Source organism: Pelecanus crispus, chromosome W (genome assembly GCF_030463565.1).
Source record: "Pelecanus crispus isolate bPelCri1 chromosome W, bPelCri1.pri, whole genome shotgun sequence".
NCBI lineage: Eukaryota > Metazoa > Chordata > Aves > Pelecaniformes > Pelecanidae > Pelecanus > Pelecanus crispus.
Genome location: NC_134675.1, coordinates 20,967,412 through 21,544,127, shown reverse-complemented (window position 1 = coordinate 21,544,127; position 576,716 = coordinate 20,967,412). Strand labels below are relative to the sequence as shown.

Here is a 576,716-nt window from a genome sequence, read left to right as displayed (position 1 = left end):
CAGCTACTGGAAACCTAAACTGAATGGTGACAGGACAGATAGCAAGAAAGGAAGGTTGCTTGACTCCCCAAGAAGAGGAGTTTCAGGTTGTGAGCCAGGAAAAAAAACAAACAACTTTTTCACTTTAGGCTTTTTCCTGCTGTACATTTTTCCCATTCTGTACAGCACCTCTGGTTGCCCAAAATGCAGCAGTTGTACCCTTCTGGCATCCCTTCCTTGTAAGGCCTGGCATTTGAAAGCAGGGCTCCCTTAGCCTATGTGGAAATTGCTCCCTGCTCGGTGCTCTGCTGAGCAGGCAGGTTAGTGCAGGTGCTGGGGGCACCAGATAGCAGACCCTTTGTTCAGCCCCCGGTGCCTCCAGTGATGTGTCCCATGGTTTTTGACCTTTTCTGTGGTCTTATTTACTGCTGTTTGCTCATCCTCTGTCCCTTGAGCCCATACTCTCCACATAAGTAGAGAGGGCATCAAATCTCATCTTACCCTAAGCAATATCTAAAAATTAATCAGTGGTGTTCATGCTTCTGCCTTCTCTGCTTAGACAGAGTAGACAGATTTAAGTGGCCTGCGTCCTGGACTGACATTGATATTTATTACATAGATGGGCCAGAGCTAGGACAGTTCCTACTGCTCAGAAGCAGCAAGACCTCCCTATTCCCATCTTTTCCCAATAAGATAGAGGGTCCTTTAGAGCTAAATTGAAATTCAGACCAAACAGTGCATGGGTAGTATTGATTTTCTTGAGGCAGCTGTTGATATTTTGTTTTATTACTATTGGGGGAAGGGAATTAATTATAGCTCTAAACAAAGTTTCACAAGTTTTGTGACAGACATGTCTGTGGCTCCATAATCTGTGCAGATTTAATCAGTATTATTAGCATTCTTTCATCATGACTTGGCAATCCTTTGCTAATCAAGATGGATATTTGATGTGCAGCATGCAACAACAAAGGCTGAGAGCTCTTGGGATGCTGTAGTCAGATGGTGTGGTGCCAGCTGGAGTGTGTCTCCAAATATCACACAGAATCCAGCCCCGGAGCATTTGGAATAGGAGAAAATTAAACAAGGATATCAGGATAAAAGCATTGCAGACTCTTTTCTGCTGTACATGGAGTAAATATAAATGAGAAAATGGCATGTTTCACTGCCAAAGCTTCCAGAGGAGAGCTAAAGGAATAAACTAATGTAGGCTTGGGAACACAGACCCTCGCTCCAACTATTCAGTACATCAGGCTTGGAGAGGAGACCCTGCACTAAACACAGTGAAGGTTTGACCAGGCCTGGCAGGCAAATTCTACCTACTGTCTGTGTCAGGACTTTATCTGCTGTTACAAGGATTTGCGACCTTTTCAGTTTTCCAACTGCTAAAGAATAATCCAGTGCAGGTGCAAATCCCGCCAGACTATGTTTAAGCTTACTTCAGGATTGCTTTTCTCAGTCACCTGCTGCAGATGTCTTAAATAGCCTGCAGTCCACGTACCACAGGCTGGAAACCGCCGTTCTGGTGCTTTGGCATTCTACTTGCCTGTCACATTTGGGAGTGGGGGGAAACCACTTGTATTAAGACTGTCACCCTGTTCCTGGTTCAGAAGTCTGCTCTACTTCTGTGTTACAGACAAGAAATGAAAACCATCTATTCTTCGCAGGCTCAGGCTGCAGTATATCTTTCCTCCTCTTGCTAACACTCTCTTCTACTTTCCAGACTACCAACCCTTGCCCCTCAGAGTCATTGGACAATTAGGCCAACTGAGCTGAAGTTCAGAGCAGTTTTTCACTATTTAGTCTGAAGTTTGTATTTCTTTGTGCCTGTTTTTTCCCCCAGTTACATCACTTGGTCTAATAAAAATACTGCTCTTCTCTGCAAACTCTTCTTGCAGCCTTAAACCACAACACGTGCATCAACAGCACCACCTTTCTCCAAAACATACTCTAGTAGCCTCAGACAATGTATCCAGTCGTACTCAGACTCTGTAAGGCAGAGGCTCTGCATGAAGGAACCAAGCTTGACTTTCAGGTTTGAGTCGAGTTTGCAGGGAATTAGGAATTCTCTCTAGTTATAGTGGAACAACTGAAAATCTTGGATCCAAAGTGGGGTTGTCTCAAGAGATGTTACCCTTGGGCGTACCAGGGATTGCTGCTGCATTTAGACTTGGGGTGAAACTTGTAAAGATGCTGTCTAGAAATGGGATCCAGTGTGTTCGATTGTGTTAATATGCATGCAGAAGCAAGGTTTCAGCAACATTTATACTTGAAAGGGTTGCCATTTCAGTTGTGGAAGCAAGCCCTTCTGGTATAGATGCCATTCATCGATTCACGGCATTGAAGGCAGGAAGGGTAATGATATTGTGTCTAGCCTTCATACGGCCCAGGCCATTAAAATTCCTAACATCCACAGGCTGCATTAGTCTCTCGTCTCATCCTGGGAATTCATGTTGGACTGCTTGATCATCCTTTAGAGTCGGTGCGGGCCTGGAGACAGACCCTCTTCTGTAGGTGCCCCCTGTAGCCCTTGGTCCAAGTTTTCTCACCTTGTAATGTGGCTGTATGAAAAAGGTGATGCGTTTTCATGTGACCAGAATCTGAAATTGCTCTGTACAACCACCTTAACCCCATTGTTATTTTCCATTCCTCCAACCTTTTTCACAAAACATTTTATCTGCGGTGACTTTGTACTTATTTCCAGATTGCTGAGACAGTTCAACACATCTAAGCCTCATACTAATCCTGCAGAACCTCGCTATAAACACCTGTTTTGGGGAGGATGTTGGTAGTTGTTAATCTGTGTAGTGTGTGCTCTGCTAATGGTGAGTGCTGAGTTTGTTCTGTTATACTCCCTGATTTAATTGTGATGTGCCTGCTGTTACCTTTATCAGCCAAACAATCTCTAAGAATTAAATAGTCTTTTGTTAAACAGACTTATTTTCCACATTACCCTGTTGCCTGGCATTAACTGTATATCTAGCCTTGAATTCTCTATTAATCAAGACCCTTATCAGTTTTCCATTATTTTGCCTGTGACATCAAGGAAAGTAGTCCCCAGGTCACCCCTCCGTGCCCTGCTCAAACAGTAGCATGCTTCCAGCCTCTTAAAATTTCTGAAGACTAAAATTATTTCTATGAAGCCAGAAGTTTCCCTGGCCAGTTCTTAAAGAACTTGGGGGGGGTGTGTTGGACTAGATGATTGTTAAAGGTCCCTTCCAACCCACAGGTCCCTTCTGACCCAAACCATTCTATGCTTCTTTGAACTCTTGGGTGTAGACACCTCAGGGCTGGTGATAGAAAACCATTTCTGACTGTCAAATGTTACTTTGCACGAGTCAGTCCGTAAGCTAACAACCAGCTATTTCTTCTGTCCCACTGTGACACTGCTAGAGCATCCTGCTTCTTAGTGGAACAAGAAGCAGGTATTTTTGGAACACTTCTACTTTTATAATCATCTGTTAGTGCTTTAAAAACTGTCTACAAGTGGGCCAATACAATTGCTAGGAATTGTTCCTTAAGAGGTTGAAAGTTCTTAGAAGCAAAAAAATCCTTTTGCTGTTATAGCTTATACCAGAATAAATGTAGAGGAATTTGTTTTATCTGTTCCTTTTCTAATTTAAGTTGCAGGCAATTCAAAGTTTATCAACCTGTCCTGGTTTCGGCTGGGATAGAGTTAATTTTCTTCCTAGTAGCTGGCATAGTGCTGTGGTTTGGATTTAGTAGGAGAAGAATGTTGATAACACACTGATGTTTTAGTTGTTGCTAAGTACTGCTTATGCTAGTCAAGGACTTTTCAGCTTCCCATGCTCTGCCAGGTACACAAGAAACTGGGAGGGGGCACAGCCAGGACAGTTGACCCAAACTGGCCAAAGGGCTATTCCATACCATATGACATCATGCTCAGTATAGAAACTGGGGGGGGGTTGGGCCGGGGAGCAGGGATCGCTGCTCGGGAACTGTCTGGGTATCGGTTGGCGGGTGGTGAGCAATTGCATTGTGCATCACTTGCTTTGTATATTATTATTATTGTTATTGTTATTATCATTATTATATTGTTATTATCATCATTACTGTTTTACTTTATTTCAATTATTAAACTGTTCTTATCTCAACCCAGGAGTGTTTCTCACTCTTACTCCTCCGATTCTCTCCCCCATCCCATCGGGGTAGGGGGAGTGAGCGAGCGGCTGCGTGGTGCTTAGTTGCTGGCTGGGGCTAAACCACGACACAAACAGGGACACCAGTTGTTTACATGCAGAGCTAGTTCATTCTGGGATGGCTGATTAGCTCAGCTGCAGTGTCCTGTAAATGCAAAGGTAATTCAGTTACTGGGCCGCATCAACATCTTCATGCCCTGCTAGAGACTTTTTTAAATATCTTTGCACCATGTTGCACAGTTCCTCTTGCAGTGCTTACAGAGCATCTGCCTTTATCAGCTGGATTTTAACAGGCCTAGTGGAATCTCAACCCTCCCTTACTCCAGATAATGTAAATGTTCCTGTAATTGATTGGTAATAAACTAATAGTGTTGTAAAGTGGAAGCTTGGATTTTGCACCATTTGCTGTTTTCTCCCAAACTTCATCTTAGGATAAATTACAAGCATTTTTATCCTGTGATATATTTTAGGAGAATGTTTAGAATAGCATGTCCAAGGATATTTGCCAACTCTGGTTAAATGTCGGTCATCTGCTTTAAATTATAAAAGGGCCATTTGTAGATGCAGCAGCTGGCAATGGCAGGAACAAATCAGTGAGCTTAAGAGACCTTGGGGAACTACAGGCTGGTCAGCCTCCCCTCAGTCCCTGCAAAGGTGACAGAGCAAATAGTACTGAAAGCCATTTCCAAACATACTGAGGACTAGAAGGTGATTGGGAGTAGCCAGCATGGATTTACACTGGGGAAGTCACATCTGACCAACCTGATCACCTTCTGTGATTAAATGACTGCCTTGGGAGAGGAGGGGATGTTGTTTGCTTTGACTTTAGCAAAGCTTTCAACAGTGTTTCCTGTAACAGCCTCATAGGCAAACTGATGAAGTACAGATGTGGTGGGTTGACCTCGGCTGGATGCCAGGTACCCACTGAGCCACTCTATCACTCACTCCCCCTCCTCAGCTGGACAGGGGAGAGATAAGGACAGGGAGAGATCACTCACCAATTACTGTCATGGGCAAAGCAGACTTGACTCAGGGAAATTAATTTATTACCAATCAAATCAGAGTAGGGTAATGAGAAATAAAACCAAATCTTAAAATACCTTCCCCCCACCCCTCCTTTCTTCCTGGGCTCAACTTCACTCCTGAATTCTCTACCTCCTCCCCCCAAGCGGCACAGGGGGATGGGGGCTGCAGTCAGTTCATCACACATTGTCTCTGCTGCTCCTTCCTCCTCAAGGGGAGGACTCCTCACACTCTTCCCCTGCTCCAGCATGGGGTCCCTCTCACAGGAGACAGTCCTCCACAAACTTCTCCAACGTGGGTCCTTCCCACGGGCTGCAGTTCTTCACAAACTGCTCCAACGTGGGTCCTTTCCATGGGGTGCAAGTCCTTCAGGAGCAGACTGCTCCAGCGTGGGTCCCCCACAGGGTCCCAAGTCCTGCCAGCAAACCTGCTCCAGCGTGGGCTCCTCTCTCTCCACAGGTCCACAGGTTCTGCCAGGAGCATGCTCCATCACAGGCTTCCCACAGGGTCACAGCCTCCTTCAGGCACATCCACCTGCTCCAGCTTGGGGTCCTCCATGGGCTGCAGGTGGATATCTGCTCCACCATTAACCTCCATGGGCTGCAGGGGGACAGCCTGCCTCACCATGGTCTTCACCACAGGCTGCAGGGGAATCTCTGCTCTGGTGCCTGGAGCACCTCCTCCCCCTCCTTCTTCACTGACCTTGGTGTCTGCAGAGTCCTTCCTCTCACATATTCTCACTCCTCACTCCAGCTGCTGTTGCACAGCAGTTTTTACCCTTTCTTAAATATTTTATCACAGAGGCACTACCACTGTTGTATGGGACAGTGAGGTGGATTGAAAACTGGCTGAACTGCTGGGTTCAAGGGGTTGTGCTCAGTGGCCAAAGTCTAGCTGGAGACCAGTCACTGGTGGTGTACCCCAGGGTTTGGTCCTGGTACCAGTGCTGTTGAATATCTTCATTAATGACTTGGACAGTGGGGCAGTGCTGCCTCAGAAAGTTCACAGATGACAAAACCGGGAGGAGTGGCTGATGCACAGATGGTTGTGGTGCCATTCAGAGGGACCTGGTGGACAAGTGGAACATGAGCCAGCCATGTGCCCTTGCAGCAAAGACCAACAACATCCTGGGCTGCATTAGGAAGAGTGCTGCCAGCAGATTGAGGGAGGTGATCCTTCCTCCCCTCTCGTCAGTTCAGCACTGGTGAGACACATCTGGAGTGCTGTGTCCACTTCTGGCCTCCACAATACAAGAAAGACATGGACATACTGGAGGGAGTCCAATGAAGGGTCACAGAGATGATTAAGGGACTGAAGCACCTGATGTACAGGTACAGGCTGAGAGAGCTGGGATTGTTTAGCCTGGAGAAGAGAAGGCTCAGGGGGATCTTATCAGTCCCTTACCTCATGGCAGTGACTAAAGAAGATGAAGCCAGACTTCTCAGTGGTGCCCAGTGACCACCCACAAATTGAAAAACAGAAAATTCCATTTAAACATAAAATGTTTTTACTGTGGAGGTAGTCAAACACTGGCACAGGTTGCCCAGAGAGGTTGTGGAGCCTCTATCCTTGGAGATATTCAAAACCTGACTGGACATGGTCCTGGGCAGCTTGCCCTAGTTGACCCTGCTTTGAGCAGGGCGCTGGACTAGGTGATCTTTAAGGTCCCTTTCAACCTCAACTATTCTGTCATTTGGAGAGTACAGGAACCCAGCATTCGGGGATATGACTTGACCTCTCTGACTATTTCTTATTCCAAGAGCGTGTTAGTCAGTTGAGAAAGAAAGGTGACAAGGAAATCCATGTAATATGAGCTAGACTTTTCCCTGTAGTCACTTTCTATTGCTCTGTGTAGAACATCGAAGTTCTGGATGTTTCCCTTCCCCTAAGCAAAGTGGAGCAGCCCAGAGCGCAGGACTAAAATCTTTCCCCAAAACCAAATGCACTCAAAGTACAACAGCAGCAGCCTACTGTGTATGCACCAAGATAACAGGGAAAATTTTTTGGAGTCAAATCCTGTTTTTACTGGTAAAAAGCTAAAGTTGGCTTTCTGCAATTAACAGGAAAGAGATGCTCCTATAAATACACATGGCAATTCATCATTACTCCTAGAATTTCTTTCCTGGAAGAAAAAAAAGTCTCTTATGAAGTGGTTTCATCAGAGAGCAAGATCAGAAGGCAGTATAGCTTAATAGCTCTCTACTGGCATCCTCGCTGGCCTGGTTGCTGTATGGTGTCCAGCAGCCCTCAGCAGTTGCTCCCTAGGTGAATACTTACCTAGAATACAGCAGCTATATGGGGAGGACTTTTACAGCAACAGTGCCAGGCTGTGTCTCCCCAAACGCAACCTTAAATCTAGTCACATCCTTTCCAGTTGTCTAGAATCTCTGAAATTTCTGTTGTAGATGAGTCCATGTGCCTAACGTTCAACATGCACTGCAGCAGGTCTGTGGAGAGAGGAAACCCCTGGAACAGGGAAACTTTTGACAACGCAGGAAAAAATACACAGGCACCAATTACAGGGGCTGCAAATCTTTCTGTTGAGACTTCAGCATCCCTGGAACATGACCCACACTCTGTTTATGTCTTTGGCACAAACAGTCCAAGCAACTGTCAAGCTGACCTTCTGACCGCAGTTCTGCACTTAAGGCCCGTGGCTTCTCTCTTACCTCTCCCAGCTCGTGGTACACCTTAATGAAGAGGGAAAGGTAAGACCCTCTGTGCAGGGCAGTACTTTGGAGCAGCTGATCAGTAGCTCCCAAATGCCAAGTTGGCTGCGTGGTCTCTTGAGCCTTGCAGGGGGCTGAAGCCATCCTGACATTTGTTCTTCCAGATGAGGAGGCTTGAGGGGACTGAGAAGTTGGGAGACAAAGCACGGAGGTACTTGTTTTCTAATACACTGTGAACTTGCTCACTTTCAATCTCTGACAGAATGGGCTGCTCTTGCCCAAAAAACAGTTCAAGCACTGTGTTCCTGGCATCTCTTCATTTATTAATCCATGTACTGGACCTTGAAACCACCTTGCACTGGGAAAGACTATCCTGATCCTCCATTCAGAAGCAGACAGGATGAGTATAGCTATGGCTAGGAAGAACCAACAGAACCAGTATGAAACTATTCCCACAGTGCTGTCTTGGTTTGGCTTCCTTGTTCTGCAGCAGTGGTGCCACCAGCTGGCAAGAGCCGAGATCGCAAGTCACAAAGATCAGAAACAAATACACCCAAGAAGGGAAGTGATGACAGCCAAGCAAACCTGCAGCAGCTGGGCTGGGAGTTGGAGGCAGGCAGCAGATTGAGTGTTGAAAGGGAGTGTGCACTGCACTGTGTTTGTAGTGTACAGTAAAAGCACAGTCGATAGCAGCGTAGACCTGTTACCTGGTGTCCTGGTTTCGGCTGGGATAGAGTTAATTTTCTTCCTAGTAGCAGGCATAGTGCTGTGTTTTGGATTTAGTTGGAGAAGAATGTTGATAACACACTGATGTTTTTAGTTGTTGCTGAGTACTGCTTATGCTAGTCAAGGACTTTTCAGCTTCCCATGCTCTGCCAGGTACACAAGAAACTGGGAGGGGGCACAGCCAGGACAGTTGACCCAAACTGACCAAAGGGCTATTCCATAGCATATGACGTCATGCTCAGTATAGAAACTGGGGGGGGTTGGCCGGGGAGCAGGGATCGCTGCTCGGGAACTGTCTGGGTATCAGTCGGTGGGTGGTGAGCAATTGCATTGTGCATCACTTGCTTTGTATATTATTATTACTATTATTATTATATTGTTATTATTATTATTTTACTTTATTTTATTTCAATTATTAAACTGTTCTTATCTCAACCCAGTAGTGTTTCTCACTCTTACTCCTCTGATTCTCTCCCCCATCCCATCGGGGTAGGGGGAGTGAGTGAGCGGCTGCGTGGTGCTTAGTTGCTGGCTGGGGCTAAACCACGACACCTGGAAATAAAGCTCCTGAAACCAAAAATGGTTTAGAAAGCAGATATTGCTTTATTCTGCGCAGGGTGCAAGGTGGAAGAATTCCACAAATCAAGCACACCAAGTTCGAATTCTATTCCCTTATTTATACATTGAATATACAATTTCCACACCTTTCTAATACATAATCATTAACCTGTCTTCACGTGCTCATCTTCATTGGTTAACAGTTTACTCGCCTAGTCTTTAAAGCTATAGTGTCTTTTTAATTCACTGCGCTTGCGCAGGAGGGGTGGGGGGGTACTTGCTTCAGTCCTTAATTGGGCCGGTGGTCGCGATCTCCCCCTGCCCAAATTACCTTTTACCCAGTTTCTCCTATTTTGTGCATGCCCGTTTGTTTTACCGTCCCCTTATCTTTGAAGGTCAGCAACCAGCCGCTTAGCCATCCTCCCTTCCTCCTTACATTTTATCAGTATAGCAAAATATGCATTACTTCACTGCTACTCAAGGGCTATATTTCATTAGCATAACAAGATCTACTTAAGGGCAACATTTCCCCCCTTTGGAAGTTTCAAAATCTTCTTTTGAGACTTCCACCTCTCCTACAAAACCCAACTACACATTGAATAATAACATAAATGCACACTAACAAAATTACTACAGCTATTATTAATCCAATTATCTTCTTAACTAACAAAGATAAATCTGGAATCCACGAAGTTAACCATTTCCAAACTTCTCCAAACCCTAAGGACGTGTCGTCTTTCTGAATTTCATGAAAAACCCAAGTTTGTTCTCAAATCTTATTCAAATCCGTGGTTACCCTTCCTGATTGGTCGAGGGTAGGATGGCCCTGCAGAGGGACCTGGACAGGCTGGACCGATGGGCCGAGGCCAACTGTATGAGGTTCAACAAGGCCAAGTGCCAGGTCCTGCACTTGGGTCACAACAACCCCATGCAATGCTACAGGCTTGGGGAAGAGTGGCTGGAAAGCGGCCTGGCGGAAAAGGATCTGGGGGTGCTGGTTGACAGCCGGCTGAACATGAGCCATCAGTGTGCCCAGGTGGCCAAAAAGGCCAACAGCATCTTGGCTTGTATCAGGAATAGTGTGGCCAGCAGGATCAGGGAGGTGATTGTCCCCCTGTACTCGGCACTGGTGAGGCCACACCTGGAATACTGTGTCCAGTTTTGGGCCCCTCAGTACAAGAAGGACATTGAGGTGCTGGAGTGTGTCCAGAGAAGGGCAACGAAGCTGGTGAAGGGTCTGGAGCACAAGTCTTATGAGGAGCGGCTGAGGGAACTGGGATTGTTTAACCTGGAGAAGAGGAGGCTGAGGGGAGACTTTATCACTCTCTACAGCTACCTGAAAGGAGGTTGTAGTGAGGTGGGTGTCAGTCTCTTTTCCCAAGTAACAAGCGATAGGACGAGAGGAAATGGGCTCAAGCTGTGCCAGGGGAGGTTTAGATTGGATATTAGGAAAAATTTCTTCACAGAAAGGGTAGTCAAGCATTGGAACAGGCTGCCCAGAGAGGTGGTGGAGTCACCATCCCTGGAGGTGTTCAAAAAACAGGTAGACGTGGCACTTTGGGACATGGTTTAGTGGGCATGGTGGTGTTGGGTTGATGGTTGGACTGATGATCTTAGAGGTCCTTTCCAACCTTAATGATTCCTAGTTTTTACTTTCATTATAAATAATCCAGCCACCAAGCCAGGAAACATGAAATTGCTACTCTCCCCTTAATTGGTTTAGTGGTGGACTTGGTAATGTTAGGTTAATGGTTGGACTGGATGATCTTAAAGGTCTTTTCCAACCGAAACGATTCTATGATTCTGTGATTCCCAGGAGGATGTCATCTACGTATTGCAGTAAAGTCACTCCCTTATTGTCCTTCTGCCAGGTTTCCAATTCCTTAGCCAATTGATTCCCAAAGATTGTTGGGCTGTTCTTGAACCCTTGAGGGAGGACAGTCCAGCATAATTGAGTTTTTCAACCCGTTTTAGGGTTTTCCCACTCGAAGGCAAATAAGTTTTGACTTTCAAATTCCAAGGGTATACAAAAGAAGGCATCTTTTAGATCCAATACTGTGAACCACTGATCTGTCTCTTTAATGGCAGTCAGTAAGGTATATGGATTTGCTACCACCGGGTGGACGTCTTGCACTGTTTGATTAATTGCCCTCAAATCCTGTACTAACTGATACTCATCTGAGTGTGGCTTTTTCACTGGTAAAATTGGGGTATTATATTCCGACTGACATTCCCGTAATAATCCATGGGTTACCAATTTCTCTATTAGAGGTTCCAAACCTCGTCCTGGAGGCCCATACCAAGGGGGTTACTGCATTCAGTATGTACTTCTTCCAGAACAGTTTCAGGTTCTGAGTTCTCTTGTATCCCTTCCTGTAACAGAAACACTTGCGCCTCCAAGGCTTTTTCTTCAGGTATTTGTACTTGTATATTATCCCCTTCAAACACAATCTGGGCATTCAATTTACTAAGTAAGTCTCTTCCCAATAAGGGCATCGGGCAATCGGGAATATACAAGAATTTGTGAGTAAAAACTCGATTATCAATTCCACACTTGATTGGTTGAAAGAAAGGCCTTACTTCCCTTTTTCCTGTTGCCCCAATAATAGGCATACTTTGCTTAATTATTTTACCTTTACAGGTGTTCAACACTGAGTATGCTGCCCCTGTGTCAACTAAGAAATTTATTTTATCATTCCCCAGCTTCAGGGTAACCAGGGGTTCTGTTGGGGGTACTTTCGATTCATCCCCTGTTCCCCTTCAGTCAGAATCTTGACCTAAAGTAAGCAGTTCCTCTACCCGAGGATTCTCTTTCTGGAAGGGGTTTCGATTTTGATTTTGAGGGCACTCCCTTTTCCAGTGCCCTCTCTGCTTGCAGAAAGCACACTGATCTCTACCTAAAAATTGGTGTTCCCTCGGCCCCCAGGGAATTTTTGTATTTCCTTTGGGGGGGGCCCTCTTGATCCCTGCCCATTATTTCTCCAATTACCATTCTGATTGCCTTTTGATATTGCAGCAGCTAGCAATTGAGCCTTGCGACTCTCCTTTCTCACTTGATCTTTCTCCTGTCTCTTCCTTTCCTCCTCATCCCTATTATTGTATACCTTCCAGGCCACTTCCAATAACCTGTCTATAGATTTAGCAGCTGCTCCTTCTACCTTCTGCAACTTCCTTCTAATATCTGGGTTTGACTGACCCACAAACAAAGTAACAAGTGTCAAAGCATCAATTTCCTTTTCTGGATCTAAATCAGTCCATTTTCTAGCCACTTCACATAATCGCTCGAAAAAGGCTGATGGAGTCTCGTCTTTCCCTTGCACCACCTGATATAGTTTTGACACATTCTTTGGTTTTGGAATAGCAGTCTTTATTCCAAACAATATTAACCTTTGGTATTCAGTTAGTAGCAGTCTTTGTGCCCAATTATTAGGATCCCAATTTGGGTCGGTGGTTGGGAAGTGATCCTCCAATCTCCCTGCCTGAGCATCCTGGGCATGCACCTTTTCCGCTTCTTCCCTAGCTTTGACCAACACAGTCCTCCGTTCCTCATATGTCAGCACAGTATTTAACAATACCTGAATATCTCTCCAGTCTGGATTATGATTTTCCACAATAGTTTCCAATACTTTTGCCACTTTTTCTGGATCTTCTCTATACGTTCCAGCCATCTCCTTCCAAGCCCTTAGATCAGCTACTGAGAAAGGTACTTTGACCCAAACCGGTTCTCCCTCTGGACCCACTGCCTGTCTTAAGGGTGCTTGTAACACCGCTCCCCTCCTTCTAGTTCACCCTGCTATCGGGCTGAAATTCTCTCCTCCGTTTTCGTCCTCACTTAGATTTCTACTCGAATTCCCTTGCCCTGGTGCCATCAATAACCATGCCTCATCCTCCTCATCTTCCGATTCCTTATGCTTATTACACCGCTTTCCGATGCTACGTGCTGAGCAGCATCGTTTTGGTCCCTTATTTTTCACTTGCTCTAGAGCGAGAATATTAGAGTCCTTAGCAACTAACCCACATTCCTTCCGACTTTTTCAATCATTTCTTAGCGTAAAGAACAAATCCACATACGGCACTTCATCCCATTTTCCTTCTTGTCTACAAAACAACATCAACTGTAATATAGTATTATATTTCAAAGTTCCATTCTTTAGCCACTTTTCTTGATCTTCTAACACATAGACAGGCCACCACTGATTACAATATTCTATCAATTTCTTTCATGTCAGCGGATCCCCTCCAAACTTGTTCTGGCCCAGTTAGCTCAGTTGGTTAGAGTGTGGTGCTAATAACGCCAAGGTCACGGGTTCAATCCCTGCTCACTGCAGGGGGGTTGGGCTAGATGATCTCTCAAGGTCTCTTCCAACCCAAAGCATTCTATGATTCTTTAAAGTACAACGTAATGGGGAAGCCTTAGCTATTCTTCTTCCTGGGAGGATAGCACATTTCCCATTCTTATAAATAGTATAATACAGCTTTAACCAAAGTTACACAAAGGAGCTCTTACTTGTTCAAACAATTATATACAATAATACAACCAATACCAGTGCCACTTGCTCCGGTCGTCACCGTATTAACGCAAATAGCCTTATGCAGCTGTAATACCAATAAAACTAATACCAATATTCCACCAACATGTGCTCTGATCATCACGATTTACTTTATTTTTCAATATTAAGCAATATCTCTTAATTTCGGCTACAGCGTATTACTCACCACTCCAGGGAATCGCTTGGGGAAGTCCCTGGATAAATAGTTCCAGTGCGCGCCGGAGTTCCCGTCGCAATCCCCGGTCATGGGCGCAAGCCGCAGAAGTCGAAAAGTCAGGGTCCCATCTGGGTTGCCAAAACTGTTACCTGGAAATAAAGCTCCTGAAACCAAAAATGGTTTAGAAAGCAGATATTGCTTTATTCTGCGCAGGGTGCAAGGTGGAAGAATTCCACAAATCAAGCACACCAAGTTCGAATTCTATTCCCTTATTTATACATTGAATATACAATTTCCACACCTTTCTAATACATAATCATTAACCTGTCTTCACGTGCTCATCTTCATTGGTTAACAGTTTACTTGCCTAGTCTTTAAAGCTATAGTGTCTTTTTAATTCACTGCGCTTGCGCAGGAGGGGTGGAGGGGTACTTGCTTCAGTCCTTAATTGGGCCGGTGGTCACGATCTCCCCCTGCCCAAATTACCTTTTACCCAGTTTCTCCTATTTTGTGCATGCCCGTTTGTTTTACCGTCCCCTTATCTTTGAAGGTCAGCAACCAGCTGCTTAGCCATCCTCCCTTCCTCCTTACATTTTATCAGTATAGCAAAATATGCATTACTTCACTGCTACTCAAGGGCTATATTTCATTAGCATAACAAGATCTACTACTTAAGGGCAACAGACCTGCTGCAGGCTCCAGGCCAAGGAGTGCAATGGATCTTGTCTTGGTTCTACTGCCAGAAATGATGATGGCCACACACACACATGCCAAGCACAGCCAGTGAGAAAGCGCTGAGGGAACCTGGACTGTTTAGTATAAGGAGTGAAGACCGTGGCCATGAAACAGTTAAAAATCCCTTTCAACAAAAAGAGATGAGCTGCCCCACAGAAGGGAACAAACTGCTTCATCTGCACCGTGAATGGGAAAGCAAGGGGACTGTGGGACATCGGACTTGTTCCGGACTTGTCCAGACTTGTTGGTGCCGAATGTAGGGTCATGCGGAGGTCACTGTGAGTCAGCAGGAGGTGGTGGGGTTTTGACTTGAGATACTTATTTTGCAAAGCAGACTGAGTGCTGCCTGGGGTGAGGCGAAGGCCTCGCAGCCAAATGTTGCTTAAGCAAAGCTACAAAGAACCCTCATATGGCTGTACTGAATTCCCCGCCCCATATTGGCCCATCGGGCCCCACTGACCTTCCAGAATTTATGACCCTTGCTAAGGACCAATCAGCACACAATAATTGACTTAGTCCCACCTTGCCAAGAGTATAAATCTGGCATTTAGCATCCTCCATTTTGAGGATGAAAACCTCAACTACCGGATGGGTTGGCGGGCCTGGACCTCTCACCTCCCCAAGCAGGGACATCTCCTTGGTAAGGTTTGCACCTCTGACTACGTCAGATGTTACTCGGGAAAGTATCATTAACACAGGCACTGAGCTCGATTTTCTGCAGTTAGTGTATTTATAAACATCAGTTCCAAATTTGTTATATCTGTCACCTTAATAGATTATCTATCTTTTCAACTTTGTAAAGCTGTTTCAGTGAAAGACCTTGGGAGGACTCTGACAGGCAAATGTTGACTCTGATAAGTGGCTATATACACAATCCTTTAGACATAAACCATTGACCAAGTCTGGGACTAAGACTGGACCTAGCCACACCTAGACTCCTCTCTGAGAAGGGGTTTAGAAAGCAAGGGGGTCCTTTCTGAATCCTGTGACTCGACAGGAGGGTTCCCCCAGCCACATATTAGACCCGTACTAATAACGCAACAGGGACCTGCAAGACAGATGACAGGACAAAATAGGTGAATGCTAGAATTAGGTGCTGGGGGAGGATTTGGACTCTCTATTGCTGAGATTTAAGCTGGACACACATCTAGGAGGAGCTCGATGAGTACTGACTGTCTTGGTACTTCCTGAGGTCCTCAGCCATCCCCAATCCTTTTTGATCCTGCAAGTCAGCTGACAGGTCCCACACCATCTGAATGCTGTACTCAATGGAGCATCCGATGCAGCTGGGGAGTTGGTAACCCTCATTGCCAGAGCCCTTTCTGTAGCTTAAAGTAACTGTCCCTTCACCCTCCTCTCACTTTCTTAGAAGGCTTATGGGTAGAAACAAAAGCATCAGCCTGGCAGGGGACCTGTTCTGCATTAAGGAGGAGTAGCAGCAAGCATGACCATCTAGGAACAGAGCACAGCTCATGAGCAGTTCAGCTTCAGCTTCCACACTGAGGGGTTGGCACAAGCTCATCCAAATCCATGGCTGTGACAGGAGGCAAGCCAGGAGCCACAGGTTGTACTGCTACCAATGCCTTCTAGCCTCATCCTACCACACATCTAACCCATCATCTCCTGCACATCTCCAGGGCCATGGATATTTTTATTTTTTTTTCATCTCTCAGCTCTCAAACAGTAGGATGACAGTATAGTATTCATATGCCTTTTAGACTCCTCTTCCAGCATCCATGAACATCAGTAATGCCTACTCTACAGGGAGCAGAGATGGTGCAGGTGGAGACATGGTCTCCCATAGCTTGCAAACAAAGCTGCAGTTTGTCCACAACCATGGAAACTAGCACCTCAGGCTGAGGCCAAGTGTGAAGATGGGGATGCAGGAGCTACTTTTAGGCACATGCTTTTAACCTCCAACATAAAGCTTTGATCTCTTAAGGACATTCCTCCTCTCCAAAAAATAACCTTCCCAATTCTAGGCAGCTAGACAGAGGCCTCACTCTCCTGTGCAATGAAAATATGGTGGAAGATCTAGCACTACAGATGCAGTTTTAGTACATAAGGTCTTCCTGAAACCCTTAGTCCTATACCTATAGGTAGACAGTGAGGTATCTATGCTATCCAACACTTCTAAGAGGTATTCCCTTCTTAGAAAAATAAAGTGGTTGAAAGGAAACTCTTGACTTGGAACAAATGAGGTACCAGAAGAAGAGAACAGGAAGGAGATGCTTTGAAGAGTGTAACAGTCCCAACTCTGCCATTAGATACATTTCCTATGGAAGCAAGGAGCATTACTGCAGCTGTGCAGAGAACAGGACTGATGTTTACTATGAAAAACAGGAATAAGCTGAGAACCTGCCCCTGGGATATCAATCCACTCACTGGTGAAGGAAAAATAACAGTTCACTTTATTTGCTTTGAATCAGTCACGTCACCACAGAGGCTGGACTGTTACAGGGATGAACCCAAGCCCACTTGCTCTCAGACTGCCCTGGATTTACTTGCAGCAGGATGATTAGCAAATAAAGGAAACCATCGGCCAAGCCAACACACTATACAAATACATTTTATTTAGAGATACCCATAGTAAGATGTACAAATACTTTTTGTTCACCAATTTTCAGATCACACAACTTCAAGTAGTGGAAAAAATAAATTGTGGTTAATTACAGTTATCTATATAACAGGGCAGTAGTAAAAGATCCATTTGTCAGACTACAGCATGGTTAACAATACTCAGGTGAGAATGTACAGATCTAGGTATTTAAAAAGTGCATGGGTCATTGCCACATACACTAACATGCTTTTTCAAAGAGCAACATCTTTCTGGCATGTGAACACAGTAACCCGGTTAATGCAAGATGGAAAATTAGGCTCTTAATTTGATCTGGAAATGAATCTATTAACAGTTTTCCTCCAAACAGCAAATTAAGAGTTATTTGTGACTGATACATGGAAAGCAGTCTGTAAAAATCACTGTTACATTGTCCATGTAGTCAAGCAACACACAAATGACCTAAAATGATCAGTTCCAGCCTACACCTTCATAGCTCTTCTACCACAGTCATCTTCAGAAGAGTCCAGAGTACTTGATTACATTTAGCAAGCTGGCAGAAGAGCTGTAATCTGAGACCTAAGCTCTTGCACCCACACAGAGTTCTTCCACAAGAGAAATCTCAATCCTCAAATTTAAAGAACCCCATGTTCCACCTGCAAGCACATCAACTGGATCACGTATTGCTGGGTTTACTTTTAAATTCCCATCTAAATGGAGGGAAAGGTAGGAAGTGGTGCTGATCTGAGAGAGTAGCTGCATTGGTTTAAAGTTGTATTTAAAACACATGGAACCTGGATTCTTCTCTCCAGTGTCTCTCTCAAACCAAGGAAGTTCAGCAGGTTCCACTGCTCAATGCAATCCCTGTTTTGCTTTTAAATAGGGATAGTGCTGTATGGTGCTTGGGAAAGACCAGCAAGGACTGTTGCGTGGATGATTACACTTAAGAGCAAGAAACAAATTAAATCAGTCTTCAGTTAAACTTCTTCCATTGCAAACAGAGACACAGAGACTGTCTTTTGCACTGTAGTTGAGAGGCACATTTTGCATTGGTGAACAGAAAATCCCAGTTTACATTGCAACTTTCTGTGGATTAGAACACAGACAAACCTCCTGTTAAAGCAATTTTTAAAAAAAGCAACCAAAAAACTCAGTTACTGTTCTTCTATTTAAAATTCTTAAACTGCTCCCTCACCTATTCTACCCAGAGATACCTTTCCACTTGTGTGTATGCAGCTGCTTTTCCTCCCTAAAACTTGTTTGTGTAAGAGATCCTTGTTTCTGTGCACCTTGGAAGTATACAAATAATTCTGATACCTCACAGGGTGGGCCCCTGTACCACATTCAGGATTGTTGAGAAAGTCAGTAGGATTTCATATATATGCAGTGAACCCCAGAACAAACAACAAGAAAAATAAAAGCCACTGAATTGAAATAGCCAGCAACTCCTTTATGGAGCAGGAATGAGTTTGGAGCAAAGCCTTCCAGACTGAAAGGGGGATACCAGTCCAGGGATATCCAGGGCTGAGTCAAATGAATAGGGAGACTGTGAGCAAGGCCCCAATTCAGCAAGCTACTGCCTAAGCCAGTAAACTGCAGTAGGGCTTAAACAGGTGCCCCTGGGCTTTGCAGAACTGGTACCTGAACTAGTAAGCTGAGAGAGGACAGGGAACTTGAGCAAGTCCCAAGGGATAGAGGGTGGCAAGACAGGAGCAAGGCCGGGACGAGAGGCTGAAAATGGAGACAGCATTTTGAACAAGAGTGACAGAGCCCATTGGAAGTTACTTATCCAGACCTTTTCATAATGGTCCCACAATCATGCCTGCACTGTGAGAGAAGCCCAGAGCAGCCAATTGAAGCTGTAAATCCCAGCTGACCTGTTACACCCCTGCATGTACAGCTCATGCTGATTCAACAACCAAACAGGTGGAGGGAGCTGCAGACAAGGCCCTTTCACTCCATCATCCCGGCAGGAAGCACATGGAGGTGGCTGGTGGCAGCTGTAAAGCACAGTAGTGGTAGTCAATCATGAAAACAGAAACAAGTGCATTGGTAACCTTGAGTGATGAGGGAGAGTGAGTAACTGCTGAGGAAACTGGTTCTTCCCCATGCCATCTTCAGATGAGATGTGAAGAGGGATGACCAGCAGTTTCACAAGCTCTGAGAGCAACTAATCTGTGGTCGCATAAGCATAAGGCATGATGGAGCAAACCCTCAAGGCTTCTGTTGCTCAAACACTCCATTACCAGCTCATCTCTGAGCATAGCCAGCCTTTAGCATTACTGCTGGCCAAAGCTCATAACTTTTGCCTTTTGAGCACAGAGTTAGAGTTTAGTTCATAGCCCTACTATAGCACAGTTTTTTGCTTATTTGGTGGATTATGAAAAGACAAAAAAAAGTCTGTGGAGAAAGCCTTTAAATGGGATTGTCAGCAGAAAGTCACTGATGCACCCTCCTGTTTTTGCCCTCAATGTAATCTTTAGTTATAACACTGAGCAGCAGCCAAAGATGCCAGTTCTCTGGTTGACTAAACCACCACTGATCAGTTTAACAAACACACTGGGTGCAGACACAGAGCACGTCCACTTCCTGATCTGCCGACATCCACTGTACGATACAGATGCAAGAAATTTTCAGCTTCTGCAGACTACACAGGAGCGGAGTCCCCACTTCCAAGGCAGCCAGCCAGCCACTGAAGTTTATGGCAAAAGCACAGAGTGATCTTTCTACAGTAGGCTACAGGTTTTCTTTTTATTATGACTATATTTTTCAGACTAGGCAAGCAGCTTTGAACTGATTGTTAAAGGTGAACTAGGAAGAAATGGGAGAAGAGGAAGGTGCTAAAGATTACAAAACAAAGTTAAACCAATCTGTTCTACTCTGAAAAGTGACTGCGATAAAAACAGGACCTTACTGAATTTGAAGAAACTTCAAAGTTAGTCTGGAGTTCTCTTTAGTTCTTGCTAAGTCTGCAGTGGGGTACAGAGATAACAGATACAGTTAGTACGGGAAATACACATACATTAGAGCTCCCTGACTGTGTGTTAATGTCAATACACTGATGACTAATTGTGCTGATTCTAAAAACAAAGGCAGCCTCATGGATCAACAGAATGCAGCACTGTACTTCAGTTAATTATGGATACACACGCCCACTGAAGGCCACAGAAAGTGAAGAAGTGTTCCTGTTTCTATGCTCTTATGATCAAATTAACCTTACAGATGGGAAGGGACATCTCATATCAATCACACCATCCTCTGCTATCTGCGTAAGAGACAGAAACTCAACCCAGATTCCAGTTTGAGTTTAAGTTATCCTTTCCTTTGCCAATTCAGAAAACAAAGCCAAATGTGTAACGTCTTTGCATTTGGGGGGGGGAATCACTTTTCAGAGAGGAGAAACAATCTACAAGGTAACTCCGAACAGAGCCCCATGTGCAGACAGGCTGGTTTTGCATACTATCTGCAATTTCCCACTGTTCCATTTGCAAGCTGCATAAATAATTTTGAACAGTTTTACCTTACAGTTAAAAATGTGCACTGTAACATTTGAAGATAGCTGTTACTACTTCACTTGACAGGCCCTGTGATAATTCAGGATCCAGTGCTGTTTCTGACACAACTCAGACAGAAACAGCAAGCTGAGAAAGGCTCTGTTAAATGGGTGGAATTGCAAGAGTTGTTAACAAACATCAGACCCTGGATTCAGAACAAAAGCCAGCAAGTATCAGCAAGTCCTGAGTTTTTGGGGTTTTTTTCCAAGGCTTTGGATCTTATTAAATATATTTGGAAAAAAAACCATTAAAAACAGTTCACCGCAAGACATCCTACCCTCAGGCAACAAGTTGTGATCACCACTCATTTTAAAACACCTTGTGTAGTTTGTGCATCATATACATCATAGGCAATGGGGAAGATCCAGCATTTGTGTACACATGAACATATAAGCAAGCACTGATAGGTGTCACAGGTAAGACTGATCCCAAGACAAACCAGTGCCTTGATTTGTGTCTACACCACATCCTAAAACAAATGGAACAAGTCATGAGTAACAGTACAAACCTGTTGCAACTTCAACACGTACATCTTAGAAAAAGACAATGCATGTACCCGGCCCTAAGATGGTGATGAGTTTGTGAGATAACTTTACAAAGATCAAGGTACCAGAAGAGGAAGGCACATTAACCTCTGGTTGGTCCGTTTCGGTATTATTTGGATGAGTCAGTGATTTATATACCCTGAGACTGTGGGAGGCCTTGAAAAGGAAAGGAGACCAGGTGAATGGGCAAATAAAAAGTACAAGTTTAATGAGGTTTTAAGATTCAGCACCTGAATTTTCCCTTTTAATAAGGGAATTTAGAAAAGCAGTTCTTAAGAAAACAACGTATTGATTCCTAGATTTTTGTTCTGAGGTCAAAGAATCAATATCAGGACTAGACCTGTTGGTGCAGGACCAGAGGAGGGCCACAAAGATGATCCGAGGGCTGGAGCACCTCTCCTATGAGGACAGGCTGAGAGAGTCAGGGTTGTTCAGCCTGGAGAAGAGAAGGCTGCAGGGAGACCTTATTGCAGCCTTTCAGTACTTAAAGGGGGCCTACAGGAAGGATGGGGAGAATCTTTTTAGCAAGGCCTGTAGTGACAGGACAAGGGGCAACGGTTTTAAACCAAAAGAGGATAGATTTAGATTAGATATAAAGAAGAAATTCTTTACTGTGAGGTTGGTGAGGCGCTGGAACGGGTTGCCCAGAGAAGTTGTGGGTGCCCCCTCCCTGGAAGCGTTCAAGGCTGGGTTGGACAAGGCTTTGAGCAACCTGGTCTAGTAGAAAGTGTCCCTGCCCATGGTGGGGGGGGTTGGAACTAGATGATCTTTAAGGTCCCCTCCAACCCAAACCATTCTATGACTATAGAGACATCGCACTATGTTGCAAGGGTTTTTACACACCCTCTCAGTTTCAGTCTAATGACCAGAATTTGTATACAATCAAGTGTTTTACCTGGTGGTTTTTTGGGTACAGAACTGGTCAGGCAGCCCACATTTTCTCAACTCTGCCAACCCTGGCACTCTGTTTTAGATCTGTGTGTACTTTTAGACCGTACTGCTCCCAGCAGGATACTAGAGAGAAAGGCTGTTAGAAAATGGCACTCAATTTTTAATTGGGAAGATTCCTTTCTGTCAAGAGCATTCTTCTAATTAGCCAAGTACCACATGATTTTTGATAAAGAAACCCAGCATCACAAGCAAAAAGATACTTCCTAATTTAAATCCTTGAAAATTAACATGGAGAAATGACAGGGATATCTACTTGATCTCTCTGAAAAAGTTTTGATTAAGCCCTTTCACAAGTACCTCCTGAACAATGAATAAGTATCCCCTCTATGTTTTTAAATTCCTCAGGAGTCCTGAGAGCAATACCAAACACTGTTGGGCTTTCACCTTTTCTCTTGTGCCTCCTTGCCCATCCTCACCACACACCAAAGTGCCCACTTGCAGAGGCAAGGGAGAGCATACGCAGGAGATCCCTTCAGACAAGATGTGGCTGTATTCTCCTTTCTACTCTCCCTTGTCTGCAACATGGACAAATTCCTGGTGTCTGCGCTTCAGAGACTTTAAAATAAGTTACTGAAGGTACTGCAACACTCAGAAATGCATTTTAAGTTGAGGTCACGCCACAGGCTCTGGCTGTGGGTGGCCAGTAGTGCACATAGGGATTTTCACTTGGCTTTAAGCTAGAAAGTGCGTGGCTGGCCAGCACAGGAGTCCAGGGCTCAGCATGGGCTGGCCAAAGGATCAGCTCTGCCTGCACCACACACAGCTCTGCAACAGTGTTCCTAGGAATGAGCTGTACCCCAGTTCAGTAATTTAGTCATAGCAGCAGTGATGACAGAAGCTAATTGAGAACCTCTCAGACACCTTGGAAAAGCAGGTTTATGGAAAATAAGGGTATCAGATCATGACAAATAGATCTCAGAGCTCCCACCTGACTGCTGAAAGATGCTGCTGCTTTGCCAAGATGCAGTAACTGACAGCCCATCCGTTCTCTGTTTCTTGCAAACAAAGAAAACAGGTGACCTCCATGAAGGGTCTAGGCAAGCCTGCTTTATTTCAGATCTGCACCAGGTGAGGGACATTAGTTCACAAGGTCAGATTAAAATAACTTTAATCTGTTAACTCTGCAGCTGCAAGCTATATACAAAGCAAGCACTTAGGTGAAGGAAGAGGAAATTCTGGAGAAGAATAACCGATACATAAGTATCTTAATCCCTAAGATACAAAAAGCTGCTGAAGACTTGAAATGGATGCAGCAAATATATCCCCGTAATGAAGTTCAGGAGTCCCCTTCATTAAGGGAGTCACAAGAGTCACCCACAATGTGAATGCAACCTTTGTGGACAGACTAAGTCCAGTAAGATCACTGGGCACTCTTGCAACAAATCTTAAAAATGGATCTATGTGGAAAATTAACAACTGAGACTAGGAACAAACACCTATTAACTATTCTTTGGTAATTTACTCACCTTAGTCTAACACCAGCAGCACTGATGAGAGAACCAAACAAATGGACTCACTACTTTACAGCAATCCCAGAAAGCACTAGCAATTCTCCCTGGCTGACTTGACTGTACAAGGGAGAAAACTGGAGGAATTACCAGGAGTAAGGTGTTTGGTGAAGAGGGTGAGTACCACCCTCATTGCTATGCTCAAGCCAACACTGCAAAGTAGCTTCTGCTTCCTTAGGAATGTCCATCACGTAACACCCAATTGTTACTGAGGGGTTGCTACCCAGTACTTACAAGCTGGGTATTACCGAACCCATAATTAAGTCACTAGTTTGATTAGCTGTGATTATGAATACTGAAAATGTAATACCCAAAGATACCCAAATTAACATGGTAGTCTACTGAAGAGAGCTGAGCAGTAAAATTAGCTGCTTCCTACACTCACCAGCAGCACAAAAGATCCCACATGACTGAAAAGTCAATAGCAGGAAGAAAAGTCTGAAGGTCTGTTAGGATTAAAGTTCTTTTCTCTCCTTCAAGTGCCTAATGTGAGATAAACCAGAGTCTGTTCCCCCCCAGAAATAGACTGTTACTGTGTAATCCTCCCCATCAGTGAAACATGTACTAGGGCAACTGCCCAGCTCTACAGTCTGAGCCAGCCTCAAAGGTCTACTCAATTTAAAATAAAGCAAATTGAAGGTCTCCAGCATGGCTTGACAAAATGCCAGCAAGCCCATTTCTGCTCGACAGAGGTCACCTCTGCAAGTACAATATTGCTACAGTAAAGACTGGGATGATTTAGGGTGGAGGAGGCAACCCCAAACAGACCATTCAGGAGGGCAGGAGAGAGCAAGGGAGGGAAATCATTAAGAGACATTGGAAAAGATAAGACGGCCTGAAAATGCGAACACCACTGGGTTTCAGCAGAGCACAGTGAGCTGTTCAAGAAGCTACTGAAGTGCAGTCACTAGACTGAATTCCATCCAACATGGGGGTGTATCTGCCATTTGAACAACTGGGTGCACCCAACTCGCCTCCATATGGAGCTGAGAGATTCCCTGCTGTACAGCCATTCCTGCACTTCGATGGGAAACCCCTGCTTTTCCTCACCATGATCCTGGATTTCAATTCTGATATAACCAGTAGGGCAACAAAATCAAATCAAGTAAGAAAACCCGGCTTTTTCCTCCTATTTCTCCTATCACTTATATTTGGACAGTTGGCATATCATCACTTTTCTCTGCCTCATTTTCTAACACTGACTGGACCAAAAGTGACATGACCAACCACAAAATATTCTGAAACTTAACATCTGTATCGCTACAAGCATTTAAAACCACTGAAACAGGCTAGAAATTAAGTTCTCTGGCCCAATTTGTTTGTGTGCTTGCAGCACTATCTAGTTTGTTTCCATTTTGGGGGGGGGGGGGGCTTTTCATACAGCAACAAGGATGGCTCCCTCCCCATGAGAGGTTATCTTTGCAAGAAAGCACCCTGAAAGCAGAATACACAGAAGCATGTGAGACTTGAGGAGTTTTACATCATTGTCCAGATTCTTCTGAGAATTGTCCAAAGCTTCCTATGCAGAAAAAAAAGGGAGGAAAAGGGCACTCACACTACCAGGCTTTAGGACCACACACTCAGGGAGATCAGAGTCAGTAGAGGGGGACACTTTCCAGGGGTGCCAAGGTGACCTCTTCAGTAATCTAGAGACTCTGCAGAAAGATCAGCCTCCATGTTTAGAGGCTGAAGCTCAGTCCATACAAATACCCCTTTTGCCCCCTCACCCAGGGGGGCTTCAATTAATAGATCAACATCAGGGCTAGGATTTCCAGACCAGGAGTTTTCCTTTGGCACTGGTGACACCAAGTGCCTAACTTGTAACTGTTGTTTCAGCAGAATTAGAGGGCACTCAGACTCAAGTGTCTAGTTACTTTCGAGGAGGGGAAAAAAAGCACACCTCAAACCAAGCCCAAATAAAAAAACCTAATCAGAACATGTTCCCCGTGACAGAGTGATCTTACACAGTAGCTGGAGGAATAATCCTAGAAATACACATCCTGCCATACTTCACTGAGATTTGTTTTTCTCTGTATACTTCCACTTTTTAAAACCCCTAAAGTAACCAAAGCAGTATGTTGCCATCACAGAACACCACAGGCACCATTACAACATCTTTAAAAAAAAAAAATGAACAACTCTAAAATTTAAGAGCTCCTTTGCTACCCCATGGTATATAATTTGCCCCTTTTCAGCGAAAAGCCTAAATAGCCATGCACACAGTGCCATGAACTGATTCAGTTTAAGCAACCAACTCACAAGAGAAGTAGAATTATGAAACGCCACAAGATCTGTTTGTGAAGCACCCGTGTCAGTGCTCACTGTCAGTAAATTATACTTCTGGAACAGGTGCACATCTGGGAGAGCTCTCCTCTTGCCAGGATTTCCACCTAGATGGGAGGGAACTGCATTCCTTGCAGGATTTCCATCCAAGTCTCCACTGCCAACTGGAAATTAAGCCTGAGGCTCACTGCTTGGCGTTACTGATGAAGATACCGAGTACAAAAGACGAGAGGGACTGCAAGGACACATGCAGACTAGCTTTAGGCAGCCTGGCAGGAGCTGCATAAAGGACTAGAGCTACTCTGCAGTGGTGGCTGTGATCTCCAGCAGAGACAGGAGAACAGAACATATCCCAGCCTTGTCTGTCTTCTCAGCTTCAGCCAACTGTCCATCTGGCACCAAAGCAGTGAGGTACAGGCACACTCTGCTCCATCAGCAAGAGGGGCAGGGGAAAGGCATTCATGCCAGCAGAGGACAGAGGCATCAGTAACAAGCCAAGAGTTTGGTGCCTGCCAAAAGGCTAGGAGGAGCACCCTGGAGTCCTGCATTTTAGCTGAGTATTAGGTAAGACCATCACCCTGGAATGCATACGCTTCACAGTTGGACCTGAAAGGCATTGGACCTGTTCTCCCCACCCAGACCCACATGAAGTTCAAGGGAGTTTGAGTGCAGAAGGGGATTGAGGAAAGACTGAGCATCTCCTATAGCAAGCAGGATGACAGCAGATGCTAGCATAACGTCAGCTAACAACAAGTTATCTTGCTACGTGGAAAGCTTCTAGCTTGCATTAGATGAGTCCGAGATGCACTCTTTAACCTTGGAAAAAAAAAAAAAACAAACAAAAACCAGTTTATTTATTCCATTGGCCTATTAGAGGAGATGGCCAACCAGAACAGCTAAAATGGGAAAAATTTTCACAGCCTGGGACAAAAAAGGTCCTGGGTTTTAGGCCGTTTATGAAGACCACATGAGCTACCGCAGCAGCATACTAAGGAACTTTGGCTCATCTGGAAAATGGATAGATTTAGCTCATTTTGAACAACAAAAATACTCATGTCCCTAGCCCCTATTTCCTCTTAGCACCTCTGCAGGCCCTCAATGTTATGTCACCCTGCAAAAGCCACACTGCAGAACAGCCTACACAAACTCCAGTTGTGCAAGCTGATACCTGGGACAGGCAAAGAAGGAACAGAAGATCAATTTTTGCTCCTGGCACTGCTGAAGACTACAATTCAAATACAAATGCACTTTTGAGAACTTCTGCACTTCTGCTGTTTGGACTTGATGGGCAATACCCCTGGGGAATCTGTCCCTGGGCTCCAATGAGTACAGCTTAAAATTACCGTATTCCTCTACGTATAGACAGTGTCATTAGACTTGTACTTTTAAAAAAAATAAGATCAACCTAGGCCAGGGCCAGGCTCTGCAGATAAAGTAGTAGCTTATCTCTTATAAATATTTTTAATAATTTTTAATTACAAGTAGTCCTCACTCCAGGTAATGTAACTGACACAAAGTACCTGCACACACGCAGCCCCTAGACTTTCACAGAAAGCCCAGGAGCAACCACTCTATAAGAAAGGAATCCTACCTCACAGCAAAGTAGGGGAGGGGGCACATGGCCAAGATAGCCTAAACGTGGGGGAAGAGTCATTTGGAGTAAATACAATAAAAAGGGATTTCAAAAACCCTTCATATAAAGAATCAAGAAGTTTAAAGCAAAAAATTGGTTCAAAAAGATGTACAAGACTGTTGGAGACCAACAGAAAACTCTGCCAAAAAGTAACTTGCATTTAAATCAAATCAATGGCATCACACAATTTTGTTGTTAAAAAAAGGGAAAGAAAAGTGGAAATCTGTGTAAAGATCAGCATTTATAAAGAGTTTTCATTAGCTCCAGAGACCAGCGTAATTCCCATGAAGTCCTGATGGAAGGGGGCCTCCTGCCACAAAGAGTTTTGTTCCAGATGAGTCGTAGCAGTGGGTGTAAACAGCATTTGGGAAGAAATTTATGTCAGAGAAATAATTCCTCCAGGTTTCATCATGATTCTGTTAAAGGAAAGTTTAGATTGTTATTGTTGCCAAACCCAAAACCTTGTTGCACAAAAGCAGAAGGTAGCTTCCAGAGCCTAAAAAGGGATCTCTTCTGTTAATACTCCCTGAAGCTTCAGCAGATCAACTTGAAGATACCAGAGTTGTCCTGAAGCTTTTTCTGAGGACATTTGGGCCAAACATTGGAGGGGGGGAAGGTGAAGGGTAGGGAAGATATCAAGTTTCATTAGTTTTTAAAGTTATATCACAATGATACAAAAGATAAGAGAGAGAAGACAAAGCCATTACCTGCTTTATGACAACATACAGGAAATTGAACTCAATTGCTTGCCATGGCATTACCTCAGGAAGCCACAGTTTCCAAAATTGCACACAATTAAATTAAATCTCTCTTACTTTGAGTACCACATTAGAGTAGCATGTTTTTGAAGGAAGACAATGTATTTTGTGTTTGAGGTTCTGAAAACTAAAAGTTAGATTACATTTGAAAATATAAAGATATAAAATCTAGTTCATTTATGAATCAGTGCATAAGAAAAGTAGTCAGTATGCCTTACACTCAAGCAACCAACCATTCAATACCCTTTAATAAAGCTTTTGTAGAAAGCAATTCTGCAGCACTTCTTGCTTTTCATGATTACAGTTATTGGTTATGTGATCACTGTTTTACTGGGACGCATTTCATACAATAGCTCCCATTACTACAAAAAGAACCAGTTCAAGCCCTACAGCAATCCTGTGTAAAAGGTTTCCTACTGCTGCAAGCTACTCACCAGCCAGCCTTTCCCAGTCGTCAACTTCAAAATTTCACTTCCTCCTAATTTCTGCTTCTGTCCATAGCAGGCACGTGGGGGCTTTTCATCCAGGAACCTCTGGGCTCTGATATCATAAAACAATAAGGAACCTTGCCCTGTCCCCACTGTGATGATGTGCTCATAGAAGCTCACCGATCTAATACCTGTCAAACAGAGAAGGGACATACAGCGCAGTAAGGAAGATGGATGCTTTGGCTCTGCAGTGCTGCTGCTTGATGTCTAGTATTTTGTTTAAGAGGAACTACCTACTGGTATTCTCCACAACACATAAGTTTCCCCACTGCTATGGAGCAGTGCAGATAAATCCCATTGATACTATTGAAACAGCAGCTTCAATTACACGTACTACTTCCCTTCTCCGAGGCCATCAGCTACACTGATGGTGCATAGTAAGAAGCTTCATTCTCAGCAGGCCCCAGCTCTGCCAGATAAGCAAAGATCATAAACCATTTAGGATCAAGAGCAGCTTTGTTCTGTCTGCCATGAGCCTCTAAGTGAACACACCATGAGCAAGTACATGGCAGCAGAGGAAAGAACATCACATTGGTTTCCTCCATGAGCTCACACCCTACCTAGCTACCTGCCAAGCTGCAATAAGTGACTATGTGAGAAAAATTACTGTCCCAGCTGCCACCAAGTGCATTTTGCTGATCAACAGCCTAGTTGTAGGCAAGTATAACCATAATAATCACTAGTCACCTTGCTGCTAAGATAGATCAGGCTCTTAAATAATTTTGAAGCTATCCCTGATCAAATATTCTCACACAAGCACACCTTATTCTTTGTAGCTAGCACTTTTAGCACTTCACCCAGCAATGAAAACGGACTAAGAATCCTACAACCCAAGCACCACCATATTACACCAGCACATGGGAAGCTACAACAAGTTTCCAGTCCAAACAAAACATTCTAGCACAATTCAGTTACACCATTAGATTGAATAAAAGGAGTACATTTTGTTTTCACAAAATCTAAATCTGAAGCCTCAGCTAAACAAGGATCCCTTGGAAATAGTCTTGGGGAGATTCTGTATGTAGGAGTTTGCAATTTGCAAAATATCCTGTCATCTCATCTCTATTTATTGTGCAAAAGGTTTGTTCTGTGTAAGCACTCTACCCCAAACAACTCTTTACATAGATTAAACCCCGCCACATCTATGCTTTTTCTTCCTGCACAACATGACACCAGGTTATAAACTCTAGGGCTTTTTAAGCCCTCTTTAAAGTACCACTGAATTACAGCCTAAAAAAAGCATTCAAACAGGAGGGGAAGAGTGAGTTATGCCAGATACATCCACATGCCAACTGCTGTCACCATACCAAGTGGGACTGAACGTCACAAAACTTGTAACATACTGGAATACACCCAGCAGTATACATGACAGCAGACATCCCAGAGGTGCTGTCTTGTGCACCTGGCAGAGCATGGGAAGCTGAAAAAGTCCTTGACTAGCGTAAGTACTACTTAGCAACAACTAAAACATCAGTGTATTGTCAACCTTATTCTCAAACTAAATCCAAAACACAGCACTATACCAGCTACTACTCTATCCCAGCTGAAACCAGGACACATGGTTCAGCAGGTGCATTTGGAAGCTGAAAGCACATTCAGGTAACACTTCAAAGCACTTAAAAGTCAACCCAGATTTTAGTCTGCAAATCAATAAACAGCCTACTTTCTAGAGGTGCTGCACCGCTCTATTGATCTCACTGGGACTTGGAAAGTTGAAACACTTGGTATCTTGGGAATTAATATTACTTAAGTGCCTCCACCACCATGCAAAAGAAAAAGATCCACCTACTATGCAGAACAGTAAACAGCATTGAACAAAGGCTTTCTCCAGACATGAACTAGTACCCCAGAGATACTACCTTCACATAGATCATCCCCCCAGCAGGGACGATCACATACTTAAGGCAGAAGCTTTCAGCCACCAGCCACCACTGGGCACCACACTCCAGTGTCTTGGTATTTCTTCCCTACGATACTGAAGGGTGACAGCATCAGGACCTCCACAGAGCCCTCACTGACAGTGGGTCAGGACAAGGGCTGTTGCTGGTAAGATGTTCCGGTGACAACATGAGCTGGTGAAGCACCTTTTCTCATATTATAGAAACTTCTCCCGTATCTGAAAGAAGCAGACCCTGACATTTATCTAGACAGCACTGTTCAAACTCCAGTAGCCACATAAATAAAACTTTCCTAATCCTTGCCTACATGCATTCTCTTTTGATAACTTGCCCAATGAAGAGATGGATGCCTAGAGCCAAGCTAAATAAGGACTGCAACTTATTAGTCTGGGATTAATATGGTTTAAAATGGGCATCACAGCACAGTGCATTCTCATGCTTGAAAATAAAGGGTATGGGAAGAAGCTTATGGGACCAAGCACCCTGCAAGCCTGCACGCTTGGCCCTGATGTAAGGTTCAATTGGACATACTGCATCCATATCAGAAAAGGAAAACAGCACTTAAATCTGCAAACTTTTTTTTTTTTTTTTTTTAAGAGTGAGCTTTTGTATATTTAAAACAAATAAACACACATTGAAAATTAAGAGTCTCACTCATGGCTTTAAAATTACAAAGCAAGCATTCACTCACAGCGCACACTCCCAATATGATAGCACAGAGCAGACAACATGCTTTTTTTCTGTTCCCAGAGAAAAATGCAAGAATATACAGTATTAATAGTGGTACGAAGACTGGATTTGCTTTGAGATGAAGTAAAACAGAATAAGAGACAGTAAAAAATAAGTAGAAGTAAAATACACACTTTTAAAAGTTCAGTGATATTTGGATGGTGTACAATTTAGTTGATCATAAAAGCACTAATGTTGTCTATCATTAGATTTCAGAGTTGCTTTTAAGTTTGGTTTGTTGGTTACTCAAGGAATACCATCATAAAAGCAAAACCTATATATATTGTTAATGATTTAGTTCATCACATGAAAAACCCTTCCTATTTATTAAAAGCTTATCTTACTGCAGTCTTAATAACTACTTCTGCAAGCAAACCATTTGAAGTACCCTTTGACAAGTTTCTTACCACTGCCTCGTTCTTTGGAACAGACGGATTTAACATTGTGAGAAGGCTGCCTGGGATCCAGGAAGGAGACATGTGCCTGTGATCCTACTGCGTACACTGACCACTCCTGACCATAAGCCAAACACACGTTCTCCCTGCAGTATGGCAACTTTGTAGAAAGTAACTGGAAACAGAAGAAAAAAATCAACACATTATGAGAAAAGAGCAAAATGTTAATAGAACAATTCTGTAAGCTATGTTCAAGGAAGTTGCAGTGAAAAAAAAACCAAAGTGCAGCTAAAAAATAAAGTTTGGCACAACAATAGAACTTTAAGAGAAAAGCAACAGTCTGACCCAGAGGAAAAAAAACCGAAGGAGATTGGATGCCTTATCCGAACCTAACCGAGATGATAAAGGCTGAAGCCAAGTATTATGCAAAGAACAATGGACATTTTGGTAAATTGTTTTACATCTTTCTAAGCTGCTGTTATTTCTTCAGCAAGTGTACACAGACATCAGCTCTCAGCTGAAAAAGCTTACCTCATACACTAGCATAGATATTTCTGGGTTTGATCTGCAATTACACTTTAAGTGCAACTTCCTTTATGAACACTACTATCAAGTATCCATCATACTGTATAGAACGGTTCACTTCAACTCACCCAGAACTGGCAGAAAGTTAAGAGCACTTCCCACCCTCCAAAATAAGGGGAGTGGGGAGTTTCTCTCCCAAAGTTCTAATTTTTAGGACATTTCATTTTACATAAAGCTTTTAAGTGTTTTACAAACACTGCTGCTCTTTCTTCAAACATTTAAAGGAGACAAAGAATAGATAACAGCCTTAACTGCTAGGCAATTTTTGAGATTTTTATACCAACAAACAGAAAAGCACCTTTGATAGTGTGTGCTCTGCTTTCCAAAGATGAAAATACCCATCTAGGGACACAGCTCCCAGCTCCTATTAAAAAAAAAAAAAAAAAAAAAAGAAGAGTTAGTTTCTGTATTATAGATGTCCTTACAAACTCACACTCTCTACTAGGCAGGCTGCATACTCCAGATTGAACTTATCCATAATTCTGTATATGCTTATCAAGATAAATTTTCATTTTATATCAATCTTGATAGAACACAATATAGCACAAAGGTGCCAGACAGAGTAAGAATTAATAAAACAGTAATAACCAAAAATAACTTTCAAAAGTATAGATCTTGTTAGACAACCAAATAATGAATTATTAGACAGTACAAGCTGGGGTTAGCAATTCTCTACAGCAGCTCCCACACTGATTCTGACCCTGAAGTAAACATTTCTTTCCAAGCACTACTCTACCGAAAAAGCTACACGAAGTCTCCATCACAGAGGAGCAATTAACAGCTATAGTGAAAAATAAAGCCTGCAGGAGGACCATGCTTCTGATAGCACACCTGCCTTCACTTCAGACCTTCTCTGTTCTTTGAGGGCAGAAAGAAAAGTAGTGGGGGATGAATTGCTACTCCCACTTGCCCCAGTACAATTAATCTCTAGTAATAACAAGAGATCAGCATGGGGGAGGTTAACATTTACTGTTTGACAAACACCAACAAAACAACACCAAAGCAAGCACCGGTGCCCGTCCTGTGTGTCAGTCACCTCGCTTGCTGAGCAATCCAGTAACGATTCAGCCATCAAAACAGCAACTGCCTGAATGTTAGCTGGTCTTCTCAAAAGGTGAAGGACAGCAGCAAGAGCACTCAAGAGCAGGATTCAAGCTGCAAGAGGTGTTTTGGTGCTTTATCTGCTTCTTGTAAACATTCCCAATCTGCCCCCTTCAGGGTGCAAGTCTAAAATCAAACCCACAGGAAAACTGTTCCTTCTGAAAACATATGATTCCCCCCCGACTTCTCCAAGCACTTGGGGCAGAAGCAGACATAGCAGATAAAGACAATTATCTCATATGAGAAAGATGCAAAAGGATCAGGGAAAAGAATATTAGGTTGCTTCTCCAGTATATTTTATTTAGATTACTTTTTTCTTTTTCTAATACATATGGACAGTTTTAAGACTTCTCAACTGTCTTGCTTATCTTACTGACCTTGTTCTTACTGTTGAAAGCCAATGCTCGGACTTTGCAGTTGTCAGGATTAGTGTTCTCCTTGGGGATATCCTTCAGAGCCCTGTGCGTTATGTGGGCATAGACGGGAACTTGAGAGAGATTGTGCCTGGCATCGCTTTTGGACAACACATCCTCTGTGACTTCCCAGAGACCCATCGAACCATCCCGGGAACCTGAATGTTTTTAATGCAGATATTTGGGTTGGAGAGTTGCAATGATCAACTTTTATATTAAATTCAAAAATCAAACTCCAGGATTAGCTTTTTGTTTTTTGAAAAAAAAAAAAAATTAGTGAACTAACAATTCAAGTATTTGATTTTTATACGAGACTGTTATGATTTTCTGTCACCTGCAGTTTGACACCTCCCTGTATGGAATACTACACCCTGTCAGCACAGACAGACAGTAAACTACTACATTAATGCAACAGCATATTAGTGTTGCTGCCTTTACCCAAGTTAAGTAATACTTTAGGAAGTTACACTGATTATCCAACTAGTTACTAAAAAGTCAGTAACTGACCTTTTCTATTACAGCCTGATGTATTAACTGCCATAGTATGTGTGCGCATATATACACACACACACACAACTTCACTGATAGCTTGATATAAAAAACTGAGTTTTCATTAATCAGTCTTTCATAGGATTTCAGGAAATTGATACTGCTCTGCTGTATTCCAAAGTTATTAACTGATAACCAACATCCCTCTTGAAATTCTTCTTCTTGTGTGGATTCCTTCCCTTTAACTCACTGTGTTTAGACACCCTCTCATGGCAACATCTACTGTAAAGACAGTGACATTCCCTCTAATACTAGAAAAAAGAAAAATCAAATCTAGACCAGGGCCCTACAAATAAAACAAAGCAAAGCACTGTACTAAGACCAAGAATGGTTGAAATAGTCAAAGTAGTTCCAAGTAGTTTCAAATGCCTTGATAAAGGTGCTTCCTTAAGACCTATCAAGTACTGTACATCAGTATAAAGTTTGGGGAAAAAGAATTAAAAACTGATTTTACCAGAAACAGCCATAGTATCACTGATCCATGCAATTGAAAATATCCAATCCTTATGTCCATCCTAAAAGAAAAAAAGACAGATTTTCTGTGCCATTATATTCTAGAGTGGTCTCAAAGCAGACAAGTATTCTTCACTTTGATTTTTTTTTTTTTTTTTTAGTACAAACTCAGAAGGACAGACCTACGCTAAAAACATACAGATAAGATTCCAGTATCAAGCTGGAACAGTTTAAGTACCTAACAGTAATTTTAACTTTCTTTTATTTTGAAGTGTATAGTTAATAGAGAGCAATTAGGTGATGGAAAAACAGGTCTCTGACCAAGGACAAATTGATCTCAGTTCTAAGGACTTGGATTTTCCATTTTGAAAGCAGCATTCTTTACTTCTGTAAAGTAGCTACATACTTTTATTTCCTCAAATGCACATCCCTACTATAAAAAGTAACCAAAACATTATGTTTACAATGTATGACCTACAGATTATTTTTTCAAGACTATTATTTCAAGAATCTTTTCTTTAGCATGTGAGAAACCTGTGGGAAAAAAAAGACCATAAGGCTCTAGTTCTGTTTGAAAAGCTGCAGTCACAGCAGCACACAAATGAATAAAAAGTCATACAAATCTTCAGAGCTGAGCCTTTCTGCAGCTGGTTATCTGCTACTGCAGAAACTCTGACCTGACCTCTGCTGCTGTAGTTAACGCCTATGTGAAGTCCTGAATCAAAAAGGAGAAACGAGAGAGAAGTGCTTACAGGACACCACTATACTCATTTCAGCCTTTTTCTTTTTAAGACTGGCTATTTTAAAGCAGCCTCATGATGTTTCAGAAATATAAGCAATACCAGAGTCTATCAAACTGCCATAAGCTACTGGGTTAGAACTAATCCTCAAAGCCAAGTTCCGCCTCTGGAATAATACATACATAAGCTGCACTGGAGAAGAGGAAAATCTGAACAGCTTGTATCATCTTTTCAATTTCTCAAAAGAGTTTTTTCCACTAAAACTAGTTTCAGAGGTCATCACCACAATTAGACTTTAACAGTTAAGATTTTGTTACATTTTCAGTGCTTAAAAGTAATCTGAAGTAGACCTGAATGAGGGTGAGGAAGAAGAAATCTGACTCAGAACCCTGAGAATCATCTCACATGTTTGTGTACTCACTCATATTTAAGATATCTTGTCAAAAAAGACAACTTAATCAGGAATTTTTTCAAGCTTTCAGAAATTCACTCTCTACTACAAGACTCCCAAATCTTAACCTTGCTCTGACCTTGTGCACTTCAAAGTGGTAATTCTTGCAAGTGACAGAATAAACTTTCCCCAAGTACTCCCACTTACATCTCCCACACAGACAGGATCCAGTGTAGGCAGACGATAAATTGCAAGACTGTTGGGGTTGTCTCCACCTGTGGCCAGAAGGGTCCTCGATGGGTTGAGCTCAATGGCATGAATACCACAACCCTGCTGGTTCACCACGCTGGGTTCACGATCTTTCAGAATAGGAATCTTGGTAATTTGACCAGTCTGCACATCTACTACAAATAACTGGGGAACAAAGCAGATGTAAGTCATTATCAAACAGATAAGAAAAACAAGATGGTCAAATATCCTCCCTGTTTTGAGCTGACATTCTTTTAAAGTCAGAATCCACAAATGCCACAAGTATGGCTGAAGAATGCATAAATTCCTTCTTAACACAACTAAACTAACTTACAGTGGGTTTTATTTTAATCATCCCATTTGGTTTTCACAGCAATGGAAGAGAGAAATTTGTCATGGGAGGTTTCCCATTTAACAAAACCCTTGAATCTAAAACTCTTTCCCCTGTTCAATACAGTGACAAAACAATATTGTTTTCCAGTTTCCCTGTATGACAGTGAGAGAGACCCACCTCAAAACAGCCAGTAAGGACCAGGGGGCTTAGCACAAGTCTCCTGCCTCCCAGATAAGATACTTACCATTAAGTTTTGGCTTTAACAAACTGACACTTTGTAAATTTATATAATTGGAGTTTATTTTCTGGTGATACACAGAGAATAGTAACTATAGTACTGCCAGCGCAAACATCTAAAAAAAGGTATCTAGCTACATATCTCATCCTGCAAAAAGACTAGAAGTTGGAGCTCTATGTCACTGTCCCCTTGGCAGAAAACTCAGTTAAAGCCTTACAGCTCTTCAAACATACATCATTATACCCAGAGTTATGTCAGTTCAAACATATACAACCACAGGGCTACAATCTAAACCAGAACAAAGGTTTACATCGCCTGCCAAAGTGCACTTTCATTTGGGAGGCTCTTGTGCTGGATCCTTTCACAGGTATTGCTCAGAGCACAGCTGCACTAACAGTCAAATAGATATAACAGAGGGGACAGTCCTGTGAGGGAACATGAGTGAAGCAAGGAAATGGAGGATCTGAAGCTGACTTGGCATTAAGGAAAGTGATGTAGAATCACAGCCCAGGATTATAATTAAATTCCATCCTCCCCCCCTTAAGTTTGTTCCTTCTATAACCAAAGCTTGGTGTCATCTGCAAACTTGCTGAGGGTGCACTCGATCCCACTATGTCATTGATGAAGGTATTAAACAGCACCGGTCCCAGTACAGACCCCTGAGGGACTCCACTTGTCACCGGTCTCCATGTGGACATCGAGCCATTGACCACGACCCTCCGGATGTGACCATCCAGCCAATTCCTTATCCACCAAACAGTCCACCCATCAAACCCATATCTCCCCAATTTAGAGAGAAGGATGTTGTGGGGGACTGTGTTGAACACATTACAGAAGTCCAGAGAGAGATGACATCTGTTGCTCTTCCCTTGTCCACTGATGCAGTCACTCCTTCACAGAAAGCCACTAGGTTGGTCAGGCAGGACTTGCCCTTGGTGAATCCGTGCTGGCTGTCTCGAATCACCTCCTTCTCTTCCATGTGCTTGAGCATAGCTTCTAGGAGGATCTGTTCCATGATCTTCCCAGGCACAGAGGTGAGGCTTGACAGGTCGGTATTTCCAGGGTCCTCCTTTCTTCCCTTTTTAAAAATGGGCACAACATTCCCCTTCTTCCAGTCCCCAGGGACTTCACCTGACTGCCATGACTTTTCAAATATCATGGAGAGTGGCTTGGCAACTACATCAGCCAATTCCCTCAGGACTCTGGGATGCATCTCATCTGGTCCCATAGGCTTGTGTACATTGAGGTTCCTCAGGTGGTCTCGAACCTGATCTTCCCTTACAGTGGGAGGGGCTTTACCCCCCTGGTCCCCATCTTGCGGTCCCTCCCCTATCCTCCCTCCTTCCAGCAGAAATGCCCAATTCCCTCCCCTATCCTCCTTCAACTACTGAAAAAAAACCAAACAACACAAAATCAACAGTTAAGTACCTAAGATTAAGGCTTGCAAGTGTCATCTGCAGGTCCTAAAGCGGGCACCAGAAGTGCCAATTAGGAAAACACATCCACACCTCAGGATGTCCACAGACTCAGGAAAATTGTGCTTCAGCTCTAAGAGATTCATACTTTGAAGAGCATCTCAACAGGTATGAGGACTGAAATTAAAAACCCTTCATATTCTCCAGTGACACCAGTGTCATACATCTGTGTTTGATACTAGGTTAATAAAGACTTACTCTAATGCAAAATGCCTTTAGCTAAACTCTTAACTAATTGGGCTGAAAAGGTAAAGAACTTAGAAACACACAATGCTGAAGCATCAGACCCTCACACTTCTGCCCTGGACCTTCAACCTCAACATCATTTTCCTATAACAAGTTTCCAAATTAAGATATTCTCAGAAGCAGCAATAGGACATATTTCTTGCAGTGCTTTCATCTGCTCATACCCCACTCTAATCCATCGTCAGTCCTTGAATTGCTTTGTCATTTCCTCACTTTTCCAGTTGCATAGTATTACTGTAACCAGAACAGCAACTGCTCTTAGGGCAAGAAATTTCACAGTTAAGGGACTGACTTTGTAGTTTTAGCTGTAAAGTTTTAAGCAGTAACTTCTCCCCTTGCTTGTTAAGGAACTTGGCACACTGTGGGTAGTTTAAAAAGAACCACCACCACCCTATAATGAAATAAGCAAGCACTGTCTGTGCATGCTAGGACTCTTGCATCACCTGGAGCAGGACAGGAAGCCAGCAGCTCACACTTGCAAGCTACACCACTGATGGCCAAGAAATCTTCCCTGTAAGTCCAGCAAACAGAAGCTAAGAGAAGCCAAACAGTTGTTAGACACTTCTAAAGCCAAAAAGGGAGAAACATTAAGAAACAAGATAGGCATCCAGATAAGTATGCAAAAAAAAGTTAATACCCTTTTAAGAGTTTTAAAGACGCTACAGTAAATAAAGTACAAAATATCTGACTGCTTTTAAACAAGTGCAGCCAAAACCACAGCATACAATGACAGAAATCCAAAGAAAAAACAGAAATTGGCCTGCTTCCAAGCAAACTGCTACCTTCACTGTTCTTGAAATAAGTACATCTGCAAATAACTCCAAAGCAGCCTGGCCTCTAAGAGTCCTGACAAAGTCCTGATAGCTGAACTATACATTTATTTTTTTTCTTTATCTCAAGCAGGAATAAGAACTTCTTTTCCAGCTACTCATTATATAGAAACTAAAAACCAGCCACAAAGACTTTTCCTGGATGCAGTGAACCCCCACCAACCTCCAAACAGTGAGCTGTGCACATTTGTCCCTTGATTTTAAGCTTTGCACATAATCCCGTTCTTCCTGCTAGTAAAACATATGCATATCAGCCATTAGCATGCCAAATAACTTGACATCCAGGATTTACCAAGCCAGGATTGCTTTGACCATCTGCCAGAAGTCTAAGGACCACACTTCATCTGTGAGAAATGGAGCAGACTCAGCTATCATGTTCTCTGCAGGACAACCTTGTTATAACAAGGAAACAGGCTGGATGACATGACAGAGAGAAATTAATCTTCCCCTTTTTTTTTTTTTTAAAAAGCAGTTCAGAGGTATAGCTTGCAACAGTGCTATCACTCAAGGATCAAGGCAGACAGGCATGGCTAGGTACTACAGTTGTCACAGCTGTGAATCTTTATGATCTGGCCCTACTCTTCACACCCCATGAGATTACTAGCTTATTTTTCTTTCAGCTTTCAGAAGTGGCGAGAAGTCATTTTGGCAAATGGCTCCTATACAATTACTATGTGGCTGTCCCCTTTTCAAACTGCTTACAATCAAGAAACTGCCCCACTTCATTAACTAAGGAACTTCATTAATCAACTTGCCAAAAGTAAAGATTGTGGCAGGGAATCGAGTATCTGAGGACCAGAGTCTGAACTGCAAAATCCATCCTTCTCTTATATACAATACTGAGAGCAGAACAGTTTGCCAGGCTCTTCCATCAAGTCTACTTCCATTTTTTGACCTGCCTTTTAGAGACAACAGTTTGGGGGGGGGGGGGGGGGGGGGGGGGGGAGTTACCATAAATGTAAGTGCCCTTCCCACGCATCATTAACAGAAAGCATTGACTTTATACAGCAAGATTATGAAATGCCATTTCAAGGCAGCACATAGACTCTCTCATGTCCTCCGCTGCTGCCCCTGCACACAGAACAGCAGATGAACAGGCAGCCCTATCTTTTAGTTGATCGTTCAAATCAATTGGAACAAAGGATGCCACCCTGAACTACAGCATGTTTTTATTACACCAGGATCCACTGGAGAACAATACAATTATTACACAATCATACCCAGGAATATTTTCAAGGATAAAAAGTTACCCCAAATAATTAAACAAGTTATAATCCTCATTAAAAATGAGCAGTTGACAGAGTTCCATATTCTCTTCAGTGTTTATAGTGACTAGTACTGTCAAGTGACTGAAAGCAAACCTACTTCTCTATGACAAGAGTGTACTTTTGTTTTGTTATTAAAAATAGTGAATCCTTCTGGCACAGCATAGCCAAGGGCAATTTATAAATTAAATGCTAAAAGCTCTCAGTGGCACATTCAAGCTTTGATTAAAATAACTACTATGGTTTATATTTTTCTGTTGCATTAACTTTAATTACGTGCAACTCCAATGCAACAAACCCCATTAAAGTCAACCAAGTTGGTTTAGATTTACTCCCAACTTAAATGCCACAACTTCAGCGTATGAGAATCAGCAAAGGAATTCTTTATTAGTTTGCTTACTCAGGAGATGAGAGAGAAAATTTTATAATTAGAGTGTAGAGTTTAACACTCGACTTGTTCAAATGTGAACACAAAGCAACCAAGCTAAAGCTATTACAGTATTCATAATTCATATAATATACAATCTTTCACAGTGCTGAAATGACTCTTTTGTAATCGTTATGTTTTGCTTAAGAAAAGACCAAGGTCCATTTGTAACCTTAAGTCTAGCTGTGGAAGCATACACTTCATTGCAGCGTACGCAGCGGGAACAACAATACGGATGAATCCCTCTTCAGTTCTGTGATTGTTTGGGACCAAACAATTTTCTGCTAGGTTGCATTAACAATGCACTTGCCCATTTATCTTTGCTGTAGTGGCGCTGGAACTACAGAAGTTACAGAACACAGCAAAATTGTTGCAGCTCTATAAAACATGCAGTCATCTTGCTAGAACAAGCAAGATTTTCGAGAGCTTGTGTTTCAACAGGAGTTTGTCTCCTGTAAGCCGTTCCACAAACAGTGCTGGCTGCTGACTGGCCACCGAGGCGATGAACACACATGGAAAAAGGCAGACAGATTCTATTTCAGGCTTATTCCTGTTAAAAGATTGTTTTGTTTATACAGCTAGGCCTTGCTTCTTAAGAGCTACTGCATGAAAACCTCCTGCTGTGTAACTATGAATAATAACAGAACATCTGAAATGAAAAAAAAAAACCAAAACACCCAAACCCACCATCCCTTGCAAGTGAGATCACTGAGCACAGCTTCTGCGCAAAAAAAAAAAAATCTTAAGGCAAAGAAACAATCACACCAACTGATATACTTTGAGGTTTAAGAGCTGCTTGATCTATACATTCCTTACAACACTCAATTCATTTCTGTGGCACTAACCAACTTGCAAAGAACAAATTTGGGATTTTGCACTAATTCAATCAGAACTTCATACATTAAATTGCAGTACAGAACCATACATAAAACCAAATCGTATAAGACTGAGCATAATGGAAAAAAAAGTCTTACTAGCAGCTTCTGCCAGGCATGTTAGCTACCATTTAGCAAAGCTAGCAGTGTTCATTAGCTTTGCATTTGCAGGACAAGAAGATCCAACCCCATTGTTGCTCTCCATCCCACAAACAGATGTAAATCACTCTGTGCAGATTAGATAGATGCTGCATCAAGGTACAGGCCTTGCATTCAGGTTTCCAGCCATCTCCACAGTGCCATATTTTCAGATAAGAATGGGTGATCATTAAGCATTACCTTGGTTCAAAATTAATTGTGCATGATTTTGACTCCGCTCCTAATTACTTCCTAATATTTTCCTTAGCAGTCTGCATACTTCAATTACAGTAAGCATCATTTAGGGGTGGGGTGGAATAATTAACAGAGGGAAAAGGAAGAGAGGTGGCACTTACTGTGTTGCATTTTGTCCCACACACCACTTGTCGGTGGTTCAGCCACTGGGAGGCAAACACTTTATTAAGGGTTCCGAGGCGAAATTCTCTCTCCTTCAGGAGGCTGGGAAGCTGCTGGGCCACGTATCCGTGCAACAGGCGGTGATAGCTGGACTCATTCTGCATCCGGACCTCTCTACCTTTCAGGTAGTACACCAGAGACCTTTTCACCGGGGGGAGTCTTTTCCTTTTGTGAACCGAGTGATCCCACCCATACTATGGAAAAGAAGCATGGAAATTAGATAAAGCAACTGGAACAAACTTAAGACACAACCCTTCTAAATTCAAAGATATTCTCAGCAGAATACTGAAGTCTTCTAAACTACCCAGGGAATACAATACACGAAGATTAACTCGGAAACGCTGATACAGCCTTCAGCAACATAAAATTAAACATAAATATTTGCAAAAGGAGTAACACCGCCATGATATTAAAACCAGTCTGCGCCGGTTCGGCCCCGTTGAGACACCAGATGCTTATAGAAACAAGAGGGAACGGAGAAGCGCGTTAAATAGACAAGGGCAGCCCCGACAGCCCCCGGCCGTGAGCTGGGCGGGTTTGGGGGTGACACCGCGGGGGCCGCCCGATACCGACCGTGCCGTTCACCGGCCTCCTCCGGCCCGGCCTGGGGCGGCCCCGCAGCATAGCTCGGCCCGGGGGCGGCGGGGACCCGGCGGTTGGGGCCGAACGGCTGAACCTAACGGGGGCAGCGCCGGGCGGGGCTGGGGGCGGCAGGAACCTGGGAGAGCCCCCAGCGCCACCGGGGCAGGGAGTGTGGGCTGCCTACTGTATCGCACTGAGACATCCCCCACCACTGAGGCCGAGACTACTCCTCCCCACCCCCCCAGGACACCTTCCGCCAGGCACCGGAATCCCCCCGCCTTCCTTCCCCGCCCCAACCAGGCACCGGGACACAGCAACCCCCGGTCGGGGTCACCCCTCTCCCCGGACACCGACACATACCCCCCTCACCATACACCCGTTCCCGCCCCCCCGGCTTACCTGCTCCCCCTGGAGCCCCCCGGCAGCAGCCGCCGCCGCTTTCCGCTTCCTGTTAACTGTTTTCCGGGCCATAGGAAGAAGAAGAAGAGGAGGAGGAGGAGGAGGAGGAGGAGAGGCTGAGAGCCCGACCCGGGCCCCACATGGAGCAAGAGAGGGAAGGCAGCCGCCAGGAGACGGGGCATATAAATGCGGGAAGCCGGACCCAGTCACTGTCTCCGCCGCAGGCCCCACCGACCGCGCTTCACGACATTTTCCCCGGGACTTTTTTACGACAGTCGCATCACGCCTTTGCGGTGGCTCCCCCACCCCGCCCGAGAGCCTCGTTTCCTAGCAACCGGAGGAGGCAGGGCGGTGAGCTGGCCCGCCCCCTTTGCGGTTGCCAGGCAGTGTGGCCCCGTCGGGGGTGGGACGGCGTCCCCTGGCGGCGGCGGCGGAGGGTCGGCGGGGCTCGGGGTGAAGCTTCCCCGCTGCCCTGCATGGATCGGTGGGGCTGGCTGGCGGCCTCCCCGGGCCCCGTCAATTTAAGCATAGGAGAGGCGCAGGCTAGAGCTTGCTTTCTTCATTTATTTTTGAGCAACCAAAGCTTGCTTGGCAATGCCTGGAGGGCAGGAAAGGGCGTTATTTTGGCAGCCCCACACCTGTGCTGCTCATCTGAGACAAAAAGCAACTATATCACAGTCCCGAGAGAGAGGAGGAGTGGGCTGATGCCACAGCGCTGGGGAGACATGGGAAGGGTACTCCGGCAGCTCAAGGCAGCAGAATACATGGGTTTGGTATCATCCACTGAGAGCCAGCCTATGAGAGTATTCCTGTTGATCGTAACATGCACAATTTATACTGAAGTTCACCTCTCTTGTGGGAAAACCTGACCGTGAGCATAAAACACCTCCTCCTCCCCTTCCACTGCAAGCCTGGAGGGGCTAATGCCTGGCACCGGCTTTGCTTTGCAAAACTTCATCCCGGGTTTCCCTTAGAAAGACCCTTTTAACTAGCAGACAGCTTGGCTTTATCCCCTGGCTTCTCTGAGTGAATACGAGGGTCTGGTGCACATTGCTTGGTGCATGATGAGGCTCTTAGTCAAACTTTGAGGTGCTCTATTCCACCAGGAAACTCCCTTATTGTAGGGGAATTAAAGGGTATATAGAATATTTGTATTTAATTATGCTGCTTTAAAACTGATGTGGATGGATGTGTGCTTTTCCTTATGTCCACATAGCTCATATGTAATTTTTCCTATACTTATAGAGGCAAAAATTAGAGTAACCCAAACCTAATGATCGCCATTTTGCAAGTGACATTGCAGAGGAAAGAAAAAGAGAGGAAAAGAGAGAAATGTGTGATGTGCAGGCAGACCACAAAAAAAGCCAGCTCTTGACCACCTGAAGTGCTCTGATGCCTCAAGTCACATGAAATGAGTAAACATACCATTTTCCCGATAAAGAAGGTATTTCTTTTATGCCATTTTTTTGTGTTTTCATCTAACAAACCTCAAAGACAAAGGTGCTGTGAAAAGCCAAACTGAAAAAAAATATAAAAGAACTTCATAGGCTTTCCAACTTCCCCTGAGGATAAAAAGCTCAAGGGATAATTCTAGTTTGGCTCGAATCCCCCTCTCCACATCCTCCCTCATTCATGCACAGCTGCTACCTGCATTTTGACCAAAACCCCTCCATTTCGGACCAAGGCCCTCTCAAAAGGCAGAAAGCCCGCTGCCAAAGCTGCTCTGCGGGGTGAGCACCGTGCTCCGGTGCATCCCAGCGGGAGTGCCCCCCCAGCCGGGCCGGGCGGGTGCACAGCCCCCGGTGAGTGGACAAGGGCAGGCGTCGAAGCGGCCATGGCCACTGAGGGAAGGGGCTGAGGCGTATAGGGCGAAATGCCCCCTCTGGGCCTGGCCTGTCGCTGTGCCCAGCTGGGAGAAGGGCAGGCCCGGAGCCGGGGACAGGCCCGGGCGCCACCTCCGCCCCGCCCCTCACAGAAAGAGGCGGGGCTCCCCGCCCTCGTCCCGCCCCTCTCCCCGCTGAAGTGACGTCACCGTGAGCACCTCCTGATTGGGCCGGCGGGGGCAGGTGATCTTGCGGCGTGACGCCAGTGTGTTGCTGGGGAGGCAAGGCAAAGCAAAGGGCAGGTAGACAAGATGGCGTCGTCCAGTTATGGGTCTGGAGATGGTGACGCGGCGCGCGTTTCGTAGGGGCGGGTGGTGAGCAGTGACCGCGGGGGCAGCTGGAGCCGTCAGGCGCTGCGCAGGTAACGAGCGGGTCGGTAGGGGCTGGGGGTGCTGGTCCCCCTTCTAGCGGGGCCTGGGCGGGGGGGTGCAGCCGGCCGCTCCCTGGGCTCAACTTTGACTCCGCTTCTCCTTGTCCGGGGCGAAGGACCCTCCGCGTCCCCGTCGTGATTCAGCAGATGTGAAGTGCTGGCGGGGCGGCTGCGGGGCCACTGACCTCCTCGGGGGGGCTCGCAGGTTGGGGGGCCGCTCCCCTGGCCGTGGAGGGGAGTGAGCCTGTGGGCGCTGCGTTAGCGTATAGTCTTGCTCCGCCTTCTTGGCGTCTCGCCACTGCTTGTGACGGTGCTGTTTAATGGAGGTGAGAACTTGCACGGTCAGTTCGGAGGGACGGAGCCCTGGCGCCCTGTCCTGGGCTGGACCCGGGGGGCAGAGGGCGGTTGGGCAGGTAGGGTGACGCCTTTCCCTACACTCTTCTGCTTTCTAGCAATTTTGGGGACTGCCTGAGTCAAGGGAATACCTTTCTGCTTAATAACCCTTGATGAATTTGCCTTCTAAGAGCTGACTGCTGTTGAAATCTGAGTAAATGGTTAGTGTCCGTGATATTCGGAAGTAAGTTCCTCCCCACAGTAATTAAATCTTCTGTGAAGAACCAAAGCATCTGCTTTTGGGGGGGGGGGGGGGGGGTGTCCGTGTGTGTGTCCGTGTGTGGTTTTTGTCAAGGCTGTCTTCAGGTAATTTGTTAATTTCTGGCTCTTGTGTTGTGAAAACTATAGTACTTATCTTCCCTATGCCACTTGTGACTTTAGTTTTCTACTGTATTCAGTCTTTGGTTGTGTCTTCTTGTAGGCTCTTCAGAGCCAAAATCTTGTTTACTTTGTGGATCGTAGCCCTCTGTATCTCTGTTTATGCTTATTACTATTACCTACTTCTGCATCTTTTCCAGTTAGCTGTTCTGCTTTTGAATGGGGAAGAGGATTGTATCTTTCCCTGCATTTGAGATGCAGATGTACCATGGATGTATCCCCTGGTGTAAGAATACTTCAGTTTTGTAGTTTCTAACTTCCTGATAACGCCTTGTGTCCTGTTTAGCTCAGTACTTACTAGAAGTAAAACATTTAACACTTTTATGAAGCTATTTAGTATAATTCAAGAACTGTCTTCCTGAGTTTTGATAGCTCAAAATCTACCACTCAAAAAAAAAAATAGTCTTACAGAAATCTTATGATGTTGATGCTGTCTTATTAGAATAGAGATAAGCACGTGGACTCTGGTACTTGGCTGTGTAACTAATATTGCTGCCATCCTGGATTCGGTAAAAATGTATTCATGTTGAATTTAAGTACTTCGAGGTGGATATTCCGAAATGACAAGTGAGTATTGCCAAATTAAGGAACAACTGAGTTGTGACTTGTGATGTAACTTCAGTGGCTGTGCTACTGATAGAAGGCATACTGCATCTCACAGCCTGTTATGGGGTTAAGAGGCTTTTGTGGGAGCTTGGTGGGGGGAATCTTACTCCAACTGTGATCTAAAGTGTTAAGGAAAAAGAGGAAGAGGTGGTACTGCAATTAGCTAGACCTCTTTCTCGCCTTCCTTACCTTATCATCCTCGGAGCATGCCCCTGTGCAGGCACTCCTGCAACTGCTGGCTTCCTAGGGCTGACCCTGGCATCTCTGCTCTGCAACAGCATTTTTCAGGGAAGAGAGAAAAAACTGTTTTGGCTGCCTCCTCTCCTTTTCTCCATACAGAACAAAGCTATGTGTGTAGCACTGTACTAGCCATGGGGAAGGGAATGGGGCTGAGATGGTACGTGCTACTACAGCACCATAGTAGAGTTGGACCAATTTATTCAAGGCCATGTGCAGGATGGTGTTAGGTTGCAGTACCATGGTAGTACTGCTACTTAATGATTTCAGTTTTCTGTACATGCAGAGCTGTGATTCAAAAGTGGCAGTGATGCTTTAGATCACCATTGCAATTAGGTGACTTAAACCTTTTAGGCAAAACCTTAATTCTAAGGATGGGGGAGAGAAAACGTAGTTTTTAAACTTAGCTTTTGCAAGCTCATGGTTTTAGTTTCAGAAACAAAACTGAAAGTGATTGCAACTTTCTTGTCTCACTGGCTGGATCTGGCCTGCAAGTTTGATATTTCTTTTTTTTTTTTTTCTTTTTTTTTTTTTTTTTCTTCTGTGAGTGCACTGTGGAACAAAGGAGTCAGGGAAGAAGTTGCTTCTACTAAGATCAGACACTCTGCATAAGTCAAGTGTAAGCTGAAACAAAGGTACCTGAAACTTCAAAGGGAAAACCAAGGAAACCTCAGGTATAAGATATGCGAATGAGTAAATGTTAGTTTCTCTTTAATGAATTGAACTTCAATTTTCAGAATATTTTAAAAGTATACTGATCAGCTGGGAGACTTGCTGTATAGTTCATGTTGATGGATAGAAAAATCTTAATGATTAAAAAATCATCAAAACCACGTGGAAGATCTCCATCTCCATTGTTTACATGGTGTTTTGCAGTGCCCAGTACTTATCCTAGAGACAAAAATCTCTAACTAACAGAATAGGAATCAGGTTTCTGGACCAGTCCAGCAGACCACCTCATCTAAGTCTATCACACTGGCAGTCAGAGCTGTTTTAGCTGGTGCTGGTGGCAAAAGTGCTATAATGCCACAGAAGGCATCACCTTACTCATCCTCCTCCTTTTTAATTGTGTAAGCTTATGGTTTTGTGTTGCTTCCACAAACTTTAGGGGTTGATGATTCAGGACATTCAATATTGTCAGTGTCCAGTCTTTATATCATAAGTGTTTGACATCAGCCTGTTCCTGTATTTTACAGTTTGTGCTGGGCTGTATATTTTGATAAATTGATCTGTGAGAAATTTAGTTTTACTTATTAGGCAGAACTTCATAAATTCCAGAGCTTCAGCTGTCATTTTACAAGGATCTTTACCTAAAGGCATTGCTATCTATTTATTTATCTTATTTATTTATCAGTGCAATTCAGATCAATGTCAGTGTAAAGAAGGTCTAGTGGAGCTGTAATTGAAAAGCTCTGGAAGATGTTTTTGAAAACTATCGTTTAAAGAAAAGGCAAAGAAGGGTTGTTTACAAATTATAAATAATTTTCTTTTTTGAAAAAGTAGGCCTTCTAGGGTGTATCAAAGGTTGGTTTCTCTTACCTGTATTGTGTCTGCTTGCTGTGATAACTAGGAAGGTGATGCTATTGATCTTACAGCATGTACCACTCTACAATCGATCATTGGGATTGCAGTTGATCAATACAAGCCTGAGCTCGTAGTTTTTCTGTGTTAACTACCTAGGTAGGTAATCCTCTCTGGTATGCAAGTGTATTGCTTAATGTTTTGACCCTCTGACTTGGTTTGAATAAGCTCATGTTCTATGTCCCTAATGACCTTTTGCAGGCAGTGTAGTCTTGTATTGAGGTCTCCTAAGAGAAACTGAGCATTAGGGTTTTTCCCTCTCTTAAATGATCAGATTTATTCCAAATCCTTGCTTGCATGGGGAAGGCGTTTTCTTAAATGTTAATAAATACTGTCTTTCCTGTGGCTGAGAAATCTTGAAAGAACAGCTTGTATGTCCAGACTTGGTTGTGGTGTGTGTTGTTGGGGTTTTTGTTTTTGTGGGTTTTTTCCTCTTTGAAAGGCTCAAGGTCTTTTCAGAATCCTTTAAGCTTGCAATGAATGTACTTGAAACACAGAAGTATATCAAAGGGGGAACAGAATATCATTGCTCTGACTTAGGTTTAAATCTTTTCTAGAAGGGAAAGCAGATTGGTTCAAAATACCATGTTGCATTAGTAGTATTATAGTTTCTAACTGACTGAGTTCAAATGGAAATTCTGAACTTGTATCTTCTCAGCTGCATTTTGTGTCAGAAATTCTTACACCAGAGTAACATTTTAAGTGGGGCAATCGGAACACGAGTCCTATTCAAGAAGTAGTCAGTTCTTCAGCTGGAAGATGGTCTGAATATGAATATACTTAAGCTACTTAGCTATTGGTAGTTGGTATCATGGAAACTAGTAATAAAGAGTTGTGATCAGAGTCTGGTCTGTGTTGCTGGAGATCAGCATTCATGATGACTATCCACTAGATTATGTGAAAGATTTGATTTAAGCCCTTTCCTAATATATATGTTTGTGCTTGCACCATTTGACATCTCTAGGCTAGCAGCAGATGAAGCCGTGACTGAAATGACTGGTGAGATTTATTCCCTGAGTTTGGGAGGCTGGATTTCTAAGAGTATGCGTGTTACCAGTTGTGCTATGTCAAGTGTTAGCACTGTGCTTAATCTAGACAGAGATGCACTTATGTGTTCAACTTGATTTGCTTCATCAATTCTGAACTCTTATAAATTAGGAATCTAGTTTTATTTTAACGCTCTGCAAAGTAATTGTTAAAGCATATGTATTTCCTTTTCTGATACAGCAAAGCCACACTGGGTTCCACCCTAATGACCAATATCATCATGTGGTATCCTTGCACAGTAATGAATAATAACTTTAAATAGAAATATAGGAGGCACATGTAGTAGGGAAAGGAGTTTATATGAATAAAATCACCATTAATCATCTGGAATAAAATTGTGTGTGATGAAAAAGGATAGAAAAGCTTTATGCTGCATACCCTCCGAGAAAAGAACGTGTTCTTAATCTTTTAATTAAGTATCAGGTCACTGCAAGCGGTTTGTTGCCAGTCTATTTGACTTCTTGGTAGAAAAAAAGCTGAAAGATTATTGAGTTTCATTTTGCTTGCTGTCTTCGTAACAGTATAAAAAGAAGGGGTTTTATTGTGTTTTTCAGAAAGTACCTTTAGGTTCTTTATTGGGAAGAGAGGAATTAAGTAAGTTAATGTATCCCCTAAATCAGGTGTGAGTTGGAGTTTTGCAAACAAATTGGTGGAAAAATTATGGTAGTATAAAATAACTTTGCACTTGAGGGGGTAATGAACCATAAAGATTTCTATATTACATGCCTCTGAGATCTGTGAGCTCACAAACCTAGATTTGTTAAGCTGTAATTCTATCAGTGGTCATTGACTGGCAGGGCTCTGTACCTGCAATTACTTTTACAACTAAGCATATAACTATTTGAAGTATCATCTTCTAGATACTATTCTGAGGAATAATTTAAAGAAAATATTTGGGTAAGAAAATTCTTTATCAAGTCTTAATCAGCCAAATATTTGTGTTACTGTTTTAATCTGAAGAACTGTCAGACTTTAAGTTGGGGGGGAATATGCATTTCAGGACTCCCATAGCTGATGAGGAGTCTTGTGCTTGCACAAATGCAAAATGCAATTCTTTTAAGCCAGTGAACTGTCTGCGGAAGAACAATTGCTAGACTCTGATTAGTGTCTTAGCAGGTGGCAATTTTCAAAATATCCACAGTTATAGGCTTCCTTGTTTGTAGAAAGGAGTTTAATACATGATTTCTGTTGACTTACCTGGAAATCTTTTGATAGCTGGTAAAAAGCTCATAATGTATTCCTAGACCACTGAGTACCTGTGTAATTTCTTTGCAAAGAAAATGCAAGTAAAGATGGTAAAAAGCTTGTTGCTTTTAACTAACACTATTGAATTTTTCTTAATTTGTATGCAAAGGGAAAGCTAGCAAATTCAAGTGTGGACATAAATGTAATACTGTTATGTTCTGTAATCTCTTCTGCATGAAGATCTTCAACTGGAAAAGCCTTCATAAATACAGCTTAAAGAATCCACAAGCATATTATGTGTTATGATATTGGACTGATGAAGAAGTTCTGCCTTCTCTTCCCTCTCCCAAGGAGATGAATGCTTGAAATACGCCAGCATTTAGTGCAGGAATCTAGCTATACTCTGGATAAATTGACTCTACTGAGTAATGTAAAGGTCTTCTCTCCCAATTTGAAGGGAAAGAGAGAAGTTGTGTATCCATTTTACTATAAGCCTTCTTCAAGGCGCAGTTCTCCTGTAATTTCATGTTAGTGCAGGAATGTAAATGTGCTGCTCCTGTTCTGTCATTAGGCAGCACTGGATTTATTTGCTAAAGTAAGCCGAATTGAATCAGACATATGGGTTATAAAAGAGGTAGGCTGGGACTGATTCTCAGGTTACAGGAGAAAATCTGCTCAGTTGAGGAATGGTCAACCCATAGTCTTTCCACTTTCCTTCTTTAAAAAATAAATCTTGCTGCTTTGTCATAGTAATGATGATCTGTTGAGAGATATCTCTGTACTGTTAGCAGTCCCATATTGTTGCCAGTCTGTTAGATGTTTGGAGAGGAAAAGCCATGGGTATGACTGTTGGATGGCTGTGGGGCAATCTCATCCAGCAACCCACTCTGGTCTAATTATAAAATAGGAGTAAGGCTAGATTGCTGAAGCTGAGTCAGATCTGTCAAAATGGCCTGAGGAAATGAAGCTAATGCATCTCTGAAGGCTGCTTTCGCACATGAAATGAGCGGTTTCTGTTTAGTTATTCATTGCTTTAAGTGTTTCAGGGCTTGCATTCATTACTGTAGCTGCTGAAGAAATTTCTAATATGCAGGGAAAAAGTTTATACCACTGAGCAAGACTGGATATATAGTGTATAACAAAATTGCAGACTTAATGAATTTGAAGTAGTAACTTAGAAATAAAGTTTGGACTAAATCCAATTTCATATTATCAATCAGGAAGAATATCCTTAGGGCTTTTATAGTAAGATGAAAAGCTGAATAGGAGTGATTTGATAGGGAAAATTGGGGGGACAAAGATATTGGTCCAAACTTGAGAGAATGCAGTGAGATTCCTGGGGTAGCTGTGGATTTGGGATTCAGGAAAGACAAGTTCTGTTCTGGCTTTGCTGACTGAGCTGGATGCCTGTGGACAAACTGCTTCAGCTTTGTGCCCTGTTCCCCACACCTGAAAAAGAGGGATGATTTTACTGCTGGTTAAGTGCCTTGAAAACTATTTTGAAGTCTCATATAAGAAATAGGCAGTGCTGAGGGTATAAGGGAATTTTGACAAAACTACTTTCCACTCAGGGAAAGGTAATGAATGAAAAGTGTGTGTGTGTAAGGGTATTCAATTCCTGGCAGTATGAATATCCTGTAGCCTTCTAGATTTCATCTGAAAGCAGTGTATTTCTGTGACTATGGCTTTTCTTCCATTTTCCATTCCATTTGAGGATGAAACTCTAGTTCAGTCTTCATACACTCTTATCATTGGGAGGCTTGTAATTGCGTGTGTGTCTGTCACTCCCAGTACTTTGCAAGTTTCTGGATTTTGCTCTGTACATTCATGATAGAAAGATCATTCTGTGTTTGTAGTGAAGTGCAGACTTCCAGTCTACACTAGTCCTTAAACTCATCTGCTCCAAACATTAACTACAAGTGTAGAGTGTAGGATTGCAGTGCTGAGAGGGCAAATTGAATTGTCTTACACGGAGACAAAGCAGACCTTCTCAGGTTTGTTTGGGGTTTGTTTTGGTTTTTTTTAAGTGAGGAAATGTAAATCTTAACTCATTTTATATGGAAACAACTGGAATTAAGGTAGGTGGGTGTAGAGGTTATTTTATGATGCTTAGGGATCTACTGAGTATCTTGTCTGAATGCAGCTGGTGACTGCTGCATAGCAGGGAGGGAGGAATGACACCTGTGATATGGAAAGCAGTATGTAAATGTGAGTGTAGCAACTGGAGCATCCTTGAAAGTTATGTCTCGGGGATTGGGTAGTTGCTCTGCTTTTCTTCTTGGGGGGCGAGGATTGTCTGCATGTTTTATGTATCTTCACTGCTAGTAACCTCAGCTGTGGCAGTTGCACACGTAGAATGAACCTTGTTTAACAGATGTACTGACTCTGTTTTTTCCTCTGTTGATTGTGGCTTCCATTCCTGAACTCTTCAATCCATTGTTGGACTGTAGGCTGAACCATATTTCCATTTAAGCAGCCCTAAATAGAGGGGCCTTTGCTGTTTGGGAACTCCAAAATCAAGAGATTGCTAGGAAGATGTTTCTGCTCAGGACTGGAGTGTGCTGCCTTCAGGTAGTATAGGTCACTGAAGTTTTTTAATATACAACACAGCAAGCAGCTCACTTATGTTCTGGTTTTGTAATGTATCCACTATAGCTGAGGGCAACCTCAGTTTGACTTCTCTGCACAAAGATAAATTTCTACTTTTCTACATTAGACAAGCTCGCTCAAGACCACTTCCTGTGTTCCCAATGAATTAAATTCCAGAAGTGTACTTGGTGTGGGTACCACCACTTTGCTGAGCCTGTTCAGGTGTCTGCTGCTGTTTTCATATGTCGGAGTATTTTTTTTTTTTTTGATAGACAGTAATGATACTTCTGTTCCTATGTGTTTTTAAAGAGCAGAACTTAATCTTTGCTACCAGCTCTGGTCTTCTCTAAAGTTAACAAGCCTTTTCAAGAAATAAAGCGAATACTTACACCTTATTTAAAACTGTTTCCTGCTCTTCATGCTCTGTTATGCACCAGTTCCATGTTTAATTAAAACAAGCGGAATTTGCTCATTTAAAATATAACTCTTGGTAGTGGAATTTAATTCAGTGTTGACTACTGATAGTATTTCCCATATAGGTCATCTTTTTAATGCAGTCATTCAGTCCTGTTTGGACTGAGTGGAAAAACATGAAAGCAGGCTTAACTGGTACTATATCTGGAGATGAAACAAGATTGGTTCTTATTTAGGCATTACTGCAATGGGACCATATTTTTATTTGCTTGATTCATTTTTTTATATTTCAACTTGATTCCTTTGTTCTGTTGAATTAGTCTGGGAAGGAGAGTGTCCCTGCTGAGACCTCAGCTCAGTGAATGTATGAAAATAGCCAAAGTGAGTGTTCAACTTGAACAGTGAGTGTTCTGTTTTGGTTGTTCCCCGCCCCGTCTGTAAGTTTTGTCCTTCAGTGCAGCAAAACCTGGGATCTTTTCAGATGTGTATTTCTGTATATGCTTACATTCTTGTCTTGGCCTTGATAAGAAGGGTTGGATGAAGATAGATACCTATTGGCTTAGTAGGAGTGACACATGAATTAAGGATGAAATGAGCTAGCATTGAAAGCTGAAACTGTACCAGTGACATGTTGATGGGTGGAAGAAGATACATAAAAACCAAAAAAGTCAAGTAAGTGTGTGAAGAATGTCACATCTGTAGCACCTAAGATGGAATTCACATTTCTTGCAGTAGCGTTGTCAAGACAAAGGCAAACCAAGCTTATGAGATATGTTTTGAAAATCAGGAAGGCTTGAGATGGTTTGAGTTTTATGTTGTCACTTTGCAGAAAAGTGTTTTGGTGAGCACACTATTCCAGGTATGCTGTGATCAGCTCTTAGGTGCTTCAGTAGCAGGAAGTTTTTAGAACTTCTGCTTTCATGTATCTCAAAGTGTATATTTGGTGAAAGAGTAACCTACAGTGAATAGGGGTCTTTCCTGGATGTCGTGGTTTAGCCCCAGCCAGCAACTAAGCACCACGCAGCCGCTCGCTCACTCCCCCTACCCCGATGGGATGGGGGAGAGAATCGGAGGAGTAAGAGTGAGAAACACTCCTGGGTTGAGATAAGAACAGTTTCATAATTGAAATAAAGTAAAATAGTAATGCTAATAGTAACAGTATAATAATGATAATAATAATAATGATACACGAAGCAAGTGATGCACAATGCAATTGCTCACCACCCGCTGACCGATACCCAGACAGTTCCCGAGCAGCAATCGCTGCTCCCTGGCCACACCCCCCCCCCCCAGTTTATATACTGAGCGTGATGTCATATGGTATGGAATAGCCCTTTGGTCAGTTTGGATCAACTCTTCTGGCTGTGCCCCCTCCCAGTTTCTTGTGCACCTGGCAGAGCATGGGAAGCTGAAAAAGTCCTTGGCTAGCATAAGCAGTACTCAGCAACAGCTAAAAACATCAGTGTGTTATCAACATTCTTCTCCAACTAAATCCAAAACACAGCACTATGCCTGCTGCTAGGAAGAAAATTAACTCTATCCCAGCCGAAACCAGGACACTGGAAAACAGGCAACACTGAGAGATGAAACTGAAAGAGGGTAGATGTAGATTGGACATAAGGAAGAAATCTTTTTTTACAGTGAAGGTGGTGAGACACTGGAACAGGTTGCCCAGAGAAGTTGTGGATGCCCCATCACTGGAAGTGTTCAAAGCCAGGTTGGACGGGGCTTTGAGCAACCTGATCTAGTGAAAGATGTCTCTGCCTGTGGCAGAGGGGTTGGACTAGATGATCTTTAAAGGTCTATTTCAACTCAAACCATTCCATGACTGGTGGCTTCTAAATTAAGTGAATTTGCAGGGAACTTGCATTCTCAGAATGTGGCTCTTTTAGTTGAGAGAAATGAAGTATGTTAGTGGAAAACAGGGATGCCAGATGGCTGGAAAAGTTCAGCAGTTTTAACCACATTATGGGAGTATATTTCTATATATATTTCTGCAGTATATCAGTAGGGAGTGGGAGAAGGCTGTTGGTGGCCTTACATGTATTTAAACTGCTTGGACTGAGGGTGCAATCAGGATTTGAAGCAGTGGCTCCCATGCTGAGTTCAAGGCTTTAGCCTGCTTGCTGCAGGGCCGGCAGAGTTGTTGTAGGTGGAATGGTTAATTTAACAGGCTGTATTTTCTGTCAGTACCGTACTGAGTTTTGCTGGGAAAATGTGTGGTGAGAGTAGGTAGCGCATGTGACCCTAGTATGAGGAAAAACTGATGAATCTGTAGTAGTCTAACATTGGTCCCATTATTCTTGTACAGTGCAGTACACACGTATTTTGGCTGAGTTCAAATATATGAAATGGCAAGTGATGTCTGACCTGCTAGCTGATTTTATTTTTCCATTTTAAAACTTTTGTCTGACTTGATTTCTTGCTAGATGTTTTTTGTCTGCTTTGTTAAAGTAATTCCATAAGCATTCGTATTTCACCAAATTTCTAACCAAAAACATAACTATCAATAAATACTACCATTTCTCATCTGAGCTGTGAAAAGGTAACAGTTGTATAGCTTTCTTGTGGAATGGATTTTTTAAGTGGAGTAATTTAATTGCTGTAGTGTGTTTTAAATGCATTAAAATCCAGTTAATATTTATCAAAAGAATACAAATTGCTTTCTGCAATAAAATAATTTGAGTTCTTGTGTCAGTATTGGGAGTAGGTCCTGGTATTATCAACAGAGTTGAACTTGTTTCTAGATAATATAAGTTCAGCTGCCTGTACACCTTTCTCAGTCAAAGAGCATAAGAAGAAAAAGTTTGAGACTGCACAGATTCTGTTATTTTTGGATTAAAAGTGGATGTTCTGATTAATGGCAAAAGCTGTTTTACTCTGTTATGTTGGCAGCATTTTGGGAACGTTTGTCTAGCTCTAATTCATAACTGGGACAAGTCTGAAATATTAATAATATTCAGAGTCAGCTTGTTACATATTGAAGTATCACTGCAACAAATAGAGCAGCATTTTAATTAGCTTATGCTGCTCTGGGTTCCAGACATATATTTTAAATGTGCAGGATACTTCACTGTTTTTCATACATCTTTACCAAAAGAACGGAATAAGTGGGGTATTCTGTTGAAGCTAGCAACTTTCTCTAGCTAGCAGTCTCTCTCATTCGAGAAGGGTTACATTGAAATACTAGCTTTCTTCTAAAGTGCTAGGATTAACTAGAAAAGTTAGCACTAGCCAGAGCCAGGTATGTGCATTAAGATTGCTGTTAAAGATTTGACTCATTCATAGTAGTATGAAGTCTTGTGCTCATTAAGCTGAAGTAGCTAAATTTGTTAATAATTACTAGATGCTTTCCATCTGACTATTTTAAGCTCTCAGAAATGGTAGGTATTTGCTATCCAAGACTTTAGATATAGGAAAATAGTAGTTAAAAGCAGTTGCTCTGCTTGTTGAATTTAGGACTTGTTTTGTTACTGCATTGTGAGATTATTGTAGCCCTCACTGGTGGTACAAGTGCTGGATCATCTTTTCTCGCTTTTTTCCTAGAATGTAGGAGTAGCACAACATATTTATATTTTCTGCTATGGCTTATCATGCAAATTTCTGTCTTGTTTCTGTTGTATCTCAAGGAGGGGGAGATGGTCCTTCTATCTCTAGTTTACCACCCTTTTCTTGGTGATGTTGTAGCTTCTAGATTAGTGAAGTTGATCTCGAGAAGCAAAAGAAGATGTAAACTAATTTCTTCCCCCCCACTTTTCTGTTTAGATGATCTTTAAATAACTTAGTTCCTACTAGTGACTGTTACCTACACTCTAAAAACCCATATCTGCTCTCAGAGTTGACGGAACCTGGGCTATCCCCTTATTTGCTGAGTTTGGAAGTCAGGCTGGCCTTAGATGTTAGTTGCAGATGCTTTTCTCTTGTGACAGGACTCTCTTTTTGGATAGAGTCCGCTTTAAAAAAAGTTACCCGTTTGCTGCAACAGTTAAATGTGAATTTAGAATAGGTGCATCTTCTATACTTGTTTGGCACGTCAGTCTCTGGCCAAAGGAAAAGCTTGCACTGATCTGCCTTGACTACAGGGCTAAGTAATTTTCAGTTTTCTTATGCTCTTGCCTGTGAAACTTGTAGTTCTAGAGGCTTGTGTGGTATAGAATCATAGAATCATCTAGGTTGGAAAAGACCTTTAAGATCATCCAGTCCAACCATTAACCTACACTACCAAGCCCACTCTAGACTAATCAAGGGTAGACCAGACTAAACCATATCCTGAAGTGCCACATCTACCCGTTTTTTAAACGCCTCCAGGGATGGTGACTCCACCACCTCTCTGGGCAGCCTGTTCCAATGCCTGACCACCCTTTCCGTAAAGAAATTTTTCCTAATTTCCAGTCTAAACCTCCCCTGGCGCAGCTTAAGCCCATTTCCTCTCGTCCTATCGCTAGCTACTTGGGAGAAGAGACCAACACCCACCTCACTACAACCTCCTTTCAGGTAGTTGTAGAGAGCGATAAGGTCTCCCCTCAGCCTCCTCTTTTCCAGGCTAAACAACCCCAGTTCCCTCAGCCGCTCCTCATAAGACTTGTTCTCCAGACCCTTCACCAGCTTCGTTGCCCGCCTCTGAACACGCTCCAGCACCTCCATGTCTTTCTTGTACTGAGGGGCCCAAAACTGGACACAGTATTCCAGGTGCGGCCTCACCAGCGCCGAGTACAGGGGGACAATCACCTCCCTGCTCCTGCTGGCCACAGCATTCCTGATACAAGCCAGGATGCTGTTGGCCTTCTTGGCCACCTGGGCACACTGCTGGCTCATGTTCAGCCGGCTATCTACTAACACCCCCAGGTCCTTTTCGGCCAGGCAGCTTTCCAGCCACTCCTCCCCAAGCCTGTAGCGTTGCATGGGGTTGTTGTGACCGAAGTGCAGGACCCGGCACTTGGCCTTGTTGAACCTCATACAGTTGGCCACGGCCCATCGATCCAGCCTGTCCAGGTCCCTCTGCAGGGCCATCCTACCCTCGAGCAGATCGACACTCCCACCCAATTTGGTGTCGTCTGCAAACTTACTGAGGGTGCACTCGATCCCCTCATCCAGATCATTGATAAAGATATTGAACAAGACTGGCCCTAAAACAGAGCCCTGGGGAACACCGCTCGTGACCGGCCGCCAACTGGACTTAACACCATTTATCACTACTCTCTGGGCTCGGCCACCCAACCAGTTCTTTACCCAGCGAAGAGTATGCCTGTCTAAGCCGTGAGCTGCCAGCTTCCCGAGGAGGATATTATGCGAGATGGTGTCAAAAGCTTTGCTAAAGTCGAGGTAGATGACATCCACAGCCTTTCCATCATCTACCAGGTGGGTCACCAGGTCATAGAAGGAGATCAGGTTGGTCAAGCAGGACCTGCCTTTTGTGAACCCATGCTGGCTGGGCCTGATCCCCTGGTTGACCTGATATATAAGCTTCAACTTCATTGGAAACTTGTATGGCTGGTAAGCAATTCAGTGACTGGAAAAACTGGTGCATCAGTGTACTGCATTTCCTCAGCCATTGTAGGGTTTTCCCTTATTTCTGGTTGAAATGTATGGCAAATTACCTTATGTCCCAAATACACAGTCAGGATCTTAAAGGAGGAATAGAGCTGTCTGTTATCAGTTAAGAGCCTTAAATCCTTAACCAGCTCAAATAGTATGTGCTTTTAACAAGTGCATTGTCTTTAATGAACGAAGTGGGACATGACATGAAGATAGTTGTGTAACTACAGGTGTCTAATATTAATGTAATGAATCCATACAGAACAACAGAGCAAGAGATGCTGTACTTTTCTGAGAGCCTGTGGAAGAGCTGTCTTCCACTTTAACTTCACATTGATTGATATGTACTGAAGCAGAAGGTCTAATTGCCCACTATGTCACGTTAAGCAACAACACAATTTGAAGAATCAATTTTTCCTAATGTTTGTCACTGCTAGGAAGATGCTATCCAACATCTGCATGTAAAGCCCTATAATGGATGTTATTGCCATTGCTAAATAGTGTTGTCTTGTAATCCAGTAATGGGATCTGCACACAGACCTACTCTTCAGGGGCTTTTTTCTCCCTGTCCTTCCTATTCATGTATTCTGGAAATGTTTTTAAAAGTGCTGTTTTATTGGTTCCTGTCCCTCTGCCCCTCACTCATTGCACTGGAAATAACAAACTGAATTAGTTTGTTATGGACTGTCCTTCAAAATTTAGCGCGCTCATCGCAGTTGCTCGGATAGTCAATCCATGGGGTGCATATGCAGCAGAGAGATCTCATCCCTTCCTCCCTCCACCCTCTGTTGTCAGTGTAATCCCTACTCTGCATTTTGTTAAACGTAGGGTGACTGCTTGTACTTATAATAAGTCCGTGAGATGAAGGCATGTCATTAGATTTGTTTTAACCAGTGGCCGTTGAAAACTGAATGGAAACTGCATACCTGTGTTTGCTTCAAGGAGGGTCTGGTTTGCTCTTGTTGATCTTAAAATAGAGCAAAAACCTTAATGTACCTTATCTCCTGGATTGCAGTAGCACTTGAAAGGAATTATTGTAGATATACTTAAAACTTTTTTTTTTTCCTGTTAAGACTAGTGAAAGTGATGCTTTTTCTTGCAGAAGTGTTAGAGGTACAAAGCAGAAGCAGTTGCTGCAGATTTTGTGGTGATGTCATCTATTTGGAGACTGCAGTAAATGAAAATGGAATCTGTTTACTACAGTAGAAAACTTCTGTGATCAGCTTTTTACTGTCAGTCTACATAAGAGATCTCAGTTGCATAGCAATAATTGAATGCTTACATAGGTGGGAAGCTTTGATACGAGTATCCTAACTTTTGTTTTATCTTAGCAACAGGCACTGTCTACTTCTGCTTTTGTTGTATGAGGCTATATACAGAATCCTGATGTTGGTTATAGCCTTTCACTTGCACTGAAACAAGTAGTTATAGTAAAAACTTAAAACACTGTCTAAATCTGGAATACCTGTGACACACTAGAAATCAATCACTTGAATCAAACTGCTTTTCACTGTTTCTCAGTGTAAAATCAGTAGTAGTTTATTAATGTAATATAGGCAGCAAAAAAAATCTCTTCTTTTTAAAGTGTTTTTATTTGTCTTTTTGTAGTTTTCAGAGTGAATGGATGCATCCTCAGTTCTGTGTACTTGGACTATACAATGTGTATTAGCAGGCAAAATGGAAGTTGCAAGATCAGGTCTCCTCTGAAAATCATAGATGTGCTGATTTGATTATGGTTGATAACTTGAGGCATTTTGGTTTCCTCTGATCCATAATAAGTACATTTCTCATTTATCTGAATCTTAGGTGGGAGTTAGTTCAGAGAATTCATGTGGTCTGAATTCTTGCACTCCAAAATGAGGGATATAGCAACAAGAGACCAGTTCTGCTTAACAAACAGTTAAATTGGCTTGAGTTGTCACTGAGAAAGCTGTTCCAGGTACCATTAGTGATAGGATGATTCCAACTTGACCAGTCAGAGCTCTTTCGGAAGAAAAGGAATGTAGATCTAAACTTCAGGGAAAATGCCAATAGAAGGAACATGGAAATAATAATTTAAAAACACCCCAACTTCCCAGCAGTTCCTCATGAGTCAGTCTTGGTAGTAATATTTTTTTTTTTTTTTTTTTCCTCATCTGTTGATGAGACTGTCCCTTTGGTATTGTTTGAATGCACCAAGTCACGCTTTTCTGTGTTCTCCTTGTTGTCTGGCAGCACAGCTAAGTAGTCATTCAGGTTTAAGTAGCAACATCTTGGTCATCTCTATGCTGTCCCTTCAAGCCTTTCCAGCTTGTCTTCTATATCTCTTTGTGCCAGTTGTTTCTGTTATCGGTTTTGTCTTGTCACTTCTGTTTCTGCATATTTGTGTTGTGGGTGTTTGTCTGTTTCCTCCCCCCCCCCCCCCCCCCCCATCGACTTCTGTCATCACTCTGAGGTCCTCTGCCCTTGTCCTGGGCTCTGCTATACTGTGTTCCGCTCGCTGGCTGGCTGATTTTAAGAATGTTGCCCTATTGCCTCAGTGTTATTAAGTGAAAAATGAACATACAGACAGGAAGGGAACAGCTCACATCAGGTTGCTTCAGTGGCTGCTGACGTTAAAGTTGTTTATAACTTTTAGGCACTTGTAGCCCTGATCTTCAGAGGGTTAGCCAGAACCAAGAATGAGGGAACGGGGCTAAGGAGGTCTGTGTTTATAGAAGAGAGCTTGTAGGTGGCTGTAAGAAAGCCTTGTAGTACTATGCAACTAAATTCTTTCCCTAGCCCAGGAAAGGTGTTGAAAAAGTTTACATGCAGTTGAGTACGTTTTTTTTTTATCAACTTAAAATGTTCAGTAAAGCAGCAGACCAAAATTTGTGCCCCTATGTGCCGTTCCCACAGATGCCCTTCAGCATCCCGTTCTGGAGTTCAAAGGCAACAGTGATAAGGCTGCAGTCATCCATCAGCTGGTTTGGAGTAAGGCTTTGTTACTGCTCTTTTAGAAATTTAAAGGACTTGCTCCCAAAGGTAAGCAAACCTTTACTGCACAGTGTAACAGCTTTGACTAAGCAAATGCAGTTCAGGCCTAGAAGCATAGTAGCAACATCAGTAACCTTCTAACTGGCTGCAAATTTTGTTGGTGGTGTGATATTTTTTTTTTTTTTTTCCAGCAAGCAGGACAGAGCAACAGCAAGGTGCTTATAAGAGTGGTCCCTGAATAGCCTATCAAATCTGATTAGTCAGAAGGCACTATTTCAGTTAAACCCTCTTTGGAAAGGAGGTGATGAAATGTGGCTGGCAGCCTGTTCTAGCATTACTGTGTGCAGTGCTTAACAATTCTATTTGCTGACGGTGCCTTCTGCGGTATTGGTATCTTAATAAGTGCATACTCACAGTGCATTGGGAAGAGCTACTGTGCTATAAACTCAAATGCTACCTGAATCTAAAAATGTGACTGTCTGGAAATGGCACATTTCATGATTAGCTTGCTATTGATGTGCCTTAACTAGTTCTGTAGTTAAAATAAGGTGTTGCATATGGCAGAGGAATCATTTTTCCCACTGTACCCTGAAGTTAATGCAGGTGCCTGGTCTGCACTACGATTTTACTACAGGATTGCCAACGAAAGCAAGATACTTATTGCTTGTGTGGGATGTTTTGACACTGAGGACACATCCAAGGCTTTATGCAGCTCCAGATTGATGTACTACTGCAAAACTCCCTGGATGCTAGATGTGCACATCTTTGGTTCTGTGGGATTTGTATGCATTGCTACTAATGTCCCTGGAGCAAATTGATAACATCATGGTAACTTAGTGTTCAGTTACTAAGTTTACCATCTCGTACACTGATCTTCAATATGTCCTTGCAATGGCCTGCTGGAGAAGGGGATATAAATTATCATTCTAAAAATGATCTCTTTGAATTTTCTTTTCAATGTCCTTTATGTTGGTACAGTCTGGAGTAAGCTGCTTCTGATAAATGAGGTAGACGGCATAAGCTATATTGCCTGTAGATAACTGGTGCTGCACTGAAAAAACTTCCTTGTCAGTTGAGTTGCAAAAGTGAGGAGGTTACTTCCTCTCATCAGAAATTTTAAAATCCTTTAGAAAAGGAGCACTTGCTTTTCAGTCTGAGGTAGTAACTAGAAGAAAGACAAACTCAGAGAAATTAAAGGAAGTGTGTAGAGGACTCTACACTCTCCCTAGTTCAGCTCTGATGTAATAGTAGTGGATGATGGGCAGCCATAGTACATGCTTGTAGGTGGTGTGTCACAGTCTCCAGTGACATGCAGAGGACTGGTGAAGTACGTGAGGGCTGTATGATTTCACATGTGGCCTGGCTTTTTCAATAACAACAAATCAAGTTGACATCTGTCCTGGTTTCAGCTGGGATAGAGTTAATTTTCTTCCTAGTAGCAGGCATAGTGCTGTGTTTTGGATTTAGTAGGAGAAGAATGCTGATAACACACTGATGTTTTAGTTGTTGCTAAGTAGTGCTCTCTCTAGTCAAGGACTTTTCAGCTTCCCATGCTCTGCCAGGTGCACAAGAAACTGGGAGGGGGCACAGCCAGAATAGTTGATCCAAACTGACCAAAGGGCTATTCCATACCATATGACATCATGCTCAGTATAGAAACTGGGAGGGGTTGGCCGTGGGGCAGCGATCGCTGCTCGGGAACTGTCTGGGTATCAGTCGGCAGGTGGTGAGCAATTGCATTGTGCATCACTTGCTTTGTATATTATTACTATTGTTATTATTACTACTACTGTTTTACTTTATTTCAATTATTAAGCTGTTCTTATCTCAACCCAGGAGTGTTTCTCACTCTTACTCCTCCGATTCTCTCCCCCATCCCATCAGGGTAGGGGGAGTGAGTGAGCGGCTGCGTGGTGTTTAGTTGCTGGCTGGGGCTAAACCACGACATTTCACATCTTAATTGCTACTCTCATACAGAGGAACTAGCAATGCAGCAGCTTGTCTGACAGTGTGATCCAGGTCTGAAAGGTGCAGCCTATTTCATGTGCTGTAGTCTGTAGTCTGGTCTCCTTCAGTGACACTGGGACTAAAGCCCATTCAGCTGTAGTAGTTGACATGCAACTGTACCGGGTGGTCTTGTGGCTTTGCCCTTGACAGCCTTCCTGAGATGGCAGGCTCGGCACTGTTTCACCTCCTTTTTCTTCCGTCTTTGAAGCCGTGATGTTTTTTTCGCTTCTGAGAAGCAGTTGCTGGCTAGTGACAAACCAGTTCTCTGGCTTAATGGAGTGGTTTTGGACATAATGCCAATGTTGAGAGAGATGGTAATGTGTTGAGAAGAACCTGACAAATGTCGAGCAGAATGACACATGGCTTCTATGTACAAGGTACACCTGGAGTTACCCAGCATGACTCACTTCCCCGTAGCCTAGTGTCTGCTCGCTGTGTTTCATGAAGTCTGGTTGCACCTGGGTAATCTCTGTACAGCTTTGACTTTAGCAGTGTGTTGAATTCCTGTTAGCCAGTAGGGTTGGTTCACCTATTGATTTCAACATAATGTTGAAAGGGACCTTTGCATGGCAAAAGGTACTTTTCTAAAGTACTTGAAACTGGCTCTTCCTGACCCCAGATGTGTCGGCAGCTGCCAGGAGGAATAGCTAAGCTTTCTCTATAATCATCACCTTATGATGCCCTTCCTTTAAGGTAACATTTGCAGTTGGAATCTGCAATGGAAACAGTGAGGCTAAGACTAAGATCTCAATTGGGGAATGATGGGTGTGAATGTTAGATCTGCTCCAAGTTGTGCTTTGAACGCTGTCTGCTGCTGGTGAGGGTGTCCTAGATAACGTCATGTTTTTGAAGAACGGCTGTTGGGCATTTCAGTCTGAGCTGGAGGACTTCAGAAACAAAGGGCAACTCTGATTCTTTGTCGTGTATAATGTCAAAGGAGGACTTAAATTCAGTTATTCGAAGAATTATGCTGTGGTGTCTTGAGAAAGATCTTGTGATGTACTTCTAATCTAGCAAAAGAACCAGTTATGTTACTGAGCACACCATAAGCATCCTGGAGCAGGGTTTTAGCTGACAGCTAATTCTATCTTAAAAGCAGTTCTTTTCTCGGGACAGGCCTGCTCTGTGTTAAAAGCTGGCTAGGCACTTCTGTGCTTAACATCTTGGCCATGTAGGATTTGTATCCGAATCTTAAAAGTTGTTAGTAAAATTCTGTGGGCAGTGGATGAGGACTATTGTTAGCATTGTTCTCTTGTGTGTATCTGAAAATATCTTCCTAATGGCACCATTTATTGTATGCCTGTATTGTTATCTGTGCATTACCCAGTGTGTCTAGACAAGTGCCACACTGGCTAACTGACTGCGTACCCAATATGATAGTATCCCTTTTTGGAGCAACAGGGATTAAACTGAAGAGGATTGGTGTGGTATTTCCAGTAGGAAGGGCTATTCTTAATGTCAGGGGAGGCAGGCTATGCTCCATGGGGCTGGGATGGAGCGGCCTCTGAGCGCTGTGATCTGGAACTCTCTGCCTTCCTGATCAACCTGGCTGCTTCTTGGCTCTGTGGGGTTTGTTTTGTTTTGGTTTTTTCCTCTCTTCATTTTGCCATTTAGATTGTCAGACCCTGGGCTAAATTATTTGCCTGCTCCGTCAATTCTCAGAGCTATAAAATAAGTTTGCTTATCTATCTTGGGAACAGGATAAACAGCAAGTGTCTGCAACATCCCATAATCTAGACATAAGATGCTGTAGAACTGTATCGGCTTATGCTGTGCTACATGTATAAATTTGTTAAAGCTGTTTTAAATTGTTTTTCAGGTTCTAAATGGCTTCTAAGAAGTTGGGATCTGACTCTCATGGTAAGCAAAATTTGGCATCCTTGTCTCTTCAATAGGTTTAATCCTACTATTGCTGCTGATTGATGTCCCAGCCTAGACAGTCCATAGAGACTAATCTGTTTAGCATCTGAGTAGTTTTTTGTTAAGCATGAAGTGCCTTGGCTTCCTTCTTGCATAGTTGCTTGCTGATGCTGTGCCTGTTCTGGTTAAACTGAAATTCAGCCTGTGACTGTTCCCCACTCCTTCGTGGCAGAATACTACCTCCCACTTCCCCCTTCAAAATCAAAGCTGATCTGTAGCTCCTTTCTATGGAAGTCATGTGAGAAGTTGGATTGAAAGTGAAGCTTTTAATATATCATTGAGCTATGCTTGCTTTTTGCTCAGCAGTGAATTTTTTTCCTAAATTGGACTAATCTGGTTCAGCAGGCAAGTGAAGAAGATAATATCCTCTACATTTGAGATGTGTAGTGTCATGCAGATGATTGGTATCACAAAAAATATTTGCCTGTATATGTGCTTATCTTTTACAAAATGGGGTGTAATTTGGGAGGATTAATATTTCTGTGGAACATTAAAGTCCAGTTTGTTGTATGTAATGTAGCTTCTTCAAATCAGTAATCATTCAAGGCAGTACTGGGAGGTTCGTGTGACATTTCTAACATGATTTTTCATGCTATAGCAACTTCTGCTTTTAGAAACTCAGCCTTGATCTTCCTGGATAATCGTTCATATAAGAGGGTCCTGGGGAATTCTATTTTTTCTTGAGCTTTTTATTCAGTCTTGCAAGTGTAAAGTTGAAGTACAGAATAAGAAATGCCTCACTTAAATACATGGTTAAGGATTAATAAAAATGGTCTATCAAAACTTAATTTTTAGATGGTCTCCTTTGCTGTGGCCCAGTGATCCTGCTGCAAGACAATTAATGTCTTTATCTAATAAATAATATCTAATAAATAAATAGCTGCCAGCTCTTCAGCAGTTCTTCTCTTGTATCTATGAACGCTCTGAACTGCTTGTCTTTTGAGTCTGTTTTTATTTCTCTCTTCTGCTTCCTAAACCAGACTAGCAAAGACACTGCTTGGAGCTAGAATTCAACCTGTATTAAATATTTCTCAAAACAGTACCATGTGGTGGAACATGCTCCTGGCTTCAAAATAACAAAATCAAAACAAATGGTGCCGTAAGCTGGCTGGTTAACTTGTCTACCCTTTTGTGTACCCTCTGTTCCTAATGATACCAGTAACACTGTCACAGTACTGTTTCTGAGGAGTAGTGGAGCAACTTCCTTGGCTTATGTCTTAAGAAATCATATGGGCAATTTTTTCAGTTTTCTCCAGGGTTGTTAAGAATTAATCCCACCAAGTGATTTTTGGCTTACTGTAAAGCATCTAGCCCAACAGCTACCTTTGGCTCAGTGTCTCTGGCAGGCTGATGAAACTGGTCTACATAGTTGATGCATCTCTTGTACTTATTGTTGAGCTGCTTATTGGAGGTTAGAGGACTGTTGTTGAATCACAGAATTGAGGTTGGAAGGGACCTCTTGAGATCATCATGTCCACACCCCCTGCTCGAGCAGAGCCACCTAGAGCAGGTTGCTCAGGACCATGTTCAGATGGAGATGAAGATAAGAACATAAGGTATGGATGGAGAGGAAGGAACTCTTTTCCTGTCTTGAAGGGTATTCTTAGCATACGCCTATAACTATGCCTAAGCATGTAACTTCAAATGCTCTCCTGTCATTTGAATAATTGGAAGTTCAAGCTTAAGTTTTAGTAATTAGTGGCATCTAGAAATACAGCTCTCATCTGTTGTGCGAAAAGTGTGGGTTATACCAAGTGCAGTACGTTAATACTGCTGTTGTATTGTCACTGTCGCTATACAGCATGAAAGCTTTTAACTCCAATATCTGAAAATTGAAGTGTGGTTTGTGTGACCACAAAAACTAAGTTCCACTTGGTTTCAAAACTGTTCCTCATTCATAACCAGTAACTGGTTTTATCTGAAATGTTTCCATTTTGCTACCAAACTGGAGGATACTTCTATGAGTTGGCCAGTGATTTCTGCATTATGCTAAAGTGGAGAGAAATCTTACTCTTGTAGTAGATCCTTGGGTCAGGAATATCATATAGTACATGGTGTCAGAGACCAGACTGACAGGTACAGTTTGCCAGGACTATTCTCAGAACTTCCTCAATATGCTTTTAACTGCTAAGGATGAAGTGGCTAACAGCCATATTAAATAACAGTTCAAAAAAACCTTTAATTGCTTCACTTGAACATGTGACTATTGAAACAGCGGCTTGCATAATACTTCCTATATGTAGGTTTTGCTTATTGCTTTAGAATTTGCCATTTAAAACAAATTGCACCCTTACCCATCAGCGTATTCAGGCAGAAGGGTCATTGTTTACAAAAAGAAAAGGGTTCTTGGCTTCCTGGATCAGATTTTAACTTCGCTAACTAGTACTGTTCTGATTGGGCTGGAACAAAGTGAATACTACGTGCATCAATGTTTTGCTTCAGAAAGACTTTTTACCATCAAATATCCTAAAACACTTGGTGTGTTTCTTAACGTGCTTGCAGGATTTGTAGCAGAGTTATATTCAAGATGAGGTTATAGCAGTTGTTATTATTAAAAAAAATCAGTATACTGGGAAGAAACTAGGAGGCTTTTATTCCTTAGTCTAGCTGCTGAGGTTAAACTGGCAGCTGTCAGTGCAGCCCATCTAGTCTAGGTGTGTTTAGGTTTTTTTACTGTACCAAAACAGAGTGTTGCTATGTAAATACCACAGTGTGTGCTTGTACCCTCTGTGGCTAGTATCTATTTCGGGCAAACAAGAAGGCTGTGCAAGGGGAGGTGTCTACCACTTACTGTGTCAATAGGTCTAATAAGACAAGTATTTGCACACTGAGCAATTTGGGCTGTGAGATCGGTGCAGAGAGGTAATCCTGCTTCACTTAGATCATCCTGCTTGGAGCAGGACTTGTGCTAGTGGGACTAAGCAGGGCATAGTAGCAGCAGTCATGCCGGCCTCTGAGCAGTCGGAGATCTGGTTGTCTTTGACCTGGCTGTGATTTACCACACTCGGTGTGAAGGCTGCTACAGTTGCTGTTTCTGCACAAGCAAACACTTTGGCATATCCAGGTTCTCAAATTGCCAGCTCAAATACGATTTGGATGCTGTGTCGCAAATAGCGGTGTTGGTAGCCAGTGAGGTGCCATCCGGACGCTGTGCTGTGTAATGCTTGAATGTGTGCTTCTCAATAAGGATCAGTGAAAATACTATTATATTCTGCCTGGAGCACTTTTTCATCCTGGTGGCCCAGGTGGGATGTAGGTTATTCAGCCTGATGGTTTCAAAGCTGGAGGAAATAGCACCTGTGTCCTAACAGGACTCTGGGACCAGCTGGTGTGGTGCATAGTATGAGAGCTCAAGTGGTGACACCACATAAACATTTAACTCCAAATTATCAGGATGTTCCTGTTTTCAAAAGCTGCTCATCATTTTGGAGCCTGTGACTGCATTGTTGTAGATAAGTCAACAGTGAAGGAACGCAAACAGTACTTAAACTGTCATCCGAGTATGAAAATGGGTCAGATAAAAATGGCAAGCCACAGCTTGCTGAGCAAGAGGTTAGTCACTGAATACCATATTAATGTTGCCACTAATGTCTTTTTGGATCTGCAACACTCAAAGCAAAGTTACAAATGAGTGCTAGAGGAATGCTTCAGATTGTTATACACAGCCAGAAACCTTGCCTGTAATTCCAAAAGCTTAGACTAGTGATCCAAGAAATCCCTTTCAGTTAATCGAGAAACTGAGTGCAATTTATATTGTGGGTTTTCTAATACTTCATAGTAGCTCAAGGAAAACAAACCTATAGTCTGGCTTCTTGGAGGTGGTTGAGTTGTAAGTGATTCTGCCTCATGAGTTTGCAGGATGCCTGAAGAAAGTTTCATCCTAAAACACTTTTTAAATACCATATGTAAGTGATAGATATAAAGGACAGATGGAGGACCATGAAACAAGTCTGAGGCCTCTCATTGGAGTGATCACAAATCAGACAGCTGATTAAGTTAGATTGTCTTGTTTCAGAAATCAGAATTGCTATGCTAAATAGTCTTGAGCTATTTCACTGTGTTTTGGTTAGAGTGTCTAGACTTTGGGTCACTTTGCCCTTGTGACTACTTCTGTCCAAATGTTACTTCCTACTTGTATGCCAAAACATGGATTTTAGCTTGTCTTAGCTGCTCTAAAGCTGGGTTATTTTCAAGCGTGTTTTGAATATGACAAAAAAGATGGATCTTTTTATAGAGACATAACAGAATACAGTGTTCGGGAGAGCTTCAGCTTCCAGTTGTGTAGGCATAGCCTTGTCACAAGGGAAGCTAAAATGTTGGTGTCCTGGTTTCAGCTGGGACAGAATTAATTTTCTTCCTAGTAGCTGGCTTAGTGTTGTGTTTTGGATTTAGGATGAGAATAATGTTAATAACACACTGATGTTTTAGTTGTTGCTGAGCAGTGCTTACACTAGTCAAGGACTTCTTCAGCTTCTCATACTGCCCTGCCAGCAAGGAGGCTGGAGGTACACAAGAAGCTGGGAGGGGACACAGCCAGGACAGCTGACCCAAACTGGCCAAAGGGATATTCCATACCATATGATGTCATGCTGAACAAAAAACTGGGGGGAGTTGGCCAGGGAGGTGCAGCCGCTGCTTGAGAACTGGCTGGGCATTGGTCAGTGGGTGGTGAGCAATTGCATTGTGCATCGCTTGTTTTGTATATCCTTTTCTGTCCTATTAAATTGTCTTTATCTCAACCCGCTATTTTTACCTTTTTTCCAATTCTCTCCCCCATCCCACTGGGGGGGGAGTGAGCGAATGGCTGTGTGTTGTTTAGCTGCCTGCCAGGTTAAACCATGACAGTTGGGTATATTAACTTTAAAATATGTTAGTTGTTGGACTGTTGTGTTGTGTGTTTGTTTTGTGTGGGGTTTTTTTTTCTAATAGCTATGAGCTAGAACATTAAAAAAAAAAAAAAATTACCAAAACTGAAGCAATGGAGTCCAAAGAGATTCAATGTGTTTCTGATCAAGCAACTTCCTTTGTATTGAGTCATGTGGTATAGTTGGGGCAGCAGAGATAAAATACTCCCGAATACAAAAATGTGAGTCTTAACTGAATGCGTTAAACTTGTAAGGTTTTTTTGGATACAATTTCTGCTTTTGATCTTAGGGCCTTTCAGTTATCTTGATGATGTCCTGTTTAAGATAGGAGATAAATTCAAAACCCCAGCGAAGGTTGGATTACCCATTGGTTTCTGCCTGCCTGATTCTTCTCAGCTTGTCAGAGAAGCCCAGGTAAGTTTTGCCTTTCCGCTCTCTTCCCCCTCACCACTGGCCCCCAACATGTGGTGCTGTAAGTTGCAAGTAGTCACAGTTTGCACATGTGTTCAAGTGTCAGTCTTGTTGGTCCTGTAGTGTCATTTTGTATGCTAGGCAGTAGTTGCAGAAGATCTGTTAGAATGTACAGAAAGATAAAAATGATAGGCTGTGCAAAAATTTTCTGCTACTTATCACTTCAAAAAGCCTAATAGCATTTATTTTAGTGTATCTACTATAAAAAAAGCACAATGTTTTTGTGTAATAGTTATAGGTCTAAATGTTACCCTGACTAAATTTGAGTAGTGTTTTTAAGAGGAAAAATGGTAAGAACTGATATACCCATGCTGTAGCATACTTGCAGAATCTTGTTTGAGGGTAACAGGTGTTTCTATGACCATATCTTATGGGTTCTCACAATACTGGGATGAAGAAATAAATTTCCAGTTCTTTTTTCTCTGTGCAGTTGAGTGGAGAATTTTTTTTCAGCTGTAGGGCAAACAGGTTACAGCTTGGTACAGATGGCTTCCAGGTTTTGAGGAGCATGTCTCTGTTACCATAAACTCTTGGTAGCCTAAAATCAATTGCTTTAGCATAAATGTTGAAAATCTAATCTCCAAATGCAGGTTGTGATACAGGGAATCTAATTGAACTGTGTTCTCATTTGGATCCATGATTTTCCTTGGTCAGTCCAAACTGATGATTGTTTTCACTTCAGCTGTGACAGATTGCTGTAGATGCTTTTTTTTTTTTCTGCCCTGCAACTCATCCACCAGAGCGCTGAATATCTGAATTACCCTACATCATGGCTTTTTCATTATAACTATTAAATGATTACCCGATTGTCCTAATACACATATTTCTACCCAGTTAAGCTGGTGTGGGAGAGCTAAAGGAGACTCTAATTGCTGGCTTCATTGTGCTATGTCTCCATCTTCCTGCCAAGCTGAGGCTCAAGTATAGTATGCCCAATTGGACTGCAACACCTTGCATAATATGATGTGACTATGCATCTTGCGGTGCAATTTGACTTCTTTACAGCTGTAGTGAGAGCTGTTTAAAAAAAAAAAAAAAGTACAGGGAAGCAAAATTGCCCAAAGCCCCTTTTTTTTTTTTTTTTTTTTTTTTTTTAATATTTAATACCCCCCATTTTTTTAATGTTAAAAAGACACTGGTCAATTCTGATCTATATATAACCATATACACACACACAAAACTACGATAGCTCTGCTCAGATAGCAAAGAATGTGTAATGAGTAGTACCCAGCACTTCTGCCAGTGAGTTGTTTTTCAAGAGTCACCTTGCTGATAAACTGTGTATCATGCCTCTTGGAGTCTTAGAGCTAAGGGAAGGGAAAACTGTTTTACAGTTGAGACAACAGGTCTCCAGGATCTTGCTGGAGCCTGCTATAGGATAGGATGTGATGCAACACACAGCAAGTCCCAGAAAAGCCCAGTAGAGGCCTAGCAAGCCTTGCTGGCTTGTTGCTCTTTAGAGCTAGGAATTTGTATGACCTAGCAGTCCCATGGCAAGAGCACTCCTGTTTGGTTATGTGCCATTATCCTGGCAAGGATATCTTATGACTTCTTCTGAGTCACAGGTGGGTTATACCATGGACTTAACTTGTAGGCTGTGTTCTCTGAACATTTTGTGGTTATTTAAAGAGCATTTGAGGTTGTTAATTCTTCATAAGATATTAAAGCTTTAAGTAGATTTAGTCTGTTCAGAATTTTGTCCTCTCAACCAGGCCACTATGGTGGCCAGTAAACGGGTAGTGAGTAGCTTACAAATGCTGCCTTGTGCTAACCTGGCCCTGAAGGAGCTGATGTTAAATGAGAAAAGCTTGTGGGATCCTGTCATGCCAGTAACTGCAGCAAAATCTGCTACTGCAGGTAGTTGTCATCAGTGTAGCCAGTATATCCCCTTTGGCTGGTGAGCCATGGGCACTGGGGTAAGACTACCAATACCTCTTAAACTAGTGGGTGTAAAACTCTAATATCAAGTCCCTTAGGAATCTTTTAGGGGGAACTGAGTAATACCGTATTGGTCTTTGGATGAATAAATATTCTGCTATAGTCTTGAATGACTTGTGGAACTTGTGGACAGGGGGTAGTTCAGTGGTGCCAGATCTGGGTATGGTTGCCCATTTAGTAACATATTAGACTTCCCCTTGCTACATGCATTGTCTTGGGGGAAGAGAGTAGGTGGGCTGTGAAACTGGTCTTGGTATGACCAGTAGCTCTAAAGCAAAACTAAATGTAGGAAGGAGGCAAAATATGATATTCTAATCCAGACTATAGACAGGTTTTGCTGCTAGAGGCAAAATGAACTACTTCTGGTGTCTTCTAGCTTTGCCAGTCTGTAGGTTATAAGAGATGCTGGGAAAAAATTGATGCCTGTCCATGGTAATTCATGTAGCTCTTACTCTGTTACTTATGTTGCTGTTATAAGGATCATAGCCACTACTTCTAATTTTTTTTTTCCCCTCTCCTTTTCCCCTCCACACTTGGTCAGTATGACTTCTCTTTGGAAAAGAAAACAATTGAGTGGGCTGAAGATATCAAAAAAATTGAAGCTGCCCAGAGAGAAGCTGAATGCAAGGCAGAAGAAGCACTAGCGAGCTCAAAAGCAGCTCCAGAGGTCAGCAACAAAATGGGGTTCTCAGAGGGACCTTGCCCTGAGGCCATGCCTCCTCCTATTAACCCCATCCTTGCTAGCCTGCAGCACAATAATATTCTTACTCCCACGCCAGCCAACAGCAGTGCTGTGAAGAAAAAGGTTCTCAGTCCACCTTGTCCAAAAGCAGACTTCAACCCAGCTGATTTTGAATGTGAAGAAGACCCATTTGACAAACTGGAATTAAAAACTATCAATGATAAGGAGGAATTAAAAAATATTCTTGAAATTCATGTTGGTACTACTGGGCCAGTTGTTGCCCAGCTGTTAGATAATACCTTGCCCAAAGGAGGGTCTGAGTCTGTGTTGCAAGATGAGGAAGTTCTGGCATCCATAGAAAGGGCCACGTTGGACTTCAAGCCCCTTCACAAACCCAATGGCTTTATCACTTTACCGCAGTTGGGAAACTGTGAAAAGATGTCCTTGTCTTCCAAAGTGTCCCTGTCCCCTATCACTTCAGTGAGCAATATCAAATCCCTGTCCTTTCCTAAACTTGACTCTGATGAGAGTGATCAAAAATCATCAAGGCTCACGAGCACTTTCCACAGCACTACCTGTCTCCACAATGGCACTTTGCTCAGCTCTTTGCAGACCTGTGCTCAGAGTAAAGCTAGTGAACTGAATGGACACCATATGGTTGGTCTTTCTGCTCTAAATGAGGACAGTGGCATGGAGACATCAACATTATCCTCTTCATCCAGGCTGCCTTCCCTGGCTGTGTCAACAGTTTGTACAGAAGAAGAATCATCTCAAAGCACAGTGACTACGGTAAATATGCAGTGGATTAGAATCGGGGTTGTTGGGGAGATGTGGAGGTGCAGAGGCAAATGTTGCTTCTAAAACGTCCTGTGGTTTTAGGTTCATTTAATGGGAGTGGTGTGTAGATCACGTGTGGTAGTTCCTCTTCGTTTATGCAGCAAATTGATCAAACAGGTCTTCATGCTGACAGTTCTGAACCTCAGATTATTACTCTGCAGGTTTCCCCCAAACCTGATATTTTTAGACTAATTCTGGTGACTTTTCTTTCAGCTTTTCAGCTCTTGTTCATAGTTGCACACCTTTGAGCTAAGCGTATAAGATATCTTCTTTGTACAGTCCTGCATTCTGTCTTATCCAACTGAGATATATCAGATTCTGAACTGCTCTTAGGTTTTGAATTAAATCTGCTAGATTTTTTCCTCAGCTTGCTTATTTGCCGGAAATAATGGGAAATGCAGGCTTTTCAAAGAATAGAAGCAATAATAGATTAAAAACCACACATGTGCTGTGTTATTCAGGGAAGAAAAAAGTGCTTGCATTTGACCTGCAGTGAAAGAATTGTCTGTCTTTCCCCCCCCCCCCCTTCCTTCCTGAGATCCTTTTAAAATCTGACCTTTAAAAGGATTAAAATGATGGTGGTCTGAAATCTGGTGTTTACCCTCTTCCTTGTAAAGGAGGGTGCAAGGATTGCTTTGTGGATACCAAAAGCAGTCTTGAGGATCATCTTAGATGGCTAATGTTACAGTTGGTTGCTGTACAGCTCTGAGACAGGAATTTGACGCTTCATTTCCTCAAACTTGTAGCAAGTTCTAAAATTACTTTGGGGACACTTAACTTCACACCAGCTGTTGTCTTTGTCTCTTTGTGAATAAGAGCAGAGATTTGAGTAAGCTTGTGGACTTTTTTTTTTTCCCACAGAACCTAATACTCATGAAGCCTAGCAGAAACTCTGTAGTCAAATCCTCTAGCTGGCTCTAAAATAACCTGGCTGCTTCTGTCCAATATAAGCAGTGCTTTGGTGGTTCTGCGGCCTTACTGGAATACTGTAGGTTTTTGTGTGACACCATGTGCTCTGAAACAAATGACACTGCTTCTCTCCTGTTGTTCTTTCTCCTCTTTTCAGGCTTAGGTAAATGCATTATTAATTGTGAAATACAGTATTCTGGCAACTAGTGTATTCATCAGAGCACAGCAGAACAGCTGTTTATTGAGCACTAGAACAAATTTAATATAGTAAACTTTGGCAGAAGCAGCAATGCACTGAGCAACTGCTCACTGCTACAGATCACAGGTTTGAGAGACAATTGTATGTAGCTCAGAGGTGAAACCTCAAAGTATGACACATCTGTAGGGGTTAACATGAAAGATCACTTACAGCTAGTTAGATGGGCATTCAGATGGCCAAATTTTCACTCTAATTATTCAAATCTCTATGCTGGATTAAAACTTAAAGACCAAGAGGGAAGGTGTATTCTCAAGAATGCTGTAAGGGAAGATACAAACTGATAAGCAAACAAAAAAAAATAGTCTTACTAGGAGAAGTAATAAAGATCTTCATTTGAAACTATTTCTGCTTTGGAAGTAGCAAACCAAGAAACAGATATGCTGACAGAACTAGTTCTTTCTGTTTCAATTCCAAGACTTCAGAATATACTTGTTTCATATTTCCACAATATGGTCCCAGCAGCTGGAAAATGGCAGCTGAGCTGCAAGAAATTGAAGTAAATGTAACAAAAATCCAATGAAAATGATAGAAGTCAGTCAGTCATCCCTGTGGCTGGAAGCAGAAGGGTCATGTGTCCCTTGCTTATTCTTGTACAACCTTGAAGACTGTCCTTTTTAGAAAGCCTCAAGACAATTATATGTCCCAGTGTATTCCACAGTGATTTTATATATAATTTTTTTTTTCTCACAAGACTAGAAATTCTGACTTTGGATTTGGAGTTGCCACTGGAGTGTATGCTTTACCAGTGAATTGGATCTAGGGTTTTTTGGATGGAAATAAACTTGTGATTTCTCTGAGGCTGCACTGATTCTCCGATTCTGTCCTGGGTGGACTCCTCTGAGTATATTTTTGGGGGGTTTTTTTTGTTTGTTTTTGTTTTTTTGAAGCTCATTGGTTTGCTTTTTGCAGCATTGGCAGAGGGAGAAATGACTAGTGAAGACAACAGGTTAGAATTAAACAAAGCTGGTCAGAGACCTGATTAGTCTCTAGACTAGATCTGATTAGGGGCACTCCTGGCAGACCATTCAGAATATATACTGCTGCACTAGCATGATGTGTGCGGGCACACCAACTGCAGGCAGGGCTCCCGACCTCTGTATGAAGTCCATAAAAGTAGGCATAGTGTGTAAGCACATACTGAAAGCACTGCATGTCTGCTTCTTGATGGGTGCTGAAATGCAAGTCTGAGATGTGAGGGAGTGTGGCTGCTGAGTGACCAGTCCTGGCTTTGTCCCCTGCAATTCCTTTAGGTGTTTCCCTCCTCTGCTGGAAGTCACTGACCACAAGCACAGGTTGTCAAGCTCAAGTAGATTGAGGAGGAGGAGGAGTTGGTTTTCCTGGACTCTTGAATCTCTGGTGTCAGAAGCAGTTTTGGTTTTCCTGGCTGCAGTATCAGTAACAAAGCATCATCCTTCAATTTGATAACCAGATGATTTCAGGGCCGTTCCAGACCCCCATTTTGGTGTATCCTGTATTCTGGTGCTTTTTTTCTCTGGCAAAAGTGCCTGGAGGAAGGGGGTGTGTGAAGAGCTTTGAACCCCTCTACCACCATGAGGAGAGATTCTTGGGTAAACCAGTCCATCAGACTGAACATGATTTCTCAGCCTTTGTCTCCTAGAAGATAAATTCTTATCCTGGAGATGAAAATGGGCAGAAATGCAGAACAAAGCTCCTCCCCCCCCCCCCCCCCCCCCCCCCCGGAATTTGCCAAAATCCTAATATATGTTCTCAAAACTGGTTTTCTATAAACAGTTTTTTGTTGTTGTTGTGTGTGTTTGTGGTGTGGTTTTTTGGGTTTTGGTTTTGTGGTGTGTGGTTTTGTGGGGTTTTTTGGGTGGTGGTTTTTTTTTGGTTTTTTGTTTTGTTTTGTTTTTTTTTTAGTTTGGGCCCAAAGAAGGCCTTTCTGAAAGAAGTGGACAAGCTTTCAAGCAATCTGTTGGCTTAAAAGGTATTAAGGAAAGGCAATAAACAGAGGCTCTTGGTCCAAAGTAATTTCTTGCAGTCTTTTCTAATTTGATTTAAAATATAGGAAGACTTTTAAATGGATGAATTGAAATGTGCAGATTTGATGGGGCAAAGTTCTGACTTTGCACGCCTGTCATCTTGGACAAAGTAGTATAAAGTGGTGGGTTGGTTCTGCCCTCTGGCAGCATGCTTCTGCAGAAACAGAGCAGGTGTACAGTAGGGAACGTTACCCAGCTTTGGTGTACTGGGAATGGGACCAAGTGTTGGGTGTTGGTAGAAAAATCACATGCTTTTTTTAGTCAGTGTGCCACATTGCTCCTATATGGCGTGTGAAACGCAGTGCTTTGAGAGTGGGGGGGGGGGGGGGGGGGGGGGGGGGGGTATATGTTTCTCTTACCCCTTCTCATGGTCAAAAAAAAAATCAAGGCAAGTTTCTAGGCAATGACTTTAAAATGATCACTGTCATTGAGGCCGCATAGCACTGGGTCAAGAGCTGAACGGGAGCCAGTGTGTTACTCTGGGCTGTATGAACATGTAGCAGTCACAGTGACAGAATAAACAAGCTTACAATTATTATGAGGGGGGGACACGTTCTTCTTGGGGTATAATCTGTTTTTGTAGAGTGCTGAGAGAAGAGATGATCCTTATGATGGCTATTCTATAACTACATGCAACTGCGTAACGTCTGTGTCTCACGTGTGGAAGCCTGATCAGACCACAGGTCTCCCTAGTATGGTAGACTTATTCCCAGATCTCTTCCATAAAACCCTTCTCCCCCAGCTGTAATAAATTCTGCTCACTGGTGCATAATGTTTACAGTCATCTTTGTGTGTTGTCCAACAGGTACACCCAGACTACAAGGAAACGGAAATCCCTGTGGTAAGTTCCCAAATACCTGTGTGCTTGCACTGGATCGTGTTTCTGAAAATCTCCAGAACTAGTGTTCCTTTGAGTACAGAAAATCATAGGTGATGAGTAAACTTGGGGTGAAGGAAGCGATCTCCGTGCTTCCTCTGAGGTACAGGGTTTGGCTATATCATAAGGACCTTCACTGTTGCAAAGGTTTGGTATTGAAAGGTTTTCGTACACCAGTAGGAGAGGGTATATTGCAAAGAATCTGGGTTGTTGGTTGTTGTTTTGAGGGTAAAAAGAGTGTGGTGGGAGTCAGACTATGTGCACTGCTTGGTTTCATCCTAACAGTGAATAACTTCCCAATGGCAGTCTAGAAAGCCTCTCAGATTAATTACATGGGATATCCTGATTCTGCACTAGCTGGAAACAGGATGTGGGGATGCAAAAGACGACCATCATCTCAGCCTCTGGGTTTTCCCCTTTAGGTAACACACCAAAATTTCCCAGTGTCTAAAGTGCCCAATAACACCAGCCGCACAAAGTGGTCAGGTGGCCCCGCTCCTGAACTACAGCAGGTCCTCTCCACTAATGAGAGGCAGTGCATAGAGACGGTCGTCAGCATGGGGTACTCACTTGAGAACGTCCTGAAAGCCATGAAGAAGGGACAGAACATAGACCAGGTAAGAGCTTGTGCAATGGGAAAGAAACCCTTGATTGGATGCTGATTCTGCTGAGAAACAACCTTGGGTTTGCAAAATGGATAGGGGGGAATACTTTTATTCTAACAGGGGGTTGCAGCCTGTAGCTGCTGTGATATTAACTACTAGAGAAGTTGACACCTGGCAGTAAAGGCTCCCAAAACCAAAGAAAAGCATCTGTGCACGTATCTGAGAGACTGCTTGAGTCAGCCACACCTGTGAGTGCTGGGTCAGAGCTGTGCTGGGGTGGGCCCTTAGCTCCATGTGAAGCTGGGAGCAGTACTGGGTCTTCCCAAGAGCCACAAAATCATTGGAAGGAAGCTTAGTGTGGCTCTACACCATGCTTAGTGCCATGTGACAAAAAAGCAGCCCGCTTCCCTTGTTCGGAGCATGGGTTATGACGCTGACATCTCTCCTTGTAGAGAGATTGGCCCCTGCAGGCTTACGACAGCCCTGAAAGGCTCTCGCAAGGCACCGCTGACCGACTTTCTTTTGCGTGCTCTGGTCGTGGTGCTTCCTGCCTCATGGGTTGCCTCAAATGCTTGCTAAAACCAGGTCACGTGGCAGAAAGCACTGCAGGGTGAAGCGTGGCTCTGGGTCTTGGATCTGCTTGAAACACTTTAAAGCAGGGAGAGTGTGGCCAAACTTTCTGTGCTGACTCTAGGCAGGCTGTGTGCTGCGCAGAGCATCGCCTGGTGGGACTGCGCCTGGGGAGGAGGAGTGTCCTGGTGACTTCTGCTTGTGGAGCTGATCTGCTTGCCACTACCTACGCATTGAGAGCGGTTTAAGCTGTGCGCTGGAGTGAACTGTAGTATCATATGGAAAAAATGGCCCTTAGGAGGGCAGTTTTCAATCCTGCTGTATTTCAGGCCATGTTCTTTTGCCTTCCTAGCATTACCTATATGACCTTTCCCCATACCTCTCAAAGCTGAGGATGGATAAGAAATTTGGCAGCGATTTCTGGGTGTGTGAGCTGGGGTTTGCAGCTCACTAGCCAGTGTGCTGAGTTGATCTTAAAAGGCTGACTGCTTTCAGATTGCATCAGATCTTGCGGCTGTCTGAGAGGAAGCTTAAAGCTGACACATCTTGACTGCTGGACCTACAGTTTCATTTTAAAAACTTGTATAAAAAGCACAGTTAAACTTCTGCTTTCTGCTCAGTGATCAGGCACAGAAGGCTAAAGATAGGCTTCTGAGACTGCTTTGACTAGAGTGGAAGATGATGTCCAGAGCTGGTGGGAGAGCACAGGAGGACAGAAGGGCTTGTTTTCTCTGAACAAGCTCTTGCATAAAGAGCATCTCAACTCTACTAGGAGGGACTTTACCTCAGTCCCTGGTGAAACCTGGGGTAAAGTTATGCTCAGCCCCTCTGCATGTACAGAGATGGTATTCAGCCGCATGCTGCGAATGCCACTCTGCAAACTTAGTTTCTTTTCTTCATTTCCCACAGGTTTTGGATTACCTATTTGCACATGGACAGCTTTGTGAGAAGGGCTTTGATCCACTTCTTGTTGAAGCAGCTTTGGAAATGCACCAGTGTTCAGAGGAGAAGGTGAGGGCACAATGTGCTAAGGAATAGAGAGAATGTGCCATGATGGGGAATTCCAGCAGCAGTTCCTCTGGCTGATGTAATTCTGGCTTTCATGGTAACGCTGCCTTGTTTCTAAAACTGACTGCTGAAGGACATCCTTGTAGTGATAAAGTGAATATGTGTTAAAGCATTAGAATTCTTCTGTGTTCCTTTATCACTCACTTGCATGCATTTTTATGGGGACAGGATTTTTTTTAAACACCCTGCTTATTCTGGTTGTAATGTTTTGAACCCAGAGTTCTCTTGTGGGTGAGGTGCTTGGTACAGAGATGGTTAATTTCAGAAGCAGCAAATTATCTTTCAAATTCTGCCAGCCTGCCCTGGCTATGAATTTTCTCCCTTGTACAAACACATCTGCCTGGCTGCTCAGCAAATTGGGTTAGTGCTCTCTATGGAAGAAACTGGAAAGCATTGGGGGGGGGGGGGGTGTGTCTGGTTCATTGTCTGGCTGCTTTACCAGCACCAAAAGTACAGAGGCAGGAGCAGGTAGCCAGGGCGGAGGACAGCAGGATCTTTTAAAGTTTGCCAGTCTGTTGTGTGCCAAAACGAAATCTTTAGAGGTGCAACCCAACCCCCCCCGGGCATATATATGCCTTCCTGCCTTTCTTGGACTTAGTGATGAGCTTGCAAACAGAGGAACACCACTGTGAAGATGGGAGAAGCAACCGAGTTTAGGAAATGCATTTGCTGCTGGCTTAACCCCCAAAATTGGAAATGGCTAATCTCCTGAATGTCTGTTTCAACCTGGTTTTTTTGATGGTTGTTTGTTCCCCCCCCCCCCCCCCCCCCCCCCGAGTGGAGCAGAGGGTTCATAAAAGTCTGATCAGTTGATTCACTTCTTGTTACTTTATTTTTTTCAAAGTTTAGGGAGGATTCGTGGTTGATGTCGGTAGTATTGTACACAGTGTGTCCAATAGGATTTATGCTAATCTCCCAAGTTTTCCCTAGATTTGAAGAACTATTTGATAGCGAGGGCTACTGTACTGTTCCCAAAGTCAAAGTAACCTTAAAAAAATTCAGATGCAGCAGTAGCTGCTAGATGGGGGAGCAGGGTGACATTAATCAGAGTCTGAATTAGGCCAGGCTGATAAATTTTCTACTGGGAGACACCCCCCACAGACTAGCTTTGGTGCCCTTGCTGAAGACAATTTTGGAAATGCAGGACTACAAACACAGGGGACTGAAAGTAAGGCTCCATGGGCTACTGCACCCAGAGCTCTGCCAGCTCTTGTGTGAGTGGACTTTCTCCAAACGGAGCTGGAACGGGCTGTACTTGGAGTAGGAATCCACCCCATGGGTGCCCAGTTGCTGAAGACTGGCTCTGTGCTAAACCTCCACCAAGCACTGATCCTCTTTTCTCTTGCAAATAATGGACTGTCTGTGTCTTTCAGATCACAGAACTTCTCCAACTGATGAGTCAATTTAAAGAAATGGGCTTTGAACTAAAAGACATTAAGGAGGTCTTATTATTACATAACAATGACCAACACAATGCTTTGGAAGATCTAATGGCCCGTGCAGGAGCCAGCTGAAAACACATTCCTGGATTCTCAGTGTGCAACAGAGCAGGACCAGCCCCGCCACCTTCACATCCAGTGTGACTTGCTCTTGGCAGGAAGGAGCCCAGCTTTTCGCATACATGGGAGAGTGACTGAGCAAGCCCGCCCCGCGTGCACCACTCTAGCATTTCTCTTTTCCACCAAGAGCCAACTTTCTTTCTTAAATTAAATTTTTAAAGTGTCCTTTCCAAAGTTTTCTTTTTCCAGCTTGGCCATGGAGAGTTTAGACTGCCCAACCTCTATTGGAATTGTACATAGGTAGAGACAGGAGTGGTTTCTCCCCCTTATTGTTGCACTGGAGTTGGACAGAAGAATACTAAGTTGTTTCTGAAACTAGGATGCTTTGGTTCTTTGAAGCTGCTTTCATGGTGTCTGCTTGTACTGAATTACTCGACTGTGTCACAGTCCAGATTAACTGGCTAAATTTGACCTTTAGTGCAATGGAGTTTTACTTTTTGGTTGAAAGTTAGTCTGTAACTTAGTAAAACACTGGTTCAGAAACTGTTGCTTATGCATAAAGAGAGCAGCTGTTCCTCTTATGGGTTTTTTTTGTTTGTTTGTTTGTTGTTTACCCATGCATCCAACACTTCTGCCAGACATGAGTGTCCAATGCTGAGTGGTATGTAAGTTCTCTTGAAGCAGGTAAGCTGTGAACTCTACCTGGACCTGCAGCTTGTGTTGGTTCTTGAACCTGAAGGCAGAGAGCTGGGGCTCAGTATTCTTAATCCCCCAGGTTTGTAGGATATTTAAGATAATGCCCTGATAGGAAATCAATTATCTTTATGTTTTAAATAATACTTGGTGTGATGCAGGAGGTTTCTTTCAAGCACTTTCTTTAAAACAAATATACTCACTGCATTAGTTCCATTTCTCACGCTGCTATAGAATTACATAATAACATCTAGTACTAGAAATCAGGTTTTGGGTTGTTTTTGATAGTTCAAAGTATTACTTTGTACATTGTTCAAGTTCTAAATACATAAAATATCAGCAGTCTTGAGGAATCTTTAAAGTAATTTGCTAAATATTTTGATTCTGCAGAAGAGCAACTAATAAAACTCTCAAATATAACTCCCAGTGTCATGGTTCCCATCTCTCATGCTCTTTGCCTTCAGCAGATGAAGAACTTGCTGGATCCTGCCTACCCAGGTGCTGCCTGCTCCTGTAGGCATGCATGAACACTGTCTGCATTGGGCAAAACAACCAGAGGTCTCCAGGCAGATGGCTGCAGTGGTGGAACGTGCTGCTTTTTTTATGTGGCTTTCTTTTGTTTGTTTTGTTGCAAAAACGAAGCCTAGGGATCCAAACTCACATTAGAGCATGGAGCTGGGAGCATTGGTCTTCAGGAGGGGAAAATGGCTCAACTCGTTGCCTCCATTTAGGTTTTTCAGTAGGAGGTTTTAGCTCATCAGGACCCTGAAGGAGATGGCATTTGTCTCTCTTACGTTGTTAACTTTATTATGACTAATATTGTTAACTTTATGACTAATGTTGTTAACTTTATTATGACTAAAACATCTGGTGGGACGACTCTCATGACTGGAGTGCTGCACTGGAGGGCTATAAGCTCTTCAGAAGGGATAGGCAAGGAAGAAGAGGCGGTGGGGTGGCTCTGTATGTTAGGGAGTGTTTTGACTGCATAGAGCTCGACAGCGGTGATGACAAGGTAGAGTGCTTATGGGTAAGGATGAGGGGGAAGGCCAGCAAGGTGGATGTCCTGTTGGGAGTCTGCTATAGACCACCCAACCAGGATGTAGAGGTAGATGAGGCATTCTATAAGCAGCTGGCAGAAGTCTCGCAATCGCTAGCCCTTGTTCTCATGGGCGACTTCAACTTGCCAGACATCTGCTGGAAATACCATACAGCAGAGAGGCAGCAGTCTCAAAAGTTCCTAGAGCATGTGGGGGATAACATTCTGGTGCAGCTGGTAAGCGAGCCTACCAGGGGAGGTGCCTCGCTTGACCTGCTGTTTACTAATAGAGAAGGGCTTGTGGGAAATGTCGAGGTCGGAGGCCATCTCGGGCTTAGCGACCACGATATGATAAAGTTCTCGATTCTGGGCGATGTAAAGAGGAGGGCCAGCAAAACCGCTACTATGGACTTCCGGAGGGCAGACTGTGGCCTGTTCAGGACCCTGGTTGGGAAAGTCCCTTGGGAGGCAGTCCTGAAAGGCAAAGGGGTCCGGGAAGGCTGGGCCTTCTTCAAGAAGGAAGTCTTAAGGGTGCAGGAGCGGGCTGTCTCCGCGTGCCGTAAGACCAACCGTCGGGGAAAATGACTGGCCTGGCTGAATAGGGAGCTTTTGCTGGGACTCGGGGAAAAAAGGAGAGTCTACCGCCTTTGGAAGAAGGGGCAAGCAACTCAGGAGGAGTACAGGGATCTTGTTAGGTCATGCAGGGAGGAAATTAGAAAGGCAAAAGCCCAGCTAGAACTCAATCTGGCCAATGCTGTAAAAGATAATAAAAAATGCTTTTACAAGTACATCAGCAATAAAAGGGAGAGCCAAGGAGGATCTCCATCCTTTGCTGGATGTGGGGGGGAACATTGTCACCGAGGACAAGGAAAAGGCTGAGGTACTTAATGCCTTCTTTGCCTCTGTGTTTAACAGCCAGACCAGTCATCCCCAGGGTACTCAGGCCCCTGAGCTAGAGGATAGGGATGGGGACTAGAATGGAGCCCTCATAGTCCAGGAGGAACCAGTTAATGACCTGCTATGCCGCCTGGATGCTCACAAGTCTATGGGGCCAGATGGGATCCACCCGAGAGTACTGAGGGAGCTGGCAGAGGAGCTTGCCAAGCCACTTTCCATCTATCAGCAGTCCTGGTTAACAGGGGAGGTCCCTGATGACTGGAGGCTTGCCAATGTGACGCCCATCTACAAGAAGGGCCGGAAGGAGGACCCGGGGAACTACAGGCCTGTCAGCCTGACCTCGGTGCTGGGAAAGATTATGGAGAGGTTCATCTTGAGTGAACTTAACAGGCATGTGCAGGTCAACCAGGGGATCAGACCCAGCCAGCATGGGTTCATGAAAGGCAGGTCCTGCTTGACCAACCTGATCTCCTTTTATGACCTGGTGACCCACCTGGTAGATGATGGAAAGGCTGTGGATGTCATCTACCTGGACTTTAGCAAAGCTTTTGACACCGTCTCCCACAATATTCTCCTTGGGAAGCTGGCAGCTCATGGCTTGGATGGGCGTAGTCTTCGCTGGATAAAAAACTGGTTGGGTGGCCGAGCCCAGAGAGTAGTTGTAAATGGAGTTAAGTCCAGTTGGCGGCCGGTCACGAGCAGTGTTCCCCAGGGCTCTGTTTTGGGGCCAGTCTTGTTTAATATCTTTATCGATGATCTGGATGAGGGGATTGAGTGCACCCTCAGTAAGTTTGCAGATGACACCAAACTGGGTGGGGGTGTCGATCTGCTGGAGGGCAGGATGGCCCTGCAGAGGGACCTGGACAGGCTGGATCAATGGGCTGAGGCCAACTGTATGAGGTTTAACAAGGCCAAGTGCCGGGTCCTGCACTTCGGTCACAATAACCCCATGCAGCGCTACAGGCTTGGGGAGGAGTGGCTGGAAAGCTGCCTGGCCGAAAAGGACCTGGGGGCGTTGGTAGACAGCTGGCTGAATATGAGCCAGCAGTGTGCCCAGGTGGCCAAGAAGGCCAACAGCATCCTGGCTTGTATCAGGACTAGTGTGGCCAGCAGGAGCAGGGAGGTGATTGTTCCCCTGTACTCGGTGCTGGTGAGGCCGCACCTGGAATACTGTGTCCAGTTTTGGGCCCCGCAGTACAAGAAAGACATTAAGGTGCTGGAGCATGTTCAGAGAAGGGCAACAAGGCTGGTGAAGGGTCTGGAGCACAGGTCTTATGAGGAGCGGCTGAGGGAACTGGGGTTGTTTAGCCTGGAGAAGAGGAGGCTGAGGGGGAGACCTTATTGCTCTCCAACTACCTGAAAGGAGGTTGTAGTGAGGTGGGTGTTGGTCTCTTCTCCCAAGTAGTTAGCGATAGGACGAGAGGAAATGGCCTCAAGCTGCACCAGGGGAGGTTTAGGTTGGAAATTAGGAAAAATTTCTTTACGGAAAGGGTGGTCAAGAATTGGAACGGGCTGCCCAGAGAGGTGGTGGAGTCACCATCCCTGGAAGTGTTCAAAAAATGGGTAGATGTGGCACTTGGGGACATGGTTTAGTCTAGTCTACCCTTGATTGGCTTAGAGTAGACTTGGTAGTGTAGGTTAATGGTTGGACTGGATGATCTTAAAGGTCTTTTCGAACCTAAACGATTCTATGATTCTATTTCCTGGAATTCTCTGTGAGGTGCTCAGCTATGTTAATTACATACCTTTACTTAAAACTAAATCATGCTCAGGAGAGATGCAGCTGGTAAGTATCTAGGAGATGCGGAGATTGATGATGAGTAGGACCGGGGCAGATTGCCTTGCATTGTATCCTGTAGCATTGAGCTTCACCTGCTTCTAGTGGTGGGGCTGAAATTAAAACTTGTCCAAGAAGGACATTCAGCAGCTGGTGGGTCAGCAGCTGCTGCCTCTGTGGGTGCAGGTAAAGCAGTTGCCCAGCTTTCCTTCCCAGGTGAGAAGTGAGACAGTTTGAAATGAGGAAATGGGGTTCCTGATTAATCAGAAAAGCTGGGAAACAAAACTCAAATTGCCTTACTGTCACTGTTGAGAGCATTTGGTTGTGTTGCTTGTTTCGGTTTTCTCAGAATTAATATCCAAACAAGTCCCTGTCTGGTACTAGACAGTCCTGAAGGGGCAAGAAGTCTTGCCAGTGAAGAAACAACTATTTATTCAGAGGTTTGGTCTAAAATAATATCTTTGGTTATGTTAATGTGTGTTAAGTTTTTTCACAGTCCCCCCACTACAGTAACTGCTCTGCTTATGGAGACTGCTGTAGAGGTGAGAGCAGAGAGGTGAAGATGGGAAGTGATGCCTGTAAAGGGGAGAGAATTGGATCGGCAAAAGTAAGAAAATTCATGGGTTGAGATAAGAACAGTTTAATAATTGAAATAAAATAATAATAGTAATAAAAATTGTAATGAAAAGAAGAACAATGAGAGAGAGAAACAAAACCTGGAGAAAAAAAAGTGATGCAACTGCTTGCCAACTGATGCCCAGCCAGTCCCTGAGCAGTGATCGCTGCCCCCCCCGCCAACCCCCCCCCCCCCCCCCCCCCCAGTTTATATCCTGAGCATGACATCATGTGGTAAGGAATAGCCCTTTGGTCAGTTTGGATCAACTGTCCTGGCTGTGCCCCCTCCCAGTTTCTTGCACACCTGGCAGAGCATGGGAAGCTGACAAGTCCTTGACTAGCATAAGCAGTACTCAGCAACAACTAAACCATCAGTGTGTTATCAGCATTCTTCTCCTACTAAATCCAAAACACAGCACTATGCCTGCTACTAGGAAGAAAATTAACTCTATCCCAGCCGAAACTGGGACATGGTCTCATGCTGGAGCAGTCTGCTTCTGAAGGACTGCACCCCATGGAAGGGACCCACATTGGAGCAGTTTGTGAAGAATTGCAGCCCGTGGGAAGGACCCACGTTGGAGAAGTTTGTGGAGGACTGTCTCCAGTGGGAGGGACCCCATGCTGGAGCAGGGGAAGAGTGTGAGGAGGAAGGAGCAGCAGAGACAATGTGTGATGAACTGACTGCAACCCACATTCCCCATCCCCCTGTGCTGCTTGGAGGGAGGAGGTAGAGAATTTGGGAATGAAGTTGAGTCTGGGAAGAAGGGAGGGGTGTTTTAAGGGTTTGGGTTTTTTTTATTTCTGCTGCTGCTCTAGGCTGTTCAGGTCGGCTGTGCGTGGCTGGAGGACAACTTCTGAAACACCAGCTACATCAACAGGCCAGGTGTGAAAGGGATCTCATACTGATTCCCAGACACAGTTAATCTTTTGCAATCAAACATTTTTACAGGCGTTTTGATTATTTACTTTAAAACAAATTTTACCAGAGTTCTGCAGTAAAGTGACATTATTTAAAACAAAATTCAATTATTCAAATAAAATATCAAGCATAGCTTTTGTTGCACCTGAATACAAAAGTGAACCTATTAGTTCTGTGTTTATTTGATTGTATGTAGCCAGGCTCTCTTAATCTCTTAGACTGCTGTAACGACAAGCACTTTCACATATGTTCCTCAAGTTGAAATGAAAGCCATTCATATCAGGTGTCAGTGCAATATCAAACAGCAGGAAGTAGGATGACACTTTTTAAATGCTCATTTAGCACATTTTCATGCAAGAATTAAAGCAGCATCTAGGTGATAACCTTAAGTGTGGAGAGAAAAATGTTATTGTTTTTTGACAACAGCTTTGGTTGTTTCCTTTGCATACTAGGAACCCAGTTTTGCTATCTCTTTGGCATGAAGCACTTCAAACATGGCTGTAGTCCTTTTATTAACAAGGATGGATGGATTTTCACAGTCAGGGCTTGTCGTGGTTTAGCCCCAGCCAGCAACTAAGCACCACACAGCCGCTCGCTCACTCCCCCTGCCCCAGTGGGATGGGGGAGAGAATTGGAGGAGTAAGAGTGAGAAACGCTCCTGGGTTGAGATAAGAACAGTTTAATAATTGAAATAAAGTAAAATGGTAATGATAATAATAACAATATAATAATGATAATAACAATAATAATAATATACAAAGCAAGTGATGCACAATGCAATTGCTCACCACCTGCCGACTGATACCCAGACAGTTCCTGAGCAGCGATCGCTGCCCCACGGCTAACCCGCCCCAGTTTATATATTGAGCATGATGTCATATGGTATGGAATAGCCCTTTGGTCAGTTTGGATCAACTATTCTGGCTGTGCCCCCTCCCAGTTTCTTGTGCACCTGGCAGAGCATGGGAAGCTGAAAAGTCCTTGACTAGCATAAGCAGTACTTAGCGACAACTAAACCATCAGTGTGTTATCAACATTCTTCTCCTACTAAATCCAAAACACAGTACTATGCCTGCTACTAGGAAGAAAATTAACTCTATCCCAGCCGAAACCAGGACAGTATCCACCCCTTATTCTATACCATCTACGTCATGCACAGGTCCTACCCCTTTCCAGTGCGTTCTAATGAATCCCCACCAGTTTCCCTATCTTGCTGTATACACGCAGATATCATTCCCTTAGTCTATGGCCCATCCCTCTAAAATGTCCATTGAGTTCATTTAGCCCATGACTTTGGGTTCCATCTGTCATCACAGTCTTTCAGAGCAGGAGAGGTGGTGTGCGGTGTAGGATGGTTGCATGCTGAAGCCAGTTCTCATTCCAACATGGTTTCATCAAAGTTCATTTTCATTAATCTGGGCAATTCTTACTGTAATACCATTGATGTGGCATATAGCAACCATAACATACAGTATTGTATACTTAACATTAACATACTATATTATTATATTCACATTATACTGTATTATTATATTAACATACAGTTAAGAGATAACATACAGTAAGAGATAACATACAGTTAAGAGATAACATACAGTATTATAGAGCAGTTAACATCATACAATTCAGTTCATTGGCTATTTTCACCCAAAATCAAATTCCCTTGAGGTACACATTGGACTTCCCTATCCTTTCGCATTGCCCACCAAGTGCACCCAGGTCCTTGAGCAAAAGCAATCCCATGAATGGGTTTGCCTTTGCCCGAAGCAGGAGTAACCCAGACTGTCTTCCCCAGCATATTTTTTATGTGCACTACAGGGACTTTATCCCCTTGTACAGTACGTAAAAGTCTTGATTGGGCAGGGCCAGCTCGATTGGCAGATCCCCTGGTGTTGACTAACCAGGTGGCTTTTGCCAAATGTGTATCCCAATGTTTGAATGTCCCACCACCCATTGCTCTCAGGGTAGTCTTTAACAGCCCATTGTATTGTTCGATCTTCCCGGAGGCTGGTGCATGGTAAGGGATGTGATATATCCACTCAATGCTGTGCTCTTTGGCCCAGGTGTCCATGAGGTTGTTTCAGAAATGAGTCCCATTGCCTGACTCGATTCTTTCTGGGGTGCCATGTCGCCACAGGACTTGCTTTTCAAGGCCCAGGATGGTGTTCTGGGAGGTGGCATGGGGCACGGGATATGTTTCCAGCCATCTGGTGGTTGCTTCCACCATGGTGAGCACATGTTGCTTGCCTTGGCGAGTTTGTGGGAGTGTGATATAATCAATCTCCCAGGCCTCCCCATATTTATATTTCAGCCATCGTTCACTATACCAGAGGGGCTTGAACTGCTTGGCTTGCTTGATTGCAGCGCATGTTTCACATTCATGAATAACCTGTGCAATATTGTCTATAGTTAAGTCCACCCCTCGATCATGAGCCCATCTATATGTTGCATCCCTTCCTTGATGGCCTGAGGCTTCATGGGCCCACAGAGCTATAAATAATTCACCCTCATGTTGCCAGTCCAGATCCACCTGAGCCACTTCAATCTTAGCAGCCTGATCCACCTGCTGGTTGTTTCCATGTTCTTCAGTGGCCTGACTCTTGGGTACGTGAGCATCTATGTGACGTACTTTCACAACCAGGTTCTCTGCCTGGGCAGCAATATCCTGCCACAATGCGGCAGCCCAGATGGGTTTGCCTCTGCGCTGCCAGTTGCTCTGCTTCCATTGCTGCAGCCACCCCCACAGGGCATTTGCCACCATCCATGAGTCAGTACAGAGATAAAGGACTGGCCACTTTTCTTGGTGAGCAATATCTAAAGCCAGCTGGATGGCTTTCACCTCTGCAAACTGACTCGACTCCCCTTCTCCTTCAGCAGATCCTCTGTATCCCCCACTCCAAAACCCTCGGGGTCGACCTCGAGTCTCCCCTGGTGCTTTCTGCCAGAGGCTCCAGGTAGGGACATTCTCCCCAGCTGTGGTGTAGAGCACATTTTATTATCCTGCCCTGCCCAGACTGGCCCAAGGGCTACTGCATGAACTATCTCCCGTTTCATTTGTTCAAAGGCTTGTTGTTGCTCAGGGCCGCATCTGAAATCGTTCTTCTTCTGGGTCACTTGGTAGAGAGGGCTTACAATCTGACTGTAATTTGGAATATGCATTCTCCAAAAACCCACAAGGCCTAAGAAAGCTTGTGTTTCCTTTTTGCTAGTTGCTGGGGACATAGCTGTTATTTTGTTGATCACATCCATTGGGATCTGACGACGTCCATCTTGCCATTTTATTCCTAAAAACTGGATCTCCTGTGCAGGTCCCTTAACCTTACTTTGTTTTACGGCAAAACCAGCCTTCAGAAGAGTTTGGACTATTTTCTTTCCCTTCTCAAAAACTTCTTCTGCTGTGTTGCCCCACACAATGATGTCATCAATATACTGCAGATGTTCTGGAGCTTCACCCTGTTCCAGTGCCGTCTGGATCAGTCCATGGCAAATGGTGGGGCTGTGCTTCCACCCCTGGGGCAGTCGATTCCAAGTGTACTGAGAACCCCTTGAAGTAAAAGCAAACTGTGGCCTGCACTCTGCTGCCAAAGGGATTGAGAAAAACGCATTAGCGATATCACTTGTGGCATACCACTTGGCTGGTCCAGTAAACCCGGTTGTCCCTTTCCTCCACCTGGCTGGAGGCAGGGTCCCTCTAGTCCTGGTCATAGTATTCATTGTTCACTTCTTGTAAATGTGAATCAGAAGTCCCTTGATTAACATCGGAAGTAAAATTAGCCCCCTTACTCTGTCTGGGGAACTGCCCACTGGAAACTGGAGCTGCAATTTTCCTGGATGACGACTGAAATCTTTTCGCATATCTCGCAGCTCACTCAGGGATAGGGATCGGGCGGTTACCATCTCATTTATGGGTTCTGCCTCTTCCTCCTCTGGTTCTCGTAATGGCCCTGGTTCATCTTCATCCCTTACTAAACGAGCCGATTTCCTTGTGTATTTTTCCTTCTGTATAGGGGCAACTGATACCGGCGCGGGTTGGTTCTCTGTTTTAGCCACGGTGCCTGTCATGGGGGTTGGAGTAGCCGCAGTGCCTGGGGCAGGGGTTGGAGTAGCCGCAGTGCTTGTTGTTTTGTCATCCGATCCAGAGACCCTCTCTTTCTTTTGAGGGTTCTGATTAGTGTTGAACAGGACTCGATAGGCATGGGCCAGCCCCCAGCATGTTGCAATGATTTGTGTCTCTCTGGAGTTGCCAGGGTGACAACATACTTTTTCCAAATACTTTACTAGTTCTTCAGGATTCTGCACTTGTTCAGGGGTGAAGTTCCAAAACACGGGAGGTGCCCACTGTCCTAGGTACTTGCCCATACTATCCCACACACCCGGCCACTCATAACTCTCCAGCCTTGGGGCAGATCTCTGGATGATATTCTTAAATTGCTTACTGACCTTTGTCAAAACCGAAACAGTATTCCCAAGAACTATCAATGGAAGTATCTTAACTGCCCAGGGGTGTTCAAGATACTGAAAAGTTATTGTAAAGAAGGAGGAAACATCACAGAAGAAGGCAGCGAAGGTGCCATTCTGTATTTCCTCCACAACAAACCTCTCAGGGGAAGAGGTATAATTGCTGATTGTCTCCATGAGTTTGTACCTGGAGTACAGTAATGACCTTGGTATGAAACCCAAATAGCAAGCAATGCTCAAGGTCAGCGTACTAATAAGGAATCTCCCAAGCAAAAGATCATGAATCACTGCAGAGCACAGCACAGTGCACAAACCAACACCAAGCTTTAACATGCACAGCAAAAAAAAGAACATGTTGCAGATCAGATGAACTAATATTGTGACCGGCAACTGTTAACAGACTCCTTAATACACTCTGGTTAATCTGTTATTATCTCAAACCCTTCGTGCCCCATGTTGGGCACCAAAGAGGACTGTGGTGTTTTAGCCCCAGCCAGCAACTAAGCACCACGCAGCCGCTCGCTCACTCCCCCTACCCCGATGGGATGGGGGAGAGAATCGGAGGAGTAAGAGTGAGAAACACTCCTGGGTTGAGATAAGAACAGTTTAATAATTGAAATAAAGTAAAACAGTAATGATAATAAAAACCATATAATAATAATAGAAATAATAATATACAAAGCAAGTGATGCACAATGCAATTGCTCACCACCTGCCGACCGATACCCAGCCAGTTCCCGAGCAGCGATCGCTGCCCCCCGGCCAACCCCCCCCAGTTTATATACTGAGCATGATGCCATATGGTATGGAATAGCCCTTTGGTCAGTTTGGATCAACTATTCTGGCTGTGCCCCCTCCCACTTTCTTGTGCACCTGGCAGAGCATGGGAAGCTGAAATGTCCTTGACTAGCATAAGCAGTACTTAGCAACAACTAAAACATCAGTGTATTATCAGCATTCTTCTACTAAATCCAACACACAGCACTATGCCTGCTACTAGGAAGAAAATTAACTCTATCCCAGCCGAAACCAGGATAGGTACGTACAAGTGGAGTCAAGGACTCCTTATTTCCTCCACTGTTCTTTGCACTATTACATGAATGAAAATAAGTTATTTAGTAGCTAAATAGGGATTACACAAGTTAGCTCCATAAATCTAAATCAGAAACAGAGTCTCTATGCCATGCTGGACAGACATAAAGAAGTGGAAGGGTGAAATTTTGGTCCTAATGAAGTTGATGGCAAAACTCTTGCTTACCCTGTTGAGATCACAGTTTCATCCAAAATCTTGGTTCCAGCTTGCAGCTGGCTGACCAGGCTGCATATTTAAAGCATATCCCCATTTTTCCAAGTTCTGGGGTGATCTGACTTTTTTTTTTTGTGTGTGTGTGTGTGTGCTTTTTCTTATGATAAAGAAACACAGAAAAGTATTTTAAGACCAAATATTGAGCAAGCTCAATATTAAGTGGAATCCCTCTTTTGTGCTGTATTGCATGGACTCCAGATGGATTTTCCCACAGCACACTGTGCAGATCTTGTCCATGAAGAGGTTCCTCCTCCTTCCCATACTGTGGTGCCTTTTATTTTGTTTAACAAACAAAATCATATATCATCTCCTGACAGGCTGGACTATTATCTCTGTCATAACATCCACTAGCACGCAGCACAGGCCAGCATGAGGCATTCCAGCAGAGGCTACTCATGCTAGCATATGGGCTTCTTGAGCCTTAAGTACAAGGCCCAACAGAGCAGGCATGACTTGCCCAAGATCACTAACTCCTTGAATGCAATGTCTTCCACAAGACTCCCAATACAGGTTAGTTGAGAGTTATAAATTAAAAAAAACCCACCCAACCTTTTCTATCATGCTTTGGCACTTCTAGAAATACTGTAAATTGGTTTTCTGCTTCACTGATTTGCTGCTCTAGTTGACTGTGAGCAGTGGATGGTCTGTAATGAATTTCTATGGCAAAGCCTTTTCCCTCCCCTATCTCCCTCCAGAAATAAATGGTAAAACTTCCTTTGATGCAGTGGGTGAGACTTGTGAGAGGTGAATTTATGTGCAAATGCTCCAATGCCAGCCTAAATGATTTAGCTGAATGAGTGGGGGGGTGTTCAACAAATTTGCTATTCATTTCTTCATTCAAGTAACTCTTGCACTTATGTTAACACACCTGTATAAAATTGTCATCCTGAAGACAGGGCAATTTCCCCAGCAGTACTTTTGAACTCAATTCTTTCTCCTATATTCACAGTGAATAGCATTTACTGTTGCATATGGTACCATTGAATGAGATCTGCGAGTCAAGACTTATAGGGATCTCTGTCTTCACTGTTATCTGCTACAGCAGTGCGCTTGGGAAAAGATTGCCTGTTCACGTGCGCATTCCCATTATTTTGCCAGTTCACACTTACAGGTAGGGTTTGGTAGTTACATTTTTGAACGACTCTAACATAGTCACACTTTTCAGTACAAGACCAATGGGTTGTAAATAGGAGTTTAAATAAATCAGTATATGAGGAATAACCATCAGCGTTGCTGTTAAATTGCACCTCAGCATCAAGAAAATATTCTTTTATCTGCTGGTGTTGAAAGAGGCACTATTTCAAAGAAAAATTTAGTCACCTGCATGCTGCTCTACAACATAGCAAAAAAAACCAAACCAAAAAACCCGTTACCTATGAACAACCAAAAGGAGGTTTGGCAAAACATAAATGAGTTGTTTGAACTGTATATACAAAAATGTGGAGATAGAAGAATCCCTGTTGCCTTTACAGCATTCCATAACATGATTTGAACTTAGCTAATGACAGATTCTTTATTACTCTTTTTGATTACAGATTTTTCAGCTCTAAACAGCAATTTAATTCTTTTTTTCTTTAACACCCAAAATATATTACTGGTAAAAGCCATCTGTGGTGGATTGACCTTGGCTAGCTGCCAGGTACCCACCAAGCTGCTCTATCACTCCCCCTCCTCAACAGGATGGGGAGAAAATATGAAGAAAAGCTCACGGGTCAAGATAAGGACAGGGAGATAACTCAGGAATGGCATCACAGGCAAAATAGACTCAACTTGGGGAAATTAATGTAATTTATTGCCAATCAAAATCAGAGTAGGATGGTGAGAAATAAAACAAAACTAAAAACTCCTTCCCCCCACCCCTCCCTTATTCCCAGGCTCAACTTCACTCCTAAATCTTCTACCTCCTCTCCCCGAGCGGCACAAGGGGATGGGGAATGGGGGTTGCGGTCAGTTCATAATGTTTTGTCTCTGCCACTCCTTCCTCCTCATGCTCTTCCCCTGCTCCAGTGTGGGGTCCCTCCCACAGGAGACAGTCCTTCACGAACTTCTCCAATGTGGGTTCTTAAAGAACTGCTCCAGCATGGGTCCTTTCCATGGGGTACAGTCCTTCAGGAGTGGACTGCTCCAGCATGGGTCCTGCCAGAAAACCTGCTTTACACAGGCCACAGTTCCTGCCAGAAGCCTGCTCTGGCATGGGCTGTCCATGGGCTGCAGTGTGGATATCTTTTCCACCATGGTCCTCCACAGACTGCAGGGGAATCTGCTTCAGTGCCTGGAGCACCTCCTCCCCCTCCTTCTTCACTGACCTTGCATACATGCAGGGCTGCTTCTCTCACATTTCCTCACTCCTCTATCTCACAGCTGTTGCAGAGCATTTTTTATCCTTTCTTAAATATGTTAGCACAGAGGCACTACCAACATTGCTGATTGGCTCAGCTTTGGCCAGTGGCAGGTTGGTCTTGGAGCTGGCTGAAACTGGCTCTGCCTGATATGGGCGCAGGTTCTGGTGTCTTAGAATTGTTTAGGTTGGAAAAGACCTTTAAGATCATCCAGTCCAACCATTAACCTAACATTACCAAGTCCACCACTAAACCAATTAGGGGTAGAGTAATAATTTCATGTTTCCTGGCTTGGTGGCTGGATTATTTTTTAATGAAAGTAAAACTAGGAATCATTAAGGTTGGAAAGGACCTCTAAGATCATCAGTCCAACCATCAACCCAACACCACCATGCCCACTAAACCATGTCCCAGAGTGCCATGCCTACCCGTTTTTTGAACACTTCCAGGGATGGTGACTCGACCACCAAGTCTCTGGGCAGCCTGTTCCAATGCTTGACCACTCTTTCTGTGAAGAAATTTTTCCTAATATCCAATCTAAACCTCCCCTGGCACAGCTTGAGGCCTTTTCCTCTTGTCCTATCACTAAATACTTGGGAGAAGAGACCTTCTCACAGAAGCCACCCCTGGAGCCCTCCGCTACCAAAAGCTTGCCATATAAACCCAATACACCCAGTAATTGGTTTGTATATGCACATATATGCCAATTCCCAAAGTATATCACAGCAAAAGTAGTGGAAGGGTGGTGGTTCGAGGAGGATGTGCCAGGAATCTGCAAATGCTGGACAGCATTCAGGACGATAGAGACAAGGTCAGAAACATGCCTGGGAGCTGAGGTGTCAAAGGCAGGAAGGAATGGATTTGCATCTCTTCACATGTTCCTGGCACCAGCCAGTTTGGTTACCTGAGCAAGATAAATGAGCGCAAGATGATGTGAATGTGTATGTCTCCAAGGAGTATTTAAATAGTCTCTGGAACAATGCAGATTGACTCTTCTTTTGTGAGAAGATTTAATCAGTGCAATAAAATCAGGACAGATAGATAAAACAATAAAACTATGTCACTAGGTGATTTATTAGTTGCCATCTCAAGCAAAGGCTAGATGGATTCTAGCAGAGAGGAGGCAAGCGGCTGGGTCTAGGGAGCTGGGGGTGAGACCCAGTTCTGGCTCCTCTATTACTAGGCCCCCAGGCTGGGGACAAGATGAGCAGCTGCACAAGGCAGCTGGAAAAGGGCCAAGAGGAAGAGACAGGGACAGCCTAGACGTCATCCCTCTGTGTTTGGCTACCGAAGATGGGCTGCCACAAGTGGTGATGAGCAGCACCCCCCAGAGAATGGATCCACCCCAGTACAAAGAATTCTTCATCATTAAATCAATTTTGAAAGTTTGTCAAGCCTTAGCAGAAGCAGGAGCAGGACTTGTATTGAATATCCCCCTACTGGCCTTTTTAGTGTTTCACAACTGGATTTTATGCAGAAGGCGCAGGAAGAGCTGATGGGCCTTTGACTCTGTTATTAGGCTGTGGAAGGCCCTGTTGCTGAACAGTAAAGGGAACTAATGCTTGGCTGGTGCAGTTTGTGCAGACTGAAGGAGAAGCAAATGGCCTTAAACAAGCTATTTGCAAAGCCAGCTCTCCAAATAAACAAGTGTTCAAATAGGATCTTCATTTTGGAGAAAAAATTAAAAAAAAGAAAGAATAATAAAGAGCCTAACAGATTACATTCAGATTGGATATTTCTTTTTCCTATTATTATTATGGAACTCTTTTTTCCTCACCTAGGAACTCGGTGATCTGGTTTTTATTCAGGGTTTTAGAATGCAAATATATCATGCTTCTAAGCATACTAAACTATATCTTAATTTCATGCTTTTCAAAAGGAATGGAGGTAAACAAAGACATAAAAAAAAAAGAAAATAGCACACAGCACTTCATGAAAATTGTATGTCTTTTAAAGTAATCATTGTATCTTTCTTTTGGATGACACTGTTTATTGTAAGACATCATTTTTATTAAATACACTATAACACAAGAGACTTTCCATGTCATGTCAAGAGAAGCTGGTCACATGATTCACAAACAAAACTTTTAACACTGATACGTAGGCATCACTTCAAAATCAGCCAAGATGCAAAATTTTAAAGCAATGACTTGCTATAGCAAACTGCAAAACGAGAACCACTAAATATTTGCACAGAGGCATCACATTAAGAAAAGAAAAAGAAAAAAGAAAGGAGAAAGATAGTGCTATACACCAGGTCACAGTTTGGTGACAATATGGAGATCTATATTTATATATAGATATTTCTCTCTGTCTATCTATCTCAAGTGACAAAGCGAGAGAGATCTAGAAATATATGTATATACATAAATTATAGGTGGAGAGCAGGGCTGGGACAAATCTCATAATTAATTGATTCGATCTCTATTGGTGATGTAATTAAACATCAGTGTTGAATTAAATTGCTTATATATAAAACATTCTTAGCTGCTTTTCTTTAAGTTACAGAATGATACATATAAGCTGCAAGATATAGGCCTCTAAAGATTTTATTTGATCTCTCTTTTTTCTTACATATTTCTATCAAACAGCCCTACTACTAGCAGCTTCTATTATCCTTGCCCAAAGTATTCAGTGTTTATAAAATATCAGCTGGTTGTCACTCAGAGCCTTCTACAAGCAAACAAAAAAACCCCATAGACCTGGTCTAGAATGCATAGATGGTAATGTACCCAGCATTTCCTTTTTCTTCTCCTGAGATATATGTTTAAAAGATGGCAAAATAGTCACTTTGTTGCTGTTGTGAAATTCACAGTGTTTTCCCTGAAACATGTACACTTTTTATTTTTACTTCATATTTGTGATTAATTATAGTAACACCCCCCCTCACAAGAAACAACCCACAAATGTTTTAACTAAGGCTCTTCAAGGACCTCTTGATTCAAAGCAGCACTGGTTCATCCCAGCCCTGACAACAAGAAAATACAACTTCTTGTGCTATCAAAACATTCATGCTTTATTAGAAACCCTGATCTGTTCACCTGTCCTTCCCCACTCCCCTCTCACATTTTATAGCAACATTTGAATTCATTTACAGGCTGCAACAACCCAGAGATAGTCTTGTTCTAACATATACCCATTGCACCTTAGTCATCTAGTGACCTGATCATTTTATTGGTTATTTCTTTTCTTTTCAAAGTGTTTTGTAAAAGTCTACATCAGTGACAACAGAAACAATCTCTCAAAACCGTGCAGGGGGGAGAGAAAGCGCACACACAAATGCTGCTATTATTACTGCTGAATTTTGGCATTCTCACCATTGCCCTGCAAGTAGTGCTGTGGTCTGAATAGTCTTGGAATTATTTCATTACTGCAGACAATTATAAAATGCTAATGAAGCTGCACTGTTATTCTAGGACAACAAAAAAGCAATTGCACAAACCCAGAAATGACAGTAAGTCAAACTGCTTTTGGAGCTTAGTTCATTTCCTTGTGAGAAATCAGCAAGTGAGATGGGAATGGAAGAAATGATTTTAAGCAGTCATTTGGGGAAAAACTGCTTGTTGTTATATCTCTGGATTCTAGCACTTCCTCTGCTGAACACCAGTTTAAAAAGTTGAATTTCACAAGCATAGAAAAATAAATATAAAAAGAAAAAAAATATTTTGGTCACTCAGCAGACTTTATTAATTTATTAATAGCACTAATTATCATTTGTAGTAATGTAGATGTATGTAAATTTATACATATATATTACGTTTTCACGAAAAAATGAAAAATATGTATAACTACAGTTACTAGCTTGTCTACTCTGATTATACCTTTTATGCATGATCAAGAAGAGTAATGATATAGCTTAAGGTTATCCATACTGGTGGCTTTGTAGAATATTTGGTCCTTTAGAAGTTTAACATACTGCTATGTTATTGCACAATGCATTGTAACATTAGCTATTCTCTAAAATGACTCTAATAGTCTCACTAGTAAATCAAAAATAAGATGCCACTAAGTACAATTTCAGGAGGTTGTTGGGTTTGGTTTTTGTTGGGTTTTTTGGGGGTATACATTCTTTCAGTGCTTGCAAAACCCACGTTTGCTTTCAGGCTGGAGCCTGCATTGCAACAGAAGCATCTCAGATGCCTTTTTCTTAAGCTTATAAGAAACTAAGACAGAATACAGCAGGCAGAAGCTTAACACCTCCCCTTCCACCACCTGCAACCCTTTCTCACTGCACAGTATCAGCAGACTGACACCTTCCTTCTCCACTGCTGTTATTTTGAAAATTATTTGCAAATTCCTTTAAAACATAAAAATCAGATTCTCAAGAGAATGGGTTTCACTGGATGCTCAGTCTTTATCTAGCTTTCTATGTGAACTTCTAAGACAGTCTCGTAAAATTTTAAGGCCGATTTTGTAGGAATCTTCCTTAGACTTTTTGTGTTTTTCCAGTTCAGTACTCATTAAGAAATAACATCTAGTTTATTAAAGAAAAACTGAGTATAGCTTTATAGTTATATTCTCATGTTTATTTGTAATGCTGCCTTTTCAATGACATTGAGAAGGATAAAAATCCACCACTGTCCAGTGAACTGTTTTCTTTTGAAAATGTTCAAAATATTTATGAGCTATCTCTAAAAGCTTCTGAAGGAAAAACCTAAAGTGCCTCAATAAATATATGCAAATAAATATATGCAAGTAAATTATATATTAAGAATATTATGGGAACACTTGCAAAAATAAAATGCTTAATTTATTAAATACAATACTCCCAACACAAAGATGAAGGACTATTTTGATCTGGCTCATGTCAATAAGAAAAAAACAAAAAGAGAAAAAGAAAAGAGAGATCACTTTTTTGCAGCAATGCCCCCTCACAGAGGGAGGCAAAAGTCTTGAGGACTAGGTAAGGTAGGTCTTCATTTGTAAGAATTCATATTAAAAATAATCCTACCTCTAAATTTGAAATCTTCAACTTCCAGTTTGAAAAACAACAGATATAGCCATGCATTTGTCATCAACACAGTGGCCATGCAAATGCTATACATGTACAATGCTCATCCAATAAAAAAGAAATAAATTTTTTAAGTGGATATTGGGAATGACAGCACTAGCATCGACACAAACATGGTGCTGAATTCAGGGTCTTCGTACTCTGAATAGCAAGCCATAATCTGTGAGTCATATTTATTTTGTCCAGGGATCTTACTCTATCCCCCACCATGGCTCAAACATAACCAGTGATCTCTGTGCTTTAGATTATTCATGTAATATCAGTCTATTGTATTTGTAGTATTGTAAATGTGTCCTCCATTAGCCCCTTCTAATGAAATATGTTACGCCATTATGAGTTAGCTGTATGAGGTTTTTATATATATGAATTAGTACAAGGGTGTACTACAAGATGAGAGATTAATTTCTGCACAAAGGGCGTTAATCAACAAATACCATTCACAGTTTTGCTTGCACAGTTAAAAAAAATAAATGTATTGGGGAAGGAAGGAATATGCTGCTGGACAAGCACCATATAAGATACACTTGCCCCAGCATCTATAGCTTGCCCTATCTTAACAAAATCCTTAGTTTAAACACTTGATCCTGAAATTAATCCTGTACATTAATAAGCCTAGATTCAGCCTTTATTACCAAAGACTAGCTGGAGAACATTTTTATACCAGTGACATGCCAATATCCTACCAGAAGACAAAATAAGAGCATGTGTTTTGTTCATCATTTTGTAACATAATTGTGTGCAGTACAGATAATATCTTTTTCCCTTTTACCATAGACTTGTATCTGGCAATGAAAAATGCTGGCCATGCACCTCCTCAAACAATCCCTTTACTCCTCAGAAAGACTGTCCAAGGAAAGTGCTAAACCACCTCTTGCCTTCCATAAAATTGTTTCAGCGTTCTTTTAGTGGGGTTGGATGCCATCAGATCCCATAGTTCCTTCAGATAGTGGATCACATAAGTGCTGTTTTCATTCCATCTAGCTTTGTCTCTGCAAGAAATATACTTCTTGTAGAGAACATTAGTCCTTTTCCACCCACATGCTGAAGCAAAAAAAAAAAAAAGAGGTGAATATGAAGACACTCCCGGTATCTGTACAGCAGAAATCACAAAGTTTGAGTCAAATACATTTTTCCCTTTTTTCATCCACATCAAAGGCATGAATACAACAAGGCATTGTTAGTTGTGGTGGGCTAACTGGAGAGTCTGCTGATATAACAGATCAAGTATTTAAGGCCTTTGTCTATGCAGAGTTACAATAATGCAAAAGCCAAATCGATTAGAGAGAGGAAAAATAATAGAAACTGAGAGTGAAGATACGTTTCAGTAATGTCTAACAAGTCAATACTGTGTCTATAGATGGAGAAGCGCACATTGCTTGCCCTTTGAAAGCTTCTCCATATCTTTGTCATGAATACTGTCAGAGTTAAGAACACATTTTAATGGAGTTCAGTGGCAGTTGAACACATTCATTCACGCAGACCATAAGAAGAAATGCTAGGATGTTTTAGCCTAAAATATCCAGGTAAACTGGAGATGCCTTAGCCAAGTTCTGGAGGAGGGAATGGATTTCTTTGATGTTGAGCCTCATGTGAGGCTCCCTTTGCCAACAGCCCAGCATCAACTCATATACTTCCTTGGGGCACGTGCGAGGTCGCTGCAGCACTCGGCCCTGAGTGATGCACTCAATCACCTACAAGAAATCACAAGGAAAGGATCAGTGTAGCCATGCCAATTACATAGGTCTCACCCATGGAAGAGCTAGCTGCTAATAGTCCTCAGTGGAATATGATCTGGAAAAATCACCATAATGTAGGATGTCAAGGAGCAATACCTTGACTGATGTGATGTGATGTTATGTTAACCCGTGTTACCCCTTCCATTCATGAGGGAACAGTGGTAGGAAAGCAATACCATACCTCCCCTACCTGTCTATCAATCTCACTTCGTCTCAGAAGTAAGCTGTTTCAATCGTCTAACAGAGCACCTCTCCCTCCCTCCTTACACTTTATGAGTACCACCATGGCTAATCTCTGGAAAGGGATTACTTTAGATTTCCCAGGTATGAAGAAATCTCCAGATTCCTTCAATCTATTGAAGAATGTTTTAGAACCACCACTTTGTGACAATGACATTTCCTGATATGTAACTGAAATCACCCAATGCCAGTTTGGGAGACAAGTAAGTTCCTTTTTATTGCCTCATGGTTCTTCTCAACACCCAGAGCAGACTATCCTATACAAAGGAAGAAGCTACATCCCAACTTGGTATAGCTCTACCTGGATAACGTCCATCCAGCTTGGGGAGAAAAGTGTGAAAAAGAACAAATTCAACCACAAAGTGTGCGACAATACCATAAATACATGATATCACAGAATCATAGAATCATAGAATGCTTTGGGTTGGAAGGGATCTTTAGAGGTCATCTAGCCCAACCCCCCTGCAGTGAGCAGGGACAGCTTTAACCAGATCAGGTTGCTCAGAGCCCCATCCAACCTCACCTTGAATGTTGCAAGGGATGGGGCCTCTACCACCTCTCTGGGCAACCTGTTCCAGTGATTCACCACCCTCATTGTAAAAAATTTCTTTCTTATGTCTAGTCTAAATCTATTCTTCTTTAGTTTAAATCCATTATTCCTTGTCCTGTCACAACAGGCCTTGTTAAAAAGATTCTCCCCATCCTTCCTGTAGGCCCCCTTTAAGTACTGGAAGGTCGCAATAAGGTCTCCTCGCAGCCTTCTCTTCTCTAGGCTGAACAATCCCAACTCCCTCAGCCTGGCCTCATAGGAGAGGTGCTCCAGCCCTCGGATCATTTTTGTGGCCCTCTTCTGGACCCGCTCCAGCAGGTCCATGTCCTTCTTGTGCTGAGGGCTCCAGAGCTGGACGCAGTACTCCAGGTGAGGTCTCACCAGAGCAGAGTAGAGGCAGAATCACCTCCCTCGACCTGCTGACCATGTTTCTTTTGATGCAGCCCAGGATACGGTTGGCTTTCTGGGCTGCAAGCACACATTGCCGGCTCATGTCCAGCTTTTCATCCAGCAGTACCCCCAAGTCCTTCTCCGCAGGGCTGCTCTCAATCCCTTCATCCCCCAGCCTGTATTGATATCGGGGGTTGCCCCGTTCCAGGTGCAGGACCTTGTACTTGGCCTTGTTGAACCTCATGAGGTTCACACAGGCCCACCTCTCCAGCTTGTCCAGGTCCCTTTGGATGACATCTCATCCTTCTGGTGTGTCAGCTGCACCACTCAGCTTGGTGTCGTCTGCAAACTTGCTGAGGGTGCACTCGATCCCACTGTCTATGTCATTGATGAAGATGTTAAATAGCACCAGTCCCAGTACGGACCCCTGAGGGACTCCACTTGTCACCGGTCTCCATGTGGACATCGAGCCATTGACCACGACCCTCTGGATGCGACCATCCAGCCAATTCCTTATCCTTGGTCACAGCGCACAGCTGTTTGCTCCACTGCCATCTGTTCCCAGAGCAAGCTGGTGGCACTCCCTGCAGCCGGAGACATGGACGGCTGTGTGTTTCCCTGGGAGCTCAGTCTGGGTAGATACAGCCTTTCTGGGTAGTGCAGAGGATACAGCCTTCCGCCGGGTGGATACCATGGCCGTGCCTAGGCTCCCTCTCACCAGCTGAACTTACTGAACCTACCTATTGAGCTAGGAGGGGGACATCGCCTTCCCTGCGCAAACTGACGTGCCACATCCTGGTCGCTCGCACTCCCTGGGGGCTGCTTTTATACGTGAGGTGGTTTGGACGCTGTCACTCCTGGCCCCGCCCACGCTGCGTCAGAGCTGCCCCACCTCAGCAGCTCGCCCTTTCCCACTCTAGGCGGGGGGCTGGGCTGCCCGCTCTCGCCCTGCGCTTTTTTGCCACCTTAGCAAGGGTGCCCCGGCGCAAGCGTCCGCTCCCGAGCCCTTTGCCTCGGAGACTCAGGGTTATTATATCAGGGTTATTGCTTTTACTAAATAAATTTGCTATTGTCCTTTCCCCAGAGAAGCCATACCATCAGTTAAAATGCCACCCTCCTTTATGCAATTTGAAAATATAATACACACACCTCATTGTTTGAGAGCTGATACCATGGCTGTTTGCCATAGGTAAAGATTTCCCATAATACGACCCCCAGGCTCCAGACATCACTTTCTGTAGTGAACTTCCTGTACATGATACTTTCTGGAGGCATCCAACGAATAGGCAGCATCGTGTGACCTCCAACCTGAGGAAAAAAAAGAAAGAGTCAGAAATAATTCCTCCAGACCTCCAGGAAAAGTACTGAGATGCTAAACCAGGGGAATCCACATTTTCTTTTTTCCCATCTGCTGCCATTCACTTTAAAGAGCTCGTAAGAACTAGTGAGCTGTGATCCAACCTCCTCTCTCCTCAGTGGTGATCACTACCATGACAGATTTCTCAATAGAATCTCCAAGGAAATTGTTTCTGAAGTATAAACTCATCTTCTACATTCTACATACAATGTCAGCCAGAAAAGGAAGGTCAAAGAAAGCGTACCCCCTCTGATGAACAAGAATGGCGAACTTGTATCAACGGACAAGGAGAAGGCTGAGGTACTCAACAACTACTTTGCCTCAGTCTTCACCAGCAACCTCTCTCCTCACCCCTCCCAAATCAATGGACCAGGGGGGTAAAGCCCCTCCCACTGTAAGGGAAGATCAGGTTCGAGACCACCTGAGGAACCTCAATGTACACAAATCTATGGGACCTGATGAGATGCATCCCAGAGTCCTGAGGGAATTGGCTGATGTAGTTGCCAAGCCACTCTCCATGATATTTGAAAAGTCATGGCAGTCAGGTGAAGTCCCTGGGGACTGGAAGAAGGGGAATGTTGTGCCCATTTTTAAAAAGGGAAGAAAGGAGGACCCTGGGAACTACCGACCTGTCAAGCCTCACCTCTGTGCCTGGGAAGATCATGGAACAGATCCTCCTAGAAGATATGCTCAAGCACATGGAGGACAGGGAGGTGATTCGAGACAGCCAGCACGGATTCACCAAGGGCAAGTCCTGCCTGACCAACCTAGTGGCTTTCTATGAAGGAGTGACTGCATCAGTGGACAAGGGAAGAGCAATGGATGTCATCTACTTAGAATAGAATCATAGAATCATAGAATCATCTAGGTTGGAAAAGACCTTTAAGATCATCCAGTCCAACCATTAACCTACACTACCAAGCCCACTCTAGACTAATCAAGGGTAGACCAGACTAAACCATATCCCGAAGTGCCACATCTACCCGTTTTTTAAACGCCTCCAGGGATGGTGACTCCACCACCTCTCTGGGCAGCCTGTTCCAATGCCTGACCACCCTTTCCGTAAAGAAATTCTTCCTAATCTCCAGTCTAAACCTCCCCTGGCGCAGCTTAAGCCCATTTCCTCTTGTCCTATCGCTAGCTACTTGGGAGAAGAGACCAACACCCACCTCACTACAACCTCCTTTCAGGTAGTTGTAGAGAGCGATAAGGTCACCCCTTAGCCTCCTCTTCTCCAGGCTAAACAATCCCAGTTCCCTCAGCCGCTCCTCATAAGACTTGTTCTCCAGACCCTTCACCAGCTTCGTTGCCCGCCTCTGAACACGCTCCAGCACCTCAATATCTTTCTTGTAGTGAGGGGCCCAAAACTGGACACAGTATTCCAGGTGCGGCCTCACCAGCGCCGAGTACAGGGGGACAATCACCTCCCTGCTCCTGCTGGCCACAGCATTCCTGATACAAGCCAGGATGCTGTTGGCCTTCTTGGCCACCTGGGCACACTGCTGGCTCAAGTTCAGCCGGCTATCTACTAACACCCCCAGATCCTTTTCGGCCAGGCAGCTTTCCAGCCACTCCTCCCCAAGCCTGTAGCGTTGCATGGGGTTGTTGTGACCGAAGTGCAGGACCCGGCACTTGGCCTTGTTGAACCTCATACAGTTGGCCACGGCCCATCGATCCAGTCTGTCCAGGTCCCTCTGCAGGGCCATCCTACCCTCGAGCAGATCGACACTCCCACCCAATTTGGTGTCGTCTGCAAACTTACTGAGGGTGCACTCGATCCCCTCATCCAGATCATTGATAAAGATATTGAACAAGACTGGCCCTAAAACAGAGCCCTGGGGAACACCGCTCGTGACCGGCCGCCAACTGGACTTAACACCATTTATCACTACTCTCTGGGCTCGGCCACCCAACCAGTTCTTTACCCAGCGAAGAGTATGCCTGTCTAAGCCGTGAGCTGCCAGCTTCCCGAGGAGGATATTATGCGAGACGGTGTCAAAAGCTTTGCTAAAGTCCAGGTAGATGACATCCACAGCCTTTCCATCATCTACCAGTCGGGTCACCAGGTCATAGAAGGAGATCAGGTTGGTCAAGCAGGACCTGCCTTTTGTGAACCCATGCTGGCTGGGCCTGATCCCCTGGTTGACCTGTACTTGCCTGTGGAGTTCGCTCAAGATGAACCTCTCCATAATCTTCCCCGGCACCGAGGTCAGGCTGACAGGCTTGGACTTCTGTAAAGCGTTTGACACAGTCCCCCACAACATCCTTCTCTCTAAATTGGGGAGATATGGGTTTGATGGGTGGACTGTTCAGTGGATAAGGAATTGGCTGGATGGTCGCATCCAGAGGGTCGTGGTCAATGGCTCGATGTCCACATGGAGACCAGTGACAAGTGCAGTCCCTCAGGGGTCTGTACTGGGACTGGTGCTGTTTAATATCTTCATCAATGACATAGACAGTGGGATCGAGTGCACCCTCAGCAAGTTTGCAGACGACACCAAGCTGAGTGGTGCAGCTGACACACCAGAAGGATGAGATGTCATCCAAAGGGACCTGGACAAGCTGGAGAGGTGGGCCTGTGTGAACCTCATGAGGTTCAACAAGGCCAAGTACAAGGTCCTGCACCTGGAACGGGGCAACCCCCGATATCAATACAGGCTGGGGGATGAAGGGATAGAGAGCAGCCCTGCGGAGAAGGACTTGGGGGTACTGCTGGATGAAAAGCTGGACATGAGCCAACAATGTGTGCTTGCAGCCCAGAAAGCCAACCGTATCCTGGGCTGCATCAAAAGAAGCATGGCCAGCAGGTCGAGGGAGGTGATTGTCCCCCTCTACTCTGCTCTGGTGAGACCTCACCTGGAGTACTGCGTCCAGCTCTGGAGCCCTCAGCACAAGAAGGACATGGACCTGCTGGAGCGGGTCCAGAAGAGGGCCACAAAAATGATCTGAGGGCTGGAACACCTCTCCTACGAGGCCAGGCTGAGGGAGTTGGGGTTGTTCAGCCTGGAGAAGAGAAGGCTGCAGGGAGACCTTATTGTGGCCTTTCAGTACTTAAAGGGGGCCTACAGGAAGGATGGGGAGAATCTTTTTAGCAAGGCCTGTTGTGACAGGACAAGGAATAATGGATTTAAACTAAAGAAGAATAGATTTAGACTAGACATAAGAAAGAAATTTTTTACAATGAGGGTGGTGAATCACTGGAACAGGTTGCCCAGAGAGGTAGTATAGGCCCCATCCCTTGCAACATTCAAGGTGAGGTTGGATGGGTCTCTGAGCAACCTGATCTAGTTAAAGCTGTCCCTGCTCACTGCAGGGGGGTTGGGCTAGATGACCTCTAAAGATCCCTTCCAACCCAAAGCATTCTATGATTCTATGATTTATTTTGCACCCCCTACACAAGGAACTGAATGATCTATAAAATTAATGGTTAACTAAACCTATCAGCCAGTTATAAATTAGGCTGGCATTACTCTCCATTTTAAGACTGAAAAAACTGTAAAAGATTCATACAATTAAATCTGCAGATAACAGCTGAGATCCATGAAGACACAGTGACTGCATGACACAGAAGGATCAGAATCTATATGGTTTAATCTAATTATGAATGAATTAAAGCAATGCTATTGTCTGTGGATAATTTCCACAGTTAATCAATGCATCAAATTATTTTGTTACAAATTAACTGCCCAGTTCTACACAGCTTTCCAAATTTTCAGTCCTTTAGATATATACACCTGATAATAAATAACTTGCAAGACATGGACTCTGTGTCCCAAATCATCACATGTTGAGTTTCCCAGGAATCTTTTCCTGAATTAATGCCTTTCTGAAAGTCTCTAACACATTTTTTGTTTTCCACAAAATGCTATACTTTCTTAAAATTGAGTTACTTAAGCTGAATATAAACAAACTCCTGCTTTTCATTCTAGTTTCTAAACAACTTACTGTTCCTAATATGTCACTTTCTGACTAGATCACATCAATGAATAAATCCACTCAAGTACTTTTAAAATAGTCTAACTAGCTCAGCGAAAAGAGACAAGACTAGATCATCTAGTCTAACTTCCTGACCACTTCAGGGATGACTAAAAGTTCAAGCATATTATTAAGGGCATTGTCCAAATGCCTCTTAAACACGGACAGGCATGGGGCATCGACCACCTCTCTAGGAAGCCTGTTCCAATGTCTGTGCACCCTCTCTGCAAAGAAATGCTTCCTAATGTCAAGTCTGAACCTCCCCTGACACAGCTTTGAACCATTCCCACGCGTGTGAGGGACTGAAAGAGTTAATGTCTCAAACATTGTGGTGAGGGGAGTTAAGGTCGGCATAGAGACAAGTTAAGGTCTCCATAGCAATAAATTGGGGTCTGCATAGCACCACAGGTGAGAGGCCGATTGGCAGGGAGCCAGAAGGTGTCTCAGAGTTCGGCCTTCTGATGGCTGAAGGTCATGCAGAGTTCATTTGAGGAAGGGGCTCACGACCACCCGAAAGACCCCTCGTGACCACCCCCCCACAGTGGTGCCTGCACAGAAGATGGAGAACATTCTGGATCAAGCCTCAAGGGGGGCGAGGCTAGAGGCGGGGACTGGCCTATAAAAGACACAACTTCGAGGAACCACATGTGCACCCCCACCACTGGACAACTCTGCGTTGCTGCTGCTGCTGCTGCTGCTGCTGCTGCTGCTGCTGCTGCTGCTGCTGCTGCTGCTCCTGCTCCTGCTCCTGCTCCTGCTCCTCCTGCTCCTCCTCCTCCTCCTCCTCCTCCTCCTCCTCCTCCTCCTCCTCCGGACCTGCCTCCCCCACCCGGTGGCGTGGCTGCCGGAGGCCCTGAGCTCCAGGAGCAGCGCGCCCACCACCGGATGACTGCCGTGTTTACCATTGACATCATGGGAGCCAAGGGTGGTGATCTCTCTCTCTCTCTCTCCTCTTTCTTCCTTTTCTTTTCCTCTTATAAGTATTTGAATTAGAACCCACGTTGCCTATTGTTGTGCTTTCCTGGTTCGGTTTGCCTACCGTTATGCTTTCCAAGTTTAGGTTGGTGTTTACCGTCAATAAAGTGTTTAATCGATCGCTTGGTGTCATTTCACCTTAATTTAGCCCAAGGGAATCACAGAACCTCCACGATCCTCTCTGGACAGCCCAGTTCAGGTCAGAATAGAATAGAATCGTTTAGGTTAGAAAAGACCCTTAAGATCATCCAGTCCAACCATTAACCTAACACTACGAAGTCCACCACTAAACCAATTAGGGGTAGAGTAATAATTTCATGTTTCCTGGCTAGGTGGCTGGATTATTTTTTAATGACAGTAAAACTAGGAATCATTAAGGTTGGAAAGGATCTCTAAGATCATCAGTCCAATCATCAACCCAACACCACCATGCCCACTAAACCATGTCACAAAGTGCCACGTCTACCCGTTTTTTGAACACTTCCAGGGATGGTGACTCGACCACCAAGTCTCTGGGCAGCCTGTTCCAATGCTTGACCACTCTTTACGTGAAGAAATTTTTCCTAATATCCAATCTAAACCTCCCCTGGCACAGCTTGAGCCCATTTCCTCTTGTCCTATCACTAACTACTTGGGAGAAGAGACCAATACCCACCTTAATATCCTTTTTAAATTGTGGGGCCCAGAACTGCACACAATACTCAGGGTGGGCCTGCACCAATGTTAAATACAGCGGGATAATCAACTCTTTTGACCAGCTGTTTATGCTGTGTTTAATGCACCCCAGAATGCAGTTTGCTCTCTTGGCTGCCAGGGCACACTGCTGACTCCTGTTGAGCCTGCTGTCAACCAGCACCCCCAGATCCCTTTCTGCAGGGCTGCTCTCCAGCCACTCCTCTCCCAATTTATACTTGTTTCTGGCATTACTCTGTCCTAGATGCAGAATCTGGTATTTCACAGAATCATAGAATCATAGAATATATCAAGTTGGAAGGAACCCATAAGGATCATCGAGTCCAACTCCCTGCTCCTCCAGTGCAGAATCTGGTATTTTTTCTTGTTAAATTTCATGCCATTAACAATTACCCAATGCTCCAATGCCCCAATCTATCTAGATCCCTCTGCAAGGCATCTTGGCCCTCAAGAGAGTCAACAGCACCTCCCAGCAAACTTGCTAATGGTGCATTCAACTCCTGCATCCAGATCATTGATAAAAATATTGAACAGAACTGGCTCTAGAATTGAAGCCCTGAGAAACAGCGCTAGTGACTGGCTGCCAGCCAGATGCAGCCCCATTCACTACAACCCTTTGGGCCCTGCTGTTCAGCCAGTTCTTCACCCAGCGCACTATGAATCAGCTCATCCCACAGTTGGACAACTTGTCCAGAAGGACGCTGGTGAGGAACAGTATCAAAAGCCTTCTTAAAATCCAGAAAAACTACATCCACCGCCTTCCCTTTATCCACTAGGTGGGTGACCTTATTGTAGAAGGATATCAGATTAGTTAGACAGGACTTTCCTTTCATGAACCCATGTTGACTGTGCCTGATGATTGCATTGTCCTTTAAATGCCTTTCAATAGCACCCAGTATAATTTTCTTCATATTTTTCCAGGTACTGAGGTTAGACTAACAGGTCTCTAGTTTCCTGGGTCTTCCCTCAAACCCTTCTTGTAAATTGGAATAACACTGACGAGCTTCCAGTCAGCGGGGACCTCCCCAGACTCCCAAGACCTTTGGTAAATGATCAAGAGGGGTCCTGCTAGCTCCTTCAGTACTCTGGGATGAATCCCATCTGGCCCCATGGACTTGTGAACATTCAGCTAGTACAGCTGGTCCCTTACAATTTCAGTGTCCACAAATGGAAAGTCACTGTTCCCACACTTGTGGTCCTCTGACTCAGGGGACCAGGCAGCCCAAGGTCTATCAGTATTATTAAAGACTGAGGCAAAAAAAGCATTGAATGCCTCTGCTTTTTCTTCATCCCTATTTGTCAGGTGACCATCTTCAACAAGTATTGGTCCAACGTTTTCTTTAGACCTCCTCTTGCTATTAACATACTTAAAAAAGCCCTTCTTGTTTTCTGACACAACACTGGCCAGCTTCAACTCTAATTGGAAGCTTTGGCCTTTCATTTCTTCTCCCTGCATATACAAACCACAGCTCTGCAATCTTCCTGCAAAGCCTGACCTTGCTTCCAGAGATCATACAATTTCTTTTTCCTCTTGAGCTCCACAAGGAGCTCCCTCTTCAGCCAAGCTGGTCTTCTGCCCCGCTTGCTTGACTTATGACACAATGGGACTGCCTGCTCCTGTGCTTCTAAAAGGTGGTTCTTAAAAACTGACCAGCACTCAGGGACCCCTCAGCCCTCAAAAGCAGATTCCCAGGGTACTCTGCTAAGTAGCTCCCTGAATAGCTTAAAGTTTGCTTTCTTGCAATCCAGGGAAGCAACTCTGCTGACCTTTTTTCTCATTACACTGAAAATTTTAAACTCAACCATCTTGTGATCACTGTGGCCAAGACAGCCACCTACCGTCACATCTCCCACGAGTCCTTCTCTATTCACAAACAACAAGTCTAGGAGGGCATCTTTCCTAGTTGGCTCGCTGAGTGCTTGTGAGAAAAAAGTATTGTGATATAGCTGTAAGTATTTCCAAGGAAGGAAAAAAAGGAAATCTTTTTCAAGGATGTCTAACTTTTGATTAATTCCCATTTTCCTGTCTTAAGATTTATTTAGTTATGAAACCACACTTGCACTTTCAAGGTTCTGTAAATTCAAACTTTACATATCTTGTTATAAATAATACCCTCCTTGTTCTAATGTTGAAACAGCAAATGGAAGGAAAATCTAATAGAAGTCAGGGTTCACATTATTTCTCAATCACTCAGAACATCCGTTTCCAGCTATTTGTCAGTAATTCAGTGTTAGCACAGCACACCAAAAATACAGCTATTGCTGTTAGAGCTCAACCCTGGTCTGTACATTGCCACAAGTCAACACTCGTTATAGATTCTATAAAAATAGAAAGTGATGCGAAAACATTCATAGATGTGGTCTATTATTAGGCATTTCTTCTCCTCCCCCTACCTCAGATTTTGTGCTAACAAGTGAGGAGTATTTTTGTCAGAGACACTGACTTAAAGGCAGGACTCCTGAGTTCATTTTCTGGCTACCTTGTGGATTTGCTTCTGACAATATAGGTTGCTGTCCACAGGTTTCTGTGCCATTCAAAAGGGGAACCAATCCCTGAAGCTTTCAGCCTAACTTAAAAATATTCACATGACTACTCTGTTGATGGAGGATGTATGCATGTTTTTAAGTGTTTTGCTCAGACACATTCATCTCTGTGTTAGATTACCCCTCTGGCAAGCAGAATTGCTGTAAGGCTCCATGCATCAGGTTTTTTAATGATCTTTGAACTAAGAAGTCACTCAGTGACATGGAGAGTTTGAAGTAACATATGAGTATGCTGAGATGCAAACACAGATTCAGTTTCCTCCCTTATCATAAACTAAATTGATATGGCAACCAAACAGCTCCAAATCACCACTTTTTCTTCTGTCTTGAGCAGTATTTCATTAGAAAGACAGAAAAACTAGTCCCTTAAAAACATGCAGCCACATACACCCAGCCAAAGGGCAAGTGCCATCAAACATGATTAGTGATGAGAGGCTTTTGGTCTCACTAAATATTAAAATTACTCTTAGATCTGCTCATTATATAGCCTCCACGACTGGTTCTTTTCAGCAATTTCTTTGAGTCATTCCTTAAAAATTAATGAAAGACACCGTATCCCACAGCATTCTCCTAAGGAAGTTGGCGGCTCATGGCTTGGACGGGCATACTCTTTGCTGGGTAAAAAACTGGCTGGGTGGCCAAGCCCATAGAGTTGTGGTGAATGGAGTTAAATCCAGTTGGCAGCTGGTCACGAGCGGTGTTCCCCAGGGCTCTGTTTTGGGGCCAGCCTTGTTTAATATCTTTATCGATGATCTGGATGAGGGGATTGAGTGCACCCTCAGTAAGTTTGCAGATGACACCAAGCTGGGTGGGAGTGTCGATCTGCGGGAGGGTAGGAAGGCCCTGCAGAGGGACCTGGACAGGCTGGACCGATGGGCTTAGGCCAACTGTATGAGGTTCAACAAGGCCAAGTGCCAGGTCCTGCACTTGGGTCACAATAACCCCATGCAACACTACAGGCTTGGGGAAGAGTGGCTCAAAAGCTGCCTGGCCGAAAAGGACCTGGGGGTGTTGGTTGACAGCCGGCTGAACATGAGCCAGCAGTGTGCCCAGGTGGCCAAGGCCAATAGCATCCTGGCTTGTATCAGAAATAGTGTGGCCAGCAGGAGCAGGGAAGTGATTGTCCCTTTTTACTCGGCACTGGTGAGACCGTACCTCAAATACTGTGTCCAGTTTTGGGCTCCTCAGTACAAGAAGGACATTGAGGTGCTGGAGTGTGTCCAGAGAAGGGCAACGAAGCTGGTGAAGGGTCTGGAGCACAAGTCTTATGAGGAGCGGCTGAGGGAACTGGGATTGTTTAGCCTGGAGAAGAGGAGGCTAAGGGGTGACCTTATCGCTCTCTACAACTACCTGAAAGGAGGTTGTAGTGAGGTGGGTGTTGGTCTCTTCTCCCAAGCAGTTAGCGATAGGACAAGAGGAAATGGGCTCAAGCTGCGCCAGGGGAGGTTTAGATTGGATATTAGGAAAAATTTCTTCACGGAAAGGGTGGTCAGGCATTGGAACAGGCTGCTCAGAGAGGTGGTGGAGTCACCATCCCTGGAGGTGTTCAAAAAACAGGTAGACGTGGCACTTTGTGACATGGTTTAGTGGGCATGGTGGTGTTGGGTTGACAGTTGGACTGATGATCTTAGAGATCCTTTCCAACCTTAATGATTCTATTCTGGTTTTACTGTCATTAAAAAATAATCCAGCCACCTAGCCAGGAAACATGAAATTGCTACTCTACCCTTAATTGGTTTAGTGGTGGACTTGGTAGTGTTAGGTTAATGGTTGGACTGGATGATCTTAAAGGTCTTTTCCAACCTAAACAATTCTGTGATTCTATGATTCTATTCTGTCTAAACAATAAAATGTGTCTCTCTCCTTTCTTTTTTGCCACATCCTACATTAAGAATTTTTTTTAAAAGGAATAGAAAATCTCTCTCTTTTCCAATGGTTCCTTGCTACAGGAGCAGTGTGTTCTGTGTTTTCTATATCATTCAGTAAAATAAATACTCCTAGAACGAAAATGATAAATGACCACCAAATGATAGATGTTGCAATGAACAGAACTGGAACATCACAGACCTAATTGTGTCTCTTTGCAGTTGTAGCAAGACTAACTCATCACTGCTGACACTTACCCAGTACTAGATTTGGAGATAAATACAAACCATGGGTCTTTTTGGTGTTCTTCACAGAGCTGTACAACCCCACACTGCCTTGGCTGGACTGTATCCATTTCTGTCCTTGAAGGCAGAAGACTTTACTGGGCAGAGTACTGGGCCTGGACTGAGAAGTCCTGAGGTCTATCCATCTCTATCACTGCTCTTCTCTATCATCTTAGGCAAGTTACTTCCAATATCTCAGAGTCTTTGTGAAGATAATATTTAGTCCCTTTGCAAAAGCACTGTTAAAAGGTATTAGCTGTTATTATAAGGGGTCCTATTATTATAAGGGGTCCTCCTCTTCCCAGATGGCATTGTGATGAAGACAGCAAACCTGTGAAACACTGAGCATCACCTGTGGCAGGCTGAGCATCTTCCATCCTTCCTGGTTCAAGAGCACCTTGAACTTCAGCGCAGATCTCAGTTTGGCCACATCAAAAACGCAGGTCAAGGCCTAGCCAAAGGTACTTTCTCTAAACACCCATTTCTTTCTCTGTTAATGGGCAGTGGTTACTGAGTCAACAATTACTCAGTTCAGAAAAGCACTAAGAACAGTGTTAGGTACATGTTTAAAATGAAGCACATGCTCTTAAACCAAAGCCTAGGACCTGACATCACAATTCTCAGCATGCCTGAAATGAATTGCCAGTCAGTTGTGAGCTTCCTTTGGTGTTTATTGGACTGATGAGTCCAAGGACCCACAGCTGTGACATAATAGTAAACAGTGCTAGAGTGCATTTTTGCTGCTGTTTCCAAACTCTTAGCAAGGTAAAGGGGAGTTTACTAAGAAGGATAAATGAAAGAAAGCATGAATACACTGACCAAACTTGAAAGGTGCCAGGTGCTTCAGGGGGATGCCTTCTGCTCATGCTTTATTAAGAAATGCAAGTATTATGCAGTTGTCAGATATCAGCATTCTGCAAGATGAAGCCCCTAGTATGTACACTGTAATTGTAGTGCTGCTAGATATGCATCATTTTACAATGGTCATGCATTAAGCAGACTATGATTGCAGGTAAACACCACCTTTAATACTCAATCTAGCTAAGGTTACGACAGGTTTAGAAGTATTACAGTTTTAATTTAATAAGCTATCACTTTAAAATCTGTATTGTAGCTGTAGCAATGCTGAAAAAATGACGATTTTATGGATACAATTTATGGTATAGTTTCTTGGTGCTTACTTGATGGCAGCTGTGTTATGATGGTTCATTTTCATTTAGAATTGTACTGCTATAGATCCTTTCTGTGAATTAAGTACTTCCAAATGTCAGTTTATGCAAACAAGCAAGCACTCACTAGTCCTGCTGTAGTCTTATATTATGTTTACTAGTTATATTTACTAGCAATATTGGGCTAGAATCTAAACCAGAAGGCCTGGTGAATTAGCTTCTGCAATGTGCGAACTATCCATAGGGAGGAGACTGCTATGCCAAATCACTGAACTATGATACTGTTCTCCAAAAAAATATTGAAGGAGTGACTGCATCACTAGACAAGGGAAAAGCAATGGATGTCATCTACTTGGACTTCTGTAAAGCGTTCGACACAGTCCCCCACAACATCCTTCTCTCTAAATTGGGGACATACAGACTTGATGGATGGACTGTTTGGTGGATAAGGAATTGGCTGGATGGTCGCATCCAGAGGGTCGTGGTCAACGGCTCGATGTCCACATGGAGACCGGTAACAAGTGGAGTCCCTCAGGGGTCCCTATTGGGACCGGTGCTGTTTAATATCTTCATCATTGACATAGACAGTGGGATCGAGTGCACCCTCAGCAAGTTTGCAGACGACACCAAGCTGAGTGGTGCAGCTGACACACCAGAAGGATGAGATGTCATCCAAAGGGACCTGGACAAGCTGGAGAGGTGGGCCTGTGTGAACCTCATGAGGTTCAACAAGGCCAAGTACAAGGTCCTGCACCTGGAACAGGGCAACCCCCGATATCAATACAGGCTGGGGGATGAAGGGATTGAGAGCAGCCCTTCTGGACTTGGGGGTACTGCTGGATGAAAAGCTGGACATGAGCCAGCAATGTGCGCTTGCAGCCCAGAAAGCCAACCGTATCCTGGGCTGCATCAAAAGAAGCATGGCCAGCAGGTCGAGGGAGGTGATTGTCCCCCTCTACTCTGCTCTGGTGAGACCTCACCTGGAGTACTGCGTCCAGCTCTGGAGCCCTCAGCACAAGAAGGACATGGACCTGCTGGAGCGGGTCCAGAAGAGGGCCACAAAAATGATCCGAGGGCTGGAACACCTCTCCTACGAGGCCAGGCTGAGGGAGTTGGGGTTGTTTGGCCTGGAGAAGAGAAGGCTGCAGGGAGACCTTATTGTGGCCTTCCAGTACTTAAAGGGGGCCTACAGGAAGGATGGGGAGAATCTTTTTAGCAAGGCCTGTTGTGACAGGACAAGGAATAATGGATTTAAACTAAAGAAGAATAGATTTAGACTGGATATAAGGAAGAAATTTTTTACAATGAAGGTGGTGAGGCACTGGAACAGGTTGCCCAGAGAGTTAGTGGAGGCCCCATCCCTGGAAACATTCCATGTCAGGTTGGATGGGGCTCTGAGCAACCTGATCTAGTTAAAGCTGTCCCTGCTCACTGCAGGGGGGGTGGGCTAGATGACCTCTAAAGGTCCCTTCCAACCCAAAACATTCTATGATTCTATGATTCTGTGATTTCCAAGGGGAAACTGCCATACTACTTCGCATAGGAAATGTTGTTACATTTTCAACAATGCAATGTCATTCCACTTGTCACCACTTTCAGAACTAATTTTTTAAATTAATTTAGTGCTTTTGAAAGGTGCCAGACAAGTAGACCTTGATAATTCCTTTTGTCTATTCGCAAATGTGAAGTTTCAAGGATCACTATATAAGTACCATGTCTTAGCCTTGAAGCAGGGGGTCTAATTCTAGACTTCGCTAAAGTTTGTTCACTTTCTGGCTTCAGATGTTCCTTATCCCACTTTGCGGGCTCTAGGAAATGGTGAGGCTTGTCTAATGCAGAAGTTTCTGTTGTAAGAAGTAAACCAAGCCTGTTGTATGAAATAGTGGGAAGCTGATTTTTGTTACCCAAGTGTTTTGCACCCATCCATCCATCCATCCATCCATCCATCCATCCATCCATCCAATGTAAACCCAGATTACTGGCACATTGCTAATACTACCAGAGACAAGATCCTTCAAATGACTGTTATCAACCTAAAGGCAGTCAATCAGTGTGATTTCCCTGTGCCAGTTGAAAATATATCTGTCAATACTCTGCTCTGGTCACAGTTTCAACTTCTACTGCCCAACCGCCATGGGAACCCAAAGCCCTGTTGCTTCATGAAAATCTCCAGTGTATTCTGGAAGTATTTCTTTCCACATTGGCCCACAGTTATGAGCAAATTGGTATGGTCTATTGTAAAGAATGAACATATGAAGGATCGTGCTCCTGCTGGGAGCAGGAGACTGTCAGGGGAGCTGGGGGAAGCCAACCTGTAGAGTTGTGGAAGAAACAGGGCTGTATATAGGGCTGCACAGAAAAGATGCAAGCCAAGGGCTGGAAAAGGCACAAGAAATAATGTTGCTAAGGTGGCCACCCAATCGATTCGCATCAGGTTTATCCCCTATTCCATGAGGTGCTACAAGGTATGACTAAAGGAGAGGGGCCTGGCCAGAACATGGATCTACCTCTCATCCTGTATGATGGCCATAGTTAAGAGAAGCACCCACTGCTGCTCCAAAGGGAAGTTTAAACCCTCTTTGCTGCTATGCAGGTGCCTTGTTTGTATCTTCATGAGACAGAGCAGTGAAAGGTAGGCCCTAGTCTGTCAGAGTATCACTGGCCTTTCAATGTTGTGACTGTCAATGTGCTGTGGGAGAAGAATGTCCCCACCAGCATCTTATAGAGGGACTGAATACATCTACATATCAAAATGTTCTGCACCTTCACTATCCACCAGCACTCCTGGAGAGGACATCAAATCCAACCTCCAGCTCTTGCAGGCATCATATTAGATAATCCTTTTCCCATTTTTTTTGATCGCCAGCTTTAAGCAATCAGTTACTCTGACTTCATGCAGTAAAAAGTTTATTTTTTATTTCAAAGTTTATTTTTTATTTAAAATCTGTTTATTTGGTGAGCTCAGTGAACCTGAATGACTAATGCATGGATTTCAACCCTGATCCTGCCCAATGCCCTATCTGGCTTGACTGCTGCATCTCTCCAGTGCCCTGCTGATCTTAGTGCAGCTCTACCCAAGGGTAGACCTTTTGCAATTGAGGGTAGTAGTCCCAAGAGCAGCAACAAAGCTCAACATATGCTTAAATTAACTTTCATGTGACAGGTATATACTTAGTCTCTTTGGTATAGCTGGATCTTAGTTTGTCAAACTGGAACCAAGCTACACCTTTCAATTCCTTTATTCATTCACCTCTAATAAAGCATCCTGAGTATTTGGGGAATTATAGCATTTCAGGATACTTTTCTCTAGTTATCTTTTGGTCTTGAGACTTATTCCCCCATCTCAGGATAATATAACTGCAAATAAATGTTCTCTGCACACTATCATGCCTTATTGCTAAAACTGAAAATCTCTCCTCTCTTGGTGAACATCTGCTCTTTCCTCCTCATAAAATACTGGGAAATGTTTCTCTCAGCACAAGAAAAAATCAATAGTTGTTATTTTCATTTCTTCCATGCTCTGGCCTTGCAGACAAAGTCAATGTCTCCTCTTAAAATATCATCAGTCCTGCCATGTCCACTTGCAGAAAAGCAATATATTATTTTCACAGTCTGTCTGGATAAGAAGCTATACCACTCCAGCACATGAGCTTGCTGAATTATGAAATAAAGCAGATTATTTGCCAATAGACAAAGATGTGTCCTTTCAATTTAACTTCTAACCCTATTTTAGCTCATTTCTATTCAAGAGGGGCTCGTGTCTAAAGTTCTTAATTAATTCTAACAGTGGTCTTGTCAGAAAACTGAAATGATGTCTAGAACAACATTTATTATAACTGTAAATTCTGTCTTTAGTTGTGCCACATCAGTTCAATATCATGTGTCACCCTTGTGTCACTGGAGATAAAATTCTTCTCATCGGTCTCTGTGAAACCATGAGCAGCATGAGGAAGATGAACAAAGAACAATTACTCACAGTTTTGCATAACACAAGAATCAGAAGACATCAAACGAAATTATGAGATGGCAGGTTCATAACAAACAAAAGGAGGCATTCTGTCATATAACATACAATTGCTTGTGGAACTCATTGCCACAAGATACCACAAATGCCAAAGACTTACCTAGGATCAAAAAGTAATTAAACACACTCACAGAGGACTGTGTTTCACTTTTCAAATTTTCAGTTCTTTTTGCATAGTTATTTGTACAAGGGATTGGGTACTCTGTTGCTGAGTACTGTGAACGAGGTAGTGAGGAAATGGGATTAATACAAGATCATGAAGACTCCATCATAAAATGTATTCCACTTAATTTTGACATTTTACATCTGGTTATACAGGTGTGGTGGGTTGACTTGGTTTTCTTCTGGGAGAGATATGTAGGGAAAAACAAAAAGAGAGTAAGGCAGAATCAGTTCCTTCTCTAAAACAATACATATACAGAGCTTTCCACTACCCTACAGGACCCCACAGGCCCTTACTGGCAGGAGACAAGGCCAACTTCGACTGACTCGTGAGGGATTTCATAGGCTGTGAGTAGCTGTCAGAAAGCCCTGATGAGGTTGTGCTTTTCAGCTGTCACCACCAGGCTTTCCCTTGAGTCAGGGAGCACAGTCCCTCGGAGTGAATCTCTGGGCTCTCCTTAGGTGAAACTCAGTATCCTGCTTTTGGCTGGGATAGAGTTAATTTTCTTCCTAGTAGCTGGCATAGTGCTGTGTTTTGGATTTAGTAGGAGAAGAATGCTGATATCACACTGATGTTTTAGTTGTTGCTAAGTACTGCTTATGCTAGTCAAGGACTTTTCAGCTTCCCATGCTCTGCCAGGTGCACAAGAAAGTGGGAGGGGGCACAGCCAGAATAGTTGATCCAAACTGACCAAAGGGCTATTCCATACCATATGGCGTCATGCTCAGTATATAAACTCGGGGGGGGTTGGCCGGGGGGCAGCGATTGCTGCTCGGGAACTGTCTGGGTATCGGTTGGCGGGTGGTGAGCAATTGCATTGTGCATCACTTGCTTTGTATATTATTATTATTATATTGTTACTATTATCATTACCATTTTACTTTATTTCAATTATTAAACTGTTCTTATCTCAACCCAGGAGTGTTTCTCACTCTTACTCCTCCGATTCTCTCCCCCATCCCATCGGGGTAGGGGGAGTGAGCGAGCGGCTGCGTGGTGCTTAGTTGCTGGCTGGGGCTAAACCACGACACTCAGGCAGGGGTTTGGGCCCCCCAAGCACTCAGACTGACACTAAATTTCTAGGATTCTGGGGACCTATATCTGCCACCACGGGATGTGGGTGGAAATTGTAGCCACAGCCTATGATGACTTAAAGTTGTTCTCTCTGGAACAGTTACTGCATTTGTGTTCTGCCTTGCAGCAGAATTACAGCTTTTGGTCATTCTGTATTTGCATCAGGAATTGTCTCTGTAATGTCTAAAACTGGGCCAATGATCCTTTATCATTATTATTCATGTCCTTGTTCTCAACCAAAGCTGAAATGCACAACTGGCAAGGTCATCATCTATTAATATCTTGATTATTTCTGCCCAAGGCTTAAATTCTGTGATCATGTTTTTTTCACTAAGGGGGAAATTTCATCTCTGTGGGCCATGCCATTGAAATCACTCACAATATTCTGAATTAGAAGGCAAGGGAAGAACTACTATACACCTTCTGCTGGCTATCTGCACTGGGATGGATGCCAATCACTACAAGGTATTTGCCACAAATGCATCTCCAGAATAGTTAATATTAACATGTTACAATCACAGAAACATCTTATCATGAATATTGTCAAGATTGTTAATGTTTAAAGCTATTCAATATTTAACATTTTATGCTAATATTAATACTATAAAATATCATTGTTGCTGATATTAATTATGAGAAGAATAGGTATTATGTATGCAGAAAAAGAGAACAATGCACTTAGATAAGTGCATAACTTCTTCCTTCCTGTGAAAATTAACCACTGTAAGCTGTCTTTCACATATGCTAGTAACTCTATGAATATTCTGTGCAAACTAAAGATGGGGTGAACTGAGCCTGACAAAATGAAGTATCTACACTTGAAACTGCTACTTGTGCTGACACTATGCTGAAATAAAACTTTCTGACACAAATAGTAGCTTTGTTTTTTAATGTGCTTCAAGGGACCAGCTAAGAACTGCAAGGCGCATCCTGAGTCCTCAGGTCCACTTCCATCCTATCACATAGTTCACCTACATCACATAATTCCTTTCATAAATTGCTCAGTATCATCTTAAGATGACAGCTTTCTCCCCAGTATCTTTGTTCACAGACTGTCCAGGAACCTCATTCCTCTGATGGTTAGAAACATTCTTTGAATCTTTTGCTCAAATTATTTCATGGCCAACTCATACTCATTTGTTCTTATGCAAATATCATCCTTCAGTTTAAACAGTTTTTTTCCCTCATGTTTGTTTACCCTTCTGATGCATTCATATAGCAGTTATTTTAGACTCTCCATCAGCATAGATTTTAAGCAGAAATGCCTTGGCACTTCTCTTCAGAAAAGTATCCTGTCCTCCCCACAACCGGGAAAAAATGGCTGTTTTTCAACTGGATTGTTTCATGAATGCAGGTTGTCAGTGGCTGCAGAAACACTTGTGCTGGTGCAAAAAAGAGGATGATGCAGGAATTAGCTGCTGAGAGTAGCAAAAGAGTAGGACCTTTTCTTTCAGCAGCAGGTCTGGCTTATCACAGACTGGTTGAGGTTGGAAGGGACCTCTGGAGGTCATCTGGTCCAACACCCCTGCTCAAGCAGGGCCACCTAGAGACCAGGAACATGTCCAGGTGGCTTTTGAATATCTCCAAGGAGGGAGACTCCACAACTTCCCTGGGCAGCCTGTTCCAGTCCTCAGTCACCCTCACAGTAAAAAAGTGTTTCCTGATGTTCAGACAGAACCTCCTGTGTTTCAGTTTGTGCCTGTTGCCTCTTGTCCTGTCACTGAACACCACTGAAAAGAGCCTGGCTCCATCTTCTTTGCACCTTCCCTTCAGGTATTTATATACATTGATGATATCTCCCCCAAGCCTTCTCATCTCTAGGCTAAACAGTCCCAGCTCTCTTAGCCTTTCCTTATAAGAGAGATGCTCCAGTCCCTTAATCTCCCTCATCTTAGTAGCCCTTTGTTGGATGGTCTCCAGTATGTTCCAAATGACTTTCTTGACCTTTCTGTGCCTGGAAATGGTTTCCAGGATTAGCTGCTCCATCACCTTCCCAGGGATTGAGGTGAGGCTGACTGGCCTGTAGTTCCCTGGGTCCTCCTTCATGCCTTTCTTGAAGATAGGAGTGACATTTGCTGTCCTCCAGTCTTTGGGCATTTCTCCCAGTCACCATGATTGATCAAAGATTATCAAGGGTGGCCTTGCAATGACATCTGCCAGCTCCCTCAGCACTTGTGGGTACATCCCATCAGGGCCCATGGACTTATGGATGTCCAGTGTGATCAGTACCCCCCTGCTCCTGACACCTGGTACAACATCATTGCCAGGATATGGTGACACCCGTTATGGAACAGGGAAGTGTAACAGCACATGAGATATTCTGGATGGCAAAACCCATGATCCCCCTGTAGTCAGGGATGCCTCCTGTGACTATTCACTCAACTCCTGCTCAGATTTTGGCTAACACACAGCTCATGCTAATGCCTGATGTGTGCTGGGAGCAGCACCATTAGGTCAAAGCCAGAACAACACATAGGCAGGACACAACGGACAGGAAGAGATAAAGATCATTATGCAGACATTACCACCTGCAGCTTGCTGTCTCCTGCAGCCATAACCCTTGCATACTGATTGTCTGGCAGCCTTTTCAGAACCTACTAACTTATGGAAATGGTAAAGACCAAACTCCCAAACTGAGAGGTATAAATACATCAGTTTATCCAAAAGGTTTTTCAAGCAGATTGTCCTGGTTTCGTCTGGGATAGAGTTAATTTTCTTCCTAGCAGCAGGCATAGTGCTGTGTTTTGGATTTAGTAGGAGAAGAATGTTGATAACATGCTGATGTTTTTAGTTGTTGCTGAGTACTGCTTATGCTAGTCAAGGACTTTTTCAGCTTCCCATGCTCTGCCAGGCGCACAAGAAACTGGGAGGGGGCACAGCCAGAAGAGTTGATCCAAACTGACCAAAGGGCTATTCCATACCATATGACGTCATGCTCAGTATATAAACTGGGGGGGGTTGGCTGGGGAGCAGCGATCGCTGCTCGGGAACTGTCTGGGTATCGGTCGGTGGGTGGTGAGCAATTGCATTGTGCATCACTTGCTTCGTGTATCATTATTATTATTATCATTATTATACTGTTACTATTATCATTACTATTTTACTTTATTTCAATTATTAAACTGTTCTTATCTCAGCCCAGGAGTGTTTCTCACTCTTACTCCTCCAATTCTCTCCCCCATCCCATCGGGGTAGGGGGAGTGAGCGAGCGGCTGCGTGGTGCTTAGTTGCTGGCTGGGGCTAAACCACGACACAGATCCAACAGCAGCAGGACTGCTAAGGCCTTCATGCTTCCCAGTGTGATACAGGGGACACCTGCACCGTGGGCGGGGAGGAAGGGGGAGAACCCTCAGTGTTGGCTATAGTACCGTGACACCACCTCCATCACCACCTCTGTCATTCACCTTGAGTGAACTTGAGAACTGAGTGACTTGTGTACTTTTTAAAGTCAGAGTCACGGAAAGGGTAGTCAAGCATTGGAACAGGCTGCCCAGAGAGGTGGTGGAGTCACCATCCCTGGAAGTGTTCAAAAAACGGGTAGACGTGGCACTTTGTGACATGGTTTAGAGGGCATGGTGGTGTTGGGTTGATGGTTGGACTGATGATCTTAGAGATCCTTTCCAACCTTAATGATTCCTAGTTTTACTTTCATTAAAAAATAATCCAGCCACCAAGCCAGGAAACATGAAATTATTACTCTACCCCTAATTGGTTTAGTGGTGGACTTCGTAGTGTTAGGTTAATGGTTGGACTGGATGATCTTAAGGGTCTTTTCCAACCTAAACGATTCTATGGTTCTATGATTATTGTATCGCATGCTGATTATTAAGAATTTGACCTGCTCTGCAAATAGTCCAGGTGACTGAAAAGTCTAGGTAACTGAAATTTTAGGTAATAGAAAAGTTTCTACCTTTTGTCGCCTATGTACTTAAAGAAGCCCTTCTTGTTTTCTTTTATGTCCCTGGCCAGATTCAATTCCATTTGGGCTTTAGCTTTTCTAACTTCATCCCTGGGTTCTCAGACAATGTGTCTTCATTCCTCCCAGGTTACCTGTCCCTACGTCCATCCTCTGTATGCTTCCTTTTTCTGTTTGAGTTTGGCTAGGAGCTCCTTGTTTATCCATGCAGGCCTTCTGACTTTTTTGCCCGACTTCTTATTCATTGGGATGGACCTCTCTTGGGCTTGGAGGAGGTGATCTTCAAATATTAACCAGTTTTCTTGGGCCCCTCTTCCCTCCAGTGCCTTATCTGATGGGACTCTTCCAAGAAGAACTTTGAAGAGGTCAAACTCTGTTCTCCTCAAGTCCAGGGTTGTGAGCTTGCTTTTCATTCTCCTCCCTGCCCTCAGGATCCTGAACTCCACTATCCCATGGTCACTGCAGCCAAGGCTGCCTTTGACCTTTACATCCCAAATGAGCCCCCCCTTTTTGGTGAGCATGAGGTCCAGCAGAGCACCTCTCCTCATTGTCTCCTCAATCACTTGGGTGAGGAAGTTATCATCAGTACACTCTAGGAACCTCCTGGATCACTTATGTCTTGCTGTGTTGTCTCTCCAGCAGATATCGGGGTGGTTGAAGTCCCCCATGAGGACCTACAAACTTGAGGCTGCTCCTATCTGTCTGTTATGCTGCTTAAATAGTTTGCTGAACTACAGCCTTAGTCTCTTCTCATAAAATAGGCTATTTCCCTTATTCCTCTAGGATATCTTTTCTACACCTGTTTCAGGTTTAGCATTCATATCTTCAGTCCCATTAGCCACCTTGCCTATATCTTCATGTTCATCACTTACCTTTCAAGACCTGATGTCAAAAATTAATTTAGTTTCCAGGCTAAACTAATTCTCATTTCCACATCATCATTTCTGTACTGTTGCTGCTTTCCTCCTCATTCTCTTTACATGTAAACAATTGAGGTATCTTCTGTTGTTTATGTTAATATCCTTTACAAAGTTAATCCCAACTGCTTTTTGGTGCTTTTCACTATATTCTTCTAAGACCTAGCTTTCTTTGTAGACCAGCCTATCCCCCTTGTGTGTTTTTGCTTACTCCCAATGTCCTTTATGATGTGAAATTGCAGATAGTTCTGCAACCTATTGCTTCCCATCTTTTCCTCTAAGGGACACAAATTCCAACCAATTTTTGCTTTTTTATTTAAAGAAATTCCACATTTTCTCAATATTTAAGCTAATCTTTATAACTAGTTCCCTCCATTTCTCAGAGTTGGCTCTCTGAAACAGCAGAATAACAGGCAGAAAAGGGGGCCTCCCAAAATTTTGGGCCCACAATTATTCCAAAGTCAGGAGTTCTGAGAACCTCAGACATTTTTTAAAACTGTCACAACCCCTGTGAGTTTCACTTAGAATACAAAATGATTAAACTACAGGTGTTGAATAATTGCCTACTTTATGTAAGCTGAAACAGATCCAGATCTATTCATTTTTCCTTTTCTATTTCTGCTGCTTTTTATCTTTTAAGAAATATATTTAAAACATTGTAAAGTACTTCCTGATTAAATGGAATAATTAGGAACGAAACATTATTTACAACTTTTTTCTGATTGTTTCAATTAATTAACAGAATACTGTTTTCCATATCCCTAATACATGATTGAACACATATAAACATGAGCTACCTTTAAAGCAGCTACCTGAGCTTTGTGAAAGGGCAATATTAGGCCTGTATAGTTAAAACAAATAAGCTTTATTTTGTAGACTAAAGCAGTATCTGTTAGGTTTGTTGTATTATCTGTAGTATCTGTTGGCTTTCTGCAGAGGGGTGAATTCCACTCACTGTGCATTGGCACTGAGCTTATTTTAGCGTGGATAAGCATTTCCCACACAATTACTCAACACTAGATTCTTTTATCTAAAAAAGGCTGTCATGGCATGAAAGGCCAGACCTAGATAGAATATGTGAGGATATTCAAGGAGCATGGAAAAGTCATTCCACTGAAAACTGCAAGATTTCATTTTTCATTGGTTCTTTCAATGTAAAAGACAGGATGTGCTGCCAAAATTATGACATGAAATATTCAGCTCTATTCTTGTCTCTCCTTCTCTCTGTCTTGTTTTGCTAAAGATGATTTAAAACTCTGCTTGCTGAATCCAAAAAACAAACAGCTCATGCATATGACAGGCTGCCAAGAATGCAGGACCCTGCCCTTCTCTTAGCTCACAAGCAAGAAAAATCTGCAAAGCTACCGCCAGCCAGCTATGCTGCACTAAATCTCACTGTCAGAAAATAACATTGGCAACATAATCAGCTGTGAAAGGACTGTATGCAGAACAGTAACTTGCAAAGGGCCCAGCTTATTAGTTAGCCTTTCAAAATGACTTGTCGGTGACAGTCATCTGCTAAATCAATTTGGAAAGCATCTACATTCTCCAGATAACATCACATTTTTATTTTGTGTAATTGGGCTGAGGCAGTATAAGAAAGGTAGATGACAAAAACATTAGGGCAAATGATTTGTAATTGTCATGTCTGTCATCCATGTTGCCTTTTTTTGGACGTATATTTATATTGGCAATGAAACAATTGCAAGATTAATGTGTTATCAAAGAATATCTGCCAATATTTTTAATTAACACCATAAGAAAAAGAAAATGGAGTGATTTCTTTGCCCTGATAAGATTCCTTCTTTTCTGGGTACCCTGTTAAATCCAGATTTCTAGCAACACAATCTTGCAGGTCATAAAATAATTTGAATTAATCACACATACACCTTGGAATGGACCAAAGGATTTTATAAAAAGATCTCCCAAGGGAGAATCAGACTCCATCAAATTTTACACATCAGTTGAAAAAAACCCCAAAACTCCAACCTCCATTTCCAGCAAAACATTTGTTTGCCTCATGTTGTGATGTCCATGCTTACTGTCTGCAAGAAAATGCTTGCATTTGAAGTGATAACAAATTAATCTTGTTAGAGAAAAATATATCATGTCAGATACAACAGCCCAAGAGAGATGAGACTGTTACCACTCTGTGTCCCCAGGTCCAACCAGTAGTGAGGCTGAAGATGCATTCCCAGCAGGCACACACACAAAAGCAGACATATACACCACATATATACATGGCCAGTCATACAGATCACAGACACTCAGAGCACTCACACAAACATAGACAGTACCAACGGCCTCATCCTGCTCCCCTGTCTGGCTGGACAGGATGGAAGTCCTCCAGTGAGAATATATATACATATGTACAAGGTGGATCCTTCCAGCAGCTGGGCTCAGACACTCAGTCTGCCCAGTAAACTGGCCCCTGGATCCCAGCCTCCCCAGTTGCTGGCATCTGGACATATGAGTCCCCAAAGCTGCAGCCTGATTCCAGTTGCTGGTACAGACCATTGCGTGCACACACAAATGGCCAGGACTTTCCAGGTCCCAATAGCTGACCTCCCCTGTGTTCTCACCTTTAGAGACACACAGGCCCTCACACCCAGAGCTGCCCCTTGGAGACACACCCCCCCGGCTCCCAGGCCACTTCACCTACTCACCAGCTAGTGCAGCTTGATCTTCACTAGCACTCACAAGCTCACTTACTGCCCCCCCGCCACACTCCAGTTGCTGACACCATGAACACATGGGTTCTCCAACCTGTGGTCTGACTCCAGTAGCTGGCACTCAGACCCTCCATACATATATGTCCTGGTTTCGACTGGGATAGAGTTAATTTTCTTCCTAGTAGCAGGCATAGTGCTGTGTTTTGGATTTAGTAGGAGAAGAATGCTGATAACACACTGATGTTTTTAGTTGTTGCTAAGTACTGCTTATGCTAGTCAAGGACTTTTTCAGCTTCCCATGCTCTGCCAGGTGCACAAGAAGCTGGGAGGGGCCACAGCCAGAATAGTTGATCCAAACTGACCAAAGGGCTATTCCATACCATATGGTGTCATGCTCAGTATATAAACTGGGGGGGGGGGGGGTGGCCGGGGGGCAGCAATCGCTGCTCGGGAACTGGCTGGGTATCAGTTGGCGGGTGGTGAGCAATTGCATTGTGCATCACTTGCTTTGTATATTATTATTATTATCATCATTATTATATTGTTATTATTATCATTACTATCTTACTTTATTTCAATTATTAAACTGTTCTTATCTCAACCCAGGAGTGTTTCTCACTCTTACTTTTCCGATTCTCTCCCTCATCCCATCGGGGTAGGGGGAGTGAGCGAGCGGCTGCGTGGTGCTTAGTTGCTGGCTGGGGCTAAACCACGACAGTAATTTTTGGCGCCCAACGTGGGGCACGAAGGGTTTGAGATAATAACAGATTAACCAGAGTGTATTAAGGAGTCTGTTAACAGTTGCCGGTCACAATATTAGTTCATCTGATCTGCAACATGTTCTTTTTTTTGCTGTGCATGTTAAAGCTTGGTGTTGGTTTGTGCACTGTGCTGTGCTCTGCAGTGATTCATGATCTTTTGCTTGGGAGATTCCTTATTAGTACGCTGACCTTGAGCATTGCTTGCTATTTGGGTTTCATACCAAGGTCATTACTGTACTCCGGGTACAAACTCATGGAGACAATCAGCAATTATACCTCTTCCCCTGAGAGGTTTGTTGTGGAGGAAATAAAGAATGGCACCTTCGCTGCCTTCTTCTGTGATGTTTCCTCCTTCTTTACAATAACTTTTCAGTATCTTGAACACCCCTGGGCAGTTAAGGTACTTCTGTTGATATTTCTTGGGAATAATGTTTCTGTTTTGATGAAGGTCAGTAAGCAATTTAAGAGTTCTGCCCCAAGGCTGGATAGTTATGAGTGGCAGGGTATGTGGGATAGTATGGGCAAGTACCTAGGACAGTGGGCACCTCCCGTGTTTTGGAACTCCACCCCTGAACAAGTGCAGAATCCTGAAGAACTAGTAAAGTATTTGGAAAAAGTATGTTGTCACCCTGGCAACTCCAGAGAGACACAAATCATTGCAACATGCTGGGGGCTGGCCCATGCTTATAGAGCCGTGGTCAACACTAATCAGTACCCTCAAAAGAAAGAGAAGGTCTCTGGATCTGATGATGACAAAACAACAAGCACTGTGGCTACTCAAACCCTCGCTACAGGCACTGCGGCTACTCCAACCCCCACTACAGGCACTGTGGCTACTCAAACCCCTGCCCCAGGCACTGTGGCTACTCCAACCACAGCCACGAGCACTGCGGCTACTCAAACCACAGCGAAGGGCACTGCAGCTACTCCAACCCCAGTGACAGGCACTGCGGATAAACCAGAGAATCAACCCGTGCCAGTATCCATTGCCCCTATACAGAAGAAAAAATACACAAGGAAATCGGCTCGTTTAGTAAGGGATGAAGATGAACCAGGGCCATTACAAGAACCAGAGAAGGAAGAGGCAGAACCCATAAATGAGATGGTAACCGCCCGATCCCTATCCCTGAGTAAGCTGCAAGATATGCGAAAAGATTTCAGTCGTCATCCAGGCGAGCACATCATCACCTGGCTGCTCCGATGCTGGGATAATGGGGCCAGTAGCCTGGATTTAGAGGGTAAGGAAGCCAAGCAGCTGGGATCCCTTTCTAGGGAAGGGGGCATTGACAAAGCAATTTGAAAAGGGGCACAAACGCTCAGCCTCTGGAGACAACTCCTGTCAAGCATGAAGGAAAGGTATCCCTTCAAGGAGGATGTTATAGACCGCCCAGGCAAATGGACCACCGTAGAGAAGGGTATCCAGTACCTGAGGGAATTAGGCGTGCTGGAGGTGATTTATAGTGACCTAAACGATGACCAGTTACCCAAAGATCCAGATGAAGTCAGGTGCACACAACCCATGTGGCGGAAGGTGGTACAGAACGCACCAGCATCGTATTCCAACTCGTTGGCAATACTGGCCTGGAAAGATGATGAGGCACCAATGGTGGATGAAGTGGCTGGCCAACTCCAGGAATACAAAGAAAGTATCTCTTCCTCCCTACGGGCCTGTATCTCGACTGTGGAAAAACTGTCTGAAAATATATGCCGAGAGTTCCATCAACTCAGAGAGGATCTGTCTTACTCCCCACCTGTACGGACCAGTGTCTCAGCCATCAGGAGTCAACGTCCTTATGCTCAAGAGAGAGGATGGAGAGGATACACACCATGGGGCACCCAGTGGTTTTACCTGCGTGACCATGTAGAGGACATGAGGAAGTGGGATGGGAAATCCACCTCGACTCTAGAGGCATGAGTGCGTGAGTTGCAAGGAAGAACTATTACAAAAGGCGGTTCTCCCAGGAAAATTGCAGCTCCAGTTTCCAGTGGGCAGTTCCCCAGACAGAGTAAGGGGGCTAATTTTACTTCCGATCTTAGTCAAGGGACCTGCACAGGAGATCCAGTTTTTAGGAATAAAATGGCAAGATGGACGTCATCAGATCCCAATGGATGTGATCAACAAAATAACAGCTATGTCCCCAGCAACTAGCAAAAAGGAAACACAAGCTTTCTTAGGCGTTGTGGGTTTTTGTAGAATGCATATTCCAAATTACAGCCAGATCATAGAATCATAGAATCATAGAATGCTTTAGGTTGGAAGGGACCTTGAGAGATCATCGAGCCCAACCCCCCTGCAGTAAGCAGGGACTGAACCTGTGAACTTGGTGTTATTAGCACCATGCTCTAACCAACTGAGCTAACCCGGCTGGTCAATTGTAAGCCCTCTTTACCAGGTGACCCGGAAGAAGAACGATTTCAGATGGGGCCCTGAGCAACAACAAGCCTTTGAACAAATTAAACGGGAGATAGTTCATGCAGTAGCCCTTGGGCCAGTCCAGGCAGGGCAGGATATTAAAAATGTGCTCTACACCGCAGCCAGGGAGAATGGCCCTACCTGGAGCCTCTGGCAGAAAGCACCAGGGGAGACTTGAGGTCAACCCTGAGGGTTTTGGAGTCGGGGATACAGAGGATCCGAAGCCCGCTATACTCCAACTGAGAAATAGATATTGGCAGCATATGAAGGGGTTCGAGCTGCTTCGGAAGTGGTTGGTACTGAAGCCCAGCTCCTGCTGGCACCCTGACTGCCGGTACTGGGCTGGATGTTCAAAGGGAGGGTCCCCTCTACACATCATGCAAATGATGCTACGTGGAGTAAGTGGGTTGCATTGATCACACAATGGGCTCGAATAGGAAACCCCAGTCACCCAGGAATCTTGGAAGTGATCATGGACTGGCCAGAAGGAAAAAACTTCAGAATATCTCCAGAGGAAGAGGTGACACATGCTGAAGAGGCCCCACTGTATAATAAATTGCCAGAAAATGAGAAGCAATATGCCCTGTTCACTGATGGGTCCTGTCGTCTTGTGGGAAAGCATCGGAGGTGGAAAGCTGCTGTATGGAGTCCTATACGAAAAGTTGCAGAAGCTGCTGAAGGAGAAGGGGAGTTGAGTCAGTTTGCAGAGGTGAAAGCCATCCAGCTGGCTTTAGGTATTGCTGAAAGAGAAAAGTGGCCCGTTCTTTATCTCTGTACTGACTCATGGATGGTGGCAAATGCCCTGTGGGGGTGGTTGCAGCAATGGAAGCAGAGCAACAGGCAGTGCAGAGGCAAACCCATCTGGGCTGCCGCATTGTGGCAAGATATTGCTGCCCGGGTAGAGAACCTGGTTGTGAAAGTACATCACATAGATGCTCACGTACCCAAGAGTCAGGCCACTGAAGAACATGGAAACAACCAGCAGGTGGATCAGGCTGCTAAGATTGAAGTGGCTCAGGTGGATCTGGACTGGCAACATAAGGGTGAATTATTTATAGCTCTGTGGGCCCATGAAGCCTCAGGCCATCAAGGAAGGGATGCAACATATAGATGGGCTCATGATCGAGGGGTGGACTTAACTATAGACAATATTGCACAAGTTATTCATGAATGTGAAACATGCGCTGCAATCAAGCAAGCCAAGCGGTTCAAGCCCCTCTGGTATAGTGAACGATGGCTGAAATATAAATATGGGGAGGCCTGGGAGATTGATTATATCACACTCCCACAAACTCGCCAAGGCAAGCAACATGTGCTCACCATGGTGGAAGCAACCACCAGATGGCTGGAAACATATCCCGTGCCCCATGCCACCTCCCAGAACACAATCCTGGGCCTTGAAAAGCAAGTCCTGTGGCGACATGGCACCCCAGAAAGAATCGAGTCAGGCAATGGGACTCATTTCTGAAACAACCTCATGGACACCTGGGCCAAAGAGCATGGCATTGAGTGGATATATCACATCCCTTACCATGCACCAGCCTCCGGGAAGATCGAACAATACAATGGGCTGTTAAAGACTACCCTGAGAGCAATGGGTGGTGGGACATTCAAACATTGGGATACACATTTAGCAAAAGCCACCTGGTTAGTCAACACCAGGGGATCTGCCAATCGAGCTGGCCCTGCCCAATCAAGACTTTTACGTACTGTACAAGGGGATAAAGTCCCTGTAGTGCACATAAAAAATATGCTGGGGAAGACAGTCTGGGTTACTCCTGCTTCGGGCAAAGGCAAACCCATTCATGGGATTGCTTTTGCTCAAGGACCTGGGTGCACTTGGTGGGCAATGCGAAAGGATGGGGAAGTCCAATGTGTACCTCAAGGGAATTTGATTTTGGGTGAAAATAGCCAATGAACTGAATTGTATGATGTTAACTGCTCTATAATACTGTATGTTATCTCTTAACTGTATGTTATCTCTTATTGTATGTTATCTCTTAACTGTATGTTAATATAATAATACAGTATAATGTGAATATAATAATATAGTATGTTAATGTTAAGTATACAATACTGTATGTTATGGTTGCTATATGCCACATCAATGGTATTACAGTAAGAATTGCCCAGATTAATGAAAATGAACTTTGATGAAACCATGTTGGAATGAGAACTGGCTTCAGCATGCAACCATCCTACACCGCACACCACCTCTCCTGCTCTGAAAGACTGTGATGACAGATGGAACCCAAAGTCATGGGCTAAATGAACTCAATGGACATTTTAGAGGGATGGGCCATAGACTAAGGGAATGATATCTGTGTGTATATATCAAGAAAGGGAAAGTGGTGGTGACTAATTAGAACGCACTGGAAAGGGGTAGGACCTGTGCATGACGTAGATGGTACAGAATAAGGGGTGGATACTGTCCTGGTTTCGGCTGGGATAGAGTTAATTTTCTTCCTAGTAGCAGGCATAGTGCTGTGTTTTGGATTTAGTAGGAGAAGAATGCTGATAACACACTGATGTTTTTAGTTTTTGCTAAGTACTGCTTATGCTAGTCAAGGACTTTTTCAGCTTCCCATGCTCTGCCAGGTGCACAAGAAACTGGGAGGGGCCACAGCCAGAATAGTTGATCCAAACTGACCAAAGGGCTATTCCATACCATATGACATCATGCTCAGTATATAAACTGTGGGGGGGGGGGGGGGGGGGGGGTGGCCGGGAAGCAGCGATCGCTGCTCGGGAACTGTCTGGGTATCGGTCGGTGGGTGGTGAGCAATTGCATTGTGCATCACTTGCTTTGTATATCATTATTATTATTATCATTATTATACTGTTACTATTATCATTACTATTTTACTTTATTTCAATTATTAAACTGTTCTTATCTCAACCCAGGAGCGTTTCTCACTCTTACTCCTCCAGTTCTCTCCCCCATCCCATCGGGGTAGGGGGAGTGAGTGAGCGGCTGCGTGGTGCTTAGTTGTTGGCTTGGGCTAAACCACGACAATATACATGCACTCAGAACAGAGACCCCTCACCCAGGAAAGAGTTAGAAAGGAACTTAATTAGAAGATATAGGACAGACTGCACTGATCAGGCGCAGGGCTCAGCCACACAAGCGTACTGACCAGTCAACTATGTACACGTGACTGGCCCTTTTTATCCCCTTACCCCTCTATTTTCCCACACCTGTTCCTCCCCAAATCACCTAAACCCCCCCCCTTTTCCTGCCTTTGGTTTCTCCCCTAAACATTCCATAATAAGTCCTGTGCAATCCCAAAATGCTCTTCCCGTGCACCCAATGTTTCCCACACCCCTAGGCTGCAACCCCCCCCCCCTTAGTGTGAAAGGTGATCCCCAGAGCTGTTCCCATCCCATTGCGATGGGTTTCATGCCTGGATAAATGGGGCTGATGGCTCTCCTGGCACAGACAGGAGAGGAGCCTGGAAGAAGTGTTCGTTTCTGCAAGTCCTTAATTTGGGTTTCTGCCTGCCATTGTGTGCCACTGTGCTCCACTGGGCTTTTGCTAATAGGCCTTTGATGGACTGATGGCCCCTGTGATGGGCCTGGGAGTAGCCCAGCAGGGTATTATTTGGGCTCCCCCCTCCTGCCCTTGTGTCCCTGTGCTCCTTTGTGGGTGTACAGATGACCTTTGTCACATAACCTAACAAATATAATTGCCATGCCTCTCCATGAGTGTGTAGGACTCAGCATGCAAGGACTGGATCACAGGCTGATGTGATTTTTTTTTTTTTTTCCTCCTTTAGATATAGCTATGAACATGCAAGTGAAGAGAAACATAGTGCTATTAAAAATTACTAATTAATAAGGATAAAGGTAAAAAATTATGTCAATTCCAGTTTTCCCATTGATCTGGAGGCTGGACAAACTTTTCATCTTTGAATACATATCACAGTCTTTTTGTCCTCTACAAAAATTGTATGGGCTACAAAAATGATTGCTTAGATGATATTCATTTTCAATAGAAACAGACAAAAATATTCAGTATTTTGTGGTTTAAAGTATCACAGTCTCAAAGTTCCTTTATCTTTAAATGGCTTTTTATAAATTTAATTTTCAGTATATACACCTTGATTATAGAGACTCATTATTTGGCAGGATCAATAGCCCAACTGAAGTGCATCTACACGTGATGGATGCACTCCTCCTGTTTGAACTAACTGAATTTTGGTCCAGGTAGATGCTCTGCAACTAGGCCTAACCAAAGTTAATCCTACTGTGTTATCAGTGAGAACCTAGCACCAAAATCAAAAAACTGGTTTGGCTGGAGACTGGGTTGATAAGCAGCCGAAAATGCATGAACATAGCAGAAAATCTGACTATGAATCAACCACTTTATGCTATAAATATCTGCAGCCATCAGGGTCCGTTGCGCTCTCCCTCCATAGCAGCTGGCTGCACAGCAGTGATCTCCCCTTGAATAGGGATGCCTCTCAAAGGCCTTACAAAAGTCCAGGTAGATGACAACTGTAGCTCTTCCCTTGTCCACTGATGCAGTCCCTCCATCGTAGAAGGCCACTAGATTAGTCAGGCACGATTTGCCCTTGGTGAAGCCCTGTTGGCTGTCTCTAATCACCTCCCTGTCTTCCACATGTTTTGACATAACTTCCAGAAGGATCTGCTCCATGGTCTTATTGGGAATGGAAGTGAGGCTGACTGGTTAGTAGTTCCCAGGGTGCTCCTTTTTACCCTTTTTAAAAATGGGTGGGATATTTCCCTTTTCTCCAGTCACTGGGGACGTCATCTGACTGCCATGACTTTTCAGATATGATAGAGAGTAGCTTAGCGACTACATCAGACAATTCCCTCAGGACCCTGGGATGCATATCATCAGGTCCCATGGACTTGTGTATGTTCAGGTTCCTCAGGTGGTCTCGAACCACATCTTCTCCTACGATGGGAGGGACTTCATTCCCCCAGTACCTGCCTTGAGATTCAGGGACTCAAGAAATGTGGGAAGAGAAATTGCCATTGAAAACTGGGACAAAAAAATTGTTTAGTACCTATATTGGCTTTGCATGGCAAGGTTTTGGTAGTGGAGGGGCTACAGAGGTGGCTTCTGTGAGAAGCTGCTACAAGCTTCCCCTGTGTCCGATAGAGCCAATGCCAGCCGGCTCCAACATGGACCCACCTCTGGCCAAGGCTGAGCCAATCAGCAACGGCGGTAGCGCCTCCGGGATAACATAGTTAAGAAGGGGAAAATAAACAAAGGAACAAAAAACTGCAGCTGGAGTGAGGAGTGAGAATATGTGAGAGGAAGGACTCTGCAGACACCAAGGTCAGTGAAGAAGGAGGGGGAGGAGGTGCTCCAGGCACCGGAGCAGAGATTCCCCTGCAGCCCATGGTGAGGCAGGCTGTCCCCCTGCAGCCCATGGAGGTTAATGGTGGAGCAGATATCCACCTGCAGCCCGTGGAGGACCCCATGCCGGAGCAGCTGGATGTGCCCGAAGGAGGCTGTGACCCCGTGGGAAGCCTGCACTGGAGCAGGCTCCTGGCAGGGCCTGTGGACCTGTGGAGAGAGAGGAGCCCACGCTGGAGCAGGTTTGCTGGCAGGACTTGGGACCCTGTGGGGGACCCACGCTGGAGCAGTCTGCTCCTGAAGGACTGCACCCCGTGGAAGGGACCCACGCTGGAGGAGTTCGTGAAGAACTGTAGCCCGTGGGAAGGACCCACATTGGAGAAGTTTGTGGAGGACTGTCTCCTGTGGGAGGGACCCCATGCTGGAGCAGGGGCAGAGTGTGAGGAGTGCTCCCCTGAGGAGGAAGGAGCAGCAGAGACAAAGTGTGATGAACTGACCACAACCCCCATTTCCTGTCCCCCTGCGCTGCTCGGGGGGAGGAGGCAGAGAAAATCGGGAGTGAAGTTGAGCCTGGGAAGAAGGGACGGGTGGGGGGAAGGTGTTTTAAGATTTAGTTTTTATTTCTCATTTTTTTACTCTGATTTGACTGGTAATAAATTAAAATGATTTTCCTCAAGTCGAGTCTGTTTTGCCCGTGACGGCAATTGCTGAGTGATTTCCCTGTCCTTATCTCGACCCATGAGCTTTTCATTATATTTTCTCTTCCCTGTCCAGTTGAGAAGGGGAGTGATAGAGCAGCTTTGGTGGGCACTTGGCATCCAGCCAGGGTCAACCCACCACAGTACCTCAGCTTTTTCCATGTTGATTTTTACTAGTTCTCCTGTCTTTTTTATCAGGGGATAGCACATTTTCTTTAATCTTCCACTTTTTTTCAACATACCTGTAGAAGCCTTTCTTATTATTCTTCTCATCCCTTGCCATATTCAGCTCCAACCTTTCCTTAGCTTTCCTGATCCGATCCCTACACATCCAGGCAGTGTCCCTATATTATTCCTAGCATACACATCCCTGGTTCCATTTCCTTCTTACACTTTATTTTAACTAAGAGGTCCTTACTGAGCCATGCTGGGTCTCCTGCCTTCCTTGCTTGATTTCTTACTGTCGTGGTTTAGCCCCAGCCAGCAACTAAGCACCACGCAGCCGCTCGCTCACTCCCCCTACCCCAATGGGATGGGGGAGAGAATCGGAGGAGTAAGAGTGAGAAACACTCCTGGGTTGAGAACAGTTTAATAATTGAAATAAAGTAAAATAGTAATGATAATAGTAACAGTATAATAATGATAATAATAATAATGATATACAAAGCAAGTGATGCACAATGCAATTGCTCACCACCCACTGACCGATACCCAGACAGTTCCCGAGCAGCAATCGCTGCTCCCCAACCAACCCTCCCCAGTTTATATACTGAGCATGACGTCATATGGTATGGAATAGCCCTTTGGTCAGTTTGGATCAACTCTTCTGGCTGTGCCCCCTCCCAGTTTCTTGTGCACCTGGCAGAGCATGGGAAGCTGAAAAGTCCTTGACTAGCATAAGCAGTACTCAGCAACAACTAAAAACATCAGTGTGTCATCAACATTCTTCTCATCCTAAATCCAAAACACAGCACTATGCCTGCTACTAGGAAGAAAATTAACTCTATCCCAGCCGAAACCAGGACACTTACACATGGGAATCAAGAGCTCTTGTGCTCTAAGAAAGATGTCCTTAAAGAGCTGCCAGCTCTGTTCAGCTGCTTTGGCCCTGAGGGCAGTTTCCCATCCACTAATCCTTAAACAACTGAAAGTTTGCTCTCCTAAAATTCAGGGTCTTGACTCTACTCTTCACCTGGCCCATATCCCTCAAGACTCTGAATTCCACCAGGGCATTATTACTGCAGCCCTGGCTGCCACCAATCTTGACCCATCTAATTATTTAATCTGTGTTGGTAAGCAACAGGTCCAGTAATGCTTCTCCTCTGGTTGGGCTGTCTATCACCTGGATTAAGAAGTTATCCTTGATGCACTCCAAGAGTCTCCTGGACTGCTTACAGCTTGCTGCGCTGCTTTTCCAGCAGATGTCAGGGTGATTGAAGTCCCCCAGCAGGATCAGGGCCTGCAATCATGATGCTTCCTGTAGTTGAACTAAAAATGCTTCGTCAACAGGCTCCCTTTGGTCGGGGGTCCTGTCGTAAACACCAACCACAAGGTTTCCTTTGTTGGCATGGCCCCTAAATTTTACCCATAAGCTCTCGACCTGTTCATCGCTGTTTTTCAAAGACAGCTCCGTGTGGTCAATCCATTCCTTTACATAGAGGGCAACCCCCCCACTCCCCGCCCCTCTTTCTTGTCCCTTCTGAACAGTTTATAGCCGTCGATTGCAGCACTCCAGTCATGTGAGTCATCCCACCACGTTTCAGTGATGGCAATTAGGTCATAGCTTTCTAGCTGCACAGTGGCTTCCAACTCCTGTTTGTTACCCATGTTGTGTGCATTGGTATAGAGGTACTTCAGCTGGGCTATTGACCATGTCACCTTTTTAGAGGAACAAGCCTCCATTCCTTTGAGGCATTTCACATGTGTTTCCCTATTGGTTCCTAATACATCAGCAGCCCCTGGCTCTTCTCTGTTGCTCAAAACTCCATCCCCTTCCCCCCTAAATCTAGTTTGAAGCTCTCCTTATAATTCTGGCCAGCTTGTTGTCAAAGACCCTCTTGCCCCACTTGGTCAGGTGAATCCCATCAGCTCCCAACAGACCTGGCTTCTCAAAGGTAGATCCATGATCATAGAAGCCAAAACCTTGAGTATGGCAACAGTCACGCAGCCAGGCGTTCACCTGTTCAATTCGTCTCCTCCTTCCTGAAGCCCTTCCTCTGACTGGGAGGATAGAGGAGAACAGCACCTGTGCTCCAGGTCCTTTTAACATTGCCCTGAGGGACATACAGTCTTTTTTGATGGTTCTAAGTTGCCTTGTCGCAGTATCATTAGACACTACATGGAATAGTTGAGTGGATGATAATCTGTAGGGTTCACCAGGCTCAGCAACCTCTCAGTGATGTCATGAATGCGAGCTCCTGGTAGGCAGAAGACTTCTCCAGAGAAATTGTCTGGACAGCAAATGGGTGCTTCAGTGCCTCTCAGTAAGGAATCTCCAATTACTAATACTTCATGTGATTTTCTGGTGGCACTGGTTCTAATGCAGGTGGGTTATTGGATTAACTTTGCATGGTTATCTTCTCCTGGATCCTGTCTATTACTCTTCATTCTCCACCCTCATATCTGTTACATAGGGGCACTTTATGGGAAGGGGGAAGATTCTTCCTTCTGCCCCAAGCGGAGACAAGGGTCCAGTCTCCTTCATCTCGTGAGTTACTTGTGTCAGTCAGCTTGATGTTGAATTCAGGCTTATCTTCCGCTTGCGCAGCCATAAGGCAGGGCTGTTGCTCAGCCTGGGACAGCACACAATACCATGTATCGATCTCCCACTCGCATTCCTGGATACTGCACTGCCTGTTGAGCTCCTCTTGCAACATAGCTACTTGTTTGAAGAGTTCTTCTAGCTAGGCACACTTGTAGCTATGACATCCACCGCTACCTTCAGGTGCCGGGGGACTTCCAGGTGCTGGAGCTCCATGCAATCTAAGGTCTGGATAGCTATTTCAGTCCTTGGGAGGTCTGTTTGGGTGGAGACGTCATCATAGGTAGGCTGTAGTGATTCTGTTTGGGTTTCAGCCTCAGCCTTGCAGTTGCAAGTGGACACCCTTTTCTTTCAGCAGGTCACAGTCTCCTCGTAGTTCTCAGAAAAAAAATGGCTCACTTATAAAATGGTAAGTCTTTTGAAAGATGTCATCTTTCTAATTCTAATTCCCGGGAGACCTCAAGCTTCCAGGTATGCTTGCACAGCCACCAGCTAGCTGATGTGACCATCGGGACTGCAGCCTAAGCCTGCTGGTGAGCAAAGCAGGCAGCAGCCCGATAACTGACAGAGCGTGCTCCCCTTCCGTGCAATCTGCCAACACTGTTCCCAACAGACACCACTCCCTGTTTGGGCACCCTGCTCGCTGGTGCTCCCTAGGGGCCAGTTATATGCGGCTTCTCCCGGTTTGAACTGGCTGCGGGGAATGCCGGCACCGCCCAATTCTCACCCACCCCTCTCGCAAGATCTGTCACCTGCCAGCTGGTCCCTCCACACACACAGCCCAAGGGTGTCAGGGGCCTAGAAACCCCCTCAGACACCCCCCCGTAGACCTCACAAGCCTTGAACTCCTCACAGCACACAGCAACAACTGCTGCTGCTGCCACTGTTCAAGTTAATATCAGTGCTTGAATCATTGGTTTCCTGCAATTTATATCCCCATGTGTGGTTATTTTTAAGAATGATTCCGTTTTGTGTATGTAATTTTTAAAGGACTTTTAAAGTTAATGAACATCTGTGCTAAGAGCTTTTTCAACAGAAAAGCTTGTGTCAGCTGTGGGTGATGTTGACTGTGTAAACTTCCTGGTATTCTATATGTATGCATATGGAACCTAAGGCTCTTTAACCAAATTGGTCCCAAATGCTAGTAAATTATCAAAGTTTTTAACAGAAGAAAAATGGGAAAATTTCCATTTGAAAATTTCCAAACACTTTTGTTAAGCTTTTGACTGAATTATAATCAGAGCTTTTAGCTATACTTCTGGGTCAATGGGAGGTCTGCATTTCTTGGCAACTGTTTCTGGGTGCTGCTTCTTTTCTCAAGGTGAACTGGCTTTTAGTGACTATCTCTTGATATCCTTCATGAGAATCATGCTGGTGTAAATCTTGTGTGGGAGATTTCCAAAGGAATAAATAGACACCCAAATTCAATGGATAATCAAGTAATTGGTCACAGAAGCAAGTCCACTCTGCTCTAGATTTTGTTTTAATCAGCTCCATTTTTTACCCTAGTCATTAGATTTTCCCTTTCTTCCCTCTCCATACTTTCTGACTTCACAGACTGAAGCAGAATGTGCTCCAGGAGCAGTGGGGCTGGTTTTACACTTGCACATTTCATGTGAGAGGGGGCTTAAAATGTGGCAAAATAAAGTATGTCACAACCTACAAGGTAAAGATCTCATTTTCTGTATTACTGTCCTGTCATTAACCCTGCAAGATAGAGTTCAGTAACAAATCACTGTTGAATGCATCCCACTACAGATGCTCCTTCTCCTAGCAATAATAAGGAAAACTTTCTCAGAATCTCCTCTTAGGGTCTGTGTCAGTGAAAACAGATGGAAACAAAACTATAAGCAAGACTAATGACCCTGATGTGAAGATAATGAGAAAACTCCACTTGGGAAGTGACTGTATCTATAGCCACATTAAAAAATGATGGAACTATACTTGCTTGAGCCAAAGCTGAATTTGGCCTGTCTGTGTAGAATTGAGTGGGTCATGAAACTGTGATTCAAGAGAAAACACTAAGTCAGGCATTAGCCGGGGAAAGAGCATGCTTCCTGCACGCAACAAAATATACTCCAGCATGGGCTAGTAGTAACAGGCATCAAGCTATATTGCTAATCCTTTAGCATCAGAATAACACTATGTCCTGGTGTATACAAGTTTCTAACTGCTGACATAGTGGTGGCCTTTAGGAAGCTCCTAAAAGCCCTCTAAAATCATTAGGCTTAATTCTGCTTGCGATTATGTTGGTGCAAGTTCAGAGTAACTGCACTGACTTCAAGGGAGCTAATTCAGATTTACATCTCTGTAGCTGGCCCATTATTTCCTGCATTGTTTCCAGTTGCACAAAATCATCTGTAAACGTCCTCCAGGGCTGCTGGAACCCTCTGTTCTCCCTGCACTGCACATGATGCAATAAGCCTCTGATGGAGGAGGAGAGCTGAAAAGTCTATGTAGGGAAGCAGATAATTTCCTGAGCAACAGATGCAAAAATACCAGTTAATAAAAAGCCTTCAAATTCAGACTGTGACAATTCAATGCACACACCTACAAGGAAGCCTTGACAAGCTGCTTGACTTCTCGGCAACACTTTCTTGTTTTCTTGAGTGCAGCTTCCACCAAACTCCCACACATAGGTATTAAGCTCTGTAGTGACAGCTGAGACCTGCAGGTGTTTGCTGCTGTTGTCCTTTCTGAATAGACAGACACTTGTTCCTCACTGTAAACGTTTGTATGGTGGTGCTTGCCTGGCTAGCTACAGCCCAAATGATGATAAACCAGCCTTTTCTTTTTTTAGTCCATTGTTGTTATGCATTAATTCTCTTTGCAAATAGTCACTTGGTACTGGAAATTTTACTGCCATTATCTTTTAGCAAACATTTCATATATAGAGTCACCAGAAAACATGTATTATACAGTTGCCATAAAAACAGCACTGTACAATATTAGGTATTAGGCTCATAGATGAAAGAAGAACTGTGCCTAGTGGGCCAGATGCTCTTTGCCTTTTCACTACTCTAATGTTATTTCACTGTCTTCAAAGCTGCTACTCTGGATTTGCTGAGCAACAGTGGAGAACAGAACCTGGCCTATTTGCTAAGAATTGTAATACTTCCAGAGTCAAAATGGTTTCTCAAAAGAGTTTTTGCCCTTAGCATTTAGTGAGAAGGTCTGAAAGCTGGGTATTTTAAAATTTGCTTGGAATATCAAATCGTGTAATCCTTAGTTTTTCTTCTTGGGAGGCTCAGAAGCATAACTTCTCACATCTTAACTGAAAGTGCATGGGACCTCCATGCTTCAAAAAGATACCCTTTTACACAATACTCATTTAATGTTAACATTAAATAGAAGCGATCAAGAAACAAAACAAAGAATCAAAGCCACAAAAAATGAGGAAACTTATTTACAAATCTTTCTCACTCCCTCATCTGTTTACTTTTTGGTCCCATGATTCTGTTTCTTTAGTTCTTTACTCATCACCAAATTAGACAAGATGTGAATTTTAATTTTTTTTTTTTTTTTTAAAAAAAGCAGCCCCCAAAGAAGCAAAAAATAAAAGATAGACAATGGTCTTTCTCAACCACTAGAGGTACAATATATGCCAGTATGAACTTCACTTAGAGATTGAAATAAAAACACTTCAATAAAGGGGATGTTCTTCATTTGGAAGCAGTAGAAGATGAGAGTGTCCCAGGGCACTGTTTGACAATACAGTGACTGTGTGCCAATATGACATAGGCTATGTGAGTCTAGGATGTATCACGTGGCATGTTTTCATTAGAGGCAGGGAAGTACCTCTGATCCAAGAATGGGCAAAATCTCATTTGGAAATTACTGCTCACAGTTATAGTGATTTATGTACCAGAAAGACACATTCAAACTAATATAAATGTGGAGAAGGCTATAAGAGGAGAAGGAAAATGGAGAAAACTAACAGTTTGGCTTGTTTAACCCTCCAGAACAGTCTGGGAGGGGACATGATTACTCTTTCTAAATACACTTAAGACAAAAATTCCAGGAAGAGAGAAGAATGCTCTCTGTCGAGGATAATGATGTGATCAAGTGGGTGTACACTGGTCATGAGTTAATTTAGACTACTGATTAAAAAAAATTTCCAACTATTAGGAGAGTGAGGTGTGGAGCAGCCTTCCAGACAAGGCACTGGCAGAAGAATTGTAGTTATTTGCAACATCCACCTTGATAAACTAATGGAAGGGGCTGTATGACAGGGCAGGAACGATCCAGGAGTTAGAAATTCAAGCTTCAGATACACAAGACTTCTGCTACCCAGTTTTGTGGTATACCTGAGAGACAGCTGAGAAGGGGAATGTCAGTGTTTTGTTGGCTGCATCATGTTTCTTTTTATAGGTTTTGGTGCCTTATATAAAAGGGGCTAAAAGTGTTAATGGGTGTTGAGATTTTCCACGTGGCTTGAGGAGGCCTGAGGTTCTTGTGGCTGCTCCTGCCCTTAACACTTGATGCGTGGCTTCCTGCAATAGTGGAAGGCTTCGATTCAGTAACCTGTGTCACCTCTTCTAATCCTACATCTTTTGCTCTCTTTAAATAGTAAAAGAACAACAACAAAGATGGTACAAGATATGCAGGAGTTATAAAGAAAAAACAGGTCACTGGACTTTATGCTGAACCATATCCTCTTGGGTTCTTCTGCCCCATCTATGCCAGAAGTGGAAGAAATGAATTTGTGACTTCTAAACCTTCCCATCCCTTTTGGGCAAGTTGGGCCTAAAGGAAGATGGAAACCTCACTAATAGCCCCAGGCCTCTGACAGATCATTGCATGGTATGTACAAGTGGAGGCAAGGACTCCTTATTTCCTCCACTGTTCTGTGCACTCTTACATAAAGGAAAATAAGTTATTTAGTAGCTAAATAGGGATTACACAAGTTAGCTCCATAAATCTAAATCAGAAACAGAGTCTCTATGCCACACTGGACAGACATAAAGAAGTGGAAGGGTGAAATTGTGGTCCTAATGAAGTTGATGGCAAAGCTCTTGCTTACCCTGTTGAGATCACAGTTTCATCCAAAATCTTGGTTCAAGCTTGCGGCTGGCTGACCAGGCTGCATATTTAAAGCATATCCCCGTTTTTCCAAGTTCTGGGGTGAGCTGACTTTTTTTTTTTTGGTGAGCTTTTTGCTTATGATAAAGAAACAGAAAAGTATTTTAAGGCCAAATAGACCAAATATTGAGCAAGCTCTTGGAAACTTGAATTGTAAGCCTAAAAAGGGTCTGAAATATTATCTCTGCGTGCAAGAACAAATATTAGCAAAGCGGTTGTTCCCATGCTTCAATGTCAGTACTTTAAACCACTGAACAGTGCGGATGAGTCACATTATTTGTATGTCCCAAGGAAAGATATGAAACCCTAACTTTTGAGGGATAGGAGTCTAAACAACAGAACTCGGACATCAACAATGTAAGTAAAAGACCCTACTGAACCTGAAACCTATATTCCCAGCCGAAAGGTTATTTCTCCCCCACTCTTCCCTGAAGCATCTCTTAACAACTGATCTGATTCAATGTAGAATGTTGTTAACAATCTAACAGTGAACAAGGACTGGGGATCATCCTTATCTTACAGAAGCAAACTATAAATAATCGTCTTGGGCAAATCTAACATCCTGACAGGAAGGCAGCATCTCAGAAAACTGATTCCAGTGCATTAATAAACATAACTACAAAACCATTTCTTGCAGAGCATTTTGGACCTATAGAAATCCTTCCAATAAATATCAGATAAAACTGTCAAGGTTGGGGGAAAATTGCTTCCATGTATGTGATTAAGCCTGAACAGTTAAAAAGACTTATCTTGCTACAAACAATCAGGTATGGTAGGTCAGAACCATCCCAGTGTCATTGCTGACAGTTTCATTACTTAGGTCTGCCATGGACATAATTCTCCAGGCAACCATCTGATAAGTCATAATAGCCTTGACTGTTTTGTGACTAGCTTCTGACTAGCCCACATATGGCCCTAGCAGGGCAGGCCAAAATCTCACAGACTCGACTCTAACTTCCAGTTTTTATCAGTGTGAAAGATGGTGGCAAGGCAGGCTGTGGCTTTGTCCCTCTTCTTGTGCCGGCCAAAAGCCAGCTGGAGTGTGAGGGGCTGGAGAAATGGTCCTTCTTGGTGTTCTAACTGTGCAGAACAAGCAACAGGCCAAATTTAAGTTTTGCATCTATGCATCATACTGCAAGCTACTCCATCAACTTGGATGAAACCATGCTACTTTACACTTGCATTCATCCCTTCAGACACTTGTCTACCTCTTTCTCCCTTCATCCACACTTTTGTCTTTTACTAACACCTTTCTCCACTTTCCTGCCTTATTCCCTCTCTCATGTCTATTTTTGTACCCTCTTCACTACTCACACTGTCCCTTTCCTTCTCTCTCTCTTCTCCCTGGTCCCCACTCAGCCTCCCTCAGCCTCTGGATAAGAGAAGACAAAGCGACAAAGAGAGAGGGAGATGTGGGAAAGTGACAGAGAGAAAGGGAGATGTGGGAAAAGGAATGAATGTTGATGATGGAGAGTCAGAGAGAAAGGAAACATGAGAAACGGAGTGTATCACTTGAATGAGGGGCTTTGAGAGGCACTCAAGCATTCCTTCCCATCCCATCCCCCAGAGTTTCCTCTGGTGAACCCCTGATTTCTCCAAGTCACAGGTCAGGCAGGACAAAATCTTGGCCTTGTTCTAAACTCCTGCTTCATTAGAATCATAGAATCATAGAATCGTTTAGGTTGGAAAAGACCTTTAAGATCATCCAGTCCAACCATTAACCTACACTACCAAGTCCACCACTAAACCAATCAAGGGTAGACTAGAATAAACCATGTCCCAAAGTGCCACATCTACCCTTTTTTTGAATGCTTCCAGGGATGGTGACTCCACCACCTCTCTGGGCAGCCTGTTCCAATGCTTGACGACCCTTTCCGTGAAGAATTTTTTCCTAATATCCAATCTAAACCTCCCCTGGTGCAGCTTGAGCCCATTTCCTCTTGTCCTATCGCTAACTACTTGGGAGAAGAGACCAACACCCACCTCACTACAACCTCCTTTCAGGTAGTTGTAGAGAGTGATAAGGTCTCCCCTCAGCCTCGTCTTCTCCAGCTTCACTCAAGTGGTCATGTGCCAGAGTCAAGGACTAAGCCCAGAGGTACATGAGCAGGTGAGATGACACTAGAGTCAGTACAGTACCACATGCTTGTGCCAGGTTTCAATTGTCCCCAGGAAGCCCTTAGGATTAGCTAGCTTCCATCCTTTTTTTTTTGCATTTACTTTTTCTGCAGCAGGGAGTCATTATTTTTTTTTGTCAAGGCATTTGCAAACATTTACTATTAAGCATGAACATTCATTCTTAAGTATAATGATGAACATGGTAAATTAAATTTAGTCTTATTGAAATACAGAACAGAGACATGCCCCCAGGTCCAAAAGTATTGCTCATACAAAATCAAGAAAACCTGGCCTTTGGTGCTCACTGATGTCCTCTGAAACACAAATATAGCCAGAGATTACTACTCTGTATATTTATCCAAGTTATGAAATGAAGTCATGCTTGTTTTACATTGAAGAAATAGCTTTAAGTGCCAAATTTCCAAAATAACAAACGCTAAGAATCTGGTTTGTATGTTTACTAAATACTAGGTGTGCTTTTTTATAGAAGGGACAAAGAACAAAGGAAACTGCTATTAAATGAAACAACACTCAGCAATAACTCTTGTGTGTAGATTCCTCTGCCCTGTCCAGCCTCATCCAGATGTAAAGGTATATTAGGTGTAAGTGGCAAGGTTTTGGTAGTGGGCAGGGAGGGCTGCGGGGGTGGCCTCTTTGGGGCTGCCCCATGCCATACACAGCCAGTTCTAGACAGCTCTGCAACAGACCCACCCCAGAACAAAGCTGAGCCAATCAGCAAAGCTGGTAGCGCCTCTGTGATAGCATATTTAAGAAAGGGTAAAAAAAAACCACTGCACAGGAGCTGTGAGAGGGAGGAGTGAGAAAAATGTGAGAGAAACAACACTGCAGACACCAAGGTCAGTGAAGGAGGGGGAAGAGGTGCTCCAGGCGCCAGAGCAGATGTTCCCCTGCAGCCCGTGGAAGAGACCATGGTGGAGCAAGTATTTCCCTGCAGCCTGTGGAGACTACCACACCGGAGCAGATATCCTCACTGCAGCCCATGGAGGGCCCCATGCTGGAACAGGTTTATCCTGAAGGACTGCAGCCTGTGGGAAGGACCCATGCTGAAGAAGGAGAAAAGTGTGAGAAGGAAGGAGCAGAACCGGAGGAACTGGTATGTACTGACCACAACCGCCCATTCCCCATCCCCCCTGTGCTGCTCAAGGTTGGGGGGGGGGAGGTAGAGGAGTTGGAAATGAAAGAGTGAAGTTGAGCCTCGGAAAAAAGGGGATGGGGGGAAGGTGTTTCGGTTTTTGTCTTTGTTTCTCACCATCCTAATCTATTTTTAATTGGCAATAAATAAAATTAATTTTCCCCAAGTTGAGTCTGTTTTCCCCATGATGGTAATTGGTAAGGGATCTCCCTGTCTTTATTTTGAGCCGTGAGCTTTTTCATCTTATTTTCTCCCTCATCCTGTTGAGAAAGGGGAGTGAGAGAGCAGCTGGGTGGGTGTCTGGCAGCCAGCCAAGGTCAACCTACCACAAAAGGCGATCTCTTTTCAGGCATTGCAGAAACACTGGTGCCAAGGGGACACTGTTCTTTTATAGACACAGCAGCCCAATTAAGGTGGCTAAGAAATAGGCCTTCATTTTATCTATAAGGAGTTCACTGGTAACAAGTGATGTGGGAGGCAGGTACAGAGAATGTATTTAAAGATTCTGAGTAGCTTATGTTACAGGATGCAGCTCTAGCATTTATAAACTAACAGCTTGGCCATGGATTGCCTCCCTCATGCTACAAAAACCTGATAGCTGCCACTCTTACTCCAGTTCCACCCATGAAGTTACACACATGGTATTGAACAGCAAATGCTGTAAACTGCATGACTTGCCACATAGTACAAAGTCAACATTAACAACAATAATCAGCGTACATGGTCCTGTCTGTCCCAGAGATCCTAGAACCCTTTTGCAAACTTCAGAGATAATTTTATGACAACTGAGCTCAGGGAAAATGGCCAGGGCCAGAATATGAACAAGCGCCATGGGCTATCCTTACCCACCACTGAGTTACAGCCCTCACCAGAGTGACACAAAACAAATGTTCAGCCATAAACAGTAAGACTAAAGAACTGTCTTAAAGCAGGAAATGCTTGCTGTCAGCAAGTAAAATAACTGTTCTGTCCAGTGCTGCTGACCATTATATCTATTTAAGTAAACTGAAACATTATACAATAACCAAAAGTTACAATTTCCATTTGTCTTACAAATGTATAAGAATATATTTTAATATCTTCTGAGAGTTGGGCCAAATTTGATTACCCTCTCTTCCTTTTTATCTGCTGCTTCTTCACTACAGCCAAGCAAACATGCCAAATTTCTGCCCAGAGTAAGACTGTTGTGTGATTTATTATTAGAAAATAAAGCCAACATATATAAACAACAGGACATGCCAATCTTATTCTGATTAACTCTCTCCAAATTTACCAAAACTAATACCAAAACTGAGTACTTGCCATGGGTATTTACTCAGAACCAGCTTCTCCATATGCCAACCCCTAAATCATCTCACCAGAGACTGTCCAGTGTAAAAAGTAGAATCAGTCACATGAATGCAGTAAGATGGCTGAACAAGACCTCAGTTATTACTGATTATAGCAGATCACTTACCCTATAGTAGTCTGTGCTGTACACATCTCTAGACATCCCAAAATCCCCAATCTTCACCAGCAGATTCTCACCAACCAGGCAATTCCGGGTAGCAAGATCCCGATGCACGAAGTGCTGTGATGCCAAGTAAACCATACCAGCTGCAATCTGCTGGGCAATGTGAAGCATCTGGGATTGAGTCAGCTCAGCAGGACGGTTGACTTCTGCCATCAGTACTGCATCTGGTCCATGTGCCCTGCACCAAAATACAAGCCGATGAAGTAATAGGCCACTTGTAAGCTAGAGAAGTAAAAGAAAGGCATTAGTGGGCCCTAAACCACAAAATTGTCTCACTCAAATATAATGACAAAAAGGGCTATAAATTCATTGGTGAAATAGGGGAGAATTTCTCTCTTGAATTTTTTTCCTTTACTGTTTTCTTTCATGGTGAGAAAGACAGGTGATTTAAAGAGTGTTACACAACGGGTAACATATTGCTTAGGGAAATAAGGCAGATGGTTTATAACAATATATCTCAGTCCTAACCCACCACCTTTCTCCTGTTCTGTTCCAGTAACCAACTTCCTAGCTAACTTCCTTCTCAGGTGCCATCTGAGAAACAAGTGCAGCAATTTTAGATTTATACTTCTAATTTCCCATCCATATGCACAGCACAACACAGTTTTTGCTGATTTCACTACTGAGGGCGAGTTCTGCCCAACACAGGAATTCTCGACAATGGGAAGAGGACACAAAACACAGTCTAGTTGGAAAAACTAAACAACTTCAGAAATAGGAGTTTTTCAGGATCTAGCAATCCCTTAAAAGATATACTCATCAACTGACACATGAGAAACTCCTATGCACTCTAGGGCAAAGAAAGCCCTTCTGCATTTGGAAAGCCCAACAAAGCACTATAATGTGTGCTTCACCTATCTTAACAGTGTCACATCAGTGACATTGATGTGTCACAACAGTGTCACAGACATATGTCACATCCTGGTACCTTGAGGATACAGGTATCAGCATCAGGGTACTAAGGGAGTTGGCAGAAGTGTTCACCAAGCCACTTTCAATCCTTTATCAGCAGTCCTGGCTAACCGAGGAGGTCCCAGTTGACTGGAGGTTAGCAAATGTGACGCCCATCTACAAGAAGGGCTGGAAGGAGGATCTGGGGAACTACAGGCCTGTCAGTCTGACCTCGGTGCCGGGGAAGGTCATGGGGCAGATCATCCTGAGTGCCATCATGTGGCACATACAGGACAACCAGGTGATCAGGCCAGGTCAGCATGGGTTTATGAAAGGCAGGTCCTGCTTGATCAACCTGATCTCCTTCTATGACCAGGTGACCCACTTAGTGGATGAGGGAAAGGCTGTGGATGTCGTCTACCTGGACCTTAGTAAAGCCTTTGTCACTGTCTGTGGAGTAATTGCTGGAGGTGACTTGGACAATAGACTTAGATTTACAATTTCAAGAAAGGCACAGCATTTGAAGAAGCAATCGGGGTGGTATGCAGCTGGAATTGATTCCACAGGAAGTTCCCCAGGCCTGTAATCTTGGATGTCGCAACCCAGGGGAGCCTGGTGTGCTGATTCTAAGAGGAACTGCCCAGGGGGTGGAGTGGTGTGGAGACATCACGGCCAAGCCCTGTGATAAGGGAACTCGGAGGGGCACCATGGCACTGATAACCTGCATAAGTGATACCCGGAGGCAACAAACTATCATGAGGTTGACAAAATGCTGTCCTTTAGTAACCTTTACTCATTATAATGCCATTATAATACCAAAACACACCTCCATCCCAAAACCTACCCGACTCCAAGGTGAGACCACTCCTCACTGAGCCTGCACTCTGAGTTTTTCTGAGCCTATACCTTTAAAACGAAGCGAGAAAGTTTTACACCAATCGTAACAAAGTATGTATGACTAGAGTCCCTCAAGCTCCACCCGAAAGGTAAAAAATAGTATAAATTAGCCTAAGAGAGAGGGGATGTTAGGGAAGATACCATCGTGTACTACTCTGACCTCTGGGATCAGTCGACGGGCTGAGCCTCTCTTCCCCCCCATCGGGATGCCTTTGGGTAAGAATCTAACACTTGGTTTTACCAAGTGCCTCCCCGGGAAACTTAGAAACCTCTATAGAGTCACTTTTATGTCTTTTGATGCATCTATATTGTCCAAAGCTTTGGTATTTGCATGTGCCTTGCAGTCAGTGAATTTATCACCGGTAATCCAAAGAACCTGTGTGTCTGTTGCTTTAATAAATTGCTTTGATTTATTGGTCTAGCCGTGATAGTGGTCATTGAACGCGACCAGATGCTTTAAGTGTGGCCGTGATAGTTCATGCAGCACGACTAGACGAAAGGTGCCTACATTATTTGTGAATCCGTAATCGTGATAGTTCAGTGTACTGAACGCGACCGGACTTATAACGATAAATTGGGTACCTTCCAAAGCCTCTCTTGACGCAACACCGCCTCCCACAGCATTCTCCTGGAGAAAATGGTTGCTCATGGCTTGGATGGGTGGGTAAAAAAGAACTGGCTGGGTGCCCAAGTCCAAAGATTTGCGGTGAATGGAGTTAAATCCAGTTGGCGGCCGGTCACAAGTGGTGTTCCCCAGGGCTCAGTACTGGGGCCGGTTCTGTTGAATATCTTTATCAATGATCTGGATGAGGGGATTGAGTGCACTCTCAGTAAGTTTGTGGACGACACCAAGTTGGGTGGGAGTGTTGATCTGCTTGAGGGTAGAGATGCTCTACAGAGGGATCTGGACAGGCTGGATCGATGGGCCGTGGCCAACTGTATGAGGTTCAACAAGGCCAAGTGCCAGGTCCTGCACTTGGGTCACAACAACCCCATGCAACACTACAGGCTTGGAGAAGAGTGGCTCAAAAGCTGCCTGGCAGAAAAGGACCTGGGGGTGTTGGTCGACAGCCGGCTGAACATGAGCCAGCAGTGTGCCCAGGTGGCCAAGAAGGCCAATAGCACCCTGGCTTGTATCAGAAATAGCATGGCCAGCAGGAGCAGGGAAGTGATTGTCCCTTTTTACTCGGCACTGGTGAGACCGTACCTCAAATACTGTGTCCAGTTTTGGGCCCCTCAGTACAAGAAGGACATTGAGGTGCTGGAGTGTGTTCAGAAAAGGGCAACGAAGCTGGTGAAGGGTCTAGAGCACAAGTCTTATGAGGAGCGGCTCAGGGGAACTGGGGTTGTTTATCCTGGAGAAGAGGAGGCTGAGGGGAGACCTTATAGCTCTCTACAGCTACCTGAAAGGAGGTTGCAGCAAGGTGGGTCTCTTTTCCCAAGTAACAAGTAATAGGATGAGAGGAAACGGCCTCAAGTTGTGCCAGGGGAAGTTTAAATTGGATATTAGGAAAAATTTCTTCACGGAAAGAGTGGTCAAGCATTGGAACAGGCTGCCCAGGGAAGTGGTGGAGTCACCATCCCTGGAGGTATTTAAAAGTCATGTAGATGTGGTGCTTAGGGACATGGTTTAGTGGTGGACTTGGCAGTGTTAGGTTAATGGTTGGAATTGATGATCTTAATGGTCCTTTCCAACCTAAATGATTCTATGATTCTATGCCTACATGTACCATTTTATGGCAAGCATTACTAGCCAGTACTCAACCAGTTAATGAGGTCTTCTGACAGTTATTTCTCATTTGATACACCCTATAATATCCTGAATAGCCCTTTTTATCCATCCAATTCTTCTGGTTTTACAGCAGCCTGTTTTTATTCCATTCCCACAGACTAATCTTTCAGAGACCACCTCTGCCCTTCTTTCCTGAACATACCCTATGAAAACATACCCTAGAAGTGATTTTGGTTTTTCCCCACAGAAGTCCTTCCTTCCTACAAAGAGGAGTTTCAGAGTCACCTTCTAATCTATAGAGGTGAGGTGTAGCCTTAATTTGTCCCTTGGGGAAGGGCACAGGAGTTTGGAAGAGTTGCAAATTAATCAAAATCTGAGAGATCAAATCTGACACTACCTATTAGAAATATGATATTAAAATTGCCCCAGGGGAAGAACTTCCTGAGCAAAGTGACAGATGAAGGAGGGTGTGTAGCATTGCTGGGATTGCATCTGATACCAGGCAAAGAAGTTAACTGCACTTGTTCTGCCACAGGTAGCCATACAGTTGTTACTGGGGGGGGTGGGGGGAATAAAAGGGAAGATATGAAATTCCCAACCAAGACTCAGAGGCAAATTCCTATTGAAAAGCATTGTACCTCTTCATTGTACTGATTTTTTTTTTTTTATAATGACCTTTCTCAAGCATGAAGCTCTGAGTCTGCTAAATTAAAGAGCTCTTCATCTTTCACTAGCTTTCCTGAGGAGATGGTCTGTATCTCATGAAACTTTTGGATTATTTTAATGCATCTTGCTTATCTTCCTGGTGCTAGCTGTGAATTAGGAGCTCCTCAGTATCTGCAATAGCCAGTAACATTGACAGAGATTCCTTTGGATCCACATCAGTCTCTGCTAGCCAGAACAAACACAGAACAGGTGTGACTTTGAGGCTGTAGTCCTAGATCTGAAACAGCCCTTGGCTGCACACAGGCAGCAAGCACCTTTGGGTTAAATTTCAGATTCGTTTTTCCCTGACAGCCTTTGGTGGCGCTGCAGGGTAAGAAATACAGGTTTTTACAGCCTGTTTGCAACTAACCTCTGATCTGCAGCACAAGCTGCGGCAAATTTGATAGGAATAATAAATTGGAGCTTGGGTTAAACAGTTTGTCCCAGTATAATCATTTTACATTGTAAGGACAAGGGCTGATTAATAATTTAAAAAAAGAAGAACTAATGTAGGAAATATACTGTCTGCTAAACTACCTTTCTGTATAACAATTCAAAACCAGAGTTAGGAGATAAGAAAAGGCCAATCAAAAAGAATCAAAGAATAAGCATTTCTCATGATGACAATGGATCAGCTGTAAATTTGGCTTGTTCTAATGGAAATTTGGTACTCTGAAAAAGCACTGGGCTGGCATCTTTGAAGACTGAAGCTCTCTTCTGATCCACAGCAGAGGTTCAAGGAGGTAAATACAAATGCCCCAATGTTGCCCTGATAATATACTTAAATCCTCTGCCAGAGAGATAATCATCCCAGGAAAAGTAGTGTTTGCTCTGCATCCTCAGTTCAGCCCCTGGTCTCCCTGTCAACCCTGCCAGCTCTGCCAATAAGGGAGGATGCTAGCTGATGCCTTTTGCTTTTATGATGTGGCTATTTGTTCACTGGAGATTAGAAGGACAACAAACTCATTTCACAAGGCTATCAAAAATGGCAACACTACCAGTCACTAGCAATTTCAGTCAGATACAAAATCCAAACACATTTAAAGGGACATTAGTTTGATTGCTTTACAGCTTTGTCAGTAGCATGCGTTACACAGATACCTTTCCAAAATGGTGGTGTCCCCTAGTTATCCTTAGGCAGAAGAGATCTCAGGACATTGAAATGCCTTTCTGATACCCTGTCATGGTTTAACCCCAGCTGGCAACTAAGCACCACACAGCCGCTCGCTCACTCCCCCCCAGCGGGATGGGGGGAGAGAATTGGAAGGGTAAAAGTGAGAAAACTCGTGGGTTGAGATAAAAACTGTTTAATAATTGAAATATAATAATGATAATAAGTTGTAATGAAAAGGAAAATAACAAAGAGAGAGAAATAAAACCCAAGGAAAACAAGTGATGCAAATGAAAACAATTGCTCACCACCAACCAACCGATATCCAGCCAGTCCCCGAGCAGCGCCCCCCCCCCGCCAACTTCCCCCTAGTTTTATTGCTGAGCATGACATCATATGGTATGGAATATCCCTTTGGTCAGTTGGGGTCAGCTGTCCTGGCTGTGTCCCCTCCCAAATTCTTGTGCACCCCCAGCCTACTTGCTGGTGGGGTGGTGTGAGAAGCAGAAAAGGCCTTGACTCTGTGTAAGCACTGCTCAGCAATAATGAAAACATCCCTGTATTATCAACACTGTTTTCAGCACAAATCCAAAACATAGCCCCATACTAGCTACTATGAAGAAAATTAACTCTATCCCAGCCAAAACCAGCACATACTCTTTGATGGAAACGACATAGGAGATCTTGAATGAACAGTCCCTTATGCAAATGTTTTTTATGTAGGTGCTAACATTGTCTCTTAACTGTTTATTTTTATGTCAACAAGTGCAGGCTAGAAGAAATTATACATGCACAAGGCCACTGGACATAACTTACTGGTTCATAGATTATCTATTCTTGTGAACCTTATGTATCACCTATTTATTTATGACTGCTTCACTACCAAGTTTCAATTTCAGATGCACGTTCCTGAATAACTTTTAAAAAACCCCCTAAACTAGCCCCCAAGATGTAGCAATTTCCATTGCACTGAAGTTTCCAAGGCTCAAAGTTTTCTTGCTGCAGATTAATGGTACCCTTTCAAAACACTGAGAGGAGGGAAGCAGATTCTCAAAAGCTTTTAGACACCTACAGATAGAGATAGGTGCTGAGCGGGATCTTCCCAAGTGCTAGCAGAAAAGAGGCAAGGAAACAATTGCTACTGCAAGCTTTATAAGCAAACATTTCAGAATATGCTGAAATATACTGAAAACACTATTCCTTTGGTCCCCATTCTTTTGGTGGAAAGTGTAAGGATTAACTTAATAGTACTTCCAAATAGGTAAAGAAACAGTAAACCCCACATCACAGTACACAAGAAGAATCAGCAGAGCGTTGCACAGATTTTCACTCTTAGGTGTCCGCATTTTTCAGTGAGAGCAGTTAATTTGGCATTAAGTACCAGCAATGCCTACCTTCTCTGCCCACTTCTGACTTTCCAGCACAACACATGTTGGTGGATTTACCTGAGGAATTTGTTAAGATCTCCATTCTTCATATACTCAAAGACCATGATGAGTGGATCACCCTCGACACAGATGCCATAGAACTTGACGATGTGCTCATGTTGCAGGTTAGTCAGCAGCTCTGCCTCACAGTGGAAGTCCTTGCGGGCATTGTCACCGGCATCCTTCAGCGTCTAGTGGAGGAAAGGAATATGTAAGGAAGGGGAGATGTTCATAGAAGGCAGCAAACGTGGGAAGGCATTATAAGGGTAAGATAAGGACACTACTGTGTAAAGGATGGAGAAAGTATGTTCTTAGTAACTGTTTTAGCAATGTAGATGTGATGCAATTGCAATTAAATAACAGTGGTACAATTTTCATTCCCCTGCCACACATCATCCCATACAAGGATTTTTATTGTAAGAGGGTGCAGGAATACTCATGATCTTACTGTGCCAAGTGTTTTCCAAAAACAGAACAAAGAAATTAATCTTATCTGAAAAACATACTAGTACAGAGGTGATCTATGGCCTTTAGCATTTAACTCAAACAAAACTCAGGTATCCTATTGGTATTTACCTTTGTTGCAAGTTCCTTAAAGTAAGGCTTTGTTTGCTTAAAATGCTTAGCAGGACTATAGATGCATTTGTTATTTATTATTAAAGTTGTTGCTGATGTTGGCCCCTACAGTGTGCTATACATTAGGCAGATTTATAGAAGGGTACATCCCTAGACCGGACTGGAACTTACAACCTGAGACCTCAGCCAGAAACTCCTTTGGAATTCAGTAAACCTACTCATATGTCTAAGATTAAGCATATGCATAAGCAACTGGAGGATCAATCTTAAATTGATGGACAGAGAGGAAGTAGATGCAGAACAGAATTTTTGGGGTTTAATTTTATTTTTTCCCCATTTATACAGATTTAAAATCTTGCATATTTTAATTTTACAGGAAATATATCAACACTGGATCAAATGGGAGGCTTAAATGTTGTATAATGAAATAATGCTAATTTAACTCACACACAAGCAGTTTTAGATCTCTCCTCAAGAACTATGCTTAATGAGCAAGGAAATACTTTCATGCACCAAAAACCCCCAATTCTGACACCAGTTAAGTAAGGACTAATCATAAATAGCAATATACCACTGCTATGTTCTACCTTGTGGTGGTTTGACCCTGGCTGCATGCCAAGTGTCCACCAAAGCTGCTCTATCACTCCCCTTCTCAACTGGACAGGGGAGAGAAAATATAATGAAAAGCTCATGGGTCGAGATAAGGACAGGGAGATCACTCACCAATTACCGTCACGGGCAAAACAGACTTGACATGGGGAAAATTAGTTTAATTTATTGCCAGTCAAAACTGAATAGGGTAATAAGAAATAAAAACTAAATCTTAAAACACCTTCCCCCCACCCGTCCCTTCTTCCCAGGCTCAACTTCACTCCCGATTTTCTCTGCCTCCTCCCCCCGAGCAGCGCAGGGGGATGGGGAACGGGGGTTGCGGTCAGTTTGTCTCGCGTTGTCTCTGCTTCTCCTTCCTCCTCAAGGGGAGGACTCCTCACACTCTTCCCCTGCTCCAGCATGGGGTCCCTCCCACAGGAGACAGTCCTCCACAAACTTCTCCAATGTGGGTCCTTCCCACAGGCTACAGTTCTTCACAAACTGCTCCAGCGTGGGTCCCTTCCATGGGGTGCAGTCCTTCAGGAGCAGACTGATCCAATGGGGTCACAAGTCCTGCCAGCAAACCTGTTCCTCTCTCTCCACGGGTCCACAGGCCCTGCCAGGAGCCTGCTCCAGTGTGTGTTTCCCACGGGGTCACAGCCTCCTTCGGGCACATCCAGCTGCTCTGGCGTGGGGTCCTCCACAGGCTGCAGGTGGATATCTGCTCCACCATTAACCTCCATGGGCTGCAGGGGGACAGCCTGCCTCACCATGGTCTTCACCATGGGCTGCAGGGGAATCTCTGCTCCGGTGCCTGGAGCACCTCCTCCCCCTCCTTCTTCACTGACCTTGGTGTCTGCAGAGTCTTTCCTCTCACATATTCTCACTCCTCACTCCAGCTGCAGTTTGCATCCACTTGGGTTTGTTTGGTTTTTTTTTTTCCCCTTCTTAAATATGTTATCCCAGAGGAGCTACCCCTGACGCTGATTGGCTTGGCCTTGGCCAGCAGCAGGTCCGTCTTGGAGCCAGCTGGCATTGGCTCTATCGGCCATAGGGGAAGCTTGTAGCAGCTTATCACAGAAGCCACCCCTGTAGCCCCCCCCCGCTGCCACAACCTTGCCACGCAAACCCAATACATACCTTCAAAAGGTACAGTGGTTCTACTATATTAATTCAAATAATATTTTTAAAATAGTAAGAGAAGTGCTCACAAATTGTTATTCACAGAAAGTGAAGGCTAGGGTCTCTACCTCTGTACTTTAACTACAATCAGACTCAGTGCAAAGGAAGATGAGACAAAAAAGTAGTTGCTTTGCCTTAAGTAAAGATTTTTTTTCCTGGTCATCTAGTCATGTTATTTTCTATCCCCAGTTCATATAGAGAGCACAGGACCAACCACACTCATGAGAACAGACACAGAACAAGTTGATACAATACAATGGTTCTGCCAACAAACCCAGTTCTTAGCTGTAACAAAGTCATGGTTTGTTCAAGGTTTTTCTTCAACAGACACAATTCTATCCACTTTTCTATTATTATATGTATGCATGTGTGAATGAGGGGATAAAAGACAAGTGGCAACGAAAACACTTACTTATGGAAGTGCAACATAGGTCTCCAAAAATGAACAGTTACCATAATAAGGTCCAGATAGTGGGACAAGGAGCAGGGCAGACTGAATAGCCACCTACCAAGTTGAGGGTTTTTTCCCTGTGGATTTCAGGCTCTATAGATCCCAGAGGCAATAAAGATCTGTTATGTCACAAACACCCCTTCTCTGAGGGACCCTCCTATGTTTTCTGGCCCAGAGCTCCTCTTCCACAAGTTTTACCAATAATGATGCAATAAGGATTTTGGCTGCTTCACAAACTATGATACAGCACACAGAGCTTAACTCTATCCCAGCCAAAACCAGGACAGTGCTATATCCTCTAAGGTGGATATCATATCATCTCCCCACCTATGGTCCCTACACAGTCATATCTGGACCAGGTGAGAACTGAATTGGAACATGTCTTACAACCTTTCCAAGCTCTGGGATGATGCTTTAACATGATATGGGCACCGACCCACAGTCCAATCTACATTATATAATGGAATCACCATCGAGAATTCTGTTGCCACTTGAGTTTCCTCTGCTGTTTTCATGTATAAAGCAATTGGACTGTAATTCTTCTCAGTAACAGAACTAGAAAAACAATTCATATAAAAAACATTTTTAAATAATAGCAACCTGGAGGAAAAAAAATTAACAGGGAGAAGCATAGGCTCATACTCTTTCCAACATACTCTTTCCCTGGAAAGACAGTAAAAATGCTGAAAACTTTGTCCTGTAAGGCTGGCATATTGTATATTTCGGAAAGTGCTTTTTATCTCACAGAAACAGCAAAATTATTAAGCACATAGAATCTACATAGGAATGACAGAGTAATGCATTTAGCATGTTCTCAGTGCAAGGGAAAAATAAATCCAAATAAAACTGTAAGAGTACAAGAGATATAAAAACATTATTATTATTATTATTATTATTATTATTATTACTGACAAGTAAACCAAAGCTTTAGCATGCAAAGCACTCTTACCAGTCCATGGGAGTTTTGCCCGAGTAGGAACTGAGAGACAACTCCATGTACATACAACCCTACTCGGCCAGCAGCTAAGGAGGAGAGACATGTTCCCTTGGGCAACAGAAGGACTCCCTGGCTGTTACAGGAGCTCCACAGCCACTGAATTCAGCCTTTTCACACATAATAGCTAGACCACTACCCCACACTTATTCTCTTCTATGGGGTCTTTGTCCAGGTATCCACTTAGAAACTGGTCTCTGCAGATCTGTGCTCCATAGGGAGCTCCTCAATCCACCCTTACACCATTGACCTGCATCTACAAGTAAGTCAGAGCAAGAACAGAGGAATCTGGCTCTCACCAGCTTCAGTATGACTTAGTAATGAAATTCTCAGGATACCTTTCCTTTACACTCTTTCAGACTTTCACTGTGAAATCCTTACTACTGCTCCCCATCACCATACAATAGCCAAGCTCAAGAAATGAGGGGTGTTTTTGACCCTTATGTGAACTAAGAAGTTCTGAAGAGTTGGAAACCTTTAGTTTTCCTCCGCAGGTGCCATGGAAATGTTCTTCATCTTGTACAGGCAGCACTCTACTAGAGTTTTTTCTGGAACTCGTAGCTCCTATATAATTTGCTACAGCAATGTCAATATTTCAGATATTTGATGCATTTTGAGTCAGATGAAGCAGCTCCTGTGAAGTTCAGTGCCAGGGTTTTTAGTGTGCTTGTAACAGGCTGCCGCAGTTGCCCAGCAACCAGCAGGCAAAAATCGACAGGCACTCTGGTGAATGAAAAGAAATTCTGATGAATCTCTGATGAATTTCACACAGGTGACACAATGCTTCTTCCCCCAGGCCAGCTCACTCAGCTTTCTTGCTGCCTAAATCCTCCTATTACTCACCAGTTCTAGATTTCCATTGGCACAGGGACATTTTTATTTTGGATTCACTCAGGAGGCTGAAGCTCTCTAAAGCATTTGCCATTCATGGAGACAACCTACCCTCAGCTGCTGGCATTCAGGACTGCTCCTCTAGGATGAAAAATCTTCATATTTTCACTGGGCCAAACCCTGTGCCCAACAGGGGGATCTGGACACAGTCATCTGTCTCGTGCTCTGCATGCCTGTGAGGTCCCATCCCTGATCAGTGAGAGTACTGCCCTCAATTTTAATTGGAGCATAACTATGAGCTATGCTTTGTACCATGATAAAAGAGAATGGCCAGGAAGTGCCAGGAGATTAACCACTTGGCTATACAGGGATCAATCCAATGGTCTAGTTATCTAAAAACTCACTCTTTGACAGGGACCAGAATCGGATCTTCAAGAGTTGGTGCAAGAAAGTGCAAGGGTAAGGGTATGTGAAAGGAGTGTGTCTGCTCCTTTAAGGGTATCTGGTCAAGGACCTTTTTTCAGTGCAGCAAGGGAAAATAAGAAAAGGAGGAAGCCATAAACAAGAACATACAGGGACACAAACCTGACTGACACATGATAAGGGAGATGGTGATGAGAACCAAACTTGGTCAGTCACACTAATTGATGAAGGCGTGTGAGAATGTTTATTCCATCGGGTCATCTGATCAGGGATATTGTCAATTGGGAAACCAAGGGAAAAGCGGGAAGCCAGAAACCAAAATACACCAAGACCCAGACCTGACAAAGCAAACATGGAGACAATGACAAGAAACAAACCTCACCAGTCACACTAATTGATGGGCTATCAAGAAACTTCAAGTAAAATCAACATGGATTTGGGGATTTTGCAACTGATAAGACTATAAAACGGGGGGTGGGGGTGGGGGGGGTGGGCGCGGGCCTGGACTGGGAGGGGTTCAGAAATCAATAGAGCTGTACAAACCTATGGGGGACATGCAGGGGAAGTGGGGAGCAGGAAGGAACAAAGAAAGGGGTAGACATAAAAGGGTATAAGAGGGGCCAGTCACGTGAAAAACGGGGGCAGTCAGTACACTTGTCTGGCTGATCCCTGTGCCTAATCACCGCAGTCTGTCCTATCATTTTATATTTTCTTATCTATCTCTCTGCATAATATCACTCTCTATCCCATGGGTATGTGTGCTTGTGTCCTGGTTTCGGCTGGGACAGAGTTAATTTTCTTCCTAGTAGCAGGCATAGTGCTGTGTTTTGGATTTAGTAGGAGAAGAATGCTGATAACACACTGATGTTTTAGTTGTTGCTAAGTACTGCTTATGCTAGTCAAGGACTTTTCAGCTTCCCATGCTCTGCCAGGTACACAAGAAGCTGGGAGGGGGCACAGCCAGAATAGTTGATCCAAACTGACCAAAGGGCTATTCCATACCATATGACGTCGTGCTCAGTATATAAACTGGGGGGGGTTGGCCGGGGAGCAACGATCACTGCTTGGGAACTGGCTGGGCATCAGTTGGCGGGTGGTGAGCAATTGCATTGTGCATCACTTGCTTTGTATATTGTTATTATTATTATCATTATTATATTGTTGTTATTATTATTATTTTTAACCTTATTTCAATTATTAAACTGTTCTTATCTCAACCCAGGAGTGGTTTTTTTTCACTCTTACTCCTCCGATTCTCTCCCCCATCCCATCGGGGTAGGGGGAGTGAGCGAGCGGCTGCGTGGTGCTTGGTTGCTGGCTGGGGCTAAACCATGACAGCTTGCAAAGACTAAGTGCCAGCTTCTGGTGAGACCTGTATGTGCGTGAGTGGAATTTGGTGCTAGCTACTGGAGTCAGACCTGGGGTGTAGGCACCCCTGGCCTGTGGTGTCAGCTACTGGAGCGAGTGGGGGTCTCTTGCCTCCAGCCACTGGGGCAGGAATAGCATGTGTTCCCAAAACCAGCTACTGGGGGGACCATCATGAGTGAGGTGGGTGAGGGGCACTGCACCGGTGGCTGGAGCAGGACTGCAGGTGCAGGCTGCTGGGGAGGGCCAAGTGTCTGTATCTTCCCCAAACCTGGTGTGTGGGGGGTGTGCATGTGTATGCACTAGCAAACTTTAAGCTGGACTAGCCAGCGAGTAGGGGGGCCTCGGGTCCAGGGGATTGCTGGGACTTGCAAATGTGGAGTGCATGAGGGATGAGTGTGTGAGTACATGCATGTTTGCTAGTAAGCATAAGCATCAAGATGGACTAGCTGGCGAGTAGGGAACCAGTGAAGCGAGTAAGGGGGCCCAAGATCCAGGCAGGGGTGCTGGGCAGACAAAGGGGCCATGCCAGTACTCCAGGGACCTGTGAATGTGTGTGTGCTTGTTTATGTAGAGAGTGTTGTGTGTATGCTTTCACTAGTGAACTTCTATTTCTACCAGCTGAAGAGGAGGAGGGGACTTTGCTGTCTATGTTTATGTTTTATGTGAATCCTGTATGTAGGTGCTGTTGAAGGCAGCACCTTGTCTGTGGCAATCTGTGTGACTGGCTGTGTCAGTGTCCTCTGTGTGTGTGTGTCTGTCTGTCTGTCTCTGTGTGTGTGTCTCTGGGATACTTGCACAGCTTCATTACTGGTTGAATCTGCAACCAGGAAAGCGGCAGCTGCGTCCCTCAGCCTGGACAGAGACCCTGAGTCCCTGGGTACTGGGCTGGGCTCCAGGGGCCAGGCAGGAGAGGTCCTGGGCTGGAGCGGTCCTGGGCCGGAGCAGCTGGAGGATGCAGCTGCACTTCTTACATCACCTAACAGGCATAACTTGTCCACAAGCATAATTCTTCCTACTTGTCCTTCCATGGCTACATGCAAGTTGCTTATTAAGGACACTGTAAAGAATGTATTTGGAAAAAAAAAATACTGTTCTAGAAAATTGATAGATTTGTCATCTAAACCCATAGAGACATATCTCCCTTTAAATACCGAATGGTCTTCATTGTGGATTACAGTGAGAAAGAGCAGCAGATAGAGAGTGCAGGTACAGCATTTTACAGCAGCTGAAGTGCTAGGCTCCATTTGGTCAGGCTTTTCAAAGGGAGCAAGTGAATAGAAAGGCTTTGATTTTACTACCAAGCAGTTCCCTAAAGTGACAGAGGAGAGAAAATTTTCACTCTAGCTTCACCAAAATACAGTAGAAAAATCCTTCAGTTCTAGTTTTGTCATCTCCTCGCTCTTGCTTTCTCCTGTCTATATATACCTTCAGGGCTTCATTTTTTCTTATCAGTCAGCATGAGTGAACAACTCCAAGTATCAAAAGTCTTGTACCTTTGGCAAATCCAAAAAAACCCTGCTATTTTTGATGGAGCAAGAAAGTACTCAACAAATCCATCCTCTTTTTGTGTTCTCTCACTGCCAGATCCAAAACTCTGTTTCTTGTTTACAATTTCAAAAAGATGATCTGCTGGGATTCTTTTACTGTATGGTTTGATCCAAAATGTACACACAGTTGCCTAATTGTGAATGGACAGATAGTATTATTTTCTGATCCCTAAGCACAGCCCAGATTCTAAAATGTATATTCTCACTGCCTTAAATGAGATACTTTAAATGTTGAACACCTTGTACAGCTTTCAGCAGAACACAGATAGAGACAGAAGACTGTTGGCAGGGAGAATTGGCAAACTCTTAGTAGAGTATGGTTTCACTGATATTGTTTTCTAGTGTACATGTATAGCTGAGGATGACAATTGACCTCAGTGGTTCCATTTTGAAGAACAAAAAGGCTTGGCACGGTGAAGCAAGTCTGGTGTGTAAGCTCCGAGATCATGATGGAAATCTTACTTCTTGGTAGATTCCCAATGTGCCATGCAGTCTGTGCCCTTCCAGGGTTCCAAAGAAATCCTTTTTTTTCCCCTCAGAAATATGAGAATTATTCTGAATACTGGCAAGTCCAAGGTTATGGTTGTTTTCACACAGTTTCCTTTTCCTTTGGACTGTATTTTGGGAGGGTTGAATAGAGAATAATCAAGAATCATTCCTCAGGGTCTGAAATATCATGACTTCTGGATTTCCATACAGCCAGTGTTTAACAGCACATGACAATATTATCTAGAAGTTTTTTTATAACATTCCTGGCAGCCATATTAATGACAATTACCTACAGACAATTTCAAAGGTTGACTACAAGTATTGCACAGTTCATGGAAAAATAGGCCTTCTTTGACTAGCAGTTATACACATAGCTTATTCACTTATCTGGTTATAGATTATTTTTTTAGACACACAAATGTCACATGTATTTTTAAGGACTTAAATGTTATTTTTCACTAATCATATCTTAGATCATAAAGGATTTTGCCCCTCTGTTACACTGTCAGTTTCTTCCTTTTCCTTACAAAATTCAGCTTTCATTTTATAATCCACAGCAAGATCAAATTTCGTGTTCTTTTAATGCTCCATTAGCCTTGTGAACCCCTCCACATAAATTAGAGGAGTTACATGGGGCTATGGAATAGGCAAACATGATCATTTACAAATAAAATAGCATTAGCTGCAACCATGAATTAATAATGGAAACGCTAGACTTGCCTTCACTGCCACCAAGATCTTGTCCTGCTTGGGACAGAGGTTATAGCATTCAGCCAGAAAGACTTTCCCAAAGGCTCCTTCTCCGAGTTCTCTTTTAAGAACAATATTGTGGCGCTTGATGTGCTGAACAACTGTGAACAGAACACAAAATGGAGGTCAAAAGTGAACTGCAAGGCTGCAACAGGAAGGGGTCTGTGCTTACAGCCACATGGAGACAGGTTTGCCTGTACAGTGCAGCGCATATCATTAAAAGAATCAACGTGCCTATATGTCATTCATTAGCACTTTGTCCAAAAAGAATGTGTTAATATATTTATATTTGGAATGTAGTGCATTTGCTGGATAAGAAGACATAGAATTAAGAGTCATCTGGGAAAAAGCTATTTATCATTGTGCTTGGATGAGTGCTGTAGAGCATACATAACAGTAAATGCTGCTGGGTAAACGATCCAGAGTTTGGGATATATTCAGATGTGGACCAACCTCAGGCTCTGTGCTTGACCACATGCATGTTCCAAACTGAGTGTCCATTTACTTAGAAACTATCTTATCTCCATTACTAAAGAATGTAAAAAGGAGTGCTGCTATTAACAGCAGTGGAGAGAAATGACACAGCCTGTCCCCCTTGCTATCACCAACTTTGGGGAAAGCAGCCACAGTCTATGAAAGGAAAATACATATTGTCGTGGTTCAACCCCAGCCAGCAGCTAAGCACCACGCAGCCGCTCGCTCACTCCCCCTGCCCCGATGGGATGGGGGAGAGAATCGGAAGAGTAAGAGTGAGAAACACTCCTGGGTTGAGATAAGAACAGTTTAATAATTGAAATAAAATAAAGTAAAATAGTAGTAGTAATAATAACAATATAATAATGATAATAATAATATACAAAGCAAGTGATGCACAATGCAATTGCTCACCACCTGCCGACTGATACCCAGCCAGTTCCCGAGCAGCGGGCCAACCCCCCCCAGTTTCTATACTGAGCATGACGTCATATGGTATGGAATAGCCCTTTGGTCAGTTTGGATCAACTCTTCTGGCTGTGCCCCCTCCCAGTTTCTTGTGCACCTGGCAGAGCATGGGAAGCTGAAAAGTCCTTGACTAGCATAAGCAGTACTTAGCAACAACTAAACCATCAGTGTGTTACCAGCATTATTCTCATCCTAAATCCAAAACACAGCACTATGCCAGCTACTAGGAAGAAAATTATCTCTATTCCAGCCGAAACCAGGACACATATGTTCCAAATCATAAGTCTATGAAGATGCAACCTCAGAACACTGCATATATACTTAATAATAATGTGTACATCTGTGAGGTGAGCCTGGTGCTGGAATAAACTAGAAGAGAGACCTGGGATGCCCTGAGCCACCTCCAACATAAGCCTACCAGGAAGGCAACATGCCTGAGAAGCACACCTCTTGTGGAGACTCAGCTGCCGCTCAACCAGGCACCAGAAAACCCACTGCCAGCATGAAAACAGGCTCGCTGCACATGGTCTGATCCCATGAAGGGATGCTGTGGGGCCCTGAGCTCCCAGCTAGCCACTCCCAGTGTGCCACCACTTGCCTGCAGGGCTCGGTAGTGCCAGAGGTGCAATGCCCAGCTGCCTTCTCACAGGCCTGCATGCTACTCTGTCTCTTATTTACAGGGTGATGACTAAATGTGCTGTTTTCAAAGGGTGGGGAGAGACTATTAAACACTTTAGTGCTGACATTAGTGCATAACAAAAGCTAAGCTATGAACGAGGCCTTTGCTGTAGGGTTCTTCCAAATGAGGTTGGGGGCATGGGTCTGTAGAGGGTACAGAGCCAATATTTATTTAGCTTTTTAGCTTCCATTTTGACAAACTCTAGAGTGCACGGCCTACAAACAGGAGTACTCAATGTACCCTGCACTTGGGTGATATGCATCTTTAAGTCCTTCGGATCCCAATATTCCCACTACTCATACCAATACCCTTTGGCTCCAACACTCTATCAGACACAGACAGAATTGCTGTGATCACATTCATTTCATATAACAGCCAGCTTGTTGGACAGCACAGTATGGAAGAGTGGCTATTTGCAGTGCCAGGCCCACAAAAACCTGTTCCTGCCATTGCTGTGATTGCAGGGTGAGGCAATTATGAAAATGGTCCTCCTTTGTATGACAGGTCTCTCATTAAAACTGAGAAGCCATGCTTTGAAATAATAGCAAAATAGACATCAAATGAGACCACAAATTACAAACATTTTTGATTCTTATCAGACTCTGGTCTACTGTAAAATTAAGTTATATTATGGTAAGATACACACACGTACACACAACTTTTTGGCCAGCTGCTCAAATGCTGAGCAGCTTCCCTACAATCAGTAGGAATATACTCTTTATTTTCATTTCCTTCTCAGCACTGGCTTTTTAAATAAAGCATAAAATACACTTAGCACAAGAGACAGGCCTGAACCAAAACACATCTTTTCCTCACAGATGCAAATTAATTGGCTTACTTCACCTTTACTAATATTCATAGCAAAACAAATATCAAGGCTGAATTACTGTCCTGGAGCGTTACCTAAATACAGGATACATGATATACATCCAATTATGGTCAGACCAGTCGGTTTGAGTGGGAGGAGATGGAGACTGTGAACAGTTTTGAAGATTTCTTTTCTACTAGAGAGGCAGGACTCCTTTCCACCCAAGTCCTAGGAGGCCCTTCTGTGCCTCCCAATGCCATTGGGAGCCAGGACAGCAGGCAGTGGTGAGGGATTAGGTGCTGGGCTCCCAGACAGACAGCCTAGCCCAGATTTTTCACCTTATGGACATCATGCGGGCTTAAAGGCTACTGTGACCTGTACTTTAAAAAATGCTTACTAATAAATGAGCCATTATTTTTTGCCAGCATTAGAACTTGCCTTTCACCAGCTGTTCTCATCAGGGCAGAGATTGAAACCATGAGGTCCTGTTTTGTTCCTGTTCATGTTCAGCCAAAACTGTCATTCAGTCCTACCTCTTTGGGGATTTCTCTTTCCTTCTACTTCCCCAATAGCACTATAAGGCTGTCTCCCTTCCTTTACTAGAGAGAGAAGTTTAGCTCCACATTACAAGTGTAATAATTTTAAAATGTTCATAAAACCCATTAACTTCTATAGGCAGAGAGCATGGCTAAAATCCTGGCCTACTGGAGTCAGCAGCAAAACCCCACTTCAGAAGAGGCAAGTTTTCATTTCATTCTCTTTAATACCACCATCAAAGACCTGGTGATAAACACACTCAACCGCTTAAATTTTGTTTGGGTCCTCTCCATTTTGAACACAGAACAGCACCAATGTTTATTCTAGTGGTAAAGAGACTATTTTGTCAAGATTCTGGAGGACTTCACAAACAATAAATAAGAAACATGAAATATTTCTGTACAGTACACTTACAGCTGCTGCTAAATGCTCTTATATAAACCAAGCATTTAAATAAACAGCCTGTCCCATACCAAACTGTCAAATGCAAAACATAGCAAGCCGCAAAAGTGATCTGTACAGAATATGTTTGCAACTTGTCACACTCTATCCATCCCTGTTACTTTTCTGAGTTGAACTGAGTTACTAAATAAATAAAAAACGACAGTAAATGTGACTAAATGGGCACAGAATAAATATAAGAACAATGTAAGTAAATCAAACACATGTGATAGAAATATGAGCTAAGGAAAAAAAAATCCATTTAGCACACTCAGGGACAAGCCATAACAACACTGTCATCAGTAGGAGGAGATTCCAGCAGTAGATACACTGAAACATTCAAGTTAAAATCTGCTTTCAATTAATATCAGGATACAGCAAATTATCTCTGTTAAAGTCCAAGGGATTATCCTGGATATACACTGAAGAAACAAAGCAGAATTTGGCCAAGGAGGTGGCATAACTGAATTACCAAAGACGTAGTCTCATAACAGTTTATCACAGGCAAAGACACACAAATGTTCAAAGGGTCATTATATATATTCCTCCTTTTGGTTCTAAATGGTGGTTGCCTTTGAGCTGCTATTTGTACTTTTAAAAATCACTACCTGTAGGCATGGGCTTTAACTCCCCAGGAAACCTACCTTTGATTGTGAGGCTGAACAGAGAGGATCACACCATGTTCTGGACTGGGTCACAACAAAATGGGAATCATAGAATCGTTTAGGTTGGAAAAGACCTTTAAGATCATCCAGTCCAACCATTAACCATGTCCTGGTTTCGGCTGGGATAGAGTTAATTTTATTCCTAGCAGCAGGCATAGTGCTGTGTTTTGGATTTAGTAGGAGAAGAATGTTGATAACACACTGATGTTTTTAGTTGTTGCTGAGTACTGCTTATGCCAGTCAAGGACTTTTTCAGCTTCCCATGCTCTGCCAGGCGCACAAGAAACTGGGAGGGGGCACAGCCAGAAGAGTTGATCCAAACTGCCCAAAGGGCTATTCCATACCATATGACGTCATGCTCAGTATATAAACTGGGGGGGGGTGGCCGGGGAGCAGCGATTGCTGCTCGGGAACTGTCTGAGTATCCGTCGGCGGGTGGTGAGCAATTGCATTGTGCATCACTTGCTTCGTATATCATTATTATTATTATCATTATTATACTGTTACTATTAGCATTACTATTTTACTTTATTTCAATTATTAAACTGTTCTTATCTCAACCCAGGAGTGTTTCTCACTTACTCCTCCAATTCTCTCCCCCATCCCATCGGGGTAGGGGGAGTGAGCGAGCGGCTGCGTGGTGCTTAGTTGCTGGCTGGGGCTAAACCACGACACTACACTACCAAGTCCACACTAAACCAATCAAGGGTAGACTAGACTAAACCATGTCCCGAAGTGCCACATCTACCCGTTTTTTGAACACTTCCAGGGATGGTGACTCCACCACCTCTCTGGGCAGCCTCTTCCAATGCTTGACGACCCTTTCCGTGAAGAAATTTTTCCTAATATCCAATCTAAACCTCCCCTGGTGCAGCTTGAGTCCGTTTCCTCTCATCCTATCACTACCTACTTGGGAGAAGAGACCAACACCCACCTCACTACAACCTCCTTTCAGGTAGTTGTAGAGAGCGATAAGGTCTCCCCTCAGCCTCCTCTTCTCCAGGCTAAACAACCCCAGTTCCCTCAGCCACTCCTCATAAGACTTGTGCTCCAGACCCTTCACCAGCTTTGTTGCCCTTCTCTGAACACGCTCCAGCACCTCAATGTCTTTCTTGTACTGCGGGGCCCAAAACTGGACACAGTATTCCAGGTGCGGCCTCACCAGCGCCGAGTACAGGGGAACAATCACCTCCCTGCTCCTGCTGGCCCCACTAGTCCAGATACAAGCCAAGATGCTGTTGGCCTTCTTGGCCACCTGGACACACTGCTGGCTCATGTTCAGCCGGCTGTCGACTAACACCCCCAGGTACTTTTCGGCCAGGCAGCTTTCCAGCCACTCCTCCCCAAGCCTGTAGCGCTGCATGGGGTTGTTGTGACCCAAGTGCAGGACCCGGCACTTGGCCTTGTTAAACCTCATACAGTTGGCCACGGCCCATCGATCCAGCCTGTCCAGGTCCCTCTGCAGGGCCATCCTGCCCTCCAGCAGATCGACACTCCCACCCAACTTGGTGTCATCTGCAAACTTACTGAGGGTGCACTCAATCCCCTCATCCAGATCATCGATAAAGATATTAAACAAGGCTGGCCCCAAAACAGAGCCCTGGGGAACACCGCTCGTGACCAGCCACCAACTGGACTTAACTCCTTTCACCACTGCTCTCTGCGCTCGGCCACCCGACCAGTTTTTTACCCAGCATAGACTACGCCCGTCCAAGCCATGAGCTGCCAGCTTCCCAAGGAGAATATTATGGGAGACGGTGTCAAAAGCTTTTCTAAAGTCCAGGTAAATGACATCCACAGCCTTTCTATCATCTACCAGGTGGGTCACCAGGTCATAGAAGGAGATCAGGTTGGTCAAGCAGGAAAGCTCAGGATCACCTCACCACTGCATTAAATTCACTGTGTTGGATGTGACTGATTTCAGCCACAGACAGCAAGACATTCAATGGTATAAGTGTAAAAATGTTTGTGTGCTTAATTAAAAAGTAAAACGCAGTGACAGTGTAAAAGTGCTTTTTCCTTGGTCACAAAAAAAAAGGTCTAAACATTTGACTGCCTCATAGAATCAAAGAATCATAGAATGGTTTGGGTCGGAAGGGACCTTTAAAGATCATCTAGTTCCACCCCCCCTGCCATGGACAGGGACACCTTTCACTAGACCAGGTTGCCTAAAGCCCCATCCAACCAGACCTTGAACACTTCCAGGGAGGGGGCATCCACAGCTTCTCTGGGCAACCTGTTCCAGTGTCTCACCACCCTCTCAGTAAAGAATTTCTTCCTAATATCTAATCTAAATCTTTCAGTTTAAAACCATTGCCACTTGTCCTGTCACTACAGGCCCTAGTAAAAAGTTTCTCTCCATCTTCCATATAAACCCCCTTTAAGTATTGAAAGGCTGCTTATTGCAGGTTTCCCCAGACCTTTCTCTTCTCCAGGCCAAACAACCCGAACTCTCTCAGCCTTTCCTCTTAGGAGAGGTGTTCCAGCCCTCTGACCATTTTTGTGGCCATCCTCTGGACCCGCTCTAACAGGTCCATGCCTTTCTTGTACTGGGGACCCCAGAGCTGGATGCAATACTCCAGGTGGGGTCTCCCAAGAGCGGAGTAAAGGGGAAGAATCATGTCCCTTGACCTGCTGGCCACGCTTCTTTTTATGCAGCCCAGGATACTGTGGTGGTGCATTCCCCCCCCGGCTTTCTGGACTGCAAGTGCAAACTGCTAGCTCATGTCCAGTTTTTCATCCACCAACACCCCCAAGTCCTTCTCTGCAGGGCTGCTCTCAATCCATCCATCCCCCAGTCTCTATCGATATTGGGGATTGCCCCGACCCAGGTGCAGGCCCTTGCACTTGGCCTTGTTGAACTTCAAGGTTCACATGGGCCCACTCCTCAAGCCTGTCAAGGTCCCTCTGGATGCCATCCTTTCGTCCAGCAAATCATCTGCACCACTCAGCTTGATGTTATCTGCAAACTTGCTGAGGGTGCACACAAATCCCACTGTCTATGTCATTGATGAAGATATTAAATAGTATTCATCCCAGTACAGACCCTTGAGGGACACCACTTGTTACTGGTTTCCACTTGGACATTGAGCTGTTGACTGTAAGACTTTGGACGCGGCCATCCAGCCAATTCCTTATCCATCTAACAGTCCATCTGTCAAGCCCATATCTCTCCAATCTAGTGGAAAGAATGTTGTGGGGGACTGTATCAAAGGCCTTATAGAAGTCCAGGTAGATGACATCCGTAGCTCTTCCCTATGTGACCATTAAACCATCTAAGCTGACCTTTTGCACGACATGGAGCATAGTACTGAGTGAAATAGCTTGTATTTGGCAGGAGAATACCTCCAGAAAGGGATTGTGCCAATCCTGATTTGAAAGTCTGTGCTATTTTTTTTTTTCTCCTTTTTTTTAGCCAGCTTGTCTAGCTTTCGCCTGCCTCATTGGCTTTTAGGAGACTTTCTCTACTAGTTTAAACACCCCTTTAAGGTCTTGTATTTTTTCACTGTGAAGGAATAGTTATACATAATCAACATTCTTCTTGGTCTTCTTGGTAAGGCAAAGAGATGGAAGCCCCTCCCTGGAAGGCATTTTCTCCAGTTTGCCAGTCACTTTTATGGCTCTTCTCTGGGCAAATTTGCAATATCCTTTAGAAAATAGTTGTTTTCTGTTGTTTTTTCCAACTGGAAGCCACATTCTTGTATCATTCTCCACAAGGCTGTAATACAAACATAAAATCAGCTCTCTACTTCTCTGCACATCTAAAGATCACACTAGTCCTCTTAAGGCTAGGTTTTTGAAAATTATGCAGTTGTGTGTGTGTGTCATCTTAACACCTCACCCAATTACAATATCACAAGTGCTAGAAGTTTCAGATGTTTTCCCATATACCTTATGAACACAGCAGAGCAGAAGAGAGATCTCTGTCCTTACAGATTGGCTGCAACAGGGGCTCACTGCTTGATGAAATCCCTGGAAGCGTTCAAAAAAGGGGTAGACGTGGCACTTTGGGACATGGTTTAGTCTAGTCTACCCTTAATTGGTTTAGTGTGGACTTGGTAATGTTAGGTTAATGGTTGGACTGGATGATCTTAAAGGTCTTTTCCAACCTAAATGATTCTATGATTCTATGATTCTATGAACAGTAAGACCCACAGGAAACAGGCTCCATCAGCACTGCTCACTGAACTACTAACACTAGAGACCTTTAATGGGTGACTTGAAGAAGGCGCTTCCATGTGAGTGGTCTTCCTGGAAAAAGAACTGAAGACACCTATGAGAAGAAAACCTGTAGGCATTTCCTAGTTGTCAAGAGCTACATTTGATGATAAATCGGATAAATTTGTGTTGTTATAGCCAAAACTTTCAGATGTTTTGTTTACAACTTAAATACTCCCAGGAACTACATTTTAAAGCCCAAAGTTTTCATTGCCTTGACTGAGAATTAGGCTTCCTTCCATGATATAGTGCTGCAATTCCTGGGAGGGTGCCCAGATGACAGTCCTTCTCCCCCACAGTGGTGGGGGCACCACAGCTCTTGCCCGCTGTAAATTAATTTTGCTGTAGTTACATCAGCACCTCTCTGGCTGAAACTCGGTGTTTGCTATCTTTTAGATTTTATATTTGATTTCTGGCGAGGGGGGTTATCTCAGCCTTTTGATACAGTAATTGATTTATTTTATTTGGCCAAGATCCTTTCAGTTTGGCTACAGATAGGCATATTGCCATGCTTTGTTAGATCCTTAAAATCAAAGAACAACTACTTAATAATAAATCAGAATAGCAATGTGTCCTGGTTTTGGCTGGGACAGAGTTAATTTTCTTCCTAGTAGCAGGCATAGTGCTGTGTTTTGGATTTAGCATGAGAATAATGCTGATAACACACTGATGTTTTAGTTGTTGCTGAGTACTGCTTATGCTAGGCAAGGACTTGTCAGCTTCCCATGCTCTGCCAGGTGCACAAGAAAGTGGGAGGGGGCACAGCCAGAATAGTTGATCCAAACTGGCCAAAGGGCTATTCCATACCATATGACGTCATGCTCAGTATATAAACTGGGGGGAGTTGGCTGGGGAGCAGCAATCGCTGCTCGGGGACGGGCTGGGCATTGGTCGGCAGGTGGTGAGCAGTTGCATCACTTGTTTTTCCTGGGCTTTGTTCCTCTTTTTGCTGTTTTCCTTTTCACTACAATTTATTATTATTATTATCACCACCATCATTATCATTATTATTTTTATTTTATTTTATTTCAATTATTAAACTGTTATTTTCTCAACCCACGAGTTTTCTTACTTTTGCCCTTCCAATTCTCTCCCCCATCCCACTGGGGGGGGGAGGGTGAGCGAACAGTTTGTGTGGTGCTTAGTTGACAGTTGGGGTTAAACCGCGACACAATGCTATCATTGTTTTAAATGCATGAGCATTATGAGCTAAATTCACCTTTCAGGAAAACAAGAATACTGACATTGACATTTTTTTCAAGAATGAATTTGACCTTACATAAGAAAACTAAGGTACGCAAAGCCCTCGAGCCTTAGTAACTTGAAATTGGTTTTGATTTCAGTGATCAGCATATATTAAATGTAGGTTTGATCTATTATGTGCTAAAAGAACTGGGATATATCAGAATAATGGAAAGCTAAATTTGGCTCACTGTGTTAAAAATAAATGGCAGATATTATTCAGTCTGTATTTTCTGTCTTTGCTGCTTCCATCCCACTACCAGCTTTCCAACACAGTATGGTAAATCAACTCTAAGCAGAAAACTGTGCTGAATTTTTGACCATCCTGGGGTGCATTAGGCATAGTATAGCTAACCGGTGCTGCCTCACCTCAAGTACTGTGTGCAGTTTTGGGCTCCACAATATAAGAAGGCTGTAGAAATACTAGAATGTGTCCAAAGGAGGGCAACCAACGATGGTGAAGGGAATAGAGGGCATGACTTATGAGGAGTGGTTGAGGATACTAAGTTTGTTCAGCTTAGAGAAGAGGAGACTGAGGGGTGCCCTCATTGCTATCTACAGCTTCCTCGTGGGGGGGAGTGGAAAGGGAGGTGCTGATCTCTTCTCTCTGGTGTCCGGTGATAGGATGTGAGGGAATGGCTTAAAGTTATGTCAGGGGAAGTTCAGATTGGATATTAGGAAATAGTTCTTCACTGAGAGCGTGGTCAAGCACTGGAACGAGCTCCCCAGGGAAGTGGTCATGGCCCCAAGCCTGTCAGTGTTCAAGAAGTGTTTGGAGAATGCTCTTAGATATATGGTTTAATGTTTAGGTTGCCCTGTGTGGAGTTAGGAGTTGGACTCAGTGATCCTTGTAGGTCCCTTCCAACTCAGGATATTCTATGATAGATTCTATGATTATATTTTTCTACATTTCAGACAAATAAGAAGGAGGCCTCCTTTGTTATTTTATTTTGTACTATGCATAGAGGGTTTTAAAGACATTATTAAATTTTGGGCCACTGAACATGTACATTTTACACATAACGAGCATTTCTACAATATAACATGGTAGCAGAGTCAAAGACTTAGCAGGTTCCTATAAAGCTGCATGCCCCTCTGTTTCTGTGATCTTTAAGATTGTTTCTTTGAAACATTAACTAATTTTGCCCCTTTCAGTTCAGAAGGTTCCAATGCAATATAAAATCAGGCATACAAATTAAAGTGACTATGCCACTGGAATTTTTAGGATTCCTAAAGTGGAGAAGCTTATATAATGACAGTGCCTGCACATCTTCCACTTTTTGTGTCTGTTGGACAATGTCAAATAAGTTTGACAAGGGAGCAATAGTGTCAACAACATACAGCCCCTTGCAACAGGTCTGCACCAAATAAAGCCCAGGGCCGCTTACCCCTTAGCAGATCAGAGGCAACACCATGCTATCTATGCCTCCATGGCTGCAGACCACCAGGCACCAGCCATCTAGTTAGCACATAGCCTGTCTGTCCAGCTAGCAAGCCAAACACAGGTAAGCAGAGTCCATAAAGCAGGAGCAGAGGGATCCTCAGTTCCACTGCAGCCAATAGAAATCCAGGTCTGCTGCTCAGCAAAGTTCCCTTCAGACATCTGTTTAAATAAGGGCTTTGTAAATTTTCACTGACATGTATAAATTCCCTTCCACGAGTAAATAAAACTTTATTTTAACGAAGAAGAACAAACACAGATGCATTAATCGAAAGTCAGCTATATATGTCATGTCAGCAGCTAATGAATAATAAAGACCCATACTCCTTTAGGGTAATGACAGCTTTCTACAGGATCCCGCATGTTAATGAACTGTCAGAGCTCCAGTACTAACAGTGAAAACACAACCAAACAATGACCAAATAGGACCTTTTAGAGCTGTAGCCCATGATGAGGCTGAGGACGAGTTCAGTCTCTGCCATTAGGCTTTCAGGACCTAAAAGCATCTTGGTTTTGAGTTGATAATTACAGTGTGCTGAGCCAAGCAGCTGTCACTAAGGAACAGGAGCTGCCCAAACACATCAAAATGTATAGAAGTTTACTGGCTGATTTATCACACCATAATTAACTCAGTTACAGACTTTTGAGACATGGAAGTGAAAGACAGAAAGAGGGAGAAAAAAGAAGGAAAGGGAAGAAGAGGTTCAAAGAGCTTTGAACATTTTGTCCCAGTCAGTTTCCAAGAAAGAGGAAAACACTAGGAGAGATTCAGTCGAAGAATGCCCTCCCACAGCCCACTGTTTCTGGAGAAGTGGCTGTTGGGCAGATACCCAAGAGATGTATTTCCCAAAGCACACAGATGCAGTCTTTGCAGATATGTGAACCCTCCCTGAATGGCAGCACACATGCATACCAGAGCAAACAAGAATGGCAGAAAAGGCTGAATGAACTTCATTCAGGATTTGACATACTATGTCAATATAATGAACATGACAAACGAGTGTTACACTCATAAGCAGGCTGAGTTGGCAGCTCCAACCAATTAGTACCTGGTTAATTTTATGGTGATAGCTAGTACAAATGTATGACATTCTATAAAACCTTAATAGATATTACCATAAATCATAGCCATCTTTCTCCCCTGTTCTCCTTATTCCCAGACAGTACTTACAATTCAAGGGAGGAAGTGAGCAGGCTGCACAGCATCAGAGAAGATGGAGAAGGGAGATAGGATTTTCTCTAAGACAGAGCAGCTTGAAGATCCTCACACCCCATATGCAGCAGAGACGCAGGCAGTGTCCACCCCTAGTAGAGTGGTAAGTTCAATCTCTGGAGAAGGGGAAGGATGGAAGCTGGTGACTTCTGGCACCAAGAGGAAGGCTCCTGCCCCACCTAAGGGCTTACAATTGCAAAATAGGTTCACTGCCCTCAAAGTTGAAGAGGACCCACATGTACCTACAAGCAAAGGACCTGGTCCACCTAACCCTAAACCATGCAAGACAACCAGGAAGAAGTGGCAAGTTATCTTAATGGGTCAATCCCTGCTGCGGGGAACAGAGGCACCCATCTGCTGACCTGACCTATCAACCAGAAAGGTTTGATGCCTGCTGGGGCTCAGGATCCAGGATGTTGTGGAGGGACTGCCGAAGCTTGTCTGGCCCTCTGACTACTGCCCCCTGCTTTACTTCCATGTGGGCGCAAATGATACTGCCAGGGGAAACCTGGACAGGATCAAAAGTGACTACAGAGCTCTGGGGGCAGTAGACAAGGGCATGGGGGCCCAGGTGGGCCAAAAACTGTTTCTGGGAAATCAACATGCTCGGCTGCTTCTCTACAGTGCCTGTGCACTAATGCACACAGCATGGGGAATAAACATGATGAGTTAGAGATCTGTGTGCAGTTGCAGGGCTACAGTCTTGTTGGGATCAAGGAGATGTGGTTGGATCTGGTTTCTCTTCAGGTCATATAAATATTTCGCCTTTTATAAAAGATTTCCATGGAGAGGAACAGGTACAAGTGTCGAGGAATTCTATGACTGAAGTGTTCCAATGGAGGGATACAGGCTCTTTCGGAAGGACAGGCTGGGAAGATGAGGAGGGGGAGTTGCCTTATATGTGAGAGCAGCTGGAATGCATGGAGCTCTGCCTGGGGATGGAAGAGGAGCCAACTGAGAGATTATGGGTTAGAAATAGAGAGGACAGGCAAAGGTGACATTATGGTGGGTGTCTGTTATGGGGTGCCTGACCAGGAAAAACAAGTGGATGAGGCCCTCTATAGCCAGCTAGAAGAAGACCCTGGTCCTCATGGGGAAGTTCAACCACCCCGATATCTGCTGGGGGGTCAACACAGCAGGGCATAAGCAATCCAGGAGGTTCTTGGAGTCCATCAATGACAGCTTCCTCCTCCAATTGATAGGGGAGCCAATGAGGAGAGGTGCTCTGCTGGACCTCATACTCACCAACAAAGAGGGGCTGCTTGGGGACGTGAAGGTCAAAGGCAGCCTTCGCTGCAGTGACCATGAGGTGGTGGAGTTGAGGATCCTCAGGGCAGGGAGGAGGGTAAAAAGCAGGCTCACAACCCTGGGCTTCAGGAGAACAGACTTTGGACTCTTCAAAGTTCTTCTTGGAAGAGTCCCATCAGATAAGGCCCTGGAGGGAAGAGGGGCCCAAGAAAACTGGTTAATATTCAAGGATCACCTCCTCCAAGCTCAAGAGAGGTCCATTCCAACGAGCAGGAAGTCAGGCAAAAAAGCCAGGAGTCCTGTGTGGATGAACAAGGAGCTCCTAGCCAATCTGAAACAGAAAAAATGAAGCATACAGAGGATGGAAGTAGGGACGGGTAACCTGGGAGCAATACAGAGATGTTGTCCAAGCATCCAGGTATGCATGTCTGAGCATCCATTTGGCTAAAGCCCAAATGGAATTGAATCTGGTCAGAGATGTCAAAGACAAGGACAACTTCTATAAGTACATAGGTTACAAAAGGAAGACTAGGGAAAATGTTGGCCCATTACTCAACAAGACGGGGGACCTTGGTTATACAGGACATGGAAAAGGCTGAGGTACTGAATGCTGCCTTCACCTCAGCCTTTACTAGCAAGACTGGCCTTCAGGAATCTCAGGCCCCTGAGACCAAGGGAAAGTATGGAGTAAGGAAGATGTACCCTTTGTGGAACAGGATCAGGTCAGGCAATACTTAAGCAAACTGGACATCCATAAGTCCATGGGCCCTGATGGGATGTACCCACGAGTGCTGAGGGAGCTGGCAGATGTCATTGCAAGGCCACCCTTGATAATCTTTGATCAATCATGGTGACTGGGAGAAATGCCCAAAGACTGGAGGACAGCAAATGTCACTCCTATCTTCAAGAAAGGCATGAAGGAGGACTCGGGGAACTACAGGCCAGTCAGCCTCACCTCGATCCCTGGGAAGGTGATGGAGCAGCTAATCCTGGAAACCATTTCCAGGCACAGGAAGGACAAGAAGGTCATCAAGAGTAGTCAGCATGGATTCACCAAGGGGACATTGTCCTGGTTTCGGCTGGGATAGAGTTAATTTTATTCCTAGTAGCAGGCATAGTGCTGTGTTTTGGATTTAGTAGGAGAAGAATGTTGATAACACACTGATGTTTTAGTTGTTGCTAAGTACTGCTTATGCTAGTCAAGGACTTTTCAGCTTCCCATGCTCTGCCAGGTGCACAAGAAACTGGGAGGGGGCACAGCCAGAATAGTTGATCCAAACTGGCCAAAGGGCTATTCCATACCATATGACGTCATGCTCAGGATATAAACTGGGGGGGTTGGCCGGGGAGCAGCGATCGCTGCTCAGGAACTGTCTGGGTATCGGTCAGCGGGTGGTGAGCAATTGCATTGTGCATCACTTGCTTTGTATATTATTATTATCATCATCATTATTATATTGTTATTATTATCATTACTATTTTACTTTATTTCAATTATTAAACTGTTCTTATCTCAACCCGGGAGTGTTTCTCACTCTTACTCTTCCGATTCTCTCCCCCATCCCATCGGGGTAGGGGTAGTGAGCGAGCGGCTGCGTGGTGCTTAGTTGCTGGCTGGGGCTAAACCACGACAGAAGTCATACTTGACCAACTTGATAACCTTCTATGATGAAATGACTGTCCCTGTAGATGAGGGGAGAGCAGTGGATATTGCCTACCTTGACTTCAGGAAGGCTTTCGATACTGTCTCCCTTAAGATCCTCATGGAGAAGCTGTTGATGTGTACGGGCTGGATGAACAGACAGTGAGGTAGATTAAAAGCTGGCTGAACAGCCGGGCCCAGAGGATGGTGATCGGTGGAACAAAGTCTAGTTGGAGGCCAGGAGCTAGCAGTGTACCCCAGGGGTTAATGCTGGGTCCAGTCTTGTTTAATGTCTTCATTAATAATCTGGATGATAGGTCAGAGTGTACCCTCAGGAAGTTTGCTGATTACACCAAACTGTGAGTAGATGGTATGCCAGAGGGTCGTGCTGCCATCCAGAGGGACCTCAACAGGCTGCAGAAATGAGCTGACACTAATCTCATGCAGTTCAACAAGGGGAATTGCAAAGTCCTGCACCTGGGGAGGAATAACCCCATGTACCAGTATATGATGGGGGCCACCCAGCTGGAAAGCAGTTTGGCAGAAAAGGCCTTGGGGGTCCTGGTGGACACCAGGTTGAACATGAGCCAGCGGTGTGCCCTTGCAGCAAAAAATGCTAATGGTATCCGGGGCTGCATTGGGCCTAGAGAAGATAAGGCTCGGCAGGGGGGTAGGGGGGTGGGTGTCTTATTAATGTATATAAATACCTGAAGGGAAGGTGCAAAGAAGAGGGAGGCAGGCTCTTGTCAGTGGTGCCTAGTGACAGGACAAGAGGCAATGGGCACAAACTGAAACACAGGAGGTTCTGTCTGAACATCAGGAAACACTTTTTTACTGTGAGGGTGACTGAGGACTGGAACAGGTTGCCCAGAGAGCTTGTGGAGTCTCCCTCCTTGGAGATATTAAAAAACTGTCTGGACATGGTCCCGGGCAACTGGCTCTAGGTGGCCCTGCTTGAGCAGGGGTGTTGGACCAGATGACCTCCAGAGGTCCCTTCCAACCTCAACCATTCTGTGACTCTGTGAAAAGTACGGATTTATTGATGCACTGATGGAATTTCAAGTGAAATGGATTTCAATAATTTTTTTATTTTCTTTTAAACACATGCAATTCCAGTACTTTGCAATGGAGCCTGAAATGCTGTATTCAGAAACAGATATCTGGTGAGAGATCTAAGAGAGAAAGAGAGTATGTGGAATTATTTATGGGAAGACCTTTTCTGTCCTAGACAATTTATATATCCCTCTTTATTGGACAGATGCTCAGTGTGGTAGAACATATCTGACTCAGTTTATATACTACTGCTGGTTACCTGAATCTTTTTGCTAAAACAATAATAACACAAAGATTTGGACTACCATGGCAATGTAGCAGAATGCAGAGCGTCAGCTCTGCACATCTCCCAGGAGCACCATAGCAAAGTCTCAAGCCCTCATCCTGCAAACATTTATGCACAAGCTGAATGTCATGTACGGTGATTAGTTTCCCTGACACCATGTGGGTTTCATTGCAGCACACAAAACCAAACACAGACTTATGTATTTTCAGGATCAGGACCTAGTTAACACTAGTCAGCTGTGAGTTAATGCTTCTGTACTTAATATGCAGCTTACTAAATGTGATAGAATTCTGTTTGGTACAGTTTGGGGGTTTGGTTTTTTTTCACAGAACACCATGTATGTTGTTTCAGCATTAATGCTGAAAGTGAAATACTGTGTAGTCGCTGATGTTTGTTTGTTTATAATGTTTAATGCAGCTGGGAGTGGAGGTACAGAAGCCTCATTTAAAAGCATGTACTTTTATTTAACATTAGAGAACTCCAGTGGACATGTTGCCCATTTGTGATTCCCTAGTGGCTGCTGTTTTTCACAGGAATTAATGTTCTTAACACAATGCATCTATATAACATCTTTCTTGTGCTGATCAAGTATCAGCAATTTGGTGACTAATGCATTCCATTGCTTATGCTATGCCAGATTATTCAAATGCCCTCTGGTAGAAGTGATTATGGATTATTTCTAATTGCAAAATAGTGCCACACAACAAAATTATGGTAAGAGAGAACGAGAATGTATAATAAAAATGCAGGAAAATGCCTCCTGTTGCACTACAGGAAGATCCTTATGTGGATTGTGCTTAGTGCAAACATCAAGCTGTGGATTAGTGTTACTGTTCACAAGACAAATAGGTAGCCTGGCATCAGTCTTTACACCCTTTGAAGTCCTGCACATGCATATGCATGCACACACCCATGCACAGATCAAGGAAGGTGCCTATTATAGTATTTAAGCTATGCAAAGCTGGAGGCAAAGGTTTCTGACCTAGATCGTATACCCTTAAACTACAGTTTGTGCTGTGAAGTTAAATCAGTCAGGATACAGATATGGATATCACTTAGTTGCACATCCAACACTCACCAACTGCACTGGGAATCTTTAGAATGACTTATCAGAGAAACAGATCAGGCTCCCAGCAACACTTCAGAAATGTATGTACAAGTTCACAGCATAAAGAGGTAGAAAGAACCTCCTCTGAAACAGTTAAAGACCTTAATGTACAGGTGAAACATAGTAAGTAGTGCAGTTACTATTAATTACAATATTTAGATATTTTTTCAGTTATTTGCTGCAGTGTTGATTGCTGCTTCAAAAATCAGCATTTCATATTGTGGTGCATTAAACCCAGCCAACAGCCTCTCGCTCACTCCTGGGACAGGGAGAAAATAGAAGGAAGGCGAGAAGACTCATGGATCGAGATAATGACAATTTAAAAGGGAAAGCAAAAGCTGTGTGTGCAAGCAAAGCAAAAAGAGGAATTCATTCAGTACTTCCCATGAGCAGGCAGATATTTAGCCACTTCCTGGGAAGCAGGGCTTCAGCACACATAGCAGTTGTTTGAGAAGACAAACACCATAACCACGAACATCCTCCCTTCTTCCTCCACTCACTGAGCTTTTATTGCCAAGCATAATGTCATATGGTATGAAATATCCCTTTGGACAATTCAGCTCAGCTGTCCTTGCTATATCCCCTCCCAACCTCTTGTCCACCTCCAGCCTACTCGCTGGGGGAGGGGGGAAAGGAAGAGAAAGACTTGACGCTGTGCAAGCACTGTTCAGCAATAGTCAAAACACTGGTGTGTTATCAACACTGTTTTAGCCACAAATGCAAATATTGACTTCTGTTTCTGACCCAGGATGTGTTTTATCCCAAGAATACATTAGGTGCACAGGACTGGCCAAAGACCACTGAAATTAGTGGAAAGACTACCGGTGACTTTGATGGAATACAGATTGGTCTTTGAGCCTAACACTGCTGAGTTCATTGATTTATTTCAAGGGCTGAATTTGGCTTTGACAGATGTAAAGCAGTTCATCCCATGTACCAAAGTACTCCTTAATGAATTGCATACATTTTAACTCCACCCTTCTACTCCCAGGAATTTACACCATTTTTCTATTAGCACTGCTAAGGAGCCCCAGCACTTGCATAAAAAAAAAAAAAAAAAAGAATGACTGAACTACTGAACTACATATAGGCATTTGTACTTACAGTTGTCTGGCTTGAGCTGACTTTTGGCAATTCCAAAGTACTGGGGATTTTCGATTATGGGAATCTTTGTCATCCCAATGATGACTGCATCAGGATCCCCCTCAGAAGAAGATGGAGTGTTACTGCCATTTGAGATGTGATGGAGGGGACTTGTCGAATCGTCATCATTGCTGATAACTGAAGAAGGACCTAGAGTTAGAAACAAAGATTCTCCTGTAACTCAGAACATTTTCCCTCCCTCAGACAATTCTTTTTTTTTTTTTTTTGACCAGTTTGTCCTCCATCCCACTAGTCAAGAGCTCTCTTTATGTCCCTTCCTGATCTTACCTCAGGAATGTTATACATCTGACCATTAAGAGTGGGAATGTGATATAAATTTTTGTACTAGAGATCACCTAGACTACATCAGGGTCTAGCATATTGTGTCACTGGGAAAGATCTCCAAATTTGATGAACTCCTATCATTCTCAGAAATAAGCTATGAAATACATGCATTAACTTTTTTACCTTATGCCCTACTCTGTTCACACTGCAATAATTCCTTTTCCCACAAAGCTGGCAAACGTCCGCCTTCCATTTGAGGTGGCATTATAACATGACAACAGGCATAGAGGAGATGGGCTCATCCTAACGTGGGAAGCTGTATGATTCCTGAAGGACAAAAATGGCTGAGCGCCAAAATCCAGAGGACAATTTTCACAGTCACAGTAGGTGCAAGGCAGACACTCAGAAGAGCAGTGGAAAACACTCTTCCCACCCCACCGTGAGATCTGGGGTCATTTCACAGGGGCTTGTCCAGCCCAGGGGAACATTTCTCTGCCTTATGAGGCCCCATCAATACCTGAGTCTAGTGACCTTCCAGAAGGAGAGGTTTATTTTGATCAGTAATTTAGTGACAATTTTTGTTTTTTTCTCAGTTTGTGCTTTGTATTTTTAATGAAAGCACCATGGAGATAAAACCTTATAAATGGGTAAAAATAACCAACCTGCTTAGCAGAGTTCCGCTTATGTGAGCTGCAGGGACCTTTGATCTAACACTGAGATCAGAGCAGATAACATTTGAACTCTTGTGATTTAACCCCTGCTAGCTAATTCTATGTTATATCCTCCAGTTTACATTCAGAATTCAAAGAAAATCAGCATCACCATTAAACAATGACATTTTGCCTAATCTGCCCATTGAAGAGCTGACTGAGACCACAAATATCAATTTTCAGATCATTGTCCATCCACATTAACCAGGGATTTTGGGGTAGCATTTACATCTCCTAGAACGGCATCCTCAGATGACACCTGTGTTTGTCCCGCAGGCAAAAGTGACAGGCAAGGTGACAGCAGGGTTCACAGCAATCAAAGAAGGGGGCAGCAGAAAGGACTTTGGGGAAGACAAAAAGCTGTGTTTACTCTGAGTCGACAGCCACTCCTTTGAAGCCCCAGACAGGTTTTAGGTTGAACAGAAGAGGACAGTGCAGAGGCAAGACGAGGATTTGAGTATCACCTGTGCATAGATGGCATTTGTGTTTGCAGGAGAGTCAGGGGATGCAGAGGGAGAGAGGATGGGGACCAACAGCAGATCTTGTGGATGCTTCACGGAGGGCAGGAGAAAAGATGGGGAGGATATACCACACACACACACAAAGGAACAAAATAAGAACCAGGACAGGCCCAGACACATCAGCCAAGAAAGGGCAGCTTTAAAGAAAAGAAACTTAGACTCTCTTACAGTTTTGTGGTTCACAGTATCATAACAAAAGCACTTTATCATTACATAGCATGGCTTACAGGAATAAAACATAAATAATTTGGCATGTGGCTATTTCGACCATAGCTTTAGAGGCTCAAGCATACTCCCACCTCTATCCTTCTTTCTTTTCTCCCCAATTGGTTTAATGGTGCATGAGGGAAATCTAATTGTTTGAAAAAGTACTTCCTCCACTGGCTTGAAACATTAGAAGTAATTTTTCAAATGCCTTGTACTTCACTGGAAAGTCACTGTTGACAAATGTAAGTGAAGCCTAGATCTCTGCAATTTATCAAATGGAATACTAATACCAAGGCTGGTTTTGTCATTACTGATCACCCAAATCCTCAAAAGACTGATTCTACTAGGAAAGCTACCAGGATTAAGATTTTGGTGAAGATTTTTCCAATGAAGTGCAGAGCCTAACAAATCGTTGGTCCCTCAGCACACAAGACACATTTTTTAAGTGCATATGAGTTTGTGTGCAGTAGAAATAGAGTGCAAACACATGAAAAAAACTTGTTCATTTTTTCTAGATATTGTCCTTAGGTCTCCAAACTTTCTGAATGTCAAGTTAATGGCACCAAAAAGCAAGCAGACAAATACACATTTTTTTGGAAACAATACAGTCTTTTTACACTAATACAGCTTTAGTATGAGGGTCAAATCCCTTCCTTTACAGCGAATGGATGAATTTTCTTGGCTATGCACTCGTCTAAGTCTTTCATCCTTGCTGTTCTCTGCTTCACAGGAGGAGGCTCTTTTGTCATTATTTGCTTCTACCATGCATACAGCAATGGCATGGAAAAGTGTCCATTACCGATTTCTAGGATGGTAAAGCAGGATATTGAAAAGGAACTCATAGCAGCTATGTGGGTACTTGGCTGCTGGCCAAGATCAATCCACCACACTCACCTAAGCAGTCTCAGGCAAAAAAATAGAGGCTTGCAAATACAGAATCAGAAAGAACATATGGTTCTGGTTTGCACTTGGCTTGCTAGCACGTATGCCCAGTCTTTAGTTTAGATGGTCACAATCACTGTATCCATCTACTTCTCCCTCCACCTGATGTGCTGACAATATAGGCAGTCTACTGTAGGATTGCTTATAGTGATTACATTTGTGCTGATGCCTCAATAACTATGACTTCTTCCATGAAAAAGGATGTTGATTACTAGGAAGATTTATCAATAGATCTTGCACTAGCATTGGGTCTTCTTGCTTCAAGTCCTTGTTCCCAGAGAAACAGAGACCAGTCTGTGCAGAGACATGGTGATGGCACACCATCAGTCAAAATCAGGACAGTGAGTGCATATCACCAGTCAGCATCAGCTTTGTTGGATTTTCAGCCCATACTGAATCTTCTCTCTTTTTCCTTTTGGGATGCATGTATTTTTTCACTAGTTAAATACCTTGTTCTCAAAAAGCACTTACACAAGACTTCTTTCCCCATGAGACTCACATATTTGCTGTAGATTCCAAGACATTATTTTTTTCTGCATGATTAAAAGGCAAGTTTTATACTTCAGCAAGAACAGAGACTCAAATGTTCTTCTTGTCAAGATAAGATCCAAGTTTCTTAACAGAATATACATCTCCTTTTTAGCTCAGCTCTTGGATCCCTGCCTATCTTCCACTTCCTCTAGAAGACAACTCATCAGTCATGTCTTGGCACACTTTTTTCTGACTGGGATGCTACAAGCTTTATTTTAAATGCTCTTTTACATTCCTGAATTCAACAACTATAGGCAACTGTGATATTAAATAATGTTTATGCAATTGCATATTAAGACTGCAATAATTAAGACTGCATATTATTAAGACTGAATAAGACAGCCCACACTAATAGAAAGTAATGCAATTGTAGCAACATTATTTTATATTATTGGCCTCTTAAATGCTGCATGCTGAATACAGGGCATTGAATTGAAAGGCATAAATAGAACACAAAAGGAAAAAAAATCAAAGCTAGCTGAATAAATGTTGTGGTTTAACCCCAGTTGGCAAAAGGACTGTGGTGGTTTGACCCTGGCTGGATGCCAAGTGTCCACCAAAGCTGCTCTATCACTCCCCTTCTCAACTGGACAGGGGAAAGAAAATATAACAAAAAAGTTCATGGGTCAAGATAAGGACAGGGAGAGATCACTCACCAATTACCGTCACGGGCAAAACAGACTTGACTTGGGGAAAATTAGTTTAATTTATTACCCATCAAAACTGAATAGGGTAATAAGAAATAAAACCAAATCTTAAAACACCTTCCCCTGATCCCTCCCTTCTTCCCGGGCTCAACTTCACTCCTGTTTTTTCTCTACCTCCTCCCCTCGAGCAGCGCAGGGGGACGGGGAATGGGGTTGTGGTTAGTTCGTCACACGTTGTCTCTGCCGCTCCTTCCTCCTCAGGGGAGGACTCCTCACACTCTTCCCCTGCTCCAGCATGGGGTCCCTCCTACAAGAGACAGTCCTCCACGAACTTCAACATGGGTCCTTCCCACGGGCTACAGTTCTTCATGAACTGCTCCAATGTGGGTCCCTTCCACGGGGTGCAGTCCTTCAGAAGCAGACTGCTCCAGCGTGGGTCCCCCACAGGGTCCCAAGTCCTGCCAGCAAACCTGCTCCAGTGTGGGCTCCTCTCTCTCCACAGGTCCAAAGGACCTGCCAGGAGCCTGCTCCAGTGTGTGTTTCCCACGGGGTCACAGCCTCCTTCAGGCACATCCACCTGCTCCAGCGTGGGGTCCTCCATGGGCTGCAGGTGGATATCTGCTCCACCGTTAACCTCCATGGGCTGCAGGGGGACAGCCTGCCTCACCATGGTCTTCACCATGGGCTGCAGGGGAATCTCTGCTCCGGTGCCTGGAGCACCTCCTCCCCCTCCTTCTTCACTGACCTTGGTGTCTGCAGAGTTGTTCCTCTCACATATTCTCACTCCTCACTCCAGCTGCACTTTGTGTCCCAATCAGTTTTGGGTTTGGTCCCCCCCCCCCCCACCTTCTTAAATATGTTATAACAGAGGTGCTACCCCTGTCGCTGATTGGTTTGGCCTTGGCCAGCGGTGGGTCCGTCTTGGAGCTGGCTGGCATTGGCTCTATCGGACATAGGGGAAGCTTGTAGCAGCTTCTCACAGACGCCACCCCTGTAGCCCCCCCCACTACCAAAACCTTGCTACGCAAACCCAATACAATAAGCTTCCCAAAGACAACCTGTCTCGTCTCTCTTCAGGTGGTGGACCTGTTCAAAGTAATTTCAGATTCTTCTGCAAATTCATTCAGAATGAGCTTATTAAAGTGATGCTCTTTGCTTTACAGCTGTTGATGCCTTTAATGTGGGAAAGCTGAAGGCATGGTACTACTATGCTTCCCCAGCAGTTTGGCTGTGTGGAGCAATAGCATTTCTTGCCTCCCTCCACCTTCCAACCAACCTCTCATCTCATATCCCCATACCTGCCAGCTCCTGAGAACACAGCCATTGGTGTTAGCCTTAGTGCCATCATCTCAATATTCACTGCCACACTCAGTTGCCAAACAAATATGGAGTTAATATTCCATCCTTGGTTGTGAAAAAAACCACAAGAATAATATCACCCCAAAAGCAACATTATACCCAAGTCTAGCCTGCTGAAACACAATGCTCTTCACAGCTCAAACAATGCATATCCTTCTATCCCAGTGCCTAATGTGCAACACACTGAGCCAAAAACTACATTGTAGATGTTAAGTTTGTGACTCAGAAAACTGAGATTTGCCAGGCTTAGGTGTTTAGAGGATAAATAATTTAATGTCTTCTGACAGGTATCATTAATGTATTTAACTGATTTGCACCCACCAGTGCTTATTTTAGCTTGTGTTATGTCACTCCTTGATATATGAGGTGAGAAAAACATTCTGAAACTGTCCAAGAAGTTCAGTTCCCATCCAACAAGCATGTTCCCAGGAAGTCAAGGGAACTGGAATGGCAGTTTTTTCAGAGAGCTAGAGAACTTCCCTATACCCAGCAGCCAAATGCCTCTACACCCCTTCCAACAATCTCTGAATTAAAGAACGGAGGAAGCTCCTCGGAGATCTCTGGCAGGAGAAACTGGCTGGGAACAGAGGTTTAAACTCAATAAGCAGCCTATAAGACTATGTTCACCTTCAACCATTGCAAAGCAAAGTGGAGAGATTTGTTTGAAAATTGTGATGGAGCCACACCACTCTGACATCACCTTTCACTTGGGGTGTCAAGGCTCCAAGGTGTTTTCCTTTTATTTTCACATGAAAGTCAATGTTTTCTCTTTCCTTATTTGCTGCAGCTTCATGAGAAGACTAAATTATGTTCTCATTGTATTGTTTTGATGCAAAGAAAATATGCTACAGTGACAGATTATTTTCTTTCCTAAAAATAATAATTTAAGTAATATGTAACCTCGAGGTCAATTACATAATAGGTATGTTAGTCAGCTTTACAGTATTAATTTTTCAGGGTTGCTAGGTGTCAAAAGGTCAGTCACACTGACATAAATACCTTTTGCCTAAAATGCCTGTTCTTCTTGTTGGTAAACTTTTTATTTCAGATGTTTAACTCCTCTACAGAGCAAGGAACATGTAATATGGGCAATTTCAATTGAAATGTCTGCACGCAGGTTTTAGCTAGTCAAATATTTCATCAGGACTCTTTGTTGTTGCTTTTAATCTGAGTCAAAAGCTGCATATTTGTTTGCTTCAGTTTTATTCTGGAGCAGTAACTTCTAACTAACTATCTTTTTTCTCATAAATTATCTATATTTTTTGTGTATGCACACATCCACACGTTCCTTTATGCACAAGCCTAGAGCATTCCAGAAGTCATAATATCTGCAAGGGAGGTTTCTGACTATGGAAAACTCCCAAGAATCCGCTAAGGGACCCTTTCATAAAGCCAGGTCTGTTGGGAGCTGATGGGATTCACCTGACCAAGTGGGGCAAGAGGGTCTTTGACAACAAGCTGGCCAGAATTATAAGGAGAGCTTCAAACTAGATTTAGGGGGGAAGGGGATGGAGTTTTGAGCAACAGAGAAGAGCCAGGGGCTGCTGATGTATTAGGAACCAATAGGGAAACACATGTGAAATGCCTCAAAGGAATGGAGGCTTGTTCCTCTAAAAAGGTGACATGGTCAATAGCCCAGCTGAAGTACCTCTATACCAATGCACACAACATGGGTAACAAACAGGAGTTGGAAGCCACTGTGCAGCTAGAAAGCTATGACCTAATTGCCATCACTGAAACGTGGTGGGATGACTCACATGACTGGAGTGCTGCAATCGACGGCTATAAACTGTTCAGAAGGGACAAGAAAGAGGGGCGGGGAGTGGGGGGGTTGCCCTCTATGTAAAGGAATGGATTGACCACACGGAGCTGTCTTTGAAAAACAGCGATGAACAGGTCGAGAGCTTATGGGTAAAATTTAGGGGCCATGCCAACAAAGGAAACCTTGTGGTTGGTGTTTACGACAGGACCCCCGACCAAAGGGAGCCTGTTGACGAAGCATTTTTAGTTCAACTACAGGAAGCATCATGATTGCAGGCCCTGATCCTGCTGGGGGACTTCAATCACCCTGACATCTGCTGGAAAAGCAGCGCAGCAAGCTGTAAGCAGTCCAGGAGACTCTTGGAGTGCATCAAGGATAACTTCTTAATCCAGGTGATAGACAGCCCAACCAGAGGAGAAGCATTACTGGACCTGTTGCTTACCAACACAGATTAAATAATTAGATGGGTCAAGATTGGTGGCAGCCAGGGCTGCAGTAATAATGCCCTGGTGGAATTCAGAGTCTTGAGGGATATGGGCCAGGTGAAGAGTAGAGTCAAGACCCTGAATTTTAGGAGAGCAAACTTTCAGTTGTTTAAGGATTAGTGGATGGGAAACTGCCCTCAGGGCCAAAGCAGCTGAACAGAGCTGGCAGCTCTTTAAGGGCATCTTTCTTAGAGCACAAGAGCTCTTGATTCCCATGTGTAAGAAATTGAGCAAGGAAGGCAGGAGACCTCCTGGTCAAAGTAAAGTGTAACAAGGAAATGCATAGGGAGTGGAACCAGGGACATGTATCCTGGAAAGAATATAGGGACACTGCCTGGATGTGTAGGGATGGGATCAGGAAAGCAAAGGCACAGTTGGAGCTGAATATGGCATGGAATGAGAAGAATAATAAGGGCTTCTACAGGTATGTTGAAAAAAAAAAAAAAGCAGGATTAAAGAAAATGTACTATCCCCTGATAAAAAAGACAGGAGAACTAGTAAAAATCAACATGAAAAAGCTGAGGTACTCAACAATTGTTTTGCCTCAGTTTTCAATGGCAATTGCTCTTCCCACATCTCTCAAGTCCCTGAACCGCAAGGCCAGTACTGGGGGAACAAAGTCCCTTCCTTTGTAAGAGTAGATCAGGTTCAAGACCACCTGAGGAACCTGAACATACACAAGTCCATGGGACCTGATGATATGCATCCCAGGGTCCTGAGGGAATTGGCTGATGTAGTCGCTAAGCCACTCTCCATCATATTTGAAAAGTCATGGCACTCAGGTGAAGTCCCCAGTGACTGGAGAAAAGGGAAATATCCCACCTATTTCTAAAAAGGGTAAAAAGGAGGACACTGGGAGCTACCGACCAGTCAGCCTCACCTCCGTTCCTGGTAAAATCATGGAACAGAGTCTCCTGGAATATATGTGATCAGAGGTGATTAGAGACAGCTAGCAGGGCTTCACAATGGCAAATCGTGCCTGACTAATCCAGTGGCCTACAATGGAGTGATATCAATGACATAGATAGTGGATTGAGTGCACCCTTAGCAAGTTTATAAATAACACCAAGCTGAGTGGTGCAGTTGACACGCCTGAGGGATGGGATGCCTCTCAGAGGGACATTAACAGGCTTGAGGAGTGGGACCGTGCAAACCTCATGAAGTTCAACAAGGCCAAGTGCAAGTGCCTGCACCTGGATAGGGGCAATCCCCAATATCAATACAGACTGGGGGATGAATCGATTAAGAATAGCCCTGCGGAGAAGGACTTGGGGGGTACTGGTGGATGAGAAGCTGGACATGAGCCAACAATGTGCGCTTGCAGCCCAGAAGGCCAATCGTATCCTAGAATCATAGAATCATAGAACCATAGAATCGTTTAGGTTTGTAAAGACCTTTAAGATCATCCAGTCCAACCATTAACCTAACATTACCAAGTCCACCACTAAATCAAATAAGGGTAGGGTAGCAATTTCATGTTTCCTGGCTTGGTGGCTAGATTATTTATAATGAAAGTAAAAACTAGGAATCATTAAGGTTGGAAAGGACCTCTAAGATCATCAGTCCAACCATCAGCCCAACACCACCATGCCCACTAAACCATGTCCCAGAGTGCCACATCTACCCGTTTTTTGAACACTTCCAGGGATGGTGACTCCACCACCTCTCTGGGCAGCCTGTTCCAATGCTTGACGACCCTTTCCGTGAGGAAATTTTTCCTAATATCCAATCTAAACCTCCCCTGGTGCAGCTTGAGTCCGTTTCCTCTCATCCTATCACTACCTACTTGGGAGAAGAGACCAACACCCACCTCACTACAACCTCCTTTCAGGTAGTTGTAGAGAGTGATAAGGTCTCCCCTCAGCCTCCTCTTCTCCAGGCTAAACAAACACAGTTCCCTCAGCCACTCCTCATAAGACTTGTGCTCCAGACGCTTCACCAGCTTTGTTGCCCTTCTCTGAACATGCTCCAGCACCTCAATGTCTTTCTTGTATTGAGGGGCTCAAAACTGGACACAGTATTCCAGGTGCGGCCTCACAAGCGCCGAGTACAGGGGGACAATCACCTCCTTGCTCCTGCTGGCCACACTATTCCTGATACAAGCCAGGATGCTGTTGGCCTTCTTGGCCACCTGGGCACACTGCTGGCTCACGTTCAGCCAGCTGTCGACCAACACCCCCAGGTCCTTTTCTGCCAGGCAGCTTTCCAGCCACTCTTCCCCAAGCCTGTAGTGTTTCATGGGGTTGTTGTGACCCAAGTGCAGGACCTGGCACTTGGCCTTGTTGAACCTCATACAGTTGGCCTCGGCCCATCGGTCCAGCCTGTCCAGGTCCCTCTGCAGGGCCATCCTACCCTCCAGCAGATCAACACTCCCACCCAACTTGGTGTCGTCCACAAACTTACTGAGGGTGCACTCAATCCCCTCATCCACATCGTTGATAAAGATATTAAAAGGCTGGCCCCAAAACAGAGCCCTGGGGAACACCACTCGTGACTGGCCGCCAACTGGACTTAACTTCATTCACCACAACTCTCTGGGCTCGGCCACCCAGCCAGTTTTTTACCCAGCGAAGAGTACGCCCATGCAAGCCATGAGCTGCCAGCTTCCCAAGGAGAATTCTATGGGAGACTGTGTGAAATGCTTTGCTGAAGTCCAGGTAGATGACGCCCACAGCCTTTTCTTCATCCACCAGGCGGGTCACCAGGTCATAGAAGGAGACCAGGTTGGTCAAGCAGGACCTGCCTTTCATGAACCCATGCTGGCTGGGCCCGATCCCCCAGTTGACCTGCAACCTGATCCTGGGCTGCATCAAAAGAAGCGTGGCCAGCAGGTCGAGAGAGGTGATTTTCCCCCTCTGCTCTGCTCTCGGGAGACCCTACCTGGAGTACTGCGTCCAGCATTGGGGCCCCCAATACAAGGAAAACATGGATCTGTTAGAGCGGGTCCAGAGGAGGGCCACAAAAATGGTCAGAGGACTGGAACACCTCTCCCATGAGGAAAGGCTGAGAGAGTTCGGGTTGTTCAGCCTGGAGAAGAGAAGGCTCTGGGGAAACCTTATTGCAGCCTTTCAATACTTAAAGGGGGCTCATAAGAAAGACAGAGAGAGACTTTTTACCACGGCCTGTAGTGACAGGACAAGGGGCAATGGTTTTAAGCTGAAAGAGGGTAGGTTTAGATTGGACATAAGGAAGAAATTCTTTACTGTGAGGGTGGTGAGAGACTGGAACAGGTTGTCCAGAGAAGTTGTGGATGCCCCATCATTTTAAGTGTTCAAGGTTGGATGGGGCTTTGAGCAGCCTGATCTAGTGAAAGATGTCCCTGTCCATGGCATGGGTATTGGAGTAGATGATCTTTAAAGGTTCCTTCCAAACCAAACCATTGTATTATTCTATGATTCCAAGTTGGTCACTGAAAGCCATGAGATCTACAGGACACAAGGACTGATGTGCAGGTCAGTAGGTCTGGGATAGACTGGCACGGCATGTCACCCAAGGAACCTACTTCACAGGACAGAAAAGCTCTGTAGGAAAATTGGTGAAGTCTCAGTTTTTCTTAGTATTGATTGTGCAGGACAAAAGATGAGTGGCCCCTTCTCCTCTTGCTCTGCTCCACGACATACTCTCCAGGGATGTCATCAGGGAAGCCTTAGTCTGTGGTACAAAGATTACTGATTTCCTTCTACTTTCAGTCAGAATGGGAGTCATTTGTATAACAGATATCGCAACCACAATCTGGTACATATCTTCAAAGTCTTAAGCACTGTAACCAATAAATCCTCACAGTTTGTCCTCTGTGAGATAGATACTACTATTATTCCTGTTTTGGAGGCAGAAAAAAGAGTTCTGCATGGCTCGCTGATTTGCCCAGTGATGTAGGCAGGATCTTTGTCAAAGTCACAACCAGGAATTGCTGCCAAACCACTGAGTCCCTTGACTTATATCCCTCTTCCAGCTACAGGATTAATGGTGGCTATAAAGCTGCCCACTGCTTCATGGACACATTTTCACTGTCTGCTGCTCAGATGATGTGTCCTGTCATAAAGAATGATGAATTTATGGCCTCTCATTATCGGTAGTCAAATGAAACAGATCTGAGACAAAAATCTAGCAGGAATGTGGTGCATTAATCAATACAAATATGTGAGCCAAAGAAGTAAGGATACAGGGAAGCAGAACATTTTAAAGAAAGAAGGAAAGAAATAATGATTTATCTTTTTTAATATACATCACCAAGACCATTAATTATAGCCACCTGCACATTTGGATATCTAGGAAACGTGGGTAAAATGACAATCCTTCAAAAATATTATAGTGAAAAAATCACAGCAATAAGAATAAAGTTCAGCTGGAATGCACTTGTTGGCATCAAGCAAAAAAGAATAATTCAGCCAAAATTAAATCCTCCTTGCCTTTCATTTCCTTTTAAAGCTATTTAATACAACAATCACTTCCCTACACACTTTTCATAAATAATCCAAGGGTTAACAGTCCCATTTCTAGGGTTGGGAATGAGTTCCTTTGTTTTCTGGAAGATAAATACAATGTGTACAGAAGCAACACAAGTTTCCCAATGCTTCTTAGACAGTTTTTATCTGAGAGAACAGCAAAGCTACTTGGAGTAGTCAACTGGAACAATTCTGCAAATTCTGTTTAGATTGATATGGTTAGACATAGTTAGAAGATATGTAGATATGGCAGACCATGGAGAAATTCTCCCTGATATTTAACTTACATTTGTTTAAAAAAAAACCAACAAGAACAAACAAAAAAACCCCCTTTGCTAATGAAACTATTTCCCTCCTTTAAACCCTCCCTGATTTATTTCTTAGAGTTCAGAGGCACTATCTACAGGACTCTCCCATCCAAGCAAATCAACTGAAAACATGACATGGCAAGCTATAAGAATGCTCAGAGACCTGAGGAAAAACTGGAAGAAATGAGATTTATTTTATCCTAAAGAAGACATGTCTGAGGAGGTGCATGACAACAGCCTTCAAGACTGTTGCATAAGGAAGGGAACAATATTTATTTCATGTCTACACTGGACAGGAATGAAAAGTTGCATGATAAAATTGCATCAAGAGAGACTGAAGTGAGATGTTAGGAAGACTTCCTCAGGCAATGGAATTGTTCATAAATTGTACAGAAATTTCCACTTCTGGAGATCTTGAAGCCAAGTTAGGTAAATGTCTGTCAGGAAAGATACATAGTTGACACAGGCTTAGGACAGGGAATAATCTCCCAAGTCCCCTTCCAGCTTTAATCTTCCATGATGCCAAAAAGGTAGACCTTGAGGGGTCTTACGGCAGATACTTTGGTCTCTTCAGATGTTGATTTATGTCTATTCAGAACTGAATGAGGCCTGTAGCTGAACAAATATATAATATATATGATTAAACTACATACATTTCACTGCATTAGCAGGTTACTTCTGCAGGCTTCAGTATCAAGATAGGTTTAGTCAGGAGAGAAGCACATCAGTAATGCATGAATCCACAGTTTATAGTGGATTATTGCTATTAGAATACAACTTATTTAATTGCATTCTTCACATACAATTAATTTCAGGGTTTAATTTCCTTATCTTAATTGCTTCTGAACAGTTTTTATTAGTGGAGGTGTTAGCCACATAGCACTATAACACAGTCTTCTACAATTTTTCGTTTTCTGTGAGTGGAAGATTTCTATAGTCCACAAAGACTGCATGAATTATAAAGTCTTACATTGAAATATACCTCTCAATTTGCTCTCAACAAACATTTCAGCATAATAGCTTCAAATTAATTTTTCATTTACATCCACACTAGCTAACCTTAAACATGACATTCTGCACAGAAGCAAAATTGAACGATTACACACAATCAACTCACATACCATGCTCAAGTTACAAACAATCTCTGCAGAAATGTGGTATCACTGTTTACTCAACTCTTATTTAGATGATCGTCATGGTTTAGCCCCTGTTGGCAACCAAGCACCACACAGCCGCTCGCTCACCCTCCCCCTCGGTGGGATGGGGTAGAGAATCAGAAGGGCAAAAGTAAGAAAACTCATGGGTTGAGATAAGAACAGTTTAATAACTGAAATAAAATAATAATAATAGTAATAAAAATTGTAATGAAAAGGAGAACAACGAGAGAGAGAGAAACAAAACACAGGAAAAAAACCAAGTGATGGAACTGCTCACCACCCACCGACAGACACCCAGCCAGTCCCCGAGCAGCGATTGCTGCCCCCCAGCCAATTCCCCCCAGTTTATATCCTGAGCATGACATCATATGGTATGGAATAGCCCTTTGGTCAGTTTGGATCAACTATCCTGGCTGTGCCCCCTCCCAGTTTCTTGTGCACCTGGCAGAGCATGGGAAGCTGAAAAGTCCTTGACTAGCATAAGCAGTACTTAGCAACAACTAAACCATCAGTGTGTTATCAGCATTCTTCTCCTACTAAATCCAAAACACAGCACTATGCCTGCTACTAGGAAGAAAATTAACTCTATCCCAGCCGAAACCAGGACAATGATCCTGCAGCCCAACTAAAGATTTCTTGGACTTGCATTGAGTCCAAGCCTGGCTCCTCTTCATCTCCAAGCATTCCCCAGCCTCAAAAACAGTTTTTGAAAACAAAATCCCAAGGCCCACCTACACTGGAAAAGGAGAACATGGGAAGCCGGTGAACTAACAGTCCACCAACTACTCCTTGCCAAGCACTGCGCTATCTTCCTGGGTAAACAGGCTGTGGGTCTTGATGACCTAAATTTCACATGCGCTCAGGAGGCATTTTGGAAGAGGTCTGCTGGAAGGGCAGGAAGCTTCAGCACAGAAGAGAGGCTGTCCAAAACTGGCCCTCAGTGAGCACAAAGCAAGAGACAACTTACTTTCCTTTCAGAGCATTAGTGCCTGATATTTTTTTCCCCAATTGACATTAAATTACTTAGCAATAGTGAAACTGATTCCTTTTGTGTCTCTGTCACAGCAATCATTTCAGCAGCTTTCTCTATAGCCCCTGTCCCAGCACTCAGCACTATACAGCAGCTACACATCTCTCTTTGGCCTCAGAATGGAGATCCTAGCCCCTGCCCAGAAACCCTTACTGGCCTGCAACAGGTGGTCTTCTGGGAAAAGTCTTGGTGCTCAGCAAACACGTCAATAAAAATTCTTGTTATAGCCAGGAGAAACATCTGCCATTGTTCTACAACATGGAATAGCCTTAGTGACAGACTCACTGTAGGATTTTGTGGTTGTCTGCATCTATAAGAAATCATAAAGGGAAGAAAAGCAATTACTTTGTTTTAACAAGGTTATAGCTTTTTAGGATTATGCTCAACTAGATCTTTTGGGACATTGTTTAGAAACAAATCCGCTTTGAAGAAGGAAGGGAGCTGGATGGACGGACTGGAAGAATATCCCTGCCAATACAGATTCAGATCAAAGATACAGAATTGCCTCAGAACAACACACTTCTTTCCCAAGCCTATTCCTAAATCAGTGAAGCCTCAAATACTCAAAATCCTCTTCAAATGCAGACCTAAAAATTACTGCAGCAGAGCAAAGAGCAACTGTGAATAGAAAGGTGTCACTTCAAATTTCAGCATGTCCCAGCAGAGTCACTCACAAGCTATAGGATTAGCTCCACAAGTTGGCTGACTTGCCTCTAGATGTTGGTCCTCTACTGCTGTTCTCAGCCACCTCCTCCTCCCTGCCACATGATGCCTCATCTCCTGGAGATTCCATCCTGCCACCTGTCTGTCTTCTGCCAGCTTTCCTTGCAATTGTCTCCACGGCAAGCATGAAAATGCCCTACACAGAACGCTGCTTGCACCATACCAGGCAGGTTAACCATCCTGGAGATAGCCGCACTACAAAGCAAGCTCTGGAAGTTTTGCTACAGCAGATTTGAAAATGGATGCATTTATTATGAAACCAGTCACAAAACTACAATGAGGTTTTGCTAAAACATTGGAAGTATCATTGTTTCTATTTTGCAGGGCTCTAAATAAAGCAATGTTTCAGTTTTTTCAAGATGATGTATGAAATATTTTCATAAATAATTTCGACATTGCCAGAGACCTTTAACAAGTATTCTCGGCTGGCCTTTTTTTCTGATGTGCCCCTTCTGCTCATTTACTACCTTCTTCCTTTCTGAAGAGTTTTACCTCTCTCCTTAATAGCTACTTTCTTGACCACTTCTGGCTTGTCTACCCTTTCTTTTTCTAACATCTCCCTGGATTTGCAACACCTAGTACATTCAGGTCACAATTCTGGGCATGGCCTCTTGTGATGCTGCAATTTATACATTCACATAAAATAGCATTAGTACTTGTTATACTCAAGTATTTTAGGGTGACACTCATTTGTTCTCAGAGTGTCACTTTGTCTTTTAAAAAAAATTCAGTCATAGCTGCTTCTTAGCAACAACTTTATCAGAACAGATTTACATGGAAATCAAATACTCTCAACAAGGAACTGCTAAAGGAAGCTGATAATACAGACTTATTCCTGGCCATTAGAGGCAAATACTATAATGCAGAGTGTAACGGTTTTGTAATTCTATATGAATCTAATGAACACATGCAGAGCATTAGCACTGACTGATGTAAAAGACTCTCTGAATTTTTCTAATTAGTGTATGTCTGAGTTGATCTGCAAAAACAATCTTGTCTTCAGACTACAAAACAAACCGTACACAGTCACCATCCTCTCTTGCACTGGACTGGATTCAAAATTGGAGTCTGCAACAGTCACATACAAACGGGTCACAAAGGACTAGACTGTGAAAGGCAGACATGTGCATTTCCCACATGCACAAAAAAAAATGCATGCCCTTACTTCATGCACACCCATACTAAATATCCAAGTATCAGACTTCAGTGCAGGAACATAGTCACTTAGTACTCCCTACTCTGGTATGTACACATTTATACTACAATTTCAATAAATTGAGAGTTTTTCATTTTCACAGTCTTTAGAAAGGACCCATTTTCTCTGAAGATTTTTCTACAGCTTACTCATTTTATCAGATGAGGTTTTTCAGGTTTTTGGGTTTTTTTAAAGCCAGAATAATTTGGTGAGCTCCAACTAGCTAGTTGATAAAAAATGCAAATAAAATCAAATTTGGGGATGGAGTGAAAAAGTGTAACAAAATATGAAGCATGAAATCCTATGAACAGAAAACGTGAAACAGCAATATCAAGAGTCTAATTCTCTTCATTTTAATGTCAACTGAGAATAATTTATTAAAGTCACAATGGTGCAAAATCCCTATGAATGACAGTGGAATCAGGACCCCGTCTTTGTATTAAGAATGATGACATCTTTTTTGACAAATGAAGTCTTGAGCTGCTGTGGCACTTAGTTCTGTCACTGAAAGGCAGTATCGCTGATATATAGTTACATATGAATTATGTTAGGAATGTGTTAAAGGAATAAATCTGTACTATTTTCAAGAGGCAATGCCAAAAAGGTAATTGCCCATATTCGTATCACTATGTTATCAGAAAGTGAGAGTTTCAGGTAGTCCTAATGGTTAACTGAAAATCTATAAAAAACATTTTTCTTTCTCACTGAGAAATTAATATAGGACCAAAACCTGAAATTCCAACTCTGATCATGCTCAGACAAAACTCCCACTGAAGTCAATGGGAGTTTTGCCAGGGAGAAGATTAATGACAGTACGATTGGCTGCATTCTACCAGAGATGTAAAAGCTAGGTTTTCATTGCAGTGCTGCTGAGGCTATTAAAATTAGCAAGAGTCTGATCTTTCAGCCTTTCACTCATGCAATCACATGGACTTGCAGAGGAGGGATGGATGTGATGGGGACAAGCCAGCATGCCAGACATTGCTTATCACTGGGCTGGGAGCCAGCAGAAGTGAATTTCTCCTGCAGTATCTCGCTTCCCTCCTCCTCTTTAAGGCCCAACAACAAGCAGGAAAGCGGTAAATAAGCAAGCCTGTATCCTTGGAAATCAGCACTATCTGGAGGCAGGGCAGCATGCTCATCATCACATAAAAATCTGCTGAAGTCATCCACCATATCTGTGCCTCTGCAGCATTGTGCTCTGTGCCCACAGAGATAAGACACCTCAGAAGAGATGGCAGGAAGCATCAATGTGTAACAGCTTCATTGGGCTTCTGCTGGGGTGGCAGGGCCTCACAGGTAACCAGAGGTACCCGTTATCCCTAGAGAAGTACCAGGCTCTGCAGGGATGGGATGTCACACCACCTTTGGGGTCCTTGGGTTTTGCTGGCTGCTCCCTCTGCTCAGTCATGTTACTTTTGGTGGGTACAAAAACTGATTTTAAAAAATATACGGTTCATTGAGTGAGTGGTTTGGATGTTTTTGTTCTTCAATACAACTCCCAGAGGCTTTAGAATTTTGTTTGATAAGACAGTAACAATACTTCTTACTTTACCAGCCAATTTCCCCATGTTTTGATGATGTGGTAGCAAAACCTATGGAATGTAAATATGATGACTTAAAACAGCTAAGTTATCTAACCAGTTTGCAAAATGAAGCAAAAAAAAATAAGTCCTGAGCTACAAACAGTTTGTAAAATGTTAACTCATCCATTTAAATTTTTATGGGGAAGAAAGAATAACATAGAAACTCATTACAGATGGGATTTTTAAAAATAAACTTAATTTCAAGAATAAGATTACAACAGATTTCTGACATTTTGTATCACCAGCAATGCTATCTGGCACCAATTTCATTTCAAATGACCAAACAATTATTGCTAAAAGTAACTAATATTCACGTACATGGATATTTCTTATAATGTGTAATTAAAATATATATATTTAGGAACCATCATCACTTGCAAAATAGTGATGGATACAGTACTAAATTGGTTAAAGGATCTGACTCATACCTTTTTCAGTCTCTGCTGGTTTTGAGTTCCTTATGGTTTTGCATCTCATGCAGATATATTCACTACTGGACAGATTGACCTGTTAGCATTTTACAGTCACATGGCATAAATATAAATGCAATGCAAGGAGAAAGACATGGGAGAATCAGGCTGTGTGAGTTGTGCACATACAATTGCAATGTGTAGGCAAATAATGACAGAAAGATTCAGATTGCTAAATAAAATGTTACATATTAATCAGGGACAACTTCATGTTGTACACAAACAGCCCTCACTAGATTCCTGAAGCAGAGAAAATTACTTAATAAGAAAAGGATGTGACTTCAGGCAGGACCACACATGCACACAATTTCTCATGTCAGTAACTGCAGTGCTGACAAAAATCCCAGATTAATAAAGGCCCCTGATTTATATTCTATGATTTTATGGGGGAATACAGCATTGTGCTGAATCTGGGGTCAGAGTTATGGATCTGGTGTAACTGAATAAGCGAGGCAAGCATCCACACAAACTCTTTGCATTCTGCAACATGCAGATGGAATTCCTTGTGAATGCAGTGAATTAAAGTTACATTTATATTCTGTATTAAACAACTAAATCTTACAGTAGCCTGATTTATGACACCTGAAGCAAGACCTGTATGTCTTCAAATGAGGGGAAAAAAAACCTCTGAAGTTTTTCTGAAATTCCCCTCCTCTCCTAGAGGCAATCAAACCCTTTGTAATTAGACTGATGAGAGTCTCTCTGCTCAGTCTGCCAAAAGCTGCCTTTCCTGGCATAAGTATCTGTTCTCTGGCAATCACTAATCAAACTGCTATCATGTGGTCTATCTACAAATCATCAGTGGTTACAGCTGTCCTCAGCTTGGGTAAAGTTCAGAACCTAGGAACAAAAAATGTTAGAGCTCCATAGTTAGGAACATGAGCTCTTAGATCCAATGCTATCACCTCCAAACAACAGGTAACAACTTCACCTGGATCTCAGGGTATTTTACTTTAACAGTAAGTTTTACACATATATTTGGATTCCAATGAAGTATGATGTAGCAACAGGGAATGGAAACTTGGTAACCTCTTTAGGAAGGAAAAGCAGTAATGATAAATTTTTCCCTTCCTCTTGAAGAGGCATATGGCACTTCACACATTTTTTTAAACATGATGATTAAGAGTGATAAAGTGTGACTCTTCACCTGGAAAGAGATTATTTCAACTCCCAAGAGAAAACCAATGCTGATGTATAGGAAAAGAAAACCATCACAAGAAGGCCATGACAACATGGTAGTTCTTGTCATTCCAGCCAAGGAAAGAAGTTACAGTTAAAATGTGTATGTGATGAGGGGAGTCTTTCATTTAAAATTGAGCCATAATTTCATAATAAAATTGAGCTCAGTAACACTGCTGTGAGTTGCTGTCCCTAGGTTCTACAGGGGATTGCCGTCTTTGAAATGAAAGCAGCTTGGCTCAATATTGCCTGTGACTCTACTCCAGGCCAGGACATGTGCTTATCCACCACACTGAGTCCTTGCAGTTGCAAAAATAGATATAGAATCACTGAAGGATTCTATCAGCTGTTACTAAAATTAGAAGGAAATTGCATGTCCATATCAAAGAAATATATACCCTAATGTAGACTCTTTCAATCTATCTTTTTTGATGAATGGCTAAATTTCTGGAACAATTATTTCTAATGTATAAATATGAATATCTTCCAGTTAACCTTGAGATTTCATTAAAAGACAGCAACCTCTTCTACAAGTCTGATCATACAACCTAGATGCTTGTGTAACAAAATAGCTATATCTACTTCCAGTTACTGAATCTATTTCTATTTTCATAGTAGATTGTATTTATACATACAAAAGAGAACTAGAACAAATGGAAGCCAGCTTCAAAGTTTCAGCATACACATTTCCATTGAAGTGGAACAATGAAATGGACAGTGTAATGTGTTGTGCTGGTTTTGGCTGGGATAGAGTTAATTTTCTTCATAGTAGCTTGTATAGTGCTGTGTTTTGGATTTGTGATGAAAACAGTGTTGATAATACAGGGGTGTTTGAGTTACTGCTGAACAGTGCTTACACAGCATCAAGGCCTTTTCTGCTTCTCACCCCACCCCACCAGCGGGCAGGCTGGGGGTGCACAAGAAGTTGGGAGGGGACACAGCCGGGACAGCTGACCCAGCTGACCAAAGGGATATTCCATACCATATGACGTCATGCTCAGCATATAAAGCTGGGGGAAGAAGAAGGAAGGGGGGGATGTTCGGAGTTATGGCGTTTATCTTCCCAAGTAACCGTTATGTGTGATGGAGCCCTGCTTTCCTGGAGATGGCTGAACACCTGCCTGCTGATGGGAAGTAGTGAATGAATTCCTTGTTTTGCTTTGCTTGTGTGTGCAGCTTTTCCTTTACCTATTAAACTGTCTTTATCTCAACCCACGAGTTTTCTCACTTTTACTCTTCTGATTCTCTCCCCCATCCCACTGTGGGGGGAGTGAGCGAGGGGCTGTGTGGTGCTTAGTTGCTAGCTGGGGTTAAACCACGACGCATGTGGAATACATAGTACCAGTGTTCTCTGTGCTCCCTATAATGCTGTATTTATAGTTCTCAGCACTTCCAACGATCCATGAATGCTTGCTTCAGAGACCAGATGACTAAATCTGGCACAATGTGGGCCTACATTATACTCTGGAATAACTTACGCCATCACATAACCATGGCAAAGCCTTTCAAATGTCTATTCAGAGACCCTGCACATTTGTGCCCTATGGGGAAGAGAGCTTACAGCACATCAGAAAAGAGGATGTTGAACTCCCTCAAAAACAGAAGAGAAGGAAAGACAGATTAACTGAAAATTTGAAAGAAGAGAAGCCACCAGAGGACTGTGAGGAACAAGAAGAAAGGAAAGGAAAAAGCTTCAAGTAAGCTTTTAGGGTATTTTTTTGAAATGAACCTAAACAAAATATTTAGCTGCCCAATCCATGAATAATTTTCAAATTATTGCAAATATTAAATATACAACAGGAAAAGGAGGGCTGAATTAGAAAGGTTTTAGAAAGAACACATTTTTTCTTTGTCTGATAATGGCTTCCAACTTTACAAACCATTTGAAAGTTAATCTGCCTGTCAAACTGCTCAACAGCTTGTCTCAGTTCTTCTCTGAAAATATTAAACCTCAATTTAAAGTAAATTCTAATATAAATAAACCCCTTCTAGTAGAACATTAGAAATATGCATTTATTTTAGTTTCATGTCCGGCAAACTAAAAAAACCCCTCTGCCTTTAAACATTTCATAGACTTCTTTACTGCTCAGTGAAACAATATAAAAGCTTTTTAATATAAAATCCTGGTTGCTCAGCAACTTTTACCATGTTAATGATTCCTGCATGATTCTTAGTTTGAGTCTCACTTTATTTTAGAGAGGTCAGGAATTCTTAATTAACTGAGCCCTTTGTCAACCAACATCATTTGGGCAGATCAGAATCTCTACAGTTATAAGCAATGCCATTTACAATCAAGCTGAAAAACAAGAGCTATAATCTCCATGTTAAAGTTTAGCTCCCTTAGCTTTAAGAGGCTCTGTCCACATACTGAAAATAAAACATTTTAGGAACACATAGTCTTCTTCCATCGAGCATTAAACATCTGCATTGAGACATAATTAGTAACAAATCACGTGCTGTAATCCATAAGGTTCTGTGAATATTTGATTAAGTAATAGTGCACTAAATGGCTAATATAAAAAGATATAGTACAAAAATGTAAGAAGGATATGCTATTGTGTATATATATAAATATATGCATTTCAGTGGTGCATAAATCAGTTGTGGTTTATTAAATTTACCTCCATGATTACATAAAATCCAAAATACTGTGTCGGTACATGCTAAAATATTGGAAGGTCAAACCTACTTACTCCTATACCATAAAGATGAACTGCAAAGTGCTACGAAATAAATTACAAAAAAAAAAAAAAATTGTGTAAAAATCCCAAATCAGTAACTGTGCACATTTGTACATATAAATATTATGAATCAGAAAGAACTACCTTATAAAATGAAATGTTTCAAAAATCATCTGCCAAATTCCAACTCTGCAAGTTTGTCTTTTCCCTGCCAAAATAAAAATGAATACATAACTGAAACATGTTGACTTTATCTCAGCATAACATAAGACTGGAATCTGGGCTACTGTGTCAAGCTCTGCTCAGGGTCCAATTTATGCTCGATGTACCTTCACTGATTTACTTCACATATTGCTGATCTAAATGATTCATTATTGATTTAGAACCAGCACAGTGGCATCAGAAGTTATTTAAACAGGGGGAGAGATTTATCAATAAGCAAGAAGTCTGAAAAAAAATAATTAAAAGAAAATTAAAAGAGAATTGGTGAGCAGAAGAGAAAGTTATTATCTCTATAAAATAAGACCATTTCCACATAGACTTAGGGAAGAAAAAAAGGCAGACATTCCCAATATTTTTCTGAGGAACAGCAGAACACTTGTTAACATCTAACTTCAAAGAGTGACTATGATGGGTATCCTTAATTGCTGCCATCCCTCCTCAAATCACCACACTATGTGCAGGGTGACCGAAGACACCATGATTCCTAGGTCACCACTAGACTTACAGCTCTGCCCTCTTCTTTAATGTGGGGAGGAGAGCACATCTTTGGGGCAGATTTTGGAGAAAGGAAGAAAGCACTGTAGCACCTGCAGCTCCCCTTCCCTAACCACTTACAGGAAATATCTCACTACACTGGCCCAGAAGAATGCAAATATGGACACATTTTTGACTAATAAGGAGATCCCCAAAACTTGAGCACAGCAGGAGGAAAGAGTTTGGATGTGAGAGACTGCAGAAAACATAAGGAAAAAGTCAAAGGACTACTAGTCTTAAAAGGTGAAGCAAGAGTAAGTTTATGGAGAAAGAACAAGGATCAGGACAGGAGAAAAAAAAGATACAATATACAGTACTGTAGAAAGAGAAGGACAGTGTATGCTGAAAAAGATCGCTGCAAAAAATAAAAAAAAAGACAAGGTGTTTCAATGGAAGAGTGAGAATGGATGGAATTAAAAAGCAAAAACAATGAAAAGCAATCACAAAACAAGGCAATATCATCTCTTCTTTTTTACTCAACGTAATTGTAAGGAATTAAAATCAAACCAAATCTCAGAAATGTAATCAAAATTCATAGAAATATATAGGTTTATCTCAGTCTTTTGCTGCTAGTCTTTGTAACTAACTTTCTGTTAAAAAAAAAAAAACCACCAACAACAAAACCAATCATCTTTCTTATAACAATTTCATAAATCAAAAAAATCAAATTATAAAGTCAGTACTGGATAGGTAAATAGCATGAAAATGAAAGTCTAATGTTATGTCTAAATGTAGACCCTATTCTTGCAAAATGCTTGTACCTTTGTTTAACTTTACTCATTATAGTACTCTCCTCTGAACAGTTAAGTATGCATGTAAGTATATAGTCTGCAGGACCAACAGCATAGTTTGTTATTCTTGCTCTTCGATCAGACTCAGCATTTCAGCCTACTAAAGATTTGTACCCTTACCCAAAAGTATGGACTGTATTGAGTAACTACTGCCTAACTGAACGTGTAAGTGATGACAGTGGTTCAAAACCCAAAAGCACTAACACACAGTATTGCCCCCTTTATGCATACAATTCATACTCTCCATAACCTTTCTGGTAAAGTCAGTGGAGCCACATACATAAATAAGATTTGCAGGGCCAACTCTGCAATTTACTGCTTTAGGATTTAAGGCCATATTCTGAAAATATAGAAGAAGTTAACTTTAAGTATGCGAGTATTCCCATTGAAATCAATGGAATTGTACACACACATTCAAATTAAACATGTGTGGAAGAGTTTTCCAGAACCACTAATGTAATAAAATAAAAGCAACTTTGCAGTTCACCTTTGATAAATACTATTTATAAAAAACAACATCTTTACAGTTAAGTTCAAACAGAAAAAAAATTGTCAGAGGAAACAACGTAACATAATTTCTTCTCAATGTCATTTTGAAGAGACAGTAAGAACAAGGCAATAGAAAAGAGTGTGATAGCTTATTTCTGGACTTTCTTGAGTTTTATAGCTGCATCAGGGCTTGGCTTCACCCTGCTGTTGCAAAAACAGCCACCGATTTGAATGTACTTCTAGAGTTCTCCAAACATAACCAATGTCTAAACAAGAAGTCAAAGGGAGGTGGTACTTCAGTGGGTAAGAACACTGTCCACTCCCTAGTGTGCAGCATGCAACTTCCATAAATAAGCTCAACAGCCCCTCTCTCATCTTTTCTTTATTTCGTTTACTCATCCAGTGGAATCTTATGAAATAAAACAAAACCCAAACCAAATAAAATAAAATATGAGAAATCATGCTTAAAAAAAAGGTCAAAGAAAAAATAATACAAAGGACCAAACATAAATGAATATTTGACAATCAAATATAAAAGGCATTTAACGTACACAAAATGTTAAATAAAAACTGTACATGCATTTATGAACCTGACAACATTGGCTCTAGCTTTTGGCTGACCTTATTCATTAATTTTTGTTCTTGTTTTTAACCTTGCTTCAATAAGTTCACAATGTTTATAAAGAGCTGAAAGCTTATCTATATTCCACATCACATTAAAGAACCTAAGATTTAACCCTCCTTACCCTCTAAGATACCCTTACAGAATAGGTATGAGGCCCTGGATACGGTAGATGAAGCGCATAATGAGATAGAGGAGGAACCTATGCAAACAGTCTTGCCAAGGTCAACAACCCCTCACAACAAAACCTGCATTAAGACCAGCACTGAGGAGAAACAATGGTGAGTTAACATCATAGGTGACTCCCTCCTGAGGGGAACAGAAGCACCCATTTGCAGACAGGACCCTCTTTTCAGGAAAGTTTGCTGCCTCCCTGGGGCCTGAATTAGGGATGTCACCAGATGACTGACAAGCTTAGTATAGCCTTCAGACTATTACAAACTCCTGCTCTTTCACGTGGGTACTAATGATGTTGCAACAAGAAGTCCAAGGTCAATCAAAAGAGATTTCAGGACCCTGGGAAGAATGCTAAAAGATTCAGGAGCACAGGTAGTGTTCTCCTCAGTCCTCCCAGTAATGAGGGGAGACTTTGGAAGAAACAGGATATCAATACCTGGCTCCAGGACTGGTACCTCAACCAGAACATTTTTTTTTTTGTAACCATGGAAGAGTCTTTGAAACACAAGGTATGCTGAGGCCTGATGGGATCCACCTGTCCCAATGGGGAAAATGCATCTTTGGGCATAGGCTGGCAAGACTGATTTGAGAGGGTGTCGTGGTTTAGCCCCAGCCAGCAACTAAGCACCACGCAGCCGCTCGCTCACTCCCCCTGCCCCGATGGGATGGGGGAGAGAATCACAGGAGTACAAGTGAGAAACACTCCTGGGTTGAGATAAGAACAGTTTAATAACTGAAATAAAGTAAAATAGTAATGATAATAATAACAATATAATGATGATGATAATAATAATAATATACAAAGCAAGTGATGCACAATGCAATTGCTCACCACCTGCCGACCGATACCCAGACAGTTCCCGAGCAGCGATCGCCGCTCCCCGGCCAACCCCCCCCCCAGTTTATATACTGAGCATGACATCATATGGTATGGAATAGCCCTTTGGTCAGTTTGGATCAACTATTCTGGCTGTGCCCCCTCCCAGTTTCTTGTGCACCTGGCAGAGCATGGGAAGCTGACAAGTCCTTGACTAGCATAAGCAGTACTTAGCAACAACTAAACCATCAGTGTGTTATCAGCATTCTTCTCCTACTAAATCCAAAACACAGCACTATTCCTGCTACTAGGAAGAAAATTAACTCTATCCCAGCCGAAACCAGGACAGAGGGCTTTAAACTAGAATCGATGGGGGAAGGGGATACCATCTGGAACTCTGAAGGTAAGCCAAGGGCTGGCATGTCATCCCCTGTGGGCGGCAATGCTAATGGGAACATTTGCACTGATCCAGGGAGCACGGAGGATTCAGAAGCACATCTCAAAATGCTTGTACACCAACGCACGCAGTATGAGAAACAAACAAGATGAACTGGAAGCGATGGCCAGTTCCCAGAGCTATGATGTCATTGGTATTAGTGAGACTTAGTGGAATGAGTCCCATGATTGGAGTGCTGGGGTGGAGGGCTATAGGCTGTTGAGGAGGGATAGGCAGGGCAGGCGAGGTGGAGGAGTTGAATTCTGTATGTAAGGGAGAGGTTTGGCTGTACAGCCCTTACAGTTAGGGATGATGTGGTTGAGAGCCCCTGGGTGAGGATTAGGGGGATGGAAAACAAAGGAGATGTTATTGTGGGTGTCTACTATCGATCGCCCAGCCAGGATGATAGCACTGATGAGTTATTCTATAGGCAATTAGGAGAAATCTCTGGATCGGTAGCCCTGGTCCTTATCGGAGATTTCAACTTCCCAGGCATCAACTGGGAATACCATACTGCTGTGACGAGCAAGTCTGGGAAAACCACTTTCCATCATCTATCACCAGTCCTGGTTAACAGGGGAGGTCCCTGAAGACTGGAGGCTTGCCAATGTGATGCCCATCTACAAGAAGGGCCAGAAGGAGGATCTGGGGAACTACAGGCCTGTCAGCCTGACCTCGGTGCTGGGAAAGATTATGGAGAGGTTCATCTTGAGTGAACTCAACAGGCAAGTGCAGGTCAACCAGGGGATCAGGCCCAGCCAGCATGGGTTCATGAAAGGCAGGTCCTGCTTGACCAACCTGATCTCCTTCTATGACCTGGTGACCCGCCTGGTAGATGATGGAAAGGCTGTGGATGTCATTTACCTGGACTTTAGCAAAGCTTTTGACACCGTCTCCCATAATATTCTCCTTGGGAAGCTGGCAGCTCATGGCTTGGACGGGCGTAGTCTTCGCTGGGTAAAAAACTGGTTGGGTGGCCAAGCCCAGAGAGTTGTGGTGAATGAAGTTAAGTCCAGTTGGCGACCGGTCACAAGTGGTGTTCCCCAGGGCTGTGTTTTGGGGCCAGCCTTTTAATATCTTTATCAACGATGTGGATGAGGGGATTGAGTGCACCCTCAGTAAGTTTGTGGACGACACCAAGTTGGGTGGGAGTGTCAATCTGCTGGAGGGTAGGATGGCCCTGCAGAGGGACCTGGACAGGCTGGACCAATGGGCCGTGGGCAACTGTATGAGGTTCAACAAGGCCAAGTGCCGGGTCCTGCACTTGGGTCACAACAACCCGATGCAATGCTACAGGCTTGGGGAAGAGTGGCTGGAAAGCTGCCTGGCAGAAAAGGACCTGGGGGTGTTGGTCGACAGCCGGCTGAACATGAGCCAGCAGTGTGCCCAGGTGGCCAAGAAGGCCAACAGCATCCTGGCTTGTATCAGGAGTAGCGTGGCCAGCAGGAGCAGGGAGGTAATTGTCCCCCTGTACTCGGCGCTGGTGAGGCCGCACCTGGAATACTGTGTCCAGTTTTGGGCCCCTCAAAACAAGAAGGACATTGAGGTGCTGGAGCGTGTTCAGAGAAGGGCAACAAAGCTGGTGAAGGGTCTGGAGCACAAGTCTTATGAGGAGCGGCTGAGGGAACTGGGATTGTTTAGCCTGGAGAAGAGGAGGCTGAGTGGAGACCTTATTGCTCTCTACAACTACCTGAAAGGAGGTTGTAGTGAGGTGGGTGTTGGTCTCTTCTCCCAAGTAGGTAGTGATAGGATGAGAGGAAACGGACTCAGGCTGCACCAGGGGAGGTTTAGATTGGATATTAGGAAAAATTTCTTCACGGAAAGGGTCGTCAAGCATTGGAAGAGGCTGCCCAGAGAGGTGGTGGAGTCACCATCCCTGGAAGTGTTCAAAAAACGGGTAGACGTGGCACTTTGGGGCATGGTTTATTCTAGTCTACCCTTGATTGGTTTAGTGGTGGACTTGGTAGTGTAGGTTAATGGTTGGACTGGATGATCTTAAAGGTCTTTTCCAACCTAAACGATTCTATGATTCTATGATCCTATTCTATTCTACGCCAAATCTTGATCTGCCTTAGGTCAATGGGAGTTCTGCTGTCAGTTTCAAGAGAAGTTGAATTTGACTTAGTAATTAAGTAACAGTGACTAATTCCTTTACATTGCATTTTCTTACTCGTTTTAAACCTTGAGGCAGTCCTAGTACTTCCACGTTGCAAATAGGTAATGGCATATTCAAAAATGAAACGTGCTAGGTTTGAGCCACTGCATGTTTCCAAAAGGGTATGGGAAAAATTCCTTTTCTACAAAACAATTGATAGAATTTAGTGTAAGATGCCAACAAAAACAAGACTTGATTAATTCATAGACAAAAATATAATATCAGTACAGATGTATAACATTTCAGAACAGCTAGGCTTCTGCCCAGGGACTGTTTTAATTGGAGAGGAAGGGTCTAGGCTAGACTGATATTTACAAGATGAGTCTCGTAAGGTTATATCCACATGTAGTGATGAGTATCTTAATAACTTGTAAGGAATACTAAGTTATTGTTGGAATTTGTGCTCTTCCTAGTTGTCCTGCTTTATAAAATATTTTAAATTGAATTAATATACCTTTGCCATATTGTGGGTCCACAAAATTCCCAACAGGTGAATTCAAAACCGTACCACTGAAAATCCAGGTCATCACACAGAATACCAAACACAGCCCTAAAAGTCTACTGTAATGTTAAGAAAAATGCACACTTCTAAAGTATGTTGACCTTCATGACTGTCTATGCATGTTGCAAACTCTTATGAACAGAGGCCTTTATGCTGTATTTTTGCTAAGTGGCTGTGGTTAATTATTATCTCCTAGGTAATTTTCTGAAGGATGTTTGGAAGTTAGAGGTTAGAGAATTATCATCACGGTTTTGGTAGTCTAGCATTTAAAGCTACTGCATGGTTGCTACCTTCCCTTCAGATTTGCTAGGCCTTTCAGACCCTTTCTATGGATTTTTGTTTTCTTAAATCTGTAAGATTGCATACATTCTTGGAGACTAAGTCAAAGGACATATATATATATTTTTACACAAACATACAAATTTATGCTGCACTTAACACTGAGACAAATCATTGCAAGTGAAAGCTTTCTGGCCTTTGAGTTTGTTCCTTACCTGGTCTGGTGCAATCGCAGTGAAACCAGAATGTTGTGTTTAAAGTCACTTCTGAATTTTCATTTCAGAAGTTTTTAACTGATGAACTTCTATTAAGTGTACAGCACTATGCAAAGCACAGGTAGACAATAGATCTGCTTATATTCTTAGTTACATCAGCATGTATATTAGTTACTCTAGTAGCCAACAGCAATGTCTAAAACCAGTATAGAAAGAGAATCAGATCTAGGACCTGAGTAGTCCATGAGTCGACAAGTCCACAAGGGAGTCCTGCAAGTCCTATTAAAGGCATGAGAATTAATCACAAGAAATACATCTTTAATCACACATTAAAGTGTTGATTGGCACAAAAAAAAATCTTATTGTATCTATTCAACTATAACGTAGAACCAAAAGTGACAGGGCATTCCACATACCAATAACTTACTTTTTCCCAGCCAGGATCAGTATAACTGGAACAACTTTTTTTTGGCAACTTGTTAATTTACTATAAATGTAGGTAAACTCTACTTCAAACTCTGCAAATTTCAGGTCAAATATAATGAATGCTTTCCAGTGGAAACATATCTTCGAGGCCAAATTTACAAAGATAGAAGAGTTGCTGCACTTGTACTAAATGTCCAGTGGCTAGGATGTGTATCCAAGATGTAAGAGACCAGTTTGATTTCCTTTTGAGTGCCCCAAGCACTATTGCCTAAAAAACAGGACTATTCCTCCAATTTTATTCATCTTTTTTTTTTTAATTTCTTTTGCTTTTCTTATGTGTGGGTTTAATGAAGCATTTTGTGGAGACTGAAATGAAGTTTGAGGCTTACATTTTGGTGTGGAAAACAAAACAAAACAAAAAACCCAATTCATTTCTATTCATATCAGCATCTTCTGGTTTGATGTATAACCTGCACAGAAGCAGCCACTAGTCATTATTTACAGAAGTAAAAAAATAAATAAATAGGGTATTGACTTTCTCCACTGAAACATAGAAAGCAACCAGGTAAAGGATGTAGAAAAGAAAAGGACACAAATACAGAAAAATCAGGTGGGGGGAAGGTTCTTACAGGAGAAAGGTGAAACAGAGCAAAGAAAAATGACTGGAATGTAAAGATGCAGAAACTGAATAAGAATACTTTAGAAAAAAATGATTCCAGAGAAATTAAAACAAAAAAAAGCTACAAACCCATTAAGCAGCAGGCAATCTGGACTTACTTTGTATACTAGCTCTCTGACTATTTGGAGTAATTGAGCTAATATAGCCAAAATATTATGGGGAGTGGGTAGTTAGAAAATGATTTGACATGTCTTTAACAGCCAAACTCTCAATTGGCTTCTCAGAGTTCAAAGGGAGTCAGTTAGGCAAGTTGAGGCAAAACCTGATTTTGGCTCAAGTTGCTGCCAGGGCACTAGATTCTGAGTTTAATATTAGTTTAAAAAAACCCCACAAACACTACTGTTATGTAAGCTGCCATTCATGCTTGCAGAAGAAAGTACACTGAAGAATAAAAATAAAAACCTTAAAATAAAAGTGGACGAGAGAAAAAAGCTATCCATCTTCCCTGTACAAGGAATGACAAAACTTCATTTATCCTCTAAGGGAACATTACGTATTTATCTATCTCAGATGCAAAGAGAACGTGCTATGTAAAGTGTAAAATGAAAAAGCGTGTTATTAATATGGATCCAGCTGAGCCAACAGTGAGGTTTTGGGTTTTTTTAAATCTGACAGTTGGCTTTCTGGAAGTATCACAACTGACTATCTCATGAGCTTTGCAGTTCTGTATCTCACATACTAGATGATCTGTAACTTCCTAAGGTTTTATTCTCATTAGGAGCTGGATAAAATGCCTTTGAGACTGATTCCTTTCAGCCTTCCTATTAATTGTACTACTTTTAATAATCAAATGGTTCACAAAAAGGAAAACATAAGAGAAAAAAATCCATATATTTCTACATACTAAACTCATTCTGAAAGAAGAGCCTATCATAAATATCATTCTTATATGTGAAGAAGCCATTTTTTCCTCTTTCAACTAGCACACAGCATAGATCTGGTTAGTTAATGGCATGATAACACCTAATGCATTTCATTTCCAGATTTGGAAGCATCACTGGTATGGGGACAGTCAAATATGGGCTCAATTTCTGCCAGTCCCAAACACCCCTTCTCACAGGCCATATCCCCTATGAGCCTCCATCCAAGTCATTCAGGAAGGAAAATGGTCTTCTTATGAACTTTTTCATAAAGTGAGAAAGTAAATTTTAGTTGTCTGAGATCCTTTTTACTCCAAAAAGATAGGAAATAATATATTCCTATGCTCTGTACATAAATTGGAGGTCTACAGGTGAACTTTCTTGGTCATTACAAATCTCATCTAAACTCTTCCAGAGAAGATTTTTCCTGTAACAATGACTTAAGTGAATTCAGAATTAAGTCTTCATATACTCACAAATATGTTTCTAAATGTCTGAAGACTTGCATAAATTCAGAGTTCATATATGTAAACCAAAACATTCAAGGGAAAGCACAAACAAAATAAATGTTGAGTAATTAAAAGTTCCTAAGATGTTAAGCCTCATTATGCTTTTTTTACTTCACCAAGTACATATGGTTTCTCCTAAGCAGAGTGTTACTTGGGGCTTTGATCCAAACAGAGTATTCTGAAACAAAAACCAGCTTGCATTTTTACTTTTTCCAACTTGGAGGCAATCAAGTATAAAAGTGTTTTTTCTGGAGAAAGCTCAAACTGCTGAGTAAAAGGGAGGAAAGTAAAGAAAAGAAAGATGTAGTTGCATTACCTAAAAAGATATTCTTATCAATTTTGTTGGTTTCTAATTTCTAATTCATTCCTAGTTTTAGTTGCTTGAACCACTGCTTCAAAGAGCAGTGCTGGCTAATGCTGCAGAAAAATGAGGACAAAATGTCACCTCATATTTATTTTTAAAACTCTAATGATAAAAATAAATGTTATTTTTTACCTAAAGATACAAGCACGGATAGAAGACAAACAAATGAAAACCTGAGTTAAACACAGAGACTTGGACACACTCTGACTTAATAAGAGGCCAGGAATTCCCAGAACATTTTGGATCTGTATTTCACAGTAGTCCTTTCCAGATCAGATTTTCCAATGACTGAATTTATTTAGTAATTGGAGAAATTAAGACCAGAAGAGGTTAAACAATCTATCCTATGAAGTTGTACATGAAATAGTCTTGACCCTCTTACTTTCTCTAGCTACTTGCAACACTAAGAAGGCAGTACACGATACAATGATATTAACCTGAGAACTAATTAGAGTAAATCCAAACTCAGAGTTTATGCTCTTATTTATAATTCTTCAGTAATTGCAGCATTTTAAAAAGATTTCTTTTCACTATCACTAGTATTTATTCTAATGTTTAAATTTATGTTCCACAGATATGGATACAGTTTATCGTTTTATGGATGCTGCCACCTGTATGAGATTTCCAAATGGGTTTAATAAAATTTGAGCCATTAACATTAGCGTTGCAAGCAGCATTCAATCTATTTAATGGTTTGGTTCATTGATCTACAAGTTCATATAACTTGGAAGGGGGGTCAAATAGAATTATATGTACTTTATTAAAGGATCCTATAAAGCTCTTCTTAGTGTAAAATGAGTTAAGACCAAGACATAGTAAAACTTGACCTGTCTACTCAGCATTTCAGAGGCCAAAAATATTTTGGGTTAACAGTCCCCTAACCTGCCAACAACGATCATTTAATATCTTAATCTTTTTTTCCTTCATCTGATTTGTTTTGTTTTGTTTTATTTCCTGGTATGATACATTGGAAGATGTGCTTGTTTTCCAAGCAGGCAGCAGAAACTGAAACATTTGTGCTCAGCATTCTTAAGGAGAATATACTGAACCTTTCTCAAGGAGAGTCATTACCCTCATGTCTTCCAGCACCATACCCAGCAGATGTTTCCTTTCACAGTACTGCTGCTGATGCAGTACTTGTTCTGCTTGCTAGTGATTAATGAGTCAAGGACATTAAAACCTGAATCTCAAACCACCAGCTGTCAGAACTAGTGAGTGCACAGCTTCTAATTCAGGGACAGGTTAAAGTAAAAAGAGAGAGTACAAATAAGCAACTGCTCAGACTCAGAAATAGAAATTTTGCTCCCTATAGAACCATGGAAAATCCACATTAATAGAAACCCAGTTCACAGGAAAGGCTGTAACAATTACTATCTGCACACACATTTTAAAACCTGAACGTCTGTAGGTTATTCCACACTTCATTTGCATGAAGCACGGTATGCCTAAGAGATCAATCAGGAATGTTTTCTCAAAGCTTTCTGCAAGTCCTTGAAAAGTCAAAGCTGTTAAAAAAAAGGCTATTTAACTTATGACATCCCTAGCATTTGTGTTTAATACACTCAATAGTATGCATGTAAAATATAGAAATGCAGATGTAAAATACAGAAATGTAAAATATAGAAACACAGATGCACTTCTGACAAATGTCAGTTTACAGCCAAAGAAAAGATCAGAGCACATGAAGGATGTAACGTAATTATGTCTCATCCCTTTGAAAAACAGAATCACTGTCAACTTGGAAACCATTCTGCCTCTCTCTACCTGAATACGGAAGCCAACTCTACCATGAATTTATCTTGTGTAATTCCAAAGATCAATAGATATTCCACATTTTCAATATACGGCCTTTTTGACTAGAACTGGGAAGTCAAGTTATACATAGAAATTAGGGAAATTATGTTGCTTATTCCAGTATACTAAGATTTATGGAACTATATAATATATACTCATTTATAATGAGATTATTCTGCTTACTGTTGCCTTAAAACAATATTAATTCCTTCGATCATTACAGGACTCATAGTTGTTACTGAACAGTTTTCCAGCTTCATTTCTATGAGATTTTATTTTGAGTCTGTGAAGGCTGAATACTTCTTACAAGATGTACATGCTAATCACTTCATCTAGGAAGACAGTTCTTTTATTTTTTTACTTAGAATAGAATAAAACAGAATAGTTCAGTTGGAAGGGACCTACAATGATCATCTAGTCCAACTGCCTGACCACTTCAGGGATGACCAAAAGTTAAAGCATGCTATTAAGGGCATTGTCCAAATGCCTCTTAAACACGGACAGGCATGGGGCATCGACAACCTCTCTAGGAAGACTGTTCCAGTGTTTGAACAGCCTCTTGGTAAAGAAGTGTTTCCTAATGTCAAGTCTGAACCTCCCCCGGTGCATCTTTGAACCATTCTCACGTGTCCTGTCACTGAATACCAGGGAGAAGAGATCAGCACCTCTGTCTGCACTTCCCCTCCTCAGGAAGCTGTAGAGTGCAATGAGGTCATCCCTCAGTCGTCTCCTTTTCTCCAAACTAGACAAATCCAGAGTCCTTAGCCGCTCCTCATAGGACATGCCTTCCAGCCCTTTCACTAGCCTTGTCGCCCTCCAGTGGATACATTCAAGTACCTTCACATCCTTTTTAAATTGTGGGCCCCAGAACTGCGCACAGTACTCAATACCTCATTAATCTCAACTGTTAGAGAGGAAATTAGAAGGGCAAAAGCCCAGCTAGAACTCAATCTGGCCACTGTTGTAAGACATAATAAAAAATGCTTCTGCAAATACATTAACAACAAAAAGAGAGCCAAGGAGAAACTCCATCCTTTATTGGATGCGGGGGGCGAACATTGTCACCGAGGATGAGGAAAGGCTGAGGTACTTAATGCCTTCTTTGCCTCTGTCTTTAATAGTCAGACCAGTTATCCCCAGGGTATTCAGACCCCTGAGCTGGAAGACAGGGACGGGGAGCAGAATGGAGCCCCCATAATCCAGGAGGAAGCAGTTAATGACCTGCTATGCCACCTGGACACTCACAAGTCTATGGGGCCAGATGGGATCCACCCGAGAGTACTGAGGGAGCTGGCAGAGGAGCTTGCCAAGCCACTTTCCATCATCTATCAGCAGTCCTGGTTAACAGGGGAGGTCCCTGATGACTGGAGGCTTGCCAATGTGACGCCCATCTACAAGAAGGGCCAGAAGGAGGACCCAGAGAACTACAGGCCTGCCAGCCTGACCTCGGTGCCGGGAAAGATTATGGAGCGGTTCATATTGAGTGAACTCAACAGGCAAGTGCAGGACAACCAAGGGATCAGGCCCAGCCAGCATACGTTCATGAAAGGCAGGTCCTGCTTGACCAACCTGATCTCCTTCTATGACCAGGTGACCCGCTTAGTGGATGAGGGAAAGGCTGTGGATGTCATCTACCTGGACTTCAGCAAAGCCTTTGACACCGTCTCCCACAGCATTCTCCTAAGGAAGCTGGCAGCTCGTGGCTTAGGGAGGTGTACTCTTCGCTGGGTAAAAAACTGGTTGGGTGGCCAAGCCCAGAGAGTTGTGGTGAATGGAGTTAAGTCCAGTTGGCGACCGGTCACAAGTGGTGTTCCCCAGGGCTCAGTTTTGGGGCCAGTCTTGTTTAATATGTTTATCGATGATCTGGATGAGGGGATTGAGTGCACCCTCAGTAAGTTTGCAGATGACACCAAGCTGGGTGGGAGTGTTGATATGCTCGAGGGTAGGAAGGCCCTGCAGAGGGACCTGGACAGGCTGGATCAATGGGCCGAGGCCAACTGTATGAGGTTCAACAAGGCCAAGTGCCGGGTCCTGCACTTGGGTCACAACAACCCCATGCAACACTACAGGCTTGGGGAGGAGTGGCTGGAAAGCTGCCTGGCCGAAAAGGACCTGGGGGTGCTGGTTGACAGCCGGCTGAACATGAGCCAGCAGTGTGCCCAGGTGGCCAAGAAGGCCAACAGCATCCTGGCTTGTATCAGGAATAGTGTGGCCAGCAGGAGCAGGGAAGTGATTGTCCCCCTGTACTCAGCGCTGGTGAGGCCACACCTGGAATACTGTGTCCAGTTTTGGGCCCCTCAATACAAGGAAGACATTGAGGTGCTGGAGCGTGTTCAGAGAAGGGCAACAAAGCTGGTGAAGGGTCTGGAGCACAGGCAGTATGAGGAGCGGCTGAGGGAACTGGGGTTGTTTAGTCTGGAGAAGAGGAGGCTGAAGGGAGACCTTATTGCTCTCTACAACTACCTGAAAGGAGGTTGTAGTGAGGTGGGTGTTGGTCTCTTCTCCCATGTAGTTAGCGATAGGACAAGAGGAAATGGCCTCAAGCTGCATCAGGGGAGGTTTAGATTGGATATTAGGAAAAATTTCTTCACGGAAAGGGTGGTCAAGCATTGGAACAGGCTGCCCAGAGAGGTGGTGGAGTCACCATCCCTGGAAGTGTTCAAAAAATGGGTAGACGTGGCACTTTGGGACATGGTTTAGTGGGCATGGTGGTGTTGGGTTGATGGTTGGACTGATGATCTTAGAGGTCCTTTCCAACCTTAGTGATTCCTAGTTTTACTTTCATTAAAAAATAATCCAGCCACCAAGCCAGGAAACATGAAATTAATTATTACTCTACCTTTAATTGGTTTAGTTGGGGACTTGGTAATCTTAGGTTAATGGTTAGACTGGATGATCTTAAAGGTGTTTTCCAACCTAAACGATTCTATGATTCTTTATGATTCTGTGATCAAGCACTTCCAGCTGGAAATCATTGATCTTCCTTAAAATCTGATCTGTGTTGGATAAATGCTATTGAGAAGTAGTGTGAACAGTGGCTAGGATAATGGACTGAGAGCAAGTGACCAAAAGTCAAATCCAAGCTATCCAAGTCATTGATTTGCTCCATGAACACATCTACAACATTTCTGTGCATCTTTTCTTCCTCCCTCCTGTGCAGACTTTAAGCCCCTAGGCAGAGCTCATTGCCATATTTTGATACAATCTTGGTTCAGGTGTTTCACCCTGCAAATTCTCTCCTGGTAGAATAATAAAGACATAGGTTCCAGAACAAAAAAACTAAGTATCCCCCAGAATGCTGTTAATTATCTCTTACCGCAAATCCTACTGTCACAGCACAGGGAAGAAACAAAACTACAGTTGTCTTTCACTGAACCTTATCCAAATAAGTCCTCCTCCACAACACCACAAGGGCTTTAATAGAAGGATGAGGCAGAGGATGTGTCCTCATGAACCTCATGGTCAGGATTTACACTGCTAAAAAGCCATGTTTTGCAGGCAGCCTGGGGTATGTACATTCAGGTCCTGCACCTCTTCAAAGGCTCCAGGGACTTTCATCTCTTCCCAAGTACTGCAGTAACTTGGAATCACTCCAAAAACACTGTGAATGCCCCTGTGATTCTTCCAAAACACAGAACATGATAGATAATATTTTTAAGGAAAAATATTGCACAGCTCAGTACAGAAGGGCAACGAAGCTGGTGAAGGGTCTGGAGCACAAGTCTTATGAGGAGTGGCTGAGGGAACGGGGGTTGTTTAGTCTGGAGAAGAGGAGGCTGAGGGGAGACCTTATCGCTCTCTACAACTACCTGAAAGGAGGTTGTAGTGAGGTGGGTGTTGGTCTCTTCTCCCATGTAGATAACGATAGGACAAGAGGAAATGGCCTCAAGCTGCATCAGGGGAGCTTCAGATTGGATATTAGGGAAAATTTCTTCATGGAAAGGGTAGTCAAGCATTGGAACAGGCTGCCCAGAGAGGTGGTGGAGTCACCATCCCTGGAGGTGTTCAAAAAATGGGTAGACGTGGCACTTTGGGACATGGTTTAGTGGGCATGGTGGTGTTGGGTTGATAGTTGGACTGATGATCTTAGAGATCCTTTCCAACCTTAATGATTCCTAGTTTTGACTTTCATTAAAAAATAATCCAGCCACCAAGCCAGGAAACATGAAATTAACGATTCTATGATTCTATATGATACCTCTTACAGCACCTTTTTGACAAAACTAAACACAGACTATATCTAACAGGGTAATTACATCTAAATTACAGCTGAAAAGCCCCATCTGAAGGCTCAGTGACTTCCTTATGGGAGAAAGTAAACAGTTTTACTAAATAATACAATGTCATAAACTTTAATAATATGAAAACAGAGACATGAGTCTATAATGGATACCACATTTAGTTTCTTATTACCATAATTGCCAGGGGACACTATTAGAAAGTAAGTGAATAAGACTATTTTCTTCTTTGAAACTCTGTTCCTGCAACTGGAGCTGCTGGGTTTCTCATCCACATGTTCTGGCACACTGTATGCTATACGTCCTATTCAGATCCTATTTGTCTGCTACCACTGATGCACCATGAACATAACTTTCTGAGCTGTGTGAAGAGCATTAGAAATAACCTTTCCCTCTTTCCATATGTGTTAGCTAAGCTCCAACTGAAGAAACTCACTCCCAAAGGTATTTCCATCACATAACTTTGTAGGGACAGAACCTGGAAAGGAGCTATTGCTCAGTTATTCCTGTAGCATTGCAGAGCTGTGCCTCCTGAATTTCTCTGTTTCCACAGAAAGAGTGGTCTTGTAGCCTTGGAGTGATGAAAGTACTGCTTAAGAAATCCAGCACCTTCAGCCTTCACAGTCATTACAAATCCCCCTGCCTTTTCAACAAACAGCCAAATAGATATGCCTTCAGTCAGGCAACTAAAATGACTGCCTACCTTTGGGCTCCAGGGACCAAACAGCTCCCAGCCTGCAACAACCAGGGAGGAAGAATTCCTGCAGGTCCAGAATCCCCGGAACCTGTCAGTGCTTCAGCCATGATGCTGCAGGCATTGGTCAAGGTGGTGCTCTGGCTACATGTGCTACTGCCACTGCAGAAAGAATCGGCAATGGGGCTTAGATCTGCCCTCCTTTCATGAGATGGGGTTCCCATTTCTTCCCCTTTCCCCAACTTTTTAGAAAATAGACATACTTAACTTGGAGCAAGGGTGGTGCAAACTAGAGCTTGAATAACTCTACCAAAGAGTAATCACGTGGATTCAGGTGTGGAACAGACATGCAACAAGATCCAAATAGCAGTTAACAAGCCAAAAGTTCTCTAGAGTAAATGGGATGGGCCAGACTAGTTGCTTTAGGGCCCTACCACTAAGCTAAAGACTTCCAAGAAAAGGAGGCTCAGGGCACATCTATGTCAGTGAATAAAAAAAGGCCAGAACACAGGCTTGAGCAAGGGCATATCATCTTCTATTTTTTATCCACATTTATTTCATCTATATTTAATTGCAGTGCCATTTTGGCCTAAAATAAATAGCACTCTCCCAGACGATGTCCCAGTATGGTTCAAAGGAGAGCATGGGTCAGGAATTATTTGCAATACACAGTATGGATGAGGCTACCATCCATACTTGAGGAAAGAGGGAGAAGAGAGTTTTAAACATATGGGCATGATCTATACCTTTCCCTCAGGGCCAGAGAATGCACCCTAGCCCCAATTACTTTATTAGTATACCTGTAGCCTCAAATGCTGCTGTGCTTTGCCTCAGAAGCAAGTGAAATGATGCAGTATTTGCAAACCACATATTATGCCTACTCTCCAGGGAGAGTACTTAACAGATAATACAGAACTGAATTATTTTGGATTACTTAAAGTACAATGGAATGGAAGGAGTGAGTCAGTTATGTGAAATGTATACTAGCATTGCAACTGGTTAAATATTTTTCAAAATAATTGTACTAATTTTGTTAATGTAGGACAGAAAAGCCTAGTATTTGGCCACTTCTAATTATTTAGGCTTGATGTCATAAATCAATATTGATAAAACAGAAAGTAATTTTTTACATTCTCTCTGAAAAATATATTAATCAATAGGTACTTGAGAGCTCTTGTGATTTTAGTCCTGTCAGGACTAGAAAAGAAGATGATGATTGAAAACATGTAAGCAAACATAAAAAGAAAAGAAAAAAACCCAAAACTTTTCCCCAGATATACAGTTGGGTTAGCTTATAACAAATGGATACTTGCCAAGTCCTGCTAAACAATATATTTCTAAATGAGCAAAACAAGACAAGTTACCTTCTCATAATATTATTTAGTCCATCCCAATTTATCAAAATTTCAATAGAATACCATCATTTCAAGCCCCATTCAAACCCCTGACATTCATACAAAAATAATTTCCCAGGTTCATAAGGGAACCTAAAATTCATTACTCATAATTTTGACTGCATATGTTTTATCAACCAAAAAGAATGTATGTGTGTGTGTATATATATATCCTGGAAATAAAAATGAAAATAAGTGTAGGATTTTAAGATTACATCTGTTCTAAGAAGAAATAATGCTGTAAATTCACCAGGTATATATGAAAACAATAAAGCCTTTGCTCTTTATAGGCTAGGAATCTGAATAGCTTTATAATCTCACCTTCATTACTGCAGTCTTGCAATGTGTTGTGGGTTAACCCCAATAGGCAGTTAAGTACCACACAACCACTCACTCACTGCTCCCCAGTGGGATAGGGAAAAGAATCGGAAGGGTAAAAGTGAGAAAACTTGTGGGCTAAGACAGGCACAGTTTAATAGGTAAAGCAAAAGCTGTGTGCACAAGCAAAGCAAAACAAGGAATTAATTCACTACTTCCCATCAGCAGGCAGGTGTTTAGCCATTTCCAGGAAATCAGGGTGTCGTGGTTTAGCCCCAGCCAGCAACTAAGCACCACGCAGCCGCTCGCTCACTCCCCCTGCCCCGATGGGATGGGGGAGAGAATCACAGGAGTACAAGTGAGAAACACTCCTGGGTTGAGATAAGAACAGTTTAATAACTGAAATAAAGTAAAATAGTAGTAGTCATAATAACAATATAATAATAATAGCAATAATAACAATATACAAAGCAAGTGATGCACAATGCAATTGCTCACCACCTGCCGACCGATACCCAGACAGTTCCCGAGCAGCGATCCCTGCTCCCCGGCCAACCCCCCCCAGTTTATATCCTGAGCATGACATCATATGGTATGGAATAGCCCTTTGGCCAGTTTGGATCAACTATTCTGGCTGTGGCCCTTCCCACTTTCTTGTGCACCTGGCAGAGCATAGGAAGCTGAAAAGTCCTTGACTAGCATAAGCAGTACTTAGCAACAACTAAAACATCAGTGTGTCATCAACATTCTTCTCATCCTAAATCCAAAACACAGCACTATGCCTGCTACTAGGAAGAAAATTAACTCTATCCCAGCCGAAACCAGGACACAGGGCTTCATCATGTGTAACAGTTACTTGGGAAGACAGATGCCATAACTGAACGTCCCCCCTTCCTCCGTCTTTCCCCCCAGCTTTTATTGCTGAGCACAACATCATATGGTATGGAATATGCCTTTGGTCAGTTGGGGTCAGCTGTCCCAGCTGTGTCCCCTTACAACTTCTTGTGCACCCCCAGCCTACTTGCTGGTAGGGCAGCATGAGAAAAAGAAAAGGCTTTGATGCTGTGTAAGCACTGCTCAGCAATAGCTAAAACATGGGACTATTATCATCACAAATCCAAAACATAGCACCATACGAGCTACTATGAAGAAAATGAACTCTATCCCAGCTAAAACCAGTACACAATGATCTACCAGACCAACTTCTTTTACTTCACCATGAACTGGAATGGAATGCAAGGTCAAGGGTTTGGTTTGCAATTGTCAATACTCTTTTTTATATTCATATTTCTTTACCAATTGCTTTAATTTTCATCCTACTCTGCAGAAGAGAAAGCACTCTAGTACTTCTAGACTGTTCCCAGTTCACATTTTTCACAGTTAATCTATATACCACAAGGAGGGCTATCACTATTAACTGATATTTTGTGGACTGGATTCCACTAGGCACATCCTGTACATGCGTTTTAGAGAAACAGAAAGCCAGTACAGCGTAAAAATATTTCTGAAACAATTTGTAGTATTATTCTTTAAAATCAGTAGTGAATATATATTCTTTAGTCACTGGCCAAATTCTTCTTGGTGTAGATCCTTGGCCTGCAAAGACGAATTAAATGTTCAGATAGCTCCTATTCAATGAAGTCAAGGATCAGTCCTTAGCCATATTGCATGGTGCATTTTTTTACTTAGGTTTTACAGCTTTTCTCTGGGGTTTTCGATTTTGTTTGGGATCATATACAGAATGAAAAACTGATTTATTAACAGTCAGTAATTCACTGCATTAAAGAAGCCTCAGATGACTAGGGCCCACTCAGGTGGTATTCTCCTCGATCCTGCTTGTAAGGGGAATGGGTGTGAGGAAGAGGGCACTAACTTGTGTCCTAGTTTCGGCTGGGATAGAGTTAATTTTCTTCCTAGTAGCTGGCATAGTGCTGTGGTTTGGATTTAGTATGAGAACAATGTTGATAACACACTGATGCTTTAGTTGTTGCTAAGTACTGCTTATGCTAGGCAAGGACTTGTCAGCTTCCCATGCTCTGCCAGGCGCACAAGAAACTGGGAGGGGGCACAGCCAGAAGAGTTGATCCAAACTGACCAAAGGGCTATTCCATACCATATGACGTCATGCTCAGGATATAAACTGGGGGGGGTTGGCCGGGGAGCAGGGATCGCTGCTCGGGAACTGTCTGGGTATCGGTCGGCAGGTGGTGAGCAATTGCATTGTGCATCACTTGCTTTGTATATTGTTATTATTGCTATTATTATTATATTGTTATTATGACTACTACTATTTTACTTTATTTCAATTATCAAACTGTTCTTATCTCAACCCAGGAGTGTTTCTCACTTGTACTCCTGTGATTCTCTCCCCCATCCCATCGGGGCAGGGGGAGTGAGCGAGCGGCTGCGTGGTGCTTAGTTGATGGCTGGGGTTAAACCATGACACATGGCAAGTCAATAATTAGCTGTAGAGCTGGTGTCGATGACAGCGTTTTGGTTTCTATGACCATGGGACCGTTTTTACAGATCAGCATCTGCTCAGGAGAGATGGGATCTACCTCGCTAAGCAGGGCAAAGGTATCTTTGCCAGTAGGATAGCTGCCCTGGTAAGGAGGGCTTTAAACTAGAAATAACAGGGGAGGGAGAGAGTTACCATCAGTTCTGTGAGGGACTGACAGACAAGGTTGATGGGTAAAGGGCCTGGAGTGATGTGACTGAAAAGGAATGCAAAATCAACAACAGAGCTTAAGCAGGGTCACCTCTAGCATTTGCACGTAAGCAGGGAAGTGCCTACAAGGCACTGTTATGCAAAAATCCCCCAAACCCTCTCCAGGAACTCAACATGCTGGGGTGCCTCTCTAAAGTGCCTGTACACTTACACACGCAGCATGGGGAATAAACATGAGTTAGAGATCTGTGTGCAGTTGCAGGGTTACAATCTTGTTGGGATCATGGAGATGTGGTTGGTTGGCTCCCATGACTGAAGTGTTGCACTGGAGGAATACAGTTTTTTAGGAAGGACAGGCTGGGAAGATGAGGAGGGGGAGTTGACCTTTATGTGAGAGAGCAGCTGGAGTGCATGGAGTTCTGCCTGGGAATGGATGAGGAGCCAACTGAGAGCTTATGGGTTAGTATTAAAAACAGGACAGGTAAAGGTGACATTATAGTGGGTGTCTTATAGGCTGCCTGACCAGCATGAAGCCATCCACAGCCAGCTAGAAGCAGACTCACATTCACAGGCCCTGGTCCTCATGGGGGTCTCCAACCACCCTGATGTCTCCAACCACCCTGATATCTCCTGGAGGGACAACATAGCAAGGCAGAAGCAATCCAGGAGGTTGCTGGAGAGCATCAATGACCACTTCCTGACCCAAGTGATAGAGAAGCCAATGAGAGGAGGTGCTCTGCTGGACCTCATACTCAAACAAGGATCTGCTTGAAAGAGTCCCATGGGATAGGGCCCTGGAGGGAAGTGGGGGGCACAAGAAAGCTCATTGATATTCAGGGATCACCTCCTCCAAACTCAAGAGCGGTCCATCTCAACAAGCAGGAAGTCAGGCAAAAATGCTAGGAGGCCTGTGTGGATGAACAAGGAGCTCCTGGCCAAACTCAAACACAGAAGGTGGAAGCAGGGACAGGTAACCTGGGAGGAATACAGAGACATTGTCCAAGCATGCAGAGAGGCAGTCAGGAAAGCCAAAGTCTACCTGGAGTTGAATCTGGCAAGGGATGTCAAAGACAACAAGAGGGGCTTCTATAAGTACGTAGGTGATAAAAGGAAGACTAGGGAAAATGTAGTTCCACTGATGAATGAGATGGGGCACCTGGTTTTAAAGGACATGGAAAAGGCTGAGGTACTGAATGCCGCCTTTTCCTTAGTCTTTACTAGCAAGCCTTCAGGAATCCCAGGCCTCTGAGACCAGGGGGAAAGGCTGGAGCAAGGAAGATGTACCCTTGGTGGAACAGGATCAGGTCAGAGAATAAGAATACTTGAGCAACCTGGACATACACAAGTCCATGGGCCCTGATGGGATGCCCTAAAAAAGGAGAAGTTTTTTTTTAAAAAAAAGGTCTTCACAGAATGGAATGAAATAAATTTATGTAAACAGTGATAATATGTAAACATATATGTACAAATATGTAAACATAATGTAAACAGTGCAACCTCAGTAAGTTTGCAGATGACACCAAGCTGGCTGGGAGTGTCGATCTGCTCGAGGCTAGGATGGCCCTGCAGAGGGACCTGGACAGGCTGGACCGATGGGCCGAGGCCAACTGTATGAGGTTCAACAAGGCCAAGTGCCGGGTCCCACGCTTGGGTCACAACAACCCCATGCAACACTACAGGCTTGGGGAAGAGTGGCTCAAAAGCTGCCTGGCAGAAAAGGACCTGGGGGTGCTGGTTGATAGCCGGCTGAACATGAGCCAGCAGTGTGCCCAGGTGGCCAAGAAGGCCAACAGCATCCTGGCTTGTATCAGGAATAGTGTGGCCAGCAGGAGCAGGGAGGTGATTGTCCCCCTGTACTCGGCACTGGTGAGGCCACACCTGGAATACTGTGTCCAGTTTTGGGCCCCTCAGTACAAGAAAGACATGGAGGTGCTGGAGCATGTCCAGAGAAGGGCAACGAAGCCGGTGAAGGGACTGGAGCACAGGCCTTATGAGGAGAGGCTGAGGGAACTGGGGTTGTTTCGTCTGGAGAAGAGGAGGCTGAGGGGAGACCTTATCGCTCTCTACAACTACCTGAAAGGAGGTTGTAGTGAGGTGGGTGTTGGTCTCTTCTCCCAAGTAGTTAGCGATAGGACAAGAGGAAATGGGCTCAATCTGCGCCGGGGAGGTTTAGGTTGGAAATTAGGAAAAATTTCTTTACGGAAAGGGTAGTCAAGCATTGGAACAGGCTGCCCAGAGAGGTGGTGGAGTCACCATCCCTGGAGGTGTTAAAAAAATGGGTAGACGTGGCACTTTGGGACATGGTTTAGTCTAGTCTACCCTTAATTGGTTTAGTGTGGGCTTGGTAATGTTAGGTTAATGGTTGGACTGGATGATTTTAAAGGTCTTTTCCAACCTAAACGATTCTATTATTCTATGATTCTATGATTCTATATACGGCAGAAAAAATCCAAGTAAGTCCTGTTTGTGTTGCTTAAGCACTAAAGGGGTATAGATGGGTAAAATGGGGAGCGGAAAGCCAAACAGATGAGATGTAGGAAGGTGTATGATAGCATTCTCCTAATTTATCTTATATTTCACTATATCCTCCTTCCAGATGAGTTTTTCCTCCTCAATAGATTCTTCAATTTTTCTTCTAAAGTGTCCTTTCCTACAAATTATCTCCAATAGCTTTCTTTTAGGTAGGCCCAGCTACTATGCTACTTACTGCAATACAAGGAAAGACTCCTCTTTCCATCTTGGCTCATCTAGCAGTCCTACAGCAAATCATTCCCTAACTATTAACTTACTTCTACAGATAGGTCATAATTTAGGTTACAGAACTGCTTTTCCGATTTCAAAAAGCCTTTAGTAAACAAATCAACCATGTTAAGTGACTGGACAAATTATTAAGCCAAGATTTTTTTTAAAATGTGATCAAACCAAGAAAACATGAAGAAAACCATCAAACAGCCAAATAATCATTGACTGTAGACATTTCCTCTCAGAGAGATACTGTTCAACAGAGAAAGGTTGTACTGGGTTTGTGTGGCAAGGTTTTGGTAGTGGGGGGGGATGCAGGGGTGGCTTCTGTGAGAAGCTGCTAGAAGCTTCCCCTATGTCCAATAAAGATAATGCCAGCCGGCTCCAAGATGGACCCGCCACTGGCCAAGGCTGAGACGATCAGTGATGGTGGTAGCATCTCTGTGGTAACATATTTAAGAAGGGGGGAAAAAAAACCTGCTGCATAACAGCAGCCAGAAGAAAGAGTGAGAATACGTGAGAGAAACAACTCTGCAGACACCAAGGTCAGTGAAGAAGGAGGGGGAGGAGGTGCTCCAGGTGCCAGAGCAGAGATTCCCCTGCAGCCTTTGGTGAAGACCATGGTGACTCAGGTTGTCCCTCTGCAGCCCATGGTGGTCCACAGTGGAGCAGATATCCACCTGCAGCCTGTGGAGGACTCCATGCCGGAGCAGGTGGATGCGCCCGAAGGAAGCTGTGACCCTGTGGGATGCCCACGCTGGAGCAGGCTCCTGGTAGGGCCTGTGGACCCATGGAGAGAGAGGAGCCCACGCTGGAGCAGGTTTGCTGGCAGGACTTGGGACCCTGTGGGGGACCCACGCTGGAGCAGTCTGCTCCTGAAGGACTGCACCCCATGGAAGGGAGCTACACTGGAGCAGTTTGTGAAGAACTGCAGCCTGTGGGAAGGACCCACATTGGAAAAGTTTGTGGAGCACTTTCTCCTGTGGGAGGGACCTCACACTGGAGCAAGGGAATAGCATGATGAGGAAGGAGCAGCAGAGACAATGTGTGATGAACTGACTGCAACTCCTATTCCCTGCCCCCTTGTGCTGCTCGGAGGGGAGGAGGTAGAGAAATCAGGAGTGAAGTTGAGCCCAGGAAGAAGGGAGGGGTGGCGGGAAGGTGTTTTAAGATTTGGTTTTATTTCTCATTACCCTACTCTGATTTGATTGGCAATAAGTTAAATTAATTTCCCCGAGTCAAGTCTGTTTTGCCTGTGATGGTAATTGGTGAGTGATCTCTCCCTGTCCTTATCTCGACCCATGAGCTTTTCATCGTATATTTTCTCTCCCCTGTCCAGCTGAGAAGGGGGAGTGATAGAGCAGCTTGGTGGGCACCTGGCATCCAGCCAAGGTCAACCCACTACAATGGTACACCAACAAGGTGCAAATACAAAAAGATTTTTCAGTTCACCATCTGCTACAGGAAGGAATAAATGCAGCAACTTCTGCCCCACATTGTCACACTGGCAGAAGTCTCTAGGTTGTATCTGCATAAATGAATGCTCAGTGGTATCAAAGATAGTAAGTCTGTGTTCATGTGTGTGTAAGAAACGGGCTATTGTAAAAATATCCATGTTATTAGTTTCCCTTCTAATTGCCTCTATCATTAACAATATTTCCACTTTCTTGAGATTAGAAATCTTTAGAAACCACTGCTTTAGTAACGGATACTTCTAACGCCCTCTTTTTCAAAGACAGTATAGTAAGATTGACAAAAGTGAGAATTACTACTACTGATCAAATTCAGGTTTTTCTATATTGATAGGATATCAAAAACCACTAGAGCAACACTGCTACTAAATGTAATGATTTGTGAATCCATGTAGTAAACTAAAATGTTGGCCATTATCTTATACAAAGTACACAGGTGATTAAAAATTCTATCCTGCAAAATCTCAGTCAAAAAGAGACTATCCCTTTTGGCCTAAACTCTGAAATATAACAGTTCTGCTCATCATGGATATTTATATCTTTGTACCCTAGCAAAAAAAAATCTAAAAAAGATTAAAACATCATAGGTAAGGAATAAGCAAGCTAGGGAATGATAAGGACATTCATTTAAGAGAGAAAGATGAGCTGTTACAGTGACAGACTACACATCAAAGAAAATCTGAAAACCTACACTATAACAAAACCAGAAACTGATGCATCTTAAATGTTAGTACAAAATTGCAGTAAGACTGCACAGTAAGTTTCACAAGATTTTGGGGATGGACAATTTTACATCAGAAAAATTCTATGGTGCTATAAGGACAGGGAAGAATAATTAATAATGTTCTTATTCAGTTTACATTCTCCCCCTACATTTGTCTGATTCCTAAGATACAAGTAATGAACAACGAGGTGTTTCAGTATCATGAACTGTCACAACAGATCTTCCCCTGGTCCCATGATAACATCTGATATCATTTTGAAACATACATACTGTCTTGCATCACATTTCACACTAACAAACCAACTTCATAGCCATATAATTCCACTGACTGCAAGAGCTTGATTGGCAGCAGTTAGAGAGGAGAAAAAAGCCAGCCTCCCAATCTTATGCTGTGCAACAGCTCAAAGCAACTCCTGACACCAGTTAGACAGTTCTAGTGACTGGCCTAGGTCTGGCAACCTTAGCAAGATGCCTGTAAAGGATGCAATCCCAATACTAGCCTGAGCTGGAGCAAACTCTTATACTATTATGCTGGGACATATCATCTGGCCTTTCTCTGACTTAAGAGTTCATCAGAGCTGGTATCCTCTACTGCTCTCGATCTTCCTCCCCTCTGTTGTTTCCCTTCCTTTCATTGGATAATGTTGGCAATTCTCTCCTTTCTTCATTCTCTTTTTCCCCTCTCCATCATGTCAGGGGGTGCCCTTGCAAGGCCAGGTTGGGATCACCTCCATCATCACAGGTGGACAAGAACTAACACTACCCCTGTTTCTGCCATCCTTCCAACTGACAGAAATTAGTTCTGTCTTCCCCACCTTAATTAAATACTGCATCTTCAGTCCTAGCAACTTTTCCACAACTTTTAGTTCCCATCTTAATCCCCTCCTCCTCTTCTCTTTCTACTCAGAATATAATCAATACTTCCAGTGGGAAACTGGAAAAGGATGTGATTTTTCCCTTCTTTGGCTTGCTTTCCTTTAGCTGTATGACAGTTTTCTCCTTAACTATGCTACAATCTTCTCCTTTTTTCCTCTATCAAAGTTTAATAAGTTTCCTACCTGCTCACCTCATCTAGTCTTCTCACTCTAGTCTTCTTGCCCCAAAGATCTCCCCTCCTAGTTTCCCTTACCTCTGTTTTCACCCCCTCACTTGCTCCTCTCCATGAGTGCTCACTAATCCCAAATTTTCCCCAAAATGAAGGCAGGCTTTGATGTTGCCTTTTTTTAAAAAAAAAGAAATCTCATCTATCTCTCAAACTATTACCTATATTTCTCATTAAGCTCACTGAATGAATTGCAGGAGGTTCATCTGGTCTTATTCTTGGACTATCAGCCCTTTGGCTACAATCTTCCTGGTCTCGATCCAGGACCTTACTCAGTGTATACTTACCCATGACTACATTTCCTATTACACTTATGTAACATATCATTCACTTTCCATGCTAAGAGTTTTGCACAACTCATGATTTAGACCTATTTTTCCAATCTAAACTGCTACACACTATTCTTCTTTCCGAATTGATTCTTGAATTCCTTATAGTCAGTCATGGAAAGAAGAAAAGAAAATGTATTTTTTCTTGCAAACTAAGGGTTGAGGTGATGCTAATACAAGGAATCTTCATTCACCTGTACTACTTACTGCTGAAGACAGACTAAAATCTATACAAAGACCTACAAAATACTACCTTACAGAAAGGCAAAACAAAATCTGTTCAGTTTGGCTGCAGGAATCATGCAAAATAATGCAAAATTCATTCCTATTCACTTTGCTTATTTTTCTAGCTTTAATATTTTATACATATTTTGCATGACTAGCAACAACTTTCAGTGAAATTAAGTGACAGAAATGTCTCAGAGGTACAACCACATCCTAAAAGGCAAATCATTAGCAGTGAACCCACGAAGTATTTAAAAAAAATGACATATTTGTTAAGTGACTTAACTATGAACATACTGGACAAATTAAAAAAAACATTCAAATACTATGAAGTTATGTTAAACAAAGCAGAAAACTATCTTGAGCCACATTTGGGGAGATATTTATCTGCAAAGAGATGACAGGCTATACAGCAAACCAGGAATGTGTAAGCATACATGAACATATGGACATGAACATCTTTGTGTAAAAAGGATTCATCAGTTCAGCCTACAACCTGTGTTCATATTTACCACTAGACTCAGAAACTTTTCTCACTGACATCAGCAAGACACATTCTGCTGTACTTTTTATGTTTTCTGCACACTAGCCAATGGAGTCAGGCACATTTGAAGTACAGCTGAGGGCACCCTCTGAAAATTAATTTCTTTAGCTCTGTTCTCCGCAACCTTTTCAACCTTTTTGTGGCTGAGACTCACCTAAGAAAATTGATCATGGTCCATACTTTGCCCAGAGCAGGTTCAGGAGAGAGCTTATTAGGTGGGGCTCTTTTCTGTACATGCCTTGTAAGTTCTACCACACTGGCTGGAACCAGTACTCCAGCAAAATATTGATATTTCATCTCCTATTTAAAAGCTATTTAAGAACCACTCTAAGATGCCTCCCTCATCCAGTCTGTTATAGTACCAAGGTTAATTAAGGAGCTAAAGGCCAAGATTAAGTTCCACCTATTCTCTGGGAGGATTTAGTTTCCCATGTTACTATGAAGATACTTTCCTAGATGCATATGGAAAGCTCACACAGCAAACCACAGGAACTTTGCCTGCTGCACTTCTGTCCCCCAAGGAAATGTTAACCCCCATCAATCTAAATGAATCCAAATCTGATCTACACTCATTTACTGGCAGGGTAGTATAAAGGGGCCATTGTGTAAATAAGAGTCAGGTTCACTGACTTTTTTTTTTAAATGAATGATACCATCAGCATACCAACATCTTTAGATACCAATCAACTAATCATTCATTCTATGCAGCCCATTTCCTCTTCCCCTTCTCCAAAATCTCTCCGCTTATCAAAGACAATACTTCAGTTTTAAACATTAACGAGACTGCTCTTTGACTATTGTCATCTATCTGGACTTCTGTAATGCCGTTGACACCTTGTCTCCAAATTGGAGATATGGATGTGATGGGTGGACTGTTTGGTGGATAAGGATGGCCGTGTCCAAAGAGTTACAGTCAATGGCTCAATGTCTGGATGGAGATCAGTGACGAGTGGTGTCCCTCAGGGGTCCATATTGAGACCAGTACTGTTTAATATCTTCATCAGTGACATAGACAGTGGGATGGAGTGCACTCTCAGCAAATTTGCAGATGACACCAAGCTGAGCGGTACAGTTGACATGCCTGAGGGATGGGATGCCACTCAGAGGGACATTGACAGGCTTGAGGAGTGGGCCCATGCAAACCTCATGAACCTCATGAAGTTCAACAAGGCCAAGTGCAGGGCCTGCACCTGGGGCAGGGCAATCCCCAATATCAGTACAGGCTGGGGGAAGAAGGGATTGAGAGCAGCCCTGCAGAGAAGGACTTGGGGGTACTGGTGGATGAAAAGCTGGACATGAGCCAACAATGTGCGCTTGCAGCCCAGAAAGCCAACCGAATCCTGGGCTGCATCAAAAGAAGCGTGGCCAGCAGGTCAAATGAGGTGATTCTCCCCTTCTACTCCGCTCTCATGAGACCCCACCTGGAGTATTGCATCCAGCTCTGGAGTTCTCAGTACAAGAAAGATATGGACCTGTTGGAGCAGGGGACAGATGGAGATGGGGACAGACCTGTAGCGATAGGACAAGGGGTAATGGTTTTAAACTAAAAGAGGGTAGATTTAGACTGGATATAAGGAAGTAATTTTTTACGATCTAGTTGAAGATGTCCCTGCTCATTGCAGGGGGGGTTGGACTAGATGACCTTTAAAGGTCAACCAACCCAACCCATTCTATGAGTCTAAGATATGTAAAAGTAATAAATACTGAATTCTGAAGTCTCCACTATAACTGAGGTTCTCCTTTTTTCCCCCCTCACACTGAAGCAAAATAAACTAGTGACCATGTTGTCAAAGTGAAAGCAAATATATAAAATGAAGCATTTCCATAACACTGCTCACTGCCCTGGATGCACTTTCAGGATTGTAACAGAGATGAAAGGTTATCAGTAATCAAACTCAATGGAATGATTTGGAAAAACATGGGGTATCTAACTTTAAAGTACCTAATTAAAATTTAAGTAAACTTAGGGATTAGAAGCAGTTGGAAGAGACACTGGGAAACTCTCAGACGCTCTATGCCTTGTAATTACAAGACAAGTAATAAAAGACAGGCATGAATTTTGTGTGCACAAAATTTGCTCAGTGGCAAAGAGATCACTGGTCCAAGGCCAGCTGGTGTATGCAATAACGCATACAAATATCATTTTTGTACACGTAGCAGCCAGTGAGAACAATGCTTTGCTTTATGCAATCAAGACCATCTGTTTGTGGAAGCATAGCTTGTAATTAGCAAAAGTGGTGTCCTGGCTTCTGGGAGTAAATCAAGGTTTGCAGAAGTTGCCATTATTGTGGTATCTAAGCTCTTAAATGCTATGTGATGTCATTGTGATTAATAATGAATGCATATCATGGCATAAACATTTTTCAGAGTACACGGATGGGTCACAGCCAATTGCATAAAAGACTGTAAACACATGGCAAGAATTCCTCTTCCTTTTGGTGCCATGAGGGTAAGATTGTCAGCCCAGAGCTGCCATGGGCAACACCAGCATGCTCTGGATTGCTGCCACAGAGGAAAGAGATGGGAAGGCAGAATGGGGCAGCCTCGTCACAGGGAACAGTGACTGCCCACGATTCAAATCTGGCATCTTTGGGCCTGAACTGTGCAATTGGACAGATGCTTCCAGTCCCTGTAGGTCCTACAGGATCACACACTCTGACCTGAGCTCAGGAACTGTCCTAACACACCAAAGGAAAATCAGGGATTCAAACTATTGCAGGTCTTTCAATGGCCTCAGGACACTATGGTCCAACACCCTGAAAGTATAATTACCTCAGTTCCTCTGTAGATTTGTGATCATGCTCCTCTTGTGCAGGCTACATGTCCTGTAGCATATACCATGTGTGAGACAAACGTATAGGCTGCTTTTCCAAGGAGTGAAAGGAAAAAATGTTTCCTCCAGTTCCTCTGCACTCATGCTAGATTATCTGGTGAATTAGGGGAGGATTTTACCCTAAATCAAGTGCAAGAAATTCCAAACTACTGCTTTGCTAAAATAAAGCTAGGTGTACTTATTTTATACTCTTCTTCACAAGAGCAACAAGAGGCTTAATAGACAAAGAGAAGGAAAGTTTCTTTCCTTTGCCAACCTTCCTGTGTACAACAGGCATATCTAAGAACACAAGAACAGCCATGCTGGTTCAACCAAATGACCATCCAGTGTCCTGCCTCTGACAGTGGCCAAAAGTATGTGCCTGAGGAATCATGTAAGTACAGAACAAGCACATAGTGACATTTATCCAGAATACCTCTCTGAGCTTTGCAGCCCAAAGACTTCATGACCCAGAGGTGATGTCTTTGTGCTTAATAGCTGTACCACTCAAACTCACAGCTCCTGGGGAGTGGGCAGGGAATAGACCCTGTGCCGTTCACCTGGCTCACAACCTGCTCTCTGCCTGAACTCAAAGGACCCTTGGGGTGTACTGTACCCACGGCACGTTGCATGAATACTTCTGATGGCAGCAGAATAGCCTGTATTAATGTTTGCCCAAAACATGCAGGGAAAAGTCAGTGCAAGAGGAGCTGCAATGCACAAGTTTCAGACACTATGAGAAGTAGTTACATCACCTGCCTAGCTGACAAGCTGGCGCTCAGAAGCATGGAAAGAGGGAAATGTAGCAGGAGAGACTATCTACTGCTCTCCAAAGTGAATTAAAGCTGTGAGAGCTCATGGGAAACCCCCAAGATGATGGCACTGGACAGAAATACTTAGTTGATGGTAGCTTTAAACACAGAAGTTGACTACATGTTTTAATTTGACCCTCAAGTAGCTACAGTGCAAGAGATGTTCAACAAATGAACAACTGGATCAGAGCCAGCTGATGACTTTTAAAACAGGGACTGCTTTTAGAATATATCTCCACATGTCATGTGGATGGATAACAGTAGAGCTCTAGAGACTGTAGGAGAAAACTTTAAGAGAACATTACAATGGCCCTCTCCAAATATATTAAAGGAAGCCTAGATATTCTGGTTCAGACAGTGTGGAAAAGGAAATATTTCTGTGTGAGGCATTCCTGCTGCTGCCTATTGCTACAAATCACAGAAATGTAACTTTTTGAAAGGACACAAACACAGAGGGACTAGGCCACAACACTTTCTTGGAAGGCCTTGGGTATCACAGCTTTCAGCCACAGCCATCAGCTCATGTGTCTGAGCACTCCCATGTGAAAGCAGGCTCTAGTAAATCAATTCACTGATTTTAAGAGTATTTCTCTCCAAAGTTCAATTACTGACAATGTCTTCTGACCAGAACCAAAATTAAAATTTCTCCTCCTTTAAAAGGCCATATAAGTTATGTCTCCGTATTGGGGCTGGCCCTGTCAAATCTGGGAACAAGTGTTGGATCCATGAACATAGGCATTCCTCACTAGTGTTATGAATGAACTCCTCTAGTTGCAGAAGTTTCCAGATATACTCTGCAGGTGTTTATATACAGTCTATCTGATTTCCAAATTTGCAACTAGCTGTACCATTAAGTATGGTTTACACTGCGCACCACAGCATCTGAGCACCTCACAGTTGTAGCAGTATTATAAGGTTAAGCAATTAACAGAAAGCAAAATGCTATTATTTCTGTGATTTTGGACCATGAAAAGTTATGGCAGTGCAAATACTGGGCCCAGCTGTGCTAAGTGCCACAACTGTGGCTATCTTCTTCCCTCCTGGTACTCCATGAGGATGATGCATTTAAAATACAAAAACAATCTGAGGGGAAAGCTTCAATTCTGAGTTCTCAGAGGTGCCATCTCTGTATTATTATACAGCTAATGTTCAGAGTGGGCAAGAAGGAAAGGGACTGATGGAAGGAGGAGGACAAAGCTGCTCCCCAGGTTGTAGGGAGATGATAAACGTGCATCAGTGTGTATGAAAAAGAGGGGCCATTCATTCAAATAAAACAATCTTAGTTGAATTTTTGACCAGAATTGAAACAAAATCTGAAGTGTTCTTTTTATAAGACATTCAAACAGCTTGGCTACCTTTGGTCTTCATTTATTCTTAATTCCTGTGAATTTTTGTACTTCCTGATTTCTTCCTAAGCAGCAACAGCACTGCTACAACAACAATGGCTTTACAGCATTTCTTGTTCATTCAGAAAAAAGAAGTACCATAGAACTTGAAAAAAAAAAATCTATTTTTTATGTTCTTTTCCAAACATCCAGATCCAAGGAGTGTAATGCTATGAGAATGTATAACTATGGAAACAAAGGCATTTTCAGATGCATTAAAGGAAGCTCTTGATAAAAGCCTACTAATGGGTGGTTTTGCAAAAATTGGACAAGAATTGCCATGTATGGTGCAACCCAACTTCAACCAGAATCCAGGATATCACAAACAAAATGTTTTAGTTTTGTTACTGGTAGTGAACTGGTGAACTGATTTGCTTGTCTTCTTTATCTGCAAAAGCACTATGCTGCTGTAATTTCGAAAGGTGTGAAATGAACATATCCCAAGCTGTCCCCTCATCTTAGATATACAAAATGAAGAGGGAAGCCAAAAGAGAGGGTAAGTTATTTTTACACAACTCTTCAACACATCTCGATAAGAGATTGATGCAAATGTACAGCAAATGTACTGGAAGCCCCCAGAGCACCAGGCACTCCCTATTGCATAAATTGGACTCTTCTCTGCTCAGGTACAGTCATGGAAAGAAGACAATGGGGGTATGTGAGCTCTGTGGCAGTCTCTGCAGCTGTTCAGCTGCAGTGCAAGTGCTTCCAGGTATGGCCAGCTCTGATACAGCATAGTTCAGACCACAACTACCTGCTCCACATCTCTTTCTGGGGAGACTAGTTACTTTCAGTTCTGAACTCCAACCATGCTCAAGCTCTTTAAGCATGGAAGGAAAATTTTCCCCTCTTAGTACACAGTAACATGAAAAATACCACTGAGTGCCAGTTTTACTGCTCCAGTTATCAAGTGACTACTTTGGTTTTTTCTAAGCTATTGTTTGAGGAAGGGTGGGGGGATGTTTAATGACAGGGTGTTTGATGTGACCATATTGTGTTTTCACAAGATAACAGAAAAATGAAGCAAAGCCTTTTGTGTACCTCTACCCTATGTAACTCAGGAAGTTCCTTCTCATGAATGAAAAATATTCATTCACGTTTTGGGGAAGATTTGATTTACCTTGTTTTATAAATATTTTCCATGGCATTTTAGATATTTTATTCCCTCCCACTTCCCTACTAAGAGCATATACTAAGCTGCATCAACTATAAAATGTTGTCTGTATGTGTCCTGGTTTCGGCTGGGATAGAGTTAATTTTCTTCCTAGTAGCAGGCATAGTGCTGTGTTTTGGATTTAGGATGAGAATAATGCTGATAACACACTGATGGTTTAGTTGTTGCTAAGTACATAAGTTCCCATGCTCTGCCAGGTGCACAAGAAACTGGGAGGGGGCACAGCCAGAATAGTTGATCCAAACTGACCAAAGGGCTATTCCATACCATATGACGTCATGCTCAGGATATAAACTGTGGGGGGTTGGCCGGGGAGCAGGGATCGCTGCTCGGGAACTGTCTGGGTATCGGTCGGTGGGTGGTGAGCAATTGCATTGTGCATCACTTGCTTTGTATATTATTATTGTTATTATCATTATTATATTGTTATTATTATCATTACTATTTTACTTTATTTCAATTATCAAACTGTTCTTATCTCAACCCAGGAGTGTTTCTCACTCTTACTCCTCCGATTCTCTCCCCCATCCCATTGGGGTAGGGGGAGTGAGCGAGCGGCTGCGTGGTGCTTAGTTGCTGACTGGGGCTAAACCATGACAGTATGCTAAGTTGAGGCTAATTTTACTCTCACTGAACTCCATGGAAAACCACTCATAAAGTTCACAGGTAGCTGGTTTGATCTTTTTATCCAGATTTTCCAAGATACACATTTTTAAATGTATTATAGTGACCAAACTGACTGTAAAAATTTCTCTTCACCTTTGCCTTATTTTTCTCATGCTCAAATACCCAGGTTGTTTATCTTCATTTATTATTTCTCATTATATGCTTATGTTGCCAGCTCTTCAGAGCAGGCATTATTTTATTATCAGTCTGAGTATTACATATCAATATGGTGTTCCCATCTCAGGTCTTTAAATATTGCTTTAAAATAAATAGAATAATACTGATGATGATAAATTGTGAAAGTGTTTCTGGTACTTTGGATTATGGATAGATTATAGATAGACCCATACTGCAAAGCTCACGCATGACCGTAAACTTTGGAGAAGTTTGAGGTTCATTTCAGGGACAACTGAACATCATGCCTTTCTGATGAAACATTCAGGGGTTATTTGTAGCTCACAATGACATTTCACCATTACCACGCATACCATGCCTGTGATAAGTTTTTGAAGGAGTGTACCCAAACAGGGAAGTCATTTTACTGCTTTTGCTAACCATCACTGGTCGAATTAACAGGAAAAAATAAACTCCATAGATGCAGTTGCTGCCTTTTCATAATTTCAGCTAGTTATTCCCCCCAAAATGCATCCTTACTCAAATATGATCTAGATGGCCAATTCCACAACAGAAAACTACTGAAGTCAAACTTACTGATAATGCAAGACCATTATTTTTGTGAGAGAAGTTCTAATTGAAGATACTGAAAAACAACCACCATGTAAGGAGCTACCCAGAAGGTAACTTATTATGTTACCATGCAAAATACAGTTTTGTTCATTCTCCCTCAGGATAGAGTTTACTTCCTAGTTCTTCTAACAATGCTGTTGTCCTGGTTTCGGTTGGGATAGAGTTAATTTTCTTCCTAGTAGCAGGCATAGTGCTGTGTTTTGGATTTAGTAGGAGAAGAATGTTGATAACACACTGATGTTTTTAGTTGTTGCCGAGTACTGCTTATGCTAGTCAAGGACTTGTCAGCTTCCCATGCTCTGCCAGGCGCACAAGAAACTGGGAGGGGGCACAGCCAGAATAGTTGATCCAAACTGACCAAAGGGCTATTCCGTACCATATGACGTCATGCTCAGGATATAAACGGGGGGGTTGGCCGGGGAGCAGGGATCGCTGCTCGGGAACTGTCTGGGTATCAGTCGGCGGGTGGTGAGCAATTGCATTGTGCATCACTTGCTTTGTATATCATTATTATTATCATCATTATTATACTGTTACTATTATCATTACTATTTTACTTTATTTCAATTATTAAACTGTTCTTATCTCAACCCAGGAGTGTTTCTCACTCTTACTCTTCCGATTCTCTCCCCCATACCACCGGGGCAGGGGGAGTGAGCGAGCGGCTGTGTGGTGCTTAGTTGCTGGCTAGGGCTAAACCACGACAGCTGTCTTGAAATCTGTAACACAAATTTTGAAAAACCTAACAAGCGTTCAGCTTTAAAGCCCAAATATCAGACAGTTCCTATCATTGCTCTCATTTAGCTTCATTTCCTTCAGGTCTTTAAATGCAATTCAGAAAGCTTCAGCCACAAAGAAAATTTCCACTGAGCTGCTGCTGTTCAGTTCTAGACAGTTTTTTCTAGACTTTGGCCAAAACTCTCCAGCTCTATCCCATGGGCTCCATGTTGTTTTTCAGGACATTTCACAATGCCTGTCCTCTTTTAATGCTACCCCAAAGACCAGAGACTGTGTCATATCAGAAGGAGGTGAGAGAAAAGGAGGTTACCATCCTAGTGAGCTAATCTGTACTATCTACTATCTACATTTCTATTCTGTTCAAATTTCATCTGTTCTAGGAACTCTCCTCTACACAGAATATACAAATACCAAATATACAGTAGATAACTCTGAAAAGACAACTGTCAAGAACAAGTCAGAATCATCAAAATATACAACTATGGGGAAAAAACTTCTGTAGTACTACATCATAAGCATGAGTAAGAGGAACAATTTACACATACTCCGCCCCTTGTCCCTTCACCACAATTACAACAAAAATTCCCCACAATTATTCTACTCTCTGGCAATGTCCAGTCCATGTTTTGCCTGTTGCCTCTCCCAGTTACTGTCCCTACCTTGAATTCCTGAGCTCCAGAACAAACTGTGGTGGGTTAACGCTGGCTGGCTGCCAGGTGCCCACCGCTCTGTCAACTCAGCTTGGGGAAGATTAATTTAATTTATTGCCAATTAATAACAGAATAGGATAGTGAGAAATAAAAACAAAACTAAAAGCAACTTCCCCCCAGCCCCCTTTCTTCCCAGGCTCAACTTCACTCATGAATCTTCTATGCCTTCCCTCCCCAGCCCCCCGAGCGGCGCAAGGAGATGGGGAATGGGAGTTGCGGTCAGTTCATAGCACTTTGTTTCTGCTGATCCTTCCTCCTCCTTTCTCTTGGCTTTTATTGCTGAGCACGACATCATATGGTATGGAACATCCCTTCAGTCAGTTGGGGTCAGTTGTCCTGGCTATGCTCCCTCCCATCCTCTTGCCCACCCCTGGCCTACTGGCCTTTGGGGGCAGGGGTGTTGGAGAGACAGCCTTTATGTTGTGGGAGTACTGCTCAGCAGTAGCCAAAAAATTGGTGTGTTATCAACACCTTTCTAGCTACAAATACAAAGCACAGCACCATGAGGTCTGCTATGGGGAAAGCTAACTCCATCTCAGCCAGACCCAATACAATCTATCACCTCAAGGCAGCATTTATAGTATTGTCTAAAGTCTCTCTTGCATACAGCATAGATTGCTGCCAAATATTTGTAATCAAACTCTTATCAGAATAAATTTAATTTCTTATCTCCTACTTCCCTACAGTGACTCAACTGATATTTTATTCTAGGAAGTGCCCCATGATGAGGACTGATTGTTGAAGGAATGTAATAAATAGGCACCAGGATATCTATAATGAGGAACAGAAGGCCAAGAGATCTCTAAACCAACGAACATATATCCTTGAGTGTCAAAACTCCCCTTTACTCCTCTTTTACTAGTCAGGAAGATCCACTAATTAGTGTCCCCTAAGTGAACCAGCTAATTACAATATGAAAACCACACCTCTGTTGGAAGAGCTACCCACCTCCAAAGGGAGACCCCTACCCACTGAGTATGCATAGTGATTTTAAAGGGAGCTATGTCTTTAAATCGAAGCAAAAGTAGAAATAACCAATGACTAACAAGTAGATGTTAACAGTAGGTGCAGTGACTTTTTTTAATTGTATAAATATGTGATGCAAGGATAATGGGGTGTGCTAGCTTTGTGGAATTACCACCTAGCACCCATCTCTGTGGAGAAATGGAATAAAGCAAATATCTCGACTCAGTGTGTGAATTGGTTCTTGCACACCGGATAAAGAACCCGTCTTTGGGATAACAATGGGGCTGTGCAGTTAAAGAGAAAGAAAAGGGACCTGTGATAAGAAAAAACAGAGACATAGAACGTTCAAACCAAAATTATATATTCCTATCTACATCTGTCTCTGCTCTTACTTACCTGATGAATAAATGAAACACAAAATGTGATGGTACTTTATCTAGTTATCTTGACTGTTCTTGGTGCAGATAACTATGGTATAAGCTTGTACAACCCACAACAATTACAGGAGATATAAAAAATGACCCTGCATACCTTTCATCCCAAACTTAGAGTGTCTTCTGAACTTCAGAATAATGAGCATTATTACTAAGCCAGTGCACACCAGTGCTGCACTTCCCACCATAATATACACCTAAAAAAGAGGACAGAAACAGATCTAATTTTTTTCTCATTAACCATCTTCAAACATGTTCAGCATACATTCAGATTTACCCATTAACCCAACCTTATGAAGTTCAACAAGGCCAAGTGCAAGGGCCTGCACATAGGTCGGGGCAATCCCAAGCACAAATACAGGCTGGGCGGAGAATGGATTGAGAGCAGCCCTGAGGAGAAGGACTTGGGGGTATTGGTTGATGAGAAGCTCAACATGACCTGGCAATGTGCACTTGCAGCCCAGAAAGCCAACCATATCCTGGGCTGCATCAAAAGAAGCGTGGCCAGCAGGTCAAGGGACATGATTCTCCCCTTCTACTCCGCTCTCGTGAGACCCCACCTGGAGTATTGCATCCAGCTCTGGGGTCCCCAGTACAAGAAAGACATGGACCTCTTGGAGCAGGGGACAGAGGAGGGCCACAAAAATGGTCAGAGGGCTGGAACACCTCTCCCATGAGGAAAGGCTGAGAGAGTTCGGGTTGTTTAGCCTGGAGAAGAGAAGGCTGCGGGGAGACCTTATTGCAGCCTTTCAATACTTAAAGGGGGCTCATAAGAAAGAGAGAGAGAGACTTTTACCATGGCCTGTAGTGACAGGACAAGGGGCAGTGGTTTTAAACTGAAAGAGGGTAGATTTAGATTAGATATTAGGAAGAAATTCTTTACTGAGAGGGTGGTGAGACACTGGAACAGGTTGCCCAGAGAAGCTGTGGATGCCCCCTCCCTGGAAGTGTTCAAGGTCTGGTCTTTAGGCAACCTGGTCTAGTGAAAGGTGTCCCTGTCTGTGGCAGGGGGGTTGGAACTAGATGATCTTTAAAGGTCCCTTCCAACCCAAACCATTGTATTATTCTATGATTGAGGTAGAGATTCATTTCAAATAGGAAACATTTGTACTCAGATCAAAGAGTACAGAAATAAGTCACTTGCTTAGGTTTCTTCTATCCTGCAGAGAAGAGACTCAGACACCTCTGAGAACCACTTTCTCAGCATCCCACACATTCAAGGCAGGTGGGAGGGAATGTACATCACCCCTTTTCCTTCCAGCAGAGTGGCATGTTTTAAGAAAACACATAATAAATGCACATAAGAAAACACTTTTTTACTGTGAGGGTGGTCGAACAGTGGCACAGGTTGACCAGAAAGGCTGTGGAGTCTCCATCCTTGGAGATATTCAAAACCTGACTGGATACAGTCCTGGACAACCTGCTGTAGCTGACTCTGCTTTGAGCAGGGGGAGTTGGACTAGATGATATCCAGAGGTGCCTTCCAGTCTCAGCTATTCTGTGATTCTGTTATCAGAAAAGATAAGACTGTCTGGGATCTTCCTGATTTTTTAGCAAAGTATATCTCCATGAAGCAACCACTGTCAATGTGAGGGACTGGAGGCTGTCAAAGTTATGCCCCCACTGCACTTAACGGATGGAAAAGGATAAAATTGAAGTTTTAGGAACCCTTCTCACTGCCCTTATTCTTATAACTTTTCACTCTCCAACCATGGGCGCTGGAGAGAGCCGCTGGCTAGGCTTTCTCCCACCTGCAGAAAACAGATTCCTTCCTCATCACTTTCAGATGTATTGAGACAATACTTAGCCTTCATAGACTCACTTTCCATTCTTTCCCAACTTACAGTCTACCACAAATGCACACACTCTCCGCTGCCTGCCACCTTGCAGAGTCATCAATGCCTGCACTACTAACCAGACTGGCCACCTGCTACCAGTTTCCAGCAATTCATGACATTTAACGTTCATCTAACATTCAATTTCCAACATCATGATAGGTGAGGCAGCAAAGGAGTAGACTCACCAATTCAGCTGCCTATACTAAGATCCACTACAAATTATCTTATCAAAAAGCTACATGAAATCACACATTAAAAGCATACAATTAGAATTTGAAAGTTCATTACACCATGTCCTCTTTGTAAGGAGCAGCTGACTTTGGGACTGGAACTAAAGCAACAGTCTTTAAGTTACCTTGAATGCTGTTATTTTGTAAAAAAAGAGCTGCTCTCCTTAGCTAAAATTAGAAGCAAAGTCTTGGGCTAACAAATTAGTTGTTCAGAAAAGCATGAAGCAAATTAGCAACTTTACTTGGAATGAAAAGTGATCCACTCTCAAAAAATGGGTTGAGGGAAGGTGGGGGTGCACTGATTTTTTTCCTATTGATTTTGATCACCACATAGTAATAGCTCTGGTGTTCTGGTAGCTTAGGGTCCCATTACAATCTTCAATCTTCGTAGTTTCATTAGTTGTATAGTCAAAAAAATCTGCCAAGATTACAGATCAGGAAACAGTGTATATACTTACAGTGATACTATCTTCATTCTCTTTGTTGGAAACATCTGCAGAAGTGATTCGATTACTATTATTCATGGTGTCTCCAAGATCATTAGGCATGGTTTCATACTCTTAGGAAAGGAAAAAAAGAGTGCTTTTATAATTTTGTAACCTTGGAGGGGAAAGGGTTGTCTTTATTATTTCAGCTTTGTAATACCATAACAACAGTAACACTTATAAGACTTCTGAGCAATTTGAAAATTATACATTATTTCTATTGTACCTGATACATTTGGGGGGATCCTTGTGACAGATAATTTTAAACAAATGTGTTGTGACTGACAGACTTGAAAAAAGAAGCTGCTTCTCTGTTCAGCTTTATAGAGAAGGAATCTACATCATAATATATATTTCCATTAGAAAAACTAGAGTTAAATAAGAACTCCATCCATAAAGCTATTTTTATGTGCTTCTGACTTCCTATTAAAAATTTAAGACTGCCCTCTACAATGAACTTCTCTAGCCTTGTATTCAGCCAAATATAGGACTGACTTAGAAATTAGCTTGGGGACTTTTTGTTTATCTGCAAAGAACTTGGCAGACGACTTTTCAGCTAGTTTATTGATATCAAATGTGAAATAGCTGGTTTTCTTAGGTTAAAAAACTAATGAAAAATGCTGTTGTGTGCATAGAGGTTACAGTCTAACATGCTAAATTGTCATACAGGTAAACTTTTTAAAAGTTAAGTTCCTGAGATGGTCTGAAGAAATTTGATTCATCAAAACAATGCTACTCATGGGTCTGCAGGGGTGAATCCAGAACAATTCCATCAAAAGAATGAATATGGCTTAATTATTTTGAAATGAAACACAGATATATAGAGTCCATGATTTTCTGTCAAAATTATTCAAATGAGATAACAAGAATTAAATAGTACATGCATGAACTTAGAGATAAAAAAACTTAATATGTTAAAAACTTAATGATCATGCATTGGTGGAGTTCACACTCCTGAGGGATATGGGAAAAGTGAGGAGTATAGTCAGGACCCTAAATTTTAGAAAAGCAAACTTCCAGCTCTTCAAGGAGTTAGTCAGAAGGTCCCCCTGGGAAACGGTCCTCAGGGACAGGGGAATGGAACAGAGTTGGCAGATCTTTAAGGACACCTTCCATAGAGCGCAAGAGCTCTCAGTCCCCAAGTGTAAGAAATCAGGCAAGGAAGGGAAGAGACCAGCATGGCTGAGTCGAGACATGCTGGTCAAACTAAAGAGCAAGAGGGAACTGCACAGGCAGTGGAAGCAGGGACAGGTGTCCTGGGAACAGTACAGGGAAGCTGCCCAGTTGTGTAGGGAGGGGGTCAGGAAGGCCAAGGCGAGGATGGAGCTGAATTTGGCAAGGGACGTAAAGAATAACAAGAAGGGCTTCTACAGGTATGTCAACCAGAAAAGGAAGGTTAAAGAAAGCGTACCCCCTCTGATGAACAAGAATGGCAACCTGGTATCAACAGACGAGGAGAAGGCTGAGGTAGTCAACAACTTCTTTGCCTCGGTCTTCACCGGCAACCTCTCTCCTCACCCTTCCCAAGTCGATGGACCACAAGATGGGGACCAGGGGGGTAAAGCCCCTCCCACTGTAAGGGAAGATCAGGTTCAAGACCACCTGAGGAACCTCAATGTACACAAGCCTATGGGACCAGATGAGATGCATCCCAGAGTCCTGAGGGAATTGGCTGATGTAGTTATCAAGCCACTCTCCATGATATTTGAAAAGTCATGGCAGTCAGGTGAAGTCCCTGGGGACTGGAAGAAGGGAAACGTTGTGCCCATTTTTAAAAAGGGAAGAAAGGAGGACCCTGGGAACTACCGACCTGTCAAGCCTCACCTCTGTGCCTGGGAAGATCATGGAACAGATCCTCCTAGAAGCTATGCTCAAGCACATGGAAGAGAAGGAGGTGATTCGAGACAGCCATGGATTCACCAAGGGCAAGTCCTGCCTGACCAACCTAGCGGCTTTCTATGAAGGAGTGACTGCATCAGTGGACAAGGGAAAAGCAATGGATGTCATCTATTTGGACTTCTGTAAAGGCTTCGACACGGACCCCCATGACATCCTTCTCTAAATTGGGGAGATAAGGATTTGATGGGTGGACTGTTCGGTGGATAAGGAATTGGCTGGATGGTCGCATCCAGAGGGTCGTGGTCAATGGCTCGATGTCCACATGGAGACCGGTGACAAGTGGAGTCCCTCAGGGGTCCGTATTGGGACCGGTGCTGTTTAATATCTTCATCAATGACATAGACAGTGGGATCGAGTGCACCCTCAGCAAGTTTGCAGACAACACCAAGCTGAGTGGTGCAGTTGACACGCCAGGAGGACAAGATGTCATCGAGAGCGACCTGGACAAGCTGGAGAGGTGGGCCTGTGTGAACCTCATGAGGTTCAACAAGGCCAAGTGCAAGGTCCTGCACCTGGGACGGGGAAATCCCCAATATCAATACAGGCTGGGGGATGAAGAGATTGAGAGCAGCCCTGCGGAGAAGGACTTGGGGGTACTGGGGGATGAAAAGCTGGACATGAGCCAATAATGTGTGCTTGCAGCCCAGAAAGCCAATTGTATCCTGGGCTGCATCAAAAGAAGCATGGCCAGCAGGTCGAGGGAGGTGATTCTGCCTCTCTACTCTGCTCTGGTGAGACCTCACCTGGAGTACTGCATCCAGCTCTGGGGCCCTCAGCACAAGAAGGACATAGACCTGTTGGAGCGGGTCCAGAGGAGGGCCACCAAAATGATCCAAGGGCTGGAGCACCTCTCCTATGAGGACAGGCTGAGGGAGTTGGGGTTGTTCAGCCTGGAGAAGAGAAGGCTGCGAGGAGACCTTATTGCGACCTTCCAGTACTTAAAGGGGGCCTATAGGAAAGATAGGGAGAATCTTTTTAGCAAGGCCTGTTGTGACAGGACAAGGAATAATGGATTTAAACTAAAGAATAGATTTAGACTAGACATTAGAAAGAAATTTTTTACAATGAGGGTGGTCAAGCACTGGAACAGGATGCCCAGAGAGGTGGTAGAGGCCCCATCCCTAGAAACATTCAAGGTCAGGTTGGATAGGGCTCTGAGCAACCTGATCTAGTTAAAGCTGTCCCTGCTCACTGCAGGGGGGTTGGGCTAGATGACCTCTAAAGATCCCTTCCAACTCAAAGCATTCTATGATTCTATGAATATTTTTTATGATTGGAAATATACATAATGTTTCAATTGTATGACTGTAATGTGTGCAGATGAAGTAAAACAAACAAGGGCAATAAGTGCATTTATTGCAAATGCACCTCTAGCACTCTAATTTAAATTTGCAATTAATTGTGTATTTTTTTAAATATTTTGAATAACATCAGCGCCATAAGTCTACAGATGAAATTGTAACTGTGAATATGAAAAAGCAAAATTCAGAGGTATAGCTCACAAATCACAGAGGCAGGAATTCTTCCAACCTCAGAGCTGCTACCAGGCAAGGATAGGGATGGCCTTTATCTTCTTTAGCTCCCAAAGCTGTTTTGGAGACCTCATCTGGCAATACTAGCAACAAGCTGCACCAGCCTTTTGATCTTCATGCATGCACAAACACACTTTCTTTCTGCAAAGCACTCAGCAGGCTGCATATTTTTTTGCTATATGAACCAATACAGCTACCTCTGCCACCAGTGCTACAGTTGGTCCAGTCAATCCACTCACAAAGTCTATTCTAGCTCTACACCATACATGCCGAAGGATAGGATTTTTTAAAGCCAAAATACATATTTAGTCTACAGAGCTTTCACGAGAAACCAAACTTAATTTCCTGGCCTTTTATCATTTACATTCTTCAACTCAGCATTGCATCCCTATGTCTATAGCTTCCTATGCAGCAAGGTTAAAATAGTAGTGAAAGGCAAAAGAGCAGCAATCCTTACTCCAGGCAAAATAAATCCTACCTGAATTCCCCACTTGGACAAACAGCCTGGACACTGAGACAAGGTTCTGTGCAGACCATCCGCTACTGTGAATACAAGTTTTGCCACAGCAGAGAAGGAGATTTCAGTTTTATTCATCTGCAGGCAGCACCTAGACTCTTGATCAGTGAAGAACCCAGTTTATAACAAGTATCTCAAGATATAAGATTGGGCTTAATTTACAATTTTCTCGCAATGTCTTCACTAAGATAGTTTTGAGCAACCCTTTATTTACAGTAGCTTTATAATAGCAACAATATAGAAAACAAACATTAAGAGCCTTCACTGTTCTCTCTCCATAATACAAACTTTTAAGAGGGAACTTTTTTGCTTCTAATTTTACTTGTAAATAGTGGGGGGAAAAGCTGAAGCTATTTGCAGTTCTGTTTATGTACATTTCTATACTATGATACTGGAAATCATACCCTGAAGGACTAATGAGAACTATGCAAAGTATTTCAGGTCTGGGTCTATGAATCCTCTGAATGCAGTATTATTAAAAAAGCAAGGGATAAAGTAGGCCACTTCAGTACATCAGTGTTGCATTGCCATTTCCCACTGTATAACTGTGAACCATTTACATTTGAATTAGTGCCAAATTTTCAAAGCCTCTTGAAATGGGTGAGCCAGGCAAGGAAAACATGCACAATGGTTATCCAGCCAAACCCAGGCAATTCTGAAGCAGGAGAGCACCTGAAGAGCAGCACAAAGGAATTCCAGCCACTCCAGCCAGTAAGTCAGCTTCATTGGGAGTCCAACTTAAATGCCTCTATGCAAACGCACATAACATGGGGAATAAATAAGAGGAGTTAGAGACGTGCGCATGCCTGCAGGGCTATGATCTTATTGGCATCACGGAGACGTGGTGGGATGGCTCCCATGATTGCAGTGTTGGAATGGAAGGATACAGGCTCTTTAGAAAGGACAGGCAGGGAAGACGAGGAGGGGGTGTCACCCTCTATGTCAGTGACCGTCTGGAGTGCATGGAGCTCTGCCTGGGATGGATGAGGAACCGACTGAGAGCTTATGGGTCAGGATTAAAGGGAGGGCAGAGACAGGTGACATTATAGTGGGGGTCTGCTACAGGCCACCAGACCAGGAAGACTGAGCAGATAAGACCCTCTATAGACAGATAGGAGCAGCCTCATGTTCACAAGCCCTGGTCCTCATGGGGGACTTCAACCACCCTGATATCAGTTGGAGGGACAACACAGCAGGGCATAAGCAATCTGGGAGGTTCCTGGAATGCACTGACGATAACTTCCTTCTCCAAGTGATAGAGGAGCCAACGAGGAGAGGTGCTATGCTGGACCTTGTTCTCACCAACAAGGAGGGGCTGGTGGGGAATGTGAAGCTCAAGGGCAGCCTTGGCTGCAGTGACCATGAAATGGTGGAGTTCAAGATCCTTAGGGCACCGAGGAGGGCACGCAGCAAGCTCACTACCCTGAACTTCAGGAGAGCAGACTTTGGCCTCTTCAGGGATCTGCTTGGTAGAGTACTATGGGATAAAGCCCTGGAGGGAAAAGGGGCCCAAGAAAGCTGATAATATTCAAGGATCACCTCCTCAGGAGCGATGCATCCCAACAAAGAGGAAGTCAGGCAAAAACGCCAGGAGGCTTGCATGGATGAACAAGGAGTTCCTGGACAAACTCAAACACAAAAAGGAAGCCTACAGAGGGTGGAAGCAAGGACAGGTAGCCTGGGAGGAATACAGAGAAATTGTCCGAGCAGCCAGGGATCAGGTTAGGAAAGCTAAAGCCCTGATAGAATTAAATCTGGCTAGGGACATCAAGGGCAACAAGAAAAGCTTCTATAGGTATGTTGGTGATAAAAGGAAGACTAGGGAAAATGTGGGCCCTCTCCGGAAGGAAACGGGAGACCTGGTGACCTGGGATATGGAGAAGGCTGAGGTACTCAATGACTTTTTTACCTCAGCCTTCACTGGCAAGTACTCAAGCCACACCACCCAAGTCACAGAAGGCAAAGGCAGGGACTGGGAGAATGAAGAACTGCCTACTGTAGGAGATCAGGTTCAAGACCATCTAAGGAACCTGAAGGTGCACAAGTCCATGGGACCCGATGAGATGTATCTGAGGGTCCTGAGGGAACTGGCAGATGCTAAGCCACTATCCATCATATTTGAGAAGTTGTGGCAGTCCGCTGAAGTTCTCACTGACTGGAAAAGGGGAAATATAACCCCTATTTTTAAAAAGGAAAAAAGGAAGACCCGGGGAACTACAGGCCAGTCAGTCTCACCTCTGTGCCTGGCAAGATCATGGAGCAGATCCTCCTGGAAACTATGCTAAGGCATATGGAAAATAAGGAGGTGACTGGTGACAGCCAGCATGGCTTCACTAAGGGCAAAATGTGCCTGACAAATTTGGTGCCTTCTACGATGGGGTTACAGCATTGGTGGATAAGGGAAGAGCAACTGATGTCATCTACCTGGACTTGTGCAAAGCATTTGACATTGTCCCCCCACAACATCCTTGTCTCTAAATTGGAGACACATGGATTTGACAGATGGACCACTCAGTGGATAAGGAATTGGCTGGATGGTCACTCAAAGAGTTGCAGTCAACGGCTTGATGTCCAAGTGGAGACCAGTGACAAGTGGCGTTCCTCAGGGGTCTGTATTGGGACCGGTGCTGTTTTACATCTTTGTTGGTGACATGGACAGTGGGACTGAGTGCACCCTCAGCAAGTTTATAAGTGACACCAAGCTGTGTGGTGCGGTCAACACGCTGGAGGGAAGGGATCCAGAGGGACCTTGACAGGCTTGAGAGGTGGGCCCATGCGAACCTCATGAAGTTCAACAAGGCCAAGTGCAAGGGCCTGCACATAGGTCGGGGCAATCCCAAGCACAAATACAGGCTGGGCGGAGAATGGATTGAGAGCAGCCCTGAGGAGAAGGACTTGGGGGTATTGGTTGATGAGAAGCTCAACATGACCTGGCAATGTGCACTTGCAGCCCAGAAAGCCAACCATATCCTGGGCTGCATCAAAAGAAGCGTGGCCAGCAGGTCAAGGGACATGATTCTCCCCTTCTACTCCGCTCTCGTGAGACCCCACCTGGAGTATTGCATCCAGCTCTGGGGTCCCCAGTACAAGAAAGACATGGACCTCTTGGAGCAGGGGACAGAGGAGGGCCACAAAAATGGTCAGAGGGCTGGAACACCTCTCCCATGAGGAAAGGCTGAGAGAGTTCGGGTTGTTTAGCCTGGAGAAGAGAAGGCTGCGGGGAGACCTTATTGCAGCCTTTCAATACTTAAAGGGGGCTCATAAGAAAGAGAGAGAGAGACTTTTACCATGGCCTGTAGTGACAGGACAAGGGGCAGTGGTTTTAAACTGAAAGAGGGTAGATTTAGATTAGATATTAGGAAGAAATTCTTTACTGAGAGGGTGGTGAGACACTGGAACAGGTTGCCCAGAGAAGCTGTGGATGCCCCCTCCCTGGAAGTGTTCAAGGTCTGGTTGGATGGGGCTTTAGGCAACCTGGTCTAGTGAAAGGTGTCCCTGTCTGTGGCAGGGGGGTTGGAACTAGATGATCTTTAAAGGTCCCTTCCAACCCAAACCATTGTATTATTCTATGATGAACTCCCATGAGTTTGTTAAAGTACTAGGGCACCATCCAAGCACCCTGACTTTACCAGGACCCAAGCCACTTACAAACACATAGATATTGTGTAGCGTGCTGCAGGATCAAACCCTCTGCAGCTGTCTACCCTTTACATGGTGCAAATTTGCAGCATGATTAGCATAGGAGTCTGAAAAATACGTTTTAAAGGGGAGAACAGCAGAAAGGAGGGAGGTGGGGAAGGAGACCTTTAAATCTTGCTTCCAACATAATCTAAACTGGGGGTAAATAGATTAGCATACAGATTGAAGGGTCTGAAATGAAGTCATGAAAAATGCTCAGTCGCTAGGAGGAGCTAATTCCCAGGTGGTTCCACAATCAACTATGCAGTAGTTTTCCCAAGAAGTATAACAGTTTTAGCTTTATTTATTCATCTCACCAACTGGACTTATGAATTTGGAATAATTAAGGAAACACTCCAGACTACAAAGTGTTGCACAAAGCAAGCAGTAAGTCACTGAAACAAAGATCAAAGGCAGCAATTTCAAAAAGAAAAGCCAGAAATAAAAAGGATTATTGTTTTCATCAGAACTAGATCTTGCAGGCTGTGATTCACTTGCACAACTCAAAGCACACATTTTAACCAAATCTACCAATCAACTGAATTACAGTACTCATACACATGCATCAGGACCTTGATAAACAGCTCAGACTCAAAATCTTGATGTATACAACGTATATAACACAACAAATGTAGGAAACTGTAAACCATCACTTCTTCCTCCCCCTCAAAAAAAAAAATTGGGAAGAGAAGGAGGGGAAGCTATGCTTTAGTATTTCTAAGCACTTAAAGCCAAATTGATGCTTCAAATGCACATTTGCTAAAATTTAATGACATGGAATCAGAGTAATAACATTTAAATCAGCTTAAGGAAACTTAATTCATGGGCCATTTTGTCCAAATAGAAGTACTCCAAACAGGATCCAGCTTCTGCTGGAAGCTAAAGGGTGTTCTGGATGTGTTGGTTAGGATGTACTTTCATGCTCAGCAGAAGTATAGCAGAACTATTATGTAAAACTAGCCAGTTGTTTTTAAGTTTGCAGCTTCTATTATAATGCACATTGGCTTTCAATAGGTAGAGCCTAAAATATTTTGCTTAACTAAAAAATAACTTGAACACTGTGTCATCAAATCTTCTCTCAGATATCACTGAGTTGATGTTCTGCTTATGCAAGAGCAAATAAAGGAAGGTACAAATGAGAGGACAGAGAAAAATTATCTACTTGGGCCAAACCCATTTTTAAGGGGAATTTAGGGGTACATTTTTGGAGGCAAAACAAGTATGGAATCATCCCTGAAAAAATAAGTTCTATAAGGAGAAATCATGAACTCTCTTTCCTCTAAGAAATGCCTCTGGAAGGTTCACAAAATCTCATGCCTGTGTGCTACATCAGACAGTTGTCACCCTACAGTACCAATTGTAACCATCAGTAGCAGTGGATTTATGCTAATCTGAATCAAAAGCAGCAGCGTAAGTAAAAATTGCCCTCATTTATCTTAAATAATATAAGTCAGGAAAAGAACCAACAATACAAAGTGCCTTTTAGAATTGTGTTATAATATGTGCCATTTTAGTTTAACTGAGCCTGACATTTAATCTTAGTGGTTTGAGTTTCTTTATTTCTATCATTAAAAGAAAAGAAAAAGAAAATCAAATATATACCATAAACATCTGGATCCACAATTGGGCCACTACCTGTGCATGGAGAAGAGGAAAAAAAAAAAAAAAAAAAAAAAAAGAAAGAAAGAAAAAGCCTTTGTAAATAGATTGAAAATGCTGGAAGAATAAGAGTTTCTTTAGAATTTTTTTTTAAGAGCTTACATGTTATTTGCAACAGCAATGGTCAGTACCTACACAAAAGCAAAGCAACATCAATATATTGTACTATAATTTATAATTATTTTAGAGCTATCCCAAACATTAACGCTTTGCTTCATGTGAAACAGATAATACACAGGGCATTTGCTCTAGTAAAAGCAGGCATATTCACCAAATGGGCAAAATTCTGCTCTCTTCTGCTAATGTATATCTGGAATAAGTGCAACAGTAACTATTCTTGTTGAAAATCAATGGTAAAATTCTCCCTGACATTAAGTGGAAGCAGACTTCAGTGAGAGTTACAATAACTGACTTTTACCTGGTCAAAAAATTTGTGGTTAAATCACTGAGAGAGCAAACTGGTTTAGAATTGCAGCATTGTGGCAAATTAAAGGCTAGAGGATGCTGTTAGAGGATGCTCCCAAGAAGCCAGCTGCACACCTGATCCACAGACAGAACTCTTATTGAAAGAATAAGATTTCCCATATGCAAAGAAACTAGAGAAGCCAGCCTTTACACAAGCAAAGTGGATACCTGTCTAGTATATACTTTTCTAAATTTTACTAGTTCCAGTTTGCAGTTTTTTCCAATTACTGCACATATGTAAGGCTAAGTACACATGTGAGTATAACACACACTGAAGTTAGTATACTATTAGTCTATTCGTGCTTCGAAAGATACTTGTGTTATATTTCAACATGCCCATTCATCCTGGTCTATAATGTATTTATAGCATGCCTTATGTAGTATATTTACTCTTTTTTGCTGTTGGTTTGGTAATAAAATTAATAGATAGTTAAAACCTCTAAAGATGACTCAAACTTCAAAAAGCATAATCCTGTTTATAGTACCATACAGTAATTCCATACCAGTGACATTACACTGGCATAAAGCCACTGTGAAGTATGACCAGAACACAGTTGTTTCTGCTTATTTCAACAGCATGAGAATCTGTGCTGAAAATATAAAATAAGAGTTGCAACCTATTTGCAAAATGGCAGCAGATAATTAGGTTCATTTTTAAATGCATTTGAAGATATTCTAGTACCTAGAGATATAGATTAAGAGCCCCCATGAGAATGGTCATGTCAATCTGCAGAAATAAATAACAAGTGAAATAAGTGTGTACTACTATCTGTCCTCAAGCAAGTTCTGACCAGGGTTTTTTGTCCATAAACCTTCATGGATTCAATTTTTCCAGTATAAAACATTCAGCTGATGAAAGAACCAGTTTACCTTCTGCATGAGCCCTACTTCTCATAAACTGAAGAAAAAAACCCCAAACTTCCTAGGCCTTTACTCCTGAGTTAAATGACAACATTTTTATTACTGTTTACTGGAAATGGGATAATTAGATTGGTTTAACTTGTAATTCCTGTTAGGGGCACATAAATGAGGAAGTCATCTATTCCATTCAAATACCTTTTATATAACTAAATACTTCACTTGAAATAAAGTTGAAAAAATCAAGTCGTCGGACCAACCCCAAATTTCTATGTAGTATTCCCTATATAAAAACATCATCAAAATATTGGTTGAATCTGTTTTAACATGAAACTTTACCACAGCAATTTTGCATGTTTACATGCAATTATTTTTAATGCAAAGAACAGCATTGTTGTTTTAGTCCTTGTTAGAACAGGTTGTCGTGCAAATAAAATATTACAGACATATCCTATTCACTCATCTTTATAAACTGCCTCAACTATATTTGGTTTGCTTGCTTCTTTCTTTATAAAGTTGACGTTTTCAAAATAAAGCAGCAGCAAAAAACTCAACCCAAAAAAATACTTGTACAACACAGTCATGTGTTATTATGCCAAACCAGCAGGATGCTACTATGCATATCTAACATATTATTATACTATGACAAGATACTACATGACTTGAATTCCTTCAGCTGAATTTTAGAGTAGAGGGCTGGTCGATGAATGATTTTACTTAAAAATAGTTATTATTGGCAAAAATCTCTCCAGCACTCATTAGCTGTTATGGATCGATTATGGAAACAGCCTCTGGAATAAAACACAGCTGTTTATTGCTTAGCGTTTGCTGCAACGTAGTCTCAAACAGTCAAATTATCTTCAGCAATAACAGCTTCACTGGAATCCATGAAGATTAGCAGATTAAAACTAGTTAAAAATCTAGCTAACAGAATGTGAAATTTGTTCCCCCAGACCTTAGTATTTTAAACAAACTTTTAATTTATAACATTAACTGTGATATCATTAACTTGACCCAAATCGCACTGTGGTACATGCTTTCCTCTCCTTTATGTTTGTATCCTCTGTCCCTTGAAAAATGTTCTGTAAGTAGCATGCCGGAAGCTGAGAGCATCTTAGCACAAATCCTGTCTTCATCATGCTTGATGCAACTTTGAAAGCAGAGTATTAGGCTGTTGATGATACAACATGCTTCAGACTTTGTTGTATTTATTTTAAATAGACATATAGTTTATAGGTGAAGGGTTTTTTAATTTGCTTTTGTTTTTATCTTCAGTGCATTTGCCTGTAAGTGATTTAGTAACCGGAGAATCAGTTCAAAGCTCAGTCAGGATACCCCATCCCATGAAACATCAAGGCTGGTATTTAATTCAGTCATGAAGGCATGGAAAAGAACATAATACCACAGCATGGGCCTAATCTTTATGCTTCATTGTACGATATGTGGGCCAAAAGAAGATACTACACAGTAATGAGAGCGCTGAAAAAGCCTGAAAGATCTGAAAAAAAAAATTTGAAAAAAGCCTGAAAGATCCTGGCAGTGCTTTAAATAGCAACAGTAAAAAAAAAAAAATACAATGCATAGAGGATGCTAGTTTTTTAACATTTATTTTTATGTCAGCTTCAATGGAGGAGACAACAATGTTGTGGAATATTCTAAAGCTCAGTACCATAAGTCTTACAGGAAAAAGGCCCACTAATAAAAAACAACATTGAGGTGGCTAACTAGATAAGTCATTTCCCCTGCTGTTAATTTTTCAGACTGGTTTGGTGCCACCCCCTACACACAAACTGATTTCTAATGCAGTTACATCCTGTCTGTATGTAGTCCAGTTTGAAGACAACATAGATTATCTTGGAGACTTATAATGCATATGTTTATAAAAATGAAGGAACAAATAAATAATGCTGTCTTTCTAATTGGGAGAATACCTTTAATTTAAAGGCCACAACTGGGAAATTTTCAGCTTACAGAGGACAAGCATAAAAGAAAAATGGAACATTAAAAGAAAAAAATGATAAATCCACATAAATGTATTAGAGGAACTGTTATTCTGTTAAGAAAATGAAGACAAATTCATATTAAATAATCAGAGTGTAAGACAACTTCCACTGTATACAGAATATCTATGAGGTGAACTGCTTTACTGAACTGTTATAATGTAGCATTAAAGGATGCCAGTAGCTGAAACCATGACCTGTTTCTGTAATGACTCTATTTAAGGAAGGACTGTAGAGAAAAAAGGACAGAGGAGCTACTAAGAACAGCAGGAGAAAATAGAGCCAGATTATATCAGCTCTCCACCTTCTCTTTCTAAGGGTGGGAAAGAAAAAGACTTGCCATCTCTTTCCCTGTAGCAGGCTGAGCTGATAGGAACAAATGTTAAATACAGACCATATTTTACTGTCTGTAGCTGTCCTGGTTTTGGCTGGGATAGAGTTAATTTTCTTCCTAGTAGCAGGCATAGTGCTGTGTTTTGGATTTAGGATGAGAAGAATGCTGATAACACACTGATGGTTTAGTTGTTGCTAAGTACTGCTTATGCTAGTCAAGGACTTTTCAGCTTCCCATGCTCTGCCAGGTGCACAAGAAAGTGGGAGGGGGCACAGCCAGAATAGTTGATCCAAACTGACCAAAGGGCTATTCCATACCATATGACGTCATGCTCAGTATATAAACTGGGGGGGGGGGTTGGCCGGGGAGCAGCAATCGCTGCTTGGGAACTGTCTGGGTATTGGTCGGCAGGTGGTGAGCAATTGCATTGTGCATCACTTGCTTTGTATATTATTATTATTGTTATATTGTTATTATGACTGCTACTATTTTACTTTATTTCAATTATCAAACTGTTCTTATCTCAACCCAGGAGTTTTCTCACTCTTACTCCTCCGATTCTCTCCCCCATCCCACCGGGGCAGGGGGAGTGAGCGAGCGGCTGTGTGGTGCTTAGCTGCTGGCTGGGGCTAAACCACGACAGTAGCCTACAATGTAGGAGAGGTAATTTAAATATTCACATTTTTTCTATCCCATAACATTAGCACTGCATATTGCTGTTTCAAAAAAGAGGGAGGCTATTTCTATCCCATGGTTAAAAAGCCAAAAAATACACATGCTCATATCTTCAGATATGATTCTGCAAGTATTTGCACAAAACCACACCTATATTTCCACTCAAGGTCCACTCATTTTTTTCACATACAGCAATGCACTTACATGTACACCTTCATATTCTTACAGTCACTTCAAATATGGTTTTGAAGATGTGGGAAAAGATCAAACCACAATGTACATTAACTACTTACAGCAGTCCCTGCAGTTCAGTGAATTAGTCCACCTTGAGACTGCTCACATAGCGTTTAGGAAGTCTGACCTGGAGCCTTTAGAGCAGCATAAGATGCATACATTTGAAGATAATCATCTTGAGCACAGATATTCCTAGGCATGCAGATGCCCAAGCTCTGCCGAAATGAATGGGAATTGGATGTCTAAATGCTTGTGAGGACCTGAGAGCTGGTCCATCCTGCCTCTGGGTTACTTGTTTTCTATCCAGCTCCCTCTAGTGTCCTACATGATATATTATCATCAACTCACTGGACTGCATTACTGATTTTGCATCAATGCACTAGAGGCTACATAGGCATACTCCCTGTGCCCTTGGATACACTGCCTAGTTGCACTTTTACACAGTGCAGAAAACTTGCAGAATGACTGAATTGGTACTCAGTGCTTTCCAGGATTAGAACTGAGGATAAAGAAAACACTTCAGAAACAGCAATCTTTTACTAGCCTTAACTAGCACTGAGGATGGTTATTCGAAGGGAGGATTTAGAGAGCATTAGCATGGCCTCCCTTGAAAAGCAATAAACAAGAAGAAAATGTTAAAAAAAGTATTGTTTTACAACTAATCTTGACGACATTCTTTCAGAGAAAAAACATGTGTATAAAAAGCTTCCTCCAAAATAGGTAAGCTGGCCAGGAGCACTGTCTCCACATTCTTGTCAATTTGCAATTGCTAACATAAAAAAAATTATACTCACCATCTCCAGGCACTGACATGAAATGAGCATTAACCCATTTTTCATCCTCTCCGTACTCGTTCTTTGCTAGTAAGGTATAAGCACCATTGTTCAGATGGGTAGGGTTGTCCAGCTGAAGGCAGCCGTGGTATTCACTTTGATTGATAACATGTATTTTAGTACAGATGTATTCAGACTCATTCAGTATAGCCCCTTCATAGAACCACTGCAATGTGGGCTTAGGGTTCCCTTTCACAGTGAATGGAATACACCAGTGGTGGTCCGGGGTTGGAGATTCAATAAATGTGATATTTGGTGCAACTATATTGGGAAAAAAAGAGTGAAGAACATCAGAATATCCCAAACATGTCTTTTTTTCTCAGGTTATCAGTGCTAAAATAGGCTACTTGAAGGAATTATACCTATTTGGAGGATACTCACACAGGAAGCCCACCTGCTCTGCCTTGGGTACTGTGCTCACAACTGAAATGAAGCCATTCTTTAGAAAGAAACAAAACAAACTAGTTTCAGACAAAGTGTGAACCCCCATTAAATCACTTACTCTGCAAGGTATGGAAAGTTCAGTTACCAGATCACTGAGAAGGGAGATAGGGAAATTTTAGCTTTACTGTGCTGAAAAAATGGCACAGAGGAGTGCTGCAGGAACAAAACAGTATTAAAAATATTTAAAAGTCATCCAAAAGCAAGTAGTACTGGAAATATATTCAGCTAGGAATCCAAACTTTCAGGTAACTTCTTTAAAAAAAATCAAAGCCAGAACAGCTGATTTCATTCCCTGGATTCTTCTGTCAGGGAAGGACCATTTTCTACTATATTTTTATACTACATTCTTTTTACTACATTTTATTATTTGATATACTACATTCTTTTTACTACAGTTTCTCATTCTTTGTTCAAACGTGCTAAATGCCTCAAGTTTACAGACTTCTGTTTCCCTCAGGAGACTATTCCAACACCTTGCACATTATTTTGCTGTTAGGAAATTTTCCTTGATATTAATTCTTAACTGCATCCAATTTCATCTAGTTATACTCCCTTTTATCACTCATAACAGTACCAATCTCACAATCTCATTTACACTGTTCAAACATTTCTAGTTTATGTCCCTTTCCATAGCTATTACATATCTAATTTCCACCTACAAAACATTTTAAGTGCTTCTAGAGTGATTTCTCAAATTTACTGTCATGAGCACATGCTGAAAAAAATTTCCATCTACAAAGTGTTCCATTCCCATCTTCAGTTAAACAGAGGGTTGCAACTTGTGAAAACATATTTCACATAAAATGAATTCAGGCTGGAATCTCAGATCTAAGAAGCCAATGCCTCTATAATACATGTCCTTTCCCCCTTCCTTGGCCCTGACAAATAATTATTCAAAGCTATGACAAATAAATTTACATCTGTCAGAACAAATGATGCAAGTGAGTTCATTTTTGAACAAAGCAATTGTTGGTTTAGTTAAAAAAAAATAAAATTTTTAGTTTATTATAAATAATTTCTATGACTTTTCATGCATTCATGTTTCTTAATTCCTAAGATAGTGTGTATGTATATGCACACCATTACAAACCTGTTCACACTGACAGTACCACTGAGTATTTGGGGTTTCAGACATTTACTTACAGATTGCTCAGACTGGAAGATAAAGCATTTAGAAACGTAATTTTTGCAGAAGAACTCAGAGCAGAAAAAGGTAAAAATAACAACTGCTTGTTGGGCTATTCCCAGAAATAACTGCAATAGATAGTTCACATGCTTAAAGGGTGTTTCTGTTTCAACAACCTGTGTGCCCAACAAATATTTATACCCAAAATAGTTATTGCCAATGTGGTTTAGCCTGCTTACGTACAGAATACTGTGAGCTCAGCAGAGGCTTGGTCCTCTCCCACAATATTCTCTGCTACGCAAGAAATCCACAGTCCGCTGTCCACAGATGAAACGTTCTTTATGGTTAGTGAGGCAGGATTCTTACTTGTGTCACTCTACAAATGATCAAAAAATATGGATATGCCAAATATGGCATAAAGAAACAATGGAGAGAGGGGGAACCATTGGCCACAGTTCAACAGCATTTTCCATTTTCCCTTCCTTTTAGCTGTATCAAACTGTAATTAATCAAAGCATTACTTTGATGTCTTATCCAAACAGATACAAAACACCTACAGAATCAACTGCAACCATCGGTAGCGGTGGATTCAAAGCCCCAAAACCATTCATTTTTCCACCATGTCACTTTCTGTTTCTCCCTTCTTTTGACACCTCTTTCTCTCTACACAAAAGGTTTTTTCTGCACCCATTCCCTTACTTATCCCTCTCTTCAGTTTCATGATTGATTTCTATGGTCTATCTCTAATCTCTTTAATCTTATTCCCTCCTATATTCTGTTTAGTCCTCGCTTTACTCTTCCTTTTATCTCTTTTGTTTACGCTTAGTTTGACATCTCTTCTACTACTGCCTTCTGAGCTTTACTGCACCTTGACAACAACATGTCTTCTCCTTCCTCCTTAGCCAAATGTCTCTTAAAAGCTTCTTGCTATCATGGAACCTTCCACAAGAGAGTATGTCCCTTCTACTAATGGAACTATTGCCCAAGTACTGTTTTACTGTGCTTGAGCACAGGCTAATTGAGGTAAGTATTATGATTTACAGAAAGTTCAGTGCACTAAATGCTATATTAAATATGCAGCTATGCTACACTGCATAAAGTAAATTACAAAAATTAATTACAAAGACAAAGCAAAAAGTAATTACAAAGATTTAAAAAAAAATAATACCAGCTAGCAAAGCTAGTTGTTAAAGCCTCTGTTATCTTAAATGAGGTCCTTAAAATGACAGCCAAATAATTACTATTTCCATACTTGAATTTTTCATAAAATGCAAGATTGTTTTATTAAAAAGGAAAGGAACCAAAATAAATTTAGAAAATAAACAATTGGGATGATTGTTTAAAAAACGCCTTTTGGGGTACTTATTGTACACATATGCTTTGATGCTGCACAGAACACAAGCAAATGATATGCTGCGCCTGTAAAACCACAGTGACTTCCAGTGGTAGACAATGGGGACATGTGGGAACATTCCTGCATACAGGATTGCAGGACCAGAATTTTAAACATCAAGATGACACCTTAACTCTACTTAAGTCAAATGTCCCATTGATTTCACTGTGACACTGGGGCAGGAGGAGTGGAAAAGCCCACACCCCGATGCACATTTCTCCATGTGCAACTCTCAGAGGTGAGCAGTCCTCAAAGCAGGAGTCAAAGCACAGGACTTCAATTGCAGACTCAGGCTAAAACATATAGCAAAAAAAGTCTAACTGACATTAAACATCAGCATGAAAGCTGAGAATGTGGTTAATGTTGCAGGACTGAAGTTTGGTTTTCACTTTTAAGCTAACATTTCTCCTTTTAAACAGGAAAGAAAAACAGGCAGAAGCAGCATAGGAGGTTAAGAAAAGGGAGGCAGAAACAAAGATATGGAAGTGAGAAAAAGGAAACCAAAACCAACACTCACAGAAAAGGAAAGCTGTGAATGGCAAATGAGCTTTAAAAGGCACTCATTCTTCTGCTACAGAAAAGACTACTATGCTCTACAGCTATATTATAAGCTCCTCTCACAAAGTTATGTCAAGATAAAAAAGCTTTTCAGGAAAACTCAAAGCAAACTGAACATGGCATTTGAAAGACAGGAAGGTTAAAAAATTAGGTGATCTTACTTTTTGAACAGTATCCCACATTTGTCTTGGCTCATGACTCAAAAAAAAAAAAAAAAGAAAACCACAAAAACTCAACTGCATAAATTCCTCAAACTGTTTTAATTTCTTCTTCGTGTTGATAACTGATGCATTTGGGTAGTTTTACACATTAGAGAAAAGTTTAAAAATAAAACTAGAGCTCTGCAAAGCTCTTACGAAAGCTGAAAGACAGGCTAGTCAAATTCTACATAAGCCTAATGTAATGACCTCAGTGAAGAAAGCGCAGAGGTTAAGAGACCCCAGAGGTCCTGTCTCTTCCATACTGCAGGGACAGTTTTGGAAGTACACATCATGCACTTTGTACAGACCAGAAAGCTTTAGGCAGTCTGTACTCTCATGAACAAAGGGGAGCCAATGCCATAAAATAGTAAATAACAGAGGGTCTTGCACAGTGTAAATAATGGCAATTTAGGAGGACAACAGCTGCATGTTGAAGACCTGCTTAAATGCTTTTCCTTATCAACATCTCCATCAGAAAGAACTTAATCAGTATATCTCCACTGCACACACAGTCTAAGGCAGGTACACAGAATACCAGGATCTCAGGAAACAAAATTCCCACTGTCTGGATGGGTTGAGGAAACATTTTCATACTTCATAAGAAAATTTTGCCATAGTAAAACCTTAACTTTGACTTTCACGACTCTCTTGTTATTTTGTTTTGTTAAAGGAAGATGAAACAAACCACAAAGTAATTAATATTTACAACCAAAGTTCCAGCACACCAAGCTTTTGGCCTAAAAATATAATAAAATCAGAGAGACAAAGCTTTTCTCACAATTAGAGTAGATTGGACTTGTTGTCTCTCTGCAGGTATTTGTGATAATAAGAAAGTACTTAAGCTTCAGTGTCCTGATTCATTACATTACTTCCATGAAATTACAGAACTCTCATTTACAAAAGAACATCCAAAAACTTAAGCACAAATCAGTTTCTCAAGGAATGAATGTTTGCCATTTTCCAAAAGCACTGCAGCAGTCACCATGGATTGAAAGTAATTGGAAAATAAATGTAATCCTAACATTAATTTACTATTTCATATTTTTTATAAAAAATAATTAAAGTTAGAGACAAGGCTTTATTTCATCCTTTGGCAGATGTCTTGTCTCTGAATTGCCACATATTTGAATATGAAACTTACCTCATGGTTTGAAACAAGATTAGTGAGCACCCAGGATACGTTAGGGGGTGGCCCTCCAGTAGTATCACAGTACAATGTGATGCTCTTTCCTTCCACCACGGTGATGTTGTAATTGCTTAAGTTTGCTGAGGGCAAGTCTATGATACAAGCAAAAAAAAACACACCCAAAAAAACCACCACATGGGTATTTGTGTTTGCCAGAAATAGATACTGCTCAGTTCTATGGGAAATGTATAAATGCAATCAAAACCACTACTTAAAATTCACTGTGGTCAGTTATTGTTCAGGAAGGGAGTACAAACAGCATTGTTGGAGATATATAAATACAATCCTTAAGCTGCTACATAAAATTTTTTGGGCCTACTCCATTTCACATCCAAAGGAAACATTCTAGCATGTGGAAATACATTAAGCTAATTATAGAGGGAAATGTTTCAGGTGGGCAAATAGTAGTTATCCTAACTTCAGGTTTTAACTTCCAAAAAAAAAAAAATCCCTCCATTTTTTAACACAGGAAATTTAATCTGTCTCCTTGTAGCAGTTGCAATGAAATCTCTATTTTCCAGGGACTAATTAACATTGTGGTATTCCCACTATTCTCTACTACAGTTAACATGAAAATCCCATTACCCCATGGTATCACATAAGAGACTGAAGCCCTCTCTCTCATACAGAGAGCTCATAGACAGCAGAGCAAAACCTAGATCTTCAAGTACAAAGTGCACAAGAGGGAAACAAAGCCCTGAACAGATCAAACCAGAGGAGAGAAAGGACAGAAGAGAAGATTGGCGACTGCATAGAGCTGCTATCCAGGGCACTTCAGCAGACTTAGATATTGCCCTCAAAAAAGAAGGAAAGAAGAAAAGCTGCGAGATGTTACAACTCACCAGTAAGCCAGCTATGCTGGTTTTGGCTGAGATAGAGTTAATTTTCTTCATAGTAGCTTGTATAGTGCTGTGTTTTGGATTTGTGATGAAAACAGTGTTGATAACACAGGGGTGTTTGAGTTACTGCTGAACAGTGCTTACACAGCATCAAGGCCTTTTCTGCTTCTCACCCCACCCCACCCCACCAGCGAGCAGGCTGGGGGTGCACAAGAAGTTGGGAGGGGACACAGCCGGGACAGCTGACCCCAACTGACCAAAGGGATATTCCATACCATATGACGTCATGCTCAGCAATAAAAGCTGGGAGGAAGAAGAAGGAAGGGGGGGGACATTCAGAGTGATGGTGTTTTGTCTTCCCCAGTAACCGTTATGTGTGATGGAGCCCTGCTTTCCTGGAGATGGCTGAACACCTGCCTGCTGATGGGAAGTAGTGAATGAATTCCTTGTTTTGTTTTGCTTGTGTGAACAGCTTTTCCTTTACCTATTAAACTGTCTTTATCTCAGCCCACGAGTTTTCTCACTTTTACTCTTCCGATTCTCTCCCCCATCCCACTGTGGGGGGAGTGAGCGAGGGGCTGTGTGGTGCTTAGTTGCCGGCTGGGGTTAAACCACGACACCAGCCTAGCTTTTGCAAGAGCCAGGACTCTCCCACCATCTCACAAATCTATAAACCACTTCATATCTCATTTTTCTCATTCTTCAGCGCCCAAAGCATTGGGAACTTTCAAAAGAGTAACAGCACTAATATGCTGAGAGCTTCCAAAAACCCAACATGTTATAGACTACTTTGGAGCTGACCCTCTTCAAAAATATTGCCACAAATGTCAAAAGACTTTAGGCATGCAAGAACTCACATCATATTTATTTGCATAGCAAATAATTAAATAACATGCTGGATATTTCTTCAGAGATACTGTACCATCATATGGAGCTCCTACACATTGTAAGAATCCTTACCCTCAATTATGAGGCATTTCTCATCAACAATTCCAGGCAAGTTTGACTTGCAATTTATCCTGTCATATAACAGGGCTTAGTTGCTGTGCTGGATATGTATGTATGTATTCAGTTTACGTGGCAAGGTTTTGGTAGTGGAGGGTTGCAGGGGTGGCTTTTGTGAGAAGACACCAGAAGCTGCCCCCATGTCAGACAGAATCAGTTCCAGTCAGCTCCAAGATGGACCTGCTGCTGGCCAAAGCTGAGCCAAGCAGTGACACTAGTGATGCCTCCATGAAAACATATTTAAGAAAAGGGTAAAGAACGCTGTGCAGCAGCTGTGAGAGAGAAGACTGAGGAAAAAATGTGAGAGAAACAACTATGCAGACACAAAGGTCAGTGAAGAAGGAGAGGGAGGAGGTGCTCCAGGTGCTGGAGCAGAGATTCCCCTGCAGCCCGTGGTGAAGACCATGGTGAGGCAGGCTGTCCCCCTGCAGCCCATGGAGGACCCCACACTGGAGCAGGTGGATGTGCCCTGAAGGAAGCTGCAGCCCATGAAGAGGAGCCCACATCAGAGCAGGTTTTCTGGCAGGACCTGTGGCCCCACAAGGGACCCATGCTGGAGCAGTCCATTCCTGAAGGACTGCACCCCATGGAAAGGACCCATGCTGGAGCAGTTTTTGAAGAACTGCAGCCCATGGGAAGGACCCACACTGGAGCAATTTGTGGAGGACTGTATCCCATGGGAGGGACCCCATGCTGGAGCAGGGGACGAGTGTGAGGAGGAAGGAGTGGCAGAGACAGTCAGTATGAACTGACTGCAACCCCCATTTCCCACCCCCCCTGCACTGCTCAGGGGGTAGAATGTAGAAAAATTAGGAGTGAAGTTCAGTCTGGGAAGAAGGGAGGGATGGGGGGAAGTTGTTTTTAGTTTTGTTTCATTTCTCACTATCCTACTCTGTTACAATTAATTGGCAATAAATTAAATTAATTTCCCCAAGTAAAGTCTGTTTTGCCCATGGCGGCAATTGGTAAGTGATCTCCCTGTCCTTATCTCAACCCACAAGTTTTTTATCGTATTTTGTCTCCCTGTCCCGTTGATGGAGGGGGAGTGATAGAGCAGTTTCTGGGCACCTGATGGTCAGCCAAGGTCAGCCCATCTCAATGTATTGATGACTCTCTCTTCCTGAAACAATGCTTCTCTTCCCCCCCCCTTTTTTTTTTAATTAGAGTAAAATAGTTTCATCATCTACTTGCATGTTTAGAAGTTTAGAAAAGGGATTTTTTTTTAATGTAAAAAGTCCCATACAAACAATTAACCATCTGATTAGTACGAATTGTAACACATTAATATGCTTGCTAGAAGTTCAATAAAAGCTATATATATTGGAAATCTCTCTTTAAGTTTAATTAGTTCAATAAATTGAAATGAGAGGAAGTAATACCCAAGAAAAGACAAATCATTTGCTATGCTATGCTTTCTTGCCTATAATAATATTTGAAAATCGGCACAAATACACAATAACTGCTTCAGTACTTCTCCTAGTGCTTTAAGCAGTGCTGTAATGTGATTCCCAATATAGGTGTCATGGATTTCTTCTATTATGTTCACTTTATAAATCATATGTTGAACTTTATTCAGACAAAGCTGGATGGTTTGTAGGCCTTCATGCAGTAATCTGTTAGCAAAGGTAGCCATCTGCTCTCACCTACTGTGAATTCAAATCTCAGCAGTGTCTGTCAACTAGCTTGGCAAGAAATAAAACAAATCTTAGGGAACATCTGGCTATTAATTATCCTGGTTAGGGAACAGGGAGAGAAGTAATGTGATCATTTGCTTTATAAAGTTACCCTTCCACACCACCTCTGAAAACTATTCCAACTGCTCTTGCCAGACCTAAACTTGGAAAGAGATTAAGACTTCCCTCTTCTCCCTGACACTACTACTCAGGACTAAGTCTGCTTGCTGTGCAAGTCCGCACAGTTTCTGCTAATATTTTGGTGTCATATCTCTAAGGGAAACAGCTATATTTTGCTTGTACCCTGCCAGAAGGTTATAAAATAATGGTGCTTATTATTCTATAGAGTTGTAAAGTTAGGCTAGAAACCAGTTGCAAGATCTTGCATAAATTCTTGCAGCAAAAAAGTAGAGATATAATAATAACAATCACGTTATTGTGTGCATTTTGTTTTATTCCCTTTCCCAGTCATAAGAGGTGGGTAAGAAACACATGAAATAATTGCTTTGGGATTCATTTTTCTGGTTGGATATTTTGTGTTGGTGAACTTTAATGCAAGACCATTTTGGCTTCTATTTCAAGTGGTACCCAGACTGTGCCACAGCAGAACAAAAACACTTGTTGAGCTCTTCTTGGAAAAAGAAGATATTAGCATAAGACATATCTAGAAAAGGTGATACACTGTACTTAGGAGTAAAGCAGTGAGACCAAGCAGCAAAACCTGTACTGAAAAATAATTGCATATAAAAACCTCCAATGTTCCCTAACAGAAACATATGTTCAATAAGTGTGTTCAGTGTACTGTGAGACCATTTATATGAATCAGTAGCATTTTGACACCTACACAATTAAAAAGATTTCTAATCCAGCTGCATTTATTCATACCTTAATTTGTTTAAATACAGGTTTTTTAGATGACTACCACTTCTGTTGATATGGATGCACATTTTAAAGGACTTTGTACGCAGCAATTGATATAAGCGATCAGACAATAGGTTTGCATAGTTTTGTATACTGCCAGCACAGTAAGTTTAGATGGTAGCCCCCCCATTCCTCTTTCTCTTCAACGGCTTTACGATCTCAGGAATTCCAGGCTGCCGCTTTTGTGTAGCAAGTTAGTCAGTTAAGCGCCCCTTAATTGTACCAGAAACTCCTACATGGCTGAAGCAGAGAGCGGCCCTGTCCTTATCAAAATCTTCGTATTATGGCTAACGAGGGGAGCAAGAACAAACAGCTACCCCTGACAGCCTTGAAACAGAGTGGTATCATCGTTACTGGAATTCCAGCAACTGCCGACCCAAATTGTGGCTCGGATGGAAATTTACTGGTGATTAAAGTCAATCATCTCACAATCCTATAAACAGCAGTCCTAAGTGAGGCCCTTTGAGCTCTCCTGGACTGCAGCGGGCTGCATCAGCATCTCCCTCTGAGCAGGACTCCTCTCAGAGCTAGCAAACTCTAAAAGTTTGCTACAACCAGAACTCCATTGCCGAAGACCGACAGTGGAGCCTGGGCCAAAACCCTTCACTCCTCAAGGTTCAACCCTCGCCCGTTGAGAAATGCCAAGACATTAGACGTGAGTATTTCACTGAACTCGAGGGGAATTTTTAACAGGTATACCATTTCTATATATGCATTCATGTTTGTGTGTATGCATGTATGAATCAGTTTAAGTAGTCTGCAGATGTACGATTTAATTTCGAAGTGATTCTTATACTGCTGCCTTATCCTTATTCCTATTAAACTGTTGACCAAGTCTGAGACTAAGATTGGACATAGCCGCACCTAGACCCCTCTCTGAAAAGGAGTTTAGAAAGCAAGGGGGTCTATTCTGAACCTCATGACTCAACGGGAGGGTCCTCCTTATCCCCTACATACACAATCCCTTTGTGAATCATTCCAACTCAGTGTAATTTAATTTTCCTTTATGCACTTCCATGTAGTAATAGAGTGAACCTTGCCATCTTCGAATCTGTAACTAAGTCACTGTTTTGATCAATTTTGTCTAATCACTTTGTTAATCACTGATGACTGAGTGCTATTAAAATATTACAATCAAATCCTGCAATTTGCTACAAGTAAATTGTAAACTGCTACTAAATCAAACTGTGTAAAGCCACTCATTCATAATAAATTGACATAATCAGCAGGATTCACAAACCTGCATTCGTGACACTCAAGATAGCCATGACATAATTTTCAGCTTTCTGGAGCAATGAGTTTCACAGGCATATTATCCAGGCTACATGCAAAAGTATTTCCTTATATCAGTTCTGAAATTTGTCTCTGTTCAAATTCATTGTTCATTCCCTGTTCCGATAGGACAGGGAAAAGAAAGTTTCTGAATGATCTTAAGATCACTCTGTTTTATTTATTTTTCTCATGCCCCCTTTTTTCTCAATAATTTATCCAAAGCTTTTCAATCTCTTCAAAAAAGGGAGGACAGAACTTGCTACTAAGAATTTTAAATTCTAACATAGAGAGTTATGCAGTTCAGTAGATGTATAACAAATGTACACTAAAACCAATGCCTTTCATTGTGTATAGGTGTATAACAGCTATGTTATTTCACTGCACAGAGAAAATCTGTTTTCATATTGTACTGGTTTTGGCTGGGATAGAGTTCATTTTCTTCATAGTAGCTTGTATGGAGCTATGTTTTGGATTTGTGATGAAAACAGTGTTAACACATCGATGTTTTAGCTATTGCTGAGCAGTGCTTACACAGTGTCAAGGCCTCCCCTGCTTCTCACACTGTCCTGCCAGCGAGTAGCCTGGGGGTGAACAAGAAGTTGGGAGGGGACACAGCCAGGACAGCTGACCCCAACTGACCAAAGGGATATCCCATACCGTATGATGTAACCGTTACGGGGCCCTGCTTTCCTGGAAATAGCTAAACACCTGCCTGCCGATGGGAAGTAATGAGTCAATTTCTTATTTTGCTTTTGCTTTACCTATTAAACTGTCTTTATCTCAACCCATGAGTTTTCTCACTTTTACCCTTCCAATTCTCTCCCCCAACCCACTATGGGAGGAGTGAGCAAGTGGGGCTTAGCTGCTGGCTGGGTTAAACCACGACACATATTCAAATCAATAACGTTTTGTTCCAGGGAATAGGCGGCTCTGGATTAGAATAAGCAGTCACTTCAATTCACTCCAGCACAAATGGACACAACAAAAGGCAAGTGGGGGGGACTCATTTATGTCAACTGAGTCTCTCTAAGTATTATGTCAGACTTTAGAAGTAAAAAACTATAAGTAGATGGGTTATTTACTTTCACAGACCATCATTAGTGCAAACCGATGGCTGAGGACATATTACAGTGAAACTGTCAAGCATCGCTAGGCAATCACTCATAATTTCACCATGCACAGCTGGAACTTCCACAATGACAAAACCAAATATTTTGGCTGAAATTTTCAAAGACTACTACAGCATTTGGCTACACAATTGTCAATAGAAATTAATAAAAAATTTGTGTCTGAATTCCTTGAGAGATTTCAGTGTCCTCATGCTGCTACTTACTGCTTCCTACAGAAAACTTATACTGCCCTCAGTAGAGCCAAAATGTCACTATATCTATCAAAGGAAAGATATGAAGATGGGAGGGGTGGGGGGAAGGTGTTTTATGGATTTGTTCATATTTCTCATTATCCTGCTCTGTTTAAGTAGCAATAATTTAAATTAATTTCCCCAAGTCGAGCCTGTTTTACCCATGATGGTAACTGGTGAGTGACCTCCCTGTCCTTATCTCTACCCACGAGCTTTTCATCATATTTTTTCTCCTTATCCTGTTGAGGAGGGAGAGTGATAGAGTGGCTTGATGGGCACCTGGCAGCCAGCCAAGGTCAATTTGCCACAGTCCTGTGAAGTGCTCAATGTGGAGCATGAGAAATTCAAGGATAGTAAATGGGAGAGGTAATGGGCAAAACATGGACTGAACATTGTTAGAGAGTGGAATAATTGTGGAGAATTTTTATTGTTGGAATTATGGTGAAGGGACAAGTGTTAGAGTATGTGTAAATTGTCCACTTTTGTCGGTGTTGTGATGATGTTCTTTTGATTTTGGTGTGGGGAATTCTTTTTGTTGATGTGATGTTCGTGAAAATTGTAGATTGTGTGATGAATGTATATTTTAATGATAATTCTTAAATATTTGATTCACAGAGGTGAGGGGTGGGATGTATGGGGTTTATGTGGCAAGGTTTTGGTAGTGGGTTAACCTTGGCTGGCCACCAGGTGCCCACCAAGCAGGACAGGGGGGAGAAAATAAGATGAAAAACTCATGGGTCGAAATAAAGGCAGTTTAATAAAGAAAAGCAAAGGCCGCATGTAAAAGCAAAGGAAAACAAACAAAAAAAATTATTCTCTACTTCCCATCAGCAGGCAATGTCCAGCCACTTCCTGGGAAGTAGGGCCTCAGTACATGTAGCGGTTGCTTCGGAAGACAAGTGTCTTAATAAGGAATGCTCCCCCTCCCCTCCTCCTTTCTCTTATCTTTTATTGCTGAGCATGACATCATATGGTATGGAATATCCCTTTAGCCAATTTAGATCAGGTATCCTGGCTATATCCCCTCCCAACCTCTTGCCCACCCCCAGCCTACTGGCCTTTGGGGGCAGGGGTGTTGGAGAGACAGCCTTGATGCTGTGCCAGCACTGCTCAGCAGTAGCCAAAACATTGGTGTGTTTTCAACACCTTTCTAGCTACAACTACAAAGCATAGCACTATGAGGGCTGCTATGGGGAAAGTTAACTCCATCCCAGCCAGACCCAATACAATATAGAAAAAATTAGTCTCATGTACTTTTTTGCTACTTTGGTCAGTATATTTAGCTAGCTTATATGACCAATGACAAGACAGAAAACATCTGCAGAAACAATACATGAAAAATAAGCATACAAAGCTGGGAGGATAAACAAAACTGAAAGCCAGATCAAGCACTACACCAACATACACAAAACAGTTTCTGGGATTGACTAAATTGACCAGATTGACTAGATTTACCAGCATTACTAGACTGAGATCCACAGCAACAAAAAAATCCACATGGGGCTGCAGAGACAACTGTAAAAGACAGGCCTTTCCCAAAAATACCAGAAGAAAAAGACATCTTCAGTTTCAATGAGTTCAATGACAGCACCTCAGTGATCAAATGCTTACCAGAGGCAGCAACTAATAACTTAATATAACCTGTCCCAAAGAATCTGATCCTGCATCCCTGGGATTAAGTGAGCTCCAGGTGATCTCCAGAAGACTAATGGACTTACAAGTGACCTTACCCCACACACAGAACATGCCTCGCTTCCAGGAATTTAACACACCAGTGGCAATCGCAGCCATCACTTACAGAAATAGTAATGAGAACAAAGTATTTACTTCTCTTTCTAGATTTTCTAATGCTATTTACCAGCCAGAAACAATAAAGAGGAAGGTCTAGGTGGCCACAGTGTATGGATGACTAGCAAATGCTGTGAAAACACCAAAAATAAAGCACATCATTTCTTTACACAGAAGGCTCTACTAATACTGCTGTGGTAGATGCAACTTTAAAACCTTTGACATAATAATTGTGACACTAAAATTTAAAAGAATCCAGCAATTTTCATCATACATACATACATTCCAAATGCAGTTCGAAAAAATAGTGCTGCAAACATCATAACAATTGATTGACACTTTTAATATTGCACTTGGAAGGGATCTTCTAGTTATTGAACACACATAACTTTAAATGTCAGCAACAGAAATCACAAAGTTGATGGCATCTAAAATTGTAACTAGCCTTTAATCAGCTCATTAATGAACAGATTTAGCAGATTTTTCCTCTAAAAAGGTGTCCTCTGTCACCGAGGCGAAGGGCTCCGGAGCGGACACTCGTGCCGGGGCACCCTTGCTGAGGCGGCAAAAACAAAGCGCGAAGGGCAGGAGCGGGCAGCCCAGCCCCCCTCCCAGAGCGGGAAAGAGCGGGAAAGGGCGAGCTGCTGACGTGCGGCAGCTCTGACGCGGCGTGGGCGGGGCCAGGAGTGACGGCGGGCAAACGCCCCCCACCTATAAAAGCAGCCCCCAGGGAGCGCGAGCGACCAGGAGCGCGGCGCGTCAGTTTGCGCAGTCAGGGCGCGCAGGAAAGGCTGAGTGTCCCCCCCCTCCAAGTTCCAAAGGGGAACCCAGGCAGTGGTCACCGTCCTCCCAGGAGAACACCTGGCAGCCATGGTCACCACCCGCCCGAAAGCCGCCGCCAAAAGGAATGCGGCGACCCAGACGGAGCTCCCGCACAGACACGCGGCCGTCCAGGTCACTGGCTGCAGGGAGTACCTGGGCCTGTCGCTTGTGCCAGACGGCAGCGGGGACGGCAAATGTCTTCGGTGTGAGCAGGTGGATGATCTGCTCAGCCTGGTGGCAGAGCTGAAGGAGGAGGTGGAAAGGCTGAGGAGCATCAGGGAGTGCGAGCAGGAGATAGACTGGTGGAGCCGCACCCTGCCGTCCCTGGGGCCAGGGCAGCAGGCGGAGGCCCCACAAGGAGCAGAGGATCCCCTACCCTCTTGCCGGCAAGCAGAAGGAGGGGATCCAGGAGACGGGGGGGAATGGAAACAGGTCCCTGCCCGGGGAGGCAGGCGAATCCCCTCCCGGCCTCCCTCACCTCCCCAGCTGCCCCTACACAACAGATACGGGGCTCTGGAGGTTGAGGGCCAGGCAAGCGGGGAGGGAGGTGAAGGGGAAGGTCCAGCCAGGGGGTTGCCGAGGGTCAGTCAGTCACCCCCACGGATTACGACTGCCCCTGTTAAGAAAAAAAGGAGGGTGATTGTGGTGGGGGATTCCCTCCTGCGGGGAACTGAGGGCCCGATCTGCCGCCCGGACCCATCCCACAGGGAAGTCTGCTGCCTCCCTGGGGCCCGGGTTAGGGACATTACGAGGAAACTGCCTGACCTCGTGAGGCCCTCCGATTATTACCCGTTGCTGGTTATACAGGTGGGCAGTGACGAGATTGCAGAGAGAAGTCCTAGGCCAATGAAGAGGGACTTCAGGGCACTGGGGCGATTGCTCGCAGGATCGGGAGCACAGGTTGTGTTTTCCTCTATCCCGTCAGTGGCAGCAAGGAACACTGAAAGGAATGGGAAAACTCACCTGATTAACAGGTGGCTCAGAGGCTGGTGCCATCGCTGGAATTTTGGGTTCTTCGATCACAGGGAGGTCTACACGGCACCGGGCCTGCTGGCGGCTGATGGAGATCGGCTGTCTCCAAGGGGGAAAAGGATTCTCGCCCAAGAGTTGGCGGGACTCATTGAGAGGGCTTTAAACTAGGTTTGAAGGGGGAAGGGGATATAAACAGGCCCGCTAGTAAGGAGCCCAGGGGCGGCATGGCAACATTGGGGGCAAAATCGACAGCCCAGCTTAAGTGCATGTACAGCAATGCACGTAGCATGGGCAACAAACAGGAGGAGCTGGAGGCCCTTGTGCAGCAGGATGGCTATGACATAGTCGCCATCACGGAAATGTGGTGGGACGACTCTCATGACTGGAGTGCTGCACTGGAGGGCTATAAGCTCTTCAGAAGGGATAGGCAGGGTAGGAAAGGCGGTGGGGTGGCCCTGTATGTTAGGGAGTGTTTCGACTGCATAGAGCTTGACAGTGGTGATGACAAGGTGGAATGCTTATGGGTAAGGATGAGGGGGAAGGCTGGAAAGGCGGATGTCCTGTTGGGAGTCTGCTATAGACCACCCAACCAGGAGGTAGAGGTAGATGAGGCATTCTATAAGCGGCTGGCAGAAGTGTCGCAATCGCTAGCCCTTGTTCTCATGGGGGACTTCAACTTGCCAGACATCTGCTGGAAATACCACACAGCAGAGAGGCAGCAGTCTTGGAAGTTCCTAGAGCATGTGGGGGATAACTTTCTAATGCAGCTGGTAAGCGAGCCTACCAGGGGAGGTGCCCCGCTTGACCTGCTGTTTACCAACAGAGAAGGGCTTGTGGGAAATGTCGAGGTCGGAGGCCGTCTCGGGCTTAGCGACCACGACATGATAAAGTTCTCAATTTTGGGTGATGCTAAGCGGAGGGGCACCAAAACTATTACCATGGACTTCCGGAGGGCAGACTTTGCCCTCTTCAGGACCCTGGTTGGGAAAGTCCCTTGGGAGGCGGTCCTGAAGGGCAAAGGGGTCCAGGAAGGCTGGGCCCTCTTCAAGAAGGAAGTCTTAAGGGCGCAGGAGCGGGCTGTCCCCGTGTGTCGTAAGACCAACCGGAGGGGAAATTGACCGGCCTGGCTGAATAGGGAGCTTTTGCGGGGACTCAGGGAAAAAAGGAGAGTCTACCGCCTTTGGCAGAAGGGGCGGGCAGCTCAGGAGGAGTACAGGGATCTTGTTAGGTCCTGCAGGGAGGAAATTAGAAAGGCAAAAGCCCAGCTAGAACTCAATCTGGCCAGTGCTGTAAAAGACAATAAAAAATGCTTTTATAAGTACATCAGCAATAAAAGGAGAGCCAAGGAGGATCTCCATTCTTTGCTGGATGTGGGGGGGAACATTGTCACCGAGGACAAGGAAAAGGCTGAAGTACTTAACGCCTTCTTTGCCTCTGTGTTCAACAGCCAGACCGGTCATCCCCAGGGTACTCAGGCCCTTGAGCAAGAGGATAGGGATAGGGACCAGAATGGAGCCCTCATAGTCCAGGAGGAAGCAGTTAATGACCTGCTATGCCACCTGGACGCTCACAAGTCTATGGGGCCGGATGGGATCCACCCAAGAGTACTGAGGGAGCTGGCAGAGGAGCTTGCCAAGCCACTTTCCATCATCTATCAGCAGTCCTGGTTAACAGGGGAGGTCCCTGATGACTGGAGGCTTGCCAATGTGATGCCCATCTACAAGAAGGGCCGGAAGGAGGACCCGGGGAACTACAGGCCTGTCAGCCTGACCTCGGTGCCGGGGAAGATTATGGAGAGGTTCATCTTGAGCGAACTCCACAGGCAAGTACAGGTCAACCAGGGGATCAGGCCCAGCCAGCATGGGTTCACAAAAGGCAGGTCCTGCTTGACCAACCTGATCTCCTTCTATGACCTGGTGACCCGCCTGGTAGATGATGGAAAGGCTGTGGATGTCATCTACCTCGACTTTAGCAAAGCTTTTGACACCGTCTCGCATAATATCCTCCTCGGGAAGCTGGCACCTCACGGCTTAGACAGGCATACTCTTCGCTGGGTAAAGAACTGGTTGGGTGGCCGAGCCCAGAGAGTAGTGATAAATGGTGTTAAGTCCAGTTGGCGGCCGGTCACGAGCGGTGTTCCCCAGGGCTCTGTTTTAGGGCCAGTCTTGTTCAATATCTTTATCAATGATCTGGATGAGGGGATCGAGTGCACCCTCAGTAAGTTTGCAGACGACACCAAATTGGGTGGGAGTGTCGATCTGCTCGAGGGTAGGATGGCCCTGCAGGGGGACCTGGACAGGCTGGATCGATGGGCCGTGGCCAACTGTATGAGGTTCAACAAGGCCAAGTGCCGGGTCCTGCACTTCGGTCACAACAACCCCATGCAACGCTACAGGCTTGGGGAGGAGTGGCTGGAAAGCTGTCTGGCCGAAAAGGACCTGGGGGTGTTAGTAGATAGCCGGCTGAACATGAGCCAGCAGTGTGCCCAGGTGGCCAAGAAGGCCAACAGCATCCTGGCTTGTATCAGGAATGCTGTGGCCAGCAGGAGCAGGGAGGTGATTGTCCCCCTGTACTCGGCACTGGTGAGGCCGCACCTGGAATACTGTGTCCAGTTTTGGGCCCCTCAAAACAAGGAAGACATTGAGGTGCTGGAGCGTGTTCAGAGGCGGGCAACGAAGCTGGTGAAGGGTCTGGAGAACAAGTCTTATGAGGAGCGGCTGAGGGAACTGGGGTTGTTTAGCCTGGAAAAGAGGAGGCTGAGGGGAGACCTTATCGCTCTCTACAACTACCTGAAAGGAGGTTGTAGTGAGGTGGGTGTTGGTCTCTTCTCCCAAGTAGCTAGCGATAGGACAAGAGGAAATGGGCTTAAGCTGCGCCAGGGGAGGTTTAGACTGGAAATTAGGAAAAATTTCTTTACGGAAAGGGTGGTCAGGCATTGGAACAGGCTGCCCAGAGAGGTGGTGGAGTCACCATCCCTGGAGGCGTTTAAAAAACGGGTAGATGTGGCACTTCGGGATATGGTTTAGTCTGGTCTACCCTTGATTAGTCTAGAGTGGGCTTGGTAGTGTAGGTTAATGGTTGGACTGGATGATCTTAAAGGTCTTTTCCAACCTAGATGATTCTATGATTCTATGATTCTATGACATGGTTGACAGCCCAGCTGAAGTGTCTCTATACCAATGCACACAGCATGGATAACAAACAGGAGGAGCTGGAGGGGCAGGGATTGCTCTCTATTTAAAAAAATGGATTGACCACACAGAGCTGTCTTTGAAAAACAGCGATGAACAGGTCGAGAGCTTATGGGTAAAAATTAGGGGCCATGCCAACAAAGGAAACCTCGTGGTTGGTGTTTACTGCAGGCTGCCCTGATCAAGGGGAGCCTGTTGACAAAGTATTCTTACTTCAACTACAGGAAGCATCATGATTGCAGGCCCTGATCCTGCTGGGGGACTTCAATCACCCTGACATCTGCTGGAAAAGTAGTACAGCAAGCTGTAAGCAGTCCAGGAGACTCTTGGAGTGCATCAAGGATAACTTCTTAATCCAGGTGATAGACAGCCCAACCAGAGGAGAAGCATTACTGGACCTGTTGCTTACCAACACAGATTAAATAATTAGATGGGTCAAGATTGGTGGCAGCCAGGGCTGCAGTGATCATGCCCTGGTGGAATTCACAGTCTTGAGGGATATGGGCCAGGTGAAGAGTAGAGTCAAGACCCTGAATTTTAGGAGAGCAAACTTTCAGTTGATTAAGGATTAGTGGATGGGACCCCCTGGGAAACTGCCCTCAGGGCCAAAGCAGCTGAACAGAGCTGGCAGCTCTTTAAGGACATTTTTCTTAGAGCACAAGACCTTTCAGTTCTCATGTGTAAGAAGTCAGGCAAGGAAGGCAAGAGACCAGCATGGCTCAGTAAGGACCTCCTGCTCAAAGTACACTATAAGAAGGAAATGCACAGACAGTGGAACCAGGGATGTGTATCCTAGGAAAAATATAGGACTTCAGTCACAACAACCCCATGCAACGCTACAGGCTTAGGGAAGAGTGGCTGGAAAGCTGCCTGGCCAAAAAGGACCTGGGGGTGTTGGTCAACAGCTGGCTGAACATGAGCCAGCAGTGTGCCCAGGTGGCCAAGAAGGCCAACAGCATCCTGGCTTGTATCAGGAATAGTGTGGCCAGCAGGAGCAGGGAGGTGATTGTCCCCCTGTACTGGATATTAGGAAAAATTTCTTCATGGAAAGGGTAGTCAAGTATTGGAACAGGCTGCCCAGAGAGGTGGTGGAGTCACCATCCCTGGAAGTGTTCAAAAAATGGGTTGACGTGGCACTCTGGGACATGGTTTAGTGGGCATGGTGGTGTTGGGTTGATGGTTGGACTGATGATCTTAGAGGCCCTTTCCAACCTTAATGATTCCTAGTTTTTACTTTCATTGTAATTGATCCAGCCACCAAGCCAGGAAACATGAAATTGCTACTCCACCCTTAATTGGTTTAGTGGTGGACTTGGTAATGTTAGGTTAATGGTTGGACTGGATTATCTTAAAGGTCTTTTCCAACCTAAACGATTCTATGATTCTATGTGTAGGGATTGGATCAGGAAAGAAAAGGCACAGTTGGAGATGAATTTAGCTAGGGATATTTAGAATAATAAGGGCTTCTACAGGTATGTTGGACAGAAAAGGAAGATTAAAGAAAACTTACTGGGGGAGGTATATAAGACAGGAGAGCTGGTGACAACCAACACAGAGAAGGCTGAGGTACTCAACAAATTTTTTGCCTCAGTTTTCATTGATAATCTCTCTTTCCACATCTCTCAAGTCCCTGAACCTCAAGGCAGATACAGGGGGAATGTAGTCCCTCCCATTGTAGGAGAAGATCAGGTTTGAGACCACCTGAGGAATCTGAACATACACAAGTCCATGGGACCCAACGACATCCATCCCAGGGTCTTGAGGGAATTGGCTGATGTAGTCGCTAAGCCACTCTCCATCATATTTGAAAAGTCATGGCACTCAGGTGAAGTCCCCAGTGACTGGAGAAAAGGGAAATATCCCACCCGTTTCTAAAAAGGGTAAAAAGGAGGACCCTGGGAACTACCAACCAGTCAGCCTCACCTCCGTTCCCAGTAAAATCATGGAACAAATCCTCCTGGAAGACATGTCAAGACATATGGAAGGCAGGGAGGTGATTAGAGACAGCCAACAGGGCTTCACCAAGGGCAAATTGTGCCTGACTAATCTAGTGGCCTTCTACGATGGAGTTACTGCATCAGTGGACTAGGGAAGAGCTACAGATGTCATCTACCTACACTTCTTTAAGTCGAGGGAGGTGATTCTCCCCCTCTACTCTGCTCTCATGAGACCCCACCTGGAGTACTGCATCCAGCTCTGGGGTCCCCAGTACAAGAAAGACATGGACCTGTTAGAGCAGGTCCAGAGGAGGGCCACAAAAATGGTCAGAGGGCTGGAACACCTCTCCCATGAGGAAAGGCTGAGAGAGTTCGGGTTGTTTAGCCTGGAGAAGAGAAGGCTGCGGGGAGACCTTATTGCAGCCTTTCAATACTTAAAGGGGGCTCATAAGAAAGAGAGAGAGAGACTTTTACCATGGCCTGTAGTGACAGGACAATGGGCAGTGGTTTTAAACTGAAAGAGAGTAGATTTAGATTAGATATTAGGAAGAAATTCTTTACTGAGAGGGTGGTGAGACACTGGAACAGGTTGCCCAGAGAAGCTGTGGATGCCCCCTCCCTGGAAGTGTTCAAGGTCTGGTTGGATGGGGCTTTAGGCAACCTGGTCTAGTGAAAGGTGTCCCTGTCTGTGGCAGGGGGGTTGGAACTAGATGATCTTTAAGGTCCCTTCCGATCCAAACCATTCTATGATTTCTACCATAAAATCAGCAATTAAATTTCCTTCCTAATTTTCCACATGAATTATCTACAAAGCAGAGCCTTATCACCAAGAAACCACAGTGGTCTCTTCCAACTTCACAGGAAGAGATTTATTATTGAGGTGTCCTATTATCAAGACTTTTACCACATATTGTACAGGCTTCTTACTACATTATGAAGTAATTAACACCTGCAAGAAAAAAAAAAAAAGAAGAGTATGTTTGCTTAGTTCCTAAAAAATGATAAACAAATCAACAAACTAGACATGGGATGAACCATTTAATCAGCAGAGAAAATGAAAAAATGTTTCGTTAACAAAATTCAGAAAGGCCTGCATGCCTAAAACATCTCCTGACATCCAAGGGAGCTAAAAGGGGCTTCTTCCTCTATTTCAGTTATACTTACTAGCCTCTCAGACTGTGCTAGAAATTAAATAAACCAACTACATGAGTGTTTTTTCTGGAAACTGTCTTGTGCTTTTAAACAAAAGAAAAATATGTACAGAAATGCTGAAAGCAACAGCTGGGCCAGCCATGCATTGGATCTTTTGGATATCTTCCAGAACACAAGCCATTTTCATGAAGACTGTAATTTGTTTTCACCAAGGACTTCCTATTCTGTCTCTAGGAAATGGCTGTGTTGTCATCTACCTCTTCTATTTTAAAAGCTATATCCTACATTGGTTCATACCAGAAAAGTTAAATTAAGGGGCAAAACTCACCAGAAGAGGTGGGGAGGGGTAAGAAAAATAGAGAGAAACACAGAATGCGTAAAGTCTAGTTATATTTGGATCCTGTAAATTAACATTATACCAAATGTGGGAATAATTTGCAGGTCTGTGCTAACATTCACAGTTCTTCAGCAAAAGGCACGTTCCTCATATGCAAAATTCCACATACTGATACTTCAGTCTGAATGTCATATATGCTCACAGTCAAGGGCACCTTTCCTCCTCCTTTTCCCCCTCTAGTTTGAAGTGCCACCTTCCCTTCTCATGCCAAGTATTTTAATCAAGATGTGTCCACAGGACATGCACATGTGTACACACATGCATCTACATAGCATATAGAGGTCAGAAACAAGTCTGCTGGGGCTGCAGAGTCTAAAGAATTCAAGAGAAAGAAATAATGACTCACACATTTAATACTGGGAATTTTACACTGAGAATTTTCAAAGGAAAATCCTAGCTACCTAGTAGTTTCTAGACATGCTAGACAAGGACATTAAAAGAGGCTATGCTGTCACTCCCATTTTGTGTCAACTGATTTCAATCCACCAGGAGACCTTTCAACACCTGGAAGATGAATCTACCTTCTAGTCCATCCAGCCGGAGCAGCTGGTTAGGTCAATTTAGCTCAACTCAGTATCATCTCCCATTTCAGGTAAATCAGACCCTGCAGTACATAAGACCACCAAAACAGGCTATGCATTAGCATCATTAAATGCAGCACACATTGGGTCCACAGCAGGTCCCCTCCATGGCTCTAACCCACCGGTGACTGCAATCAGAGAGTGTTGCACCCTCTGTATAGACAGTGGAGAGAAGGGCACTCAGTAGGCAATGATGGAAGGAAGAAAGGCAGAATTTGTTCCTCCTGACATTCACCTTTGCTTACAGCTTTCCCAATTCAAATCAGTCCTCCGTGAGGAAACCCTGCTCTTATCTGCCTGCTGCTGAGCACCCCAACACCCCATCCCACTAAGAAAACTCCAGACTTCAATAGGCTTCACATCACATCAGAAACACCTGAGCTCTGCCCCCATCCACAGAGGAAGAGGATCTCTTCAACTATCAGGTGAAATCTTCCACCAGCTGTCCCAGGATTATATACAGGAATCAGTTACATACAAAAAATAAACTTATTGTTACATCATTTTTCCACCATTTCCAAATCCATATAAGCTAACTGAAAATAATATCCTGCAAAATGCTACAAACCTAAGCTTGTAATGTCTTTTTTGCATAGCCTATGCAGTTTTATCTGTGTGAAAACCAGCTATTTGTTAACTTTTTCTCTTTCAGTAGACATGTTTTTTTCTGAATTCCTTCCTGTAGTCCTAGCAGTAGAGTCTGTATTTTTGAAGGAAAAGAAAGATTTCATTAACCTCAGATATCTGAAAAAAAAATTCAAGGAAGCAAAATCTCGTGTCTGTTCAGCTTGGAAGCACTACTATTTTGTTCAGTAAAGGCACATGCATTTTATAGAATTCTTGTGTGTTGTCTGTAATTGATGTTCTGTTTCCCTGCACTTGAATAACAGTATGTTTTTAAAGGTTCAAGGAAAAAAAAGGCTTTATGTGAAGCTCCCAAAATTATTCCATGTGGCATGAAAGACTGGTGAGTGGTTACTATTTCCCCCCAAAACCTTTTCCTTCAGCAGCGCTTGATAGGTATCTTGTCAAAAAGCATGTTTATTTTTCCTTTCTCACACTATCTTAGTAAGAACTTCATGTTAAAAGAGTATTACCACAGTTTGGGACCTTCATATCCAGCAAGGCTGTCCTCTTGGTATTGTCATCTATGCAATATAAATCCTGAGTTTCTCTGTAGAACTTGGTCTCTTGAAATTTCTTGATCCACATAATTTCACAGGAACACTTGAATGGATTGTCCACCAATATCCTACAGCAAAAATCAAATGATTTCTTAAGAACATATCATGCATATAGAAAAAAGTTTCAAAGCACTCGTGGGTAAAACTAAAAGTTGAACTCTAGTTTAAAAAGGTATGGATCAAAGACCTCAATGCAGTGCAAACTGTAAGTAGATACGATTTCTTTGTAGAAAATGAAGCCCTGTCTGCATCAACTAAGAATCCATCCTGCCACAGATCAGAGAGATCACACAGGGGGCTCAATTCCTATCTCCAGTTCACTGGTGTAAATCAGGAGTGCCTGGAGAATTGGGCTTTCCACAAAGATCCATTTTATTTCATGGCAGCTAAACACATCAGAAATTCTTCTCTTGTATGATAGACTCTGTTCAGCTAGCTCAGAAAGACCGCTCCAGAAAAGGTTTATTGCTTTTAAGTGGATAAATTCTTTATAGAGCCAAACAGTCATGTATTATAGGCAAATTCTAACTCTAATCATAAAAAAAGGATTTTACACAACCTTAAAGATTCATCATGTATATCACTCTGGAAAAATTTCACAGTAAAAGCCCTAAGTAATGTCATGAAGAAACACTAACTGAAAAAATGGCCCTGAAACAGAAATGTATAGTATAATCTAGCTATATAGTATGCTGTATGAAATTTAAATCACTGATTAGCAAATTTATCCAATTCTAATTTTAAAATTTAATTAAACCACACACAAATGTAATGCAATAAAGCCCAAGTGAAATATAAACAGAAACATCCCAATACCTAGCTAACAAATGACCCAGTATCTCATTTTTTCTCCTAAAAGCATAGATGAGGTCCAATAAAGCCCATGTGCGTGACTGCTTCAGGCATCTCATTACAAGAACAATTATTCTTACCAAAAGTTCACAAATTTTTTTCATGTACAGAAACTAAATTCAAGTTGCTCTTAAAATCTGTACCCATAAATGCTTGAGGCTGCCTCCTGAGGATATGAGTGTGCAAATAATCGTGAAATACTCAGCTTCTTAGAGATGCAACCTGTTCCCCTGCTGGACTTTCACAGCACTACTGCATGGACAAGAATTTCTCTACCCACCCTGCCTCAAGTGTCACAGGGGAATGGGGGGGGTTACAGTCAGTACATAACAGTTCCTTTCTGCTGTTCCTTCCTCGTCACACTTTTCCCCTGCTCCAGTGTGGGTCCTTTCCATGGGCTGCAGTCCTTCAGGAAAAAGTCTGCTCCAGCATGACTTCTCCACAGGCTGCAATTCCTTCAGGAAACATCCAGCTGCTCCAGTGTGGGGTTCTCCATGGGCTGCAGTGTGAATAACTGCTCTGGCATGGTCTCTTCCATGGGCTGCAGGCAAATACCTGCTCCACCATAGTCCTCTCCATGGACTGCAGGGGAATATCTGCTCCAGTGCCTGAAGCACCTTCTTCTCTGACCTTGGTGTTCACACTGCTGTTTCTCACCTTTTTTTTTTTTTCTCTCCTCCTCTGCCTCTTCTGGTGTTTTTGCCCTTTCTTAAATATGTTTTCACAGAGGCACCACCAGCTTTGCTTACTGGCTCAGCTTTGGCCTACAGTGGGTTCATTGCCAAGCCAGCTGGAACTGGCTCTGTCCAGCAACAGGGGCAGCCACTGGCCTCAACTCAGAGGCCACCCCTGCAGCCCCCCTGCTACCAAAACCTTGCCATGTACACCCAATATAGCAAGACGGAATATAAACATTAGGATCTGGTGGGTCAAAACCTACAACAGGCATTTTCAAAACAGCAAGATTTACTTTTGATTTTCTGTTTCATCAATAACTTCCCTTTAAAGGAGAAATCTCCCCTGAAATGTGCCTGAGCAATCCTTTTCTTCCATTGTTTTAAATTGTGTTAACCCCACCTGTGGAGTAATTGCTGGAGGTGATTTAGAGATTAAACTTAGATTCACAATTTTAGGAAAGGCTCAGCACTGAAGAAGCCTCCAGGGTGGAGTGCAGCTGGCATGCAAGGAATCCATTTCATGGAACTTCCCTGGGCCTGCAACCTTAGATGTCGGCAACACCAGGGGAACTTGGTGTGTTGGCTCTAAGAGGAACTGCCCGGAGGGTGGAGCGGTGTGGAGACACCGCGGCCAGGCTCTGTGTGGCACCCCAGATGGGACTGCTGTGAAGCATTCTGCCCAGCCGGGGCAGCTCCTGTGCCCTTGGGTTCCCCAGTACACTCCGTCAAGACTTGGTCTATCTACGGACATGAAAAGACGAAGCATTTGTCGCCTTATTGCTGCTGCTTTTAGTCCCTGTATAGTCCTGATTGTGCCAGAACATGGCAAACAATTTATTGTAGATGTACTTACCAAAGGAACAGAGTGCAGTATAATGGAACACTGCGAGAACTTGGGCAAACGATGGATGAATGAAGAAGGACAATAGGAAAGGGTATAATATGAGACCCTGGGCCAACAACCTGTCATGATTTTGACAAAATGCTGTCCTTTGGTAAACTTTGCTCATTATAATATCATTATAATACCAAAACACACCTCCATCCCAAAACCTACCCGCCTCTAAGGTGCGACCACTCCTCATTGAGCTTGCGCTTTGAATTTTTCCTAGCCTATACCTTTAAAGTGAAGCGAGAAAGTTTTACACCAATCATAAGAAAGTATGTATGACTAGAGTCACTCAAGCTCCACCTGAAAGGTAAAAAATAGTATAAATTAGCCTAAGAGAGAGGGGATGTTAGGGAAGATACCATCGCGTACCACTCTGACCTCTGGGATCAGTTGACGGGCTGAGCCTCTCTTCCCCCCCATCGGGACGCCTTTGGGTAAGAATCTAACACTTGGTTTTACCAAGTGCCTCCCCGGGAAACTTAGAAACCTCTATAGAGTCACTTTTATGTCTTTTGATGCATCTGTATTGTCCAAAGCTTTGGTATTAGCATGTGCCTTGCAGTCAGTGAATTTATCACCGGTAATCCAAAGAACCTGTGTGTCTGTTGCTTTAATAAATTGCTTTGATTTATTGGTCTAGCTGTGATGGTGGTCATTGAACGCGACCAGACGCTTTAAGTGTGGCCGTGGTAGTTCATGCAGCACGACTAGACAAAAGGTGCCTACGTTATTTGTGCATCAGTAATCATGATAGTTCAGTGCACTGAATGCGACTGGACTTATAACGACAAATTGGGTACCTTCCAAAGCCCTCTTGACACAACAGAAAACCACCCGAGGAGCCAGGCACATCATAGGCAGGATGCTGGATAGAGCTATGATGGCCCTCCACATACTCTTGCATGAAAGAAAATCTGACTTAGTAGAAGGAAATTACAGGACTTTATCTTGTTTGCTGTAATTTTACATCTGTAGTTGGTGTCGTGGTTTAGCCCCAGCCAGCAACTAAGCACCACGCAGCCGCTCGCTCACTCCCCCTACCCCGATGGGATGGGGGAGAGAATCGGAGGAGTAAGAGTGAGAAACACTCCTGGGTTGAGATAAGAACAGTTTAATAATTGAAATAAAGTAAAATAGTAATGCTAATAGTAACAGTATAATAATGATAATAATAATAATGATACACGAAGCAAGTGATGCACAATGCAATTGCTCACCACCCGCCGACCGATACCCAGACAGTTCCCGAGCAGCGATCGCTGCTCCCTGGCCACCCCCCCCCAGTTTATATACTGAGCATGACGTCATATGGTATGGAATAGCCCTTTGGGCAGTTTGGATCAACTATTCTGGCTGTGCCCCCTCCCAGTTTCTTGTGCGCCTGGCAGAGCATGGGAAGCTGAAAAAGTCCTTGACTAGCATAAGCAGTACTCAGCAACAACTAAAAACATCAGCATGTTATCAACATTCTTCTCCTACTAAATCCAAAACACAGCACTATGCCTGCTGCTAGGAAGAAAATTAACTCTATCCCAGCCGAAACCAGGACATTGGTTTGTTCTAAAAGAGGAAGCCTTTCAAAGCGTCATCTCCTCTGCAGTATCTGGAGAATTTTTCCTACCTCACCTTAGTCTGAACTTTTCATCCATTTATGTTTTGCTTTAAAAGTGTGCCACCAACAGGACACTTGATTGTCAGATTTAGAACAAGCTCCTCAGAAGCTATTTATAGCATCATTTTCCTCTTAGAATCCCCATCCAATACTCTTCCTTCCCTCCTCTTATCAACAGAATTGCTCAACTGATTCTGGTTTTATCCGTGCTTTTCCACCCTTCAGGCTTAGCTCCCCCCCATTCTTTCCCTTCCCCCACTTCTATTTATTCAACTTTATTGCAATCTTTGTTTGCATAACTTTCCTAACTTTCATTTGTTTTTTCATCTCTACTGTCCCACCCTTTCCCAAGCCCCTATCTCAGTTTTATATCCTATAACTTGGGCCCCATCACACATTGTCTCCATACCTCAAATATTAATCAGTTCAATCTTCACAACATCCATTTTTCCCATGTCTAGCTCACTCCCAGTAACCATTTCCTCTGCTTCTACTCCCATGACACTGAATGTCCATTGTTTAATTCTGATATTAACAATATAAATGTATTTACACCTATTTTGCATCAGCCAGATGTTTTGCCAATAAGTGCTATTTCCCTACCTCATCAAATACATTCCCATGATTCCTGTCACATATTTATAATGTTTGATTCTGTCATTCTCTGTCCCAAGTCCTTTTTTCTTTCCTTCTGACCAGGAGCAAACCGACTTCTTCAGAAAGATCAGCAATTTCTTACATCATCTCAGTGAACAGGTATGTAGGGATTTGACTTTGTTCTGCTTCAAAAATCTAATAAGCACCCACTTCACCCACAACCTAAAATAAACTGTTCACCTGAGATTGAGAGATTCAAGAATGGCCTGATCTGTACTTCAGAATGAATCTTTTAAAGGCAGCAGACTAATTTCAAGAAAGCACCAACAGAACTGAGAGCAGAATATGCCTTTAAAAATGCTGTCACTTCCTTTTTTTACACATCTCATAAGCTAGAGCATATTCACTCTTACATTTCTGCAGTCCAGGGGGCAAAGGCAACTACAAAATATAGAAGTTACAGCCAAGTACACACTCCCATTGGCTTTTTGGCATAGACTGGATATGGCATATGAAGAAACTGGGACTTCAGAAGCAACAAACCCATGCAGGGCATATGGCAACAGGAGAGCTCTGCAACTAGCTAGTCTTTCCATCAGAGTGCTCAGCGATCACCAAGTTACGAAAGAAAATTCCAGCAAAAAATATTTCCTGGGCTGTAAAGAAAATGATTACACCAACTTAATTATCAACAAAACATACCTAAGGGGCATAACCTTGTTTGCAGCATTGGGATTTGTTCACTTCATTTCTCACATGCTGAAATAACAACATACACCAGAAAAAGCTGAGGATTTCAAGGCTGGTGTTGCAATTCTTGGGCTGGTGCTTCAGGCTACTTCTGACCCTGCTCTGAGCTCCAGGAGAGCAGCCTCTGTTTGTTCCCTCACAACTCTGTCCCTCCTAAAGCTCTTGCAGGCTCTGTGCAGTCCCATGTATTAGCAAAGACTGCACAAGACAACCCCTTCTCTTACATTTTTAACACAGCAGCACAACTCCAGGCCTTAGAAATTCTTCTGAGAGAAGTCAGTGTGAAGAACCACTAATCAGAGCTTTATACAAAAGACAAATTCTGCCTGCCTGCCTTATTACCTGTGCCAATACCCCCAATCACAGTCATTCAAAAACTCTACCTTTTCTGTGAACCCCAAATTTAACAAAACAAATAAGATACAATATCTACCACACAGGCATGCTACATCCTCTTTTCCCCTTTTTCAACTTTTGATTATGTAATTTTGGAATGTATACCAATATAGAAGTAATGCTTGAAAGAGCACAGAATAAAAATGTAATGTTAAAAACATCAACAAATATATGTTTACAAATGCTTCATTACCAAATGAAGCATTACAATGAAACTCAAAGAATTTGAGAAAACAAAAATATTGTTCAATAGCCAGCCACGAGCATAGCAGCTGTGGAGCAAATATGATATAAGAATATGAGATAAAGACTTCATTTGAAGATGTTGCTAAAATGGAGAGACATGAATTTGATGGGTGGACCACTCGATGGATAAGGAATAGGCTGGATGGCCACACTCAGAGAGTTGCAGTCAACGGCTCGATGTCTGGGGGGGGACCAGTGACGAGTGGTGTCCCTCAGGGGTCCATATCAGGACCAGTATTATTTAACGTCTTTGTCGGGGACATGGACAGTGGGATTGAGTGCACCCTCAGCAAGTTTGTGGATGACACCAAGCTGAGTGGTGTGGTTGATACTCTAGAGGGAAGGGATGCCATCCAGAGGGACCTTGACAAGCTAGAGAGGTGGGCCCTTGCAAACCTCACAAAGTTCAACAAGTCCAAGTGCAAGGTCCTGCACCTGGGACGGGGAAATCCCCAATATCAATACAGGCTGGGGGATGAGCGGCTTGAGTGCAGCCCTGCAGAGAAGGACTTGGGGGTATTGGTGGATGAAAAGCTGGACATGAGCCAGCAATGTGTGCTTGCAGCCCAGAAAGCCAATTGTATCCTGGGCTGCATCAAAAGAAGCATGGCCAGCAGGCCGAGGGAGGTGATTCTCCCCCTCTACTCTGCTCTCATGAGACCCCACCTGGAGTACTGTGTTCAGCTCTGGGGCCCCCAGTACAAGAAGGACATGGGCCTGTTGGAGCGAGTTCAGAGGAGGGCCACAAAAATGGTCAGAGGGCTGGAACACCTTCCCCATGAGGACAGGCTGAGAGAGTTGGGGTTGTTTAGCCTAGAGAAGGCTCCAGGGAGACTTTATTGCAGCCTTGCAGTACTTAAAGGGGGCCTACAGGAAAGATGGGGAGGGACTCTATCAGGGAGTGTAATGATAAGATGAGGGGTAACAGTTTTAAACTGAAAGAGGGTAGATTTAGATTAGATATTAGGAAAAAATTCTTTATTCTGAGGGTGGTGAGACACTGGAACAGGTTGTCCAGAGAAGCTGTGGATGTCCCCTCCCTGGAAGTGTTCAAGGTCTGGTTGGATGGGGCTTTAGGCAACCTGGTCTAGTGAAAGGTGTCCCTGTCTGTGGCAGGGGGGTTGGAACTAGATGATCTTTAAGGTCCCTTCCAACCCAAACCATTCTATGATTCTATGATCTGTAGATGGCTGTATTTTTTAGTAGCTCAAATATTTAATACAAGCACCAGTAGTTTTGTGTGAAATAATCTCATAAAAAGTATTTTAAAGTTGAAGGGAAAAGGCTATTTTGAACTATAAATTTGTTAAAACATACACTTGATCTTTTCTGAAGGCCTGGAATTAAAATCTCTCTGCACTTATGTCACTGGCAACATATTTGCCACCACCTTTGGATCAGAATTTAATTTCTAATCTTTGATGGACCTGTAGCTTCAAAAGAACAAACTTCAAAGCCCTGTTCTTTCACTGCTAGCCACAAATAAACTTTATTTTTAAAAATGACAACTTACAGATCAGACAAACCCAGATGGCGAAAAGCCTTCTTGGACAAACTTGAGAGCTTGTTTCTGGATAAATTGCTATGGGAAAACAGAAAAATTGTATTAATTAGGGCTGCTTTTTCTTACACTCCCAATACAGTTTGTGTGTCTCAAAAAAAAAAAAAATGAAAAGCCCAAACCAGCTCTAAAAAGCTCTTATTCCTTTAAGTTCAGTGGGAAAGGAACACTGCCCAGTCTCTTTTTACAGTTTGATGGGTTTCAAGGATTTGAATCCACCCTGTGTCTGAAGTTAAATACATTCTTTAAAATCAAACTCAAAAGGGGGTCAATATTTTCACTTAAAGCACTTGTGTTCATTACAGAAAAGCAGCAGATTTAATTGTGTTTCACAAGTATTATGTAAAGTCTAGGTGTTAATTATATGCTTAATTTATTCATAAGTGAAATGGTTGTATCCCTTTTTTTGATACTGCACCAAACTCTGTACTCACATACTAGCACACATCCACATCAGAGACTTTTAGTTATTATGTTCAAATTACATGTGCAATATGCACCCACAGGAAAGAGCAAAAGCAAAAATGTAAAATGCCTATATTGGGCTTTTTTATGTCAATTAAGTATTTACAGTTTCCAGTGGTAATTAAGTGAAAGGTCCTCTCCCATTATGCAGAGCAAAGAAATGCTCATCTGAATCAGAAATGCTCCCCTTCCCAGGCTTACGAAAATGCTTTCTCCAAACCAAAATAATGCTGGTTTTCTATAGTCTTATCAGTCCACAAATTAAAGATAGTGAGAGCAGTAAACTGTAAAACTGCCAGTAGTGTAGTGCAAATCAGCATTATGAGCCAAAATACCACATAAAACTTATGTGGTATTATAGAGGTGCCATAGGGGCTCCATATTTTAAGTTGCGTAGCATTTAAAACAGGGATTAAATCTCTTCCCCCTGCCCCCTGACTAAAAAACACAGTGTTTACTCCCCTTACTTTCAGCCCTTGATCTCTGACTACAAGATAATTTTCAGAGAAATTACGGGGATACAAGTCGCATCTTTTATAAACATTTAGAATGGAATCTTTAAGAGATTTTATTTACTCTACTTTTGTTGATTCCTTCTAGCAAACAATGGCCTGAAGTTTGCAAGCTGACTGGTCCTAATGTGTGAGAACAAAATGGGTGAGCTACTGTTTCATTACTCAGGTCAACTGAGCTGCCCTATAGTAGATGCTGGTGGAAACATCTCATGTGGATCCTGATGGTCAAAATTAAAGTACAATTTGCATGTAGGACAGAAGTTGTGGTTAAGTAAAAGCCAGTCAATATGTTAACTAACTATGATGTTTTTCCTAATTTTCACAAACAATAGGTTAGGAGGTTGAAAGAAAGAAGTTAAATCCTCCTATGAAATTGGGCTCTTCTCTCCAGCACTGAGACAACACAAAACATGTCAAATCTTACCCTTCCACAGGTGATTCTCACTCATCAAAAAAAATATCCATCCAGTCCTGACATTGCTGAGCAGCGCACACAGATGCCCCCATGGTGTTCCCAAATGAGGCAAGTACCTGCTTCTCTTACCTGCACAGTGACTAAATCCCATCTTCCCTGAAAGACAACCAGTTATACAGTGGGTTCTAACTACAGGTAGGTACCCATGCCACTTACTAGTCTAGTGGGATGCCACTTACTAGTCTAGTAGAAGGCAACATATTCCAGGTCATGGGAGGACAAGATTTAAATCTTGGTTTCTGCACAGCAGAGAACCCCACTCTTCCATACCAGGAGGACTCCCTAACCATCGAATGATGGGTCCCTCAGGGAAATCTCTGTCCAGCTGAAGGTGTTCCATTTCATATGATCTTCCCTGACACCCTAAAAGGGAAAGCCCAGGCTCAAGCTCTGACTCCAGACCAAGCCAAATAGAAGGGGCTTTGAAAATCACCCCTCTCCCACTTTCTAAATACTAGATATAATACAGATCTGAAAATGAGCCTCAAACATCTTAAGAGCCCCAGCCATCCTATGAGATGGTATTTCTCTCTTTTTCTCTTAAGATAAAATCCTAAAAATATATTTTTAAGAAAATCTTAAAAAAAAAAGACTGATTCCAGGAAAGGGTATTTTGTTGGTAAGCTGCAGTGGACATAAGAGCCTAACTACTTCACGAGCAGGACTGAACAGGACTGAAGTCCCATTTTTCCTACGGATTTCCTCCTGGCTAGTTACATGCTTCCTTGCTTAACTTACTAATGGTCATCTAATTCTCCATTTCTCTGTGAGGAGATGAGCTGCCTCATTCAGAGATATGAGCTCTACTGGACAGCAGACTGTTCAGTGTTGCTGTAATTGTATTTTGTTGTCATTTAGCTTCAGGCCACTCATCGCTTTTGGTGAATTATTGCAACCCCCTAGGCGTAAGAATAGCCCTTACTTGATTTAAATTCATAAGCCAGACTTACTGTCCAAATATCAGTGAGTATGTTACTTTCTGAACACTTCATGCAGGTATAAATGACTGCATGAACCAGTGAGGAACTGGAACAATTAATTCAAGCAAAATTATAATAAAGAATTATTATTTTAACAAATCCAGTTGTGAAACACCAAAAGTAACTCAATAAGTTTAATTGTCTTTTCAGATTTTTACCAGTTGAGTTGCTCTTCTCAAATATCTTTCTAGATGGGTAGATTCGGTGTCCTAATCTGTATACAGTATTCCAATAGATGCCTTCCCAGCAGCTAAAGTAATGGGGAAAAGATGCAAAAGTCTAACACAAAATTACTTCTGATCATAGACTGAATTTGCTTTGTTCTGCTGCATCATGCTGAGATTCTGTTTCAATATAGCCACTAAACATTTCTCTGCAACTGTGCCACTTAGCCAATAATTTCTCATTGTGCATTTCCACAGTCAGCGCATATGCACTTGACTTTATGGAATTTCATCTTATACAATCATAATTCACTGGGAAATTGACACACAGGTAGACACACAAACTCATTCTGGAAGATACTTCCCTTATTCGCCAACTGATTATAGTAAAAGCAATTTACTTCATTAAGGACTATATGAAGTAATATGTAACCCTCATAGGCCAGTGAGATCTGGTTCATACTCTTCCAGTGTTTGTTCCACATTAAGGATAGAAATTACTGTGTAGGCAAATTCAGATATTCATGCCCACTTCTTTACATAAACTAATTGCTATTCCTTGGAAAATATAGGTGCAGAAAGTGAGTCCATTTTATTAACAAAGCAATCAGTCCTAAGCCCAATTCAACAATTCTTCCATATTACAAGAAAGCATTTAGGCTTACAAGCCTGAGGCTTGGCCTTACATCTTCTTGATCTCATTAGAAATTTAATAAAAGCAAGGGTTTAATTAAGTGATAAATATATCTAACAAAGATGGATGGATTTAAACACACTTGAATACTTGGCTAAAACAGTGAGCCCCACACATGATCTCAATGTTTTGTAGGACTGGAACCACAATTTTCCATATAAGTAGCAGGAATGAGTTACTATATGTCTGTCCCACTGAAAGGCACTCCAGTCTTTCAGGGATATGTATTTAAACAAAAAAATCCCACAAAATCTTTCTTTATAACTCATCATTTTTCTCTGTACTTTGCTAAATATAAACTGTAAGTAATCTAGAAAAACACAGTCAAAAAGCTGCACAGGCACCAACTCTGTTTCCTGAAGTTCATGAACTGCAAAGTGCAACTGGGTGGGAAAATAACCACATTCTTATATTCTGCTTTGGGTGCATCAGTTCAGCTCAGAATTGAGCTGAAGTGAATCTTCTGATCATCCTCACTTACAAGACTTAAGTTCACAGGCATGGCAGAGTCTCAGGGCATGTAAACTAGTCAAACTACATCAGAAGATGCGCTCCATGCATGGACCAAATGCACTTCTAGCTGCTAGAACATGTTCAGCCCACTGAATCGGACTAGAGCTAGCCCAAAGTCAAAACCATGTCACTGAGTGTGATGCATATAGTGTGGACATCATACTCTCACCACCAAATGACTCAGTAGAGAGATGCACTCCTTTGTGCTCCACTACTTACTAAAAGAGACACAGCCAGAGACCACTGTTAGAGAAAAGATAATGAGCTGGATGGGTCTTTTTGCCATTCCACATTATGTTCTTATGATCTACCAATTCCTTATCATACATGTCATATTTCACGCCCATTAATGACAGGAGGCCATTAGAAGTTAAAACATTTTATATTAAGGAAACAGGAAGAGAGAGAAGGGAATTAACAAGGTTTGGACAGTTTTAACTTAGAAGACAGAAGCTATCCTTACTCACATGTATTGTAGGTTGACGTTTTTCACAAATGCCTGATGGGACACAAACCTTAAGCCTGAATCCACCACAGTCCTGTGAAAGTACATAAAACTTAGAATACTTAATTTAAAATACAATGGAAAGAATAATGATAATGTTTAAAATAAGAATGTGGATGAAATATCAACTAGGCTGAACTGCAAGCTCTACAGCTGTCTTCTGTAATGCAAAAAGTTAGCCCTACTCTCTCATGAGGTCTGTAAATGCTTCTGCAAGAGAAATAAAGAAATAAAATTATCACATATACTCACAGATTTTTAAGTCCAATATAAAATCCAACTTCATTGTCTTTGATACTTTCTAATTTCTTCTGGTTTGCGATGTAACTGTTAAAAAAGACAAAAAACAAAGTAAGAAAGTGGCTCCTTCCATGGCTTTGATTGATCAGAAGTCAGCAGTGAAGTCTGAAAGCCGGCAGTGGTTGCTGACCTATTGCACTGTATTTGGTTTACATGGCAATGTTTTGGTAGTAGGGGGGCTGCAGGAGTGGCTTCTGTGAGAAGATGCCAGAAGCTGCCCCCCATGTCGGACAGAGCCAGTTCCAGCTGGCTACAAAACACACCCACTGCTGGCCAAAGCTGAGCGAATCAGTGACACCGGTGGCGCCTCTGTGATAACATATTTAAGAAAGAGTAATAACTGCTGTGCAACAGCAGCTGGGAGAGAGGAGCAAGAAAAATGTGAGAGAAACAACTCTGCAGACACCAAGGTCAGTGAAGAAGGAGGGGGAGGAGGTGCTCCAGATGCTGGAGCAAAATTCCCCTGAAGCCCATGGTGAAGACCATAGTGAAGCAGGTTGTTCCCCCTGCAGCCCTTGGAGGTCCACAGTGAAGCAGATATCCACCTGCAGCCCGTGGATGATCCCACACCGGAGCAGGTGGGTGTGCCCTGAAGGAAGCTGTGACCCCATGGAGAGCCTATGCTGGAGCAGGTCTTCTGGCAGGACCTGTGGCCCCATGCTGGAGAAGTCCGTTCCTGAAGGACTGTACGCTGTGGAAAGGGACCATGCTGGAGCAGTTCTTGAAGAACTGCAGCCCGTGGGAAGGACCCACGTTGGAGCAGTTTGTGAAGGACTGTATCCCATGGGAGGGACCCCACGCTGGAGCAGGGGAAGAGCGTGAGGAGGAAGGAGTGGCAGGACAAAGCGTTATGAACTGACTGCAACCCCCATTCCCCATCCCTGTGCACCACTCAAGGGGAAGAGGTAGAGAAGTGGGGAGTGAAGCTGAGCCTGGGAAGATGGGAGGGGTGGGGGGAAGGTGTTTTATAGATCCATTCTTATTTCTCATTATCCTACTCTGATATGGTTGGCAATAATTTAAATTAATTTCCCCAAGTCGAGCCTGTTTTGTCCGTGACAGCAATTGGTGAGTGATCTCCCTGTCCTTATCTTGACCCATGAGCTTTTTGTCGTATTTTTTCCCCTTGTCCTGTTCAGGAGGGAGAGTGATAGAGTGGCCTGGTGGGCACTTGGCAGCCAGCCAAAGTCAACTCACCACATGCAATTAACATTGAGCTCTAGTTCAAGCACCTGCAGAGCAAAAGTGCTCATTAAAATCTTCCCCATCATTTATTATTGTGGTATGGGGCTGGAGGAGGAACAATTGAGTTTTGCACAGGGGAAATGAGTTCATCAAGAAAAGAAGTCACCCTGAATACACAATAAATAAAGCTACATTACAGTGTCACTGTTTTCCAGGACACTGCTTCGTGGGTTTTACAACAGGAAAAGGGCCAACTTTCATGGTAGTAGCAGAGTTGCTCCCATTTACATTTGGGGGGGCTGCCCTAATCTTATTTCCCTCATTTTGTTCTTAACTTAATCACTCATTAAATTCATTTTCTCCCTTTCCCAAAGTAGTTGGAGTTTTATTTTATAAGGTGTGGCAATAGGAAAACAGAAGAAAGGGAGGCTACACTTCATTATATTACATACACAAGTGGAAATTAAGAGAAACTGTCATAATAGACCAAAGCATTGTCAGTCCTCCCACGTACCGTGAATTTCTGCTTGAACCCCCAAAAGATGTGGGCATGCAAGCTGGTCTTTTGTATTATTACCATGTGAGATCTATGAATGACCAGTGACATCCCACAAATTGGAAATTAAAATCTTGTACAGATAATACATAGGATGATACATAGCTTATCTCTTCTGCAGACAGAAAAAAGTTTCACAGTGCAAATCATGCTGTCCAGGAAGGAGGAATCAGAGGAAAGTACAATTCAACTGACCTTATGAGCAGAAACATAAGTCTGCTGTGGGAAATCACCTTGTCAAAGAGTCCATGTATTTCAAAAGATAACCCCAGTCACAGACAAACTGAAACTGAGATTCACGGGTATTTTCATAAGCATCCAGAATAAAGCAAAGCCACAATACAGTACGTTTTAGTAAACACGAAGAGTATTTATTTTGCTAGAATAAAACTTGTTTTCACTTTAAGTGTCTCTTGTACTTAAAGGAACTCTGGTGAATTGGAGAAGAAAGTGTATCGCTTTCCCAAAGACAACAAAATCTACCATAGCTGGTGTTTTAGAGAAATCTTTTGTGTGCCCACATCCCAACAGAAGCTTGAGAATCCCAAGAGGTGGGCTGGGCTTCCCTCCAAGCTGCAAATCTGACTTAGGCTACAGTCTTGCTGAGCACCAGGAAAAGCAAAAAAAGTCCCCTAATGGGATTCATTGTCTCCCGGGAAAAACAAAGGCAGACAAAAGACAACACATGATAATGGACAAAACACGTTACCACAGCATCATATCACATCAATGACTGGTCTGCAGGGATTCTTAGCATAAGATTAACATGGTGCACCCATTGTAAGGTAAGTTTCCTATATATTTTGTGTCCTTTGTTGGATTTTTAAATGAATTTGATTTGATCTCTTGGGGTTTATTAATCTATTTTTCATTTGTTGGTTGATTTATGTATTTTGCCAAGTGTCCTGGTTTTGGCTGGAATGGAGTTAATTTTCTTCCTAGTAGCTAGCATAGTGCTGTATTTTAGATTTAGTAGGAGAAGAATGTTGATAACACACTGATGTTTTAGTTGTTGCTAAGTACTGCTTATGCTAGTCAAGGACTTGTCAGCTTCCCATGCTCTGCCAGGTGCACAAGAAGCTGGGAGGGGGCACAGCCAGAATAGTTGATCCAAACTGACCAAAGGGCTATTCCATACCATATGACGTCATGCTCAGTATATAAACTGGGGGGGGTGGCCAGGGAGCAGGGATCGCTGCTCGGGAACTGGCTGGGTATCAGTCGGTGGGTGGTGAGCAATTGCATTGTGCATCACTTGCTTTGTATATTATTATTATTGTTATTATTATTATATTGTTATTATTATCATTACTATTTTACTTTATTTCAATTATTAAACTGTTCTTATCTCAACCCAGGAGTGTTTCTCACTCCTACTCCTCCGATTCTCTCCCCCATCCCATTGGGGTAGGGGGAGTGAGCGAGCAGCTGCGTGGTGCTTAGTTGCTGGCTGGGGCTAAACCACAACACCTTCATTCCTGCTCTTCTGCATTTGCCCTGTCTCCTTCCGGTCTTGCAGGGTGCTCATTGGTTGAATGTTGAGAACAGAGTGAGGAAAATACCTTTGATATTTCTTGCATAACTTTATTTTAGCATGATGTTGTCTAAGTGACAATTAAGATGAGACTTAATTAAATCCCCTGTTCTTCCTCAGGGCAAATTCAGAGGCAGTAAGATCATCCACTCACAGGACTCCCAAATAGAAGGACTGATAGCCTTTACTAGACTTCTTTATTGTTTTTACTTAGTGTCGTGGTTTAGCCCCAGCCAGCAACTAAGCACCACGCAGCTGTGCCCACTCCCAGCTTCTTGTGCACCTGGCAGAGCATGGGAAGCTGACAAGTCCTTGACTAGCATAAGCAGTACTTAGCAACAACTAAACCATCAGTGTGTTATCAGCATTCTTCTCCTACTAAATCCAAAACACAGCACTATGCCAGCTACTAGGAAGAAAATTAACTATCCCAGCCGAAACCAGGACAGAAGGAAAACAGACAGAGAAACACAGAAGGAGAAGGGACTCAGAAGAGTAAAAGAAAAGAAACTGAGCAACCAGTTTACAGTAGCCATCAACAGTTCTCTGACAAGCACTACCATAACCCAGCTCCATCACTTAAAGACATTTATCACAAATCGAGATCTGACATTGTGTCCTGGTTTTGGCTGGGATAGAGTTAATTTTCTTCCTAGTAGCAGGCATAGTGCTGTGTTTTGGATTTAGTAGGAGAAGAATGCTGATAACACACTGATGGTTTAGTTGTTGCTGAGTACTGCTTATGCTAGTCAAGGACTTGTCAGCTTCCCATGCTCTGCCAGGTGCACAAGAAGCTGGGAGGGGGCACAGCCAGAATAGTTGATCCAAACTGACCAAAGGGCTATTCCATACCATATGGCGTCATGCTCAGTATATAAACTGGGGGGGGGGGGTTGGCTGGGGAGCAGCGATTGCTGCTTGGGAACTGTCTGGGTATCGGTCGGCAGGTGGTGAGCAATTGCATTGTGCATCACTTGCTTTGTATATTATTATTATTGTTATTATCATTATTATATTGTTATTATTATCATTACTATTTTACTTTATTTCAATTATTAAACTGTTCTTATCTCAACCCAGGAGTGTTTCTCACTCTTACTCCTCCAATTCTCTCCCCCATCCCACTGGGGCAGGGGGAGTGAGCGAGCAGCTGCGTGGTGCTTAGTTACTGGCTGGGGCTAAACCACGAGACATTACAATTTTATTATTACTTTATTACTATTATTATTATTTTATTTCAATTATTAAACTGTTCTTATCTTAACCCACGAGTTTTCTTACTTTTGCCCTTCCGATTCTCTCTGCCATCCCACCAGGGGGGAGGGTGAGCAAGCAGCTGTGTGGCACTTGGTTGCTGACAGGGGCTAAACCACGACACATTGCAATTTTAATCATGAAAACATTTAACCAGAACCTCCCACTATGAGAAGCTACAAAACTGACATAACTTACAGTGTCACATAGAAATATATTAGTACATTACATTCTGTGGTAAACCTCAACCAGTGTAAAAGAGCTCAGCTCTACTGAAGTTAATGAAGCAACCACAATTTACACCAGATTAAGCTCTCAGTATGAGCAGACCATCTATAAAAAATAAAAATTAAAAAAAAAAATCAGTATTGGTCCATTAGGGAACAAACCAAAGGGTCAACATTTGGAATGATGAAGCAACATAAATTCATAATCTTTCCTCCCCTATCTTTCTCTTATTGCATCACTCAAAAAAAAAAATTAAAAAAAAGAAAGTTCCACACTTTACTCTGAGCTGGTACTAGGCTGCTTATGGTGAATGATTTCTGACTTTCTATAATTGTACTTCAAGTAGGGACTGGACTCAAAAGAAATTTTGGCTAAGTGCAACTACAAATTACTCAAAATAATAACTGTTATTCAATACATTTGTATACTACCCACTTAGTACAGAACATGACAGTAAAGCAAATTTTACACAGTTGGAAATCCCTGAAGAGTAGACATGTAAATTAGCATAAGCAGGTCAGGTTCTCCTATGCTTCCTTACTTGCTTAACAAATCTTTTTTAAAATTAAATCTTTGCAGCTATTTCACATCAGTGAGAAAAAAAGAAGTACAATGACTGTGGCTGTACACTTCAAAGGGAAGCTGTTCTTTTGTTTAATTTAGAGAGAGGTTTGAAATAAAAACTCTTCTCTAAGTGAAGTCTATTTTTACCTTCTTCACAACTACTCTACCTTGATGTTATTTATCATCAAACATTAATACTCTAGAAGCTCCAACTTGCAGTGGGTGATGTTAAGAAATGCAATTTGCCTGCCTGTGCTTAAGAGTATCCAGCCTGTTCTTTAATTGAACATTTCTTATTGTAGCACAGAAGAAAAACATCCTGACTCATGGCTGGCTGAAGTCACATGAGGAGCTTGGAAGCTCCCACTACACACCACGAAGTGTAGCACTGCTGAAATCTGTCAGGCTATTACCCAATCAGATCACACTTATCAGCTCACAAATACCAATTACTGCCTCTAAACCAAACCTTCAGCTGTCTACAATACTATTCACTTGATTATACTATAGCATTTTGTCTCTCCTTCAATGAGTCATCAGTAAACTATTTTTTATACCTTTAATGTAATGTCCCCTTCATAAACTACTGATTCATTCTCATAAAGGCATTCAGAATCATACACCTACCGACTGCACATTGCAACCTACAATAACATGCTCATCTCGGCACACTTCAACAACTTAACTATTGAATAATATCACATATTCATATATCACCACTTCTGCAACATTCTGGAAAGGATATTTTAAAATCCTATGGTAAAAGATTTAAATCTTTCAAATAACTTTATTTTAAGAGAGTGGTCTTCATTTTTGTGCATTACACATGTAAAAAACTGTCTGTACAAAGTCAGTGAAGCAATTTTTTAATTACGAAAGCATGAAAAGAAATGAAAGCCATTTCTGTACTTTAAAACAGTTTAGATCATTTTGTGCTTCAACAGCTTTCACTCTTAACTTTCAAATTTGAAATGTCCATTTTCTTAAACTGAAAACATTTGGTCAGCAGAACTATGTCTCCCTAACATATTTGATTTACTGTATTTTCTCTGGATTTATGTACATTAAGGTATACTACCCCATTTGGAGGTATACTGGAAGACCAGCCACATGATAGTATCGATGACATTGATGTAAGCAATTAACACTGTAATTCAGCTCCAGAAATATTTCTGTTGCCAGAAAACTCCCATTATGGGAAAAATATTTTCTTAACACTCAAAAACATAAATCAATTATATGTTTAGCCCTGATTCATAAAGCTAGTAAAAAAAAAAAAGTTCTGAAAATTAATAAACATTCCCTGGTGAAATGTTTCTGAACTTTAGGAAAACTTTTTATTCTGAGTTATTTTTTCACCAGATCTTTAGGGAAAAAGGCAGCACACTCCAGACATTGAACTGTCAGTAGATGAATTACCATTTAATGAAAAGTCACATATGTCCCTAGCCTACACTACTGTGAGAGCTTTATGTAACATCCACAATTAAACACTGCAAAATTCCCTAGTGCTGTATTTTCTTACAAACTCAAATATCAAAAGAAGTTCATCAAAAGATATGGTAAAGCTTACAGACATTTTCAGCACACCTGGGCTAATTTATGGTTATGCATCAAAATCATGAAAAACTTATAGGCTGGACAAAATATTTTAACTTAGCAGATTCAAATGGGTTTCATTTGCAGTCCCACTGAAACTGTTAGTAAATTCTCATTCCCTAACTATTGTACCAATTAGTCTTAATAGTATGAAATTGTATTAGCTTTTTAAGAGATATATATTTTACATTGTATACTGCATAACCATGGTTAATTCAGCATAACTGTGGTGGGTTGACCCTGGCTGGATGCCAAGTGCCCACCAAAGCCGCTCTATCACTCCCCTTCTCAACTGGACAGGGGAGAGAAAATATAACGAAAACGCTTGTGGGTCGAGATAAGGACAGGGAGATCACTCACCAATTGCCGTCACGGGCAGAACAGACTCAACTTGGGGAAAATCAGTTTAATTTATTACCAGTCAAATCAGAGTAGGAAAATGAGAAATAAAACCAAATCTTAAAACACCTTCCCCACACACTCCCTTCTTCCCAGGCTCAACTTCACTCCCGATTTTTCTCTACCTCCTCCCCCCAAGCAGCACAGGGGGATGGGGAATGGGGGTTGCAGTCAGTTCATCACACATTGTCCCTGCTGCTCCTTCCTCCTCAGGGGAGGACTCCTCACACTCTGCCCCTGCTCCAGCGTGGGGTCCCTCCCACAGGAGAAAGTGCTCCACAAACTTCTCCAATGTGGGCCCTTCCCATGGGCTGCAGTTCTTCACGAACTGCTCCAGCATGGGTCCCTTCCATAGGGTGCAGTCCTTCAGGAAAAGACTGCTCCAGCGTGGGTCCCCCATGGGGTCACAAGTCCTGCCAGCAAACCTGCTCCAGCGTGGGCTCCTCTCTCTCCACAGGTCCACAGGCCCTGCCAGGAGCCTGCTCCAGTGCAGGCTTCCCACAGGGTCACAGCCTCCTTCAGGTACATCCACCTGCTCCAGCGTGGGGTCCTCCACAGGCTGCAGGTGGATATCTGCTCCACCGTTAACCCCCATGGGTGCAGGGGCACAGCCTGCCTCACCATGGTCTTCGCCATGGGCTGCAGGGGAATCTCTGCTCCAGTGCCTGGAGCACCTCCTCCCCCTCATTCTTCACTGACCTTGGTGTCTGCAGAGTCCTTCCTCTCACATATTCTCACTCCAGCTGCAGTTTGAGTCCCGTTGTGGGTTTTTTTTTTCCCCCTTCTTAAATATTTTATTACAGAGGCGCTACCACCGTCGCTGATTGGCTCGGCCTCCGCCAGCGGCGGGTCCGTGTTGGAGCCGGCTGGCATTGGCTCTATCGGACGTAGGGGAAGCTTCTAGCAGCTTCTCACAGAAGCCACTCCTGCAGCCCCCCGGCTACCAAAACCTTGCCATGCAAACCCAACTAAAGGGCCCCAGCTCACTGCAAGGAGGAGGACAGCCCCCAACTTGAAGATATGGACCTTTGTTTCTCAGAATCTTAAAGCCATCCACAAAGAAGAAAAGATACCCCTTGACTACCAAGATCACGCCAGCATTCTAGCCCCTCTAACACCTCTGTGAAACCCTCCCATTATCTGGCATCATAGATAAGGAACTGCAGCAAGACCGATTCCAGGGACGTCTAGATCAAGAAAGCAGCAGATGGATGATGACGCCATAGAATTATAGTTTCTTTGCAAAACAGTAGTATGTATGTGTTAAGTAGTGATTGGTCAAATCATGTTGTATCTGAATGCTTGAAAGGTATAAGAACCCTGTGTAAAACCGCATTCGGGGTCCCCCAATTTGAATGGGACACCTCATGAGCATGAATAAGGAATTACTCTTGTAATTCTATACTTTGTGTCCTAGCCTCTCTCCTCGGTCTGCACGGGCCAGTTGCAAAATTTTCGTGACAAAACCAAACATAAAATAAAGCTCAAGGGGTGTGAACTCACATAGTTTGAAAATAAAGCATAGAACTATATAACTTTGCATATCAGAAATTTCGGTTTCAGACAGATGTAGGGACCAATGATATAATCTCCACTCAAGAAAGAAATTTTTATATGTAGGACTAAGCTCCCCCAGGACAGACTCCCTAACAGCAGGCTAATGAGCATAATACCTATGTGTTGTGGTTTAACCCCAGCCGGCAACTAAGCACCACACAGCCACTCGCTCACTCCTCCCACAGCGGGATGGGGGAGAAAATCGGAAGAGTAAAAGTGAGAAAACTCGTGGGCTGAGATAAAGACAGTTTAATAGGTAAAGGAAAAGCTGTGCACACAAGCAAAACAAAACAAGGAATTCATTCACTACTTCCCATCAGCAGGCAGGTGTTCAGCCATCTCCAGGAAAGCAGGGCTCCATCACACATAACGGTTACTGGGGAAGACACAACGCCATAACTCCAAACATCCCCCCTTCCTTCTTCTTCCCCCAGCCTTTATTGCTGAGCATGACGTCATATGGTATGGAATATCCCTTTGGTCAGTTGGGGTCAGCTGTCCCGGCTGTGTCCCCTCCCAACTTCTTGTGCACCCCCAGCCTGCTCGCTGGTGGGGTGGGGTGGGGTGAGAAGCAGAAAAGGCCTTGATGCTGTGTAAGCACTGTTCAGCAGTAACTCAAACATCCCTGTGTTATCAACACTGTTTCCAGCACAAATCCAAAACATGGCCCTATACTAGCTACTATGAAGAAAACTAACTCTACCCCAGCCAAAACCAGCACACTATGATAGCAGCAAGTTCTTTACAGATATACAGGCTCAGTCCTCTTCCAATTTATTTTATTTTATTTTGCTGTCTTCATCTGGTATCATCAGTCCCAGATTTCAGAAGGCCAACATCAAAAAACAAAATATTCCATAACTCAGAAAACAGGCAAAGTCTCCAGTTAGCCCACTGCGGACTTGCCTAGAATTAAGCAATTTTACAAACAAGTGCTTGACTCTGTGGCTATGCAGTGTCTCCTGACAAATTCTTAGCAAGTCCTGTGGGTTTTTTGGGTTTGTTTTTGCTTTTTTTAAACTGTGAATCATTTTGTATTTCACAAAGAGTAGAAAACTGATTGCCACTATCACAGGCTCCTTAAGTCATAGTCCCATTTAGAGTATTTAACCATTAGTCACAGAAGACTATGGGAGGTAGCTTTCCATACACCAGTATATCAGTTCTAAAGCTGACAGAATTAACTCTTGGGCCTTTCTTTGCAACGACTGACACACACTTTTTGGAGCAAATTCTTCACTGCGTATATCCCACATTCAGATAAGTACTGTTCAGGGCTATCTGGAACAAAGGCCAAGTTCACAGATTATAGTTAGCTTCAAGAACTCCCTGTTCTTGATCTGTGGCTGTTTCAACTGCAAGGAGACACCAGGAGTCATTCTGCTCTGTGCCAAGATGCTATGACTGTCCAATTAGTAGCGTGCAGATGGCATTGGGAATTGCTTCTCCAAAGCTGACATTCTGAACAACTAGCACCAATCCACCAGCTTAAAGCAGGAGAAAGCTGGAATTAAGTGGAGATCCCAGTCTTGTTTTGACACTGCAGGAGCAGATCCATACTCTTGCTTAAGACTGCAACTCCCTGGGAAATGGAAAGCCCATGGTTTGCCAGCTAACCTTAGTTCACTCCTTACAGTATGCAAACATTAAGACAAAAGTAAAAATAAATTAATATGACCACAATGCAGAATTTAAGAAAACAGTTACTATATTTAGAAAATGGGAATATGAAATGTAATGCACCCTTGGGCTTACTTATGTCTCTGGTTTGGCTAGAAGGTGTTTGTTCTGTTCTTTTCAAGTAGCAGTGTACCAAAACAAGCTAACTCTTAAGATATTTCATGCAGCTCTCCAGATTTGGGATTCATGTCCTTAAGCAACACCTTCAGAATTACTTTCCCCAGAATGAATGCAAAGCTTATTTGCCTATTTTCTCCATTAGGATCTCCATACCTGTTGCCCCCCCTGAGCTCCATGAAGTTCATACGTTTGATACTTCACCAAGACAGCGATTTTTAACATTTCTCCAGAGCACAGGTGACAGCTATAGTCTATCTTTTCCTTAGCAAAGATTTTTGGGAAATGCTGATATCACTTGATATAGTCAGAAAGAAGTATCAGCTGTCCAGACAATAAAGAATTTATTTATAAAGGCATATCTTAAATGCTGGCCTTATACTTTTCTACAAAACACATTTCCCCCACTGTGTATGAAATAATCTCTGCAGACTGACAGGAAGGGGCTTAAATTCCTGTATGGACATAATTAATTATGCTGACATAATTCAGTGTGCTTTACAACATTTAGGCCCTTTTCCTATCTTCAAGTTTTGATATATTCAGTATTCCCTGACTTTTTGATTGAACAGAAGAAATCCCCTCAGAAATTCCCTCTGAAGCCAATCTTCCTCCCAAGTATATTATTTCCACTGTTTGACATTAATAAGTAGCTTTGTTCAGTTAAAAATTACTCTCTCTTGTAATGTTAAATACTCTGTTCAGTCTTTTCTGATATTCACTGAATCAAGACATATGTCCATACCTGCTACACTTTCCATTGTCTCATTCATTGCATGCAATATACCTCAAGCCAAACAGATCAAAAGGTAGTACTTCCAAATGATGGAATGAAACTGCAAAGCTTAAAGCTATCTTCCAGGAAAATCCATCTATATCCTGTTAATACATTAAATTTGCTGAATAATTTGACTCCTAACATCTCAAACAACATTCTCCTTTCCATAAGCCAGCAAAAATGTTCCTTTTTCTGTTTTTATTTGTCTGAAGAGTCTACATATGGTCATAGTCTCCATTCTTTTTTTCTATGCAACTATTAAATAGAGAACTCAATTTGTAGATATTTTTCTGTTCTTCAGATGATACCATCTGCTGCCTTAGTTCACAACTCATTTCCTACCCTCTTTCTCAAAACTTGTGAAACATTCTGTGTAGCCCTGACCACAGATCTGTGCCATCTCCAAGCCATATCTTGTCTCTTAATGGAAGACATTTAATCTTCATATTATGTTACTAAAACATTCCAAAAGGGCTACAGGTTGTCTTTCTGAATTTCCATTATATTAACTCTCTTGATGTTTACTTCAGCTTTCTAGGCCCAGAACAGGTTGCCACCTTCTGCATATCAACACCTATTTTACCATTTATATTTAACTGATAAATTATTGGAGAACATTTCAACAGCATTAAAATTGCTCCTCTGTTAAAGCATTTCAGAGGCACTCTTCATTCTTCCACATTTATGTGCTCTTTACAGTTCCCTATTTCACTTTCTGTTATCACATTTATTTCCATTCCATTCTCTGTCCTGTATAGTCCATTTCTGCTCATTTTAATTGGCCAATCTTTTTAATTTATAGCTTCTTCCACAAGTATTCCTAAAAACAGCACTTCACCTTCACTTGAGGAATCCCATTCTTCACTTAATACAAGCAGTTTCTTGCTTGCATTGCATATTTTAGCATAATGATGTGTTTATTACACTTTCTGCACATTTGTCACTACCCAGAGCATTTCTAATACTCATGCTGACTGACATATTGCTGCCACTGTTTCCATAGCTTTTTATATTCCTCTACTTGGTCAATTTAATTTCTGGGAAATTCTCCCTTGCAATGGTACACACAGTAAAATGTTGTATGTCTTTCATCCAGGTTTTTATTTGTATTTCTGTTTGGTTTGCTGCTTGGTATATACATATTACCTTTTCTAGAGCGGGATCAAATTGACTTTGTTGTTATACTTCATGAAAATTTGCTCTTTTGTAAGTGTTCATTTTCCATTTTGACATCATTTTAAGTCTTTGACCATCTTCTCTATTGATTTCCCTTCAAACTTTGTTCTCATCCTGCGTGTACCTCTTTCACAAGGTATTATTTGGTACAATGGTCTTCAAACTTTTTCACTGTTTCTGCAAAAGCTGCCTTCTCCTTACCCACCACAATTTTCATGGCATTCTTTGTTTACCTTTACAGCTTTTGTCTCTGCCACTGCTTAAGAGCAGACTCATATTTTTCTCATCCTCCAGCTTATTTATCATTATGGTTTTCCTTATTATGCAACACCGCTGCACACACCTTTCAGAATTCCTCCAATCTACACACCTTCCAGCATTCCCTCAACCCTCAGGGTGGGTGAAGTGTTCGCCTGCAATTACATCAGATCAAGCTGCCAGTTCAGTGATAACTACAACTCTTTAGGGTTGTCATCTCCTAAACCTTTCACTTTAGATACTAACTGTGGAGAGCAAAACTGCCTCAAGATAAACTGTTTATTAAAAATCATCACAAGATGCAAAGTGCTGTACAGCAGGCAAAAACTACACATAAAAGCATACCAAAGAGGAGGGAATGACTGCCGTCTCCACGCAGACATGAATGCCATGGGGAGTTGCAAGAAATGTTCAGGGCAGGGAAGATCAAAACAATCTTTCTTCCACCCCCTCCCACCTTCAGGACAAGTGGTAACTATTTCTGTAGCTGTGCTACCTAGGTCCATTCCCTCCAAAAAACATGGGCTTTGGGCAACAAGACAGCCACTGCACACAAACATGGTCCAGAATCTGCAGTGATGTCTAGCGCTGAAAAAAACCCCAAAAGTTCTATCCAGCACTAATATTTTTCTACTTTGGTATCTTTATGCCACATATGGATTTGTGCCAATTCAAACTGTTTGTAAATCTATTTGAACCTAACATGAAAAGTTCAAACTTTTGTGTACACATATAAATATGAGGCATATACAGTATTCAAAATATACTTACATTGCTACCACCCTAAAGTTGAAAATACATTGGCATATACTTAAGTACACTGCATAGTTAGCCACATAGAAGTTACAGAACTGCTCCTAGTAGGAGAGCTCAATATATGTGTTTACAAGCTGAGGATCACTGCATGCATATTGTATTCCAAAACTAATTTTTAAAAAATTAGGAAGAGACAAGACTCGAGGGGGGAGTAAGAAATGAAAAAGCAACAGATTATTTACCTCCCTATCCACAAAAGAGATTTTACCTTCCTTAAACAGACCCATATTCACCAAATAGGTTCAGCTGGAAATAAAAAAAGAAGAAAAAAAGAAGACATGTCTACGTGAGGTAGAGGACCACAGACTTGGAGGAAATGCTGGAAATAATGTTCAACTATTATCCAGGAATACCAGGTTCAATTCTTCCCTCTTCCTGAGGGAATGTAATCCCAGTCTCCCAAAAGATACCATACTATAAAGCAATCAGAGAGGGCAGTCTCAGCCTTACCTGTTCATGCTGTTACAATTTTTGTTATAAGTGAACATTCAGTGGAGCAGGAACAGGATTCAGCTGTCTCACTATACAAATAAGTATCACAGTCACTTAGCTAAACAGACAGTTCTGCTCTCTGACCCAAAAGCATATTTAAGTATTCCACACAAATTTAAGCAACTCTGACAGGAAGAATCAAGACAAATCCACATCTGTATGCCATATAGGATGGTAGTTAAGATGCTGACACACAAGACCTTGGTTCAAACTCATGCTCTGAATCAAGCAGAGCAACCCTACACAATACTCTGCTGAAATGGTTTGGTTTGGACCACACAAACAGCTTACTCCACAGCATGATGCTGTTTGCTAGAAGGGAGGTCTTGCTTTTCCCACTCAGTGAACTAAGTCCCCAATGTTTTCTTATAGTCAGTGGAGTGAGAGGGGGACGCTTACATCAGATAAGTAAGTAGTTTTGCAGTAAGAATCTAATTTAGGCCTTCTGATTCACTTCCTGGAAGAGGTGGACTCTCCATTGCTGGCAGGAGAGTAGCCAGCTGAGTTAAGTGCCTTTGCTACACAGTTCATAGAGACTTGCCAGATTTTAAATGCTGAGGTCTGGGACAGTCCCAGACATGCTTAGCAAGTCCAGCATATGACACTAACAGCATATGCTGTGAAAAGTCCCCCATGCATGCCCAATAAGTCTGACATGCCCAGTATGCACACATGATTTATCTGCATATGCTTGCTGTGCAGTCTGGCATTTAGAAAATCAGACAGCTGTTGCAGAATTATGGGGAAAAGTCACATCCTACATGCTCTTCATATAGAATACAGCATCTGACTGTGTAATATAGGATATCCACATTACACAGGATAGCTGCTTAATATGGCCCTAATTATTTTTATATGTATGGTTCAGAAATGAAAAAGGTAAAAAATATTTTGTTTAAATCTAAACCCAAAAGATTTCTGTTGTCTTAACTGCCAAACCAAGATGAAAAATAACTAACTTGCCCAGCCCCAATTAGATTTCTATCAACAGATTCTCCCATAAGAAGCTTAGAAGCGTTATCATTTCACTGTTTCTGTTTTGGCAACGGACTAACTTTGATTAATTAATGCTTGTCCTTCTTTTCTTTATACATCAGACAAATGTATATAGTGAACTAGTGAATCTAGTACAAGCTTCTATAGCAATTGCAACTGCCACTGTTTTACACATGGAACTACTGTGCAGGTTCATTTAAATATGGAATTATTTGAAACTTTTTAAAACACCCCTCTAAAATACTCAGTCTCAACTTCCTCTTGCCTCAACATATTTAGTCTTCACACAGTAGGAAAACACTTGGGATCTGAGAAAAACATCAAGCCAAAAATAAATCACATGATGGACTAATAGGCCTCAAGAATATCCCTTCTCTTCCAAATTTATAAAAAAAAAAGCAAGAAAATGAATGAATCAAAGTTCTTTTCATCCTTAGAATATGTCCTCTAAACTATTCTACATTGGTGAACTGTTAATTCCATTGACGTTTTGCCACCAATTTTAACAAGGCCAGAATCTGAGCCTTGGATTCCCCTTAAAATAAAAGGCATCTAAGTATCGTGCCGGATCAGGACCAGTAGGCTTAGCAAAAGGCTGGTTCAAGTCACACCATTTAAAGATTATGATCTTTTAAACTGCTTTTACAAATGTCTTGGGTCTTGTGTCTGCTCTGTTCTACTTTCTCTTAGTTCTGTAAAAAAATTTTGGTTCTTCAGGCCCTGCTTAGAATTGAGGAATATTGACCTGAAATCTGATCTTCAACAATGTCAGAAACAAGAGTAGCTGACCTGGTATTAAATATATTTAATAATTTCAGCTATAACTGCTGTTGATAATCATCAGTCAATACAGGTCATTTTCTTCCAGGAAAATTTTAAAAAATATATATTCACAGTAGAATTTTCATGGTATGGCTCCTTTCCCATAAGTGCATTAGGATTCTGTAATGTTATGGTTAATAGTAACTATACAGAATCATAGAATCACAGAACCGGTTAGGTTGGAAAAGACCTTTAAGATCATCCAGTCCAACCATTAACCTAACATTACCAAGTCCACACTAAACCAATTAAGGGTAGAGTAATAATTTCATATTTCCTGGCTTGGTGGCTGGATTATTTTTTAATGAAAGTAAAAACTAGGAATCATTAAGGTTGGAAAGGACCTCTAAGATCATCAGTCCAACCATCAACCCAACACCACCATGCCCACTAAACCATGTCCCAGAGTGCCATGTCTATCCGTTTTTTGAACGCTTCCAGGGATGGTGACTCCACCACCTCTCTGGGCAGCCTCTTCCAATACTTCACTACTCTTTACGTGAAGAAATTTTTCCTAATATCCAATGTAAATCTCCCCTGGCGCAGCTTGAGCCCATTTCCTCTCATCCTATCGCTAACTAGATGGGAGAAGAGACCAACACCCACCTCACTACAACCTCCTTTCAGGTAGTTGTAGAGAGCAATAAGGTCTCCCCTCAGCCTCCTCTTCTCTAAGTTAAACAATCCCAGTTCCCTCAGCCACTCCTCATAAGGCCTGTGCTCCAGACCCTTCACCAGCCTTGTTGCCCTTCTCTGAACACGCTCCAGCACCTCAATGTCCTTCTTGTTTTGAGGGGCCCAAAACTGGACACAGTATTCCAGGTGTGGCCTCACCAGTGCCGAGTACAAAGCGACAATCACCTCCCTGCTCCTGCTGGCCACGCTATTCTTGATACAAGCCAGGATGCTGTTGGCCTTCTTGGCCACCTGGGCACACTGCTGGCTCATGTTCAGCCGGCTGTCGACCAACACCCCCAGGTCCTTTTCGGCCAGGCAGCTTTCCAGCCAGTCTTCCCCAAGCCTGTAGTGTTGCATGGGGCTGTTGTGACTGAAGTGCAGGACCCGGCACTTGGCCTTGTTAAACCTCATACAGTTGGCCACGGCCCATCGATCCAGCCTGTCCAGGTCCCTCTGCAGGGCCATCCTACCCTCCAGCAGATCGACACTCCCACCCAATTTGGTGTCATCTGCAAACTTACTGAGGGTGCACTCAATCCCCTCATACAGATCATCGATAAAGATATTAAACAAGGCTGGCCCCAAAACAGAGCCCTGGGGAACACTGCTCGTGACCGGCCGCCAACTGGACTTAACTCCATTCACCACTACTCTCTGGGCTCGGCCATCCAACCAGTTTTTTACCCAGCAAAGAGTATGCCCGTCCAAGCCATGAGCTGCCAGCTTTCTTAGGAGAATGCTATGGGAGACGGTGTCAAAGGCTTTGCTGAAGTCCAGGTAGATGACGTCCACAGCCTTTCCTTCATCCACCAGGCGGGTCACCAGATCATAGAAGGAGATCAGGTTGGTCAAGCAGGACCTGCCTTTCATGAACCCATGCTGGCTGGGCCTGATCCCTTGGTTGACCTGCACATGCCTGTTGAGTGCACTCAAGATGAACCGCTCCATATTCTTTCCCGGCACCGAGGTCAGGCTGACAGGCCTGTAGTTTCCCGGGTCCTCCTTCCGGCCCTTCTTGTAGATGAGCGTCACCTTCGCAAGCCCCCAGTCATCAGGGACCTCCCCTGTTAACCAGGACTGCTGATAGATGATGGAGAGTGGCTTGGCAAGCTCCTCCGCCAGCTCCCTCAGTACTCTCGGGTGGATCCCATCTGGCCCCATAGACTTGTGAGCGTCCAGGTGGCATAGCAGGTCATTAACTGCTTCCTCCTGGATTATGGGGGCTCCATTCTGCTCCCCGTCCCTGTCTTCCAGCTCAGGGGGCTGAATGCCCTGGGGATAACTGGTCTGGCTATTAAACACAGAGGCAAAGAAGGCATTAAGTACCTCAGCCTTTTCCTCATCCTTAGTGACAATGTTCCCCCCCGCATCCAGCAAAGGATGGAGATTCTCCTTGGCTCTCTTTTTGTTGTTGATGTATTTGTAAAAACATTTTTTATTATCTCTTACAACAGTGGCCAGATTGAGTTCTAGCTGGGCTTTTGCCTTTCTAATTTCCTCTCTGCATGACCTAACAAGATCCCTGTACTCTTCTTGAGTTGCCTGCCCCTTCTTCCAAAGGTCATAAACTCTCCTTTTTTCCCTGAGTCCCAGCAAAAGCTCCCTATTCAGCCAGGCCGGTCGTCTTCCCTGCCGGTTGGTCTTACAGCACATGGGGACAGACCGCTCCTGCACCCTTAAGACTTCCTTCTTGAAGAAGGCCCAGCCTTCCCGGACCCCTTTGCCTTTCAGGACTGCCTCCCAAGGGTTTTTCCCAACCAGCGTCCTGAACAGGCCAAAGTCTGCCCTCTGGAAGTCCATGGCAACAGTTTTGCTGGCCCTCCTCTTTACATCGCCCAGAAGCGAGAACTCTATCATATCGTGGTCGCTAAGCCCGAGACGGCCTCCGACCACGACATCTCCCACAAGTCCTTCTCTGTTTGTAAACAGCAGGTCAAGTGAGGCACCTCCCCTGGTAGGCTCGCTTACCAGCTGCATCAGAATGTTATCCTCCACACAATCTAGGAACTTCCGAGACTGTTGCCTCTCTGCTGTGTTGTATTTCCAGCAGATGTCTGGCAAGTTGAAGTCCCCCACAAGAACAAGGGCTAGCGATTGCGAGACTTCTCCCAGCCGCTTGTAGAACGCTTCATCTATCTCTACATCCTGGTTGGGTGGTCTATAGCAGACTCCCAACAGGACATCCGCCTTGCTGGCCTTCCCCCTCATCCTTACCCATAAGCACTCTACCTTGTCATCACCACTGTAGAGCTCTATACAGTCAAAACACTCCCTAACATACAGGGCCACCCCACCACCTCTCCTTCCCTGCCTATCCCTTCTGAAGAGCTTATAGCCATCCAGTGCAGCACTCCAGTCATGAGAGTCATCCCACCATGTTTCTGTGATGGCGACTATGTCATAGCTATCCTGCTGCACAAGGGCTTCCAGCTCCTCCTGTTTGTTGCCCATGCTATGTGCATTGGTGTAAATGCACTTGAGCCGGGCTATCGATTTCACCCCCAATGTTGCCATGCTGCCCCTGGGCTCCTCACTAGCGGGCCCATTTATATCCCCTTCCCCCTTCAAACCTAGTTTAAAGCCCTCTCGATGAGCCCCACCAACCCATGAGTGAGAATCCTTTTCCCCTTTGGAGACAGCTGAACTCCTGGTGCTGTGTAAACCTCCCCATGATCAAAAAAAACAAAATTCCACTGATGGCACCAGCCTCTGAGCCACCTGTTAATCAAGTGAGTTTTCCTGTTCCTTTCAGTATTCTTCCCTGGCGTTGACAGGATTGAGGAAAACACTACCTGCGCTCCCGATCATGCGACTAATCGCCCCAGTGCCCTGAAGTCCCTTTTGATTGCTTTTGGACTTCTCTCCGCAACTTCATCACTGCCAACCTGCGTAACCAACATCGGGTAATAATCAGAGGGCCGTACCAGATTGGGGAGTTTCTTAGTAATGTCTCTCACCTGGGCCCCAGGGAGGCAGCAGACTTCCCTGTGGGATGGGTCTGGTCGGCATATTGGGCCCTCTGTTCCCCACAGAAGGGAATCACCTACCACAATTACCCTCCTTTCATTTTTAACAGAGGCAGTCATAATGCGTGGGGCTGACTGACTCACCCTAGGCAACCCCCTGGATGGACCTTCACCTACATCCTCATTTGCCTGGCCCTCAACTTCCAGGGCCCCATATCTGTTATGTAAGGGCAGCTGGGAAGGTGAGGGAGGCCGGGAGGGGATTCGCCTGCCTCCCCGAGCAGGGACCTGTTTCCATTCTCCCCCATCTCTTAGGTCCCCTCCTTCTGCTTGCTGGCAAGAGGGTAGGTGATCCTCTGCTCCTTGTGGGGCCTCCGCCTGTTGCCCTGGCCCCAGGGACGGTAGGGTGTGGCTCCATCAGTCTATCTCCCTCTCCCACTCCCTGATACTCCTCAGCCTTTCCACCTCCTCTTTCAGGTCTGCCACCAGGCCGAGCTGATCATTCACCTGGTCACACCAAAAACAGCTGTTGTCTGTGCTGCCCTCCAATATAAGTGACAAGCTCAGGCACTCCCTGCAGCCAGAGACCTGGGCGGCTGTATGTTTGTGCCAGAGTTCCGTCTGGGTCACCACATTCCTTCTGGTGATGTCTTTCAGGAGAGTGGAAACCATAGCTGCTAGGTCCTCTCCTGGGAGGGTGATGACCACTACCTGAGTTTCCCTTTAGAGCTAGGAGGGGGACTTTGCCTTCCCCGCACGCCCCACCTGCGGGAACTGCCACACAAACTGACACACCACACCCTGTTTGCCCGTCCTGGTCGCTCGCGCTCCCTGAGGGCTGCTTTTGTACGTGAGGGGGTGAGGGGGTTTGGCCGCCGTCACTCTTGTCCCCGCCCACGCTGAGTCAGAGCTGCCGCTCGTCAGGAGCTCACTCTTTCCCGCTCTAGCGGGGGGCTGGGGTATATATAAGAAACAAGAACTCCATATGCATATTTCAGGAGATGTTAGTTTGGTTTGCTTTGCTTTATGCAGTTTCTGGAAACTTAGGCTCACAATCAAAAAGGAATTAAGGCACATACCAAATATATTTTATTTCAATAGCAGCTATGTGCCTACATACATTTGTATAAGTAAGTAGATCTTTGTAAATGCAAAGTGTCCAGTAAGACATTGTATTCACATCCCATGCAGCATAGGCATATGGCTTTCAAACCTCTATGAATTTATTTCTCCATCTGAAATACACATAAATGATAAGTTAATAAAAAGAGTGCTTTTTAAAGGACAGTTTTAAAAAGAGAGGTTTTCCAAATATAACAAGCTAAAGATACATTTAACATCAATAAAGTATTGAGAGGGTTTTTAAGGTTCTCTGCTCTGTTTTCCATCATTTTTATGCTTCATTACCTACTATACTCATCCAGCCTGAGCAAAGAAATTCTACTAGCCACCTTTATTGACATGTTAGATATTGCTGCAGTGACAGGTGACAAACACTGGAAAGAACTGCAATCCAAAAAGTACGTTATTTTTTTCCCCTCTTTAAAACTAATTCAAAATGGAGAAATAAAACATTTATTTAGTTATGTAAAAGTTTTTTGTTTAGAGTGATTTGAGATCTAGAATCTCAGTAGGCTGCTTTTTCTCTTATACTTTCAGCATAAAAATAATAAAGGAAAAATAGGATCTGAAAAATCTGGTAAATGCCATTCTAAAGATATTGGAAAATGGACTCCTGGGCCTTCTGTTTTCTCATTAGTATGGAAAGAAGTGGAAGTTTCATGAAAACAACATATTCTAGACCAAAGCCTCAAATTCATACAAATTACCTTCATTTAACTTTTGTTAAAGTGACTCATTTACTATTGCATTAATATTTTTGCTCAAGTGATCTTGCTTAGAATTACTCATGTGCCATTGTACCTATAGTGTATGGATTTAACAATATTTATATATTAATTTTACTCTCACCATTCTTGCTCCTTAGCTCTTAGTTTGAGCTTCAATGGCTGATTTCATGATTTTAATTCAGGCCTCATTTTGGAGTTCAGTTTATCTCTAATAACATCAATACTACAAAACAATTATGATATGATATGATACAGTTATGATAAACAATTTTAGCATGGGCACATGCTTTCCAGACTGAGACCAGCACATGTCAGCACCCTAAGCAACAGGACAAAAATCTAATCTTATTGGCTGCTCATGGCTTGGACGAGTATATAGTTCACTGGGTAAAAAACTGGCTGGATGGCTGGGCCCAAAGAGTTGTGGTGAATGGAGTTAAATCCAGTTGGCAGCCGGTCACAAGTGGTGTTCCCCAGGGCTCAGTACTGGGGCCAATTTTATTTAATATCTTTATCAATGATCTGGATGAGGGGATGTGGTGGTGCATCCCCCCCTCATTCCTCTTTCTCTTCAACAGCTTTACAATCTCAGTAATTCCAGGCTGCTGCTTTTGTGTAGCGAGTTGGTCAGTTAAGCGCCCCTTAATTGTACCAGAAACTCCTACATTGCTGGAGCAGAGAGCGGCCCTGTTCTTATCAAAATCTTCGTATTATGGCTAATGAGGGGAGCAAGAACAAACAGCTACCCCTGACAGCCTTGAAACAGGGTGGTATCATCGCTGCTGGAATTCCAGCAACTACCGACCCAAATTGTGGCTCGGATGGAAATTTACTGGTGATTAAAGTCAATCATCTCACAATCCTATAAACAGCAGTCCTAAGTGAGGCCCTTTGAGCTCTCCTGGACTGCCACGGGCTGCACCAGCATCTCCCTCTGATCGAAATGTCTCTCAGAGTCAGCGAACACTAGCAGATTCCGAAAGTCTGCTGCTACCAGAACTCCATTGCTGGAGATCGACAACGGAGCCCGTTGAGAAATGCCAAGGCATTAGACGTGAGTATTTCACTAAACTCGAGGGGAATTTTTAACAGGTATACTATTTTCATATATGCATTTATATTTGTGAGTGTGCATGCATGAAGTAGTTTGTAGATGTATGATTTAATTTTAAAGGGAGTTTTATACTGCTATATTATTCTTATAGCATTACTCTCATAATCCGTTGACCAAGTCTGAGACTAAGAGTGGGCCCAGCTGCACCTAGGCTCCTCTCTGAAAAGGAGTTTAGAAAGCAAGGGGGTCCATTCTGAACCTCATGACTCAACGGGAGGGTTTCCATATCCCCTACATACGGTTTCTCTCTCTCTCTCTCTCTCTCTCATAAAACCCAATTTCCTTTATACACTTTTCCTATGTACTAGATATACATATATACATATATATACATTATCCTTATCCATATAAACCGTTGACCAAGTCTGAGACTAGGACTAGACCTAGCCGCACCTAGGCTCCTCTCTGAGAAGGAGTTTAGAAAGCAAGGGGGTCTAGTCTAAACCTCGTGACTCAACGGGAGGGCCCCCCCCCCCTTATTCCATATATATGCAATCCCTTTATGAATCATTCTAACTCAGTGTGATTTAAGTCTCTTTTATGCGCTTCTGTGTAGTAATAGAGTGAACCTTGCCATCTTCGAATCTGTAACTAAGTCACTGTTTTGATCAATTTTGTCTAATCACTTTATGAATCATTGACGATTGAGTGCTATTAAAAATATTATAATCAAATTCTGCGATTTGCTACAAGTAAATTCTAACTGTTACTAAATCAAACTGTGTAAAGTCACTCATTCATAGTGAATTGACATAATCAGCAGGATTCACAAACCTGCATTTGTGACAGGGGATCAAGTGCACCCTCAGTAAGTTTGCAGATGACACCAAGTTGGGTGGGAGTGTCGATCTGCTGGAGGGTAGGATGGCCCTGCAGAGGGACCTGGACAGGCTGGACCAATGGGCCGAGGCCAACTGTATGAGGTTCAAGAAGGCCAAGTGCCGGGTCCTGCACTTGGGTCACAACAACCCCGTGCAATGCTACAGGCTTGGGGAAGAGTGGCTGGAAAGCTGCCTGGCAGAAAAGGACCTGGGGGTGTTGGTCAACAGCCAGCTGAATATGAGCCAGCAGTGTGCCCAGGTGGCCAAGGCGGCCAACAGCATCCTGGCTTGTATCAGGAATAGTGTGGCCAGCAGGAGCAGGGAAGTGATTGTCCCCCTGTACTCGGCACTGGTGAGGCCGCACCTGAAATACTGTGTCCAGTTTTGGGCCCCTCAGTACAAGAAGGACATTGAGGTGCTGGAGCGTGTCCAAAGAAGAACAATGAAGCTGGTGAAGGGTCTGGAGCACAAGTCTTATGAGGAGCGGCTGAGGGAACTGGGGTTGTTTAGTCTGGAGAAGAGGAGGCTGAGGGGAGACCTTATCGCTCTCTACAACTACCTGAAAGGAGGTTGTAGTGAGGTGGGTGTTGGTCTCTTCTCCCAAGTAGTTAGCGATAGGACAAGAGGAAATGGGCTCAAGCTGCGCCAGGGGAGGTTTAGATTGGATATTAGGAGGTATTTAAAAGATGTGTAGATGTGGCACTTAGGGACATGGTTTAGTGGTGGACTTGGTAGTGCTAGGTTAATGGTTGGACTCAATGATCTTAAGGGTCTCTTCCAACCTAAATGGTTCTATGATTCTATCAGAGGCACAGGATTTTGGAAATCTGTCTTTTATCCATCAGAAGAGAAAACTGCATAAACAACTAGGAAGGGGAAGAGTGGGGAAGATAACTAAGAAAAGCACCAGGCAGAAGTACTCCTATGTCCTCCCATACCAAGTTTCAGCAGCTGAGTCTCACAGGGCTGATGCAAAAGTGCTCTTGAGGACTTTCTGCTGATTTCAGTGGATTTGGATGGTGATCCAACTAGGAATAAAGTAATGCCTGGACTGGAAAGAGAGTGTTTATTAAGCTCTAAAGTGCTATTTATCTATGGGCCAAAATAGAGTCAAGGCACCTTAGGTACCAAGTAGTGGAGGCTGTTCAATGCGTGGGAAACTGCAGCCGTTATTCCTACCAACACCACCCCAGCTTTTTCTCCCACTTCTCGGAAACCCTTGCTGCCCACTCACACCCTGCCTGCTCAGTGTAATCCACCTGGCCCACGGCCAACCCTTTGCACCATCATGGGTTTCACATGCCCAACCCAACCATGCAGTATCCTACCTGCAAAATTCCCAGTGCACATGGCCTTCTTCCCAGATGAGGATCTTTACTCAGGCAACATTCCCAGGGAGTCAGTGGATGTTTTGCCTAGGACTGTGGGACCCACTCCAATTAAGAGCAGGTCATAAGCAATAAATGAAGGACTGGTCTCAAAAGACATTCAGGAAATATAAAGGAATATATTACAAGAAATTAAGTGTCTTATGCTCTTCTCACTCTCATTTGTACCAAGAGTAATTCCACCAGAGATCAATGGAATTGTGTTCCTGTAACTACAGAACATATAAAAGAAAAATCAGGCCTGAGGCTTCCTAAATAAAATGCATGCTACAGCCTCTTAAACTGGTTGCTTAGCTAGAATAAACAAGATATGCAGTGTTAAAAAATATGTTTTCACATTCTGTATCTACCATATTAGAAATGCTTCCTTACATATTTATTATTTGCTGAGTTCCCACAATGAAATAATGTGGCAGCTGCAGGAGTCCAATTTTTAATTTATGTCTACAAACTAATTAAAGGGCCTTCATGCTTTATGTTAAAAAAGAGCATCTTAAATACATGCAATAGCATCTCCTGAGAAATTCAGTACTCCAAATTATTTTTAGATCATCAAACACAACATGCAACGTCACAGAATGATACAGTAAAAATTGAAAAGAAATGTAAAGATAATCAGTGATGCTGAAAAAACACAGAAGAGAATAAAACCCAAAAATATCAATGCGAAATGACTGGACATGTTTTAAGTTGATCATGTCTAGCATATATATTTACATATGCATTTTTTCTCTGATCTTTTAAACAGAGCTTAAGTTCTAGGGGGAAATTGCTGAGTTACCTCCAAATTGAACATACTGAATAACAAGGCTAGCAAAGCTTATAAAAATGAGCAATGATGCATAGCTTGAAGCAATTTTTTTAATTAAGCAATCCACAGAATATTAAACAAATGTCTGAAACAATAACTGCTGTAACAACTTAGAAAGACTACTTCATTCTCTTAGGTCCTAAAAATCTACCAAAGGTAGGCCCTATATGAGTAGAAGAAATTAATGTCTCCAGCTTTTTCCCCACACATACATGGGGAAATGCAGCAAACTGACTAAGAAACTGCAGAAAGGTAGCCCAAGAGCTAGAATTAATCTGAAGTCACACCAAATTTAATGGCACTTTCACATTGTTTCTAAAGGAAACTGAAAAAGAGGAGAAAGGAGGGAGAGAGTTAGAAATCTGTATATATTTTGGAGGGAAATATCCTATTATCTTTTATATTTAAAATGTCATGGGAAACAATGCCGAAACAGCAGGTGCTGGGGAAGATGGAAATGGACAAAACAGCTGTAGAGAGTTTTTTTCCCCATATCTATCATCTACAAATCTGGTATCCAAAATTTTTGCTCAGCAAGTCTTTGCAGCTTTTCTCAGGCAAAGTATGTAGATTCCACAGAGCTGTAAAAAGGATGCAGGACTGAACACAAAAAGCTACTGGATTCCTTTACTGAAATCATTTGCAGTCAGACAAGGTTGGAAATGACACATGGGTAAGAGGGAAAAAACAAACAAACAAAAAACCCTTCCTCACTATTAATGAGGGTTTCCTAATGCTCCAACACTTGCTGAGAGACAGCGCAATGTTCATTCTCCTGCAGACAGTATTTTCTCCTTCCAGCCACCTTATAGGGAAGAGCAAAGCAGGCTCGCATGCCTATGGCCAGGGCAGGGAAGCTAGTTTGCTCTCCCTTCTATCAGAATGTGCTGCATCGCTTTGTGTCCCCCCCCCCCTTTTTTTAAATAGAAGAATATAAAGTGGAGATCTGAGAGGGGGGAAGGCCACCCACCAAACTCTTCATTCGCAGGAATAAATGGAGGGAGCAAAAATTAAAAAAAAAAAGAAGAAAAAGAAAAAAACCTTTCCAAATCTGCTGCCGACGCAGAAGAGAGATTTGGGTGGTGTGCACTCCACCCCACCCCCTCCGGCAGATGCAGGGGCCGGAGGCAGCAGCTCGGCTGCGCGCTTCTGCAATCCCAAGTATTTTCGCGGACCCGGGACCTCCGCGCCGACCTTCCGCTGCGCCGCTTCACTGCCCGTCCGCTCCCAGGAAATCGTATGGCGGGCAACTAGGATTTATCATCTAAATGGATTTGAAATGATATCTCTGGGAAGTCAAGTCCAAATTAAATCACACCGGACTTTTAGGCTTCCAGCTAGAACATCAGTCCGCGGAGCAAGTGCATTTCAGCGCAGGGAACTTCCCCTCTGCCCGCCGTCCCCACGTCGCTCCGGCGGCTCCATCCCCGCCACCCCCGCGCCCGGGGCTGGGGCCGGGCCGTACTTACATCTCGGTGACATTGTCGCTCTCGGCGCTCCGCTGCGGCACGGGGAAGGAGATGATGCCTGGCGCCGGCTCCGCGCACCAGATCCGCCAGGAGCTGCAGCGGCAGGACGCGGGGCAGCCCAGCGCGCCCCACCAGGAGCCCAGCACCAGGCAGCACAAGCCCCACAGCCGCGCCAAGCCGGGCCCCGGCTGTCTTCGCCGCCAGGACGCCATGCCGCCCCCGCTCATTCCAGCGCTGCCTCGACGTCCTCCACCTACCGCCACTGCCGGGGAGCACGACCGGAGGGTGTGCAGCCTTCGGAACCGCGGGCGAGCACCCCGCGGCCAGGGTTCACATGGACGCTCCACAGCTGCCCGGGAGCCTTTGCCAGCGCTAGTACCTGCCCTGGCCCCGCGGGCGGGCAGCGGCGCCGCCTGACCCGCGGCGGTTCCCGATGATGCTGCAAAACGCGCGGAGCGGCCGAGACAGGTGGCAGAGGCAGCGCTTCTACCTGCGGGAGCTCAGCCGACCGCTGCCCGCGGTAGAGAAGGAATGGAAGAAACAGCGCAGGTCGCGGCGGAAGCGGAACGCAGGGCGCTGTGCTTGCCGCTTTACGCACGGTATCCTCCTCCCTCCAGCTGATAATAAAGCAGCCGCGGCTCTTGCTCCAGCCCAAGCCTGGGAGCTACCGGCAAAGTGACGTGAGGCTGACGTAAAAATGGGCAAAACTTCGCAAAATGAGCCTGAAAGGGGGGGGGGGGGAAGAGTGACGCAGAGAGAGGGGCAGAGAAAAATATGGTGGGAGAGAGATGGAGAAAGACACAAGGGGGGGAGAGATGGGGAGAAAGAGATGGAGGAGGGGGAGAGACAGCGGGAGAGAAACAGAGAGAGGTGGGGAGAGATTAAATGGGATAGAGTGAGACAGAGGGGGGAGAGACAGGAGGGAAACAGGAAGGAGAGAGGCAGGACGAGAGGGGGAGGAGGGGAGACAGAGGGAGAGAGGATAGGGATACAGAGAGAAGGGGGAGATAGGGGTTGAGAGAGATGGAGAGAGGGAAAGAGACAAATTGGGAGGGAGGGAGAGATGGAGAGACTGACACATAGAGAGTGAGAGGGGGAGAGAGAAAGATGGGGAGCTAGAGAGGGGGGAGAGAGAGGGAGACAGAAAGACAGAGATGGAGAGACAGAAACAACAGGGGAGAGAGGTGTAGAGGGAGGGAAAACCCTGCAAGAGAGACAGAGAGAGATCTAGAAAGGGAGAAATTGAGAGAGAGGGAGAGAGAGACAGGGGCAGAGAGAAGAGAGAAGGAAAGAGAAAGGGTGGGGGGAAGACACTGAGAGGAAGTGAGATGGGAGGAGAGAGACATGGAGAGCAAGACAGAAGGGGGGGAGAGAGGAGGAGGGGGAGCGAGACAGAAAGATGGGGAGGGAAATCAAGAGAGAGGGAGAGAGAAGGGGGGGATAGAGATGGGGAGGGAGAAATTTAGGGAGAGGAATAGAGAGACAGAGAGAGAAAGAAGATTAGGGACAGCAAGAGAGATAGAGAAAGAGGCACACACACACAGAGACAGAGGGAGGGAGTGAGACCAGAAAAGAGACACGGACAAAGGGGGAACAGACAGGGAGAGAGAAAGCAACACGGGGGGGGGGGGGTGATGGAGAGAGACAGAGATTAAAGAGAGACCTGGAGAGCATGAGAGAGAGATGGGGAGAGGGAGGGACAGCCTGAGAAGGAGAGCAGATGTGAGAGAGGGAGACAGGGGGAGATGGAGACAGAGATGAGGAGCAAGAAAGAGAGTTGCCCTTTATGTGAGAGAGCTGCTGGAATGCATGGAGTTCTGTCTAGGGATGGATGATGAGACAACTGAGAGCTTATGGCTAAGGATTAAAAAGCAAACCAATACAGGTGACATTGTAGTGGGTGTCTGCTTTAGGCTGCCTGATCAGTAAGAACAAGTAGATGAGGCCTTCTACAAACAGCTAGTAGCATCACATTTGCAGGCCCTGTTCCTCATGGGAGACTTCAACCACCCCAATATCTGCCGGTGTTTTGCACCGGGGGGGGTGTGGTGTGTGAGAGAGAGAGATGGTGCAGGGTTCTTTCTGGATCTCAATAAGAAAGGCCTGACAACAAATGGCTTAATAAAATACCTGTTTTAATAAGACAGAATAAGAAGAGGAATATAGATAACGAGTAAATCTTACATCCATTTAGATGCTTGGAACTTGTGTTCATGCAGAATTGGACAGACCCTGGATGGATCTCTCCCATGGCATGCTGTGCAAATTCTGTCCGTGGAGAGAGGTTCCTCCTTTTTGGTCATTCCAGCTATTATATAATTTTCTAACAAGAAAACAACTCTGTTCATAAAGGATGTTTACATGATAACTTCTTGCTGCATTTTTAGATAAACACAAAGCCATGCAGGTAGTGCAATTACCAGTACCAAGTGGGAGCTCCCTGAAGGCCCCTCTGTTAAAATGAGCTGACTAAGTTTGTCCTTCGGCCAAGCAATCTGTGCAGAACAATGCAGGCCTGAAGGCCACACTGCACATGCAACACAGCACAGCACAGGCCTGGGCCTACTTAGGTTAACTGTTATGTGGATCATTAACTCCTTGATGTATAGTGGTCTCCCGGTCAGGATCCTTAAAAGTGAAGGGACAACACAGCAGGGCAGAAGCAATTCAGGAGGTTCCTGGAGAGCATCAGTGACAATTCCCTGACACAAATGACAGAAGGGCCAAGGCGGAGAGGTGCTCTGCTGGACCTCGTACTCACAAACAAGGAAGGGCTCATTGGGGATGTGGAGGTTGAAGGCAGCCTTGGCTGCAGTGACCATGAGATGGTGGAGTTCAGGATCCTGAGGGCAGGGAGGAGGGTCAAAAGTAGGCTCACAACCCCGGACTTGAGGAGAGCAGAATTTGGCATCTTCAGGGATCTGCTTCAAAAAGTGCCATATGATAAGGCCCTGGAGGGAAAAGGGACCCAAGAAAGCTGGGTAATACTCAAGGATGATCTTCTCCAAGCTCGAGAGCTCTACCCTAATGAGAAGAAAATCAGGCAAACAAGCCAGGAGGCCTGTGTGGATGAACAAGGAGCTCCTGACAAAACTCAAACACAAAAAGGATCCATACAGAAGGTGGAAGTAGGGACAGGTAACCTGGGAGGAATACAGACATTGTCTGAGTATTCAGGGATGAGATTAGGAAAGCTAAAGCCCAAATGGAATTGCATTTGACAAGGGATGTCAAAGACAGGAAGGACTTCTATGAGTATATAGGTGACAAAAGGAAGACTAGGGAAAATGTGGTTCCACTGCTGAATGAGATGTGGCACCTGATTTTACAGGACATGGAAAAGGTGGAAGTACTGAATGCTTTCTTTGCCTTACTCTTTACTAGCAAGACCGACCTTCAGGAATCTCAGGCTCCTGAGACCGGGGGAAAGGCTGGAGCAAGGTAGACATACCCTTGGTGGAACAGGATCAGGTTAGAGAATAAGAATACTTGAGCAACCTGGACATACACAAGTCTATGGGCCCTGATGGGATGCACCCATGAGGGCTGAGGGAGCTGGCAGATGTCATTGTAAGGCCACTCTCGATAGTATTTGATTGATCATGGTGACTGGGAGAAGTGCCCGAGGACTGCAGGACAGCAAATGTCACTCCTATCTTCAAGAAAGGCATGAAGGAGGACCCAGGGAAATACAGGCTGGTCAACCTTACCTCAATCCCTGGGAAGGTGATGGAGCAGCTAATCCTGGACACCATTTCCAGGCACAGGAAGGACAAGAAGGCCATCAGGAGTAGTCAGCATGGATTCACCAAGAGGAAGTCATGCATGATTGTAATGATTGTATTGGGTCTGTCTGGGATGGAGTTAACTTTCCCTATAGCAGCCCTCATAGTGCTGTGCTTTGTAGTTGTAGCTAGAAACACCAATGTTTTGGCTATTGCTGAGCAGTGCTGGCACAGCATCAAGGCTGTCTCTCCAACACTTCTGCCCCCAAACTCCAGTAGGCTGGGGGTGGGCAAGAGGTTGGGAGGGGATATAGCCAGGACAGCTGACCCAAACTAGCTAAAGGGATATTCCATACCATATGACATCATGGTCAGCAATAAAAGCTAAGAGAAAGGAGGAGGAGGGGTGTCCTGGTTTCGGCTGGGATAGAGTTAATTTTCTTCCTAGTAGCTGGCATAGTGCTGTGTTTTGGATTTAGTAGGAGAAGAATGCTGATAACACACTGATGTTTTTAGTTGTTGCTGAGTACTGCTTATGCTAGTCAAGGACTTTTTTCAGCTTCCCATGCTCTGCCAGGCGCACAAGAAACTGGGAGGGGGCACAGCCAGAAGAGTTGATCCAAACTGACCAAAGGGCTATTCCATACCACATGACGTCATGGTCAGTATATAAACTGGGGGGGTTGGCCAGGGAGCAGCGATCGCTGCTCGGGGACTGTCTGAGTATCGGTCGGCGGGTGGTGAGCAATTGCATTGTGCATCACTTGCTTCGTATATCATTATTATTATTATTATACTGTTACTATTATCATTACTATTTTACTTTATTTCAATTATTAAGCTGTTCTTATCTCAACCCAGGAGTGTTTCTCACTCTTACTCCTCCAATTCTCTCCCCCATCCCATCGGGGTAGGGGGAGTGAGCGAGTGGCTGCGTGGTGCTTAGTTGCTGGCTGGGGCTAAACCACGACAAGGGGGAACATTTGTTATTAAAGTGTTTGTCTTCTGAAGCAACCATTATGCATACTGAGGTCCTACTTCCCAGGAAGTGGCTGGACATTGCCTGCTGATGGGAAGTAGAGAATATTTTTTTTTTGCTTTGCTTCTGCACGCAGGCTTGCTTTTCTTTATTAAAATGCCTTTATCTCGACCCATGAGTTTTTCATGTTATTTTCTCCCCCTTTCCCACTGAGGAGGGGAGTGAGAGATCAGCTTGGTGGGCACCTGGCAGCCAGCCAACGTTAACCTACCACAGTCTGTTTTGGTGCCCAATATGGGGCACGAGACAACAGCAGTTTTGAATTGAGTGTACTATAGCTATAGCAGCTATTTATAGAATCATAGAATCGTTTAGGTTGGAAAAGACCTTTAAGATCATCCAGTCTAACCATATTTAGTAGCAAGTGTCTATGTGGCTCACGGAGTTTGCTGGCTGCACTGCTTATCTCTTTATTTTGCTGAGCTTGGGAACATGTTAATACAAATAATGGCTATGTGCTTTGCCCCAGCATTGATGGCCTCACTGTGCTGGGGGAGCTATCTTGTGGGGAGGGTGAGAGAATACATCTCCCTCTCCCTACCTGGGATTGATGTGGATGGTTTTATTCTGCAGGCTCCCGAGGTCCTTGTTCACCCTTACATGAGCTGTTTAATACTACTAATTAATACCATTGGCATATTATGGGTTTTGTGGAATCTGGTGTCATCCTGGTGTAAGAGAAGACAACTTTTGGGTGAGGCAATACTGAAATGTGCCTTGAGGTGGCCGGTCCCTGGGTGGCAGGGTATGTGGAAGGATTTGGGCGGATTCCTAGGATGGTTATCACCTCCCATAACCTGGGAGTTTACACCTGAACAGCCAAACAACCCTGGCAAACTGATGCGCCACCTGATAGAAGGGTGCCTTGCCTACCCCAATGAAAACCAGCAGCTTCTAGCACTGTACTGGGGCCTGGCCTGTGCCTATTGAGCCGCAGTTCAGTACTCTCAGAGGACTGTGGTTGAGGCAGGGACCCAAACTGCATCTGAGGACACCATGGTTGAGATAGGGACCCAAACAACAACAACTACAGTAATTGCCCCAGTAGTGAAAAAGAAACAGTGGACAAGGAGAACAACGGGTCCATATCATCAATTAGTAAGGGAGGAGGAAGAAGAGGAAGGGTTTGATCAAGAAGCTGGTCCTTCGACACAGAAATTGGAGGAAGGAGTGAGAGAATTCAAACAGGAAGCGGAAACTACCCGGTCCCTGACCTCATCAGAACATTGAGACATACAGAAAGATTACAGCCTCCAGCCAGGTGAGCATATTGCTGCCTGGCTGCTCCGATGCTGGGATAATGGGGCCGACAGTCAGCAATTGGAAGGTAAGGAAGCCCAACAGCTGGTATCCCTCGCTAGAAACTGGGGAATTGAGAGAGGAATTGGAAAAAGAGGCAGCAATTTGCAGTCTCTGGAGACAGCTCCTCTCAAGTGTGAGGGCAAGATATCCTTTCAAGGAAGATCTTGTGAACTACCAAGGAAAGCGGACTACCACAGATGAAGGCATCCAGTACCTGAGAGAATTAGCAGTGCTGGAAGTCACCTACAGTGAGCTAGACAATGATGAGGTCTCCAAAGATCCAGAGGATGTCCTGTGCACACGGGCCATGTGGAGGAAGGTGATTCAAAGTGCCCCAGCATCATATTCTAACAGCTTGGCAGCGATGTATTGCCTGGATATGGATACACCAACTGTGGAGAGAGTGTCTTCTTGGCTCCAAAACTTTGAAGAAAATCTCTGTACCTCCTCATCCCTATGGGCCAGCGCCTTGGCTGTCAGGGGCACCCCAAGGAGTCAGTCCCCTCCTGCCCCAGTCAGAGGGAAAGGGAGCCCCAGGCGCATGCCACGTGGTGCACTCTGGTTCTTCCTGCTTGTCCAGGGGGAGGACATGAGGAAGTGGGATGGCGAACCCACCTTTAAGCTGGAAGCCCATGTATGCGAACTGAGGGGGAAGACAGCTGTTAAGAAGGGGCCACCCAAGAAGGCTGTCAGCTTAGTTTCTGTAGAGACACAAGGCGGCAATCAGCGATCTCCCAGACATAGAAGGACTGAAATCTCCTCCCTTGATTCTGGTGAGGGGACTTCTGGTCTGGCACTGCAAGGGTCAAACAGTGAACACTCCGACCAGGAACAGGAATAGAGGGTCCCTGCCTTCAGCCAGGAGGAGAAAAGGGATGAACGGGTATGCTGGACTGTGTGGACTCGATGGCCTGGCACATCAGACCCACAGAAGTATAAGGCTTTGGTAGACACTGGTGCACAGTGTACACTGGTACCATGAGGATATAGGGGCACAGAAACCATCTGGATCTCTGGAGTGACAGGGGTATGCCAAGAATTGTCTGTATTGGAGGCTGAGGTGAGCTTAACAGGGGACAAGTGGGAAAAGCATCCCATTGTGACCGGCCCAGATTCCCCTTGTATCCTTGGCATAGACTACCTAAGGAGAGGGTACTTCAAGGACCCAAAGGGGTACCGATGGGCTTTTGGTGTAGCCACTATGAACACAGAGATTAATCCACTGATTGCAACGGATGTCGGAACAATGTGAGGAGTACCAGCAGCGGTGGCAGCAGCAAGCAGCTGCAAGGGACACACGAGGGATACACAAGGACAAGGAAAGACTACGACTGAACAGGGGGTGTTCCCTGAGCAACTAAGCCCAGACCTGCTGATCGGATGAGCCAGCAAGGGTTGGAGCCTGCACCCAGCAGCGCGAGTGATTTAAACAGGCTAAAACAATCAGCCCAGCTGAATGCAGTGGACATGCATATATACATTTCCCAGTGGGCAGGCATGTGGCAGTGGGCAGGCGCACAGCAGCATGGTGACCACCCAGCAAAAAGCCGTGTTCTCTGCTTCTCCTGAGCTTCTAGCACCTGGTAGAACCAATGCAGCCACACAGACAGAGCTCCTGACAAAGCATGCAACCACACAGGCTTCAGACTGCAGGATGTGTGCGGGGATATTCCTGGAGATGGAGGGTGATAGCAAGCATGCCTGTGGGAGGTGTGACCATGTAGATGAAGTCCTCTGCCTGGTGGCCGAGCTTCAGGAGGAGGTGGGCAGAATGAGGAGCATCTGAGAGTCTGAGAAGGAGATTGACCAATGGAGCTGTGCTCTACCATCTCTGGTACACACAAGCCAACTCAGCATGGCCACTACGGAGGTAGGTCCAGGATGTCTTCTGTGCCAGGAGGAAGGCAGCGTTACAAGGGATAGGGAGGGGTGAAAGCAGGTTACTGCATGGAGCTGTAAGAGGAACCCCTCCTTACCCTCTCAGCTACTTCTACAGAATAGGTACGAGGCTCTGGGTATGGTAGATGAAGCACATAATGAGACAGAAGAGGAAGAACTTATGCAAGCACTCTCACCAAGGTCAAATCGACCAACCCCTCACATCAAGAGCTGCATTAAGAACAGTGCCGAGAAGAAACAGCAACGAGTTATCGTCATAGGTGACTCCCTCCTGAGGGGAACAGAAGCACCCATTTGCAGACAGGACCCTCTTTTCAGGAAAGTTTGCTGCCTCCCTGGGGCCTGAATTAGGGATGTCACCAGACGACTGACAAGCTTAGTATAGCCTTCAGACTATTACCCACTCCTGCTCTTTTACATGGGTACTACTGATGTTGCAACAAGAAGTCCAAGGTCGATCAAAAGAGATTTCAGGAACCTGGGAAGAATGCTAAAAGATTCAGGAGCACAGGTAGTGTTTTCCTCAGGCTTCCAATAATAGGGAGAGAATTTGGAATCATAGAATCATAGAATCGTTTAGGTTGGAAAAGACCTTTAAGATCATCCAGTCCAACCATTAACCTACACTACCAAGTCTACTGTAAGCCAATCAAGGGTAGACTAGACTAAACCATGTCCCCAAGTGCCACATCTACCCGTTTTTTGAACACTTCCAGGGATGGTCACTCCACCACCTCTCTGGGCAGCCTGTTCCAATACTTGACTACCCTTTCCGTGAAGAAATTTTTCCTAATCTCCAATCTGAACCTCCCCTGGCACAGCCTGAGCCCATTTCCTCTCGTCCTATCGCTAACTACTTGGGAGAAGAGACCAACACCCACCTCACTACAACCTCCTTTCAGGTAGTTGTAGAGAGTGATAAGGTCTCCCCTCAGCCTCCTCTTCTCCAGGCTAAACAACCCCAGTTCCCTCAGCCGCTCTTCATAAGACCTGTGCTCCAGTCCCTTCACCGGCTTCATTGCCCTTCTCTGGACACGCTCCAGCACCTCAATGTCTTCCTTGTTTTGAGGGGCCCAAAACTGGACACAGTATTCCAGGTGCGGCCTCACCAGTGCCGAGTACAGGGGGACAATCACTTCCCTGCTCCTGCTGGCCACACTATTCCTGATACAAGCCAGGATGCTGTTGGCCTTCTTGGCCACCTGGGCACACTGCTGGCTCATGTTCAGCCGGCTGTCTACCAACACCCCCAGGTCCTTTTCGGCCAGACAGCTTTCCAGCCACTCCTCCCCAAGCCTGTAGCGTTGCATGGGGTTGTTGTGACCGAAGTGCAGGACCCGGCACTTGGCCTTGTTGAACCTCATACAGTTGGCCACGGCCCATCGATCCAGCTTGTCCAGGTCCCTCTGCAGGGCCATCCTACCCTCCAGCAGATCGACACTCCCAGCCAGCTTGGTGTCATCTGCAAACTTACTGAGGGTGCACTCAATCCCCTCATCAAGAACATTGATAAAGATATTAAACAAGGCTGGCCCCAAAACAGAGCCCTGGGGAACACCGCTCGTGACCAGCCACCAACTGGATTTAACTCCATTCACCACTACTCTCTGCGCTCGGCCACCCAACCAGTTTTTTACCAGGCAAAGAGTACTCCTGTCCAAGCCATGAGCCGCCAGCTTCCCAAGGAGAATGCTGTGGGAGACTGTGTCAAAGGCTTTACTGAAGTCCAGATAGATGACATCCACAACCTTTCCATCATCTACCAGGCAGGTCACCAGGTCATAAAAGGAGATCAGGTTGGTCAAGCAGGACCTGCCTTTCATGAACCCATGATGGCTGGGCCTGATCCCCTGGTTGACCTGCACTTGCCTGTTGAGTTCACTCAAGATGAACCTCTCCATAATCTTTCCCATCACCGAGGTCAGGCTGACAGGCCTGTAGTTTCCCGGGTCCTCCTTCCGGCCCTTCTTGTAGATGGGCATCACATTGGCAATCCTCCAGTCATCAGGGACCTCCCCTGTTAACCAGGACTGCTGATAGATGATGGAGAGTGGCTTGGCAAGCTCCTCTGCCAGCTCCCTCAGTACTCTCAGGTGGATCCCATAGACTTGTGAGCATCCAGGTGGCATAGCAGGTCATTAACTGCTTCCTCCTGGATTATGGGGGCTTCATTCTGCTCCCTGTCCCTGTCTTCCAGCTCAGGGGGCTGAATACCCTGGGGATAACTGGTCTGGCTATTAAACACAGAGGCAAAGAAGGCATTAAGTACCTCAGCCTTTTCCTCATCCTTAGTGACAATGTTCCCCCCCACATCCAGTAAATGATGGAGATCCTCCTTGGCTCTCTTTTTGTTGTTAATGTATTTGTAAAAACATTTTTTGTTATCTTTTACAACATTGGCCAGATTAACTTCTTGCTGGGCTTTCGCTTTTCTAATTTCCTCCCTGCATGACCTAACAAGATCCCTGTACTTCTCCTGAGTTGCCTGCCCCTTCTTCCAAAGGTCATAAACTCTTCTTTTTTCCCTGAGTCCCTGCAAAAGCTGCCTATTCAGCCAGGCCGGTCGTTTTCCCCGCCGGTTGGTCTTACAGCACACGGGGACAGCCCGCTCCTGCACCCTTAAGACTTCCTTCTTGAAGAAGGCCCAGCCTTCCCGGACCCCTTTGCCTTTCAGGACTGCCTCCCAAGGGACTTTCCCAACCAGGGTCCTGAAGAGGCCAAAGTCTGCCCTCTGGAAGTCCATGGCAACAGTTTTGCTGGCCCTCCTCTTTACATCGCCCAGAATCAAGAACTCTATCATATCGTGGTCGCTAAGCCCAAGACAGCCTCCGACCACGACATTTCCCACAAGCCCTTCTCTGTTAGCAAACAGCAGGTCAAGTGAGGCACCTCCCCTGGTAGGCTCGCTTACCAGCTGTGTCAGAATGTTATCCTCCACACAATCTAGGAACTTCCGAGACTGTTGCCTCTCTGCTGTGTTGTATTTCCAGCAGATGTCTGGCAAGTTGAAGTCCCCCACAAGAACAAGGGCTAGCGATTGCGAGACTTCTCCCAGCCGCTTGTAGAACGCTTCATCTATCTCTACATCCTGGTTGGGTGGTCTATAGCAGACTCCCAACAGGACATCCGCCTTGCTGGCCTTCCCCCTCATCCTTACCCATAAGCACTCTACCTTGTCATCACCACTGTAGAGCTCTATACAGTCAAAACACTCCCTAACATACAGGGCCACCCCACCACCTCTCCTTCCCTGCCTATCCCTTCTGAAGAGCTTATAGCCATCCAGTGCAGCACTCCAGTCATGAGAGTCATCCCACCATGTTTCTGTGATGGCGACTATGTCATAGCTATCCTGCTGCACAAGGGCTTCCAGCTCCTCCTGTTTGTTGCCCATGCTATATGCATTGGTGTAAATGCACTTGAGCCGGGCTATCGATTTCACCCCCAATGTTGCCATGCTGCCCCTGGGCTCCTCACTAGCGGGCCCATTTATATCCCCTTCCCCCTTCAAACCTAGTTTAAAGCCCTCTCGATGAGCCCCACCAACCCATGAGTGAGAATCCTTTTCCCCTTTGGAGACAGCTGAACTCCTGGTGCTGTGTAAACCTCCCCATGATCAAAAAAACCAAAATTCCACTGATGGCACCAGCCTCTGAGCCACCTGTTAATCAAGTGAGTTTTCCTGTTCCTTTCAGTATTCTTCCCTGGCGTTGACAGGATTGAGGAAAACACTACCTGCGCTCCCGATCATGCGACTAATCGCCCCAGTGCCCTGAAGTCCCTTTTGATTGCTTTTGGACTTCTCTCCGCAACTTCATCACTGCCAACCTGCGTAACCAACATCGGGTAATAATCAGAGGGCCGTACCAGATTGGGGAGTTTCTTAGTAATATCTCTCACCTGGGCCCCAGGGAGGCAGCAGACTTTCCTGTGGGATGGGTCCGGATGGCAGATCGGGCCCTCAGTTCCCCGCAGGAGGGAATCACCCACCACAATTACCCTCCTTTTATTTTTAACAGGGGCAGTTGTAATCCGTGGGGCTGACTGACTGGCCCTCGGCAACCCCCTGGCTGGACCTTCGCCTTCACCTCCCTCCCCGCTTGCCTGGCCCTCAACTTCCAGGGCCCCATATCTGTTATGTAAGGGCAGCTGGGAAGGTGAGGGAGGCCAGGAGGGGATTCGCCTGCCTCCCCGGGCAGGGACCTGTTTCCGTTCCCCCCCGTCTCTTAGGTCCCCTCCTTCTGCTTGCTGGCAAGAGGGTAGGTGATCCTCTGCTCCTTGTGGGGCCTCCGCCTGTTGCCCTGGCCCCAGGGACGGTAGGGTGTGGCTCCACCAATCTATCTCCCTCTCACCCTCCCTGATACTCCTCAGCCTTTCCACCTCCTCCTTCAGCTCTGCCACCAGGCTGAGCAGATCATCTACCTGGTCACAGCGAAGACAGCTGCCGTCCCCGCTGCCCTCCAGTATAAGTGACAGGCTCAGGCACTCCCTGCAGCTGGTGACCTGGACAGATGCATGTTTGTGCGGGAGCTCCGTCTGGGTCACTGCATTCCTTCTGGCAGAGGCTTTCGGGCGGGTGGTAACCATAGCTGTCAGGTCTTCTCCTGAGTTTGCCTTTGGAGCTAGGAGCGGGGGCACTCGGCCTTCCCTGCGCGAACTGCCCGTGCCAACTGACACACCACGCCCTGGTCGCCGCGCTCCATGGGGGCTGCTTTTATAGGTGGGGGGTTTGGCCGCCGTCACTCCTGGCCCTGCCCATGCTGCATCAGAACTGCTGCACGTCAGCAGCTCGCCCTTTCCCGCTCTTCCCCGCTCGAGGAGGGGGTCTGGGCTGCCCGCTCTTGCCCTGCGCTTTTTGCCGCCTTAGCAAGGGTGCTCCGGCACAAGCGTCCACTCCGGAGCCCTTCGCCTCGGTGACTCGGAAGAAACAGGCGAGCCCAGGATATCAATACCTGGCTCCAGGACTGGTGCCTCTGCAAGAACATTTATTTTTATAACCATGGAAGAGTCTTTGAAACACAAGGTATGCTGGGGCCTAATGGGATCCACCTGTCCTAATGGGGGAAACGCATCTTTGGGCGTAAGCTGGCAAGACTGATTGAGATGGATTTAAACTAGAATCGATGGGGGAAGGGGATACCATCTGGAACTCTGAAGGTAAGCCAAGGGTTGGCATGTCATCCCCTGTGGGCAGCAATGCTAATGGGAACATTTACACTGATCCAGGGAGTGCAGAGGGCTCAGGAGCACATCTGAAATGCTTGTACACCAACGCACGCAGTATGAGAAACAAACAAGATGAACTGGAAGCGATGGTCAGTTCCCAGAGCTATGATGTCATTGGTATTAGCGAGACTTGGTGGAATGAGTCCCACGATTGGAGGGCTGGGGTGGAGGGCTATAGGCTGTTGAGGAGGGATAGGCAGGGCAGACGAGGTGGAGGAGTTGAATTCTGTATGTAAGGGAGAGGTTTGGCTGTACAGCCCTTACAGTTAGGGATGATGTGGTTGAGAGCCCCTGGGTGAGGATTAGGGGGATAGAAAACAAAGGAGATGTTATTGTGGGTGTCTACTATCGATCGCCCAGCCAGGATGATAGCACTGATGAGTTATTCTACAGGCAATTAGGAGAAATCTCTGGATCGGTAGCCCTTGTCCTTATGGGAGATTTCAACTTCCCAGGCATCAACTGGGAATACCATACTGCTGTGACGAGCAAGTCTGGGAAATTCTTGAAGTTTGTGGAAGATAAGATAACTTCTTGACACAAGTACTCAGTGAGCCAACTAGGAAAGATGCCCTCCTAGACTTGTTGTTTGTGAATAGAGAAGGACTCGTGGGAGATGTGACGGTAGGTGGCTGTCTTGGCCACAGTGATCACAAGATGGTCGAGTTTAAAATTTTCAGTGTAATGAGAAAAAAGGTCAGCAGAGTTGCTTCCCTGGATTTCAAGAGAGCAAACTTTAAGCTATTCAGGGAGCTACTTAGCAGTGTCCCCTGGGAATCTGCTTTTGAGGGCTGAGGGGTCCCTGAGTGCTGGTCAGTTTTTAAGAACCGCCTTTTAGAAGCACAGGAGCAGGCAGTCCCATTGTGTCATAAGTCAAGCAAGCGGGGCAGAAGACCAGCTTGGCTGAAGAGGGAACTCCTTGTGGAGCTCAAGAGGAAAAAGAAATTGTATGATCTCTGGAAGCAAGGTCAGGCTTTGCAGGAAGGTTGCAGAGCTGTGGTTTGCATATGCAGGGAGAAGAAATGAAAGGCCAAAGCTCAATTAGAGTTGAAGCTGGCCAGTGTTGTGTCAGAAAACAAGAAGGGCTTTTTTAAGCATGTTAATAGCAAGAGGAGGTCTAAAGAAAACGTTGGACCAATACTTGTTGAAGATGGTCACCTGACAAATAGGGATGAAGAAAAAGCGAAGGCATTCATTGCTTTTTTGCCTCAGATGAGTTGTATTAACTGAATGTTCACAAGTCCATGGGGCCTGATGGGATTCATCCCAGAGTACTGAAGGAGCTAGTGGATGTTACAGCAGGACCCCTCTCGATCATCTACCAAAGGTCTTGGTAACCTGGGGACGTCCCTGCTGACTGGAAGCTAGCCAACGTTATTCTAATTTACAAGAAGGGCATGAGGGAAGACCCAGGAAACTAGAGACCTCTTAGTCTAACCTCAGTTCCCGGAAAAATTATGGAGAAGCTCATACTTGGTACTACTGAAAGGCATTTAAAGGACAATGCAATCATCAGGCACAGTCAACATGGGTTCACAAAGGCAAAGTCCTGTCTAACTAATTTAATATCCTTCTATGATAAGGTCACCCACCTAGTGGATGAAGGGAAGGCGGTGGATGTAGTTTTTCTGGATTTTAGTAAGGCTTTTGATACTGTTCCTCACAGCATCCTTCTGGACAAGTTGTCCAACTGCGAGATGAGCAGTTTCACGGTGCGCTGGGTGAAAAACTGGCTGAACGGCAGGGCTGAAAGGGAGTAGTGAATGGGGCTGCATCTGGCTGGCAGCCAGTCACCAGCAGTGTTCCTCAGGGCTCAATTCTAGGGCCAGTTCTGTTCAATATTTTTATCAGTGATCTGGATGCAGGAGTTGAATGCACCATTAGCAAGTTTGCTGATGATACTAAACTGGGAGGTGCTGTTGACTCTTGCGAGGGGCGAGAGGTCTTGCTGAGGGATCTAGATAGATTGGAGCATTGGGCAATCATCAATGGTGTGAAATTTAACAAGAACAAATGCTGGATTCTGCAGCTGGGACAGAGTAACACCAGGCACAAGTATAGATTGGGAGAGGAGTGGCTGGACAGCAGCCCTGCAGAAAAGGATCTGGGGGTGCTGGTTGACATTAGGCTCAATAGGAGTCAGCAGCGTGCCCTGGCAGCCAAGAGGGCAAACCGCATTCTGGGGTGCATCAAACACAGCATAACCAGCCGGTCAAAAGAGGTGATTATCCCACTGTATTTAGCATTGGTGCGGCCTCACCTTGAGTACTGTGTGCAGTTCCGGGCCCCACAATTTAAAAAGGATGTAAAGGTACTTGAACACATCCAGAGGAGGGCAACAAGGCTGGTGGAAGGGCTGGAAGGCATGTCCTATGAGGAGCGGCTGAGGACTCTGGGTTTGTCTAGTTTGGAGAAAAGGAGGCTGAGGGACGACCTCATTGCTCTCTACAGCTTCCTGAGGAGGGGAAGTGCAGACAGAGGTGCTGATCTCTTCTCCCTGGTATCCAGTGACAGGACACGTGGGAATAGCTCAAAGCTGCGCCAGGGGAGGTTCAGACTTGACATTAGGAAGCATTTCTTTACCAAGAGAGTGGTCAAATGCTGGAACAGGCTTCCTAGAGAGGTGGTCGATGCCACATGCCTGTCCGTGTTTAAGAAGCATTTGAGCAATGCCCTTAATAACATGCTTTAAGTTTTGGTCACCCCTGAAGTGGTCAGGCAGTTGGACTAGATGATCATTGTAGGTCCCTTCCAACCAAACTATTCTGTTCCGTTCTATTCTATAGCTAATAACTGAAGAATATTAAACCTTGCTGGCTGTCCAGTCAAATGGAAGCAAGTCTAAGGAAATCAAACATCTCACCAGACAAAAGCTTTTTCTGTTACAGTTCTAAATCATGCACAATCTCCAGCAGCCTCTGTGGTGGGTTGATCTTGGCTGGCAGCCAGGTGCCCCCAAGCCACTCTATAACTCCCCTTCCTCTTCTGGACAGGGGGAGAAAATAAGACAAAAAACTCGTGGATCAAGATAAAGGCAGTTTAATAAAGAAAAGGAAAGGCTGCATGCAGAAGCAAAGGAAACCAAAAAGATTTATTCTCTTCTTCCCATCAGCCGGTGATGTCTAGCCACTTCCTGGGAAGTAAGGCCTCAGTACGTATAGCAGTTCCTTCAGAAGACAAATGCCTTAATAATGAATGCCCTCCCCTCCTCCTTTCTCTTAGCCTTTATTGCTGAGCACGATGTAATATGGCATGGAATATCCCTTTGGTCAGTTGGGGTCAGCTGTCCTGGCTCTGTCCCCTCCCAACCTCTTGCCCATCCCCAGCCTACTGGCCTTTTTGGGCAGGGGTGTTGGAGAGACAGCCTTGATGCTGCTCAGCAGTAGCCAAAACATTGGTGTGTTATCAACACCATTCTAGCTACAAATACAAAGCACAGCACTATGAATAAAGTTAACTCCATCCCAGCCAGACCCAATACAGCCTCTCAGAAAATAAGAGCCCAAAGATGACTTGCAGGGTCATGGTTTGCTCAGGTTTTCTTTTGAGAGAGAAAAGGGAGGAGAGGAAGGGAAGGGACCCAGGAATTCATACATTTATTACCCATATGAAATAAAGCCTAAAAAGGCTCATGCTTCACAAAGCTTTCCCCTCTTCTACCTCCCTCCATTTTTACCTTACTTAACAAATTATCTCCAGTTTTCTTTAGGTCTCTTGGAGTCTCAAATGATGCCTCTTAATTATTGGGGGGGGAGGCAATAATGACAGTCTCTTAGAGCAGTTTCCCATGGTCTAACAGCTATTATTTGGAGGAAGAAAAGTCTACCAAAGAAGATACTGACAGTCCATTCCAAAAAATCCTCCTCTTCTAACTACCAAGTTTACATTCTTTGCAAAGAAAAAAAAAAAAAATATCAAGGAAAGGAAAGAACAAAAAGCAAGAAAACCATTTCTGATACTCTATACACACAGTAAGGTGTATATTATCCTTTGAAAGTGACTAAAGAGCTTCCACCAAAAAGTTTTCATTTATACTTTGTTAGGCTTGTTTTTTTTAAAATACATTCTAAAAGCAGAAATAAAAAAAATTAAAAATTAAGGCCAACGTAAGTATACATGTACAACATGTTTAGAACACAACAAGTATTTGACTACATTGTGAAAAGGTTAGACTAGTAAACATTAAGAGCTAATGAATAAGGTTGGCTGTGGGTTCAAAACAATTGGTAATGATTAACATGCCAAAAAATAGATTCCCTGTATGTTACAATCATTCTTTTCTGTTAGTAAGTGATGTTAGAAACATTTGGAGGGGTTGGTTTTGGTTTTTAAATAAGTACATAGCTTTTAATCCCATTTATGTATACACTTTTTTTTTTCCTCACCTGAGTATTTAGAAGATAATCCTTCATTTCTCTACACTTTAGGTTCTTGCACTCTGAATACATATTTCAGTTTTCAAGTTGGCATTATTGGAAGCGACTGCATCTAAACAATGATTCTTTGTTTAAATGTACTCAACTGCTTTACTCCAAGACAAGGCTGGTAGTGTCCTATAGCTACCTTTTAAAAATCAGGTAAACAATCATCCTTGAAAAAAATGTAAGAATGAGCTGATTTGTTCTTTATTATTCATTTCCTGACAGTCTGCTATCCCAGATCACCAGTCAAGAAGACAGAGGATTTTGCAGAAGGAAAGTGATACATGAACATTTTAAATTAAGTCCAAAAAGTTCAAAAGTTTATTTCAGTACTATCACCATAAGAAACAAACTGGCAAATTCCTACCTGCTAAGACATCTCCTCCTCTCACTTTTCCACTATTGTTCCCGAGAGAGAAAAGGCATACCGCTTAACTTTAAAATTTAATTTTCAGCAGTCCTTCGGGGAAATTATTTGCGCACATTATTTATTCAAACAATTCTTCAATTGTTCTAGATGCCTTGCATCTGCATCCTGTAGAATTAATATAGTGGCTTTAGACTGAAAAAAGGATTAAACTGTATAGTCATCAGAGATCTATCAGTCATCTTTGACATTTCTCTAAACCATCCTTAAGCTTTGGATGTGAAATGGGATCTTTTTCAACATATTTATTTCAGGCACTGAAAATCCAATCAAACTTGTTAGAATATCATCAGCAAAATCTACTCTGAGATAAGCTGAACCATCAGAAATTTTTGTCTTTATACCCCTGGACCCATTGCTGCTTATGAGGTTTCCATTAAGAGTTACAATAAAACATCTAACTTTCAGAATTGGCTTTTATGCAAGGAGAACAGAAATATAGGTGAAAGATGGAGAAACTAAATCAAGATCACATGCCTCTACTACTCTACAGGGAAAGGACTGCATATCATTCTCTTGCTGATCTGCTTTTGGATCAGTTTTTGAAAAACATACTGGTTCATTATCAGCAGCCTGCTGTCAGAAGTGCACTGTAATTTATGTCCACTCTGAACTAGGTCTATATCATTCCACCTTTCTTTGGAAAATACTACCAAAGAGAAATCTGCAGAATTGTAAGTCTGACTTATGCTATTATGCTGTGAAAAGTTACTTGTACTGTTTTCATCTCCAGCAGATACTGTTCTTTCAGAAGTCTTTTGCTTGCTGGCAGCTTTTACAGGCTTCTCTCATTTATATAATCTTTTTCATAAGTGCCATTTAAAGATGAATCACATGAACTTCTAGATGTATGTAGAAGCCTCTCAGTAATTAAATCTATGTTTCTCTTCATGACCACTGACAGCACTTCTTCCAGCTCTCTTTGGATATCTTCTTCCAGAAGAAAATCATCTTCCAAAGGAAAGTAATTTAAAAAGCCATCAACATTCCACAGGAGGTGAAATTTGTTCATCTGAATGAGGCAAAGGATTTCCAAATTCTTGTTATAAAACATTTTCATCATGTGCAGTAAGTGAACCTGAGGCTGTACTAAAATTGTCACCTCTACTGCAGTATCTGTTTTCTGAAAGTGTCACATTATTTAAAGCAAATTCATTATTTTCATCAAGACTAGCTAAAAGATCTTCATTTGAAGGGCCTAGAGTTTGTCCTAATTTATCTACAGGCCTTGGAACAATTTGTTCATGATCAGTTTGTCCAACAGGATTAAGGTTCTCAGCTTCCCCAATTAATCTAGCAAGGACTTATTCCCGAGTATACTCCACTATAAGAACCTCCACTTCATCAAGAATTTCACATTTTCTGGTTTAAGAAGAAGGACTCCATGCAGCGCTACAGGCTTGGGGAGGAGTGGCTGGAAAGCTGCCTGGCAGAAAAGGACCTGGGGGTGTTGGTAGACAGCTGGCTGAACATGAGCCAGCAGTGTGCCCAGGTGGCCAAGAAGGCCAACAGCATCCTGGCTTGTATCAGGAATAGTGTGGCCAGCAGGAGCAGGGAGGTGATTGTCCCCCTGTACTCAGCGCTGGTGAGGCCGCACCTGGAATACTGTGTCCAGTTTTGGGCCCCTCAATACAAGAAAGACATTGAGGTGCTGGAGTGTGTTCAGAGAAGGGCAACAAGGCTGGTGAAGGGACTGGAGCACAGGCAGTATGAGGAGCGGCTGAGGGAACTGGGGTTGTTTAGCCTGGAGAAGAGGAGGCTGAGGGGAGACCTTATCGCTCTCTACAACTACCTGAAAGGAGGTTGTAGTGAGGTGGGTGTTGGTCTCTTCTCCCAAGTAGTTAGCGATAGGACAAGAGGAAATGGGCTTAAGCTGCGCCAGGGGAGGTTTAGGTTGGAGATTAGGAAAAATTTCTTTACGGAAAGGGTGGTCAAGAATTGGAACAGGCTGCCCAGAGAGGTGGTGGAGTCACCATCCCTGGAAGTGTTCAAAAAACAGGTAGATGTGGCACTTGGGGACATGGTTTAGTCTAGTCTACCCTTGATTGGCTTAGAGTAGACTTGGTAGCGTAGGTTAATGGTTGGACTGGATGATCTTAAAGGTCTTTTCCAACCTAAACGATTCTATGATTCTATGACTCCAAGATAACATGCAATATTCCCCTGTACAGTGGTTTTTTTGTTCCAGGGGGAAGATTACTATAGAGAACAGGGACTGGTTGATATTCCATGCCCTGAATTTGATCTATCCCATCAGTTAGTTGCAGCATCAGCATTTGAGTACACTTTGCTTCCCAGGATTCTTGGAATGCTCAGGTGTTGGCTGTTACTTCTTCATTTACAGTATTTTTTTCCTCTGAGCTTCTGCAACTGTGAACATGCTGGTTGGCTAACATCAACCAGTGAATCAATCTGTATAGAGTAGAAGCCAGACAACTCTCTTTTGGGAGCATCTAAAATGCAATCAGGCGAAATGGGATATTCCAAATCTCTTAGATCTGGTAAGAAGCCATTGCTCAAATATCTCTGTTAATCTTAGCTTGACTTAAGTTACTACTGCTATTTTTTTCACAGATACAATTAATACAGGCTTCCAGCCATATCAAAGGAACTTCAACATGCCACATAGATGAAAGCCAAGTTTCTACTCTTGATGCAATGTTAGATGCAGACTTTTTCTTTTAAGTTAAAAGGAAAAAAGTGAATTCTCTAGAACAAAACCCAGAAAGATGTTTTTATTCTTCTGACAATAGCTAAAGTTATAACGTCTCTCACTTGCATTATATAGAAATTTGCTCTCAATTCAAAGTTCAGCTATTCTAAGTGTGACAATGTAGAAGCAATTACAATTAAAAACACTTCCACTGATGCTAAAAATAAACATGCAGGTCAAATAATTAAACAAGTAAGCTTCAACCAGCATAAACAGCCTATAGTTTACTCATCACAAAGTATCAGGAAAGTACTGAGACTTCTACAAGCAACCCTTCTTGGTGGCTTCATCTTTTCCTGTTGATTTAATTGGAAGTATACACCTGAAATCCTTTTGCTGTGGATGGAAAGAGAACATATAATAACTAGAAGAAGAAAGGTTCTCCTTCAACTGTTTTTTGTTTGTTTTATTCCTATCAGTGCTGCTGTTCACACCCAGTCTACTTTAAAAATTGACCCAAGAAGTTATTCTCACATCTCATTAGCACTGTTAAGAACACAAGTCAGAAGCCCCATTTACAATACAAACAAGATGGGATCTGTAAGTATTTGTACCATAGGGGCGATTTTTACACTTTAACACAATGAAAGCTTTGGAACTGACAACAGAAGGCTAGCCTGAAATATCAATGTTATCTAGAGACCCAGTCCAGGGTTTGGCTGCAATAGTACCAAGTTTTGGCAGTCATTGTCTCAAGAACATCAGCAGTTAATAAGCTCTAGCTTCTTGTTAGTTTTGGAAGTAGCTATGCACATTTAAGTTGCATAATTGCATTTGGAACCTGTTTAACCCCTTAAGGGGGATGACCAAGGAGCTCAACCTCCCTACAGAATTACACCAAAGAAAAATTACTGTAAGAATAGTTCAGAAACACAAGGCTTGTCTTCCGACATCATAACCTGCAGCTAAGAAAAAAAAACCCTGCCTTAAAGGTCTCCCCAAAACTCCACCATTTAGAAGAAACTGTACAGTTACTTAAGGGAAATAACCCATTTGTTTACTCATCAACGGGTCTAATCCCGTAGGCCTCTTGTAAGGTAAGGACCGCACATCACGCCATTTTTGGTAAGTTTCTCATCTCGGCCACGCAGTCCTTAGGCAGCCTGTCACCCGGTTGGCGCTGCTACCCTGTGCCAAGAACCCCAGGGGTGGTGAGACCAGCTGCCACCCCGCATCCCTGCGGGCACCGGCGAGCTGCAGTGGACAGCGAGGTGAGACGGCCCGCCCCACCAGAGTCATATCGGGGACGGGACACATACCTCCCTACTCCTCAAACAGGCTGACCGAGCCCGAACACCTTCCCCTGCACCCTACCCTCAGCTGAGCCACCCCACACTTATCTGGAGCAGGAGTGGTACCGAACGAGTGGAAAGAACTAACAGTGCAGCCCACCTCCCATCACTCGAGTTGCGGGTGGGAAGGGAGAATACACCTGCTCTCTGTGCACAGCCCCCAAAAACCCCGCGCAACCCAACAACCAATGAGATGTGGAGCCACGCGCGCCTTTAAGCATCGCAAGAACCCTGCCCCACCCCCTCCGGTGCTAGGGGATAAGCACAAGGCGGAGTTTTCGTAGACGCCATTTTAAAAAAAAAAACAAAAAAAAAACAAAAAAAAACCAACCCGAGGTTACTCTCCTTTACCACCTTCCATTGTCTCCACTGTTGTTGCCGCTCTTCTTGTGGCTTCTGTCAGGCAGGTAAAACGAGCGAACGAGCAAACAAACTAGGCACACCGCGGCGGTGTAGGGTGGATCGCGCTCACCTCCTCGTGACACCCAGGCCTGTCTTACCGTGGTCCACACGGAGGGCGGGGCGAACTAGAGGCCATCCCTGCCCTGACGGGCAGCTGCCTTACCCAACGGGGCCGCAATGGGACCCGCGGGGGGGGAGGAGAGGAGGCGGCTGGGCCAGTCGCCTCGCGGTGCTGGTGGATGTGTGTTGGTGGTGGGAGCTGCTCACCTTTCTCTCTCGTACGTGGTGGGCGCAGGTAAGCGCGGCTCGCGCGTGTAGCTGAGGAAGGGGTGTTCCGCTCGCGCTGGGGAGGAGTGGGCTGAGGGAAGTGGAGCTGTTGATCGCGCTCCTCTTGACGCTGCTGTATGACACAGTAACGCGGGAGGCCTGAGTCGCCGCCAGGCCCCAGGATTTTCGTGGGCTCCCGTAGGGACAGCGCTCTTCCCCGCTGGCGGGGAGGTGGAATTGGGTAGGTCCGGGGACTGCTGCGTGGAGGAGGAGGCCGGGAGTGACTCCTTAGCTAATGTGGAGTGGTTTGGCGCAACCTGCGGGCCCAAGGGGGTCCATCTGTCCTGAGGGAAGGACGAAAAGGGTGATCTGTGTCTCTGCCGGCAGCCGTCGCGCCTCGGCGACCTTAGCGCAGGCACGGCGGCCCAACGGGTGCGGCTCCCAGAGCGGCGATATGATGGAGGCCGGCTGCACTAGCGGGTGCGTGCTAAGGCCGGGGGAGCGGCCGCTGCCGCCTTCCTGCGCCTACCCTGGGTAACTGTGCGTGGGGCGAGTTTTTGGGAATTATGGCGGGCAGAGAAGAAGAGGAGGGAGGGCGCTCTCGGCTGCGGCCTGTGCGGAAGCGGCCGTGCTAAACCGATTGGGGAGCGCTCTGCAGCAGGGCCTGCTTTTTTTAGGGGTGATCACGGCGATGGCGGAGTTCTCGTGGCGGGACTGTTGCGCTCTGTCAGCCCCGCTTGAGCTCGGGTGAGGGCCGCCGAGTGCCTCCTTTGTGTCTCCCTGGGCAGAGCGGGGGAAATCTTGTGACCGCGTGGTGGTGGTTTTTCGGCTCCTGGCTCCGCCTAGCAGTGGATAGGCGCCATTACAGCGGCCGCCATTTCTGCTGGCCCTCGCCACCGCGGAGGTGGGTCTCGGGTTGCGGGGGTTTATGTAACGCCGCCTCCTTCCCATCCTCCCCACCCAGGGAGTGAGCTGGGTTTCCGAGCGCTCTGTGGCGACTGGCTGTGCCCGAGCAGATCGTGGCGCGGCTTGCGCATGGGCTGTGGAAGGGGAGGCGTCCGGGCGGGAAGGGCCGTTCGTCCCGGAGGGAGCGGGGTAGAGACGCGCCGGCATCTCTCAGCCGGCACTCATGTCCGTGACCGCTTTCTCCTTGCGATGTTTTTAAAAACATTGCGTTAGTTAACTTAATCCCGCAAACTCGATTTACACAACAGAGCGCAGTAACTAATTGAGAGCACCTTGTCCTGAACGCTATATTACACTTCGTCCACCCGCAGCTCTAAAATTTTTGGGAGGGTCGTAAATCGAATAGGGTCTGGGATAGAATAGAAGAGGGTCTGGAAGGGCTAGCCATTTGAACCTGGTGAAATTTCTCTTCCTGCCTTCCCCCCCCCCCCCCCCCCCCCCGCGCTACTGGCAACGTCTGTTTGAGACTTGTCTATTCTTTAAGCGGCGCTTTTCCATTAGCTCAAATTAGAGCTGGAAAATACTGGAAATACTGAAAATAGCCTGGAAATACTAGCATGTGCTGGGAAGGCGGTCTCAGCAGCGGCTGTAAAAGAGTGCATGCCTACTGGCAGTGTTTGCTGTTAGCCTGCACAAACAGGGTGACTTACAAATTAACAGATGATTGAAAGGATGTTTTAAAAAGTTAAACATACCTCACTTTTTCTTCGTGGATACGTTAAGTGTCAACTGCTTGTTCAGGCTATGGAAGTTGAGCAATAAAATCCAAGGGGGGGGAAAAATAGCATTCTTTGTTTGGCTGTTATCTGTACAAATGAATTTTTTAAGAGAATAAGGTGCAAAATTGTTCTGCCTGGACTTGTAATGGGTTTTACAAGTATTCTCATGTGGACTTAACAAAAATAGATCTTGAAAGAGGTACCTGTTTCACAAAGTGAAAAATGTTCAGCTGCTCTTGAGATTCTTCGTGCATGTATGCAGAGGTTATAACTACAGTATGGTATTTTTAACATAATTTTTCTAGTGTGGCTTGTGTGCAATTTCTTTTGTTCATAATGCCTGATAGTAAGTTGATAGAGAATTTATGAAATTAATGTTGGTGATTATAAGAACTTTTTAGTCTAAATTGTTTAGAACTAAACAATAAGCAGATTCATACATAATGTCTCTTAAACGTAGTTCAATATATGTATTATATAACATGCTAAAAATAGGAACTGGATCATTGTTTACTTTAAATATCTGAAAATCATTATCAGTAAATGTGATTGCTTAAAACTAGCAAATGCTTGAAAACTGAGCAAGTCCAGAATCATTCAGACTGTAATTGTTTATCTGTAAGTTTACAGACTTTATTATTATTTCTCCTCTTAGAGATGTGTTTGGCCTTGTTATGTTTTCTCATTTATAAAGAAAAGCTTTGCAGCAAAAACTCGGGTCAAACCCCCGGTTTTAGTTGTAGCGAGAATCAGACCTGTAAGTGAACAGAGCCTGATCTATGCTGTTTTCATAGGCTTCTGAAGCAGTAGGCTGTTGAGTTTTGATCCCACCCAGAACACTTGAGTTTTGCTCTGCAAGCATATATAAAACCGGTAAGTTCTAAAAGCGGGCATCTCTCTCTGTTTTTCCCTTTAGTACGATGTACGGTTTTGTCGTGGTTTAGCCGCAACCAGCAGATAAGCACCACGCAGCCGCTCGCTCACTCCCCCTGCCCTGGTGGGATGGGGGAGAGAATCGGAGGAGTAAGAGTGAGAAACACTCCTGGGTTGAGATAAGAACAGTTTCATAATTGAAATAAAATAAAGTAAAATAGTAGTAGTAATAATAACAATATAGTAACAATAATATACAAAGCAAGTGATGCACAATGCAATTGCTCACCACCCGCTGACCGATACCCAGACAGTTCCCAAGCAGCGATCCCTGCTCCCCGGCCAACTCCCCCCAGCTTATATCCTGAGCATGATGTCATATGGTATGGAATAGCCCTTTGGCCAGTTTGGATCAACTATTCTGGCTGTGCCCCCTCCCACTTTCTTGTGCACCTGGCAGAGCATGGGAAGCTGAAAAGTCCTTGACTAGCATAAGCAGTACTTAGCAACAACTAAACCATCAGTGTGTTATCAGCATTCTTCTCCTACTAAATCCAAAACACAGCACTATGCCTGCTACTAGGAAGAAAATTAACTCTATCCCAGCCGAAACCAGGACAGGTTTGCTCCCCCCCCCACCCCATAAAATAGATGTACTACTTTTTTTTTATTCTGCAACAGGTTTTATCTGCATACCTAAGAATAAAAGGTAATGGAGACTGAACAACAAGAGGAGACCTTTACCAACACAGAGACAAATGGTAAATTTTTTTAAAGGGCTATTTTATTTTATTGGGGGGGGGGGGGGGGGGAAGAACCTTTTTAAGTCTCAGTGTTGCTAACTATTTTGGAATGCTTTAACTGTATCAAATGTTTGTATTGGCAGCATTTTTGCATTTAATCTTTTAATTTTTAAGTGTCCCTTCTGATTTTACATGGGTTTTGTATCACAAATACGTAATTTTTCTTTGGGAGTATTTTAGACATGGTATAAGTAACCAACAGTTATAACTAAGGATTTGAAAATATTTGATAGCTAAATACTCAGTACTTGTCTGGACAGTGTGATCATGTAAAAATACTGTCAGGCATATCTATTACTGTATTTTATTTATTGCAGTTGTTACTTTGAAGGAATGTATATATATGTGAAATATTTCTAAATATTAGCTAAACTAAAAACTCTTTGGACATAATTAGTGAAGAAGAGTTAAGGCATTAGCATTGAGTTGATTCATGCCAGTTTTTCAAAGCTATTTGAAATAGTGCTTTCCTGTTGTTCCACCAGTATTTCAGTATTGGACAAACTACTTTTGATCTTTTGGGCTTTAAGGTTTTCCCAATTGTAAAAGAAATACTAGGTAGGTGATGCAGCACTGCTTTAAACAACATGTAAATTTTTCACTGTCTGCAAAATTCTCATTTCAACTGTAGTTTATAGATTTGGAATGAGTCTTCAATAATTAATCGATACGTAGGCTGATGAAGTAAAAACCTGGTTTTGTGCTATATATACTTAGGGTAGATGTCAGAAGTTAGTGTTGGGCTAATAGGAAGGAATGCTTCATTAGGACTACAGTGCATAAGCTTGAAGTACAATTTTATCGTGACTTAGAAAGTTAAATATATGTTTGTGTTTTCCCCCCTATGGACCTGTCTACAGGCAAACGTCCTGCAGAAGATATGGAAGAAGAACAGGCCTTCAAAAGATCTCGGAATACAGACGAGATGGTTGAATTACGCATCTTGCTTCAAAGCAAAGTATGTTTTTTCAGTATCACTATGTTCCTGCTTATACAGTTGCTTAAGACAGTGGTGACAAAGTGTATATTGTGGTGTATGTTTAGAAATAATGTGTGCTTTATTTAATATAAAATAACTTATTAGGAATATTTGTAAGTGTGCATGAATGATAGTAGAAGTGTATTGCAATGGTATTATCTTCAATAAATTTTTTCAAGGATGAGTCTTTAATGATCTATGGGACTTTTCTGTTTTTAAAAAAAAAAAGTACTCATTGAAAAAATAAAGCAACAGAAATTATAAGCCACTTTTCTTATGTTTGAGTGGAACGTAATTGTTTCCAGGGGAATGACTGTGTATTAGTCTTTAGAAAGCAAGCAGTTTAGAGAATGATCAGCTTATGATTGTAAATTAAATATGAGAGGCAAGATGAGGACTTCCTCAGGATTTTAGTAATTTTCCCAGATTTAGTAAATCTGTATGTATCAGTAGGAGGAAATATGGGAGTAATGTTTCAGGGATTGCAATCGCTTCATTGACTAATATAAATTGTCACAGTAAAATTGCTGTTTATGAATCTCCTTTAATGTACAGGTGTTTGTGGTGTCTGAAGTAACTCAGTCTTTTGTGTTGGGGCAGGGGAATGTTAACCTTGACTCTGCATGGCATTTCTGATGAATAGTCAAGTTACATGGAGTGCTGCAAAATGTTTGTGGTGCTGTTAGCATCATGTATAAACGTAATAAAAGCGATAATTTTGCATGTAGTTCTTGAAATAGCTTGGTAAAAATGTAGTTTTACAATTCCCCCTCTTGAATACCTGAGTTTATTCCTGTTGATTTTAGCAACTGGAGATTAGCAATTGTTTATATTGGCTTTACATTCTTCAGACTGTACCTACCTGAGTGGTCAGTTGAGTTACATAAGTTTAAACCAAAAGTAGCATTTGAAATTATCAAATGTTCAGAGTGTGAAAGTGAAATTTTCAAACATATTTTTAAAAAAAAAAAGGTGATCAAATAAATTAGGAAAATCCTTGACCTACATAACATGCATGGAATCCCATAAGGTATTTTTTCAGTCATACTCCAACTATGAGATGGTTTTAACACAGGCAGAATTGCCTAGAAACTTAAATTTGAAATTGAAATAATATTATTGAGTATTTTTATCTCTTTCCAAAGTTCAGTGGTAAGAGCTGTTTTGACCTTTTTTTTTCCCCCATGGTAAAACCATGTCAGTTTATGTTTCAATTTATTTTGAAGCTTTCAAAAGCAAAACAAGCCCCAACCTACCCCTAAATGCATCCCACAAGGTAACACAGAAATAGATACATTGTTCTTAATCTTCAGTTCAAAAATGTAGTCTGTGCTGTATTAGTGTAACATAACTTCTGAAAACTATTTTCCAGAATGCTGGAGCAGTGATTGGAAAAGGTGGCAAAAATATTAAGGCACTTCGTACAGATGTGAGTATATATGAGTTTGAATTAATTTAACACCAAATCTTTCAGAGCACTACATTGAAAACTTGATTGCATACATTTCTAGAAATTGAGAAATTCAAATCTAAACAACAATAATTAATTATAAGCCATTTATAATGATTGTTAGAGGAGATAACTTTAGTTTTTCAGTTTGTGTTGTAATTAAAACCCAGCTTGAGTTATGTGGGAGGAGAGGTTTATATTAAACCTCTTTGCTTTCAAACAGGGTTCCTCTAAATTACGCACTTCAAATGAGGTAACATCTTTAATTAGAAATATTGGCAAAGCTTAAAACCCTTAACTGTACCATTTCCCATATGTGTGAATCAATTATAGTACTATTGAAAACTGTTGCAGGTGGCTGGCTTAACCCAGTGATAGAGGAATTCTTTAACTTCCTTTAAAAAAAAACCCATAATGGTCCATCTGTTCTTACTTTAACAGCTTGGACATAAAGCACAAAAACATTCATGTTAAGGTTACATGATTTAAATACTGGTATAGAACAGTAAAGAAACATTTTATTCTGTTACTTGGAAGCATTTTTAAATGGTCATGACTTATTTACCTATTCATATTTTATAGTGGGTTGACTCTTGTGATTAGGCACATGTTCAGTGTAAATGTTATGTATTTATAAAACTTGGCAATGCTTCTTAAATTCCATTTGTTTACACTCCTGTACTTAGCATCAGCTACAATTTCGGCAATTTTTTCAAGCAAGACTGTTCAACACAATATTTGCTAATATATCATTACACAATCAGTTCCATCTAAGTTCACAAACTATAGCAACTAGAATTGAGGATTAAGCTGAAATGGTCAGGAATCATACATACACTTGCTAACTTTGGCAGCTAGTGTTTGGGTTTTTTGTTTGTTTGTTTGTTTTTGTTTTAAGTAAATAAATACATCACCTAAGTCCAGATAACTTAATTGGTCTGGAATAATAACTTTCCCAACTTGCCCAAGGTTTCAGTAATACGGATCTCAACAGTTTTTGTGTCTACATTCATGAGCCAGCCTGCTACTGAAACATCATTATGTTAAAAGTAAAAAGTAGTTTAGTCAGATAAAGTAACTCATTAAGATCCGTACTGTTAAGCCACAGTCAATGTAGCAATCCATTACTGTGTTAGTCTTCAGAACAACTTAAGCTTGTTTCATTAACTGAGAGTAATGAGTATAGTTTGTATTAAATTAAAATTTATTGCTTTTCCCGCTTTTCCCTCTCCTTGTTTTTTTGGCCATATATCTCCGTTACCCATGTACTGGATCGACTTGCCCCTGCGTTGCCCACCATGACGTTGGCCCATCCGCCCCTGAACGCCCATGTGAAAACCCTGGTTGGCTATGCCCAAAAATGTGCTCGTTGCCAAACGGGTACCATACTTGACAACTTCTGATTGAATACCCATGCCCAATGCCAACATCCACGAACGCCAATGACCAATGCAGTACAATGCAAGTGTTTCAGTCCCAGACAGCAGTGGCCCCGAGCGGTATGTCCCAACAGTTTATGCCTCACTGCCTGATTAGAAAGAGAGAAATGTATTTTATTACCTGCCTTTTATATAATTAAATAGTATCCCCTTATAGACCGTGTATTGTTTTTTTAAAGTTTTCTGTCTTATTTTCCACATTAAGTCTCTTTGTCACTGAACTTTTACGTGAGTTGGCCACCCAAATAATCCACTAATTTTATTTCAGTGGAAGGAGCACAGCTTCAAGTGTTGCATATTCACTGCATTATAAATCAAATTGTTTCAAGAGTCTCTTGCTCTGTCTTTGTGGCCCACCTTGCTCCCCCCAACATTGTCTGTTGATAATTATTTCTGATGAAATACTAACTCTAGTTCACTTTCCTTCACTTCTCATTTGTGGGTTTTTTTTTTGTTTGGGGAGGTTGGTTGTTTGGGGTTTTTTTGTTTGGGGTTTTTATTCCTTGTATTTATATTCCTTTTTTACAGAGCCCATTAGTAATCTAATTTCTAACTGGTCTCTCAACCTTACTCTAGATATAATGTTGACCACTTGCATATCCCCGCTTTTTCTACAAGAAGGTGTGCCAGTTTTACCAATGTAATGGCGAGGGTATACTAAATTAGTGGTGGTGGGGAACATGAATATTCACTTCTACTTTCAGTTCTGCGTCGATTTCTTGCCCACTTAATCTGAGCCCTTCCAAAAGCTCTCGCTTGCTCACTTTCTGCAAGACCTACCCAGTCTTAAATTCATCATGCATATATATTGGGCATAAACAAAGATGCATGTGTTGTAAATCCAGTGAACAGGTTTACTTTAAATGGGGGATATTAATTGTAAGTTCTTCTGTGTAGTCAATCTTGTTAGAATTTTGTGTATGATTATGAATACTAAACTTCTACTTTTCCACCTTCTCCATGTTTTCTGACACTATGGCCTCTAACAGCATCTTGAGTATAAGTGCAGATACAGAGACAATTGGAGAAATCTTGAAGAAGATTATCCCTACTTTAGAAGAGGTATGTCTCTTAGGTTTGTTTCTTCTTCAGAGGTATAAATTTAGATTTCTAAAACAAGACAATTCTAGATGATTGTGTGCTATTTTTAATATGTTAAATTAGAAAATAAAACCCAGCCTTTTTTGAAAGGAGGCCTATAGCTCTCAAACTACATGTTGGCTTTTTTTTTTGGTAAAGGACAGAGACAATCTCTTCCTAGAAAATTAATATTTGGAACAGCCTCCTCCCCTTCAAAACACCTGTCTCCTGACTTGTTTAGTCCCTAATTTGAAGTAGCTGTATTGTCATTTCCATCCTGCCTTAGCTTTGTAAGCAAGTGTGTTGCGCTGTTTGATATCTTAAAATTTTATACAATAATAATAAAAGAAATAGGGAAAACTAATTTGACATCACCTCATGTTGAGGCAAAGTACTTAAATAGGTGTGATTCTATCATAGCAAATACAGCATTACAGTTCAGCAGCAAATTAAGTCATACCATGGTGTTTGGAGAAAAACCTTAACAAAAAACCAAAATTAGTATTTTGATTTTTCAATTATTTTTTCCCCTGACTAATATTTTATTCTTTCCTTGTATGCATCTTACTTACAGTATCAACACTACAAAGGTAGCGACTTTGACTGTGAATTAAGACTTCTAATTCACCAAAGTCTAGCAGGAGGAATTATTGGTGTCAAGGGTGCTAAAATCAAAGAACTCAGAGAGGTACTGTTTCCTGTTCTTTTCAGATTCTGCTTTTATTCTATAAACAAATTAGGTTTTTGTGTTCATAAACAGTGAGTGTTCATAAACAGTGAGTGTAAGCATCATCTGTGCAATAATTCCTTCAGAACATATTTCATACATGATTTCTGCGTTCTGGGATCAGAGTTACTTATTACAACTTTCTTGCAAAAAGAAATAAAGTGGCTGTTGGTGATAGAGCCTAGGACTCCTATAAAGATTTTAAGCATATTAGCAGTAGAGTAATCTTTATAAATAAAGGACACTTTTTAAAATTAAAATGCCATTCATCACTCCTTCTGGAATGAACTGCTGAATAGACTATATTGGTGGTGTTGGATGTGGAAAATGGTTTAGCGTGGACTCATCTCCATAAACTCTAACGATGATAATTTAATAGATGTTTGAATATTGATATTAAAAGGTAGTATGGGGTGGGGTTTGGGTCTTTTTGTTGTGGGTTTTGTTTTTTGGTGGGGGGTGGGTGTTTGGGGTTTTTTGTTTGGTTTGGGGTGGGTTGGGGATTTTTTTTGTTTGCTTTTTTAAGTTCTACTTCCTTGAAGACCACCGTTTCCTTTGTGAAGGATCATTTCTTGTGAAGGAATGAGGTTTTGTTCTAAAAAGCTAGTGGTCTCTGAATCTAGAGTGTTGTTTTCTATCCTTTCCTGGCATTTTGTCAAAGGCAATTTCAGGTCAGTTTAGGCATAAGCTACTATTTGTGTGGGCTGAGGAAGGCAAGATGACTAGACATAATCCTAGCGACATTGCTGTCTTGCATCCAAAGCATGTTTTTATGACATATGAAGGTTTATATAACCTGTGAGCTTATAATGGATATGTGGTCCTTTTGCTAATATTTGATTAAATGACCATGTAGATGAGCCATAATTGAAAGATTTTAAAAATTGAACTTTTTTCCTCTTCACTAGCATTTCATACAAACTGATGACATTGCAGGTCTTAAAAAATATAATATCCTAAGATTAAATTTGTTGTAAGAACTCAAGCAAGCATTCACTTAAAATGACTGGAAGCTTAATAGTCTGGTTTGATTGTGTCTTTAAAAAAATGTTTTGGTGTGTGTCTTACCCATTTTGTTTTCAGTAAGTTTATGAAATTGTTTAAAATACTTCTATTTGAAGATTTTGGGGTTGTTTTCTTCTCTTCAACAGAACACTCAGACCACCATTAAGCTCTTCCAAGAGTGTTGTCCTCATTCCACTGATAGAGTGGTACTTATTGGTGGAAAACCTGATAGAGTTGTGGAATGTATCAAGATTATCTTGGATCTTATCTCTGAGGTAATGTGTCTTAAACTTATTATTCTTTCATTGGTATTCATGAAAGTCGGGATGATTTGGATGGAAAATTATATCTTTCCATTTCTATTTTGAATTCAGTGCCTCTTCTCTAGTAACAAAATAAGCATTGGACTGTTCACACCCTTTGAAATTATTCCTGTTTTCTAGAATTGGGGTGTACCTTATGGGAGAGGGAAGCAATTTTTGGTACCAATGAACTGTTGTCATGCTTTACATATCAGTAAAATAAGAAATTTTAAATTGGGGAGGAAGCAAGACAAATGTATGTGCCACCCATCAGTAGCAGCAGTTTCTCTATCATAGTTAAGTTCTCGGGAAGCATATCACCATCCCTGCCTTTCTTATCAGCATTGTGAAATCAAGAACATATTCAGAATGTATAAATTCGTATTTATACATTTAGTATAGTAATTTAATGAAATATAATAATTGTAACAGTGCTAACCAGGGGGGAGGGGTGGTGGTGTTTTTGTTTTTTTTTGTGTGTATCTTAGTCTCCAATTAAAGGACGGGCCCAGCCTTATGATCCCAATTTCTATGATGAAACATATGACTATGGTGGCTTCACAATGATGTTTGATGATAGAAGGGGACGTCCAGTAGGCTTTCCAATGCGTGGAAGAGGAGGCTTTGATCGAATGCCTCCTGGTCGCGGTGGACGACCTATGCCTCCATCAAGAAGAGATTATGATGATATGAGCCCTCGCAGAGGACCTCCACCACCACCGCCAGGTCGTGGTGGCAGAGGTGGCAGCAGAGCTCGTAATCTTCCTCTTCCTCCTCCACCACCTCCTCGTGGCGGGTAAGCTGTTGCATAAATGCATTGTACAAAACTCAAGCTGAGTAAAACTTGCTGAATTGTGCTCATGTTTCCAGGACTTGTTTCACACTCCATATTAGTAGTGATTATGCAGGATTGAGTGTGCATTGCACCAGAGAATTTTGACAAGCATTTTAATTTAATTATTCCTGCAATGTAGCAGTCTTTCAGGACTATAGTCAGTAGTTCTGTAACTTTATTTTATGTCATTCAGAACTTGACTAAAGCATTTGGAAATTCATAGTTGTATGTAAATCATGAAAATTTGAATTAGAATATATAAACTAGTTTATAACGAGTCATGTGCTGCTGCTTTTTCTCATTTTAGAGATCTTATGTCTTATGACCGAAGGGGTAGACCTGGAGACCGTTATGATGGAATGGTAGGAGTTAAAATTCATATTGTTTTGTTTAGTAAATACAGTTAGCACTTTGAATATCTGAGGAAACTGTTCTTGAATACCTACATTTAAGTGTGGGCATGTGTGCTTCTGATAAACTTTGATATCACAAAAACACTTTGGCCATACAAATGGTCCCCCCAAGATGACAACTGTTTGGGGTGTAAAGGGTATTTGGGATGTGATCTGCTGTGTGGTTTTGGTTTGTGGGGTTTTTTTGTTTGGCTGTTTGTTTGCTTTCCTTACCTGCCATCAACAATGGAATAGAAAGTTGGTAGAGCACAGTCCCTGCATATTTTATTACATGGACCTTTTTTTAGACTTTTTAATCAGGATGACTGATATAGGAATTGGGAGGCTTTTCAGATCAAGAAAGCATGTCGGAACAATGTTTTCCAACAGATGTTAGCAGAATTTAAGAGAACATGAATAATATCTATAAAGAGCTCTAGTTGGTCTGGCAGTTGATTGCTTTTTCAAATCAATTCTTGTCTTTATGCCAATTTCTATGTCTGCAAAAAAAAAATCTACTGTAATTCCAAATGTTTTGGAGCCAGGGCCACTGATAAGTTGAATTTTAAATGAAATGAGGTACATTCAACCATGTTGAGGGGTGGGGAGAATTAAAAAAAGGCTTAAAGATAGTCTTCCATGTTGTACTGTGATGTGACTTCCTGGTAGTCATTTACTGTTGTATCCTCTTTCCTGGGAAGACAAATCATAGGCATTTAGGAGGTAAATCTCTGTGGTAACAATCTTTTTTTTTCTCCTCTGGTTCTGTTTGGCACACTCCTTAAGATGAAAGGTTAGATGAGATTTTTATTTCTCTTTTCTTTTAAATGAATGGAAGAGAAAGAAGTGGAGAGGAGCTATGAAATGGGCTACCTAAATGAGATTTACACATTGCCTCCTTCTGGGAGGAAGAGGCAATTACTTCCAGTAATACATACTGGAAGTACATATTACAAGAATGTCAAAATTGGGGCACCAGAAGCCTAGCAGAAATATTGAAAGGAGAGACTTGCACTTAAAATTACCAAAAACAAACAAAAAAACCCACCCCTCAAAAAACCCAACACCAAAAACACCAAGTTGTCTATGCTACTCTGGATCTTAAGAAACTAGAAGAATCATGAACTATACCTCCAAGATCCCTTATTTGTATTCTAATGTTTTCAAAGCTCGGTTTTTGTGTTTTCATATTTGCAGCTGGTAAAACCAGCGTCAGGGCATATAAACAGAGCAGCCTGCCCTTCCTTGGGTATCTGGTTGAGCGTAATCTTCAGCTTGGGCAATAGTGTGTTCTAGTTCTGTTCCATTCTATTTAGAATAGAAAATCTGTTCGCGCTCTATTTAGTCTGGCTTTGATCAGGTTGACCTTGGCTTTCTTGACATGAGTTTCTGCAAATAAGTGGGAGTCATCTCTGCACATTTTCCATGTTCTGAAAAGCAATTTTATTTCTTCTTCACAGTGGAGCTGCTCATGGCTTTGGCTGCTTTATGCACAAGTTTCATAGCCTGCCTACAATGAGGACTTTCTGACACAGATTGTATTTAATTTCTAGTTTTAGCTAGCTATAATCCCAGTATCCTTAATTGTATAAGCAGGTGAGAAGTCTTTCCATGGATTGCGAGGCTGAACCTGGAAGTGTCATGCCAGAAATATAAGGTCTTCTTGAGCTACTATGCATTTCAAATAGAAACCATTCTCTAGCAAAACGGTGACAAGTGGGGTCCCTCAGGGGTCCGTACTGGGACCGATGCTATTTAACATCTTCATCAATGACATAGACACTGGGATCGAGTGCACCCTCAGCAAGTTTGCAGATGACACCAAGCTGAGTGGTGCCGTTGACACACCAGGAGGATGAGATGTCATCCAAAGGGACCTGGACAAGCTGTAGAGGTGGGCCTGTGTGAACCTCATGAGGTTCAACAAGGCCAAGTGCAAGGTCCTGCACCTGGGACAGGGCAACCCCCAATATCAGTGCAGGTTGGGGGATGAAGAGATTGAGAGCAGCCCTGTGGAGAAGGACTTGGGGGTACTGGTAGATGAAAAGCTGGACATGAGCCAACAATGTGCACTTGCAGCCCAGAAAGCCAACCGTATCCTGGGCTGCATCAAAAGAAGCGTGGCCAGCAGGTCGAGGGAGGTGATTCTGCCCCTCTACTCTGCTCTGGTAAGACCTCACCTGGAGTACTGCGTCCAGCTCTGGGGCCCTCAGCACAAGAAGGACATGGACCTGCTGGAGTGGGTCCGGAAGAGGGCCACCAAAATGATCTGAGGGCTGGAGCACCTCTCCTATGAGGCCAGGCTGAGAGAGTTGGGATTGTTCAGCCTAGAGAAGAGAAGGCTGCGAGGAGACCTTATTGCGACCTTCCAGTACTTAAAGGGGGCCTACAGGAAAGATGGGGAGAATCTTTTTAGCAAGGCCTGTTGTGACAGGACAAGGAATAATGGATTTAAACTAAAGAAGAATAGATTTAGACTAGACATTAGAAAGAAATTTTTTACAATGAGGGTGGTCAAGCACTGGAACAGGATGCCCAGAGAGGTGGTAGAGGCCCCATCCCTAGAAACATTCAAGGTCAGGTTGGATGGGGCTCTGATCAGCCTGATCTGGTTAAAGCTGTCCCTGCTCACTGCAGGGGGGTTGGGCTAGATGACCTCTAAAGGTCCCTTCCAACCCAAAGCATTCTATGATTCTATGAAAACATTTAAACTAGAGTGAACCAACACCGTTGTGGTTTGTGAAGTAATGCATGGGAAAGGCTACTTTCAGAGAGCAGGAATGCTGTTTTGCATAAATACATTAAAAGGCAAGAGTAGATTCTCTTTTCAGACCAACATCTCAGAGATGTTGATTCTACAGAAATCCTCATTTTTCTGTCAGTTCTCTTCTCCGCTAAAGGCAGAAAAATTCAGTAGTTCAAGATTTGTAAGATGGTGAACCAAGACTGGATGGTGAAACTTGACTTTTCTGAGATGCAACAATACTGACAGCCTTGTAAATTCTAAGATGTGAGGGAAAAAATAATTTGGATTTTTTTATATGCATATATATATATAAAATCTCTATTCTGAGGCATTTTACTGAAAGACATACATGCATTGTTTCTCTTATTACAGAGGTATATATTTTAGGCTGTAACTGTTCCAAATCAAATGCCGATGGACCATAACGGCTGTTTTGATAGCTGAGAAAACATGAATGTGTTTCCACTATTTCTTTTTTAACACTCTCATCCCCATGGGTGCTTTAGATATACAAATGCACAAAAACAAAAAAATAAGGTGAAGCGCATATAAAGCCATTTAATACCCCCCCCCCCCTTTTTAAATGGTCAATTCCTAATGCTTTCAAAGTACTTTTAAATTGGAGTTAATTGAGAACTCAATTAGAATGTCTGTTTAAAATTAGAATGTATGTTCAGATGTATAATCTGCTTTTGATCATTCAGATGATTCCTATTTGATATTTCTTAACGTTAGATAGATATATATATGTATATGTGTATATACATGTCTGTATAAGCACTTCAGTAAAGGTACATACACTAAAAATATTAAAAGTACTTCATGTTTAAGAGATTTGACATTAAAGAGCATGTAAAAAAAAAAGCAGTGAAGGAAAGATGTTTGACACATTTATCTATATAAATGCTAAAAGAAGTTAACAAAATTTCACTCTTCTGGGCCAATCCCTTAAAAATAAGGGAAAGTTACAATAAGGAATTTGCCATCAGCTAGGATTGCACGCATTACATCATTAGATGTAAAAGTCAATAAATTCTTATTAATACTATGTGCTTTGTCTTATCCAGTCAGTGTTTCATTTGGTTTTGATTTCATTTCCATTGGTTACCAGTAGTAGCTAGCACAAATGAGTCTGTAGAGAAGAAAATTCTGTTATGTATCTTACGTTATCCTGCACCTAGTATTTTAGGAACTGTTTTTAAATGAGCATTTATATTTTAATGTGCTATTCATGTTGTGTTGCATGTTTTAACCCGGCAAAGGCCTTTGCCTTAATAGTAATTTCAAGTGGGTTCTACAAATTATATTTTTATAATTTTGTTGATTTCCCCCCCCCCCCCCCCCCCCCCCCCCGTTTGTTGTGAATTTTGAAGGAAATAAATGCTATATATCACATTTAAAAAAAAATCCAATATAATTAGGCAGTAGTAGATTGTTAGTTTAGCTATATGAGGTATATGGAAATGAATTAATAAAATATGAGAAGCCATGTCCTTCCTGCTTGACCTGCTGTTGACATAGATATATCAATGACAGTTACTTGTTTTATTAAATGCCTTTTTTTTTTCTTTTTTTTTTTTATATGCATGAGAGAAGTAGAAGGTTTTGGTATCTGAGAGTAACATCTTTCAGTATATAGTACAGTTTTAGTACTCAAAGGTGTTTAAAAAAAAAACAAAACAAAACAAACTGTTCAAGCTTAGCTGTCTGGCGTTCTTTGTAAGAGGAAAATCTGTTTACACCATAGAAACAAGGAATAAAGAAGTGTTACCAGTTACAGTTCCCTTGCAGTAAAAGTAAAAGGGAGTGAATCTTGTAACTGGTCTATATCACATACTTTTGAGTCTTTGTAGTAGTTTTAGTAGTGCAGAAAAATGTTTCTCTACATTGGTATGTATGCATTTGCTTGCCAAGCTACCCATAAGCCTCCATGACGTGGACTTAATTTGGATTCATTTCCTCTTTTCCTCCTATTATGTTGTGCCTGGAAGATGATGCAGTGTCATGTGGATGCCTGCGATGACATGCAGCCACCAGAGTTGGTGAGTGTGCTCATGCTTTTATTTGACTGGTTTAATAGTTGATTTTTTGAGAAAATCAGTTGAATTGGTTAAGTGATAACTGGAATTTCTTGAGATTTAATGTAGTCTGTGGCAGCTAGCACCTACTGAAAAATCCCTAAAGCTGTCCTCCTAACTCAGGTTTGGCAGTTTGTCCTGAACAGTGAATCCTATACAAGCAGTTAATGTTCCACAATGGAAGTATGCAGCAGCACAGCCAAGAGAGAGAAGCTTTTCTTTTGTATCCTATTTTAGTGTTCTAAGTTGTAACTTTCACTGTAACTCTTGCTTTTCAATACCCTGTAGGTGCATCTATTTAGGAATATGTTTTATGTTAACTTAAACCATGTTGTGTTTTCTCCTGTTTTGAGCAAGGAATGTTAAAAATAATTCTTTACTTATAGTTGTGGATAAACTATTATGCATTACCTATCCATATATTTGAAAATATTCCATTTGATTTGTGTTTATCAAACTTCTTACTCTTAGGGGTTTTAGGAAGGAAGGTTCAAAGGGTGTCAGCAAGTGTTTATGCTGTCTAGAAGATGGCAAAGTGCTGCCAAATATTAAATGTTAGTTCCTAGCTTACATAAACACTGCAGTTATAATTACTCATCTGCTGTCAAATTAATTTGCTGTCTTGTAGTCTGGGGAGGAGAAGCAGCAGAAAGGGTCAAGAAAAGGATTGTTCATTAAAACAAGTTAGCCTGAAAAAGGGATTCCCTGTGCAAAATATCAACAGAAATAGGTGGAAAAGTATGTGTATGGAACATGCAGCTCTGATCAGCCTCTGAATTAAGTTCTAAGCAGTGTCCTTCATTCTTTTGTATTTTGCAATCCACTACAAGCTCTATTATGTTGTATTATGATCTGTATTGCTAAGCAACATGATTACACAACACAGGTTGCTTAGAAACAGATGATCAGCTGAACAGGTTTTTTTCTGAATAGCTTCCATTTTGATGTGACTCCAAAAAGCTAGCAGGTAAATAGTTTTTTGGAAAAAGTTGTTGCATTACAACTTCTGCAAACAAGTAATTCACACAGATTCCTGTATTTCTGTATTTCAGTGATATAAGTTGAATTCTAGAGAAGTGTGCATATCTATTCTCTGCTTCTACAGGAAGATACTAAAATGGGTGTTTGTGCATTTAGAAAGCACTAGATCAAATTAAGCACTTGATATCAAGTACCAGTCTACAAATCCTGAAAATAAAAGCAGTCAGGAGTGCTGTATTGCAGTGATTTGGATTTGGTATATGGTAGTTTTAGCAGAACAGCAGTAATTAGTGTCATGATTGTCCCTTCTAAGATACAAAGGATTGTAGCATAGTCTGAATGGGAGAGACCAATTATAAAGATGGTATTAGAGTTGACTTGTTTTTACCTCAAGATATAGATGTAGGAGGGTTGACAGTTACCAGGTAAATGTCTTGTCCCAAACTGAGACTTTAATTTCTCCTGAGCTGTATAGGTAGTAGTAATAAGGCTGAACTCTGATCTTTTGATTTGAATGTTAGTGTAGTCCAAGGGTCAGGAGTAGATCAGCATAAAGAGCTTTTTACAAGCTGAATTGATAAGGTTGTTTGGTAAACTGGTATGGCTGGATCTTGATGACTTATTCGTAGAGGTTTTAACAGAGTAAGCTAAGAGGTTCTCATGAGAGATCACCCACACACACCTTTGTTCCTGGTCTGCCCTTTTCCCCAGTTTGCCTTTAATGACACTTAGATTAAGGTTGTGGGTTAGGATTTTTGCATAAAATAGGCTCAAAGTTAACAGTATGATACTTGAGATGAAAACATGTTAATGAATCATGGCTATTTGCTACTTAAGGGTTTTCTTTCTCTTTTTCTTATAGTTTGAGGGTGGCTCTGGATATGGTAAGTTTTTATAGAGAACTTTGACATGCACTTCATTTAGTCAGTAAGAGGCTTGATGCATACATTTAAATCAGACTATTCTTACACAGGGGGCCGTGGTTCATATGGAGATCTTGGTGGACCCATCATCACAACACAAGTAACGATTCCCAAAGATGTAAGTGAAGCTGACTTGCTTTCTACTTGTGTTTAAATAAATAAATAAATAGAAAGTCACAGCCTTTTCTCAGACTATGTAAGTAAATCAAAAGTATTTGGGATGCTTGACAAGTACTTTTAATATAAAGCAAGTGTTTCTAAATCACCAAAAGTTTCTTCTTAAGGATGTTTGGTTTGTCTTCACTTTAGAGATGCACTGAACTATTTTTTTAATTGTTAATATTCAATAATAGATATGGTCTACATAACTTGTTTTTACAAACAAGCATCTGGTTCTTCCAACTTTATCCCACCTGTGTTTATATAATAAATGTTACAGAGGATGTTTTGAGGCTGTAAAAGAGTAAGCTTCCATTGCAACTCTTAAAACTAAATTGATGGAAGCTACTTGAACAGTACTGTGTTTTTGCAGAGAAAGTTTATATCAAGAAATTAATGCTTTATTTTCTCCCCTAGTTGGCAGGATCTATTATTGGAAAGGGAGGCCAGAGAATCAAACAAATACGTCATGAGTCAGGAGCTTCAATCAAAATTGATGAACCACTAGAAGGCTCAGAAGATCGAATAATAACTATTACGGGAACACAGGACCAGATACAAAATGCTCAGTATTTACTGCAGAACAGGCAAGTTGAAGCTTAATGCTGTCCTTATTGTCAATTTTAAACTGACTTTCCTACTACTACATTCTAAAGCTCTTCTTCTCTGCAATATAGTTTTTAGAAGGCAGGATTTAAGTAACTATTGAACCTAACTTTTCCAGTGGTAGTTCTGCCTTGATTCTCTTCTTTTCTCTGTTCTAACTAAAATGAAGATTCCCTCAAAAATAATCTTGATGGAAGACACCTTAACCAAGCAGTCCTCTCATTTCTCTGGTGAAAATTGCTGCAAAAAACCTACTTGTAATAAATTACATAGAACCTGTAGAAAATGTAGAAGATTTCAGTGGATGTTGGTCTAGTTCTGTGTGGAAGACTAGTGATTTTGTTGTTTTTGGATAACTTAACTGACAACAAATCACAGTCTGCCATATGGCACAGACCATGCCTCTACAGGACAAGTTGAAATCAATTGGTGCTGTTATGCAGCATTTCACACCTTGCTGGCATTACTCTCTCTTCTGCCAAATATTAACAGTTTTGGACTTAGTTTGCTTAGTTTTGCTTTAATAACGTGTTGGCTATCATAGCATTTGTTAATGTTTAACTTGAATGTTTGGCTTTAGATTACTAATATTTAAATGTGCTTAAAATAATTATATGCCTATAATTATAGCCATTAATCTTTTTAAATTATTTACTTTTAAATGTATTGGGAATTTGTAGTTTAATCTTTAAGAATGCCATTGTGAATATTGATGCAAGATGTATGGTCAATCATTCTAATACATGCTTTTTTCTTTTTCTTTTATAGTGTGAAGCAGTATGCAGATGTTGAAGGATTCTAATGCAAGATTATTTTTTCTTTTTTATAGTGTGAAGCAGTATTCTGGAAAGTTTTTCTAAGACTAGTGAAGAACTGAAGGAGTCCTGCACCTTTTTTTTTTTTTTTTTTTTTTTTTTTTTTTTAAATATCTGCTTCTGTTTAAAAAGCCAACATTCCTCTGCTTCATAGGTGTTCTGCATTTGAGGTGTAGTGGAATCTGCTGTTCACCAGATGTAATGTTTTAGGTCATTACAAATATTTGGGGGAGGGAAAGGCCGCATAAGACTAACACTGAAATTTTGAAACAGCAGCAGAGAGTGAATTTTATTTTTCTTCATTGTTGGTGGTAAATTGTGATGGTTTTTCTGTAATTATTGTGAACACCCTGCCTTATGTACACTGTAAATTTTTTTTTTTTTAATGGGGGAGAAGACTGGTTGTCCACATGTCCCTGGCATCCTTTGAGAGCAGTGTGCAGAATGTAATGCTCTTTTTTAAGATATATTTTATGATTTTTAAATAAATTTAGTGAACCTATTATTGGTGGTCATTTTTTTTATATACATAAGGTAATATCTAAAATGGATACACCCTTCCTTCCCTCCCCCCCCCCCCCCCCCCAAGAAAATGCATAAATTAAAGTTGCTGTTAAGCTTGTTCTTCTGCTTCTTTGATATAGATGGAGTTATGTGTTTTTGGCAAATGAAAGAAACAGTGTGAAAACAGTGGCTCAGCTTTGCTATTTGGGAAAAAAAGTACAAAAATGCAAGCATTGTGTGAAATTTGACCTTTTTTTTTGCAAGTTTTTGGCCCTCTGCAGTACATACATATATATATATTGGTGACAGTATATAAATAAAATATTTTAAAAGTTTGTGATGCCACTGAGTTAACAGTGGGTTAAACACACCTGGTTCTAGACAGCTTGTTTAATGCAAATAACAGTGTTAAAAATAGCAGTTGGTGTATCATTAATGAATGAATTGTAGTTTTCAGAGCTTTCATTTGTGTCGGGTAGAAACTTTTATGAATTGACAAATTGGCAGTATCTAACTTGATTTTCATTGTATACAGAATTTAAACTTGTTTGGTTTCCCTGTTGTTTGTTGAATTCCATAGGAAATATTTGTAAGAAATTAAAAAAGATAAAGTACCTCTGGATATTTCATGTAATACCTTGGCATTTGTATTTATAGTTTACAAGTTTTAATTTCACTTCCTAAATAAAAACAATTTTAAAACTGCAAAAGAAATTTGTAAATCTGAATGTGATTGATCCAGATTAAGTGGATTCTTTCACTTTGGGGGGGGGGTGTCTAGAACATTTTACTTTTCTCATCTTTTTGAACCATATGGGGTAATTCCTGTCCTAATAACAAGCTACACTTACAATGTAATGGGAAAGGGCAAGGAGGTAAGAGGTGACCTCCTTAGCAGAGATATAATCAATCCTTACAAAACACCCAAAACCTGCTTTTGTCTAGGGCAATGAGTATGGCAGTTTTCCCAGTGAATAAACATACATGTAGAATTGGCACTTCTCTGGGAAAGGCTGAACATAAGTTATATGGAGAAATCAGCAACCTAGAAAAAGGTGTCAGGCAAAATGCAAATGAATTAAGAGAAAAACATGGGTGCAGGATTTTTTCTTTTTTCTATGCACTTCTACATTGTGTATGTGCAGGTGGTTTGCTGGGTTGTGTTTTAAAAATATTTTAGGGGGAGGAAAGCTGCACAAGTGTCAATATACTAGAGAGTGTGGAGTAATTGCTGGAGGTGACTTAGACATTAGACTTAGATTTACAGTTTTAGGAAAGGCACAGCATTGAAGAAGCTTTCCGGGTGGAATGCAGCTGGATGCAAGGAATCTATCCCACAGGAAGTTCCCTAAGCCTGCATGCAACCTTGGATGTTGGCAACACCAGGGGAGCCTGGTGCACTGGCTCTAAGGTGAGTTGCCCAGAGGAAGGAGTGGTGTGGAGACATCATGGCCAAGCTCTGTGATAAGGGAACTTGGAGGGGTACCACGGCACCGATAAACTGCATAATTGATACCCTGAGCCAACAAACTGTCATGATTTTGACAAAATGCTGTCCTTTGGTAAACTTTGCTCATTATAATATCATTATAATACCAAAACACACCTCCATCCCAAAACCCACCCGCCTCCAAGGTGAGACCACTCCTCACTGAGCCTGCGCTCTGAATTTTTCCGAGCCTATACCTTTAAAACGAAGCGAGAAAATTTTACACCAATCATAACAAAAGTATGTATGACTAGAGTCCCTCAAGCTCCACCTGAAAGGTAAAAATAGTATAAATTAGCCTAAGAGAGAGGGGATGTTAGGGAAGATACCATCGTGTACTACTCTGACCTCTGGGATCAGTCGACGGGCTGAGCCTCTCTTCCCCCCCATCGGGACGCCTTTGGGTAAGAATCTAACACTTGGTTTTACCAAGTGCCTCCCCGGGAAACTTAGAAACCTCTATAGAGTCGCTTTTATGTCTTTTGATGCATCTGTATTGTCCAAAGCTTTGGTATTTGCATGTGCCTTGCAGTCAGTGAATTTATCACCGGTAATCCAAAGAACCTGTGTGTCTGTTGCTTTAATAAATTGCTTTGATTTATTGGTCTAGCCGTGATAGTGGTCATTGAACGCGACCAGACGCTTTAAGTGTGGCCGTGGTAGTTCATGCAGCACGACTAGACAAAAGGTGCCTACGTTATTTGTGCATCAGTAATCGTGATAGTTCAGTGTACTGAACGCAACCGGACTTATAACGATACATTGGGTACCTTCCAAAGCCTCTCTTGACGCAACAGAGAGTAATGTGTTTTGTTTTTTCTTTTTAATGATCTGCATCTTTTAAGAAGCTCACCTAGTCTTACAAAGAAGTTGAGTACTGCTCTAGCTTTAGTAGGGTTTTCTTTAAGGTTTCCTTAAAACCCAACCATGTATGATTTGAGATGAGCATAAGGGATTCCTGCTGTAAAAGGAGCTGTGGGTTTGGGTCTTATGTCTTTGCCTCTGTCCCCACCCATCTTTCCCCTACTGACCTAGTGCTGAAAAGCTGCCTGGCTCCTGAGGAGTACTGTGCTGGGGTTTTCTGCTAGGGGAGGGATGTAGGGGAATACTGACAGCACAGTAGTCCTTACACTTGTACTTCAAAAATAGTTTAGTAATACAGATTGTACAAACTGAAACCATTTATTCTTTATGGGGGCCTTTTTTTAAAGGCTGACTGCTATGTACAGAAGCTGCTGGATTTGAAATGTAGCCCTTAAGGCATGGGTTCTCTAGCAGCATTCACTGTTACGTGCAGGTTTCTGTACGTTATGTCTGAAATTAACTTAAAATGTCTAGAAATCATTATTTTTTTTTGACTGCTTGGTGCATGAGTTACCAACCATTGCACAGCCAGAAAAGGCAAATGCATGTGTTTTAAGTAGGTTTGTACGACCCCATTAAGTCAAAACCAATGTTACATTATATCGTATAAGCAAGCTACAGTTTATTTTAAGGGAATGATATTACTATAAAGCTGTGAGCTGGTTCGTGGAGCTCGCAGACAGGCACTACTAGCACGACAGCCTACCCACCCCCTACCGCCCTCCCGCGCGCCTGCCCAGTGAGCGGCGGGCGATGCGGTTTCCCCTGCAGCGCGCTAGAAGGGCGGGGCGGTGTGGCGTCATTGAAGGGCTGGTGGTTGTGGGTTGTGTGAGGGGTTGTCGTGTCTTTGGTAGCTGCTTTCCTGTGCCGGTAAGGGAGGAGTAGTTTCGGTCGTACCGCTTCTTGCTACCTCTGATTGAAGGCCCGGCTGCGAAAGCGAAGGCTGTGCTGGAGCCGGCCGGCGTGAGGCGGTCAGGGGGCCGGGCGACGGGGGAGGCGTGCTGTGGGGCTGCTTCTCGTCAGTGTCCCCGCGGGGTGGGGAAGGGACATGAAAGAAAAGGCAGCCTTAAAAATGTCTTCTAATGAAAATGCCTTCTTGAAAATGTTTTCTACCCTCAGATACGAGGCCGAGCATGATGCCGTTCGCGTTCCACTCACACACCCCACACCACACGCACGCGGAGTCTGCCAAGTTCATAGCAGACAGCAGCTAGATGTCTTTGTGGACGTCTTATTTGCGACTCTAATTTGATTATTTTTTTCTATTAAAAAGACTTTCAGAAATGTCTGTAGTCACCTGTTCGTGGCTTCTATTATTCCACATATATTCTTAAAATAAATTTCATATTTTCATGATAAATGAGAAAACCATGCTTAAACCAAGAATCCTCTGGGTTGATCTAGTAGTACTAAAGCAGCTCCACTAAATCTGAAAAAAACATGCTTCTGAAAACAGTATTTGAGTACTCACTGTTGTCATTTCATAAGAAAAAAATCTTTTTGTAGGTTTAGATGGAAGTTTAATTAAATTCCTCTATATTTGTGTGTAAACTAAGAGGAAGTTTGTATGAAGATACTTTTTGTAAATGCACAATGATTAAGAGCTAAGGTAAAGCATAGGTCTATACTAATGACTATATTTGCCTGGTATGCTATGTAAACAGCATGCTGAAATATGAGGACTAAGCAGATGAGAAAAAATTACATGCAATCATGGTATCTTTCTTCCTTTTTATATGTTGAAAATTGTTATCTATAGAGGGGAACACTATGTAAAAACACAAATTTAGTTTTAAGCAACGATTTGAGTGTGATCATCACTTAATACTTGGTTGTTCTTAAGAGTTAACAGACTTTTAGATCTTAGTTGTAGTATGAATGCTCTCATCTGTAGTAGGTCACTCCATTAGATCTTTAGATATAGTATGATAGCCTAAACATCACATTTTTACTTTTCTGAAGGAATACCTATTACCAGAGCATTGTATTATGCCACCATGACACTTGACCAAGTTAGACATGTATTTCGCTCTGACACAGAAGTCCCTATGCCTTTGATTGAAGAGAGCAATTGTGTGCTGAATTAAAATGGAACAGTTCTGTTGGAGAGGTTTGGAGGCTTTTTCCTCACCTGTGTTAAAATGAGTAAGAAAAGTGCTTAGAAACTAATATATTTAGTAGTGGAAAATTTTCCTTCTTACAGAGATGAAGCAATATTTGAGGTAAGTTAGTTCTAACAGTGAGTTTTTTTATGATAAGAACTTACTCCTTACTGATTGTGGCTTTAAAGGATAGCTGTTGTCTATGAAAATTCTTCTGAAAGGATAGTTCAGAATTGATCTAAAATTTGTGAATTGTTGGGGGTTTTTAATCCAGAAAATGGTAGGTGAACAACAATGTTTATGTGGATGTTAATGCAAAAGTGAAATAAGAAGAAAAATTACCATTATTTTAACATTTTGCTTCAAATCAACAGAGATTGTCTAGATAATTAAAAGAAAATCAGACTTTGAAACTGTTGTTTTTAATTATGTAAATTAGTATTAGTAGTAAAAATAGGGAAGAAGGTTTTTTTAAATAATATTTTTGAACCAAAGTATACTCCTTTTTTGTCTGTTAAAATGGGGTAAATGGGGATTTAATTTCTCTCTGAAAACAAAATCACACAGTTTGCTAACAATAAAAGAATCTTGCTTGTCTTAAGTTCTTGAAACCCCATTTTGTTAGTATTCATAAGTAAGTCCTGAACGAGCCAGGAATGTATTTATGACAAGATGCTTTTTTTCCAGAGGAAAGCCATTTTTTCATATGCTGTCTCTGTCTTCATCACTCTTGTAATTAATTGTCAGGGTTAAGCTTGTATCCCTTCAAAGGAGATGATGTCCTGTAAATATCATGTTTTTGGTAGCCATTGTTGTCAGCTAATAAAACTGGCTAGCAGGCAGAGCTCAGCCTCTGCCAGCTATTGCCTGTTAGAGCCTTCACATCCAATGTTTTTGTCTCATCTTGGGCCTGCTCTGACAAGCTTTTACCCCTGCATTATTGTCGTGGTTTAGCCCCAGCCAGCAACCAAGCACCACGCAGCCGCTCGCTCACTCCCCCTACCCCGATGGGATGGGGGAGAGAATCGGAGGAGTAAGAGTGAGAAACACTCCTGGGTTGAGATAAGAACAGTTTAATAATTGAAATAAAGTAAAATAGTAATGCTAATAGTAACAGTATAATAATGATAATAATAATAATGATACACGAAGCAAGTGATGCACAATGCAATTGCTCACCACCCGCCAACCGATACCCAGACAGTTCCCGAGCAGCGATCGCTGCTCCCTGGCCACCCCCCCCAGTTTATATACTGAGCATGACGTCATATGGTATGGAATAGCCCTTTGGTCAGTTTGGATCAACTATTCTGGCTGTGCCCCCTCCCAGTTTCTTGTGCGCCTGGCAGAGCATGGGAAGCTGAAAAAGTCCTTGGCTAGCATAAGCAGTACTCAGCAACAACTAAAAACATCAGCATGTTATCAACATTCTTCTCCTACTAAATCCAAAACACAGCACTATGCCTGCTGCTAGGAAGAAAATTAACTCTATCCCAGCCGAAACCAGGACACTGAACCAGGGTTTTTTGGCTTTAGAGTAACTCTGTGGAACTCCTTAAGGAGTTGATGGATTGTTTTTTTTTTTTTTTTTAAAGTAATTTTAAGGATTTGGAGCAGTTTAATGTAGTTTTATGGCCTTTGATCAAATAGCATAAAACAAAGGCAATTTAAAGGGAGAAAGTTGGTCAAACTGTGGGGATTGAAACTTCCTGTAAATGCACTGATAAGGAAAGGTAAATTGAGCTTGCTGTGATAAATGTGCAAACAGCCAAAGATCAATGCATCATGTGCAGAAATTGCTATGGTTGATCAGGGCCAGTAGAGAATGAAGATGTTCCTTTTTAAAATATAAAAATATTGTGTATGTTTAGTGTTATTTCAGATGTACAGGTATTTAAATTGGTCAATACTTAAGGTGTTCGCTAAGCATGGATATTGAGTGTACATTATAAATACATATTTTTGTTGTAGAAACAAGTAGATTATATGTGGGAGCTGTTGTAGTATAATAATATCCTATCTTCAAAGCTTTTGAAAAATTTGGGTTTTTATTAGCATTTTATTTGAAGATGGAAGTGGTTAAAGAGGAAATGGCTTATATTTTGGGCCTGTAAGTATGTTTTCCTTGAAATAGTAAAACATCACATATATAGCCAAACAGTTATTCCACAGATCCTTAAAAGTGTACTACTAACATTAGAGTAGAGGTTCCTAAACTGTGATGTACAGTTCAGTTCTTAGTGGTGGTTGAACACTTGCCAGTCAAATGGTAACTCATGCACATGTGCAAAGTTCAGCACAGACTGGGAAGCAGTTGGAGCTCAAAGAAAATAAGTTTGTGGATGTGTGTTAAACTCTTAGTTTGTGTTGGACTTTTTACAGTAGAGCTTTTGAAACTTCAGTATTTCAAAAGCTATTTCTCCTGCAAAATGTGGGTTAATGCAAGTAACCAATACAAAAGGGGGTTCAAGTTATAGTAACAGTATATGAGTATGTTACTTTTATTACTCTAATCCTTGTTGCATAGTGTCTAAAATTAGATTGAAGCTCTTCAGGGCATTGACCTATCTTTTGTTTCTGAAATACACCTAGTATGCTTTAGGGAACTGAAGTTAAAGACTTAAACCACCATGATATCTCCTGGAGGGACAACACAGCATGGCATAAGCAATCCAGGAGGTTCATGGAGTGCATTGATGACAACTTCCTCCTCCAAGTGATAGAGGAGCCAACGAGGAGAGATGCTCTGCTAGACCTCATACTTGCCAACAACAAGGGGCTTGTTGGGAATGTAAAGACTGAAGGTAGTCCTGGCTGCAGTGACCATGAGATGATGGAGTTGGGGATCCTGAGGGAAGGGAGGAGGGTGAAAAGCAGGCTCACAACCCTGGACTTCAGGAGAGCAGACTTTGGACTCTTCAGGGCTCTCCTTGGTAGAGTCCCATGGGATAAGGCCCTGGAGGGAAGAGGGGCCCAAGAAAGCTGGTTAACATTCAAGGATCACCTCCTCCAAGCCCAGGAGTGGTCCATCTGAATGAATAAGTCAAGAAATGTGTGCCTTTGACACAGTCTCCCATAGCATTCTCCTTGGGAAGCTGGCAGCTCATGGCTTGGACGGGTGTAGTCTTCGCTGGGTAAAAAACTGGCTGGGTAGCCGAGCCCAGAGAGTTGTGGTGAATGGAGTTAAGTCCAGTTGGCGGCCGGTCATGAGAGGTGTTCCCCAGGGCTCCGTTTTGGGGCCAGTCTTGTTTAATATCTTTATCATGATCTGGATGAGGGGATTGAGTGCACCCTCAGTAAGTTTGCAGATGACACCAAGTTGGGTGGGAGTGTCGATCTGCTCGAGGCTATGATGGCCCTGCAGAGGGACCTGGACAGGCTGGACCGATGGGCCGAGGCCAACTGTATGAGGTTCAACAAGGCCAAGTGTCGGGTCCTGCACTTGGGTCACAACAACTCCATGCAACACTACAGGCTTGGGGAAGAGTGGCTGGAAAGCTGCCTGGCAGAAAAGGACCTGGGGGTGTTGGTTGACAGCCGGCTGAACATGAGCCAGCAGTGTGCCCAGGTGGCCAAGAAGGCCAACAGCATCCTGGCTTGTATCAGGAATAGTGTGGCCAGCAGGAGCAGGGAGGTGATTGTCCCCCTGTACTCAGTGCTGGTGAGGCCACACCTGGAATACTGTGTCCAGTTTTGGGCCCCTCAATACAAGGAAGACATTGAGTTGCTGGAGCATGTTCAGAGAAGGGCAACAAGGCTGGTGAAGGGTCTGGAGCACAGGCAGTATGAGGAGCGGCTGAGGGAACTGGGGTTGTTTAGCCTGGAGAAGAGGAGGCTGAGGGGAGACCTTATTGCTCTCTACAACTACCTGAAAGGAGGTTGTAGTGAGGTGGGTGTTGGTCTCTTCTCCCAAGTAGTTAGCGATAGGACGAGAGGAAATGGCCTCAAGCTGCACCAGGGGAGATTTAGATTGGATATTAGGAAAAATTTCTTCATGGAAAGGGTAGTCAAGCATTGGAACAGGCTGCCCAGAGAGGTGGTGGAGTCACCATCCCTGGAAGCGTTCAAAAAACGGGTAGACGTAGCACTTTGGGACATGGTTTAGTCTAGTCTACCCTTAATTGGTTTAGTGTGGACTTGGTTAATGTTAGGTTAATGGTTGGACTGGATGATCTTAAAGGTCTTTTCCAACATTCTATGATTCTATGATGCTATGATTCTATGATTCTATTTCCAGGCACAGGAAGGACAAGAAAGCCATCAGGAGTAGTCAGCATGGATTCACCAAGGGGACCAACTTGATAAACTTCTATGACAAAATGACTGGCTTTGTCGGTGAGGGGATAGCAGCAGATATAGTATAACTAGACTTCAGGAAGGCCTGTGACACTGTGTCTCAAAAGATCCTCATAGACAAACAATTGATGTATATGGGCTGGATAAACAGACGGTGTGGTGGATTGAAAGCTGGCTGAATGACCATATCCAGAGGGTGGTGATCAGTGGAACAAAGTCTAGTTGGAGGCCAGGAGCTAGCAGTGTACCCCAGGGGTTAATACTGGGTCCAGTCCTGTTTAACATCTTCATTAATGATCTGGATGATGGGGCAGAGTGTACCCTCAGCAAGTTTGCTGATGACTCAGAACTGGGAGGAGTAGCTGATATGCCAGAGGGCTGTGCTGCCATCCAGAGGGAACTTGACAGGCTGCAGAAATGAGCTGACAGGAACCTCATTCAGTTCAACAAGGGGAAGTGGTGCAAAGTCCTGCACCTGGGGAAGAACAACCCCATGCACCAGTATATGATGGGGGGCCACCCAGCTGGAAAGCAGCTTGGCAGAAAAGGCCCTGGTGGACACCATGTTGAACATGAGCCAGCGGTGTGCCCTTGCAGCAAAGGCGGCTAATAGTATCCAGGGCTGCATTAGGAGGAGTGTTGCCAGCAGGTCAAGGGAGGTGATCCTTCCCCTCTACTCAGCACTGGTGAGGCCACACCTGGAGTCCTGTGTCCCGTTCTGGGCTCCCCAGTACAAGAGAGACATGGACATACTGGAGGGAATCCAGTGCAGGGCCGCAAAGATGATGAAAGGACTGGAGCATCTCTCATATGAGGAAAGGCTGAGAGAGCTGGGACTTTTTAGCCTGGAGAAAAGAAGGCTCGGCAGGGGGCAGGAATCTCATCAATGTATATAAATACCTGAAGGGAAGGTACAAAGAAGATGGAGCCAGGCTCTTGTCAGCGGTGCCCAGTGACAGGACCAGAGGCAACTGGCACAAATTGAAACACAGGAGGTTCTTGTCTGCTCATAAGGAAAGACTTTTTTACTGTGAGGGTGACTGAGCACTGGGACAGGTTGCCCAGGGAGGTTGTGGAGTCTCCCTCCTTGGAGATGTTCAAAAGCCATCTGGACATGGTCCTGGGCAACTGGCTCTAGGTGGCCCTGCTGGAGCAGGGGTGTTGGACCAGATGACCTCCAGAGGTCCCTTCCAACCTCAACCAGTCTGTGATTCTGTGAAATGAGTAAAGCATTAAATTTACTACTTGCTAGCCAAGATAACAAATGCTTTTTCGTTGCCTCAAAATTATATGGTGCATGTGTATAATGCTTATCTTATGTTGGTGATATATGAATCTGAATAATACGTACTTTTGGTTTAAGGAAATCTGTTCACAAACTCTTATAGCTTAAAATGGACTGCAAAAAAAATTAAACTAATAGTCTGCTACTGATCCTGCAAATCAGAAAGTTTTGAAACTGGTTCATGAATTGCTGCCACCTGTGTATCTATGCCTTAGTGATATTGTGACTTTGAAATCCATTCTCCAATGATCTTTTCCCTAACACAGAAATGAGGGGATAGTTACTTTCTTGATATATTGAAGTCTTTCTTGAAGAATATGAGTAGTGTTAATGCACAACAAAAATGGATTCAGATTCTCTTTTTTTTTTTAAACTTGAGATGTTAATGAGCTGCTTAAGTGTCACAAGCACTTTTTGTTTCCTTTTATTCCTCTCACAGACTTTCACTGTTCTCTTGTGTTGTCTTGTGTTTATGTAGATAGGTTTGAGTCAACTGACTGTTATCAACTCATAAAATTTCTCAGACTGCCAAACTCTTAATTGAAAGTGAAAGGAATAAACCTCTGACAATACCTGACTCAGATAGTTTTAGTTATCTGCTGAGACACATATTTCGAAGAATGTGACTCCTTGTCTGGCATGATTGAAAACAGACCCTGAGCAAGCTTGTTAGGCTTCCTGTGTAAAACACTAATAACATAGACTCAGGACCCCCATGCCGAGATAAGCACTCAAGGAACTGGTTTCGTAGCATTCCAAGGCCAAAGGACTGATGAGCTAATTCAATGACCATAAATGGACAAAGGAAGCCCAAAAGTTCAACTAGCGGACAAGTGAAGAAGACTATTGGAGACCACCAGAGGACCCCCGAAGACCTCCAAAGAGGGCGACTATGCATGCGGATTGGACATTTACATATGATAATGATCTCATGTTTATGTAGATGAATTCTTAGAAATCCTATGAATATGTATAACTTGATAGTATAAAATCTCTGGAAGTTTGCCAAATCGTTGGAGCACTCATGGTGGAACGATCCCCAGTGCTGCCCAGCGCTGCAATAAAGAATGCCTGCTTAATAGTAACTTTGTTGCTATTGAGTTTTATTTCGGGAACTTTCTGAATACTCTGTTTCCTCCTGCGGAGAGGTTCGGACTTTGAGGAATAGTATCCACGAATTTTTGTATCAGTAGCACTATAAAGGTTGAAATGATTTTTCAGATCATAGTTTGAGCTGAATTACAAAATTTCCTTCTCGAATTTGACCCATTTACCCCCCTTCTGCCCCCCCCAAGCCTCTTCAAGCACAGTTAGAATATTTTCAGCTCAAGAATGCCAATACTAATTTTCTAATACTCTTCATATCTATCACAATAAAGAGCAACATTACTTTTAATTCCTTGTTTAAGAAAAAAAAATCTTGTAAAAGGACTAGCAAGCATATTTCCTCATTTGAAAGCTTTGAGTTATAAGTCCATTCGTTTCTAATATTTGAGGATATTTGACACCATTAATGGCTGTGAACGTAATAAATACAGTGTTGTGCCATTTAATTACTTATATTAAGAACAAAATATATCACAATTAGTACACAGAGCACTAGAAATATCAAGCTTTTGGCTGACACAGTCATACTGGAGTGGACTTTAATTATTTTTTTTTCCTTAAGCTGAATGCAATAGGGAGTTTACAAACTTCAAGTCTTATGACTGATGCAGTGCCAAAAGTAACATCTGGTGTTGTAAGTTCTTTTAATAGCATGACTGAGCACTTGTCTCTGATGGGGGTCCCCCCCCCATAAAGAAGTATCTTTAACCTTTTTTGAATTCTGGGTTTCAATTTATTGCATGTTCCAGAGTAGTAGTAGCACAACATCCCTCAGCTGTAACTAAGCTCCTAAGCAGGATAACTATAGTGTTCTTGAGTATTAAAATATATTTAAAAAACAAACACCACCCCCCACACACACAAAGGAAAACCCAAACTTAGTGTATTGCTTCATCATTTAAAGAGAATAGCAAGAACTGATTATTTGTGGTGTTTTAGATGTTCTTGACTTGTTTTTCCTTGATCCATAGTTTCTCAGTTCTGCCCTGCTCCCAACACACCCTCAGCCATTTGCTCTAAGAATAGGTGCTTAATGTTTGAGAACAGTACCAGCCAGAATGCTGGGCTCACCTTCCTGTGAAGAAAATTGCTTGTTGATTTTCCAGTGACTTGGGAACAAAAATTATATTACCCAAGGTGGACTGTTGTTGTCTCTGCCTCTGCATAATATCTACTTGCTTGCTTTCTCAAATCATGTATTTATCAGGCTCCAAGGATTGCATCTGAAACAGTTTTGGAGCACTATGCATTTTAAAATGTTCTTTTATTTTTATTCTAGTTTTTCCCCCAGAACATGGAAGCAATCTTCTTTCAGAGGTTTCTACTTGATTATTTCCCCCCCCACCCCCCGCTAAATGGAATCTCTCAGGAGAAAATGTATTGAAGTCTCAAATTTTTGTTTTTATAAATTATTCTTTCCTTTTGTTCTTCTTGTTCAGATATTTCAGATAATACAATGTAGTTGGTTAAAATATAAAGAAATCATACTATTGGTTAATTTTTATACTGTCTCATGCCTTCTGATCTAAAACTGCTGCAGCTAAACAGATATGAATTATTGATTCATTGATTGTTTAGTAAAACAGTATTTCCATTCTTATTTCTGTGCTGCTTTCCCAGGAAGCCTAATCATTAAAGAAGCCATCTCAGTAGAATTTCAGACATGGCAATGGCATCAGCTGTAATCAGTTCAGTTCCTACCACGGCATCTCGTTTTGCCTTACTACAACCAGACAGTGATACTGATTCAGAGCCTGGAAAGGGCAGAAGTGGCTGAGGTGCTGGTAAATCTCAAGCTTCAGGAGGAAGATCTACAAATGAGAAGAAGCGAGAGAAAAGGAGAAAGAAGAAAGAACATCAGCAGTCAGGCTAATGAGGTAAAGGGATTTTCAGCTGGCAAAGTATATTTACTATTTGATTCCTTTGTTATGTGGCTGCAGTGTTTCTGATCCAATCTTAAGATCCAAAAGAAATTTTACTTTCTGGTGTGTACCATATCTGATTAAACAAAAATGTAGACCAAACTGCAGAACACGGTAAAATATATGCATGTCTATTGGCATGTCTGAATGTCTTAATCAAGACAGTTTCTATATATTTGTTAACATTCTGATTAAAAATAACTTACTGTGTTTTTCAGCTCAGAAATCTTGCTTTTAAAAAGATTCCTCATAAATCCTCCCATGGAGGCTGTCTATCTCAGCATGAACAAACACTGCACACCACAAGGCAGATGGACACTCAGGAAGAAAATTGGAAAGAGTGGAGACAAAGAGATGAGCAGGTACAGCTTACCATTATATTTGGCTTCCTGAAATATGTTACTCTGTGAAGTTAAATCTCATGGATAGAGATGGCTGGGGAGAAAGAAAGAAAGGGTCCTGGTTTCAGCTGGGATAGAGTTAATTTTCTTCCTAGTAGCAGGCATAGTGCTGTGTTTTGGATTTAGTAGGAGAAGAATGTTGATAATACACTGATGTTTTAGTTGTTGCTAAATACTGCTTATGCTAGTCAAGGACTTTTCAGCTTCCCATGCTCTGCCAGGTGCACAAGAAACTGGGAGGGGGCACAGCCAGGATAGTTGACCCAAACTGACCAAAGGGCTATTCCATACCATATGATGTCATGCTCAGTATATAAACTGGGGGGGGGGGGGGTGGCCGGGGGACAGGGATCGCTGCTCAGGGACTGTCTGGGTATCGGTCAGCAGGTGGTGAGCAATTGCATTGTGCATCACTTGCTTTGTATATTATTATTATTATATTGTTATTATTACTACTACTACTATTATTTTACTTTATTTCAATTATTAAACTGTTCTTATCTCAACCCGGGAGTGTTTCTCACTCTTACTCTTCCGATTTTCTCCCCCATCCCATTGGGGTAGGGGGAGTGAGCGAGCAGCTGCGTGGTGCTTAGTTGCTGGCTGGGGCTAAACCATGACAAGGTATAGCTTACTGTTATATTTGGTTTCCTGAAATATGTTACTCTATGAAGTTAAATCTCATGGATAAAGAGAGATGGCTGGGGAGAAAGAAAGAAAGGGTTTCAGTAGAAGGTCAGACTACCTCTTCTGTCAAGTTTAGTGAATGGCTGTTCAGTACTTAGAGCCAGTACCTGCTGCTACTTGCACACCTCGTAGGTGAGGTGTGAAATATGGAGTGTGGTAAGGGGGGATTTATATAATTTGGACAAGAAGTAGAAGTATTGCCATGGGAGGATGAAGAGCTGTGGTGGAAGCAAAGCTGGGGATGTTTTGGTGGAGTGAAGTATGGATATACAGTACAGATCCATAGTAAACCAGGCTTTGTAAGTTCTGTTAGGCATGGAATGATTAGTACATTTCTAGATCATCAAGAGTACTTGAACTCTGAAAGCTGACTATCCTTTAGGACACTAGGATAGCTCTATCAGTATAAGAACCTCTGTTTTTTATTGTTAGAACGTGGTTTTGGTAATAATATCATTGTTAGTAAGATTCATGAATATTTGAAGAATACAGTAGAGAGAAAGCAAAGACTGCCTGTGCCTGTATGAAGGCCAGTATAATGTGTTTAGTGTGTTTCTGCCAAAGCTACCACAACAGAAATTACATAAGGAATGCACTTGATCCAAAAGAGTAAAACAATCTTTAACTTAAACAGATGGAATAGTTTGTTGTCCCTATGATGTCAGTTAGGAAGAATAATTGCATTTAAAACTAGTCATTTTGGTTCTTGACTCTATTAAAAAGGAATATTTAAAATGCTGAATTACTGAAGAATGTATAGTGATTTTTCATGTATGAAGCTGGTGAAGGGTCTAGAGAGCAAGTCTTATGAGGAGCGGCTGAGGGAACTGGGATTGTTTAGCCTGGAGAAGAGGAGGCTGAAGGGAGACCTTATCGCTCTCTACAGCTACCTGAAAGGAGGTTGTAGTGAGGTGGGTGTTGGTCTCTTCTCCCATGTAGTTAGCGATAGGACAAGAGGAAATGGCCTCAAGCTGCGTCAGGGGAGATTTAGATTGGATATTAGGAAAAATTTCTTCATGGAAAGGGTAGTCAAGCATTGGAACAGGCTGCCCAGAGACTTGGTGGAGTCACCATCCCTGGAAGTGTTCAAAAAATGGGTAGACGTGGCACTCTGGGACATGGTTTAGTGGGCATGGTGGTGTTGGGTTGATGATTGGACTGATGATCTTAGAGGTCCTTTCCAATCTTAATGATTCCTAGTTTTTACTTCCATTATAAATAATCCAACCACCAAGCCAGGAAACATGAAATTGCTACTCTACCCTTATTTGATTTAGTGGTGGACTTGGTAATGTTAGGTTAATGGTTGGACTGGATGATCTTAAAGGTCTTTTCCAACCTAAACAATTCTATGATTCTATGATTCTATGAAAGTTTTGAATTATTTGCAGTATTTTAACTATTTTAGACAAAAATAGCAGAGATGGACAAATACTTTCTTTTAGTGCATTTATTGGGTGATGCTTAAAGAAATATTTCACTATGCTTTTTTCTAGATTCCTTTTAAATGATTGTCTGATATAGATTTTTGTTTTCTTTTCCGTATAACTCATTCACATAGATCCTCAGACATCTCAATTCACTGTGGATAATAAAGTTTGGGCTATCCTGGTATGCTTGAAGATGCCCTTGAGAGTATTTAAGTTTGAACAGACTTTTTTTCAAGGCAAACTGCAAATAAGCAATACCAACTGGAGTTACAAAGTGTTTTGTGAAGCTGTTGAACTTCTGTGCTGGCAGCTACTAGGATGTTATTTTCTTGTTGTCCTGGTTTCAGCTGGGATAGAGTTAATTTTCTTCCTAGTAGCAGGCATAGTGGTGTGTTTTGGATTTAGCATGAGAAGAATGCTGATAACACACTGATGTTTTTAGCTGTTGCTAAGTACTGCTTATGCTAGTCAAGGACTTGTCAGCTTCCCATGCTCTGCCAGGTGCACAAGAAACTGGGAGGGGGCACAGCCAGAATAGTTGATCCAAACTGGCCAAAGGGCTATTCCATACCATATGACTTCATGCTCAGGATATAAGCTGAGGGTAGTTGGCCGGGGGGCAGCAATCGCTGCTCAGGGACTGTCTGGGTATCGGTCGGCGGGTGGTGAGCAATTGCATTGTGCATCACTTGCTTTGTATATTATTATTACTATTATTACTATATTGCTATTATTACTACTACTATTTTACTTTATTTTATTTCAATTATTAAACTGTTCTTATCTCAACCCAGGAGTGTTTCTCACTCTCACTCCTCCGATTCTCTCCCCCATCCCATCGGGGCAGGGGGAGTGAGCGAGAGGCTGCATGGTGCTTAGTTGCTGGCTGGGGTTAAACCACGACAATCTTTTTTGGCGCCCAACGTGGGGCACGAAGGGTTTGAGATAATAACAGATTAACCAGAGTGTGTTAAGGAATCCGTTAGCAGTTGCTGGTCACAATATTAGTTCATCTGATCTGCACCATGCTCCTTTTTTTGCTGTACATGTTAAAGATGGGTGTTGGTTTTTTTAGTTTGTTGTGCTCTGCAGTGATTAGTGATGTTTTGCCTGGGAGATTTGTTATTAAAACACTGACCTTGAGCACTGCTTGGTATTTGGGTTTCATACAGAAGTCATTACTGTACTTCGGGTACCACCTCATGGAGACAATTAGCAATCATACTTCTTCCTCAGAGAGGTTTGTTGTGGAGGAAATACAGAATGGCACCTTCACTACCTTCTTCTATGATGTTTCCTCCTTCATTACAGTAACTTTTCAGTATCTTGAACATCCCTGGGTAGTTAAGATACTTCTATTGATACTCCTTGGGAATATTGTTTCGGTTTTGATAAAGGTTAGTAAGCAATTTAAGAATATCACCCAGAGATCTGCCCCAAGGCTGGAGAGTTATGAGTGGCAGGGTATGTGGGATAGTATGGGCAAGTACCTAGGACAGTGGGCACCTCCCGTGTTTTGGAACTTCACCCCTGAACAAGTGCAGAATCCTGAACAATTAGTAAAGTATTTGGAAAAAGTATGTTGTCACCCTGGCAACTCCAGAGAGACACAAATCACTGCAACCTGCTGGGGACTGGCCCATGCCTATCGAGCTGTGGTCAAGACTATTCAGTACCCTCAAGGGAAAGAGAAGGTCTCTGGATCTGATGACAAGACGACAGGCAATGCCGCCACTCCAACCACAGCCACGGGCACTGCGGCCACTCCAACCACAGCCACAGGCACTGCAGCTACTCCAACCCCCACCACAGGCACTGCGGCTACTCCAACCCCCACCACAGGCACTACAGCCACTCCAGTGCTGGTGACATGAAAAAATCAGCTCATTTAGTAAGGGATGAAGATGAACCAGGGCCATCATGAGAACCAGAGGAGGAAGAACCCATAAATGAGATGGTAACCACCCGATCCCTATCCCTGAGTAAGCTGCGAGATATGCGATAAGATTTCAGTTGTCATCCAGGTGAGCACATCATCACCTGGCTGCTCCGATGCTGGGATAACAGGGCCAGTAGCCTGGATTTAGAGGGTAAGGAAGCCAAGCAGCTGGGATCCCTTTCTAGGGATAAGTACTGCTTATGCTAGTCAAGGACTTTTCAGCTTCCCATGCTCTGCCAGGTGCACAAGAAGCTGGGAGGGGGCACAGCCAGAATAGTTGATCCAAACTGACCAAAGGGCTATTCCATACCATATGACATCATGCTCAGTATATTAACTGGAGGGGTTGGCTGGGGGGCAGCGATCACTGCTCGGGAACTGTCTGGGTATCGGTCAGTGGGTGGTGAGCAATTGCATTGTGCATCACTTGCTTTGTATATTATTATTATTATATTGTTATTATTACTACTACTACTATTATTTTACTTTATTTCAATTATTAAACTGTTCTTATCTCAACCCAGGAGTGTTTCTCACTCTTAGTCCTCCGATTCTCTCCCCCATCCCATCGGGGCAGGGGGAGTGAGTGAGTGGCTGCATGGTGCTTAGTTGCTGGCTGGGGCTAAACAATGACAGACATCATGCTCAGTATATAAACGCAGGGGGGTCAGCCGGAGGGCAGTGATCGCTGCTCGGGATCTGGCTGGGTGTCAGTCGGCGGGTGGTGAGCAGTTGCAGCATTTGGTTTTTTTCCTGGGTTTTGTTCCTTTTCTTGTTTTCCTTTTCACCAATAGTTATTACTATTTTTCTTATTGTTGTTGTTATTTTTATTTTATTTTATTTCAATTATTAAACTGTTCTTATGTCAACCCATGAGTTTTCTTAATTTTACCCTTCCTATTCTCTCCCCTATCCCACTGGAGGGGGAGGGTGAGCGAGTGGCTTCGTGGTGCCTAGTTGCCAGCTTGGGTTAAACCACAACAGCTAATTAGGATGCTGTTTTTCTGGGTACTTGTTTTAGGGAACATGAGAACTGGCTGCTAAAATGTATGATATAGTGTGTTCAGATGAATTTTTCATTTCTAGCAGGAACTTATTTGTTATTTTCAGTAAGTCAGGAGCCTATGAAATGTTATGAAAATACATTAAATTTTAGCAATTATGCATCATAAAGAAGCAAAAATTACATATGCACTTTTTTGTAAATACCTTTGTACAATAATTCAGTTTGGGCAAATACTATAATTATTAAAAATCAGTATGATATTTCTGTGTTAAAAGTTCTTTCTGAAAGTCAAGAGTCTTCAGGCATAGTGAAATAGCATGTTTTGTAGACTTCCTGAGAATTAACTTTGTTGAACAATTTAAAGTGTATACTCTATCTTTTAAATATACCGTACATGAGTGTAGATAAACAATTTTGCTTTTACAGAAAGGAAAGCATTCAATTTCCATTATTGCTTTCTATATAACAACCTTTTTTTTAAGATTATTTTGGCTAAGAATCAAACCAAACAGGTAGGACGGTGACAATTTGCTAAGAATATTAATGCAGATTGTGGGTGGGGGGGACTGGCACAGGCAAGGCTTGGATTAATATGGATATCATGTACCAGCCTGTCTATTTTCAATAGGAGATAAGGTGGTTTGGTAGAGCATTGCTGCACACTAATAGCTGTCTGACTCCTAATGAATAAGTATATTTTGAGAGTAAAATGAAGGTACGGTATACCTCCTGGTTTTTAAAGGAAGTGTTAACCTGCCACGTGTAGCACTTTGCCTTCCTATGTTTGACTACATTATACTTTCAGATTATCAGGTTTTGGATAAAACTTTATCTAGGTTATAGGGGGTATTAGGCTGATAATTCATTCGCTATTTAGTGAAGAGCAATACTCTACTTCAGAGAACAGAGTTGATGTTCAATTGCTGATCGGCTTAAAGAGTATAAAGCACCTATTAGAAGCCTGCAAATTACTGTACAGGCTAAAATCTGCTGTAATATGTTATAAATTATTGTTTTTCTTTATATAGCTTTGGGAAAAATATTTGGATATTGAAGAATATTATACCAGTGGGACTTTATTCTTCCAGGAATATGAACACATGGAAAATACTTCACCTCAGTCAAAGTCTGTGAATAAGAAAGAGAAAAGGAAGAACCAGCAAGGAAAAGACAAACCTCTCACTGTGTCTTTGAAAGCTTTTCAGTCGGACAGTAATATAGGTATGCCTTATCATATTAATATATCTGTTCATGAGCTATTCTACTTGGAATTTTGATAGTGTGCATATTAACAGCAAAATGCCCTCTGAGTTGGAACTGTATATTTTTGTCTCTGTTCATTAATACCGTGCTTTTGAACACTGTGTGTCCTATTACGTCTAAAAGCTAAAAGTTCATTATATAACAGTGGACTAGTTAGTGTTAGAAGAGGTTAAGGAAAACATAATTTCATGTATTCCTAGGGTGGGAGGTGGTACGGGACTCAAATACTCTTAATGTGACTTTTTTTTTTTTTTCTTTCTTATTTTCCTTTATAAGTAGAGGGGTTTGGGAGTTCTACTAAGCCTGCACTTCTTGGGCAGCTGAGTTCCTCTGTTCCCTGAGTATTAACAAGGCACTGTTTGCCTTTCTTCATGGTACTAGCTTTTATTAAAATGAGCAAATGTTGAAACTTGTTATACTAATTTTTACACATTTAGAAGTCTTTCATCTGTGTCTATAGAGCAGACATTCCAAATTTTACTGAATAAATTGATAGAGGCTGAAAAAGAAAGAAAACATTTTTTTTCTAAGGGTTTTTTTAAAGGATATTTTTATTTAAATTTTACAATATTTATTAAATGCATTCTTTCTGAAGAATCTGCATAGAGGAAAAAATGAAAGCACAACGTTAGTATCTTAAGAAGAGGCAACTGGAAGGCATTCAGGTATACAGCGAGATATGTGCTAAAAAAGCCTAAATAGAATTTAAAAAAAAAAAAGTGCACATGCCAAAGTTGTTGCCTTCCACTTTAACTGAAGCACATGCATATGGTATACTGCTTTCAATTACATAGTCTGAAAGATCTGGGAAAAGATGCAAATATAGAGATTGACCTAAAACATAGTGTTTCATCTTCTCTTCTAATGCTTTAGTATGACTCTTTTTTTTAACATGACTTTGAGAGGAGGGATAATGCTGAAGAACTCTAGTAGATTTCTCCCCACTTTTCAAAATGCCTTGCTTTAATAGCAAGATGTACAAGATTTGAGTAACTTATTGTTGTCACTTCTTTTTTTCTTATTCTTTTTCAGATACCTCATGTTTTTTAGCACGGTTAAGTCTTATTTTTTTTTAATTAAACTAGTTTGAATAACTCTGTTTAGAAAGTAGCTATTTCTGCAAAAGGTATGGTCACTATCCATAGCAACAATCAAATATATATTCCAAAACTGACCGATCTGCATTTGGAAAATTTGTACAGACAGATGCAGATTTACTATAGTTGTATGTCTGCAGTTCTAGTATCTGAGAACTTAGCAAAAGCTAGCTCTAAGAAAGCCTTTAAGACTATTTGAAAGCTAAAGGAGTAAATTTTGCAATTTGTAGATTTAAAAGCATGTCCAAAAATATCAGTCTTAGTACAAAAAAAAGAGAATCAAAGTAGATGATAAGATACTAATGGTACTATGTTGCGGTACAGTCCACTAATATTAAAACTCTTAGAGAGAAGAGGAATAGTTAACAGTGAAATAAAACAAATTAGTGTGGGCATGGTACAAAAATATTAAATTCTAATTTAATGCTTTTGTGTAATCTCATCAGTTAAATGTTAATTGATTTCTAGACTCTTCAATTGGAATAATTTTCTAGGTGGAATCACAGTGTTCTCATGACATACATTAAAACATCTGGGTTTTGTGCTTTTCTGTGACAAGTTATTTTTTTAAACATTTTTTTTATCTCAATATTAACTTATGTGTAAAGGGAGATAAGTTATAATACTTTTTTTTTATTTTTGACAGGAACTGAACTAATCTCAGACTTGGTTACATGATGGAGGGTTTTTCAGTAGGCTGGAAATGATGTTTAGAAAATACGTAAAAGAGAAAAAAGGAGAGACCAGCTCACCAATTACAGTGGAATGGATAACTGTACATCTCAAGAACACAACCAGGCATGTATGATGGGAGTCACTTTGAAGTGAAGAAAGTTGCCAAATGAAACTTCTTTAATGGTTAGAAGACAGCACCTGATTAGAAGATATCATGAATCAAAAGCATGATAATCTTAAAAGAGCATTTAAAAAAAATGTTTGTATTCTTCTTTTACTGGAAGAGGTATTTAAATCACTTAGTGTTTGTTTTGGTTTTTTTTTAAACAGAAAACACTTGTGATTGATTGAAATACTTTTTGCTCCATAGAACATGCCAATACTTTTTTTTTTTTAATAACAAAGAAGAATAAGTTTCCTTTCCTGAGAATAAAATTCACATGACTGAGTTATTAAGAAATGATACTTACTTGTTTATAGGAGAGTGTTTTGAAAGATGGAAAAACAGAACGGCTAAAGTGCAAACTTGAAAAGAAAGATGCAGAAATTCAGCAATTGAAAAATATAATTCAGTGGGAGGTATGTCGCTGATAATACCTTCAAGTAGTAAATTTAACCTTTTTATACATTTGGAACAAAGTATTAAAATGTGACTAATCTGTAGGGATGCTTTAGATTGGTTACAGGTTATTTCCTTTCTAGAACAAAGCTATTCCTGCAGTACCACATGAAGTGGTCTTTCTTGGTAAGTTAAGCATCTAAAAGTAATTAAAGTATCAAGACAAAACATCCAGGAATAAACTTTGTATCTGGCATATCCACCCGCTAGTTGTTTCCTAGTGTTGCTATTTTGTTCACTGTCAAGAAAAAGCAAAGACTTGATCTAGGACTTGGCAAGACCTTGAACAACCTGATCTGACTTGTAAATTAGCTCTGCTTTGAGCAGGAAGTTAGACCTCCATGGGTCTTCTCCAACCTATTTTTTCCTAAGATTCTAAGAAGCTTTTCTTGCATTTAAGAATGATATATTGTTGTCAGATTTTGTATATTTGATCCACTATTTGAAGTGCTTAAAGAGAACAATGTATATTTTGTCAGATTTAAGAGGAGTCCTTTAAACCTGCAGTATAACAGTAAAGGAACCCTGTGTTCTGTTTTACCTTCTCCTATTACATAAAAGCAAGGCTGGAGATAACATTCAACATATCCTCAAACACACCAGAAAATAGATTTGCTCATTAATCATAGAATCATAGAATCGTTTAGGTTGGAAAAGACCTTTAAGATCATCCAGTCCAACCATTAACCTAACATTACCATGTCCACCACTAAATCAAATAAGGGTAGAGTAGCAATTTCATGTTTCCTGGCTTGGTGGCTGGGTTATATATAATGAAAGTATAAACTAGGAATCATTAAGGCTGGAAAGGACCTCTAAGATCATCAGTCCAATCATCAACCCAACACCACCATGCCCACTAAACCATGTCCCAAAGTGCCACGTCTACCCGTTTTTTGAACACTTCCAGGGATGGTGACTCCACCACCTCTCTGGGCAGCCTGTTCCAATGCTTGACTACTCTTTACGTGAAGAAATTTTTCCTAATATCCAATCTAAACCTCCCCTGGCACAGCTTGAGGCCATTTCCTCTCGTCCTATCGCTAACTACTTGGGAGAAGAGACCAACACCCACCTCACTACAACCTCCTTTCAGGTAGTTGTAGAGAGCGATAAGGTCACCCCTCAGCCTCCTCTTCTCCAGACTAAACAATCCCAGTTCCCTCAGCCGCTCCTCATAAGACTTGTTCTCTAGCCCATTCACCACCTTTGTTGCCCTTCTCTGAACATGCTCCAGCACCTCAATGTCTTCCTTGTATTGAGGGGCCCAAAACTGTTCACAGTATTCCAGGTGCGGCCTCACCAGCGCCGAGTACAGGGGGACAATCACCTCCCTGCTCCTGCTGGCCACACTATTCCTGATACAAGCCAGGATGCTGTTGGCCTTCTTGGCCACCTGGGCACACTGCTGGCTCATGTTCAGCCGGCTGTCAACCAGCACCCCCAGGTCCTTTTCTGCCAGGCAGCTTTCCAGCCACTCCTCCCCAAGCCTGTAGCGTTGCATGGGGTTGTTGTGACCCAAGTGCAGGACCCGGCACTTGGCCTTGTTGAACCTCATACAATTGGCCCCAGCCCATCGGTCCAGCCTGTCCAGGTCCCTCTGCAGGGCCATCATAGCCTCCAGCAGATCGACACTCCCACCCAATTTGGTGTCATCTGCAAACCTACTGAGGGCACACTCAATCCCCTCATCCAGATCGTTGATAAAGATGCTAAACAAGAATGGCCCCAAAACAGAGCCCTGGGGAACACTGCTCATGACTGGCCGCCAACTGGACTTAACTCCATTCACCACTACTCTCTGGGCTCAGCCACCCAACCAGTTTTTTACCCAGCAAAGAGTATGCCCGTCCAAGCCATGAGCTGCCAGCTTACTCTAGGAGAATGCTATGGTATACGGTGTCAAAGGCTTTGCTGAAGTCCAGGTAGATGACGTCCACAGCCTTTCCTTCATCCACCAGGCGGGTCACCAGGTCATAGAAGGAGATCAGGTTGGTCAAGCAGGACCTGCCTTTCATGAACCCATGATGGCTGGGCCCGATCCCCTGGTTGACCTGCACATGCCTGTTTAGTGCACTCAAGATGAACCGCTCCATAAACTTTCCCGACACCGAGGTCAGGCTGACAGGCCTGTAGTTCCCCGGGTCCTCCTTCTGGCCCTTCTTGGAGATGGGCATCACATTGGCAAGCCTCCAGTCATCAGGGACCTCCCCTGTTAACCAGGACTGCTGATAGATGATGGAAAGTGGCTTGGCAAGCTCCTCTGCCAGCTCCCTCAATACTCTCAGGTGGATCCCATCCAGCCCCATAGACTTGTGAGCATCCAGGTGGCATAGCAGGTCATTAACTGCTTCCTCCTGGACTATGAGGGCTCCATTCTGCTCCCCATCCCTGTCTTCCAGCTCAGGGGACCAAATACCCTGGGGATAACTCGTCTGGCTATTAAAGACAGAGGCAAAGAAGGCATTAAGTACCTCAGCCTTTTCCTCATCCTTGCTGACAATTTTTCCCCCGACATCCAGCAAAGGATGTCCTGTGCTGGATGTCCTGGTTTCAGCTGGGATAGAGTTAATTTTCTTCCTAGTAGCAGGCACAGTGCTGTGTTTTGGATTTAGGATGAGAAGAATGCTGATAACACACTGATGCTTTAGTTTTTGCTAAGTACTGCTTATGCTAGTCAAGGACTTTTCAGCTTCCCATGCTCTGCCAGGTGCACAAGAAAGTGGGAGGGGGCACAGCCAGAATAGTTGATCCAAACTGGCCAAAGGGCTATTTCATACCATATGACGTCATGCTCAGTATATAAACTGGGGGGGGTTGGCTGGGGAGCAGTGATCGCTGCTCGGGAACTGTCTGGGTATTGGTTGTCAGGTGGTGAGCAATTGCATTGTGCATCACTTGCTTTGTATATTATTATTATTATATTGTTACTATTATTATTACTCTTTTACTTTATTTCAATTATTAAACTGTTCTTATCTCAACCCAGGAGTGTTTCTCACTCTCACTCCTCCGATTCTTTCCCCCATACCACCGGGGCAGGGGGAGTGAGCGAGCGGCTGCGTGGTGCTTAGTCGCTGGCTGGGGCTAAACCACGACAGTCCTTTCAACATTAAGGAAAAGGCTGCCTTATGAAGAAAGTATGTAGATAGCAGATAGGTTGGAAAAAAAACCAAACAAAAATAGGTTCCATATTAAAAACCATGTTTCTGTGATAGTCGTAGCTATCCTGCTGCACAAGGGCTTCCAGCTCCTCCTGTTTCTTGCCCATGCTGTGTGCATTGGTGTAGATGCACTTGAGCCAGGCTATCAATTTCACCCCCAACGTTGCCATGCCACCCTCAGGTTCCTCTCTAGTGAGCCCGGTTATATCCCCTTCCTCCTTCAAACCTAGTTTAAAGCCCTCTCAATGAGTCCCACCAACTCATGGGCGAGAATCCTTTTTCCCTTTGGAGATAGCTGAACTCCATCTGCTGCCAGCAGGCCCAGTACTGCCGTGTAAACCTCCCCATGATCAAAAAACCCAAAATTCCACCGATGGCACCAGCCTCTGAGGCACCTGTTAATCAGGTGAGTGTTCCCATTCCATTTAGCATTCTTCCCTGCCGCTGACGGGATTGAGGAAAACACTACCTGTGCTCCCGATCCTGCAACCAGTTGCCCCAGTGCCCTGAAGTCCCTTTTGATTGCTTTAGGACTTCTCTCCGCAACCTCATCACTGCCAACCTGTATAACCAGCAGTGGGTAATAATCGGAGGGCCGTACCAGATTGGGGAGTTTCTTAGTAACGTCCCTAACCCGGGTCCCAGGGAGGCAGCAGACTTCCCTGTGGGATGGGTCCAGACGGCAGATTGGGCCCTCTGTTCCCCACAGAAGGGAATCACCTACCACAATTACCCTCCTTTTTTTCTTAACAGGGGCAGTCGTAATCCGTGGGGCTGACTGACTCGCCCTCGGCAACCCCCTGGCTGGACCTTCACCTACCTCCTCACTTGCCTGGCCCTCAACTTCCAGAGCCCCATATTTGTTATGTAAGGGCAACTGGGAAGGTGAGGGAGGCCAGGAGGGGATTCGCCTGCCTCCCCGGGCAGGGACCTGTTTCCGTTCCCCCCCCGTCTCTTAGGTCCCCTCCTTCTGCTTGCTGGCAAGAGGGTAGGGGATCCTCTGCTCCTTGTGGGGCCTCCATCTGCTGCCTTGGCCTCAGGGATGGTAGGGTGCGGCTCCACCAATCTACCTCCCTCTCCCACTCCCTGATACTCCTCAGCCTTTCCACCTCCTCCTTCAGCTCTGCCACCAGGCTGAGCAGATCATCTACCTGGTCACACCGAAGACAGCTGCCGTCCCCGCTGCCCTCCAGTATAAGCGACAGGCTCAGGCGCTCCCTGCAGCCAGAGACCTGGGCGGCTGTATGTTTGTGCGGGAGCTCTGTCTGGGTCGCCGCATTCCTTCTGGCGATGGCTTTCAGGCAAGTGGTAACCATAGCTGCCAGGTCCTCTCCTGGGAGGGCAATGATAACTACCGGAGTTTCCCTTTAGAGCTAGGAGGGGGACTTTGCCTTCCCCGCACTCCCTGCCTGCGGGAACTGCAGCGCCAACTGCCGCACCATGCCCTTCTGACGCGCCACACCCTGTTTGCCCGTCCTGTTTGCTGCACTCCTGGTTGCTCGCGCTCCTGGTTGCTCGCGCTCCCTGGGGGCTGCTTTTATAGGTGAGGGGGTTTGGCCGCCATCACTCCTGCCCCCGCCCACGCTGAGTCAGAGCTGCCGCTTGTCAGCAGCTCACCCTTTCCCGCTCTTTCCCGCTCTAGGGCAGGGGGCTGGGCTGCCCGCTCTCCCTGCGCCTTTGCCGCCTTAGCAAGGGTGCCCCAGCACAAGCCTCTGCTCCGGAGCCCTTCGCCTCGGTGACTGTAGCAGCTTGAAAAGTTCTGAAGAGTAATCCCCAATGTAGTGAGAGACTAATTTGTGCCAGAGCTTAGCACTAGTGACTAAAGTAAACAAAGTATAATTCATACGGCCTAAGGCTTCAACCTTGGTTTTTATCTATGGAAATGTAACCGGTAGGTAAGGAAGTGTAAGTAAAATTTTAACTACAGGATATTCTGTAACAAAAGATAAGGAAATGTCTCAAGACACAGACAAAAAGGGTGCCTGGAGGCTGCAAGAGCAAATCAGAAGAGAAGACCCCAGACTCTGCAAACAGGATTGGATGAGCAGAAGTGCCATCAGGAAATCAAGCGACCTATAGAGACTATAAAATCCAGTAATAATCGACAGGCGGGGTTCCTCTCCAAAGGCACCCTGCTCAAGCTGTAACTACTATTGCATATTAAACACAATAGAAGAAAGAACTCTGTCTGATTCTTTTATTGAAGTGGAACCTAGGGATGAGCCTTGTTGAGGTGTCATCCGCATAATTCCTACAACATCCAACCTTGCTCTAGTTTCCCCATAGTTAACCCTGTAGGCAGCATGGATTTGAGAGACATCTATTGTGAAAAAAATCCATCAGAAAACTGAATCTTGGCCATGGGTCAAGATTTTGGGACTGTAAACTTCATGTATGAGTTCAGACATAGCTATGGAAACTTATACTAGTATTAAATATTTAATAAAATAAGGATGTTTAAACTTTTTATTTAGTTAACATCTATGAAATATCTATGGATAACTTAAAATTCTCAATATGCAGAAACTAAGGTTTTTCAAGGCTCAGTTCTGCCATGAACTGTCTTTCCCCCAAATAGAGAATTTTTCTAAATCTGTAGAAGATTAGACTTAGTAAAACCACAGAATTACTATTTTATAGTACATTACTATTCCACAAACATAGAGGGGGGAACCCAAAAAAACCCAACCTTAAGCAAGAACTTCACCTCTTTCCTTTCAAGATGAAAATATTTCATCATGGCTCAGAGACTGACCTGAAGTAATAAAGTTCCAACAAGTTAAAATTTGCAGTGCTCAATGACATTGTGAACATTTGGACTGGCTTAGCCATAGCTTGTTTGTAAACATATTTTAAACAACAAAAATTCAGCTATTTTTTTAGTTCAAGTTCAAAAAAATTTAGTCCAGAGAATAAACTACATTTAAGAGCTAAATTAAAAACTTGAAAAGCAAAGGCAATTTTATAAACGTATTTAGTATGCCTGGTCTCATAGACAACTTCATCATGCAAGAAGAGGAATATTAAAGGATAACTACGGGTAACAAGTATAAAGATACCAGGAAATTTACTTATATATTATATATTCAATCTTTGACACCAAGCTCTGAATTATAAAAACTATGAATAGTGTTACAACAAAAGAAAGTTATCACACAGTTACATATATAACACTCTCTGAATATTAGCTTAGTTGGCCCTATTCATTGTATGGCAAAAGACTTGCTTAGGTGTAGTATTACATTTCTAACAGTTCAAAGCACAGCTTTGAACTAAACAGCTTCCTTGAGGGTCTGAACAGAGATCACCGTAAGATCAGTCCAGAAGAAATCAAGTCACTAGTAAAGGAAAGTCTACTTCAACTGCTCAGTCATGCTTAAGGATTTAGCATTCCAATGATTACTGGAATTAATCAGTTGCATTTTAATATCATTCTTTGAAAGTTAATTATAGAACAACAGAAATGCAGTATTGTGTGGTCCAAATTGCATATTTCACTAGAGTCACTGCATATTAATAACTTCATAGTTCTTTATATTTGTCACTGTATCAACTTATTTTTAAAAAGCTGCTTTGAAAGTGCTTTCCAGCTTTTTAAAAGAACTTTAAAGTTTGCCTGACAAAACTCTACTTACTTTTGCCTTCTTGTAGCATCTTCAGAAGTTGTGCATTTCTTGCTTTTACTTCTTTATACTTTGCCTGGTATTAAAGAGATTGACTAATTAGATATATACCCTATAAAAGAAGTATTCTATAAAATGAGCATGACCGAAATGTTACAAAGTTGAAAATTATTACTTCTGCAGAGAACCTGATGCCTGTGTCTTAAACCACAGCCAAAGAAATTGATGTACCACAGGAGAAATGGGTTAATAACTGACAGTCTAGAAATTAATGCAAGCATAAGGCTTAGAGCAAGCTTAAAAATATATATAGAGATATATATAAAAATAAAACATGTTACTGCATTGACAGTGCAAGAACCACCATTCAGGTCTGCCTACTACATCAAGGGCTTTACAATTTCTCCTCTGAAAATATATTCAGACAGCACACAATGATTTTAATGCACTTTCTGGATACTGTGATCATTTTAATGGTTTATATTGCTTGGCAACTAGTAGAAGTCCCCCACTTACTTTCCTTTTAGACTCTTTACAGTTTTCTACTCAGGAACCTATTTTTGTTTGTTTTTTTTCCAACCTATCTGCTATCTACATACTTTCTTCATAAGGCAGCCTTTTCCTTAATTGGCCATCAATGTCATTTCTAGCCATGTATCTTAACCGTATACTTATTTTTCCTGTCACAAGTCTCTTCGTGTATAGTTTGCTCTTGTTGGTTCTTGAAAGAGCATTTTTCATAATAAAGAAGCTGCCACCTTTCACTTATAATATATCACCCCAGTCCCTTATTAATTTTTACTCCATTCAGAAAGTTAAACAGTTATTGTTTACCCTCCAACCCACTGTAAATAGGAAAAGGCTATAGTACAGATCAGTGGAAAGCCCAGTTTCTTAACATCATGGAACCATGCACACATATGCATACACATTTCGCTGCTGCGACACCCCCTACCCCCCAAAAAAAGGATCTTTAAAAACAGAGAAACTTTCCAACTCCAGTGTACCAAACCACTGTATCACTGCCACAAACAATTAATGTCAGAATTTACAGGAACTAGAAGGAAATGAAATTGCATTTTAATAGACGCAGTATTTAATACTTTAAAAAAATTATATTTTAGCAAGGTCTTTCATGGCCACCTGGAACTGTATTAGGCTCTCTGGAAAAGTTTATAAAGTCAAACAGCTATATAAACAATCATCACCTTGCCAATATCTTTATGCATTATAATTATTCTGCCAAGTGCAATCAAGTGCTAATTGCGGCAAATATAAATTATTTTATACTTCAAAAAAATTCATTAGGGGAGTACAATTCTAGTACATAGTAAAGATAGCTGTTAACAAAGTTCACATCTCTATATAGCAATGCTGTGATATTTCAAACTAGGTTCAAAGGGGGAAGGGGATAAAACCAGGCTCACTAGAGAGGAGCCCAGGGGCGGCATGGGAACGTTGGGGGTGAAATTGATAGCCCAGCATCTACACCAATGCACGCAGCATGGGCAACAAACAGGAGGAGCTGGAAGCCCTTGTGCAGCAGGATAGCTACGATTTAGTTGCCATCACAGAAACATGGTGGGATGACTCTCATGACTGGAGTGATGCATTGGATGGCTATAAGCTCTTCAGAAGGGATAGGCAAGGAAGGAGAGGCGGTGGGGTGGCTCTGTATGTTAGGGAGTGTTTTGATTGTATAGAGCTCGACAGTGGTGATGACAAGGTAGAGTGCTTATGGGTAAGGATGAGGGGGAAGGCCAACAAGGCAGATATCCTGCTGGGAGTCTGCTATAGACCACCCAACCAGGATGCAGAGATAGATGAAGCGTTCTAAAAGCGGCTGGCAGAAGTCTTGCAATCACTAGCCCTTGTTCTCGTGGGGGACTTCAACTTGCCAGATGTCTGCTGGAAATACAACACAGTGAAGAGGAAACAGTCTTGGAGGTTCCTAGATTGTGTGGAGGATAACTTCCTGACGCAGCTGGTAAGTGAGCCTACCAGGGGAGGTGCCTCGCTTGACCTGCTGTTTACAAACAGACAAGGGCTTGTGGGAGATGTCATGGTCGGAGGCTGTCTTGGGCTTAGCAACCACGATATGACAGAGTTCTCGATTCTTGGCGAAGTAAGGAGGAGGGGCAGTAAAACTGTTACCATGGACTTCCGGAGGGCAGACTTTGGCCTGTTCAGGACGCTGGTTGGGAAAGTCCCTTGGGAGGCAGTCCTGAAGGGCAAAGGGGTCCAGGAAGGCTGGGCCTTCTTCAGGAAGGAAGTCTTAAGGGCGCAGGAGCGGGCTGTCCCCACGTGCCGTAAGACGAACCGGTGGGGAGGACAACCGGCCTGGCTGAAGAGGGAGCTTTTTCTGGGACTCAGGGAAAAAAAGAGAGTCTACCACCTTTGGAAGAACGGGCAGTGTCGTGGTTTAGCCCCAACCAGCAACTAAGCACCACGCAGCTGCTCGCTCACACCCCCTACCCCGATGGGATGGGGGAGAGAATCGGAAGAGTAAGAGTGAGAAACACTCCTGGGTTGAGATAAGAACAGTTTAATAATTGAAATAAAGTAAAATATTAATGATAATAATAACAACAATATAATAATGATAATAATAATAACAATATACAAAGGAAGTGATGCACAATGCAATTGCTCACCACCCGCTGACCGATACCCAGACAGTTCCCGAGCAGCGATCCCTGCTCCCCGGCCAACCCCCGGGTAATATAATCAACCTGCCAGGTCTCCCCATATTTATATTTTAGCCATCGTTCACTATACCCAAGGGGCTTGAACTGCTTGGCTTGTTTGATTGCAGCGCATGTTTCACATCCATGAATAACCTGTGCAATACTGTCCATAGTTAAGTCCACCCCTCGATCACGACCCATTTATATGTTGCATCCCTTCCTTGATGGCCTGAGGCGTCATGGGCCCACCGAGCTATAAACAATTCACCCTTATGTTGCCAGTCCAGATCCACCTGAGCCACTTCCATCTTAGCAGCCTGATCCGCCTGCTGGTTCTTTTGATGTTCTTCAGTGGCCCGACTCTTGGGTTCATGAGCATCTCCGTGACGTACTTTTACAACCAGGTTCTCTACCCGGGCAGCGATATCTTGCCACAATGCGGCAGCCCAGATGGGTTTGCCTCTGCGCTGCCAGTTGTTTAGTTTCCATTGCTGCAACCACCCCCACAGGGCATTTGCCACCATCCATGAGTCAGTATAGAGGTAAAGGACTGGCCACTTTTCTCTTTCAGCAATATCTAAAGCCAGCTGGATGGCTTTCACCTCTGCAAACTGACTCGACTCCCCTTCTCCTTCAGCAGCTTCTGCAACTTTTCATATAGGACTCCATACAGCAGCTTTCCACCTCCGATGCTTTCCCACAAGACGACAGGACCCATCAGTGAACAGGGCATATTGCTTCTCATTTTCTGGCAATGTATTATACAGTGGGGCCTCCTCAGCACGTGTCACCACCTCCTCTGGTGATATTCCAAAACTTTTGCCTTCTGGCCAGTCCATGATCACTTCCAAGATTCCTGGGCAACTGGGGTTTCCTATTCGAGCCCATTGTGTGATCAATGCAACCCACTTACTCCACGTAGCATCATTTGCATGATGTGTAGAGGGGACCTTCCCTTTGAACATCCAGCCCAGCACCGGCAGTCGGGGTGCCAGCAGGAGCTGGGCTTCAGTACCAACCACTTCCGAAGCAGCTCGAACCCCTTCATATGCTGCCAATATCTCTTTCTCAGTTGGAGTATAGCGGGCTTCGGATCCTCTGTATCCCTGACTCCAAAACCCTAGGGGTCGACCTCGAGTCTCCCCTGGGGCTTTCTGCCAGAGGCTCCAGGTAGGGCCATTCTCCCCGGCTGTGGTGTAGAGCACATTTTTAATATCCTGCCCTGCCTGGACTGGCCCAAGGGCTACTGCATGAACTATCTCCTGTTTAATTTGTTCAAAGGCTTGTTGTTGCTCAGGGCCCCATTTGAAATCGTTCTTCTTCCGGGTCACTTGGTAGAGAGGGCTTACGATCAGACTGTAATTTGGAATATGCATTCTCCAAAAACCCACAAGGCCTAAGAAACCTTGTGTTTCCTTTTTGCTAGTTGGTGGGGACATAGCTGTTATTTTGTGGATCACATCCATTGGGATCTGACAACGTCCATCTTGCCATTTTATTCCTAAAAACTGGATCTCCTGTGCAGGTCCCTTGACCTTACTTTGTTTTATGGCCAAACCGTCCTTCAGAAGGATTTGGACTATTTTCTTTCCCTTCTCAAAAACTTCTTCTGCTGTATTGCCCCACACAATGATGTCATCAATGTACTGCAGATGTTCTGGAGCTTCACCCTGTTCCAGTGCCGTCTGGATCAGTCCATGGCAGATGGTGGGGCTGTGCTTCCACCCCTGGGGCAGTCGATTCCAGGTGTACTGAACACCCCTCCAGGTAAAAGCAATCTGGGGCCTGCACTCTGCTGCCAAAGGGATGGAGAAAAATGCATTAGCGATGTCATTTGTGGCATACCACTTGGCTGCCTTTGACTCCAGTTCATATTGAAGTTCTAGCATGTCTGGCACGGCAGCACTCAGCAGCGGTGTAACTTCGTTCAGGCCATGATAGTCCACTGTTAGTCTCCACTCCCCATTAGACTTTCGCACTGGCCATATGGGACTGTTAAAGGGTGAGCGAGTCTTGCTGATCACTCCCTGGCTCTCCAGTCGATGAATCAGGTTATGGATGGGAAGCAGGGAGTCTCTGTTGGTGCGATATTGCCGCCGGTGCACTGTTGTGGTAGTGATGGGCACCTGTTGTTCCTCAACGTTCAGCAACCCCACAATGGAAGGGTCCTCCGAGAGACTGGGCAAGGTGGACAGCTGTTTAATTTCCTCCGTCTCCAAGGCAGCTATCCCAAAAGCCCACCAGTACCCTTTTGGGTCCTTGAAATACCCTCTCCTGAGGTAATCTATGCCAAGGATGCACGGAGCATCTGGGCCAGTCACAATGGGGTGCTTTTGCCACTCATTCCCGTTTAGGCTCACTTCAGCCTCCAATACAGTTAGCTGTTGGGATCCCCCTGTCACTCCAGAAATACAGATGGGTTCTGCCCCTCTATAACTTGATAGCATTAGGGTACACTGTGCACCGGTGTCCACTAGAGCCTTATACTCCTGTGGGTCTAATGTGCCAGGCCATTGAATCCACACAGTCCAGTAAACCCGGTTGTCCCTTTCCTCCACCTGGCTGGAGGCAGGGCCCCTCTAACACTGGTCACAGTATTCGCTGTTCACTTCCTGTAAATGTGAATCAAAAGCCCCTTGATTAAGGTTGGAAGTAAAATTAGCCCTCTTACTCTGTCTCGGGAACTGCTCACTGGAAACTGGAGCTGCAATTTTCCTGGGAGAACCGCCTTTTGTAATACTTTTTCCTTGCAACTCACACACCTGTGTCTCTAGGGTCAAGGTGGATTTTCCATCCCACTTCCTCATGTCCTCTCCGTGATCACGCAGGTAAAACCACAGGGTGCCCCGTGGTGTGTATCCTCTATATCCTCTCTCTTGAGCAGAAGGACATTGACTCCTAATGGCTGAGATACTGGTCCGTGCAGGTGGGGAGTAGGACAGATCCTCTCTGAGTTGTTGGAACTCTTGGGACAGTTTTTCCACAGCCGAGACACAGGCCCGTAGGGAGGAAGAGATACTTTCTTTGTATTCCCGGAGTCGGCTAGCCACTTCATCCACCGTTGGTGCCTCGTCATCTTTCCAGGCCAGTATTGCCAAAGAGCTGGAATACGATGCTGGTGCGTTCTGTACCACCTTCCACCACATGGGTTGTGTGCACCTGACTTCATCTGGATCTTTGGGTAACTGCTCATCATTCAGGTCACCATAAATCACCTCCAGCACGCCTAATTCCCTCAGGTACTGGATACCCTTCTCTACGGTGGTCCATTTGCTTGGGCGGTATAAAACATCCTCCTTGAAGGGATACCTTTCCTTCATGCTTGACAGAAGTCGCCTCCAGAGGCTGAGTGTTTTTGCCCCTTTTCCAATTGCTTTGTCAATGCCCCCTTCCCTGGAAAGGGATCCCAGTTTTTTGGCTTCCCTACCCTCTAAATCCAGGCTACTGGCCCCGTTATCCCAGCATCGGAGCAGCCAGGTGATGATGTGCTCGCCTGGATGACGACTGAAATCTTTTCGCATATCTCGCAGCTCACTCAGGGATAGGGATCGGGTGGTTACCATCTCATTTATGGGTTCTTCCTCCTCTGGTTCTCGTGATGGCCCTGGTTCATCTTCATCCCTTACTAAACGAGCTGATTTCCTTGTGTATTTTTTCTTCTGTATAGGGGCAACTGATACCGGCGTGGGTTGGTTCTCTGGTTTAGCCACGGTGCCTGTCACTGGGGTTGGAGTAGTCGCAGTACCTGTGGTGGGGGTTGGAGTAGCCGCAGTGCCTGTCACCGGGGTTGGAGTGGCCACAGTGCCCGTGGCTGTGGTTAGAGTGGCCGCAGTGCCTGTTGTGTTGTCATCAGATTCAGACACCTTCTCTTTCCCTTGAGGGTTCTGAATAGTGTTGACCATGGCTCGATAGGCATGGGCCAGCCCCCAGCAGGTTGCAATGATTTATGTCTCTCTGGAGTTGCCAGGGTGACAACATACTTTTTCCAAATACTTTACTAATTGTTCAGGATTCTGCACTTGTTCAGGGGTGAAGTTCCAAAACACGGGAGGTGCCCACTGCCCTAGGTACTTGCCCATACTATCCCACATACCCTGCCACTCATAACTCTCCAGCCTTGGGGCAGATCTCTGGGTGATATTCTTAAATTGCTTACTAACCTTTATCAAAACCGAAACAATATTCCCAAGGAGTATCAATAGAAGTATCTTAACTACCCAGGGATGTTCAAGATACTGAAAAGTTACTGTAATGAAGGAGGAAACATCATAGAAGAAGGTAGTGAAGGTGCCATTCTGTATTTCCTCCACAACAAACCTCTCTGAGGAAGAAGTATGATTGCTAATTGTCTCCATGAGGTGGTACCCGAAGTACAGTAATGACTTCTGTATGAAACCCAAATACCAAGCAGTGCTCAAGGTCAGTGTTTTAATAACAAATCTCCCAGGCAAAACATCACTAATCACTGCAGAGCACAACAAACTAAAAAAAACAACACCCATCTTTAACATGTACAGCAAAAAAAGGAGCATGGTGCAGATCAGATGAACTAATATTGTGACCAGCAACTGCTAACGGATTCCTTAACACACTCTGGTTAATCTGTTATTATCTCAAACCCTTCGTGCCCCACGTTGGGCGCCAAAAAGGACAGTCGTGGTTTAGCCCCAGCCAGCAACTAAGCACAACGCAGCCTCTCGCTCACTCCCCCTGCCCCGGTGGGATGGGGGAGAGAATCGGAGGAGTAAGAGTGAGAAACACTCCTGGGTTGAGATAAGAACAGTTTAATAATTGAAATAAAGTAAAAGAGTAATGATAATAGTAACAATATAATAATAATAATAATAATAATAATAATAATAATAATAATAATAATAATAATATACAAAGCAAGTGATGCACAATGCAATTGCTCACCACCTGCCGACCGATACCCAGACAGTTCCCGAGCAGCGATCGCTGCTCCCCAGCCAACCCCCCCCAGTTTATATCCTGAGCATGACGTCATATGGTATGAAATAGCCCTTTGGTCAGTTTGGATCAACTATTCTGGCTGTGGCCCCTCCCACTTTCTTGTGCACCTGGCAGAGCATGGGAAGCTGAAAAGTCCTTGACTAGCATAAGCAGTACTTAGCAAAAACTAAAGCATCAGTGTGTTATCAACATTCTTCTCCAACTAAATCCAAAACACAGCACTGTGCCTGCTACTAGGAAGAAAATTAACTCTATCCCAGCCGAAACCAGGACATCCAGCACAGGACATCCTTTGCTGGATGTCGGGGGGAAAATTGTCAGCAAGGATGAGGAAAAGGCTGAGGTACTTAATGCCTTCTTTGCCTCTGTCTTTAATAGCCAGACGAGTTATCCCCAGGGTATTTGGCCCCCTGAGCTGGAAGACAGGGATGGGGAGCAGAATGGAGCCCTCATAGTCCAGGAGGAAGCAGTTAATGACCTGCTACGCCACCTGGATGCTCACAAGTCTATGGGGCTGGATGGGATCCACCCGAGAGTATTGAGGGAGCTGGCAGAGGAGCTTGCCAAGCCACTTTCCATCATCTATCAGCAGTCCTGGTTAACAGGGGAGGTCCCTGATGACTGGAGGCTTGCCAATGTGATGCCCATCTCCAAGAAGGGCCAGAAGGAGGACCCGGGGAACTACAGGCCTGTCAACCTGACCTCGGTGTCGGGAAAGTTTATGGAGCGGTTCATCTTGAGTGCACTAAACAGGCATGTGCAGGTCAACCAGGGGATCGGGCCCAGCCATCATGGGTTCATGAAAGGCAGGTCCTGCTTGACCAACCTGATCTCCTTCTATGACCTGGTGACCCGCCTGGTGGATGAAGGAAAGGCTGTGGACGTCATCTACCTGGACTTCAGCAAAGCCTTTGACACCGTATACCATAGCATTCTCCTAGAGTAAGCTGGCAGCTCATGGCTTGGACGGGCATACTCTTTGCTGGGTAAAAAACTGGTTGGGTGGCTGAGCCCAGAGAGTAGTGGTGAATGGAGTTAAGTCCAGTTGGCGGCCAGTCATGAGCAGTGTTCCCCAGGGCTCTGTTTTGGGGCCATTCTTGTTTAGCATCTTTATCAACGATCTGGATGAGGGGATTGAGTGTTCCCTCAGTAGGTTTGCAGATGACACCAAATTGGGTGGGAGTGTCGATCTGCTGGAGGCTATGATGGCCCTGCAGAGGGACCTGGACAGGCTGGACCGATGGGCTGGGGCCAACTGTATGAGGTTCAACAAGGCCAAGTGCCGGGTCCTGCACTTGGGTCACAACAACCCCATGCAACGCTACAGGCTTGGGGAAGAGTGGCTGGAAAGCTGCCTGGCAGAAAAGGACCTGGGGGTGTTGGTTGACAGCCGGCTGAACATGAGCCAGCAGTGTGCCCAGGTGGCCAAGAAGGCCAACAGCATCCTGGCTTGTATCAGGAATAGTGTGGCCAGCAGGAGCAGGGAGGTGATTGTCCCCCTGTACTCGGCGCTTGTGAGGCCGCACCTGGAATACTGTGTCCAGTTTTGGGCCCCTCAATACAAGGAAGACATTGAGGTGCTGGAGCATGTTCAGAGAAGGGCAACAAAGGTGGTGAATGGGCTAGAGAACAAGTCTTATGAGGAGCGGCTGAGGGAACTGGGATTGTTTAGCCTGGAGAAGAGGAGGCTGAGGGGAGACCTTATCGCTCTTATTGCTCTCTACAACTACCTGAAAGGAGGTTGTAGTGAGGTGGGTGTTGGTCTCTTCTCCCAAGTAGTTAGCGATAGGACAAGAGGAAATGGCCTCAAGCTGTGCCAGGGGAGGTTTAGATTGGATATTAGGAAAAATTTCTTCATGGAAAGGGTAGTCAAGCATTGGAACAGGCTGCCCAGAGAGGTGGTGGAGTCACCATCCCTGGAAGTGTTCAAAAAATGGGTAGACGTGGCACTTTGGGACATGGTTTAGTGGGCATGGTGGTGTTGGGTTGATGATTGGACTGATGATCTTAGAGGTCCTTTCCAACCTTAATGATTCCTAGTTTATACTTTCATTAAATATAACCCAGCCACCAAGCCAGGAAACATGAAATTGCTACTCTACCCTTATTTGATTTAGTGGTAGACATGGTAGTGTTAGGTTAATGGTTGGACTGGATGATCTTAAAGGTCTTTTCCAACCTAAATGATTCTATGATTCTATAATGGCACAGGTAACTAATGGTTGTTTTTTAATTAACATCTACTGTTCTCTCAGTGAAAATGGGAGTTATTTTAAAACAGTGAAATAGAGCAATATCACAGTGCTGTTTCAGATGAAGAGCTGTAAATCTAGAAATATCCTCACACTCAGTTTCTCTCTCTGTAGTGAAAGACAAAGCAGAAATACTCCTACAGGTTGATGAATCTCAAAGTATCAAAAATGAAGTGACCTTCCAGGTAAGCAAGGATTTCTTAATATAAAATTTCATGACTTTTTCAAAGATGCAATTTATTGGGGCACACACAGATGGGTTGACTAACAAGCAAAGGATGTTACATTTCATCCTTAGCCAGGTACTATGTTTCAGAGGACGTCTATTATGTAAATTTCCACCATTGTACATTTAGAGATATTTCTGGAAAGAGATACTTCAGCATGCCTGAAAGGATTTTGCCCTCAACAGCACTTTAAGAATATCGTCGTTTGGTAACCCAAGCTTAGGAAGCTCAGAAAGATACTGTAGAAATTGCTGCTTTCCCTTTTTGTGCTTTCTAGTCTCAAGTTTGAAAATGGCTGGTTTACCAACTTAACCAAGCAATGAATTATTTATGAACATAACTGTTAATAAGCCACTGTAATAGAGAACATGCAACATTTTTGTGTTTAGTTTTGGTTTGCAGTGACTATTAGTTTTAAGTCCTTAACTTGCACAAACCTAGTATTGTAGAACACTACTAATTTTTGAGGGTGATGTAATAAGATCATCTGTATTGTATAATATTATATCAGTTAAGTGCTCTATGGCAGGAATTAATGCAGAGTCCAAAACTCAGAAGAGTTTCTAACTTTGTAGCTTTCATATAACATTATAGAGGTAAACTAATGAATGTTGCTTGGCAAATAATTGTCATTATGCAATATTTTACTTATACTTTCAGTTCATGCACAATCATAGTGTTAATCTTTTTTGAAGCCAGCATGTATTGCCTGTTTGTCCAACATGATACTAACAGAGAACTGTTTTGATTTGGTAAACTTGTGGATGTAAAGCATGTTTTATAAATTAACATTCTATTTGTTTTTTAGGTAACTACACTTCATGCTGCATTAGAGCAAGTGTCCTGGTTTTGGCTGGGATAGAGTTAGTTTTCTTCCTAGTAGCTGGCATAGTGCTGTGGTTTGGATTTAGTATGAGAAGAATGCTGATAACACACTGATGCTTTAGTTGTTGCTAAGTACTGCTTATGCTAGTCAAGGACTTTTCAGCTTCCCATGCTCTGCCAGGTACACAAGAAGCTGGGAGGGGGCACAGCCAGGACAGCTGACCCAAACTGACCAAAGGGCTATTCCATACCATATGATGTCATGCTCAGTGTATAAACTGGGGGCCGGGGGGCAGCAATCTCTGCTCAGGGACAGGCTGGGCGTCAGTCGGCAGGTGGTGAGCAATTGCATTGTGCATCACTTATTTTTGTTATTATTATTGTTATTTTCCCTTCCTTTTTTTTCCTATTAATCTGTCTGTATCTCAACCCATGAATTTTACTTTTTTTTTCCCCCCGATTCCTCCTTCATCCCACTGGGGAGGGAGGGGAGTGAGCGAACGGCTGTGTGGTGTTTAGCTGCTTACTGGGTTAAACCACAACAGCAAGAGAAATCCAAAGTGAATCTCTTGCAGGCAGAATTAATAAAATATCAGGTATTCTTATTTTCTGTAGATGTAAGTTTACCTGTTTTTCAAGATGGTCTCAGTTACATCAAGTAATGTGCTTTGAACTGACCTGTTAGCTCTACTTTTTCAGGTTTTAAAAAAAATCTGTAGTGGTTCATATTGTAGGGAAAAAACAGTGGCAAAACTAAAGCACAGTTTTGGCAAGAAGAACTTTGCCTGTTTTGTGCTTTGAAACTTCCTGAAGTATGCTGGTAAATAAACAGCAAAAGCAACAAATTCCTTTCATACTCTGTCTAACTGTGTGTACCCAGACTAACTTAGACTTCATGGCTTTTTTTGCCACGTGTTCTTTCACGTATTCTGTATCTTATTTCTGTATATAGTCAAGTCTTTGTAGGAGATTCAGAGCAAATTCTGTTGAAACTTGAGTGATAAAATCAGTGTCTTGCTGATTGTGCATGTGCTATTTTGTTCAACTTGGCTGGGAATGCATCTCATGTTAGTAAATTTCAGTTAACTTTCATAGAAATAGTATGCTGCTTAAACTTCTGAGGACTTAAGAGTGTAGTTATTTGGTCCCATGAGAATAAGGATTTATACTTGTGCATGGTTTATTTAACACACTTGTATTTTTCTTTGACTGTGACATTTTGCATAGGTTACAAGGAGAGCCTATAGTTTATAATGGAAACTTTTTGGGTAGCCCTGTAGTCTTTGGCAAGCAATCTTGTTTCAATTTGTAACACGCTGTTTGTGTTGGAATACTATAAATTCATGAAAGCTGACTCATTAAGCCATAATTACTCTTTCTGAAACAACAAATCTTTTCTGATTACATCAAATTCTTTGGCTAGCATTACATGGTGTTCTGTACTTAATCTTTTGTCTTTTTTCCCTTGTCACTTTACCACAAGTGAGTGAGCTCCTTCTTAAAATTGTCTTGCAGCAGTTCCCAAATATATGTTCTTGTTCAGTCCCTTACAGAAAAGCTGAGTGTTTATACCACTAATTTAAACTAAAATAAATCTATTGTTACTGTCATTCATTTACATCTCTGTTCAGACTTACAACTTCAGTCTTTCTGCTGCCTTCTGCTCTCCATGATTTTGCTAGTGTTTAGTATTTTTCTCTGTAAATAGAAAATTTTGAATAAGAAACATAACTCTTTTGCAATTAATTGTAATAACAAATTAACAGAATAAGAGTAAAAGAATTGACAAAAAACTTTGGTCTTTGTTTCATGCTTCAGAATTACTACAAAATCATTCCCTCTCTTGCTCATTTTGCTCCTCCACCCATTTAATATGCTGTTATCTTTACACATCTTTCTTTTTTGAAAATTCAGTCTCATCTGCCTTGCAGGGATCATCATTACTGCTTTTATTATTCTCTCCTATAATCCTCCCAGGCTGTCCAGGATAACCCTTCTTATACTACCACTTTTCTTGTGGTGTTGTCTTTAATAACATTAGATTTGCCTTCTTTATTGGAATACTGCTTTGAAATACTAGGAAGCCCTTTTAAAAAAAAAACAACCAAAAATGTGTGAGTGGGTTCAAAACGAAAACAAGCAAAAAAAAAAAAAAAGAAAGCAACAAACCAGTGTGGTTTTTATCCCCAGATGTTATCTCAATTGTGTATCCTATAAGTGCCTTGACTATATTAATTTATATATCGAAATCTGGTGTTCAGATGGGTTCGTGTCCCATATAAATATACTTGTATAATTTTACAAAAGTATGCAGTTTAAACAAATCCTGAGTCTTTATCTTGTTAATTTATACTACTTTAATATGGAAAATAACTGCAGCTATCAAGTGTCATGTCTATTATATTAGCTAAACATTTTTTTCAGTTCTCTCACAGGGTGGGAAAAAAGGGAAAAGGCATTCAGAATCTGACCAGTGCAGGTGATCTCCTCTGCCACCAGATTCAAAGCAAAAAAAAAACCAAACCCAAACAAACAAAAAAACCTTGCTCAACTATGCAGCTTTTTGAGGAGAAATTAACAATTACTAGTTTGACTAACATTCTGAATAATTGATTTGTTGCAACTTCTGCTAAAGAAAAAAAGAGAAAACTGGTATTCTAGCAAAGCTTAAACATTAATTGAAATGTGATAACTAGTTTTTCATCATTCAATAAAACTTACTCTTCCATTTGTATGTTTGAATTCTTGCTTTCTTAAAATTTCTCAAATGAGAATACTTCATTTAATGACTATCAAGATACAAATGCATTAGTATGCAAACGGTGAAAGTTTTTGTCCTGGTTTCAGCTGGGATAGAGTTAATTTTCTTCCTAGTAGCAGGCATAGTGCTGTGTTTTGGATTTAGCATGAGAAGAATGTTGATAACACACTGATGTTTTAGTTGTTGCTAAGTACTGCTTATGCTAGTCAAGGACTTTTCAGCTTCCCATGCTCTGCCAGGTGCACAAGAAAGTGGGAGGGGCCACAGCCAGAATAGTTGATCCAAACTGACCAAAGGGCTATTCCATGCAATATGATGTCATGCTCAGGATATAAACTGGGGGGGGTTGGCCGGGGAGCAGCGATCGCTGCTCGGGAACTGTCTGGGTATCGGTCGGCGGGTGGTGAGCAATTGCATTGTGCATCACTTGCTTTGTATATTATTATTATTATCATTATTATATTGTTATTATTATCATTACTGTTTTACTTTATTTCAATTATTAAACTGTTCTTATCTCAACCCAGGAGTGTTTCTCACTCTTACTCCTCCGATTCTCTCCCCCATCCCATTGGGGTAGGGGGAGTGAGCAAGCGGCTGCATGGTGCTTAGTTGCTGGCTGGGGCTAAACCACGACAGTTTTACCAAACCAAAACTAAAAATGAGGCAGCTCATGCAAAGCCATCTCCCTGTGGCTGAATCTGAATCTAATTAATGCCAATAGTCATTATTTCCTCTCCCTGTATAGCACATCTGTATCCTTTTATTTCCATTGTGTGTATATACATGAGTTTCAGTTGCAAGATGCAGAAACTAGCACATGCAACTGCCATGTAAAAAGAGCTTTTGTATCTTTTGGCTCTGAAAAATGCCCTGTGTCTTGCCTCAGAGCATGCTCACCAGTAAATAGTTCATCTTGTGCTAAGAGACAAAATTCAAACATTTTTTTTTTCCCCATGTGTACTGTCAGTGAACATGATATAGTTATGAAAATGCAGAATTGTTTGTGCAGCACTGAATTTAGTACTAAATCCTGGGATCTTACTTATATTGGGATAGTTGTTGAAGTGGAGAAGTGGAGTATTACAGAGTACAAATAGGAGCTGCCTGACTTAAATTGGGTTAGTCAATCCCTATTAGGTACCTGGGCAGTCAGCAGAGAACACAGAAGTTGCAAGGAAAGAACCAGAGAAGAGAATAAGTAGGAAACAAAGCAATATAGCTGTAGTTCTAAAAACAGAAAATTAGAAAAAAGAAAAAAAAAAAGAAACTTTTTTTAAATGCAATGAAGCACTGAGCAATTTCCAAAGCAAGACATGTAAGAAGATGGCACTTCATTGGGAGATAGGAAAGAAAAGCAGGAAAAAAGTCTTCATCAACTGATTTCTTGATACCATGAATCTGTTAAACTTTTATGGTTATCAGTGACTTCTGAAAATTAATAGCATGAAGGTGCTAACAGTGGAATAAAACTTAAAGAAATTAGACACTGTAGCTAATAGTCCAAAATTATCTCAATTTCATAATAATACTGGAAGTCTTGCTGTAGCTTCACTGACTTATTTGTCCTAGGTTGTTGTGGTTTTGTGTTTGTTTGTTTGCGTGGTGGTGGTTGTTGTTCTGACCAGCTCTTCAAAATTCACTTCCAAATACCACATCCTTGGGACTGATGACACTTTAGAATTGGTGTAACCTGCACTAATACTACTTTTCAGAACTGTGTACTCTGTGACCAAATAGTAACTGCAGCATTTTGTCCTCATAGATAAAACATTACTAGGTGGATCAACAGATTGGCTTCCACTATTCTTTAAATTTGTCTTCCTGTAAATTTTAAATTACCCTTCTGTCCCTCCTTGACATAGATTCCCCCCCCCCGACCATCAGTAAAAGGTGTCTGTCCGTCATCATTTCCCCCCAGCACTGTGGAACAGTATTTTTTCTTGTCTTATTAAATTTGACATAAATGAAAATTAGCTTGTATAATGCTTGTTGATTAGCAGCAGAAGGAATTCTATTAAAAGGAGAAAGAAGTTGTATTCTAAAAGTACATTTTCATCTCCTCATAAAAAAGCTTACTCTGTTTTTAAGTGCTAAAGAAATAGACACACTTCTAATTTGGGCAATGCTGAATACAGTTCTCATTGTTCAACAAATAATCTCAGTCCTCCTTTCCCAGTTCACCACCTGATATATTAGCCAAGCAGTCCAGTATAAATTGCAAGGAAATTCTTTAATTTGCTGATTTGTTCTCCACTATGTCACCCTTATTCTTAGAAGTTAGTTGTGTATGACTGTTGGGGGGGAGGAATGCTATTTTTCCATATCTTGTTCCTTTTACATTTGTAATAACTGAATGTTCATAAAGAGAAAGCTTATTTTATAGTTGTTGCAGTCTGTTACGAGGGGGGAAGGGGGGGGGGGGGGGGGAGAGACACACACACACTCCCAGTATGCTTTCTTCTGAAAATTTAGCAATTGTCTTGCTATTTTCTCATAATCTGAGTCATTTTAAATTGTGAGCGTATATAACTTACTGATAGCCAGATTTGTCACTCTTCTGATTTCCAGTACAAATCTTCAATAGTATTTTGTATTTGTCCTAGTTGCTTTGAAATAAGTTGTGAATCGTGTATGTAGCAACATATATAGGAAGACTCAGCAAATAAAGATTATGCCTTTTAAAAGAATAAAATAAAAATTACCAGAAGAGAAGGAAGAGAAAGACTCCTATTTACTGAGATAATAGTGTGAATAAAACAACAATTTACTTAAATAAGTAGGGATAATGCTTAGATAGTAGAGTCCAATTGGAAACTGCCCATCTACTGCTCAGGATAATCAAACTGATGAATGTTGTTCGTTTTTTGTTGGGTGGTTTTTTTTTTTCTCTCTAGACTTTGAAAGAGTGATTCAGGCTGACAACTAGCAGTCATAGTTCAGAAGCTCAGGGCTCTATTCCTGTCTAATGCTACTTTTATGGAGCTCTTTAATGTCTTCTAGAGAGTAAAAACAAATCCCAAAGTGAGATAATAGTATTTCATGTATTGGAATTATTGATGAACTAACAAGGATGTTGCACTCTGGTTCTAGCAAAGCATTATTCCTGTGGTTTGCTATATTAAAGGCAGGGTATTCACAAAGTGAGCCCCATAACAACAGTAGAAGATAGCTGTTGTCTATCCAGTTACACTTCAGCATGCAGCGTTTTCAATTTAACCTTTTTAATTGACTCTAAAACAAGAGTCCTAACCTCAACTCAGGAATGGGAAGGGAAACTTAATACACATCTTGTGTGGGGTTTTTTTCTTTCTTTGTTTTTATTTTTCTTTTTTCTTTTTGGACCTATGAAAGTAGAAGTTAATACTTCTTTTTCTTTCTTTCCCTATGCATGAAAAACATGAAAGGTGAATGTGTTATCTTCTGGTTTTCATGCTCTGGTTTTCATGTTCAGAAATATAAGGAATGTTATGTCTAGTTTATAGCAAAACTTCAGAGATCTTGGTTGTAAGTTTTAATGTAATTATACCACCTGAGGCCTTGCCTAAACTTAGCATTGCATCATTTTAACTTAAGGTATAACTTTAAACTGAGTTTAACTAAACTGGTTCAAAACTTTTTACTGATATTCTCAATTTGGTTCAACTTGGCTTGAGCCAGTATTTTGATTTTGATACAAAATATTCTCTGGTCACTGCAAGTTAATTTTCAGTTGTGTGTGGGGTATGGGTTTTTTGTTTGTTTTGGTTTGTGGGGTGGGTTTTTTTGCAAATTTAAGTGACTACATTTGATTAAATCAACTACCTATGGAAAAAAATCACAAACTGAAGATGTCCAGTCAGAGTTGGGAATTAAGGTGAAATGAAAACTGATAAGATGCTTGACTTGAAGTAAATCAGGTCTATTAGAATTTTCTTCTTCTCGGATACCTATTAACAAGAAACAATTAAAGAAAATAATTTTGAAAATTACATTATTTGGAATTATTAGAAGTATAAAGTATTTTAAATTATATGGAAGAATGCTCAGAATTTGACTTCTAATGAACATTTACAGCACCTGGTAGAGTTCACATAGTGGTCTGACCTGGCTGTTGAAGTTTAGAGACTTCACTGGAAGGAGAGTTGTGCAAGATTTCTGTCTGGCTTGAGTCTTGCTCTGTTTATTAATAAGCACTTTGTACTGTATAAAGTTATTAAACTGTACATAAAGAAGCTGAACTGCTGCAGTAAATGTTGTAATTGTAGGTGAGGAAAAAGAAATGGTATAAAAATTAAACTGCTGTCTCTAATATCAAACTTATTCTGAATTATATTCTTTAGGATCAGAAGTTGATGCAGAAAAGTTGTGCAGATCATAGAATCATAGAATATCTCAAGTTGGAAGGGACCCATAAGGATCATCGAGACCAACTCCCTGCTCCTCCCAGGACTACCTAAAACTAAACCATATGACTAAGAGCATCGTCCAGATGCTCCTTGAACTCTGACAGGCTTGGTGCTGTGACCACTTCCCTGGGGAGCCTGTTCCAGTGACCGACCACCCTCTCAGTGAAGAACCTTTTCCTAATGTCCAGTCTGAACTTCCCCGATGCAGCTTCATTCCATTTCCTCGTGTCCTGTCACTGGTCACCAGAGAGAGGAGATCAGCACCTCCCCCTCCACTGCCCCTCTTGAGGAAGTTGTAGACTGCGATGAGGTCACCCCTCAGCCTTCTCTTCTCCAAGCTGAACAAACCAAGTGACCTCAGCTGCTCCTCATAAGTCTTGCCCTCAAGACCTTTCACCATCTTGGTCACCCTCCTCTGGAACACACTCTAATAGTTTGATGTCCTTCTTATATTGTGGAGCCCAAAACTGCACACAGTACTCAAGGTGGGGCTGCACCAGTGCAGCGTAGAGTAGGACAATCACCTCCCTCGACCGGCTAGCTATGCTGTGCTCGATGCACCCCAGGACGCAGTTGGCCTTTTGGCTGCCAGGGCACACTGTTGACTCATATTCAATTTGCCATCAACCCCCAGATCTATTTCCATGGGGCTGCTCTCCAGCCTCTCGTCCCCCAATTTGTACCTATAAGCAGGATTACCCCATCCCCGTCTATCATAACAGATGATTACAGAAAGAGGAAATAAAAGCACAGGAGGAAGGAAGGAAGTGGGGGAAAAAAGTAAAACCAAGAGTAAAGAAATGAAAAATGAAAAGATCTTGTTCAAAATAAAAACAGCCTATGGAGGAGTAAGAACTCAAAATCCTTTGCTGGATCGTTTTCATTTTCTATGCATTGTGTATAAGCTGTATTCTGAACTATCTCAATTTGAACACACAAGCATGTTGTCATGTTTCATAGAATCATAGAATCATAGAATGCTTTGGGTTGGAAGGGACCTTTAGAGGTCATCTAGCCCACCCCCCCTGCAGTGAGCAGGGACAGCTTTAACTAGATCAGGTTGCTCAGAGCCCCGTCCAACCTGACCTGGAATGTTTCTAGGGATGGGGCCTCCACTACCTCTCTGGGCAACCTGTTCCAGTGCTTGACCACCCTCATTGTAAAAAATTTCTTCCTTATATCCAGTCTAAATCTATTCTTCTTTAGTTTAAATCCATTATTCCTTGTCCTGTCACAACAGGCTTTGCTAAAAAAATTGTTCCCATCCTTCCTGTAGGCCCCCTTTAAGTATTGAAAGGCCACAATAAGGTCTCCCCGCAGCCTTCTCTTCTCTAGGCTGAACAACCCCAACTCCCTCAGCCTGTCCTCGTAGGAGAGGTGTTCCAGCCCTCGGATCATTTTGGTGGCCCTCCTCTGGACCCGCTCCAACAGGTCCATGTCCTTCTTGTGCTGAGGGCTCCAGAGCTGGACGCAGTACTCCAGGTGAGGTCTCACCAGAGCAGAGTAGAGCAGCAGAATCACCTCCCTCGACCTGCTGGCCACGCTTCTTTTGATGCAGCCCAGGATATGGTTGGCTTTCTGGGCTGCAAGCACACATTGTTGGCTCATGTCCAGCTTTTCATCCACCAGTATACCCAAGTCCTTCTCCGCAGGGCTGCTCTCAATCCCTTCATCCCCCAGCCTGTACTGATATCGGGGGTTGCCCCGTCCCAGGTGCAGGACCTTGCACTTGGCCTTGTTGAACCTCATGAGGTTCACACAGGCCCACCTCTCCAGCTTGTCCAGGTCCCTTTGGATGACATCTCGTCCTCCTGGCGTGTCAACCGCACCACCCAGCTTGGTGTCGTCTGCAAACTTGCTGAGGGTGCACTCAATCCCACTATGTCATTGATGAAGGTATTAAACAGCACTGGTCCCAGTATGGACCCCTGAGGGACTCCACTTGTCACCGGTCTCCATGTGGACATCGAGCCATTGACCACGACCCTCTGGATGCGACCATCCAGCCAATTCCTTATCCACCGAACAGTCCACCCATCAAACCCATATCTCCCCAATTTAGAGAGAAGGATGTTGTGGGGGACTGTGTCGAACACATTACAGAAGTCCAAATAGATGATATCCATTGCTCTTCCCTTGTCCACTGATGCAGTCACTCCTTCATAGAAAGCCACTAGGTTGGTCAGGCAGGACTTGCCCTTGGTGAATCCATGCTGGCTGTCTCGAATCACCTCCCTGTCTTCCATGTGCTTGAGGCATATCTTCTAGGAGGATCTGTTCCATGATCTTCCCAGGCACAGAGGTGAGGCTGACAGGTCGGTAGTTCGCAGGGTCCTCCTTTCTTCCCTTTTTAAAAATGGGCACAACATTCCCCTTCTTCCAGTCACCAGGGACTTCAGCTGACTGCCATGACTTTTCAAATATCATGGAGAATGTTTCAGGGTATTTTCTACCTTGACACTTTCAGTATAGGCAAATAAACTCCCTTTTCCATTTTATCTGTACCAAAATTAAGATGATGAAACTACCATTAAAACTTCCTCTTTGTTTAATTAAGGGCTTTTTATGATTTACAAGTTATTCTTTTATATGAATTTGTATTCTTTGTCCCTCAGCTATTCTCAGTAAATAACACAGATGATTAATTCTCTCATCTGACTTGTAAACATGAAAACTTGTAAATCTCCACTAAGTTAAAGCAGGTAGCGTTTGTGCTATTTCAGTACAAACTGTACTCCAAGTAATAATACCATACAGCAGTGTAAAATGATATAGTCAACATAAGCTAGCATATAAACTAAGAGCCATGGATGAGGAACATCTCCTTGTCTTTTGATCTGTTTGATTTCTACTTGAAATCACTACTTGACTGCAGTGCAAAATGTTATTTCATAATGGCCCTCATTCTGCCAGTCAGTAGGACAATGTATCACTAGGATGTGTCAAAGTGCTCTGCTGGATCAGAATTCAACACTTTGTAGAGTTAAGTTCTAATGTGTGGAAAAGGAAACAGCATAACCAAGGAAAGGCTCAGTGGTTAAATATGCCTGAAATAATTTTTACTGTAACAAATTGAAGGTCTAGGACAGACAAAACTTGGGATAGGCTTTGGCCATTTTTCGCTATTCCAGTTTTAAAACCTTTTAACAGGTTTTGAATTGGTTTAGTAAAAATTTACTACACCAATTTAAATAGTTTCTGAGAAATTATCCCAATAGTAGACCAAGCCAACAAATCACTTGATGAATCAGACTATTGTAGGAAAAGGTAATTCCAGGATAACTTAAGAAAGAAACTTAAGAAAGAAAGAAAGAAAGGAGAAAGCACATTTGATTCTAGAGTTCGAAGCCATCCATATATTTGATACTAAAACAGGGACAGGAATGTGGAATTTCATATCTGATGGATAGGAAAATCACTAATATTTTGGGAGAGGACCTAATTTGGTGATACTAATTTTAAGTAAGGGGGGGATGGTATGCGTGTGTGTGTGTGTCTTTTTTTTTTTGTCCAAATTTGAGGAAAATCTGATTCCCAGCTACAGAATGCTTCCGCAGTAATTTTATTGTTAAAGTAGTAAAAGGTTGTTATTTGAGATATTAAGTTTTACCCTTAAGCTGATGCTAAACAAGTAACCTAGAAGCAAAAGGCAATTTTATGATCTCTCTTTACATAGGTTCAGAAGCTATATATAATTTTTCTCCCTCTCTTTTTAACATGAACGTCATACAGGTCATGGCACGGCTTTGTTACTTCATACAATATCATTGTGCATTATATTGTATGCAAGTAATAGTGTAATTATATGTAGGACATCAACACTTTAATATTGTAAAACTCATAATAACATTTTTAATGCATTTACTTGGAACTTCAGAGTACTGAAGTCATCTGGCTATATCCGAAAATAAATTTAAAACTTACATATGGCAGTTTAAGGAACTATTTGTCACTGTCTCTTTTTAAGATTTAAAATCTTCAAACTACCGCCCCTAGCGCGCAAGCGCGCCGAAGGCGAACCCACGTCCGGGGAGACAGCTCCCCCTTTCTAGTAACTTCCCCGGTTCGGGGCGTCATCAGTGCGCGCCGCGGGTGAGCTGGGTTGTTTCTGTCCGCCGCTTTGGGAGCGAGGCCGTGGAGCGGAGTGCTCGCCTGGAGCCGTGCGGTTGGAGCGAGTCAGGTCTCACACGCTATGTCGGAGAGCGCGGAGAGCTCCGCGGGGGCTCACAGCTCCTCTGAGTCCTCCGCTCAGGGCTTCGCTGCTGCTGAGCCGCGGATCATCAAAATCACGGTGAAGACTCCCAAGGAGAAGGAAGAGTTCGCTGTGCCCGAGACCAGCAGCATCCAGCAGGTGAGGGGTTGGGGGCGGTGGGTGAGAGCGCAGCCGGGGGAAGAGCCCTGGCCTGTGGTTTCCGCCTCCCACGCTGGAGGGTGAGGACCCTTCGCGATGACAAAGCAGCTTCTGCTTATCCGAGCTGTTCTCGGCGCTGTTGGGCGAGTATCGGGGCTGGCCTGGCCTGGCCTGGCCTGGCCTGGCCTGGCCTTGCCTTGCCTTGCCTTGCCTTGTGGAGGGCCGCTGCTAACTGAGGCTATCGGGAGTGGTGAAGAAACCTTCTGTGTCGTCTCCTCCACGGCTCCTCCCTGTTGTGATGCTGAGAGCCGCCCGGGAGGTGGACGTAGCTCGTTTCGTAATTCTGAGTTGTCCTGCCGAGCTGACTCAGTCTGGCAGTAGGAGGCTCGCTGGCTAACTAGTACAAATGTAGAAAACATATGCAATCACCTACGTGGCAGTGCTATAGTGGCAATAATTATCTAAAATTGGCTTTAGAAACAGTGAGTAGGCTATGGCAAAGATCTCTTAATTTTAGAAAAGCCATGTCTTTAGACTGTGTAAAACTTCCACTGCAAATAAAGCACAGCTTCTGCTGTGCTTCAGTGTACTAGTGTCTGATAACCCTGAACTGTTAGGGTCTTTGTTCTAAGTTTTTATGAAAGTTAGTATCTCATTGTGCCTTTGGTTCAAGAGAAACAGTGGCACCTACTGAATCATTGACAGTTTCCTGCAGCACTTCAGTTTTTTGGAGGCCTTCCATGTGAGTATTTACCAGAACTTAATTTGTTTAGATCAGGAGGCTGCAAATCATAGGAAAGGTGTGGTCAAAGCATAAGGCAGATATCTATAAAGCCAGTAGTCTCTCCTACTTGTGAAGGATGTAGATATTGCTATGCTAAAATACTTAAAAAGGTGAAGTTCCCTGAAGGAGATTCAGAGCTTACTTCATTTTCTGTAAAATTTCTCTGAAATTCAATGTATGTAACTTGACATCATGTTATTTTTTTGTGCAGTTGGTAACTGCAAACCTCGCCAAAAAAACGGTTACATATGTAAGAGTGCAACTGATGTATAGAAATGGAGCTTTAAATCATTAGTTGCTGATGAGTCAGAAGACACATGTTGTTTTCGGAGGGGAAATGCAAAACGTGAGTTAAAAAGCTCTGAGTGATCTTCTGGCCAGGGTGCTGGCTCTATACATTTTACGGACTCTTGCGCCACCTAGTCGTAAAATTCTTTGTAGTTGGGTTTTGTTTTTTATAAAACATGATGGTTCTAATTTAAGGATTACATTTGTCCTGAAAAACAGTTTGTTTATAATTCCTGAGGTCCCCAATATTATTGCAATCAAACTCATTTAAGATGTGAATTTGTAATATATCTAACAACATGATTTCAAATGTGAATCCCAATGGGGATATCAGGTTTTTCTAGTAGATAGTTGTCTTAAAAACTGAAATAGTTATACAAGCTAACAAAACCATAAATTTTTACTGAAAACAATCATAAAAATTTAAGTGATTAATAGAACATATTGCTTTAAAATGTCTTCATCGTCTATAGATATCGTAAACTTTAAATATTGTCTTGGTATCCCTTTGAGCTGATATTAACAGATTAGATTTGTAGTTGAATCTTCCTGTGAAGTAAGACTGCTGCTGCCCCTGTGGGTCCACCATTTGCTTTGATTCCTGGACAAAGTTACAGCTAGCACAAAAAAAAAAAAAAAAGGCAAGATTGTAGTGTGACTAGTATTGGCTGTTTTTCTCAACTGTTCAAAGTTGAGGAAGATTTTCCTATGTTAGAAGGCTTCAGTAACGTAGGTTTTGTTATTGCTGATCCTATGCTGTGCCTCTAGAACAGGCAGAGTATGTAGGTTAGAATGAAAAATAACCCTCAAGTACCGAACTGCTCTGGGAGGTCAGTTGATTGTAAGTGTCACCAATCTGTCTTTATTTTCCAGTACACAGGAGACTTTAGCTCAGGTAGCTCTGTTTGTCTGTCTTTTTTTTTTTTTTTTTCCCTGTGTTTTATTTTGTGGGTTCTGTGGGCTTGACTTAACATTGTGTTTTGGTAAAACTCATATACGCAGAGAAAGTGAGCAGTCATGTTACAGACTATTCATGCATTACTGTCTTAGTGAATGACTTGAATTCTTTGAGTGATGAAGGTGTTGGAACTGGTTATACTAAAAGCAATTTTACTTTCTTCATTTAGTCTGTTTACCCTGTAGGCATTCTTGGAATGCCAACATAGCAACATTGGCAAAGTTCAAGATATTATTGTAATTGATTCAGAGTTACTATCCACCAGCATGTATGCAGACTTTAAGATATCAAATTATGCATTTTGTGAACACTATAACTCTTAGAGAATAACATAGATTGCTTTATATTTTTAATTATTAGGCTAACAGAGTTTGGATATAGCAAATGTGCACTATTAATTTTAAAAGCCTGCAATTCTTGCAGAGAATTATTGTCAATCCTATGATTATCTGAAAATTTCAGGGTAATGTCTGTTTGGAAAAGTTAGTGAAATCAAGTTTAGTTCATATTAACCATAGAAAACAGTTTAAATTTTTTTTCCTCTATATTTTTATTTAATGTCAACTTTTCTTCAGTGAGGAATATAGTTTTCAGTAGTAATAGATTATTATTATCAGCATGTAGTATATTTTTAATTATATACCTGAAAATCGTGCTTTCTGTGCTACACTGAATTATAAACAAACTCACCTACTGAACTATATGTGTAAATGTATACATTGTGTTGGGACTGTTCATTGCCAAGTAGAGATCTGGTTAGAGTTGTATTCTCTATTTAAAATTTGAATAAATACTATTTTTGAGACTTTAAATCCATTAATCCAGTGTTTCAGATTTGTGCCTGGTTTTCACAATCACAAGTTGGCCATGTTTGGCATATAAAGGTCACGTGTACATGTTAAGGGGAGCATTGGGTGATTTGATAGTGGAACATCTTTCCTAACTTCTGTATGCTTTTAATATTTCTTATAATGCTTTATTTCATAAAGACAGCTTAATTTCAGTTCTTTTAACATAACCAGTTCTGTCTTCCATGTAGTCTAGGGATTACTGAACGGTACGACCAAAAGAGGTTGGAACTAATATAGTCCAATCTGTTCTTATTTTTCAGTATTACAATCTAGTTTTCTGTCAGCACTAAAGGAACTTGAGTGCATGAATTGTTTAACACCAAAGTTAAAGCATTGGTTTTTTTCACCATCTTATGTCTCAGTGCACTGAAGCACATCATTGATAAATCTGTGTGACTGTTTATGGAGTCAGCCTTGTAATATGCTCTGATTATTCACATTTCTTTGAAATAAAGAAACCCTGTTTGATTAACTATTCAGCACTTAAGTAATTTTATTTTTCTCAGAGTTTGGAAACTCTGTTAAAAGTGATTTAGAACAATGGTAATTTGCTGTTTGATAGCATAGAAACCTTTAGAAGAAAGTATATTGACTTCCCTGACAGTTGATTTAGATATATCTTGAAAATATCAGTTGTCTAAACCAAGGTACTTAGCAAATGTTTTCTGACTGGCAGGTATAATAAAATATGAATACCTATTTAAATAATACTCTGAAGTCTCTTCTTTGCAGATACTTTTATCCAGAGAGAGTTTAAATTTGATATTTCAGTATAAGGGTAGGTACGGAGTAGGATAACGAGAAATAAACCCAAATCTTAAAACACTTTCCCCCACCCCTCCCTTCTTCCTGAGCTCACGGGCTCAACTTCACACCCGAATTCTCTACCTCCCTCCAGCCGAGCAGTGCAGGGGGACAGGGAATGGGGGTTGCAGTCAGTTTATCACATGTTGTCTCTGCCGCTCCTTCTTCCTTACACTCTTCCCCATACTCCAGCATGGGGTCCCACCCACAGGATACAGTCCTCCATGAATTTTTCCGAAGTAGGTCCTTTCCATGGGCTGCAATTCTTCAAGAACTGCTCCAGCGTAGCTCCTTTCCATGGGGTGCAGTCCTTCAGGAGCAGACTGCTCCAGAGTGGGTCCCCCACTGGGTCACAGGTCCTACCAGGAGCCTGCTCCAGCACGGGCTTCCCATGGGGTCACAGCTTCCTTCGGGTGCATCAACCTGCTCCAGCGTGGGGTCCTCCACGGGCTGCAGGTGGATATCTGCTCCACTATGGACCTCCATGGGCTGCAGGGGGACAACCTGTGTCACCATGGTTTTCACCACGGACTGCAGGGGAATCTCTGCTCTGGTTCCTGGAGCACCTCCTCCCCCTCCTTCTTCACTAACTTGGTGTCTGCAGAGTTGTTTCTCTCACATATTCTCACTCCTCTCTCTTCTGGCTATTGTTGCACAGTGTTTTTTTCCCCTTCTTAAATAGGTTATCACAGAGGCACTACCACTGTCGCTGACTGGCTCAGCCTTGGCCAGCGGTAGGTCTGTCTTGGAGCTGTCTGGCACTGGCTCTGTTGGCCATGGGGGAAGCTTCTAGCAGCTTCTCACAGAAGGCTCCCCTGCAGCCCACCCCCCCCATCTTTATTTACACATAATCCTTTTTATATCCCTTTCCAATCTAAGTGCTTTATTCCAGATCAGACTTGCTCTCTTTCCCTCTGTGGTTTGTGAAGTGCTTTAACAGAGAAAGGAAGTGCTGCTAATCACTCCTCCTAAGTCAAAGTATAGAGGACTGGAGTGGTTTGCTGAAGGTTGTCTGGAAGGAATAGAACTGGCTAGAACATGAGTCCTTTTTCCACTAGATAGCACTACCTCAGTTTTCTTTTCTGGACTACTAGCTTTGTAAGCTCATCAAGAATTGGGATTTGTTTCTTGAAATAACTTTTTTTTTTTATAGGTTTGGTTTGATTGCAGAGATTTGAGGAAACAATTTGGTTGCGTAATTAGCATGCATAATTGGCAAGGGCTAAATTCTAGGCACAGGAAGACATGAAAGACTGAAAAGGTGTGAGCTTTCTAGCTACACTTCATCTGCTGTAAACCATAGGCAGTGTCAAAAGTCCTCTCCTGTGTTCAGAACAGAGTTTGGTTTGGGAAGAGTCAGCAATTTTGTTGTTTTTTTTTTTATTGTCATCCAGATAATATTTTCAAAGCAGTCACAGTTTTAGGAGCCTGTTTTACATTGGTTTTCAGTGGGAGCTGGATGTTTAATTCCTTGAGGCCTCTTTAGGACTGGTAATGTAATTTTTTTTTTAATTTTTCTTTTAAATGTGTCTTATATTAAACCAAGGTTGAGAGGAATTGGGAAACTATCTCTCATTTTTGTTTTCTTTCACAGCACTTTCATGTGAATGGGCATTAATGCTACTATAGTTGCTGCTTTTGATGGCATACTGTCGTGGTTTAGCCTCAGCCAGCAACTAAGCACCACGCAGTCGCTTGCTGTCCCGATGGGATGGGGGAGAGAATTGGAGGAGTAAGAGTGAGAAACACTCCTGGGTTGAGATAAGAACAGTTTAATAATTGAAATAAAGTAAAATGGTAATGATAATAGTAACAGTATGATAATGATGATAATGATGATAATAATAATGATATACAAAGCAAGTGATGCACAATGCAATTGCTCACCACCCGCCGACTGATACCCAGACAGTTCCCGAGCAGCGATTGCTGCTCCCTGGCCAACCCCCCCCCGTTTATATCCTGAGCATGACGTCATATGGTATGGAATAGCCCTTTGGTCAGTTTGGATCAACTATTCTGGCTGTGCCCCCTCCCACTTTCTTGTGCACCTGGCAGAGCATGGGAAGCTGAAAAGTCCTTGACTAGCATAAGCAGTACTTAGCAACAACTAAAAACATCAGCGTGTTATCAGCATTCTTCTCCTGCTAAATCCAAAACACAGCACTATGCCTGCTACTAGGAAGAAAATTAACTATCCCAGCCGAAACCAGGACACATACTTTGAGTCAGCAAAAAGCTTTTGAATCATTATATGGTGGTAACATCAAAAGATGACAATTGACAATTTGGGTTTTAAGATTTTCTACTTTACCTAGGATAACTTTTTTTTTTTTTTAAATGGGACCTTCCTCGGCCAACTTATCAGATGTTAATGTTAATTAACTGGAAGACATGTCCTATGAGGAGTGGCTGAGGACTCTGGGGTTGTCTAGTTTGGAGAAAAGGAGGCTGAGGGGCAACCTCATTGCTCTCTACAGCTTCCTGAGGAGGAGAAGTGGAGAGGGAGGTGCTGATCTCTTCTCCCTGGTATCCAGTGACAGGACACGTGGGAATAGCTCAAAGCTGCGCCAGGGGAGATTCAGACTTGACATTAGGAAACACTTCTCTACCAAGAGAGTGGTCAAACACTCAACAGGCTTCCTAGAGAGGTGGTCGATGCCTCGTGCCTGTCAATGTTTAAGAGGCATTTGGACAATGCCCTTAATAACATGATTTAACATTTGGTCAGCCCTGACGTGGTCAGGCAGTTGGACTAGATGATCATTGTAGGTCCCTTCCAAACAAACTATTCTATTCTAATGTTTAAAGTATGGATCTGCTCTGCAAAGTGACTGTACAGAAGTGTCTCCTTTTTAGTCAGCTGTTCTACTTTATGTGTATACAAAGACATTGGCTTTGTTCAGCGATAAAATGTTTACTAGAATTAGGTCAGCTACGAGTGCAAGTTGGTTCCTCTTTGCTTCCCTCCCGAACTGTGCATCAACAGACTGCATCACCTATGCATGTCAAAAACCTTTAGAGATAATCAAGTTGAGCAGGTGTAATAAGTTCTAACTTGACTTGTAGAGCCTGTTCTCTTCTGTTACTGTGGAACAAAAGAGCAGAGTTCTGTTGTTAAGAGTGTTGGGTTTCAAGATCATGTGAATTTGAGGATATTTGGTATGGAAATCATTGAGAGTGTAAACAAGAAGTGGTAGAGTGCTGCTAAAAACATTCTCAGGGTAAAAAAACTATACTGTTCCTGTCCTTAAAAACAAACACACACACACCCCCACACACACCCCCCGCAAAAAAAAAAAAGGGAGGGGGAGTTCTTAATAGAAAGAAGTTAACTTAAGGTGAAATGGTAATGCAGGCAAGGCACTTCAAGACTAGCTTCAGATCTGCTCTAATTTATCTCAAATTGACAAGTTCTTATGCTTTTAGGAGGCTGTGACCTTGAATTAATTCAATTTAGTTAGTGCTTTTTTTTTTCTTTCTTAGGGAAACTAGGCCTCTCTCCTTCTAAATGATAATCTTGTGTTTCTGTCTTAATGCCCCTGTGTTTTCTTCCCACTGATGCCCCTAACACGTTTAAAATTGATATAACTTTTTACATTATTGTTATTGTATTCAGTTACTAGAGCAGTACAATCAATCAGTTTCTGTGAACGTGTTAGGTGCTAGGTATGGAGAAACATTACTTTTCTACAACTTCAAGCCATTTTTTATGTTTGGATAAAACTGAACACATTTGTGGTATTGTAATGGCTAGTACTATCGCAATGAAGTCAAGCTTGAATTTTTGAACAGTAAAACAAATTAGCTAAAACCATTGTTTGTAGTATCTATATATTAATAAAAAGGGAAGAGTTAGTTTAGTAGGAGAACTAGATGGAAATGTTCATCATTCCCAGCAAGCTGGCAAGACTTTGAAATTTTCCTGCTTCTGGTTTCCCTAAGTGCCTGTCGTGGTTTAGCCCCAGCCAGCAACTAAGCACCACACAGCCGCTCGCTCACTCCCCCTACCCCGATGGGATGGGGGAGAGAATCGGAGGAGTAAGAGTGAAAAAAACTCCTGGGTTGAGATAAGAACAGTTTAATAATTGAAATAAAGTAAAATGGTAATGATAATAGTAACAATATAATAATGATAATAATAATAATATACAAAGCAAGTGATGCACAATGCAATTGCTCACCACCCACCGACCGATACCCAGCCAGTTCCCGAGCAGCGATTGCTGCTCCCCGGCCAACCCCCCCCAGTTTATATCCTGAGCATGACGTCATATGGTATGGAATAGCCCTTTGGTCAGTTTGGATCAACTCTTCTGGCTGTGCCCCCTCCCAGTTTCTTGTGCACCTGGCAGAGCATGGGAAGCTGAAAAGTCCTTGACTAGCATAAGCAGTACTTAGCAACAACTAAAGCATCAGTGTGTTATCAGCATTCTTCTCATCCTAAATCCAAACCACAGCACTATGCCAGCTACTAGGAAGAAAATTAACTCTATCCCAGCCGAAACCAGGACAGTATCCACCCCTTATTCTGTACCATCTACGTCATGCACAGGCCCTCCCCTTTCCAATGTGTTCCAGTTAATCATCACCACTTTCCCTATCTTGATATATATACAAACAGATATCATTCCCTTCGTATATCCTTCTATCATTCCCTTCGCCATCCCTCTAAAATGTCCACTGAGTTAATTTAGTCCATGACCTCGGGTTCCATCTGTCATCACAGTCTTTCAGAGCAGGAGAGGTGGTGTGCAGTGTTGGATTGTTGCATGCTGAAGTCAGTTCTCATTCCAACACGGTTTCATCAAAGTTCATTTTCATTAAGCTGGGCAATTCTTACTGTAATACCAATGATGTAGCATATAGCAACCATAAAAGAGATGACATACAGTATTATATAGCAATTAACATCATACAATTCAGTTCATTGGCTATTTTCACCTAAAATAAAATCCCCTTGAGGTACACATTGGACCTCCCCATCCTTTCGCATCACTCACCAAGTGCACCCAGGTCCTTGAGCAAAAGAAATCCCATGAATGGGTTTGCCTTTGCCTGAGGGGGAAGTAACCCAGACTGTCTTCCCCAGCATATTTTCTATGTGCACTACAGGGACTTTATCCCCTTCTACAGTATGTACAAGTTTTGATTGGGCAGGGCCAGCTCGATTGGCAGATCCCCTGGTGTTGACTAACCAGGTGGCTTTTGCTAAATGTGTATCCCAATGTTTGAATGTCCCACCTCCCATTACTCTCAGGGTAGTCTTTAACAGTCCATTGTATCGTTTGATTTTCCTGGAGGCTGGTGCATGGTAAGGGATGTGATATACCCACTCAATGCCATGCTCTTTGGCCCAGGTGTCTATGAGGTTGTTTCGGAAATGAGTCCCGTTGTCTGACTCGATTCTTTCTGGGGTGCCATGTCGCCACAGGACTTGCTTTTCAAGGCCCAGGATGGTGTTCCGGGTGGTGGCATGGGGCACGGGGTATGTTTCCAGCCATCCAGTGGTTGCTTCCACCATGGTGAGCACATAGCGTTTGCCTTGGTGGGTTTGTGGGAGTGTGATATAATCAACCTGCCAGGCCTCCCCATATTTATATTTCAGCCATCATTCACTATACCCGAGGGGCTTGAACCGCTTGGCTTGCTTCATTGCAGCGCATGTTTCATATTCATGAATAACCTGTGCAATAGTGTCCATAGTTAAGTCCACCCCTCGACCATGAGCCCATCTATATGTTGCATCTCTTCCTTGATGGCCTGAGGTGTCATGGGCCCACCGAGCTATAAATAATTCACCCTTATGTTGCCAGTCCAGATCCACCTGAGCCACTTCAATCTTAGCAGCCTGATCCACCTGCTGGTTGTTTTGATGTTCTTCAGTGGCCCGACTCTTGGGTACGTGAGCATCTACGTGATGTACTTTCACAACCAGGTTCTCTACCCGGGCAGCAATATCTTGCCACACTGTGGCAGCCCAGATTGGTTTGCCTCTGCGCTGCCAGTTGCTTTGTTTCCATTGCTGCAACCACCCCCACAGGGCATTTGCCACCATCCATGAGTCAGTATAGAGGTAAAGGACTGGCCACTTTTCTCTTTCAGCAATATCTAAAGCCAGCTGGATGGCTTTCACCTCTGCAAACTGACTCGACTCCCCTTCTCCTTCAGCAGCTTCTGCAACTTTTCATATAGGACTCCATACAGCAGCTTTCCACCTCCGATGCTTTCCCACAAGACGACAGGACCCATCAGTGAACAGGGCATATTGCTTCTCATTTTCTGGCAATGTATTATACAGTGGGGCCTCCTCAGCACGTGTCACCACCTCCTCTGGTGATATTCCAAAACTTTTGCCTTCTGGCCAGTCCATGATCACTTCCAAGATTCCTGGGCAACTGGGGTTTCCTATTCGAGCCCATTGTGTGATCAATGCAACCCACTTACTCCACGTAGCATCATTTGCATGATGTGTAGAGGGGACCTTCCCTTTGAACATCCAGCCCAGCACCGGCAGTCGGGGTGCCAGCAGGAGCTGGGCTTCAGTACCAACCACTTCCGAAGCAGCTCGAACCCCTTCATATGCTGCTAATATCTCTTTCTCAGTTGGAGTATAGCGGGCTTCGGATCCTCTGTATCCCCGACTCCAAAACCCTAGGGGTCGACCTCGAGTCTCCCCTGGTGCTTTCTGCCAGAGGCTCCAGGTAGGGCCATTCTCCCCGGCTGTGGTGTAGAGCACATTTTTAATATCCTGCCCTGCCCGGACTGGCCCAAGGGCTACTGCATGAACTATCTCCTGTTTAATTTGTTCAAAGGCTTGTTGTTGCTCAGGGCCCCATTTGAAATCGTTCTTCTTCCGGGTCACTTGGTAGAGAGGGCTTACGATCAGACTGTAATTTGGAATATGCATTCTCCAAAAACCCACAAGGCCTAAGAAACCTTGTGTTTCCTTTTTGCTAGTTGGTGGGGACATAGCTGTTATTTTGTGGATCACATCCATTGGGATCTGACAACGTCCATCTTGCCATTTTATTCCTAAAAACTGGATCTCCTGTGCAGGTCCCTTGACCTTACTTTGTTTTATGGCCAAACCGTCCTTCAGAAGGATTTGGACTATTTTCTTTCCCTTCTCAAAAACTTCTTCTGCTGTATTGCCCCACACAATGATGTCATCAATGTACTGCAGATGTTCTGGAGCTTCACCCTGTTCCAGTGCCGTCTGGATCAGTCCATGGCAGATGGTGGGGCTGTGCTTTCACCCCTGGGGCAGTCGATTCCAGGTGTACTGAACACCCCTCCAGGTAAAAGCAATCTGGGGCCTGCACTCTACTGCCAAAGCGATGGAGAAAAATGCATTAGCAATGTCATTTGTGGCATACCACTTGGCCGCCTTTGACTCCAGTTCATATTGAAGTTCTAGCATGTCTGGCACGGCAGCACTCAGCAGCGGTGTAACTTCGTTCAGGCCATGATAGTCCACTGTTAGTCTCCACTCCCCATTAGACTTTCGCACTGGCCATATGGGACTGTTAAAGGGTGAGCGAGTCTTGCTGATCACTCCCTGGCTCTCCAGTCGATGAATCAGGTTATGGATGGGAAGCAGGGAGTCTCTGTTGGTGCGATATTGCCGCCGGTGCACTGTTGTGGTAGTGATGGGCACCTGTTGTTCCTCAACCTTCAGCAACCCCACAATGGAAGGGTCCTCCGAGAGACTGGGCAAGGTGGACAGCTGTTTAATTTCCTCCGTCTCCAAGGCAGCTATCCCAAAAGCCCACCAGTACCCTTTTGGGTCCTTGAAATACCCTCTCCTGAGGTAATCTATGCCAAGGATGCACGGAGCCTCTGGGCCAGTCACAATGGGGTGCTTTTGCCACTCATTCCCGTTTAGGCTCACTTCAGCCTCCAATACAGTTAGCTGTTGGGATCCCCCTGTCACTCCAGAAATACAGATGGGTTCTGCCCCTCTATAGCTTGATGGTATTAGGGTACACTGTGCACCGGTGTCCACTAGAGCCTTATACTCCTGTGGGTCTGACGTTCCAGGCCATCGAATCCACACAGTCCAGTAAACCCGGTTGTCCCTTTCCTCCACCTGGCTGGAGACAGGGCCCCTCTAATCCTGGTCATAGTATTGGTTGTTCACTTCTTGTAAATGTGAATCAGGAGTCCCTTGATTAAGATTGGAAGAGAAATTAGCCCTCTTACTCTGTCTCGGGAACTGCTCACTGGAAACTGGAGCTGCAATTTTCCTGGGAGAACCGCCTTTTGTAAAAGTTTTTCCTTGCAACTCACGCACCCGTGTCTCTAGGGTCGAGGTGGATTTTTCACCCTACTTCCTCATGTCCTCTCCGTGATCGCACAGGTAAAACCACAGGGTGCCCCGTGGTGTGTATCCTCTCCATCCTCTCTCTTGAGCATAGGGACGTTGATTCCTAATGGCTGAGATACTGGTCCATGCAGGTGGGGAGTAGGACAGATCCTCTCTGAGTTGTTGGAACTCCCAGCACAGTTTTTCAGACAGCTTTTCCACAGCCGAGACACAGGCCCGTAGAGAGGGAGAGATACTTTCTTTGTATTCCCGGAGTCGGCTAGCCACTTCATCCACCGTTGGTGCCTCGTCATCTTTCCAGGCCAGTATTGCCAAAGAGCTGGAATACGATGCTGGTGCGTTCTGTATCACCTTCCGCCACATGGGTTGTGTGCACCTGACTTCATCTGGATCTTTGGGTAACTCCTCATCATTCAGGTCACTATAAATCATCTCCAGCACGCCTAATTCCCTCAGGTACTGGATACCTTTCTCTACAGTGGTCCATTTGCCTGGGCGGTATATAACATCCTCCTTGAAGGGATACCTTTCCTTCACGCTTGACAGAAGTCGCCTCCAGAGGCTGAGTGTTTTTGCCCCTTTTCCAATTGCTTTGTCAATGCCCCCTTCCCTGGAAAGGGATCCCAGCTGTTTGGCTTCCTTTACCCTCTAAATCCAGGCTACTGGCCCCATTATCCCAGCATCGGAGCAGCCAGGTGATGATGTGCTCGCCTGGATGATGACTGAAATCTTTTCGCATATCTTGCAGCTCACTCAGGGATAGGGATCGGGTGGTTATGGGTTCTTCCTCCTCTGGTTCTCGTGATGGCCCTGGTTCATCTTCATCCCTTACTAAACGAGCTGATTTTCTTGTGTATTTTTTCTTCTGTATAGGGGTGTCCTGGTTTCGGCTGGGATAGAGTTAATTTTCTTCCTAGTAGCAGGCATAGTGCTGTGTTTTGGAATTAGTAGGAGAAGAATGTTGATAACACAGTGATGCTTTAGTTGTTGCTAAGTACTGCTTATGCTAGTCAAGGACTTTTCAGCTTCCCATGCTCTGCCAGGTGCACAAGAAACTGGGAGGGGGCACAGCCAGAATAGTTGATCCAAACTGACCAAAGGGCTATTCCATACCATGTGATGTCATGCTCAGTATATAAACTGGGGGGGGGTTGGCCGGGGAGCAGTGATCGCTGCTGGGGAACTGTTTAGGTATCGGTCGGCAGGTGGTGAGCAATCGCATTGTGCATCACTTGCCTTGTATATTGTTATTATTTTTATCATTATTATATTGTTGTTGTTGTTATTATTATTACTACCTCATTTCAATTATTAAACTCTTTATCTCAACCCAGGAGTGTTTTTCTCACTCTTACTCCTCCGATTCTCTCCCCCATCCCATCAGGGTAGGGGGAGTGAGTGAGTGGCTGCGTGGTGCTTAGCTGCTGGCTGGGGCTAAACCACGACAATTATTTTTGGTGCCCAACGAGGGGCTTGAAGGGTTTGAGATAACAACAGATTAACCAGAGTGTATTAAGGAGTCTGTTAACAGTTGCCGGTCACGATATTAGTTCATCTGATATGTCCTTTCAGTTTAGTTGCAGTTAACAGTGAGAGATGAAGAATATTGAAAAGGAATCTTTGCCCACAGAGGATGGTAGAAAGTCCTCTCTTCCGCTCTCCTCAACTTTATTTTGCAATACAAGCAGTAGTAATTTCTGTCGAACTTCAGGCTAGGGCTAATCTTCTTCCAGTATTGGGTGATGCTGAAGACTGAATTGTATTAATCTTTTGATAGAAGCAACATATTAGATTCTGACAGTTTAAAACAAAAAAACCCACATTTGTATTGAAAATGGTTTTCCGGATTCTTTTGGACAGATACATAAATGATTCTCTAACCTCTGCCTCAGCAAAAAGTAAAGTGTGCTGTAGATGTGCTAATCTGTTATTTATGGTATCTTTGTTTACAGTAATCAGGAGACTCATTTGCAAAGTATCTTAGATGGTAACCTAGGTTTTGTATGGTCTTCTGTTGTAGATGAAACATGAAGCAGAAGGGCTGGTTTGTTCATACCTTCTCATTCAGAAGTCTTGAGGTTGTACTGAATGCAAGTGATCCTGATGAAGAGACCTGGCACTTTTTTTGCAGCTCTGTTGGGCTTTTAATATAGATATGCTTCAGTTAGACAAAAGTGTGGCTTGATATTAATAATAGTTGTCTTATGATGGCTGGAAAGAGATCCCCTTGCACATGTGGATCATCCACATTCATTATTGTAGGAGTTCTCTTGTGGTCCTGGTACACAGGCTGTTGTATTAATTTCTTACTGTAGTGCTGTTTTTACAGATCATCTAATTACCATGGCTGCATGTTAGTAGAGAAAGGGAAGTGTATATGCTTTGATACCTGCTTACTCGCAATATTAGATACTGTGTGGTTAAGCTCTATAAGTGTCTTGTTTCCTTAACCACACGGATAAATAGCTGCTTCTAAAAATGTGTAACAAGGTTTAGGATAAAGTAAACAATGTTGATTATACTACTGCATCAGCAGTCTGAAGACAACTAAGTTGTGGAATTCACTGTAACAACATATTGTGGAAAATATGATAGTAAATGAGTTTGGATAAATGTCATTACTCTGGTCTGGCACAGTATGGTAGTTCTTTATTCTTATGCATTTACTTTGTACCAAATTATGAAGATTTCTGCTGGTTTTATGTTGCAATGGAATGTGTATTTGTACTGGTTTTGGCTGGGATAGAGTTAAATTTCTTCATAGTAGCTTGTATGTGACTTTTAGATTTGTGATGAAAACAGCGTTGACAACACAGGGATGTTTTAGCTATTGCTGAGCAGTGCTTACACAGTGTCAAGGCGTTTTCTGCTTCTCACACTTCTTCACAAGAAGTTGGGAGGGGACACAGCTGGGACAGCTGACCCCAACTTACCAAAGGGATATCCCATACCATATGACATCATACTCGGCAATAAAAGCTGTGGGGAGAAAGGGAGGATATTTGGAGCTATGGCGTTTGTCTTCCCAAGTAACCGTTGCACATCATGGAGCACTGCTTTCCTGGAGATGGCTGAACACCTGTCTGCCGATGGGAAGTAGTGAATGAATTCCTTGCTTTGCTTTGCTTGTGTGCACAGCTTTTGCTTTACCTGTGAAACTGTCTTTATCTCAGCCCATGAGTTTTCTTACTTTTACTCTTCTGATTCTCTCCCCCATCCTGCTGTGGGGGAGTGAGTGAGCGGCTCTGTGGGGCATAGCTGTTGGCTGGGGTTAAACCATGACAGTATTCTTAAGAATAATTAACCAGAAAAATGGAGAGTAGGAAGCAACTGCCTACATAATTCCTCTGCAGAAAAGGGTCTAGAGGTTATAGCTGTTAAATGTGTCAACACTGTTAAACTGATATTTTCCCATATGGATTTTCTAACTTATAAATGTGAATATAGCTTGCAAGAAGTGGAATTTATCCTTTTGTTTTAAGTATGGATAAGAATTCATATGGAATATTGTGGCCGTTTTTGAGCCCTAGAGTTACAGAAAGATATAGAATCATAGAATGCTTTGGGTTGGAAGGGACCTTGAGAGATCATCTAGCCCAACCACCCTGCAGTGAGCAGGGATTGAACCCGTGACCTTGGCATTATTAGCACCACGCTCTAACCAACTGAGCTAACCAGGCTGGTCAATGATTGGATTTGAAAATCCAGAGAGTGGTGGGAACGATTAGATTAGAAAACACAGCCCTCAAGGAAAGATTAGCTGTAGTGCAACCCTTTATTCTGAGGAGAACAACAATCTGTTTGCCATGTCCATGGTGGACAGGACAGTGAAGAATAGGATAGTGGAGTACTGAAATAGATTTCTTAAAAGAAAGCTATGGAGTCTCTATCACTGGGGACTTCTGAGAACAGGATGAATAAACATGTCTGTGTTGGGTTTGGGTGGCAAGGTTTTGGTAGCGGGGGGGGGGGGGGGGGCTGCAGGAGTGGCTCCTGTGAGAATATGCCAGAAGCTTCCCCCATGTCTGATAGAGCCCGTGCCGGCCGGCTCCAAGACCGATCCACTGCTGGCCAAGGCTGAGCCAATCGCCGACGGTGGTAGCACCTCTGTGGTAACATATTTAAGAAGGGGTAAAAAACCACTGTGCAACAGCAGCCGGAAGAGAGAGGAGTGAGAATATGTGAGAGAAACAGCTCTGCAGACACCAAAGTCAGTGAAGAAGGAGGGGGAGGAGGTGCTCCAGGCACCGGAGCAGAGATTCCCCTGCAGCCCATGGTGAAGACCATGTTGAGGCAGGCTGTCCCCCTGCAGCCCATGGAGGTTAATGGTGGAGCAGATATCCACCTGCACCCCATAGACGACCCCATGCTGGAGCAGGTGGATGTGCCTGAAGGAAGCTGTGACCCTGTGGAGAGCCCACACTGGAGCAGGCTCCTGGCAGGACCTGTGGACCCATGGGGGACCCACTCTGGAGCAGTCTGCTCCTGAAGGACTGCACCCCATGGAAAGGACCCATGCTGGAGCAGTTCATGAAGAACTGCAGCCTGTGGGGAGGACCCATATTGGAGAAGTTTGTGAAGGACTGTCTCCCATGGGTGGGACCCTATGCTGGAGCAGGGGAAGAGTGTAAGGAGGAAGGAGCGGCAGAGACAACGTGTGATGAACTGACCGCAACCCCCATTCCCTGTCCCCCTGTACCGCTTGGGGGGAGGGGGTAGAGAATTTGGGAGTGAAGTTGAGCCTGTGAGCTTGGGAAGAAGGGAGGGGTGGGGGGAAAGATTTGGTTTTATTTCTCATTATCCTACTCCGATTTGATTAGTAATAAATTAATTTCCCCAAGTTGAGTCTGTTTTGCCTGTGATGGTAACTGCTGAGTGATCTCACTGTCCTTATCTTGACTCATGAGCCTTTCATCGTATATTCTCTCTTCCACTGTCCAGTTGAGGAGGGGAAGGGATAGAGCAGCTTGGTGGCCACCTGGTGGCTAGCCAAGGTCAGCCCACCACAATGTCTGAATAATTTAGGTAAGTAAGCCACTTCAGGCAGGAACGGATTAAATGGCTTTCTAGAATGCTTGCAAGTCTAAATATTACCAGTATAATGGTTGACTTCAAAGGTGTTTCTCTAAGAACTGGATCCAACTCTGTGTGAGCAGACTTCTAACTGACCAAGTGCTACCTGCTGCCCAGGCACAGAGATTTCTTACCTCTGTTGTGTCGCAGGCTCATTTTTTGGGGATCTGTTTTATCTCTTCCTGTACTATAAACCTTTTCAATTAGAGACTCGCCTTCAGGTTATAATACAGTGGGGTTTTCCTTTTTTTAGCCCTGCCTCTTATAATTATTTAATAATAAGTCATTGCAAGATTAATATTTGGGGTGTCACGAATGCAGGTTTGTGAATCCTGCTGATTATGTCGATTCACTATGAATGAGTGACTTTACACAGTTTGATTTAGTAAAAGTTAGAATTTGCTTATAGCGAATTGCAGAATTTGATTATAGTATTTTTAATAGCACTCAATCATCAATGATTAATAAAGTGATTAGACAAAATTGATCAAACAGTGACTTAGTTACAGATTCGAAGATGGCAAGGTTCACTCTATTACTACACAGAAGCACATAAAAGAGAATTAAATCACAACAAGTTAAGATGATTCATAAAAGCATTGCATATATATGGAATAAAGGCAAAAGGGGTGGGGGGCAAAAGGGGACCCTCCCGTTGAGTCACAAGGTTCAGACTAGACCCCCTTGCTTTCTAAACTCCTTCTCAGAGAGGAGCCTAGGTGCGGCTAGGTCTAGTCCTAGTCTCAGACTTGGTCAACGGTTTATATGGATAAGAGTAATGTATGTATATGCATATATGTATATCTAGTACATAGGAAAAGTATATAAAGGAAATTTGGATTATATGAGAGAGAAAGAGAAATTGTATGTAGGGGATACGGAGGCCCTCCCGTTGAGTCATGAGGTTCAGAATGGACCCCCTTGCTTTCTAGACTCCTTCTCAGAGAGGAGCCGAGGTGCGGCTGGGCCCACTCTTAGTCTCAGACTTGGTCAACGGTTTAGGAGAGTAATGCTATAAGAATAATACAGCAATATAAAACTCTTTTTAAAATTAAATCATACATCTACAAACTACTTAAATTGATTCATGCATATGCACACTTACAACTATAATTGCATATATGAAGATAGTATACCTGTTAAAAATTCCCCTCGAGTTTAGTGAAATACTCATGTCTAATGCCTTGGCATTTCTCAACGGGCGAGAGTAGAGTCTCGAGGAGTGAAGAATATCAGCAGCCCAGGCTCCGTTGTCGATCTCCGGCAATGGAGTTCTGGTAGCAGCAGACTTTCGGAGTCTGCTAGTTTTCGCTGACTCTGAGAGACATTTCGATCAGAGGGAGATGCTGGTGCAGCCCATGGCGGTCCAGGAGAGCTCAAAGGGCCTCGCTTAGGACTGCCGTTTATAGGATTGTGAGATGATTGACTTTAATCACCAGTAAATTTCCATCCGAGCCACAATTCGGGTCGGCTTGTTGTTGGAATTCCAGCAGCGATGATACCACCCTGTTTCAAGGCTGTCTGGGGTAGCTGTTTGTTCTCGTTCCCCTCGTTAGCCATAATATGAATCTTGATAAGAACAGGGCCGCTCTCTGCTCCAGCCATGTAGGAGTTTCTGGTACAATTAAGGGGCGCTTAACTGACCAACTCTCTACGCAAAAGCTGTGGCCTGCGAATTCCTGAGATTGTAAAGCAGACGAAGTAAAGGGGAAAAACAAGACAGAAAAAAAAACAGGGGCAGGGGGAAGATGTACCACCACATGGGGTTATGTATGAGAGTTCACTAAGATGTTTGGAATAGGATTCTTTTAAAAAATCAAGTTGACCATACTACCTGAAAAGTGTTAAATGTCAACTTCTGGAGGGCTTCCTAACTGCCTGTATTGGGTTTGGGTGGCAAGGTTTTGGTATTGGGGGGGCTACAGGGGTGGCTTCTGTGAGAAGATGCTAGAAGCTTCCCTGGGTCCAATAGAGCCAATGCCAGCCGGCTCCAAGGCAGACCTGCTGCTGGCCAAGGCTGAGCCAGTCAGTGACAGTGGCAGTGCCTCTGTGATAACATATTTAAGAAGGGGGAAAAAAAAAAAGAACCTGCACAACTGCAGCCAGAGAGAGGAGTGAGAATATGTGAGAGGAACAGCTATGCAGACACCAAGGTCAGTGAAGAACGAGGGGGAGGACGTGCTCCAGGCACCGGAGCAGAGATTCCCCTGCAGCCCATGGTGAAGACCATGGTGAGGCAGGCTGTCCCCCTGCAGCCCATGGAGGTTAATGATGGAGCAGATATCCATCTGCAGCCCATGGAGGACTCCATGCTGGAGCAATTGGATGTGCCTGAAGGAGGCTGTGACCCTGTGGAGAGCCCACACTGGAGCAGGTTCCTGGCAGGACCTGTGGGCCCGTGGAGAGAGAGGAGCCCACGCTGGAGCAGGTTTGCTGGCAGGACTTGTGACCCCGTGGGGGACCCACTCTGGAGCAGTCTGTTCCTGAAGGACTGCACCCCATGGAAGGGACCCACGTTGGAGCAGTTCATGAAGAACTGCAGCCTGTGGGAAGGACCCACATTGGAGAAGTTTGTGGAGGACTGTCTCCCATGGGTGGGACCCCATGCTGGAGCAGGGGCAGAGTGTGAGGAGTCCTCCCCTGAGGAGGAAGGAGCGGCAGAGACGACGAGTGATGAACTGACTGCAGCCCCCATTCCCCATCCCCAAACACTGCTCAGGGGGAGGAGGTAGAGAAAATTGGGAGTGAAGTTGAGCCCGGGAAGAAGGGAGGGGTGGGGGGAAGGTGTTTTAAGATTTGGTTTTATTTCTCATGACCCTACTCAGTTTTGATTGGCAATAAATTAAGCTGATTTTTCCCCAAGTCGAGTCTGTTTTTCCCTGATGGTAATTGCTGAGTGATCTCTCCCTGTCCTTATCTCGACCAACTTATTGGTCAGGGTTTCGTACGTAGCAGAGCAGCTCCCTCGCTGCGATCTATTGAGAATCAGCCCTTGACACAAGCTTTTAAGGCCAACAAGGTGGATGTCCTGTTGGGAGTCTGCTGTAGACCACCCAGCCAGGATGTAGAGATAGATGAAGTGTTCTACAAGCGGCTGGCAGAAGTCTCGCAATCGCCAGCCCTTGTTCTTGTGGGGGACTTCAACTCGCCGGACATCTGCTGGAAATACAACACAGCAGAGAGGCAACAGTCTCGGAAGTTCCTAGAGTGTGTGGAGGATAACTTCCTGACGCAGCTGGTAAGTGAGCCTACCAGGGGAGGTGCCTTGCTTGACCTGCTGTTTACAAACAGAGAAGGGCTTGTGGGAGGTGTCGTGGTTGGAGGCCGTCTTGGGCTCAGCAACCACGATATGACAGAGTTCTCGATTCTTGGCGAAGTAAGGAGGAGGGGCAGCAAAACTGTTACCATGGACTTCCGGAGGGCAGACTGTGGCCTGTTCAGGACACTGGTTGGGAAAGTCCCCTGGGAGGCAGTCCTGAAAGGCAAAGGGGTCCAGGAAGGCTGGGCCTTCAGGAAGGAAGTCTTAAGGGTGCAGGAGCGGGCTGTCCCCGTGTGCCGTAAGACCAACTGGCGGGGAAGATGACTGGCCTGGCTGAAGAGGGAGCTTTTGCGGGGACTCAGGGAAAAAAGGAGAGTCTACCGCCTTTGGAAGAAGGGGCGGGCAACTCAGGAAGAGTACAGGGATATTTTTAGGTTATGCAGGGAGTAAATTAGAAAAGCAAAAGCCCAGCAAGAAGTTAATCTGGCCAATGTTGTAAAAGATAATAAAAAAATGTTTCTATAAGTACATCAACAATAAAAGGAGAGCCAAGGAGAATCTCCATCCTTTGCTGGATGTGGGGGGGAACATTGTCACTGAGGACAAGGAAGAGGCTGAGGTACTTAACGCTGCCTTTGCCTCTGTGTTTAATAGCCAGACCAGTTATCCCCAGGGCATTCAGCCCCCTGAGTTGCAAGACAGGGACGGGGAGCAGAATGGAGCCCTCATAATCCAGGAAGAAGCAGTTAAGGACCTGCTATGCCACCTGGACGCTCACAAGTCTATGGGGCTGGATGGGATCCACCCGAGAGTATTGAGGGAGCTGGCAGAGGAGCTTGCCAAGCCACTTTCCATCATCTATCAGCAGTCCTGGTTAACAGGGGAGGTCCCTGATGACTGGAGGCTTGCCAATGTGATGCCCATCTCCAAGAAGGGCCAGAAGGAGGACCCGGGGAACTACAGGCCTGTCAGCCTGACCTCGGTGCTGGGAAAGATTATGGAGAGGTTCATCTTGAGTGAACTCAACAGGCATGTGCAGGTCAACCAGGGGATCAGGCCCAGCCATCATGGGTTCATGAAAGGCATGTCCTGCTTGACCAACCTGATCTCCTTTTATGACCTGGTGACCCGCCTGGTAGATGATGGAAAGACTGGGGATGTAGTAGAGAGTAGTGGTGAATGGAGTTAAGTCCAGTTGGCGGCCGGTCATGAGCGGTGTTCCCCAGGGCTCTGTTTTGGGGCCAGTCTTGTTTAATATCTTTATCGATGATCTGGGTGAGGGGGTTGAGTGCACCCTCAGTAAGTTTGCAGATGACACCAAACTGGGTGGGAGTGTTGATCTGCTGGAGGCTAGGATGGCCCTGCAGAGGGACCTGGACAGGCTGGACCGATGGGCCGAGGCCAACTGTATGAGGTTCAACAAGGCCAAGTGTTGGGTCCTGCACTTGGGTCACAACAACTGCATGCAATGCTACAGGCTTGGGGAAGAGTGGCTGGAAAGCTGCCTGGCTGAAAAGGACCTCGGGGTGCTGGTTGACAGCCGGCTAAACGTGAGCCAGCAGTGTGCCCAGGTGGCCAAGAAGGCCAACAGCATCCTGGCTTGTATCAGGAAGAGTGTGGCCAGCAGGAGCAGGGAGGTGATTGTCCCCCTGTACTCGGCACTGGTGAGGCCGCACCTGGAATACTGTGTCCAGTTTTGGGCCCCTCAATACAAGGAAGACATGGAGGTGCTGGAGCATGTTCAGAGAAGGGCAACGAAGCTGGTGAAGGGTCTGGAGCACAGGCCTTATGAAGAGCGGCTGAGGGAACTGGGGTTTTTTAGCCTGGAGAAGAGGAGGCTGAGGGGAGACCTTATTGCTCTCTACAACTACCTGAAAGGAGGTTGTAGTGAGGTGGGTGTTGGTCTCTTCTCCCACGTAGTTAGCGATAGGACGAGAGGAAATGGGCTCAGGCTGTGCCAAGGGAGGTTTAGGTTGGATATTAGGGAAAATTTCTTCACGGAAAGGGTCGTCAAGCATTGGAACAGGCTGCCCAGAGAGGTGGTGGAGTCACCATCCCTGGAAGCGTTCAAAAAACGGGTAGACGTAGCACTTTGGGACATGGTTTAGTCTAGTCTACCCTTAATTGGTTTAGTGTGGACTTGGTAATATTAGGTTAATGGTCGGACTGGGTGATCTTAAAGGTCTTTTCCAACCTAAATGAGTCTATGATTCTATGAATCTGTGACCTGTGAGCTTTTCATTTTATTTTTTTCTCTCCCCTGTGCAGTTGAGAAGGGGAGTGATATAGCAGCTTTGGTGGGCACTTGTCGTCCAGCCAGGGTCAAACCACCACACTTCCCAAGATCCTTTCAGGAACATTTAGTCTACTGAGTAGTCATGTTGAATAAATTCATTTGGTTTTCTTATATTTGTATTTTACGTTTTGTGAACTAGTTGCTTTTTCTGTGAGAGTACTTTTCTATAGAATAATGAATCTCAGTCAGAAGTTAGGCAAAGCATAATGTGGTTGTTATTTGTTAAGAAGGCAGGAAGAAATACAATTGCTTTTCCAGGTTCAGTTGTTTTAATGAAGGTATGATTTCACGGTCAGCTGAAATATGTGGCTCTTCACCATGCCCTGGGCTGGAAGGACATTTCATGTAGCTGTCATGAGTTGGATGAGAGAGCAGAGCCACCTAAGAAATAATTTTTGACTGTATGGAAAGGATTGCTAGTTTTGACACTTGAAAAGTAGCAGTAATACCTTCCAATAAATGTCCAAGAAGAAAAGATACTGCTCCTTCCAGTGCCTGCACAAATGTGGACTGAATTAACATAACGTTTTGTTGCATCTTCAGCATGTCAGCAACGGATGGTTTCAATGGCATGTGTATTTATTGCATCATGGGTACATGCCTGACTGAAATGACTGTATAGTCTGTAAGTGGAAGCCAATTTTTGTTATTGCCAGCTATATAGTTAGTGATCTAGATATGAAACACTTGACTTTAATTGTACTGAAAAAGAATGACTTGTTTTCCCATCTTCCTTTGGATAAAAAGAAAGTTGAGATAACTTAGTGAAGTGTTTCTAGGTTGTATAAAGCAAAACATAGCGTGCAAGTAGATTAATATAATAAATGTGAGCAAAATAGTTCTTCCTTAAATTATTAAAAAATTAATAGTTTGGTATTCAACTACATAACTATATAATATTAACTTCTGTTTAGTTCAAGGAAGAAATCTCTAAACATTTCAAGTCCCACACTGATCAGCTTGTTTTGATATTTGCTGGAAAAATTTTAAAAGATCAAGATACTTTGATTCAGCATGGGATTCACGATGGACTCACTGTTCACCTGGTCATCAAAACGCAAAACAGGTAACCTGAATTGGGCAAGCAGCCTTTAGTGCTTGTGCTAGTTTATGATGGCATTAACTTTGTGTAACTACATTGTTACCATGCTCTTAGAGTCTTAAAGAATATTGAAATTCTGATATTAGTCTTGTGATGAAATAAGACTTTAACTTAATTTGACGTTCAGTGGGGCATCCTACTAAAGGTGTGGTATGGAATAGATCCTGTATTATAGATCTTGCTAGCCTTTTCTTCTTTAAGCCCTGGATGTGGAATTAGTACTGTTTGAGGGGGTAGGAGTACATCAGGATTGCTAAAGCAAGGTAAGGACTGAGGAAGCAATTCATTGACAGGCATCCCAGGGATAGGATGAAAAGGTGGTAATGGTTGCAGTGATGCCCATCCATTAATGTTAAAAACTACTGTTCTGAAGAAGTGATGAGATTATAGATGTCTGAGAATCACAAACTGGTTGAGGTTGGAAGGGACCTCTGGAGGTCATCTGGTCCAACACCCCTGCTCCAGCAGGGCCACCTAGAGCCAGTTGCCCAGGACCATGTCCAGATGGCTTTTGAACATCTCCAAGGAGGGAGACTCCACAACCTCCCTGGGCAACCTGTCCCAGTGCTCAGTCACCCTCACAGTAAAAAAGTCTTTCCTTATGAGCAGACAAGAACCTCCTGTGTTTCAATTTGTGCCAGTTGCCTCTGGTCCTGTCACTGGGCACCGCTGACAAGAGCCTGGCTCCATCTTCTTTGTACCTTCCCTTCAGGTATTTATATACATTGATGAGATTCCTGCCCCCTGCCGAGCCTTCTCTTCTCCAGGCTAAAAAGTCCCAGCTCTCTCAGCCTTTCCTCATATGAGAGATGCTCCAGTCCTTTCATCATCTTTGCGGCCCTGCACTGGATTCCCTCCAGTATGTCCATGTCTCTCTTGTACTGGGGAGCCCAGAACGGGACACAGGACTCCAGGTGTGGCCTCACCAGTGCTGAGTAGAGGGGAAGGATCACCTCCCTCGACCTGCTGGCAACACTCCTCCTAATGCAGCCCTGGATACTATTAGCCGCCTTTGCTGCAAGGGCACACCGCTGGCTCATGTTCAACCTGGTGTCCACCAGGGCCTTTTCTGCCAAGCTGCTTTCCAGCTGGGTGGCCCCCCATCATATACTGGTGCATGGGGTTGTTCTTCCCCAGGTGCAGGACTTTGCACCACTTCCCCTTGTTGAACTGAATGAGGTTCCTGTCAGCTCATTTCTGCAGCCTGTCAAGTTCCCTCTGGATGGCAGCACAGCCCTCTGGCATATCAGCTACTCCTCCCAGTTCTGAGTCATCAGCAAACTTGCTGAGGGTACACTCTGCCCCATCATCCAGATCATTAATGAAGATGTTAAACAGGACTGGACCCAGTATTAACCCCTGGGGTACACTGCTAGCTCCTGGCCTCCAACTAGACTTTGTTCCACTGATCACCACCCTCTGGGCCTGGCTGTTCAGCCAGCTTTTAATCTACCTCACTGTCTGTTTATCCAGCCCGTACACATCAACAGCTTCTCCATGAGGATCTTAAGGGAGACGGTGTCGAAAGCCTTCCTGAAGTCAAGGTAGGCAATATCCGCTGCTCTCCCCTCATCTACAGGGCCAGTCATTTCATCACAGAAGATTATCAAGTTTGTCAAGCATGACTTCCCCTTGGTGAATCCATGCTGACTGCTCCGATGGCTTTCTTGTCCTTCCTGTGCCTGGAAATGGTGTCCAGGATTAGCTGCTCTATCACCTTCCCAGGGATCGAGGTGAGGCTGACTGGCCTGTAGTTCCCTGGGTCTTCGTCCTTGCCCTTCTTGAAGATAGGAGTGACATTTGCTTTCCTCCAGTCCTCGGGCGCTTCTCCCAGTCACCATGATCAATCAAAGATTATCAAGAGTGGCCTCGCAATGACATCTGCCAGCTCCCTCAGCCCTCAGGGGTGCATCCCGCCAGGGTCCATAGACTTATGTATGCCCAGTTTGCTTAAGTATTGCCTGACCTGATCCTGTTCCACAAAGGGTACATCTTCCTTGCTCCAGCCTTTTCCCTTGGTCTCAGGGGCCTGGGATTCCTGAAAGCCAGTCTTGCTAGTAAAGGCTGAGGTGAAGGCGGCATTCAGTACCTCAGCCTTTTCCGTGTCCTGTGTAACCAGGTTCCCTGTCTCATTAAGCAGCGGTCCCACATTTTCCCTAGTCTTCCTTTTGTCTCCTATGTACTTATAGAAGCCCTTCTTGTTGTCTTTGACATCCCTTGCCAAATTCAATTCCATTTGGGCTTTGTCTTTCCTAACTCTGTTTAAGAAAGAGAGACTCAGACAATATCTTTGTATTCCTCCCAGGTTACCTGTCCTTGCTTCCACAGTCTGTATACTTCCTGTTTGAGTTTGGCCAGGAAGACATCTAGAGAAAATAGTTTATTTTATTTATTTATTTATTTATTTTTAGCAATAATAAAAATGTAAATTAAGATTCTCAAGTATGATACTGTTCCTGTATTAAATCTCATTATTACATTATATTAAATGCCAGACCTTATGTACTGGGTCTGGCTTGGATGGAGTTTTACTTTCTTCATAGCAGCCTGTATGGTGCGGTGTTTTGGATTTTTGACCTAACAGCATTGATAACACACTGATGTTTTAACTCTTGCTGAACAGTGCTCTCACAGTATCAAGGCCTTCTCTCTTTCTTGCTCTGTGCCCCCTTACCCCCAGTGAGTAGGCTAGGGTTGGGAAGGGGACACAGATGGGACAGTTGAACCAAGTTGACCAAAGATATTGCATACCATATAATGTCATGCTAAGCAATGAAACTGGGGGGGAACTTTTCCAAAGTAGCTGTTGCTCGGAGACTGGCTGGACATTGGTCGTCTGGTAGGAGGTGGTGAGCAATTGCCTTTGCATCACTTTTCTGTTTTGGTGTTTTTTTGGTTTGGTGGGTTTTTTTTTCCTTTTTTTTTCCTTCTTCGCTTATTAAACTGTCTTTATGTCAACCCATGAGCGTTTCTCACTTTTGCCCTTCCGATTCTCTCCCCCATCCTGCCTGGGGTGGGGGGAAAATGAGCTTGTGACTGGGTGGGGATTTAACTGGCTGGGGTCAACCTATAACACCTTGTTCAACTTGTAATTTTTTTAACTTGCTTTTTATAGATCACAAGACCATCCAGGTCAACAAACACACACCACTGGCAGTATTGCTTCCACATCAATATCAAGCAGTAATACCTCAACACCAACTTCAACAAATAGCAACTCTTTTGGCTTGGGTAAGAATATTTCTTAGGTAACATGGTGATTATCTTAGGTATCTTGGTTTCAGGTAGTATCCTTGGAGCTTTATTCTAATGTAAACAGGACTTAAAAAATATAAAATTACTGATTACAAAAATCTGTGGTATTGGTTGTAATAAATTTCTGATCAATAAGTTATCAGAGGTAAGTTGTTTCCTTTGTTTTTTATGTACAGAACTTTGGGCTTGTGCTGTTTCATCTTCAGTAGTAAGGTGCCACTGATCTCGTATTCTGGCACTATAGGTAATTAAACTCCTTCCAGTCTCCTCCTCCTCCTTAACAGTGCATTTGAATTGGCCTGAAGAGAGTATTGAAGTTGGACCCATAACATCAAGTTAAGACTTGGAACAGAAGTAACAAAGTTACTCCTATCCTACAAACCAGTATTTCTCAGGTTCTGAGTCTGATTGCATTATCAGTCTTCTCTTTCAGGAATAGAGACAGAAGTCTATTGATTTAAAAATATTATCTCTTTCCATAGTTACTGGTTTTGTTATTCATGCTCTTTCATTGTTTGTTTTCTTTAAACAAAACAAAACAAAAAAACCCGGAAAAGCTATGTTAAGCAATTGCTTTTTTTAGTTGTAAACAGTTCTCCAGACTGACTAGTACCTTCTAAAAATGTGAAACTTTTGTGTTTGCTGAACTCTGCAAAGGAGGAGAATTTAAAGCATTATTAGTTCTTGTTGCATCAGCAAAAAGAAGAGCTATACTTTTTGTTTAGAATAGGGAGTATGCATCGTATTAAGAGATTCCTTGTGGCGGTGGTCTGTCTAAATGATTATTTCCAATACATTTGTAAGTGTTGGGAATTAACCTGAGGCCCCAAAACTCAAACATCCCTTGTACCTCAGCTATAGTAAATTAGAAGAAAAGCTGTTAGAGTTGTAACAAGTTATATTTCAGATGCGGTTTGGATTTCTAGGTTTCTCATTATGTAAAGAAGCAAATTCCTAGTGGGTAACTCCTTAACAGCCTTGCAAAGATAGAATTTCCATTGAGTTTCATTATTTTGAAGTGTGGGTTATGTTTATGTATTTTGTACTTAGAAAGAACCTGGATGTATTTAGAAATATACTAGAAGCTGAAAGTTTAATTTTTTTTTTTTCCTTTCCTTTCCTCTTAAAGGTGGCCTTGGAGGTTTGGCAGGCCTGAGTAGCCTGGGCTTAAATGCGTCAAACTTTTCAGAGTTACAAAGTCAGATGCAACGACAACTTATGTCCAACCCAGAAATGATGGTTCAGATAATGGAAAATCCATTTGTTCAGAGCATGCTTTCAAATCCTGACCTGATGAGGCAGTTAATTATGGCTAACCCTCAAATGCAGCAACTGATACAGAGAAATCCAGAAATCAGTCACATGCTGAATAATCCAGATATAATGAGACAGGTATGTAGAAAGATATCTAAGTTCATGACCTTTGATTATACTGTAACCGTGAACAGAAGAGCAAGAATTGGACATGCTTACATGAGTGCCAAAATATTGTTGAGGAATTTAGGCTTGTTAGACAATCTGTAAAAGGTCACTATAGGAAACTGATGTGTTTATTTCTAGCTGCTGGTGTCAGAAATAAGCTGATAATTAAAAAAAAAAAAGCAGCATAGTTTTGAAAGATGCTGAAGACTGTATAATCATATCTTCCAAGTTTAGAGTTGGATGCTGCTTGAAATCTTCTGTTGTTTAGTCAACAGTGGTTTATAAATTGTAATAATTGTAATTGTGAGTTATAAATTATAAAGTAATAATTCTCCAAAATACTGCTTATTTCCAGTTTATGTAACTGTGGGTACTTCTGATTGCTTCTGAAGTTATGTGTTATGTAGTAAGGTATGCCTTATGTGGCAGAGGGCATCAAGAAGCAAATGGAAGCTTTGGAAAATTAAGGTATTTATTTTTCAAGTTCATGTTATAAGCTGCATGCTGTACTAATGTTAGAAATGGTAGAAATATATTGTACTGAGAAGAAACAAGAAAGAACAGGATGGTACATTCAAGGGTTTTTTTCTTCTGTTTAGTCAATGCTTTCTGACTTGGCCAGCATACTGACAGTTGTGGCAGAATGCTGTCTAAATATCAAATTCTATTGACTCCCCTCCCATTAAGCTGACATCTTGATTTGGCTTTAATCGTAATTTCAAATGGAGTTAGACATTAGTAACTGAGATACTGTTAAATGCTGATATTTTCACTTTAGAATGGATTTTTTTATTAATACAAATTAAATGTTCTACTTCATTAGACACTAGAACTTGCTAGAAACCCTGCAATGATGCAGGAAATGATGCGAAACCAAGACCGAGCCTTGAGCAACCTTGAAAGTATACCAGGTGGCTACAATGCCTTGCGACGTATGTACACAGATATTCAGGAGCCAATGTTGAATGCAGCACAGGAACAGGTGAGAAATGATTGTAGGGGCCACTGAAAGTAAACATGGGGTTTTTTGGTGTGTGTTTGTTTTTTGTTTTGGGTTGGTTGGTTTTTTTGTTTGTTTTCCCAAAAATGAAAGAAGATAAATAATGTAACTTTTCAAATGTGTACTTGACAAAACTTAATTTCTTGAAGCTTGAAGTCAATGTGTGGCTTGTTCTTATGCTCTTTAAACTTGAAGGAATAAAGATTGTTTTGTGATAAGCTATTTTAATGTTAATAAATTTTTGTTATATATATTCTAAATTTATTTATTTTTAATTCTTGGAATTATAAAATTTCTGAGGTCCAGGAAAAATTAAGAGTGTGTTTAGTAACTTGGAACCTAAGGTGGGAAGAAAAAAGGCTTTGAAATTTTTCTAAGTCGGAAACCACTATGCAAGATATAATCTTACTGTGATCAGAGTACTACTAGTATAGTACTACTAGTGTAGTAGCAAACACTGCATTTAAAACAAGGTGTGATTAACTTATCTTTTTTGTTGTTGTTGTTAGAGATAATATCTCAACATTGGTATCTTTTCAGAATATTTACAATGGCTTATTTTAGGATGGTGATTATAATTGATTAAGAGCCATCAACATTTATCTTCATGTATAATTTTGGAAAGGTAACTTGCCATTTCTAGCAGACTTAAAAATAGTTGACTAATAGATGATATGTGTTTGTTTCTCCTTCTGTAGTTTGGAGGTAACCCATTTGCTTCCTTAGTAAGCAATGCATCATCAGGAGGGGACAGTCAGCCATCTCGTACAGAAAATAGAGATCCTTTACCAAATCCCTGGGCTCCTCAGTCCAGCTCTCAGAGTTCCACAAGTACCAGCACCAGTGGTGAGAGCAGTGGCAGTAGTAATGTTGGAAATAGCACCTCTGCCAGTACGGGACAGAGCTCAACTATACTGAATTTGGGACCTGGATTAGGAGGTGTGTCTGTTATTGCAATTGTATATATTTCCAAATATTCAGGAGTTTGCTGAAATGGTTCTGTTATTAGAAAGAGATGTTTTGATTCAAAGTTTGTATTGCTGTTTATTTCTATAGAACATTTGACTATTATCAAAGTCCTCTGTAGAAAACAAACATGAAAAGTAAACCAAGAGTACTAACAATACTTGTGTACTGCCTTAAAATAACAAAAGTAGGGAATCTGTAGATAAATGATAATATTTTTTTTTTCTGTTTGGAGACAAACAGGAAAACAGCTCATAATGTAGATACTTAGTGGGACTGCTTGTTGGATATGACCTCTGGCTTAACTTGTTTCTAGGGGAGATGCATCTGTGTAAGCAGAATCATGGGGTTTTTTTTGCTGGATGTGGGGGGGAACATTGTCACCGAGGACAAGGAAAAGGCTGAGGTACTTAACGCCTTCTTTGCCTCTGTGTTTAACAGCCAGACCAGTCATCCCCAGGGTACTCAGGCCCCTGAGCTAGAGGATAGGGATGGGGAGCAGAATGGAGCCCTCATAGTCCAGGAGGAAGCAGTTAATGACCTGCTATGCCACCTGGACGCTCACAAGTCTATGGGGCCGGATGGGATCCACCCGAGAGTACTGAGGGAGCTGGCAGAGGAGCTTGCCAAGCCACTTTCCATCATCTATCAGCAGTCCTGGTTAACAGGGGAGGTCCCTGATGCCTGGAGGCTTGCCAATGTGACGCCCATCTACAAGAAGGGCCAGAAGGAGGACCCGGGGAACTACAGGCCTGTCAGCCTGACCTCGGTGCTGGGAAAGATTATGGAGAGGTTCATCTTGAGTGAACTCAACAGGCATGTGCAGGTCAACCAGGGGATCAGGCCCAGCCAGCATGGGTTCATGAAAGGCATGTCCTGCTTGACCAACCTGATCTCCTTTTATGACCTGGTGACCCGCCTGGTAGATGATGGAAAGGCTATGGATGCCATTTACCTGGACTTTAGCAAAGCTTTTGACACCGTCTCCCACAATATTCTCCTTGGGAAGCTGGCAGCTCATGGCTTGGATGGGCGTAGTCTTCGCTGGGTAAAAAACTGGTTGGGTGGCCGAGCCCAGAGAGTAGTTGTAAATGGAGTTAAGTCCAGTTGGCAGCCAGTCACGAGTGGTATTCCCCAGGGCTCTGTTTTGGGGCCAGTCTTGTTTAATATCTTTATCGATGATCTGGATGAGGGGATTGAGTGCACCCTCAGTAAGTTTGCAAATGACACCAAACTGGGTGGGAGTGTTGATCTGCTGGAGGCTAGGATGGCCCTGCAGAGGGACCTGGACAGGCTGGACCGATGGGCTGAGGCCAACTGTATGAGGTTTAACAAGGCCAAGTGTCGGGTCCTGCACATTGGGCACAACAACCCCATGCAGCGCTACAGGCTTGGGGAAGAGTGACTGGAAAGCTGCCTGGCCGAAAAGGACCTGGGGGTGTTGGTTGACAGCCGGCTGAACATGAGCCAGCAGTGTGCCCAGGTGGCCAAGAAGGCCAGCAGCATCCTGGCTTGTATCAGGAAGAGTGTGGCCAGCAGGAGCAGGGAGGTGATTGTCCCCCTGTACTCGGTGCTGGTGAGGCCGCACCTGGAATACTGTGTCCAGTTTTGGGCCCCGCAGTACAAGAAAGACATTGAGGTGCTGGAGCATGTTCAGAGAAGGGCAACGAAGCTGGTGAAGGGTGTGGAGCACAGGCCTTATGAGGAGCGGCTGAGGGAACTGGGATTGTTTAGCCTGGAGAAGAGGAGGCTGAGGGGTGACCTTATTGCTCTCTACAACTACCTGAAAGGAGGTTGTAGTGAGGTGGGTGTTGGTCTCTTCTCCCAAGTAGTTAGTGATAGGACAAGAGGAAATGGGCTCAAGCTGTGCCAGGGGAGGTTTAGGTTGGAAATTAGGAAAAATTTCTTTATGGAAAGGGTAGTCAAGCATTGGAACAGGCTGCCCAGAGACTTGGTGGAGTCCCCGTCCCTGGAAGTGTTCAAAAAACGGGTAGATGTGGCCCTTCGGGACATGGTTTAGTGTAGTCTACCCTTGATTGGCTTAGAGTAGACTTGGTAATATTAGGTTAATGGTTGGACTGGATGATCTTAAAGGTCTTTTCCAACCTAAACGGTTCTATGATTTTTATGGTTCTATTTTGAGATGTATTTAAGGGGCTAAAGCTCATTTAAAAAAACAAAAACAAAACAAAAAAACCCCACAAAAACCCAAACCCAACAAAACCACACAGTTGTATCCTAGTTCTAGGCAGTCTAATTAATTTGATTATAGTAAAGACTTTTACTAAAGCAACCTTTTACTTTTTTGTTTGTTTGTGTAATAGTTGGCATGTTCAACACGCCAGGAATGCAGAGCTTGTTACAGCAGATAACAGAAAATCCACAACTTATGCAAAATATGCTGTCTGCACCCTATATGAGAAGCATGATGCAGTCATTGAGCCAGAATCCTGATCTTGCAGTACAGGTAAATGCTTTTGGTGTAGCAATGTGTTGTGTGCACTGAAGTGAAAAAAGGAATTGAATTTATGATACAGTCATATTTTCATTACAGAGTAATTGTGCAAACTTCTCAACAGTAACATGTCTGTTGTGAATGATCCAGTTTTTAAAGTGTGTTAATGATGGACTTACTGAAATTATTACCTAGTCACCTTTAGCAATCTGTTGCAGTAAGTTTCTTCAGTTTGTAGTTGGACATCATGTCAGGCATTCTCTTGTAACAGCTTGTAAGTTTGTATATGTTTCATACAGCCCTAAGCTTTTGTGGCCTAGCATAAGAACCAGTTAAACAAAACAAATGCTTTGATTATAAATTAAGGTAGATCTGCTAGTAAATAAATACCCACTCTAGCTTGGGAGGACAGAAGTGGAGGGGAAGGAGTTGGTATCATATCTAGCTGTTGTTCTGGTTTTCATTTCTCATCTGTGATCCTTGCTCACAATAAAAGTGCTAATACTTACTGCTGTTTTATGAATGGTATTGTAGAAGTGCTTTCAAATTTACTTACAGCAATAATATCCAAAGTCAAATCTTGAACTGAGATAATATTATTATCTTTTGTATATTAAACACTTAATTGGAAAATATCCCAGGCTTTTTGCAGACGATGTTTACAGGGAAACCATCACATCTGTAGTGGAAGCTGACCAGAAAAGGCTTTTCTTGTTACATAAATGAGGTTGCTTTAGTGAGGACTTAGCAAGGATTCACTTCAAAAGTTTAACACACCCCCCCCCCCCCCCCCCCCCAAAAAAACCCCCCCAAACCCACAACAAAAAACACACCCAAAAATACCAAACAAAAAAAACCCACCCAACTCCACACCACCAGTGATTTCAGTCAATTCTCAGGCTGGTCGTTCATTGTTTCAGAACAGGTTTTGGCCAAAGGAGAAGTGGGAGATAATTACTCTGAGGTTATCATAGACTATTATCTTGTTCTCTGATTCATATGTGGTAAACAGTTGTCTTAAAATCCACTCTAGTATTTACTTTTTTGATCTACTGCTTGATCTATGATGTTAAATATTTTTGTCCCATAGATGATGTTGAATAATCCTTTATTTGCTGGAAATCCTCAACTTCAGGAGCAAATGAGACAACAGCTTCCTACTTTCCTTCAACAAGTAAGATGAGATATTAACTGTTGTTAATAAATGTCTGAAATTCACTGAGCAATTTTTGCAATAAACTGATGCCTTTCCTTGATTTCACTTAAAGCTAGATTCTGTTACATGTATTCTCACTAGCTCTAGACACTGAGTTGCATTGTCCCTTGATAATTAAATGCTTGATTTATCTCTCCATCCCTTTCAAAAGTTAAATCTGGCTTTTAGTAGATTTTTTTGTCTGTGACTAGCACAACTGCTTTGATTTGCTGTTGTATCTTTGCTTAGAAGAAATGACTTGTTCTTACTGCACACCAGCCAGAGAAAACCTGTTTCCTACATGATTTCTTTTGCAAATTAAAGAAAAAAGCTTATCTTAGTAGCAGGAAAAGTAATAAGCTTTTATGGTACTTTTCTCATACCTCCTCCACCCCGCCCTGGTTATTTGGGATAAAGACACCTTACAGCATGCCTTGAAAGAGGCAAGTCATAAGATAATTCAAAAGGAGTGGGTTCTGAAGATATTTGCCTGTAAAGATTGCCTTACCACCAGCTTTCCCTCTTACACCATTGTGGTTGCAGCCCCAGTATTTGCTTTATCTTAACTGTCACAGTGTATACTAGGACTGTGTCCTTTAAATAGGACTAAGCAAAATTTTTAGGAATTAAAAATTTAATCCAGTGCATGAGTTCCATTATTAGGCAGTCCTTGCAAATCAAAGTAAATGTGTGTTGCCAGCATCTCATTGCATGTAGGCAGTGTTATGAGTAAAATAAATAACAAGAATTTTATGCCACTAATGATTGCCCAGTGCTCCAATCTATCTAGATCCCTCTGCAAGGCCTCTTGGCCATTCAAGAGAGTCACCAGCACCTCCCAGTTTAGTATCATCAGCAAACTTGCTAATGGTGCATTCAACTCCTGCATCCAGATCACTGATAATTATATTGAACAGAACTGGCCCTAGAATTGAGCCCTGAGGAACACTGCTGGTGACTGGTCACCAGCCAGATGCAGCCCCATTCACTACAACCCTTTGAGCCCTGCTGTTCAGCCAGTTCTTCACCCAGCGCACCATGAACCTGCTCATCTCACAGTTGGACAACTTGTCCAGAAGGATGCTGTGAGGGACAGCATCAGAAACCTTCCTAAAATCCAGAACAACTACATCCACTGCCTTCCCTTCATCCACTAGGTGGGTGACCTTATCATAGAAGGATATCAAATTAGTTAGACAGGACTGTTGTGTGAAGAGAGGCTTTGGAAGGTACCCAATTTATCGTTATAAGTCCGGTCGCGTTCAGCACACTGAACTATCACGATTCCGGATTCACAAATAATGCAGGCACCTTTCGGCTTTGGAAGGTACCCAATTTATCGTTATAAGTCCGGTCGCGTTCAGCACACTGAACTATCACGATTCCGGATTCACAAATAACGTAGGCACCTTTCGTCTAGTCGTGCTGCATGAACTATCACAGCCACACTTAAAGTGTGTGGTCGCGTTCAATGACCACTATCACGCTAGACCAATAAATCAAAGCAATTTATTAAAGCAACAGACACACAGGTTCTTTGGATTACCGGTGATAAATTCACTGACTGCCAGGCACCTACGATTGCCAAAGGTTAGAATAACACAGATGCATCAAAAGACATAAAGTGACTCTATAGAGGTTTCTAAGTTTCCCGGGGAGGCACTTGGTATAACCAAGTGTTAGATTCTTACCCAAAGGCGTCCCGATGGGGGGGAAGAGAGGCTCAGCCCGTCGACTGATCCCAGAGGTCAGAGTAGTACACGGTGATGTCTTCCCTAACATCCCCTTTCCCTTAGGCCAATTTTATAGTATTTTACACATTAGGTGGAGCTTGAGGGACTCTAGTCATACATACTTTTGTTATGATTGGTGTAAAACTTTCTCGCTTCGTTTTAAAGGTACAGGCTCAGAAAAATTCAGAGCACAGGCTCAGTGAGGGGGGGTCTTACCTTGGAGGCGGGTGGGTTTTGAGATGGGAGTGTGTTCTAGTATTATAATGACATTATAATGAGTAAAAGTTACTAAAGGACAGCATTTTTGTCAACATCATGATAGTTTGCTGACGCAGGGTATCACTTATGCAGCTTATCAGGACCATGGTGCCCCTTCGAGTTCCCTTATCACAGGGCTTGGCCGTGATGTCTCCACACCACTCCACCCCCTGGGCAGCTCCTCTCAGAATCAGCACACCAGGCTCCCCTGGGTTGCGACATCCAAGGTTACAGGCTTAGGAACTTCTGTGGGATAGATTCCTTGCATCCAGCTGCATTCCATCCAGAAAGCTTCTTCAATGCTGTACCTTTCTTGTAATCGTAAATCTACGTCTGGTGTCTAAGTCACCTCCAGCAATCACTCCACAAGGACTTTGCCTTTGTGAACTCATGTTGGCTGTGCCTGATGATTGCATTGTCCTTTAAATGCCTTTCAATAGCAACCAGTATAATTTTCTCCATAATTTTTCCAGGTACTGAGGTTAGACTAAGAGGTCTGTAGTTTTCTGGGTCTTCCCTCAAACCCTTCTTGTCAATTGGAATAACACTGACAAGCTTCCAGTCAGTGGGGACGTCCCCAGATTCCCAAGACCTTTGGTAGATGATTGAGAGGGGTCCTGCCTGTAACATCCGCTAGCTCCTTCAGTACTCTGGGGTGAATCCCATCCAGCCCCACAGACTTATGAACATTCAACTCATACAGCTGGTCCCTTACAATTTCAGTGTCCACAAATGGAAAGTCACTGCTCCCGCAGTCGTGGTCCTCCAACTCAGAGGACTGGGCAGCCCAAGGTCTATCAGTATTATTAAAGACTGAAGCAAAAAAAGCATTGAATGCCTCTGCTTTTTCTTCATCCCTATTTGTCAGGTGACCATCTTCAACAAGTATTGGTCCAATGTTTTCCTTGGACCTCCTCTTGCTATTAAAATACTTAAAAAGCCTTTCTTGTTGTCTGACACAACACTGGCCAGTTTCAACTCTAACCGAATCATAATCATAGAATGCTTTGGGTTGGAAGGGACCTTTAGAGGTCATCTAGCCCAACCCCCCTGCAGTGAGCAGGGACAGCTTTAACTAGATCAGGTTGCTCAGAGCCCCATCCAACCTGACCTTGAATGTTTCTAGGGATGGGGCCTCCACTACCTCTCTGGGCAACCTGTTCCAGTGCTTGACCACCCTCATTGTAAAAAATTTCTTCCTTATATCCAGTCTAAATCTATTCTTCTTTAGTTTAAATCCATTATTCCTTGTCCTGTCACAACAGGCCTTGCTAAAAAAATTGTTCCCATCCTTCCTGTAGGCCCCCTTTAAGTATTGAAAGGCCGCAATAAGGTCTCCCCGCAGCCTTCTGTTCTCCAGGCTGAACAATCCCAACTCCCTCAGCCTGTCCTCGTAGGAGAGGTGCTCCAGCCCTCGGATCATTTTGGTGGCCCTCCTCTGGACCCGCTCCAACAGGTCCATGTCCTTCTTGTGCTGAGGGCTCCAGAGCTGGACGCAGTACTCCAGGTGAGGTCTCACCAGAGCAGAGTAGAGCAGCAGAATCACCTCCCTCGACCTGCTGGCCACGCTTCTTTTGATGCAGCCCAGGATACGGTTGGCTTTCTGGGCTGCAAGCACACATTTTTGGCTCATGTCCAGCTTTTCATCCCCCAGTACCCCAAGTCCTTCTCCACAGGGCTGCTCTCAATCTCTTCATCCCCCAGCCTGTATTGATATCGGGGGTTGCCCCATCCCAGGTGCAGGACCTTGCACTTGGCCTTGTTGAACCTCATGAGGTTCACACAGGCCCACCTCTCCAGCTTGTCCAGGTCCCTTTGGATGACATCTCGTCCTTCTGGTGTGTCAACTGCACCACCCAGCTTGGTGTCGTCTGCAAACTTGCTGAGGGTGCGCTCAATCCCACTGTCTATGTCATTGATGAAGATATTAAACAGCACTGGTCCCCGTAGGGATAATTGAGCTTTGGCCTTTCATGTCTTCTCCCTGCATATGCAAACCACAGCTCTCTAATATTCCTGCGAAGTCTGTCCTTGCTTCCAGAGATCATACCATTTCTTTTGCCACCTGAGTTCCAAGAAGAGTCCTCTCTTCAGCCAAGCTGGTCTTCTGCCCTGCTTGTTTGTCTTATGACACAATGGGACTGCCTGCTCCTGTGCTTCTAAAAGGTGGTTCTTAAAAACTGACCAGCACTCAGGGACCCCTCAGCCCTCAAAAGCAGATTCCCAGGGGACACTGCTAAGTAGCTCCCTGAATAGCTTAAAGTTTGCTCTCTTGAAATCAAGGGAAGCAACTCTGCTGACCTTTTTTCTCATTACACTGAAAATTTTAAACTCGACCATCTTGTGATCACTGTGGCCAAGACAGCCACCTGCCGTCACATCTCCCACGAGTCCTTCTCTATTCACAAACAACAAGTCTAGGAGGGCATCTTTCCTAGTTGGCTCACTGAGTACTTGTGTCAAGAAGTTATCTTCCACAAACTTCAAGAATTTCCCAGACTTGCTCGTCACAGCAGTATGGTATTCCCAGTTGATGCCTGGGAAGTTGAAATCTCCCATAAGGACAAGGGCTACCGATCCAGAGATTTCTCCTAATTGCCTGTAGAATAACTCATCAGTGCTATCATCCTGGCTGGGCGATTGATAGTAGACACCCACAATAACATCTCCTTTGTTTTACATCCCCCTAATCCTCACCCAGACACTCTTAATGCTTTTGTATCTTTTTCCATCAGTATCACCTTGGGGTTTACCTGCACAGCTAGTTCTCTGCTGTCTTCTCCATGTTAGGTCAGGTGATCAACAACATTAACAGATGAAGTAAACTGGAGAAATACCTGGGTGTTCTCAGAGTGTTGACAGTATCACAGCCCATGCTTCCTCACTCATCTGTTGTCATTATATTATGGGATTGGGTGATGGAAACTATGAAATGTTCCTCTGTATAATGGAAAGCGCTTGCAATAAATGGCCAGTTGCTGAGCACAACTAGGAAAACACATCTGTGAGCTACTCTTTCTACTCCTTTTACATAAGTTTTACCCAGAATTGCTGCTACTCTACAGCTGGAATTAAAAACATTAATAGAGATCCAAGTCATCTAAGCACTCAGAGGATCGTTGGGTCAGTTTTCTGTAAAAACAACTCTAAGTATCAGACAGCAAGTCATGGCTTAAAGGTTATTTTCTTAAACAAAGTAATCACAGCACCTTACTTCAGTGAATCTAAAATGCTTTCCTCCTCTAGATTTGGATTAACTTCACCAGATACAAATCCAAGAGACAAATGGAGAGTGTTTAAAAACTTGCTGTGCTCAAGTCTCATTACACACCCATATTTCAGGACAGAATCAACATTTGATCTTTGTGCCCTATTCTGCTCTTCTGTTTTGCACCGGAGGAAGCTTAACCTTAATTTGTGCAGTTCTTTGAATCAAAAATGTTTTTGCAGCAGAAGGAATTTGGTCCAGTTACCAAGTGAAGGCTGCTGAGATTAATCAGCCTGTCTGCTATTTGAAGCAGGTCTGGCTACCAAGACTTCTAACTGAAACAAATAACTTGTCACTTACATGTGGCATCTATAAGCAGAGGTGAGCATAAGCCATTAGTTTTGGTTTTGTATCTAAAATAGTCCAGTTTTTAGACGTTTAATTTCAGAAATCAAAAGTATGTCTTTTATCTGTGGATGCAAAAGCCGGTTTTTCGTTGAATTTGCAGTAGAGTGAGGGTCCTTGAATATTATGTGTTTGTTAGTATGTTTTGCAGAGTATTTGTACGTCTGTAGGTGTTGATGGCACTACAGATATGAACACATGCACAAATTATTATGATCAAATAGCTGTGGTCTGAATTTAGCTATAAAAAGATGTTTTATAACTTTCTGTATTAGATACCTACAAGTCAGGTTTCACTGTGTTCAGCCCTGTTGCTTACCAGTAGTATGATATAGGAGACTAATTTAGAATTATGTTGAACTAATACACTCCTATGGCTTTGGAAGATGATAAAGTCTACTAGAAGAAGTAATGAGAAATACTTTTCCTTATGCTCTCCTTATTTAAAAGGAGTCTAGAGAGCTCATTGATCCATCTCCTGTGAAAGTTTTCTGGAGAAAAAAAATCTGAAGGATTTAATGTAAACATTCAAATACAAAGTTGAGAAACAGCAAGTTCTGAAAGGATATCAGATTCTATAAAACATCTAGTGATAGAGATCAACTTTAAATGTCTGTATATTATTCAATTATGAGTTTCTTTCCTGTTTTTAGATGCAGAATCCTGACACGTTATCAGCTATGTCAAACCCTAGAGCAATGCAGGCTTTGCTACAGATTCAGCAGGGCTTGCAGACACTAGCAACGGAAGCACCGGGACTTATACCAGGGTAAGAATTGGTCATACAAATTTATACAAGAACTTTTCTCTTGTGTATGGGGTTTTTTCAGCTTTTTGTCTGTCTTTTTAACATGTAGAGGTTTATCCAGTTTTTACAGACTGTTCCTCTTGCATTTTTTAGTTTACCTAAACTTGTTTTAGAATCTGTCACACTTTTGTCTGCAATGGACTTTTAAGCAATGATGGCTATGGTTTTTGTTTTGGTGCTTTACTTAAGTTGTCATCTGTTTTTTATTTGACAGAATTTTTACTTAGTAATTACATATAATGGGAAGAGGCATTACAACTAAGCCATTTTCTATGTTAGTGATGTATTTCTCTTTGTCATTTGTGCAGATTCAGTCCTGGTTTAGGTGTATTGGGAAGCACTGGAGCTCCTACAGGGCCCACTGTAACTAGTTCTGTTCCCGGTGAAAATACAAGTCCAACATCAGGGGCTGCTGAATCTGGTCACCAGCAGTTTGTCCAGCAAATGTTGCAGGCACTTGCTGGTGCAAATGCTCAGGTAAAGTAGATCACTGTATTCTAGTGTGTGTGGGGGGGGTGGGGGTGGTTGTTGTTTTGGGGTGATTGGTGGGTTTTTGGGGGGGGGGTTGTTGGGGGTTTTTTTTGCTTGTTTGTTTTTTTAAATATCCAACCCCCTCCCTCAGCATAAACCAACAGAATGCTTCTGGTCAAAGGAGAGCAGAGGAAGCTTAGAAGTGATGTTCTAGCTGTGCAAATAAATGCTGGAAAAACATCACATTTGAGTAAAAATGTCCTCTGAATGGTTGATTGTTGTACACCTATCTTCATACCATTGAGTTTCTGAAATACCTGGAAAGAAGCAGATTAAGGTATTAAAGGGAAGACTGGTTCCCTGGCAAAGGAAATGTGGGCTCAGACAAGAAAAGAACTTAAGCGTACTGAATGTCGTTATCTCTACTTTGTATCTGTCTTGCTAGTTGTTACTCTGTAGCTGTGACAGCCTCTGTTCCACGCTTCACAGTAGCCACACTCAGGCTATTTGGGGCCTGAATTTGTAGCATGCTTCCCTGACATCCTGCAGGTCCAGACTGCACAGTGTACATTGTGTTAGCATACCAAGTGGGATTCAGGCTTTCTGGAGAGCTCCAGAAGTCAAGCAAAGGTGGCAGCTTTGCAGGTAAATGTAGGGTGGTGAGCAAGACTGGCTTTAAAGGGGGCACACCCATAACAGTGGAGAGGTATCTCAAGAGTGCTGTGTGAAACAGCACCATTACACTGTGGTACATATCCAGTGTAATGGCAGACTGCTGGTAAAAGGCACAGTCCTGCTCTTACCTCCTCTGTTGCCACAGAATAAGGCAGTTCAGCTTGCTGATCTGACAGAAAAATGTTATTTTATGTAACCATGAGAAAGTGGTGGTAGGCATAGCTGTAGGAAACCATGTTCCCGTAGATATTTTTATCCTGCTAGATCTTACACTACCAATTCAGTATTCTGTTTGGTTTTGCTTGGGGGAAGCAGGTGTGTGTGTGGGGGAATGTTTAAATTTCAGCCAGTATATTTGCATTTTATTGGTTTGGAAGTATATGCAGTTTTTAAATACTGGTAGGAATTTTTCAATGGATGAAACTTTAAGTAGAACAAAAGGAAAATAAGTAGTAGCTGCAAAAATCTTGTGTTGATATGTAAACTGTCTCACTCATTTTGAAAAGTGGCTTTTCAGTATTACTCTGACCCTATATACCTAAAGCATATTATTTTCATATAATTGTTCTGTTTCAAAAATGCCTGAGTTGAAGATCATACAACTGAAACTACTGAGAATTTTGCCATTAGTTTATGAGCAGTTTATTTGAGCAAGATCAACTCATAAAGCACAGCTGTCACTTTGCCTTAGGCTGAAGTTTTTCTAACTAGAATTTTGGTAAATTTAGTCAACAAATACTTGGAGCATTAAACAGGTAACTTTTATGTCAAGGAAAAAAAAGCCTACCACATTCACTGTTACCAACAGTGAAATTCTCAAAATCCTGCTGTCCCACATTACTAGATTAGATTATTTCATTTAAAAAAAAAAAAAAAAAAAAAGTCTGCATGCACCTCTTTAAGAAAATGTTCTTGGGACACATTTATCGGATTTAACTTCCTTTTTTATCAAACAAGCAGCTCTTCTTGTAGTTCAAAAATGTCACATAAGTGAAGATATTCTTAAAATTTGGGGCTAATCTGACTTGTTTGGTCAATAATTCAGTTGTGAATGAAATTTGTCATAGTCTAGTTTGGGGAACTTGAAAAAGAGGCATTCAGAAATTAGTAAAGACAAGAAGTGGTTCAGAACCAACTATGTTTAAATCCTGTACTTTGCCAAATGTGTATTATGCTTTTATAGCTTGAGATTTTTCTTCTTAGCAGTTACAAAATCCAGAAGTTAGATTTCAGCAACAACTGGAGCAGCTGAGTGCAATGGGCTTTTTGAATCATGAAGCAAACTTACAAGCTCTAATAGCAACAGGAGGAGATATCAGTGCAGCTATTGAAAGGTTGCTTGCCTCTCAGCCTTCATAGCAGTGTTTCTTTAACTCAAAAAAATGTAATTTATTTTTTATAATAGCTCTTAAATCTTTAAAATAGTTGCTTTATTTCATTCTGACTCTTGGGATTGTCTTGTTATAACTAAAATCAGTCATGCATTTTAAGGTCAAGCGCAGTAGTTTTCTTCAAACAGAGAATTGATGCATTTTCACTCAGTTGTTGCATGCAGCACTTCATTATTTCTTAATTTTTTTGAAACAGTATCAGCTTTCACAGTTGATTGAGCAGGCTTTGCCTAACTTACAGCTGTTCAATTTATTTACTACTAAACCGTTAGCCTTCAGTAATAATTTATGTAGGATACAAATTAAAAAGGAAAAAATTGAAGGCTATAATTTGTGGGTACCAGTGCTGCTTACGGTGATTTTGGTATGTATTTTTTTTGCTAGCAAAATGCTGTAAGATTTATACCACTTGAATAATCTACCATTTTTGCTTTTATTTGTATGAAGTATGAACACAACATATACAATAGAGACAGCTTATTTCTAGAAACTTACACATTGCAATAGAATGAAATTATAAGTAAACAAAAAAGGCCGGGAAAAAAAAAAAAAGTAGTAAGACATGGTTTTTAGTGTAGAATCTTCCAGCATCTTTGGTAAACATCTCAGAAAAAATGCTTAGGCAAGTTCATTTAAAATATACTAGAATTGCTGTTCTAGTTATATCTTCACATCTAGCCATAAAGAAATTAGCACTGTAACATTGTCTCATTGCAACATTGTTACAGATTAACTGTAAATTACCTTTGTGCAAATTAAAGGAGCACTGCCTTGTGCTCTGAAACTGTTTCTAAGGCATTTTGGCTTGTTCCATTGAGATTCTAACATGCATTATGATTTGTAATTGGAAACATTACTTTCAGCCGTTGTCATGTGATATTCTAATTACTTTTAACCACCATGTAAAAAAATACTGTATATCTCTTGAGTTTTTATTGGTAGTTACCTCTTGTGCACAGGTTATAAATGAATTAAAAAGTATTTAAGCATCTTGTTTCAGTGTGTTTGCAATTGGTGATTATCCAGCATTCAAGATGACTGACCTTTCAGTGTTAGCTCTGGGACTATTTACAGACTTTGGGCTAAGATTAGCAAACAATACTTGGAGTATAAAGTGGAGGACAGAGAGGAAGGGTCATGTGATGCTGAAGACTATTTAGATAAAGTAAAAGTAGTGAAATAAAGAATTCTGCTGTGTTACTGAATAGCATTTGCTTTTTATTGGTCTTTGGTGTCAGTGTAATTGTGAACATTCATTCTGATTTAATTCCTGTATTTCATTAAACGCTTCATCTGAACAATCTTTTCTTTTGGTACAAATATAAAGCCAGTTTGCTCTAAAAACCAGTGCTTGCAAATGGTTTAAACTTACCAGCCTTGACTCAAAATTGTTAATAAGTTAAATGAAACAAATTTATAATGGGATATAAAGGAGGATGTTGAGCACACTTTCTTTTACATACAATGAAATTAATAAAACTCTTGGCAAAGCCAAGCATGCAGATTTTACAGGGAGTAACTGTGTTGTATTCTTCTCTCAGAAGTTTTTACTGTCCAGTAATCAATCTTGTCTCTTACTTCAGCAGTAAGTAAATAGATCAAATACTGCTGATGCACAGTACTGGGTAAAGTTCAAGAAAATCTCTTGGTTGGCAGGCCTCTGCCTCTGGATCAAAGTCTCATAGATACAGCAACATAGAGTATTAAACAAACAAAACAATTAAAATAGAACCTCCTGGTGATTTGAGTTTTATATGATCAAAGCCTTTTAAAATACTGAAAGTATGGGTAGGAAATTATTATTGCTTTTGTTTCTTAGCCAATGATAGTAAACCTGCAAGGGACTAGACCTTCATAGTGCCTTCTGTTTGGGTAGGTAGCTTTCACTACACTGAGTATGAGGCTGTGATAGGGAAGTCATAGCAAGTAGTTTCTGTAGAATAATCACTACTTTTTCACAGTTACTTTCGCAATTACTCTTAGGATCTTCAAAGTAACTAATTTGATTTGACCTTATAGTATGCCTTATAGGAACTTTGCTTTAAAAAAAGTGAGATCTCCAGTCTTTCCGAAGGTATATCCTTCTAAGAATACAATCCATAACTTGCAGAAAAGCCACTGTCAAATGGAAAGCTGAAGTAGGGAAGGGAGTGATTTTTGCCAAGCTTTACTAAGATACTAAAGCACTGAATCTGACCTCCATGAACATTCTTTTGAGACAAGATCCAGTTCACCTATGTAAGTAAAATGAAGATGTGATATTTGAAGTCAAATTCTATTAGAATTTAAGAAAAAGTAGAATTTAACCTAAACTGTACAATGAATTGTTGAGCTAAGTTTACTACTTGAGGTACAATTAATAGTTAATTTAACTATGTCACTGTTGTCAACTAGTAATAACAATTAGTAACTGAGTAGCATTAAAACAGAGACATCTTTAGTGTAGGAGAAATTTTGGGTTTGTTGGAGAAGACCTTAATTGTTAAAAGTGGCAGTAGGTGGAACAAAGTTTGTAGTAGGGGTAAAAATTTATTGTCTTTAATAATAAAAGATACATCACACTTGTTTGGTTTAATGGCATAATAGAATCTGTTTGCACACTCTCTCTTTCGCCACTGTCTCTCTAGCCTTTTAGACACTCACTTTTGAAAATGTCCATTTTTTTTTTTGGTTATAAGGGTTTGAAATTTAATATTACTGCTTGGTATTATGTCATGCAGCTGCTTTCCTATCACTGTGTAGTTTCCTGAATTACTTAGTTTTATTGTGTCTGAAAAAAGTAAGTATAAATCTGCATTTAATAGTGGGTATGTTAGAAAGGCTCTTTACTTGTAAAATGGTATACTGGGAAAATATGAAGACTTCATTAAAAGCAAAGGTACCACAAGAGGGTGCCATTTCTTTAATTTTCTTAGTGACTAAATTTGCATGGCAATGTTAAAAATAATAATCCATGTGCAACTGTATATGGGGATGATTCTATTCAGGTCTGACTTGTAGAATCTTACAGAAACTATCTGTAGAGTTTTTGTGTAGTTAAGCTAAAGAGGCATCTCTTGTGTAACAAAGACTAAAAAAAAACCCAAAAAACCCAAAATATTTTGGCAATTGAAAAGAGGATTTTAACCTTAAATTCTGTGAGTTATGTAACTGACTATATTCAGAATTTTCTGATCACAAAAAAGTTGAAATATGTATTTGAAGTTGTTTGATCTTAGGTCTTAAAGCACCTGTATGAAAACCTATCGATAAACGTATATTGGACTGGGTATAGGCTGAGGTGGAAGAATAAAGCAAGCCAGAAAAGGGAAGTAAAGGAGAAGGTCCAGCTCTGAAAAGAATGAGAATGAGTTTGTTTTGTGTTGTGGGGGGGTTTTGTGTATTTTTGTTTGTTTGTTTTAAAGAAGGAAATATCCATTAGTCTTGTACTGGCTGATTTGTTGTCCACTGCATTTCATCGATGGGTATGCTTTACAGGTGAAAGATGCTAATTCAAAGCCAATGTGATGCCCCTTACGCTTTATCTCCAAGCTTTCCAGAGAGTTGTATATTGTCTCCCCACCACCACTTGTTCCCCCCCTTTTTCCAACTTGGTGTTCAGTGCATATAACAAAAGTTCATGAAGTCTTAGCACCCTGGTGAGGTTGGCAAGGACGCAAATACAGAAGCTACAACTTGTTCAAAATCTGTCAGTGAGCCAGCAGTGTCAGGAACAGAACTTCATCATTCAAGTTCCTGCCTTTTATACTTGTAGAAAAAGAAATACACTGCTTTTTACAAAGCTGTAAAATATTTCATCACTGTGCCCCAATCCGTGTTTGACAGAATGAAAATTAAAACTAAGAATTTCAATTCCTGTGTGACCCCTGATGGAATTTTCAAAAGCAGGCTGGGCTCGGATAGCTTCCCTTTGACCCACACTAATGGCAATTTTAACCTCATAGGGAGAAGTGTTTAAACAATGGTGATAGTTTTTGAAAATTTCATCTTATGTGTCCTTTACAGTCATGATAGAAATATTAAGAGTAATAAACCAGCTCTTAATATTGTAATCCATTTAAATATTGTGGAAAAATAAATTGTTTTGATTAACTTAAGAAAATAAAAAAGTTATCTTTTTTTTTGACAGACTTTTGAAATAAAATTTATAATGCAGGTAAGGATGTGATTTGAAAGTGAAGTCAAACTAGCCCATCTCCTGCTAAAATCTCTATCTTAGAGAGTTTCTATATTAGCCACCATTCTTTCACTCCAATTAAATTCTAATATAGCATAAGGAAGTGCCATGAGCACTTCCTTAATTCCTGAGAACAGCAGCAACTGAATATCTTTAGAAACTGATCCATCATCTATAAAAATTATTATATTGATCTGTCTAGAAAATGTCTGCTAAACAGTAGAGTTCTGTTATTAAAGGTATACATTTGACACCTGTTTTCAGAGTTAACTGTAATGTTAAATGTCATGTTTGTTATGTCTGCTGTAACCCTGCTGCAGTGGCAGTACTGCACATGTGCTCACTTCATGAGTTATGCAAGGGATTGGATGTAGTTAAACTAATGGCCTGTGCATTTTTTTTTTACTGGCAAGGTTTCCTAAAATATAGAAATAAAAGCATTAAACTGTGGATGTGTGTGTTATACTAAAAAGCAAATCTGAAATTAGTTGTCATCATAAATCAGTGACTGAAATGTCTGTAGTCAAATTAAAATTAGGTATAAACCTAGTCAAAAATCATGACATATTTCTCACATTTTGGTTCACAAGGAAATGAGAACTTGTCATAATTAGTGTTATCATCTAGGCGAGACAATGCCAACCTCAGCTACTTATCAGTGCTAATAATTAAACCTTGTAATTAGGCACTGTTAATGTATACTTGATTTTTGCAAAGTTTCTGGAGCTGGGCAGTGTCCATGGGCAGGCATCTTACAAGAAGCAATGGATCATGTTCCAACATAACAATCTAAATTTCTCAGTAAATTAACCCACACTCCACCAAGGTATGATCACCTGATGTGCACATGCAACAGCCATGGTGTGAAGCCAGACTAAGGAGAGCTTTGTTGGGAGCAAGGGACGCGGAGAAAGCTGGGTCTATTGGGTTTACAGAGTGTTGTGGTTTAGCTGAAACCTTGAACTAACTCTGAAAACAGGTGTCAAATGTATACCTTTAATAACAGAACTCTACTGTTCAGCAGACATTTTCTAGACAGATCAATATAATTTTATAGATGATGGATCAGTTTCTAAAGATATTCAGTTGCTGCTGTTCAGCAGGACACAGGGCAAGGTTTTGGTAGTAGCTGAAGGGATGGCTTCGGTGAGAAGAGAACATGTTGGACAGAGCCAGTTTCAGCTGACTCCAGGATGGACCTGCTGCTGGCCAAAGCTGAGCCCATCAGTGAAGTTGGTGGTGCCAGTGTGATAATGTTTAAGAAAGGGTTTTAAAAAAAAAAAAAAAAAGCTGTGCAGCAGCTGTGAGGGGGAGGAATGAGAAAAAAATGTGAGAGAAACCACCCTGCAGACACCAAGGTCAGAGAAGAAGGAGGGGGAGGAGGTGCTCCAGGTGCCAGAGCAGAGATTCCCCTGCAACCAGTGGTGAAGCAGGTTCTCCCCGTGCAGCCCACGGAGGACCATGTTGGAGCAGATATCCACACTGCAGCCTGTGGATAACCTGTGCCAGAGCAGGTGGATATGCCCTGAAGGAAGCTGTGACCCCATGGAGAGCCCATGCTGGAGCAGGTTTTTCTATCAGGTACTGCGATGGCATGGGGGATCCACACTGGAGCAGTCTGTTCCTGAAGGACTGCACCCTGTGGAAAAGACCCATGCTGGAGCAGTTCGTGAAGAACTGCAGCCCGTAGGAAGGACCCACATTGGAGCAATTTGTAGAGGTCTGTCTCCCGTGGGAGCAACCTCATACTGGAGCAGGAGAAAAAAATGTGAGAAAGGAGCAGCAGAGATGAACTGGGAAGAAGGGGGGTGGGGGGAAGATGGTTTCAATTTTGTTTTTGTTTCTCGCTGTCCTGCTCTATTTTTAATTGGCAATAATTTGAATTAATTTTCCCTAAGTCAAGTCTGTTTTGATCCTGACAGCAATTGGTGAGTGATCTCCCTGTCTTTATCTTGAGCCATGAGCTTTTTTTTCATGTTATTTTCTCCTCCTGTCCTGTTGAGGAGTGGGAGTGATAAAGTGGCTTGGTGGGCACCTGGTGGCCAGACATGAAGTTTTGGTAGAATTTTAAGATTATTTATGTAAGCAGGGTAGCCCCATACACTATGGGAGATAAGTGGCTGATGGTATGTAGGATAGGTGGTTTGCTTCCCCTTCCATCTACCCCCCAAAAATGGATCCCAGGATCCAAGAAGTAACACAGCACACTTATAGCAGGCTCAAAGGAAAAGGCAGTGTCTGGCTGTAATACTCCTCTTTCTATTTGCAGTAAAGGTACAAACAGGTGAAATGAAGCATTACAGAAATGTAATTGTGACCAGAGAAACATCATGGATGAGTCATAGCTCTAGCTAGCTGTGTCAAGTGCCAATTTCCATGGCTTTCAGTAGGTATATTGTCAGTCAGTCTTCCCCCTTTTCTATCTGTCTTTCAAATCCTAGACACTTCTGAATAGGAATCAAATTCCCCCAAGGGCTGAGTCCCAGCAGTTCAGCATATTCCTGTCACATGAAACTCACAAAATCTATTCTTCTGTCTCTCGCCCTACTGAAACATCAAGAGGAAAGCTAATATTGGAGATAATCTAAAAAGATGTGGCCAAGGATGGATAACACAAATTCAGCATTTTGAGCATGCTAGAGCTCTTTGGAACTTGCTTCTGATTCCTCTTTACAGAGAAGGCTTGTTAGGTGTTTACTATAACATACTAAATTAGAGTGAAAAATAAAATATTTGAGTTTATAGCTACATATTTTGCTATTACTTTCAAGTTTCAAAAAACTTCCTTTGAATTATCTTTGCTTGTGTCTGAACAGTTGAAGTAGGACTATCTGAACTTAGGAAATATGTAATAAATTCAAGGTTGAATGATGAGTTGATCAGCTGATTTAAATTTTTTTAAAAAATCAACATTTCTAAAGAGATTCAATCATGATTACCAAAAGCCTAATCATTTTGGACTGTACCTTACAGAAACTAATTAGAAAATATTATATTGTAGTCATTATCAGTATATTCTGTGGTTATGCTATCTGGAAGTAGCTAATGTTAGGTTTATTACTGAACTGGATCCTTGAAATAATCTTTATACAGACAGTAGAAAAAGAACTATCATTTGCAGCACTTTTCCCTACACTATTATTCAGGGGTTAGCTTACCCTTAGCAGTTATTATGATACCTTAGATTAGTGAAAACATAATGGCTCTGCTAGCTGCAGAATATTATACTACTACATACATTTCTGATTTGGAATGCAATGGTGAAAATACTTAACTTTTTTTGTCTTTAGCCAGAACTCATTAAAGATAGATGTTCTCTTACATCTTCAATATATCATGCAATGCACAAAGCCAGGGAATCCTGTCCTAGAAACAAAACAAGTGAGTTCAAAAATGTTTATGAAATGTATTTGAAACAATCACTTATAACATATAAAGCATTTGACTGAAAATGAAAATTAGTATTATAATGCCCACCAAGTTCAGTTTTGTGTCTCTTTCTTCCTAATGTAGATTTGCTACCGCTGCCTGAAGGCTAACAAGAAGTGCTAGACACTTTATCAATAAAAGGGTTTTAGTGAAATAGTACTTTTTATATTACAAATACCTAGAAGTATCTGATTGAAGCCACAATTTTGCTACACCTTTGCTCAGTAGTTTGGCAAATGCAATGCAATGTGATTGATCAGATTTTCAACATAATCTATTTTTAATCTTTAAGCTCCCAGCAACTTTTGTCATACCTACCAAGCATTAAACTATTGTTCCCATTTCATCTTTCAACACAGTTACTGCTGGGTGAGTGCAACAAATGACAACATGGATAAATAAACGCATTTGCTATTGTCATTATAGAACAACTTCCCCCTGGCACTCAAGGCCCTCACAATTTTGTATCACTGATGTTTCAGAAGAGATATTTCCCTCTTGCTTAGCATTATACGCTAATAGTTTATTCATTCAATTGTGCAGTGCTGCCATACATGAGAGGCTTATATGAACTTCCAACCATTAATGAAAGATTAGTCTTTAATAAGAATTGTACTGGGTCTGGCTGGGATGAAGTTATCACAGAGTAACAGACTGGTTGAGGTTGGAAGGGACCTCTGGAGGTCATCTGGTCCAACACCCCTGCTCCAGCAGGGCCACCTAGAGCCAGTTGCCCAGGACCATGTCCAGATGGCTTTTGAACATCTCCAAGGAGGGAGACTCCACAACCTCCCTGGGCAACCTGTCCCAGTGCTCAGTCACCCTCACAGTAAAAAAGTCTTTCCTTATGAGCAGACAAGAACCTCCTGTGTTTCAATTTGTGCCAGTTGCCTCTGGTCCCGTCACTGGGCACCGCTGACAAGAGCCTGGCTCCATCTTCTTTGTACCTTCCCTTCAGGTATTTATATACATTGATGAGATTCCTGCCCCCTGCCGAGCCTTCTTTTCTCCAGGCTAAAAAGTCCCAGCTCTCTCAGCCTTTCCTCATATGAGAGATGCTCCAGTCCCTTCATCATCTTTGCGGCCCTGCACTGGATTCCCTCCAGTATGTCCATGTCTCTCTTGTACTGGGGAGCCCAGAACTGGACACAGGACTCCAGGTGTGGCCTCACCAGTGCTGAGTAGAGGGGAAGGATCACCTCCCTGGCAACACTCCTCCTAATGCAGCCCTGGATACTATTAGCCGCCTTTGCTGCAAGGGCACACTGCTGGCTCATGTTCAACCTGCTGTCTACCAGCTCATTTCTCCAGTCTGTCAAGGTCCTTCTGCATGGCAGCACGACCCTCTGGCGTATCAGCCACTCCCAGTTTTGTGTCGTCAGCAGATTAGCTAATCAAGATCCCAGAATTTATCAATACATAAACAATTACAGGCCTCTTGCACCACAGTATGAATCCTGGGCTGCATAAAAAAAAAGCATGGCCAGCAGGCCGAGGGAGGTGATTCTTCCCCTCTACTCTGCTCTCAGGAGACCCCACCTGGAGTATTGCATCCAGCTCTGCAGCCCTCAGCACCAGAAAGACATGGAACTGTTAGAACAGGTCCAGAGGAGGGCCACAAAAATGATCAGAGGGCTGGAACACCTCTCCTATGAAGAAAGGCTGAGAGAGTTGGGGTTGTTCAGCCTGGAGAAGAGAAGGCTCTGGGGAGACCTTATTGCTGCTTTTCAATACTTAAAGAGAGCTTATAAGAAAGATGGAGGGACTTTTTACCAGAGCCTGTAGTGACAGGACAAGGGGCAACGGTTTTGAACTGAAAGAGGGTAAGTTTAGATTGGACATAAGGAAGAAATTCTTAACGATGAGGGTGGTGAGGCACTGGAACAGGTTGCCCAGAGAAGCTGTGGATGCCCCATCACTGGAAGTGTTCAAGGTCATGTTGGATGGGGCTTTGAGCAACCTGGTCTAGTAAAAGATGTCCCTGCCCAGGGCAGGGGGGTTGGACTAGATGATCTTTAAGGTCCCTTCCAACCCAATCCATTCTATGATTCTATGTGTGTAATGATGCTCTAACCATAACTACAAAATAAGCTTAATAAGAAACAGCAACAGTTAATGCGTAATGGTTGTTCTTTCAGTCAATTTAGACTGCACGGCATTGGTGATAGCCACCCAAACCCAATTTAGTGAGGACACGGACTAAACTGTTAAATTATAATTGTTATGCCATGTGTAAATATTAGCTATTTGTGAACTATAGGTTGCCAGAAACAGTAAGAAAAAAATCCTGTCAAAAAAGTGGTGATCAGCACCCCACATCTGGAATATAATACAACCATGTCTTTGCTGCCAAATGTGACCCAACTGTGGTTCTGCAAGAGAGCACAGAGAGTCTGTTATATAAATGTCACTTCATAATCTCTTTTCTCTCTGAGAGATGAGGTGTTCTCTTTCTTTCCTTGGATACAACCTTGTGTAGTGATCCTGATGGGAAGACCATTGTACATTGAGAAGTTCGTGATCCGCAGTACAGTTAATCTGAGAAGGCCCAGGCCTGTGCTGTGCTGTGCTGCACTGTGGTGCAAGTACAGCGTGGACTTCAGGCCTGTGTTGTGCTGCGCATATCCCTTTGCCACAGGATAAACTCAGCCAGCTCATTTTAACAGAGGAGCCTGCGGGCAGCTCCCACTTGGTACGGGCAATCGCACCACCTGTGTGGCCTCGCCTTTATCTAAAAGTGCAGCAACAAGTTCTCATGGGAACATCCTTCCTGTTTGACAGTATAAATGATGAATACAGTTGATTTTCTTGTAAGAAAACTCTATAATAGCTCGAAGGACCAAAAAGGGGAAACCTCTCCATGAACAGAATCTGCGCAACATGCTGTGGGAAAATTCATCCGGTTTCTGTCTGATGCAGCATGAACACAGGATTCCCAGCATCTGAAGGGATGTAAGATATATTCGCTACCTATATTCCTCTTTTTATTCTGTCTTATTAAAACAACTATTTTATTAAGCCAGTTGTTGTTGGACATTTCTTATTGAGCTCCAGAAAGAACCCTGCATTGTCTCTCCTTCTCACTGTTTTCAAACCAGAAATTAAATTAGAAGTACTCAAAAACATTGTGGTTTGACATTATGCAGATTTCAGGAGCATGTGATCTGTGACCCTATTCAAGAGCTTAGGGCCAGTGTAAAAATCAGGTGGATGGAGCCCTATCGCAGTGATCCCCTAAAACGTCACTGTGCCAGTATGGGAGATAATCTGCATGGCAGTATTATAGGTACCACTGATACTGTATTGGGCCTGGCTGGGATGGAGTTAACTCTCCCCATAGCAGCCCTCATAGTGCTGTGCTTTGTAGTTGTAGCTAGAAAGGTGTTGATAACACACCAATGTTTTGGCTACTGCTGAGCAGTGCTGGCACAGCATCAAGGCTGTCTCTCCAACACCCTTGCCCCCAAAGGCCAGTAGGCTGGGGGTGGGCAAGAGGTTGGGCGGGGACAGAGCCAGGACAGCTGACCCCAACTGACCAAAAGGATACTCCATACCATATGACATCATGCTCAGCAATAAAAGCTAAGAGAAAGGAGGAGGGGGCATTTGTTATTAAGGCGTTTGTCTTCCGAAGCAACCGCTATATGTACTGAGGCCCTACTTCCCAGGAAGTGGCTGGACATCACCTGCTGATGGGAAGTAGAGGATAAATCTTTTTGTTTCCTTTGCTTTTGCACACACGGCCTTTCCTTTTCTTTATTAAACTGCCTTTATCTCGACCCACGAGTTTTTCATCTTACTTTCTTCCCCCTGTCCCACTGAGGAGAGGAGTGATAGAGCAGCTTGGTAGGCACCTGGTGGCCAACCAAGGTTAACACACCACAAAAATATAAAAGGCTTTATTCTGGCATTTGAATGCTGCCACAGTCTGGGAAAAAAGTTTTCTGCCTTGCAACAAGTTAACCATTAGCTCAGCACGAGAGTAACTGTTAGCTGACTCTACTGTCTGGGCAGGTGATAACCACACATATCCATGGCAAAAAGTCAGTAACATTTCCCTGGAAGGGGCAGAAAATAGTCTGGAAGTCTGAAACTTTACCCTGGTTAAGGGCTAAGGCATTGCTACAGGCACACAGAATAAATCCGAATTGTTACGAAAAAAGCATGATCTCCCAAATCCACAACACCTGTGAAAGGAAAAAAAGATGCATTAGGACTCACCAAAGAACCACAAACTCAGTCACGAAGGTGTAAAGCATCATATCCGGTTATCATCTGGACAATATCAAGAAAAAGAGACTTTTGGATGTAATCCAGTAGGTAGATGGACTTTATTTTATTTTCATTGCTGCTCACTTGCTTCTATAACCTTTGGCACTTTGGATTCTGTCAGAGAAATTAATTATTTTATTTTAACTTATCTTTCTTTAAAAGCAATTTTAGGGTAACTGGCAAATGCAAAGGTCTTCTAATACTTTGCAGCAGTGAGTCTTTCAACATGTAGCAGTGGGCCAGTCTTTCAGAAAGTACAGAACCCTAGCACATTGCTTCAGGACATCCAAAGAATAGGCCTGAATTTCTTGAACTTGCAGTGTTCAGACTGTAGATAATAGCCACATCTCTGCCACATTTTAATACCCATTATTATTTGCCTTACTCTGGTGCCTAGGAATCACAGTCATGGATTTGGGTCACCCACACGCTGGCTTGGGAAGCAGCCTGTAGGATAAATATGATCGATGCCTCTGTAACCCGAGTATAAGAAACTTTGTTCTGACCCCAGCCTCCCAGTCACACTTTTTGTTGTCTGGGAATGTATACCATAGGGTCTCATCTGTGGACAAGAGTGTATATATTAGGTCAGAAGATCCCCTCCCCAAATGGGTCAGACTATGGAAATCACCCAGCTAAGCCACATGAAAAGGCTGCACACTGGTCCAGGGGACAATTAGGAGAATTTTGGTTTATATGAGAGCCTTTTGCTCAGGATTAACCATCGCCTGAAAAAAAGGCTGCTTAAGAATGCAGTAAAGGTTACAAAACCAGTTAAGAACATACAAAGACTTTAAACGGGGTTGTAAAATGAATAGTCTTTATTAAAAACATGACCTTGTACATCTCAGGGCTCCATCCAAGGAGAATAATCAAAACATTTAACAAGCATGTGAATTTGGAGCTCAAGTCCTCCCTCAGAGGACTGGAGCTATGTTATCATAAAAGTGACATTTATTGCCTAATAGACAAACAAATTCTATTCAAAATGGCAAATCTGTTCATTAAAATGCTCATGAAGCTGTCGAATTTATGTAATGTGACATGCCATGCCCAAGCCAAGGATAGCATTTGTGGCATCTGGGATTAAAAGTTAGGCATTCCTGAATCCCAGTCCCATGATGAGATTCAGAAACCTGTTTCCACTCACCACAGAGTAAGCAATAACAATAAACCTTTGCCAGAATGAAGCGCTTGAATATCAAAACAATTGTCAAGGTTTAACTTCATGAGGTGGGAATGAATTTCAAAACAGGAAAGTAAATAGCACTATGAGTCCTAAAGCCACATTCTGTATCTTGAGATGGAAGTTATGAATGACAGAAATCCTGTATCAGCAGAACTCAGATCATGGCAGGCATGCAGGGAATAAAGAGATTATCAAAACTGGCATCAGCTAAATCCATGACGTACAACCCTGCAAATGATCTGCTATTCAACAGATGACACAGCACAGAGCTTTCAACACCGGGGACAGATGTTTGAAATGCTTAGTGGGAGCAAGAAGCCCTGCTTCTGCACGTTTAACTTACTCCTGGAGCATCCGCAAGTACTTGGCCAGACAAGTACTAGGCCAGGCAAGTACTATGGCAGTTTAATTCGTTACTCCCAAAGAACCTGCTGCTGATCTAGGTGAAGTACTCTGGTTTTACATTTTGAAATAAGCATATCTCTGGCAAGTGCATAAGATATGTTTGGTTTTTATACATATAAACACCACAATTGTAACCATTGCAGCTAAAAGGGAAGGAACATGAATATTTGTTACAGAGGTTGCTAATTCACTAGGTACCCATAAATCCAGTCTTATAGTATATTAGAAGAAAAAAAATGTGATTAGTCAAGTGATCTATATCTTAATAAAAATACAGTATTCATATTTCCATCCATCACAAACAAATAGCACTCTTGTCATCATCCCATTTTACTGATGAGAAAACCAAGACTGCAGCTTCTTGCAGGAGAAACTCATTGTAATTTACATCTGATCTCTGGCCCTGAGAGGAATCCTGTATGAGCCCTTTTACAGCTACAAGTTGAATTCAACTTTACTCCTACTTTGGGTATACACGATTCTTTCAGGATCTCGCACTGGGAGCAGGACCATTTGAGCTATGGCTCAAATGATCAACTAGCATAAATAAGCATAGCTTCCTTTGTTTAACTAGAACAATGCAAATGCAGGCAATTATAGGATCCTCATTTTTTTATTCCTCTTTATGGGAAGCTGAAAATATTAAGCACTTCAGACCTCCATTTCTTAATAAATGTTGTTAGGAAAACTTGGTTAAATGGATAACAACATAAAAAAAGGGACATCAGACAGTAAACTTAGCTGTATTAGATCTTTACTGTTTTGTAAAGTCTGTCTTTACTGCTTACAGATTTCTTTTCTTTGTTGCATCCATTGATGATTTTTTTTAAGGATTATTTGTTCCTCAATTGCATATAATTAGTCTAGATAAAGTCCCGGACTGAGCTCAGAAGTTCTGTTCTTTGCCTCATCAGTTCTGTTCTTTGCCTCATCAGTTCTGAACCCACGGACTTTTTTCTCTTAAATTGGAGAGGCTTATGGCCTAAAACTGGAAACACAAGCACCAGACAAACATTGCACTTCACTCTAGATTAGATATTAAACTGTAAGTGTAGCCTCCCTGCAGGTGCTTTAGTTTACTGTACACAACTGGGGCAGAACAAAGAAACCAGGAAAAATATTCCCTTTGTCAGAAGATTTGTATCCTGTACTTATGAAAGCCAAACTGTCTATCAAAGGACTCTTTGGTCACTTTTTCTGCATCATGACAAGTCCCAAATTAAAAGGGCCCAGCGTGAAAGAAAAATGGACAGATCGAATGTTAGGTTAATGGTTGGACTGGATGATCTTAAAGGTCTTTTCCAACCTAAACGATTCTATGATTCTATGATATTCTCCTGTCGTGGTTTAGCCCCAGCCAGCAACTAAGCACCACGCAGCTGCTCGCTCACTCCCCCTGCCCCGGTGGGATGGGGGAGAGAATCGGAGGAGTAAGAGTGAGAAACACTCCTGGGTTGAGAGAAGAACAGTTTAATAATTGAAATAAAGTAAAACAGTAATGATAATAACAACAACAATATAATAATAGTAATAATGATATACAAAGCAAGTGATGCACAATGCAATTGCTCACCACCCGCTGACCGATACCCAGCCAGTTCCCGAGCAGTACTTAGCAACAACTGAAACATCAGTGTGTTATCAACATCATTCTCATACTAAATCCAAAACACAGCACTATGCCAGCTACTAGGAAGAAAATTATCCCAGCCGAAACGAGGACATCTCCATACCTAAATATTCAACATCACCTATGGAAAGGCTGTCACAGTGGTTAGAAAGAGAGGACACGATTAGGTCTTTTGGGGGTTTGTCTCTATCGAGGACAAAAGTGCTGGACAGAAACGTTACTGAAGCTGTAAACTGCCTTGGATATTCACACCAAAGTCCAGAAAACCCTCCTCCGGACATTTGAAAAGAGATGCCTGGAGCTTGTGGGATTTATTTAGAGATTATAATCTCTGCCCAATCAAAATTATTTTTTTCAAGCTTTCAAAGGCTTTTTCTAGCTTCCCATATTTTTCCAGTCTTGTGATTCCAAACTACAGTCATCGTTTTTTTCCCACCCCTTAAAAATTGATGTGTCAGGCTGCTTCAGTCTCTTTATTCCACACTACAGAGAAATAAATACAATTGTTCCGGCACGAAACATTCATTTTCCCAGTAAGCCACTCCTCCCTCCTGTCCAACACTGCAATATTTAAATCTGGTAAACATGGTGAAGAATCTTAGATTTTGTGGTATCCCAAGGCATTAGGGAATTAGCAAGTGCTCTTCTTGTATTTTATAGCAGTGCTAATAAAACACTTAATTGCCAGAAGAGGTTTTTCATCTTTGTAATCAGAGGCAACTGAGCATTATTTACTGTATGATCAGCATGAGCCCGAATAATATGAATTATAATCATAAAAGAGCTTTTAGGCGAGTGGAAAATAACAGCCACTTTTTTTCCCCCATAAAAAAGCCAACAACCAAACCCAGGAACACAGTAAACACAATGCCATTTTAGTGCATTTCTGGGAATACTTAATTAGAGCTATGCAGCACAAGTCAATATTAAAGCTCCATAACAAATTTATCCCTTTTAAAAATTTTCTGGGGTTCAAATCCAAACAAAGGCTGTGTGGTGGTTTGACCATGGCTGGATGCCAGGTGCCCACCAAAGCCACTCTATCACTTCCCTCCTCAACTGGACAGGGGAGAGAAAAAAATACAATGAAAAGCTTGTGGGTTGAGATAAGGACAGGGAGAGATCACTCAGCAATTACCATCAGGGAAAAACAGACTCGACTTGGGGAAAAATCAGTTTAATTTATTGCCAATCAAAACTGAGTAGGGTCATGAGAAATAAAACCAAATCTTAAAACACCTTCCCCCCAACCCTCCCTTCTTCCAGGGCTCAACTTCACTCCTGGTTTTCTCTACCTCCTCCCCCTGAGCAGCACAGGGGGATGGGGAATGGGGGTCGTGGTCAGTTCATAACACACTGCCTCTGCTGCTCTTTCCTCCTCAGGGGAGGACTCCTCACACTCTTCCCCTGCTCCAGCGTGGGGTCCCTCACACGGGAGACAGTCCTCCACGAACTTCTCCAATGTGGGTCCTTCCCATGGGCTGCAGTTCTTCATGAACTGCTCCAGCATGGGTCCCTTCCACGGGGTGCAGTCCTTCAGAAGCAGACCGCTCCAGCGTGGGTCCCCCACAGGGTCACAAGTCCTGCCAGCAAACCCGCTCCAGCATGGGCTCCTCTCTCTCCATGGGTCCACAGGTCCTGCCAGGAGCCTGCTCCAGCACGGACATCCCACGGGGTCACAGCCTCCTTCGGGCATCCATCTGCTCTAGTGTGGGGTCCTCCATGGGCTGCAGGTGGATATCTGCCCCACCATTAACCTCCATGGGCTGCAGGGGGACAGCCTGCCTCACCATGGTCTTTAGCACTGGCTGCAGGGGAATCTCTGCTCTGGTTCCTGGAGCACCTCCTCCCCCTCCTTCTTCACTGACCTTGGTGTCTGCAGAGTCGTTCCTCTCACATATTCTCACTCCTCACTCCAGCTGCACTTTGTGTCCCCTTTGGTTTTTTATTTGTTTCCCCTTCTTAAATATGTTATCAGAGAGGCACTGCCACTGTCACTGACTGGCTCGGCCTTGGCCAGCGGTGGGTCTGTCTTGGAGCTGGCTGGCATTGGCTCTGTCAGGCATGGGGGAAGCTTCTAGCATCTTCTCACAGAAGCCACCCCTGTAGCCCCCCCTGCTACCAAACCTTGCCACGCAAACCCAATACAGGCTGATAAGTGACAAAGACATAACAGAATTACTGCTGTATGTTAGGCTAGTGGCTATAACAAATAATCATGCTGTTGTCTGTCATCAGTGCCACAGCATTCCCATTATAGAATCATAGAATCATAGAATCATAGAATCATAGAATCGCTTAGGTTGGAAAAGACCTTTAAGATCATCCAGTCCAACCATTAACCTAATATTACCAAGTCCACATTAAACCAATTAAGGGTAGACTAGACTAAACCATGTCCCGAAGTGCCACGTCTACACGTTTTTTGAATGCTTCCAGGGATGGTGACTCCACCACCTCTCTGGGCAGCCTGTTCCAATACTTCACTACTCTTTACGTGAAGAAATTTTTCCTAATATCCAATCTAAATCTTCCCTGGCGCAGCTTGAGGCCATTTTTTCTCGTCCTATCGCTAACTACTTGGGAGAAGAGACCAACACCCACCTCACTACAACCTCCTTTCAGGTAGTCTTCTGAAGCAACTGCTACATGTACTGAGGCCCTACTTCCCAGGAAGTGGCTAGACATCGCCTGCTGATGGGAAGTAGAGGATAAATCTTTTTGATTGTTTGTTTTCCTTTGCTTTTACATGTGACCTTTGCTTTTCTTTATTAAACTGTCTTTATCTTGACCCACAAGCTTTTCTTTGTATTTTCTCTCCGCACTGTCCCACTGAGGAGGGGGAGCGATAGAGTGGCTTGGTGGGCACCTGGCGGCCAGCCAAGGTTAACCCAACACAGATGCACAAGATAAAAAGTGACAGATGCCATGCCCCCAGCTTCTGGTGGAAGTCCCACCTCCTCTCAGAAGCCTCAGGGGCCATTTGCCCCAGAAGTCCTGTCTTCCGGTCACATCCTGTGCTGTGATTGGCTGACAGGAACAGTACTCCCCACTTCTGGTTTACCCCTAAGTACATCAGACCAGGAAGGTCCTCCCCTACATACACAGTAGGGTGCCATTTTGTTTTGGCCACCATTTTATGACAGGGCTCAGGCCATTTTATGGCAGGGAGCTGCCATTTTGTTAAATGTCATACTGCTCTGTGATTTGTTGATGGCCATTTCTTGACTCCGTCCTACCCATGTGTTCTCAGGCAGCCCTGTGATTGGCTGCCTGTTTCCTTTGGACCAGGAAGTGCTCAGATATAAACTATATACATTTCAATACAATATATACATATATAGAAATATATATAAAGGACTGTACAAATATGTATAAATATATATTTTATATATTTATATACTGGTACACTATTTTATATATATACTTCTATATGTGTGTATATATTTATATGTATATACATTTATAAAGCTATAGAAATTAAAAAAATATATATATTGGTAAAAGCATACATGTAAAATGGATTAAACATTCTTTAATAAGAGCTAGTGGGATGAATAATTAAAGTTTAAATGTGAATAGAAAGGAATTAAACAAAAGTAAAAGGCAGGTTTGGAGACCTCTACTTTACCAGGCTGCATAACAATCCCTGACATGTCTGGGGTGGGGGGAATGTCAAGAGGGTGGAGGGGTGACAAAAGAGCGGGGGGCATGGACAAGTTGGACTATGGACTATGAAGGGCTATAGACCCCTCCTAAGAAGCCCACTAAGGAGCCACGTGCACAAACCCTGTCATGTGCAAAGAAAGGCCCAAGCCTGTGAGCCTGACTGAGAGGCCCCTGCATCTGGCCCCAGCCCAACAGGATGACCATGCAGGATTACTGGGGCAGACTTTGGGCTTTGCACAGTGCTGCAAGACACAGGCAACACTGGCTGCGAAAATTAAAAACCAGAACAAAATGCCAACTTGAGAAGAACATGTGAGTGGGGATGACAAGGAAAAGACCCTAAGGGATTCCCAAAAAGGACCATGCAAACCAGAAGAACCGGCCAATGGGCCCATGAACTACAAACTGGATTTTGAGGCAAGAGTCATACACAGAGGGCGGGTGGTGGTGGGGGCAGCTCCCTTTGCCCATCGTTGTGGGGGATCTTACAGCTACCTGTAAGACCATTCTGGGATACAGGCTGGTGCTATATGTGTTTCCTTAGCCTTAAGCCGATAGAATGTTTCAAAAAGCTCCATCTGACTGACTGAGGGTGTGAGGAGGAGAGCACTGATAATGCAGGTCAATAAGTGGCTGTGGAACTAGTGTTGGTGACAGGGTTTTGGGTTCTACTACCATAGGACCCTGTTTGCAGAGCAGCGTCTGCTTGGGAGAGATGGGATCCAGCTCACTAAGTGGGGCAAAGCTATTTTTGCCTATAGCTGACCTCATAAGGAGGGCTTTAAACTGGGAATGAGGGGGGGGAGTGAGGGAGTCCTATGAGGGACTGATGGACAGGGTTGCTGAGCAAAGGGCATGTGACAGGAAGGGGTCACAAAATCAACGAAACAGGGCTTAAGCAGGGTCACCTCCAGCATTTGCATGTAAGCAAGGAGGTAGAAGAGTCGGGAAAGGAGTGAAGTTGAGCCTGGGAAGAAGTGGTGGGGGTGCAGGAAGGTGTTTTTAGTTTTGTCTTTTTTTCTCACCATCCTACTCCACTTATAATTGGCAATAAGTTAAATTAATCTTCCCCAAGTTGAGTTTGTTTTGCCCATGATGGTAATTGGTGAGTGATCTCCCTGTCTTTATCTCGACCCCTGCCCTGCGTAGGAGGGCGAGTGAGAGAGTGGCTGGGTGGTGGTCTGGCAGCCAGACAAGGTCAACCCACCACAGGTATCTGTACCTGGCACTGCATTGTGCTACTTTAACATATGCCAAATGTTGAGTCCCTTGCTGCTGCTTCTGATGTAGCATGTACTTTCCCTTCTCCCCATCTGAGAGAAGTTGCAGCTGCTGACAGGAGATGTTAGCAAAATACAAACTTCATTATCTTACTTCTAAGCTCCAGTGATTTCTCTTTATTAGAGAAACAGGAAATGTTGCTGATAATAGAACGGTCATGGCATCTCAGAAATGGGATTGCAGGTGGGATTTGCAGCAATGGTCCTAAAAGCAGCTGAGATCTCTGTGAGAAGGATTCAGTACCCAAGACATCAGAAAAAGAATTATACACACACTGGGAAGGCTCTTATTTTGAAATTGGTCAATGTGACTAATTGTGACAGTGTGCTTCCCCCCCCAACCTGACCTTTATTTCCTGTAACCCTGCTCAAGCAATAACCACCAGTGGCGGTCATGATGAATGCGTCTGGTCATGATGGCTGCATCTGGCTCAAAGTGGATTCAGGGGAGACAGATAACAACACAATAGCCAAGGGCTAATTTGAGCAATGTGCCCACCTAACCACAGTGCTGGTCAATGTCCAACTCAAGCCAAATTTGGAAGAAACTAACATCTGTAGTCAGTATGCAAATATGACTATGAGTCAATCATCTTACCCCATAAATAGTGAGCAGCCCAAGAGCCCTTTGAGCTCTCCTGCACGGCAGCAGGCTGCACGCCAGGATCTCCCCTTGAGTAGGGATGCCTCTCAAGGTTATGCCTGCCACAGAGATCCCTTGCTCCTTGATATTGAGAGATTCCTTGCCACAACAGATCCTTGGTAAGTGACTAATAGCTTGCTAAACTTTGTAAGCTTCGCTAAGATTATATCTTAGATCGATTGTGCACATATAATCCTTTAGACATAAACCATTGACCAAGTCTGAGACTAGGATTGGACTAGACTCCTCTGAGTAGGAGTTTAAAAAGCAAGGGGGTCCTCTCTGAACCTTGTGACTCAGTGGAAGGGTCTCCCTGACATGTCCGACTTACCCTGTCCTCTATGCAGTAAATAATCAAGTGTACCTTGCCATTGAATCTTGTTAAACCACTGTCGCATTTACTATCAAACTTGGTTAAATCGCTGTATTATATCAATAAACATATTTCTGCTTCTTTCTTATGAGTGAAGTGCATCACTCCATCCGTGACACTAATACCTCATGTTTTCCCCACTGTAATTTCAACATACTTTCAACTGATATTATCGAGTAGAGATTAACACTGCATATCATTTGAAAGATGTGATTACAAGCTTCCAGTTGGAATACACGTTTGCTTTATTTCCATCAGTTCTTCTAGAACAGCCTCATGAAATAATGTGAGGATAGGAGGAAAATAAAACAGAACTGAAAATAAGAAATTTTCAGTTGTAAAGCCCACTATCTAATGGATATCGCTAAGACTAATTGTCAGCCTAGAATTCTGGGAAACCATTAACACTTTTAGAAATTATAGGGATTCCAGGTTGGTTTTTGTACTTAGAATCTTCAAGTTCATGCTCAAGATAAAAATATTGACACCAAACTATCTACATCCAGTGCCTTTTCAAACAATACTGGGGAGGGAGCCTTAAAATCTTAATTTCTGGGCTTTTTTAGCCTTTTTACAGGCAAAACTCCCAGTAACTTCAGTTAGAGCTTTACCTCTAAACTTTTCCTTAGAAGTGATCACTGCACTGGCACTTACCAGTGGTCCAATCAATTGTGCATTTTTAAAGATCATGAGGGAGATGTATTGGGGAGGGGGTTTGAAGGTAAAATGAACTAGCATTATGCATGAAGAATTTTTTCTGCCAAAATAAGAACCAAAGAGAGATTTCTTAACCAGCAGAGTATGCTTGATTCCTGAGAATTCCAGGACAGCTAAGATTTCTGAATGCCCTGTATCAGGACTTCCTAATCTTGTGGGTTATTTTGAGAATGATCAATTTGCTGCTTTTGTGTGGAAGAAACACAAGTGAAGATGAATTGGGTGCTGAGTGGGGTGATTGACCCAAAAGAGTGATGTACTCTAAAAGATTATTGGAGGAACTGCTGCTATGGATTTTTTTTTCTTCTTTGTAGCTCTAATACATTACACTAGACTTTTCTATAATGCTGTTAGTCTCATATTTCAACCCCCTCCCTTTTTTTTTTTCTTGATTTCTCTGCTATCTTTAGTACCACCTGAAATAGGGTTTAAGATAGAGAAGAGAAGAGAAAAAGGAGGAGAGAAGACGGAAGCAGGTACAATTTTAAAGCTGGAAGCAATTTCCAGACAGAGGCATCTCTGTTAACATCAAAGAAAGGTCATAGTTACTTGAAGAAGCAATAGTAACAATGAAGCCTTGATAGAAGTCTTATTCTGTACCAAAGTTGAATTTATACAGTAGCATCTGGATTGAACTACTGGTGTGTCCAATTCCTTTGAGATCCTGATGGTTCAGCCCCATGAGGAGGAGAAGCTGTCCTAAGGCAAGTGGATGTCAGACCAATCTCTCATTTGAAGCCATTCAAGGAATCCTGTTCAAGAGAATTCACTGTGCATGCTGGCAGTATCAGCAGTGCAGTGAAGGCATGCCTCCTCAGTAGTTGCTTCTACAAGCAGGCAAAGTCTCAGTTTCTGGGAGCAGTTAGATGACAAGCTGACATGCAGAATATGCACATGTAGAAAACTCCACAAAACTGAAGCATGAACATATAAAATTCTCATAACTGTAGTCAGCCATCAGAACTTCTCCAGTCCCATGAAAATTAACTATCTTGGGGTCTGACCAAAAAACAAGACTTTTGTCTATTCTTGGCCCACTAGGAAAAGCATCCTCTAGCTAGAGGTAGGCTTTCAAAATACTTGGGAAAGTTTTTTGAGGGTTTTGTCCTTTTTTCTTTTCTCCCCCCCCCTTCTTTTTTCCTTTTTTCCCCCCCTTTTTTCCCCTTTTTTTCCCCTTTTTTCCTTTCTTGTAGTGGACTATGCTAGGGTAGGGTGAAAGGGAAAAGGGAAGAGTAATGAATGAGTCCAGACTATGTCTAGCAAGCATGCATGTCTTCATGGCTTGCATGCGTATGGGTACTTGTGGCTCCTACCTCCACTGATTATTGCTCCTCTCTTGTGATCGTGGGTGAATAGTGATGGTGGGACAAAGGGGAAGGTCACAGCTCTGGACCCCTGCACCTGATGCTGTTGGTCTAAAGCAGTCACAGGCCTATTTTGCAGCTTGCTTGGCTGTTGCCTTATGGGAATGGCTTGGATCATTAGTTAAAAGTATTTTGCTTTGGAGATAAAATTAAGACTTCCTGCTATAACGCTATCCTTGGGCCTAGAAACATAAATGTTATTCCATATTTCAGATATAGTTATTTTAATATAGTATAAAGAACCAAATGGTACGTATTTTGTGAAGTCAGACTGTCGCGGAGGTGCACACAGTCAAATTAGGCAGGTGATGCAACCAAAAATAATATTTATTCTAATAAAAAATGTTTGGTACTCCGATGAACATTAGTAAACCACAGGTTCAGGATGACAATGGGAATTTAATACTACACAGCCGACTTAAGAATTCTTAAGCTTCAGAATGATGACTCAAAATGCACAATCGCTCACCTGATAAGGCGAGGGCTCTCAACCTCAAGGAGTTACCTTGGGCGGCGTCCCGACCCAATGGGACAGTCCCTGACTGCAGACCCGCTGCTCTGAGGAGGACCAACTCAATTTGCCCCCTGGCGGGACCCCATTTATACCCTAGTCAAATCTGACCTGTGGTCATATATGGTCATGTCCTGTTCCTATCGGCCGAAGGCTCTATCTACTGGCAACTGTGTATGGGACAACAGGCACAATAGGGCAGTAAGGGCGCGAAAAGTAAGGCATGAAAAGTAACAAAGGTGTGAAAAGTAACAAAGGCCCAGTCTTTGTCAGGGTGGGTGCATCTGCCACACAGACCTAATTTTAGATGGAAGAAAGTGAATGTAAAAGAGGGCTTATATTGCAAGTTTACCAGGGTAATTAATTTAAAATAATTAGCATTAACCATTAGGATCAGGTTTTTAAAATGCAGAAGCTCATACCACTGTATGAAAATGTGTTTGCATTTGTTGTACTTGTCCTGCCTGAGCACATGCAGGCTTCCTGTTGCACTTCAAAGTACCAGTCTCTATACTTAATAACAATAGAGCCACGGCTTTTACAATGGTGTATGAAAACACGGATGCATACCTACATGCATCTTTTATGGATGCCTCTCAGACCTGCCTTGTGAAGTCTTGGTCACTGCACTGTTTTTAATCCTGAAAGGGCAGACTAGAGAGATGCACAGAGCCCTTTGACCTCTCAGCTTCAATCTGGTTGCAGGTTCAGCAAGTATGGAGATGAGGTCCTGTTCTGAAAAATACCTTAAAAAGGCACTTTGTTAAGGTGGCTTTTTGAATTTTTTCTACAAATTTGAATTCTGCAGTGGAGAACAGAGTCACTGAATAATGATGGTATAATGAAGTGGCTAGGTTTGCCTCAGTGTGATTCCTACTCTGTAGCATGTCTTGTATCCCTCAGAAGGGACCTCAGATGAGGTCATTGAATTCCTGTGCTAGATGGTTTTGCAAATAATGAGTGCTACAGTAAACGAGTTTTGGTTTGCTGAATGGGGTCTCTTCAGAGAAGTCAAAGACATTTATCAGTTAGTGCAATTTCACTAACAAAAAGAAAATGTCACTTACTTGTATATTCGGATATTGTCCTTACTATCACATAATTGATTCTAGTCTTCCTTGCTTGTTACCTGTCTGTCTGTAAATCTTTTAAGCAGTTCTTTGAGCACATTGTCTGCAGAAGCAATGTAGTGGGACTCTTCCCTATTAGTAAGCAGAAAATCAACCCTCTTTTGACCTTTTTTGTTCATGGTAAACAAATGTTACCTGAATGAAGTCTTGCAGTGAAGACCCAACTACTTTAAGCTTCTGAGAGGCTTAAATAATACTAAGAGAAGAGCTCACTCTGTCTGTGGTATTAATTATTTTATTAAAGCAAAAATATGTACCTGGACTGGTGATATTCATCTTACATAAATGCTTTTGAGCGCCAAGAAAGCTTCCAAAGGTCTGAAATGCAAGAATATGAATGCATCAAAGAAATTGAAGCTGCACTGCAAGCAGTTGTAGTCCCCTGTGTTTTAAGCATGTGCTCAGCTGTTTGACATTGGATGATTCAGACTCCATATATTTTACTCTAAGGATCTCAGCTTCCCTCTGCTTAATAATTTGAGGAAATTATGATGTCTGTTAATACTGATACCATGGTGATAGTGACTGGAGCTTGTGAGATTTTTCTGTTAGCTTCATTGTGCTATCCTGTAACCACTGTTCTTAGAAAAGCAAGTGAAGTGACTTCTAGTTGTTTGCATTGTCCTTATGGGTGATTTTAACTTCCCAGACATCAACTGGGAATATCATACAGCAGACACAAACAGGTCCAGGAAATTCCTGAAGCACGCTGAAGATAACTTCTTGGTGCAGGTACTAAGGGAGCCAACTAAGAAAGGTGCCCTCCTAGATTTGTTGTTTGTAAACAGAGAGGGACTCATGGGCAAAGTGGTGATTGGTGTCTGTCTTGGTCACAGTGACCATGAAGTAGTTGAGTTTCAAATTGTTGGCAATAGGAGAAAAACTGCCAGCAAAACTTCAACCCTGGATATGAGTAGAGCAGACTTCAGGCTGCTGAAGGAACTAGTTAGTAAGGTCCCCTGGGAATCTGCTTTTGAAGGTATTGGGGGTCCATGCATGCTGGTCACTTTTTAAGAGCCATCTCTTAGGAGTGCAGGAGCAGGCAATTCCAAAGTGTCAGAAGTCAAGCAAGCAGGGCAGAAGGTTGGCTTGGCTGAGCAGGGATCTTCTAGAACTTAGGCAGAAAAGGAAAGTGTATGGACATCGGAAGCAAGGACAGGTGAACATTGTTCTGTTGCTTGATGAGGTTGGTCACTTCACAAATAGGGACCTAGACAAAGCAGAGACATTTAATGCCACCTTCACCTCTGTCTTCATCACTGATGATAGGCCCTGGGACCCCTGGAGCCCTGTACTGGAAGACTGTGACTGGGGGATGATAAACTCCCAGCTGACTCTGAACTTGTTTGAGACTTGCTGCTCCAGCTGGATGCGCATAAATCTATGGGGCCCGATAGGATTCATCCCAGGGTACTGAAAGAGCTGGCTGATGTTATTGCAGGACTTACACCTGTTTAAATACCGTGTAACTGCCACTAGCAGTCACTTGCCGAGGCAATCAGCTCCGTGCTGGCACGTTCCACAGCGGAGCAGAGGATCGCAGTGTACAGGGGGGTTTCCCTGAACTGGGAAAATGCCAGGGTCGTGGAGAGAGCTGCCAGGAGCTGCCAGCTGTCGCGAGAGCAGCTGACGAGGTTTGGGTGGGGACAGGAGTGACCACAGCCAACGCCCTCACCTGTAAAAGGCAGCCCCTAGGGAGTGCTAGCGACCAGGAGTGGTGCGTCAGCCAGAGCATGGCGCTGCAGTTTGCGCAGAAGGGTGCGCCAGGAGGGCAGCCTTTGGAAAATGGGCTGTTTTCTTCTGGGAGCCAAACGGAGGTAGCCTCCTGTTGAAACAAAATGGTTTCCACCCGCCGCAACTGCAAAGCTGTGACTGAAATCCAGGTGGAAGTGATAAAACCTCCCTATGTGGACACCTACACCCAGACTGACCCCCCAAGAACTGACAGAGCTGCCCAGACCCAAAGTTGTATGGCACTCCAGAACCTGGAAGTCCCCCTAGGATCCAAAGGCAGAGGTGGATGTCATGGGTGCAAGTGTGCCCAGCTGGAGGAACTCTTCAAGCAAGTGGCCGTGTTACAAGAGGAGCTTAACAGGCAGCACAATATCCAGGCATCTGAGCAAGAGATCGATGTGTGGTATTGTGTGCTGTCACAAGCTGAGTGACAGGCTTGCCTTCAGACTTTGCAAAGGAAAGGTAAGCTTGCTTCCAGTTCTGAGGTGACAGGCTCAATCAGCTCATAAGACAAAGGAGACTAGACTCTAGTCTCTGCTCAGGGCAGGAGGAGGAATCTTCCCCTTCCCCCTGAAGTGCCCCTATGTAACAGGTACCTGGGGCTGGAGAATGAAGAGAGCGTGAGTAACGGGCAAGACACAGGAAAGGACAGCTGTGCAAAGGTGGTTCAACCACCCACCCACATTAGAACCAGTGCCACCAGAAAAGTACATAGGGTATTAGTAATTGGAGGCTCCTTGCTGAGAGGCACCGAAGGGCCCATTTGTTGCCCAGACAATATCTCTAGAGAAGTTTGGTGCCTGCCGGGAGCTTGCATACATGAAGTCACTGAGAGGCTGTCGAGCCTGGTAAAGCCTGCAGACTATTAACCTGTTCCTAGTATTCCAAGTAGGGTCGAATGATGCTGCAACGAGGCCACTCAGAAATATCAAAAGAGACTTTATGTCCCTTGGAACAATGTTAAAGGGATTGGGAGCACAGGTGGTGTTCTCCTCTATCCTCCCAGTCAGAGAAGGAGGGGGGGATCAAGAAAAAGGAGACGAATTGAAAAGGTGAATGACTGGCTGCATAGCTGGTGCCACGCTCAAGGTCTCGGCTTCTACGATCTCGGGTATACCTTTGAGAAACCGGGCCTGTTGACAGATGATGGGGTTCAACTGACCAAGTGGGGCTAGAGTGTCCTGGGCAATAAGCTGGCTGGGCTTATAAACAGAGCTTTAAACTAGATTTAGGGGGGAAGGAGATGGTGTTCTAAGCACTCGAGAAGAGCCAGGGGCTGCTGAGGCATTAGGAAGCAACAGGAAAACACCTGTGAATTGCCTCAAGGTAATTAGGGTGAGCTCCTCTAAAAAGGTGATGTGGACAATAGCCCAGCTGAAGTGCCTCTATACCAATGCACACAGCATGGGTAACAAACAGGAGGAGCTGGTAGCCGCTGCCTAGATGGAAAGCTATGACTTGATTGCTATCACAGAAACTTGGCGGGATGAATCACACAACTGGATTGCTGTGATTGATGACTATAAACTATTCAGAAGGGACAGGCAAGGAAGGAGAGATGGGGGAGTTGCCCTCTATGTCAAAAATGGGATTGATTGCACGGAGCTATCTTTGAAGAACAGTAATGTGCAGGTCGAGAGCTTATGGGTGAAAATTAGAGACCAAGCCAACAAAGGAAACTTTGTGGTTGGTGTCTACTACAAGAAGAGGAGGTTGATGAAGAGTTCTTTCTTCAACTGCAGGAAGCATCACGCTCGCAGGCCCTGATCCTTCAACCACCCGGACATCTGCTGGAAAAGCAGCAGAGCGAACTGCAAGCAGTCCAAGAAACTACTGGAGTGCATTGAGGACAACTTCCTAGTACAGGTGATGGAGAGCCCGACCAGAGGAGAGGCACTGCTGGAGCTGTTGTTCAGTAGTGCAGAAGATCTTTTCGGAGAGGTCAAGACTGGAGGTAGCCTGGGCTGCAGTGATCATGCCCTGGTAGAATTCTCAGTCTTGAGGGGTATAGGATGGGTAAAAAGTAGAGTTAGGACCCTAAACCTCAAAAAGGCAAACTTTCAGCTGTTTAGGGCGCTAGTGCATGGGTTCCCTTGGGAAACTGCCCTCAGAGGCAAAGGAGCAAATGAGAGCTGGGAGATATTTAAAGATAATTTTGTTAGGGTGCAAGAGCTCTCGATCCTGATGTGCAAGAAGTCAGGCAAGGGAGGCAAGAGGCCAGCTTGGCTAAGTCAAGACCTCTTAGCCAAACTAAAGCACAAAACCAAAATGCATAGGCAGTAGAGGCAGGGATACACATCCTGGGGAGATTATAGGGATATGGCCTGGGAGTGCAGGGAGGGGATCAGGAAAGCCAAGGCACAGCTGGAGCTGAACTTGGCTAGGGATGTGAAAAATAACAAAAAGGGTCTCTTCAGGTACATAAGACAATAAAGGAAGATGAAAGAAACTGTACCCCCCTGATGAGCAAAATGGGAGACCTGGCTACAACTGACATGGAGAAGGCTGAGGTACTTGACAACTTTTTTGCCTCAGTCTTCACTGGCAAATGCTCTAGCCACACCGCCCAATTCACACAATCCAAAGGCACGGACTGGGAGAATGAAGTACTGCCCACTGTAGGAGAAGATCAGGTTTGAGACCATCTAAGGACCCTGAATGTGTACAAGTCCATGGGACCTGATGAGATGCATCCGAGGGTCCTGAGGGAACTGACAGATGAAGTTGCTAAGCTACTGTCCATCATATTTGAAAAGTCATGGCATACTGGTGAAGTTCCCAGTGACTGGAAAAGGGGAAACATAAACCCCATTTTTAAAAAGGGAAAAAGGAAGACCCGGGGAACTACAGGCTGGTCAGTCTCACCTCTGTGCCCGGCAAGATCATGGAGCAGATCCTCCTGGAAACTATGCTAAGGCACATTGAAAACAGAGAGGTGATTGGTGACAGCCAACATGGCTTCAAGAAGGGCTAATTGTGCCTGACAAATTTGGTAGCCTTCTATGATGGGGTTACAGCATTGGTGGATAAGGGAAGAGCAACTGATATCATCTACCTGGATTTGTGCAAAGCATTTGATACTGTCCCCCAAAACATCCTTGTCTCTAAAAGAGAGACACATGGATTTGATGGGTGGACCACTTGGTGGATAAGGATGGGTGGTCGCACTCAAAGAGTTGCAGGCAACGGTTTGATGTCCAGGTAGAGACCAGTGACAAGTGGTGTCCCTCAGGGGTCCGTATTGGGACCAGTATTCTTTAACATCTTTGTTGGTGACATGGACAGTGGGATTGATTGCACACTCAGCAAGTTTGTGGATGACACCAAGCTGAGTGGTGTGGTTGATACCCTAGAGGGAAGGGCTAACGTCCAGAGGGACCTTGACAGGTTAGAGAGGTGGGCCCGTGTGAACCTCATGAAGTTCAACAAGGCCAAGTGTAAGGTCCTGCACTTGGGATGGGGCAATCACAAACATTCATACAGGCTGGGAGATAGAATCACAGAATCATAGAATCGCTTAGGTTGGAAAAGACCTTTAAGATCATCCAGTCCAACCATTAACCCAACATTACCAAGTCCACACTAAACCAATTAAGGGTAGACTAGACTAAACCATGTCCTGAAGTGCCACGTCTACCCGTTTTTTGAACGCTTCCAGGGATGAGTGGCTTGAAAGTGTTACCTCAAATGTATATATTTTTTCTTGGATGAAATGGAAATAGTGCAGGAGTTATTAGTAGTTAAGAAAGGATCACAGTTAGGAGTGGAAACTAACACATGAGAATTTTAGAATAATCAAGGTAGTAAATAATGTGTAGGCCAGATAAGAGGGTATTAGCAATGCATGCCTCACTAACCTCAAAGGAATACAAATCTGTAGAACTTCAAGGACTGACAGTGGGAACATCCTGCTACAAAGAAGGTTGTAAAGATAAGGGAAGGCCACAAATGTGAAGTCAGCAGTGATAAAAGGGAACATCTTGCCCCAGAAGATGCTGAGAAATTGGGTGATTGCCAAAGCATGGTAACTGAGGGAAACCTCCAGGTGCCTATCGAGCCCTGTTCAACACTATTCAGTACCCTCAAGGGAAAGAGAAGGCCTCTGGATCTGATGACAAAACAACAAGCACTGTGGCTACTCAAACCCCCGCCCCAGGCACTGCAGCTACTCAAACCACAGCCATGCGCACTGCGGCCACTCCAACCACAACCACAGACACTGCAGCTACTCAAACCCCCTTCACAGGCACTGCACCCACTCCAACCCCCACCATAGGCACTGCACCCACTCCAACCCTGGTGACAGGCACCATGGCTAAACTAGAGAACCAACCCGTGCCAGTATCAGTTGCCTCTATACAGAAGAAAAAATACACAAGAAAATCAGCTCATTTAGTAAGGGATGAAGATGAACCAGGGCCATCACGAGAACCAGAGGAGGCAGAACCCATAAATGAGATGGTAACCACCCGATCCCTATCCCTGAGTGAGCTGCGAGATATGCGAAAAGATTTCAGTTGTCATCCAGGCGAGCACATCATCACCTGCCTGCTCCGATGCTGGGATAACGGGGCCAGTAGCCTGGATTTAGAGGGTAAGGAAGCCAAGCAGCTGGGATCCCTTTCCAGGGAAGGGGGCATTGACAAAGCAATTGGAAAAGGGGCACAAACCCTCAGCCTCTGGACGCGACTTCTGTCAAGCATGAAGGTATCCCTTCAAGGAGGACGTTATATACTGCCCAGGCAAATGGACCACTGCAGAAAAAGGTATCCAGTACCTGAGGGAATTATATAATTAAAAATATAGGCCTGCAGCGAGTTTTCTTTAACCCTAGTTGGTGCCTAAAAAGGGTGGAACTTACACTGCACATTAATGTGTCAGCAAGTAGATCAGATTGTTCTGCCTTTTTGGGAGTAGCTTACACTGGCTGGCTAGCATGGTTACATGGATGAACTCTCACCTCACCAAAATGACCAAAAAGAGATGAGACTGGTATCTTAGAAACAGGACTGGGAGTACTGAATTGCATAGATGCTGAAGTCCTAATGAACAAATTAACTGCTGCTACCTAAACAAATTAGAACCCCCACTAAAATCATCTTTATTGGCAATAGGAGCAAGTCAATGACTCCTATCAGACATTCTACCTCATTGGGAATGAATAGAAGAAAATCACAGAATCATAGAATTGTTTAGGTTGGAAAAGACCTTTGAGATCATACAGTCCAACCATTAACCTAACACTACCAAGTCCACCACTAAACCAATTAAGGGTAGAGTAATAATTAATTTCATGTTTCCTGGCTTGGTGGCTGGATTATTTTTTAATGAAAGTAAAACTAGAATAGAATCATTAAGGTTGGAAAGGATCTCCAAGATCATCAGTCCAACCATCAACCCAACACCACCATGCCTACTAAACCATGTCCCAAAGTGCCACGTCTACATGCTTTTTGAACACCTCCAGGGATGGTGACTGAACCACTTCCCTGGGCAGCCTGTTCCAATGCTTCACCACCCACTGAGTAAAGAAATTTCTCCTAATAACCAATCTAAACCACCCCTGACACAACTTGAGGCCATTTCCTCTTGTCCTATTGCTAGTTACTTGGGAGAAGAGCCGAACACCCACCTCACTACAACCTCCTTTCAGGTAGTTGTAGAGAGCAATAAGGTCTCCCCTCAGCCTCCTCTTCTCCAGGCTAAACAATCCCAGTTCCCTCAGCCGCTCCTCATAAGGCCTGTTCTCTAGACCCTTCACCAGCCTTGTTGCCCTTCTCTGGACACGCTCCAGCACCTCAATGTCCTTCTTGTACTGAGGGGCCCAAAACTGAACACAGTATTCCAGGTGTGGCCTCACCAGTGCCAAGTACAGGGGGACAATCACTTCCCTGCTCCTGCTGGCCACACTATTTCTGATACAAGCCAGGATGCTGTTGGCTTTCTTGTCCACCTGGGCACACTGCTGGCTCATGTTCAGCCAGCTGTCGACCAACATCCCCAGGTCCTTTTCGGCCAGGCAGCTTTCCAGTCACTCTTCTCCAAGCCTGTAGCGCTGCATGGGGTAGTTGTGACCGAAGCGCAGGACCCGGCACTTGGCCTTGTGAATCTCATACAATTGGCCTCAGCCCATCGATCCAGCCTGTTGGAGGAGGTGCTCCAGGCACCGGAGCAGAGATTCCGCTGCAGCCCGTGCTAAAGACCATGGTGAGGCAGGCTGTCCCCCTGCATCCCATGTAGGTTAACGATGGAGCAGATATCCACCTGCAGCCTGTGGAGGACCCCACACCAGAGCAGGTGGATGTGCCCAAAGGAGGCTGTGACCCCGTGGGACACCCGTGCTGGAGCAGGCTCCTGGCAGGACCTGTGGAGCCGTGGAGAGAGAGGAGCCCATGCTGGAGCAGGTTTGCTGGCAGGACTTGTGACCCTGTGGGGGACCCACACTGGAGCAGTCTGTTCCTGAAGGACTGCACCCCATGGAAGGGACCCATGCTGGAGCAGTGTGTGAAGACCTGTAGCCCATGGGAAGGACCCACGTTGGAGAAGTTTGTGGAGGACTGTCTCCTGTGAGTGGGACCCCATGCTGGAGCAGGGGAAGAGTGTGAGGAGTCCTCCCCTGAGAAGGAAGGAGCAGCAGAGGCAGCGCGTGATGAACTGACCGCAACCCCCATCCCCCATCCCCCTGTGCTGCTCAGGGGGAGGAGGTAGAGAAAACCAGGAGTGAAGTTGAGCCCTGGAAGAAGGGAGGGTTGGGGGGAAGGTGTTTTAAGATTTGGTTTTATTTCTCATGACCCTACTCAGTTTTGATTGGCAATAAATTAAACTGATTTTTCCCCAAGTCGAGTCTGTTTTTCCCTGATGGTAATTGCTGAGTGATCTCTCCCTGTCCTTATCTCAACCCACAAGCTTTTCATTGTATTTTTTTCTCTCCCCTGTCCAGTTGAGGAGGGAAGTGATAGAGTGGCTTTGGTGGGCACCTGGCATCCAGCCAGGGTCAAACCACCACACCTGGCCTGCAAGTTCCATAGCCCCATATCTGTTGTGTAAGGGCGACTGGGAAGGTGAGGGAGGCCAGGAGGGGATTATTCTGCTGCCCTGAACAGGGACCTGTTTCCATTCCCCCCCATCTCTCAGGTCCCCTCCTTCTGCTTGCTGGCAAGAGGGTAGGGAATCCTCTGCTCCTTGTGGGGCCTCCATCTGCTGCCTTGGCCTCAGGGATGGTAGGGTGTGGCTCCACCAATCTATCTCCCTGTCACACTCCCTGATACTCCTTAGCCTTTCCACCTCCTCTTCCAGCTCTTCCACCAAGCTGAGCAGATCATTCACCTGGTCACACCAAAAACAGCTGTTGTCTGTGCTGCCCTCTGGTATGAGTGACAGGCTCAGGCACTCCCTGCAGCTGGAGACCTGGACGGCCATATGTTTGTGTGGGAACTCTGTCTGGGTCGCCACATTCCTGCTGGCGATGGCTTTCGGGCGAGTGGAAACCATAGCTGCTAGGTCCTTTCCTGGGAGGGCGATGACCACTAGTTGAGTTACTCTTTAGAGCCAGGAGGGGGACTGGGCCCTGCTCACATGCCCCGCCTGCGCAAACTGCTGCGCCACGCCCTTCTGACGTGCCACGCCCTGTTCGCCATGCTCCTGGTAACTCGGGCTCTCTGGGGGCTGCTCTTGTATGTGAGGGGGTTTGGCTGCCGTCACTCTTGTCCCCGTCCATGCTGAGTCAGAGCTGCTGCTGGTCAGGAGCTCACTCTTTCCTGCTTTGGGGGTGGGGGGGGCTGGAGTACCCTCTCCCTCCCTGTGCTGTTGCCACCGATTTGCTGCTTTAGGAAGGGTCCCCCGTTGCGATCCTCCCCTCCAGGGTCCTTCGCCTCGGTGGCTTCAATCACCACCAATTAATTGTAAATGCCCTCAGAGCAACCCGAGGTAACACGTCTCTTGCCTTGAGGTGTATCCAAGCACAATTATGGCTACAGTCTGTAGTAGTAGCTATTATTAGAGAAGGAGAAGGAGAAGGGGGAACCCTACCTACCGAAATTCGTAAAGTGATTTGGGACAATGCCTCAGAGTTTAAGAGTTTCAATCATGGTGGCAATTAGTCAACTTTACTCATCATTCAGAAGGTGATAAGATTGTCACCTTTGTCCTCACAGTACGCAATGCTTTGGTATATACCATATACCAAATCATTATACTAGGACTAAATCACAATGGAACCATATTCTATCCCTTAGAACATAGGGCATGGGCCCATCAAAAGGAGGGAAAGTGGCAAACAATTGAAGTAAGTGCATGCATTGTGTGGGAACCACAAGGTTTTATTTGCAAAAGTAATACTCTTAATGCTTAAGATATCTGTTTGTGATACCAAAAATTACGGCTTACGAAAACTCTCTAAGACTCATCTTGGAGCTTTAGAAAGCAGGCATTCTTTATTGAGCACCAGATGCTCGGGGGATACTTCCACCTAATGTGCATGCTGCACAACCAAAGACGTATAATTTATGTAGGACAGAAATATACATATTCATCATATTTCTTGGAAAAGGTGGTCTTATGATGATGAGTCCCTGAAACTTATTTACATATCCTCTCCCCAGTTGCACATGCTTGGTGATTTGGGTTGGTGGTCCTTGGGGGTCCCTAGTGGTCTTTGTAGAGGGGTCTTTCAGTGTCCTTTCCATGAACTCCGGATCCTTTTCCCATATATAGTCATGAGTTGGCTCACTGAGCAGCTTATCACAGCTTTGCTACAATATGTGCTAGTCCTAACTGGTTTCTTTGCACTTATCTTGGGTGATGATGCTCCTAGTTCTTCTGACCTTGGTGTCTGCAGGTTTCAGGCTGTGATTTAAAGAACTTGTTTAAGGTTTGTTAATCTTGTAACAAAGAGATACTATTTCAAAAAGTTTCTAAACAAGTCAGTATTTTTCTCTTCACTGTGAGTTAAAAAAAATAACAAATGTCAGCTATAAGCCGCAGGCCGAACCTTTCGAAGAATGTATAGACCTTACATTCTGTATCATTTGGACACAGAACAAAATATTTGCCACTTTGAAATACATCCCAATGAGATTCTTAAAACTATAGTTATATATATTGGAAAGGGATGTGTATGTATGAGAACACTGTGTGAATCCTTGTTAATAGATTATTTTGTTCACAATGTAACCAACCACTCTAATCTATGTGTGTGTAACTTTTCTATGATCATTGGTTGTGATTTCAATTTTTCTGTACCCATAACTACTCACAAAGATTTGTCTCTTGATTACATGCTATATCACGAGCTGCAACCAACACCTATTGGAATGAATCTGACTTTAGTCAAGCGACTCCTCCACCATCCGGATTTGATAAACCTCCTGCAACAAGCACAGAAAATGGGACAAAAAAACTCTTCTTACTGTCCATCATGATGGGGAGGAAATACATCGAGTATTGGAAAGAGTTAAAAGGGATGGAGAACATCAATGGTGGGAAGTCCTGTTTGGATGGTCTCCAATGGCAACTGGAGCGCTGAGCCTGATGCTGCACCTCATCATGATTTTACTGACTCTTGCTATATTATGATTATTGTTAAACATTGTTTTATACATCAGAGTTTGGAGAATGGTTAAACAAGTTATACTGTCGCAAGCCCCCCCCCCCGCATATATAATGTTGTCTAACCACATTTAATGAAGCTTTAATACTTATGGAGGTTGATGAAATGTGAAAAAACTTCCCTCAAATTATAATTGGAATGTGGCATTGTCTATTTATAGGCACAGAGTCAAGAGGTGACCACACCACCACTTTATGGAGAGATAGATTGACTTTGGTCAAGGGGTGGAATCTGTGAGGGTGCAGCCTGCCACTGCCCCCTCCCCCAAAATCTCCGGATAAACCCTATTGTGCTGTTATCTTGGTCATAAGTGCAGTGACTTGGGTGTCAGACACTCCCTGGCCACACCTGGGCTATCTGCTGCCTGAGTTGTGTACCAGAATGACTCAGCACAAATTGTGGCCAGAATGTAAAATACTGACCAAAGCCAATCATCTCGAGATCCTGTAAATAGTGATCCAAAAGGGAGACCTTTTGAGCTCTCCAAGACCATAGCGGGCTGTGTGACCCAGTATCTCCCCCTGAGCTGGGACGCCTCTCAGGGTAGATTTTGTGAGGATTGAAGGATCATCCATCGAAGATTGTGCAAGGACTCAAAGGCCTGATTTTGCGAGGTTCACTGACTGTCCGTTGATGAATGCCAGCACATAAAAGTGAGTAATTCATGAAACTCATGAAAAGGGAAATTTTAATCACAGGTTAACCTCTGTGTATGTGTGCAATTTGATTCATAACTGTTGTCTGTCATCTGTGTGTGTGTGCTCTATTTGATTTAGAGCTGTCTGTCGGTCTGTGTGTGATTTGATTTGATTTAAACCCCATCTGTGTGTGCAACCCTGCTGTAAGTTTCGGGTGACCCTTGCCATTCTTGAATCTTTTACTAAGTCGTTACTTTGATTGTAACGAATTCCACTGAATCGCTCTGTTAAATTGGCTGATGCTTAAGTGCTGTTAAGAATTATATAACTCAATTCTTTGATCTATCTCAAAAATATTAATAAATCCTAAATTGCTGCCAAATCAAAGCTGTGTAAAAAATCATATTCGCAACAAAGTGTTCAAGGCCAGGTTGGATGGGGCTTTGAGCAACCTGGTCTAGTAGAAAGTGTCCCTGCCCATGGCAGGGAGGTTTGGAACTAGATGATCTTTAAGGTCCTTTCCAACCCAAACTCTTCTATGATTCTATGTCCTCTCTCCATTATTTTTCAACAGTCTTGGGAGTCTGGAGAGGTCCCAGTTGACTGGAAGCTGGCAAATGTTGTCCCAATTTTCAAGAAGGGTAAGAAGGAAGACCCTGGTAATTACAGGCCTGTCAGTCTCACTTCAGCTCCTGATAAAATTATGGAGAAAGTTATTCTAGGATTTATTGAAAAACACTTGAGAGACAATGCAGTCATTGGTCATAGCTAGCATGGGTTCACGAGGGGAAAGTCCTGTTTAACTAACTTAATTTCCTTTTATGACAAGGTCACCCATCTAGTTGACCAAGGGAAGCCAGTAGATGTGGGTTTTTGGATTTTAGCAAAGCTTTTGATACTATTGCTCACAGTATCTTTCTGGACAAAATGTCCAGCACACAGCTAGACAAGTCCATAATATGTTGGGTGAGCAACTGGCTGACGGGTCAGGCTCAAAGGGTTATAGGAAATGGGGTTACAACAGTCTGGCAGCCAGTCACCAGTGGGGTTCCCCAGGGCTCAGTTTTAGGGCCAGTGCTCTTTATTTTTATAAATGATCTGGACGCAGGAATCAAATGTACATTAAGTAAGTTTGCCAATGATACTAAGTTAGGAGGAGCTGTGGATTCCCTCGAGGGTAGAGAGGCCTTACAGAGAGATCTGGATAGACTAGAGAGCTGGGCAATCACCAACAATATGAAATTTAACAAGAACAAGCGCCGGATTCTCCACCTGGGACAGGGTAATCCTGGTTATATGTACAAATTGGGGGATGAGAGGCTAGAGATCAGCCCCATGGAAAGAGATCTGAGGGTTTGGGTTGATGGCAAGTTGAATATGAGCCAACAGTGTGCCCTGGCAGCCAAAAGGGCCAACTGCGTCCTGGGGTGCATCGAGCACAGCATAGCTAGCCGGTCGAGGGAGGCGATTGTCCCACTCTACGCTGCACTGGTGCAGCCCCACCTTGAGTACTGTGTGCAGTTTTGGGCTCCACAATATAAGAAGGACATCAAACTATTAGAGTGTGTTCCAGAGGAGGGTGACCAAGATGGTGAAAGGTCTTGAGGGCAAGACTTATGAGGAGCGGCTGAGGTCACTTGGTTTGTTCAGCTTGGAGAAGAGAAGGCTGAGGGGTGACCTCATCGCAGTCTACAACTTCCTCAAGAGGGGCAGTGGAGGGGGAGGTGCTGATCTCCTCTCTCTGGTGACCAGCGACAGGACACGAGGAAATGGAATGAAGCTGCATCGGGGAAGTTCAGACTGGACATTAGGAAAAGGTTCTTCACTGAGAGGGTGGTCGGTCACTGGAACAGGCTCCCCAGGGAAGTGGTCACAGCACCAAGCCTGTCAGAGTTCAAGGAGCGACTGGACGACGCTCTTAGTCATATGGTTTAGTTTTAGGTAGTCCTGGGAGGAGCAGGGAGTTGGACTCGATGATCCTTATGGGTCCCTTCCAACTCGAGATAGTCCATGATTCTATGAAAAAGGAAAAGCTGTGGAGGGGAGGAAAAACCAAATATAATTCAGATTGTTTGTAAAATAGACATGGTGATATCATCATACGCTCTTTGTCCCAGAAAGTGCAATAGGGAGGGAATTTTTAGTGTACTGCATATTCTGTTTTTTCTACTCTTTTCTTTCTGTCCATGGTTTTATTCCAGAAAAAAGCCATTGTATTTTAGTAGTGATATTTATTAATATTTACTGTAGATGCTGCTTTTAAATTTCTCTTAACATGGCAGATATCAATTATACTGTACTCAAAATTAGCATGTTTTTCAGATGTATCTGGTGTTAACCAATAACAGCATCTAAAATACTAAGATACTTTTTGCTTCATGCTAAATATTTCTGGAAATCACTATGCAAAGTTCTTTCTGTCTTTAAATAGATAGTCATTCTTCTCTTTTATGGCTAGACCTCATCCAGTCTTCTGAAAACTATTTTTAGCTTTTGTAAGAAAAGTGTGCTATAATCATTCATGCTCTTGCTTCAGTGTGAGGTTTTTTTATGTGCAAGACAGAGGAACTCTGATCTGACTGTGCTTCTCAGAGGATTTGCTTATGCCTTAGAGTTTGTATATATGAGGGTTTCATCACATTTTTGTAAGGAATAAATATTTCTCACATCCATACTTACAAAGCTTTTTTTTGCATATAGTCATTTGGGACAGGTCCTGAGACTATAAGTGGGAGGGTGGAAGGGAGTTTCTTTTTTGATGTATTTTTAATCTTGTTATTAGTTGATGTAGATTAGTGGCTTTGATGCAATATATTTCTTCAAAGATATTTCACAGGTTAACTCAGAAGTTGGACAGCTGTTGTCAGTGAGTTTCTGATGGCAGACAGGAATCACTTCAGTTTTTGTCATGGTTTAACCCCAGCCAGCAAATAAGCACCACACAGCTGCTTGCTCACCCTCCCTGCCCCTGGTGGGATGGGGGAGAGACTCAGAAAAAAAAAAGTAAAACCCCTGGGTTGAGATAAAGGCAGTTTAATAGGAAGAGAAAATAATAATAATAATAACGATAACAATATACAAAACAAGTGATGCACAATGCAATTGCTCACCACCCGCTGACCAATACCCAGACAGTCCCCGAACAGCAATCCCTGCCCCCTGACCGACTCCCCCCCCAGTTTATATACTGAGCATGATGTCGTATGGTATGGAATAGCCCTTTGGTCAGTTTGGATCAACTATTCTGGCTGTGGCCCCTCCCACTTTCTTGTGCACCTGGCAGAGCATGGGAAGCTGAAAAGTCCTTGACTAGCATAAGCAGTACACAGCAAAAACTAAAACATCAGTGTGTTATCAGCATTCTTCTCCAACTAAATCCAAAGCACAGCACTATGCCTGCTACTAGAAGAAAAAAAAACCCAAACTCTTTCCCAGTCGAAACCAGGACAGCATGTCTGCAGTAGTGGCCAAAATGTTGCTTTGAATTGGGAAAGCATTTCATTCAGTTTTGTGTACATATGTCATAGTTTAACCCTAGCCAGCAACTAAGCACCACACAGCCGCTCGCTCACTCCCCCTGCCGCAGTGGGATGGGGGAGAGAATTGGAGGAGTAAGAGTGAGAAACACTCCTGGGTTGAGAGAAGAACAGTTTAATAATTGAAAAAAAATAAAGTACAATATTAGTAGTAATAATAACAATATAATAATGATAATAATAATAATATACAAAGCAAGTGATGCACAATGCAATTGCTCACCACCCACTGACCGATACCCAGACAGTTCCCGAGCAGCAATCCCTGTCCCTCGGCCAACTCCCCTCAGCTTATATATTGAGCATGACATCATATGGTATGGAATAGCCCTTTGGCGAGTTTGGGTCAGCTGTCCTGGCTGTGCCCCCTCCCAGTTTCTTGTGCACCTGGCAGAGCATGGGAAGCTGAAAAGTCCTTGACTAGCATAAGCAGTACTTAGCAACAACTAAACCATCAGTGTGTTATCACCATTCTTCTCATACTAAATCCAAAACACTGCACTATGCCAGCTACTAGAAAGAAAATTAACTCTGTCCCAGCTGAAACCAGGACAACATACCAGAAGAAAACATGGCCCTAATGCTGGATTGTCTGATTTCATTATTACATCTAAATTACTTATTGTACAGCTCCAAGCAACAATTGTTCAGTAAAACCTCAAGAATATATTAGTTGACTTTATTAAAGTGCTAACTGCACAGAACATTTTTTCCTTTTTTAGTTTTTTAATAAAGAAAACCAATATCAAGTTCTTACAGGTGAAGTTGTTTTATAATGGGCACTTTTTTATTTAAAGTGTCTTTGGTAGTATTGGTTGTCCTGAAACATAAAGGGGAAAGACTGTCATTTCCAGGAAAGGAAGATTAAAAAGCATAAGGACTGGGTAAAATAAACATCAGTTGTGTTACTCAGTTTCTTAGTGTATTTCAAAGAAAACTTAAAGCCTTTGTATTTTCAAAATATTTAAGATTTAGGCAACTTATTGGTCAGCTTACTTTTTAATTAATGAACATAAAAGCAGAAATTATTAATTTGCTTTTTCATCTCTGGAAAACTTTAAAATTAAACATAATTAATGAAAGTAATATACCGGTGTCTTGTGGTGGGTTAACCTTGGCTGGCTGCCAGGTGTCCATCAAACTGCTTTCTCACTCCCCATCCTCAACAGGAGAGTGGGAGAAAATGCAACAAAAAAGGCTTGTGGGTTGAGATAAGGACAGGGAGATCACTCACCAGTTATTGTCACAGGCAAAGCAAACTTGACTTGGGGAAGATTGACAGGGCTTTAAACTAGATGTGAAGGGTGAGGGGGAACATACCAGGCTTGCCTGTGACAAGCTGTGGGATGATACACAATGGTTAGAGGAACGGGGTGCTACTATGAGCCCTCAACCTGTTGCCCAGAGGCGTGCTGGGGGCACTGCAGCACAGTCAAAGTCTTGTGGAGATGAGCTGGGGGTTCCTGAGGTAGTAGGAGCCAACAAGGAAACTTCTGTGAAACACCTCAAGGGAAACAAGGGGTGTTCCACTAAGAAGGTGACACGGCCAACAGCCCAGATGAAATGCCTCTACACGAATGCACACAGCACAGGAAACAAACAGGAGGAGTTAGAAGCTACCATGCTGCTAGAAAGCTGTGACCTGATTACCATAACCGAAACTTGGTGGGACGAATCCCATGACTGGAATGTGGCTATTGATGGCTACAGGCTGTTCAGAAGGGACAGGCGAGGAAGGAGGGGTGGAGGTGTTGCCCTCTACATAAAGAAATTGATACAGTGTGAAGAGCTGTCCCTGAAGAATAGCCACGAGCAGGTTGAAAGCTTATGGGTAAGAATCAGAGACAGAGGCAACAAAGGGAACCTTGTGGTTGGTGTCTACTAGGCTGCCTGATCAAGGGGAGCCTGCTGACGAAGCCTTCTTCCTCCAGCTCCGGGAGGCTTCGCGCTTGCAGACTCTCGTCCTGCTGGGGGACTTCAACCACCCCGACATTTGCTGGAAAAGCAACATGGCGAGCAGTAGGCAATCCAGGAGATTCCTGGAATGCATAGAGGATAACTTCCTAAGCCAGGTAATAGACACCCCTACCAGAGGGTATGTGATACTGGACCTGATGGTCACCAATACAAGTGAGCTTATTGGGGATGTCAAGACTGGAAGCAGCCTGGGCTGTGATCACGCACTGGTGGAGTTCACACTCCTGAGGGATATGGGAAAAGTGAGGAGTATAGTCAGGACCCTAAATTTTAGGAAAGCAAACTTCCAGCTCTTCAAGGAGTTAGTCAGAAGGACCCCCTGGGAAACGGTCCTCAGGGACAGGGGAACGGAACAGAGCTGGCAGATCTTTAAGGACACCTTCCATAGAGCGCAAGAGCTCTCAGTCCCCAAGTGTAAGAAATCAGGCAAGGAAGGGAAGAGACCAGCATGGCTGAGTCGAGACATGCTGGTCAAACTAAAGAGCAAGAGGGAACTGCACAGGCAGTGGAAGCAGGGACAGGTGTCCTGGGAAGAGTACAGGGAAGCTGCCCAGTTGTGTAGGGAGGGGGTCAGGAAGGCCAAGGCGAGGATGGAGCTGAATTTGGCAAAGGATGTAAAGAATAACAAGAAGGGCTTCTACAGGTATGTCAACCAGAAAAGGAAGGTTAAAGAAAGCGTACCCCCTCTGATGAACAAGAATGGCAACCTGGTATCAACAGACGAGGAGAAGGCTGAGGTAGTCAACAACTTCTTTGCCTCGGTCTTCACCGGCAAACTCTCTCCTCACCCCTCCCAAATCGATGGACCACAAGATGGGGACCAGGGGGGTAAAGCCCCTCCCACTGTAAGGGAAGATCAGGTTCAAGACCACCTGAGGAACCTCAATGTACACAAGCCTATGGGACCTGATGAGATGCATCCCAGAGTCCTGAGGGAATTGGCTGATGCAGTTGCCAAGCCACTCTCCATGATATTTGAAAAGTCATGGCAGTCAGGTGAAGTCCCTGGGGACTGGAAGAAGGGGAATGTTGTGCCCATTTTTAAAAAGGGAAGAAAGGAGGACCCTGCGAACTACCGACCTGTCAGCCTCACCTCTGTGCCTGGGAAGATCATGAAACAGATCCTTCTAGAAGCTATGCTCAAGCACATGGAAGAGAGAGTGGCAATTCGAGACAGCCAGCACGGATTCACCAAGGGCAAGTACTGCCTGACCAACCTAGCGGCTTTCTATGAAGGAGTGACTGCATCAGTGGACAAGGGAAAAGCAATGGATGACATCTACTTGGACTTCTGTAAAGCCTTCAACACAGTCCCCCACAACATCCTTCTCTCTAAATTGGGGAGATAAGGATTTGATGGGTGGACTGTTCGGTGGATAAGGAATTGGCTGGATGGTCGCATCCAGAGGGTATTGGTTAATGGCTCGATGTCCACATGGAGACCGGTGACAAGTGGAGTCCCTCAGGGGTCCGTATTGGGACCAGTGCTGTTTAATATCTTCATCAATGACATAGACAGTGGGATCGAGTGCACCCTCAGCAAGTTTGCAGATGACACCAAGCGGAGTGGTGCAGCTGACACGCCAGGAGGACGAGATGTCATCCAAAGGGACCTGGACAAGCTGGAGAGGTGGGCCTGTGTGAACCTCATGAGGTTCAACAAGGCCAAGTGCAAGGTCCTGCACCTGGGACGGGGCAACCCCCGATATCAATACAGGCTGGGGGATGAAGGGATTGAGAGCAGCCCTGCGGAGAAGGACTTGGGTATACTGGTGGATGAAAAGCTGGACATGAGCCAACAATGTGTGCTTGCAGCCCAGAAAGCCAACCGTATCCTGGGCTGCATCAAAAGAAGCGTGGCCAGCAGGTCGAGGGAGGTGATTCTGCCTCTCTACTCTGCTCTGGTGAGACCTCACCTGGAGTACTGCGTCCAGCTCTGGAGCCCTCAGCACAAGAAGGACATGGACCTGTTGGAGCGGGTCCAGAGGAGGACCAACAAAATGATCCGAGGGCTGGAGCACCTCTCCTACGAGGACAGGCTGAGGGAGTTGGGGTTGTTCAGCCTGGAGAAGAGAAGGCTGCGCGGAGACCTTATTGTGGCCTTTCAATACTTAAAGGGGGCCTATAGGAAGGATGGGGAGAATCTTTTTAGCAAGGCCTGTAGTGACAGGACAAGGAGTAATGGTTTTAAACTAAAGAAGAATAGATTTAGATTGGATATAAGGAAGAAATTTTTTACAATGAGGGTGGTGAAGCACTGGAACATGTTTCCCAGAGAGGCAGTGGAGGCCCCATCCCTAGAAACATTCCAGGTCCGGTTGGACGGGGCTCTGAGCAAGCTGATCTAGTTAAAGCTGTCCCTGCTCACTGCAGGGAGGTTGGGCTAGATGACCTCTAAAGATCCCTTCCAACGCAAAGCATTCTATGATTCTATGATTGCAAGATTAATGTAATTTATTGCCAATTAAAAATAAAATAGGATGGTTTCCTGGTTTCAGCTGGGATAGAGTTAATTTTCTTCCGAGTAGCAGGCATAGTGCTGTGTTTTGGATTTAGCATGAGAAGAATGCTGATAACACACTGATGCTTTAGTTGTTGCTAAGTACTGCTTATGCTAGTCAAGGACTTTTCAGCTTCCCATGCTCTGTCAGCTGCACAAGAAGCTGGGAGGGGGCACAGCCAAGGCAGCTGACCCAAAGTGGCCAAAGGGCTATTCCATACCATATGACATCATGCTCAGTATATAAACTGGGGGGAGTTGGCTGGGGGGCAGCGATCGCTGCTCAGGAACTGGCTGGGCGTTGTTTGGCAGGTGGTGAACAGTTGCATCACTTGCTTTTTTTCCCTGGGTTTTGTTTCTCTCTCTCTCGTTGTTTTCCTTTTCATTACAGTTTATTATTATTATTTTATTTCAATTATTAAAGTATTCTTATCTCAACCCATGCGTTTTCTTACTTTTTCTCTTCACATTCTCTCCCCCATCCCACCAAGGCAGGAGCGTGAGCTAGCAGCTGTGTGGTGCTTGGTTGCTGACTGGGGCTAATCCACAACAGATGGTGAGAAACAAAACTAAAAAAAAACCCTAAAAAACACCTTCCCCCACCACCCTCTTCTTCCCAGGCTCAACTTCACTCCATCATTCTCAGCTCTTCTGCCTCCTTCCCCCCCACCACCCTGAGCGGCTCAGGGCAGATGGGGAATGGGGGTTGTGGTCAGCTCATAATGCTTTGTCTCTGACGCTCCTTTCTCCTCACACTTTTCCCCTGCTCCAGTGTGGGGACCCTCCCACAGGATATAGTCCTTCAAGAACTGTGCCAGCATGGGTCCTTTCCATGGCGTACAGTCCTTCAGAAACAGACTGCTCCATCGTGGGTCCTCCATGTGGTGCACTTCCTGCCAGAAAACCTGCTCCTGCATGCACTCTCCATGGGTTGCAGCTTCCTTCAGGTCATATCCACTTGCTCCATCATGGGGTCCTCAACAGGCTGCCAGGTGGATATCTGCTCTGATGTGGTCCTCTCCATGGGCTGCAGGGGGACAATCTGCCTCACCATGGTCTTCAACACGGGCTGCAGGGGAATCCCTGCTCCGGTGCCTGGAGTACCTCCTCCCTCTCCTTCTTCACCAACCTTGGTGCTTCAGGGTGGTTTCTCTCAGTTTTTTTTTTTTTTCTCACTTCTCTCTTTCATGGGAGCTGTGCAACATTTTTTACCCTTTCTTAAATATCCTTTCACAGACATGCCACCAGACTCACTGATTGGCTCAGCTTCAGCCAGTGGGTCCATTTTGGAGCTGGCTGGAACTGGCTTTGTCTGTCATGGGGACAGCCCCTGGTCTCTTGTCACAGAGCTCACTCCCTGCAGCCCCCTTTGCTACCAAAACCTTGCCATGTAAACCAAATACATAGGAACTACAACCCATGGAGGAGTCCATGCAGGAGCTAATTCTCCTGGCAGGAACTGTGGCCCATGTAAAACCCACGCTGGAGAAATTTTTTCCTGAAGGACTGCAGCCCTGTGGGGGACCCAGGCAGGAGCAGTCCATGCCTGAAGAACTGCAGCCTGTGTGAAGAACTCATGCCCGAACAGGTAATGAAAGACTGTCCTGTGGGAGGGACCCCACATGGGAGCAGGGGAAAATTGTGAGGATGAAGGAGTGTTAGAGAGGAACTGTTATGAACTGACCATAAGCCCCCCCATTCCCCACCCCCTCTGCACTGGTTGGGGGCAAGGGAAGGTAAACAAGTCAGGAAGGAAGGAGTGAAGTTGAATATGGGAAAAACGGGGGGTGGGGAGAAGGTGTTGTTTTAATTTTGTCTTTGTTTTTCATCATCCAAATCTTATTTTAATTGGCAGTAAATTGAATATTTTTCACCAAGTTGAGTCTGAGCCTATGACAGTAATTGGTAAATGATCTCCCTGTCTTTATCTCGACCCATGAGCTTTTTCATCCTATTTTCATCCTATTTCATCATGTGGGCTGCATCAAAAGAAGCATGGCCAGCAGGTTGAGGGAGGTGATTCTGCCTCTCTACTCTGCTCTGGTGAGACCTCACCTGGAGTACTGCGTCCAGCTCTGGGGCCCTCAGCACAAGAAGGACATGGACCTGTTGGAGCGGGTCCAGAGGAGGACCAACAAAATGATCCGAGGGCTGGAGCACCTCTCCTACGAGGACAGGCTGAGGGAGTTGGGGTTGTTCAGCCTGGAGAAGAGAAGGCTGCGCGGAGACCTTATTGTGGCCTTTCAATACTTAAAGGGGGCCTATAGGAAGGATGGGGGCAATCTTTTTAGCAAGGCCTGTTGTGACAGGACAAGGAATAATGGATTTAAACAAAGAAGAATAGATTTAGACTGGATATAAGGAAGAAATTTTTTACAATGAGGGTGGTGAAGCACTGGAACATGTTTCCCAGAGAGGCAGTGGAGGCCCCATCCCTGGCAACATTCCAGGTCAGGTTGGATGGGGCTCTGAGCAAGCTGATCTAGTTAAAGCTGTCCCTCCTCACTGCAGGGAGGTTGGGCTAGATGACCTCTAAAGATCCCTTCCAACCCAAAGCATTCTATGATTCTGTTTTCTCCCCCTGTCCTGCATAGGAGGGGGAGTGAGAGAGAGGTCAGTTGGATGTTTGGCAGCTGGCCAATTTCAATGCACCACATCTTGGCAAATACAGAGTATTTCACATCTGGAGTATTTACTGAAACCTTTGCAGTAAATGCAAACAAATTGTCAAGTATAATCAAAGCTTTTGTCATAACACCCTAATACACTCTCTTGTGATGTTCTGCTTCCTCTGGAGAGACCTTTTTTTAACTGACACACACATTTCAACCAGTCAATGTTTTTCCAAAGCTAAAATGTAACCTGTAGTTACAGGGCAAGTTCTTTTATAAATTACTTTGTATTTGTGCCAGGATTAAAAAAAACACAAAAAACCCCAGCTAAATCAATAAAATTAATGTTTTTTTATTAAATACTATTAAAAAGAATTGTTACCTTGCAAGGATGAGAATGAACACCATAAGTTTCCAAAGACTGTGCTTTCAGGAGCAAGTTTAAATTCAGCAACAGCTGGGCTCTGACCTCTGTAATTACAAAAGAAACAGTATTTTGACAACAAAAAGAAAAAGAAAATAGGAGACAAGGGCTTTTTGATTGGGGAGTTTAAATACCTAAAAGGAGGGGAGAAAAATTCTACTGAGATATGAACAATTTCAACAATGTTCTGTTTATAATATAAAGCTAGGAAACTTTTCACATGATTTCTGCTGCTGAATTGTCCACTTTTCAGGTAAGTTTTTATGGTTTTTGCTCATTTGCAGGATACCAGCAGAGTTATCCAGTAGCCTGCAATTATTTGTTATCTTTTAATGAACATGTCACCCTGAATATGAAATAAATCTCAGTATCTTTTTTCCACAAATCCTTGCTCCCAAACCCATTTAAAAAGATTGGTCAGTCTAACAAACATTCCTTCCAGTGCAGGGTATAAACAATGTAATCATATTATGCTGTCTGCTAAGATGCATGCCTAATTATAAGAGTGTCTGTTGCCATCATGATAGTTTAGAATCGCTCAGCATTTCCATTATATGCCCCTATGTTTAGGATATGTATAATCAACCATAAATATACAATAAAGCATGAAACATAGTATGAAAGCCTTGAGTTCTGGAGAAAATTTTATTACTTTAGCTCCTCTAATTCCTGCTGTTATAATAAGCCCTAACAGAGATTTGTAATCCCAGTTTGTCTGTGAACTGTACTGAGTATTATTTTATTTAAATTCTTGCATGACTATGGTATGTGATTCTGGCAGAAATACCACTTTGTTACAACAAGCGGTGCTTAGTACCTTTAGAAAGCCTGGCTTCATAAAGGCTTTGCATACAAATCATCCAAAAATTAGGCATAGACAAATCTTCAAGGAGCACATGAATGGTCATAATAAATTTAACCCCTCTGTTTTGGGGTCCAGTCTCACTGTGACCAGTGACACTCAAGAATGGGCATTAAAAGACAGCTCTGTGCACTGAGGTAGAATAATTTCCCTGAAGCAGAGTCTCTACTGTCCTCCAATACCTAGAAACCAACAAACATTGACATATGAGATTCAGTATCCTCCCCAAAGATTAGTTTAACTCTGAAGATAATGTCTGGCACACTTGCAGATGTCAAATTCTTTCTTGAAACCTACCAAGCTGCGGCAATATCAGCGTCAATAACCTTTTCCATCACAAGGTTTTAATTCATACTTATCTGTACTGCATTACTATGGCTTTCTCCATATGGCTTTTGGTCCTCCTTGATCCTACACTATTTGCATTTTATTTCAGGTCACGTTGTTGTTGTTTAGCTTTTAAAGAAAATTTAACAAGATTTGAGAAGAGGAAGTGCCCTTCTTTCTCCTTCCTTTTTTGGTCTCTTTCTCATTATTTTCCAATAGGGAAGAAAAAGTAACAGGTGGATCACCAAAAACTGTAAATGTGCATTTACACAGCTAAATATGGAAGAAGATAGCATGAAAGTTGCCAACAAACCAAAAATGCTTATTCTTTTTCCAATCAACTTTTTGATGGCTCCATTAAGATGTTTTTCTCCCCCTTCAGTATGAATAAACCGTGACTGTAAATTGTGCTAGACTGTAAATGAGCCTATGAATGCTACAGGTTTGTTTCATGTACCTGCCAACTGCACAGGATAGAAGTAATTAACCAAAAGCATTCTATGATTCTATGATTCTATGAAATTGACCTAAAATACTTAGACTGCTAATGTTGCAGAAAGAAAAGACAAACAAAGATAAGGGTTGATTGCTTAATGGAAATTGGGCCTATACAGAAAAATAAGGTCACAAAATGCATCGATTTCCCACTTCTTTGCTGGTAGAAAGGAAGATAGTCAGTCTTCTAGTTTGGAAAAAAAAAAGTGACAAATAGTTTGGAACAAGGTGGTTTGGGGGGTTTGGTGGGGGTTTTTTTGTCATTTCCAAATGGGAAAAACACTACTGAATTATTATTAAAGTAAGGAAACACATTAAAAAGAACTAACATGCTCTCCTCACCTACACAAAACCTCTGAAACTATGTTGTCTTTGTGCATTTTAAGCTGAATGAGCTGTGATACATAAAAATAAAGCAAGAAGACATGGACAAGTTTGATCTTACCAGATTACAGGCAAATCAAAATTGCTACTGTGTAAAGCCTTAAAAGAAAGCAGAAAGAGAAGAGTCTTTTTAGAATGAAGTGCAATATCAAATGAAAAAAAACTCCTGACTCATCCCTTATCAAGGGAATAATATCCAAGCCTCGATAATATAATTTTCATCTCTTAGTAATGAAATTTTCCTTACTAAATAGAAATGAACCTACAGCAAATCCTATCAGCAAAAAAAAGCCAAAATTTTATATTCATCGCTGATTTAAAATTAGATACTCCTTTGATCAGCTCTGTTAAATAGCCTTTAAGCTTTCTACTTGCAACAGCCTTACACATAAGCTTACAGTTTCCTTATCTGTGCAAACATTTCTTCTTATGCTTCATACAATGAAAAAACAGGGAACATTGTTTAGACAGTGTATCTTTGCTGTTTTGTAAATCAATTCTCTCAGGAAAGTAAAGTCTGAAAGTGCAGTGGCTCTAAAATTTTCAATCATAGAACGCTTTGGGTTGGAAGGGACCTTGAGAGATCATCGAGCCCAACCCCCCTGCAGTAAGCAGGGATTGAATCTGTGAACTTGGCGTTATTAGCACCATGCTCTAACCAACTGAGCTAAATTTTCTCCCTTTCATTCCTCCCAACTGAGGTATATATTTCTTAACTGAAGTTAATCAAAGTCAAGGATGAGATACCACAGAATTGAGCCTTAATTCCTTTAAAATAATAGAAAAGCCTGTATAGCATTAGCAATAAAGCTAAAAGTGTTTTCAATACAATTCTCTGTAGCGAGCTTCCTGAATGGCCTTGGTCAAGTCACTTCATTTATCTTCTCTTATTGATTTATGAAGTACTTTGAGATACTATTTAATAACAACAAAAAGTATAATTATTGTTCATCCTTTTGCTTCATCTCTATGCCAATCAAAGTTACCCACTACAGAATACAATAACAATACAGTACTTTAGCATGTTCCATGTAGAAGTAATTTCTTTATATTTATGGTCTGTAGAGTGTTTAAATGCTATTAATTCAAAGAATAAATAAGAATGCATGTAATCATCTGGTCTCTAGAAACATTATGTATTAACCTCAAAACCCACAAGTTTTCTCACTTTTACCCTTCCAATTCTCTCCTCCATGCTACTGGTGGGGGGAGTCTGAGTGAGCAGCTATGTGGTGCTTAGCTGCCTACCAGGGCACATTCTCACAAAAAGGACTGTGGTGGCTTAACCCCACCTGGCAGGTAAGCCCCGACCCAGTCGCTCGCTCATTCACCTCCCCCACAGTGGGACTGGGGAGAGAATCGGAAGAGCAAAAGTGAGAAAAACTCATGGGTCAAGATAATGACAGTTTAATAAGTGAAGGGGGGAAAAAAAAAAAAAAAAATCCCAAAAAAACCCCAAGTGATGCAAAAGCAATCACTCACCACCAGCAGACCAATGCCCAGCAAGACTCTGAGCAATGGCTACTTTGGAAAAACTCCCCCCCCAGTTTTACTGCTGAGCATGATGTTATATGGTATGGAATGTCTCTGGTTATTTTGGGTCAGCTGTCCTTGCTTTGGCCCCTCCCAGCCTCTTGCCCACCTCAAGCCTACTTGCTGGGGGGCAGAGTGAGAAGCAGAGAAGGCCTTGATGCTGTGCAAGCACTATTCAGTAACAGCTTAAAACATCAATGTATTATCAACACTGGTTTGGTCACAGATCTAAAACATAGCACCATATGGGCTACTATGAAGAAAATTAACTCTATCCCAGCCAGACCCAGTACAAACACTTGGCAAAGCCTTTCTCTCATGTATTAGGTAAATGCTAAGACATAAGAGATGTCATGCCTTCATTCTTCTTGTGTTGCATCAGGACAAATTTAACTATGGTTTCATATGTGATATGACAAAACATAAAATATATTGGAAGATTCCTTCTTTCGTATGCCAGTATTACTAAATATGAACTTAAAGCAATCTTTTTCATACTTAAAGAAATTAAAATGATACAAGAACCTATACAGACTCCAGAGGTTCAAACACAAAATGTTCTATACTACTGTCAAGAATGTTTAGTTGCTGATTTGTGATCTCTGTATAACATGACTATATACAGGGATTATGCCTGAATCATTCATGTATTACTGAGTACCATGAAATCTAGTACCTACTGAAATTTGCATTAAACACTATTCCAAATCATTCCTCTTCTGCTCTAAATACTTGGCAAATACTGTGCTATGTGAATAAAAATACTGAAAAGCTTGTTAATGTGCTGGGGGAAAATTAAGTCCCCCACACATGACACAGCACATCAAGGACACAGCACTTTACTATTTTTTCTGCATGCTTCCAAGTGCTTCGTAATCCTATATAAATCCCAGTGGTCAATTTAATTTAGAACACTTTAAATCATTAGTATTAAGTACAGCCTACTCTTCATCACAGGAAATGAATGTCCATTCTGACAAAACAGATCATTTCACTGTTTTCTGTATTCCTTAATAGTGAAGAAAGAAAAGCAAACCTCCACCTAATACACTCAGTGGAACAACTTTCTGTCACCACTTCACCCAGAATTCATATATACATAATGTATGTTCTATTTCCCAGTCACTAATTTCAGTCCTCACTTGGGTCACCTGAGACTGATGCTTTTTGAATGAATATTAGTAATTTATAAACCAGCTGTTGAGTCTGAATCTTTTCATAGTGAACTGTATATTTGTAGACAAAATGCAAATTAACCTTGTGTGACTTTAGAAATATGTATATAAATATATCAATCCTTGTTTAGTTTCCTTATAGGGTTATTGTAGCAACTGAAGTCCTACGTCTGTGACAAAAAAAATAGTCTGGTATTAAACCATGAAAAGCCAACCACATATTTAATTCTATTTCTGTGTCCCAAATCTAAGGATGCTAACAAAACACCTCTGTTGCTCTCTAATTCTTTTTTGTTCCTGTTGTGACTGATCACTTTTCACAGTGATAAATAACCTCATACTACCCTCATTTTAGTTGCTTTTTTTCTATGCATTTATGTTTTCAGTCCTCAGAGTTTGATTAGGATTCTACCACAAAAGCCAAATAAGTCCTCTGATGAGCCCACCACATCACAACATCTATGGAATTTATGGAGTACCATCTATATGCAGACAGAGTTGTTCTGAATAAATCAAAACACTCTCAGCACATCTGTTGGCAGAGTTCCTAAATATGTTGCTATGCAAAGTGCAACAAGAAGCATGAGCTATTATGCTTCACTGGGTAAAAGAAATTATATAAATGGAGATTAGAGGATACTTTGAGGAAACTCTCTGTTCTACTTCTGATGTCATGTAAGAAAGAAGAAAGAGATAAGGACAAAATGATTTGTAATCATTAGAGTCCCTCATTTCTTTCTTCACTACCACTACAGAGGAGCTACTTAGTTTTAGCTTGGCATTCTTGAACTTGCTTGTTTCTACTGGATAATACTCCAGCTACCTAGACACTAAATGTAACAGTTCTTATCTAATATTCTAAATATATGCATGCATGCTTATGTGTACATGTACACACATCCTGCAATATGTATTCCTGAAGTATTAATGGAAGAATTTCTTGAAGCATTCCATGTAGTCCAGCCAATACCCTAAATTACTTGTTTTTACATATTAGATAATCTCTTTAGCCTCAACACATTATAAAAAATAAATATATTATCTACCATGCAGTAGACACCTTGTACTCATGCTTAAAACACAAAACAACTGCATACAAACGGGCATGTGGGTAAAATTATCTATTTCATAAACTAAGCAGGTTGACAACAACTTTTAGTAAAACAAGAAGAAACTCTCAATGACCTAAATCAAGTCTCTAGGACTGCTAAATGAACACTCTCCTCAGCCACTGGATGTAAACTTAGAATCATAGAATCATAGAATTGTTTAGGTTGGAAAAGACCTTTAAGATCATCCAGTCCAACCATTAACCTGACATTACCAAGTCCACCACTTAATTAAGGGTCCACCACCAATTAAGGGTAGAGTAGCAATTCATGTTTCCTGGCTTGGTGGCTGGATTATTTCTTAATGAAAGTAAAAACTAGGAATCATTAAGGTTGGAAAGGATCTCTAAGATCATCAGTCCAACACCACCATGCCCACTAAACCATGTCCCAGAGTGCCACGTCTACCCGTTTTTTTGAACACTTCCAGGGATGGTGACTCCACCACCTCTCTGGGCAGCCTGTTCCAATGCTTGACTACCCTTTCCATGAAGAAATTTTTCCTAATATCCAATCTAAACCTCCCCTGGCGCAGCTTGAGCCCATTTCCTCTCGTCCTATCGCTAGCTACTTGGGAGAAGAGACCAACACCCACCTCACTACAACCTCCTTTCAGGTAGTTGTAGAGAGCAATAACGTCTCCCCTCAGCCTCCTCTTCTCCAGACTAAACAATCCCAGTTCTCTCAGCCGCTCCTCATAAGACCTGTGCTCCAGACCCTTCACTAGCTTCGTTGCCCTTCTCTGAACACGCTCCAGCACCTCAATGTCTTCCTTGTATTGAGGGGCCCAAAACTGGTCACAGTATTCCAGGTGCAGCCTCACCAGTGCCAAGTACAGGGGCACAATCACTTCCCTGCTCCTGCTGGCCACACTCTTCCTGATACAAGCCAGGATGCTGTTGGCCTTCTTGGCCACCTGGGCACACTGCTGGCTCATGTTCAGCCGGCTGTCAATCAACAGCCCCAGGTCCTTTTCGGCCAGGCAGCTTTCCAGCCAACTTCTGAATATCAAAGTAGTTTTGTTTACTGAAAAAGTCTTCACAGTTAGCCCATTTAATGGAAATGATAAGCCAGACCATAACATTTTTAAAAGACAATTAAAATGGTGCAAGTTTTTCTGTTTTGAAGACTATTTTTAAAATAATGTTTGTAATTCTCTGCTTGCGTATGACTACCTCACTACTTAAGCTACCAGTACCTAGCATTTGAAATTACTGGACCGCACAATGATTTTAAACTAACGCTCTGCATTGCCAGCCAGGGTGGGGGGGCAAGAAGCAGAAGAACAAAACAAAAAGACCCAGAAGTCAATTGCCACACTCCAGATTTTATTGCCATCTACCAGTGACTGATTACATGACTACAAGAAAGAACCAGAACTCACAGGTCTTCTCACCAGACCTGTTACTCCACAGGTCAGCTGGCCTCTGGCTCTAGCCCTGAGCCATAAGGGAAAGCTCTTGATGTGCAAAGTTGTGAAACAACAGTGAAATACGTAGTGTGGATTTTTTTAGGGCTCCAGAAAGGACATGAAAGGTCTCTTTGCACTAAGAAATAAATGAAGCACATTCCAAACTACTGCAGAGACGCACAGTTAAACCTTTGGGCATTTCAAAACCAGTACTGGATTAAAAACATGAACTCTCAACACTTAACATTTCATTTGCTTGAAGATGGACTTGTTGGGCTCAAGCCAGTGCTGGAAATGAAGAACAGACATTAGAAGTTAATACTGATTACAGCAGACATCCTTGAATATGTACATGGTACCAAAAATAAAAAGTAGGGTTTTTTTGTTTCAAAAATTGGAAAAAACAACCTCCATGTTGTTATAATATTTTCTGTTATAATAGTTTCTGGCACAACAAGCCCGGGGCACCCACACCCCTGGTCTGACTCCAGTTGCTGGTCCAAAATCCACTCACACCAGTCTCCCCAGTAGCTGGCACTTAGCCCTTGCAGCACCCATACACAAGGAACAGAGCACGAGATTATGCAGAGACATAGTTAAGAAAGGATTTAATAAGAAGATAGGACAGACTGCAGTGATAACGCACAGGGATCAGTCAGACAAGCGTGCTGACTGGCCCTGTTTTACACAGGACTGGCACCTTTTATACCCTTGTCTGTCTGTTCCTCCATTGTTCCTCCCCAATTCCCTTCCCCTGCACATTCCCTCATCAGTTTGCATAGTTCTACTGACCCCCAGCCAACATCCTGGGACCTCAGGTTTGCATCCTTATGAATTGCAAAGTCCCTTTTTGCCTGCAGTTTCTTGAACACCCATACATTAGTGTGACTGACCAGGTTTGTTTCTTGTTTTTCTCCCCATTATATTTGCCTGTCAGGTTTGTGTCTTTATAATCCATTTATGGCTTCCCCCTGTTCCTTAGTATCTGTGCTTGTTTTGGCTGAGATAGAGTTAGTTTTCTTCATAGTAGCTTGTATGAGGCTATGTTTTGGATTTGTGCTGAAAATAGTGTTGATAATACAGGGATGTTTTAGTTGTTGCTGAGCAGTTCTTACACAGAGTCAAGGCCTTTTCTGTTTCTCACATCGCCCTGCCAGCGAGCAGGCTGGGGGTGCACAAGAAGATGGGAGGGGACACAGCCAGGACAGCTGACCCCAACTGAGCAAAGGGATATTCCATACCATATGACATCATGCTCATCATATAAAGCTGAGGAAAGAAGGAGGAAGGGGGGGACATTTGGAGTGGTGGTGTTTGTCTTCCCAAGTAACCGTTACACGTGATTGAGTCCTGCTTTCCTGGAGATGGCTGAACACCTGCCTGCTGATGGGAAGTAGTGAATGAATTCCTTGTTTTGCTTTGCTTGTGTGCACAGCTTTTGCTTTACCTATTAAACTGTCTTTATCTCAACCCACGAGTTTTCTCACTTTTACCCTTCCGATTCTCTTTCCCATCCCACTGTGAGGGAGTGAATGAGCGGCTGTGTGGTGCTTAGCTGCCTAGCAGGGTTAAACCAATAGGCTTGTCCCAAGTATCAGCTGGTGCAGTCATAGGAAACTACTCCAGAGTATTGTTCAATAGAAGGTAAGAACTTGAACCAGCAGCACGTCTTCAAGGCAAATAGATTTCTTAATATAAGTTAATTATGCAATGAAACAAAGTTGTGGCCTCAGCTCTTCTTTCATGTAAACCAGTGTATTTGGTTTATGTGGCAAGGTTTTGGTAGTAGGGGGGCTGCAGGGAGTGAGCTCTGTGACAAGAAACCAGGGGCTGTCACCCATGCAGGACAAAGCCAGTTCCAGACACCTCCAAAATGGACCCACCAGTGGCCAAAGCTGAGCCAATCAGCGACAGTGGTGGCATGTCTGTGAAAGGATATTTAAGAAAGGGTAAAAAATGTTGCACAGCTCCCGTGAAAGAGAGAAGTGAGAAAAAAACTGTGAGAGAAACCACCCTGAAGCACCAAGGTTGGTGAAGAAGGAAAGGGAGGAGGTGCTCCAGGCACTGGAGCAGGGATTCCCCTGCAGCCCTGGAAGACACCATTGTGAAGCAGGTTGCCCCCTGCAGCCCATGAAGAGGACTATGTCAGAGCAAATATCCACCCTGCAGCCTGTTGAGGATCCCATGATGGAGCAGGTGGATGTGCCCTGAAGGAAGTTGCAGCCCATGGAGAGCCCACGCTGGAGCAGGCTCCTCACAAGAACTGCAGCCCATGGAGAGGAGCCCATGCCAGAGTAGGTTTTCTGGCAGGACCTGTGCCTCATGGGAGACCCATGTTGGAGCAGCCTGTTCCTGATGGACTGCACCCCATGGAACGGACCCATGCTGGAACAGTTCGTGAAGGATGGGATCCTGTGGGAGGGACCCCACGCTGGAGCAGGGGAAGAGCATGAGGAGGAAGGAGCAGCAGAGATGAAGTGTTATGAACTGACAGCAACCCCCATTCCCCATCCCCTTGAGTTGCTGCAGGGCGGTGGGGAGCAGGTAGTAGTGTAGGGAATGAAGGAGTGAAGTTGAGCCTTGGAAGAAGGGGGGGGGAATGTGTTTTTAGTTTTGTTTTTGTTTCTCACTATCCTACTCTATTTTTAATTGGCAGTAAATTAAATTAAACTTCTTCAAGTGGAGTTTGTTTTGCCTGTGACAATAACTGATGAGTGATCTCCCTGTCCTTATGCCAGCTCATGAGCTTTTTCATCTTATTTTCTCCCCCTCCCTTGTTGAGGAGGGGGAGTGAGAGCATGGCTGGGAGAGCACTGTCGTGGTTTAACCCCAGCCAGCAACTAAGCACCACGCAGCTGCTTGCTCACTCCCCCTACCCCAATGGGACAGGGGAGAGAATTGGAGGAGTAAGAGTGAGAAACACTCCTGGGTTGAGATAAGAACAGTTTCATAATTGAAATAAAGTAAAATAGTAGTAGTAATAATAACAATATAATAATGATAATAATAATAATATACAAAGCGAGTGATGCACAATGCAATTGCTCACCACCCACTGACCAATGCCCAGACAGTTCCCGAGCAGCAATCGCTGCTCCCCGGCCAACTCCCCACAGTTTATATACTGAGCATGACGTCATATGGTATGGAATAGCCCTTTGGCCAGTTTGGATCAACTCTTCTGGCTGTGCCCCCTCCCACTTTCTTGTGCACCTGGCAGAGCATGGGAAGCTGAAAAGTCCTTGACTAGCATAAGCAGTACTTAGCAACAACTAAAACATCAGTGTGTTATCAACATTCTTCTCATCCTAAATCCAAAACACAGCACTATGCCTGCTACTAGGAAGAAAATTAACTCTATCTCAGCTGAAACCAGGACAGCACCTGGCAGCAAGCCAAAGGTAACCCACCACATCCTGTCAGGAGTATTTAGAAGAGTTCAGTTGGAAGGGACCTACAATGATCATCTACTCCAACTGCCTGACCACCTCAGGGATGACCAAAAGTTAAATCCTGTTATTAAGGGCATTGTCCAAATGCCTCTTAAACATTGACAGGCATGGGGCATCAACCACCTCTCTAGGAAGCCTGTTCCATTGTTTGACCACCCTCTTGGTAAAGAAGTGTTTCCTAATGTCAAAGATGAACGTGCCCTTCCTCAGGAAGCTGTAGAGAGCAATGAGGTCATCCCTCAGCCTCCTTTTCTCCAAACTAGACAAACCCAAAGTCCTCAGCTGCTCCTCATAGGACATGCCTTCCAGCCCTTTCACCAGCCTTGTTGTCCTCCTCTGGACGCATTCAAGTACCTTTACATCCTTTTTAAATTGTGGGGCCCGGAACTGCACACAGTACTCAAGGTGAGGCCACACCAATGCTAAATACAGCGGGATAATCACCTCTTTTGACCGGCTGGTTATGCTGTGTTTGATGCACCCCAGAATGCGGTTTGCCCTCTTGGCTGCCAGGGCACGCTGCTGACTCCTATTGAGCCTAATGTCAACCAGCACCCCCAGATCCTTTTCTGCAGGGCTGCTGTCCAGCCACTCCTCTCCCAATCTATACTTGTGTCCAGCGTTACTCAATTCCAGGTGCAGAATCTGGCATTTGTTCTTGTTAAATTTCATGCCACTGATGATTGCCCAATGCTCCAATCTATCTAGATCCCTCTGCAAGGCCTCTTGGCCCTCAAGAGAGTCACCAGCACCTCCCAGTTTAATATCATCAGCAAACTTGCTAATGGTGCATTCAACTCCTGCATCCAGATCATTGATAAATATATTGAACAGAACTGGCCCTAAAATTGAACTCTGAGGAACACTGCTGGTGTCCGGTCTCCAGCCAGATGTAGCCCCATTCACTACACCCTTTGAGCCCTGCCATTCAGCCAGGTCTTCACCCAGTGTAGCATCTACATGCTCATCTCGCAGTTGGACAACTTGTCCAGAAGGATGCTGTGAGGGACAGCATCAAAAGTCTTCCTAAAATCCAGAAAAACTACATCCACTGCCTTCCCTTCATCCACTAGGCAGGTGACCTTATAGGAGGATATTAAATTAGTTAGACAGGACTTTCCCTTTGTGAACCCATGTTGACTGTGCCTGATGATTGCATTGTTCTTTAAATGCCTTTCAGTTGCACCTAGTATGATTAGGGTGTGTTCCTCTAAAAACATGACAAGGTCAGTAGCCCAGCTGAAGTGCCTCTATACCAATGCATGCAGCATGGGTACCAAATAGGAGGAGCTGGAAGCCAAAGAGCAGCTGGAAAGATACCATTTGACTGCTGAAATGTGGTGGGATGAGTCACACGACTGGAATGCTGCAATTGATGGCTAAAAACTGTTCAGGAGGGACAGGCACGGAAGGAAAGGTGGGGGGGTTACCCTCTGTCACGAATGCAGGTCTGTGAATCCTGCTGATTATGTCAATTCACTATGAATGAATGACTTTACACAGTTTGATTTAGTAACAGAATTTACTTGTAGCAAATCGCAGAATTTGATTATAATATTTTTAACAGCACTCAATCATCAATGATTAATAAAGTGATTAGACAAAATTGATCAAAACAGTGACTTAGTTACAGATTCGAAGATGGCAAGGTTCACTCTTACTACATAGAAGCGCATAAAAGAGAATTAAATCACAAAGAGTTAGAATGATTCATAAAAGGATTGCGTATATATGGAATAAGGGGGGGGGGGGGCCCTCCCGTTGAGTCACAAGGTTTAGACTAGACCCCCTTGCTTTCTAAACTCCTTCTCAGAGAGGAGCCGAGGTGCGGCTAGGTCTAGTCTTAGTCTCAGACTTGGTCAACAGTTTAGGAGAGTAATGCTATAAGAATAATACAGCAATATAAAACTCCTTTTAAAATTAAATCATACATCTACAAACTACTTAAATTGATTCATGCATGCACACTCACAAATATAAATGCATATATGAAAATAGTATACCTGTTAAAAATTCCCCTTGAGTTTAGTGAAATACTCATGTCTAATGCCTTGGCATTTCTCAACGGGCGAGAGTAGAGTCTCGAGGAGTGAAGAATATCAGCAGCCCAGGCTCCGTTGTCGATCTCCGGCAATGGAGTTCTGGTAGCAGCAGACTTTCAGAGTCTGCTAGTTTTCACTGACTCTGAGAGACATTTCGATCAGAGGGAGATGCTGGTGAGGCCCGCAGCAGTCCAGGAGAGCTCAAAGGGCCTCACTTAGGACTGCCGTTTATAGGATTGTGAGATGATTGACTTTAATCACCAGTAAATTTCCATCCGAGACACAATTCGGGTCAGCTTGTTGTTGGAATTCCAGCAGCGTTGATACCACTCTTTTTCAAGGCTGTCTGGGGTAGCTGTTTGTTCTCGTTCCCCTTGTTAGCCATAATATGAATCTTGATAAGAACAGGGCCGCTCTCTGCTTCAGCCATGTAGGAGTTTCTGGTACAATTAAGGGGCGCTTAACTGACCAACTCGCTACACAAAAGCTGCAGCCTGGAATTCCTGAGATTGTAAAGCGGCCAAAGTGAAGGGGAAAAACAGAACAGAAAAATGGGGGCAGGGGGGAGATGTACCACCACACCCTCTATGTAAAAGAATGGATTGACCACACAGAGCTGTCTTTGAAAAACAGCGATGAACAGGTCGAGAGCTTATGGGTAAAAATTAGGGGCCACACCAACAAAGGAAACCTCGTGGTTGGTGTTTACTACAGGCCGCCCTGATCAAGGGGAGCCTGTTGATGAAGTATTATTACTTCAGCTACAGGAAGCATCACGATTGCAGGCCCTGATCCTACTGGGGGAATTCAATCACCCTGACATCTGCTGGAAAAGCAGCACAGCAAGCTGTAAGCAGTCCAGGAGACTCTTGGAGTGCATCAGGGATAACTTCTTAATCCAAGTGATAGACAGCCCAACTAGAGGAGAAGCATTACTGGACCTGTTGCTTACCAACACAGATGAACTAATTAAAGAGGTCAAGATTGGTGGCAGCCCTGGTGGAATTCACAGTTTTGAGGGATATGGGCCAGGTGAAGAGTAGAGTCAAGACCCTGAATTTTAGGAAAGCAAACTTTCAGTTGTTTCAGGAATTAGTGGATGGGACCCCCTGGGAAACTGCCCTCAGGGGCAAAGGAGCTGAACAGAGCTGGCAGCTCTTTAAGGACATTTTTCTTAGAGCACAAGACCTTTCAGTTCTCATGTCTAAGAAGTCAGGCAAGGAAGGCAGGAGACCAGCATGGCTCAGTAAGGACCTCCTGGTCAAACTAAAGTGTAAGAAGGAAATGCACAGGAAGTGGAACCAGGAACATGTATCCTGGGAAGAATATAGAGATACTGCCCAAGAGTGTAAGGATGGGATCAGGAAAGCTAAGGCACAGTTGGAACTGAATTTGGCAAGGGATGCGAAGAATAAGAAGGGCTTCTACAGGTACGTTGGCCAGAAAAGGAAGACAAAAGAAATTGTACCACACACCCCCTGACAAATGAGACAGGGGATCTGTTGACAACTGACATGGAGAAGGCTGAGATACTCAACAAATATTTTGCTCAGTCTTCACTGGCAATTGCTCTTCCCACATTTCTCGAGTCCCCAAATCTCAAGGCAGGGACTGGGGGAATGAAGTCCCTCCCATCGTAGGAGAAGATCAGGTTCGAGACCACCTGAGGAACCTGAACATACACAAGTCCATGGGACCTGACAAGATGCATCCCAGGGTCCTGAGGGAATTGGCAGATGTAGTTGCCAAGCAAATCTCAATCATAGTTGAAAAGTCATGGCAGTCAGGCAAAGTCCCCAGTGACTGGAGAAAAGGGAAACATCATGCCCTTTTTTAAAAAGGAGGCCCCTGGGAACTACCGACCAGTCAGCCTCACCTTCATGCCTGGTACGATCATGGAGCAGATCTTCCTGGAAGACATGTCAAGACATATGGAAGGCAGGGAGGTGATTAGAGACAGCCAACATGGCTTCACCAAGGGCAAATCTTGTGAGAAAGTGAGAAAACTTGTGGGTTGAGATAAAGACAGTTTAATAGATAAAGTAAAAGCTGCGCGCGCAAGCAAAGCAAAGCAAAGAATTCATTTACTACTTCCCATTGGCAGGCAGGTGTTTAGGGCCATCTCCAGGAAAGCAGGGCTCCATCATGCGTAATGGTTACTTGGGAAGACAAAATACCATAACTCTGAACATCCCCTTCTTCCTCCTTCTTCCTCCCAGTTTTTGTTGCTGAGCATGATGTCATATGGTACGGAATGTCCCTTTGCTCAGTTGGGGTCAGCTGTCCCGGCTGTGTCCCCTCCTGACTTCTTGCACACACCCAGCCTACTCGCTGGTGGGGTGGTGTGAGAAGCAGAAAAGGCCTTGATGCTGTGTAAGCACTGCTCAGCAATGACTAAAACATCACTATATTATCAACACTGTTTTTAGCAAAAATCCAAATCATAGCCCCATACAAGCTACTATGAAGAAAACTAACTATCCCAGCCAAAACCAGCACAATTAGAGAGATATGGATTTGATGGACTGTTAGATGGATAAGGAATTGGCTGGATGGCTGAGGCCAAAGAGTTGCAGTGAATGGCTCAATGTCCAAGTGGAAACCAGTAGCAAGTGGTGTCCCTCAAGGGTCCGTACTGGGACCAATACTATTTAATACCTTCAGTTTGCAGATGACACCAAGCTGAGTGATGCAGGTGATTCGCTGGAGGGAAGGGATGCCATGCAGAGGGACCTTCACAGGCTTGAGGAGTGGGCCCATGCGATCCTCATGAGGTTCAACAAGGCCAAGTGCAAGGTCCTACACCTGGGTCAGGGCAAAACCCAATATCAGTACAGGCTGGGGGATGAAGGGATTGAGAGCAGCCCTGCGGAGAAGGACTTGGGGGTACTGCTGGATGAAAAACTGGACATGAGCCACAATGTGCGCTTGCTGCCCAGAAAGCCAACCGTATCCTGGGCTGCATCAAAAGAAGCGTGGCCAGCAGGTTGAGGGAGGTGATTGTTCCCCTCTACTCTGCTCTCGTGAGATCCCACATGAAGTACTGCATCCAGCAATTATGTTACAAAGGACAGTTGGCAGAGCTAATTACTGTTGGCATCAGACACTGTTACCTTGAAGCAAAAGGTTTGCTTGTAAAAAAGCTGTTTTCAAACAAGGTAGGACTAAATTACAAGTTAGAGGACTGTAAATCCAAGTTAGTTTGTTAAACTAACATGATAGTTAGACATGATAATGAACATAATGATGTTCCTCCCCACATCCAGCAAAGGATGGAGATCCTCCTTGGCTCTCCTTTTATTGCTGATGTACTTAGAGAAACATTTTTTATTATCTTTTACAACAGTGGCCAGACTGAGTTCTTGCTGGGCTTTTGCTTTTCTAATTTTCTGCCTGCATGACCTAACAAGATCCCTGTACTCTTCTTGAGTTGCCTGCCCCTTCTTCCAAAGGTCATAAACTCTCCTTTTTTCCCTGAGTCCCAGCAAAAGCTCCCTATTCAGCCAGGCCGGTCGTCTTCCCTGCCGGTTGGTCTTACAGCACATGGGGACAGACCGCTCCTGCACCCTTAAGACTTCCTTCTTGAAGAAGGCCCAGCCTTCCTGGACCCCTTTGCCCTTCAGGACTGCCTCCCAAGGGTTTTTCCCAACCAGCGTCCTGAACAGGCCAAAGTCTGCCCTCTGGAAGTCCATGGCAACAGTTTTGCTGGCCCTCCTCTTTACATCGCCCAGAAGCGAGAACTCTATCATATCGTGGTCGCTAAGCCCAAGATGGCCTCCAACCACGACATCTCCCACAAGCCCTTGTCTGTTTGTAAACAGCAGGTCAAGCGAGGCACCTCCCCTGGTAGGTTCGCTTACCAGCTGCATCAGGAAGTTATCCTCCACACACTCTAGGAACTTCCGAGACTGTTGCCTCTCTGCTGTGTTGTATTTCCAGCAGATGTCTGGCAAGTTGAAGTCCCCCACAAGAACAAGGGCTAGCGATTGCGAGACTTCTCCCAGCCGCTTGTAGAACGCTTCATCTATCTCTACATCCTGGTTGGGTGGTCTATAACAGACTCCCAACAGGACATCCGCCTTGTTGGCCTTCCCCCTCATCCTTACCCATAAGCACTCTACCTTGTCATCACCACTGTCGAGCTCTATACAGTCAAAACACTCCCTAACATACAGAGCCACCCCACTGCCTCTTCTTCCCTGCCTATCCCTTCTGAAGAGCTTATAGCCATCCAGTGCAGCACTCCAGTCATGAGAGTCATCCCACCATGTTTCTGTGATGGCGACTATGTCATAGCTATCCTGCTGCACAAGGGCTTCCAGCTCCTCCTGTTTGTTGCCCATGCTGCGTGCATTGGTGTACATGCACTTGAGACAGGCTATCGATTTTGCCCCCAACATTGCCATGCCGCCCCTGGGCTCCTCACTAGCGAGCCCGTTTATATCCCCTTCCCCCTTCAAACCTAGTTTAAAGCCCTCTCAATGAGTCCCGCCAACTCATGAGTGAGAATCCTTTTCCCCTTTGGAGACAGCTGATCTCCATCAGCCACCAGCAGGCCCGGTGCTGTGTAAACCTCCCCATGATCAAAATAACCAAAGTTCCACTGGCGGCACCAGCCTCTGAGCCACCTGTCAATCAGGTGAGTTTTCCCGTTCCTTTCAGCATTCTTCCCTGGCGTTGACAGGATTGAGGAAAACACTACCTGTGCTCCCGATCCTGCAACCAATTGCCTCAGTGCCCTGAAGTCCCTTTTGATTGCTCTAGGACTTCTTTCTGCAACTTCATCACTGCCAACCTGTACAACCAGCAATGGGTAATAATCGGAGGGCCTTACACGATCAGGGAGTTTCATAGTAATGTCCCTAACCTGGGCCCCAGGGAGGCAGCAGACTTCCCTGTGGGATGGGTCCGGATGGCAGATTGGGCCCTCAGTTCCCCGCAGGAGGGAAAACTTAAGATGACCAGGCTTTATTCCATAAATGAGAGAAAAAATCTCATCATTAAAAAATTGCCAAGCAATTAGAAGGAAATTTCATTTCATATGGAGTAATGGATGCTCATTGGATGGATGCCCTTTACTCATGCTGAGTAAAGGATGCTCCTTTTGGCCTCTACTAAGTTTAAGGGAGAATTAGAAAAAACTAATTATCTCAGTTAATATCAGTTCTGGGGTCCCCAGTACAAGACAGACACGGACCTGTTAGAGCGAGTCCAGAGGAGGGCCATGAAAATGATCAGAGGGCTTGAACACATCTCCTATGAAGAAAGACTGAGAGAGTTGGGGTTGTTCAGCCTGGAGAAAGGAAGGCTCCGGGGAGACCTTATTGCGGCCTTTCAGTACTTAAAGGGGGCTTATAAGAAAGACAGAGAGAGACTTTTTACCAGGGCCTATAGTGACAGGACAATGGGCAACAGTTTTAAATTGAAAGAGGTGTAGGTTTAGACTGGACATAAGGAAGAAATTTTTTACAATGAGGGCAGTGAGACACTGGAACAGGTTTCCCAGAGAAGCTGTGGATGCCCCATCATTGGAAGTGTTCAAGCAGTTCCCGAGCAGCGATCCCTGTCCCTCGGCCAACTCCCCGCAGCTTATATACTGAGCATGACGTCATATGGTATGGAATAGCCCTTTGGTCAGTTTGGATCAACTATTCTGGCTGTGCCCCCTCCCAGTTTCCTGTGCACCAGGCAGAGCATGGGAAGCTGACAAGTCCTTGACTAGCATAAGCAGTACTTAGCAACAACTAAAAACATCAGCGTGTTATCAATATTCTTCTCATACTAAATCCAAAACACAGCACTATGCCAGCTACTAGGAAGAAAATTAACTCTATCCCAGCCGAAAACAGGACATCCACATAACAGTTAGCCTGAGTACGCCCAGGTCTATGCTGTCCTGTGCTGCATTATGCTGCACGTACAGCTTGGCCTTCAGGCCTGTACTGTGCTGCACTAATCCCTTGGCTGCAGGATAAATTTAGCCAGCTCATTGTAACAGAGGAGCATGCAGGCAGCTCCTACTAGGTGCTGGCAATTTAGCCCCCTGCATGGCCTTGCCTTTATCTAAAAGTGCAGCAAGACCTTCTCATAAGAACATTGTTTCTGTTTGACAGTAGTAATAGTGAATACAGTTGTTTTCTTGTAAGAAAATCCTATAACAGCTCGAATTACTTAAATGTGGTAATCCTTCCACGGATGGGATTTGCATGTCATGCTGTACCCTGATTGGACGCCTGTTTGATTCTGTACAGCTCGGGGTTCCCAGCATCTGAAGGGACATAAGATTATCTATGGTTTCCTCTCCTTTATAGTGTCAACTGTAATAAATAACATTTTAAGAGATAATTTGCAGAGTCTGAGTACCTTTTTTACTTGGAACGTACTGAACCAGCACCTCCATGTGCAAAACAACACTGCTCCATTTTTTTAAAATGGACTGAACTATCTTCCTTCAAAAGATCTCAACATCTGATAAGAACAACTAAATTCTCACTTCCATCTAGGACTCAGGGCATACCTGTATTCTCCCTACTTTCAACTGGCAGCTTCATGCTCATCTTTTTTTTTTTTTTAATGGATCCTATTCTGAGGCATCTAGTTGTAACTATGCATTGTGAAGGCAGCATGCATCATACTTCTCTGCTTCTCAGCATTACAGTGTCTAAGGTTCTGTGCATCAGACTAACCTGCAAATGATAGTTCCACTGCTTGTTTTGATAAAACCACTCATTACAAATTCCATTTTTATGTAAGACAGTCAGTGGATAACAGTATTGTAAAAGTAGAGGGATTTGTACAGATCAGTGTGACCTTTGTAGAATCATAGAATCATAGAATGCTTTGGGTTGGAAGGGACCTTTAGAGGTCATCTAGCCCAACGTCCCCTGCAGTGAGCAGGGACATCTTTAACTAGATCAGCTTGCTCAGAGCCCCGTCCAACCTGACCTTGAATGTTTCTAGGGATGGGGCCTCCACTACCTCTCTGGGCAACCTGTTCCAGTGCTTCAGTGTGGTTATGTAACCACATAAAGGTTAAAAGGCTGTTTAGGCTGCATTCTATGTAGTCAGAGCATAAGAATTGCTGAGCTCCAGAAAGAGAACAGAACACAAAGTCTTCCTTTAAAATTTCTATGACAAAATAGTAAGCATGGAAAACATTACTGAAAAGCAAGCTTCTTGGCGAGGCACACAGCTGCAGCAATGGTAAGTTCTGTGGCTGAGCGCTAGATCGAGGTGTAAAGGGGGTTCTCGGAGCCAGGGAAACCTGAGGAAGAGCAGAGAGCCCCACCAGGAGCCAGCAGCTCTCGTGAGCGAAGCTGACGCAGCTTGGGCATTGCCAGGAGCAACCACGGGAGATTTTAACAGCCCTAGGGAGTGCTAGCGACCAGAAGCGCTGTGACCAGGGCGTGCAAACAGGGATCGAGAGGGCACATGGAGAGGATGCCGCAGTTTGCGCAGCAGTTTGTGCAGAAGGGTGCGTGAGAAGGGCCGTGCACCCTGCTTGTAGGCCCACAGCCTAGGGAAGTGCTCTAGGTCTCTGCCATAATGGTGGGCACTCGCCTTAGAGTTAACAACAGTGTTCCTGCAGAGAAAGCCCCTGATATGTCTAACGCTTCGACCCAGATGGAACTGGTAAGGAAGGAGACTTCAGTACAGACAGTTAGGTTGCAACGAGTGCCCAGACCATTCTCCTGGAGAAAAGGTAAGTAGCTGCAAAAGATGTGCACAGGTTAATGATCTGTTACGTCAGGTAGCCGAGTTGCAGGAAACAGTGAAAAGGCTGAGCAGTATTAGAGGGACCGAGACAGAGATGGATAAGTGGTTTCAGAACCATGCTCTTGTAGCGGATGCCACAGAGAATGAGGCACCTTGGACCCTGGTGACCCACAAAAGCAGGACCCCACTTCAGTCTACACCCTCCAGCATCACAACCAAAACCAGATATGAAGTTTTAACTGCCATAGACACCCATGAGCAAGGTCTGCAAGGAGAAACTGTACCAGCAGCACACAGTGGATACTGCAAAAAGAAATGACAAGTGCTTGTAGTGGGTGACTCTCTGTTAAGGGGCACTGAGGTGCCCATCTGCCAGCCTGACAGGGAGTCACGAGAGGTATGCTGCCTTCTGGGAGCTAAGATCCTAGATGTTGCTGAGAGAATGCCACAATTTGTCAAGAGCACAGACTACTATCCACTGCTACTCTTTCATGTGGCCATGAATGACACCGCAAGCCAGAACCTGGGCAGAATCAAGGAAGACTACAAAGCCCTGGGGGTGCAAGCGAAAAGTATTGGTGCCCAAGTTATCTTTTCCTCCATTTTACCGGTTGGAGGAAAGGGGACAGCCAGAACTAGACGTATAATGCAAATCAGCTCCTAACTTCATGGCTGGTGCTGTTGTGAGGGTTTTGGCTTTTATGACAATGGGACATTCTTTGATGACTATAGCCTGTTAGGGAGGGATGGAATCCACCTGTCTAGAAGACGCAAGGGAATCTTTGGCAGCAGGCTGGCCAACTTGGTGAGGCGGGCTTTAAACTGAAGGACTTGGGGGGTGGGGTCTAAAGTGGCAACACTCACGCCATCGCATCCAACTGGGGAATAAACCAGGCCAACCAGAGCAGCAACAAATATTCCTTAGCTGCCTCCCAAGATGAGAACCAGAAGGCCAACCACCTCAAGGGTGTATATGGCTGTGGTGGAGCCTCTTGCACCCCTCCTGGGAAACATGTATGCTCGATCACCTGTCTGAAATGCCTGTACACCAATGCATGCAGCATGGGCAATAAACAGGAAGAATTAGAGATCTGTGTGCAGTCACAGGGCCATGATCTCATTGCAATTATGGAGACATGGTGGGATGGCTCACATGACTGGAATGCTGTCCTGGATGGCTACATAGTTTTTAGGAAAGACAGGCCAGCAAGGTCAGGTGGTGGAGTTGCTCTTTATGTGAGAGAGAAACTGGAATGTATCAAGCTCTGCTTAGGGGTGGATGAAGTACGAGTCGAGAGCTTATGCATAAGAATTAAGGGGCAGGCTAATATGGGTGACACTGTTGTGGGTGTTTACTACAGACCACCCGATCAGGAATAGGAATACGATGAGGCCTTCTACAGACAGCTGAAAGTAGCCTCATGATCACAGGCCCTGGTTCTCATGGGGGACTTCAACCACCCTGATATCTGCTGGAAAGACAACACAGCTAGGCACACACAGTCCAGGAGGTTCCTGCAGAGCATTGATGATAACTTTTTGACACAGGTGGTGGAGGAGCCAACAAGGAGAGGTGTGCTGCTGGACCTTGTACTAACAAACAAAGAAGGACTGGTTGGGGATGTGAAGGTTGGGGGCAGCCTTGGCTGCAGTGACCATCAGTCAGTCTCACCTCCATCCCTGGAAAGGTGATGGAACAGCTCATTCTGGATGACATCTCTAAGCATGTGGAGGAAAAGAAGGTCATCAGGAGTAGTCAACATGGATTCACCAAGGGGAAATCATGCTTGACCAATCTGATAGCCTTCTATGATGGCATGACTGGCTGGGTAGATAGGGGGAGAGCAGGGGATGTTGTCTACCTAGCCTTCAGCAAGGCTTTTGACACTGTCTCCCATAACATCCTCATAGGTAAGCTCAGGAAGTGTGGGTTAGATGAGTGGACAGTGAGATGGATTGAGAACTGGCTGAATGGCAGAGCTCAGAGGGTTGTGATCAGTGTCGCAGAGTCTAGTTGGAGGTCTGTAGCTAGCGGTGTTCCCCAGGGTCCAGTCTTGTTCGACTTATTCATCAATGACCTGGATGAAGGGACAGAGTGTACACTCAGCAAGTTTGCTGATGACACAAAACTGGGAGGAGTGGCTGATACACCAGAAGGCTGTGCTGCTATTCAGTGAGACCTGGACAGGCTAGAGTTGGGCGGAGAGGAACCTAATGAAGTTCAACAAAGGCAAGTGTAGGGTCCTGCACCTAGGGAGGAATAACCCCATGCACCAATACAGGTTAGGGGTTGACCTGCTGGAAAGCAGCTCTGCGAAGAAGGACCTGGGAGTCCTGGTGGACAAGAAGTTAACCGTGAGCCAGCAATGTGCCTTTGCGGCCATGAAGGCCAATGGTATCCTGGGGTGCACTAGGAAGAGTGTGGCCAGCAGGTCGAGGGAGGTTATCCTCCCCCTCTACTCTGCCCTGGTGAGGCCACATCTGGAGTACTGTGTCCAGTTCTGGGCTCCCCAGTTGAAGAAATGCAAGGAACTACTGGAGAGAGTCTGGCGGAAGGCTACGAAGATGATTAGGGGACTGGAGCATCTCTCTTATGAGGAAAGGCTGAGAGAGCTGGGTCTGTTTAGCCTGGAGAAGAGGAGACTGAGAGGGGATCTTATCAATGCTTACAAATATCTTAAGGGCGGATGTCAGGAGGATGGGGCCAGACTCTTTTCAGTGGTGCCCAGGGACAGGATAAGGGGCAATGGGCACAAATTGAAACACAGGAAGTTCCATCTGAATATGAGGGAAAAACTTCTTTACTTTGAGGGTGACAGAGCACTGGAACAGGCTGCCCAGAGAGGTTGTAGAGTCTCCTTCTCTGGAGATATTCAAAACCCGCCTGGACGCGATCCTGTGCAACCTGCTCTAGGTGAACCTGCTTTTTAGCAGGGGGGTTGGACTAGATGACCTCCAGAGGTCCCTTCCAACCCCAACCATTCTGTGATTCTGTGAAATGTGGTAAAAGGTAATGGGGAGACCTGACTATGCTATAGCAGAGCTGAGCTGTAGGCCCATATTGCCAAATTTCCTCTAGAACCTCTATCCATTTACATTTGCAAGAGCAAGTCCCCATAAGTCAATGTTTCTTTGGAGAGGGAAGTCCAGATCCACTGCACTTTTTGCCCTGCTGCTGACAGCTTGGCCCACGATCAGCACCTCCTATTTCCCTTCACCCTCTGGTGATGGATGGGTCAAGGAGAGCAAAGCCAATAGTCCCAGATGGTCTCAGTCTCACCTGAGCAACTAGTTCTACTTCTTACATGCAGTTAAATATTTCATTATCTCCCTAGCACAAAGCAGTAGAGGCAAGGGAGAGGCAAGGGCCTGCCACTTGGGAATTTGGGAACTTGAGCCCTTCTTTGACTCACCAACTCACCTCTAGGATGCATGGTCAGTTTGGTCCTCTTCCTTAGCAGGGGGACCAAAACTATTAACTGGTTTAGATGCTTCCTTTCTCCCTTTTTACACAAAATCTAAGTTTTGTCCAGTTGTGAAATTTATACAAGTTGCAAAACCTCTGTAATTCTCACAAATCAGAATTTTTACATTCCGGCCTGACAAGGTCATACAGATCTTCTGCCACAGGGACCAGGACAAGCAAGGTGACTTCTTCACCATTTTTCTCATCCCTGATAGTCACCTTTCCTTTTTCGAATCACCTTATGCATTTATAGCAACATAACTGTCGTGGTTTAACCCCAGCCAGTAGCTAAGCACCACGCAGCCGTTCACTCGCTCCCCCTGCCCCAGTGGGATGGGTGAGAGAATCGGAAGAGTAAGAGTGAGAAAAACTCCTGGGTTGAGATAAGAACAGTTTAATAATTGAAATAAAGTAAAATAGTAGCAGTAATAATAACAATATAATAATAACAGTAATAATAATATACAAATCAAGTGATGCACAATGCAATTGCTCACCTCCCGCCGACCGATATCCAGACAGTTCCCGAGCAGTGATCACTGCCTCCAGCCAACTCCCCTCAGCTTATATATTGAGCATGACGTCATATGGTATGGAATAGCCCTTTGGTCAGTTTGGATCAACTATTCTGGCTGTGCCCCCTCCCAGCTTCTTGTGCACCTGGCAGAGCATGGGAAGCTGACAAGTCCTTGACTAGCATAAGCAGTACTTAGCAACAACTAAACCATCAGTGTGTTATCAACATTCTTCTCATACTAAATCCAAAGCACAGCACTATGCCTGCTGCTAGGAAGAAAATTAACTCTATCCCAGCCAAAACCAGGATAATTGGAAATAAGGAAGAAATTCTTTATGATGAGGAAGGCGAGACACTGGAAAGGTGGCCCAGAGAAGTTGTGGATGCCCCAACAATGGAACTGTTCAAAGTCAGGTTGGATGGGCTTTGGATCACAGAATGGTTTGGGTTGGAAGGGCCCTTTAAAGGTCATCTAGTCCAACGCCCCTGCAATGAGCAGGGACATCAGGTTTCTCAGAGCCCTGTCCAATCTGACCTTGAATGTTTCTAGGGATAGGGCATCTACCACCTCTCTGGGCAACCTGTTCCAGTGTGTTTGAGCAACCCGATCTAGTGAAAGCTATATTTATATTGCAAACCTGTCCTGGTTTCAGCTGGGATAGAGTTAATTTTCTTCCTAGTAGCAGGCATAGTGCTGTGTTTTGGATTTCATTTATTAAACTGTTCTTATCTCAACCCAGGAGTGTTTTTCACTCTTACTCCTCCAATTCTCTCCCCCATCCCATTGGGGTAGGGGGAGTGAGCAAGCGGCTGCGTGGTGCTTAGTTGCTGGCTGGGGCTAAACCACGACACCAATCTATATCTACCTTCTTTCAGTTTAAAACCATTGCCCCTTGTTCTGTCACTACATGCCCTTCTGAAAAGTCTGTCCCCATCTTTCTTATAAACCCCCTTTAAGTATTGAAAGGCCGCAATAAGGTGTCCCCAGAGCCTTCTCTTCTCCAGGCTAAACAACTCCAACTCTCTCAGCCTTTCCTCATAGAAGAGGTGTTCCAGCCCTCTGATCATTTTCATGCCCCTCCTCTGGACCTGCTCCAACAGGTCCATGTCTTCCTTCTACTGGCGACCCCAGAGCTGGATGCAGTTCTCCAAGTGGGGACTCAGGAGAGTGGAGTAGAGGGAGAAAATCACCTCCTTCGACCTGCTGGCCACGCTTCTTTTTATGCAACCCAGGATACGATTGGCTTTCTGGGCTGCAAGTGCACATTGCTGGCTCATGTCCAGCTTTTCATCCAGCACTACCCCCAAGTCCTTCTCCGCAGGGCTGCTCTCAATCCATTCATCTCCCCAGTCTGTATTGATGTTGGAGATTGCCCTGTCCCAGGTGCAGGACCTTGCACTTGGCCTTGTTGAACCTCATGAGGTTTGCATGGGCCTACTCCTCAAGCCTGTCAGGGTCCCTCTGGATGGCATCCCTTCCCTCTAGCCAATCAACTGCACCACTCAGCTTGGTGTCATCTGCAAACTTGCTAAGGGTGCATTCAATCCCATTGTCTATGTTGTTTATGAAGATATTAAACAGTATTGGTCCCAGTATGGACCCTTGAGGTGTTGTCCAAAAGTGATGCTGCTATAGATGTTCATTGTAAGGCCCTACCCTAACTATGCTTTTGTTTAGTGAACAGATTGTCTGAGAGCAGAAGTCTAGGTGATGTATTACTGACCTGATCAGTAAACCATGAGAAGTTGCGTAAGATCTGCCAAGAAGGAAATTAGGGCAAAGGTAATTCCGGCAGGGGAAGATCGCCACCACCAACTCATGAGCCCCCTACCACAGTTACACCCCTGACTCAAATTGAAGGACAGCTGAGCATGCTCACTAATTTACATACTAGGCAAAGAGATTTTAACCAATCGCAGCAGTGCATATGTATTAGGGAATTAAATATGGCAATGAATGTGTATAAATAGATGCTGACTTGATGATTCAGTGTGCCAGCTTTGTGGAATTACCACCTAGCACCCATCTCTGTGCAGAAATGAAATAAAACAGTATCTCGTCTCAGTGTGTGAAGATTGGCTTATTGCATACTGGGTAAACGAGTCCTATTTGGGACAACATCCTCGGTGCCCTCTGAGGGCAAGGAGGATCAAAGAGTGAGTTTGGACTAGACAGATGTGTACTTGTTCAGTGTTCTAATAAATTAAATTAATTATAAATTGAGCTTGCATAAGAAGATAAGCTTGGATGTGTTTGTATGTACTTCTTCATTTCTGTTTTAAAACCAGTACTATTTATTAAACATACCAGCGTAATCTTGGTTTAACTTTCTCAATACCTGTTAGCTTCTTCAGCTTCACTCTTTACAAGACTGAAATTGGCTGAGACAGAATCTGCACTTAGATATCTTATTAGCACATTATACTTGCTGTCTCTATATATGTAATTTGTGACTTTATTGTTGTAAAAAACAGTTATTGAGATATCTGGTTAATGAATTGAATGGCAAAAGCAAAGCCAGATTACAATATAAATAACTTTTGTCCTGGTTTCAGCTGGGATGGAGCTAATTTTCTTCCTAGTAGCAGGCATAGTGCTGTGTTTTGGATTTAGTAGGAGAAGAATGCTGATAACACACTGATGGTTTAGTTGTTGCTGAGTACTGCTTATGCTAGTCAAGGACTTTTCAGCTTCCCATGCCCTGCCAGGTGCACAAGAAAGTGGGAGGGGCCACAGCCAGGACAGCTGACCCAAACTGACCAAAGGGCTATTCCATACCATATGACGTCATGCTCGGTATATAAGCTGGGGGGAGCGGGCTGGGGGGCAGCGATCACTGCTCGGGAACTGTCTGGGTATCGGTCGGTGGGTGGTGAGCAATTGCATCACTTGGGGTTTTTTCCTGGGTTTTGTTTCTCTATCTCTTGTTGTTCTTCTTTTCATTACTATTATTATTATTATTTCAATTATTAAACTGTTCTTACCTCAACCCTCAAGTTTTCTTACTTTTGCCCTTCTGATTCTCTCCCCCATCCCAGGGGGAGGGGGGGAGGGTGAGCAAGCGGCTGTGTGCTGTTTGGTTGCCAACTGGGGCTAAACCACAGCACTTTACAAGTAAATTCAACTAAGTAGAGAAATTGCAACTTTAAAAACCTTGCCAAAGTGAACAGCCATATAAGCTGGATGCTGTTAGGGGAGAAAAACCCCATGAAGAAAAAGTCATCTTGATGAGCTTGCCTGGCTGTACCCGAATGTGGGGAGGTGATTGAGTCCCTGTGCACAGCTGCACAGGACATGAGTGACTTGGAGAAAAGGGGTAGTTGGAAAGAAGTTTGTTCAGGAAGTGAGTTAGCACTTAATGAAGAGGGATCAAAGGATATTACTGTTAAAGGAGATATGTGGGAGGAGCTTCTCTGAAAGACAACAGCTGTACGGGGCTTCTGATTGTCTTCTGGGAGAGCACTGTGGAACTGCACAGGCAACTGCTGCTAATTGTTTAAGGCTCCTATACTTCTAAAAACAAAAAAGAGGGGGGAGGTGAAGGGAGAAGGCCTTTGTGATGGCAAAGTTTATGGCCAGTGAGCAAGATGAAAGGAAAAAAGTCTTGAGTCTAACTCTGAAATTTAAGTTCTGACAAAAGCTATCTCAATAGTGCCCTATAGAAATTCCTGCTCCCAAAGTGTTAAATTTTATCTTCCCCCAAATCCTCCAGTTGTGCAGTATTCCTGAGCTGCTCTTATTCCAAACCTTCCTCACCAACCCACTTGTTTCCCTCACCATGCTTCAAATTCCCAGCTCAAGTTCCCTAGCTCAGCACTTTGCATACCAATTTTCTGCAGTTGTTCTCTGGTCGCTCCAGGAGCAAAAAAATGGGACTTAATAGGGCTATCAGGAATTTTATTTTTCCTAAATATCATAGAGGCAGCCAGTACTAGCCATCTTCCTCCCTCCTCCATTAGCTCTTCCTCTGGCTCAGTCATTCTTACTCTGTCAAGTTTGAGACAGATAGTAGGAGCTGGGATGGAAGTGAGGGAATGATGTCCACCCTCCTCTTACGCTCTTAGGTCTCACCCCCAGCTCCTTTCCACTTCATACATTATCTGCTAGAAAGGTCAGAGAAATGTGGGAACTGGTGGAGAAGGTCCTGAGAGTCATTCACCACCACCCCACACCCCCCAGAAAAGTTCCATTGTTGGGGCATCCACAACTTCTCTGGGCCACCTTTCCAGTGTCTCGCCTTCCTCATCATAAAGAATTTCTTCCTTATTTCCAATTGTCCTGGTTTTGGCTGGGATAGAGTTAATTTTCTTCCTAGTAGCTGGCATAGTGCTTTTGGATTTAGTAGGAGAAGAATGTTGATAACATGCTGATGTTTTTAGTTGTTGCTAAGTACTGCTTATGCTAGTCAAGGACTTTTCAGCTTCCCATGCTCTGCCAGGTGCACAAGAAGCTGGGAGGGGGCACAGCCAGAATATTTGATCCAAACTGGCCAAGGGGGTATTCCATACCATATGACGTCATGTTCAGTATATAAACTGGAGGGGGGGGGGGGGTGGTGTTGGCCGGGGAGTGGCGATCACTGCTCGGGAACTGTCTGGATATCGGTCAGCGGGTGGTGAGCAATCGCATTGTGCGTCACTTGCTTTGTGTATTATTATTATTATTATCATTATTATATTGTTATTATTATCATTACTGTTTTACTTTATTTCAATTATTAAACTGTTCTTATCTCAATGCAGGAGTGTTTCTCACTCTTACTCCTCCAATTCTCTCCCCCATCCCATCGGGGTAGGGGGAGTGAGCGAGCGGCTGCGTGGTGCTTAGTTGCTGGCTGGGGTTAAATCACGGCACCTGCCCATGGATGTCAGATTCCCTGGCAGAGGGAACTGCCTGTTCCCTTTCCCTAGCTACTCTGATTAGAGAAAGTCAAAAAACAAAAACCGGAAGGGAAAGTTACCCTGCTTATATATCTTAGCTCACTGTCTTAGAGATACTGAGCAGCATTTGAATGCAGCCAAAGCCCAAGTTGACTCCCTACAAAAAGTCATCTGTTGCATCTTTCTTTCTGCTGTTGTCTTCATCTGCTTCAACATCTTTGTCTTCTGTTGGCTTTGGTTCAATTTCTTTTGTTTCTGATTGCTGAGTCTCCTCCACTTGTGTATCCCCTCCTTCCTCATCCAACATAAAGGGCTGCTTCTTTTTCTTCTTCTTGCTCATAGTGGGATTGAAAAATCATCTTGTTGCCCAATATGGCTGCAGCCAGGCATAACATGGAATGGCGGGCACTCAGGGACATGGTTGGCTGTTGGCCCCCCTCTATTCAGCATTGGTGAGGTGTTGTGGTTTAGCCCCTGTCAGCAATCAAGCACCACACAACTGCTTGCTCACCCTCCCCTCCTCCCCCTGGGATGGGGGAGAGAATCAGAAGGGCAAAAGTAAGAAAACTTGAGGGTTGAGGTAAGAACAGTTTAATAATTGAAATAAAATAATAATAATAGTAATAAAAATTGTAATGAAAAGGAGAACAACAAGAGAGAGAGGAACAAAACCGAGGAAAAAACCCCAAGTGATGCAACTGCTCACCACCCACTGACCCAGCCAGTTCCCAAGCAGCGATCACTGCTCCCCAGCCAACTCCCCCCAGTTTATATACTGAGCATGACGTCATATGGTATGGAATACCCCCTTGGCCAGTTTGGATCAAATATTCTGGCTGTGCCCCCTCCCAGCTTCTTGTGTACCTGGCAGAGCATGGGAAGCTGACAAGTCCTTGACTAGCATAAGCAGTACTTAGCAACAACTAAACCATCAGTGTGTTATCAACATTCTTTTCATCCTAAGTCCAAAACACAGCACTGCACCAGCTACTAGGAAGAAAATTAACTCTGTCTCAGCCAAAACCAGGACATGAGGCCACACCTGGAGTACTGTGTCCAGTTCTGGGCTCCTCAGTACAAGAGACACATGCACATACTGGAGAGAGTCCAAAGAAGGGTCACAAAGATGATGAAGGGACTGGAGCATCTCTCCTATGAGAGACAGAGCCAGGCTCTTTTCAGTGGTGCCCAGTGACAGGACAAGAGGTAATGGGCACAGTGAAACAGAGGTTTTGTCTGAACATCAGGATACGCTTTTTTACTGTGAGGGTGACTGAGCACTGGAACAGGTTGCCCAGGGAGGTAATGGAGTCTCCCTCCTTCAAGATATTCAAAAGCTGTCTGGACATGGCCCTGGGCAACTGGCTCTAGGTGGCCTTGCTTCAGCAGGGGTGATAGACCAGATGACCTCCAGAGGTCCCTTCCAATGTCAATCATTCTGTGATTCTGTGAAAAAGAACTGTCTCAAACCCAGCAGGTTACTCAGGCTGCAATAGAAGAAAAGATACTAGCCACTGCCTGTGTTAAAATCCTTTGGGTGGAGAAATTAGAGCACCACATGGGCCTCTGGTAGCAGGGGGCCATAAGCCCTTACACTAGCCCTTACACTGCAAAATCAGAGGAAAAGAGAGTGTTTCTCTTGCACGTTCCAGTTGCTGGGCTTTAATCACAGTACCAAAAAAGAGTTTTTCATAATATACCATTAGTCAAGTGTTTTAACATGATATGTATTACTGGTGAGTATTTTTGTCATCATGGGTATCTACAGTATTGGACACCCAATCAATAAAATAGCAATGAGAATCAATTGGACTGTAAGGGTATGTGGAAGGAGAGTGTCTGCTCCTTTAAGGGTATCTGGTCAAGGACCTTTTCAATGCAAAAAGGGATAATAAGAAAAGGAAGAAGTCATATACAAGAACATACAGGGTCACAAATCTGAACAACAAAAGATAAAGGAGGCAGAGATGAGAACCAAACCTAGTCAGTCGCATTAATTGATAAGGGTATGTGGAATGTGGGTATATCTATTTCAGTAAGATCTCATCAAGGACCTTGTCAAATGGGATACTAGGGAAAAGGGGGAAGCCATACGCAAAACATACAGAGAAAAAGACCTGACAAACAAAGGCAGAGACAATAACAAGAAACAAGCCTCACCAGTCAAACTAATTGATGGGCTATCAAGAAACTACAGGCCCCAGTCCAGAAAGATCAACCTGGACTTTGCAACTGATAAGATTGTAAACCAGGGGGGATCCTGGATACCAGACTTGGAGGGGTGAAGGATTCAATAGAACTATACAAACTGATGAAGGAACATGTAGGGGAAGGGGGATTGGGGAGGAACAAAGGGGGGTAGACAAAAAGGGGTATAAATGTAAAATGGGGCTGGTAAATACACTTGTCTGACTGAGCCCTGCACCTGATCACCACAGTCTGTCCTGTCTTCATATTAAATCCTTTCTTTACTATCTCTCTGTGTAATCTCACTCTCTGTCCCATGTGTATATGTGCTACAAGGACTAAGTGCCAGCTACTGGGGGGGGTGGCATGAGTGGATTTGGTACCAGCAACTGGAGCCAGACTGGGGGTGTAGGTGCCTCTGGCCTGTGGTGTCAGTAACTGGAGTGAGTGGGAGTCTCAGTGCCCGGCTACTGGAGTGGGTGTGCATCTCAGCCGCCAGCCACTGGGGCAGGAACAGTGTGTGTCCTGAAAAACAGTTACTGGAGCGGACTGGCATGAGTGAGGGAAGTGAGGGGCTCAACACCAGCAGCTGGAGTGGGACCACGGGTCACAGCCTATGTGTCTGGTGCCAGCTGCTGGCGGGGAGGGGCAATTGTCTCTATCTTCTCCAAACCTGGTGTGTGTGGAGGTGTGTGTGTAATTTGCTAGCAAGTTTCAAGCTGGACTAACCTGTGAGTAGGAGGCCTTGGGTCTGGGCAGGGGTATCAGGCGAGCGGAGGGCCCATGCTGGTATTCATGGGGACTTGTGAATGTGGGTGCCTGTGGGATGAGTGTGTGAATGCATGTGTGTTTGCTGGCAAGCATCAAGCTGAACTAGCCAGTAAGTAGGGGACCTGTGAAGTGGGGAAGGGGGCCCAGGATCCAGACAGTGGTACTGGAAAGACAGAGGGTCTGTGCTGGTACTTGGAGGATGCATGAATGTATGTGTGCTTGTGAATCTAGATTACCATGTGTGTGCCTTCACTACTGAACTTCTGTCTCTACCAGCTGAAGAGGAGGAAGGGAATTTGACTGTCTGTATTTACGTTTTGTGTGAGTCCTATATGTAGGTGCTGTTGAAGGCAGTGCCTTGTCTGTGGCAGTCTGTGTAACCATCCATGTCAGTGTTGTGTGTATGCGTGTCTCTGGCATACATGCTCAGCTTTACTATTGGTTGAAGCTGCAAACGGGAAAGCAGCAGCCGCATCACTCAGCCTCAGCCAGAGACCCCCCATGTCCCCAGGTGCACTGGTATGGGTCCCAGCAGCCATACGGGAGGAAGTCCTGGGCTGGAGCTGCTGGAGGGGGTGGCTACTCCTAACATCCCTTAACATTGACACCATGTACAATAATGAGGATCCCACAAAGCACTTTTTTTCAAAAGGGAATTTGGGAACCTGAAGACTCAATTGGCGCATAATTACAGAATCTTAAAGAAAGCAGGACAAAGAGAGGTCTGTTCTTAAGTAATAGGACTAATGTCCAAATTGTTTGAGCAAAGAAATTGCTCATTTCTTTTAGAAACATGAGCACTGTATTAAAATAGGACAGGTTGGAATTTGTGTTCTTCACTTTTTGTTCCTCACACTGAATTGACTAATGGCTGTTTCTCATAGCATATCTAGACTAGCGGTATGGCAGGTATGATGGGCAGATTTGTACCCAAAGTCATTCTAATGGAGTCACTGCATGTTGATCACAATGAAGTCAGAATCACTTCAGGAAGAGACGAATTCAGTCAAATCAATGCAGCATATTGTGGAATACTTATCAACTCTTCACATGCAAATTGTCCAAACTGATTAAATTCAGATGTGTCAGTTCCAAGGTGTGCAGTGTGATATATCATAAAGGCATGTGTCTGCATCAGACTGAAAAACTTTTTCTAGGCTGAAAAGTAAATTTCATATGCAGTTTTTAAAAAGTGGTCTAATGGACTAATCTGAAAGCATTTTTTTAGATGATACATTGTGTACGGAAGGGTTAAAAGATGGAATTTTGGTCCATGGACGGACACTGGGTGAGAAGTAGATAGCTGAGGAATGCAGTTAGCACAAGAGACAGATAATTTATTGTTTGAAATGCTGACCATAGAGATAAAAAGCTGAGAAATGTTAGGGAGGATGTGCAGCTGTGAAGATACAAGGTACAGCTCATGATTTTGCTTGCTTTGCAAGCATCCTGTTATTGGCTTGAGCATAGTCGATACGTGACTGCTGGATTATGGTAATATGCCGCGTGAACAAAGCCCATGAACCAATAGACGGGATGACTATGGCACGTGCAGCGCGCCTGGCCAGCGGGCGCACGCGCCATAGGCTCCCTTTGTTGCAACCAAGGCGTGCTTTCGGCACTCGCTGGCCACGTGTGTCGAAACCCATTTCCTCTGCCATATAAATACCGGGATTTCCTGAAGAGGGGTGGGCAGGTGTACGGCGAGGTCACCGTTGCCTCCGTGGGGACGCCCACGTAAAGCTGGCACCTACCGACCGCTGGGCTGAGCTCGCAGCGCAAGACGGCACAAGATTGTACGGATGCACCATCTTCCTCACAGTCCTTGGGTCGGTAAGACTATTGCTTTGCTAAACGCTTGTAGTGTAGTTAATAAAGTCTTTTGTGCTGCTAGATAGTCTGTGTGTGCATGCCATTCTTTCCCCGGGAATCCTCGAAACCACTCTAAAACACACATGTATCATGTACCATTGGCAATGTAGAGCTACTGAACTGCAATAAGATGGGAAGGAAAAACACAACTGGCATAAATTCCAGCCATCAGCAAGGAGGAAAACAGAAACTTTTCAGGTGTGAAGATTCACATGCAGCACCTTTAACTATTATACAGGACTAATTTTTTGAGAATGAAACTAGAAGAGAAGGAAAGGGAAGTTAACCCTGGGTCAGTTCAGCTTCTTTATCTGAAGGTCTGTAGTGCGCATAAAAAATATGCTGGGGAAGACAGTCTGGGTTACTTCCCCCTCAGGCAAAGGCAAACCCATTCGTGGGATTGCTTTTGCTCAAGGACCTGGGTGCAGTTGGTGGGTGATGCGAAAGGATGGAGAAGTCCAATGTGTACCTCAAGGGGATTTGATTTTTGGTGAAAATAGTCAATGAACTGAACTGTATGATGTTAATTGCTATATAATACTGTATGTCATCAGTTGTTTGGTGACTGTGCCATATCAGCGGTATTACAGTAAGAATCACCCAGATTAATGAAGATGAACTTTGATGAAACCGTATTGGAACTAGAACTGGCTTTAGCATGCAACAATACAACACCGCACACCACCTCTCCTGCCCTGAAAGACTGTGATGACAGATGGAGCCCAAAGTCATGGACTGAATGAACTCAATGGACATTTTAGAGGGATGGTCCATAAATAAAGGGAATGATATCTGTGTGTATATATCAAGACAGGGAAAGTGGTGGTGATTGATTGGAATGTATTAGAAAGGGTAAGACCTGTGCATGACGTAGATGGTATAGAATAAGGGGAGGATACTGTCCTGGTTTCAGCTGGAATAGAGTTAATTTTCTTCCTAGTAGCAGGCATAGTGCTGTGCTTTGGATTTAGTATGAGAAGAATGTTGATAACACACTGATGGTTTAGTTGTTGCTAAGTACTGCTTATGCTAGTCAAGGACTTTTCAGCTTCCCATGCTCTGCCAGGTGCACAATAAGCTGGGAGGGGGCACAGCCAGAATAGTTGATCCAAACTGACCAAAGGGCTATTCCATACCATATGATGTCATGCTCAGTATATAAATTGGGGGGAATTGGCTGAGGGGCAGCAATCACTGCTCGGGGACAGGCTGGGCATTGGTTGGCGGGTGGTGAGCAATTGCATTGTGCATCACTTATTTTTTATATTATTATTAGTATTAACACTTCCTTTTCTGTCCTATTAAACTGTCTTTATCTCAATCCATGCATTTTACTTTTTTTTTTTTCCTGATTCTCTCCCCCATCCCCATGGGGAGGGAGGGGAGGGAGTGAACGGCTGTATGGTGTTTAGCTGCCTACCGTGTTAAACCACAACAAAACCCTAGTATAAATATCTTTAAAAGTTACCAGCTTTTACTTTAAAAGAGTGGAGTACCAGGCTGTATTCCGTGTGTCGTCCCCCCCGTCCCCGTCCCCCCCCCCGCTCATTTTACAAAACAAATGTACCTGTAGCGTTAGAGGAAAATATATCATTCCAGATCCAACAGCCCGAGAGGCGAAGCTGCTGCCACTCCATGTTCCCAGGTCCAACCAGTAGCAAGGCTGAAGATGTGTTCCCAGCAGGGACACACACAGACACAGAGCATATGTATACACCACGTATATACGTGGCTGGCCACACAAACCACAGACGATCAGAGTGCTCACACAAATGTAGACAGCACCAACATCCTCATCTTTCTCCCCTCTATGGCTGGACAGGATGGAATTCCACTAGTGAAGTATATATATACACACACACACACATATGCACAGCCCCACTCCAGTTACTGGTACAAACCATCTCACTCACAGACAGCTGGCCAAGACTTTCCAGATCCCCATAGCTGACCCCCCGCCATGCTCTCACCCTTAGAGATACACAGGGTCTCTCACACCCACAGTTGGCTGGGACTCCTCTGGTCCCATAGCCAACCCCCCTGTGCTCTCACCCTTAGAGATACATAGGCACTCCAACACCCAAAGCTGGCCCTTAGAAACCCACTCATCCCTGCTGGCTGATGTCCTTATGTCCTCCAGGACACTTCGCCTATTCGCAGCTAGTCTGGCTTGATCTTTGCTAGCAATCACACACTCATTTGAACACCCACACTCACTCCAGCTGCTGGCAAAATGGCAGACAGGCCCTCTGATTCATGGTCTGACTCTAGTTGCTACACTCACACCCCCATACACACACATACACAGATTATAGAGAGCCTTCACCCAGGAAACAGTTAGAAAGGAATTTAATAAGAAGATAGGACAGACTGCGCTCATCAGGCATAGGACATGGCCAGACCAGCGTACTGAACACCCAACTATTTACACGCAAACAGTCCTTTTGATCCCTTTACCCCTCTCTATTTTACCACTTTTGTTCCTCCCCAAATCCCCTAAACCCCTCCATTTCACCACCTTCCTCTGCATTCCATGTGTCACATACCCCTAGGGCAACTCCCACCCACCACACCCTGCCCCAGTCTGAAAGGTGATCAGGAGAGCTGCTCCCAATGACTTATCCTGATGGGTTTCACACCTGGACAATGGGGCCAATGGGTCTGCTGGGACAGCCCTGGGACCAGACTGGACAAATTCTTAGTTCCTCAATTTGGGATCCTGCCTGCCATTGTGTGTCTCTGTGCTCCTCTGGGATTTTGGAGATAGGCCTGTGATAGGCTTGGGAGTAGCCCAGCAGGGTATTATTTGGGCTCCCCCTCCTGCCGTTGTGTCTCTGGGCTCCTTTGGGGGTGTGCAGATGAGCTTTAGCACATAACCTAACAAATAGCATACTAAGAAGGCATCTTCAGTGGGAGAGACAAATGTTGTCAGTTGGCAGCACCACGCTCTTGAAAGACAATATTTCCATAAGTGCTGGATCTTAGAAACATAGAATCATAGAATCGATTAGGTTGGAAAAGACCTTTAAGATCATCCAGTCCAACCATTAACCTACACTACCAAGACCACTCTAAACCAATCAAGGGTAGACTAGACTAAACCATGTCCCCAAGTGCCACATCTACCCGTTTTTTGAACACTTCCAGGGATGGTGACTCCACCACCTCTCTGGGCAGCATGTTCCAATGCTTGACTACCCTTTCCGTGAAGAATTTTTTCCTAATATCCAACCTAAACCTCCCCTGGTGCAGCTTGAGCCCATTTCCTCTCATCCTATCGCTAGCTACTTGGGAGAAGAGACCAACACCCACCTCACTACAACCTCCTTTCAGGTAGTTGTAGAGAGCAATAACGTCTCCCCTCAGCCTCCTCTTCTCCAGACTAAACAACCCCAGTTCCCTCAGCCGCTCCTCATAAGACCTGTGCTCCAGACCCTTCACCAGCTTTGTTGCCCTTCTCTGGACACGCTCCAGCACCTCAATGTCTTTCTTGTATTGATGTACGATTTAATTTCAAAGTGAGTCTTATACTGCTGCATTATCCTTATTCCTATAAACTGAGACCAAGTCTGAGACTAAGATTGGACCTAGCCGCACCTAGACTCCTCTCTGGAGTTTAGAAAGCAAGGGGGTCTATTCTGAACCTCGTGACGCAACAGGAGAGTCCTCCTCATCCCCTGCATCCACGATCTCTCTCACTCGAGTGTAACCTAATTTTCTTTTATGCACTTCTATGTACTAGATATACACATATATACATTATCCTTATTCACATAAACCGTTGACCAAGTCTGAGACTAAGAGTGGGCCTAGCTGCACCTAGACTCCTCTCTGAAAAGGAGTTTAGAAAGCAAGGGGGTCTATTCTGAACCTTGTGACTCAACGGGAGGGTCCTCCTTATCCCCTACATACGCAATCTCTTTGTGAATCATTCCAACTCAGTGTAACTTAATTTTCCTTTATGCGCTTCCATGTAGTAATAGAGTGAACCTTGCCATTTTTGAATCTGTAACTAAGTCGCTGTTTTGATCAATTTTGTCTAATCATTTTGTTAATCACTGATGACTGAGTGCTATTAAAACATTACAATCAAATCCTGCAATTTGCTACAAGTAAATTCTAAACTGCTACTAAATCAGACTGTGTAAAGCCACTCATTCACAATAAATTAACATGATCAGCAGGATTCACAAACCTGCATTTGTAACAGCAGTGAATTAAAATCACACTGTAGCTTTAAAATTAAGCAGAAAAGATACAGACCAATGGAAGAAGAGGATGCTCAGTAAGTTCAATGATTATGTATTAGATAGGCATGGTGTGTTAACTGTCATCTATAAATGTCAGAATGAACTTCAGGAGGTGTGCTTGATTTGTGGATTTGTGCCAGTCTCTGAAAGGCTTGCTTGCATGGAGCACCAGCCGTAAGGGTAAAGGAAGGCTTGTTTGCGCGGGGAGTGCCAGCCGTAAGGCTTGCTTGCACGGAGGGCCAGCCATAAGGTAGTGCCGGCCGTAAGAGTGGTGTGTGTGGGGGGGTGTGTGTGGTTTTTTGTGTTTTTGTTGTTGATCGATCAATCAAGAGGATTATTTTATTGTAACATGGGTGCTGAACAATCTTCGGAGGGGGGAATTTTAAAGAAGTCACCTTTGGGATGTTTATTAAAGCATTGGAAGGAGGTAGGGGGATCCCTCACAAGGAAGCAATTAATCAAATATTGTAATCGTTGGTGGCCGGTGTATGTATTGGAAGATCAGGAGAAATGGCCTAAGAACGGAACTCTGAAGTATAATACTATACTGCAGCTAATGTTGTTTTGCCATCGCGAAGGGAAATGGGATCTTTGAATTATAATACTATTTTGCAACTTATGTTGTTTTGCAGAAGGCAGGATAAATGGGATGAAATCCCATATGTGGATTTGTTCTTTATTTTAAGGAACGATCATGAAACAAGGAAGAAATATAAACTGTTGATATCCGATTCAAATCTATTGATGAGGATAGAGGATAGAAAGAAATTGCCTCGGTGGTGTTCTGCTTGTAGTATTAGGAAAAATGTTTGAAAATGTTTGAAAACAGAAGAGAGATGTGCAATTGTTGGTTTACGTTTACTGCTTTGTTTGTGGGGCAGTCAGCACCAGAAAGTTGCAAAAGGTAGATGGCATGTCTGGAACGTTAATATCTCAGTTAATAGGAATTGCATATAAAGTATACAATAATAGGGAAGGATTGGAAAGGAAGGAAAAGCAGAAAGAGAAATTGAAGGATAGAAAGCAAAATGCTGACATTTTAGCAGCTGCCTTTGCTCAAGCACAAATTTCCTCTCGGGGAAGAGGTTTCCTGAGAGGGTGGGGGCGTGAAGGGGGGCAAGGAGCAAGAAGAAATATAGGAAATAGAGTCCCTTTGGGGAGAGATCAGTGTGTGATTTGCAAGGAAAAGGGACACTGGAAAAAAGAATGCCCAAAGAAATGGACACCCCCATCTGCACCCATTCTGGAGGCAGACTTACTTATGATTGGCACAGAAGATTCGGATTGATGGGGACTGGGGGTTGAGAAATTAGATTCCCCAGACGAACCCCTGGTTTCAGTCAAGCTGGGGAATGCGACAGTTAAATTCCTAGTTGATACAGGGGCAATGTATTCTGTACTAAATAGTTGTAAAGGGCTCATGAGCAAATTCTCTATGTCAGTGATTGGTGCCATGGGAAAACAAGAGGTCAGACATTTCTTTCAACTGATTAAGTGTGAAATTGGGAATAAAATACTTACATATGAATTTTTGTATATGCCAGAATGTCCATTACCTCTGATGGGAAGTGATTTATTAAATAAATTGGGAGCACAAATAACCTTTGATCAGAACAAAGTTTGAGTACATATTCTGCAAAATAATGCTTGGGAGGCACAAGTATATATGTTACAGGAATTTTCAGAGACACAAGGTGCTGGAAATAAGGAGAAGCAAATTGAAGCCTCCTCTGAAATCATGAATGCAGTAATCCCTTTTGTCTGGGCAACCGAGAAACCTGGAAGAGCTAAATCAGCAGAATCGGTGAGAGTGGAACTGAAACCAGGAACAAAGCCAGTAAGACGAAAACAATATCCAATAAAAATGGAGGCCCGTGTTGGACTGGAGCCTGTGATTAATAAGTTTCTAAAATATGGACTGTTATGAGAATGCCGGTTGGAATATAATACCCTGATTTTGATGGTTAAAAAGCCACATTCACAGGAATACCATTTAGTACAAGATCTAAGAGCTATTAATCAAATAGTGACTGATGTACATCTGGTGGTACCCAATCCTTACACTTTGTTAACAACGATAGTTGATTCAAATGTCTATTTTACAGTATTGGACTTAAAGGATGCCTTCTTTTGCATTTCATTGGAAGCCAGAAGCTGTTTGCCTTCAAATGGGAAAGCCCTACAACAGGACGTAAAATGCAGTTGTGCTGGACAGTGCTTTCCCAAAGATTCAAGAACAGCCCCACAATCTTTGGTAATGTACTAGCAAAAGAACTGAAGCAATGGCAAGGTAAGGAGGCCACCCCTACCTTGTTACAGTATGTAGATGATATCTTATTGGGGGCAGACACAGTTGAAGAATGCAAAGAGACAACTATCAGCCTGTTGCTGTCAACAACTGTAGCAGCCTTGGTCCCAGAAAGAACTTTCAAAATCGACACCCCTAATTATACAGAAAAAGAAAAAAGTTGGCCGAATTATTGAAATGCATAAAGACTACCGAAGGACGGTGGGTAACCCCAATTGGACAATGTGTTGTAACTCCACAAATAATGAAGGAGTTAATGGAGTGAACCCATAAGAGTACGCATATGGGAACTGAAGCTTTAATTGAAGCAGTAAAGAGATATGCTGTAGGAAACAATATGAATATGATGCTGATTGCTGAAAGTGTTACACAACAACGTGAAATTTGTGTCAAAAATAATCCTAAGATCCAAAGGAGACCCCCTCCCGGAGATGTGAAAAGAGGTTTTACGCCTGGGGAATACTGGCAAATTGATTTTTCAGAATTACCTAACTGTAATGGATATAGATATTTGTTGGTAATTGTTGATACTTTTTCAGGATGGCCTGAAGCTTTCCCATGTTGCACCAATAAAGCAAGAGAGGTGGTAAAGATTTTGTTAAAAGAAATTATACCAAGATTTGGGGTACCAGAAGGGTTCTCTTCAGATAGAGGACCTCATTTTGTTACAGAGATAGTTCAAGAAGTGTCAAAATTTTTACAAATTAGGTGGGATTTACATACTCCATGGAGACCGCAGTCTAGTGGGAAAGTAGAAAGAATGAATCAAACAATTAAAAGGCAGTTGAACAAAATTTGTCAGGAAACTCAGTTAAAATGGCCAGATGGTCTCCCATTAGTGTTATCGAGAGCAAGAATTACACCAAAGTCCAAAGAAAAGGTCAGCCCTTTTGGGATATTATATGGAAAACCTTATCCAAGTATAAATCATGAGCCAGGATCTACAGAATTAATAGGGAAACAATACCTTAAATAATATGTGATTTCTCTGTTACCTACAATTAAGAACACCTTTGGGCCTAGACACTACAGTCCATGAATTTCAGCCAGGAGATTGGGTCTATTTGAGAACCTGGAATGACGAACCCCTGAAAGAACGTTGGAAAGGACCCTTTCAAGTCCTCCTGACCACATATACTGCAGTCAAGCTTGACAGAGTGGGACCCTGGATCCATTACACTTGGATCAAAAAGGGACTTCCTCCAGATAAGTGGATTGGGGAAAAACAGAGGGAAAACTCTTTGCATTTGAAATTTAAAAAAGTTAATTCATTAACTGTACCAGGGATCAGGGAGCATCATACATAGATTTTGATTGTATACAGGGTATAGTTTTGTTTGTAATAGAAATAATTTTAGTTATGATTCTGATGGTAATATGGAAACCAAGATTTTAACATAAAAGGAATTACCATGCCTGTAGGGACAGTATACATTAAGAAGTAGCTCATTAAAATTTAACCAAGTTGTTTATTAATCTGACTTAGACAAAACGAAAGCTGTAAGTGTAATGTTGTTATGGAAATCTAGTCTTGCAACTTATCCAGTCGTTCGGAAGAATCCATAACAGTAGTAGTGTGACTGCATGCCTCCCATTACCAAAATTGGCCTTGAGCCCCTTGAATTGGGGAATGCTAACCATAGACTTAAATCTAACATTTGAATTGACGATTAACAAAGACAAGACAAAACAAGTAGCAAAATCAAGTCGTGATTTGAGAGCTACAATGGAAATGGGATGGCTGAATGAAATATTACATGGATTTGGATTCTCCCTTAACTGGGTGGCTTCAAAGTTTACTATGAGGCTTTGTCTATATTACAGTTATGATTGTAATTGCCTGTATTTTATTTGGATGCATGAAACAAGCAATTATGCAGACTCTGTTTGTCAAGAACATAATGATGATCAAAGACTATGGAAGTCTCAAATGAAATATTTGAAACTTCCAAAGGGGGGAATTGTTATATATATTTTTCTTGGATGAAATGGAAATAGTGCAGGAATTAGTAGTAGTTAAGAAAGGATCACAGTTAGGAGTGGAAACTAACACATGAGAATTTTAGAATAATCAAGGTAGTAAATAATGTGTAGGAAAGACAAGAGGGTATTAGCAATGCATGCTTTACTAACGAGTACCTCCTCAAAAGCACCTTGCACCTGGCGCCAAATAAAGTAATGCCCAGTTCTTAATACATAAAGAAAGTATTAAGGAGTTTTATTCCCGAGTTCAGTGACAGTGAGACAGCCCTGTAGAAGGGCAGGGTGCCTTCACATGGATCACCCAAACTCTGACAGCCACAGGGCACCTGTGAACCCTGTCAAAGTGGGCAGGGCCAACGCCACAAGGAAGCACTGCAGGAGCCCCCCAAACAGCCCCTACAGCCCTGCCAGCAGCAGGCTCATCTCTGCACTTGCCACCAGCAGCCTTCTCGCCCCATTCCACAGACTGGTCAGTGGGTCCCAGACACCCTGTTCCAGCTCACCTGCCCTATGCCGACAGGAGAATAGCATGCCCCAGGACCGGGCCCGCACCCTGACCGCTGCTGGGGCCGCACTTCATAGAAGGCCTGCACCATCTCCACCAACACCCATTGCTGTCCCATGCCTGCTGCCATCACCACACCTGCCCGCACCTGTGGCAGGCCCAGATGTTGCCACCATACACTGGTACAAAGGGCAGAGATGTGCTCCTAGGGCTAAGGGTGAGTGTTCCTCCCACCTGGAGGAGGGAAGACCAGCAGGGGATGTGGGGGAGAAGGGAGGGCAGTACTCCTGCATGTAACCCACACCATAACCCTGGGGTGGGGGCTAGATTGTGAGTATGAGGTGGGGTAAAGGCCTGTTCTGTTCCTCAGAGTGGCATAGTGGTTCCTTAACGATCTGTTTTCCCTCTTATTGGGGTGGGAGGGTGCGGTTTATTCCCTTAGCGCCACGGGAGGCAGCGATGAGCTGGGGGGTGCTGAAGCAGGAGGGCTGGGCTAGGGCATGCCATGTCCGTGTTGTCCAAAACTGATGCTGCTATAGATGTCCATTGTAAGGCCCTACCCTAACTATGCTTTTGTTTAGTTAACAGACTGTCTGAGAGCAGAAGTCTAGGTGATGCATTACTGACCTGATCAGTAAACCATGAGAAGTTGCTTAAGATCTGCCAAGAAGGAAATTAGGGGAAAGGTAATTCCGGCAGGGGGAGATTGTGACCACCAGCTCATGAGCCCCGTACCACAATTACACCCCAGACTAAAATTGAAGGACAGCTGAGCATGCTCACTAATTTACATACTAGGCAAAGAGACTTTAACCAATCATAACACTGCATATGTATTAGGGAATTAAATATGGTAATGAATGTGGTGGGTTGACCTTGGCTGGATGCCAAGTGCCCACCAAAGCTGCTCTATCACTCCCCTTCTCAGATGGACAGGGGAGAGAAAATATAACGAAAAAGCTCAAAGGTCGAGATAAGGACAGGGAGAGATCACTCAGCAATTACCATCACGGGCAAAACACACTCGACTTGGGGAAAAATCAGTTTAATTTATTACCAATCAAAACTGAGTAGGGTCATGAGAAATAAAACCAAATCTTAAAACACCTTCCCCCCAACCCTCCCTTCTTCCCAGGCTCAACGTCACTCCCGATTTTTCTCTACCTCCTTCCCCAAAGTGGCACAGGGGGACAGGGAATGGGGGCTGCAGTCAGTTCATCACACGTTGTCTCTGCCGCTCCTTCCTCCTCAGGGGAGGACTCCTCACACTCTTCCCCTGCTCCAGCATGGGGTCCCTCCCATGGGAGACAGTCCTCCACGAACTTCTCCAACATGGGTCGTTCCCACGGGCTGCAGTTCTTCACAAACTGCTGCAGCGTGGGTCCCTTCCATGGGGTGCAGTCCTTCAGGAACAGACTGCTCCAGTGTGGGTCCCCCACGGGGTCACAAGTCCTGCCAGCACACCTGCTCCAGCGTGGGCTCCTCTCTCTCCACAGGTCCACAGGTCCTGCCAGGAGCCTGCTCCAGTGTGTGTTTCCCACAGGGTCACAGCCTCCTTCAGGCACATCCACCTGCTCCAGCGTGGGGTCCTCCATGGGCTGCAGGTGGATATCTGCTCCACCATTAACCTCCATGGGCTGCAGGGGGACAGCCTGCCTCACCATGGTCTTCACCATGGGCTGCAGGGGAATCTTTGCTCCGGTGCCTGGAGCACGTCCTCCCCCTCGTTCTTCACTGACCTTGGTGTCTGCAGAGTTGTTCCTCTCACATATTCTCACTCCTCACTCCAGCTGCAGTTTGTGTCCTGTTGTTTTGGGTTGGGTTGGTTTTTTTTTTTTCCTACTTAAATATGTTATCACAGAGGCACTACCCCTGTCGCTGATTGGCTCGGCCCTGGCCAGCGGCAGATCCATCGTGGAGCCAGCTGGCATTGGCTCTATTGGACGTAGGGGAAGCTTCTAGCATCTTCTCACAGAAGCCACCCCTGTAGCCCCCCCCCCCTGCTACTGAAACCTTGCCACGCAAACCCAATACATGAATGTGTATAAATAGATGCTGACTTGATGATTCAGTGTGCTAGCTTTGTGGAAAGCCACCTAGCACCCAAACTTGTGCAACTTTTTGAATAAACAATATCTCATCTCAGTGTGTGAAGACTGGGTTATTCCATGAGCCCTATTTGGGACAACAGAGGGACACCACTCGTTACTGGTTTCCATTTGGACATTGAGCCGTTGACTGTGTTTTTTTGGACTCGACCATCCAGCCAATTCCTTATCCATCTAACAGTCTATCCATCAAACCCATATCTCTCCATTTTAGTGCTGCAGCTTTAGTCTCTGATTGTCTTCATGTTTACTAGGGAGAAGTCCGCTCACATACTACTCACTACTACTATTCATTAAATAGAGTTTTCCTGTGTCAGATGGTTTTGATTTCTGATATTTTGGAGGATTACTTTTTTCTTTTGAAAGATTCATCCTCTTTGCAACAGATGGTGGGAAAAGGCTCTTTGCTCCTCTTGCATAATTGGTGACCTGAACAATCATAGAATCATAGAATCATAGAATGCTTTGGGTTGGAAGGGACCTTGAGAGAACAAAGCTGAAACCGGTCTCTTCCCTGCAGAGTAGGGATTACACACAGATATTTCTGTGTGCATGTTGAATGATATCACCCATCGTTCACTGACAAACCATTTTGGTGAAGCTGAGGTGTTTAAGAAGTGCTCAGACAAATCTGTAATAGTAGTATGGGGGGGGGAAAATGTTCTGTATCTTTAGCTGGGGGCAGTGAGCAATTGGGAGATTGCAAATGAAGCTTGTCTGCTGCAGCTTGATGGGAGAAGGGATTCAAAAATGATGAAAACATTTGGAAAGGCTCATGATTAATAACAATCCCTCTTCTGCAGGATGGCAAGAATGAAGTTCACTGTCTGGGACAATAGTAGCAGTCTTAAGAACAGAAGCATGCAAACGTATTATTGCTGTGGTACTTCTCATGAGATTTATACAACCTTTCTGAGCTTGAGGGGTGGAAAGGAATGTGAATACTGGAAAGAAACAAAAGTGATCAAGAGTTACATTGTATAGCTATTGACTGCATTAACTCATAGTTGCAAGGCACAGAAGAAAAAAATATGCAGAGTGCCAAGAGGTGCATTACAGAAAAGGTGTTAGACATCCACACCCCCAGCTTTTTGTTATCTGTATTTTGGTAGCAAAAAGAATAGTATGAATGAATGCTCTTTGGTCTGATGGTATGTTCAGGTTAGCTGAAAATTGATGGAAAATTAACCTAGTCTAGTTGACTTTACCATCTCACAGCTCTGAAGATGGAAGCAATATTTTCAATAGGAAGAACTGTATTTGGAAGGGAATGTCTTTTCTACAGACATTGTTTATTGAAAGTAATCATAAACACAAAAGTGAAGTGATTGTGTAAGTAAGTCTTCTACAGTTGGCGAAAGAAGTAAGGATATGTAATACATCAGAAGTATGGAGTCATTCAATCCCTTTTATTAAGGTGATAGCTGTAAAAAAAGCTTTTTAATTTTGTGTAGGGGAATAGCTGGGAGGGAGGAACTTCATCTTCACTAAAAATCCTCAGAGAGTTGACATTGGTCAGTTTCATACAATATGGGATCCCACACAATGAGGCTTCTGTGTGTACGTTGAGCTGCATGTAGCAATGTGCCAGCTGCTCAGCAAAGAGGGTTGATTTGCCCTCTGACTTGTTCCAGTTTGATACATATTGTGGTGTCCATTTTTTGCCTCACCAGAATAAATGACTAGGTTGTTTGGGTACAGGCATGGGAGATGGGCCATATCACACGGTGGAGCTCAGACTACCTTTATGTCAGCCAGCCATGTAATGATACTTGGAGTTTCTCTGTGAATTGTTGTGGGGGATGCTGCCAGAGTAGAGCTGGCTCCACATAATAAATATTACCAAAGAATACCAGCCATGTAACATGATGTCAGGATCGGTCTGTCCTGGGGAACCAGAAGTAGATGATATATTGTGTAACCTAGTGAATTTAGGAGTCACGTTTCTAAAGTAGTGAAGAAATATGCCAAATGTGTAGCAAAACCAAGTGCAGAAATCATCTTTCAGACTGACTGCCTGTCATTCTTCAGTAACAGTGCTTGTAAGGTATTGTTATTGGTTCTATACCAAAACAGCAATCTCCTGAATGATTAACTAAAAAGATAGAGTACTTCTCTGTGACTATCAGTTCTTGCTAGCTCAGGACTTGGGGAGGTACAAATAAATCTGTGGCCAGATGGGATAGTAGACATACAGAATGAAATGTCTAGAAAAGCAGCGAAGTGCCAGTGAGCAGGGCTGCAGGAGAGTGTATTGTGTCATTCTGCTACAAGCTTGCTTTCCAGCTACCAAGTGTTTGTATGAAAGGAAGAAGCCCTCCAGACATGACTGTGTCTCACTCTGAAATAAATGATACTGAGCTTCTCTCAAAATCTCTGAAGTCCTATTAAGAGCCTGTGGTGTTGCAGCCCCCCCCTCCCCCGGCCAGAATGTAAAATACTGACCAAAGCCAATCATCTCGAGATCCTATAAGTAGCAATCCAAAAGGGAGACCTTTTGAGCTCTCCAGGACTGCAGCGGGCTGTGTGACCCAGTATCTCCTCCTGAGCTGGGACGCCTCTCAGGGTAGATTTCGCGAGGATTGAAGGATCGTCTGTCAACAATTTCACGAGGACTCAAAGGCCTGATTTTGCAAGGTTCACTGACCGTCTGTTGATGAATGCCGGCATGTAAAAGTGAGTAATTCATGAAACTCATGAAAAGGGAAATTTTAATCACAGGTTAACCTCTCTGCGTGTGTGTGCAATTTGATTCAGAACTGTTTGTCTGTCTGTCTGTGTGTGATTTGATTTAAACCCCATCTGTGTGTGCAACCCTGCTGTAAGTTTTGGGTGACCCTTGTCATTCTTGAATCTTTAACTAAGTCGCTATTTTGATTGTAACAAATTCCATTGAATCACTCTGTTAAATTGGCTGATACTTAAGTGCTGTTAAGAATTACACAACCTAATTTTGTGATCTATCTCAAAATATTTATAAATCCTAAATTGCTGCTAAATCAAAACCATGTAAAAAAATCATATTTGCAACAGAGCCACATCTTACATTTGTGTTTGGGAGGAATAGTTGGGTTTTTTTTTTTTGTTTCAGCAAGTGTTTTCTTGCGTTTTAGAATTTCCATTACATTGGTAGCATGAGAACAGTTTCATTAGAATGATATTAGGTTTAAAATGAATTTGTTTCAATTTTTAAGCTGCTCATTAGACTTAAAGAAAAAAGCTAAATACATACTTGCACAACTTTAATTCTGTCCTTTTTTCTGAAGAAGAGGTATGTTATGTTGCCTGCTCTGCCTTTGAACTATGTTGTATAAAAGCCATTCAAACCTTCTTTACATTCAAGTCTTAACCAACTCTTCAGAAGGGACACCACATTTCCTAAATCCTTCTCCTTTAGGCATTTGACATCATCTAATGCTTTTCTTATTTATCCTTTTGTAACTGACAGGCTGCACCATTTCTCACCTGACTTTATGCTGCTTCCTAATTTAAAAAAAAAAAAAGTGCTCTAAAATGGACACAAAACTGTTGATGCAGGCTACACTGTACATCAGGGATTTGAGGCGTTTGGATACCAACTCCATAGGAGCAGACTGAAGGCTGCATGAGCATGCATCCTGACCTCTTTGTTTTTCATAAGTCTTTTTGAACTCTGTTGCAGAAAGGTATAAGATACTACTGGGCAACTCAGGATGTGGTTTCTCACTAGCATCAGCCAGTCTAGGTTGGGACTACTTTGTTCTGGCCTCTACTTTGGCTATATAACCATGCTGCTTTTGCTGGGTTAGTTTTCATCTGGGTCATTTTTCTGAACCAGTTCATTGTCTGCTTCCATAACTGCCTATGCCAACAAAAGGAAAAGGAATCTATGTATGGCTGGGAAAGGACTGTACTATAGCAGCTTCTGGCTTATAGTGCTGTGGGTCAGCACCCTTAGTGTTAAATTACATCTTTGATAATTTTTTTAAAATAGCAATATGGTATAGACATGCACACTAATAATACTTGTTCTGGTCTGAAGATGGAATGTGAGCCTGTGTGTTGGATTAATCGAGTTTAGCATATAGGGTTATGATTATGGTTTCACTCTGAGATTAACCTGAATTTAGATACTTCTTTTCAACCATTTTGGTACAATGTTGCATGTTAATCTTTATAGTGTGTATAATCTGGTAATCTTCTGTCCTCATGTTCTTGAGGTATTTGCTGGTCATGGTCAACATGAAGCTTGATGGAGAATACAAAGCAGGAGTGAATAGTAGTCAATAGTATTGACACAGCTTAATTTAACATTTGGTCTGTTCTCTGGTGCTGTTATTTGTTTTTTTCTTAACTGAAGTATTAAAATCTCCTATTTGACATGTATATTAATGGCACTGATATGGAGTAAATGCATAACCCCTGCCTTAATGTTTAATTAATTAATTAATGCTCACTGATGAGCCAGGTTAAGGAATGTATCCAGGTTTATTTTTAAAGGCAATCAGTTCCCTAAGAGTTTGCTGCACATCTGTGTTAAAACGAATACAAAACCTTATGTCTACCCATTTCTGTATGTGTTGTCAAATATTAAAATTGAGATCCTATGCTATTTCTCAAAAACAATAGTTTCCACAAGCTTTTCCCATGTGGAAAATAGCATTATGCAGTTTTCACAATCAAAACTAAACAGTGCTGCTCAAATGTCAAATGCCTGTGCACAGCTACTCAAAATTAATGGCAGCTTTTGAGTTTGCAATATTGAAGTGTATAATTGCTGAAACAAAACTGCTATTAGAATACAAAACATACATGTGATGCTTATGCTTGAAGGGGTAATAGCTATTTTTCTCTTTTCCTTACATTTTTAATAAGTGTTTAACTAAACCATAATTTTTAGGGCAGAAAAAGCTCTCTCTTCTTCCCTTCATATATATTGTGCTCTTGTTCATTTGATTTGTATTTCCTGATTACCCAAGTTACTCGAACTGTTATGGATTAAACAGAATTGGAAATTTGAGATACCAAATAAAACAGAATGCTTTTGTCTGCTCACAGCTAGTACCTCTATTTCAGAAACCCTATTCAGTACAAGACCGGTATTGCAGGTTTGCTTTATGATAAAACCACTGGTTTTAAATTAATTTTTATTATTAAAGTAAGTAGCAAAAAAATTTCCTTTTTATTCAGTGTTCCTTCTTTGGAATAGACATCACTTAGCTTTTAAAGGAGAAGCTTTATTTATCTCTTCATGAGTCAACTTTGTATGAAATAGTTTTCAACAAGGAATCACAAAACTAAATAACTTTGAAAGAAATTAAAGGATTCTTTATTAAACTCCAGGAATGTGGCTTTTGCTGAGTTTGGTAGCATATTTGTGCCTTAACACTGAACTTGTATATCAATAGGCAATTAAAGAGGAAATGGGAAGAGGGAATACTGAAAATGCTGTTTGCCTTCTACTTTTGAAAAACAAAGTTGATGTACTGTTTGATTGTTTATGAAAATGGTAACTGTTCATCCATAATAACAGGTCTCTAATTTTATTTCTCCCACCCATAAAATCACTGTTAATGTCAAAGAATGTATAAACTTTGCATAATTTAATTTTCTTGGATTTTTGGATAATGAAAAGGTTAAGGTGAGTACTTCCTATTATTGTATAATTGTTCTTCTTTTAGCTTGTCTGTTACTTTGAAATTAAGAATCAGTTCAGGAAGTGCAAACATTGTCAAGGAAATATACTTCTAAAGTAGCAAGGAAGATTACAAACCTTGAATTTCTATGCTATTTATATTTGTAATTTTACTAAAACTTTTATCTGATGTACTTATTTGGAGCTATTGTACTATCAAGTTAGATTAGTATCTAATGTCAGTGATCATTAGAACACAATGAACAATGCTTACTTGTCTAAAATAGTTGTGATGTGAAATAAATTCATAGAATTTAGTACACAAATATATTTTCTGAATCTGGTCATGTTACATGGTGCTATAACTAGTATATTTACAGTTGCATAAAATTGTTAGTGTGAATTGTGTGGAAGAGTTAGTGATCTATTGTAGGAATAAATGTTTCACGTAATTCTTTTCTGTTAAAGAATGCAGCCCAGCCATCCCTGAAGTATGGTGTTAGCACTTCTGGATCTAGAGAATTTTATGGTACTTTTGGTCAGTAACTTTTTTTAATCTACTATTAAAGATGTTCAGACTGGTGTAGTAAATCAGCCAAAATAGTCCTATATACAGGCAGCAGATTACTTCAGTCACTGTCAAGAACAGTTACCCGCTAATACAGTTTTTCCAAATTGGTAGGGATTGGTAGCATTTGTCACATGTAGCTTTGTTTTTTATTAATTTTTGTTGTGGTTTAACCCGGCAGGCAGCTAAACACCACACAGCTGTTCGCTCACTCCCTTCCCTCCCCAGTGGGATGGGGGAGAGAATCAGGAAAAAAAAGGACAAAAAAAAGTAAAATTTGTGAGTTGAGATAAAGACAATTTAATAGGACAGAAAAGGAAGGGAAACTAATAATAATGATAAAAGAATATACAAATTAAGTGATGCACAATGCAATTGCTCACCACCCGCCGACCGATACCCAGACAGTTCCCAAGCAGCGGTACCCCCCCTCCCCCCGTCAACTACCCCCAGTTTATATACTGAGCATGACGACATATGGTATGGAATACCCTTTGGCGAGTTTGGGTCAGCTGTCCTGGCTGTGCCCCCTCCCAGTTTCTTGTGCACCTGGCAGAGCATGGGAAGCTGAAAAGTCCTTGACTAGCATAAGCAGTACTTAGCAACAACTAAACCATCAGTGTGTTATCAGCATTCTTCTCCTACTAAATCCAAAACACAGCACTATGCCTGCTGCTAGAAGGAAGAAAAAAAAGAATTAACTCTATCCCAGCTGAAACCAGGACAATATCTACCCCTTATTCTATACCATCTACGTCATGCCCAGGTCTTACCCTTTCCAGTGCGTTCCAATTAATCACCACCACTTTCCCTGTCTTGATATATACACACAGATATCATTCCCTTCGTCTATGGGCCATCCCTCTAAAATGTCCACTAAGTTCATTTAGTCCATGACTTTGGGCTCCATCTGTCATCACAGTCCATCAGGGCAGGAGAGATGGTGTACAGTGTTGGACTGTTGCATGCTGAAGCCAGTTCCGGTTCCGTTATCACTGCGCTTTGCTCGGTTTCATCAAAGTTCATTCTTCATTAATCTGGGTGATTCTTACTGCAATACCATTATGGCATATAGCAACCGTAAAAGTGATGATATACAGTACTATACAGCAATTGTCATCATACAATTTAATTAATTGGCTATTTTCACCCAAAATCAAATCCCCTTGTGTCACGAATGCAGGTTTGTGAACCCTGCTGATTATGTTAATTTATTGTGAATGAGTGACTTTACACAGTCTGATTTAGTAGCAGTTTAGAATTTACTTGTGGCAAATTGCAGGATTTGATTGTGATATTTTAATAGCACTCAGTCATCAGTAATTAACAAAGTGATTAGACAAAATTGATCAAAACAGCGACTTCGTTACAGATTCAAAAATGGCAAGGTTCACTCTATTACTACATGGAAGCGCATAAAGGAAAATTAAGTTACACTCGAGTTAGAATGATTCACAGAGGAATTGTGGGTGCAGGGGATAAGGGGGACTCTCCTGTTGAGTCACGAGGTTCAGAATAGACCCCCTTGCTTTCTAAACTCCTTCTCAGAGAGGAGTCTAGGTGTGGCTAGGTCCAATCTTAGTCTCAGACTTCGTCAACGGTTTAGAGGAATAAGGATGATGCAGCAGTATAAGAATCACTTTGGAATTAAATTGTACATCTACAGACTACTTAAACGGATTCACACATGCATACACACAAACACGAATACATATATATATAAAGGTATACCTGTTAAAAATTCCCCTTGAGTTCAGTGAAATACTCATGTCGAATTTCTCAACGGGCAAGGGTTGAGCCTCGAGGAGTGAAGGGTTTCGGCCCAGGGTCCACCGTCGGTCTTTGGTGATGGACCTCTGATTTTAGCAAACTTTGAGAGTTGCTAGCTCTGAGAGGCGTCCCAGTCAAAGGGAGATGCTGGTGCAGCCCGCTGCAGTCCAGGAGAGCTCAAAGGGCCTCACTTAGGACTGCTGTTTATAGGATCGTGAGATGATTGACTTTAGTCATCAGTAAATTTCCATCCGAGCCACAATTTGGGTCGGTAGTTGCTTGAATTCCTGTAAGGATGATACCACTCTGTTTCAAGGCTGTCAGGGGTAGCTGTTTGTTCTTGCTCCCCTCGTTAACCATAATACTGAGTTTCTGATAAGGACAAGGCCGCTCTCCACATCAACCATGTAGGAGGGTGTTGCGTCAAGAGGGCTTTGGAAGGTACACAATTTATCATTATAAGTCCGGTCGCATTCAGTGCACTGAACTATCACGATTACGGATGCACAAATAATGTAGGCACCTTTTGTCTAGTCGTGTTGCATGAACTACCATGGCCACACTTAAAGCGTCTGGTCGCGTTCAATGAGAACTATCATGGCTAGACCAATGAATCAAAGCAATTTATTAAAGCAACAGACACACAGGTTCTTTGGATTACCAGCGATAAATTCACTGACTGCAAGGCACATGCAAATACCAAAGCATGGATAATACAGATGCATCAAAAGATATAAAGCGACTCTATATAGAGGTTTCTAAGTTTCCCGGGGAGGCACTTGGTATAACCAAGTGTTCAAATCTTACCCAAAGGCGTCCCGATGGGGGGAAGAGAGGCCCAGCCCATCGACTGATCCCAGAGGTCAGTGGTACACGATGGTATCTTCCCTAACATCCCCTCTCTCTTAGGCTAATTTACACTATTTTTTACCTTTCAGGTGGAGCTTGAGGGACTCTAGTCATACATACTTTGTTATGATTGGTGTAAAACTTTCTCGCTTTGCTTTAAAGGTATAGGCTAGGAAAAATTCAAAGCGCAAGCTCAGTGAGGAGTGGTCGCACCTTAGAGGCGGGTAGTTTTTGGGATGGAGGTGTGTTTTGGTATTATAATGATATTATAATGAGCAAAGTTTACCAAAGGACAGCATTTTGTCAAAAACATGACAGGTTGTTGGCCCAGGGTCTCATATTATACCCTTTCCTATTGTCCTTCTTCATTCATCCATCGTTTGCCCAAGTTCTCGCAGTGTTCCATTATACTGCACTCTGTTCCTTTGGTAAGTACATCTACAATAAATTGTTTGCCATGTTCTGGCACAGTCAGGACTATACAGGGACTAAAAGCAGTAGCAATAAGGCGACAAATGCTTCGTCTTTTCATGTCCGTAGATAGACCAAGTCTTGACGGAGTGTACTGGGGAACCCAAGGGCACAGGAGCTACCCCGGCTGGGCAGAATGCTTCACAGCAGTCCCATCTGGGGTGCCACACAGAGCCTGGCCGCGGTGTCTCCACACTGCTCCACCCTCCGGGCAGTTCCTCTTAGAGCCAACACACCAAGTTCCCCTGGTGTTGCCGACGTCTAAGGTTGCAGGCCCAGGGAAGTTCCATGAAATGGATTCCTTGCATGCCAGCTGCACTCCACCCTGGAGGCTTCTTCAGTGCTGAGCCTTTCCTAAAATTGTGAATCTAAGTTTAATCTCTAAATCACCTCCAGCAATTACTCCACATAATCCACCCCGTGACTATAGTCACTCAAGCTTCACAATACCTGAAATATATTGAGTGTATCGTATATGTTCTTGTGGTCAGGATTATCGAGTCATAATCCAAAGTCTAACATATAAAGCAGTTGTTAAAATAAGACACAATACAATAAGTATTCATAAAATAACTACAGGGTGAAGCACCTTATTTAGAACTCCTGTTGCGGTCGGTGACGATCCAAATAGAGTATCCCACCAGTGGTGTTCTCCATCTTTCTTCACTCTTTCCAAGACCTGGTATATCTCCTCAGCATCATGATAAACGGTGATGAGAGTTCTGTGTCCATTATTTCAGACGCGTTTTAGCAATTGGTCCAGGTCATCGTGTTGCAACAGTTTCCTCACCAATGTGAGATTCATTCCAATAGGAGTAGGTAATAAGTCTTGATACAAGACATAGTTAGATTGTAGCAATTCATAAGACGTAACAGGAGCTGAATAACTGAAGTCACATCCTACAATTTTAGTAAAGTTACGAACACAAATATTTGAGCAATTGCTTATATCTACAGTAAAGTTATCTAGTAATAGAAAATCACAAAGGGTTCTCATTCAAACACATCCTTTCCCAATATATACTAGTACAGTTTCAGGGGCTTCATTGGGTTGTATTTCAAAATGATGGGCGGGGGGGAGGATGCACCACCACAGCGGCCCCCTGGCCAGCTTTCCCCTAGTTTATATACTGAGCATGACATCATATGGTATGGAATATCCCTTTGACCAGTTTGGGTCAGCTGTCCTGGCTACGCTCCCTCCCAGCTTCTTGTGCACCTGGCAGAGCATGGGAAGCTGAAAAGTCCTTGACTAATATAAGCAGTACTTAGCAACAACTAAAACATCAGTGTGTTATCAACATTATTCTCATACTAATTCCAAAATGCATCACTATACCAGCTACTAGGAAGAAAATGAACTCTATCCCAGCTGAAACCAGGACACATCTTCCTTAATGATCTGGATAAGGGGGCAGAGTGTACCCTCAAGAAGTTTGCAGAAAATGCCAAACTGGGGGGAGGGGCTGATATGCCAGAGCGTCATGCTGCCATCTAGAGGGACCTGGACAGGCTGGAGAAATGGGCAGGCAGGAACCTCATGCAGTTCAACAAGGGGAAGTGCAAAGTCCTGCACCTGGGGAGGAACAACTCCATGCACCAGTATATGCGGTGGGCTGCCCTGCTGGAAAGCAGCATGACAGAAAAGGACCTGGTGGACACCAAGTTGAACATGAGCCAGCAATGTACCTTTGCAGCTGCATTAGACAAAGTATTGCCAGCAGGTCGAGGGAGGTGATCCTTCCCCTCTACTCAGCACTGGTGAGTCCTGTGTCCAGTTCTGGCTCCCCAGTACGAGAGAGACACGGACATAGTAGAGAGAGTCCAGCGAAGGGCCACTAAGATGATTAAGGGACTGGAGCATCTCTCCTATGAGGAAAGGCTGAGACAGCTGGGATTGTTTAGCCTAGAGAAGAAAAGACTCAGGAGGAATCTCATCAATGTATAAAAATACCTGAAGAGAGGGTGTAAAGAGGATGGAGCCAGGCTCTTTTCTGTGGTGCTGAATGGCAGGACAAGAAGCAATGGGTACACAGTGAAATGCAGGAGGTTCCATCTGAACATAAGGAACACTTTTTTACTGTAAGGGTGACTGAGCAAGGCTGCCCAGAGAGATTGTGGAGTCTCCCTCCTTGGAGATATTCAAAAGCCATCTAGACATGGTCCCGAGCAACTTAGGTGGCCCTGGTTGAGCAGGGGTGTTGGACCAGATGACCTCCAGAGGTCCCTTCCAAACCCAACTATTCTGTGATTCTATGAGAAAAATTTTGGCAGAGCAACAAGGCAGCCTTAAACACGCAAAAACGGGGAGAAATTCCTCTAATGCTATTTACTCTAACAGATATCAGTAATGCTGTACTGAGCAGCCTTCAGCATTCCTATTGCCTCCAAACTATTTTTATATATATAAAAAAAAACCAAACAGCAGTTACATTACACTGGTACCAGAGTCCTGGCTGGTATCAAGTATGTATACATATAATTAGAAAACAAGCTTAAGAGTTTGTAGTCCAAGAAACAAAAATATGGGTTCCACCTAGTTCCTATTATATGCATGGTGGGTTGATGTTGGCTGGCCACCAGGTGCCCATGAAGCTGCACTGTCACTCCCCCTACTCAGCAGGACAGGGGGAGAAAATAAGATTAAAAGCTCATGGGTTGAGATAAGGACAGGGAGATCACTCATTAATTACCATCACAGGCAAAACAGATCTGACTTGGGGAAATTAATTTAATTTATTGCCAATTAACAATGGAGTAGGATAATGAGAAATAAGAACAAACCTAAAACCACCTTCCCCACACCCCTCCTCCCTTCTTCCTGTGCTCAACTTCACTCTCAACTCTCCTACCTCCTCCCCCCAAGCGGTGCAGGGGAAATGGAGAATGGGGGTTCCAGTCAGTTCATAATGCTTTCACTCTGCTGCTCCTTCTTCCTCACGCTCTTCCCCTGCTCCAGCGTGGGGTCCCTCCCACAGGAGACAGTCCTTCACGAACTGCTCCAGCGTGGGTCCCTTCCACAACGTATAGTACTTCAGGGACAGACTACTCCAGCGTGGGTCCTCCATGGGGCCACAAGTCCTGCCAGAAAACCTGCTCCAGCATGGGCTCCTCTCCATGGGGCCACAGATCCTGCCAGAAAACCTGCTCCAGCGCGGGCTCTCCATGGGGTCACAGCCTCCTTCAGGGCACATCCACCTGCTCCAGCGTGGGGTCCTCCATGGGCTGCAGGTGGATATCTGCCACGTAAACCCAATACAATAAGTAGAACTCTTGAAGAATTTAGTTTACATACCTTGAGTAAGTTTTCTGTCCTCTCATATCTTAAGTCTGTGCAGCTGTACATGTTTTCATTTTGGGTCTGCATCAAATGTATAATCTACTTGCTAAATTATCTTTCCAATTCTACTTGTGTTTTTCCTCCAACTCCAACACTTACTGGCTTTTACCAACACTGGATCCCCTGTTGGAAAATGTAGCTCAGTTATCCCAAGCATATCCAAAACCAGGTAATAACACCTTTAACGTCAGGGGTAAATAGATAATTATTATCTATACATTATAGGCAAAATTGCAGTATTTTATTTTGTAAAGGTCTTTCAGATCTGAGGCTTATTTCATTTAAAATTAAGAGCTGGTTGAAACATCAGAAATTCCGTACTGAGTCCCAGCAAAAGTGGATCTGGCCCAGTGTCTGGTTTCCAACAGCAGTTTTCTGTATCTGCTACCTAAGTATTAGGAATTGTTCACTTATAGAGCAGTCCTTCCCTGACAGATACTTCCAGTAATCTGGAGCTCGGCTGAATTATTAGTTTATGTGGCTTTTATTATGTATATTTTGGGATGATCTAGCACACACAGGACAGGAAACTAACATCTGAACAATCCATCAATAGCAAGACAGACTGAGTCCATTATCTTATTAGCATGAGAACTTAAAAACCACAACAAGAAATGTTTTCCAGACACTTCCTTTTATTAGTACAATGAAACAGTTTAATGCACAAATGTTTTGTGTTATTTCTAAATATTTCCTCGGTTTAAGTGATACAAAAACTCACGGATACTACTCCTCAAAGTCCGAACCTCTCAAACGGAGTATTCAGAAAGTTCCCGAAATAAAACTCAGTAGCAACACAGTTACTATTAAGCAGGCATCCTTTATTACAGCGCTGGGCAGCACTGGGGATCGTTCCACCATGAGTGCTCCAATGATTTGGCAAACTTCCAAAGATTATATACTATAAAGTCATACATATTCACAGGATTTCTGAGAATTCATATACATAAACATGAGATTTCCTGGAACTCATTAACATATGCAAATGTCCAATCCGCAGGCGTAGTCGTCCTCTTTGGTGGTCTTCGGGGGTCCTCCGGTGGTCTCCGATAGTCCTCCTCACTTGTCCACTGGTTGAACTTCGGGCCTCCTTTGTCCATATATGGTCATTGAATTAGCTCATCAGTCCTTTGGCCTTGGAATGTTATGAAACCAGTTCCTTGAGTGCTCATCTTGGCACAGGTGTCCTGAGTCTATGTTATCAGTGCTTTAGTAAGCCTAACGAGCTTAAGATCTGTTTTAATTGTGTCAGAAAAGGAGTCACATTCTTCGAAATATCTGTCCTATTTATCTACTCTGCTTCAACAAGTAACTAAAGCTATCTGGGTCAGGTATTGTCAGAGGTTTAGCCCTTTCAGGTGCACACATGGCTCCTCGAAGTTGGGTCTTTTATAGGCCAGTCCCCACCTCTAGTCTTCCCCCCCTTTGGGCCCAGCAGCAACTATGTTTCCCCCCGCATCCAATAAAGGATGGAGATTCTCCTTAGCCCTCCTTTTGTTGTTAATGTATTTATAGAAACATGTTTAATTGACTTTTACTGCAGTAGCCAGATTAAGTTCTAGTTGGGCTTTGGCCCTTCTAATTTTCTCCCTGCATAACCTCACAACATCTTTGTAGTCCTCCTGAGTTGCCTGCCCCTTCTTCCGATGGTCATAAACTCTCCTTTTTTTCCTGAGTTCCAGCCAAAGCTCTCTGTTCAGCCAGGCTGGTCTTCTTCCCTGCCGGCTCATTTTTCAGCACATAGGGACAGCCTGCTCCTGCAACTTTAAGATTTCCTTCCTGAAGAATGTCCAGCCTTCCTGGACTCCTTTGCCCTTCAGGACTACCTCTCAAGGGACTCTGTCAACCAGGCCCCTAAACAGGCCAAAGACTGCCCTCCAGAAGTCCAAGGTAGCCATTCTGCTGACCCCCCTCCTTACTTCTCTGAGAATCGAAAACTCTATCATTTCATGATCGCTATGCCCAAGATGGTCTCCAACCATCACATCACCCACAAGTCCTTCTCTGTTTGGAAACAACAGGTCCAGTGGGGTGCCTTCCCTAGTTGGCTCACTCACCAGCTGTGTCAGGAAGTTATCTTCCACACACTCCAGGAACCTCCTAGACTGTTTTCTCTCCGCTGTGTTGTATTTCCAGCAGACATCTGGTAAGTTGAAGTCCCCCACGAGAACAAGGGCTAGCGATCGTGAGACTTCCCCTAGCTGCTTATAGAATATTTCATCTGTCTCTTCATCCTGGTCTGTAGCACTCCCACCATAATATCTGCCTTGTTGGCCATCCCCCTGATTCTTACCGATAAGTACTCAACCCTTTCATCACCATCATTAAGCCCTAGACAGTCAAAACACTCCCTAACATACTTATTCACATTGTGATGAAGATTTCTTTACATTGCACAAATAATGATTTCAGAGACACTATTTCTAATGCCAGCAGCAAGTCGCAAAACTGCCCAAATACAATTTTAGATGGTTTACCTGAATGTACACAGGTGAGAAGCTTTTAAAGTCAGTGCAAAAACAGTCACCATGAACTAAAGGAAACAGACTATAGGCATCTGATACAGAATATTCAACAAGATATAATTAGATTTTGTAGCATGATTCAAGCATATGATATATGAAGATTTGAATCAAACATGTTTAACATTTTATTTAAACAACGTTCTTTCTCAAAAATAGTACTCCAGTCTGTGTAGCAGCAACCAGAAAAAGCACATAAGGATAAAACAACATAGAACACAAATCAGGCAGAATACAAAAGGTTTTTAAACAGGTGTTCTTAAACACACAAACAAAACCTAACAACAACAACAAAAAAAAAACCCCAAAAGCCACAAAACACACTGAAATACATAGTTATAGTTTTTAATTTATAAAAAGGTACAGTTTACCATCATTGTTCCTTACCAGTTTTCCGATTGGTATATTTCTGTCTATCTATGTATACTGAAAATCCTGACAGCATAACCTCCAAATAATTTTTTCCAGCGATGCTGGGATTTTAGGTGCACATATTGAGTTGAATTTCAGTAGTATTTGTACCACCCAAATTCTTATTAGCTATCTGTGAGTGTTCCCCTTTAAGGTATAGCTGTTTAGAAATACAACCTAGCACACACCATTTTAGTGCTTCAAAAGTTGTTTGAATATGCTAGTATTCAGTGGCTGTTTCAAAACTTTGGTTCATTCTTCATGTTTATGCCTCCTCTTCAGGACTGGTGCAAAGCCCTCATGACTGAATAGACTATAATGAAATTACGCCAGTTTTACAATTTAGAGGTTTCAGTTTAGCTGTTTAAGTTAATAATAAGAAAAACTTCACCCATAATATGGCAAACATACATATATTTACATATGAAATGCAGTAAGCAAATAATGTTTAATATAAATTTACCATTTAGATAATGGAATTATCTGGCCAGGGATTCTGAAAAACTGGCTTCTGGAAATTATTAATTAAAGGTATAAATAAATAAGAACTGAAGTTCCCCTTATAATTCAATAACAAAAGACTTAATATAGCTCATAATTCTCTCTTAATGTGTTATTCTCTCCCTTTTGGCAGTATTAGGAACAACCTATCTTCATTTTGAAAAAAAAAAACAAACCACCAACAAAAACCACAAACCAACAAACCCCCCCACCCCTAAGTTTCCTTGGAATTTATTTGAAATTCCTACATTCTGAAATTATTCAGAGAAAATTATGCATTTTAAATGTTTTAGAGGAAAACCTGAATGTTTACATATATTTTTGAAAACATTCAAGGGTTTGAAGAAATAAGTTTAAGGCTTTTTAAGATGAAACTTATGAAAAAGACTCACTGCATTTGTATCATTCTGGAACAATCTTGTTACTCAGTAAGGTTTCAATGTCATCAGTGGATGAACTTGAACACCTGAAGTGGAAGTCAAGGCACTATACAGTGTAAAACATGTACCTTGATAAGTTGAAGAAAAAGGTACCCAAAACAACAGTCTAATTCAGTACAGACTGTGCAGCTTCCTTAATAAGTCATGCCACTTTGTCCAGTTCTTGTTCAGTTTGTTCCACTGTTATCACTAATTGAATACTAAAGAAAGAAAACTAAGCCAGCCACTACTCTTGGTCTTCAGTTTTAGGCTTTTCTTGTACAAATTTTAATACATTAAAATTGTTACCTCCAGAGAAAAGATTATGAATTCAAATTCAATCAGAAAGAAGATACATGACTAAATAGAAAAGGTCAGAACGCTTTTTTTCCAAACACACAAGAAGCACATAAATTTGGTATCTTTCCTACCTGCAGATGTGCAGCTCATGGAAATGTGCCTGGTAAACAGGCAAAGACAGTATCATGCTGATCTCTAAGATTCAGGTAGTTATGATACAGTTATTTCAGGATATAACATCCTATAAAATTCACTGAAGAATATACCTCAAAAAGCAGTCATCACCCTGCCCCTTTTTTTTAAAATAACAGGCTATTCAATCTAGACTACTAAACAAAACCCCAGTGTTGTATGAAAAGAAAGAGAGTCATATCTAATAAAAGGAAATATATTGACCTCCTACTAACCTGGGTGAAAAAAGGAAGACATTTTTCTT

General features: G+C 43.2%; 6 protein-coding genes and 1 pseudogene across 8 annotated transcripts; 4 read left to right on the top strand and 3 right to left on the bottom strand.

The window, feature by feature from the left end:
* Positions 1 to 27,842: 27,842 nt before the first annotated feature.
* On the bottom strand, positions 27,843 to 43,632 carry LOC142596491 (DDB1- and CUL4-associated factor 12-like). Its single transcript, XM_075725614.1, has 9 exons — positions 43,561 to 43,632; positions 42,519 to 42,773; positions 36,293 to 36,499; positions 34,956 to 35,016; positions 33,917 to 34,110; positions 32,737 to 32,802; positions 31,866 to 32,028; positions 28,778 to 28,962; positions 27,843 to 28,001 (listed from the first exon to the last, which is right to left on the bottom strand). The coding sequence occupies exons 1-9, from the start codon at positions 43,630 to 43,632 to the stop codon at positions 27,843 to 27,845; spliced, it is 1,362 nt and encodes a 453-aa protein (XP_075581729.1).
* A 22,934-nt stretch (positions 43,633 to 66,566) lies between these two features.
* Positions 66,567 to 83,273, top strand: LOC142596522 (ubiquitin-associated protein 1-like). Its single transcript, XM_075725671.1, has 6 exons — positions 66,567 to 66,600; positions 71,815 to 71,939; positions 74,476 to 75,405; positions 79,924 to 80,118; positions 81,586 to 81,687; positions 83,118 to 83,273. Exons 1-6 carry the CDS (start codon positions 66,567 to 66,569, stop codon positions 83,256 to 83,258), a joined length of 1,527 nt encoding a protein of 508 aa, XP_075581786.1. The 3' UTR covers positions 83,259 to 83,273.
* A 20,529-nt stretch (positions 83,274 to 103,802) lies between these two features.
* LOC142596454 (BDNF/NT-3 growth factors receptor-like) lies at positions 103,803 to 329,041 on the bottom strand. Of its 3 annotated transcripts, XM_075725553.1 has the most exons (20): positions 328,830 to 329,041; positions 301,674 to 301,748; positions 301,384 to 301,455; positions 297,063 to 297,131; positions 289,441 to 289,595; positions 270,389 to 270,525; positions 267,340 to 267,472; positions 265,488 to 265,787; positions 260,071 to 260,103; positions 250,816 to 250,916; positions 248,387 to 248,486; positions 229,222 to 229,262; positions 228,104 to 228,110; positions 228,043 to 228,066; positions 187,263 to 187,451; positions 168,606 to 168,736; positions 159,452 to 159,624; positions 152,614 to 152,848; positions 106,363 to 106,521; positions 103,803 to 103,988 (listed from the first exon to the last, which is right to left on the bottom strand). In XM_075725553.1, exons 1-20 carry the CDS (start codon positions 329,039 to 329,041, stop codon positions 103,803 to 103,805), a joined length of 2,532 nt encoding a protein of 843 aa, XP_075581668.1. The 3 variants fall into 3 exon arrangements, with proteins under 3 accessions (XP_075581668.1, XP_075581669.1, XP_075581670.1); XM_075725554.1 differs by lacking the exons at positions 228,043 to 228,066; positions 228,104 to 228,110; positions 229,222 to 229,262; XM_075725555.1 differs by lacking the exons at positions 228,043 to 228,066; positions 228,104 to 228,110; positions 229,222 to 229,262; positions 260,071 to 260,103.
* An 18,602-nt stretch (positions 329,042 to 347,643) lies between these two features.
* LOC104029200 (recQ-mediated genome instability protein 1) lies at positions 347,644 to 352,655 on the bottom strand. The gene is given in 8 exon segments (XM_075725600.1): positions 347,644 to 347,875; positions 347,877 to 348,213; positions 348,216 to 348,267; positions 349,019 to 349,219; positions 349,221 to 349,367; positions 349,369 to 349,396; positions 349,398 to 349,546; positions 352,230 to 352,655. Coding segments are annotated over 8 exon segments (1,572 nt in total).
* A 2,157-nt stretch (positions 352,656 to 354,812) lies between these two features.
* Positions 354,813 to 371,468, top strand: LOC142596479 (heterogeneous nuclear ribonucleoprotein K-like). The gene is made up of 14 exons (XM_075725599.1): positions 354,813 to 354,869; positions 355,763 to 355,861; positions 357,255 to 357,311; positions 358,788 to 358,831; positions 359,761 to 359,833; positions 360,426 to 360,539; positions 361,730 to 361,858; positions 362,374 to 362,681; positions 363,028 to 363,082; positions 367,850 to 367,900; positions 369,780 to 369,801; positions 369,876 to 369,958; positions 370,417 to 370,586; positions 371,374 to 371,468. Exons 1-14 carry the CDS (start codon positions 354,813 to 354,815, stop codon positions 371,405 to 371,407), a joined length of 1,296 nt encoding a protein of 431 aa, XP_075581714.1. The 3' UTR covers positions 371,408 to 371,468.
* Positions 371,469 to 384,736: 13,268 nt separating this feature from the next.
* LOC142596478 (G kinase-anchoring protein 1-like) lies at positions 384,737 to 414,341 on the top strand (annotated as a pseudogene).
* Positions 414,342 to 423,199: 8,858 nt separating this feature from the next.
* Positions 423,200 to 466,312, top strand: LOC104032568 (ubiquilin-1). The gene is made up of 11 exons (XM_075725585.1): positions 423,200 to 423,358; positions 446,915 to 447,066; positions 450,218 to 450,333; positions 451,487 to 451,749; positions 452,603 to 452,761; positions 453,478 to 453,718; positions 456,070 to 456,212; positions 457,291 to 457,374; positions 463,653 to 463,768; positions 464,116 to 464,284; positions 466,160 to 466,312. Exons 1-11 carry the CDS (start codon positions 423,200 to 423,202, stop codon positions 466,310 to 466,312), a joined length of 1,755 nt encoding a protein of 584 aa, XP_075581700.1.
* Positions 466,313 to 576,716: the final 110,404 nt, after the last annotated feature.

What these genes read in the sequence shown, in the direction of transcription:
- LOC142596491 (XM_075725614.1), bottom strand. Translation starts at nt 43,632, where the DNA reads ATGGCCCGGAAAACAGTTAACAGGAAGCGGAAAGCGGCGGCGGCTGCT. An exon ending in GTGGGACAAAATGCAACACA is followed by an intron (nt 36,500 to 42,518) that starts GTAAGTGCCACC and finishes TTTGTTCCCCAG; the next exon opens with TTATTTGTAGTAGATGTGCA. An exon ending in CTTTCAACAGTAAGAACAAG is followed by an intron (nt 32,803 to 33,916) that starts GTCAGTAAGATA and finishes TTTTTTTAATAG; the next exon opens with GAGCTGGGAGCTGTGTCCCT.
- LOC142596522 (XM_075725671.1), top strand. Translation starts at nt 66,567, where the DNA reads ATGGCTTCTAAGAAGTTGGGATCTGACTCTCATG. An exon ending in GTTGGGATCTGACTCTCATG is followed by an intron (nt 66,601 to 71,814) that starts GTAAGCAAAATT and finishes TTTTGATCTTAG; the next exon opens with GGCCTTTCAGTTATCTTGAT. An exon ending in AGGGACAGAACATAGACCAG is followed by an intron (nt 80,119 to 81,585) that starts GTAAGAGCTTGT and finishes CATTTCCCACAG; the next exon opens with GTTTTGGATTACCTATTTGC.
- LOC142596454 (XM_075725553.1), bottom strand. Translation starts at nt 329,041, where the DNA reads ATGGCGTCCTGGCGGCGAAGACAGCCGGGGCCCGGCTTGGCGCGGCTG. An exon ending in TATGAAGGTCCCAAACTGTG is followed by an intron (nt 270,526 to 289,440) that starts GTAATACTCTTT and finishes CTTGTATCATAG; the next exon opens with ACTTGCCCTCAGCAAACTTA. An exon ending in TGCTGAGCTCACAGTATTCT is followed by an intron (nt 265,788 to 267,339) that starts GTACGTAAGCAG and finishes TTCCCAATATAG; the next exon opens with TTGCACCAAATATCACATTT.
- LOC142596479 (XM_075725599.1), top strand. Translation starts at nt 354,813, where the DNA reads ATGGAGACTGAACAACAAGAGGAGACCTTTACCAACACAGAGACAAAT. An exon ending in TTAAGGCACTTCGTACAGAT is followed by an intron (nt 357,312 to 358,787) that starts GTGAGTATATAT and finishes TGACCAATGCAG; the next exon opens with TACAATGCAAGTGTTTCAGT. An exon ending in TCTTGGATCTTATCTCTGAG is followed by an intron (nt 361,859 to 362,373) that starts GTAATGTGTCTT and finishes TGTGTATCTTAG; the next exon opens with TCTCCAATTAAAGGACGGGC.
- LOC104032568 (XM_075725585.1), top strand. Translation starts at nt 423,200, where the DNA reads ATGTCGGAGAGCGCGGAGAGCTCCGCGGGGGCTCACAGCTCCTCTGAG. An exon ending in AGACCAGCAGCATCCAGCAG is followed by an intron (nt 423,359 to 446,914) that starts GTGAGGGGTTGG and finishes ACTTCTGTTTAG; the next exon opens with TTCAAGGAAGAAATCTCTAA. An exon ending in ATCCAGATATAATGAGACAG is followed by an intron (nt 451,750 to 452,602) that starts GTATGTAGAAAG and finishes CTACTTCATTAG; the next exon opens with ACACTAGAACTTGCTAGAAA.